Source organism: Melopsittacus undulatus, chromosome 4 (genome assembly GCF_012275295.1).
Source record: "Melopsittacus undulatus isolate bMelUnd1 chromosome 4, bMelUnd1.mat.Z, whole genome shotgun sequence".
In the NCBI taxonomy this organism is placed as follows: domain Eukaryota; kingdom Metazoa; phylum Chordata; class Aves; order Psittaciformes; family Psittaculidae; genus Melopsittacus; species Melopsittacus undulatus.
Window position 1 is genome coordinate 35,972,021 of NC_047530.1, and position 571,056 is coordinate 36,543,076.

General features: G+C 46.0%; 19 protein-coding genes and 2 long non-coding RNA genes across 46 annotated transcripts in view; 10 read left to right on the forward strand and 11 right to left on the reverse strand.

The window, feature by feature from the left end:
* Positions 1-23,204: 23,204 nt before the first annotated feature.
* IFT43 (intraflagellar transport 43) lies at positions 23,205-71,377 on the reverse strand. The gene is made up of 9 exons (XM_034062142.1): positions 71,256-71,377; positions 70,718-70,807; positions 54,703-54,770; positions 40,961-40,993; positions 40,441-40,487; positions 27,599-27,671; positions 26,149-26,224; positions 25,743-25,805; positions 23,205-25,293 (listed from the first exon to the last, which is right to left on the reverse strand). The coding sequence occupies exons 1-9, from the start codon at positions 71,307-71,309 to the stop codon at positions 25,186-25,188; spliced, it is 612 nt and encodes a 203-aa protein (XP_033918033.1). The 5' UTR covers positions 71,310-71,377; the 3' UTR covers positions 23,205-25,185.
* On the forward strand, positions 70,853-72,153 carry LOC115946491 (uncharacterized). Its single transcript, XR_004080559.2, has 2 exons — positions 70,853-71,725; positions 71,922-72,153. It is a non-coding gene; the product is annotated as an uncharacterized lncRNA (long non-coding RNA).
* Positions 72,154-77,765: 5,612 nt separating this feature from the next.
* Positions 77,766-92,593, forward strand: TGFB3 (transforming growth factor beta 3). Its single transcript, XM_034061698.1, has 7 exons — positions 77,766-78,408; positions 83,487-83,650; positions 84,853-84,982; positions 86,530-86,637; positions 87,452-87,623; positions 88,191-88,344; positions 90,662-92,593. The coding sequence occupies exons 1-7, from the start codon at positions 77,925-77,927 to the stop codon at positions 90,818-90,820; spliced, it is 1,371 nt and encodes a 456-aa protein (XP_033917589.1). The 5' UTR covers positions 77,766-77,924; the 3' UTR covers positions 90,821-92,593.
* Positions 92,594-95,306: 2,713 nt separating this feature from the next.
* TTLL5 (tubulin tyrosine ligase like 5) lies at positions 95,307-233,747 on the reverse strand. Of its 7 annotated transcripts, none has more exons than XM_031048734.2 (35): positions 233,660-233,747; positions 232,931-233,136; positions 230,335-230,444; positions 228,565-228,647; positions 227,788-227,894; positions 227,100-227,230; positions 226,472-226,554; positions 224,412-224,481; positions 224,033-224,117; positions 210,614-210,715; positions 210,395-210,486; positions 208,243-208,350; positions 196,828-196,909; positions 195,255-195,316; positions 194,394-194,482; positions 189,096-189,209; positions 188,648-188,739; positions 187,977-188,039; positions 187,324-187,362; positions 186,239-186,384; positions 184,937-185,219; positions 180,843-180,963; positions 179,180-179,326; positions 176,859-176,956; positions 173,819-173,937; positions 172,752-172,853; positions 172,180-172,331; positions 171,921-171,975; positions 170,280-170,419; positions 154,864-155,018; positions 127,070-127,247; positions 119,344-119,564; positions 112,480-112,556; positions 102,748-102,784; positions 95,307-102,662 (listed from the first exon to the last, which is right to left on the reverse strand). In XM_031048734.2, the coding sequence occupies exons 2-35, from the start codon at positions 233,020-233,022 to the stop codon at positions 102,653-102,655; spliced, it is 3,645 nt and encodes a 1,214-aa protein (XP_030904594.1). In that variant the 5' UTR covers positions 233,023-233,136; positions 233,660-233,747; the 3' UTR covers positions 95,307-102,652. The 7 variants fall into 7 exon arrangements, 5 of the variants coding, with proteins under 5 accessions (XP_030904594.1, XP_030904595.1, XP_030904593.1 ...); XM_031048735.2 differs by lacking the exon at positions 233,660-233,747 and adding an exon at positions 233,601-233,643; XM_031048733.2 differs by lacking the exon at positions 233,660-233,747 and having other exon boundaries at positions 232,931-233,490.
* A 267-nt stretch (positions 233,748-234,014) lies between these two features.
* ERG28 (ergosterol biosynthesis 28 homolog) lies at positions 234,015-236,458 on the forward strand. 2 transcript variants are annotated; one of them, XM_005148891.2, is made up of 4 exons: positions 234,024-234,222; positions 234,337-234,427; positions 235,671-235,789; positions 235,961-236,458. In XM_005148891.2, the coding sequence occupies exons 1-4, from the start codon at positions 234,090-234,092 to the stop codon at positions 236,038-236,040; spliced, it is 423 nt and encodes a 140-aa protein (XP_005148948.1). In that variant the 5' UTR covers positions 234,024-234,089; the 3' UTR covers positions 236,041-236,458. The 2 variants fall into 2 exon arrangements, with proteins under 2 accessions (XP_030904710.1, XP_005148948.1); XM_031048850.1 differs by lacking the exon at positions 235,671-235,789 and having other exon boundaries at positions 234,015-234,222.
* Positions 236,459-237,848: 1,390 nt separating this feature from the next.
* Positions 237,849-275,628, reverse strand: FLVCR2 (FLVCR choline and putative heme transporter 2). 5 transcript variants are annotated; one of them, XM_031048789.2, is made up of 11 exons: positions 275,014-275,626; positions 261,776-261,917; positions 260,386-260,526; positions 256,005-256,072; positions 255,139-255,242; positions 248,935-249,045; positions 246,032-246,137; positions 245,459-245,570; positions 244,984-245,039; positions 242,868-242,965; positions 238,831-238,906 (listed from the first exon to the last, which is right to left on the reverse strand). In XM_031048789.2, exons 1-11 carry the CDS (start codon positions 275,521-275,523, stop codon positions 238,900-238,902), a joined length of 1,455 nt encoding a protein of 484 aa, XP_030904649.1. In that variant the 5' UTR covers positions 275,524-275,626; the 3' UTR covers positions 238,831-238,899. The 5 variants fall into 5 exon arrangements, with proteins under 5 accessions (XP_030904650.1, XP_030904649.1, XP_030904647.1 ...); XM_031048787.2 differs by lacking the exon at positions 238,831-238,906 and adding an exon at positions 241,722-242,744 and having other exon boundaries at positions 261,812-261,917; positions 275,014-275,628; XM_031048786.2 differs by lacking the exon at positions 238,831-238,906 and adding an exon at positions 241,724-242,744 and having other exon boundaries at positions 275,014-275,627.
* Positions 275,629-286,287: 10,659 nt separating this feature from the next.
* BATF (basic leucine zipper ATF-like transcription factor) lies at positions 286,288-291,675 on the reverse strand. Its single transcript, XM_005148892.3, has 3 exons — positions 291,410-291,675; positions 289,467-289,571; positions 286,288-286,836 (listed from the first exon to the last, which is right to left on the reverse strand). The coding sequence occupies exons 1-3, from the start codon at positions 291,473-291,475 to the stop codon at positions 286,630-286,632; spliced, it is 378 nt and encodes a 125-aa protein (XP_005148949.1). The 5' UTR covers positions 291,476-291,675; the 3' UTR covers positions 286,288-286,629.
* A 16,168-nt stretch (positions 291,676-307,843) lies between these two features.
* Positions 307,844-351,060, reverse strand: JDP2 (Jun dimerization protein 2). 2 transcript variants are annotated; one of them, XM_031048837.2, is made up of 4 exons: positions 351,043-351,060; positions 314,866-315,089; positions 309,725-309,829; positions 307,844-308,872 (listed from the first exon to the last, which is right to left on the reverse strand). In XM_031048837.2, the coding sequence occupies exons 2-4, from the start codon at positions 315,064-315,066 to the stop codon at positions 308,687-308,689; spliced, it is 492 nt and encodes a 163-aa protein (XP_030904697.1). In that variant the 5' UTR covers positions 315,067-315,089; positions 351,043-351,060; the 3' UTR covers positions 307,844-308,686. The 2 variants fall into 2 exon arrangements, with proteins under 2 accessions (XP_030904697.1, XP_033918450.1); XM_034062559.1 differs by lacking the exon at positions 351,043-351,060 and adding an exon at positions 324,548-324,671.
* Positions 351,061-365,089: 14,029 nt separating this feature from the next.
* FOS (Fos proto-oncogene, AP-1 transcription factor subunit) lies at positions 365,090-367,856 on the reverse strand. Its single transcript, XM_005148894.3, has 4 exons — positions 367,549-367,856; positions 366,849-367,094; positions 366,625-366,732; positions 365,090-366,488 (listed from the first exon to the last, which is right to left on the reverse strand). Exons 1-4 carry the CDS (start codon positions 367,687-367,689, stop codon positions 365,880-365,882), a joined length of 1,104 nt encoding a protein of 367 aa, XP_005148951.2. The 5' UTR covers positions 367,690-367,856; the 3' UTR covers positions 365,090-365,879.
* A 23,062-nt stretch (positions 367,857-390,918) lies between these two features.
* Positions 390,919-406,964, forward strand: TMED10 (transmembrane p24 trafficking protein 10). Its single transcript, XM_005148895.3, has 5 exons — positions 390,919-391,193; positions 395,158-395,278; positions 399,710-399,783; positions 403,898-404,024; positions 404,694-406,964. The coding sequence occupies exons 1-5, from the start codon at positions 390,966-390,968 to the stop codon at positions 404,813-404,815; spliced, it is 672 nt and encodes a 223-aa protein (XP_005148952.2). The 5' UTR covers positions 390,919-390,965; the 3' UTR covers positions 404,816-406,964.
* A 4,642-nt stretch (positions 406,965-411,606) lies between these two features.
* NEK9 (NIMA related kinase 9) lies at positions 411,607-436,504 on the forward strand. 3 transcript variants are annotated; one of them, XM_034061902.1, is made up of 22 exons: positions 411,607-411,875; positions 413,023-413,200; positions 416,192-416,247; positions 417,123-417,193; positions 419,038-419,143; positions 421,688-421,819; positions 422,713-422,823; positions 423,402-423,466; positions 424,413-424,463; positions 425,515-425,707; positions 426,915-427,059; positions 428,002-428,202; positions 428,605-428,651; positions 429,480-429,635; positions 430,009-430,117; positions 430,678-430,839; positions 431,219-431,389; positions 431,620-431,679; positions 432,252-432,442; positions 432,674-432,838; positions 433,375-433,587; positions 433,961-436,504. In XM_034061902.1, the coding sequence occupies exons 1-22, from the start codon at positions 411,687-411,689 to the stop codon at positions 434,081-434,083; spliced, it is 2,895 nt and encodes a 964-aa protein (XP_033917793.1). In that variant the 5' UTR covers positions 411,607-411,686; the 3' UTR covers positions 434,084-436,504. The 3 variants fall into 3 exon arrangements, with proteins under 3 accessions (XP_033917793.1, XP_033917794.1, XP_030904641.2); XM_031048781.2 differs by lacking the exon at positions 411,607-411,875 and adding an exon at positions 412,270-412,284; XM_034061903.1 differs by lacking the exon at positions 430,678-430,839.
* A 965-nt stretch (positions 436,505-437,469) lies between these two features.
* On the reverse strand, positions 437,470-439,726 carry ZC2HC1C (zinc finger C2HC-type containing 1C). Its single transcript, XM_005148982.3, is given in 4 exon segments — positions 437,470-437,514; positions 437,516-437,671; positions 438,330-439,580; positions 439,583-439,726. Coding segments are annotated over 4 exon segments (1,596 nt in total).
* A 651-nt stretch (positions 439,727-440,377) lies between these two features.
* Positions 440,378-441,566, forward strand: ACYP1 (acylphosphatase 1). The gene is made up of 2 exons (XM_005148896.2): positions 440,378-440,545; positions 440,944-441,566. Exons 1-2 carry the CDS (start codon positions 440,462-440,464, stop codon positions 441,157-441,159), a joined length of 300 nt encoding a protein of 99 aa, XP_005148953.1. The 5' UTR covers positions 440,378-440,461; the 3' UTR covers positions 441,160-441,566.
* A 260-nt stretch (positions 441,567-441,826) lies between these two features.
* On the forward strand, positions 441,827-462,749 carry MLH3 (mutL homolog 3). 6 transcript variants are annotated; one of them, XM_031048807.2, is made up of 13 exons: positions 441,827-441,940; positions 442,689-446,038; positions 449,557-449,655; positions 450,299-450,369; positions 451,341-451,445; positions 453,490-453,562; positions 454,209-454,280; positions 455,254-455,362; positions 458,624-458,783; positions 459,972-459,995; positions 460,197-460,278; positions 461,511-461,662; positions 462,281-462,749. In XM_031048807.2, the coding sequence occupies exons 2-13, from the start codon at positions 442,759-442,761 to the stop codon at positions 462,350-462,352; spliced, it is 4,299 nt and encodes a 1,432-aa protein (XP_030904667.2). In that variant the 5' UTR covers positions 441,827-441,940; positions 442,689-442,758; the 3' UTR covers positions 462,353-462,749. The 6 variants fall into 6 exon arrangements, 4 of the variants coding, with proteins under 4 accessions (XP_030904667.2, XP_005149040.4, XP_030904669.2 ...); XM_005148983.4 differs by lacking the exon at positions 449,557-449,655; XR_004080557.2 differs by lacking the exons at positions 455,254-455,362; positions 461,511-461,662; positions 462,281-462,749 and having other exon boundaries at positions 460,197-460,276.
* EIF2B2 (eukaryotic translation initiation factor 2B subunit beta) lies at positions 462,675-469,767 on the reverse strand. The gene is made up of 8 exons (XM_034062277.1): positions 469,601-469,767; positions 468,879-468,999; positions 468,205-468,353; positions 467,297-467,460; positions 466,928-467,023; positions 465,903-466,040; positions 465,133-465,199; positions 462,675-464,155 (listed from the first exon to the last, which is right to left on the reverse strand). Exons 1-8 carry the CDS (start codon positions 469,761-469,763, stop codon positions 463,998-464,000), a joined length of 1,056 nt encoding a protein of 351 aa, XP_033918168.1. The 5' UTR covers positions 469,764-469,767; the 3' UTR covers positions 462,675-463,997.
* A 9,933-nt stretch (positions 469,768-479,700) lies between these two features.
* On the forward strand, positions 479,701-486,978 carry PGF (placental growth factor). 2 transcript variants are annotated; one of them, XM_034062482.1, is made up of 7 exons: positions 479,701-479,839; positions 479,991-480,030; positions 480,632-480,828; positions 482,257-482,333; positions 483,989-484,018; positions 484,109-484,171; positions 484,950-486,978. In XM_034062482.1, the coding sequence occupies exons 1-7, from the start codon at positions 479,774-479,776 to the stop codon at positions 484,969-484,971; spliced, it is 495 nt and encodes a 164-aa protein (XP_033918373.1). In that variant the 5' UTR covers positions 479,701-479,773; the 3' UTR covers positions 484,972-486,978. The 2 variants fall into 2 exon arrangements, with proteins under 2 accessions (XP_033918373.1, XP_033918374.1); XM_034062483.1 differs by lacking the exon at positions 484,109-484,171.
* Positions 486,979-488,481: 1,503 nt separating this feature from the next.
* RPS6KL1 (ribosomal protein S6 kinase like 1) lies at positions 488,482-495,595 on the forward strand. Its single transcript, XM_034062607.1, has 10 exons — positions 488,482-488,757; positions 489,075-489,199; positions 490,017-490,109; positions 490,930-490,977; positions 491,350-491,482; positions 492,741-493,505; positions 494,255-494,344; positions 494,431-494,513; positions 494,754-494,849; positions 494,967-495,595. Exons 1-10 carry the CDS (start codon positions 488,520-488,522, stop codon positions 495,075-495,077), a joined length of 1,782 nt encoding a protein of 593 aa, XP_033918498.1. The 5' UTR covers positions 488,482-488,519; the 3' UTR covers positions 495,078-495,595.
* Positions 491,862-493,395, reverse strand: LOC115946493 (uncharacterized). The gene is made up of 2 exons (XR_004080560.2): positions 492,761-493,395; positions 491,862-492,268 (listed from the first exon to the last, which is right to left on the reverse strand). It is a non-coding gene; the product is annotated as an uncharacterized lncRNA (long non-coding RNA).
* Positions 495,596-496,798: 1,203 nt separating the features above from the next.
* DLST (dihydrolipoamide S-succinyltransferase) lies at positions 496,799-514,228 on the reverse strand. The gene is made up of 15 exons (XM_034062005.1): positions 514,160-514,228; positions 509,634-509,667; positions 508,285-508,333; positions 507,189-507,244; positions 506,769-506,843; positions 506,340-506,395; positions 505,498-505,609; positions 504,848-505,006; positions 504,485-504,558; positions 503,706-503,803; positions 501,722-501,852; positions 501,164-501,237; positions 500,209-500,292; positions 499,522-499,689; positions 496,799-499,039 (listed from the first exon to the last, which is right to left on the reverse strand). Exons 1-15 carry the CDS (start codon positions 514,226-514,228, stop codon positions 498,905-498,907), a joined length of 1,374 nt encoding a protein of 457 aa, XP_033917896.1. The 3' UTR covers positions 496,799-498,904.
* A 4,915-nt stretch (positions 514,229-519,143) lies between these two features.
* PROX2 (prospero homeobox 2) lies at positions 519,144-523,449 on the forward strand. The gene is made up of 5 exons (XM_031048800.2): positions 519,144-519,164; positions 519,503-520,975; positions 521,549-521,656; positions 521,836-522,030; positions 522,127-523,449. The coding sequence occupies exons 1-5, from the start codon at positions 519,144-519,146 to the stop codon at positions 522,310-522,312; spliced, it is 1,983 nt and encodes a 660-aa protein (XP_030904660.2). The 3' UTR covers positions 522,313-523,449.
* Positions 523,450-538,485: 15,036 nt separating this feature from the next.
* Positions 538,486-571,056, reverse strand: part of YLPM1 (YLP motif containing 1) — a 39,724-nt gene continuing 7,153 nt past the window's right edge. Inside the window, exons 2-21 of one of the 6 annotated variants that reach the window (XM_031048876.2) lie at positions 570,695-570,937; positions 569,574-569,768; positions 567,624-568,363; positions 559,976-562,345; positions 557,124-557,229; positions 554,915-555,158; positions 553,676-553,768; positions 553,121-553,295; positions 552,826-552,971; positions 552,280-552,467; positions 551,766-551,828; positions 551,371-551,490; positions 550,930-551,106; positions 550,648-550,731; positions 550,311-550,394; positions 548,760-548,846; positions 546,374-546,425; positions 541,177-541,307; positions 539,255-539,433; positions 538,486-538,891 (exon numbers count right to left, since the gene is read on the reverse strand). In XM_031048876.2, coding sequence (XP_030904736.2) covers positions 539,287-539,433; positions 541,177-541,307; positions 546,374-546,425; positions 548,760-548,846; positions 550,311-550,394; positions 550,648-550,731; positions 550,930-551,106; positions 551,371-551,490; positions 551,766-551,828; positions 552,280-552,467; positions 552,826-552,971; positions 553,121-553,295; positions 553,676-553,768; positions 554,915-555,158; positions 557,124-557,229; positions 559,976-562,345; positions 567,624-568,363; positions 569,574-569,768; positions 570,695-570,937 — 5,445 coding nt within the window. In that variant the 3' untranslated portion in view covers positions 538,486-538,891; positions 539,255-539,286. The other 5 variants (XM_031048874.2, XM_031048873.2, XR_004080561.2 and 2 more) reach the window with 5 other exon arrangements.

Genomic DNA, 571,056 nt, shown 5'->3' on the forward strand with positions numbered 1-571,056 from the left:
AAGCCAGGCTGCCTGCCTTGCAGCCTGGTGTGGACAGCAATCCTCGAGCAGAGCAGTTTATCTGCTGTACAGCAGCTTTGGCTGCAGGACGTTGGTGTTCACAGCACTGCGTTGTACCCCGAGGCAGAGGCACAGGTACATGGACAGACTGAGGTGCCTACCAACACATGAGCACACACAGAAATACAGGCCTGTGTGCCTGCAAACATATACAGGAATCTCAAAGATGTAATCTTCATGCAGAGATGTAGCAGAGTTAAATGTATCCACATCCAGGCTTTTGGCCATCTTAAATCCCACTGAAGCCAACAGCAGCAGCTGGTGTCACTCCAATTTTCTTGTGCATAACAGGTATATTAACACACATGTGCATAAAGCCCACTGCACTGAAAGAAGGTAAAAGAAGGCAAATACTTGGCCTGTGGGCGAGAATCCCTTCCTCCACCAGCTCACAATACATCTGCTCAATTTTCCTGCTCCCTGGTCGATGGGAGGTCACAGGATAAATGTATTTCAGCTTTTACATACCAGCAAAACATGTTGAAAAGAGCTGATGTGGCATTCTTTGTGTCCACCTTTTCTGGGTTTTGGATCTCAGTTAATGTACTGGTTTCTCCTCCATGGGGAAGCTGTCCATTTTCCAAGCACCAAATTCAGAGGATTTCTGTATCCCAACCACCGACTTTCATGCTGCATGCTGTATCCAGACATCAAGTTTGTGATGGAGAAGGAAACCATCTGGCTTGATGGTTTTGGAGGTTTGTTTGGATTGGCTATTACACGGTAGCCTTTATGCATGCTTCCTGGCCTGGGAAGCCAAAACATCACCACCTTTACTGATCTAATGTATTTTCTCAGCCTTTACTAAGCTGGCTGGTTCTGCAAATGCACCCAGCACTGACCTGAGGCTAGGTATATGTGAAAGAAAACTTTCCTCCTTTGGAGCTCCCTCAAACAGAGATTATCCAAGGGAAAAATGTATCACAAAGACAAATGACAGTAGCACGTCCCAACATCCACTCCGCTGCTATCTCAGAGCTGCCCTCTGGGCTGCAGAGGCCCAGCGATACCAAATCTAGTCCACTACATCTCACCCTTCCAGAAGCAAGCACAGAGAAGCAGTTCTCAACCATTACGGCATTATGGCAGGTTTCTGCATCACTGTCATCAGGAAGACCCAGACAGCTCACACCCTAACAGGACTCCATCATTCAGGACCACCTAACTCCATCTCACCTTGCAGTGCTCCTTGCAGAAGAGCTCACAGCAGTCAGTAAAGCTAGCAGAAAGCTACTTTTATTGATAAATTTAACAAATTCAGCAATGGGGTAGAATAAAACAAATTTGAATGATGTGCAGCCAGGAATAGCAGTTGACAGGACCTCACCATGAAGAACGAGACTGAAGTACATCTGCCTTTATTATTTGTGGAGACTGGCACCTGTTAGCTCTTAGAAAATAGTCCTGGCATGGGATATAATAACTTCACCGTATTTGCTGTTGTTTAGTATAGCAAGAGAGACTAGAGCCATGGAGCAGATAGAAAAAAAAGATGAAAGAATGAGTACATGAACCAGTCTTTTTCAGCCAGTGACTTCTTGGTCTCAGAAGTCAAATGCATCACAAGAAAGCTGCAGACGTGCTGCTTGTTCATATTTTCCAGTCACTCATATGCCACATCCTGAATTGTTAGTCTTCCTGCTAAGGGAAAGGCTAGCAATGATGTATCTAGGGGAAGCAGTTGATGAATGCAAAAGTAGACGAGGATCTAACCTAAAAGGCTTCCAAAAGGTCAGTATTATCCCACGATCAGTATCTCTAGCTATGCGCAAACTGACTACAACACCTCTGTCAACAGTACTTTTACCTTCTCAGGCCCTGGCAGGGAAGGTCCAAAGACCACTGCCCACCAGTGAGACTAGATTTCCAGATACACATGCCTTACCTCGCTGAATCACTGCCACCAAGGGCTGCAGGTCAGGTTAGGGGTTGCCAGCAAGGCTGCTAGCCTGGGCTTTCAGTCTTGCAAGCCTGTGTCAGCAGAAAATACCTCAGCGACTGGGAAAGCAATGACAGCTATCTGAAGGACAGCCTGGCTTTGCAGTCTACTTCATCCTATCAGTGCCCATCCTATCAGTGCCTTATTTAATAAGAACAAACATTTCACCCACTTCTCACCTTAAAAAACAAAACCAAACCATTAGAAGACAAGAAAATAAAGTAGAACATTGCATAGGAAGCTGAGCATAGGAGTTGGGCAGAGCTAGGAAAAGTTGCAGCACAACCTTCACCCCTGCTGCTAGTAATTTTATGCAGGGAATATGCAAGCTCAACACAGCAACAGGGCTGAGATGGAAGCTGCATGAAGTCCACCTGCCTACTCCCAAGGCTGCTTCTGGCAGAAGTAGAATACAGAAGCTTTCTACAGAAGCTGGATAACTCCTGCCCTGGACAAAACCACCCTACAGGACCACTCCTGAGGCCAGAGGCTGCTGGAGAGGTCCTGACACTGACACACAGCCTGCACAGCAGTGATGGCTGCTGCATGCCATGACATATTGAAAACACAGCATAGAAACAAACTTTCCTTCACCTGTTGAGAAAGTAGTTGAAGTTTCCTTCACCGCACTAGGACCAGACACTCATGCCAAAGGTGTCTGGAGTCACCAGGCTGTAGCTCATTGCCTGTTACCAAACAGCACACAGAAAATGCAAGAGGGGAAGAAGCTGCAGTGTCCTTGAGCGAAGACTTTCTCATCAATGTGGATACCCCAGCTCCTGAGCAAGTGTTGTGCTCCAGTTAGCCTGCAGAGGACGATTTTGCTTGAAGATGTGGTTCATCATTATTACATGGAAGTGAGATGTGGGAGAGTGGATGACCAATCATCAAAAAAACTTAACACCAGTAACACCATTCTCCTCTTTTCACTGGTGTCAGCTCCAAAGCAGCACCAAGATTTTGATGCTTGTGCTCTTTGCTGGGATGCCGGGGGACTTTGAGCACCCATCAAGCGCACAGGAGTTGCAGAGGCATGGGCACAGAAGGGCAAGCTGAGAACCATGGCCAACAGCCTGGCCAGAGGGAGTCAGGAGAGAACCAGTTCCTAACTGACTCCCAGAACGCTCAGACCATGGTTTTGGCAAATCGCTTTCAGAACAGATGCCTGCATGGGCTAAGTGGGGGCAAAGGGCTGTTGATGCCACCCCTTGCAGTGCTGAGCAGGGTGTGGGGAGGAGATGGAGGCTTGAGAAAGCTGAGCAGCGGAAGGCAGATCCCAAACAGACACTTTCAAGCAGTTGATATCCAGAGAAACTGAGCTGAGAGAATTCATCCCCACGACTTCGCTGGCTCTACAAGGCTGTGACATGTCAAGAAGCAGATGAAGAAATTATTCTGAGCAAGTGTATTTTTCTCCCATTGCTCTGCAGACAAGCACATACAGATAAAGAGAGACCTCTAGTGATGCTGTAGGGACTCTGCTTGTCCTCCCCCTCCAAGCATCCCTCACAGTGAGAAACAAATGTCTCGATTGCTCTGACTGGTGCGGTAATTGCCTTCCTCCTGAGTGAGAGAAAAACAAGAGATCACAAAACTATCTGCTTATCTGTGCAGGGGTGGTGCTCAGAACGGAGGAATGAGTACACTAGACTGGGGTGGGGGGAGGTGGTCAGAAAAACTAATGAAAGTGAAATGGGCTCAGGTCTTGCCCACACCCTGCCCAAGCTCCAGCATCATCCTGGGATCAGGCATACAATTCAGCAGGACGGTGGGAAGTTGGCAGTGCTGGGAAATGATACACAATTTGACTCTAATTTGAAACGTGCTGAAGTTTTCATCAGGACTTCAGCAGCTGCCATCTCAGTGTGGTAAGGGGCAAGAGCAAGGAACAGCAGGTCCCTGGCTAGCCTTGGCCATGCCAGGAGACACCCTACCCCCTTGCACAACCCTGACAGTTGCAGCATCTTGCACACAGGTGTGGGACAGAGGAGTATTTTTAGCTTGTTGAATTCAGCTTCAAAGCCCCAATGTCCAGGTGTGGACAGAAAGGATGATGGGCTGTGCATAAGGGCACATTCATGCCACACATCCCATGTCCAGAATAGAGAGAAGGCAAGCAAGCAACACTGTTCACCTTCCCGACTCTCTGAACTTCATAGCCAAGAGTTTAAGTCTACTCAGACACACAACTACTACATTAAACCTTCTAGGTATGAAAAGGGGTTGAGGGAAAACATGAGGAGAAACAAATGCTAGGGGCAGACTTGGCTATGGCAGAGGCACGGCAATTGTGCTGCGCAATGTCAAAAAATCAAACAAATACACCTGTTCTATTACTCCCAAACCCAGGACAAGAAAAAGTAAGGGCTCCTTCTAGCCAGAAAAAGCCTTTTCTTGCCTGCTCCTGCCACCTTCTCTGCAGCTCTGAGCTGCGATTACTCAATTAGCAGCTCCCATAGTACCTTCCTCCCACTCAGTGGTCTCTCCTGTTGCCCAGCCAGCACATAAATCAAAAGGGAGCAGCTCTTTCCCTGGCCTTCCTTTTTCTTATGCTAGCCCAAGCCTCTGTGACCTCCTATTAGGAGAGGGGGAAGTCGTATTTTGCTGGAATGTTTTATTTTCTATGCTGCATGAAGAGTAATTGTAGAGGGGAGGGCGAGCACAACCACAAGAAAGCATGTGCACTGCCAGCCAGGCCAATGTCCTTGTCCCGCAAGGTTATGGATCCATTTTAGCTCAAATAATAATAATAAAAAAAAAGCCTCATAGAGGCAAGGGATTCATAAAACAAAACTTGAGCTGGGCATTCGGCAGCAGCTGCCCATGGGGTGAGAAGCACACATTCAAGTTTGGAGGTAAACAAGCTCTCTGTACCCTGCCAGCAGCTTGGAGATTTCAGGGAGCTGGCATGGTTTGTAGTAGTGTGTGTATGCATGTGCACTCATGTATGCAGAGGTAGCTGGCACAATCCCGCTTTCTCTTTCCCCACACACTTCATTGATGTTACTTCAGTTACTCAGTGCAGCGGAACTCAGGCATTTAGACCAAGGATCATTGTCTGGCACAAACTGGAGTAAGTGTGTAGTGACTGGCCTGTGTAGTAATCTCCCCATCTGCCCTGCTGCATCCCAGCATGCTTCCAGGCACAACAGAATTGCAGCTTTTTAACAGCTGCATGGGACACTTGCACTGAGCATTTCTCTTCCCTGTTTAGAGGACAAACATTATGAAGCACAGAACAACAAAACATCTTACACCTGAGACAGAGAGCCTCTCCTGCAAGAATTCAGGAAACTTTGGGGATGTGCAAGTGTTGTTCTGATGAAATCCCAGCAGGCATATGAATATTTCCAAGTGATAAATAAAGCCCGGAGGAACAAATTCAAGACTTTCTGGGGGAAAAAAACAACAATAGTACACTTCATTTTGCTTCATATATAGAGAGCACTAATAACAATTATTCCTTTCTTGTAACAGGCATACATTATGCTTTCCTGACTGCAGAGGACATCTCACTCATTTCTAGTGCATCAGGACAGATAATTAGACCAAATGCCAGTTAAGACTACCTGGTACTTTGGAGGAATCAATTGTTTAACAAATTATGGGTTATTAAAAAAAAAAAAAGGGCATTGAATATGCTACAAGTGCAGCCAATGTTGTTGAAAGATAAGATCTATTTCTTCCTGGTAGATGTTCTTATATTAAAAGTCCTACAGTTAACTAGGGAAGCTGAAGGGAGCAGTCAGGGGGAGCAGTCAGGGGGATTTCTGACTTTACTGGTCAAGTGCAAAAGATTAGACCACTGAGCAACATCCACATCAGCCTAGGCTGTAAGTGGCTGTGCCCATCACCTTTCCAAGCTCAGCATCTCTAGGATAGACGTAAAAAAACTGAAAAAACAAAAAGGAATGGAAACAGGATAATTCAGAAATACTTTTCTGAAAGAAAAGCAGCCATCCCAGTGGAGAAGATACCATCCCATACTAGTAAGTTCTGAGCAAATGTGTGAGAAAAGAAGATATCATTACCTGGACTTCCAGAAAAAAAAATTCATCCTCTTGAAGGGGCTGCTGGTGAAGCTGAGCCATGATGAGGAAGAGGTGTCAGTGAAGTCCTGGCATGGGATTAGAAGAGGAAGAAGTAGACTGCCAATCTTGACATAGCTGAGGAACAGCATTGGGATACCAGGATGTGGCCTCTTAGAAACACTGCTTGATGCATTTGTCAGTGATTAAGGGTGAGCAGAGCAGTGGTAAAATTTGTGGGTAAACCAATAAACCAGCTGTATTAGCAAATCTAGACTAGAGAAGCAGGGAGCTTCAGAGAGATGTCTGACAGCAGGCGCACACAATGCTGGTGGATGCAAGGCAGCACACATTCTGTTGCTTATCTTCTTCAGACCATTTGCAGTTGGAAATTTGGATCATGGAGAAGTGAGGGTGAACTAGGAGTCAAGGGTGATCCCAGCCCAGGCAGTGCCCTCACTGACCAAGGCACATTCCTGCAGCACCTGAGCACAACAAGCAGAGGAGAGTGCTGGTAACAGGGTCCATCCACAGCCACAGACAAGACAAAGTAATGAACCAGGGTTCATCCAGGGAGTTCCATCAGGAGCAGGAAAAGATGGGGCTAAAGACACTGCTGCAATATCGGTCTGAGAACCACCCAGGAGATGAGACCACAGACAGAAGCAGAGATGGGCAGATTTACAACACATTTTAGGAAGAAAATGAGTGGCCAAGGCTGAGCTTAAATGGAACCATAAGGAGAGGGTGTGAGCCCCAGCTGAGACTTCTCAAGGGCAATTAAGGCCCATTGGTGTCATCAGGACCCTGATAGTTGCTTAATGTACAGACTCAATTCACATGGGGTAGGATCAGCCATATAGGAAATTGCCTTTCTGCACTAGTTGGCCCTTAGTGACAGCCTTCCGCATGTGCTCCTGTAACATCTGTCTGCTTGCACTCATGATAGGGAACATGTGTTCACATGCCTCAGGAAAGGATTTAGCACCATCCAGGCAACAGCATTGGGGGGGGGGGGGGGGGGGGTTGGGGGAAGGCAACTGCACAAACACAATAAAAATAAAAACCACCAATTCCCTCAAACTGCATTAAAAATAACATAAATGCATTTCCACTTCTGAAGAATGAAGACAAAGGGCACATAATAGGAATACCTCTTAATGTAGTTCATAACTGCCTGTGGGTGTTGCTGATGATGTGTGGAGGATGTAAGCCCAGATGAGGCTCAGACACTTGTGTGCTTTAGGGGAACACCCAAAGTTACAGCAGGCAGGATTTTGGAGATGACATGTAATTTGGGAACCTTCTCAGCCAAGGGACAAACCCAGTACTTACTGGGTGGCTGAGTCCCTCATTATCCATTACAGCATTTCTTGGTCTTTCTTTTTCCTAAAATTTTAATTGTGGCCACCCTGAGTACTGGGAATGCAAGTCAGTTCTCTCTGCCTGGGTAATTCCCATGTTTGGGGAGTGCTTTTTTCTCCCCAGAGTGCCAAAAGGTGCCACAGGATCAAACAATAAAGTGTATTTTCTGTCCTGAGCTGTGCAAAAAAGAGAGAGCATGAAACCAGGCAGGCAGCCGGGAACAGTGATCAGCAGAGAAGGAAAAGGCAGCACAGGGGCTCATAAATACAATGTTTTGCTGTTACTTTGGAATGGCAAAGACACGTCCTTGTAGGAGTAAAACTGTACAGATTGCTTTATTATTTTCAGTCCAATGAAACTAGCTGGAGTAGAGGGAGAAGTGGAGGAAACAGCAGGGGGGAACAGCAGGAGTGGAGGGTAGGTATTGTGAGGGTGCCCTGTGTGTGGAGCTGTACACGCCCAGTTCCAAACCTTCCAAGCCTCCCCAGCATTCCAAGATGATGCTTTGGAAGCATAATGGGACTGGGTGAATTCAGGGTCTGTCCCTGGAGCCACAGCAGGCCCAACTGGCACCTGGATGGCGGGCCAGCAGCAGGGCCCCTGCAGCTTACTGCAGGAGGCTGTGGGGAGCCTCCAACACCTGCTGCTGTGATGTGAAGCACTGGGACCCCACAGAACCAAATGCCTCTCCCTGCCCCTTACCTGGTCTGTGGTGCACCCTGCTCCTCTTCCTGGCATGGAGAGCAATGAGAGCCTGTGCTCACCCTATCCATGGGCTCTGAAAGAAGCAGCACAGTGACTGCCATGCCCATAGGCACATTGGTCACTTACTCCCCTTCTGCATTTAGTGATTTATTTATTTGATGTAGAAGCCTTTGCGTGCTCCCCCCACCTCTCGTCTCCTTTCACCATCTGTCCGTTCGTTGGGAAATCTGTTCCAGCTGACCTCAAGCCGACCAGTGCTTCCCTCTTCCCTCCATCCTGCCATGGGCTCCTCCAGACGTCCCCAGCTCAGCGCAGGGGCTTTTAGCTGACTATGCAAATGTCACCCAGCCAGCTGGTGTCTGCCTCCCAGAAACACATGTTCAAAAGCCCCCTGGACAGCCAGGGGGGAAAAGGGGGCAAGTCCCTATGCCCCAGCCCAGGGGCTGCTCAGACAAAGTTACTTAGCCAGGAATTATTCAACAAGCAGATGGGAGGAGGGAAGCAAGGCCGGGGAACAGAGAAAATAAGAGTTCAGTGCATCTGTGTGAGTGTGTACAGGTGTGGGTCTATGGGTGTCCCCAGTGAATGTGTAGGAAGTGCGAATGAAATCACTGTACCCAGAAAAGCTGTGGATGCCCCATCCCTGGAAGTGTTCAAGGCCAGGCTGGATGGGGTTTTGAGTAACCTGGTCTAGTGAAAGGTGTTGGAAGGGGGGTTGGAACTAAATCTTTAAGGTCTCTTCCAATTCAAACCATTCTGTGATTCTATGATTATACAATTCTGTGATGGGCAGAGGTGAAAGGGATGTGTGAGAGAGATGTACAGATCAGGGGAGGATGCTGCTCATAGTTTCATGGACTTCTCCTCCTAATGACATCTTCTGCAGCATGCAAAAGGGGCTCTAATAGCACAGCATAAAGGAGACACAGATGTCAGAGGGCCAAACAGCAGGCCCATAGAAACAGCCCCCAGGAGAGTTGGTAAAGCAGGCAAGGCCAGGAGGGCTCATTTCCATTCTTCTTCAACAGTGCTCTCTTCTCTCCATCACCTAACATCTGACTATTTACCTAAGAGCTCTAGGCCTCTAGGGAGGAAGAGGATGGAGATGCTGAAACCGGAGCTGAGGATTTGGGGAGGGATTCAGGACCTAACCAAGCAGAGCAGAGAGCAGAGGAGCATTGCCACAGCACCTCACCAGGGCTGATAAACCACTATGATGTAAAGCTCAGCCAGAAAGCCATGCATATGCAGCAGCCCAGCTCACCTGGGTATCTTTGCAAAGACACAAGCTATGACACAGTCATACCCTGAAGTGCTCACAAGGTACAGGATTAACGTCATGATGCCTGATAGGTCTTTGCCATGCATAAGGTGAGAGGAAAGCTTGGAGAGAAAAGGGCAAAGTATCCACAGCACCTCTTATGAACCTCCTGAGACAATTACATACTTCCTCAACAGCTTTGCTGCTGCATCCAAAGGTTAATGCATCCTCAGTTTCTCAGGCAGAAAGGAAAGGTTGGATACCTGCATGTAATTATACAGGACTTGGACGCTCTCCATGAAGTTAAGAAACTCCTTTTCTTTACCTCTTTCAGATGCTCTCCTCATCTGACTTCAGGTGTGTGGGTTTTAAGTTCTGGGTATTTACTGATAACATTTGAGCAGGGGGATGCTAAATCATATATCAGTGCCTTCTCCAGGCTAAAGAGAAATCAGGATATTGGCTCTTAAAATTTAACTAGATTCTTCTTTGTAATAGCAATAAAACTGGAAGAAGCCAAGGTACCTCTCTCCTCAACCTACATTTCTCCTGTCACAACTGCAGCTCTGGCCCTCTGATAAGGACCCCTTGGGCTCCCTGGGAGAAGGCAGGATGGCAGCTCCAGATGTAGCTGACAGATGATGCTCTTCCTGGCCATAGGCAAGAACTGTGAAATGGTGAGCTGCCAGGAGCAGCTTAAGGAAGAAATGCAGAGCATGTGTGCAAGGGAAACCGGGAGGTTACAGAATCAATACAGAGCATAGGGAAACTGCTGGACATTGGAGATGTCTCCTTTGTGTCCTGACCACAGGTGACAATGAAGCCTGTCCCTGAGTCAAACCTAATGGCAGAGAAAAAATACACTGTGTGAAAAAACCTAGTTAGTACCATGTGCTCCTTTCCATAGAGATTATCAGGACCCCAATGAAGGTAACCAGGGCTGAGTTTGCTCCCCAAAATGTATTTGAAGTCTGGGGTAAAGAGACACAGTATTTAAGGATGGAATGGACTGGTCATGCTGGTGTCTGTTCATCTTGTCTGGATTTAGAGTGGCTCCCAGGATGTCACTGGCTTTTAGAAAGACCAAACTAGAATATGTGAATGGATACTGCTATACCTTAGGTATGTGTTTGATGTGTCTGGGTTTGGCATAAGAGACAAAAGAGGTTGGTTTTTTTTTACTGAAAAAGATATTTGGGTTATTTTTGCACTAGGGCAAGGCTCAACAGAGGCAAAGCAAGAAGAAACCACAAGGCATGTCAGCAGCCTACATGAACATAGAACGAAATCTTCTTCTTTCACATATGCTAGATGCTGTGTCACATAGATCGTGGTCATCCCTGAAATTACAGGAGAGGCATCTGACAAGCATAGCTCCTTCTGGATCAGGGGCCTAGGCTAAGGGGAACAAGGCAGCGTTGTAGTGGCTGATGCAGCCTTTAGAGCAGAGACTTGTTAGTGCATGCTTTGGGCACTGTAAGACCAGCTGAATGTCCCTGGACAGTTTGAGGCTGAGAGAGCTCTTCATCACCAGCCATCCCAGGGCAAGAAGGAAACCACAAAGCTGCATCTACACTAGTGAATTTACCAGGGCATGGGCACTAGCACTGGCACTCTTTGAACATGGGTAGGCTCCTGGTGGGGTGCTGGTCTCCACTAGTTAGAGGCCCCCAGGCACTGCCTGGGTTTGATTTGGAGGAGGGGAATCACAGGCAACACATTGTTCTCCATAAGCAGAACAGAGGAAGCCTCATTGTGCTGTGGCGGAAGAGGTTTGGGACATTCCAGCATAAGCTATGCCCTACGGCTTGAGTTTAAATATACTTGTATAGGCATAACCACAGAAACCCATCAAAGGATACCAGAGGGAGCCCATTTAAGAGGAGCTCAGAAACTGTGAATCAGGAGGGTGCCCTCCACTGCTCACCGGCTCACTCCTCAGCCAGACCCACTGAGCAAGAGCCAGCACCTGGGCCCATAAATCCTCAGCCTAACTGTAAACCCAGAACTTGAGCATCCAGTTTAACAGGGACCCAGGGAGCCGTTCTCTCCTCCTGGCTGCCAGTGTGCAGTAATGGCTCGGCCCCACAAGTAGCCCCAGCCGCTGCGCAAGGCAGCCGGCAGCCCTCCCACCACCCACCACCCCACTGCCGAGGGGTGCGGGGTCCCACCAGGCTCTGCAGGAAGGCTGCGAGGCAGTGCGCGGGAGGGGGAGTGGGGCTGTGTCTCATGTCTCCTCTCCCTTTGTGTGTACCTCCTGGTACGATTATTAAACGCAAATTACAAAAGATGTGACCCAAATGATCTTTATTTCTTCTTTCGCCGAGCGGTGCCTGCAGGTCTTGATTCTGAATTCCGTTTCAATTACAAATGCCATTTTAACACAAAGTGGCTTCTGTCTGCAATTACCGGCACTGACGGCAGCGCAGAAGCAGCTCTGGTGGCAGAACACAAAAGCCTGGCATCTTCTGCCTGTTTAGAAACTTTCATTTGCTGTGATTAAAGGCAGAAGACACGGGAGTTGTCTGTCTGCACGAGTGCACTGTACGCACACGCTCCTTCCCGGTACAATCCCTGGGAAACCAGCCCTCAGCACTCACCTCCACGAATCACTCAGGAGGACTTTAACTGATGTTCCAGCTGATATTATGCAGACAGACTGGCAGAGTTAACCCCATTATGCCCTGGCTTAGCAAGGAAACTGCTGATAAAGCTGAGCAGCCTGAATTGCAGAGCAGAGACACTGGTACAGGATTGGGTGCAGGGTGATACAAAGATGAGTGTTTTCCTCTTACATTAGCAAGTTAAAGCACTGCCCTCTTCACTTGCAGCTGAAATGCAGCCTCCTGCATATAAGCGTAGAAGTGCTACATATAATTACTGCCACAAATTAACACAGCTAGAGGTGGAGGAATCCCGGAGCCAAATGAAGCTGGTAACAGGAGACACACATCTGCTGGCATTGGCAATTACCTAAGACAAGTGGGGTTAAGACCTGAAATCTGTGGGGCATGGACCCAGCTTTGCATCTTGTTGCAAAACCAGCAGCTCCATGTGCACAGCATCCCCTGGTTCTCAAGAAAAAATCACAGTGACTGTGGTTTGACAGCTAAAGTCAAACACAATGGAATTCAAAGTGTACATTTCCGTGCAGCGGCTGCATGTTGCTGCCTGTGGCTGTATCCAAGAGCCCCTGCTCTGCCTTGAGCTGGGGCACTGCCTGTATGCTGCCCCACTGACAGGTGCACAACCACCCCCAGGGCCAGGGAAGCAGACATTGCCTGCCTCTCTTCCACCCCATCATGAGGCTAGATTTTGCTGCTGCTTATTAAGTATACACTGCTGTGCCTCTTTGTCCTTCAGCCTCCTCCACAAGTTTATCTTGCTTGTGCATGCGCGTCAAGATTATTCTCATCTTCCAGACCCTTTCCTTCCTTTCTGTCCAGCCTCCTGCTCTCCCCCCTCCCTCACTCCCTTTTCCCACACCATCCATAATGTACCAACCATTTTCCATGGGCTCTTTAATGTCACTGCTCTCAACAGTTTCCGCAGAGCCAGGAAGAAGCTGATGGCAGGTGCTGCCAGCTGGTGAGGGCTGTTGCTCACATTTATTTTGTTACCCAGTTTTCTTCTCCTTATCTATTCCCTGATGTGTGGTTTATTTTTCCAGTGCAGTGGTTTATTTCTCACTCCTGCATGTTTGTTCGAATGCAAGTGCACAACACTGAGCCCATGTGAGCACTACAGCAACACGTGCAGTGCAGTGTGCAGCCAGAGCAGCCCTGGCAGGGCCAAGCCCCCATGGCAGGCAGATGCTGTATCCCAGGGAAAACTGTGCTGCGGCTCAGCAGTGAGGGGTAGGTGGCTGACGTGCCTTGGCTGGATTGATGTGAGCATGGGGAACAATGGCCATGGAGGCCCTGGCTCTGTCCCTTGGGAACAGCCCTCAAGAACACAGTCATCCTTCCCCTTTAAAGCCCTTCCAGAGCTTGTATGGATGGAACAAGTGTTGAGACTCTTGGCCACAAAATATGACTTAAATAGGTGGTTTGCAGGTGAGGAAGGCAGTTTGCTGCACAACCCCCATTTTCAAGTCCCTCAGGCCCCTTTGGGGCCTGAATCACAGAATTGTTTAGGCTGAAAAAGACCCTGAAGATCATCAAGTCCAACCGTTACCCCAGGACTGCCAAGTCCACCATTAAACAATGTCACTAAGAGCCTCACCTAAACATTTTTGAACAGTCCCAGGGATGGTGATTTCACCACTGCCCTGGGCAGCCTGTGCCAATGCCTGACAACCCTTTTGGTGAAGACATTTTTCCCAATATCCAATCTAAATCACCCCAGCACAGCTTGAGGCCATTCTTTGTTGTCCTATTGCTCATTACTTAGAGGAGACCAGCCACATCTTCTCTCCATCCTCCTTTCAGGTAGATGTAGAGAGCAATAAGGCCTTCTCTGAGCCTTCTGTTCTCCAGACTAAACAACCCGATACCCTCAGCTGCTCCTTATTGGACTTGTGTTCCTTCACCAGATTCGTTGCCCTTCTCTGGACTGCATGGCCCCACCAGGGAGAGAACCAGGGACACTAAATCTCACAACCCAAAATGACAGCACTTGAAAGGCTTCTGCCCAGCAATGTCTGGTATCCAAACTCTGCCGGTTTTCTGCATCCCACCCTGTGGCAGGGCAGCAGGTTTCACAGGGGCCCAGCCAAGACACCCTCCTCAGAAGCCGGTGCAGGGTGAAGAGGGGGCAATTTACAGCAGTGGTTATTGAGTGGTGTGTGAGCCATTTGTCACGCTGAGCCCTGGCACCTTGTTCTACCTGTGTTGTGTGTGTTTTATTGGTGTTGAGCAGAGGGAGGCCAGAGCAGAGGGGAGTCTGGGAGGAGAGGCACTCAAGTGAAAAATGAACCGAGCCAAACAGGATTGAGGAAGAGAGAGAGAGAGACATGCAGGGGAAGCGGGTGAAGGGGCCAGATTATAAAACACAAGACAAATGTCCCCACTGGCAGCAGGGTTAGGGAGAGAGAGGGAAGAAATGGAAGGGTGGGGGGAAGACAGACAGGGGAGGTAAAAGAAAGAGAGAATAAAGACACTGCCTTGTGGCCAGCACTATCCTAATGGGATCAGGGATGCACATGTAGTCAGAAAAATAATTCTCAGTTTAACAAAGCAAGAAGAGGGGGTAGGAGCGGAGGAAAGCTACAGATCCAAACAGAAAGTGCCCCAGGGTGTCCAATCTGCTGGGTTTAAAAAAAAACACATCAGTTTTTTGCCTCACCCCCCTTTCTCCCCCACTGGGAGCTGGCTCCTTCCCCGTCCCCCAGCCACCACCACCAAAAGCAGTGGGACCGGGAAGAGAGCAGAAGGTCTGTTTAGAATTTCACATCCCTTCCATCCTCCTCCCTCAGTGCTAAACTTTCAAGACAAAAATCATAAAACGAGGTGCTTTGTTGGTGAGGCAGATTCAGAGATCTTCCTGTTAGGAACAAGAAAGGGAAGAGAGCGACAGAGAGTGAGACAGAGAGATAGCTAGATGGAGGGCTGGCTTTGTGCTTGCAACAAGCCACTAAAGGTGCATTTTTAATTAAATTTATACAAAATGTGTCAGTTTTATCTCTATGTTTCAAACCTGACTCTTTTCTATCAAAGTAAAGTATTGATCTTCACTGCCCCGAAGCTACCTGACTGAATTAAACAGAATAAATAGAAGAAGGACTGAAAGGGCTTAGAAACAACTGCAGAGAAGGGAATGTTTAATGGCTCCACAGTCATTTGCTGCAATTAAAAAACAAAACCATTTAGAGGGGCTGTTAACACCTTGAAGTCTGAAAATCCTCACTTCAAAAAAGCCCCAAAACAGCTTCCAGGCAAAACATTTTAATTGCCATAAATACTTCCAAATTCAGCCATCCCTGGTGCATGTGCACATCATACAGACAGACAGATCCCTGGGCCCAACAGGACAGAACCCACTCAGCTGGTGAGACATAGGTATGGTCTGCATGGCACAGGACACCTCCAGCCAAGGCAAGGCATGTATCCATGTGACCCACATAGACACTTAAGCAAAATAATAAAGTGAGAAGTGGAGGATGTATGTTTTAGGCCCACAGGCATATTCCAGGTCTGTTTTCCCAATGTGACGTTGCCTGTACTGAACATTATTCTCTAAATTGGGCATACTCAATTGCATGTCATGAAAGTCTCAGGCATTTTACAAAGCTCTCTCTGTGCCTGCATTATGTCACAAGAAGCATCACAGATCTGGTGCTGCAACCAGTCCCACTCAATTAAGAACTAGGTGTGTTGGGGCTGGGGTACACAAAAGCATACACACAGGGCTCCCAGTTTCCTTAAAGGCTCCTGATCACCATGTGACATAAAACAGAGAAAACCCCCACAGTTTCTTGGTTAATTTTAAGGGATTGTGGCACTGTGTGACCTACCAAAGCCTGTCCGAATGCCCTGAGCATCTTTCAGCATGGAAAGGATCTCCCATTCTTACTTTGTAGTCCTCTTCTGCTGAGCTCTGCAGAAGAGTTGATTCTGGGCACTCTGTAGAGACATCAGCAGGCTGAAGAGCCCTGCTGGCTTCTGACTTCTGGAGTTCACACTGGAAATAGTTTGGCACATTCAAAACTAATCCCTTTCTCTGGGTAATTCTGGGATGAGGGGTGCAGCCTTATGATAGGAAGCCATTTTTGCAGGAGATGATTACAGTTTCCTATCTCAGTGGGGGTACTACCAAATGGGTATTGTGCTGTGCTGATCCTAGGGAAGGTGTTTGTACAGACTATGAAGTTTTACTTTGTGGTTTTGAAAATACAGAAGGAGCCTGAAAACAGCTTTGATTGAACATCAAAATAAACAAATAGACTGACCTTGTGCTTTATTTCAGTTTGTGAAGTAATGTGCCTACAGCACTGGATGGGTGCTTGGATGTGCTTGACTCTGTTTCCAGCTGTGTCACAGTCTTACTGTGGGACCCTACATAAGTTGCATCATCAGCCCATGATTCTGGTCCGTTTGTGTGAAATGAAGAGCATCCAATCACCTTCCCACAGGGACATACAGAATCTTAAGTCTTGGGTACCATGGGTTTGAGAGCCATGGAAGTGAGTAAGAGTATCCCTATGGAGCATAGATCAGTCCAGATGGGCAATACCAGAGATGGCTCTAAAAGAGCTAGCTCAGATCCTTGAAGAAGAGGCACAGCACTCAGCTGGGCAAATCCAGGCTGCTTTTCATCCCTCTAAGTGAGCTCAGGTATAGCTACAATAGCCTGAACTATAATCACCCATTTATCTAGCAGGTTGATTCACCAAGCCATGCAGCCATCTGTACACATAACCCCCACAGCCCACAGGGAACCACAAGCTTAACTCCAGTGTAGCTTTGGAGCTTGAAGTGCTGAGAAGGTTGCTTGACTTGGACCAAATCCTTTGGCAATTTCCCAAGGCACTTTTCTGGCTTTGTGGGTAGTTCTGCTGACTGGGTAATGATCAAAGCAAGACTTCAGCTGATCACATGGACTGCAAGTCCATCTTTTTTGGCTGAATCAAAATGTCCCACAACACCAAAAACAGTGTCCCTCATCATTTCAGGGCCAAAACCACCCTGAGAATCTTCCTTATTTGGATCTGAAGCAGGGATGATTTTTGCTGAAGGAGCAGGGTCAGATAATAAAAGCTCTGACCAGTTATTACTGTGTCAGTTTAAGCAAGTGAACCCTGCATTTTCTCATCTTTCAAACATTTTGTTCAACATTGAGTAATGATGAAAGATTCTCTGTGAGCAGCAGGACATTTCAAATGGAAGCAATAGCATAAATGCCACCATGCACAATTCTTGCCTGTGATTGTTACAGGATCACATGTTTTTAGAGAATCTTCTGTTCCATGTGCATGGGTTTGTACTGTGGCAGCTCCCTCACCAGCATCTGAGCTGCAGGCTGACGTTCATCCCAGTCAGCTGAAATGCTCAAAAGCAACAGAAGCGCAGGGACAGAAGCCAGCATGGCTCTGCTTGACAGGGTTTCAGAGCTACACTCTCACTTGAGCATCAGGAAGTTCTGCCCTATACCCTTCCTGGACTCGCAGTCTCTCAGGGGTGAAACAACCCTACAAATCTGAGCCAGTTGCCATATTCTGTAGCAGAGGGTACATACGCATTCAGTCAATGCTGCAACTTGTGCATCTGAAATGAACTGTTTGGGAACCAAAGAATATGCATTTTTAGTGCTAAGGTTGAATACTCCTGCTGCTTACGGCCAAGCTCCTGCTGCTGCACTTCAGAGCGCTTTGCTTTGTTACGGACCCCTGACTACCACTCTCTAAGCATTTCAGCCCACACTCCAGTCACTTCACAGATTGCAATGAATGCAGATTTGAGTTTATGGGTTCATAAAAGTGTGAATTAGCACAACAATTTTCCCCCAGCCTATTTGCACAGCCCTTCCTCAAGTGACCCGTCCCTTCAGACAACACAAATATTTCAACTCAAGCAAACAGCCCAGCAAGGCATTTTTAAGAGACTGGAATGAGATCTGTGGTCCCAGGAAGCAATGCCTCTGGGAGCACAAAGCAGAAGCATCACTGTGAAGCCCAGCACTTGCATCTACTGGCAACATTATAAAGCACTGAGAAGTAAAATCCTTTAGCTGTCGTAAGAACTACAGTGAACCCAGCAGTCCTGACAGTGCCACTTGTACAGGCTCTTAGCCTGCCATTGCTCTTGCCATCATGCTAAACAGAGAGGGGTGAGCAGACCTCCCCTGCCTGTCTTGCATTGGTGCAGTGGTGCCTCTCACCTCCAGTACAGACATAGCAGCACTAAACCAATCCACTTGATCAGACACAGACCCCAACATGAGCACCTCATAGTGCCTGGTGCTGTGCTTCTCCGCACACATGTGCCTTGATCTCTTCCAGCCTCCATTCTGACATCCCATATCTTCAGGTTGTGGAAAACACTGTCACCCAGTAATCTGCCCCTTTTCCTGCTCTGTGCATATCACTGGTGAGATCAGTCCTATCTCTGCATGGAGGAGGGACTGGTTGACCAAATTTCTTTAATTAAAAGAAAAAGGATCAGGTTTATTCCAGATAAGCAGGCAGGATTAAAATAGACAGAAAGAATAGACAAGGGACAGCTGTCAGCACTTCAGCTGATCCAGTGTGATTATTAATAATGATAAGCAGGAGAAGAGGGCTAATAAAAGGATAATGAAGTGGTCCTGAAAGTGACAGGAGATACAGCTCGATAAGAGGGCCCATGGCCCAGAGCTACTCTGGCCCCAGTGAGGTTAGTGGGGAGCAGCCTGCTGGGGCACACTTGGATAGCAGGGCCCTAAGAGGAAAGGTTTCATCTCCTCAGGGACCATGGCAGAGAGATTAATGGGCTCAGAAGCTCTGGATGTCCATGTCACGCAGCATTCATGACTGAATCAATCAGGCTTCAAGAAAGGGAAAATGGATGACCCAGGGAACTACAGACCAGTCAGTCTCACCTCTGTGCCTGGCAAAATCTTGGAGCAGATTCTCCTTGAAGGCATGCTAGGGCACATGAAAAACAACAAGGTGCTTGGTGACAGCCAGCATGGCTTCACTAAGGGGAAATCCTGCCTGACCAATTTGGTGGCCTTCTATGATGGGGCTACAGAACTGATGGACAGGGGTGGAGCAGTTGATGTCATCTACCTGGACTTGCAAAGCATTCGACACTGTCCCACACGACATCCTTGTCTCTCAATTGGAGAGACATCAATTTGATAGGTGGACCACTCAGTGGATAAAGAACTGGCTGGATGGCCACATGCAAAGAGTTGTGGTCGACAGTTCAATGTCTGGCTGGAGACCAGTAACGAGTGGTGTCCCTCAGGGATCGGTGCTGGGACCGGTCTTGTTTAGTATCTTTGTCGCTGACATGGACAATGGAATTGAGTGCGCCCTCAGCAAGTTTGCCGATGACACCAAGCTGTGTGGTTCTGATGATACGCTGGAGGGAAGGAATGCCATCCAGAGGGACCTTGACACGCTTGTGAGGTGGGCTGATGCCAACCTCATGAAGCTTAACCATGACAAGTGCAAGGTCCTACACGTGGGTCAGAGCAATCCCAGGCACAGCTACAGGTTGGGCAGAGAAGAGATTCAGAGCAGCCCTGCAGAGAAGGACTTGGGGGTGTTGGTTGATGAGAAAATGCACATGAGCTGGCTTCAGTGTGTGCTCACAGCCCAGAAAGCCAACCGTATCCTGGGCTGCATCAAAAGGAGCATGACCAGCAGGTCGAAGGAGGTGATCCTGCCCCTCTACTCTGCTCTTGTGAGACCCCACTTGGAGTATTGTGTGCAGTTCTGGTGCCCTCAACATAAAATGGACATGGAACTGTTGGAACAAGTCCAGAGAAGGGCCACAAGGATGATCAGGGGACTGGAGCACCTCCCGTATGAAGACAGGCTTAGAAAGTTGGGCCTGTTCAGCCTGGAGAAGAGAAGGCTGCATGGAGACCTCATAGCAGCCTTCCAGTATCTGAAGGGGGCCTATAGGGGTGCTGGGAGGTACTCTTCATTAGGGACTGTAGGGACAGGACAAGGGGAAATGGGTTAAAACTTAAACAGGGGAAGTTTAGATTGGATATAAGGAAGAAATTCTTTACTGTTAGGGTGGTGAGGCACTGGAATGGGTTGCCCAGGGAGGTTGTGAATGCTCCATCCCTGGCAGTGTTCAAGGCCAGGTTGGATGAAGCCTTGGGTGACATGGTTTAGTGTGAGGTGTCCCTGCCCATGGCAGGGGAGTTGGAACTAGATGATCTTAAGGTCCTTTCCGACCCTAACTATTCTGTGATTCTAGGATGCTTCCCAGGCTGTGGCTGCAAGGGGTGTGGGTCTTCTCCCCAGGTAAAGCATGGCCATAGGAGGACTGGTCTCACCAGGGCAGCTGATCGTGCATCCATCATGGTGCCCCACAGCTGGGACCCTGTCTTGGCCCTCACTCAGCTCTGCGCAGTCCCAGCCAAGCCCAGGACTGGAATGCCACATTTTAAAAGGGAGCACAAGAGGGAGAAGCTGCAGAGGTGTGGGGACAGCTTCTGGGACAGAAGCAGCATGAAGTATTGCTGCCCTATCTGGGGATCACCCACTGCTGCAGTTTCTCCTGGGTCTGTCAGCTCTTTAGGCCATGAAAATATCCCATACCCTAGGCAGTTGTTCAAAAAGGTGGAAGGATGTGGGTGAAGAAAGAGCAGCCAGTGAAGGACTGACTCTGGGTGCCCTTTCCCAAGGGAAAGCTCACATGCAGAGCGTAAAACACAGGGAAAGACAGCTTCAGCCTGGAAACAACACACTAGACCCACCTATACTAGCTGGATACAGCTCCTGGCTGTGGTGCAGGTCAGTCAAGGGGAAATAAGGCGTGGAAAGTTATTTCCTGGGAGCCATTAAACAGAGAATTAAATCCCACCTAACAGCAGATACAACCTCTCTCTTCTCTGTCAAGGAGAGAATCAAATCATCTGCAGAGATGCAGTGGAAAAGAAGGAAGAAGACTGAGGAGTCAGAGCCTCACAGCAAGCCACAGAACAAGTCAGAGGGATGGAGAACAGGAGACTCTGTCAGGGCATGCTGTGGGAGGAATTAAGGCTGCTTGGGACAAACTGGATTAGTTTCTATTCAAATTGGTCTCTTTTCTCTCCCAACATCCTCTTTTCCCTCTCAAGTCTAGAGCAATACTCCTTCTTCAGGCCAGGCTGTGAGGTCCCACCAGGATGGTAGGTGGGCAGCTGGGTGTATGTCCAGCTGGAGCAGCCACACTATCCCCACTCTTGGCTATGGGCAGGCAGCAAGCAAGGCCCAACCAAAAGAGTAGTGGGGAATACAGGCTCTGGCAAACACTGTCTGGAACTGCACTCCTGCCAGCCCGGGTCACTGCGGCAGATGCTAGGAGCATATGCCATGAATTAATTCCACTTTCCCTGAGACACTCAGGCGAGAGGAATGGCAGTACCTTTCCAACTTATTAACATAGGAGCTCCCCCCACCTCCCATCACTTTGTCACACTTAATAAAACAGCCAGCCAAGGTCCCTCTAAGAGGTGCTTCAATGGAAAGTTGCTGGGTCTGGCCTTTTTTCAGCTTTTATTTTCTACTTTTTTTTTTCCAGTGCTGCATATGCTGTCTCAGCCTCAATTTTCCTCCTTCACCAACAAACTGCACTCTGGTAAGGCATCTCTACCAAGATAATTTATAAAGATTGTATCGGTTATTATAAGCAAACCCAGAAAGTCCTAAAACTGATAGGACTTAGAACTAATTTTCCTTTCTGCCCTTTTACTTCATCTGTGATGAGGCTTGCCATTTGCCCAAGTAGTCTACTGAGCATTGAGCCTGCAAGAGGCTACCTGCAGGTTGCTACTTACAGCCGTCCAGAATCCCAGCAAATCCCTAGGCAGACACCCCAGATCAGCTCACTGAGCTAAACATGCTGTTGACAACACACACTTCGACAGGTTTGCAGCTCTTCCTCAGCACTGTATGAACAAAGCAGAACAAAGAGTAAGCAGGACACAAGGCTCTACACTGAACTGCTATCTTTAAATTGAAGATGAGAACTGCTCACCAGGTATATTATAACAATGTTTGAATCAGGAACTTGAGGTTACTTGTATCTAATGCTGATTTTGCCACAGATTCATTGTGTAGCTCCAGGTACACCGCTACACCTTGCTTTATCCCACTGTGATACAGGTCTGTGGAGACCAACAGGGAACTACTGCTATATTCCTTGGCTAGGCACAGCTCAGAGGGCTGATGTGAGCTCTTAAGAACCCAGGCACACTGTTCTGAAAACTGTCTCACTTCCCACTTGTCCTGGGCTCAGCAGTAACAGTCATTTTTCTCCTTCTTAGTAGCTGGTGCAGTGCTGTGGTTTTGATTTTCAGCCTGGGAACAGTGCTTATAACACCGATGTTTTTAGTTACTGCTCTAATGTTTAGCCTGACCAAGAACTTTCTGAGTCTCATGCTCTGCAAGGGAGGAGGGGAAGCCGGGAGGAAGCAGAGACAGGACACCTGACCTAAACTAGTGTCATGCCCAGGATGTGGAACTGAGGGCAGTTACCCGGAAGGGCTAAACCACTGCTCGGTTGGGCTGGGTATCGGTTGGGCTGGGTATTGGTCGGCAGGTGGTGAGCAGTTGTATTGTTATTTCCTTGTTATTTCCCTTATCATTATTATTATTGGTGGTAGCAGCAGTGATTTGTGTTATACCTTAGTTACTGGACTGCTCTTATCTTAGCCCGCAGGAGTTACATTCTTTCAATTCTCCTCCCCATCCCTCCAGGAGGTGGGGGCAGGAAGGTGGGCAGTGAGAGAGGAAGTATGTGGTTCTGAGTTACTGACTGGACTTGAACTACAACACCGCCTCACCTGACAATCAACCAGAGCTACACCTTTTCAGGCTACAAGAAAAAATGTATACCTGTCCTTTCTTCCTTTGTATGTTCTTTCCATGGGACTTTTCAGAAATGCAGGTTCCTGAGGCAGCTTTGTCACAGTTAATACACACCGGTGTACCACCATGCACCAAGAGCTGGATGGGGCACACAAAAGCACTTCATGGGCTTTTTTTTTGGCAAGAACAGTAACAGGAGCAGGCTCTTCTCTGCCAGCATCAGGGCTTGAGAGAGGAAAAGCAACAGGTTTCAGCTACCTTCCCAGCACTGAAACCACAACACAAGTGTGGAAGGAAGGTGGGGGGGAACAGCTTGCTGGAGGAAGGCCAGGAGCCAGACAACCACCTCACCCCCTCCAGCTGGGGAAGGAATTGAAAAGACATGGAAGCAAGTCTCAGTCTATTAAGTTTATTGAAGGAAATTAAAGAGACAACTTGATCACAGTGCACATAAATACGGAAGCAGGGAGAAAGTATCTGACAGCATTGCTTAACTAGGTAAAAGCATAAGCATGCTCAGGGAACAAAAGATGAAACTGAAAAATTGAGTCTAGAAATAAAGCAGATTTTGAACCATAAGGGCAATTTTCTATTAGAAAAACTAACCAGGGAAGACTTTCAAATATACTACCTGCCTTTCTAAAAGAAAGACAAAGCTCAGCCACATCTCACTGGACTTTGCCATGGCCTGTATTACAGCAGGCTGAGCTAAATGATCAAATTCTCCTCTTTCTGCCTTAAATTAAACGAGGCTGTGATTTTTTTCAAGCCCAACTCTTAAACTCTGCCCAGGTATCTGCTGGGCTCCCAAGGTCCCAGTGTGGGCACAGGCCTGTCCCAGGCACACCTGCCTCCCACCCCAGAGCATCTCTGCCCAGGGCCACAAGCCAGATGAGGGGAGCCAACAGCATCCATTATTTTTCTTCCTCCCAGACTGAGTTGTTGGATTTGTCTGATTTACTAAACTATCATAGTTTGCTGAATTCGTTTTTCCTGGAATGCAGGAAGCATTCAAAATTCTCTTTGAACCGTAAGTGTCACAGAAACAGACTCTAGCTCAGCTGGGAAGTTTCTCTTCATACCAAAACAGCTTTCTTTGCTCAGAGAAAGACTTCAGGATTATTCTCCATACACTGGCCTCCCAAGCTTCTGTCTCACCTCGTTTTCTAGTTATAGGGGAGTTTTCTTGGTTGTAAAAAACAGCTTGTCTCTCCTTGAGACAGATGAGCCTCTGCATATTTTGGTGCCCCCAGACTGGTACCCAATTGCTTCTCTCATTGGTAGAATTGTTTGGCACATCAACTCTGATCTGAAATTTTGCAGAGTACTGAATTCAACAGTAAGTTATTTGACCTGTCCTGCTGTCAGTACAAGAGTGGTAATGCAGTGCTCTCTTACATCAAATGAGTTAAGAAAAGCAGCACAGCAAGCCTTCCTCCCAGCACCTGCACTGCCTCCCAGAAGAATATAGCAAGATCCTCCAACAGGACAAGGCTTTGAAGGCCACTGCTTTAGAAGTAATGTTCCTGTTTCCTTCGAATAATGACCAAGGTTCTTTGGGGGTAAGGTATTAACAGCTAAATGGGTTTTTCTTTAGATGACTATAAGAGTGGCTTACTTGGCTCCAAGGAGACACCCACCAGGGAGTTACCTTGTTTCAGAGCAGCAGGCTCCATTCTTTCACATGCACGGAATAAACAGTGTTTTCATTGCAAACTACCTATTGCCTGAAGCTATCTCCATTCAGGCTGTGATCTCAACTGATTGCAAAAGCTAAGTGGGGTTAGGCCTGGTCAGACTTTAGCTGGGAAACCTCAAGTGAAAAAAGAGGTGCTGTAAGAAGTGGTGTTGCTGCTTCCTCTCAGTCAATACAGAGGTAATGTTCCAGGAGAGAGGTTAAACTAGCAGGCCATGGCTGGAGGCTGCTGGATGAAGTGTAAAACAAATAACCTGGCATTAACTTGTGGCATCTATTGTGAGAAAGATGGTAATCTTAATGTCCTAGGCAAACAAATCTATTAGCCTAAACTTCTCTGATAGTCATCACTGAAAACCACACTCCATTGTATGATGGCCCACTGCAGAGAAGCTGCATTTTGGTAAAGATTGCCCATTGCAGTTACCTGTAAAGGTCCTACTGAGATGGAAGTGACTGTTCCAAAGTAAATATTTTATTATATTTAAAATTCTTCATCTCTTTTGAGAACAAAGATTATTATTACAAAATACCCAAAACTTCTCCCAACCTTTCCTATAAAAAAGTCCTATTTATTTTCATGTCTCAAATTCTCAAATACAAACAAGTGAATAGAAAATTAAAGTGCTAAACTATTTACAGGAGATACAAGTATGAGTTGTCTGGTGTGCCAGTGGTCTAGGGCAGACTGAGGTGGTCCTCTCTCTCAGACTGTCCCAAATCCCACTCAGTCACTAGTTCTGACGACACCTCTGTGAAGAGATGGTCCCAATCCCAGCTGCCATCCTACCAAGAGGAAAAAGACAAGCATGCTGAAATGGGTGCACACAGTTGTATTCAGGTTATTCTGTCCTGCTTTAAAACATCCCTCGGCCCACACCCCAAATGCTTTCCAAATTTGTCCCTCTGTACCACCCTGTAGAACCACATGGTGGCTACCAAAAGACAAGACACAACAGAGCACTGTTTTCATGGATCTGTGACAGTGCTAGGCCATTCACATTTTCCTTTACTAGTTCTTTCATCCTGATGAGGACCAATTACAGTGATGGATTAATCTCACACAGAGAAAGCTCTACCTATCTTTAAAATAATATTCAGGGTAAACCAAACTTCCATCAGCTTGGACAAACTCTTCCTTGCCTCTCTCCTCCACTGGTGAAGGCTTACTTACCAAATACAGTCTAAGACATATAAGAAGCTTTTGCCTTTTGGTGCTTCCACAAAAAACTCACCTCTCGCAGTTCATGCTCTGGAGCCAAAACTTTGGTGAGAAGCTTCAGGTCAACCTCTCCATCCTATGAACACACACAGCATCACAGTTTTACAGACAGAGAGAAAGTGGACACCGCCATTTCACCAGGTAGGACCTGCTACAGATAGGCACATTTGCCTCATACCAGACATATGCTTTGTCCAGAACAACAGTAGGAGCCTCATCTGAGCAGCAGATACCATAGCTATACTATTTACAGACACAAACAAACCTTAAAGCCACACTGCAGAGTGGAACAGACTTGCAGGCAGACTGCAACTTGCTTGGATGATAGAGCTGTGTATTTTGTGCAGCTGAGTACCATTGTGGAGGATGATGGGAAGGAGAGGGAGTCACTCTGGTCACCCACAGCAACATCCACTTACCAAAGTTTGAAAGGCAGCATACTTCATTAGATCTTTGTCCAGGTCATGGTAGGTCAGCACTCGGTTCACCTGCACACTGCAACCAGAAGGGGTCAAAGTACAAGCCTGGGTAAGTGTGGAAGCACATTTGAGAAGGGTGGCAAGGACAGTAGTCTGGTGACACCAATCACAAGTGTCCACATCTCCCATGGGGGCTCCTGAGAGGGATGTCCCCAGACAGAAGTAAATCTCATTCAGCAAATGAACAGTGACTGACAAATCTGTGTGCTAGGTTGTGCACATGCATAAAAATAGAATGTGAAACAACCATGGTCTCCCTCAGAGAAGCCAGCATGCTGGAGAGAAAACCCACAGGGCCAGAAAGAATACAGGAATGTAATGAACATTCAAACAGCCCCAGCGCTGTACCAAAGCAGGCTCTGAGAACCCCACACTACAAGCTACAGAATAGTAGGGACTTCGTGATTTCCATGTCTGAGCTGAGTCACAGCTATCAAATACAATTTCCTAAAAGAGAAACATGGTGTAGGGGGTACTGTCAAGACACACTTTACCCATGATGCAATTCTATAGAAAAAGATCTATATTAATTTTTGTGTTTGTTCATGAAGTCTTTTCTATTGCAGGGAGACCGTGGATACAGGGGGAACAGATGGAAATGTAAAAGAAGAGAGAAAACAAAGAAATGAACTCTGGTGAGACACAAAGTAATTTCAAATTTACTACTATAAAGTGTCGTTTACTTTTGTTAACAGCTATTGTATTACAACAGCTACTCCATACTGTGAGAGAGGCACTTGTGGTCAGGAGTGAGGTAACCCACCCCTCCAAATAAAGGTCAATAGAAACCCCAGTCTGTGATCTTGGCAATAGGCCCAACAGAGAAGAGAGGACTTTCCTGGTATGTTTAAGATAAAACACCCAAATTTTTATTTCATTTATTTAAAACTTGCTGGTCTCCTGTGAGCTAACCCCAAGACTACTCTGATAACACCTTCAAACAATAGGATTGTACTTTGCAAATTAACTAGGTACTTGAGCAAGGATATCCTGTGGAGGGCAGAGTAGCCTACAACAATGCATAATCAGAACGTACGTGATAATGCATGTGTACTGGAGGCATTCCAGATTATACAGGCAACCTTAAGTCAAGAAGTTACTCATTTTTGAGAATATGACTTTGCACATCAAATATGTTACTCTAGTGTAGGGTTTGGGTTTTTTTTTTATATAGCGACAGAAGATTCAGTAATTGCTTCCTCTATGTAATCAGAAACAAGAAGTTTGCCCTATTGAGCTTGGAGCCCCACTGCCACAATACAGAGCACCAAATCCTGCTGAATGGCACTGCTGCTGACATCCAGAGAGCATGAGATAAAAAGGAGTTTAATTTCACCAGCCATTTCGCATTGCTGATGAGAGGCTCAACAGCACCTGACAGTGCTCTTACCTGGGGGGAGCTGCCACTTGCATGGCCAGATCTTCCTCCTGGACTTCTTCCAAGTCAGGGATCACAGGAATGTCTGCAACAAGAGAAAGCAGCAGCAATAAGTGGGGAGTGTTGTGCTCTCCTCTCACTAGAGACAAAGTTTCCTTTGCTTCACAGATATGAAACAGCCTGTTTCTTATTTGAGGAAAACACAAGAGAGTTATTTAGCAATGACTGGAAATATATTGTTTAATATTAAACAAAGCAATAAAGCTTTGAAGCTTGGGGTCAAAAGAAATCTTGCAAGGGAAGCAGATTTGCACTGGGCAGGCACTCCACAGGCTACAGACCATGCATGTGAACACAACCTTGAAGCTGGAAGGAGCCAGCTGCACTAAACCCTGCTACCTATTTGCCATCATCCTAACAATGGCAAGGATTTGCCTCTTATAAGGTGTGTTACCATTTGCTCAGCTGCCAATCACTTAGGCGCTGTTAGAAATAAAACGTGGGGCAGAAACTGAGACAAGCCATGCAAAACTATGAGCTGAGGGAGCTGCTCGCAGGGCCTCAGGCTGTGCAGAGACTTGTGACCTCCCTGATAGCTGGAGAAGGAAATGCTGGTGGTCTAGTAGATACAAAGGCTTAGGGAGATGCATCTGGTTAGTAATGTCATAAACCTTTCCATGATTTCCAGTGTGACCCTGGAAATGGCTGATGTCTGGGTCACTGAGTGTGACCCGGCACAAGGAATACAGCTGCTCCACTTAGGACGGATGCTAGAGACAAAAGCATGGCGACAAGGAAGAACTGGGTGCACACAGAATCCTACTAAAGGTGCAAGGCTCTGACCACACGTCATGTTTTTTGGTTTCACAAAGTGCTATAAACAGAGATGGAGAGAGGAAGAGAAAGCAACTGGAGGTGCAAAGCAAGGGCAGAGTACACCAGCACAGAGCTACTTTAAAGACTAGAGGCCACAAGGGCTCTCCAGAGACCCTGAGCCCTCAGGCTGCTGAGAAGCCGGTGGTTCGGCTCTGGGAAGAAGTATCGCTTGCACAGCGTACGGGCAGAGCTGGCCTCCCCGGCGCTGGAGCGAGCAGACTGCTCCCAGCTCTGTCGGCAGCGTGGCCGTGCTACTGCTGTCCAGCAGCAGGTGGCTGGGCCTGGCTTTGCCCCGTTTTACAGCCCAGGCTGAGATGAATATTCAGGAGCTGGAAACGCTTTCCCACCTATGGTGCTCAGAGCTCTGGGCAGGGTCTTCCTGAGAAGCCCTTGTCCGGTCGCCTGACAGAGCTCCGCAGGCTCCGGGCTCCGCTGACTGCTGAGGGTCCGCTGCGCTCCCCCTGGCCGGCCCGCTGCCCGGCGGGCGGGAGGCAGCCCTCGCCCAGCTGCCGTGGGGCACGGGTCAGGCCGGGCCCCGGCGCGGTGGCGGTTTGAAGCCGGCCACACAGTGGGATTTCTCGCTAATTGGCTGCCTGGCGGAAGGCCGAGCGGGACCGGGGCTGTGGCGAGAGCTCGGCCGCAGCGCAAGGCTGTGACAGCTTGGCCAGCCTCAGCAGAGCTGTGCCTTCAGCCCCCGGCCGCGCAGGGCGCAGGCGCCTGCAAAGCAGCTCTCCAGCTAAAGCCAACTTCCCAAAGACATTTAAAGGGAAACTGCAGCAACAGGCCCTAGGCCGAGGAAGCCTCTGCAAGAAATGCCTCAACAGTGCATCGCTGGGCATCCAGGGCAGATCTCTTGCTCTTTCTGCGTGTAGGGAGACAACACACACTAGAAACTGCTATGCCGCTGGCTCTTCCCTGCAGGGCTCCCGTATCTTCCTAAAATCTGTAGCGAAGTGCAGTTACTGGACAAAAGCATCTCCATGGACAGGCAGGCTGACCTGTGGAGGCACCTGGTAAAACCTGCTCAGTGATAACGTGAGAATCCCTGTGTATAAGCAACATAGACCAAGGAGGGAACAGACTGGTGAGACTGGTCCAAGGGGAGGAACGAAGCGCTGTGCAGAGGTGCCCTGTTAAGTCCAGGCAAACAAGCATGGCAATGAGACGCAGCTTAATCTCACCTGAGCTAATTTATCCTTTCCAGCAGAACACTACGAATGGTGCTCATCAAACAACTGCCCGGGAACAGAGCTACCCTCACCAATGGAGCAGCATTCCCTGAAGCTCAGATCCTTATTCCCTTTTGACAGCAGAAATGTGGAAGATATTTGCAGCAAACTGACTTTCTTCACCCAGTGCTCGTTTTAGCAGCTGTTTCCAAGGTCTGCTTTTCCCAGTTCCCTTTGGCTTTTGTTGATCTTTTTTGCACAAGAAAAAACTGTAAACTCAGAGCCCAAATTAGTGATGGAATGTTCCATTAAGCAGGTTCCTGAAGACTCCTGGATTCTCCAGTGCTGATTTTATCTCACTGTCATTGAATTCCATGGAGAGATTCCCAAACCCCTTGCAGAGCACTGCCTCTACTCTCTGTTAGCAAAATCCACGCAATCGCGTAGAAATTCTTTCCAAAAGAAATTCAAGGCTCCAATATTTTATAGACACTTTGAAAATATTTAAGACAGAAGAGCTGGAAACGCTCTGGGGGCTCCTGCCAGCCCCTCCAACAAAGGCCAGAGCATGCTTGTTCTTACTGCAAAGTGTGGGTGATATGTCCATTTCCAGGCAGCAGCAATGCCTTTTAGGACTGTCAGAAACTGACAAGAAACAGAACAAAAATGTAGCAAATTATAAGAAAATATCAGCTCCCTGGAGCTAACTGCTATCAGTGGCAAATCAGCCCTGAAATATTTGGGTCTTTATTTCACTTGTTACTCATAATTTCCTCTTCCCTCTGCCAATTCCCATGGTGCCACCTCTCCACAAACTCTCTCCCATCTCCTTCTGTACAGTTTGCAAGAGCCTCAGTTCTCACTTTATGACCAAGGACCCAACCTTTCCCCTCACTCACCCTCTGGCCCCCTAATTGTTTTTGTTGCTCTTTTTGGGACTCACATCTTTTTTTCCAGTAACTTCTGGTAACACAGCCAAGTCATGGCACTCTGTCAGTTCCAAGCTATTGGGCTATTGGGCTGCAGGAGTGTAGGCACATGCTCTACTTTTAATATTGCTGTTAGCTACAGTGTGACTATTTACATACAGCACTAGTACATGCAGACAGGTTCACAGGACCATGTCCTCCCAATCTCACACTGCAGCTTTTTCCAGCAACAAGGTTACGTGACAAACCCCCACTCTGTGTGCTTTGCTCTGTGACCCACATTTTATTTTCTCCATCGTGTTCAGCATGGGAGCTTCAGATCATTTTCCAGAAGCCTCTGTTTTTGGTGCAGAATCATGACACATACTTTACTGTCCAGGCTTTCATGCCAAAATTCAGTGCCCATGTAAGTAAACCTTAGAAATGACTGCACAATGTACCTACATGGTAAGGAGCTGCCTGTGTGCAATAGGAAAAGATACCAGGTTACTGCAATTAAGTGAAGGAATGGTGTGTGCATTACAGAGAAAATGTTTTGCAGCTGAGAAGATGCAGTTTCAAAAACTAGAAACAAAAAAATATTCTCAGCAGTCTAGTTACAGGTTGAGGGTAGTGATATCATAACTAATTCTGGAGGAGAAAGGACCTTTCATATTGTCTCCAATATCAACAGATTTTAATCAAAACTGCAGACAGATCTCAGATGCAACATGAAAATCTTACAGCTTCAGCTCTTCTACTTTCACACCCAGTCCTGCAGACTTTGAAATCAGAACAAACTGGTATGATACTAATAGTAAGAAACATGAAAATAAAAGTTGACTTACTGGTAAAAAACATTTAAAAGGAGAACAAATTGAGTACAAACCATCTTACCAACCCTGGTCTCCCAGCTGGCCTCTGGATGCTGTACTATTACCTATGCCACCTCCCTCAACCAATCTCCTCCAGACAGAACTCATCTGAATCTCCACTTCATATGGCAGATAACATTCCCAGAGTGAGTGCTCCTAAAAATGCCACTCACTTTCCCCCTGAGAGTGAGTATTCTGCTTTGACTTTTAGCTGAAGTGAGGGGAGAATAGGTAGACACACATGGCAGGTAGTGTTTTACAAGCAGAAGATAGGAGTGTATGCAACAGAAGATGGAAAGGGGAACACAAAAACTCTGCATGCAATGACCTTAAAGAAGAATGGATGAGGCTTCCCTTTATGGATCGAAATGATTGGGAACAGAGCAACACAAAGCCTTTCCCCAAGGATATCTCAGCCCCTTAAGAAATAAGATATTTGCTCTAGAAAATGCTCATGGTAGAGATGTGAATGAAATTATGAGTGAGCACCAAAGGCCAGATGACAAATGGAAACTCCCCACCATCTCTGAAATGATGGTGAACAAGAGTGAACAAAGAATGAAACCAAAATGAGTGTGTCCATGCAGAATGTGTACTCCATGCAGCAGGGTAAGAGACACTGGTACCAAATGTTGGCTAACAAGGGAGTTATAATAAACTGCACCAAACTGATTGTCTCAGAACATCTAAGTCTCATCATATAACTCAGACTATGAATTTTAATACAATAGCTGGACTGAGCTAGGTCTTACACAAGATAAGTCATGGCAAAACACCAACAGCCTAAGGCAGAACTGTGTTTATGGTAGGAGGAAAAGGTGAAGGGAAAGACTGAGGATGACCCATCCTACATGCAGGTAGCCAAACAATAAGCAAGGGACAGTGGCTTTTTAAGTCACAGACAAAAGAGGGCTTTATATGTTCATATTAGAGTACATGCAATAACCATCACCTTCTTTACCTTTTAGCAAGTAACTTACTGACAGCTGAGGAAGACAGCCACAGAAAGCAACAAACAGGAGGCAGAAGAACCTGCAACACATTAATACCTCAGTGCTCCTGCAAATTGGTGAGTTGCACTTTCCCTCCCAGGCGAGCTGATTTTTTCTTTAGTAGCAATACCTGCAGGCTGGGTCCCTTAAAATCCTGCAAGCTTCCCACAAGTTCTGATCCTAGCCCCAGAGACCTCTGCTCTCCCTTAGATACAAGATAGCACATAAGTGGGGACAGATAGAATCTCTTCCAGGTCAGGCCTGCAGTTAGTCAGCAGTGTGGCTGCCACTTTCTCCCTGAGCTGCTAATTTAAGTTTCCTGAGTCAACACCTTGCCATTCAAAAAAGCCCCCATCTTACATAGTCTGATTTGCTTCCCCCAGCTGGGTGAGTATTTGAAAGGCCAGTTCAGTGGATGCTCTTGCAGTGGAGAATGTGCTGCCCTTCCTGTCCATACACCACTCTATCTAAAGAACACAAAGAGGGTAGTGGCTTCTGGAGCTGACAGTCCCCTGCCACTAAGCAGGCATAGGAATGAAACTAGTTTAAGTTGCTTGCTCATAAAATGTAAAACTTAAATCATTACAATATTCCTGCTGCTGCAAAACTTTGTTTTACTGAATGCTGTTACCTTCTGCATCACATTTGGGGAATTTTAAACAGGCAAATGGAAGAAGGTCTGATTGAAGATGAAGTTAAGTGAAAGAAATTGGTCTCATTTAGCACATGACAGGATTCATCTGTGTTCCCAAGTCCACTGAGGTAGTATCATGGGCGTTTCATATTCATGAGCTGCTGCGACACTGTGTCCCCTCATTTACAAAGCACCGTGTTCAGCAAATTCTGTCCCTGTGGACACTCTGTGCATTTCATGGTCTTGTCAGAGAGACATCAAACACTTCAGTAACCAAATACCAGAAAATGGCTTTAATTAGTGCATGTCAATGCAATAAATAATTTTTCTCTCTAAGTGGAAAAATGAAAAATTGAAAAAAAAAAAAGAAAAGAAAAAAGTGGAAAGCAACAGGCAAAAAAATCTTCAAAAAACCATAAGGAACAAGGGACACAGACAGCTTCTGCTGAACACACAAACAAGCTTGAAGCCTCTTGGAAGTTTTCTCAGGAGAGCAGCAGGCAAACGGAGAGGATAAAGAACACTCCTTTGGATGCTTGGATATTAATTTCATAGGAATGCCTTTCCCTGACTGAAATTGCCCAATATGGAACAACGTACCTGCCTGATCAATCAGCAAGGAGATGAAAACGAGTGAAAAGCAGGCAGTACCACAGCTACTAGGGCACTGCCTTGATAGCTGAGACAAGCAGAAGACAACCTAAGTGCCCCATGTACCAGAGCACCCTTTTGAGAATAGTAACAGTACAACCTGGCCAAGCTGATGGGAAAAGTCACACAGTGAGCGGGTGCCAGAGGATTCCTAGGATCTAGTGGAGGTCATGCACCAGATTCAGCACTGACCCTTTAGTCTTGCATTAAAAGATTATGCATTTGCCTTGCTTCAGACAAAATATTCTTTTCCTTCAGCCACGAAGCTCTGATGATACTGTCAGCTAGACAGATGAGTGGCTGGGTGGTCCATCTGAGACTCTGTTGCTTCAGTAGTGTTGTGCTTTCACAGACGGCATGGCATGGCATGGCATGGCATAGCTTCTTCCTCACCTGAGAGAATGCTGGGGACAGGCATCAAGCATATTTGCTACTTCCCAAGGCTGTTGTTGGCACAATGCCCCTACCCAGTTTCAAGTCCTGGGAAGTATGAAGAGAGACAGGGCATAGAACAGCCCTATCAGATGAGTTGCTGGGCTCAGTACTGGGTTATATTGTGCAAGAAGTAAGAGCAGACACTGATGGCTGAAAGTGGAATCTCTTAATGCCTAAGTGTGTTCACCAGCAGCAGAAGACAGAGAGGAGACAGGAGGCCAGACTCAGGACCTGGAGTCCACTACATTCCTGATGCTATCAGCATTTAGAGTTATAATATGCCTCCTAGCCTTACTAACAGCACCTTGACAGAGCACTATGCCTGCTCTCCTCTTCAGTAACATGTTTTCTTCTTTTCAAAGGCTGTTGTTCCCTGTTCCTTTGCAGTATTCTCCTGCTGAAACATACTCGGGAGGTAGTGGGGCAGCAGATGAGAAGGTATGAAACACCCAGGCAGGGTCTGGTGAACTCAGAAACACAAAAACCTCCTCAGCAATTCTGGAGGTGAGTGATTTTGCATTAGAGCATTACTGTGGCAGGAAAAGCAGCTTCTCGGGATGCTCCTGTGGAAGTATGTTCAGGAGCAGGTGTGTCTGATTCTATTTCATCCTCTTCATGTTACACTGGAAAAACAAGACAAACTACATTTCTTTTATGCTAAACCTTAGGGTTTTTTTATTTTTCTTATATATATTTATTAAAAAATGCCTCTTTGATCGGCAGCACCCATGACACTTCCACATCCAGCAACTTCTCAGAACCCTCCCTCCCTCCACATAAGGCCACCGCTGCTGACAGCCAGCTGGGTTTGATCAGAGCCACTCAGAATCAGATTTTCATAAGACAGATGAGGAATCTTACTGCTGCCCTCTCTCATATCAGATGAGAAACTGAGGAGGAGGGGGGACGGGTCCTGAGGGAATGACACTACAATCAAGGGCTACACAGTCCTCTCTCTGTCCCTCCACTGCTGCAATTTTCAAAGGACTTTGCCTCAGGCAGTTTTAAATGATGGTGTCTCAATTCTGTAATCATCTTTCAAGAGCTTTTTCTTAAAGGGTATTTTAGGTAAACCTAGTCCATCAACTACACTTATGGACTCAGCAATCACAGCCCCAATAAGACTGTGTATCTACCACATCACTCAATTTAGTGATGGAAGGATGCTTACCCAGACCATCATTTTTAGCCCCCAAAAATCTGTGTGTGCCCTTTTGCAATTAAGCTGCCCACTGCCCTGGCCAGTGGTCTGCTGCTTCAAACAGGACTTCAGACGTATCTCTTGGGACATATTCCCTTCTCTCCCCCCCTCTGCCTCGCCCCCAATGCAACTGTCAGGAGGAAGCTCTCCTTCAACATCAGAGGCTCTAGATCACAATGTCAGCAGTTACTGGAGGAGTTCAAACCAGCCAGGACCAACAGCTCAGTGGAAGCCATCCAGTTGGACTGAGTCTGCCCTTCAGTGACCTTGCACAGAGCCTTCAGACAGCATGTTAGGGGAGCAGCCAAGGGGAGAACTGTAGTGTGCTGACAGACCCACACACAAAGTCACAGTGAAGAATCCCAGCCACTTTCACTCTCTGCCCCAGGCCCATCCCTTCAGCCCATTCACACCACTTCCAAAACACCGTATTTTTCACTGCATCTCTATTTCAGGGATGCTCAGAACTTTTCATCCATTTAGCTCTCCCCAAACCACTTCCCCACTGAGCCTATGAAATACCCCCTGACTACTCCTGCAAATTCCCCACTCTCTTACCCTCATGCTCAGCCAATGCAGCTGTCCCTGCAGCTCACACCCCTTCAAGTCCACCAGCACTAGGTGTATTCTGTAAAAACAGCAGCTCACTAGGCAAAGTAGCTGGCATTCTGGCACCAGGAATGGTAGAGCCAACAATAACCCACTCTGTGCTCTATTCTCAGCTCTGTTTAGAGCAATTTCATCACTGATGTGTATTTGCATGCAGCTCAGAAGATATTTTATGACTGTGAATTCCAAGTGACAGATATCCTGTGCAGGCTGTCTTCCACCTGACAGACAGATATAACTCCCCACAAAGATGTGGGGATCATAGCATACACCCACTTCCTCCTCTGTTGTGCACAGAGCCTGGACTCCCATGCTCTTCAAATGCAAAGGAGTTGCTGGCACTCACCAGAAGGGTAAGAAGCCCTTCTAGAGCTTTGACATTGTAAAGAGATGACCCTAATCATCAGCTCTGCCTCCTTGAGGAGGCTTCCCAGCAGGCAGGAAGAGGTTTTGCCTTGAGGGCACAGATCTAGTGACTGTCTCCTGGCAGCTTTCCTCACCTGCAGGCCAGGTTTGGGTTATCTGTGTAGCATAGTCAGGCTTTAATTTCAATCAGCTGTCTCATTCAAACACACTATATACTTTAAAATAACAAGCTGTTGTTCCTGCAGACAGAGAATCACACATCACATCCCAGTCCTCCAAGAAAAGCCCTGTTCTAGGAGCTATGAATCCCAAGTGTAATAGAGACAAGGGGGGAAGGGACTTCTGAAGATGGAGCAATAGTCTATGGGGGAACAATAGCTGGGAGAGAGATGACAACTTTAGCTAACAAACCCACATAGAGTGCTGAGGCGAAAAATCAAAGGGCAATGTAGTGAGGAGTCAGGCATCTGGGGGAGTGCAATTCAGCAGTGCAGAATTGGTGTACAAGAAAGGAACACAAAGAAACTTTTAGCCAAAAGGACAAAACGGTTTGCTGATATGGGGGGGGGAAGGAAATGCCAGTATTTCTCACCCTAATAGGAAACAACCCTTTGTAGCTGCATGCCAGAAAGAGACACACAAGCAGAATAAAGCCAAATAAAATACCCAGGCAAAGTCAAAGCAGACCCTACTGCCCTGTTGGGAAAAGGACCAAAGGGAGGGGAAAGCCCTTCAACATGAACTTGATTGTTGTGTCTTTCCTCCCACCTCATGACAAAGAATAGTCTGCACCTAGGAGAAGCTCTTGGCTGCTCCAGAAAAGGAAGCAGTACCCTGCAGACAGCACTTTTTAAATGCCACTGATAAGTCTCCCATCTCTCACCTCGTGCAGTTTCCCTACCATACAGAGCTTAGTCACTCCTGCTCATTTTTCCCTGTTGACATGGACAGAAAATTGAGCAATTACCCCTGAACTCCTCTCTCTCAGATTGCTACATACACAGCATTAAGCCCCCAATTGCCTCTGGCCAAAAGTGACTCAACTGGGCCTGTCCTTTAGGAATTAAACACTTTTGTGTTGCTTGTGAAGGTTTATTATTCCTCAAGTTTGATGCATTAAATCCTGCTAAAGCAGGTTTCCCACCATGCAGAGGACGTGCCCCCCCCCCATGACAAGCTTCAGCTGGACACACATCCATTTAGCAAAGGTGTGTTACCCATTTCCTGTGCCAGCATATTAGCACATACTATGTGTGTTCAGAAGGATGGGCACTAAGCTCACAACAGGTGCTGTAGGAAACCCCAGTATCCATCAACTAGACATTCCAGAGCTGTTTCTGGAGAAACACTGCACTTTTTCAAAACAGTCTTTCCAGCCTGGAGTTTTACAGGAGCAAATGGTTCTTTCAGTCAAAACCAAGTCTTTGTTTTCCTGTAACTCAAAACTGTCTCTTTGAAATGGTTCTCTTGCCCTTGACTAGCCTTTATGAAGAAGAAATATGGATTAGAGGAAATGAATTCTGAGCATGATCGGAGCCAACATACCTCATTGATAGTATTTCAGTAGTTTGTATTGTGCAGTATAGACAACTTGCACCTTCTGGGTTTCCCTGTGCCATTCCCTGTAGGGAATGGCTGAAACTGCAGGTAGTTCCATGTAAGTCCCCACTTACAATCTGCCATATTACTTCAGTCTTTCCACACAGCATGAGAAGAAGTGACTCTCCTTCTCTCCCAGGCTCCCCAGAGTCAGATGCCATTTCATCCACAGGGTAAGTGGCCAGGAGCAGTGACAGAATTCTACTTTTATTTTTGAAAACACAAGGCATATCAAGCCCAAAAATCTTATTTGGGTGTACAACCTTCCCTCCATTCTCCACATGCCCAACTGGGCTCTTTCTACACCCCATGCTTTTGTAACATTATTTTCTGGGCTGCAAATTCTGAGCATCTGGGTGTTGGGGATGTATAAATGATGACAGCTGAGCACATTTCAAACACACAAGAATAACTTTTTAAGGGCATATAGTTTTGTCCTTCATTCTTCTAGTGAAAAGGTTGGATGGGGGACAAACAATGTTAATGGAATGGTACAGCTCAGCTTTCTAATAGGTTAAAGGAAGGCGATCTAAATGTATTGGTTGACAGCAGCAATCATTACGCAACTGTGCCCGTTCATATTAAGGTGTACAAGCTAACACATTATGCAGCACAAAATAACCGTGACCCATCCTTGGGCATCCATACACCAATGTCTTGATTTTTGTATGTTTAGAATCTGAGCTTTACTGTTACAGTTAAGGACACAAGCTCAAGTGCAGTTCTGTGCGAAGGGGAGGCTGATACAGCTCAACATACTGCACAGCCACAGCATTCTACGCCCTTCCTTCTACACTACACAGTCATTGTATCATAGAATCATAGAATAGTTAGGGTTGGAAAGGACCTTAAGATCATCTAGTTCCAAACCCCCTGCCATGGGAGTATCTCTCCGCTTATTTAAAAAAAGTAATTTTATTCAGGTTCTGGAGTATATTTATATGCCATTCTTCTTCACTGCAATTGCTGAACACACATGGAAAACTCCTTTCCCAGAACAGCTTGCTTAATGTCCCCACAGAAATAGGATGACAACCATGCAATGCACTGATCCATTTAGAGAGTTTCTGTATGCAAATTAGATCCACAACCCAGTGCATGTGACTGTATCAGAAACTGCCTGCGTAGGAATCATGATCAGATCAGTGCGATCTTTCTTCTAACACAGAGATTTAACCCAAAACTGAATTCTGGTTGCAACAATCTGAATTCAACTGTTAACCCCAGGCTAGGCACAGATAAGTAAGTGAAGTGTACTAGGATGTGCCATGTCTTCATATCACATTCTGCATCAACTCTATTCTGTACTTATTACCCAAGGTCTTGGAGCACTAAAAGTCACATGCTGCAAACACGTGGCAAGCATTTTTATGCCTGGTTAGCAAAGACAGTTATTATGCTCTGAATACAAGACCAAGGTTCAACAAGAAGGACAGCACATATGCAAACAAAGAGCTGTTCAGAACAGACTATCAGGCTCAGTGACACACTGAAATTTAAGAAGCCCAAGAAACTTCCCAAGGGAAAAATTAAGTCTATTCTGAAGATGCCAATGCTATAAAGGTGCCACTTCTGGCAGTCATATGGTCATATGTTGCAATGCTTAATCTGTCTAGAAGACCCAAATAATGGGTCTTCATTTAATCTCATTAACCATACTGATGTCTGATCCTTTGTGACTCCTGTTAATTCTTCTAATGCTTGATGATATTTCACAGATGCAACTTTTTATATGAGCCCTTGAAAGCTGAGGTAGCTCCTAGAGATGTTAATGAAATTCTATGCTCCCTACAGTTCTCTAGTGCTTGTCTTGAAATCCATACTCTGGATTTTTCCTAAGATTTCTCCTGGGTCATCCAGTTCGAGAAGAGCAGGTGATATACACTATGAGGAAAACTAGTGCTAAATCAGGAGCCCAATAGATTTCACAGCAGCCTGTACAGGGATCTGATGGGATTACCCACCAGTGACTATGTTTAGCTTATGATCTATGATCTTAGATTTTAGGTTATGGCAAGAGGATTTTTTAAATTAAGAATTCCCTTATGACAGAGACCCCAGGAAAGTGGTGCAGGCACTTGTCCTGATGGGAACAAGACAAGGATGTTACCATAAAACCATAAGAGAGACTTTAATTAGAGCGTACTATCACCTAAACTAGGAGACAGCAGTGATTTCTTCCCTGTTCTTAACCTTTTCTTGCTCTTTTAGTTCTCTTTTTGCCCCAGTCCACTATTCTCCAAGTGGGGGTAATCACAGAGAAAAGTATGTCCTTGACACTTTCTTTCTTCCCAAAGGTGCTTTATCATTCTGTGTTAATGAAGAGCCAGAGTCAGACTACAGGTTCACTCCTTATCCTCCTCTCAATCCCCTTTGCTCTCTCCCTCATTCAGCAGCTGGGGAGACAAGCAGATCCTGCATTTGTTTACCCCGAGGGTGGTTCATTTCCTTGCAATTTCTTACAAGATGCCTTTGCTCACTTTACTGGAGAACCCCCACATACGCATGCAGGTAGTTCGTGCAGTAGTTGATACCTTACCTCCTCCATCATCTGATGCCTCCAGGCTCTGCTGTCTGAGACGATGGCTGCAGCAAAACACAAGGAAGAATGAAATTCAATTGCAAGTCCAGAAAAACATCTTTTTGTGTCTCCTTCCTCCCCACAAGCCTCATGGCCTGTTAAGAGGAGAGTCCCCAGGTACATTTAACCTGCAGACTGATCTTCCTCCGTACTACTCAGGTTAGAGTGCTTAAGCAAGATGCCTTGCACCTGGGACAAACTCCTAGGCTGCAGACAGTAGGGCCTGGGGTGCATCTAGGAGGGAAGTGGATGTTTTCTACTTTTCCTTCTTTCTGTCATATGGGAGTGAGAGCTAACAACTACTCCGTATCTACGGAAGTACAGAATGACAAGCCTTGCCCCATTGCAGGACACATGACATAAGTTCATGCCAGGCTCTACACCCTTTCCAAGTTCCAGATCTTGGTGTCACATGTCCCTTCTCCATGAGATCAGATTAAAAGATGTGGAAGAAGTATCAGCAACAGTAGGAACTTACTCTTCTACTTCTTCTGCATGTTTTCTTCCTGACCTGCAAGATAAGGAAAAGCTTATGCTTATAAAAGGCTAGAGAGAATTTTAAAACTGCACCTTTCTCTGTATCACTGTTATTGTAAAACAGTCCCTACACCAGGTCTGATATAACACATCACAATTTGAGGAGTTCTGAGTGACCATTAAAACAGTGATTCAAAAGTCTCCGAGTGCATCAGACTAAAGTAAAACCATCTGGGTCCAAAAAGACAGCCTTGTCCAGATACAGCAAGAGCCATATTGCCTGTTTTTTTAGTTTCTCAAATACTTTTTCATCCACTCTGCAGTTAGCCATAGGTAAAAATTGCCTTACCTGGGTAGATACCGAGGAATGAAGAGTATGCTATGCTTTGTCTACCTACCCCTAAGAGATCAATAGGTCCTTTCTCCCTCTGGTCACGCATGAAGATTATCTGGCTGCCTTTGTAGGTTAGGAGCCCCACCTGAGCTGGCCAAGTTCAGGTCAGATATGCGGTCACTGCAGTAAATCAGGGTTGATCTGCCTGAGTTAACAGCAGTTCATAATAATGCGGGGGGGGGGGGGGGGGGGGGCACTGGCAAATGGCAGCTCCCTTGCTCTCCACCCCAGCAAACCCAGAAGTAATTCAGTCCCGATTAGGGACGCTTGTTCAATATTCAAAATGTAAAACATGGAGGTTGCTGAACCAGCACTTTGAAAAGTTAATTAAATGCCAGGTTTCTTTTTAGCAGCTACTCCATCATTCGCTGATTGCTTTGGCCATTTTGCAGAGTGAAGTTTCATCTCTATGCACTGGGAATAAATATTCTCCTCTCCCTTTAAGTCAGAGTGCCATGACAAAGAATACATGGGGCTCTCCCCTACCACATGCACTGTCCCAGGCCACACCAAGATATAAGAGAAGTTGCTTCACTGCCTTGCACTGCTCCTTTCAAAGCACTTTCCAGAGATGGTACAGGCCTCTCCTCATCTGCCCTCTGTTCCAGTGTTATGGTCCTCATCTAGCTCTCTTCTGAATAATCTACTTTTCTAAGAGCAACAAGCCAAGCACAGAGGATGTCTAGCTATGAGAAGAAAGCCTCTTGTCTCCACTGCTCTCCCTGGAGCTTGCAGTCTGTGAGAAGGTAAAAACTACCTTGAAACAGTGATGTGAACCCAATAATATCCCCTGCTATAATCAGAACTGCACCTGTATAGGTGACGTCTGCATCTAGGCTTTCAGCTGTATCTGCACCCTTCTGTTCACCAGAAGAAACAGAAGAGCAATGGAGCTGGGGAATTTAGGGAAGAGCTCTTCCAATGAGCAACTGTCCAGCTCCATCCTTCTCCCCAGTGTTAGTGCAAAGCACTTTTTGTGAACCTGCTGATACTATGGAAAAAGAAAGGGATGGTTTTAGAGAGCCTACCACCAGCTGTCACTGGAGTTCAGAATCTGAGATGGCAGAGATGGAAAGATGATGCAAGATTTATCCTATTTTATTCTTCCCTTCTGCCTTCACAGAACTGCTTCCCACACCTGTCTTCAGAGCCTTGCCCTCACTGAGCCCAAACATCCCAAATGATAGTTTTGCACAGCCTTGCACAGTGAGATGATTTCCTAGAGGTTCCATCTGACCTTTTCTTAGCTTGTTTCCATTACTCTTGATAATTGTCCATCCCAGAATAACACTTTATTCCTCAGTACTCACACTCCTCACATCTCTGCTCATCTCCTGTCCTGAGGCATGAGTGAAACACTCCACATGTTTGTACTTCCCAGGAGAGGGAAGGTCACTCCTGCTATCCCTGTAAGCAATTTCTGTTTCTTTTTTCTGAGCTCCCTGTCATGACAGATATCCAGGTGGCCCACAGGGAAGGCAGTCATGTGTTAAGTCCTAGAGGCAGAGACTACTTCTCTTGCGTTCTGAGACTTAAGCTTTCTCAACTTTTCCTCATTATGTCAGGTTAGGAAAGAAAATTATGAAATAATTGCACTATATGGAAAAAAATTAGTAATTTGGGGAACAAATTCATAAACCAGGAGGGTAGAATAGTACTGACCCCTTTAATCCCAGAGCCCAGGTGTTAGAATGCTCTCCTGTCAAACAAGACAGTTCCTTCCTCTCTCTAGGGCAAGCTAAAGCCCCACGGTCAGCCTTGCCAGGAGAACACCCTATTCCCTATGCCACAGGGTCCAAAGGTGGCAGTGCGTGATGGAAGTCTCTCATGCTGACAGTGCTGCAGTTTATACAGAGCATTTAAATGCCTACAGCACTGGAACAGGAGCAAGAAATTACTGTTGTTCTGTTTCGATGAGACATCTGCTTTCAGTCACCTGTATTAGATACGTTTGTTAATATATAGAATCATAGAATAATTAGGGTTGGAAAGGACCTTAAGATCATCTAGTTCCAAACCCCTGCCATAGGCAGGGACACCTCACACTAAACCATGTCACACAAGGCTCCGTCCAACCCGGCCTTGAACACTGCCAGGGATGGAGCATTCACAACCTCCCTGGGCAACCCATTCCAGCACCTCACCACCCTAACAGTAAAGAATTTCTACCTTATATCCAGTCTAAACTTCCCCTGTTTAAGTTTCAACCCATTACCCCTTGTCCTGTCACTACAGCCCCTAATGAAGAGTCCCTCACCAGCATCCCTGTAAGCCCCAGTCAGATATTGGAAGCTGCTATGAGGTCTCCACACAGCCTTCTCTTCTCCAGGCTGAACAGCCCCAACTTTCTCAGCCTATCTTCATATGGGAGGTGCTCCAGCCCCCTGATCATCCTCGTGGCCCTCCTCTGGACTTGTTCCAACAGTTCCATGTCCTTTTTATGTTGAGGGCACCAGAACTGTACACAATACTCCAAGTGAGGTCTCACAAGAACAGAGTAGAGGGGCAGGATCACCTCCTTCGACCTGCTGGTCACACTCCTTTTGATGTATCCCAGGATATGGTTGGCTTTCTGGCCTGTAAGCGCACACTGAAGCCAGCTCATGTTAAGTTTGATTTGCAATAGCATTAGTTGATGAAACTGGTATTTCAAACCAGTTGATAAGCTCACAGGTAGAGAACTGTTGTGTAAATATATCATGAGACTTCCAGAGTTCAGGAAGGAATTGCATGTTTTACACTCTCTGATATCTTAGTGGTTGAGCTGTTAGGTAAAGAAGATACCAATCGGTCTACTATTTCCTTTCTTTTCAAACTGGGAAAAAAAAGTAATTACAAAATATTTTTGTTTGTTCCTGACTAATCTTTTGCTTTTTTGGCCCAATTGCATTACCTAAATTTACCTAACAAAGTGGCCTTGAGACAAAAGACAAGCTTTGCCTTGTGTCCTAAGGTTAAAAATCTTCAAGGCACTAAGAGAAGTCTGCAAAAGATGTCCTACCTCCAACCCTGTCCATTCCATAATATTCTATTAATGTAGCTATAAATTCTATACACAGAGATACTATTCCTGCAGAACCAGTTACCTGCTTGTCTCTGCTCTCCAGGTGCTACAGGAAGCCCTGCAGGCATTACTCATGAAGTTACAGCATTGCTTTAGGCATCCTGTAGTACTCTTCATGAGAACCGTCTCAGCTTACCAATGCCAATGGCAGCATGTTGAGACCAACATTTCAACCCTCAGGAATATCAGGCCTGGGTACACAGCACCCTTTTCACTTACCACTTGGGCACAGCTTTCTAGTGGTGAGTGAAGGGAGGCATGGAAAAAAACAGACCTTAAACTCAAGCCAGCATAAACAGATTTCCTTCTCTTTTCTTATGTTCTCAGCAAAAAGAAGTGCACTGCCCCACCTTGTCTGCTCCAGCAGGAGGGACAACCCATGGAGGGCAGCAACAAGTGCCTATAAAATAAGCAGTCATGTATGAACTATAGATACAGCCACTCCAGTAAGGGCAAACAAAATCCTGGGAGCAGAAATCAGAAATGTATTCAATCTGATGCATTATACATCAGCCACCCCCAATTTTTGTGAGGCAGTGATACCACTGTTTCTGTTATTTCCTCTGATAAGCCCATTGCATCTGGAAGGCCAAGGAATATGGATTGGCCCCATCACCTGAGCAGCTCCATTTGAATTCTGTTTCACTGCAAGGCTGTCTGTGCTCTCAAACATAACCAAAATCCCCAGATATTCCCCCCCTAGCTTTGGCCAGCTGCTGACCCCCTATTTCAGGATGTGGAATAGCTGAGAAACTGGGCAGAAGACCATAACAGACCCCATGCAACCTCATGTTTTGTAACTCCTAGTACAGAATACCTATTTCTCTCCTACCTGCGTCCTGAAGCAGAGGATATAGATCTGATTTCACTCAGTTCTGGACAGCAGGAATCCTCTCTCCACATTAATGAGAAGGGGTTAAACCTCAAACCCAAGGCTTTGCCCCACACACACCCCTAATGCACAGCTGAACTGTCTTGGAGCTGCCTGCAACTTCTAAGCTGAAGGGTGAAAGGCAGTTCTAATGTAGACATCATCTCTGTTAAACTGTTTCTTATTTAATGGACTACCACGGAGATCTAAATGGAGATAAAGTAGCAGGGCTCAGAGAACAGCCAGGATGCTATCTTTATGCAGCATGACAATGTGCAGTGGTTAATTAGACACCGTTAACCTATTTTAGCAGGGGACATAACTGGGATGAATGGGGGGAAATGTCCTTGAAATCTTTTAATGTCCAGAGCTCATGAGAGCTCTAGACACACTTGACTCGTGCACGGAGCCACAGCTGGGTGCCAGAAGGCCACTGCGCAAGAAGTTCTCTCCTGCACACGCAGGGAGGTGTGAGGGCGGCCGACGCAGCTAGGGGTAAAGAAACCAGTTATAGGCGCTTAAGACGAACACTGAGGCGGCTGGGCAGGCGTGCCCGGACTAGCCTGGCGGGGCGGCAGCCGAGGCCGAGAGTGAGCTGGGAGCTCGGGAAGCCCCTCGCCAGGCCCGGCTGCCCTGCCCGGACGGGCAGCGCTGCGCTGGTGCCGCTTCGTTCTCGCCCGCCCCAACGCCGCCGGGGCCGCAGCCGCCGAGCCGGCGCTCCTCTGGGCTCCGAGACTGCCCCCCCCGGGGGCCGCCCGCCGCCGCATTGCCGGGCAGCGGCCGCCCTCTGCCGGGCTCTGGCGGCGTGGCGCCAGGCGCGGGCTCCCTGCGGAGGCTGCGGTCCTCGGTGCCCCGGGCGGCTGCCGAGCCTGCAGGAAGCCGAGCGCTGCAGCGGCTGCGGGACTTGGGGAGCGGTCACACGTGCGAGCGGCGGCGGTGCGGGCTGCCCCCGGGGCGGTGGGACACACCGCGGGAGCCGCGCGTCGAGAGCCGCGGGAGTTTTCGGTACTTCACAGAGCCCTGGCAATGGGGGAAGGATCTCATCTGCCGGCGTGTTAGTGTATTTCCTGGCATGTCTCAACCGCTTCTCTTCATTAATCACGTGGAACCAGAAAGCTGCTTCAAGCTGCCCCCCTGCTAAAAGAGCTAAATGGAAAAAAGGGGAACGTTCCGACGCACAGAGATAGATTTTGTTTTGAGGGAGCGGGGCAATCAACTGGACATGGGTCACTGGCCAGCATTATGCCTTTGCACTTCCATCCAAAACCATACCCACCTCAGTGCCCAACACTGGGCTCAGCCCACAGAGAGACATGAAGCCTTTTGCCTCCAGGGCATAGACTGTGATTCAGGTCTAGGCCTGAAGGAGGATGGGGGGAAAAAAGATTAAAAAGGACACTGTAGTCTCTTCTTCAAGTATTTTTTTTAGTGCCCATCACCACAGTGAGTGGGTGGTGAGCTACAAGTCACATCCTGTTCAACAGCCTAAGACACAACTAAGTTACACCTCCAATATGATGCACAAGTGCTAACTAATCAGTTCTCCCAGATCTCCAAGTGCAGGGTCATGGTCACTGCTTGTTTGCACAGGCACAGGGAGATAAAAACATTCGTCAAAGCTATATGTAAAACAGAACTGCAGCCCATGCTGGAAAGCACTACCACAGGGTTTTCTTCTCAGCTATTCCACTGCACCTTTCTTGAGGCTCCAATCAGTTGCTTCATTTTCCATCCCCTCTCCCTGCACTGTAGCAGCCTGGAAAAGACAGATTTGCCTTGACTAAATCGGGATGTTCAATCTTCACATCTCCTAAAACCAGGGCAAGTTTTGCCATTGATTTCAGCAGAGCAAGGACTACTATAAACCTTTATTTCTGTCACAGGATGTCATCTCACACTCACCCACTTCCCAAGCCCTGGGGCACATGGCTATCTGTATCTCCACAACAGTTTTGGGCAGACACACATTTTTTTAAAACTAATAGTCCCACCACACGCTTTCTGCCCCTCACAGAATCCCTGGGCTGTCTGGACCACATGCTGAACACACTGCCCTAGAACATGGCACTGGAGTGAGCAGGATGCAGTGATGAGCAAGCATGCTCTGGGGGGAGGGATCTGACAGACACTGTGCTAGCTGGCCCCAGCTAAAACGGGCTTGTGAGGCACCAATCAGTGTCTAGCAGAAGTGTTGTTTCTCCTCATGTCCTAATACATCGGCTTGCTTAACAGAAACAACAAAGGAGGAAAGCTCTGGCAAGCAAGACTTCAGGAACTGGCACGAAAAGAACAAGCTGACAGAGAGTTCACAGGGTCACTGAACCTCAGCCTACTCACTGCATCATCCTGTACCAGATGTTCCCAGGGTTCCCCCACTCGCTCACGGGTAGACAGCTGACCAGCAGAGCTGCTCAGAGCTCCCACTGAGCAACAGAAAAAACAACACCACTCAATACAAATTCCTGCTGTGTGGGAAAACAGTGCTGCAGTTTCTAGAGGTATTCACCACACATCTTCAGTCCCTGAGAACAGGGGCTCCTAACCACGCAATCACGTCTTCAGTCTCCAGTAAGCACCAGGGCCAACTCTCACACCAACTGGTTCTTGAGATTACAGAAGCATTTCAGTTTCCATTGAAAGGGAAAAGCACACTTCTCTGATCCTCATGGTTATGCGGAAGAACTCACTGCTAAAGGAGACAGACCTAGAGTGCACGGGAAAAGTATCTAAGGTTGGTTGTTTTTTTCCAATCCCACAACAGAGGTTGGGGGATGAAGGGATTGAAAGTATCACTGAAGAGAAGGACTTGGGGGTGCTGGTGAATGAAAGATTGTGCATGAGCCAGCAGTGTCTGCTCACAGCTCAGGGGACCAGCTGTATCCTGGGCTGCATCCAAAGGACCATGGCCAGCAGGTCAAGGAAGGTGATTCTGCCCCTCTGCTCTGGTGAGACCCCACCTGGAGTACAGCATCCAGATCTGGAGTCCTCAGAACGGGAAAGACATGGACCTGTCGGATCAGCTTCAGAGGAGGGCCACAAAAATGATCAGAGGGATGGAGCACCTCTCCTTTGAGGAGAGGCTGAGAGTTGTGATTGTTCAGCTTGAAGAAGACTCTGGGAAGACCTTATTGTGGCCTTTCAGTACTTAGAATGGGCCTATAAGAAAGATGGGGAGAGATTTTTAACAGGGTTTAAAAGAGGGGAGATTCAGGCTGGACATGAAGAAGAAATTCTTCACAGTGAGGGTAGTAAAATACTGGAACAGGTTGCTTGTGGAGACATTGAACAGAGACATTCATGGCCAGGCTGGATGTGGTTCTGAGCAACCTGATCCAGTTGAAGATGTCCCTACTCATTGCAGTGAGGCTGGACTAGATGACCTTTGAAGGTCCCTTCCAACCCAAACTATTCCATGATTCTATGATAACAGTGAACAAACTCATGATTCTGAAGTACCAGGCCAAAGACCTTTTACTTGTGGTTGGCCTCACTGAAAACATTTAAATGAAAAACACTAGAAAGAACTAGGTGTTTATTACCGAATAGCACCTTGTGCTGCCATATGAGAGATTCTGAAAGAAGATATTTTAAGAACCTGGATTAATGACTTCACAATAGTAGAGGATTTATATGGGAAGGGGGACTGGGGGATGGGAAAATAGGGCCAAGCAAGTAGATCAGGTCATCTTAGGTCTCTTTCCACAGGTAAACTGCATTAAGCGAGACTTCACAGCCAATTTAGAGGTGACCTACAAAGGCCAGACAAGTTTTTAGCTGTGGCTTTGACAGATACAAAAGGGTTGCAAAGTTGCATGCGTTCTTCAAGAGGGTTTTTCTTTTTTAAGTAAGAAATACTTGAGAAAGCAAGGATACTATTCCCTGAATTTGCTGATAAATTCCTTGGAGATGCGGAGAACTAAGGAACAAAGGTGTTCTTTTCCTCCATCATAAAAATCAAATAGACTTTACCCTGTGCACAATCTGCCACCTCAGCAGCTTACATGGACTGTTACCAAAAATGTCACGCTCCTGTTCCATTTTTGTCATGCAAGCTTCATTTTCTAACAGAGCAAGAGGCTACAGCCCTACCAGTTCTTCAGTTGCCGTGTCTTACAGGAAAAAGAAGTCAAAGAAAACTCCAGCAGCAGAGAATAAATAAACAAAGATCTAGCTTCAAAAAAAAAAAAACAAGAAAGGAAAAAGGAAGAACCAAAAAAAAAGGCAAGAGAAAAAGCAGAAACCCTAACTCTTTTACCAGGCTCCTCTGGGCACTGCAGAGACATTGGAATGGACACAACTGTAGCATTTGCCCTTTGCAGGAAACCCTGCAAGTCACACTAAGCAGGATTAAAAGCAAAAAAATCCCCCATCACAGCCATGGTACTGTGGGATTCTCAGGTGACTCTTCTGTCTTTTAGGGACTTTCCTTCTCCTGCCAGTTATCTTTACTGAGTCTAAACAGAAACACCAAGGAGAGCTCACCCCAGCAATGACATGGAGGGACAAGAGCCTGTTAGCATTCCTGGAACATCCAGCCTATTAAATCAAAAAAAAAAAAAAGGAAAAAAGAAAAGGTGGGGGGAGAGAGAGGAAAAATCCACCCTGGGCCTGCACATTGCAGCTCACCACCATCTTGATGTCCTTGATGCGTGCCGATGGCATGGAGGCGGCTGGCACCAGATCAGCCCAAGAGAAGGAATGAGAGGCCAACGGAGATTTATGTGAGGAGAGTGAGATGGACAAGGTAAAATTGTCAGGAGGAGTTGTTAGAAAGTAAAATATATTGTGACAATTCCACTCCTGCCGTTCATCAATAAACTGACAGATCATTTAGTGTCAATTAGGAGTGATAGATGGACAAGTCCCCATGATCCTGGGCCAAAATTAATGGCTGGGAGGGAGAGGGTGATTGAAAATGACGGCTGACATTGAGAGGAAAGTCCTGAAGGTCCCCAAGGGGCCATTACTTGCCTCATTCCCTTGCAGATCAATGCAGGGACAAACCCAAAAACAGACACTTCAAGACAAAACTTAATCAGACTTCCTTTTCTTTCTTCTCCATCTAAGTTGTGCCCCCTCACTCGGCAGCCTTGATCCTTTGTGTCTATGCTCTTCCTATCACTAAGGACATCCATAGATGTCTTCAGTGAGGCTGCCGTCTTCCCTACAGTGAGGAGCCTGGCTCTGCCCCTAACATGGCAGTGTCACAGAGAAGCCCAGCCTGAGATTTACCACAACACTGCTGGACTGGGAGTAGAGGACAGAAACAATGACAAAAGCTTCACCTACCATGTCAGACAGAAACTCGTGAGCACTCTACTACTCCCACTTGCAAAACAGGGATGGCTAGAGGTTCTATAAACCAGGGGTTTTATATAAAGTTCTATAAACTCTCAAGGGTCATTTCATATAGCTACAACACAGGATAGTTTAAACCCATATTTTTGAAACAGGAGGTTTTTAACTTTACTTACCTCTAGAGACCTTGAATCATAAAACTGCTTAATCTCTTAAATAACTTTTCTCCATCTCGAGGGTGTAGTCTCACCATTGCCCACCCTCTAAAGCTCTAAGTGATACCTACACAGAGACTGTGTTACCCTGCTCTAAAGGTCACCCCAACCGCATCCACTTCCTTCCTACATATTCCTTAATATTCGCCTTCGTGTTAAATGCATTCCTGCACAACATACCACCACTTCTGTTCCAAAATCTTCAGCATGGTCATTTTTCTAAATAAGTCTTGATTATTACAACTCTGCATGACCAGGCAGAAAGGAGAAATTTCAGTTGTAGCTGGAGCACTTGTTGCTAAACTGCCACAATTCCTGTAGAGAAAGGAGGTACACATGCAGGCACTGGACGGGACTTCCTACTGAAAGTAGCACTTGCATTTGCTTGTAGGGCCACCTGAAATAAGCCGTGTGTATTCCACACCAATACTAGCTGCTGCCTGCAGAACTGTATGAATTTTAAGGGGCTGACTGCAAGACCAAAGGGATAAAGGACCCAAGTGAACTGAAGTGTCCTGAGAAGCAAAGAAATAAAGATACTAATAGGGAAGAAAATGGCAGTAATTCTATAGAGAAAGTCAGATAGATGAGATCAGCAGAGGCTGGAATTAAATGGATCCAGGAAGTACCTCTCCTTGTCGAATCCTTACCAGTATGCAAAACTTTTTCCTTTCCTTTTCCCACTGGCAGGTACTTTGTATTTCTTCTTTCTGACGCATGAGATAACCTGACAATAAACCTCTGCTTTGCTTGTCACAAGTGTCAAAACTGATGACATTAAGAACATCAGCACAGCGTTCAGAATGGCACTTGGGCTCCATCCAGTGGTTAGAAAACTGCTTCTGTAGCAAACCCAGCTGTAATTACTATTATTTATATAATCTCATCAGGGTACCAGGCCCCAGGTGGCTGTCTAGGTTCTTGGCTGGTCCCCTTTCCTCTAATGCTGGGGCTGGAATATTGCTGGGATTACCTCTTCTCATAGAGACTGATTCTCCTCTTTGAATACATATTTCAATAAAGACAGTAGACTCAGGTGCAGAGGGCCCCACCAGTAAGGGAAAATGACTTCTGTCACTATTTTGCACCATTTATTTGCTGATTGCAGAGGACCAGTCTGAGGGTTTGCTCAGACACTTGTCTGCAGTCCTCTTCATTATCCAGATTTACAAAACAGGACTCCTAGCAATGACAGCTATTCTACAGAGGTACCAGGAGAGCAAAGTAATCTTTCCATGCTCAACTTCTGAAAACTGATCACTAAAGGCAGCATTTTATTAATTTTCTGGAATTTAAATACCTGACACTTGCAAATGCTATGGGAACTCATGATAAAATAGTGCATCTTACTTGCACACCATCTGTGCAATTTAATTTCAAAACTAACTGCAGGTTGGAAAACTTTAAGGGCACTTTTCTTCCTGTCTTGCAACAGTCTGAGACAGCAGTAGTTTGATGGAAGGAACCAGCAAGATTGTGAGAGTATCTGCAGGATTACCTAGGTATGACAAGAGCTGGGCAGGGAAGGGACTAAGAAGGAGCAGCAAAGATTGAAAAACAGAAAAACAGGTTGCAAATTAAATTTTACTCTAATATGTGCCAAATGGAAACAAAAAGAACATTTCCAAATGATGTCACATTGATAAGACTCTAAACTAGAAATACAGCATAAAGTAGTTTAAGTATCTGTAGCCTCTCTACACAGCCTAAGGAATAGAATAAAATAGAATAGAATTTACAATTTTGACATTGTCCATTTTGAAAAAACGAATTACACGCAGTACAATTCCCAAGTGTAGGCTCAGTTACACTGGCATAGAACTTCTTATACCTACATCAGATATATAAATAGAAGCATGTTATTCTAACTACATCTACAATTTGTGAAATTGAAGCAAGTTAACTTGATGGGCTTCCAAGCTGAGTCAAACTGGTTGAAAAGCTGTGGGGAGACAGAGCCTGAGAAAACAGAAACAACAAAGCTACAGCAACATTGGTATGACATCAGCCGATGACTCAGACTTTTCACATGAAGGCTTTACTCTGGGATATGTCACAAAGACAGCCTTACAGGCCAGCATCTCACTTTTATAAGGGAGACAAGGATTGAGATCACCCTGGGGAGAATACACAGCTGAAGGAAAGAAGACAGGGGAACTAGTTGTACAAAATCCTTCTACCTCACATGACCAAAGGAACTCAGAACAAACTTCTCCATCATAAAATCTATTCAATAAAAGCCCTTAATACAAATTAAACTAATACTGCCAGATACAACATGGGCATCATAGGCATGACTGGGCAAGGGTCACATCTTCACCTCATGTCCCTCAGAGTCTCACAGACAGAAAGGTCTGCAGCCTTCTATCTCCTGTTCTGCTTCTTCAGCTGAATTGAATCCAACCTCACAGGAGCATTTACTCCATACACCTGCTCTATCTGTAAACCACGCCACTGGGACACTGGACAAGCACCACTGATAGCTACTGCTCCAAATATATTAGATGAGGTTCATGTCAAACAATGGAAAACATCTCAAAGTAGCACATGTTACACACTGCTGCTGCGTTAGGAACCTTCACACTGTTCTCCAGGGCACATTAGGCACTGTCCTCTAGGCCCTTAATAACCATATTACCTCCAATCCAGACCTTCACCTAGCCTACAATTACATAATTTATTTTTCCTAAACAATGCCATTCACCCTTGTTCTCTGCTGTCACATTTCCACAAAGCTTCTGCTTGATCCTGCAAAGAACCAGGCTCACTAGTGGCATTTTTATTATAACCCTGAGGTGGGTGCATCTTTGCAATAGTAACTTCTAGCTGCAGCCAGCCTATGCAAAATAATACCATGATCAGAGTTAAGGTAGAGAGGCGCAGAAGGAGTTCAGGTCAAGATCTTTATTCCTTTACCTCAGTCTTCACATTTTCAGCTGATTTATTCTTCAGAGACCAAATGATAATTTTTCCAGAAAAGTACTGTTTTCCAGAAAGGCTGCCCCACAATATAGAACAACCTTCTCACCCCCCTCTGGATGTCCTCTCCCATTCTCAGGGTTCCAGGAAAGAAAACACAAAGTTTTTCCATAAATCAGTGCCTCCAAAGTATGTGTCAGGCATATACACTCTTTATTATAGGCCTTAATGTACACAAGCAATCTCACACCACTCTGTCACTGAGCCCTTCAGCTCTGCGAATAGGAAACACAACACCAGCACAATTTTACAGCTTGAAAAATAACAAATAGTTTGAAACCAAGTCATCTCCCAGTCTGAACTGTCCTTCAGTTTTCATACCCATTCTATTACCACATCCATATATTTCTTTTCCCTTAGGTGTCCTTCATAAGCACCAGGATTCTCAACCTACACTCTACAATTTGTATACTTTTTTCTTCCTATCTCTTATTGCTGACCATTTCCATCCATCTCCATTATACCATAACCCCATACATACACAAACATTGACAAATTTCACCTTTACTGTCAAGGCTGATCATTGAATCCTGAACTGTTCATTGCATTCTTGTCAGTGGGGCACTGTCATTTGTCACTCTCCTGGAAAGGGCACAACCAGTCAAATCCCCCCCTCCCTGCTCCTGCATTTAACATGCTTATTATGTTCTTGACTCCTTTCAGTTACTCTATCAGGTAAGGAATACACTGCCTCTGGCAGACAGTGACACGTACACAGTGGCCCAGCCAGGCCAATTTATAAAGAGCATTAACCAGCAGAACCAAGGAAGAACAGTACCTCAAATAGTTTGAAGGAGAAACACACACCATCTACAACATCCAGAAAAACTGTTCCAATGCTTGTAACAGCAAGGCCCTACTAGTGATATTCACTTAATCCTTGCCTAAGCCCCTTATAGTAAGGAAAAACATGAGGACTCACTTGGTAGATGCCAGTACAGCATCATCTGCCCAGCCTCCTTGCCGGCGTGGAGGTTTAGGTGGTGGACCCTTTAAAACAGAGAAGACACATTAGAGCCAGCTCCGGTCTAGCCAAAGTCAAGCCAACTGAGACACCAGGTCCACACATATTAATGTAACATCTTACCAAATAATAACTGGAGGGGCAGCGTTTAAAATGTTGTCTATTCATAAAATAAAAGGAAGACAAATACTACAGGACAGGGGTTTAGGTGTCTAGGTAAACAAAAGATATATTACTCTAATCAGTATCTTGACAAGTTTCTCATCTGTGTATCTTTGACTTGTCCAGAACACACAGTACAGCAGCAGACTGATCCACAGATAATGTATTCTCATGGCAAAATATGGCTACTGGGAACTGCTGCCCACATTTTAGTGGGGGGTATCACATGTTACATCTTTCCTAGGGTACAAGTCAGCACAATTTAGACATCTTGCTTTAGACTGGGAATTGTTCCTAAAAAGTGCCTGCTTTTGTCCACTGCCTAGAAGAGGAGGTTAGATGAAGTGCAGATACAGCCAGCCATACCAAATACCTCTAAGTTAAAGTTAGTTGAGATGAAACCCAGCACTGCCACCACTGAAATGCTAAAGGGGAAGTTCATCTGGAGCTTGAGGGCACTCCCTGCTATTATCTTGCATTGTTTCCTGTGGCACTCTGCCGTGTGGCAAGAGAAAACAGGAATTCAGTCTGGGGGTTATGATGGGAATTTTCAAAGAACAGGGCTATGACTTCCCACCGTGTGGGAGCAGCCTATTCCTTTTGCAGTTCTGGGCTCCGTTCCTCCTGCCTGAAGCACCTCATGCAGCAGTGCCTTCAGTGGTTTGCATAACAGGCAGTGGTGAAAAGAGGCATGGTGAACCCAAACGGATGAATTTCAGTTTATACAGCTCCCAATTGTGGTGCCCATTGAGGCAAGATGGGTTGCAGGGTCATGTGAAGCGAGTATCATGAGAAAGGATGATGTGTAAAAGATGTCCCAGAACAGGGAAAAAATGGCAATTGAAAAGGAGTCTAAGTCGGAGCAATGATGGGGGGACAAGTGGCTCCCACAGCTTTTATTAAGGGAATGAACTGGGTCACTTCTGAGGATTTTTGACTTGACAGACAGGACCTTGCATGTACAGTGGGGTCAACCCTGAGACAAAACCAAATTACCTCTTGCTACAAATGAGGAAGGAGTTGAGCTAACCCCTGATGGTAGGGGTCTTCCGTGTTTATTTCCTGAAGTAGAAGCATTGTTTGCGAGTGTGGGAAATGAAGAGACCCTGCCAGGGGCAGCCACTGCCTGCTGCAGGGACGGGGCATGACCCTGCATAGCTCCCTGATAGGAGCAAAAATAGTCATCCTCCAAAAATAAACAGGGAGCAGGAATGAGGCAGGAGCTGCAGTCCCAAAATACCAGCTTTCTTCAGCAAAGGGAGCACAGGAGGGCAGAGGGACAGGCAGGGAGCGTGAAAAGCAGGAAACAGCCTCCTTATATGGGCTCATCCGCAGGGGACAGAGCTCAGTCGACTGGAATGACCATGTCACAGAATGTGAAGCCTTCAGGGGCCCAATTGAATGGAGTTTTCTGATCTTTAAATGATTCCCCCAGATTCTTAAGATGCCAAACCAGAGAAGAGACTACAGTGCCAAAAAAGGAGCATTTTGAACTCAGTTCATCTGGACACACCCAGAGCCCAGGAAAAAGGGGAAAAACACACCACATATGGACGTGCATGCCCACATAAACATCACTATTCCCATCACACACACCCCTACCTCAAAAAACACACTCCTTCACACATGGATCCTTCCCACACATGCAAACAACCCCTTTCCCCTTACACAATCCCTCTGATAGCCAAGCCGCCCATGTTCCCAACACACAGCCTCACAACTCCTTACAAACATGCATGGAATTAACAAATGTCAACAAAGAACCTGTGCCTTCAGATCAAAGATATATCAAGTGGGACACTCCACCTCAGAGGATGAGAATGATCACCTCAGTCTTTGCATTGGGGATGACTTCATGGCATCTAGGGACTCGATTCCAATGTCTTGCCAATGTCATGTATTTGCACTAATTTCTCGTGAGACCCCACTTGGAGCACTGTGTGCAGTTCTGGTGTCCTCAACATAAAAAGGACATGGAGATGTTGAAGCAAGGCCAGAGGAGGACCACGAGGATGATCAGGGCCTGGAGCATCTTCTGTATGAAGCTGAGAAACTTGAGGCTGTTCATCCTGGAGGAGGCTGCATGAAGACCTCATAGCAGCCTTCCAGTATCTAAGGGAGACCACAAGGATGCTGAAGAGGGACTCTGCATCAGGGACTGTAGTGACAGGACAAAGGGCAATGGGTTAAAACTTAAACAGGGGAAGTTTAGATTGGATATAAGGAAGAAGGTCTTTACTGTGGGAGTGGTGAGGCACAGGAATGGGTTGCCCAAGGAAACTGTGAGAGCTCCATCCCTGGCAATGTTCAAGGCCAGGTTGCACAGAGCCTTGGGCAACATGGTTTAGTGTGAAATGTCCCTGCCCATGGCAGGGGGGTTGGAACTTGATGATCTTAAGGTCCTTTCCAACCCTAACTATTCTATGATTCTATGATCATATACATCAGGCAAGCCTGAATGTCTGACAGACCCTGACAAACACCTCACATATACCTACAGGTCCTTTATTCCTCTTGCAATAAATCAGGTAATTCTTTTTGAACTGCCTACAGGAGCACAAGCAACAGGAAAGACAATGTTAACTGTCAGCTGAGAATAAATAGCTTTTCTTTGTTAGTTGCTTAGAAAGTGCCATAATAAGGTCACATGCCACATGCACTTTTGTCAAGTAAATACACTTCCCTTCATATACTTTCATATTTCCAAAACCTCAGTATAATTTACAATTGAGAATGCAATGTCATACATTGTCATAATGTGGTGACAGTTAGGGACATTGAAGCTGCAAGCAAGAGCTTGAGGCAAAAAGTGCGAAGAATGTCAACCCCAGAGAGAGCAGAGCAGAAACAGAGGACACTGTTCTTCTGTAATGGAGCAAATGTGCTCCTGAACATACCTTTTGGTGAAAAAGATTGGAGGCTTTAAATGATCAGAACTTGTTGGTACTTATGTATTATTTGGGCAAGATTTTTACGTATGATCCCAAATGCAAAAGCTAAACTGTCCACCAAAACATGTTGGTGTTCAAAACACTAAGATTCCACCAGCTCCTGACAACAGTGTTCTATCTCAGCTCATGCTACTCAGTCTGTTTCACATTAACTAACCACTTACTTGTTGTGGTTTGCTTTCCCACTTAAGCTTTGTCAGTTATTCACCTCCAGGTTTCTTCTACCATAGTTTGTCTCATTTTCAAGCAGCATTGTCATGATCTCAGCTTTTCAGGTTTTTTTTTTTCTTCTTTATTTTTTTTCCCTCAGAAATCTAGTTCACCATTTTTGTGATGGCACTTTTCCAGTATTTCTCAGGCCACCTTCCTACCAACACTTTCATACTACCACTATAATCAGAATTTTATCTCTCCCTTTGAAAAATGACTGGCCTGAATTCCATCTCTCCTGCATTAAAGTAGAAACTCTACCTTCTTCTTTATCTGTAGTCAGGCCCTTTCTTATCAGACAGATGCAGAATTCTAATTTGGCCTCCCCATTAAGGCAGAAATTTCCAGGCTACTTGTCAGATCATGCCTGCAGTTTTGAAGGTGCTAGTTGGGTGTTGCTTTCCTCATGGAAGCAACAACTCTGTGCATCTCTGGATCCTCAGGATCCAGCAAAGTTTCTTTTAGGACCTACTACAACACAGATTACAGACATGTTGGGTCACTCAGATTCTCAGGTGGGTCTGGAAATACGGATTAATTTACCTTCATCAACATGACAACTCCTTTGAAACAGTGAGCTCTCTGTACAGGGAAGCAGGGACTCAAATGACATTGCAGCATGCAACAGAGGACACACAATTTTTCTGTCATGTAATACATCTCCTAAAATGTGCGGGATCTACATTCTGCACAATACACAAACACTGTGAGATTTTATACAGGATGTAGGTGCCTTGTTTTTATCCAATATTGACCATGGTGCAGAAAGAAAGAAGTACAGCCAGTCTCGAATTTCCTCTTCTCCAGACAGTGGCCTGAGGCTCCCCTGACTGAGGGAACACAAATCTCCAAAACCAGGCCTGATGGATTAGTCCTGACTGCTCTCAATTAAGGAGCTGTAAGTCAAATAGCTCCACTGCTTCCAAGCAGCCACATAACACAGTCTATACTGATTTCAGAAAATATATGATGTCAAAAAGGGATCAATTAAACATCTATGCAAGCCCTGGCTTTTTGCAAAGAACAACCCTTTTCTGCTAGACCTCTTCATCATGTCCACAGACAGTTCAAAGTAGTACATCTCATTTTAATAAAATACCCTCCAACAACTTCTGCATGTCTTAAATGCCTAGCAGAAAATAGCAGATTTCCATTTCATATACAAACTATCCTTCTTTATGGTCACTGACCTGTCTTTACTAGGGAAAGTGCTATTGAGACAGAGAAAGTTCTTGGGGGGCTTCAAATATTCTCTATCATAGCATGTAAAGGTGCAGTTCATATTGTTAAGCAGCTATCAAGAGTTTCTTCCCTAAAATAATGGTCAGCTAGCTAGTCAGCTTACATGTGCAGCTATGAAAGCTGTCATACTGCAGCATTTGGCTTAACCTGTCTCAGGAGTTACTGCATCAAAACAGTGAAGCAGCACACAATAATCTGATTCTTTGAGCAAGGAGTTATACCAAGGTAGAAAGCTCTCACAACCCATAGTTAAGAGGGAGATGCCCCTCCAGTACTCCTAGGCATCTCTCAGTTTGCTGTTACCCTGTGCTACATACTGTCAGACATGTTCCCACATCCATCTCCACCACTCCTACCATTCTTTTGTTGCCTTCAGGTGGGTTCAGGAGCCCTCAAAGCATGGCATAAATGTATGGAAAAGCTTTGAATAGTATTATTTTCAATAGGATTGTCTCTAATCCACATCAAGGTAGCCAAGCAGGAAGGAGACAACTAGAAAGGCTGGGAAACATGGCTGACTAGAAATGCTATTTCAGTAGATGTCATCAAAAGGCTAGTAGATAAGCTCAGAAAGCTGAAAATAACTGCCCTGCTGGCCGGCCACTCAGGGTGCACGGGAGAGAGGCAGTGCAAGACCTTGGGGAGCTCCAGGCCATGCAATGCTGGGGCTCACACTAGGGAAGTTGGCCTAATTAGGGAACAAAAGTTCAGCTGCATTTTTGAGATTCCTCCTGGAGAATCTGGCCACCTTCCAGCTGAGCGGTCCCCAGGAACAGACTGGGAGTCCAGCATTTCTACAAGCAACCAAAGACCACTGGGGAAAAAGAAAATCCCTGTAAAATGGAAGCAGGTAAAAAACCTGATGCTTCCTTGGATGCTGGTTCCCTTTGGTAGTGGGTGTTTATTTGCAGAATGCAAGAATCCAAACAGATGACAGAAATTCTGGGATATGGAAGGACAAATTCAGCTCAGCCCAGGACAAGCATGCAAGAGGGAGGGCATTCACAATGTGCAACAGCTACAGGAAATTCTGTCTCACAAGAACCCTCCCAGGTTCTAGGAGATTCCAGTTGCTTCAAGAGCTATCTACTCCACTCCAAATTGTATGCCTAAGAAGGCAAAACCCTGGCAATGGGCAGTATATAAAATGCCCCTGGTGAGGGCTCTTCTACAAATTGAAGATCACAGGGGGGAACAGGACACTAGAGAAAAACAATGCTGTCAGACCACAAGGTATTTGGGAATAGGAAATTTTAGTCCTACTCATGCACCAATGCTCTCTAGATCTCACTGCAATGTGAGTTGTAAATATAAAAAGGGCTGTAAGGGACTGCATTACAATTACACACAACTTTTTCAGTCATGACCTCTCTGAACTCTAGTGGCTGGACAGTGCCTAAATGACTGTGATATTTTTTACATAAATAAGGTCCCCCAGAAAGCACCTAGCTGAGTGTAGCCAGAGCTGGGCTCCTCAGTCTCATATTCCTAAGTTTCCAGGGATGCAGGGAAGAGTACTTGGAGGGTGGCTGCTCTGCAGATCCAAGCCAGACCAGACAATGGAATGAGAATGTGGAGCTGGGTGCCAAGCACTGTGTGAGGGTAAGAACTGGGTCAGGAAAATACCAGTTTGATTAAAGGCCCTGATCATATCAGGCCCCAGGCCATGTCTACACCACAAGTGCAGACACACCTGCAAGCAGGATCCATGTGAGTCAGCTTGAGTCTGGAAATGATCTAGCTTAAGGTACTTATGGTAACCAAATTGGTACCTCCCCAGGCAGAATGCAGGTTTCTCCTCACCAGGGGATCTCTGCATCCTTCTGTGCTATATTTTAGGATGCAAATACACTCACTCAAGCAACCCCACTAAAGTGGGCAACCAAGCAATTTAAGTCCACAATTGGCTTCATACTTCAGGTTCTTACATTTTTGGATAGTTCTTCCAACAAACATTCATTGAAAACAATTGTTCCTGACATGTCTTAACCTAAAAAGCATATTCCCATTTTTCCACCAAAATTGTCTTAAAAGTACTGTGAACTAGAACTACAGAAGGACTTGGGTGCTAGCTCTGAAAAGGTCAGACCATCAAATCCTCTTTCCAGCTGTTGCCTTAAAGCATGTTGTCACTCAATCTTGGAGTGATAGAGCCACGGAGGTCTGCATCACCTATCTAACAGTCACAAACCAGGTGTTCTCCCTGCTTCAGTCCATGAAGGACCAAAGCACAGCTAGAGAACAAGGCACCAGCTAGATTCATTAGGACTGGAACAGATGTCTTTCCACTCAAGTGTTGCTTTCCTTCAGTCAGAAAGTCCTTCCCTGCAGCCCCGAAGTTCTTTCAGTTCCATTTGCAAAGAAGAGTGGCTTCAGAAGAAAGGACTGAGAGCCTTCTCTGACCCAGAACAGCTCATAGCTTTGTCATTACATATAATATTCTCCAGGGATGTCATATAAACATTAGTTGATACATCTCCCAGTGGGAGGAAAAGGACAATAAAATCAGTATCTTGCAGCTCGGAAAGGAGATGGAGAGTTTAATCTTTATGTATAAAGTACGTGGCTTCAACATCCAAATGAACACCTCCATCCCTGGAAGTCCCTGAATGCAAAGAAAAACCTTGCTCCACTGCTGAAGGTAACAAAACACAAGATAGGGATCAGGATCACTCACTGCTAGCAGAGCAACATGTGCTCCCAGAGCTTTCAGAATGGGGCAGATCTCCATGGAAGACCAGGGTTTCAGACACACTCCAGTTCCCAGCCACTTTTTATCACCCTAATAGATCCCCAGACCCATCCTGAGATTGTCCACACACTACACAGGCACCTAATACAGGCTCTGGATTTTGGTATGAGTGTAAGGGATCAAAAGTCCCTTGGACCTGTGCTTAGTGAATCCCCACAGTTCTTCTGCATAAAGCTCTAGTCCTCCTTTCAGACAGGGACTAAAGAAAAATAGAGGAGGGATTTCTCCAAGGCCCCAGAGCAAATCCGTGGCAAGGCCAGGAAGAGTACCCAGCAAAATTTTGACTCACATCCATGTTCATACTCCTCCTGCCTATTCTGCCTCTGCAAATTAACTGAGATATTAGGATACACCCTTTATTATACCACTGATCAGCCTTAAAGCCTTTTGGCTACATGTCCCAGGCAGCCTTGAAAGGTGCAGCCAAATTAGTGATTCACCTGGCAAAAATTCAGATCCAAAATGAGTGGGTTGCCAGGGGATGCAAAACAAGTCTCCAAGCAGGCAATGGCTGGAGGGCAGGACTTAAGCAGGTACGTTCACATCAAAAGTCCAGATGGGGCTGTTTGCTGGTGTTCAGGCAGCCACAGAGTATCTTCAGCACAGCAAGAGGAAAGGGACCAAATCCAGGAAGAGTTCAGGCTGTAACACTCCACACAGCCCAAAGGGAGTTCAGAGAAGGGTTACACAAGCCATCAGGGGGACAAAAGGGCCAACTTCAGACAAATGATTCAAGAAGCCAAGTATTTCAGCTTGGCCAGGCGATGACTAAAGGAGGGATATACTGCAGCAAGTTTTGGATCACACTTTATAATGTAAAGTTCCACCAATAATTGGTTTGGAAAAGACTTACAATACAATTAACAGAAGTTTGTAAGCATATAGTGTTTTAAGTTACAAAAAACTTACTGATCAGTAAGATTTCTGAAAACTCAGTTAACCATTCTGTTACCCTTCACAGGCATTAAAAAATGCAAAAATACTATGAAGTGAAACTATAAGCCTGAATATGGGTACAGGAATTATCCAGACAAGAGGGGTTTCAAAGCAGGGATCACTTCATACTAAGGAAAATCTCCTTATCAGGCACCATTGCATAACATCCCTGAAGCAACAATAATTGCTCATGTGGAAAAGTCACATCGGTTTAGTTGTTTTAATGAAATTTAGCAGCCAGGAGCAAGAAGATGCCTGAGGCGTGTGACCAGCCACCACTTAGTACAGCAAACCTTGGGAATCAATGATTTAGGGCACTGTATGGAGGTGGAATTAGTTCCAGTGAAATGACTGTAAGGACTGGTTCAGGGGGTGGGGGTGGGTTTAGATCAATTATCAGGAAAAATTTCTACTGGGTAACCAGTCCCCAAAACTATACCCATCAGTGGAAGGCCTCTTTACCCGATAAATGGAAAAGTGCTATGGGCATAGTCTTTAACTATCCATCACTGACAAATAAACCCAGTGGATCTCTCCTACAATATCATCTCTAGCACTACCAAGAGAAAACTGAGCTAATCTGAATAGTCTTAACTCCTTCTGATGAGGATACTCTTCTGAGGCCCGAATTAATGAGATGGGTGATATGTGTTTTTCTGGGCTTTAAATTTCACAAATGAATCTACTATGCTACCAGTACTGGCTGGTGCTTCAACAGAAAGAATTAAGAATAAGGGAGAGGATCTGGACAACACCAATTCCATGGTCAGCAACAGTGCAAGACTTTTAACAGAAACACATGCTTGTTCTCAGGTTGTTCTGAATGGCACCACCCTGGCTTCTAATGCCAAATGTATGCAAAGATGTATTTTAGCTTTACTGCAGGGTAAGAAAGGGCATGTATCTTCCTTTTCTCTGTGTAACAGGAGCCTGGTAAGAAGTACTATGTCATCCTTCTAACCACAGATATTAGTATTCCAGTGTTGGTAAAAAAAAAAAAATAAAAAAATTGAAAGATTCAGAAAATACAAAGGCACACATCCTTGTTACTACTGGCTGGCCTCCTCCTCTGGGGAACCAGCAAGACTTCATAATCCCTGAAGACAAGTTTTCATTTTTATGAGCAAGCCAACCCTACTGGACAGCAAATCTAGCTCAGTAAGGTTTTGTACTCTATTAGTTAAGTGATGCCCTGACTTTTAAATGAAAATAGAGTATCATTCCAATGGTCACATATACATCTGTGACCCCAGAACAAGATGCAGTAGCTGGTAAGAACAGCTGTTCCAAAGATAACAAAAAACCTGTCAGCAACTGGAACAAAGGGTGAAGGAAAAGCACTGCATCTGATGTACACTTTGTCTTATTCTCCAATAAAGAGTACCCTCTTAAGGTAATCTCCTGACACATGAATAAGTGAGTCCTACTAATCCCCTTCAGAGGAGGCAGGATCTACCTAGAAAGCCTCTAGCCTTACATGGTCAATCTTTTCTTCAGAGTCTTCATCCTAAAAGGATCAGGAGGGGAAAAAGAGAGAAAGAAGTTAGAAGAACTACAGAAGCCTGCACAAAATAGCTCGAAGATTGGTATGAATGGCTGTCACAGGATCACAGAATCATAGAATAGTCAGGGTTGGAAAGGACCTTAAGACCATCTAGTTCCAACCCCCCTGCCATGGGCAGGGACACCTCACACTAAACCATGTCACCCAAGGTTCTGTCCAACCTGGCCTTGAACACCGCCAGGACTGGAGCATTCACAACTTCCCTGGGCAACCCATTCCAGTGCCTCACCACACTCACAGTAAAGAACTTCTTCCTTATATCCAATCTAAACTTCCCCTGTTTAAGTTTGAACCCATTACCCCTTGTCCTATCACTACAGTCCCTAATGAATAGTCCCTCCCCAGCATCCCTGTAGGCCTCCTTCAGATCCTGGAAGGCTGCTATGAGGTCTCCACACAGCCTTCTCTTCTCCAGGCTGAACAGCCCCAACTTTCTCAGCCTATCTTCATATGGGAGGTGCTCCAGCCCCCTGATCATCCTTGTGGCCCTCCTCTGGACTTGTTCCAACAGTTCCATGTCCATTTTATGTTGAGGACACCAGAACTGTACACAATACTGTCCTGCAGTACATGCTTTGCAACCTAGCGCATCTGAACAAAGTACAAAGTTGATCCTACCATTGTAAGGTTTTTATATCCACGGTCATTTATGCATATACCAATTTTGATACAAAACAAAGCAGGGCTGACTGCAGTGGCAGGGAAGTCTGCCAGCAGTCAGACCTTGGAAAGTGCACTACAACTAACCAAATGGGAGGGAGAACAGACTTAGTTCCATCTCCGCAAAGCATGAAAAACCCCAAATTATTCAGGTGTGTAGGACACTAGAAAAATTTCTATGGATAGGCTCTGCAACCATGACAGAGATCAGAAATTATGCTGGACTGGTCATAATAATTATTATATACTGTAGCAGGCTGCAGCCTATTTTCCAGGAGCTACTGTTTCTCAAGGCAACCTTAGATCCTCCACTGGAAGCAGAAGCTGTAGCAGTTAGTATAAGACAGGCATAGCTGACAACAGTGTTAGCTTTAGTAGATGAACTTTAGCTAACCCTATAGTGTAAGGGAATAGCTTTGTTAATGGGGCAGATGAGTAATTCAAGGAAAGCAGCTTGTCTTTCTGATGAGCAGACTGCCAACACCAGCAGTGGTGATAACCTCTTGCTAGGCACCAAATGCAAGGAAGCAATTAAGAACCTGGTAATCTCTACACTATCCTAGAAATGAGAAATGACAGCATTCAGAATCATGCAGGGAGACAGTCTAGGGTATATCATGACCCTGCACCAGGAGTACACGCAGGATGGCTAGAAACACTACACTAACACACCTGACTTCTCTTCTGGAGCGCATCATCTCTCCTGTGGAACAGGGAAACCACGTAATTCATAAATTACATATACCTGATTAAAGTGGTTTGGTATCTGAGTCCACATAGTGTCTGTGCTGTCATCTGATCTCATGGTCATACCATGACAGGAGCAGAGGGAGGCTACATGCATGTTGGGGCAGCTGGGGTACAGAGCGTCCATATCAGTGAGCAGCACAAATGAAATAGATTTGTCAAACTGGTAAAATCTGTTTGAAGGGTGTATCTCTCAGCCAGAAATCCACTTGCTCCCACATGACAGCAGAAAGGCTTCTGTGGGGCCTAACTTGACCTAAGCTTCTACAGATGTAGGGAGCCCAAGTGGTACAGGACTGCACTAGCACAAGAAGAAATCTAGCTGGACAACACTTTTTGGAAAAACATTTAAATAACCACTTTTTTGAGCTATCTTCCACATTGATTTCACCTGAGCAATTGATTTGCAGCTGTTCACTTGGCTTAGATAACTGAGTCCTATTTAAATGATGCCTGGATGTCTGCCTACAGAATCACTGCCAGAGTGTAAGCTGGACGGTGGAAGTCTGAATCACTGGTTTGCAAAATTCACCTGTGGGAACATTCTTCCAATATGCAGTGGAGGTGGCCCAACCTTTTGTCTGCCTACATTAATCTATCGTAAGGTATTTTGTACAGCACAGAAATGCTTTTCAATACAACCCAGGGACCACAAGTACACAGGCAAGCTTACAAATATTAAGTAGGACAAGAGAAGAACATATTTTCAGAAGCAAAACACAGAGCCTTTCCCCAGGCTGTGGTGAAACACAGGGAAGATAACCAGCAGGGAACTTGAATGATTATGGAGTAAAGCCCAGTAAAAAGTGAAAGGGATCCTGTCCTACCTGTGTGGAGATATTCTCAACATAGCCTTGAAAACCCTCATCCTTTAGGCTGACATACTGCCTACTAAAGCAGTCTCCGCTCAAAGGATCTACAAAGTGTTGCCAGACAGACACTGACAGCTGCATATTGAGATTGTCAGAGGCAGAAACTAGGGAAGTCTTGAACAAGATTACAGGGGAGCCCTGTCCCTCTAATCTAAAGAGAAAACAGTCTATGGAAGCAGGATAATATTACAATATTTTTGCATACTGACTTTTTATGGAACATCAAACAGTTCCCTCTTGCTATGACACAGAAAAATAAAGATTTGCTGAAACATCTTTACAAAAAAGGCTTTTCCATTCAGCTTTCCAAACCAATCTCCTCAAGAGCTCCAAACCTGGCCAGCTTCTTTTGGTGGATGTCATCAAGCCAGCATTCAGGATGTCAGATGCAGTGATGTTAGAGCCAGGAAAGAGGTTTGACTTTTACTCTATAAAAGTGTCCAGAAGTCCTGGTAGGATGGGACAGCAAAGATCTTCAACAGATCTCATTATATGAATTGCTCCTCACATTATACAAACAACATGACCAGCTTGAGTATGTCCCATTTTGTCAGAAACTTGATAGCATCAAGATGAGTAAAACGTAACACATCAAGCCAGGGGATGGGAAAGGCCTCCCAGTGGAAAAATTACCCCTCTGAAAATGAATGCTTGAAATGCGGAGTTCTGGCATGCAGCAAGCAGATTTATCTCTAGGAATTCCCATTTACAGCATATTCCCCCGGGTGCCCAAGAAGTGCCTGCTGATTTGCCAAGGAGCTCTAAAGGCCAGGAACATGTTCAGCATCTGCTGCAGGAGGATGATGACTGCCCTAATTACACCAAATAATCATGTTCCTTCTTGCCTCATGAAATAACAGATAGCTGCAGTGTTGTTTGTCAGTACTTGTACTTCTGAAAAGGCAGGAATGCTCTGCATCTCAGATGGCAGACTCTGAGCTTTGTGACCCTTACTGAGCACCTTAAGGAGATAAGAGGTCTGAATTTGAAGAGAATTCAGATGCTTCCACATAGGAATGGGAATTATCAAATACAGATTTGGTCAGAGGAATTATAGCTACACCGCTGTAGTTCAGGGACTTCTTGTGGGAGATATATATACACAACAGGCACTGAAAAGATAGTAAGATATTGTACTGTTTTCATGGAGCTCAGGGGAAAGTATATTGGGCTACAGGGCACAAGAGACTGCAGTTACGCTCTAGGAAAGGTTTTAACAACACTTTCATGAGAAAAGACACACAGTTGAGAAGATGTACCATTGATTAGAGTCTCTTCTTGGAAGACAGAGTCCAGGTCAAGGAGAGATCAGCAGTAATCAGGTAAGATCTATGCTCCAAGTCAGATGATTTGCCTACTCACTTCAAAACAAAGATCTTTTTAATGATGTTAAATTAGTTTTTCACCCCTCAAAGTGAATTCCCTTTTAATAAGCTCAAATGTTAAAACATGGATAGACAGGTACTTTCTGCTTCCTTTAAGGAAGCTGCTCTGACTGGAAAACACTTCCTGGACTGTTCAGTGTCATGAAAAGACCAGAACAATAGCACAAATAGTATGTTCATACCAGAAATTTGAGCTGGGTGGAAACTGGGTGGATTGACAAAGAATTAAAAAAAAAAAAAAAGTCAAGGTAAATCTTTTAAAATAGTTTTAACACTCTGGAACTACCGTGGGCAGAATCACCATCCTGACTGCGAAACTGCACATGAAGGTATGAATGTAGCAAAGGTTTAAGACAAACCCCTTGGTCTTCAAAATCCACAATAAAACCTCCTGTGCTGAAATAAATTCCATGAGGCCTCTTCCACTGCTGCCAGGTCCAGAATTTTTTTTTTTTTTATTTTGCATTTTTGGGAAGGTTCCTTGAAAAGGTTTCAAAATGACCAGATGACTGAATGAGACATCCATTATCACAGCTGACCCCACCACTTGATGGCAAGCCAAGGCTAAGCTTCCAGAAATGTAAAAGGTGATTGCCAATGTAGGGAGAAGCAAAAAACAATATTAGTCCTATTTAATGCTCACTCTGGTATCAAATATGATCACGTAGGAGAAGCCTCCAACTCTGGAGCAAAGGCTGAGGATTATTTATAGTGGATTTTGTCTCTTCTCCAGTAGCTCCAAGGTTTGCAGTTAACAAAAACATTTAGCAACAAAGAACTATCTGAAGGGAGACTATTGACACAAACAGTTCTTCCTGTGGTTAAGATCCAGTAATAACATATTTGAATCTTGTAAGGCATGGAAGGCCTCACCCTTCTGCTGCTGAAAAGCTCACTGCTTTTGAACTGAAGACTGTAACTATTTTTTAGTCCTCTCCAGGGGTGCCCAAGGACTGGAGCCTTTACGATGTCTTACCAGCTATTATAATGGCTATGAAGCAAGACACACAAAGTACAACTGCAGTAAGTTACAGTCAGCCCTGTGCTTTTTCTAACCAGGGAATCAGCGCTTTAACTAGGACAGCCAGTTCCAGTAAGAGAACAATCTGACAGTGAGCCACCCTAGTCTGGAGGCTAACCAACGATTACACCCACTTAAACCAGCTGGTTTCTTTAAAACTTTCCTTACCTACATGGCCCATGGCTATTTCCTTAAATTACACCTTCTAAAAACTCCCTCATGGAATCCCTCCTGAAATCCTACAGTATACCCAAAGAGAGGAGACTAGATAGGTGGGAGATGATTCTCCACTATACCCATCAAAAGAAAACACTATACTTTCTCCAGAACAAAAATCAAACCCCACAACTGTTCTATGATGTATTATTGTAAGCTAAGCCGTAACAGTGTATTTTCAATAGCGTCACAGGGGCTCCAAGGAGATATTCCCCCACAAAACCGCTCTGGCACAGATGGGTGGTACACAACTACCACTGAATAGTAGTCAGTAATAGGAAAGTTTTGCAATGGCAAAAGAGAAGGTCCCAGGGTTCTGAGCACAGTCACCTGAAGCAGGGTTAGTGCCAGGGTGGCCAGTAGGGCAAACTGGGTCTGTAATTTAAATAAGACAATCTCATCTAAATAAATATGACTGTCGATAAGGTGAAAGTCTGATGACCCTTTTGTCCATCTGAAGGTATCCATTTCTCCACAGGTGTTCCTTCCAGTAGGAGATACCTGTGGAGAAGCCATGCTAACATGAGAGCACAAACTTCCAGGTAGAACTTCTGCAGTGCAAAGCAAGAAAGTGAATGGAAAGGGTTCACATCTCACGTTTCTGGGTATGAGGGAGAGCTACCTCACTCGCCTATGAAAGAGGGGCTCTGGACCATCTTCTGCCTTTTGAAAACATACTGACAGAACAAAATCTGAGCAAAAGGTTTTCTCCAAAGCCAAGTGGGAACCGAGTTTGCATGTGATTACCCACAACACGAACTCTCAGATGTGGCAAAGCTGGCTTCTAGCATGACCTTTGTAGCCTGTGCACGGAGGAACAATCTTGATACTGACCATCTCAGTTACTGCATTTGGCTCTAGCAAAAGCTAAGGGCAAAAATAAGGCATCTGCTTACCTGTCCTTCTGTCTTGCTACCACAGACAGTGGTAGATGTCACAAAATTATATGCCTGCTCATATTTTAATACTCATGGAAGATATGCATGTACAGGAGGAAGAGGCCACAAGTCCTGTTTGATACTACTCTCCATAGATCACACGTGAGAAACAGCAGCCCCAGATATGACTCTGTGAAAACCACACTTCATGCAGAGGGCAACACCAATGGACAGGGCAGTCACATGGCTCCCAACTCTAAAGATGGGCTTTCGCAGGCAGAGCACACCAAGTGGGAAAAAATCTCACAAGAAATGAAGAACTGTCTGCTGGAGCCACCAGCGGGATTACAGTCAGGTTCCCCTGACAGGATACCCACCTCTCCAAGAGCAGCAGACTGCGAACTCTTCCTGATGGGATTTTCATCTGGAAAAAACTCCTGCCGGGCCCGACGGCCCATCTCTAGTACCTGTAGCACAGGGCACATGGTTACTGACAAAAGCCCCTTCAGAGCAGGGAAAACCGCAAGCAGCAGCTCCGCTGTCACGCTGTGCCGTGAAACCAGGCACATTCCCAGGTTAGTGCTCAAAGCACTGCAGCGGTATGGTTACCCCACAGCCAACCCCGGCCGCGGCCCGTGCGCGGGCTGCTCCGCCCTGCCTGCTGCACGGTCCCACCGCCGCGGCGGTGCCCACGGGCAGCCCGGGCAGGTCTCCCGCCAGGCTGCCAACGCCGTTTCCCCGCCTCCGCCACTGCGTTGTGGGAACCGCCGGCCCCGAGCCCGCCTCAGCCGCGCTCGTCCCGCTCTCATGCGCCTGAGGCCCCTTCTCAGAGAGACCGCGGCCCGGCCCTGAGGTGGCCGCTCGAGCCCCGCGACCACTAACAGCCAGCTCGCACCGCGGCCCAGGCCCGCTCACCCCGGCAACAAGCCTCCGCCGTGGCGCCTCCGCTCGCTCCGGTTCAGCCTCCATCCGCCGCCGCCGCCGCCGGTGCTTCCGGCAGACAGCCCGCCCCAACAACCACCACCCTCAGCTGCCCGGCCGCCGGCCCACACCACCCCGCGGGTTCGGCCTGCGCCGGGCCTGTCCCTTTCAACACTGCGCCAGCCCCGGGTCCTGTCCACACGGAACCCGGCCTGTGCCCGGGGGCGCCTCTCCCGGCCCCTCGGGGCAGCCTGGGGCCTGGCCCAGGAGCCGGAGGCAGCGGGCAGGCTGCGCACCTCCTAAAGACTGGCTCATCACCGGCTGGGTGTTCTGCCATCAGCCGGCGGTGTATTGCCACGCTTGGTGCTCCTGGTAACCATATACGTATCCAGCCTTGTTAGCAGTCTTGAAACCTTGGCCTAACAGTGACAGCGGAACTACAGTTTCTCAGCACAATGCATAATGTAAGTACTCTTCGATCAGTTTTTAGTTTCACATGCAGTGGGGGCAGGATAAAAACTGCTTGACACTCTAGCTCTTTACTGTATTAGTCAAGTTCCCACTAAGGCAGATAATCCCAGCCTTGTAGATCTGGCTCCTCGCAGAGTGGTTTTGCCAAGTCTCCTGATTGCTTCTGATGCTCTTCCCAATTCTCTCTAGCTTTAACACTGCTTTCCAGACGGAGCAGCTGGTCCCCAGAGCACTCAATGGAGGGATGAAATATAAGCTCAGCGATCATTACACGTATGCCTTTCTAGCTAAATTGTGCAGAGATTTCCACTGAGCTGCATAAAACAACCCCTGGTCCCTTTCTTGGCTGGACAGATGCATAAATTGTAAGTAGATCTGGGTTTAGCTCCACATGTTAAATAAACATTTCTTCAGTACTTTGTCCATTTGCCTGTATTATTTTTCTGGTATCTGACATTCTTTAGGATCTTCATCCATCCTCATTAGCCTAAATAAGTGTCACCCATTTATTCATCTGCTACACTCAACAACTGTAGCACACCACAGACTACACTGTTAACACTGTGCCATGAGAAAAATTAACTGCATCATCCTAAAGTTTTCAGCTGTCCGGGAACACCTTCCAGTAAAGGCCCCCCACCTCACTCCATACCTGCTTAGCTTTAGTAGAAGTTCATGGACTGGATGAAGAACTTTAATAAGATGTCTAAATAAATTGTGTCAAATAATTCTCCCTTTTTCCATTCCTTACTGACATTTTCATGTAGTTGTGCTGTGACTGTGATGATCTAAGGATTAAGTGAAATAAGATTTGTGGGCAGAGGTAATAGTTTTTTATTAGACCAACTGATACAGCTGGAAAAAAAAACATACAAGAAGTGTTTCTGTGCCTGAAAGCTTATCTGTTTATTCCAGCTACATCAATTGGTCTAATAAAAGATAATATCTCCCTTTACAAACCTTGACATGTTCAAGGAATTTGGTAAGTGAGATGTGATTTTCCTTTTTTGAAGCCAGGCTGGTTAGCCTTTATGAAGTTATGATCTTCCAGATACTTTGTTCTTCTCTTAAGATTCAAGTATCCATGAGGTAGAGAGGGCAGTTTCCAACCCACCCTGTGCTTTACCACCAGAGCAATGGGGGTATGTCCCTGCATTTCCTAGTTCCCATCTGCTCCTCAGAGGAGCTGCCGCAACAATGCATATATACCAAGAGGCAGAGGGGACTACGGCCCCCAGGTTGTAGTAGCTGCTGCAGGATGTCTGAGTACAAATGCACACTTACAGCTGGCCTTCTTGATGGGAAAAGAGCTCTTAGCAATGCGAAAGCACCTGGGCAGTGTATGCTGAAGAAGGAGGGCAAGAACCCCTCATTTAGGAGTGCACTGCCAGCTGTGGCCCCAGGCAGTTTGCTAGCCTGGTGTTCCTTCCAGAGGCAAGGTGGGAACCAGTAGCAGGTGCCACCCTGGACGGACAGACCACAAGGCAGCAGGACAAGTGGGTTCACTTGTTTGGAACTGACTCCCCAAGTCCTTCCTCACTGTTCCCCAGGGTCCCCATCCCAGACAACACCCCACTAACACATCCCAGCTTCCCCCAAGGCACACTGTGCTGCTTACTGCCCACCTCTGTGACAGGAATCTTGGGCCAATTGCAGGAGTGTGAAGTCCATGCGCAGGAAAGAAAATGTTTAGGCATTTGGGGAATCCAAACTTTACTCAGACCTTTGACATCTGACTTCAGAGATACCTGATGAGAGAGAACAGCAGACAAGCAGAAAGAATGGAACCTAAAATCTGTTTTGCCTTGAGTCCCTCTATACTGTTCTACTCATTGGAATCAGATTTGTCACCCACCCTGACACATTTTTGCCTGCCTGGGGAGAGCAACAATGGAAAAAAAGTTTTCATCCTTCATTTCATGAGATGGCTAAAATGGATTGCACTTGCTTTATACATTGGGGTTACCTTTTTTGAACAGATTAATTCTCCCCTGCCCTACTGGTGACACCACAGGCAGCACTTGATCCTGAACTTTGAGCAGTCCCAGTCAACTGAGGAGGAGACAGCTAACAGGATGAATGTCTGGTGCTGCTGTGGCCCTCTAAAGCCATTTTCTATGCCTGCTTCCTTTCTTGTCCATATCCATGGTGCCAGGGTTTCTCTTTCCCAGTTTCAGGTGTATTCTCAGCTCTCAGCCTGCCTTACTTGTTCAGTTTTTCAGTTCAGTGAGTTTGCCTCACTGTAAATCACAGCACTGCCACCCCCTCTCATCTAAACAGCAAGTGAGAACTACGCAGGCATTCCTTTCACAGATGTTCTTACACCTAAGCATGCACTCTCTCCATCTGGTTCCAACCCAAACCCAGCCACGCAGAATAGGACTAACAGGGTCCACCACTAGTGCTGTTTGCTGTTGATTACTGGACTGGACCTATGAATAGAGCTTGTGTCTGATCCTCCTATCCGAGAGAAAGCCAAGAGAGTCTGGGAAAGCAATCACACTTGAGCACTCCCACATGCTCCTGATCCTAGACCACCTTTAGAGCAAGGGCATACATACATAGTTAAAGCTACAGCAGTGGTGGAAGGCCCACATGGTAGCACTACTGTGGGAGAAAACAAGGATCACCTTATTCAGAGCACATTTTGTTAAGCAGCAGTAGGATTTATGGGATGCAGGGCAATTCCAGTAGCAAGCAGCAACACAGCGCTGCGCCTTTCTTCCTCACCCAGTTTTCACATCAGGCGGACAGCCAGACTCCTGATTTCGACATGGGCCAGTTCATTGAAAACATTAAGTTTCCACTGGGAAGCAGAGCATTCAGCAAGGACTGTTGCTGTAGCCTGTTCCACACTAGCAGCACACTGGCAGCACCAAGCATGTCAGTGTGATTTTTCTGCATCTTTTTTCTCCACACACCTGAAAGTATTTGCTCCATCTCTAAGGGGTTTTGGAGGATGGAAACAACTGCAAATATTCTGTTATTTATGTGAGTTCCAGGACAAAATCTCCTAATAACTGCAAAGCTTCAAACAGGAGGTTCCTCCCTCTTGAAGGTGGAAGGGGCTTTGACAGGCAGAAAAGGCCCACACATTTGCATCTATTGATCTCCATGAGAACAGATGCTGTTTGGGTTTCATCAGCCCCAGTTCAGGCTGTCAAACTCCAGCCAGTGTTGCCAAGTGTGAAATACTTCCTACAATACTCACACATTCAGTAGCCCTGCTGGACTCTCCCTCAGCCCAGCTGGATTCCAGTGTGTCCGAAATGTGCAACCTGTTAGAGACTGTTGCTTGCAGCCACCAGCGGTGGTTCCAGCGCACATCAGACTGTGGAGCTTTCCCACCTCCTCAGCTGGGAGCAAGCAATGGCCAGGGCAGAAATTGAACAGCCTAATACTGGAACCTGCATCACACTGACATCCTTCTCCACTGTTATTTCCCAGCAGTAAGTCCCTGCTGCCAACTTGCAACAGAAAAGTCTGCTCTCAGCTATCAACAACATAACCTTACATTTTGTACTATTGCATTTCATCCCACTTCTACAGTCTCAGCCATCAAAATTGCCTACCTGCTCCTATAGGATATCCCAGTCCTCCCCTGTACTGACAATGCCTGCCAAATTTGGATCAGCAGCCAATTTCATTAATACATCCATTTCAGTGTGCCAAGATCATTAATGAAAACTAGGTCCGGGACCAGCCACTGGGGAACAATACAATCTCTCATAATTCCTGTACTTATCTCCACCTTAACTAATAACTCACCATGCAGCACTGTAGCAAATGGATTGCTGAAGTCCAAAGCAATCAGTTCTACTGCATTTAGTGTGAACTCCAACCTGATGCAGGATAGAGGTCCCAGAGCAGAAAAGCATCCAGAATTCATTTTAAAAGTGCTTGGGGAGCTCTAGAAATATCCATCCCAATCTATATAAAAATATTCCATGGATACCTAATAGCAGCCCTCAGACTTTGCACCTTACTCCAAGTCGTGGTTCGTCTGACATCATCTTAGAGCCACCAGATCTTGTTACATCTTTGTCTGCTCCATCAAGGAACTCTTATTCCTCTTTCCCAAGCAAAGCACACACAAACTGTGAGCAGCTCACCATCTGGTCTCAGAGCTGCAGTGAATGGGTTCACCAGGCATCAAGCACCCTGAGCTGCCCCATGGATTTCCTCTGAACCTCTTGTACACTCCATGTCTTCAGTGAGGAGCTGGCCTCTGAGCTGGCTTTGCTCTCCGGACCCCACACCCCACAAGAAGGCTCTCCGAAGCCCTGCTGGTGTTTCCAGCCCCCAGGGCGCACCTCTCCAGAGCAAGAAGCCCCCAGGACTTGCTTCTGCAGGGAGCTGTGCCCAGCTCCTGCCTCACACACAGCCCTGCAGCAGCTGTCCCTGCTGCACCTTCCCAGCAGCACAGTCGGCCTGAAACTCCTGGCTTCTTTTTCGGCAAAACAGCCAGTGCTGCCACCGGCTGTGCGGGGTTGGGAAGCCATAAAGCCACCATCCTGCTCCAGAACACTGGGTGTTCAGGTGCTCCTCTGCAGGCCTCAGGAGAAGGGCTGGGTGATGGGCGAGGAGTCACTGCGTGCCTGGGGCAGCGTCTAGGCCAAGGCAGAAAGGAGCTCACTCCAGGGACCAGGAGCCCCTGGGCTTCAGGGCACTGGGCACAGGTGTGGCCTGGACAGGGAGGAGGAAGGCTGGCGTGGTGGGTGCCCACGGTCAGGGCATGTCCCAGAGAGGAGCCTGTACAGGCCCAGGTCATGGACCTGAACCCCGGCTGGGATGCTGCTTTGTCAGCTATAGAATCGTAGAATCAACTAGGTTGAAAAAGACCTTGAAGACCATCAAATCCAACCATTACCAGCACTGCCAAGTCCACCATATCACAGGGTGCCTCATCTACACATTGCTTGAACATTTCCAGGGATGTTGATTCCACCACTTTCCTGGGCAGCCTGTTCCGGTGCCTGATCACCCTCTCCATGATGAAATTTTTCCTAATATCCAATCGAAACCTCCCCTGGTGCAGCTTGAGGCTGTTACCTCTAGTCCTATCACGTGCTACTCGGGAAAACAGACCGACCCCCACCTCACTACAACCTGCTTTCAGGTATCTGTACAGTGCAGTAAGCTCCCCGCCGAGGGCAGCGGGTGTCTGAACCAGCTGCTTCCCCTCACGGTTGGCTGCCGTCGTGGGGACTCCTCGGCGTTGCAGCGGCCACCTGCCCGCAGGGCCGCACGGCTGTACCCTGCCTCCAGCTGCCTCCCCTTTGGCCCGGGGCTCACGGGAGCGCCGCAGACCCCCGCCCGCCCCCCGGCCCCCCCTCTCTCCCTCAGAACGCACCGCATCAGGAAACTATTCGGGATATTTTTAGCGGCTTTTAACGCGATTTCGCAGCTGGAACCGGGCGGGGTCTCCCCGCTCCGGACCACCGCGAAGGGTCCGACCGCCGCCGCCACGACTGCCAGCAGGGGGCGTTCGCACGCCGCCGTCCAGACGGTGCGGAGGCCACGTCGGACGGCGCGCGGGGCCGCCCCGCAGCGGAGGGGCCCGGCCCCGGGGCGCGAGGGCCCGGCGCCGCCGGCAGCGCGGGGGGCGGCTGCGGGGCCCCGCAGGGGGGAGGGGCGGGTAGCGGCGGAGGAGGAGGAGGGCGGGCGGCTGTGGGTGCGCTGCTGCTGAAGCCATCAGCGCGGTGCTGCGGGCGAAGGCCGGGCTTCGAGTTCCCTCCCCCGTCCGAGCCCCGGCCCGGGCACGTCATGGGAGGGAGGTATAAAATTTAAGCTGCGAGGCCGCGGGAGACGCAGTGTGCGCGGGAGGGGAGGGGAGGGGCGGCGCTTTTCGGTGCGGTGCGCAGCCGGGGCACAGCGGGTGGCTGTGCGGGGAGCTCCGCGGTACCGCTCTCCCGGCCGCGGGGGGTCAGGCACCGGGCGATGTAGGACACGGGGCCCGGTGCGGGGATGAATGGTGCAGAGAGAGGGGCGGGCGCGGCGCTCCCCCCGCGGCGGCGGGGCGGTGCGGGCCGCTGACACGTGCGGCGGCGGGGCGCCCCCGGCTCCGCGGGACGCGGGGCGGCGCATGGGGAAGGAGCCCGGCGCGGCGAGGCACGGCGCCTGCCGCTTCTCCTTGCGGAGCGCTGCCAGCTCTTCCTGGAAGTCCTGAGTCGCGCACGGCGCAGTGAGTTCATGCACCTCCTCGCCAAACCTCAGCCTGCGGGATCTGGGGAGACTGCTGCCAGCACACCGCCCGGTCCCCCGCGCCCGCTCGCCGCCGCCCGGGGGCCGCTCCCGGGGGCCGCCGCTGCCGCCCCCTCGCACATGAAGATGTACGTGCAAAGGGCTCTGGTGCTGCTCTGCCTGCTGAGCTTTGCTACTGTGAGCCTCTCGCTGTCCTCCTGCACCACCTTGGATCTGGACCACATCAAGAAAAAGAGGGTTGAAGCCATCCGGGGCCAGATCCTGAGCAAACTGCGGCTCACCAGTCCCCCGGAGACAGTGGGGCCGGCCCATGTGCCCTACCAGATCCTCGCCCTCTATAACAGCACCCGGGAGCTGCTGGAAGAGATGGAGGAGGAGAAGGAGGAGAGCTGCTCGCAGGACAACACCGAATCCGAATACTATGCCAAAGAGATCCATAAATTTGACATGATCCAGGGCCTTCCCGAGCACAGTAAGTGCTGGGCTCCCCCCGCGCCGGCCGGGGTGCCGCGCCCGCGAGGCAGCCTGCCCGGGATCCCGGCCGCAGAGGGGGGGGCCGAGGGGCGCCGGGCCCCCGCGGGAGGGGCCGCGTTCCCTGCGGGGCGGGAGCGCGAAGAAGGGGGGAGGGGGGGGATTCTCCTCCTCCCCGCGGGGCAAGTGCGGCCGGGGGGGGCGCGGCGCTGCCCGAGCCAGGCGAGGGAGCCCCGGGGCGGCGGGCGCGGGGCACCGGCAGGACGGCGGGGGGCTGGGGGCAGCATCGGCCCAGGCCTCAGGCGGGAGCGGCGGGGCCAGCCAGTGTGTGGAGCCCGGACGTGTGCGGGATGTGGCGGTGGGATGCGGCTTGAGTGTGGAGTGAACCGTGCGCACTGGGCTGGGAGAAGGTGCGGGTCTCGTGTTTGGTGAAGGGCAGGTAGAGACGGACTCCTCCCTGCTCAAGCTCCAGCGCCTGCCGCAGAGATACCGGCAACTTGCTCGCTCTGTGCGGCACTCGCACAGTCCGAGGGGGGGGCACTTGCTGAAGAGGTTGCTAACGAGAGTTACACTGTCGAGAGTGTTACTCGGGTAATGAATGTGAGGCTCCAGAGAGTGAGTAGAAGATAACAGGGATGCTGAGCAGGTGCAGAGCAGACAGCTATGCTAAGGGGACCCCCAAGAGAACACAGGCACTAAGGAAACGTGACAGATGTTGAGCAGGTGTGGAACAGATGATGAGCAGGCCCAGATGCGGACACTAAACAGATTCAGGTGCAAAAGCTGAGCAGATGCAGATGCAAAGACAGAGATTGAGCAGACATGAACCCCAAGCAGACTGCAGATGCTGAGCACATGTAGGCAGAAGCAAACCTTTCAGTCTGTGCTTAGGGTTGGAAGATGTTGGCAGGCGTGCAGCCATACCACTATCTGGGGTGTCCTCCCATGATGTAGTGCAGTCCTGGGGACAAGATTTGAATGCTAGCAGTTCTGGGGAGGAGCTATGACTTGGTGCAGGCAGCCTCAGAATGCATTTACTCTGCCAGGTTTATGTTAATCTTGACATATGATGAGCTGGAATAAGAGTTACAGTGTGGTAATGCAACAAATTTCACTTAATCTCTAACAGACTGCGCTCCATATGGTTATATGATTAGCTCTTAGCTCAGGAGACACCAAGACCCGAGGAACAGAAGGTGCACGGAGTACAGCAGCTTACCCATATTTCAGCATTTTTGACCTACTGAAGTGTCGTTTGGGAAATTCTAAAAATATATGGGGAAACCAAGTGTCTGTGAAAAATAGCACAGCCTCACTGTGAACCAGTGTGTTCCGGGGAAGGAAGCGGGGAAGGCACAGCAGTGGGAAATGAAGTCACAGGAGTGGATTTGGATAAAGCAGAAGGGAAAGAGGAATGAAGATGTGATGCATGAGAAGGGACGGTGAGGAGGGACTGTGGATTGAGGAAGATTCCTATGGAAATGAATGAACCTGTCCCTGTAGGACACTGGGCAAGGTGCTGAGCAGCAGGTTCAAAAGACCAAGTAGTGCTGAGGTTTAATTCCTGGGAGTGGGCAGCACAGATGCTACCACCAGAGAAAGAGGAAACTTTGGAGCTGGGTCACAGCGGGAGAGACACGCTGCAGACAGCCTGTGGTGTCAGGAGATGTGCTCTTCTTGAAACCTGGGGAGTTTCATCGCTTGCACCATGGCTGAATCTGGCCCCATGTCTTCAGAAGTGGCCGATTTTCAACTTTCCCATGGCTCTGTCCCTGTGCCAGGTGGTGATCTCAGAGCACGCGCTGAGCCAGGGGCAGCCTCCTCTGGGGGGAAGGGGAGGACTGCTCCATTGAGGGAACTGTGAGGACGAGACAGGCAAGTCTGAAGCGTGTGTGCACGCACATTCGCATACACACGAACTGTTCTAGCTCCAAACCATTAGTCAAGCAGCTCCCTGGCTCAGATAACTCATCCTTCTCAAGGACTTCAGGCCCAAATGTCAGGAGAACTAAGGAGCAAAAATAGCAGCGTGGAGAGCCCCATCCTTCTAGGAAGGAAGGATATTCAGGAGCAGGTTCCCCATCCCTACTTTGAGCTGCTTGGTGACTTACAGATTGGTTTTTTTTCTGCTGTGCCTCTCAGGCTCATTGCCTGAATTACAGGGGACTTTCAGATAATAACTTTGTCTTGACCAGCCATTCAGTTCAAGGTCCTCCTGAAACTCATGGGAGTTCAGACCTGCTTAAGCACTGATTTGGTTAGGTTCAAATTCAGAGAGCATCTGCAGTGGTCCTGCAAATGGCTTTGCTGACCTTCCTGAAGAAAAACAGATGCCATTTTCCAAGCCAGCTTGAGAGACAAGGCAATCAAAGCCATGGGTCATTGGGGACAAGCGTCTCCTCCCTCCAAGCTTGTCACCTGCAAAGTTCCAGATGACCAGTATTTTTTAATCCAAAGTTATGCAGCTTTGGCATGGAACACCTTGAAGTAGCAGTGGTGTACTATAGAGTGAAGCAATACCTGCTCACAGACAGCCTGTTCTTCCTTGACATCAAACCCTTCTTGGGGCTTGCCAGGAACAGCAGCTGTGTAGGATGTGCAGCACATGGAGAAGCTGCACCTCACTGAAAGCAGTGGTAGGAAAAGGGAAGATCCCAAACGAACCTGCTCTCTGTAATATGTTGTCCATACTAAGAGGCTACTGGTCTCATAATTCGTGCAGTAAACAGCTCTGGGCTGTTCGGGTTCTACACTAACAGCAGGGTCTGATGGTGAGGATACATCCTGTCATGTGAGACACAGCCTGGCATGGGTATGTAGGGTGTCACAGATTCTCTGTCTCCAGGCTCGGTTACTGCCACTGAGTGATGTAGACTGTAAGAGCCTGCAGGAGTACTGCCTCCAGGCTTTGCTCCATGCTGGTAGGTGGAAAGTAGACACATCCGGATTCCAGTGTGATTAACACACCTGAGCTGGGACTGGACCAAGTTCCCTGACAAAATCCCCTCACCTCCTTTGTGTGTGCCCTCTTGCAGAAACAACTCTGCCCCAAAGCAGTCAGCTTCCTGGGTGTTTGACCTGTATCCTGGACACACTGCTGCGAGAAGCAGGCACCAACCGCACAGTGTTCACAGTGAAACACAGAATGCATGTCCATCTCACCATCACAAAGGGCTTGTTCACAGGGTATGAAGGGAACATGAAACTTCTTAGGGAAGACAGCTATTACTGTTTCCACTAGGTCTTCCAAGACACCAGCACCTTGCTGGTGAAGTAGGTAGAAGGCAATATGGGAACAGCAGGGAAAATACAGCAGATACAGTACTCTTACCACCATGGCTGCCTAACAGCCATAAATTGTAAGGATAAACAGAGATCTGTCTCTCATCTGCACTGTAGTGTGGGACTGGATCTGCAGCCTCTGAACAGATTGTCAGATAAAGCACTACTGCTGCAAACAGATACTGGGCTAGGCTGACCAGTAGTCTGATCTAGAAGGGCATTTCCGATTATTGCATTACCGGCACATCCGTCATGGACAGGCAGCCAGGTATGAAATGGAAGGGCAGGCTATTAACAGCACTATTAATAGGGCTAGGACTGCACAACAGCTTCAGGGGGGTATTAAAACACAGTATCTACCTAAGTCTAGGATGCAGAACAGTTACTTATCAGTGTTAGACTTCAGCTAGGAAGCCTTTGGGCTGTTAACGAGATCAGTTTGGGTTTTCTGCTGTGCTTTTCTGTGGCATAAAACCTAGAACTGATCATAGTGGTGGAGTGCCAACAGTGGGCGTCCTCACATGGCTTGGTGTACTGTTCGCGCTGCAGGATTGTTGAGCTGAGCATATCAGCTCATGGCTGCAGGGGAGTCTGGTCTCCTGGGACTGCTGAACCTCCATCTCTTCAATAGCAGCCAGAGACTTTCCTATATGGGAAGCTGTTCATTCAGTGGTACAAATGACAACCCCCCTCCCCCACCTCCAATTGAAGCCCAGTGTGAGCTTTAGCTTACTCAGTAAAGCTTTAGCTCCCAAAGAGTATATCTTTGTAAACTGTCAGCCTCCTGCTTGCTGAATCCGAGTTTAGCACAAGAAAGCAACCTTCATCTTCACGGACATGACTCTGGAAGTGCATCAGTGTTGCTCAAACCAGAACCTGGTGTGGGACGTGAACCTTGGTGCTCAGGTGCTGCTTCCCTGGAAAGACAGTAATGTTTGTGCAGAGAGGGACAGCTTCAGGAATCAGCTGGAAGGTTGCTTCAGTTGGGGTTTCTAGCCTGTTTGTCACCGGCTGGAACTGTGGCTGAGAACAGGAGATAGTTTTTCTTTCTGTTTGTTTGTTAAAAAAACAGCTGTCAGCTGACAGGAGCCTCATGTAGCACTGGGCAACAGTCAGAGCTCATACAAGAGGGCTGCAAACAAACGTGCACGTGGGTGTAGAGCAGGAGCTGCTGAGTCTTGTCTGCAGGAAGCCTTAATGATGCTAGAGCCTTGGAAGACTAACAGAAGTCAACAGGAGAGGAACAACAAAGATTTTTTTCCATGGGACCAAAATGGTTCCATTGAAGAGAAGCTTATTTTCTCTTGAAGACTCTGTTTTGGACCTCATAGCTTTTACCTGCTCTTTTCTGGGGCATCTGTGAAATGTATTTTTCTGTTCAGTGGGCATACATAAACACACAGAACATTTCCTGTTCACGTATCCAATCTCCACAGGCCTCTCAGCACTGTTACTCTGACCTTGAAGAACTCTATCTAGTACTATTCATTAATTCCTTCTCCAGGTTATGAGTTAGAACTGATCTTAAAACTCAGTTTTTTCAGTACACACTCAATAGTCACTGCACTGAAATATCTTTCACACCTCATGCTTTGTGGACACTTGGCTGGCTTTCACTATAAGGGTTTGTAAAACTAGGAATCAATGGCACTGGAATCCTTCATGTCTCCAGGATGATCAGTCACACCATCATCCCTGCTGTAAACGGGCCCCACTAGCTGCAAATTTTGTTTAAATATCTGACATCCTGCCCCTATGCCCTATGGTTCTCAGTCCTTCCATCTTTCTTTCTCCTAGATGAGCTGGGCATTTGTCCAAAAGGTGTCACCTCCAACGTATTCCGCTTTAATGTGTCCTCGGCAGAGAAGAACAGCACCAACTTGTTCCGGGCCGAGTTTCGGGTGCTGCGTGTGCCCAACCCAAGTTCCAAACGCAGCGAGCAGCGCATTGAGCTGTTCCAGGTGAGTACTCTTCTCACCTTCCCTTGTGCTTGAGCCCATTGTAGCTTGGCTGCTTTATGCCTGCCTTAGTTGATATGTGCAGGGCCACAGAAGACAGAGGAGACTGCATGCTGTACCCCAGGCTTCTTCCAGCATATGCGGTGATACAGTCACCTTTCTTTCCTTTTACAGTGTGATGCCAACTTTTCGCACTCACACTGGCTGGCTGCTCTGGGCACTCTGGCATGGGGCCCACTGCAGCTTTTGCTGCACTGAGATGGGGGTTGGAAGGGGAACCCCTCACCACTGGAGCAGTCCTGACCTTTGTGTCACATCTGCTGCCTACGTCCTTTGGCAGTTTTGTTCCTCGGGCTGTCACAGTACAGTTGGTGCTAATCCAGCGGGTGGAGCTCGCTGTCTTGTCACTGATTTACTGCAAAAATAATGCTAGCTTTCAAAGTTCCTTCAGCAGCAGCTCCTCAGGGGCATCATTCATGGCACTAGTACTTATCTGGAGATTGGTTTGAACTCATGGACTCCCCTGGCAGAATAAGGTCTGATTCAGGTTTCAAAGTGGTCTTAAGTTGGCCTGGACCACCCAGCTAATGGTATAGTCCGACATCCAGGTGGCACATTCCCACAGGCTAATGTCTGTCTGCTTTGCAGTAAAAGCACAGCTGTAATTGCCCTATGGCTGGTAGCTTTTGAGAGCTTCCTGGAATTCAGCTTCAAAGGTCAGAGCAATTCTCCGCCAGATGACACAACTGACAAAGAGGCAATCCCAGAGCTTCTCCATAGATTCAGTGCTCTGTGCAGTGAACTTGGGGTCCTGCAGGAAGGAACGCTTTGCACAGGCTGTGGCTGTTTGGAAGCAGGAAGAGGTGTCAGAGGAGGGGGAGAAGTCTCCAAACCTGTTCAACGTGGGTGTGGTTTGATAGGAGTTGAAGAGGGTAGGACACATGACAACACCACTGTGTAGGACTCAGTAGGCTTGCTGGGCCTGCGGCAAGATGCTGTATTGCCCGCTGCTGGGCAACTCTAGAGCCCAGATTGGTTGTGAAGTATGTCCTCTCACCTGTGCCAGTGTATTCCTGGTGTCTCATTTGGCAGGACCAATCTTCTGAATTAGGTTTTAGCAAGCTGTGGAAAAACTAAAGACCCAAGACTGTACCTTCCATATGTGCGACACTGGCTGATTCTCTCTACCGCTCCTTTTCACGCAGATCCTTCGGCCAGATGAGCACATAGCAAAGCAGCGCTACCTCAGTGGCAGAAATGTACAGACACGGGGCTCCCCTGAGTGGCTGTCCTTCGATGTCACCGAGACTGTGCGTGAGTGGCTTCTGCACAGAGGTAGGGGTCTTAGCTGGACCGTTTATTGAGGCATCCATAGAAACGTGGATCAGTGTTGATAGGAATATTGCTCTGCTCCCCTTTCTGCAGGAGCTTGGTTCACATAGAGAGCAGCTCCTTTCAGTCTGAGAACAAACCTTCCCCCAGAGAGCCACCTCAGTGTGTGACGTTTGCTAGATTACGGGCTCTGTCCTGGAGTCCCCACTGTGTAGCTCTGTGGGCTGAGTCAGAATGAGGATTCATCCTCTGGAGGAGGAAATTGTTTTCACTGAGACATGCTGGAACTTCTTTTTGTTCTTCAGTTCTGAGCCCAGAGGGGACCCCTCTGCTTGTCTAAACTATGATCTGTAATACATTAAAAAAATAGGCTTGCTCGGGTTTAATTTTCGTGTGGAATGAAGCAAATCTAATAGAGAGAAAAAAGGCAAGATTCCCAGTTTCATTAGCTGTTTACAGCTTGTCATGTATAAAGGTGAGGAAATACCAGAGCCTGACACACATAGATGGAAGTTTTAGCACTGCAGAGAACATACCTCTGTCACCACTGGGCAGCCCAACAGATACTTACAGGGCAGCTCCCCCCAAGAACACTGACCCCATTTACAGCTGAAGTTTAGGCACCATGATTCACAGCTGGACTGGCCTTGCAGATAGAAGCGAGGTGCCACTGCAAACTGAAATGCAGGTGCTGGCAAGCAGCTGCTCCCTGGAAGGGTAAGATGTGAGCTTGTAAGCTCCTCCTTTTTCAACCAATCTAAGTTGTGTCCTGATGGCTGGAGTTCAGGGCTGGAACTGCAGTGAGCTCTGGGCCCGCACTCTAGCTGACAAGACATCACAGAGTATACAGTGCTTGAGAAAAAAGGTGCTAGGCACCTCGTCAATGCCCCGGGGAGCCAGATGTTTTAATTCATGGCACAACATAAAAAAGAACCTTTCATAAGAGTCTTATGTTCCCTTAGTCAGGCCCACACAGCATGACTGGTCCAGGAAGTTATTATGAAAATAGACTTGCCTCTGGAAAGTGTGTGTGACTTAGACCGCTAGCAGTTCAACAAAACAGGAGGCTGCAGCTGCTGAGAAGAATGCTTCCAGTGAAATTACTTGTCCATATCCAACCCGCTCATTTTCACATCTCCTTCAGACACTAACCAGAAGCCAGAGAGTAGACAGGTACTGAGGATGGCAAAACTGCTTTAACACAGACACTGCAAGCCAGCTCTTCAAAATACTTGTGTTCCAATGGAACTCCTTGAAGATCACAAACGCTTTTGGATGCTAAATAGCCTAAAAAACAATCAGGAGCACCCTTCTCACCTGTGCAGGAAACTCCCTTTAGCAAGAGCAAGGCTTTTTGCACAGGTGAAGCAACAGGATTCTGCTTTCCTTTCCAAGGCAGCTTCTGTCCCCAGCTCTGATAGCATCCTTGAATTTGAGATTGACCTGCAGTCTAGGAGTTACCACAGTAGGTGTCTTCAGTGAAACTTCCCTGCGCCAGGAGCTGTCCCAGCTGTGGAAGACTGTTTCTCATGGAGTCGTCTTCTTTGCAGAGTCCAACCTTGGCCTGGAAATCAGCATACACTGTCCTTGCCACACTTTTCAGCCCAACGGGGACATCTTGGAGAATTTGCACGAAGTCTTGGAGATCAAGTTCAAAGGTGATAAAGAGCTGGGTTATGAGAGGCTGTTGGGGAAGGGAAAGCCTGGAGTATCTAAACTGAAAAACAAGGTCTTGCTTTGCATATTTAAGCATTATACATTGCACAACTTTTGTCTTCAGGCATATGCATCAGGTTTTGCATGCTAATTATATGGGTACACCTATTTTGTACATAGGTTAGAAATGGAAAAAATTAAATGCAGGCTGGGTAGGTTTGCAGGATTGTCTGCAGAAAGGAGTAGTTTTGTATTTCAACGGCTCTCCGGGAAGTGCAGCTTGATGTCTTCTCAGATTTCTATGGAGGCTCTGCTTTCCAGTGAGGGTGACAGAAACACAAGGAAGTCAGGCATCCTTTGTGAGGTGGCCCAGAGAGTCAGTGGCTTGGATGGCCTAAGAACTAGCAACCTCCTGGCTTGCAGCCCTGGGCTGCAGCCACTGGCCCCCACAGGCTCCATTTCCGAGGCTGTTCCTCGGAGTGCCAATGATCTGACATCTTCTTTAAACCATTCATCTTCCTGACTGTCCTGGGACTGAAGCCAGGAGTGAGTGGGATGGATTAATGGCCCCACCACGAGTTTGCAAATGGTAAAACAGGTGGCCCATAAACCTCTAATTCAGGCCTGCAGCAGTCAGATTCACCAGGACTAAAGGGGTCCCTGTGAGGGAAGAAGTTCCCAGAGTGAGTGGACATGGTGCGTGAATCCCTTTCACTCTGGTTTAAGGGTAGGCATGCGAATGTTAAATGTACTGAAAAGTCTTGTTGCAGACTTCCACACTGATTTCTTCTTTGTGGATCCTCTTTTCCTCTGAAGGCATTGACAGTGAGGACGACTATGGCCGTGGGGATTTGGGGCGCCTGAAGAAGCAGAAAGACTTGCATAATCCCCACCTCATCTTGATGATGTTACCTCCACATCGGCTGGAGAGCCCAGGATTGGGAGGCCAGAGAAAGAAACGGGCCTTGGATACCAACTACTGTTTCCAGTAAGTAAGAAACCTGCCTGGAGTGATGAGGTCCCTCCCATGCCTGAGGTGGGCAAGTCTGGAGAGACTTCATGCCACTGGGAAAGGCAGAGGCCTCCAAGGGGGTTGTGGGTCACCATGGAGCCACAGGAGGAGCACAGCTCAGCCAGCCGCTTCTTGTGGTATCCAAGAAGGGGATGCTGGCCAGTACAGCAGTTGCTTTGTGCTTCTGGCTGAGCCACTGGATTGAAGTAAATTTGCAAGCAGTTTCCTGGAGCACAGCTTGGGCAGGGACCCATGGCAGCACCTGCTAGCTCCAGGTGCTGGAGAGCAGCCAGGTGCTGCTGTGGGCAAGTGGGGTGCTGCCTCCCTGGGCCAATGGTAAAGCTGCCTTCCAGCAGGCATGAACAGTGCCAGGCTGCTGAGCTGCCCGCCACTGCTCGCCCATGCTACTGCTCTGCATGTGGTACAGGCAAACACCACATCCCACTGGGCACTGCTGGTACAAGTTCTGCTCAGGAAGCCACATCATACAGTCGCATATAAAACCTCTCTTTAGATTCACTGTGTTTTAATACTGTGTTTCAGGAACCTGGAGGAGAACTGCTGTGTGCGCTCTCTGTACATCGACTTCCGACAGGACCTTGGCTGGAAATGGGTCCACGAGCCTAAGGGCTACTTTGCTAACTTTTGCTCAGGCCCTTGTCCATACCTCCGCAGCGCAGACACCACCCACAGCACGGTACATCCTGTCGAGGCTTATGGCTCTAATTCCCCCTCTCTCCCCAAGTGATCAACACCTGCTTTCTTCAGAGCAACAAAAGCAGTTTGGATCAATACTGGTAAAAAACTGTCCAAGGAAACTGCAGAAGAGCCTAGGTGGTTCAGCAGGGAAAATGTGCTTCCTTTGGAATTAATACTGAGTCATTGGTTCCAGCCAAATGTTGAGGAGGAGGATGCTGTCTCTCAGATAAGATGTGAAATAGCAGGACTGATGGGTTTAGGGCACTTATTTGGTAATGGCCACAGTATCAACTGAATTGTTCACATCAAACGTCAACTCTGGTAATTAACTTCTGCCTAAATTTCTCCTGGAGTCTGCACTGGAGAGAGGATTTTTCTACACTCTGTGACAGGTTGTCATGCAAAACTGTTGTGCCATGGCACACAGCTACAGGGGCAGCTGTAGCCTGAAAGTGAAGGGAAATCTGTGTCCATGTCCAAAAGTGAACATATCTACGCCGTAAGCTCTCCTTTCTGCATAGGCAGCTGTAGAACTCTCATCTGACCTACAGCAGGGAGAAACCTACTAGGCAGTGAGATTCATGAGTAAAAACTGGCAGAAAGCAAATGTTCTTAGGTAAGCTAGGCATAACTCTTTAACATGAGCACACTAGGCAATCTTTGGGAAGAACTCTACCTGAGCCTGGCTACTGTCTAGACTGGAAGAAATAAAAGCAATGGAAAAGCACAGACATGAGAGAAGTACCATGGGGAGAAGACAGACTAAGGAGCGGAAAGTCCATTGCTGAGGCAAGAAAAGCCAGAGGAAAATCATTTTCTTCTCTCCACAGAAGGGAAAAGGCAGCAATCCAAACAATGCAGCAGCTCACTAGCAACTTAGCTTCAGGATTCACTAAAAAGGTTACTAGAAAAAGTAAATTCAGCTGAACAACAGATAACTGGATGATACTGCAGAAAGGATGCTAACATTTTCTTGAGAGTTTGCAAGGCTCACTGGAACTCAAGGACTGTATCAGCAGGAACAATCTATGGGAATGAAGAAGTGAACAGATGCTGGGTATTAAGCACAAGACCAGGCAGGAGAATGAACAGCTTAGAAAGGGTAATGGGCATGTAGCTTTACCATCTGGTTGTCCTGAGAAGCTCTCTACTAGATAACTGGACTGAATCAGTATGAGAGAAAGGAGATTTTAGAATGTTCCTAATGTTCTTTATTTTCTTGAGCAAGAAAGGAAACGATCAAGCGTTAAGGTCAGCCGAATGATCCAAGAAACCTTTAGAACAATATAGCTGCTGACAGCTTGCTGGCAACACTTAGGAAAAACATGGTGAAAAGATTTCTCACCACTCTTTAACCTACTGTCTGTTGGGTAGAGTGCCACCAGAGCATGTGGTACCCCTGTAGTACAGCCAGGGGTACTTTGCTCAGTATCCCAGATTGCTGCTACCAGAATGACTGTGATTATATGGATTTGGATGATAGAACAGAACGTTTCCTTAACATTTCTTATCCCCAAAGATAAGATAGTTAAACAGACAATGTACCAGACCCTGTTGTTTGTACCAGATAAGCCCTAATGAGACCATAGTAGTGCAGGTGAGATTATATTTTGGCCCCACAACTCAAGAATTTGCCTACTGCTGAGAAGTGGCCACTTCTGGCAAGATACATGGCAACTGTTCTGTAGTGGTTGCGTGGCTGAAGTGTACAGTCATCTGTGGGTTAGGGCCAGCTGGGAGGAGGAATCCAGTGGGATCCCACAGGACACTCTCCTGGCTCCAGCTTTATAGTGTAGTGACTCGGAGAATGGAGTGGAAGGAGAAAGCATCAGACAGTTCAAAGCTGCGTGGGAACTGAAGATACACAAGAGGATTGGCATCCATGCAGTGCTATCTAGAGATGTTGGTTGAAATCAGCAGTATTGATGTTCTTTCTTCTGGTTTCTTTAACAGAACCCAAGACAACATGGCCCGAGGCTGGTTACACCCAGCTGTGTTAAAAGCAAAAATTGTGACACCATTCTAAGTCAGAGATAAAAGGAGACAATACTTGGACTTCTTCAACCCTTAAACATTAGCCACAGAGCAAGGCTATTACAATTAAAAATTGGCTTAAGAGTCAGGCCAGGGCAAGTGAGACCCTTTAGAGGCAGACCATAATCGGGAAGTACTGGGGAGGCGAGTACTGGTTGTCTGAGGGAAATACCCTCTGATGAGCATATTGCAAACACCTAGAGACCGCTTGGCTTTGCTTCCTATCTTCAACCAGCTTAAATGTATTCCTTTGTCTCACCGCATTTGCTTTGTTTCTGCAGGTGCTGGGCTTATACAACACGCTGAACCCTGAGGCATCCGCTTCTCCTTGCTGTGTTCCCCAGGACCTGGAGCCACTCACCATCTTGTACTATGTTGGGAGAACCCCCAAGGTGGAGCAGCTCTCCAACATGGTGGTGAAATCCTGCAAGTGCAGCTGAAAGGCACCCTGGCCCGCCCAAAGCCAAGAGAGAAACTGTCAGCACCCACTCCTGCTCCCAGGCTAACACAAAAGGAACCGTGGGTCAGAGACTACGCATGCTGAGGGCTGAGTGCCAAACCCTGTGGCTTAGGATCTGGCAGCCCTTAGGGATCTCTTCTGTAACATTTCTTGGTCTTGTTGGCGATGTCATGTTCCTTCTGGGAATTTGGTGACACAAAGGCCACACACTCCAAAGTGGCTGGACAGTTTGTGCAGAAGAGGAGGATCTGAGCACTGGGTGGTTGAGCAGGGAAAGCATGGGAATGAGAAAGAGCAGGTGCAAGGGGAAATGGAAATGGGGATATGTTTTCTGTTCTAGCTTCAGTGATAGCAAGGCCTCAGCCCTCCCCAATGGCCTGAAGATTTAAAAGTTTCCTCTGTAGGAGGAAACCCCGAAAGTTTCTTCAGAGAAAGAAAATGCACCAAGGAGGGAAGCTGCTGAGAGAAAAAATGCTCAGAAAGAACACTTAGACTTCTGTTCCTCAGAGCTGTGATCCAGGAGTCCTGCAACTGAAACTGTGTGCCTGTCAAACTTGGAAGTTCAGTTTCAGATCCTGGCTGTTGGTTTCTAAAAGCAAACTGTAGCTCCCAGCCAGCCTGCTGAGGGTGGGCAAATACAAAGAAAGAGGGTGCTGAGACCATTTTCAGAGGGACTGATGCCTCTATTCAGCTCTTTTCCCCTTCCTGGAGTTTCTGCGAGATGGTTTCTGGGTCAGGGCAGGAGCAATGTCTGTGGGTACCTGAATATTGGGCCTGAGGACTGTTACACCCCTTGTCTGTTGTGGTTTGTGAGCTGCTTTAAAGCGTTCTGCACGATGACCTGAACATGGCCCAGACCTCACCTACCAAGACTTAAAAAATAGTAATCTCAAAAACATTGTAAAAAATAAATATGGGGGGGAGGGAGGGGGGTGGAAGATGCTCTTTTTTTCACAAGCAAGTTGTTTGTTGGAGGGTTAGATGGTTTGCTGTATTTAAATTGCTACTGCTGTGGCATACTCAGTCAGTCTAAAAATCTTTTCCCTTTCCAAAATGTCTCTTCAAAGGAACAGACAGAATTTAGGTCAGCCAGAAAGACCCAGAATGGAAATTCCTTGGTATCCTCAAACTGTGCCTGGTGTCTATGTGCCCTGTGCCGCCCTAGTCCTTCAGACACGTACACATCACCTCTGGCATCTGCTTTTGAGAGATTCATATAAAACTCCCTTCAAACATAAAACACTTCCAACAGTACTGTTTAAAAACCAGGGCAGTGCAGCTGCCACAGCTGACAAATGTCCTATGTCCATTTGCATATATATGGTCTGCCAGTACAGAGTTGTACACGCAGGTAAAAAACATATCCCTCCTGATTTACCATGAACGTTGGAGATGCTCATAAAAAGCTCAGAGTTGTTGCCCAGGCAAGAAATCAATTCACTGTTCTAAAAAGTATTGGCTCTTTCAGCCACAGACTTTTCCCCAGTGCTCGAATACCATGTGAGACTTAGAAGGTTGCCTCTTAAGACTGTCCAAACCATGACTACTTAAAGTCATGTTCTAGAGACCACAGAGGTTCCTCCTGGTCCCCTCCCAGTTCCTGGTCCTAATCGCCTGTGCCCAGGACTCTCCATGGTCAGATCAGAATTCAGCTCTTCCATCAAGCCCTTCACAACAGTGGCCGCTTCCGTATACCTCACATCAGGCTGCCATAACATGTAATCTCAAACATCTCAATAAACTGTAAACAACCCTTCCTGTACCATCACCAGTTGGCTAGGGATCAGCAAGGGTGGGTCTGTGGAGGGAGGCCACCAACCTGTGTGACACTTTGGCTGGGGCACACATGCTCTGATAGAGGCACTCCTTAATGCTTAGCTTTATCCCTTTAATTTCTCTGGGCCTCCTTGACCTGTCATCGGTGTGATCATGAAGGCACAGCTCTGATCAGTTCTGCAGCACTACTGTGCTCTGTACAGTGCTCTATGCCCATGCTTCCCAGCTGTCTGCCCAAGAAGGGCGTAAATATATATGGTACGACTACACTACCATGCTGACAAGCGAGAATTTTAGTGGTTGCAATGCGGAGTGGGGGAAATCCAGATACCAGTTGGCACAGGAATTCTCTAATCTCCTTTTAGCAGCAGCCCCTGGGGAGGTTTTGGTTTACAAGCTGCCATCTGTTCTTTGGTCATTGTTCCTCCTGGGCTGCCTCTACTGCCCATCTACCTGAAGGACTTCCTTGAAAGTAAAGGGAGGGGAAAATAAAACCCAAAACCAAGGAAGGGGAGCTGCAAAGGGCTGAGCTAGAACACTTGCACAGCTCACAGTCCTATGTGGCACTTAGAGCGTGTCAGAACCACCCATGGATTAACCCTGGCAAACCCCTTGAGATGGGTCTGTCTTACTAGCCCATGTTCGTTGCTGCTCCTCAATGGCAAGGAGGGGTGGCAGAAGGACCAAGCCATTTATCTCCTTGGAAAGGAAGCAAAATGGCAATGGATAATCAGGGAACAAGAGTCTTGGGGTGTCCAGCCAGGAAGGACACAGGTAATCTCACGGGTACAGTAATCCTTGAAGTCAAACATTTCAGTTTCTGCTTTTCTGTCCAGCCTTCCATTTCCCTAGCAACATTCGAGAATTACATTTGTGAGACAGAATCTGAATTAATTTTCCTACAGTTAAAATAGCTTTTCACAGGGTGTTGTAGCTATAACTCAGCAACATACTATGCTATCTACACAGTGTTAGTAACAGATTGAATACACTTCTGGGTGCAGGCTTACCAAAAGGGTTCAGGACACTTGTATGAGAAGGCAGATGGCAGTTCTCTATATGCTGTTACTAGCTAGCAAATTGAGGAAGACAGTGGGAAAAAATAAGTGAGATCTTCACTGCCAACACTGAATATAGCTCCCAACAGTTCCCTTTTGTTGTTTGCAGGAACAAACAAAAGCTGATTAAAACAATCCCAGCACACTTTCTGTCTCTAACAAAGATCAATGGTTAGAAAGAGTGAAAAAACCCTATTCTGCACTGCCATAAGGCACATCCTAAACACGTATCAACTGACCATCTGTGTAGTCCCTGCTTCTCTGAGGCATCCTCTGTTACAGCATGCAAGAGGCCTTGACCAGAACACCTTGTTTTTCAGACTGTAGTGCGCTGTAGAGCTCTGAAGAAACATTACTTCAGTAGCAGAGGAACGTACACTGATATTTCGGCAAAGAATAGTCTTCACAGACTGAGTCTTTGTTCCCTGGTCTTTGGGTTGGACAGTTTCTAGCTATCTCACTGCACTTAACAAAAAGCAGTAGCTCATCCCCATGACCACTGCGATGAACCAGGATATACTGCATTGTGTTTCATCTTTCCATAACCAATAGACATCAATACACACAGTAAACAAGATGGACCATGTCCAAAAGTAATAAAAGATACAAAAGACAAACATACCTGTTCACTCCTCTGGCAACACCATAGCTGTTCTGCTCTGTCCTGCGATTTCTCACATCTCCTTGTTGTAGCAACCAAGTTTCCATTCTCTTAGTTCACAGATCCTTATCTTTCTACCCTGCTCTGAAGCTTTACTGCTCTGAAGATCAAGGCAGAAATACAGGAGGTCTCCAGGCTCAGACTGCTTTGTAAATGAAATCACTATAGCCATCCCATAAGAGAAGAGGATACATTGCAATGTCTTATGAGACAGATGTCTTCAATATGGTCAGGGGTCCAATGCAGGGCATGATCAGTACCACAGGGTGAGCAGGATGCAGTTCTAGGGCCAGCTCCATTGTGAAGAAAAGGTTTCTTACCCAGAAGTGTTTCTAGTAGAATGCAAAACATGAACTCTATAGTACTGGGTTGTCTTCTCTTAATAGGTACATTCCTCTACTACTGAGTTGATTTAAAGGCAATGAAACCAATCAAGTAAATAGTTTTCAACACATATGGAGCCAACAGTGTGATATCTACGCACTTGCAAAACTCTACTGATTTGTGGCAGTGCAAAATAATATGTATATATTGCAAAATAATATGTATATATTGCAAAATATATGTATAGTATGGGCTGCCTAAAACCTACCTTAAATGCAGTTTAGATTAACAGCAACAATTTGGATACAGTGCAAATTTTCTATGCCTTCCAATTCTTTAAAAATAACATCTTTCATTTTTTTACATAAAAAATCACTAGAATATTGGTCAAAAGGTGTATAAAATTAGTAACTAACATGTACACTAACATGGTGTTTAGTAAAACAACATCAAGACTTTAGGTCTGCTTTACCAGTATTTTCTTTTTCTATGTAGTGAAGTAATTTAAGCCCTGATTTATTTTTGATACAGCTCTAGAAGTGACAGATGGAAGCAACTAAGCTCAGTGTCTTTTATCCTCCCTTTAAGAGAGGCTTCAGATGTCCTGTACAAATGCAAGATCTTTTATCATGCAACAAGTCAACACAGAAGTGATGAGGCAGTTTTACTCATAGATTGTCTTAGAAATGCATTCAGATACATCAACAAGAAATACACCAAATGAAAATGAGTGATTAATAGTTGTCACTCTCTTCTCTAAATGACAGTAATGCATTTGAGAAGCCATAGAAAACAATATGTTATGGTACTTTTGTTGTCACAGTGTGCTTCCAGCAAAGACTCATTTCAAAAATTACAGACCTCAGTTACCCAGCTGCTTTAGAACATCCTTATATAGGGCTAGGTTGCATAGGGAAGATGGCAGAGATGGTCTGAAGGCATTCAACTAAGTAGCTGTGCCTTTTCAAGTACTGGGCTGTGATTTGATAAAAAATACACTTATGGATAAGGACCTTTACATCTAGTACAGAATAGAGGTTTCCTTATAGCTGTGGTTTGCGGCACACCCCCACTCCCCCTCCATTATTGGTTTCCCACATCCTGCAAACTTAGTGAACAGCTTTCAGACAGAAACTCTGTCCCCTGTGGTATATGCTGGTACTGTTAAATTATACCAAAGAATGCCAGTCTTTCAGGTGGCATCTTCTGAAAACCAAGATTTATTTCTCCTTCTTTCAGGGGAGTATTGGTCTTTGTCCAGGGTGATATTCTTCATCTCTCATTTCACTTAGTTGGCTAGGCAAGATGATACCTCATTGCTGTCCAGAGACCAATGCAAGAAATAATTACATGTATGGGTTATGCATGTTGCAGAAAGCAAAGGTGGCTTCATTTTCTGATCTGCCAACACTCAGACATTTCTCACTAGCTGTTTACAGATATTCATTCATCACATACAGAAATCAGCATGAGGCATTGTAATAATATATTATGGTCAGTGCATGTACATCACTTCATGAAAGAGCCAGCTGGGTCATATCAAACCAGAGATTTCCTGACATTCTTCAGTAAGGATTTTTTTCTCCTGAAGTTATTATCCTCTTCAGGACGCAGACAAAAAAAAAAAAAAAAAGGTTTTCTGTGCAGCCAGGGGCAAATCTTACAGGATTTGTGCAGTGCACGAAGTGTAATGACTGGGGAATGTCTTGTTAACCATGTTCTGGTCCTTTCTCAGAACAAAAATTCATGGTCTTCTGAAGTGCTGAAACCCTCTTGCAGGTAGACCAGACACCTGGGAGATCTCCACTGTTTTCAAGGACTTGTAAGAAATTCCACTTGTGGGGGAAAGCAGTAGCAGACAGCCTGACTTGCAACAAGAGTCTCTGGAAGACATCCAGCCTGCAACAAGCTGCTTTGAATGACACAATTTGACATCTGCCCCCTCTAAGGACACTTGCTACAGAAATCTCTAACTATAAGATCTGACGATCTCATTTGGATACTACCATGGGAAGTGCTCTGTAGTGCTAATATGAAGAAACAAAATCAGGAAGATGATGGCAAAAAACCTCAGGGAGATGTGGTGTGGCAGCAGTTACAGTGTGCTGACTACACATTTGAAATTGTCTTTAATTCTTAGCAATTTCACCTGCTCTTAGCCAAGCCATCATTCAAAAGACCTGCAAAACTTGCAAAGCCACAATTTGACAGGAAGAGCCACCAAGTTTATTCTTTGATATTTTTCCTAAGAAAGTTCCAGTAGACATGGAGACAAGTTTCATGGGTCTGTGCATAAGAAAAAAAAATATTCCCAGATGATATTATAGACAAAATGTATTCCATGATGAATCTCTAGAATTAGAAATAGTGGAGAAAACACACTTTCAGGAGGGAAGGCAATCCTGATTTGAATGGAGGGAAGCATCAGGCAACTGAAGTGTGAATACTGTAAACAGTGGCACTAATGGGATGTTTGCAATTTCATTTGCCCTCCCAGAAGATTCACAGCTGTTCATCTACATACCTTGAATAATGACACAAACATCCGATGTGTATTACGTATATCTAACACAGCACAACCTTTTAAGAAGGTCATGCAAATAAAGCAAAACCACTTGAAAAACATGAGGTGAATCCTATATAACAATCACTGAAAGCAGTGGGGAAAATCCCTTGTTGTTTTACTTCCCCAATCTCAGAAAAATGCCCAAATTTTATAGTAGAATGAGGAAGTGATGACAGTCAAACCTTTGGACTTGGCAGTAGAGGAACTTTTCAAAGATCCATTCCTGACTTTTGACATGGTAGTACTTAAGACATAGATCAGATCAATAACCACAGAACACTTGTTTTTTGAGATTGTATGCCTTTTGAACCTAACCACACTGACTACAGTAACATCTCTCCTCTTAGTCTGGGGAAAGGTGACTACACTTTACCAATGCTATAAATATGGTGAAATGAGATTTCCTAAAATTCTCTTGCAGGGACACCAAACTGAACTAATGTTCTGGGCTTACCTTCACCATTTTGAAAGCCTCTGCAATATATAGTGCCCACTCAGGTGGAAGTGTAGATAAACTGCATGTGACAACTTGGCAGATGTTAGCAATGGAGACTTTTCTTAGAGAACCAAACACCACAGAGTGAATTCTGGTGGAAGATGCTGCTGCCGTGGAAGGCAGCTTTGCCTTGGCTGTTCTATCAGGCTGTACAGCAAGTGTCAAAATAAAACATCCAGACTACAACACCACCTATCTCACCTCTCTGACAGTGGTCAACAGCAAGTTTGACAGATGAGCTAAAATTCGGAAAAAGCCCATTGTGCCACTTCCCCAGAACAGCCACCTGAAAAGTCTTAGAAATTCCCTGCTTGTTTTTGAGTTTTAATATTTAATACACCCTAGTAATTAACTTTTCATGGATTTGTCTACTTCTCTTTTCAAACCACTTTTACACTTTTTTGTATCCACAATAAACTGACACCGAGTTCCACAGGTCAACTACACACTGTGGGAAAAAAAAAAAAGAAACAATCACACACTCTTTTTTCTTTTTTTTCTCTGAATCTGATCTCTGTTAATTTCATTTGATGCTCCTACTTCTAGTGGGCAAGACTGTGAACAATTACTTCCTTTTCACCTTCTCCCTTCCAGTCCTCCTTGCCCACCTCTTTTCCAATTAACCACTTTCTGCATGAACTATGAATGTTTTGTGCTCTATCCACCTATCTCAAGGACTGTTTGACTGATCCAATTCTGTAAAGATAAAATAAGGTCCTCCTGATGTTTGGCATAAACAAGGATGTCCTAGCTCTAGAAACATGAGGCTCTAGAAAGAAGGACATCAAGTCTCAGGTTTAAATAAAGTTCAGAAGTTTCTTTTGAAAGAAACTCAAGACAGATCCACAGAATAATGTGCCCAGAAAGGAAATAGTAGGAAGAGGATCAACCAGCCAGTTACTGCAACTAAAAAAATCCAGCTATTGAAAGACCAGCAAATAACCCATCCAGATTCAAACAATTAGTCTAGGATTATCATAAGCAGCAAATGTAGGACTGACTGAGGAAAAAGAGTCTTTGGCAGTTTGATCAAGTAAACCTCAGTAAGTCAGGAGCCAGAGTAACTTTTGTTTCCAGCAAATAATCCAGAATGACTGGAACTGTTGTATTAGTAAAAAGATACAGGCCTGAAAGAATGCAAACTGAGAATCCAGTCTGTTCTGTAAACTCATCTGTAAGTCAATGATCTCCTTCAGAGGTAAAGAAGAGGAATGATCCAGCACTGTCAGCCATTCAACTCCATGCACATGGAGATTATCCATATTCCAGTATGAGGAAGAGGCACAGCATTAAAGATTCCTACTAGTAAACAAAGGTCTTGATACCAAAGCCTCTTGCCACAGTGTGGAACCAGTATCAGAGACATGCGTTGACTTTCCAGGCATCATAATGAGGAGCATTTCCAAGAAACAATGATCATCCAAAAGCATCAATATTTCTTGTTGGCATCCACGACTAAGTAGTCAACCTAGTATCATAATATGATGTCCCACTGATGGCACTCACACAACTTGTGAGGCTGTTTTAAAGGCCAAGAGGAACCATGTAAAAGTGAACTTGATACTTCACGTACTGAGCACAAGTCAGTTGCTTCTGGAGAGGATAAAATCTAGTATCCTCCATTAATTTTTATGTTGTGGTACACCCATCACTCAAACACAACACAAAACACTTGTATGAACTCTGCATTACCTCAGCCTCCAGGACTCTGATGCGTACCTTACTCCTTTTCAAGACTTACAAGAGTGATTCTCTATCATCGGAACAGACTCCTTAACGCAGAAGTGACGAAGCATCACAGAGCAGGAGAGAAGAGGGGGACTCCGCGCTTACATTGTCCAGTCTCACCACTAAAGTAGATGATGAGAGATGCTGGAACTTTCTTTTGATAATTTTCTCACAGTGAACAAAGGCACTTCCAATGAAACTCACAGATAAATATAGGGGAGTAAATCTCATAAAAGCTGAGATAAACTAACCCCCACTTGAGAAGCACATATATAATTGTACTCCTCTCATGTGCATCTATTATACATCCAAAATGATTCGCTAATCTCCTTTCCTCCCTTGTACTAGAAAACATTTTATATTCCTGTAAAATGACTTCTCTCTAAGACATCCAGGAAACAGTTCTATGCCTCCCATTAAATCTCTTAACTGAACCAGTCTCTTTTGAAAAGGGACAGACATGGAGGTAGCAGCTGCAATGAGACAAAATATGTATGTTATCCTCCAGTACACCATACCCACCATGCACAAAGGCATACATGGACTCCAGGCTGAGATGGAAAAAATATGAGGCTGAATCACAGGATTTTTCCTGATTCTCTATAGCATATGCTCCCAAGGTAACAGCATTTGTGTGCAGAGCTGGGATCAACAGATACACAAGGCAAAGGAATACTGCTATTTCCTCTGATGCTCTGGCTGCCCTAAAACATCCTGAAGCTGAACAGTTCAGTGTCTAGGTGTTTGGCTTGAGGCAAAGGACCCATCTTGAGATCCCTGTTTTGGTTTGGGTTTTTCTGGGGGAAGAGAGAGGGAGTTTTTTGGTTGTTCTTTTTTTTATTTGTTGGAAGCAGAAGAAAATTTTTCCAGGGACAAAGGGTGCAAGACTTCCCTGCTCCTGGAGCTGACAAAATTCATCCCTTAAAAATGAGGGTCTTAGACCACAATGTGCATTTCTCCAAATATTTCAAAAATCTTAGAGACAAGATGTCTGATACACTGATACACAGTCATCACAGTCACAGATGTGGTGCTGGCTACATCCAACATGCAATGCAAGGTTCAGAAAACATGCTGGCTATAGCTGAGTACAGATTTTTTCCCAAAATGAGTGGGTGGAAGACTGGCAATGCTGACAAAACAAGTAACCTGTGTTCATAATAAGCCAGCACTAACCAGTAATTTGCCAAACAAAGATGTAAGAATACTGTTTCTATGCAGACAATCACCTTTCCTGGGTTGTGAATTTAAATCTCTATCCTCCAAATCTCTCTACAGTTTTCAGTGGTGGCTGTGACAACCTGAATGAAGAAACTAGAGTACAAAAACAGAGATGAGAGTTCCACAAGGATGTATATTCTACAGCTACTTAATCCTGCATATAAAACCCATAAAACCCAGTACAATAAGGATAACCCAGATCCCCCTAGGAGGAAGAAAGGAATGGAATCTGTTACTCACTGAACCTAAATCTTAGAGAGAAATGGCCCCATCAAGAGTTCTGGAACAGAGCTGGAGGCTGTAGCCAATACTACATGTAGCAGTAGGCTGTGAGAAGTCAGATCCAAAGGTCTTGAAACCCACAGCTGCTCAGGATGTGCAGAAGACTGAAGTAACAGCTTCTGCAACTAACTTTTCACTAATCATGAGCCAACAACTCGATGCACAAGTAGAACCACCTATCTCAGAGAATTCCATTAATGGATTTCAATGATTACAGACAGAAGAGACAGGATCTGAAAGTAACTTCACAAGATTTTACAGATCTGTTGGTCACTGATGATATGTGATGGTCACACAGGCAGCAAACAAATGCTGTGGACATTCTTGAAGAACACAGCTGAAAAACACAGAGAAAGTGAAGAGGAATATGATTGTCTAGGAAGTTAAAGATAAACGAATGGAGTAAGAAAGGGAGCAGCTACATCAGAGAACTGCATTTTGGACAAATGAAGTATTCAATGTCTGTCATATGCATGACTGGAGCAGAAATAGACAAATGCATGTTCTGTCCTATGAATTTATGCCTGGAGCAAGCAATAGTGAAGCTAATGGAGTATGAACATAATTATTTAATCTTCTCACAATTTATCTGGTCTTGGATGACAGATAATATGCACAATCCAAAAGTGAATATGAACACAATCATTTTAAGAGGAAACACTTTTCTCCTGTAACACTGATTCTTCTGTCAGCCACATTATCTACTTGCCAACCCACTGACTATGCAGGCTAAAAATGACAGGGAAGCCATGGAATAAGAAAACAGATCAAACGGTTAGAATCCCATCTCTGAGGGCCCTGATACAAACAACAGGAGATTTGAAACACCCTTTGAAAATTACAATCATACCACTTGCTGTTTGACAAGGCAGAAGCTTCAGAATACTGACTTTTCCTGTAACCTGGCACCAGCAAAGAGCCAGAGTTGAAGTTGCTTCCTGTTCGTCTTAAGGATGGGTGGAACTTCTCTCCAATACATTTTCCAGCTGCTGATGTTTTCTAACGCAAGCAAATTTTAACTGGAGTCCTTCACCAAGCCACTACTGCAAGTGATAGGAGCCACCTGGGCCTTAGGGTTCAAGTGTGGGTCTGAAAACATCAGCCAATCAAAAAAGTTTATAAAGCCTAAACAAACAGAAATCAAACCACAAAAATAAGCCACACAGAACATAAGCATCCACCAATGAAGCGTAAAGACAGATTTAAAATCCCGTCTAATATAATAACAGCAAATATTTTGGGGGTGTGAATTAATAACTGAAGTTATAACCAAAACAAACCAATGAAATTACTTGATTCAAACCAATCATTTCTATGGCTCTGTGCCAAAATTTAAGATGGCAACCAACACGGATGTCTCCAGTCATATGTTCTAATATTTTTCTCTGCTGTTGCCATGTGATGACAGCAGAGAATCTTGGCTGTTACCAAACTAGGGCAGACGGAAATAGCTGAGCAAATGAGACTTTATGTTCAAACTTGGATCTTAGGAAGAACAATACAGACAGCTGGAGGATCTCTGTCTCATAGAAAGATCTCACAGTTTGTGATCAGGAAGACGTGGGAGGAAGGGACCCCACAACTCAGCAGCAGAAGCTCTCAGAGGCCATCATTCACCTCAGCTTGCAGATGTATCACCATCTTCTACAGATGTTCAGATGCTCTCCTCTGTGGGTTGTCCTCTCACCAGGGCCTCCTCTTCACTCTTTCCTGGGTGTTTGGAAGGGTGGTGGTATGAAGTCACTGCTGCTTTTTCTTTTGCCCCATACTTGAAGCAACCCCCTGGACTCCTCACCTGGTGTTCAGTGTTAGTCCTCCTCTTTGAGCAGAGGCTGGAAAAAAAACACAAAGCAAAGATTTTGAGTAATCATGAAGGGGCTATTTTGTGCACTGCTCTGGAAATCTCAGCCATCAAGAGAAATCTGTATCTCCCTATCACGCAACCTTTCTCTATGGTAATAGATGAGATCACAGATCAGTATGATAAAATCTAACTGAACAAGCTACTGTGTGAAAAGTACTCTTGGCACTTGTTTCAAGCCCTAGAATGCCTTCTTCACTCTTTGCCTCTGACTCATGTGACTCATCTCTTCATAGGCTCTGCCTGCAGCTCTAAATCCTTCTTCCATATCATTAGGCTTTGTCTCTGTGTCTTTTACTTCTTTGCTTACATGGGAATCTATTTTCCCACTCCAAAACACGCTGAGGACCTTGGTGCAGGAGAGATGGGTGTGTGAAAAGGCTGATCTTTAAAATAAACAAAATGGGAGCATGGAAAATAAAACTTCTTCCCATTATTATATATATATTAATTCTACATACTGCAACATTTTCCTGCTTAGACAGGTTATGGGAAAAAGTCAATGTCATCTTCACTTCTTTACTTAAAAAAACCCCAAACCTTAAACAGTCCCTTAAAAAGAAAAAGCTAAACAACTTTGAAATGTGCCATGTTTATTTTGGGCAATTTGCATTTTACAGCTAATGTAGTGGGTAAAGCTTGTTTTGTGTATCTAGCACATCAGCTTGCTTCTAAATGACAGTGTCAGTTGTTGAGAGGTGTTTATTGAATTTATTGCTATATTTAAAAAAATACATTCTCCTTGAAAGCCCAGCATAGAGCCAAACATCACATAGCACAGAGGATCTGGAAAGATGTTTAGAAAGCATGATTGCCAGCTATGTCACTGCACAGAAAGTCTGGAACCTGAAATGGGAACCAAACTGTCAGGCATGTGTACTAAGATAGGATATACTAGTCCAGAAATCTATCCCTTGGCAAGATGCTAAAATTAAGGAAACAAAGGCACATGAGAAAGAAAGCCAACTTCAACCTCGTCTTCCTGTTTTGAAGAGACTTTTGCGCCTTCCTTTTCCTACAGAAATGCACAGTTCAGTGTTTGTCTTTTCTCACAAACTGAATTAAAATCACTTTGTGTGAGTTCCTCTTGTATGACTACCTTGATGTCTCAACACAGAGAGAGGCATTCCTACATCTACAAGTAAATATGCAGGTTCCTACCATGAGTTCAATACATGACAATTCAATCATTTAATAAATATTCATGTATATAATTCTATGAAGTTTTGTCCTTTCAAAACTACTGGTGATCATTCTACCTCCTTCTGGTTGAGTAGGATGAAGTTCTGGTTGAGTAGAGAGGACAGAAGAAACCCTCACTGCCTACAGCAGCCAGCTTTAAGGGTTGATTTGCCCTTGTGATATGAGGCACTGTAGTGAACCACCACATACATCAGAAGGAATGTCCTTTACTCTCTGCCTGCCAGGAGATGTTGAAGTGTCTGCCTGTATATCTGTCCACATGTTTACATACTATTATGTCATCCATGACTGCACCTCAAAAACTTCAACACTTTTGTTCTTAGAACAGTTACATAGGGGGAAGAAATTAATTACCTCCATTTTATAGATACGATTCCCAGTTACAGGGAAATCACTGGAGTTGTATAAAGTCTTCTGCGGGATACCTGCACACTAAAATTCAGTGCCATATAGACTTTCCCAGCACAGATATACACAGCCTTGGTCAGACAGCAGCACCTAATCTACCCTGCTTTCAAGCTGTAGAAATGAGACAGAGAATACTAGGTCAGGAACCTATGCTAACATTTTTTTAGAACTAGTTTGGGCTGTTTCATCATACCCACAACAAGTCTGTGACAGAACTTAGAAGCATGTCAAAGTCTCCTGAATTTAGTATTGAAAACAGGAACTTCCCTTCTCCCTGGAAAGCTCTGATAATCCTAGAAATTCAGGGTTTTTATCCCAGAGTAGAAGGAATTTCTAATCTTAGACTGATGCCCAGCATTCTCTCAATAACATATAGTGCAACTAAGAAAGGCAATAAATAGATGACGTTTATTTATATCCATGGTGACTGACACTAGCAAGCCAGGACAGCTGACAACTCAAGGCCAGCCTTCCCTCCCCCATGTTTTGGGCACAATTTCAAGCTGGCTTGCTGGACTGGGAAAAAGTGGCAGGGGAAAGCAGCAGTTCCAAGTCACAAAAATTTACTTGGGAGTATGGAGGGTGGCACAAACAGTATACACAACTGCATTCACGTGCAGTCTCCCTGCATGAAAGGAGCAGTGAGCAGCCTCATTAACAAGTGGAGGAATAGCAGTGAAAGCCAGCATGAGCCTTTCTCCTCCCCATGTTACAGACAAGACACTGGATAGGCTCCTCACCCCAACTGCTAATGCCCTTCTGTACTTGACAACCTTCATTCTGATTTCCCTTATTCAGCTCCCTATTCCATGTTTTGTTCTGGCTCTCTCTTCTCTGGCTCTTCCCCGTATTTAATTTCATAACTTCAGACACTCCTTTTACCCTATTCACACACATTTTGGCATCTATTTTTAGTATCAATAAAATAATGCCAGATTAAAACAAAATCCAATTTGGATGGGCAAAGTTATCCTGTCTATAGGTAGCTTAATGCCAAAGGGCCAGATGTGAGACAGAAGTAGCCAAGATATTATATAACCTCTCCCTAGTCTTTGCACACCTGATCTGAAATGACATTTCCAACACAGCAAGGAAATACAGGCAGTTCGCCACCACCTAACTACTGAGAACAAGCAATGCTCAGCCTCCAGGCAAGCAAAAATGCCAACTGCCTGAAGTCATTACTTATCCTGTTTCAGAGTTTTCTTTGAGCCTGTCAGAAGTGAAGGCTCCTAAAATTCAAGCTGGGTTCTAGTTCTTCAACAAGGGAAGCCAATTTCTAGAGACTGTCCTTTTCTCTTTCTCTTGCTTTCCCAGTGGTCCTGAGACTCAGAATATCCTTTCAGTGGCACAAAACCAGTACCAACAGGAAAAAGTTAATTCCTTTCATAAAAGAAAAGCAGAAGGTTGACTAAAAGTGTGAGAGGCAGGCTGCTCTTACAAGTTAAGGAATAAATGTCATTTCTGATCATTACAGGTGAACACTGACCCTCAGCTCTAGCTGAGAGGCAAAAGCTGAATTGGATATTATCTTCTTAATATCATTTGAGAAGGTCCTGGAATGCTGCTTTTGGCAGAGTTTTACAGTCTGCTGGGATTTAATGAGACTTACACTATTATAGTTTTTTTGATAACTGGATAAACTCAGTCATGCCCTGTTGATGGTTTATATCTGTTTTAAAGGTATTGGTTAGAGACATCAATGTTTACTCATTGCGAACATAATGGTTTACATAACATAATGGATAATGGTTCCCTGCTCCTTCAAAGAGTACCAAGAATTGGGGTAAAGAGAGGTCTTTCTTTAGCCTTCCCATTTCCCTTCTGGCCCATCTGGTACCACAGCTTGTCTGTCATTATCTGATGTGGGGCAGATGCAACAAATATAGCAGGGAAAGAAATTATCTTTCCCTCCCCACTTCCTGTTTGCCCTCTTTGTGAAGCTGTGGAAGTCAGCAGGGGAGAGAAGATCCAGGATGTTTTCATGATGCATGAAAGAACAATGGCTTTAGTAGAATAATTCTAAGAACAAATGTGAAACCAAATATCCTCCACTGTAATGGATTCCTTGCCCTCTCAAATAGGGAGGCACAATAGTAGGATTCACCTCAAGTTTCACTGCTTTTCAAAATACAATAAAGTGGACAGATTCCATTTCTCATTAACACTTTCTCTGCATGGAAACATCACTACAAAGAAAGATGCTGACAGAATGCCCTTGCTGCTGTTGACAAAGTGTGTATTGCAGGGTGAAAAGCTGCACTGGAAAAGTGTGATTCGAGGTGCTGGATATCACTCTGCTGTTCTCTTTCAGTGACCCATCCAGAGCTTCTCAGCCAGACAGGGGGGTCTAGAAGGATTTATGTGGAAGATCTCCTTGTTATTCCATTCCTGGAATAGGATAAGCAATCAGATAACATCAAAAGTTGTTCTTTTGTGCCATAAGGTATCTTGTGCCTGAGTAGCCAAAGTAGTCTGAGGTAGAGGTTACTCATCTGAAGGTCACCATTTGAAGGTCACCTTTCAAAGTCAAGACCACTTGTGCAGTCAGTCACAGCAACAACAGAAAACCAGGAGGATAGCAAATGAAGATTGGAATTGAAAGGATTAATGAAAGGGAGGAGGCGTACCAGCAACGTGCTGTGCAGAAACCTGAGTGATTTCTTTCCCCAGCTGCTCCTGATGAAGGATTTGGATAGTGTGGTAAGACCAGCTGAAATCATAGACAAGGTTCCTCTTGGGAATGTGGTAACAACATAAAAATAAATACATTGGTGTTCAACAATCTACTGCCTTCTGAGGCTGCAGGGGAGCCTGGCAGAAGCTGAGGGAGCCTGGACAAGGCTGGGCAGCTGGGAATTCCACACTACTGTAGCAAATGGCTGGGAGTCTGACACAGGCCATGTACAGTGGCAACAGTACTTATCCCGTCCCACCCACTCCCTTTACACTCCAAGAGAATTGAGAGACACCGGCTTATAAAAGAATCTCTAAATCCCAGGCATTTTCTTTGTTTAGCTCTGGCAAACAATACAAATTGATTGTATGTGTCTTGCTTGAATGCCTGTTATGTTTACTTGCATTTTGTTTTGCTGTTTTGTTTTTTTTTTCTTTCTGGTACAGCACAAATTTGAAGCTTGTACTTTCACATACATACTAAAAGAATCTGTTCTTTCTTTAAGCTTATATTAAAGCAACTGCATTTCAGGAATAATATTAATTGAAGCAATGGGTAGACAACAGCCAGACACAGATTAGCACCTCCAATATTAAATCTTATTTCAACTCTCTTATAACAAGACATACCTGACCTTCTTAGGAAGGACCATACAACAACCTCAGAGATAAAAAACTGTAGAAATACACAGCCTACCTGTAGATTTTCTGTAAAATGAAAAAAAAAAAAACCAAACCAAAACAACCGTGGAGTGTGCTACATGCAGAGAAGAACAAATGCAAAAGTGTTCCTTACTACCACTAGTTTGCAAGCAGACTCCAGTCATTGCTCTATACCAGACCACACTGCTTGCACATTCATCTTATTTGGATGGCATTCAGACAATGCTCTCCACCTTAGCCTAAAGAAGGAACTCACAAGAAAACTAAGAACAGCAGCCTGCTTTCTATGTGGATCAGATCCAAACCAGCTTATTAATCCTCATATTCTTTAGCTGGTTTCTTGGAAGTTCAGGATCTAGTTTTAAGCCCTTACAGATGATGACACACTATTACAAAGAGTTGTGTAACTTCAGGACACGGCATTCATGCAGATACTAGGGCCAGGTGAATGTCTGAATAAATGGACAACTGCATCATTCTGAAACTGAGCTGAGATATAGACCTGGGAATCACAAGGAATAAAATCAAGTCTATTCTACCTAGCTCAAGAAGTTTCCTCTCTAGCTTCAGATTGAGTTTTGACATTCATTTTTGACATCACGAAGTATTCTCAAGAGAACTAGAATACAAATAAATTAGTTATGCTTTAAACAAAAGTAGGTAGAGATCCAAGACTTTGAATGAATTATTGGTCTTCACTGCTGTCAAACTCAGACAGCATATTACTAACTTTTACCTCCCCTAATCAGTAACTCTAATGCTATTTTCTTCTCCCAGCACATGTGGCAGAAAAGCCATATGGACACTAGTAATGTAAACATTAGCACAATAAAACTACATCACTGTTAATCAGTCTGAGTATGAAAAGGTGAAAGTCCTGTCAAGTCTGGAGCCAGGCATTAGTCTTGCCCAGTTTTAATCATGATTCCTATTTGTTTGTAATTATACAGGTTATTAGCACATTATATTTTTGCAATAGCAAAACAGTCTCAGAGGCATACTGTCTTCTGAAGCTTTTAAAATAAAAGTTTAACAAACTCTCTAGAAGATGGCAGCAAATGAAAGAAAAAAGCACGAAGAAGGAAGACATATTTCACTCAGAGCTGCTGTTACCTTTACAAACCAAACAAAATCAGCTGGGGTTGTCATCTTGTGCATCCACTCCACAACTGCAATGAGGGATTAACTACATTTTCAGATTGTTCCTGTCTCCAGCCTCCTGCAGACAAGAGTCCAGCTCAGGAACAGAGAATCTGCCTGGGACTATGCTGTTGTATTTTCATAAAGTTCCCTCCATCCTCTATTCTCCCTAAAATCTGCTGCTTTGTCTTTACATATTCAAAAAGGAAGAATCATAAACATAAAAAATTTTAACTATGAGGTCTCCCATGTAGGTATGTAGTGTCCTTGATGTTTCTTGCCTGTTGTTCAAAAGCTAAAAACATGTAATGTTTTTTAATCTAGAACTTCACTTTCTTGAGAAAAAGGATTCATGCACTATTCACCTAATGCCACTAGAGAGGAACAAATACAGCAAAATGTCTCCATATACCTTACACTATTAATATATACAGCACAAAAATGACCAGCCTGTAGGTTCCTTCCTTCATCATCTGAACTCACCATATCAAACACAGCCTCATAAAGACAACCTGGAACTGGATAACCCACCATACTACTTGGCTTAGCTGTTACTCAGCAAGCTATATTCTGAAGCAGACTTGGAAAAGAGAATTGATTTCTTAGTTCACAATCACCCTATTTCACTAACACTAATTGAACTGCTAACTTCTGTGAAGGAGGAAACAACAATCAGTGTAATGTGGAAGGACCCTCAAAGTAACACAGAATAAAAACAGCAATGTGATAATGGTTATATGTTCAGAATTACTGACAACCCCACTAGTAGCTAGGTGTTGAATTTCAGTGAAAAATCAAGTCAGAATGTTCCCTAGGGTAGATATTCTCAGTATTTCTTTAATAGAATAAATCCTGTTAAACTTTCGGGAACTTTGATAGAAATCTGACTGTTTAGACACTGCAAATAACCCAAATGACAGCTTTCAGATTTATGTCTATAGATACTCATGAGAATCTCTGCCTTCTTTCTCATTATGCCAGTGGCACACAGCTCACACACAACTTCTGCCTCTCCATGAAATGAGGATGAGGCCATTGGGATAAGAGACAGTCACACTTTCATTGTAGTCATGGCTTGTTTCGGAATCCTGAGCTGCTTTGCAGATATGCTGATTTTTATTCTCCCTTTTACTTTGTCTCGAAGAGATTTGTCCTCAAGAGCTTCAGCCCACTGCACAGCACTATATACAACTGGTGCTCTTTTACAGCTGTAGTACTAACCACCAGTGAACTGTTTTCTGGACAATCTGGTTAAAAGTTTGCATACTGGCTGACTCTCTCTTCCTTTGATTATCATCCTTCCTTTTGGTTAGACCATTCGTGAGACCTTTATGTGGTTTCTCTGTAGAGCTCAATGGCTATCCTCAGATAGGTTGCTAGAGTCCTATTCAAGGTCCTCTAACATTTTTTAACATTCATATATGTGTTTATACAAAGGTTCTTCCTGGTTCCTCTTTTATCTCTGCATCTTTTCACAACCTTCTATCTTTAAATGTTTACAGTTTATTCTGTAATCTGCTTGCTGACTTGTGGCTCCAGCCCTTCTAGTTGGTATCTAAGATGCTAAATACATGTCAAACAGCAACTCCAAATAAGTTGCTGATGAGGGGAATCAGGGCCCTAGTATAAGTAATCAATGGAGAGAGTGAAGAAGAAAAACAGCTGTTCCTGCAGGAAGGACCAGAGTAGTTTCTGAGACACAGAGACTGGGCACGGCAGCCTCTGACACATACCAGTGGCTTGGTGCAAAGCTGAAGAAAGTATCATTCCCCAGTTTCCAAGAACAAACATTTTCCTCAAGTTAGTTAAATCACTGCAATATTTAGCACTGCTCTGGGAGCAATACACCTCTTCTAGCAACAAGGAAGCTTTGGGTGACCCCCCCACCACAGTTCTGCTAGCCTGCTCCTAGCCAAACTAGGTTTCTATCTAAGTCCTCACATCCTTCGTTGCAGCTACCCTAGTCCTACAGCAGGAAACATAAGCTGATATTCTGAGTTCTCACTGGATTACAAGTATTCCCAGAGAGGATGACTACCCTGAACTAGGGTTATGTAGCCTATGTTCTTCCTGCAGCTCTGACTGTTGTTTTTGTCATTAATGTTATGAACAATCTACATGCATGCTCTGCATAAATATTCACAGAAACAGGGAAGGATAGAAAAATGCATATATCACAGAGATACATTACAACACTACAACAATACCCAGAGGAGATGGAGAGACTCTCGCAGAGGTTAAAATTACAGGGGCAACTGTGAAAGTGCTCTGAAAACTGAAAAAGAGACAGAATTCAGAATTCATGTAAGTCTGCTCAGCAAACCAGTTTGGTCAATATATTCAGAACTCCAATTTTACATTTACTTCTAAATTTTTGTGTAAACTTGCTTCATTTACTGTACTAAAATCTCAGCTTGATTTTAGTCTACACATTAGACCAGAACTCTTGCATCAACTATACATACACTACACTGTTGATGGTTTTATTTATTTTTATAATCCCATTATATTCCATTCCTATACTGTCATGTTCCTATGTGCTGTAGGGTCTTCTACTGACCATGGCCATTCACCCTATACAATTTTTGGTAGGATAACTGGAGCTCTTGGCAGCTGGTAAAGTGTGGGAGGTAGTTTGGATCTGTATGGTAAGTGTATTAACTGAATGTTTGTGCTAGAGGATCAGCAATAAAATCACTGACATTAATAATGGAAATGTCATCTTTAAGTTTCAGAGCTAAACATTCAAGAGAAATTGGGTATTTACTCCTATGCAAACTTTTCTTTCAGCCTGTGAGAACACAGAGATCATTGCATTTTAGTAATACTCAAATCAGGTTTTCAGGGTTTTCACAGCAAAACAGAAAGTAAGAAACATTTTTTGAAGCATTCTAATTTGTCCATAAATTCTATTACAGCACTATCATAAATTACTGTGGGCCATGGGTAATGCAGGTTCATCAAGACTACACTTTACCCGCTAACAGGTCTCCATCAATGAAAAATGGATTAGGTGCTCATTTACAGCAGCTAAACCTGTTTGAATTAATCAGCTACTATGGACTGATGAAGATTTGGTTCTGTAAGTCTCAGTGATTTTCCTTTGGAAACTTTCACCTCTACTGATGGACTTCACTATGCAGCTGATTCACAAGTGTCAACTATGTCTTTCTGAACTGAGGGGCTTTTCTGCAAGACAGAAGAAAAATGTAAAGAATGTCCTGGCCCTTTATTACAGGCCAGGCTTAAACAACAGAGCATCTTTGAGCCAAAGCCTAAAGCAAAGCAGAGCCGTATCAGCCAAGTATTTTTTCCCAGCCACATTTTTAGGGATCTTACTCTTCCAACTCTATGAAACTCAACTTTCGCTCCCTTCTATTTAGTCTTTTTAATCCCAAGGGGAATAAATTCCCTGCACAGCTGAACCCAGACTGTTACCTAGGAACCACTACATGCAGGGTAGGCAGCTGTGTTTCTTCTTGCTGAGAGAGTTTTTTCCCTGCCAGTTCTTGAGAAAGTTGAAAGCATCCCAGCATACCCACCCCCACTTTATTGGTCTTTGGCACTGGGACTCACCTGTGGAATTTGTCCCTGGCTCACAGGATGCATCACTGTTCTGGAATCGGTTCAGCTGCCTTTCAATGGAAGACACCCTAACAGATAAAAGCATCAAATTAGAGATAATAAGGTACACACCAAGGAAGAATAAAAGTCTCAACCAAAAAAAAAAGAAAAAGAAAGAGAGAATTCTCCCAGTTTACATAACCTCACTGGGACTGTAGCTACAAAGCTGTGCCTCAACATGGTATGAAAAAGGCGGTGACAGCAACTGACTCCAGAACAGCAGAGCAAGGCAGATGAACACTCAAGCCATGAGTGTAAAACAATTATCCCACATACCTTGGAAGCTGATTCTGGAGGATAAAAGAGATAATAAATAGCACTGGACCACCAAAGTACAACTCTGCTGGTAATGCTGTGGTTACCTTATTCCAGTGATATGAAGTAAAATGATTAAGCAACCTTAGAACAAAAATGCACACGCTGGCAAAACACACTACATTCAAAAGTCTTTGCATCTTGTCTCAGCAGAGACAGCTCATTTAGGAAAGATTTCTCACTTGTCTTGGAAACTGAGACATTGCATTTAGTCTCCAGTAGTCTAGTGCCAGTCCTCAAGCAGACGCTTTATGCAAAATCTCAGCATTTGAGTTACAGTAAAACTATAGTCTGTGGAGTACAACTGCACTTCCTTTAACTCTTACAAAGATTCATTACCAAACTGAGACCATGCCCTCCTACATAGAAAATGTGAACCAAGGCAAGGTCAAGTTATATAGCTACAATGATCTATTATGTTCTTAAAATCTAGATAATCGATCCATCTATTCTGGTTTGTTCTCTCCTCCACATCCCTCCTGCCTTTCTTCCTCCCTGCCCAACTCTACAGTGATCAATCCAGACTTCTGTGTGCACACTTCTGCCTCTCTGCCAGAGTCCTTCTTCACTCATGCAGCTCTACAGCATTACAATTACTGTGAGCTTTTCTCCACAAGAGCACTTTAGTCTCCAACCCCCATGGGATGCCCTGATGACTAACAGACCCAGGCACACATGTGCAGTTTCTATAGTTTTGTCTAAAACCTTTTGCTTTCAGATTCCAAAGTCAGCAAGCTGCCAGCAATCCAGGTGCTCCTGGCAGCTAAAAGGCCAGTGAAGGACTCCTGTATTTCACATGTCAGTTGGATTTTAATGAAATAAATTGGAGTCCATACTGGAAGGGAGGGGGATGCAGATATAACATTTGCAAAACATAACTCCTTACTTCAGTCAGTCATAAGTTGAAATGTTATTGTCAAATGAGGTGCCTGTTTCTATATTTGTTGTCTCTCAGAGAGAATTTTTGATCTGTACTTATGGTTTCTTTTGCTCCTGACACCACATGGTCCTTTTGGGAACTGAGCATCCAGATGGATCTTAATGCTTCATATATAGATATTCTATGCTCATAATTAGCTTGTCCACTTTCCTAACACAACTGACAGTCAAATTAAGCCCACCCTTTTGTAGGCAGAATATAAGACTAGTGGTTGAAAATGTGATCAAGAATGCCAGCAAGTACAACAGCAACAAAAAACCCAAACAGGGAACAGTCACACTTCTACTTTGGAAGCATAATTTATGTTTAGAAAATATCTTTCTACAGACTTGCCCTTCTTCTTTCCTGCCTACACAGAGTGCACCTTGATTCTTGCAGTTTCAACCTGCAACTCCACACAGCTCATTCTCAGATCTGGTTCTCAGTCACTGATCTCCCACCACACTAAGTTTACCTGTCTTCCATCTCTGCTGTCCAGATGCAAGCTCCAGTGCCAGAACATACTCACTGCTTAAACTGAGTTAATCCCTTTTCACTTCCTTCCCACTTGGACTGGCTGAAACCCTACTGCCTTTCTCAGTTTCCTTCTTATAATGTCTGTGTTGTTTTTGCTTCCACTTCTCTAATGCAATCCATTGTTAATGTCTCCATTTCTTCTTCAATACCAACAAAAACAGCCTCCACTGTCCCCTTCACTTAAATATCTGTCATTGCTCTTTTCTCTCCATACAGTTATCCCCTCCTTGAAACTGATACTGACTTCCTTAATTCATGCACTAAACCATCCTTAAGTTGCCCAGCCTACTATAAATTTGGAGGATGCTCTTGTTCCACAGGTGACAAAGAAATACTTTCCTAACTAAAGTTTGAACACCTTTGTTTTAACAGCCTATTGCTATAGGATGCTACCAACACATCTAATGGTCCAGGGGGGACAGAACTGACACTAACAAATTCACATCATAAAACCTCCAAGTTTGACAAGAGGACAGCAACAGATGTGAACACTCAGAGCCAGGGAGGCTTGTTCCTCTTTGTTGCTCTTGGACAGGATATGTCTGCATGTGTATCTGTGTGTATGATCTGAGGCTAGCCAAGGGCTAAGAACTACAGGCCCAGGGAGCCCAGCTGTGTCAGGGTGTTAAATCAAGGCATGTCTCTCAGATGCACTGCTTCTGCTGCCAAAAAAGTCTAAGGGTCAGGCAGCCTGATTAACCCAGATGCTCAGGAGCTAAAAAAACAGTTGTGTCGCAGTACAGCAGTAGCAAAGAAGTGAAAGGGGTTCCAGTAACAGTTACATGCTTGCTCTCTTGCTGCCTGTGCTCTTTTCAGTGGGCACTTTGGTTCTTCTGCTGATGCCACCATGCAAACAAAATACACAAAGGAAAAACAAGGTAGAAAGATTTTGTGCTGTGATGTTGGGACTTGAAGGAAATATTTCTTTTGAAAGGCTTTCTTAATAGAGTCATTGGGAATGACATTTACAGAGGAGTTCAGTACATGAGATTATGCCATGTTGATCAACATCCCCAGGAGTCTGTGATGTTTCAGTCTATTGCTGGCAAAACCTGTGATCTTCTTAGGCTCTCTGTTTCCCTGGTAACATTTTGAACTATGGTGATTTTCTCCATCTAGCATTTCCTCTCTCTATATGCAGTGGTCTAATGTTGATAGCTGAATTTTCCTGACATCTTTCCTTTAACTGATAATCTTGTTCACAGGCTGTTCAACTTTGCTCTCCCTGATGCTGCTGTAGTCTGAGAGCAGGTTTCTTAAAAGTTACTTTAGGAATGATAGCAAAAAAGTGTGTATTTATTACAACTTACTCATTCCTAAAAGCAGAAAGATTTATCGTCTCCCACCTGTACCAGTTCACTCTGGGTTCTGACAGTTGAGCTAATACATTTTTCTACTTTGCATGCTGTCATCTGTAACATGAAGTTTTAGTATACCAAATGCTACTTCCAGGGACATGTGCTTCATTCCATAGCTTACAAATACTGTATCTGTGATCTCTGTCTCAAAATGTTGCTCTCAGCAGGTCTCATCACGGTTCACAGACCTGCCAGTAGTAGTGACAATATGAGCAGTGGAAAGAACTTAGTCTGACTCTTGGAAAGAAAGAAGAGCTTGTTGTGTTAGCTGTTCAAAACACTTTCTTTCTGCTTGTGATACAAGCACATTTAATCAAAACTATGGAGCCCCATGAGACCATTTTGTGGGGCTACATTTCAGTGTAAAGCAAAATATTAAACCATTTCTCCCAGTTTGTCTTTTTCCACACCTTAACACAGGCCTCAGTTTTCCACTCTGTTAGCTTAAGCAAGGAGCCTGCTTTGGACACAGTCCATTATAAAGTCAACCTACTACCTTTTACAAGTTGAGAGACTGAGAAAACAAGAGAGGCCAGGAACTGGAAAGGCAAGACTGAATTGTCTGGCTGTTCCATTACTTTTTTGCATTATGTTTTAACCAGGGAAAGGTCCAGGTTAGTAGATAGTTTTTGAATTAGTAACATTCATCGTTAGCATCCCATTTCTGTTTGTAGTTGAGTTTTCTAGTTATTCTTTTCTTCCTCCTCTGGAAGCCACGTGTGCTGGCTAGGGGAGAGGTGACAACACATGCAAGAAATGGATAGGTCAAAGAGACAAACTTGATCTTAGCTTGTCTTCACAGTCCAGTCTCTGGAGAAGTTCTACAAACAGCTTTAAAAAGATGATCTTTATTAAGATGTTAAATAAAAGCCAGGCACTGCAAGAGCAGACAGAGAAATAAGGTCTGGCTTACTGAAATAAAGTGTGTGTGGGGTGGGGGGGGAGAAGGAGAGGGAAGAGAGGCACAAAAGCTTTAACAACAGAATGGGATTAGTTTCAGTGAGTCTTGTGGAAATAATATATAGTACTGAGATCTTCTTTGAGGAAAGAGATCAGGAAAACAGCCAACAAGTATTAGGGGGTGAAAGTGGGTAGCAAATAAAAAATGACCTGACAGAGAAACAAAGCAGCCAAACAGCCAAAATTAGATTAGATGTTATGGAGAGGAATATTTGCCATTGTCATAAGGTAAGGATATGATAATCGTCTCATACTGGAAAGGACAATTCTGGGTGCCACAATGCAAGAACTCTGGCAAACTGAATAAAATACATTCAATTCAAGAGAATTAAGGACTTAGCAGGTGGAACTACTATCTGAGGTTAACAAAACCTCAACAAGTCTAAGCAATGTTAAGATATTCCAAGAAGTAGAAGGATATTAAAAAGACGGAAAGTATTTGCAAGGGAAAGTGTTTAGGGTGGTTCAGAAAGGAGGAACAAGGTACAATAGGATGAAACAAAGGAAAAAGTCAGATCACACATCAGGATAGACTTTCCGATAAGGCTGTCTGGATTCTTAAATAGTCTTCCATAGTACATGGTGTGGTTTGTGCCACTGGAGGTTTTTGAAAGGAGGCTACACACAATGCCTGAGAATACTTCAGACAGAATAACACGGAACTGTAAAGAACAGGCTGGCACATGCAAGACATCTTTTTCTTTAATCTGTATTCTTTTGACAGAGGCTTCTCTCCATTCACTCTCCTTTGTCAATGCGTCTTTGGTCTTTTCCTGACAACAATGAATGGATTAAATTAGGCTGAGACATAGCAGTTTTTAAACGTATGACCAGCTCTCAGTATGCTGGAAATATAGCTGGGCACTGCTGTTTTCCATGTAAGTGAAAAAATGTTACTGTAAGATCCCATGAATGGCAAGAATGGGTTTGGAGTCTTGTGCTGGAGACTGAAAGGCAACTTAGAAAGTATTTCCGGAGTGGCTCCTTGCAGCCTTCAATACTTGGATTAGTTTTCTGAAATTTTAAAGGCATCTTTTGCTTTTTTTCCCCCTTCTGTGCATTTTTGGTGCTGAACTTTTTCCGGTTTTCCCACACTCCTGCCTGTCACAGAGCAGAAACCACAAAAATGCAGCAAAGTAAAGTCTATCCAAGGAGCTGCAATTCCATCTCACAAGGATAAACATTTCCTCTGCCAAGAAGTGAGCACAGCACACCGGCATCTTCAAATACACATCTCTGCTGCCCAGCAGAGAAACCCACTGACATAGCCTGTCACCTGTACTAACACGAGCTGCCCAACAAAAAAGAGATCAGATAGCAAACCCACCAGCATATACCTGCCAGACCTGATGCTCACACCTGCATTTGCCGAGTTGACAAAGTCTACTAACATCTTCCTTTCTTTTTAAATAGTTTTTGGGGATTAATCCAGTGTGCTATCTTTTAAGATAGCAAGAGCACAGGCAGGAAACATACAAGCTTCCCTAAAGTAGCTCTGTCCAAGCCCCTTAAATACACTTGCAGTTCCAGATTTGATCCACACATGCTGACAGTGCCCTAGCATCTTCATAAGGTGTCTTTTATCAGCAATCTTTTATGAAAAGTTTTCTTTTTAGACAGGAAGGGAGCACAGAATCAGGAAATCTCACAGGAACCTGCTCTGAAAACTTTATAACTCTTCTGGCTGTAGATGAAGTACAAGGAAGGAAGTTATGAATGCAGCTTTTACTCTTCAGTATTCAGGGATGAAACAAGTCTGAGGATATATGAGGAAAGACCTGATGAAGGATTTAGTCTAAAGCAGTTCTGCCATTTAAGAGGAGGTAATTGTTGAGGAAGCTACCAAGAAAAGTAACGGATAAGAACAAAACCCAGAAGTCTTGTTCACATTCTCTTATAATGCACAAAAGAGAAGACACACCAAGAAATGGAGAGGAAGGAAACTTACAATCAGTAAGCAACATTTCATAGTGGGTTGGGTTTTTTTAAATATAACATATGCCAAATCCATCTACCTTAGAATGGCAAGCACTATATAACTAAAAGCTGAGTAAAAGTTAAAAGCAGAACTTCTACAGATAATGAGGAAAGCTGTCAGTACATTAGGCACACTAGAAACACCTAAAATGAAATACAACACTTGTGCTTGAAGGCATAAGTCAATCTTTGTGTGTTGTTTTATTTTTGCAGCCTCTTCTGAGCCATTGGATTCTAGCCCCCATCAAAGAATAAACATGAAGGGAGTGACTCAACTGCCTAACCATAGATGTCTAGTACCATACTTGGTACTCTCATATTATGCAAAACATCTGCATGGGACTGGCAGATACAACACAAGATCTACAAAAGACTTGTGCTCATCTGGAACAGCAGCTAGAAAGTCAGGTGGAATAGTCCTGGGTATCTAAAATGTCACTAACAACATGTATTCAGGTAACTAAATCCCACCTTGGATCAGATACTTCTCTGATTCAGTCTGGTAGTTCCTGTGTCCTTATGTTTGTATGATGTTACAGTCTTACCTACCTTACCATTGTGAAACATGAAACTGCAATATAGTGCACACCTATTTCAGTGCACACAGCTCAGGTTATTCTGAGATTTATCTTGGAAAACTTAACCCAAAAGATCTATGTCAGTCACATGTAGACAGGTTCTTCTCTGATATTACTTCTTGAGGGAACCAGTGCCAGCTTGCTGCTGCAAATGGGAAGAGAGAAAACTTACTTGGAAATCCTCTGGGCTGCAGCCTTTCTGGCCACTGCCTGCCTGTGGTTTGCTGGAGGCTTTGGAATCAGCTGAGAAGGCGTACTCTGGGATGGCATCACTTTGTGCAAATAGGGTGTTTTCTGGATACTAGAAGTGGCACTTGATGTCTTGTGGGCATCAGAGCCAGCTGGCATAGGTATATGGCTGGTGCTGAATTGTGAGTAGTTGGCAAAGAGAGTCTGGTAAGAAAAAAAAAGGGAAAAAAAAAGGGAAAATACCACAGTAATTGGTGATTACCTCTCTCAATATTGCTGAGAGCTGACAGAGGGGGTGACATTTTTATGAGGCAACCCAGGGCTCCAAGGTCAGTCCTACACATAGAAAGAAGAGTTAAGAGGTCAAATCAGTGAAGCAAGTTTTAGAGCTAAATTTTATTCCCTCAGAAGCTGAGAGTAGCTTCTAGGAAAGCAGACAAGCTCACTATTGCCACAGAATTATACTATTCTGGATTACAAAAACCCAAGAGATCCTATCCTCAACTGAATCCCGCAGTGGGCTCCATCCTCAAAGAAGTAAAGCTTTTCTTGCCTTGACTAACTTTCTGCATTTATCTTGCTAAATAATTCTTTGTGGGATTGAGACACAGTTCAAGGAAGGAAAAGAAGAAGGTTATGGGTAAGATGTGATAGTGCCAGTTGTTCAGTTTAACCCTGTAGGTGCTTGGAATAACAGAAAGGCTCTTGGGCACCTTCTCTAAAAAAGGGATGTTAGGTCAGCAGCTGACACAAAGGAAATCCCCAGTAATACCAGGGAACAGAAAATGTTTCTGTTCCTATAGCAGATGGGAGAGTAAGTATCTTGGAGATTTGTCACCAGGAATGAGAGAATCCACATGTTGAAACACTGGAGAACTGAGCAGTGGACTGGCAAAGCAGTGAGTGGAGAATCGTTCCCACAGGAGTTCTGCAAACTGCTCAACTCTTTTCAGAAGGGAGCAACCTGCTGGGAGTTCTGCTTTGTCTTTCCTCGAAGTTAGTCAGATTCCCAAGGCAAAGAGGCAATATCATAACCATGCAGTTAGGCAGCTAGAGGTCAGTGACAGGAGATGAAGGGAGATGGGAGATGAGGGGAACAGCTCAGTGCTCACCAGTCACCTCAGCATGACCCTGGGAGCCTTGCCCTTTACTGCATTTGTCCTCAGTTTCTTCTCTGGTGAAAAATATACAAAGCCACAGTGAGTGGGCTCCAGGCTCCAGAGAAAACCACAGTCTGAGGGCTGACTGAGTCTCAGCAAACAGACAGGAAAAGCCCCTCTCCCCCGCAATTCTCTGACAAATGGCAGGGCAGTGGTGTGTGGGAAGGCGTTTCTGACAGGCAGAGCTTTAGGGAGAAAAAGAAGTGCAGGAGCCAAAACAGGCCTGTTTCCTACCTAAGAGCTCACTGACAAGATGCCCTTGGGCACCCAATCCTTCTTAACCTCTCCCTTCCCTGGAGCTCTACCTTGATCAGAGCTTTCAGATTTGGAGTAAGTAGCTCGTACAAGTGCGTAAGTCTGGAAAACAGCGGTCACACCCCACCTCACTCCATCAAAACAAACCAAAATTGCAACTTGGTTTAGTCTCTTGCATCTCAGAGTCACATGAGGTTGGGACAGAGACCCTCAAGTCACTGCAGCCCTTTCTTTTTCAGGGGTGACATTTCATTGTGCTCTGTTTGATATTATGCTATTCTCTGTAAGTTCTTTTTTCTTGTTATTAAAATCACTAAGATCCCAGAGTCCACAAAGCATACAATCTTAACCCCTTCCCTGTGCTAACATGCAATGGCAAGGAGGTCTATGACTAAAGGAACAGCAAGCATGGATGCTCCAACAAAGTCTGATCAGCAAAAGCTGGGCTGAGACCTACCTAAAGGAAGGTCATGGATGTTTTTCTTGGGGGCAATGGACTTCCAAAAAGGCCTTTTGTTTCTATGCTGTGCTGAGATTCTGGCTGCCTTCCAGCCAAGGATGGGGAGACTGAAAGCTGACACAGACCATAGCTTCTGGATTCAGCTACAAAGTATACTGCCCTGCTGTGAACTCCATGGGGACAGGACAGGAAACCAGGAGAAGCTACTGTACAAATAAAGAGGGCAGCTGGAGAAAGCAGAGCCTGACCACACAAAGAAAGGACTGGGAAGATATTTCAGCATATTCAAAAAGTAGGAGACAGACCTCATCACTCAGGATTCTGAAGGGTCTAGGGAGAGCAGAAGGCTAAACAAACCCTGAGGCAGTCCTGAAGCAGGTAGCACCCTATATTGCTGCTCCAAGTGCATTTGGAACCATGCTTCCCAGACTGGCAGACCTAACTTGATGTTGATTGTTCTTAGGGCTACAAATCTGAAAAATAATTAGAACACCATGAGGCTTTTTAGTTAAAAATCATGTACTGCACTAATGAAATAATTATCCTGCACAACTTTCTGGGGAGGCAGGACAGCATTAATGCTGCCTTGAATATGATGAATGTTAGCACTGATAGAGAAAGTGATTTCCCCTAAGCCACAGCAATATCAAAAGCTAGGTTGAGAGCTCAGAGAAAATCCTGACTCCCAGTCTCATATTTGCCCCATTAGCCAGCAGCAGCTAAGCTCGGGCTGCTCATGATTAAAAGCAGGGTAGTACTTTGAAGAACAGCTGATATATTAATGATCTTCAAAACCAGAAAGAATGTTCCTGGCACTTACCATCCCTGTATCTAACACCCATCCCCAGCACAGTAATGGAACAAATGTTGCAAGCAAAAACATGTTCATTCTGTGACCAGAGGAGGTAATGAAGCTCATTTCCTGTGAATCTGTCTCGGGGCTGAATCTTACAGTATCTAATATAAAGCATGCCCCAAATTATGCCTCCTTCCATGGGTTTGGGCCATTCTTGTGTTGATTTTCTGCTGTCTAATTAGGAGTGGCCTCAAGCTGCAGCCTTTGCCTTAATCAGGGCAGTAGTTGAATCCCCTTTCCAGATATATGGCTCGTTATTTTCATAAAATTTATATGAAACATAGCCTTGAGATTTCCATCTCAGTCATTCAGTTTAAATTGGATCACCAAGTCTGAAAACAATGAGAGACTCACCAATGTATGAGAACTGACAGACAGATGCACACACGTGTATTGCATAAAGATCTGTGCAGCTAGTTCCAAATCACAAGCACTGGGAATTGAAATGTTTATAAGCAATAAACAATGATGAGGACTTAAGTTTTTGAAAAAGCAAGGAAAAAGCAAACCAAACAAAAAAAACCCACAGCTTTTACAAAAGCAACTGTATTTCAGATGACATTACAAAAATACAGAGAATTAAAAGGCCTGGAAGACCTTGGGAGTCATGCAAATTGTTTAGTGATTATTTTGCACACACATTAATGCATTCAGTTATATCAGTTTGGATGCAATAATCAGTTGAGTTGAAAATACACAGAGCGGCAATATAGAACAAGCTTCAAAATGTACTATTAACTGCAATACTGCTAAACTGCAGTAAGAGGAGCATCTTGGGTCATCAAGAGATTTAAAGAGGAAAAAATTCATGATATGCACAGGCTGTCCTGAAGCATGTCTTCCTTGGTAAATTCTTTAAAATGAGACTAAAATAGACTATAATGAGTTGACATGATGCCTTCTCCTTTGTCTCTCTTTTGCTGTTCAGACCTCTCTAGGGCAAGGATTGGACCATATAATTGTATCGGAAAGATACTTAACATGTGGGCGTTACCATCATTCTAATAATAGTGACAGGATCAGAAACTTGGTGACAAAATTTCAGCTGGTATAAATCAGCACAGACTACTGCTTTCAGAACAGTTGTTCTGCTTTACTTAGACTGAGACTTTGACTCACCAGTATCACAAGACTCAAACAGGAAAAATGGCTGTTAGTACATTTAGTGGGAAAACAATCTGAGGGAGAAAGCTGCAAAACAAAAATGAACAAGAGACTGAAGGGAAAGAGAGACTGCAGATCTGACAGCAGTCCAATATATAATAGTTTAGAAAACAGTTTAATGATGCTTAAGGCTGCATTCAAAGAGGCCCTGTGTCTTCAGGCAGGAATAATACCGTTCTAGGAATACTAGGAATATTACCCTGAATACTCAGCATTCTCAGTCAGATCTAAATAAACTGCAGGGAATTCAGAAAAGAGTCACAGACATTAAAAGAACACAATTTTGTTGAACTTCATAAAATGAGGAATATTTCAGATAACATACCATTTTTATGTTATTAATTTAGCCCTACATTTTCTAGCATGAAATCTACTTAAACCTCTGATTGAAAATGTGATTGTAACTGACCACACAAGTCATTAACATGATGTATGTATGGTTTAACATAAGCTTTTTTGATATAAGCAGGACTGATGGGGATCATTTCACTGTATGACTGTACTTTCCTTGTTTTAATTTAGCTTTTTTCCCATGCGAAATGTTTGGCATAAAATTCTAAACCCAGTACATGTTAGGCTAAGCAGACAGAACATAGCCACACAGAGAAGGAGAGACCTCCCTAACAGCTAATGGCATCTTTCCAGTACAGGAAACAATTAGAGAATAAACAATGATGGTATATTAGCTGCCTTGCCAACTGCAGCAGTGATACTAACATCTAGGTCATAATGTGTCACATGAAGTCTCTTTTAAACATTAAAATACTGCTATAAGCCTGTTTTTCTTGTCTTTTGGTTTGATTTTGTAATTCTTGTTCCTTGATTTTGTTGATAGCAGATTGACAAAAGTTTCTTGCCTCCACTTTCAAACTCTGCCCCTTTCTATTTTTGTCTCTTTTCTCAGGTTCTGTATTATCTCTGTTCTTGAGCCTTATCACTGCATCCATTTGTCTGTTAGGTTCCCATCCAGTCAGTTTGGTATTTCTCCTATTGTCCAGGGAATAAAGTATCTATCCTGGCATCTGAGATCTATTTCCACCACACTACACTGCATGAACTAACTTGCACATACAATGAATGAAAATCGTTGGTTATTATTCCTCTTCCTCCACCTACACAGTATTTGCTGCTCTGCAACATATTGAACTGGTTAATGAATAGCATTTGCCTATGTTATTAATCATGGTGCTTCTGTAATCTGTTCACATGCTATGCATATGCATATGACTCATACACTTGTCACAGATAGAAGACTGGCATGTAGTCATGTTGTATGGTCATGTCATATTCAAGGTGTGTCTTGAGATAATAAATGCACTTCAGCTACTGACAAATAGCTAGCCTGACTTCCAACCATAACAGGAACTGAAAAGTCAGATGGAAGAGGCTTGGAGATACCCTGCATGCATTCCCCAAAGGAGAGAGATCATGACACTCTTTCAAGTGATAGGCTTTCTGTTTTGGGGGATAGGATTCTTCCATTGAGAGCAGGCTGAGGAACTTCAATGTAGCAGGCAAGACAACAAAGGATGGAGTAGATCTCATTACAGAAGGGAAAAAGTGGGCAACAGGAGATAGGTGGCTTAAGTGACACTGACTAGGAAATGTGGTAAAGCCATGCAGGCCAGGATAAACTACATCAGCTGTGGCTAAAAAAAAAAGGACAAATGATGGCCAGCAGGAAAAGGTGGGGCAGAAGTCAAAGCAGTTAGTGGGAAGGAGACAGATGTAGGGCAGGAAGTGTGTAAGCAGCAGCAACAGAAAAGCAGTTCTTGGGAAAGGCCAAGTGAAAGAGCTGACATCTGAGAAGCTAACTAGCAGGAGGAAGAGGTCAGGGACAGAAAACTAGAGGGAGCAGGGGATAGATAGATAAAGATGAGGGCAGTGCAGTGACTGGGAGAGGCATCAGAGGAGCGGTGCAACTGTGACTGGAAGGGTAGGTCTGGCTGAGAAAAGTGTCCAAGAGACAACCATTTTATTTAGAAGTTTTTCACTTCAAAAGTCTGAAACTCCCAATGTTCAGAAAATACCTTTCTTCATTAATGGCAACTTCAGTGCAGCCTGAGCCCTGCGGCAATGGCCTCAATACTGCAACTCCAAACTGCTTGGCTCAGAAGGAGAAGGGAGGGAGGGAGAGAAAGAAGAGGGATGTTGTGGGGGTGAGAGGAGGTTTAACAAAGAATCATTTTAACAGAAACTCCTGAGTAATGGCTCTGCCCCAGGCCAAGAATAACATCAGCTCAATGTCAGCAATCAGAATAGGGCTCAGCCAGGCCCTGTGGCCAGCTCCAGCCTCCTCACAGGCACAAGCCAGCTTACAGCCTGAACTCATGAGCAGCCACAGCTGCCCACCCAGAGCCCCCTGGATGGAGATGAAAGGAAGACCTTCTGCTCAGAGGGGGGGCAAGATGCCTGTAGGTGAGGGAATTTGGGGATGGAAACTGCATGGCTAAGTGAGGGCTTGAAAGAAGGAGTGCAAAGAGTAAAGGCAGAAGGGCCTCTTCTAAGACGCTCCCAGAAAAGTATGAGGGCAATCTGCCTATAACCTATTCTCAAGGACCCTGACTAGTGACTCATTTTCTTCACAGGAGGGAGAGTGGGTGTTCAGACCTCCACATGTTAGCTCTGTTCTGGTTTTGTTGGAGTCCAGTCCTGCCAGACTGCCCAGCAAATAGCTCCTTCCTAACGGAGACCAATCTTTTTTGAGTGAAGGTTTGTTCACTCAAAGACTTCCTTGCCTTTAGCAGGGAAGCTTTTTGGACATCACTCAAAAGAAAGAACACACATCTCTCTCCATAACAACAAAGAAAGGTAACAATTGCATCAATAATTTCATTGTAACCTTGGAAACTTCTCCACACAGGATAGAAATGCTGTTCCAAACACAGTGGTCCACTCTTTGAATCTAGGTGTCATTCAGAACATGAATTAATACAAACCCTTTTTCATATTTCCTCCAGTTCTTAGACATTTAGCCCATCTTTAATCCTTGCAATTATAACAAAGGGGTCAAATATCCTTCAGACAGTTCCATGCAAAGAAGCGAAAGGAGATGTTAAATGTAGTAATAACAAAATGCATAGGATGTCTGAAGAAGACGTTCAGGGTTGCAGAGAAAACCTGCATCTGGCATCAGGGTCAGTGGCTATGCCTTCTGCACAGTGAAGGCTCTTAAAAGAAATTAATACAATTCTTAAATAAATTAAGATTCTTCTAAATAATTTTTGAGTCCCCTTAGCATACTTCTCCTTTGATAACTGCTCTTTTGATAACTGAATCAAATAGTATAAGAAGACACTAAGGAGGAGGAGAATTTAATCAAGATGAAGCCTTGATGGGTTCTGTTTGACAAAGGACACAGTTGTCAACACAATTTCAAGACCTTATATTTAGAAACATGGAAATACAACAGTGACCGAGTCTTAAGCACATCCCCAAAAGAACTCGGATCAAAGCAGGAACACATCATCAGTGATGAGATTAAGTGACAAAGAACTATGGAGACTGTAGACAGTTCTAAACCTGAGGGACTATAAGAGGATGCCCCGAACTGGTGCATTAAAGTAAGCAGCATGTCAGTAGCCAAATGAAGGTGAATGCCAGTGCAGTGCAAGAAGCCATTGGGAATTAAAGCATAAAAATATTATAAAAATCAGTGCAGATTACACCAGTTTTATTGCAACCCACTCTAAGAGCTACTTCTTCACAAAAGCTGCGCCATAGGCTCTGGGTTGATTCTGCACATCTAAGGCTGCAGCTGTGCACATCTAAATCAGCACTGCTACATCCCAGTCAGGATTTTTTTCTTTATTACCTGGTGCCGGGCCTGGCTTTGCTCCAACAGCTGTTGTGACTGAAGTTTAAGCTCCTGAAGTTGTTGCAGAGCAAAATTCAGATGGTGAGTTCGATGTGCCAGTGGACTCCGTGTCACCTTGCTGTAGACACTGTCCTCCATCTCTCCTTCCCAGGCAAAACGATGATTCTCTGGAGCCCTGAGAAAAGAAGAGCTATCACTATCACCACCCTGCATACAAGGACTCCTGCTTACAAGGCAGTGCTGCTTCCTGAAAATCCCTTAACACTTAGCCAGCTAGGAATTTGTATTAAGTGGCTCTAGCAAGCACATCACCTGCTACAGGTGCCATGTGCCAACTGCCATCTTGCTAAGGATTTTCTTGAATTCCAGGCTGGGACTACATTACTAGCCATAACAACATGCTTGAGGAGAACAAAGGAAAAGAGAAGAAAAACTCTGAACTGGAGCATGTCTGTGGCTGATTAACATTGAAGAGAGGCAGAGCTGCAGCAGGAAAAGATCTAAGGATTCCAACCACTAATGAGATAGTTATTTATTTGGATTTGTACAGGTTTTATTAATACACTAACATAAAGCTTGCACCAAGCACATACATGCTGCAGTGAGAGTGGAATAGAAGACAGACATGCAAGACAATATTCACAGAGAGGATAAAGGACTGGTAGGGTGAGGTTGCAACTAGGGCACATATTGACTTCATACAGTTACAACCCAAATGACCCAAGGGGTCTGAAGGCAGGTTCATTTCTTTCATCATCAGAGTAATGCAAGTCTGTCCCAGAGGAGAAAAGGCCTCCTGCAAAGAGGAAGGAGCTTTTACAACCCAGGCTTATACAGTGGGAGTTCAGCTGTGGCCTGCAATGTGATAAGTACCAACAGGAGCTCATTGGCTTGCTTTGAAGTTTGTAAGCCTTGTCAAGAAGGCAGCACCAGGACACTTCTCCACAAGGCTGAAGGGCTTTGCAGAGAGCAGGTGGCAGACTGACAGGACCACAGGGTGTCCTAAGAAGGCTACAATGGCCTAGCAGCTCACACATCCTGTGCTCACAAGACAGGATGCCACAGACCCACTAAATCCGGACACCCTGGCTAATAAAATCTCCAAGCTTCAATACCTGATCTTCCCAAGTTTCTGCTGATCTTTGTCACATTTCTCTCAGCCACTCTTTCCAAATGTTTCTTTTGGATTCCCATATTAGACTTCCCCTTTATTTCCTGTGCACGTCATAAGTAACCGGGATGTAAAAGACATTTGGTGTCTTTCATGCCATGATTCAGAATGTAAGCCATGGTTTTGGCAAGGAAGTTAACTACAGTCTACTTCCTTCAGGACCCTATCAAAACTTAAAACCTAGATTCTTGGAACATGTCACAGCTTCCCTCTAATGTGTTGCACCTCCCCCACAAGCTTCATCATCACAGCAAACCCCTAAAATTTTCAGAAGGATGTTTTAAACAAGATCAGAAGCACTTACCAGCCTTATGTACTCTCCCTCAAAAATAACCTAGTGCATCCCTTTCAAAGCAAATTGAGGACAGAGACTGTAAATACTAAAGGGTAACTCTCCATGATCAGCTCCTCAGCAGCAGAGGAGTAAGACAACCCAGTGGGAAATGAGTTCAGCTGCCAGCATCTCCACTCTGCATCCTCTGGGCCTCCTGCTTGGAGCACCACTCTCTTACTAGCCACTGGCTGTAGGTAGCCTTCTCTAGACTACTCTAGAGAGTAGAGATTCCACCCATGCTTCCTCAGTCCTCTGCTTCCCCATTGTATCCCAGCACTACACCAGATAAATTACTCACTCCCTGCTCCCTTTTGCTACAAGATTCTCAGTCTCAGTTTTCCTTTCACCAGTGGTTAGAAAAGTGACAATTGTAATGTTGCAGACAGTACAAAAGCCCCGAAACCCAAATTGTATAAGTCGAAATGTGGCTCTGCGTTAATCTTAGGAGATCTGCTTCCTGCTTCTGAATCTGCTTTCCCTCTTCTGATCCAGTAATAGGGTGATGATCCTCTGCTACTGTTGTTTTACCTGCAGTTGCTCACCTCTGAATCCATGAATATGTGTGTGTGCTGTTGGCCTCCCGGCACTGTTCCCTGTGCACAGGATGCCACAAAAAGCATAATTCAAAAGGAGGACAAGGCACAAGGAATCTTTGAAACGATCCCCAGCTGTCTCATCTCCAATCCCACCAGTTCACCACACAGATTATCAGTTTTACATTCCATTTGCATCAGGTTCCTGTCACCTGGACTAAACTCCCATCCTATATCTAGTCCTTCCACTGCATAAATACAGACTCCACCATTCATTCTGATGTTAAAGCTTACTGGACTTTTCCCCTCTGTGAAGCAGCTGGAGTCTCTGTTATGTTCATTCCCCCCATCCCCATGAAGTCAACTAACGCTGCAGACCAACCCTTGAAACAAACACCAGATACAAACGTGAAAAGCATTCGAGAGCTCCATCAAAGCCATATTAGTGTTCAGTAAACAGCCTGATTAATTCCTCATCAATACTATTGAAAGATTATGATCTTCAATATGTCTGTTTTGAACTAAACAACAATCATATTTGTCTATTTGCCTGGATTAACTTTTTCACACTATCAAATTCTCAGTTGATAAAATTTGGTTAAGTTCATTAAAAATGCTTCTAAATAAAATAAGCCATAGTAGGATAAAGGGGTTACCTCTCATGGATTTCATAACTAGTTAAAACACATGAAACCAGAATTAAAATAAATGTGCATTTTCAAAATGGAAGGAGATTACCACTGGGGTCCCACAAGAATCTGAGCTAGCTATGGCCTCTGCTGTTCAAAATATTCATAAGTGATCTGGGAGAGGAGAGGAAGGGGAGCAAGAGAGTGACATAAAAAAAGTTTGCTGTTAAAAAGCTGAAAGTCACTGTGAAGCATGAAAAAAATGCCATTACTAAATTATCAGAGATTAAACTAGTAGACGACATTCAATTTAGTAACTACGAAGTCATGTAGCCAGGGAAACACAACCCTGGTTCTATGTAGTGATGGATTTTGAGCTACTTATTTCTGTTAAGGAAGGAGACCTTCTAACTACAGTTATAATAGAATTTTCTATGAAAACATCACTAAAATACTCTCCAAAAGCAAAGTCAATGTTAGAAATTATTAGGAAAGACACAGGGAACAAAACCAAGAACACTTCTATGCTACCACATAAGCCAGAACTGCATCACCCCTTGCATACTGAGGATAGTTCTAACCCCTGTGCCTCCTCCCCTCCCAAAAAGCATACAATAGAACTGGAAGAAGTCCAAAGAAATGCTGTAGAGATGAACAAAGGTATGGAACAGCTTATATATTGAACAATGACTGAATAAATAAGGACTCTTCAGCTTGGGAAAAGGACAACTGAAAGGAAATACGAAAAATATCTGTAAGATCATGAGCTTCAGGAAGAAGGAGAACAGAGGACAATTACTCACTTCTCATGATACAAGACACAGGAAAACCTAAAAGAAGTCATCAGGTGGGCAGGTTAAAACAAAAAGATGTAGTTTTCCCTCATAACATGTAATTAAACTGTGGATGTGTTCTTATTACAGGAAGTTAAGGATGGCAAAAATGTACAGGGGTTCAGAAATTACTAGACAAACTCATAGAAGCAAGAGCCACTGACACTGTTCATATACAAAGATACCATCTCCTGGCCAGAAAATCACCGAAGACAGAGTCAGAGAGAGTATTTGTGAAGTATCACCATTCCATAACATCACCTAATGCTCTTCCCACAGAACCTTCCATGGGCTACTGTCTGAGCAGGACTTTAAACCAGATAGTCCATCTGGTCTGTGAAAATGCAACCAGTCATGTATATGTATCAGGGGTCTGCAACTAAACCTATTTCAGGACTCAGTCAGAAGTTAGAGAATTCAATTAAGCGTTCTTTAAGGTATTCAAGTTATACACTTGATCTAGAAAATAATGTCTGTTCCAACTTCTGTCATATCTACCTCCAGCTCAGAACCTGCAATACATAAAATTTATCCTTTGATCCAAAAGAATGCTTGGGAAGCTAAAGATTGAGTGAATTGTTCTAAAACACAAAAGATGAAATGGAGGAGGTGAAACTGCTTAAGTTGGATCTGCTGGTAGCCAAACTGGCTTTGTGTCACAGAGTTGATGAGCAGTGACTGCAGACTGTAGTACTGTGAGGGCCACTAACTGAAGGGCAAAACTTTAGTATTATTTCCCTTATCTTCATTTCTTCTGTTTGACATATCTAGCAAAGAACTTATTATGGAAATACATATACTGAAGAATGATGGTCTAATTTTTAAAATGCACTGGTGTTGCTGCCTTCAACCTTTGTCTACTTCAGTGAACTCTCAAATGCTTTCAATGGGTTTCTAACCTGTTTCAATCAATATATGATCTATAGGCCAAAATAAATTCTTTAGGATATATCACCCACCTAAGGTTGGCTTAAACTACCCAGGAAACCACTGCTGAAACTATGCTTCTAAATCTTTAGGAAGAGTTAAATAGAACAAACAAACAAAAAAGCCACACAAAACCCCAAAACACCACACAAAACAACAAAACACACACACAAAAACCCCAAACCAAAAACAAAACAGAAGAACCCAACCAAATATCAAACAAACTAACCCACAAAATCTTTGGTTAACATTTTCTTGCAGCATAGACAGTCTTGTGTACAACTCCCTGCAGTTCCAATACCTTCTTCTCCACATGATGCAGCACAACAGCACTTAGTTTTTTCTAGATGATATTGAAAACAATGTTGCTTGCCTGAGTAGATTTCACTCTCAGGGCCTGCAGAATACTTCTGGATTGAACACGCTCCTGTGACTTGCTTCTTTATAGTTGGAAATCAATAGAAATTCATTATATATAACTTCAACCTTTTAGAATATAAGCATTAAATATTTGACAGCAGAAAGCCTCCATATTTGCTAGTCTTCCAATCACTTTCATGAAGGGATGTTCAGCTGCAGTTTTGGAAAGTCCTCACGTAATGTGTTATCAGGTTGCTGATACTATATCTAAAGCAAAGCTTGCCGTGGTACAGGAAAACAGGGCTTAGGATCTGAGACTCAATATGCTGCTGCCAGAGACATGCTCCAACTCAGTCTATTTGCCATGCTCACAGGAAAGCATCATGGTGCAGCTCCTAGTTTGTCTCTGCCTGTCGGATGATTTATCAAAGCATGACAGCACATTCGCACCCTTCCTGAAGTTAGCTTTTTTGCTTAAGGAATTCTACAACAGGCTCAGCACAGTATTGAAGGCTGGAAAAAAGCTGCAGAGGACCTCACACCTTAATAGATACTATGGAGTTCATATGGTAGACAGAATATATAAATAACCCAAACTGAAAAAAAAAAAGCTTTTTCACAACTCACACTGCTTTTGGCAAAGCCAAAAATAACCAGAAAAAAAACCCCACAACCTCTGTGGAAATAAGGATCATTGAGTCAGTCTGTTTGTTTTCAATTCAGGATTATTGCTTGAACATTAACAACTGACTAAATATTCATTTGCTCACAGGTACAGACAACAGATACAGCCATAGATGCATGACAGATATAGGCATAGATGCACACGCATGCAAATGGGAAATAGAAATTCCTGCCTGTGCCACCAGAAGAGATTGGGTTTCCTTCTGTCAGCCAGGCTGGTTGTGAGCAATCTTCTCACAGTTTCCTCAGGATTATTTATGAGTTGCTTAGTTTAGAGACCTGGCCAGGATTCAAGCCTTTGCTATGTACAGGAAATCTCAGCCTTGGCATTACGGCCCATCCTTTGTAAGCAAGATTCTGTCCTTCCAGCAGCTCTTAGGGCTACTCAGCATTTTTGGCAAGTAACTCGCTGTGTTCCTTTCTTTCAACTGTAGCTTTCATAAAGCCTGGCCCAAAATTCCCTCTTTCTTTTCACTGACAGTGTAAGACCTCTCTGCTGCAGCTTTTGCACCACAAAAGATACAGGTTTGCCTAGAATACCACTTACAAAGGATATCCATGCTATTATGATTACAACTCAGCCAAAAAGTGCTAGAACACCATGCACTCATCTCCAGATTTTCTGGTTCCAAATTCCCTTCTGCTCTAATTCTCTTTTCCAATGTAAGCAACCCCTATGCAATCAACTACCTACACCTGTCCTGGGACCTAATGCTAATGTATTAAAATACTCATAAAATGCTAATACATTTGTTCGTTGATTACAGAAAAAAGTCTCAATGAAATCCAGCCTTCATACAGAAAGGACATTGTTATCAGCTCTTAAAAGAAAGCAGAGAGATGGCTTCTGTTCCCACTTCAAACAGATTTGAAGCAAATACCAAGGATTGAAGCTGCAGACACGACCAGACCACAGAACACCACTCACTGAGATCATAGTTACAAAGAATTATGTGCAAGTCTATACTAGAAGAATGACACCAGCAACTGTTACTGATAGACCATGCTTCTCCTACAATCCATCATTCCTAATTAACTCATTCAAACATCTGACAAAGCAGGGTCTACTACACCACCACCACTGCTGGGATGGGTAACACTGCACTGTAAAAGACAAAAGCAAAGAACAACACAAAGAAAATCTTTACTAAAGTGAAGCTACAAGGAAATAATCAGTGGATGGGAAGACAATGCCAGAGTAGCAGAGATTTGGAATATAATTTTTTTGCGCATAGTTTGGATAGAAATTAGGTTGAAAGCTTCCAATGTCCAAAAAAAAACAACCAAACAAAAAAACTAAAAAAACCCCCAAAAATCTGAAACAAAAAAACCCCAAATTTAAGGATTTTAAAGTATCATAGTATTACAAATGGGGCTTTCATTTATATCTCAACTGAATCCTTCTTCCAATGGAACAGCTGGGCACTTGTTTGATATTAGCTCCTGTGTGGCAGGCAACAATATAAACTCATGAAGTATACTTGTGCTTTCCACATATCACTGACTGAATAAGCACTTCTGAAACATTTGAAAAGTGCCTACTCGCAAAAATGAAGTTTAGCACTCTTGAAGACTATTCCTCTATATTTAACCTTGGTGAGAACTGATAGGATGATGGCAGGAGTCAGTACAGCTGGAGGCCTAGCAAACTGAGAAAAGAATTATCCTCTTTTATACAAGGCAACAAGCTAACAATGAAAATATTTTACATCCTTTCCTGTAAAGGCTGGAGCTAAGGATGAACGAGAGCCATTGGTGGCAACAAGGGAATAGAGTACATTTATAAATTGGTGCTCCCACCTTCCCACAGAATGCCAGACAATCTGGGACAGCAGTGCCTTTCCCACAGGGCATTCAGGTGGTATGACAAGTCCAGGAAGCTTCTAGTACAACACCTTGGTGGACACCAGCTGCTAGGAAGTAGCTGGCATAGTAACTAATGATTCTGACTAGTGTGGCAGCTCCCAGCATCCTGCTGACTTATGTTCAGGCACTCAGAAAAATACAGAACATTTTCTTTGGCACACTATACACTTCTTCCATCCCTAACAATAGGCCCTAGATTGGCTATGGAGCAATGATAAACACAGTGGGACAAAGCCCAGGACGCTGGGGGCCTGGCTGGGATGCAGTACTGTTGGGCCTCTCACAGTGCTACTTGCCTCAGGGCATTTCTTTGTGTTTTCTCCCTCTTTCTCTCCCCTCAGCTTCAAAAGCAATAAATTAAAAATTGAAAAACAGAGCAACGAGTCTTTGAGAATGGTTTGCTCCTGGTCTTTCCTGTTATCAGGAGTGTCTGTGAGAGTGACTTTGGTGCAGTTTAATTAGCGAGAGTCTACATTTAAGCATGGTCTGTAGCTCTGACTGCTGGACCATACATGCCCCCAAAATATGCAGCAGCAGCAATGTTACAGAGATATCAAAAGCGAACTTTCCAAACACCCACAGGTGAAGAAAGTATTTTTCATATTTCTCAAATGGCTTAGCCTGTGATTCCTGAAATCTGAGGCACAGGGAGCTGTCCAGAACTCACCGCAGTGCAGGTAACTGGAGATAGGGAAGGGGGAGGAAGCAGCTGGCCTGTGTAAAACAAGGATGCCATCACCTGGCCTGTTAATCTGCTTTTGAGCCTTGCAAGAGAAGCCAAGGAAAAGCTTTTAACTTTAATAAGCAGCCTGTCAAGGCACAATAAACACGTGGAACTGCATTTTGGATTCACATCCAGTTCGAAGTGACAAATACAATCTCTCATGGTGAAGGTGCTGCAGAGATGAAGAGTTACTGTCTCAGACCATCAATCAAACTTTCCCTTCTAAGTGATCAGGCACAGATGCAGGCATCCTATAACAGTTTCAGCCTTAGTTTTTCAGCTACCCTCTTTGCCAGCAGCTGAAGCTACTTCTGCCTACACAAGAGGCTCTTATCATCAGTATCTTTATGCCATAAACCAACAAAAGATCTACAAGGTACACGTGAAAAGCTTTAGGACTGAGATGCCTTAAGCAAAGAACATGAACAGTTCTGTGGATTTAACTACAGTTTCCAGATCCACTCACAGGTTAACTGTAATAGCTACCAGAGACACAGTTTAAGCATCCCAGGACATTTTAATGTGCATAATTACTAGCAAATGTCAGGAGTCCCCCTCTGCTATTCTCACAATTCCTCCTTTCAATTAAGAGTTGATGTTGTTACAAGAAATTTATTCAAAAACAAAGATGTGAGCAAAAGCATCCAACTCAACTCCTTGTGGTACAGGATTAACATGTTTCAGTGGCTGGAGCAGTCCATGTGTCACACTTCCAGCTGCACAACTCCTCAGGTACGTACACATTCAGCATCAAAAAAATTCCCCTGAGATTCCCAATTAAACTTCTATTTTCTCTGTTTTATTGCATGAGCTTCACTACTAGAGCTAGGCCTCTTTTGAGCTTAGCCAGCCTTGGCACACTTAACCCCCTTCATCTTTTTCCTCTACTTAGTCCCTTCTGGCCTTTGATTGTATTTTGCTTTTCACTGAACTTTTTCCACTTTATCGGTATTTGGGGCTAGGCAAGTGCTCAAAACTGAGCACATTCTTCCAGATGTGCATGCACAATAGCTGTAAAGGGAAAGCCCCCTGCTTTCTTTTTCCTTTACTTTATTCTACAAGTAATATCAAAGTTCATGGACTTCCTTCTTTTCTGGTATATGCTGCTGTATAATTTATTTCCTGCTTCTGAAGATTATTCCTGCCATCTAGAAACCTGGGGTTTAGAGCAAAAATATTTTCTTACAGCAAAGGCAACACAGCGCCTAGTCAGTTCCACTGCAGATCAAGGATGAAATGCATTTTAGATCCTGGGTCCCCATATAAAGGCAAGGTTATGAGCGTAGCAGGCTAGAAATGAGGTGGATCAGAATGGCCTCTAGCAGGGGAAGGCCAGGGTGAAATTATGGAGCACCGGAAAACCTCTGGAGGCAAGGCCTGATCTACCTCAACTATTCCTGGATTTAGCAGGCATTATCAACTTCTTACTTCCAGGAGCACTAAACATACCCATCTTAGCAAATGAAATATTTACCCTTTGGGGGAGCCAATTTTTGTTGGGCCTCTGGTAGCATCCTTGACTCCATGCCAGTTAGAAAATATTGTCAGTCTTTCTGAACTGGGGAACACTTGGCAGGTAAACAACAGTGTATTTTTTATTTCTATTTAAACATGGCAGCTTTGAAATTCACTAATAGAGAAGAAAACTAACAGCCAGCTGGCTGCAAAGCTCAATTCTTTCATCCTATTGTGGTTTATCAGGTCACTGGAGAAGCAATGAAAGCAACTGAGCTTATCTTCTCCATGTGATCTAGATTAACAGAACCATATAATCTTTCTACCCTCAATAAGTGCAAACATAGGGGTAAACTTTACTGAGTAGGTGGTTCTGGCTTCACATTTCTTCCATATGCTTCCACACCTGCAAACACAGGCCCTGCAAAAACATTTTAACAGCGAGACATATATACAACAGGACTGCTGGTGAGGGACTATTCATTAGGGACTGTAGTGATAGGACAAGGGGTAACGGGTTGAAACTTAAACAGCAGAGGTTTAGATTGGATCTAAGGAAGAAGTTCTTTACTGTTAGGGTGGTGAGGTACTGGAATGGGTTGCCCAGGGAGGTTGTGAATGCTTCATCCCTGGCAGTGTTCAAGGCCAGGTTGGACAAAGCCTTGGGTGATATGGCTTAGTGTGAGGTATCCCTGCCCATGGCAGGGGGGTTGGAACTAGATGATCTTAAGGTCCTTTCCAACCCTAACTATTCTATGATTCTATGACTAACATAGAAACCTGGTATCATTTTGCTCTCATAAGGAAGTCTCGGGGAAGATTATCTACTTAGATGTGGCATGCAATTGCCTGAACTGTGTCATGTCATACCTGTCTCCCCCCAGTTGTAAAGCATTAATTAAGGAAGTACAGACAGAGCAGGTAGACTCTTGAGCAAAGTTACCTCACTGTACTACTGTCTAGCTCCACTTTAAATCATTCAAACTTAGATGTGTTATGTGCCGCCTTAAATTTGATCACGTCCTAATCCAGATAGAGTTTCTGAGATGAATATATACACTCAACAGGATTCAAAGTAACAGAAACTTAAATGCAGTACTGCACCACTTAAAAAGATGGGAAAGGTATTCCTTGTTATAGAGGTTCCACTGTAAAATTCTAGCATAGATCAAGTGGATCAAAACAAAACATGACTTGGACATACATTCTTTTCCTTTATCAATGTAGGCAAGTCTATTGAAAACCAAACTGGAAAAGACCGAGGGACTTTATTTATTCCTAGCTATATATTTGTGTGTGTGCTTTATGCAAGCAGATTTTGCATTTTATGGGTGGATAACAGCAGTAGCATATGAGGATGAAAACAGTAAATGGACACTGCTGTCATGACTGGGTCTGTAATTAAAGTCACTAATCTACCCTGGAAACACATATTCCCTACCTTTCTCCAGAGAGGCAAGGGTTAAGTCAGGACCAGTAAGTAGCTCTGCACCCTGTAATGCCTCTTTTGAAAAGCCGCTCACACAGTTTACAGGGAAAGAGTGAGAGTGTAGCTGCTGTCCCAGCCAACATTTGGTTCCTATTACAGTGAATAAATCTCCCCCTCCCCCTTTTCTTTTATTTTTCCCCTTTTTATATTAAAAGTCCATCAAACACATTTTTTTCCTCAATATTTTCCATTAAGTTCCTTCCTGCATAGCCTTTCCCAGAGTGTGGTTCTCTGTGCTATATATGCTCAACAAGCAGCTGCAAGATCCCAACTGAATAAGAGAATGGGGAACGAAGCAAGCAGCTCAGGCCCCTTGTCAAGTCTCAAGAAGCAAGTGAGAAGTTAAAGCTGGGCTAAACTGGTGAAATCTGGAACACTTACAAATAAACAAACAAACAAACAAAAAACAGGCTGTTGAGTTTTGTAGGGTTAGGGCTTCTAACATGGGAGATAACAGTTAGAGCACTCTGCTCTGCCACCATCAGCCTCCCAAAATATACAGCATAGGATGACATTACAATACAGGGCCTTAAGTATTCCTCCAGGGTTGCGCTGTTCAGGTCTCATACCACTTGAGGCCCAAATGACTTTTTTAGTTGTGCTGTATGATTCATGCTCCTAACTTCTGGTATTTTGTTGTTTAAATATTAAATATCAAGTACACAAAGAAACCTATAAAGAACATAACAAGCCACAAAGTTCTCAATTCCACAAAGTTTGCACTGAAGTTCATGAAAGCAATTGACTTTGCTGGATACCCAGTATGCCAATTATCTTGTTACCTTGTAAATGAAGATAACTCTGACAGAGTGTCTCATAGAGGAGACTCAATATATCTGACAGTTTAGATGGTCTGTCTATAGGGATGAAGTATACTGAAGTATACAGTTCCCTGATATCATGCCTGTAAATCTCAAGTTCAAGAATTACAGCCAGATAATAGAACCTCACAGAAGTAGCAATACTTCTACATTTATAAGCTATATACCTAGAGGGAAGGCCAGAATCTATTCTGCACTTCCAGAACTAAGATGTACAAGTTCACCTATTCAGGGATTGTGGAAAGCGTCACCTGAAAGCTAGCTGGGCCACAGTCATATTAGGAGAAATGCTCCAGGTTAGAGAGGTAGAATAGCAGCATGGCACCAGCAAGATGCATCTGCTGCTACCATTCAGTAACAAAGCTAAAGCTGTATACCATCCAGCTGATGAAATACAGTAAAATGAGAAAAAAAACACAAAACAAGAACTAAAGGTCACTTCTCCGAGTCTTTGCTGTGAGGCTGTATGCTTGTGGTTAACAGCCTCTTGGATTTGGATAATTTTTCAAGCACTGATACAATGGCAGAGTAAAGATCTTCAAAGAGACTTTTTCCCTTAAATAACTGAAATTTATCAACCTAGCTTCAGTGTAACAAAGCTAAAGGAGTTTCCCAGTAAAAAGAAAATAGACTTGGACAGTCCCCTAAGCACAATGACACTTGTGTACTGGCCAAAGCAACATCTCTAGCATTCTTCTCTTCCCCATGTTATAAACTTGATTCTATACGTAGTTTCTGCTTTCCTTGTCCCTCAAGTGAGATTAGATAAGGTAAAAAGGTATGACAAGAAATAAACTGGGGATTTGAGAGTGATCTCCCACCTGTTAGTTAGAATATTCTCCTTCCTTAGGTTCTTTATGCAGTTCTATTGTGCTGGAGTTGAGAGGAAATTTCTTACCTCCACCTCCTGTACAAATCAACTCTCCTGCTGTGACTCCCTGAACATTTAACAATGGTTGGAGAAAGAACAGGAAGAAGTGACCGTGTCTGTGTCACCATACACTTTCTAAAATGTATAACAAAGCAATTACATAAAATATAATTGGGGGGGGGGAGGGGGAGAAGTGTGGAATATGCTCAGATCCACACAGAGAATACTAGCATGAGCTATTATCTATAGCAGAAGCTGACCCAGTAAGTATATATATTGGATAGATGAAAGCATCCTATCACACTCATTGCAGGGATAAAAAAAAACCCTACTTATACAGAGACCACAGAGAGATGCTACACACAAACCATGAGATACAGACTTTCAGCCATCCTAAGAAGAGCTTGGCACCAAAGCAATCCCAGGGTTGTGGTGCTAGCTGTTTACAGCTAGCTTTTTTGGAATTCCTCCAAGCCTCGCAATGGCCACACAGCCCTGTATTTGTACTGAAAAAGGTAACTGCTATTTTTCCCTCTCTCCACCGGTTACCTAACTTTCTTAGACATAACGGAAGTTTTCCAAGTCTGTAGTGTTCCTTCTAAGAAACCTCCAGAGATACCCTACTTGCAAAAGCTACTTTTCAGAAAAGAATTCTGCCCTAAGAAATGCACAAGGTATTTTGCAAACAAATTTGTTGTATATTTTACTGAAAGCTAAAATGCAGCCAAAAAAAAAAAAAAAACCAAAACCCCAACTTCAGAACAGAATGGCAGGGTCAGCTTTGAATTATGTTATCAGTATTTAATATTGAAAGAGTAAAGATTTTAGAATAATCTATAGCCAACACTGATTAAAAAAAAAAAAAAACAAAACAAAAAAAACCACAAAACCTAAACCTTCCCCCCCCAAAAAAACCCAACAAAACCAACAAAACTTCAAACCAAAGCAAACAAGAAAACCCAACAAAACCAGTTCACCTCCTTCCCAAAACTTGTTATGTATCTATTCCCCTCGATTGCCTCCAGAAATTGGTGAAGACATACTAGGACTGGATTATAAAGAACTGCAGGAAAAGGGTGGAAAGACTTGTTTTTACAAAGCCTCACCTGAAAAAGCAAAGCTTTTCAAGTACTGCAGAGCAAGAATCTCCCCATTTTTTTATTTTTTTGGCACTTTTTCTTCCAAGGATTAATATTACAGGAGCATATTGCCTTGCCAGAAGAGACTATTCCAGTTTACAATTTTTGCCTCCTTGCTGGTCTTTTGTTTTAAGCTACTCAGAATACAGTCTCCATTCCACTCCTATTATTGTTCTACCTCCTATTGGGATCTATCTGCCTCTTTGCCTGAAAACAGAGCTCAGCCTGCAGCATTTCCAGTTACCCAATGTTTCAACAAGAAATATCACAGAGGAGGTCACATTATCATATTCAGTGGAATAAACCGAGTTAAAGCATCTTGGTTTTGGCAGAGAAGCTTCAAGTGAGTCAAGCAGAAGCTCCCAGTTAACTGCCTCCAGCAGATACAGCAGTGAGTGGTATCTGTTCTGGCATCTGTTTAAGAGACCTTACATGAAGCTTTAGTTTAGCTACCACATTTCTGTGTCTCTTTCCTTATTGGAAAGATCATCTGGTCCCTTTAGTCTCAGCAAGGAGTTCTAGGGAAACACGAATGTAAACCTTTACCTATTTTACATGCTCATTACAGAACAAAAGATCAAAATTACTATGATTATTTTGGGAAAGGACTTAAAGCAGAAGAGAGGTGAGGAACCAGTAATTAGAAAGACAAAGAAAACTGAAGTGAAATAAATTTATTACTCTAATTGGCCTAAACAAGTGTGAGGTGCTTCACTGACATGTGGCACAAGGCACTATAATTCAAAGGGTAAAATATAATAAAGTAACACTATTGCTACTGCCCACACTCTTGGTTTAATTAATTTTATCTTCCTCCATCCTGGCACTGTAAAGAAGAATGCAACACATGAAGGCTGGGGCAGAAGTGCTGCACAGGGCTAAGGCAGCATACCTGGCAGCTGCTAAAACAGAACTTCAAAGTCTCAGCTCCCTTTGAAAACCCATCAGGCAAGAACCACTCCTCCCCTCCAGCTTCTTTAGGAGCTGGTACACTTAACCACTTCAGCATGTTTGGCAGTTCTACAGCCACTTCCAAAGCAGGTGGTGTTGTGGAAAATTGTGCGAGAGCCCCAGATCACTTAGTTGTCTCCTTTCCCCAGCAGGCAGCAACTCACGTGCTGACCAAAGCAGGTCAGCTGACAGACAATTAAGCACAGGGAACAGGGAATTTCTGGTTGCACCTCTGAAAATACAGAAAAGGTCCCAGCTTACTTCAGTCAAGTGGGCCAACTATCTCTTTCTCCAGGAAACTGCTAACTCTGACAAAGTCTGTCATTAGAGGAAGATGAGTAAAAGGATATTCAGATGATTATATTGTACAGTACAAGGAGCTGGCACATTCTTAAAGCCAGTTCCCAGACTTATCTAGGATTTGTTGAAAGATCCCTCTCTGTCCTCTTGTCTGCAAAAGATGGTCAAGTTGCACAAAATTTACTTGGATCACCTAGAGCTTGAAGTCTTTCACATGAGATTTCTGCCTCTGCCTACAACTGCAGGCTAGGAGGAGGCTGTAAGCACTGTTTTTATCTGCAGCACCTAAAAAAAGAGCTTTTAGATTCTGATTATTTGAACAGGCATCATATTTGTGATGTTTCCTCCTCCAGCGTGGACAGAAAAGTCTATGATGCATAGGAATTTCATAGGAATTTGTGGTTAAAGATGAAAAAAAGTTATGCAATCCTATATTCCAGTCCAACCCAATCCCTTTTTCTAGAGCCAAAATGGAATTGTTTCCTACAGTGTACAGAGAAAATTGTATAATTAGTCTGAAGCTCCCAGACTCAGGAACACAGATGGGAACCATGGAACCACTACCTCAGGAATTTCACCAAGTGATTGCATGTAATGCTAAGCATGAGCACATCAAAGATGCAGCTGCAGATGCTAAACCCTTATAAGGGCAGATTAAAATATCCCAGCCACTTAGAAGAATAATGCCCTTTCAAGAGTCCCCTCCTAGTATAGATAAGGCACACCAAGAGAACAGTAACAACGGTGTCCAGTGTCTGATCAAGAAATCTCCATTCTGTGCCACTTCTTCGTACTTTTGTGATGTTTCAGCAAATGTTCTACGTAGCATCGACTTTTCTTAAAAAAGCCAAAACCAGTGCATTTAACAGAAAATGAGTCTGTAACAGAGACAAATAAGAGCCCAAATATGGCCTCCGAATGGCTTGAGCAGTGAGATTGACCCTCATGTTGTGTACTGTGTTTACGGCTCTCTAAGGACTAGTTAGAGTATAAGACAGCAATCAAGTTCTCTCATAAAGGCAAATAACAGACATCAGAAAAAATCTGAAAGTAAATGACAAGAGTAGTTGTTACCTAGTTTTGCTATCTAACAATATACACCATAAACATCAGTGACATATTGATAAACAAGATGCAAACAACCATACATTCTGTAGCAACAAGCAGAACAATTCCCAGGTTATGAATTTACAAGGTATCAGGAATTTAGTTAATTTCAGAATTTTAAATATCCAGCACCACAATTCTTCCTTTCGCTGAACTGCTCCTCAGTAACACAGGCCTAATGTCTACAGCCAGGTTATGCAATGCTTTAGGGGTCATAATATTTTAAAAATCTGTTCTGCTTAGAAAATACCAATGCAGCAAACAACTGCACTACATGAATCATATTCTGTCCCCATTCTTCATAACAACCTAGAAATTCATGTGTAACTTCTGTTCTCTTTGCACAGATAGTAGGGGATACTTTCAAATTTAAATTATTTGGGTTAGCAACAGCAGGAAAGTAGAATTTCAGAAACAAATGAAAACATAACTCTCAGCTTTGAAAAAGAAAAACCAGTTATACAAATAACGTCCTGAATGGGACAAAACATTTAAAACACTAAAAAACTGATTGTATCCAAGGTTCTTAAAATATGCCAGAATAATCCAACTATTAAAAGTGGGCTTTCAAAAACTATACTAATACCCATTAAGTTATTTTATTTAATATATAATGTGTATTTATTTATACAAATTAAAATAAAAAATGAAAATATTTGTGAACTTTGGTAGCAGAGAAGGTTATTGCTCTTCTGTTTAATTACATTAATTCCACATTAAAACACAGCTCCTTCTTGGGGGTTTTCAAATCAGAAGAAAGATTATCAAGTTCTCAATATTCAAAACCAAACTCTAAGAAAGGCAGCTGTTCCAAAAATATTACTAGGGAGCCTTTGTTGGAACTGTTCATATAGGATAAGCTCTGAGTTTTCTTGATTTTCTTTTTTTTTTAAGGAATTTTGAAACCAGAAGGCTAGGGGAGTGCTGTCAGCAGTCACCAAGATCTCACTCTTTTGGAGAATATTCTGGGGATATACACAGTTCTTTATCAGAAAGAGATGTGTTATCAATCACCTCATCTTAAGAACCACAAAGTCTCTGAAGAAACACTTTTGGGGCTGTCTGATTTTCAAAAGCCTGTACTTAGAACTTCCACATGCACTGTTTTTCTTGTTGATTTCTTCACAACAGATGAGGTTGTGTTCCCTTTGCCATGCTGACTGCCTGAGTTGAAAAGCCTTTAACCACTGTTCAAGTTATCATCCATTAGATACGTACAGAGAAGCTAAAATTTTTAGCATCATGAGACTGTCATAGAATCTTACACCTAAATATCTTCTAGTGGAGCTGAGATTAGAAATACATTGAACAAAACATTCTAACAAGTTATTTCAGGTTTTCTCTAACACCACAATTTGAGATCTTCTGGGAAACAGCCATGGGAAGTAGAAGGCAGTACATTCTAAGCAGTATATTGTCTTTAATGAGTACTAAAACATTTGTTTGAAATTCAGAATTATTGTTTATAAGTGATAGAAGCCATAAATTCTAGATAGTTAATCATCAGTACCATAGAAGACCAACATAGGTGTCAGATCTGAACTTCCGACTAATATAAAGAATACTATTCTATTTATGCTGTTTTGTAGTTAAAAACTCATAAAAGAAAAATCCCTGAAAATGCTGTATTAGTTGTAAAAATAGATATGGGTCTGGAAGTTCAAACAGTTTCTAGGAATGCCAAGGCTTCATTGGCGTGACTGTTGCTTCTTTGTGGATCTACACTTGGTCACCACCAGCAAGAAACAAAAGCCTTAACTTATTCAAATTCAAGTCTCAGTATCTGCAGCTTTTCAAAATGCTAAGTGAAGAGAAGCTGACACCTCTTTACTCAGCAGCATCTTTATCCCAGTATCAAAAAAAGAAACAGATGGTCCAGACTTAAGGTTTCCTCCTCCTCTTCACATAGTCTACCAAACTGAAAGTTTTCTGAGCTAAGTTTTGAAGAAAACTCAGTTTTGAACACTGAAGACATTCACAGCCCAACCTGATTACATTCTTCACAGGGAATATTTCTTTTTTTCCCAGCAACAAGCAAATAAAGAATTCTCTGTGCATACAAAAGGTTAAGACCACATAATCTACAGCCCTTTTGCTCCAAAGTGTGACTCTTGTCCAGGCTAAGCATCCCTGACAGACAGCTGCCAAGCAGCATGTTCAGCACTGCCAGACAGCAATCACCTTACACTAACTTTTCATTTAATCCCTTGTGCCAGGTAGCAGAAGGATAGAAAGGGCAGTAGAAGACATTTAGTGAGCCAGATGCAATCTGAAATTTGAGCAAAGAAGCCATGCACCATCATGGATACCAGCAGCTGGAACATAAACAGTGCCTTTGATAAAGCTCTCTCATTTTGAAATTCCTTTTATTAAAGCTTGTTGTCTCAGGGCCAGTTTTCAGTAGACTTGGATCAGTCAGGCTGCCTTGGCCTCTCCCCACCTGGTTTGCTGTGGACAGTAATTGGATGAGAAATCTTAGTAAAAGTTCAGTGAGTGCAACAGGACAGTGCCTGGAAACTGCAGTATCTTTAAGCACTCCCGAGCTTTCCCCCTCCCCCCCCCTTTTTTTTTAAGGAGGATATCCATCTTTCAACTATTGTTACAGAATGAAAAAATAGAAATAAATGCTCACAATAAAGGATGCAACATTGCAGAGCCTACCTTTAACAGTGCACTTAAAAATCTTCGTAATTAGCACTGGCTCTGGACAATCCAATAACCATGTTTCCTGAGTCACCAAAATGCTTTCTTGCTCATTATCACCCATGTCCACTTACCCAGAGCGTTTTGATCAAACTGCTCACTGGCTGACAGTATATAGTGTTAGGTGAAGACTGAGAAAGTACTGCTAACTACAAATGTCACCCATTACTGTAATTCACACAATTCCCAAAACAAAAAACTGGTGTTCCACTGTGGAGTTGTGGCTGCCCCATCTTCACACTACATAATACACATACACTTCAAAAACCTGTGAGCTAATGAAGAGGATCACCATATGCACAGGGACAGGGAAGTGCACAGGGAAGCTGAAATACTCACTTTTTTTTAACACTCCCTTCTCCCCTTCTTTAAAGAGATTTTTCTTAAACATTGAAGCCCTGCATGGCTCAAAGAGCTGTTGCTTGATACCTGCAGCCCAGAGAAGCCCAGGACAATAACAAGCTGTCGCGGAGCCAAAAGCATACAATTCACAAACTCTTGTGTCAGTTGCAAAACTTCCTTATCTGAAAAGTGGGGAAAATTAGGTGACAAAGCAGATCTTCAGAGGAACAGCTGACTAACACTTTCAGGGATAGAAAAGAGGTTTGTGCTTTTGGCAGGAAATTCCCATTATATCACAGGATAAAACACCAAAGAGTGGCATGCTTATCGTGAGCAAGCCAAGCTAAAGCATGACTTCAGGCTGGGCAGAAAATGTGAACGTGCATTGGTGTTGGAGAGTTCACTGTACAAAATGGAAGTTAGCCCCAAACCAAAGCCTAGCAGGAAGGAAACCCCTTTTGCTGCCTCCTGCTCTGGCATTTGTACTTGGTCACTGAAACCCTTAACTCATCTGAGCTTGATTCCAGGTCTTTTGGCTGTTGACTTCAAAGAGCTGCCCAGAGACTACCCCACATGAGGGGTGCCTTCTGGAAAGGCTTTCCACATAGATCTCAGATCACACTGTGCTCCCAACATGTGACAGGTTTACTAAAACAGCAAAATAATCCTAATTCAACTTCTCTTTCTCAGCTGTACAGCACCAATATCTTCAAGACAGCTGTTTAAAACCTTTGCTTTCACAGGTAGCCAAACTTCCTTTCTAACACTACCCTGTAGATACATTTCTTGAAGTGAAAAGGTAGAGAACAGACCTGGAAATCTCCAAAATATGAGTTCAGCTTCAGGACAGCACTGGAGAGCATAAGGCAAATGAAGGAAAAGTTGTTAAACTGTTCTGTGCTTCATAATCCTTGCTTACAAAGGGGATTTCCATTTTTACAAAGCAGCATGCTGTTGTGTGTCTGGTAGGGAGGATACACAACATGCAGCTCTGAGATTTCAAAGTGCCTCACTGTGACCCACAGGAATAGCACAGTTCAAAGATGGGACCATTCAATCCCTCTGTTCTTAGGCCAGATGGACCTGCCCTAAGATCAATGCCAGAAAGGACGCTCTTCTGGGAAACTTCCCAATACCCTCTCAGCTGCACAACTGTAATTCCAACAGCTATGGCATGGTAATACAGCTTTCATTTTTACCTCACTACCTGCAAGATCAATCAATGGACAAAACTTGAGGTCTCTGTGTAGGGAAGAGTCAGGGATGGATAAAAATACTGCCAAAAAAAAATTTAGGAAAGGGGAGAAACCAGACATTCGTGGGATTCCCTGACAGCTCTGTGCAGAAGGAAGGGCTGGGCTGGAAAAAACAGGGCCCCAGGTTCCTGCCAAGCTGTCTGAGGCCCGTCCTTTCCAAATAGCTCAAAGAAAGAGCCAAGGCTCCCTGGTAACCCTTTCAGAACTTCTCTAGAGAGAAAGGCTGCTGTGACCAGAGCTGCTCTTAGAGAGCTCCAGACTGCTTGGGTCCCTCATTCCTAGAAGGCTGTAAGCATCAGAGTCTATTTCCCCCATGAGAGTTACTGAAGTAAGATCTAGGGAAACATTAACCCCCTGAAAACCACTCTAGAAAGCAACTATGTTAATGGTGATTGAGAGGTTTAAATAAATGCAGAGGAAATTAAGATCTGGTGGTCGCTTTGTAAATGAAGTATCTGGAACCTATATAGGATATTTCAAAGAGATCTAAGATCAGGGATAGGTGTAGGGAAGTTATGAGTCAAGTCCTGCAAGCCATTAAACTCAACTTGTTCTATACTGAATGAGATACTTATTAGAACAGACACCAGCACGTGACTTCTGTCACAGCCAACAAAATCATCTGGTGACAGCTGAAAGCAGGAAAAAAGGTGAGGAAGGAAGGTAAAAAAGAAATGTATCAGCATGAACTGCCTATACCTGTTGCTCAGGTTTACATTTACTGCAATAATCAAAGAAAAACAACTGTGTATTAATGAAAAACTGAGTGTTTAGCAAGGTCAGAAGCCAGCAAGATACTAGTATATGTAAGTTATGAGTTAGAAAATAAAGATACTACAGTGTTACTTACATAAAACCAGTGTCTTACTCTTACTTGATGTACTTTTTTGTCATTTCTATAAAGACAGCCAGACAATTATTAGAGGGCTGGGAAAATTCCCATTTAGAACTTGAAAAGAATGGGACTGCTTAGCTTAGGAGAGACAAGTTAGAAGGGAGATGATAGAAATGTAGAGAATAAAGAATGCAGAAAATAGATCATCAAGCATTTCTGTTTGCCTTCATGTAATAAGGGTGCAGAGACTTTTGGCAAATTTGAGAAAAAATTAAAAACAAAAACTTATGCATATACTTATAACATATGATCCAGCTGTGGAACCTCACTGCTACAGCTCAATGAGACTACAGTTTTTTCCAGAAAGTAAAACTAGATGATTCACAACAACATCCACTCTAGGCTATTGTACAACAGAAACTATTGTGAGAACTACAAGCCAGCTGTTAGCAGCTGAGGGTAAAAAGCAGAGGAAAAGCAAGCTTCCCCCCACCCCAGAAAGGGAATTTCACTGCTGCCCACCAGAATCTCCACTCTCTGTGCTTCCATTGAAGACGATGGTTGTAGTTGCTCTGAAGCACACGACAGGAGAACTAGGCATACTTGTAGCCCAGTCCTGGATGGCAAATCCTATGTTTATGTTAGGGAAAGGTCAGTTTGTGGAGGCAGCTAAAATGAAAAAATGCAAAACCATTACATAGTATTGACTTGGGGGAAGTTATGAAACCCCTGTCCCTCTCTCCCACCTACCAATATGGGCTACTTGATATGAATAATGGGAAAGATCCTCATATCTTCTCTGAAAGGAAATCATGCAGCCAAAAAGAAAACTGCTCTCTCAAATTTTGAAAGCTATTTGCAAAAGCCATAATTACTTAAGGCCAGCAGGCACAGGTAATGCACACATTGTGACCCCTTGCTTAGCTAAAGCCCACCCAAGGATGCAGCTCCAGCCAAGTCTCCCAGAAGTAGCTGAGCGGAGAGGCCACACTCACACAAGTTCACTGGTACCCACTCTGCCCTGCTGCGAGGCCCCAGCTCTCGCCTCCAGCAAACAGACCAGCACTGGCTCCTATGGTCTCCCTGCATACAGCCCAAACCCCCTTTGCCTCTGGAAAGGGTCCTGTGATTAATCTCACTTATTACCTCGGAAAAGCAACAGCGCGGCGGCTGCCAGCCAAGTCCGACTCAACAGCGTCTGGGGAGCCGAGGCTGCAGGGCCAGGCCTCAGACTGTCTGGGCAAGTCACGAGCTTTCCGCCTTTCCTCTCCTGGAGGCTCCAGGCAGACAGAGCCAAGGCCTAGCTGTGGGAAGCAGGGATCCTACAGGACTGTGCCAACACATGGTGCTGAGGCTCAGGGTGATTTCCGAGCAGGATGGAGAGTAATTGGACCTGCCATCACAAGTTTCTTCAGTGTGACCAAAATATATATGTATAGAAAAATAAAATAAAATACAAAGGCAAGCCATGTATTTCTGAAGTTTAAGTCAGCAAATTCACTTCCAGAGTTAACAAGTTGTCACCAGTGACCCTGGGAGATGTGTAAAAAAAGGTTGCCAGGGAAGGGCAAGGGAAGGCTGCTACAGACACAAATACGCACTGAGAGAGGAAGAATATGCACAAATGAGACACAGGATGAGTTGTAAGAATGCACAGTTGCCCAGGTAGTATTTCTATTTTTTGCCTGTCCTCAAACCTTCTCTGAGTAGAAGGTACTAATAGACCAAACCCCAGATTCAGGGCTGTCAGAAATGCTGCTTCTCAAGGACCAGAGGCAGAATCATCAGAGCTGCTAAGGAGATGGAAACAGGAGATCAGTCAGGGAAAAATCACTGTACCTACCCTCAATTACTCCTCCACTTCAAATAAAGAAATTTACCATAATGCCTAAATTAATTCAACAGCTAAAGAGAAAAGGACAACAGTATGAGAGGCAAGAAACAGACACATGGCTATGCTGGCACAGGGCTGGACTCAGTGCTGTAGGTCTGCTGCTGCTCTGGCACTTTTATGCTGCTTAGCTAAGGAGGTGTTAAGGTCAATGCAATTTGCTCAAACCAAACTGAAGGCCTATTGTACAGCCCCCAATGCCTGTTGCCTTCTCCATTCATTTCATTTAGCAGCATCAGTGCAGTAGTCACCGAGTTAGCATACACCTAGACACTGCACAAATAGCCTCTTACCACTTGGCAACTGCTGCACAGGACAGCAGCTGGGCAGCTTCTACCTTGCAAGAGACTGCAGGGAGCTTGAAACAAATTATTTGGAAGAGAATAAAGTCACTATCAACCCTTAAGATGCAGAACTACAAGGCAACACATATGTAATTATGAGAAATAGATTTATACTTATTAAAACTTGGCATTAGCTGCAAAGATCCCTGGAACTTCTTACTTCTAGCTGCAAGCTCATATGTAGCTAGCTCTTTCCCAGAGCCCCTACTTTAACATCCATGCTGCTTCTGCAATAATAAGCCCACCCTAGCCTGACTCCTGAGTCTTGAAAAAAATGACTGTCCCATCAGCTGCTCACCTTTCTATCACTCTGAGAATCACCTCGCATATTAGCACATCTCTTGGCTATTCTAGCATCACTCTTCTAATAGCTCTAATAAAGCTCTTCAGATCCTGTCTAGTCAGGGTCCAAGCCTAATTTCTTATTTTACATCCCACACCTCCAAAATTTAAAATATAAATTGGACAAACAATGTAGCCACTTTCACTTTCCCTTTATATCAGTAAATCACAATTACCCTGTGATATTTGTCTGGGGTCTTTCTGGCAAAACTCAGTTTCAGTGGAAACAGAGAAGCTGCTTACACCAGCACAGAACAAAGTTTCAAAAGAGATCAGAGACCCTTCCATATCCTCACAAGTCCAAAGGATATATACTTAGCAATATTAGAGCAGAACATCTGAATCCTAGAACACACGGTACATGTACCCCTAACAGTAAATGAAACTGGCATGAAGCAGTGACACAGCAGTTGCAGATTCCAGTGGCAGAAGCTCTCAGGAATGTCTTCTGTCCCCACCACTAGGGTTTATGCAACTATTTGCCAACAGGTACTCAAAAGTTAATTTAGGTTCCAAATCAACAAGCTGCATTCTCAAACACCCAAGTTTTTTACCTTTATTTTGCAACTGATAATGCTTTAAAGAGAATGTTCTTCGAAGAGCAGTTCCTGTAAGGTCTTGGTTTCAGTGATGAAAAATTAGTTGCACTGAATAATGAGGAATCACTTCCGTATTTGTTGTCCTTACATTACATTAGTAAAATAGATAAAAATTATATATGGGATTTTACATATGTCTATTACAAAACATATATATATACACTTACATACAGCAGAATGTGAAAGGGTGACAATCCTGCCTGATGGATAGAGTGAGAAGTTGAGATTGAACTGAAATAGGGCACTGAGATAGGACTAGTGTTAAAGTAGGAGAGAGCAGATACAGGATAGCCTCAAAGAGCTACAGAGGGCAACAAAGACAGGGCTGCAGCAAACACAGCAGAGCCTGACAGCCATGTTATGGAAGTCAGAAGTAAGCCCAGATACTACTCGGAATACCTCACCTCCTGTGTAGTTCTGCCCGCTTCTGTGTCTGGGGCACAGTGAAAGCCTAAGCCATCACTGGAGTGGGAATAGCACCAATACTTATAGAAAGCAACAAAAATCTCAAAAGGCACTGCAGTGCAGATTTATAAAATAACATCTTAACATATCCAGAACTGTTCTCTATCTCTATCTTGCAAACTCAAGATCTCCTTTGCCTTTTGGCAAGCAAGACTACTGATTTAGCACCTCATACAGCCAAAAAAATTCGACAAAGAAAGAGATACTTTGAGAAGCATTTAGGTAAGGCAGTTCTGGGAGGCTGAGAATTAGAAAGGAGGAAGAAAATTTGTCAGTAAGACTATGCTGAATCCTACAGATTGCAAGCATCAAAACAAAATTTTCAAAGAAATCTCAACAGCAGTAAAATGGCTTGGTTTTATCACAGAGCCATACAAAAACTCTAAGGACTGTGTTTCAAAGGCAGATGTCTGAACTGGAGCCAAGTGCAAGCCAGATAAGAGACCCATTTACAAAACATTTCCATCCTTGCTGAATTCTACAACTGGTAGACCAGAACCTTAATGGAACAAAACAGGAAGCTTTGTTCTTCAAACAGCCACCCAGCACTGAGCACAGGCTGACACCCATTAGATGACCCTCTATGAACCGCTTGCTCCAGTGTGACAGATCAAGTAGCAAAAAAGGCATTCAGAATAGAAGATAGCCAACTCCATATATCGTGACCTTGGCATTCCTTTTGGAATTCTCCCATTAAATGAAAGTTCACAGCCCAAATAATTAAACACTGAAAAGAATCCTTTTTTTTTTTTCTTTTATTCCCAGGTTTACAGAAAGCTTTTACCTCCTGGTATTCTTGCCATTTAATACAAGCACCCACAAAGATAATGTAATTCACTAAAGTCTTAAGGCGTCTTTCCATCTCTTGTTCTGAGGATTAGGACAGAACAACAGATGTACTGAAAAACTATATGGTTCATAAAAGATTTGAAGATGGGATCTTGTACCAGTTGTGACAATTCTAAAGTACTTTTTGATTACTGTACAAAATAAAAGAGAATTTCTAAAGGCATTAAACTACGCATACAATGCTAGATGAGGTACAGCCCTCGAAGTCATTCAGAGTGGAGTTCTGGGCATTAAATGATGGGTTCTTAAACCTACAGGAAACATAACTGAAATGGTTTCAGAGCAACATGGTAATTACAGTGATTCCTGTAGAGCTCTGCAACAGAAGATTTTGAGCATGCGTCATCCTTTTCCAGCTATGTGTGTGAGTCCATGCAGAGGTGTGAGCAGAGCTGAGAAAGGAACGGAAGCTCTAGGACAGCCTGCACTCTGCTGCTCTCTCAAGCTATGTAGCAAGGGAAGGTAGTTTACACCTGTTGGATAGGTTCTTTATTTGGATTAGATAATAGCTTGCCTGGCTGAGCTCCAGGAACAGAATCACCACCACCTCTCTCAATAACTCTAAGCCCCAGAGGCAAACATAATACTGGAACAGAACAGGCAAGGAATTCATTTCGCATTCCTCTTCCTTAGGCAGGGTGAAAAGCAGTGACTGATGAAATAAGTATAATTTTACTTCAGCTTGCCAGGTCCCATTCCAATCCTTCTATTGAAGGACCCATTTGGGAAAGGATGACCACTCAGGCCACATGCCTCCTTCTGCACTGTGTCTTACTCTCCCACCTCCCTCTGTTTTCTGGTAGTATTCAAGCAGCAGTGACATGAATCAGTATTTTCATGTATACAGTGCTTTCCAGTCCTAAACTCATGTGCTGGAGAAGCTCTGCCTCCTTATTCTAATTTAAAAGACAAAAATGAAGGCCTAGGCAAAAGAATAACAATATTTACTGAAGTGGCAAGGAAAGAACTCAAACCTCCAGCAGTTCTGGGCCGGTATTCAGCACAGCTCACCCCGCTCCTAGCTTCCAAGATCCAGAATCCTTGGGGCAAACCTTGCCGCTCTTTCAATCCCAGCAAGAATAGTTTTAATGCAGAATCACAGCCTTTGCCCTGAGTCCCATGATATTGACAATAAATATAAATTCCAATATCCAAAATTAATAAAGACCATAATGAAGCCATCTGAAAAAGAAACTATAATATAAACACTGAAAGATACTGCTCTATCTTTGAACAATCTAAACTTCACATTCAAGAAAGAAGCATAAGATGCAGCCTTACTGGAGATTTTTCACAGTATCAGGTATAAGTTTGCATTCTGCATGTATGTCTCAACAACAGCAAACCTGATGAGAAACAGACATTTCCCTTTCATTATAGATGTTCATCCATCTCCTTATTTCACCATGAACCCAAGAGCTCTGGGAACATAGCTCTATTTTTGTAGGCCTAGTTTCTAGCATAGTCCTAAGAAGATAGGCCCTTACACAGAATCATAGAAGCATTTAGGTTAGAAAAGACCTTCAAGATCATGTATTTTAAATAACTCCAGCTATGCTAACTCAACAATTTCCCTGGGCAACCTGTTCCAATGCTTGACAACACTTTCTTGTGAAGAAAGTTTTTCTAATATCCAATCTAAACCTCTCCTCAAGCAACTTGAGGCCATCTCCTCTTGTCTTATTGCTTGTCTCTTGGGAAAGAAGAGACTGCTACCCCTTCACTACAACGTCCTTTCAGGTAGTTGCTGAGAGCAATAAGGTCCCCCCTGAGCCTTCTCTTCTCCAGACTAAATAACCTCAGTTCCCTCAGCCATTCCTCATCAGACTCATGCTCCAGGCCCTTCCACCAGCTTTGTTACCCTTTGGACATGCTCCAGCACCTGAGCAAGAAGCCACATACAAATTACAAGTGAGCTCCTGAGTGCATTGCATTCTTCTTCAAAGAGCTGGAGCAGGAGTTTTAACTTACCTGACAGTTGAAGAGACAGGCCTTTTGTCAGCTATATGGGCGTCTGACTGCACAGCCAACAATGACCCTCTTTTGTTGAGTGATGACCGGTAGCTCTGTGGGGTGGCTGCATTCCCCTTGCTTATAGTTCCACTTGCCAAGTTCAGGTTTGTTAACTAAAGGGGGTGGGAGGAGGAGAAAAAAAAAAACCAAACATCAGAAACAATTGAAAGCCAAGAAAAGAGCAAAAGGTGTCACTAAGTAAACTGAATAGACTATGTACTAAGAGGAATAAGACTCCTAGGGAAAGCAAACATTCAGATGCAGAACTGTGCCAGTTTCACAAAGCAGTGGGAGAGATGACACCAACCTCCACCATGTTTGAGATGAGTTCAAGTACCAGCATTAAAAGTACAACCCTTCCATTCATACAAGAACAAAGGAGGAAAGACAAAGATGGATTGAAAATCCCAGAGTAAGAAAGCAACATCACATTCCTGTCATGTGAAAACTTAACTCTACATGCACTAATCAAAACTTAGAAACTCACATTACACTGAGCAGAGACCAGTGTGCCCAGTCAACATGAGCCGTTTCACTTGGCCTCTCTCTACCCCTCTCTATGCATCCATACAGGCACAATCCAACAGCATATGTACCTTGTATATATAATTCAAAACCAAACTCTACCACAAATGAAAGAAACTTCTCACACAACCACTTCCAATCTGTTTATACAAGTAAATATGCTACCTAATGATAGGCTAAAATTGTGTTGTGTGTTTGTTATACCAAGCTCTAAAGAAATTACCTATGTGGATTTCAGCATACAAAGTGTATTCCATTTTTTGTCTCTAAGCATTCTTCTTTCACTAGTTATCTTATTGACAGATCAAACTCTGCAAACAGACACTATCTGTTGGTTTATTGAAGAGAGCCTAAAAAACATAATGAAGTGGTATCTACTACAGCAAGATAAGTATTAGTTTACATTTGGGAAAAGAAAAAAAAATATGAAGCTTACAAGACTCTACAAAGGTTGCAAAGCAGGGATTCTCAGTCAGGCATTGCAAGAATTAAGTTTATTACTACCTTAAATTACATGATCACATGTTGCTTTTTAGGAGCACAGAACAGAGCTGGGTCTGCACCAAGACTAAGGCCATATGGGAAGCAAAACTTATCTGTATGCCCCCTGCTTGCTTCTGTGGCAACTGGAAGGCATATAGCCAGAGAGACATAGGATACAGGAAGAAGAGTCTAACACCTAATCCTGCATCTGCTCCAGATCTCAAAGGTGATGCTTAAGCCACTTAAGTAAAGACTTAAGCATAGCTCATGAATTCCCAGCTTTGAGACCTTAACAATGTTCTTTTACCAGAATTTGTGTGCCATACTCAAGTGCATACCAGCTTCATTGCAATACACTGAACTCATACCTACAATAGACTTGTGAAGGACTGCAGACTTCATATCCTCTGACTGAACTCTGGCATGAACTACTATTGCAACTGGCAACACAGTAGATTCCCACTTCTCCTGTGGTTTAGTACTATGAGGCATCTAAGCATTTTGTAAATTCAGAAATCTTGATTCCTACTTCAAGTTATGGACAGGATTAAATTATAGCAGTTATTCAGTGGGCTTCAGTTCTCTGCTCCAAAAGCAACCTTTTTTGTCTCATCCCTTCTGAGCCTTATCATTTCCTGTTCCTACTCCTTGTCTGTGTCTCATTATTCTCAGTCAGTCACAGCTTCCACGTTTCAGGTGTCATTCTCCATATTCTGCTCAGTTGCATTCCTACAGACTTCAAGCACTGGCTTCCCCACTACTTCTGGCCCCTGAGCCACACCACTTCAAGCCCGGAACTCTCCATGGGAGTAGTGAGTTGATCTGTCTTCCCACACTTTTGTTCTTTGTTCCTCTTCCAGCTGCTCTTACGTCCTAGAAGCAAGCTTAGCCACAGGCAGTGCTACCCATCTTATATGGAAAATTACTAAAGGTGTCATTTTGGTGCCTCAACCTCACCCTTAAATGTTGTTGTCTTCTGTAGAATTTAATTAAAATTTTAAGCATTTCATTGCAAGAACAGAAAGCTTCAAATTAGGTTTAGTTCCAGCTGTGCCAGGCACTATACAAATACCTAAACAATGACAGTTTCTGGCCACAAAGAGTTTATTGTCTGAAAAGAAGCAAGAATGGCAAATGAGACAAACACAAAGGAAATAGGATATATACAATTCTTAGCTTGTCAGCAGCAGTGATCACAACTTCGCTAACACATTCAATGTGTGAAATGAAGATGACTTTATCCATTTTTTTCATCATCTTGATACTAAGAACCATTTAGCCTGATGAATTACCACCTCACCCCGCTCTATTAACGCAATCTGCTTTCCTCTCTAATACTGTATCATTGTTTATTTGAAAACTGTCTTTCTAAGCAAAGCAAGTGAGCAAATAGCTTAGTACAGTAGTAGGGACATTTCACACATTCCACATAGACAGGTGTTTAAACTACAGCAGGATTAAATACAGACAAGGGATTCAGAATGAGGGAGAGAACACCAGTAAGAGCGTAAGGTTTAGCTGCAGCCAGCCCACCCAGATGGGTGTTACTGCTTGCTCCTGTGCCCTGCGTTGAGACGTTTCAGCTGCTATAATTAGCTTGCCAGGATGTTGCCTTGGTGGATTGCTGGGACACCCCCAATACATTTGTGCTCCACAGAGTAGCTTCATTTTCTAGTCACTAGTCTTCCTGTGCACCTGATGAAACCATATTCTTCCCTTTATCCAGGCAAATACTTGGCAGTAAATCAGTTGTTACTTTGGCCTAAATGAAGATAATGGATAGCACTTGAACCAAAAGATATATCAAAATATCCATAAATAAAACGTGGTATTGGGAAACAAAACAAAGCACCTCACCCTACCCCCAAAACCAAGGCAGGTTAGTGTGGCTCAGAGAAAGTGATTATTTGGTGTGCAACTACAAGAATAAAGCTAGTTTTCACAATGATTTGTATCAAGATGGGTTCAAACTCTCCTGCTTGGTAAGATTCCAGTTTTTCACTAGCAGTCAGGGACTTCAGAATATTTTTTCTGGCACTATGACAGGAGACCTGTGTGTGCTGCACTGCACTCTTCAAGCATCCCTATCTTCAAACATCTCTGCTCACATTAAAACATTTTCTGTGGAGTCTGTAAAAGGCAAGATAATACACAGCTAATACGTCTCATAATAGAATGATTCATAAGGTTTTACCACAATTTTTAAACTGTTGGGACAGCTGAAAGGAACATGCTGAGTGAACAACACAATGGGACAGTAAATCCCAAAGAGCTCTCATTGAAAGAGGAGAGCCCACTTTATGTAATTCTAGTTGTTATCTAACATCAAGAACTAGGGGAGGAAAGCACATGTGGGTTGTCACAGCCATATTGATAAACAGAGCCTATTGTTAGAAACCCTAACAGCATATATATGTACTGTTATAATTAGTTCAATACTAATAAGCCAAAAACCAAATTATTGCTTAATGCTATATTACTTTTACTGTTGGGTTTTTTATTATTATTTTTAAGCATTACAAGGTAAGTTTATGACAATACACTTGCCTTCTTGAGAGCAGGCTCACATAAGCCAAACAGAATTTGTCTCTATGGTTTTGCTTTATTCAGAGAAATCTATTTCTCAACAAATTTAAGACTGAAAGCAAGGTCACAACACAGAATGGTATCAGAAAGTGCCAAATATAAGAGTTGAGATTTTTGGTTTTCTTAATCTGATTTATAACTAAAATAGGAAAAATGAAATCTCCAAATACAAAAAGGAAGAAAGAAAACTCCAGGATGGAATTTGGAATTTGTTTCTAATGAATAGCATTCTACAGGCAAAGGTCCATTGTATAGTACCTTTAAGAAATCACAAGAAAGAGTCAAAAGAGGAGCTTAATCTCTTTCACATTTCTGATCTACATTATACTATTCTTTCAACATTTCTCATTATCACATTCAATAATCTTTTTTTTCTATAATATTTTTATTTTGAACTTGTGTAATATTTCAAATAAGCTAAAGCAGAAAATGTCAACAACGGCCAAAAAATTAAAAAGTATATACATACACATATATATGTGCTGCAGATCAGACTCACCAAATTCAGTAAAAGCCTCTAAAAAAGGCTCCTAAAAGCCTAAGTGTTTCTCTTGCTGGTTTCCAGGAGTCAACCAGGGTGAACAAGGACACATCATCTCTAGAAGTTGTCCTCTTTGACACAGAGTGGAACAGTGACAAATTTTCATTACCAATACCTTGAGCAGCAGATCCCGAGTTTCACTGGTCAGTGTATTACAACTCTGTGCAAGCAATGAACTAAAAAAAACCTACAACTCCCCAGCTGGCAGCATTTTTCTGCCAGAAGCCAGTCATATCCTCTTGCCTGTAAAGTGCTGGGGACTGGATAACTACATAGTCTAAAGATGACCACTTCTCTTACTTGAAGCCACACTTGAATCCTTTCCAGTTCACACATCTCATTTCCATTTGGATCTGACTGGTGAGGAGGAGAAGGAATCCAAGCCATATTTCGAAGATCAAGACATAATCAAGATGTGCCAAACAAACACAGTGATCATAGGCCTACTTCATTGTCTCTTCCAAAAAAAACCCACTTCAGTATAATTAAAAATTCACAGTCTGAAACAGGAGAAGACCTAAAGCCACAATCTTTTAGGCACAACGTACCCTCTCGAGAAGTTTCAAAGGTATATACGAACACCAACAGCTCACTGAGAAACTTTTTTCTTTAAAGAAAGATTGGACATGGATTATTTTAAGGATGTAAAATCATTTTACTGGTAAGATCACTCCTCCTCTACCTTTGACCAGACCAGAATCTTTAGGTTTTGATACTTCAGAAAGGACAAAATGACACTGTATCATAAGCTCAAAGGAACAAAGCATTCCACTAGAAAACTGAAAGTACGCAAACTGTCTCATCATTTGCAATATATTATCCTTTACCTTTTCATGTTTTTTCCTGTGTGCTCTGTTTGACTCCTTCAAGACCCTTCAGTCAATCCTTAATTTTCCATTTTAATACTGTTCATCCAGCAATGTCATCTTTATCCAATAGCTGTAAAAGAAGTGTTTCTTTCCTTCCATTACCTTGCTTCCATCACTGTATTTTCACCTGCCAAGCCTTTCTCAGACACACATACCCCTGGGCCTTTTGACATCAGTGAGATATTTATATTCCCAGGAACAGAGGGGAAGAGCTAACAACTTGTCATAAAAAAAAATCTATAAATAAATAAAAAAATGCAGATTCTTTCAGTTATATTTTTCTTCTTTCAGCTTTCAGAGGTGACTGTGGCTAGATGCTAGACCAATATGAATATTCAGTGTTAACTTGTCGTCTCCCCAGTCTGTGGGCTGCATGTTTTTGACTTCGCCACAGACCTGCCATGTACATCTGTGATCTAGTGCAGGCTAGCATGACTTGGTCTCACAAAACAGAGCTCCCAGGTCTTCCAGTACTACTGGAAACAGTCCACCTGCCTTGCCTTCCTTAATTCATCGAGATACTGGAATCCAACAGGCCATCCCAGTATGGGAAACATCACAGGATCTTAACTTGCCTCTTTCCCTAAAAGGCAAAGGAAATCCCAAACCGCAAATCTCTAAAACACACACACTCTTTCACTGCCTGAATAGCAGCACAAAATACACCTACTTCAAATTCCTTGAAGAAACAATGTAATACAAGCAGATTTTCCTAGGATCACCTTTTTGTTACACAGACCAGCTTTCTGACCACACCCCACACTAAACCACCTTGATTTTATGTATAGATTTGAATTTGCAGAAGCAACCAGCCAGAAGGGAAGAACTGGGGCTAACAGGCTGGGAAGTGTGAAATCTGTGTGTGTACCAAGGCTGATCTGGCCAAAGGCCTCTGACATTCCTCCTCTGCTTGCAGAGCTTACCAGCTTACAGGATATACATATGCATACAGAGCACAAATGTTCCCGTCTCCAGAAAATGTTCCAGACAAAGACCTGCCAGAGACATTCCTGGGAAACCTGACAAATTTAAAAAACCCTTTGTAGTGTCTCCAGCGTATGCATCCATTTAACAATGAAAAAAAGGAAAAAAAAAACAAACCGAAGTTAGTGCTGCTGCTGTGGATGGCTGTACTCCCTTCCTCCTTCTCCTGAAAAAGTCAAGCTTTCATTTAGATGCTCTCTGACTCAAAAGTTCCTAGTGGGAGTGATTTTGATAAAGCACAGTTGTGCCAAACATTTGATGATCAGGGTGTAATCTTTCCCATAACATGCATTCTATCTGCTCAGCTTGGCCCACTTGGTGACTCTACAGATGTTACTGCATCCTAAGAAAAGCTTCTGCTCCTATTCCCTTTGGAGCCTCAGAGCAGAAGGGGGTCAGTTTGAGCACTGTCAAAACTGCATTGACATTTTCACTTCCTACAGCTTCTTCTGAGACATTACTGCTGATGCTACAAATCAGTAGTATTAAAAGTAATTCCAGCTCCTGTGTGAACAGCCTGGAGCTGAGGAGGTGATGGGACCCTGCAGTAGTGCAGAGCTGTGTGAGAGGAAAGAAAAATATCTCTCAGACTTCATCTCCTACCTTGCTCCTCTTCCTGGTCACAATGAGATGCCCCCTTCCTTTAAACTTCCCTTCCTCTCCATCAGTAAAAAGGTAAAAGCCAACCAAATGCTTAAATAAGGAAAATAAATATGATTAAGATTCAGATAAAGTTGTTTCAGTCAAAGCAAGGGACTAACACTGAAAAAAACCCTTTGTTAGGGAAAACATCCTCACCAAATCTCTGCAAATACTTGCTGCACCCTGAGTTTCGTGGTCTTTTCGCAGTCACCATGTTGCACTGCTCAGTTCTAGAACTGAACGAGCTGATGCCCACTGGGACCAGCAGAGTACATTTTGGCATGTTGGCCCTTTGCTTTGTGGCACTTTTCCTCTGCTGAGGACAAAAGAAGCCAGGGTACCACACTGCATAATTGAGACAAGTAACTACAACAAATATTGTTGTAGCTGATATTAAGCTGAAACTTGCTATTTTGGGATTGCTGTGGCATATTATTCCCACAGGGTCACTCTGGGGCACTGTAAAGAGCCCATTCCAATTGCTCCTCACTCCTTCTCCCCTGTCTTAAGGTTTAGTAAACTCATCTTCTTCTTTCCAATTTGTACCTTCTGTCCAAAATGAAAAATGTAGAGTGAGAAAAGTATCCCACCCTCCCATGGATCTATCAGGATGTTTGCAGAAACCCTGGCTGCTGGATCTTGGGCACTGACTGGCTACACAGCAGAGATAGAGGCAGCTCGGTATAGCCTTTGTCTGGGTGGTCTGATGTTATCCCTGTGATTAAACTGGCTGGCTAGAAGAACTGGAGCTATTCCTAATGATAACCAAGTCCTGAAATCTCATACTCTCCCTCACAGAGAGGAGCAGAGCTCCCACCAGGCTTCCCCTCCTCCTTCTCTTCCTCCTCCTCCTGGTGAAGCTGGCCAATTCAACGCATTCTTCAGTTCACTAGCAGCAATAACTACAGAGTACTACAGCCTGGTAGGTATCAGCTGCAGCCCCCCACGCCAGTCAGTGACAGAGACCTCACACAGATCCATTGCAGAAGAAAATCTTCTTTTTACCTTAGAGCATATTTCAAAAATAAGTAGCATGCTATCCACAAAGAAAAAATACATATCCAGGATCCAGCCCCCTGGCTCTGGATCTATACACATGCTGTGCATTTTAATATCCTCCCCATAGCAAGTCCTGCAATACAAGCACAAAGAAATATTTTAAGCTAAGCACATGTGAAGTAAAGACTTCAGGATTAATGCCTGGTAAACAACACAGAGGGAAAAGAAGTCTGGATTATTTTATTCACAGCCTTCATGTATCTATCCATCAGGAAACACCAGTGGCTAACAGTAGGTACAGACATAAATATCTCTTCCTTTAGTTGTCCAGAAATAACGTTGTAGCCAGTAAGGTCCCTATATCATAAATCAAGGCAAGAAAGGCAAGTATGTCTCTATACAGCGAAAGGGGCTTACCAATCTGTATTTTCAGGCTTTATTCCACAACACACCACCAATGTATGTGCCATGATTCTTCAATAGTATCATTACTATCTTATACTCATGCTAGGCAATAGGCTAACTCAACAAGAAAATTTCAGGAAAACTGAAAAACTGAGTATCATTAACACATTGACAACACTGCAGCTGAAGCACCACAAATACCAACAAAGGCATCCCTCTAAAAATAATTAGCAGTCATTCGCATGCTATAACTAGGAAAATCACTATTTTCAGGTACCAACTTCCCCACAAGTGTCTCAGTAAATCTCTTATCATAAAGGAAATATTTAGCTTGACTACAATAACATAATGTAGCAGAGAAAAATTCATAAATATGGAGGAAGCAGCATGGCACACATTCCTCAGTATTAAAGACAACACATCAGTTCAGAACACTGGATCAGCAAACTTGCTATCCTGCCTAATATAGTTCAGAAAATGAAAGGAATCTTGGTTTCCATGCATCTAACTGAAACCTCTTATTGATAAGAAAAACTAATTTGATATTTCTGTATATTAAAAGCTAGGGGTCTATCATTTGCAAAATGCTCATTATTCAACTATGGCCTGTTAAGTTTTCTGTCTTAATGCTGTTTTACTGCACAAAGTTTCAGAAGTCAAGTGATTATTCTTGGCAAGGGAACTCAATATTCTGTGACAATAACTATTCACTTTAATGATCAGTTTTTGCTCTGATGTCTTCCTACCAAGATGAATATCCCCTTCTTATGAGAAACATGACTAAATCTTTATTTACCTCGTCACCCACTGCTCTATATAATTCCTTCATACCTATCTCCTCCCTAAACAAACAAGCCTAATATTTCCACTTCCTTATTAAAAATGTATTTTGCAGTTAATTATTGTAGTCACTCAACTGTGAGTCCCAGTTATTTTTCCTGAATTCGCTTTAGAAATGACAACCAGAACTGAAAACAGTTTTTCAGTGGAGGGCCTGTAACTGATGCTTACATGACTACATACCATTTCCTAGCTGGTTCCTTAAATGTACTACTGATTTTACTTTGTTGCCTTTACTACTTAGGTATCTCCACTGAACTTTCTAGAACAAAACTGATTTTTTCTTCCTTGGATGATTAAAGGATATTACTTCAAGTGGTTAAAATTATTGCTTGTCATGTAACCAGTTATTTATAAACACTGAACTTCATCTGCCATTACTTTTCCCAGTTAATGCAGTTGCTACATTTCTCTTGGCTTTCCTCATGATGATCAATAATTGTACTGACAAATTATCAGGAGGTAGGCTCAAGTTTAAGTTTATAGCTTAAACGCAACTTCACAGTAATGGAACATCTGGACACTTGTAGCCTACATTACACTGAATGTAACAAGAAGTTTCCTCATGTAGTGAACATGAGCTGCACAAGTATGTATTCACATGGGTGAACACTATAAAGGAGTTAATTTACTGTAAATTCACACCCGTGTTACCTTGCAATAACTTGCTTTCACAATCATTCTTTAGGGAATAACATGCCAACCATTATGAATCTCCCCCTTTCAAATCTTTAATTTTACAGTCCATCATGTTCATTCTGTGTCTTCAGTTACCCACTTGCTGTATAGCAAACTGGCTAGTTACCCTTTTGTTTGCTTTCCGTCTGTTTTGAATCTGTAACAAAACTTTACCTCTCACCCTAGAGATACCTGTCTTGCCTAACAGTAATTGCTGAAAGTTTGTAAAAAGCCTTTTTGTAAATTTGAAGAAGAACCAGTTCTACTAGATGCTATTTTTCCCAGTTCAAAGAATTCTAATAGATCAAGACATGGGTTGGGTGTTTTGGGTTTTGAGATTTGGTGGAGTTTTGGGTTTTTTTGTCTGAATTATGTTTACCTGAGTTAATTAAAATTCCATTTTTATTTCAATTTAACATATATCTGCTAACAGAGCAAGACCCTCTGCTTTAATTTACAGGAAACTTTAGGATCCTTATTACAGCCAGTGCATTTAGAATCACAGAATAGTTAGGGTTGGAAAGGACCTCAAGATCATCTAGTTCCAACCCCCCTGCCATGGGCAGGGACACCTCACACTAAACCATGTCACCCAAGGCTCTGCCCAACCCAGCCTTGAACACTGCCAGGGCTGGAGCATTCACAACTCCCTTGGGCAACCCATTCCAGTGCCTCACCACCCTCACAGTAAAGAACTTCCTTCCTTATATCCAATCTAAACTTCCCCTTTTTAAGTTTTAAACAGTTACCCCTTGTCCTATCACTACAGTCCCTAATGAATAGTCCCTCTCCAGCATCCCTGTAGCTCCCCTTCAGATACTGGAAGGCTGCTATGGGATCTCCATGCAGCCTTCTCCAGGCTGAACAGCCCCAGCTTTCTCAGCCTGTCTTCATACGGGAGGTGCTCCAGTCCCCTGATCATCCTCGTGGCCCTCCTCTGGACTTGTTTCAAAAGTTCCATGTCCTTTTTATGTTGAGGGCACCAGAACTGTACACAATACTCCAAGTGAGGTCTCATGAGAGCAGAGTAGAGGGTCAGGATCACCTCCTTCAGCCTGCTGGTCATGCTCCTTTTGATGCAGCCCAGGATATGGTTGGCTTTCTGCAGCCCACCTCACAAGCGTGTCAAGGTCCCTCTGGATGGCATTCCTTCCCTCCAGCCTATCAACTGAACCACACAGCTTGGTGTTATCGGCAAACTTGCTGAGGGCACACTCAATCCCACTGTTCATGTCAGCAACAAAGATGTTGAACAAGATCGGTCTCAACAGCGATCCCTGAGGGACACCACTCGTTACTGGTCTGTAGCTGGACATTGAGCCGTTGACCACAACTCCTTGTATGCAGCCATCCAGCCAGTTCTTTACCCACTGAGTGATCTATCTATCAAATTGATGTCTCTCCAATTTAGAGACAAGGATGTCGTGTGGGACAGGGTCGAACGCTTTGCACAAGTCCAGGTAGATGACATCAACTGCTCCACCCCTGTCCATCAGTTCTGTAGCCCCATCATAGAAGGCCACCAAATTGGTCAGGCAGGATTTCCCCCTAGTGAAGCCATGCTGGCTGTCACCAAGCACCTTGTTGTTTTACATGTGCCCTAGCATGCCTTCAAGGAGAATCTGCTCCAAGATTTTGCCAGGCATGGAGGTGAGACTGACTGGTCTGTAATTCCCAGGGTCATCCATTTTCTCCTTCTTGAAAATGGGGGTTATATTTCCCTTTTTCCATTCATCAGGAACTTCACCTGACTACCATGATTTTTCAAATATGATGGACAGTGGCTTAGCAAATTCATTTGCCATCTCCTTCAGGACCCGCAGATGGATTTTATCAGGCCCCATGGACTTATGCACATTCAGGTTTTTAAGATGGTCTCAAAACAGATCCTCTCGTACAGTGGGCTTAGGGTCTTCATTCTCACAGTCCCTGCATCTGCCTTTCAAGAGTTGGGTGGTGCAGTCAGAGCCTTTGCCAGTGAAGACTGAGGCAAAGAAGTCATTCAGATCCTCAGCCTTCTCCAAATCCAGGATAGCCAGTTCTCCTGATAGTTTCCTGAGGCAGGCTACATTGTCCCTGATCTTTTATTCGCTACGTACCTGTTATCTTTAATATCCCTAGCCAAGTTTAATTCGAACTAGGCCTTAGCTTTCCTAATTTGGTCCCTAGGTTCCTGGACAACATCCCCATTGAATTAACATTAATCTATCGATAGCATATTTAAGGAAATCGAATTTCATGTGGCATCCCCACGTCTCCCTAGCCAATAACCACATCATTCACAAGTCTACTACCTATGATAGTCAAAATTTTCCCTCCCTGTGCTCCCTTAAATAACAAGCAAACACCAGCAGCTAGTTCTAAATTAGCAGTGAACAGGCTAATTTATATATGCACTCTCACTGGATAGGCAGCAGTCCAAAGAGAACAGAATATTTTGAACTCCACTTGATTTTCACCCTTGACTGAAACACTCACAGGCGTTGCACTTCTCTGCCTCTAACATTTTTCATGAAACAGGTAAGAACATACTACCTTCAAGACTAATTTAGTTGAAACTTGGGGAATTTGGACAAGAGCTTTCTCTTTCGTATTTGTTTTCTTATGACCTTTTGAGCTCAGGTACCTCCCTTATTACCCTACTTAGCCATGAACTTCCCAGGTTAATGCTGTATCCTCAAAAGCACACATGTTCCATTACAGATCTCTCTGTTGCTTTCTCCCAAATGTATTGGGTAATTCAATTACAGAATTATCTTCTTGGTTTTGAATACTGTGGGTACTATGCTCCTACAGACATAACTCTACTGTTTGTCATAACCTCAAAATCAGTTTTACTATTAGATTTTATGTAGTCACAAAAACATTGTAAATATGTGATCCTAAGGAAATAAAATCAGATAAAATTCCTCAGAAGTAAACACCAACATTCATTGTTGTAGCTATATTAAACAACAAAGATTCTCCCCAGCAGCTTCATTGTATTAATTTCTAATGCGGAATATTTATCTTTCATAACCTGAGACAGTCTTACTCAAGTGTGTCCTTAAGTGCAGTTAAGACATTGCCATTAAAGTCAGTTACGGAAATAACTGCTGCTCCTTTTCTAGTCTAAGATACAATAATACTGCGTCTCTTTTCTCTATACATCTCTCTCTCATTCCTGCAACTAGGCAATAAGACATCATACAGTGATGCAGGGGATTAAGTAATGATTTTCATGGGCTCTAGATCAGTATTCCTATTGTATACCACTGTGAAGGCACCCTTGTTTTCTCCATGTTGCAAGCATAAAGATACACTGATGAAATTTTATACCATATAATGAAAAATATTTTTCAAAAATACAAATCAGTGCAAGGCAAAATGTTTTTACACACTTTGTGAGACAACTCAAAAGTAACTGTACAAGGGAATGAAACCACACATCAGTAATGTTTTACCTTTCTACCATCTCCACCTTTCATATCACAAGAACTGTTCATTTCATGAACATTCCATGAGTATCACCATGAAATTGCCATCTGGTGTTTCAGAAGAGAATGAAGAGGACTGATAAGACAGAAAGCTGATGTAATCACAAAAATCTTGTTTTCTTAAGATGACAGATTTTAAATACCTTGTTCCATGCTCATAAAATACTTACTTTTAAAATTTTCCATTTGAATATTGTAATTTTAGCAGCCAATTGGCTTAAATTAAACTGATTGAATATTCAATTAAATCAAATTGAATTAAACTGATTGAACAAATTAAACTGATTGAAGTGAGTGTAAGAGAGAAAAACATGAAACAGGTGCTTTGGGCATAGGTAGGAAACAGCACAGATTGACAAAGGACAGAGGTGGACTCCCAGCCAGAATGGCAACATCATTCCAAGCACAGCTGTTGAGCCTACATTCCTGGGTACCCCAGAGACCCCAGCTAGTACACAGATACCAGAAGCAATTCTCACAAGAACGGGAACAGAAAACAAGTTTCCCATCTGCTCTTAGAAGGAGGTAATGTATTCAGAGCACCCCTACCCCCAAGACACAGCTGGGCACAACATAGGGAACCAAAATACAAAAGCATTCGGCTTGCACGTTATCATTCTTGCCCTTGGAAAAGAAACAGTCCACAGCAATAATAGTCTTTTCAAAAATCTCTTGCTTACACCCTCCCTAAATCAATAGCATAATCTTGCCATTAAATATGATTAAATTCAACTATCAGGTCCCTTTAATACCAGCCAGGTACTGTCCAACAAGGTAGACTAACTCCAAGTTTCTGGAATAGTTTTAAACAATTGTATTATTTTTATTATGTAGGTAACTGATGTTCTCTACCAGGGGTCACCTTATCATAAAGGGAATATCTATCTGTACAAACACTGTCTTGCTCAACACAAAATCTCACTTGGAAATAACCTACATTGTTTGCTAGGAGCTGAGGTGTTTATTGTTTTCTGGTCACAAAGAATGGAATTAGTACTTTCATTCTATACATTTCCTACTCTTCTGTGGGGAAAGTATCTTTGGAGAGCCCAGAAACAAAAAGCAATGCAGACACATTGAGCATGACAAGCGTTATTTCCAGAGCTCCCACTGTACTTCATAGCTACTTCCAGACTTGAGTATACCTGCACTGACAGGTGACTATACAGACTTCAGCCTCCATCATCTGCAATTACCAGAGGATGCTCCTCTGTCAACCAACACAGCTCTGCTCAGGAAGCTACACAGCCCTTCCCTCATAGAGCTTTGTGAATTACTCTCTGGATTCCCCCTTATATACTTCCTAATTTAACCAGCAGTAACTAGCTGTGGTAGGAATACAGAAGTTTATATAGCTATTAGATGATTTTTAAACGGCAGCAAGAGGATAACTTGGACCTAAGAAACCACAGCAGTTGGAGCCAAGCAGGAAATGAGTGGGTTTAGGGAGAAAATCTATTAATTTATTTTTAAAGTTCTTTTCAGAAAAAGATGAAATAGATACACTTCCTTTTTCCCCAGATTTTTTTTAGATACTATTTTTTATCCAAGGAGGCAGCTTCCATTATATATTTAGCTTTCAACAAGTCAGCATTTCCTGGATGAATGTTCTTTTCTCTACTGGATTTTTTTTATAGTTTTACTGACAAAGTCTATCTTTAAAATGCTGAATTCTGATTTCACTAAGAGAACCAGACTGACAACTCTGAATATTACTGCACAAGCAAACAAGCTTCTCCCAGTGTTCCTCATACCACTTCAGGCTTTGAAAGATCAGATTCTCTCAGTAGGGTCTGGCTTGATGCAAGAGCAGGCCTCAGCATCACTGGAATGTTCAGTGTTCACATTCTCTGCTGCATCATCAGCAAAAAGGTGCTTCGGTTTTGTGACTTATCTTTTAAAGTTCAAGACCTATCTACAAAGACCAAAGTGCTTATATTAGTTCTGGAACTGCCCAGGCTGAATCAAAACTTTGAAGCAGATGTAGAAGAGTCCAAAAAAAAAAATCAGTTCAGCTTCCTAGACTTATACCCACCTTTTAAAAAAGAGATATTGCCAATCATCTAAACAGATATTCAAAATCCAAACAGAACAATAAAATTTAAAGAAACAGATAGCACCAGCTACTGCAACTATTAAAGATGCTTCAGAAAACTTAGCAAAAGACCACTGTTAAAACAGTATCTCCAAAATCCAAGTATCAGAGCAAAGATGACAAGTGCGGAGACTGTGAAAATGAAGCCTGTGACAGCCTTTTCTGTTGTGACAGGAACTCCAGCTTTACCGCTTACACACCTGCTGTATAAGAAGACTGATGTGGTGTGGTGGGGAATGCTGACAGCCTACCTGTTTTTCTGCCACCTGCTGCAGTTCTGCTGCTACCATACTGGGGTTATTACTATTGTTCTGGGAAGAAGCATCTTCTGCATCTTTGTGCATCCTGGCTGAGCCCACATGCTGTCCACTTGAACTGCGATGGCACAAACCTTCCAAACAAATATTGGATATGCTTAGTAAGTGGTATGTCAGACTCTCTCAGCCTGCTGATCACAATACAAAAGCAAGTATGATACATTCTGCATATTCAAGGGAGAATACAGCCTTCTATTCTGCATCATGGCAGGGGGTTTGCAACTAGATGATCTTAAGGTCCTTTCCAACTCTAACTACTGTATGATTCTATGATCATATGGGTATTGCCTACATGAGCTTTTGTCAATTCCAAACCCGTATTCTCTTCATCATAATGTATCTAATGACAACCAATTCCAGACAATATTAGCTGATGTTACCCAAGTTAAATCTATAATTCTTTCCCTTAAAAACAAATGGATTAATTTAAACAAGCTATTCAATTAGGAAGTCAGATCTATTTCATTGCCAGAAAGGTGGTCAATATATATATGTATCTACACAGCAACCCAAATGAATATGTGCTGACCCTGCTGTACAATCTAAAGCAAATGTCTATCATTTAAAAAAAAAACCAGGACCACAGTCATTAGCCTGTGTGGTTCCCAAAATTCTCTCAATAAAGTACAGCATGTATCTAAAACTTCCTATAGTTTCTTCTACTCTTCAGATTTGTTACACTCTAAAAAAAAAAAGCTGCATTGCTCAACTATGTTCTCCCCCAGCATGGTAAATGAGAAGTCTGTAGATCTTGCTTTTAAGATACACTTGTACGAGTCCGTGCTGAAAGGTCCTGAAGAAAGAGATACAGTAATGAACCATTCAGATCTTTTGGTTTTGGATGTCCTTACACACCTTTAATTATTCAACAATTCTGCAGTTTTGTGAAAGGATTTCTCTGCATGATAGAGAAATGGAGAACTAAGAAAACATGGACTGAGACAGGACTTCTGCTAACCAAAATTAAGTTCATATTTCTAAAGATAAAAAAAAAAAGAGCTCAGTAATACAATCAGGTAAATCTATACAACACTGTATTTCCCAGCTCCTTTCAAACAAGTTCAAGGTTGAACTCTACAGCTACCTGAAAGGAGGCTGTAGCAAGACAGGTGTGGTCTCCCAGGTGATAGGAAAGTGATAGGAAAATGGCATCAGATTTCTCCAGGGGAAGTTTAGACTGGATACTGGGAAAAATTTCTTCATCAAAAAGGATGTCAAGCACTGGAACAGGCTGCCCAGGGAAGTGGTTGAGTCACCATCCCTGGAGGTATTTAAATGATGTGTAGACATGGCACTTCGAGACCTGGTTTAGTGGTGAATTTGGCAATGTTATGTTAACAGTAGGACTCAGCTATCTTAAGGGGCTTTTTCAACATAAGTGATTCTATGATTCATTGTTCATCTGTTCAATGAAAGGGCATCTTTAGTGAACAAGGGCTGCTTCCCACACTCCTTTCCATGAGAAATTTAGCACCATTCAACAAGACTCATAATTCTGGAAATGTATAATTTCTACGTACTCCAGAGCAGAAATTACATGATCTAGCAGGTTACTATGCACCCCAGAATACTCACCTACTTTTGCAGAGTACGGTCGGGACAATCTTTGGCTGTAGATCTGAGCAGCAATCTGAAAAGATGAGAATGAACCAACTGTGTAGCTACCAGAATGACAACAATGTGATCCTGCAAGGCTAGATAGAAGCCTCACTGGATGCTGGGTTTATGAAGACAGAAGAGTTGTCAGGAGCTGTGCTCTGCAAGGATGGTAGTGTGTAAGGGGCCTGAATCAGCCCGGGACCAGCTGGAGAAGCTGGCAATGGTGACCAGGTACCTGTGATTTTTCAGAGCCTGAAGGCTGAGATGGTGTCCAGGAACTGGTACTTCTCTGGAACGTGGCACCATAGGTAGAGGAAGAAGCACTAGAAGGGCCGCACTGAGGTAATTTCACTTCAGAGTTTAAGGAGAAGATGGGTTCTTCTGAAACTACACAAAGATAATGAGCACACTAGACAAGAAAAAGCTCCTTTTCAGGTCCTTTGGATAACATTAACACACCAAAGGTGTCTCTACCCAGACACACTGAAGCCAATATGACCTCATCTACTGGCAAAGACAAGAAGAGGCTTTACATGATGAATATCCTCTTCCAAAGCTTGTTACGTATCTTGATCTTCCCTCACAGTAGAGCAGCTAACACTTTCAAACTGATGGCTCTACAGTACCTACTCTTGGGTTTATAAAAAAAAAAAATCCCCACAACCCTGAATAATCCCTCCCAAAATTGGGCATTTGAATCTCCCAGTATGAACCTGAAGGTTCCAATCTTTGTTTAAAACAGTAGATGCATTCATTATTTTTTTATTGATGATGATTTAAGCCAGTTCACTTTACAGGTTGATTTACCTTCTTTGGGTTTACAGGCTTTTAATGTTCCTTCTGCAGGCAGATCTGCAGCTGAAGTTTTGGACTGATCACCTTTTATTTTTTTCACCAGCTCAGGATGCTCTAGATAAAAATGAAGACGTTTGGAAGGAGAACAATGCAAACTGATACCATTAAAACAGGACTGCAGAGTTTAAAACCTTGTTACAATGGATTTTCTTGCTAATATTTACTGTAGACCATGCAACTCTATTGATCACAATTGTGTTGTCATGTACAGTAGCAGGGACTACTGAATATTTATGGCTGGCACTGTATATCCTTCCATGAACACCTTATTAGGCCCAAATGGACAGATTCTGCACTCCGATGGGTATGCTCACTGCAGGCAGCACAATTTAACAGACCTTGATTTCTCTCATCCCTTACAGAATCACAGAATCACAAAATCCCAAGGGTTGGAAGGGACCTCAAAAGATCATCCAGTCCAACCCCCCTGCAAGAGCAGGGTAACCTAGAGTACATCACACAGGAACTTGTCCAGGCGGGCCTTGATTATCTCCAACATAGGAGACTCCACAACCTCCCTGGGCAACCTGTTCCAGTGCTCTGTCACTCTCACAGTAAAGAAGTTCTTCCTGATGTTAACGTGGAACCTCCTATGCTCCAGTTTACACCCATTGCCCTTGTCCTGTCACTGGATATCACTGAAAAAAACCTAGCTCCATCATCCTGACACCCACCCTTCACATATCTGTAAACACTGACGAGGTCACCCCTCAGTCTCCTCTTCTCCAAGCTAAAGAGACCCAGCTCCCTCAGCCTCTCCTCATAAGGGAGGTGTTCCATTCCCTTAATCGTCTCTGTGGCTCTGCACTGGACTCTTTCAAGCAATTCCCTGTCCTTCTTGAACTGAGGGGCCTGCTCATTTCAGTGCCTTCAGTTTGCACATTATCACTTCAGTCATCACCCACCACATCTAGGTCCTTATAAATGCTAGTCCGGATTCATCTCACTGCTTTCCATAGACTTCAGTTAAACTGGATTTATCTGGCCAATGCCATCTCAGAACTACCTGCAAAACTTACGCTCTGGAGGCTGTTTCTCTGACTCATTACTTCTGCTTGTGGAGCTTTTTCCTAGGGAGACATTTGCTGACCTGTTTTTCTGTGTGTAAAATGTCAGCACTTCCGCCAAGTCACTTTCACTACAATAGGGAGACAAGAATGGGTATAAGTGAGGATTCTAAACTTTTCTGAGTTCACGTAACAATGAAAGACAAGGAGCAACAAGGAGACTAAAAAGGGGAGTGGGAAAAAAGGTGAGGCCAGACAAGTTAATAATTTACTCAGTTCTGCAGGGTAAGAGCAGCAAGACAGGAACACGCCTTAGTTAAACCTGAGATTCCCACTGAAATGCCATTTTTCTTATACAGCAGAAAAAATGAGGCATCCAAGAGCCTTCCCAGGGCAAATAGAGAGCAAGTGAAAATTGCAAACACATTTTTGGGGATATTCAGTTCACAGCTGAATTTGTCAGTCTTCTCCAGGTGCTCTCTAGAACAAGTAGTTACATTTTTCAGGACAGAACTCAGCTCAGCCTCTGTTATATAGTCATCTTTAGTAGTTTTAATTCAGCAGTGGGGGGAAAAGAGGAAAGAAGAGGAAAATGCTTGTTAATTAGCCAAAATTGAAGGACAAACAAATGGAACAGTCAGTATTTTCATGAAGCTCACAGAACCACCATGCATTTCTCACTTTCTTTACAACAAAAGAGTTTAACTGCTCCAATGTCCTAAGCATCTATTAGTCCCAAACCAGTATCAGTTACTTGGCCACTCATGTTAGAGCTTGTGTAAGCTGTAATTCTGATTGTTTTGGTATCTAATATGCTTTCCTTTTGCTTTATAGTGCTGCTCAGAATCAGTGAGTGGGTATAAAGCGGAGCAAACATCAAAAGCAGGAAGTATAGTGAAAGTAACAATACAAGAAAATATAACACAGGAATATAAATTAGCATTGCAGCAGTTATAATCCCTCAAAATGTCTTCTGCACATCACACTTGTACTAGTCTTAGCTAGCCTGAGCTTTGGTAAAAGCAAAGTCTAAAGCTGGAACATGCTACACATCCCAATGGAATTTAGACCTTGAGGGTATGCTGCAAAGTTCACCTTTTCTCCCAGACTGACGACAACAAGGGTGAAGAGGAAATGTAAGAATAAGAGTTGTTGGTGGAAAGGTGCTGTAAGCTTTTAAATTAATTTACCAGTGTAACTATATACTTCTACATTGCACTGAGGATGTTTAGGTGTAATTGTTGTAGCATATGTATAACTAAATATAACACTATCCACGGGATATCAGTTAGAAAGTCAATGAGACAACCCCAAATATTAAGTGGCAACATTTATTACCAGTTTTCTCTAGTGTTGCATTCACTGTACAGCAGAACAACTACTTAAAGTGAAAATCTATACCCTTTGCTTGGCTCCAAATGACTAGTTCACTGATTTAAGCTTTAAGCACAGTGCAAAGTACCATCACCTTATCAGAATTTTCAAACATACCTGACACCTCATGAGAAGCGGAAAGATCATCGCTAGAAATTGATCATTTGCAAACTGGCTTTTACTGTTCCTTATCACAGAGATGATCAGATGACCCAGCAAAAATCTCCAGCTCCAGCCTAAACTGTGCATCAGTAGCCAGTAACATAGAAACAGAAGAGTTCTGACCCTAACAGACATATCTTAGCATTTCTTGCAAAAAGCAAAATGAGCTGATCTAGGACACGACAGCCGTTTTAGTGGACAAAGATGTCAGAGAACCAAAAGCATGCTGTGGGCCCATGTAACCTGCATTTCTAGTGACATGAGAAGATGTGATGATATAGGGCAGTCAGACATTTCGAGTATCACTCTTTTACAGAACTATCTGAAAAGAAATGAGATTTTTCTTGGAGCCTGTAAATCTGTTGCAGTAATAATTCCATCAATTATACTAAAATGTAAAATTAATTGTTTTCATGAGAATATAGTTAAAAAAATACTGTAAAGCCTCCTGAACTTAGCTAAAAGCCTCAGCTATAACTCACTTTTAATCAGTCACTAAGAGTGCTATCCAAGCAGAAAAAAAGAAAAAACAGTTTCATAACTGATCATGAAAAAAACGCAGTGGCTGTCAACCTCCCCAGAGAAGATAGAAGGGTGTTAAAAAGACAGGTGAATACTACCTGCCCACATACTGACAGGGGTCCTTGCCCATACAGGCATGTCATACATGCATCAAACAAAGCAGTCAAAATTAATCAGGTTTTGTGCTCAGGAATCAGAAACTTTGAGAGCATAATTCCAGTTCACTGAATCATTTCAGACCTCTCCATAGTTAGATAGCCATTATTTTTCATAAAATGCTACAAGGCCATGAAGAATATCTATCTATTTTCAAAATACATTTCCTGTTAGATCCTTCTAAGTTTAAGACACACAAAGTTCAAAGCATGCACAGCTAGAAAATGCTAGTGTTTCATTGTGAAAGTAACTGCTTGCCCTGAACTGCCTTAGTAGGCCAAATAAGAGGCTAGGATGAAGACAGAGAGTATAACTCCCTTCTTTCCTCATCTAAGAAAGTCCAAACCTGGAGAGTTCCTGAAGATGGGCAGCAAGGATGAGATTTGTTTCTGAGAGCAGAAACTTGACAGCCAGAATCACAACAACTGCTCAACCACAGCAGTTCAAGGCCATCTGAGCAGCAGTTCTAGTTTCATTCTCCTTCCAAAATAACTCCACATTTGCTTCAGCATCACAGGAAGGACACCATTAGCTCACCAGCATCACTTTGAAATTTACAGAGAGCAGGGCAACCATTGCTGCCCTTTGGTAATCTACTTAATGATCAAAACATCTCTTATATGTCCTTCTCTAAGCACCAGATGCTGATGCAACAAACGTTTGGTTGCTGGAAGAAAAGATGAAAGACAAGTTTTCATCCCCAGCAAGAGCAGGAGGAGGTGCTATGGTCAACAAATGTATTTAGAACCCTTTAGATCAATCAGATCATCTTTAGAACAACCCCACCACTTTCAGGGCTGCAAGATCCTTTATCAAAAAGAGTAAAATCCAATCCTACCTTGCTTTGCTAATGAAGGTCTCAAAAAGTTCAGGATTCACTCCCTGCTCCTCTTCCTGTTTCTTTTTTGATTGCTTCTGAACCACCTGCTCTGTTTCCTGTTAATAAGTAGCATCAGTAAGTGTCTCTATGTAGTTACTTTATGTTCCATGCATAGCTACAGCTCAAAGACAAAAACCCAATTCCATGGCATCTAAGACAAAAGAACAGCAACTCCTAAGAGCCAAATTTTAAGTATTTCACTGTGGGTAACAGAATGGATAAATAGAGATAGCCCGAGAGACAGCATGCTAAGTATACACTAAATCTGATATAACTTATTAGAACTGATTTGCTGAGAAGAGAGTAGTCTTCACAAATACATGCTCTTCTCCAAATACAGTATTTGCTCAGACATAAGGAAATATGGAAAGAAAAAGCAAAAGTCTTTCTAGTTTTGTTCTTTCTGTCATAGATACAGAGTTCATCAGAATAGCTTTTATTTGAACATCTATCCCAAAAGGAGTTTTTCAGAAAGGACAAAACCCACAAAATTACACTAGAAGAAACTCAATCAAGTAGACCTGCTGAGGGCATCCACACTTCCTACTGTAAACTAGGAGCTCTCCTCTATAGTTAATTTCTTTTGTCATGCAGTAAATAGCCAAGGTCTTACCCACACAACAAAAATATACTGCTTCAGCAGAAGCAAAGAAAGTAAATCAGTTCAGCCTGTGGCAAATATGCATTTATACACTAAAATATACTGGCATAAAGGATGGTGAACCTTTGTGTGTAAGAATGGGAGTAAGTTCTCAGATATAAATGATCTTTCTATTTCACACCAGTGGAACTTGTTGACACTAGCAACTGTATTAATACAAAAGTTTTTGTTACTTAAAATTAAAAAAAAAAAAAAAGTCTGTCTGAAATACCAATACTAGCACACAAGCTTCATCTGACCGGACTTCACCTCCACTTCATTACTTCCTTCTGCTACGCTGAGCATTCCCAGGACAAGAGGGTCAGATGAATATTGTGAGAGATAATTCAAGAGGGGGAAGAAAAAGCCACTCTGGGACATGGTTCCACCCTTCATTACTTAAGTAGAAGTCTGGACAATATGTGATCTCTTTTACTTAACTTGCTGGAGGTAGTTTTTTTGATTCTGTGTCATTACAGAAGATACATAATGACTAATAGGAGTCCCTACTAAATCTGAAGTTACAAGTCAGTGAAAGAAGTCTATATGATTCTAGTTGGAATCAGACATCAAAAAAACCCCGCATAGCCAAAGAGTCTCTCAATGGCTTAAACATGTCATAAAACCTCAAGTGATCTGTTCTCACTTGTTTTAACCTAGAAAATATGTTTATGCACTGATCTATTACCAGTTACACAGCTTTATTTTGTGAATTTACTTAAGAGTTAGCAGAAAATCCTGATGTTTTAATATAATTTGAGTGGAAATTGTATCCAAAGCAGCTGCATTCTTCATTCACCACAGAGCCACCCGAGTGTTTTGTGGTTACTCCTAACACAGTATTTCAGTGAGCATTAGGCATAGAAGACACTCCCTGGAACGGATTTAGTTCAATACCAACCTTGCTTTGACAGACCAAGTTACTAGATGTCAGTTCTGACAAGGTAAGTGAACAGCCTCTGCTAATGAGAAGGAGCACAGAGGCCTGTGTACAGAGCAGTGTCTGAAAGCAAAATTTAAACTACCCTTGTTCCAACGCTAAAGAAATGTTAGGAGGCAAAGGAAAGGGGAAGCTGTTCTTGCAAAACAAGGATCACCATGATACCACTATGTTAAGAACAGCACATTCTATATCTAAAGAGGTGAAAATTATTTAAATTAGGACCTACTACTTACTGAGCATGCAGAGTCCCATACTGCAGATAGGTAGCAGTTCCCCAGTATATCAAACACGTGATAAAATACATATTTCATATTGTTCTACATAAGAAATATTATCTCTAAAGAAGCACCATAAAAATAAGGAGAAATGGGAAGAGGCATTACAAAATACTGAACTGAAGACTAGCCAAAGAGAAAAAGCAAACTGCCAATTAAATTCCACTTCAACACTTCTTTTTACTTTTATGCACATGATGACCAGACTGCACATATAATTCAGTACTACTGTAGTCTCTCTGACAATGTGAACAGACAAACTACCATTACCAGATGCACAACTGCAAACGAGCCACGTAAATGACACAGCAGAGCTTTTAAAACAGACTGCTGTCTTGATTATGACAGCAGCCAGCACAAGATACTTTAGAACAGAAACCAAAAGAGCTATCAAAAGAAGAAACAAGAAAGAATTAGTCACCTTGTTATAACACGTTATGAACTTGCCCAGCTGGTAAGCCAGAATACGACGACGATCATTTATTCCTAAATGACGTTTGGGGAGCAGCACCTTCAAGGACTGCTGAAGATTGCTGGCAGCTCGCCTTAGGAAGTGTACCACAAGCTCCTGCAAGCAAGAAAGATGGCATTAAGCATGGAGCAGCTGCAAGATGTGGTGAGAAGAGAACAGAGGTACTACAGGAGCTACTGACTGGCAAGAACTAAACACACAGTTCTGAGAAAATGAGAACACTTGAGGAGGATTTGTCTAAAAAGCATGGCAGATGAAAATAAAATACAACCAATAAAAAGCAGCAACAACAAAGAATCTCCTGTAAAGTCTAATACCTTATGAGAACATTTCCAAAAAACAATCTGCAATCTGATACAGATAATCTGCAATGTGTTAAAGAAAGCCTGTGATGAAGCACACTGATATAAAACCCTCAGTGCTATCACAGGGAAGGGGATCCTAGTCAGATATCTCCAATACAGTGATCTAAGCCCTATTTCATCACTTTTCATGTATGCATACTATTACCACAGTCTCTCCACAGCAACAGATGACTACGTCTATAGCCATGTAATTCCAATCCCCCACCATGTCTGTCTGATGCATCCTGTGGGTGTTTTGAACCCTTTCTGTCTCCCCTTGGAATTTGCTTTTGGTTAGGAGCAATGCTAACGCATAAATGAGCAGCCTCACAGCCAAACTATTGGATTTCACAGCTCGCCTCTCACTGCCATTACTCCAGGCTGGTTTGATCTGTTATTTTAAACATTATTTTTCACAGTACAGCAGACAAAGTGACTCTCAAAAAGCCAGTTTTAATTTCCACTTGGAAAGGGCAGGGGTAACATTTTCCACTGAGTCGACTGATTATTCTTGACACACAATTTTATCTCCGAACTGTACTGGCTCCTTCCCTGCAACATGTATTCAGCAAGAAATCTCAAGAGTCTACTGTACAAAGCTGTTTTAGGAAGGTTTGTGAGGGAATCTGGGCTTGCTGCACTCTTGAAAATGTATATACATCAAATATAGGGCCTTAAAATACAGCCCAGAAAAATTAGTCACATGGTTTTAAAATAAAAAATAAACACACAAATAAAAAACACCTATGCTAGAAAATAACTTTCTATCCTCAGCGGTTTTTACTTTCTTCTTTTTCTTTTCATTTATCTCAAATACAAAGAAGATTCCTAAATGCAGATGCCAGCAAAGGGTAAGACAGGACACACATGAAAAAGCTTAACTGGCTACCTATTCTGTTTGAGTAGATGTATACTTTAATGCAACAGAAACCAGACACTGCCAAGCTATCTTAAAGAATCTTAGAGAGAAGAATTCAAAAGCAAGTAAGCTCAGAGATCAGTGAACAAGAATCAGTGAAAATTCTGAGCAGCTTGAATATGAACCACATTCTACTCATTAACAGCTGACTACTTTTATTACTGCTTAGATGTCAGTCAGCAGCCCTACCTTGTCTGAATATTGAGAATACAGCACTGGCAGCTGGCCTACAATAGACAACTATAATCTCAGTCGGACTTCAGCTCTTCCAAGGATGGGAACTGGCTTCAAAACTCTCAAGGGAGATTATAGCTTGGCTTCTCAGTCTGGCCAACACAAAGCTTCTTACCATTTGTTCATCTTCTTTGGCAGTCCAGGCAGAATTCTGGATCTGGTCACCAACCTCCTTCATCAGTCGCAACTGAACATGCTGTAGATAGGCAGAGAAAGCCCTGCGAGCTTGCACTTTGCTGTGGACCAAAAGAATCAGTCAGCTATCTTTAGGGTAGTAATGGGAGTTATAGCAATCAAGCAGTTTATGGACAACAGTACAGTCAGCAAGGACCTCCTAGATGCAACAATGTTCAAGGGAAGGAGGACCCTTTCACCCTGACACTGTTTTCAAGTCTTTCAGCTCACCAAGATGGGGTAGGTATTGCAGGATATACAAAAGACTACAGACACCCTCCAAGATCATTTCTAAAAATTGAATGGTCTCCTTGCTTTTCACAGCCTTAGCTACTCTCCTCCAAAATCCAACAATGTGAACATCAGCAAACTGTGTATTTTTAAACCAAATTCAAGACTCTCTTGGGCCTCTGTCTTAGCAAGAATTCTGAACACCGCAACAACAGACCATAAAACAAATAAATGGCTCGGTACTGGTGCCAGAGCTATAACAAAGACCCTGCAATTCCCATTGGAAATGAAAGAATTAACTCTGTGAAAGTGAGCTCTTCCCTGCTGGCCCAAGGACACAAGCCAAATTTCATTGAGCATGGCACCACTGAAGAATGAAAGAACATCAGCAAAATCTGCTGTGCAGCTGGCTGAACATGTTAGGAAGCTGTGAGTGTGAACTGAAGAGAGTTCACTGGGGTAGGACTGAGAAGGACACGTTGCTTCTTAGGCCCTCACAATGGTAGTCACTTTAGTGTACACATCAACTTCTCCAGCTGCCAAAAGCTTTGCCTAATTCTGTTCATTCTCATCTTGGCCTAAACCCCCTCTTCCAACATTCTGCTCTCCCAGTCTCCACATTTCCTCATAGTTTTCTCCATAGTCACTACCAGCTGTCCCTTGAATTGCAAACATAATTTCTCCTTCCCTTTTTGTAAGAACGTAGAAGTAAATGAGCTTTAGTGTCAGCTACTCTTCCATCACAGGCAATGTCCTAATCTTTTCTTTAAAATTATCAAGTTTCATCTTAATACAGTTTTCCACCTATTATTTTCCTAGAAAATTATTCCAGACCTTACTATTTTAATTGTTAGGAACCATTCTTTACTACCCTGCCTAACCTCCCTCATGAGCAGTTTATATTTGCTTTTTCTTTCTCCAGCGTTGTCCTGTACCTTAAATAATTTCATCCCTAATGGGTCTCCTACCTTGAACATATTTATTAGCAATTACAGCCTTCCTTAGTTTTCATTTTACTAGTGTGAACTATCCACATCTTCCAGTGTCTTTTAAAAAAGTACTCACACAGGTGACATGATGAGACCAGCAGCTCATCTTCACCTGGCCAGTCACAACTTACCTTCAACGAACACGTGCCATAGGTGTTGTACATAATAATACACATAAAATCTCAGAAGTATCTCAGGTGATAAACCCTAGACCACATTTGGTATTTTCATGCATACATGAGCTAGAGCTTCACAAACCTCCTGTGATCAGAAAGCTTATATTTTTCCTTATAATTAATTTCCAGTTGATGAACACCCAGTTGATAGAATTTCTGCTGTAAATTATTAGTTCTTAAAAGCATGTCCTTGGACTTTGTGCTCCTGAATTTTATCCTGGCTATATTATTCCTATTCTCAAGTTCATCCGGCTCCTTCCATGTTTATTCCACTACGTTTCCCTCACGGTAATAACTTCCAAGTCTTTTCCACAAGCAAATTAAATTTGTACAACTCTACATTTTGTGTAATTCTTGAATCACTTATTAAAATCGGCCTCAAACCAATTCCTGAGGAACCTCACAATTTTTTCCTCTATTTCCTCTCTGCACCTTAGGAATATTCTCAGATACGTTTATGGTCCTCATGACTCCAGGTACACAAATGCCTGAAATTTTATTAAAAACTCAGCTCACAAATTGTCTTCCTGTTTCATATGTCTCTAAATTTAATTAGCACTTTGTTACAATGTAACATAGGAACATACGACACAGTAACATTTACAGAGACCAATACATCAATCTAGATAAGAATTTAAATCAAAACCAAAATAAAATACATTAAAAGTATCCATGCATCTATGTAATCATTAGCTTTTGATGCTTCGGAAAAACCATGCTAGACCCAAAGGGGGAGAGGGATGAGAGAGTGGCTGCATGGGACTTAAGTTACTGGGTTGGTTTAAACCACAACAACCTGTAATTCAAACATCTCGTGACCAAGAGATCAAGATTTGCGCTGGTAAGAATTAAGGACCCCATTATCAATATTGGCATAGTAATAGTTCCTTGCCTGCACTTAATACTTCTGTGATTACAAAATGCGAAACAGGGGAAGTTCAGGTTAGATATAAGGAAGAAGTTCTTTATCGTAAGGGTGGTGAGGCACTGCAATGGGTTGCCCAAGGGAGTTGTGAATGGTCCATCCCTGGCAGTGTTCAAGACCAGACTGGACAGGGCAACATGGTCTAGTGTGAGATGTCCCTGTCCATGACAGGGGAGTTGGAACTAGATGATCTTAAGCTCCCTTTCTAAACCTAACTATTCCCTAATTTGATGAAGAAGGTGCTTGTATAACACTGCCTCTCCTATGGTGTGTGGTATATTGAAACCTGAGTAAATCCCTTTTACTTCCCTGGGAATGGCACAGTTAAGGGAACATGTTTCAGTCAACTGTCACCTCTTCACCAGTAACTCCCAGTGTGTGGAAGGCAGAGAAACTGCCTCAGCAGGCTGACTAAAAGGAGAGAGGGATGTCCTGTCACTTACAAAACCTGACTGGAACAAGCCTGCTTTCTTTCGGATGAAAATTTCATTACTTCAGCTCCTCTACCTGTTGACCCCACAAGCAAAGCCTTCATCAATGACAGATCAGATGGACCAAGCCAAGCACAATTCTGGTCACCAGAAGCCTTACTTCTGTGGGGAATCCCAACAGTACTGGGTCCTGTGTAAGATTCTGCCACAAACACCAGAGAGAGCTTACATTCTTGGCAGAAGTCAATTCTGTATATAGATATACAACAGCACTGCTATGCTCATCCTCAAAACATGTTTCAGAATCTTCCCTGTCACAACAGCAAATGTCCTTGCCACAAGAAGACATCAGAACAATCCCTAAATCCATTTGAAAAATCATAAATCCTCTCAGAAACTAAACTAAGAAAGAACAAGCAACAATCATTTTCCCTACCTTTGGACATTTTTCACAAAAAACAATGCTGCTTCTCATCTAGAAGATGTAAAATCCTCCTATACAGATTATATATTATCACTCTTTCCTTTTGCCCTTCCTGTCCACCTGCAAATAAATAGTTTTACTATCCATATTAAGCAGGAGGATCATGCTTCCAAGATCTAGGAAGACCCTCGCTGTGTTATCCTATAGAATCTCCTCCAGCACTTCTCTTTTTTTCAAGCACCAGAGCCGTGCATCAGAACATAATCTGTTCCACACTGTCATACTCAACAGCAGGCAATAAGATGTTTCAGTAACTTGTCACTCTCAGATGACCTTGCTGTCAGGAGGTGATTGAGCAAAGATTATTATCAGAGGTAATAATGCTAACACCACAAATAAGAGCATGAAAATGAGACAACTAATGTTATGGAGAGGCAGTTGACATTTCTTGGATAGTTTAACTTATGTTTATAGTCACTTCTTTGTAAATGCAAAGAAAGAAAGATGAATTTTAGAATTCAATAGCAGGCATCTTGCATTAAGACAAAGAGGCATTTAAGAAACCTGATTTGACCAAAGAACAGCTCGTAACACCAAATTAAAGAATAGCAATGGTAACTATGGCTTATCCATTATACTGATCCAACATGTAAACTGTCAGTCTTTGCAACTGATGTCCCCTTCTGTGCCAACTAGTTAAGGCAGCCCACAGTTAAGACAAAAATCCAGACCCCTTTCTGTAGGGTCCATTTATCTGCTAACACTCAATCATAACGTGGCACTAAGTGTACATCCCCCATATTTTAACCAATATTAGCTGCAAGTCAAAATTCAAAGGCAACATGCAGAAATCTCTCACCTCAGGTTTCCATGCTTTTGAAGAGTTTGCAGCAAGTTGATCTGAATGTTTGTTTTTTGAGGAAACGGCTCTTCTCCATCTCCAGATTTCTTGTCAAGCTTTTTTGGTGACCTCTCCTTACTAGCAGTTCTCACCAAGTCAGAGAGCTTTGGCTTACTTTTCACCTCACTGTCCAAAACAGAGCCAGCAGTTCTATCTAGCTCATCTTCATCTGTATCTACCTCCTCTTCTTCCTCACCTTCTGCATCTGACTTGAGGGACAACTTTACTGGTTCTGATGTCCCTATAGTAGAAGAGAAATCACCCATGCTCGTTAAGAAAAAAGTAAAAAGTTGGAAAGACTGCCCTGCTATTTATGCCCTTTGGTTTACCTCTAAACTCTTTCCTGCTAGGACAGAACACCACTATTCTAGAATAGCATCTTAACTATCATTGCCCTTTATTATTCTATCTCTCTGCTTGTGTATCAAAGAGCTGAGAAGCCCCTTTTCACAATATCAGAAAAGACATACCACAAGTCTTGTCTTAAATTTACAAATGAAAAATATAATTAAAGAAACAAAGTAATTTTCCTGTATTTTATACTGATTCTTACATATGTATCGAAATATATAGACTCATACTTGATATATATACTAATCTTTTTGTAATTTTGTGTGTCAAAAATACCAAAGCTATGAAATCTAAAACTTCCACGTGTGTCAATAAAGATCACATACATTAACACAGCACCAATATAATTTTATAACATACAATCTCTCTCATCACAGTCAGTATCACATAGCTACTAGAAAGAGTTTAGATAACGGCTTCAGGAAGAGCCACTTGTGAGGATCATTCACCTCTGTACCGTTTTAAGTTTTTCCCATGTTAGATTGGATAAGAAGGATTTCTCTCTTTCCAACAGCTTAGAGACACTGCTGCGTAGGAGGACCAGCCTGGAAGGTCCCAAGTTTTCATCTTTCTTTGAAAAGGTGGACTGTAAAGGCACACATACTGTTGAATTCTTGTAACCAAAAATGCAACTGCAAGATCATCTTCAAGAAAATATTATCTTTAGTCATTTACATGAGCATATGGAATGGTGGAAATGAAATTCCAGGCACTAAGAAGGCATGAAGCTTGTAAGACAAATGAAGTGAAAACTATTAACACTTGACATGAGAACTACTAACTTCAACTTCTGAAACCCTTTAGGAACTACAAAGGCCACAACAAACCCATTCACACACATTTCAAATGAAGAAGTCCTTACTTATTTGGTTTTGACTGGCTGCTCATCTAAGACTTAGCCATGCATACCTGGTGGTCCTGTCTGTGCTGCTTTCGACTTGCCATTGCATCGCTGGCGCTTCCGTACCTCCAGTGAAACGAGCTTTCTCTCATAAAAGAGAGCATGAGAGTCTATAGCTTCCAGCCTCATATCCAGCTTTTCATTAAGCCCTGCTCTGGGAAGTATAATACAGAGACATCCTCAATATCCCTTTATACTTCTCTTCCTGATGACAAGAGAGACTTAATAGATTAATTTTCTTCAAGAAACAGTTTTTCTGACATGAGGCAGAAGTAATTATGATCAGTCTAACTTTGCTCTATTTAAAGCCAGTGAATGTTTGAAGCGAGTCTTGGAAGCACTTTATAGAATATCATCTCAAAGCCTCAAAATGTACTTATCTATTGTCATGCTTTCATGATTGAGCAGCTTCTGTCCATTATGCAGCTCAAGCACAGTTAATAAGGAAAACTGAATTTGAAGAGTACAAAAACCATGGAGGTGAGTGGGAAGACAGCACATGGATACTAGTCCAGCCTTCCAAATCTTTTATGTAGACAGCTTGCTCTTCATTGTTTGCTCCAAGTTAAGAATTCTAAAACAATCTAAATGAAAAATTACAACCTTTCTACAAGTTCTGCCTAAACCAAGGGAGAAAGAGCCCTGACAGATTCCTTAATGGGAACAAATATAACCTTCTGTCAGTGTACAAAGATCCAGCAAAGTGCTCTTTATGATGTAAGTGGGAACATCCCCAGGAAAACCCTGTTGCTCCATTTAACTTTCAGATCTAGCAAAGTGAATACACAGGTATATGAAATCCAAACCCTTCACGAATTACAGGATCTTTAGAGAGAATTCAGTGATGAGGTTTATCAATACAGTAGGAATGTCAAAGTAGGAAGCCTAAAAGGAGCAATTTTATGATCCAATACAACAAAAGTTAAGCTCTCCACATGCTGGGATCCCCTATGCTCACTGTATTTATTTTATAAAATTAGTTTGATAGATATCAGATAGAAAAAGTGTTTACCAAAGACTTGGAAAATGAAGCTACAAAATCTAAACTTAGAATAAATCCTACAAAGTACAGATTATTTAAGAAGTGATTTACCGGCATCTCCCAGTGGTGAAGTCTCTTTTCATCTTGACCCTACAAAGGCAAAAATGGCAAAAATTACCTTCTGACTGAATTAAAATGCCTCCAAAGTCTTTCATAAGCACAATGAAAAGGTCACGTTTACAGAATTCCTTGTGAGTTCCATCTTAGAGAAGAAAAAAAAAGGCTCCAAAAGAGGAAATCTGAAAAGCTCTTCTACAACTGATGGATGCTTTCATCTGTCCGGCTTACACTGGAGAAGGTGTCATTTGGAGCTACTCTCCAGACACCCCTCTGAAAGTACATAGCAGAAAAAAAAAAAAAAGTAAATTTCAGTGCTTACTTTACATGAGGACAAGCTCTAATGTGACTTTAAATTTGAAACAAAAGGTAAGCAAGGACCACCTATAATCCCTTCATAAAGGAGTATAGGTGCTTGAAGGCTTTTCATGTCTATAGTAATATTTTTTGTATTCTTCTCTTTGCCCTTGGGTTCAGAAGTGCAATACATAAAACCTCCAGAGTCACTGGCACACAAAAGAGATGTGCAACTATGGCCATCCCTGTAAATCACAGACTGGTGTTTATAACATTGGATAAGTGAGAAATCAATCCTTCTCATGCTGTTTGTGTCTTCTGCTTCCTTCCCAAACAGAAAAACTTTCTACCTGTCCTTAAACAGATGTGTAGCCAGCATGTAGTTCATTGATGTCTTGTATTGTAAAAAGGATCTAGAAAAACAGAATACAGGAGGTATCAAAACAGAACTCAACACAATGAAAGGCAGCATAATACAGAAATAATAATCTACTAAAAATATCCCAGAAGTGGATTGAGACAATATGCTGTACCATAACAGAAAAGAGGAAAGGAGGAGACCTATCACTTCTCAGCTGAAGATCCTGGTGAGGCAAGAGACACAGAGAAATATTACAAACTGGAAAAAAATCAGAAAAGCATAACATAGTATCACTCACATGACGAGTCCTACACTGAGCTTATGGCCTAAGGACAATATACAGTATGTGCAGCTCTAGGATGTAAAGAAGATAGCAGGAATGGATTATCTGAAGTGAAGACATTTTTATTCTGACAGAAAAGCAACACCAGAAACAATGCTTGACATGCAGTTAGGCAAAACAGCAGCAGTTAAAAACAAGGGATCAGGAAAAAAGCAGAAAAAAAGCATCTTCAACACTGAAATAAACTCTATCAGAACCCTCAATATGTGTCTTTCCAACTGCTAAGTCAGTTGACCTACATACATCTAACACAGAATTTCCCTCAACAGGGAGTATTGGTGCAACAATAAGTAATCCTATTGGATTCTAACTCTTACCCATAAAGGCCCCATGTTAATGGGGTAGGGAATATCCGGATGAAGCCTCCTCTCCGTTCATCCTCCTCTTTCACTCGACAAAGAACTTTTATCTTCAAATAAAAAGAGACAAAAAAAAAGTCATCCAGCAAAATAGACGCAATGAAAAATGAACCCTCAAAAACCTGAGTTTCAGAGGACAAGACTGTTACTGCAGTCCTGGGAGTAGGCTGGATACACATCATATCCTTAAGCAATTTTAATTCTGAAGGAACCTCTCACTACTTGGAGCACATATGGCATGACTGAGGGTAAGGGAAGTACCAGCAATGAAATCCAGCAGTTCTATTTCAAGAATTTTACTTCTGTCATGTTCTTCATATACATGCACTTGCTCTTTGCTGAGCAAATAACCACACATATTGCTTGAAAGCCAAGGTAAATAAAAGAGATTTAATAGCCTACTTACCTCTTCCATCGAGAGACTTAGCACAGATATGCCTTGCCTTCCTGTTACTTTTTCCCTGCCTGAGGGCATTGGGTTTTTTACTTCAGCATCACTGGCAGACAGAGGACGGGTACGCTGTAGAGATGGTATGAACACAGATTTTTTTCCTTTTCCTCTCTCAACTTACTTTAAAAAGAACAAAAGTTACATTCAAATTCCAGGACCCCATTCCCAGCAGAATCTACACTCCAGAGTACTACAGCCAGAATTCACAGTTCCACAATGCAGTGTTGAAAAGTCTACACCCCAGTGTGCACTAAGTGTGACTATTCACATTCTTAGTTTTTAGCACAAGAGGACTCATGATTCAGGCAGCAGTGCCAATATTTACACCCCTGTCCCCTTCCAAAAAAAATGAAACATACCCGAAAGCACCAAAGCCAGGATTTCATATAGAAAAATCCTCACCCAAAGGACATTAGAGCCAGCATTCACACTCACAGGCCCCAAATACACTTGGATTAACACTTCAGTGGTAGCAAAACCATGATTCTCTGTTCCAGTTGTGTTGCTACATTAGAACAACAGAACTATAAATCAGTGATGAGATAAAGTTGTAGGGAAAAAGTGAAAAATTCAGTTCACCACCTGTTATTCTTCTGTTACTATACTGCTGGATCTCAACTTGCTACTTCTTGCACTTAATGGACAGATCTGCAAGTAAGATCATGCAAATTTAAGAAATAAGAAAATACTTTGCAGACAGTCTCCCCAAGGTCATTCTTAACCTGATGAGCAGTCCTATTCAATTCTAACAAAAGACAGGAATACAAACTGTCTTCAAATTAGCAGGATTATCTTAAAATCCTAGCAAGACTGAAATCTTCGAACAAGTTCTTAAGCACATTTTAGCTGATTTTAGGCCCAGCTCAGATAAATTGCCTGTTAATGATCATATGATTAGAAGAGCCTAGCTAGGAAGGTCTTGTGACATCATACAAAATTTAAGTTTTCTTTTAGGGCTATACTGAGCAAAGAATGCAGGAAGAGCCTTCTTAATCCAGAAAGAAAAGAAAAGCATGCCAGAAATGTTAAACCGGATAAATCCAGAGGAACATCCCATGCTGCTCAGATACGACTAAAATTCATGGCAAGATCAGGCTGTACCTTTATTTGTAAGAGCTGTTTCATTAGAAATTGCACATGGCTACTCAAAATCTTCAGATGAAGCAATTGCAAAAGCAACATGCATTGCACTAGAATGGGTTACACTGCAATGACCAACACAGAAAGGTCCAAAGAGAAAACAGATATAGCATGTGCCAGCTGAAACACTGTTAAACATTAAATTTAAAGCTTTTTAATCTCCTCCTGCTCAGTAAACTCCTCTTAAAAACCATTTCCTGACACTATGATAACAATCATCATGTGAGAACTGCTGCTCAAAGATAATATTACACTAAAGTTTCCATCTTATCAGATGATCTCTTTTACTAAGAAAACACCCCAATGAGATCATCTCCAGAATCTCAATACAATGGAGATAAGTGCATTGATTACAAACAGAAAATTTATGCCTATATATTGGCAGCTGTGGTTCCTACAGCTGGCAAAGCTCTGACTCCTACCTGAGAGCAAACTACATTACTGTCAAAATGCTAGAGAAAAACTAACTTTACTGAACTTCCTGCACAAACAGTTTCTTCAGTGTTTCACTACAGAATCCTCTCTGGCTGTAGCACAGAAATGTCTCCAACTTCACAAAGATTTTGTTCCCTCTTTGACCCAGCTTATCTTCAGAAGTACAGATAAATCCAACCACTTTGTTTTATCTCCAAATTCTGCAAACATCTCTGGTTCCCACATCACCATTCTAATTATACTAAGCACTGACAGCAGTTGGCACAAAGATCATTCCTATTCTCTGTGAAACCTCATTATTCAATAAGACTCTCTTCTCAGCTAAACTGTCCTCAGCTAAACTTCCACAGAATGACAAATGGCAGCGTGTAGAATTAATAAGATTCTCAAGATGATTCCATCTGTCCTACCTTCATTCCTGCTGAGAAACCCCCAAAAAAGTCAGAATCATCACTGTTACATTCATGCAGAAAGCCTAGCAGCAAAATAATGCCCACTGTGTCCCCACACAGCCAGGTGCTTAAAATTGTAAACTAACATTGATTTGTCCATATGGCTTGAAAGAAGGGCCCAAAATATAACATTTAGAAAGGTGGATCAGTTGGAATTATGCTAACAGTAGTTCTACATTTTCCATTATCTTCAATAAATCATTCTTATTTATTTTGACACATCTCACTCAAGTTTTTGTAGTTTCCTGCACATGATTGTCTCACAGAAAATAATTACTTCTCTTATAGTGCCTCCTAAATTCTGTCGATTCACCTGTGCCGTCCACATCATTCAGTCTCATTTCATCCCCTGTAGTACACAAGACAAAAATTTCTCCTCCCATTTGACATGACACTCCTATTTGCTGCTGTTTTAATCAGTTTTTGCACTTTCCCTTTCAGGGACCTACCAAATCCCAAACACTGTGCTATCACTGTCTTCATCATTTGATGACCAAAATGACAACTTTATCTTTAAACATTTATATCCAAATTCTTTAAAATGCAGTTCAGAAATACTTGTAGGCTTAAAAACTTTAAGAGATTTAAGCCAGCTGATCTTGGCTCTCAGCACACTTCACCCACTCTTTTTTTAAGCTGCTAGAACTGATGTAAATGTTTTTCCAACCTTTGCTCTTGCCACACAGAAACATATGCCAGCACCCATCCATCTCTTCTCTTCTTCCTCACCACCCAGGCTACTTAGCTGAAAAATATATTCTGGGACCAACTGCACCAAAAGTATGGTACAAGGTAATATTTGAAACTGCATCCCTCATACTGGTGAAGGGAGCTGAAGGGCACTTATCAACTTATTATTTGCTGTTTGCAACTGAACAGACACAGGATGCTGCAAGAGACACACAAAGAGAAATAAAAACCTTGTGCTCTCCAAGACACTATCATCACTGCCCAAGCTGCAGAGGAGTGGTGAGTACCCTAAAGTAAAAGGATATAACTGAAGTCCAGAGATATAGCTAATAGTCTCTATCATCTCAGTTCAGATCTTCTTCATATTCTCCACAAATGTATTCTGTCCCCATTAAAATGCAGCACTAATTCTAGCCTCAGATGTGCTCAACTGTGCAGAAAGCATCTGGGCATTTACATAATTTTCAAACACACAAAAAAGAGCTCTGCAAAACGGAGGAATTAATTCTAATGACCAAAGTGCATATTTTTCTAAGATAAGAGTTAGAGGAAAATATTTAATAGCTATGTATTAAGGAGAAACATCAGTGTAGAAATATCAGCAGAATGTCAAAAAGTATCCTGTATTATTTATCTGGCATCAGGCCTACAAGCATTATCAGTGTAATGACAGGAGTAGGTTCAAAAGAAAACTGTTATGATAGGTGCTTAGATTTTTCTTGTGTTTGGTAGTATTCAGGCTGTCTTCCTCCTCTCCAATGCCCAAGAGGAGTAAATGATGATTCTCAAGAGACCTATCTATCATTTCTAGCTGTAGAACTGCCAACTTCTTGTCTACAGTTGGTCTATACAAAAGAAGTCGAGGTCTCTGTATTGCTTATGATTAATTGAAAGAGCTCCTACCCAAATGAACAATAAGTTACAAAGTAAACAGCCAAATTGTTAATTTCCCTGGAGGAAGAAATGCTCAGAGGGTCAAACCAAAGAAATCGCACAAAGAACTTGCAGTCCAGTCTTGTGAAACTCAGAAAACAGAATAACTGTCTCATGACCAAAAATACTGGGCATTAAAGATGCCCTACATGAATGACCAAAACTTCAGACATCATGAAAGAATCAAGAAAAACAAGAGGTTCAAAGAAGCCTTTGCAACTGAGAATGGGAACAGAAGTATCAAAGATTCAAAAATCTCAGATAAAATGCATTCAGCAAAGAACATGTCAAAAACACGCTATAAAACTTTATCACTGGATGAGCAGCCTGTGACTGGTAAACATAGGTAAGGATGACACTTGTCCCAAAAGAAAAGTTCATAGAATCATAAAATAGTTAGGGTTGGAAAGGACCTTAAGATCATCTAGTTCCAACACCCCCACCATGGGCAGGGACACCTCACACTAAACCATGCCACCCAAGGCTCTGTCCAACCTGGCCTTGAAGTTAATCCCATCTTATAACCACTGTTCTGTCATATGAATCTTTGCATATATCAATTGGCCAGGCCTTACACCTATTTGTGGGTTTTTTTAAGCAAAGTAAAAGTTTAAAGCCACATAAAAGCTTCACAATGGCTTAATTTTCTGAGACTTCATTTTGAGATAAAACATGCAATCAGATCCCAGAGATTTGTCATTACTCTAAAAGAGAAGGATACTTTTTCTATATGGTTCCTGATTTATCTAACATACATTTTGTCTGCCACAAAGAAGACCTTTAAGGTCATAGGGATCTGTATGAAACCATATCTATTAAAACGGCGTTAGAAGCTTTGGACTCAGCCATTCATCCTGTACTCAAATCTCAACTTGCAAACTATTCACTTCTCTCACTGTGAGCCAAGACTCCCAGTTTTAAAAGAAGCAAAATGTTGCCATTTCTGTGAGTTTTCCCTATACCAAAATGGACAATATATAGGTACTCTGCCACTGAAAAAGTTACTTTTCATTTCCTAATTGAACTTGAGCTACATAGCCATTATGCATGTCCCTCACAGGAACATATTTGTCAGCTGCAGAGTGTGCCAAGATACACTGTTTGCTATTTACCTGAGAAGAAGTGCATTTTAAAGTCTGACATAAGAATTTCCCTACTTTTTACGTAATCTCAGATTGGTTTGGGTTGGAACCATCTGGTTCCAACCCCCCTGCCATGGGCAGGGACACCTTCTACTAGACCAAGTTGCTCAAAGCCTCATCCCACCAGGCCTTGGACACTTCCAGGGATGGGGCAGCCATCTTCAACCCAACTTCACTGGGCAATCTGTTCCTTATATCTAAACTAAATCTGTCCTCTTTCAGTTTAAAGACATTACCCCTTGCCCTGTAATTGCTTGCTCTTAATAAAAAGTCCCTCTCCAGCTTCCACAAAACAGAAGTGGCTGAACAGCCCATAGCCCACGTGGATCTGCCAAGTCTCTTCTGCAGTTAGCTAGAAACCCAGGTAAACTTACTCACTCACTTTTTTTCCCACCTGTGAGCCAGATTCAATGAGAATAACTTCCCTGCTACCCTCCTCAGCTCTAGCTGAATTAACTTACCTGCAGCTTCTGATAAAGATTTCTCCTGACAGATTCAGATGAATAATTGTCATGGCTTGAGCGTTGGCTTGGATCCTGGCAGACAAAGCCTGTGGGCATCAGAGGAGCCACATAAGAACTTTAAGTCAGGCGAACCCTGAAATATAAACCTAAAATTCCTGTTAATTTATATACATGACCTTCCTGTCCAAGGACCAAAAATACTATTCCTTTTTACAACTTGCTTTGTTTAATCCCAAACTGTACACTGAATCACACTTTTTTGATTAACACTGAAACTTTCTCTCAAAACCAAGTTACTGAATAGCAGCGTAGAGATGGGGTCTGTTTCCCAAACTGCTGAGCAGGCTACCTTATGACAATTCTGCTTCTTTCAATATTGGGGCATGTTGCATCAAATAACTGAACCAAAACATACTAGGGATGCCTAAAAGGTGCTATGCACTAGACAGTCATGCAGCTTTCACAATCATGACTCCTAACACAGCCTAACCAGAATCCACACAGCCTACCTAAAAAAGAAAAATAAACCCAAAAACCAAACAAAAAAACCCCAAGCCCAAACCAAAACAAAAAAAACCCACAACAAAACAAAAACCCCCACAACCAAAAACCACCACATTAATTAAAGAGAAACAATAGTATCTTCAAATACTGAACTAGAGACTCTATATACCACCTAAACATCACAAAAAATATTCTGAAGCAGAAATGTGCACATATGACACCCCCGTGCTAAATACAGATGTACTCCTTAACTGGAGTTCACCTGTATTATACACTAATAACATTCAGCTCATAAACCTATCTTTTCTTGGTTCTAATGATGGAAAGATTGAAAGAGCTTTTTGTTACACTCACCTACAAGGGTAAACATATCTGAGAGCATGCTAGCTTTGATCTTCAGATCCAAAGGAGCATCACTACCCCCACATGCAACAAAGGACAACAGGCATTACTTATCTGGCATTAAATGAGAGGTATGCATCAATATCCCAAGACATCTTCCAATACAGTTTTTTTGTATTGGTCTTTAACATAGACATAATCAACATGGGAAGAAAACTATATGATTTTCACACCAATAGGTAAAGATTGATCTGTTTTAATTTATCCTTTTTCACCACTTCAGTCTTCTAATGCAGCAATGTGCCACCTTGTCTTAGCTCTGCTTGGCTAAATGCATTTGCTTTGAATGTATCTATATGACATTTTATGAAGCATGTAGAAGCTGCTGTCACAGAATTATTCAAAAAACACAATTACCTATGTCTCTTCCACACAAAATCACAAAATCAGACAGGTTAGTTCTAATGGATGACAAAAAATTATTAGGGAAGGTGATAAATGTGAAAAGATCAGACAGTGGGTACAGATGGGATGCATTCATAATTTTATCCAGTGGAAAAATCAATGGATACAGTTCAGATCAGACAGACAAAGTCTGATTCCTCGGAAGAAGAGAAATCAGCCTTGTTCTGCAGCACAGTCATAGATGCCAACAAAGAAAAATTCCAAGCCTGGACAAAGTGAATGGCAATCGTAAAGCAGAACAAAGGATGCAGATGTGAGTTAGAGTTTTAAATAGTAAAGGATGCAAATAATATGGTGTGTATGCATGTAAGCACAACTAACCAAACCAGGAAAATAAATGTTGTAGAAACATTTTAGATGCACCTAAAAACAAAAACAGGTACTGTGGAAGGTAGGGGAAGGTAAGGTTATGAATGGGGCGGGGGGAAGGGATGCCTAGAGGAAGGTCAGATATGGCTATTCCAGGCACATTTAACCTAAAGCTTATTTGTACCATCCTAACTGAAGTATGACTCACACTACTACAAAAGTGCATTGTGCATCTGTGTTCCTATAAAGCTAAATAGTAGTCCAGGAAACACATAGTTGGAGATCTACAAAAAAGAATAAATCCTGAAGTTTCAATAGAGTATGAGTGTCAGCAAAAGAGCCAACACAACACTTACTCTTCAAATTTTAGCTAAAGAGAGTACTAGACCAAAAATCTGAGCCCAAATGTATATTTACATACTAAAGTCAAGCATAATGCCTGAACTCTGCTTAGACTCCAAAATCTTAGTTTCGACTCAGCAAAGGAGATTGAAATCCCACACAATAGTCTGGAGAGTTTCAAAATTCATCTATGATGGGAGATTATAAAGTGTTAACAATGACAATGGATGGTGGAGGGGAAAGAATTAAAAGGAAAATGGAATCCCAATGGGGTTCTTTCAAAACTTTTTGCTGCAAAAAGTTTATTTACACATAGGGAAAAGCAAAGGACTATCCTCCCTGTTAACCAGCACTGAAACAAATATTTTGCAGGCATCATGAAATCCTAAGCCCTCCTAGGACCACCAGTTCCAAGGACAACCATCATTAGCAACAATCCCAGACTCATATTAAACTGTGAATCACTTACCAGGCCAACGATGGGGACAGGTTTACTTCCAACAGCCAGGGCTTGAGAGTGTCATCAATAAGGACATCAAAACCATACAGCTCTGAAAACACAGTGGATATTCTAGGTTTACCTTACCACACCTTTAAACATTCAGGTAGGTCCATCACTAGTCTGTGTCAGATCATTTCCATCTGTATAATTTTATGTTAAATCCAACAAACTCCCTAGGGCTGAACAAATAATAACATTCCACAGGCAGGAAATTTTACTTCCTTAGAGTCAAGTTTAAATATATTCTGTTTCTGGGGGAAAGAGGAAAGCAAAAAATGACTCTTAGGAAAATGTTGCTGTCCACAAAGTGCAGTTCATGCAGAACAATACTGCTCGTTTTGTGAAAAAAGCAGGTCCAATCCACTTCTTCCACTGGATCCCAGAAACAACAGAGACTCATCCTTTGCACTTTCTAATGCCTATATTCATTGTGCCAGTCAGCTATAGGAAACCTTGCTTCTTTCAAGCATCAGCTCCTTTTCAATTAGTCCTGTACATGTTTCCCCATTACCCCCACAGAAGCACAAGAGTCTTCTCCTCGGCAGCTTCATCTACATGGACAACCCTCTAACTTTTTATCTTACTGATAGCTTGCCACTTTTCAACCAACCACTGTAGAAATATTTTTTCCTTGGTTTCTAAAACATTCATAACATATTACATCTCCTCGATGTGTTCTGCTCTACAGAGGTCAGACTGAAGCCAGCTTCCCATTCAAATACTGTTTTCAGTATTTCATTCCATACACATGTTCTCCCTAGTCTGAAAAGAGTTGCAAGAAGGATGCTACAAGGCAACTGTAAATCAGAAGTTGGCATTAATGCAAATCCCTCTTTCAGCATTAAGAAATAAGGTTAATGGATCATCAGGTCAACTTATGCACATTTTTTTCAAAATGCAGCATAACAGGGTGTTGGCAGAGAAGGATTTCCATGGAATTAACCGGTTCCCTAGTGCTTAAAGTGAAAGCAAGTGAATTTCTTTGCCACACTGCTTTCCTTGAATTCTGGTCTTGGCCTTTTGTCACCTGCCTGACACTAATGCTGGCTCCGGGGAGCTGGACTGTTTGACAAGATCTTCCTATGCAGACAGCTGTGCAAAAGCTCATGTAGCTTATAACGGGGAGTTAATGAGCTGTGGGGGGACTTGGAAGGGGAGGAAATGGCAGCACAGCAAGTATTGCCTGCTCACTTTTCTAGACTGTGGTGCCAGATATTTAGTGGGAAGCAAAATAGCAGAGAGTTAAGGGGTTGGTTCACTCCAAAGAAATGAGGCTGAATTTACATTTGGCTCTCTTGCTCCCCAGACAGGAAAGGCTGCAGTAGAAGGAAAAGGATGAGGTGGGGATTATAAGTGTAAACATCAGCAAAGCATTTTGACCATAAGCAACTTTTGATTATTTCAATGCATTGTTTCAAAATACAGTCTCAGGTTTGGTAAAGACCTGTGACTCTTAACAGCATAGCCAGTGACAGGCAGCTCATCCCTGAGGCAGAGAAGCAATGACCAGGCCTGTGGCAGCTGCTGGTCTGTGACCTTTCCAACCCCAGACAGGAGGCAGAGCATTTCATTTTGACTAGCTGCTGCTTCTTTTACTGTTGGAAATTCTCTCCCTCTGCCCCTCAGAGGACCTTTGCTAATATGTTGGCTCCTTTGACTTTGTCCTCCTCTCCTACACTTTTCTCCCTTCCAAACCACTTGCTCTTTAAATCTCCTTCTTTCCCACTCAGTTACTCACTCTGTCCACTTTTGCAAATACATATGGAAAACCTCTTGCCCTTAGCTAGCTCTGACCATGCTGCTGGTGCTTCATAATCCTTTTCTTTATTTCTGCCTTGTTTATTAGGATAGTAAGCTCTTAGGAGTATCACTGTTGACTCATTATTAAAGACAGGTATCTCATGTCAACTGCAATGCCTTAGATTCTCCTAGGAACACTCCACTGCTGCTCCACAACGCCTCAAGTCTCAAATTTCAGGTCATACCTACAATCCCTAGACCGATGTTTCTGCTAACATCAGGACATCAGAAGCTATGCAATATCCATGTTCTAGCAACAGAATCAAGCCTCACAGGTTCCCAAAGAAGCTTAGCACAAAGGGTTTCTCAAGTCTGCCTGGGATACTAGGGCACAAACACAAGACAAAATTACCTGTGGTTTCAGCTATCCTAGAAATATCTCCTTGGTCCTCTTCCACATTTGGAAAATGCACTACCTAGATTAAACATAGAAGTACCTTTTCTACTGTGAAACTCCACTATAATTTGTGAAAATAAAAACATAGGCAGCACAGAGATGTAGAGTCATGTGAGCACAGCAAGATAAAAAGTATATGCTCTGCAATTACCAACTTAAGCAAGACTGCCATTTCCCTCTGTGGGAACAATAAAGAAAGAACAACTGAAAGACAAAAGCAGTGTGACCAACAGGTCGAAGGAGGTGATCCTGACCCTCTACTCTGCTCTCATGAGACCTCACTTGGAGTACTTGTACAGTTTTGATGTCCTCAACATAAAAAGGACATGGAACTGTTGGAACAAGTCCAGAGGAGGGCTACGAGGGTGATCAGGGGACCGGAGCACCTCCCGTATGAAGACAGGCTGAGAAAGTTGGGGCTGTTCAGCCTGGAGAAGGGAAGGCTGCATGGAGACCTCATAGCAGCCTTCCAGTATCTCAAGGGGGCCTATAGGGATGCTGGGGAGGGACTATTCATTAGGGACTGTAGGGAGAGGACAACGGGTAACTGTTTAAAACTTAAAAAGGGGAAGTTTAGATTGGATATAAGGAAGAAGTTCTTTACTGTTAGGGTGGTGAGGCACTGGAATGGGTTGCCTGAGGGAGTTGTGAATGCTCCATCCCTGGTGGTATTCAAGGCCAGGTTGGACAGAGCCTTGGGTGACATGGTTTAGTGTGAGGTGTCCCTGCCCATGGCAGGGGGTTTGGAACTAGATGATCTTAAGGTCATTTCCAAACCTAACTATTCTATGAATCTAAGACAAACACATGCTTCAGGCTGTGGCAATGGTAGGTTTAAGACAACCCACCTTGCACCATTACTGCTCATGGCAGGGGGGTTGGAACTAGATGATCTTAAGGTCCTTTCCAACCCTAACTGTTCTATGATTCTATGAGTCTAAGTGATGAATACAAGAAACTAAGATACCAAGTTTCCACAGTGCCTTCCCTTGCTCCCATTCTCTTGCTACTACAATCTACAAAAACATGTTTCACCCTTGCAGTTTGCTAGAGACTGGAATTTCATCAGGAAGTATCAGCTGCTGCCAAGACTAAGCAGGAACAGCCTGCCTCTCTCCTCCAACCCCATAGAGAAGTGACTGCTGACCAAGCTTCCCATCCTCCCAGAAGAAGGGGAGTTCAGACTGAAGTCTAAAAGTAACAGTTTAGCCAGAATTTTTTTTGCTGATGTCACTGAGACTAAGAGAATGGCTAGAGACATGGCCTCAAGCTTTCTGGCTCTGGTTAACTACCACGTATTCTAAGTTCGTCTTACAATGCTGTCAAAGACTGCACTGTCCCTCCCCAAAGAATTTACTACAGTCTGTAAGTCAAGAAATTTAGTCACAAGTGTCTGGTAGCACAATCAATGTTTTCATGATTTTGTGTAGAATGAATAAGCTCAGCTCCTAGATGGTGGTTATAATTCTGGTCTTTATTTTCAGCTTGTTCACTGAGGAAAAAGAAGCAGCTTTACTGCAAAGCACATATTCTGCAATTGAATGTAGGTGACCTGAGGTTATGAAGAGGTACATACACATATACACTGAAAAAAGATGCATAGTATGCAACTCTAGATTTGCCAATAAAAACAAACTAATTGCCTCACTTTAAGCAGTATATTTACAGACAATCCCCTAATGTGAGGAACTATACCTGTGCCACTGAAATGCAAGTCTTCCCTTGTTTCTCCCTACTTTCTCTGCACTTTATATACAGGTATCATGCAGACCATGCCTGTAGACAATAAGTATCAAGGAGCTTGAGTTAGAAAAGTTAATTGTGCTACGGTTTCATCCAAAGCAGCTACCAGTCAGTACAATGGAGGAAGACTTCTAAGAGTATAGTGATGGATGTCCTGCTTTGTGGAACATACTGCCAAGCTTGATTCTTTAGAGACTACGTAATATTTTGTACATGAACTCCGCCACTTTATCAATCACTGAACTCCATCACTTTATTTAGTGATAATACTGTACCTGCTTCAACTCCAGTAGTTGATCTTAACAGCTATGGGGACATGAACAAATCTACATCTTGGAGACTGTCACAGTCAGGTCCTAAATAATTCCTGTTAGTCTAGAAAAGGACACCATAACAATGTAGGCTTTAATAAGCAAAAGGCCACACTGTCATATCAAACAGCAAAATAGAAGCCTCTACTCTGGACACCAAAGGCTTTAAGGAAAGTATTGGTGCTGTTGGCTTGTGTGAGAATTTGCCTTGCACTCCAAATAATACAGCTTAACCCCCTTTCTTTATTTTAACAGAGGAAAGCTTTATCTCTCAGTATTGTTATAGGAAAGGGCCCAATAATAAGGGACAGAATTATTCCACATGTTGGTGCTCTTGCCTGCTCCACAAGATGCAGCCTATACCTGCCAAAGTCTGTCATACTAGTTTGGCCAACTGTGCAATTACCTCACTTAGAGGCACTTTCTCCACAATACGTAGTCAGAGAAAACACATTCCTTATGACTTCTCAAGCTTTTTTCCTACTACTGAAGTCCGAAAGACACTTAGTTACATTCCCAATAAGAGTCTTCAGAAGTGATATTTCAGGATGCCTACATAGAATCATAGAACATCTCAAGTTGGAAGGGAACCATAAAGATCAGAGTCCAACTCCCTGTTCCTCATAAGATTATCTATAACTAAATCATACAACTAGGAGCATCGTGCAGATGCTCCTTGAACTCTTGACAGGATTGGTGCTCCTTGAACTCTTGACAGGATTGGTACTGTGATCAGTTCCCTGAGGAGCCTGTTCCAGTGGCTGACCACCATTGCAGCGAGGAACCTTTACCTAGTGTCCAATTAGAACTTCCACTCATGCAGCTTCACTGCATTTCCTCACATCCTATTGCTGGTCACCAGAGAGAGAAGATAAGCACCTCCCCCTCCTCTGGCCCCTCGAAGTTGTGAACTGCAATAAGGCCACCCCTCAGGCTTCTCTTCTCCAAGCTCAGCAAGCCAAGTGACCTCAGATGCTCCTCTTAATTCTACCCCTTGAGACTTTTCACCATCTTGGTTGCTCTCCTCTATAAACCACTACTTTCTTTCATGAAGATTACAATTGGGCTTATCACCTATGCCAAAAAATCAGACTCAGAATCATCCTTCTACTCCTAAGTCAGAAAAGCTAATTAAGCTATCTTCAAGGCTAACATCAAAAAACAGGTGTCTTAGAGCAAATTGGGCTGCCTTTATAATCCTAGTCTTATCAGGTAAATAAATCAACACCCACAAAGGAGAAAGTTCTTCAACCCAGCATGCAAGATCATAGTGAGTGAAGATGCTATCATCTCAGTAAGCACCTCTGGACATCACTTCCCTCATGCCACTGAGTAACAGACAAGTAGATATGTTGCTATTTGTTCTTCAACAAACTTAGGTGGCCAAATTTAAGAAAACATAGTAGCAAGTAGATCAAAATGAAAGCAAGCTGACTCCATAGATCCATGAAGTGAAGGAGAAAGAGAGCATGTTTCCTGAATTCATTAGCCCAAGCTCTTCTGATTTCAAGCTCCCAAACTCCAACAATATTAGTCCCAGGCAGAGGCTAGGGTTAGGAGACAATAATCTGGTGCTCCTCACTTCCATGTTCTGTCCGCTAAAGACCCTAATGTCACTACATGAACCAAACAGCCTGTAGAAGATGGAATGAGAAGCCAGAGATATTCCAACTTTGGAAATACAAGCCTACTGTTAATAAATTGACGATGCTTGTCATTGCTTTATGGATGTTTTTGGAAGAGTTAATTCTTCCTAAGTGTGCAATTCTTTCTAAGCCCAAGCATCTTGAGAAAAAAAAAAAACTGGTGCTACCAAGCACCCTACTCCTAACAGGAGCTATCACTAGAAGATCTATCCCTTGAACTTGTTTTTACCTTTCAGGCTTAGCTGACAGTTTTGTTAAATTCTGAAGATACAGTTAAATTACAAAATCTACCTTGGCATCATCCAAAGGCTGAAAGGTAGAGGGCTCCTGAATCTGAAGGTAGCAAGAGGACTCTAAGAACAACCTTTTTCAGATTCAAAACGGCATATTTACATACTGGCTTTAAAGCAACGGCTGAGTGTAGGGAATACCTGTTCTGCTTTTCCTTGACATGTCATCCATGACAGCATAAAAGATAAAGGAGATGTGTATGGTATATATGTATGGCTGACATAAGTCTCTAAGCCCAGACTTACCCATACTCATGTCAAGCAAGTCTGCATAGAAATTCCTTAAGTATGTCAAACTCTAGTGCCCCACAAAATTTATTATGGAGCAGGTCATTCCCCTAGACAGGCCAACTGCTACTACTAAGAAAATTCAATGCTCATGGACTGCAGACACAGATGAGTGAGAACTGGTGATTACTTACAAATGAAGACTTTATTTAAACTTCAGGTCCAGGTCAGCACTCACGTAGTACAATAATTTACGGTTTGCTCTATACCATCTTAATGTAGATTTATTTAGAAGCGTAAATCCAGAGTGGCTAAGCAAAAACTCACTGCTTCGGTGGGATCAGCATGATTATTATCCTATCCTGTCCTGCCGTCTTGATTTCAGAAGAGTTCAACAGTATCATGGCTGGGTTGACTAGAGCTGGGAATTAAACTGGGGACTTAGATTTACAGTTTCTTCAGGCTCATGCTTCAGTGATTACAGAAAACAGTGCTACACTGGACACTAGCAATAGGCTACACAATCCAGAAGACACTGTGGATAATACTCTCTATAAGCAAATAGGAGCAGCTTCATGCTTGCAGGCCCTGGTCCTCATGGAGGACTTAAGCCACGCTGATATCTGTTGAAGAGACAGCACAGTAGGGCTCGAGCAATCCAGGAGGCTCCCTTGAATGTGCTGATGACAACTTCCTCACACAAGTGAAAGAGAAGCCAGCAAGGAGAGGTGCCATGTTAGACCTCTTGCTTACAAATAGGGAAGGGCTGGTGGGGAATGTGATGCTCCAGGGCAGCCTTGGCTGCAGTGATCATGAGATGGTGGAATTCAAGATCCCCAGGGCAGTGAGAAGGGCAAGCAGCAAGATCACTGCCTGGACTTCAAGAGAACAGACACTGACCTCCTCAGGGACCTGCTCAGAGCCTGGAGGGCAGCAGTGCCTAAGAATGCTGGCTGATATTTAAGGATCACCTACTCCAAGCTCAGGAGCAATGCATCCTGACAAGAAAGAAATGAGGCTATAATGCCAGGAGGCCTCCAAGGAGCTTCTGAGCAAACTTGGAAGAAAAAAAGGAAGCTTACAAAAGGCAGAAGTGAAGGTAGGCAGCCTGGGAGAAATATTGTCCAGCACACTAGGGATCAGGAAAGCTAAAGCCCAGATAGAATTGAGTCTGGCCAGTGATGTCAAAGATAACAAGGTGTTCTATAGGTATGTTGCTGCCAACAGAAAGACTAGGAATAATGCGAGCCCTCTCCACAAGGAAATGGGAGACATGACTACCCTGGATTTGGAGAAAGCTGAGGTTCTCAATGACTTCTTTGCCTCCGTCTTCATTGGTAAGTGCTCTAGCCACACTGCTCGAGCCATGAAAGAGATGCAGGGGCTGGGAGAGTGAAGGCTTTAAGTCCACCACAGGAGAGGATCGGGTTAGAGATCATCTTCAGAAACTTAATGTGCACAAACCCATGAGACCCAATGAAATTCATCCATGGGTCCCAAGGGAACTGGCAGATGAAGTTCCTAAACCACTGTCCATCATATTTGAAAAATTATGCCAGTCAGATTCTTGACTACTAGAAGAAGGGAAATATAACCCCCATTTCAAGATAGGGAAAATGGATGACCCAGGGAACTACAGACCAGTCAGTCTCACCTCTGTGCCTGGCAAAATCTTGGGGCACATCCTCTTGGAAAGCATGCCAGGGCACATGAAAAACACTGAGATGGCTGGTGACAGCCAGCATGGCTTCACTAAGGGCAAATCATGCCTGACCAATTTGGTGGCCTTCTATTATGGGGCTTCAGAAATGACATACAGGGCAGAGAAACTGATACTGTCTATCTGGACTTGTGCAAAGCATTTGATACTGTTCCACACAACATCATAGAATCATCCTTGTCTCTAAATTGGAGAGACATTGATTTCATGGATAGACCACCCAGTGGATAAGGAATTAGCTGGATGGCTGCATACAGAGAGTTGTAGTCAACGGCTCAATGTCCAGGTGGAGACCAGTAACGAGCAGTGTTCCTCAGGGGTCCATGTTAGCATCGATCCTGTTCAACATGTTTGCTGGCAACATGACCATTGGGATTGAAGCGCCCTCAGCAGCCTTCCAGAATCTGAAGGGAGCATACAAAGATGCTGGAGAGGGACTCTTCATCAGGGACTGTAGTGATAAGGGGTAATGAGTTCCAACTTAAATAGAGGAAGCTTAGGTTAGATATAAGAAACATGTTCTTTACTGTGAGGGTGACAAGGCACTGGTACAGACTGCCCAGAGTAGTAAATGTTCCATCCTTGGCAGTGCTCAAGGCCAGGGTGGACAGGGTCTTGAGCAACTTGGTCTAGTTGGAGGTGTTCCTGTCCATGGCACGGGGGTTGGAACTAGATGATCTTAAGATCCTTTTTAAACCAAACCATTCTGTGATTCTAAGACAGTTTTTACTTGGGGCTTAATTTAACATGAGGAATTATTAGCTAATCATAAAGCACAAAGCAGAGGCTTGAGACCACAACATTAATAACAAGGCTGCAACAAAACATAGTACTTATACTGCTTTGTGTAAAGACACCACTTCAGAGGAACAAAATTACTGAGCATCCCAAGTCCACAAGGAGTGCTTATTACTAGATTGCAGTAAGTGGTTCACATGACACAGCCAAAAGGGGACTCACTACAATTTTATCACAAATCATCATCAGCACTCCGCTTTGACATGAGAAAAAGCAGCATCCTCTCACTTCCTAGGCAAGCATGGGTATTTGGAACCATACAGACTGTCTCACCAGTCTTATTTGGAGCATGAAGCAGCCACGAATTGAGTCTCTTCCCTTAAATCTAGAAAGCAAGTATATTACATTAAAACAACATATACTTGGGAAAGGAATTAAGGACCAGAGGAGTGCTAAACAGTTAAAGAGATAAAGTGGGAAACCTAGGAAATAAGTATTTGTGATTTAATTTTTAGCAAGAATGTGGCAATTGTGCTGGAGTCCTATTCCCAGAATAGCATTAAAAAGACTAGGGTAGACTACATGTTCAGTTAGTCATATTTTTCTAGAAGCTTTCCAAACAAGGTCTACCTCTATATCTAAATCTCAGATCCAGGTTTCTGAAGTCTCAGATACTTTTCAAATGGTCAGTCTCTCTCAGCACACACATGTGGTTTCATTGTTCACAGCTCAGAATGAAAAAAAAAACTAAATAAAATAAAATCCAAAAGCAAAAAGCACTCCTGGGAGCCTCTACATGCTGTCTTGAAATCTTTATTCCTAGTTTTCTCCCTCATGTTAACAGCTATAAACTTAGCCATTCGGAATACTTCCAGCTAGAAAAACTGTCTTTTTTTTCTTTACAACAAGGTTAAAAGTGGCACAAGCAAAGAGTGTCAGAACAAGAATAGGATGAAGAATGATCCATACAGCATGACAAAGGCTGTTCAAATCCTTGGGACAAGGACCACCACTTAATTGTGGGGGAAGGTGGCAGAAAGTACTGAGCTCTGGAAATGCCTCAGGCTCCCTAGGGAAGCAGTATGGCTCTTACTTAAGCTCTCTTTCCTGGGAAGCTCTTAATTTGTGTTTACACTGAAATAAATGGAACAAAACAGTTTATTTGTGGGGGAGCATCTGAGAGGGTGGTTAGTGCAGCCCTGGGGAGGCAGCAGGAAGTGGGATAACCTCAGAGCCAGGCCCAGCAGAAAGTACATGAGGAACATTAGTTTCCACACACATAGCTCAGAGGAATCCAGAAACACATCTGAGGGAAGAAAAGGAAGAATAAAAAAAAGGGGCAGTTACAGTTTTTTAGTGTGCCTTTTTTTTTTGTTTAGCCCAGTAGTTGATATTTCTGGAGTAGCTGTTAAATTTCACTAAAGCTAACTCATAAATCTCCACGCACACCAAAGTTCTCCCACTTAGAACAATGGCATCAGAGTAGGTCAAGAGAAGCTAAGGCCAGAGAGGTAGCTAGTTTGGCAGGTAACTAAGAAACATATTAGCCCTGGCTCCTCCTTTATTACTGTCTCATCACCCTAAATATCCAAAGATTATAGCATTTATGTTAAGAATGTTGAAAGCTGCAGAACTGTTAATACCCAAGTGCAATGCAGGGACCACACAAATGAATTTACCTGTCACAGCAGTTCTAAATGCAAGTCCCAATACCTAAACACAGTATACCTTAAGCCAAGCCTGGTCTTTGGTTTAAGCATTAACTGAAACTAATCTTAGACTCATTTTCCCTGCCCCAAGACTCTGTGAGTGTATCCGCATGAGCAAAGGGCAGCTCGAGCAGGAGGAGGCCTCTTTAGGGAAGGCTGGGAAGGAGCCACTGGAAAGCGGGAGAAGGCACACTGTGGTACCAGCCGCTGCTTTCTGGACCTTGTCCCAGCATCTGCTGCCAGTGAGTTCTCAAATCCCTGTGCCAGCACATAGTTCTGCACCCAGCTTCTGCCAGAAATAGGCTTTGACGCCACCATGCGGTACTCTCATATAAGCACAACCACCATCACCACTCATTCCAGGGACTGCTTCACACATTCATCCCTAGCTCTCCGATGCATGTAAGACAACAGTTCAGAACTACATAGGGCTCGATCGCTCAACAAAAAATATTAAATGCTCTAAAGAGATGTTTAATAATGGACAGCCATCCTTTTCAAGGCCACTAGTGTGTCACTAACTTCAACTTTCCAGCATTTCCCCAGTTCCCTTTCAAGTCCTTTACCATGACATTTTTTAGCATGAGATCCTGATGAATGACACTGGCACTGGGGCAACAGACTCCATGTTCCCTGCCCTCACAGAGGCCCATATTGAGGGGGGGAAAAAAAAAGAAACCCACCAAAACAAAACTGTCTGGCTTCCATGCAATAGGGAATATATGTTTCCTTGTAGCATCAGCTGGAAGTTTCAAACAGTACTTAAGAGCCAATCAACAAAGATGCTCCCAGTACCTTACCAAAGCAGGTGTCACGATGTGAAACAAAGTGTTTACAAGCTGTGGCAATGGCCAGCTCAGCAGAAATCACAGTCTTGATAATCAGGTCCTCCACACTGGCCATCAGTGCTGCAAGAAGGGAAGGATTAAAAAAAAAAAACAACAGCAAAATAAACAAAACAAAACAAAAAAAAAGATTGTGAAGTAACCCACAATATCTAAAAAATATGAGAATATGCATATGGACAGATACCTTTGTGAATCAAAGCATGTGAGAGCTTATGGAAGCAAAAGATGACATGCTTGGAAATCCATGCAAGCATAACTATATAGATACATGCATAAGTATCCTAGTGCAAAAATACAAATGAGAATGACAGAAATGAGTATATGTACAGTACAAGTAAGCAGAAACATGTGGGAAGCACATATGCACAAGTCAGCTGGAGTCTGATCATCACCCACTCAGAGTATTAGGAAGGATTAAACAAGAGCGGGTCAGTGAGATAAACCCTTAAATCACAGAAGCCAAGTCACAGGCACTGAAATACAGAAATTTTTCTTGTGGACTTTGAGGAGATAACTGTTTTGTGATTGCACCTTCCTCTAAAGCAGCTGTTCCCATACCATGATTCACAAATCATTTCAAAATTATATGCCTGGTGACAGCTCCCAGTCCTGCTGACCCAGAGATAATCTGCAGTTGCAGTAAAGGAGCTCTCTTCACTTCCTTTATGAGCCTGGAAACACAGCTCAGAAACAGGAATCTGACCTGACAGAGGGAGCAAAAGGCAAGAAAGGATGCATGCTAGATGTAGACCTCGATTCTAGACTGGGTTTGGGCTTGAGACACTTACTTTGTGTTTTCAAGGACAAGCAATAGAGGAAGAGGGGATGAAAGATCACTGGAGCCCTGGTCTGAAAAGTTAATAGAGACCACAGGACATGTCTCAAAGGGAGGTTCAAGCAAAGACCTCCAGCAAAACCACACAGACATTTGGTAATCCCTGTTCCAAAGAACATCGAGTACAAACCACTTGAATAGAGAGTTCAATTTAGGCCTACTATTACTTTTTCTCATGTTCAGATGATGACATGCAGGGACCTGAAAATTACAGAGAACCTTGCAAGCAAATTCAGATGTGAGCTTCTGTGCCAGAAGACAACTAAGTGAAAGCAATACAGCCTGGGAATGTCCAAGTGCACATAAACATCCCACAGCACAAAAATCTTGCCAGCCCAGAGAAGACCAGCATTTCCCAGCCAGCATTCTGCCTCCTCATGGCCAGAACAAGATGCATCAGCGAAAGGTGCAAGATGCCTTATAACAGATAGAGAAACCTGCTTGCATTGCTCAGTAGTTTACGTAATTATTAAGAATGCATATTTATACTTTAGGTTGGGGTCTGGAAATGTATCAATATAAATAGCTATGCATACATAGCTTAACAAAAACATACAGTGCAAGTGATCAGACAGCCATGCACACACATGATGGGGAAAAATAAATCTATTCCCATCCAAAAGCCAGATTAAAACCCGCTTCATCCAGCATCTAATCATCCCCTGACAACATCTGCAATATGGGCATAGCTGCTGTCAGTAGTGTTACTGATGCCTTGGTATCACAGGTAATTTATCCCTTAAAGGATATACCTGGATTCTGCTCTGCAGATATACTTACTCCCAGCAGACCTGGCAAAGGTGTGGAAGAGGGAGCTGTTTTATATGAAACACAGACTGAAATGAAAACACCCAGCAAAAACCTGAGCCATGGAAAGATGACACCACATCCAAGAGTCATTCAAACTGGCACAGTTCTCCAGAGGTTGGTCACTCATCAGACTGAACAGGTCATGGGAGCAGTAGTGGGAGGGAAGCTTTTAGAAGGAATGGAATGACCTTAAGAAACGGGAAATGTAGGTAAAATATTAAGAAACACACCCTGAGAAAGTCTCAGAATATTATTTGCAAAAGGGAAGGGAAAGGCCTCATCTCTGGGGATGGAGAATAATGGCACAGCTCTATTAAGTAAGCTGCAAAGGACAATGCTTCCCTCCACCCTGCTCTGGTGCTAAATGGGACCCACTGTTGCTCTTCCCTGACTTAGGATTCACACTAGTGAGATGATTAAGATCCAACAAAGGAATAAAAGAACAAGATCTGTACTGACCTGCAGTGTCTTTCCCCTCTTGTTTTAAGTACCTCAGCATTGCACTCATGCTCCACTTGCTTCCATAATCCTCTACCTCAGGATCATCACAGCTAAAAATAAGTGAAAGAAGCAGGTTGACACCACTGACCTTCCTGTAGAGACTTGCATCAGCCTTAGACCAACCTACGTAAATTGACCCAACCTCTAAAGATCAAGCTCCATTTTCCAGCCAAGTACCTGACATAATCTCCACTCTTCTTGTTGACACTGTAATTGGTCAGGTGCATGAACTGGTTTTTAATGTTCTTGGATGCCTGGTCATACCTCACTGTTGCAAACCTGTAAAGAGGGATAAAGACTGTCAGTATTTCTTGAACAAGTGACAGCCTTACTAAATATGGCTTATTACACAGACCACTCAACAGCAGCAGCTAGGGAGAGAATGCATGTAATGAGACCTCATCAAATGCAACCTTCCCTCATAAAAAAAACCCCACAGTTTATTCTTAAGGGCCACATCCAGGTGCATTTAATCTCTTTTCCAGAGTCTTAGAGCAGATAGCTCTATTTGTTGTCCTTAGAGTTTCTACAGCTTAACAGTGTACACGATAGGCACATTTTTTTTCTTAACTGCTTAGATTTATGGTCCTCAGGCATTCTGGCCAAACATGCCACTTCATATTAGACAGTCAGTGTCACAGTTCCTTCAATTTCACAACAGGATCTACCATAGATATGTAAGATCCACTGGTCCTGGGAAATGCACACATTCAGAGCAATCATACTACATATGCAGTCAATATTTCCTGAAGCCTCATACAAGCACGGCTCAGTTCTTCTGTACTCCAAAGATGCCTTAAGAAATGCTAAGGCCAGGAACATATTTCTATCACCAACAACTACACACCAGCTTACAACAGCCAATCCTCTTTCTCAAAAGGCATTCAGGAAACTAGGTATAACTTGAAGGCCAGACCAATTTGTCCAAAAAGTCAGCATCTACTCCAAGGTGCTGTCATTCTCAGGGACTACACAGCCCTTCCATATCTCAAAAATGTCACCTAACTGTGTACAAGGAAATGGACTGTAGGGAAGATTGCAATCAGTAACAAGACACTGCTACAAGCTTATTTAGTGTCCATATGAACCCTGTTACGGCCAACAATACCACAGTTAAGTCCACCTATTTATTATGGAAACAGTCGTGATCTCCTGATTAAAAGGCATTACCTGTATTGTAACCAAGTACCCCATCACCGCTCCCTTAGCCATACATTACTGTCATGGATGTTTCTGTTAAAATGAGTCAATAAATTGATCCAACTGAAAAATAGCCCAGGATTTTGATTTGTAAGGTGGTTGATGGATTTTTAGTTTTGGGGTTTTGTTTTTGGTTGGTTGGTTTTGGTTGGCATTTGTTTGGGTCTTTTCTTTGGTTCATTTCATTTGTTTGTTGTTGATTTTGTCTGTGGTGGGTTTGGAGGCTTTGTTGTTTTTGCTGTTGTTGTTTTGTCATTGTTTTGTTTGGTTGGGTTTTGGTTGGGCTTTTTTGGGAGAGCTAGAGTAGAGTTTTTGCATGAGTGTGTTGAGGGATGGCAGTGTTCAGGGCTAGGCTGGACAAAGCCTTGGGTGACATGGCTTAGTGTGAGGTGTCCCTGCCCATAGCAGGGGGGTTGGAAATAGATGATATTAAGGTCCTTTCCAACCTTAACTGTTCTGTGATTCTATGGTGTGAGAAGGGTATGAAAGGACAAAGGTAGATCAACTCCCTGATCCAGCTACAAAGCTGTAACTTGATAAGCTTCACCCCCCACAGTGGCTACACAGACTTAAGCTATCTGTACTCTCTGTCCTCAACTATCCACCTTCATTTTACCTGCAACATATGAGCACAAGAGTATCTCTCCTGCACAGAAGCCATCTAAAACCAGCCTTTTGTGCTAAGCTATTTATCAGACTAGTTCCCTGCATGACTACAGAAATGTTTGTGGTAACACAATACAATGAACATCACAAGTCCCTAAATGACAACAGGAATATAGCTCAAAATTGCACTGAAGCAATTTAAATAGTAAACTTATCAATAGCACACTTCCAAGGGGAGATTGAATGAATGCTGAAAAAATATAAGCTTCTGGGAGGAACGGAAAAAGAACTTCCTACAATCACCTGCTAGTACAGCTACCCATGCTACCCATCCATTCCAGTTTACACTGTGCAGTGATAAGAACTGATTATATATACCTGTGACAAGAAATTAAAGGGTCAACATGAGAATGAAAACAACAGCCAGGAAGAGTGCAGGACTTTTTGTTGATAGCTGTACTGATTTAAAATGTTTAGAATTACATCTTGTGCAAAAGCTGTTTTCTAAAGCGTGCAGTTGCACCATCAGCCTTTGTCAATCTAAAGATGCACTGCAGGTGAAAGCTCATCACCCACCCAGCTGCACACTCCAGCTACTCAATCTGCTCCAGAAATTACATAGCTACAGGCAAGACAGGTCACTTCATAGATCTGACTGAATAGCCACTTGAGCAAATACAGAAAGATACCAATTAACTTTCAATCAGATGCAGGTACACTCTCTTTCAGACATAACAGAGAGTTAGGATGCAGTCAGAACAGAAAGAGGGCAGTGACTCCATTCTAGGAGCAGGCCACAAAACATCTTAAAAGAAAAAAAAAAAAAAACAAAGAAAATAAAAAAGAATTAATCAAGCATTAAGTAGAGTATAATATTATTTGTGGGGACATTAGCAAAACCTATATCCAGTCATGGGCATGCCAACAAGTTGTATATAACATCACAGAACAGTTCTAGTTGGAAAGGACCTAAAATGATCATCCAGTTCAACTGCAATAACTTCCTGATTCCGCATGTAAACAATTCCCCTTTCGATGTGTATTTTAAGCCTCAGACTTTGAAGAAAAAAAATCTTTAAATCAAAAGATTGAGGGCAGAACCCAGGGCATCTAGTTGGGAGAATGGCCAGCATAAGCCACTGTTAATCACTACAACTCATAACAGCGAGCATGTTCTAGCTCAAAAAAAAAAAAAAACCCCAAAACACACACAAAAAAAACTAACAGGGAAAAAACCCAAACCCAAATAAAAACTCAAACCTTTTTCACTCTGACCATCTTCCTATACCACAAGATGCCAATGTCTTAAAGAGAGAAAAGGGGTAAAGAAAGTGTAAAAAGGAAGTCAGACATACAATATAGTAAGAAGCCCTGGCAAGAGGGAAAGGAAGTACAGAGAAGAGCAGGGTTAGTTGCAAGAAAAGAAGAGTAGATTTGGATGAAGCCCCAAAGCAGGAAAGGGAAAGCAGTGCTCAGGAAAAAACGGAGGAAGGAAAGACAGAGGGGAATTTGGAGCATCTGTCTGTGGAACTGAGTTAATGTCCAGAAAAGAATACATCTCTAGTTAGCTTTATTGTCATATCTCTTCATCCGTTCCCTATTAGTTTCTGTAGTTCAGAAGCTGAACTATACCAGGATATCTAGCAAGTTACACAGAAAAATTCCTTCCTTTAGAAATGACTAAAAAAAAAAAAATCTAATTTCTCAGTGAAAATGAAGCCACTACTGCCCTCACTTGGTAGCCACTGTAGAACTAGCACTCTCTGAAGAACTATACTAGCAAATCCATGAAGTACTCATCAGATTATATCTTTCCTTAAATACACAGGTAAGAGAAGGAGAAAAAAAAAAAGAAACATTTCCAAAGCTTAAAATATTTGAATTTCTTTTCAGTTTAACTGTAACTTTCCAGGATTTAGCACTGAAATAGCACTTGATGATAATGTGCTTTCAGCCAGATCTTGGAAGATCCTGAGCACAAGCAGCAAGCTACTGCAGAAAGCTGTGGGTATTTCATGAAGCAGAGGGCAATTAGGTTCATCATGCTCATCTGCTTCTTATTTTTTCAAGTATGCACATCATCAGAAATATGACGATATGAACCCGTGGCAAACATAGACAATACATCTAAACAACAGAATTTCCTTGACTTGCAAATGTTTGCATTAGCTTCTTACTACAGAGACCATCCTTAATTTTTAGGTGGTCTGAGCTCCACACCCATAGAATTTACTTTTCCATAGGAACTAATTATTCAAAAGGGATTTCTAGATGGCTTCTAGAGCCCTCAGTATATAAACTTTCTCTTCTACTAGGATGCTGTTATCTTAAGGGATATCATGGGCTAGTTCAGCAATGCATTAAAAAAAAAAAAAAACAAAACCAAAACATTTAATGACTCAAAACAATTATCAAAAAAGCCTAAGCTTTAAACAACAGTATCTAACACCAGCTTAATACATTCTCCCAGAGCTGGTTTGACAGCCTTACTAGCCTCAACCACAAGTCTGCAAATGGAAATGCAATTTATTTCTAGAGCCTCTATCAAAAGCCTCTGGATGTTAGAGGAGTGATACATCACAAGTACAACACTGGCAATAGTGCACACACCCTTTGCACTGTGTTTCATACTTGCTTGGGATGGAAGAGTATTACTACTACTGGAAGAGTAGCTAGTGACCTTCACACTCTAGTTCTACAGCTTTACATACTACACTGTACCTTTCCTCCACTGTAGTAACAAAGCTACTCATCCACCACACTTGTTCTGGGCAGGAAAGCCAGGAGACATGCATTCTACAGAAGGTCTTACTTCAACAGAAATTTACAAATTATTTCTAGAGACATTAAAGTTAGAGGAAAGGGCTTACAGTAAGAGTGAAAAGTAGGACAACTTCAACCCCTCTAAATTTTTCTAGGTGTTAACCCGAGATCAGTATAAATTCTTGAGATACCTTACAATCTTTCAGAGGATGATTTTGTTCAGGGTGCACCACTCTTTGGACAATTTCATTCCAGAGACCCTGCTCTTTTGACAATTTGGCTTGAGGGGGCAGGGAAGGGGCATTCTTTCAGCTATTTGCCTCAGGGGGGTCCCCCCTCTTCTGGCAATTTCATTCTGTGCCTCTCTCTTTTCCAGTTCCTGGTCAGTTCTAAGAATAGAATGTCCGTCACCTGAAAGGGCCAAGATCCTAAAAGCAATTTATACAGACTACATGGTAAGATGGCACAGAAAATAAAGGGCAAGCCTGATGTTTTCCCAGTAACACAATTTAGCACAAGCACATGCTACAACATTCTGCACGAGCTATTTTCCTAAGCACTAAAGGCTTCATGCCCAGGTATCTCATATTCCTATAACCCAGCCAAAGAATGATGAAGGCACAAATAACTGTGTCTAGTTCATCATCTGCCAGGATAGGACTGTTTCCTAGCCAAAGCATTACTCGAGGGCACTGCTATGTGGGAGCATGCAATCAGCCAGGAATCCAAGAGTATTCCTAAACTGGAAGATGGACTGTCCACGTGTGGAGGTGCACCTTCAGCCAACAGAGGCTATTTCATCATGTGAAACTCCTCAAAACACTGTCTTCTGCTCACTAACACAACCTCTTACTGCTCTGCTTCAAGCAGCTATTATTTCCCCCCACTGTGATCTGATCTTCTCCAAGTTCTGGACTACTCCACAGACCTTGCAGAGACCAAACAACACTACTGTGTATTGCTGGTAGTTAAGTGTGTGTGGTCTGAATGGGTCAACAACTGGACCTACATTGCTCTTTTTACAAAGAATTTTCCTGTAAGGCTTGTCAAGTGGAAAAAAAATATAGGAACAGATGAAATTTTCCACTACTAGACAGGAATCTTCCTGCCACTTCAGTGCATTCTTCTGACCATTCTTTTAGACCATTCATCTAAAATAGCACTTCTTATTGTTCACAATGTGAAACATTACAGAGGTAACCAAGAAAAGAGTGGATCTCTGTTCTGTAGCCACCATCCAAAGGATATCAACTCTGTTTTGGCCTAAATTCAGATTTGATTTCTCATAATGCAGCTTCTTGTAAGTTTCCAAAGTTGGATTTCCCCTGTGTTGACTGAGCTCTCTTTTACCAGGCAATGGACTTGACATAGGCTGGGGAAACAGCCAAAAGACACAGGAGGAATGGTCCCCTATCACAGCATTAACATGGGTCACCTCTGTGATAGATAACACATAGAGATAATAGAGCTCACAGCAGCAAGAACACAGGAAATGCTTCCTCCATCTTTATGTTACATACTGCTTCTATTTACTTTCTAAACTGAGTAACAAGTGATATCAAAGATATTCACTTTCATTAACTTGTTTCCCTGGCCTTACTACATTTCCCTTCTCCCAAAGATCCTCCCCATCTAACGAATCCTGTCTTTTTAAAACCTGAGGAAAGGGATTAGTTAAAAAAATTAAGGACACCTACTAAGATGATACACAAGAGATTAGATTCCAAAAGCCTCTAAATAGAAATACTGTGGGACATCTTCTACCCCAAAACTGGAAATGGAAATTGGAAAGGTTAAACTGAGGTTGGCTGTACACAGTTCAGTTTCCACACAAACTGCTGCCAACAATACAGCCTCGCTGGCAGCAGCAATAGTAGAAGCAGCAGTGGTATTGTGAACAGCCCTGGCAACCTCCCTCCCTTTCACTGCAGCTTCTCTTTCCATAGCAGGAGAGAGGATATGCCCTTCACTTCGAAGTCCAAAACTTAAGACTAGAGAAGGGACACAGGTCTACTCAATTGTTCTGACACACCTGCCCATGTCTCAGCTAGTCACAGCCAAGCCACACAGGTGCACACCAGCTTGGCCAAAGACAACAACCAGTTCCTTTTACCAGCAACTACACAGTGCTATGGAGCTTACTCTCTGTACAACAGCACCTTTGCCTTTCCTCTGGCTGCACTTTCTCTTGGATCAGAGAGAGGGAAAGAGTAATCAAAAAGCAAGCTCCAAGGTAGCAGTAGTGACAGCAAGAACAGCAAATCAAGGAAGAACTCCTTACTAGTTCCTTCAGAATCCAGAAGTGCTCTCAACCTCCAGACTTAACAGTACATCACCCAGAGGCATCCCAGCTCTCTGCCTCCCTGTCACACCTCTGACTTCCCCTGTTAAAAGTCACCTAAAGTCACCTATGGCATTCAGATCCTGACAGATTACTGCCTTCCCTCCCCAAGTTTTAAAAGTTCACTATAAGTCTGACAAGCAAGCTTGACCCCCACCTTCAGCAAGCCACCTACTACACAAGCGAGATGCAGCACTTTTCCCTGTTGACTTAGCAATCTGCAAAACATGTTACAGAGCCCACACTTACCTCCAGAAATTCCCAAATCCACCACACCACGTCAAACTTGGACTGGACCCTAACCCACACACTACACCTTCTTAACCCAAATAACCTACCCTTTCACTACCATGCATTCAGGGAGAACACTACCCAAGGGGTTGTACACAGCTCTTTGCCTTATCCCCAGCATCACTTCACGAAATTATCTGACCACAAGGTAAAGTTTATCATATGCAAGTCATTTTGGAAATATATAACTGGATCATTAAATATTTACATAAGATGTTACATGGTTTTGCATGAAACTTGGCAGCTCTGGAATGGTTATTTGAGACATCTCACCGGGGCCTGGAAAAGGAGGTGGAGAATTAAAAAGACCCTCAAGTGAAAAGGAGAGATAATCCTTTTTCTCTCAAAAAGGGGTCATGGAAAAAGCACACATTATGATAGCCTTTTCCATGGCTGCACACAGAGTTCCTACCTAAATACCCTGGAAATAACCAGTGTGGTGTTTCTATAAGCACATTCTACACATCTTATGCCTGAAGTCACATTCTCAGACCCTCTTCTCTCCCCTTCCCATGTACTAGACTTTGGCTTCCCTGTTAGTCTATTAACCACCACTTTGTTTAGGGAACTAATGTGACATAAAAAGTTGTCTGGACCATTCAATTCTCTTCTTGGTTCCCATTAACTGCTGTTAAAATCAGGAAGAAACAAGACACATTAAGACAATTGTTCAATGGACTAGAACTGATAGAGGAAATATACAGATATTTCAATTTTTAACACTAATAAGTTCTGGACTCCAAAAAGCAACCTGTGACACAGTTCCCTTGGAGTACAGGACAGAAACCAGAAGTCTAGACACCATCACAACCCCTTCCTCTAACATGAGTATTTTTCACAGCATCCACCCGAGATATCAGTTAGTAACTGAGTATGAATAGGAGCCGAAGCTTGTAAGGCAGTAACTAAATATAAAAAGAGCTTTTGGTAATATCTCTATGATTGCAGAGCTTCTTTAACTCTGGAGAAATGGATGGAGAAAATTACTCAAATAGTTCACAGGAACAACTCAGAATAGTTTGGATTGGAAGCAACCTTAAAGATAACCTGATTCCAACCCCCCTGCTATGGGCAGGGACACCTTCCACTAGATCAGGTTGCTCAATGCCTCATCCCATCTGGCCTTGAACACTGACAGGGATGGGACCACAACTCTGAGTGTGACTACCCAGCCAACTCCTTATCCAGTAAGTTGTCCACCCAACAAATCCACGCCTCTCCAGTGCAGAGGCAAGGATGTCATGCAGGACAGTACTAAATGCTTTGCTCAAGTCCAGGTAGATGGCATCAGTCACTCTTCCCTTATCCACCAATGCTGTCATCCTGTTGTAGAATGCCGTCAAGTTTGCCAGGCACAATTTGGCCCTACTGAAGCTATGCTGACTCTCACCAACCACCTCCTCACTTTCCATGTGCCTTAGCACAGTTTCCAGGAGGATCTGCTCCACAGTCTTGCTGGGCACCAAGGTAAGACTGACTGGTCTGCAGTTTTTCAGGTTTTCCTTTTTTAAAAATGGGAGTTATATTAGCCCTCTTCTGGTCAGCAAGAACTTCATCAGACTGCTGTGCCTTCTCAAATACGACAGATAATGGCTTGGAAACTTCATCTGCCAGTTCCCTCAGGACTGATTGTTCTCATTGTGAAAAATTTTCCTCCTCTTGTCCAATCAGAATCTCCCCAGGAGTAAATTGTGCCTATTATGCCCTCATCTTTCCCATGCAATTCTTTTTAAAAAGGGAGTCTCCATCTCCTTTGTAGCCACCCTTTAAATACTGGAACATGGTGATAAGGTCTCCCCTGAGCCTTCTTTTCTCAAGACTGAACAAACCCAGCTCTCTCAGCCTTTCCTCACACGGGAGGCTTCCCAGTCCTTTGACCACCTTTGTGGCTCTTCTCCAGACCCTCTCCAGCCTGGCCATATTTCTTTTGTATAGTGGGGACAAAAACTGAACACAATATCCCAGATGTAGCCTGACAAGTACTGAGATAATGCCATCTTTATCTCCACTGGTGATGCCTCGTTGATGTACCCCAGCATCCTGTTGTCTGTCTTTGCCACAGCTGCACACTGTTCACTCATATTTAGCTTCTTGTCCACCATGATGCCCAGGTCCCTTTTCACAGAGCTGCTCTCCAGCCAAGCAGATCCTAGCGTATGCTGTACTCTTAGACTGCAACTACCTCAGACCAAGCTTTCCAAGACCATCTCATTCTCCCAGCCCATACCTTTGATGAAAAGGTCCCAGCTGCATTTCTCCAGGATGTGAGTCACAGATAGCCAATCTATACAATTGCCCTTTCCAGCTCCAGATTATGAAATATCTGCCATCTTAACAGATGTACAGCAGCACACTGTCTACTTTTTAAGTATGTACTAGAAAACTGTTCAACACCACTTTTTTTAATCCAACAGACAAGGATGTTAAGTCACCTAGTGCTGCTTTATGCCTTAAGTACCGCTTCAGTGTTATCTCATGCTTCAAGAAGGAAAAAACAAAAAACAAAACCAACCACCCCACTCCCTCCAAACAGATCACTGAATATCCACAAATGAATCTATTAGCAGCATTACTTCTAGAGGTGAATCAGGTCCAAATTATGCAAGAGGAAGTTTGATAGAGTTTGAGGGAGGCAATACCAGAAAAGTAGTATTGTAATGAATGTTTATAATATAGAGCACATTCACTGATACTATACTTAGTAACTCTACAGAAGCCTGATACCTGACTCTGCTGACCTAAGACTCCATCTCTATTAAACAGAGCTTATTCCAGGTGGAAATGGCTACAAAAGCAACCTACTCAGCATCAGCACTACCTAACTTCTACCCAATATTCTTTTAGGGGCTTCCTCAAAGGAAACATTTTCTACAGTCTTCCATGTGGAGAGTGAGACACAAGTTACAAGTACTGGATTCATAACCCCTTTCTTCTCAGCACTGAAGCCTCCAATTCCACTCTAGATTATATCATGAACAGTCTAGCTGTGACAAGAGAAACCAGACCTAAGGAAGTATCTAATCAAACATCACAAGTGTGTGTTAAAGTCTGTTCCCTTTAAAGATCATTACATTCAACGGTTTCCCAAGAGCACTCCTCTTGTGGCAGATGTCATCAGCTCACTGAAATAGTTATGTTCCCCTTCTACTTGGAATATGCAAAGCATAACACTACAGAGGAACATAACCTTTCAGCCAGACTAAGAAAAAGGGGAAAAGAAACTTAAAAGAACAACCCAGGAGGTCACGCTGACTATACTTCAGAAACTACCTACCTTCAAAAAGCAAACTCAAAACATGGAAGTCACCATAGCGCACCACAGCACTAGTGGAGGTCCTGAAAAAACGATTCTTCTTGTCTGCTGGTGGGTTTCCCCTCAGATTGCTTCAATACGACCACTAATTACAGGCCCTGATCTTACCTCCCAGTTCTCTGCTTCAAATTGCTTCCACTTTCAAGCAGTGTCTTTTTTGTTTTTTTTTTTTCTTAAGAATAAAAACCAGCTTCACTCACAGTCATTAAATCATTTCTCCCTCCCTGCACAGTTAAAATTTCAGCCTAGCTTTAAACCATAGCATCACACTGTGTAAGGCAATAAAAGGGTCTCTCACAGCACTTAACCTAAACTATTAAATAGAAAGCAGAAAAGCAACACAGGAAGCCAGAATCCAGTAGCTCCAGGTTCCTTACCTCTCCACCAAATTTGAAAACGGTACGGGAAAATCCAAAACACTAAAACTAAGGGCTATTGGTGCCATCTGGAGGCCATACAGAACAGCCCACCTAAAGTTTTCTGTGAACCTCTAGAGAACAGCACTCAAGCATGAGAAACGAGAGCTTGCCAGCACATGCTGCACAAACATACCAACTCTACAGCCATAGAAGAAGGGAAAATCTTTAGCGTAAAGATATTGATTGGAATAAGTTTATACTTTTAATCTGAAAGCCTTCAACTATAAGTTTTGCTACAAGCCTTTAGCCATAGCAGACGCTACAGCTGAAATTGTCTGGTGAGCAGCTGAAGTTCAGTAACAGAACTATAGCTATGCTCCAGAGTCGGGACTGTCCTTTGACCAAGGATAACATCTCATTATTCCCTCTACACCAGTCCTGCAGTCATACTGGTAGAGCTCACCATATCACAGAGCAGCATTAAGATACCAAGTGCCACATTTAAATTATAATTTAGGCAAGTAAAAAGACATATGCAAGCAGCAAATACTATTCTGTATAACAATTAGCCAACTTAAATAAATTAATGCCAAGATGCAACAATATGCATATTTCCAAAACCATGCATAGAATCATAGTCTCCATATACAAGCTGCCTCTCACAGAGAGCTGTAAGATGGGATGCAATTTGAAGGAAAGACTAAGTATCATTAGTAATACTGTGGTGTCCTGAACATACGTTCTACTTGTCATGTATGTGGACAACACGTGCTCTAGCTTTGATTATAGATTAAACAAATGGAATCTAAACACATTTAAGACTTAAGGATTTTGGAACACTGAAAAGTGATTTACAAATACTACTGCCACATGGGATCTTACCCAGATGGAGAGTCCAGAAGTATTAAGAAGAATGCTTTTGGATGGATGCCCAGAAAGAAAACTTACTTGGTTGCAGTAAGTTTCTACCTATCACTCAAAAGGACTCAACTGAAAAGTAATTTTACAGGGGCCATTTGAGTGCTCAGGTCTTAAGCCATGCCATCCACTGCTCTCCCTTTGTCCCTTCTACATCACGTCTTGACAAGCTTAACTGTGCAAAGAGAAATCAGACCTAAGGAAGTATCTAATCAAACATCATGTCTATGTTTTATGTGAAGTCTGCTCCTTTTAAAGATCATTACATCTTACGGTTTCCCAATAGCACTCTTTTTCTGGCAGAGATCACCAACTTTACAAAACAGTCCTCTTCTACATGGAACACGCAAATTCAGCTGGTGAGAGGCAAGAAACATGAAGCCACTGGATTCTCAAGCAAAACATGTTATTCTACTGTCAGAGACAAAAATGCTATTTATCATAGACTTTGCACACTGGCCCCAGAGTAGATCATTTGCCTCTTACACAGATGGATTTTTCCAGAAGTAAACTCAGTTATAACAAGATCAGCAGAACTATCTGTAACACACCAAGAACGGTGCAAATCGTATCTGGGAGGCCTGCTATGCACTCCCCATTTTCAGAGCATCCTAGCAATCTATTCATATTCAACCAACAGTATTGTTTCCCTCTTCATTTGCCACTAACATTCAATATTAGCAATTAATAATTTGATTGCTGATTCCCAAGAGTAAAGGCTTACATGCCAGGCATGTTTAAGGCTCCTTTTCTAAAGTGAATATAGTTGTCAAGTTTTCCACTAACCAAGATGAGCTACCCCTTCCTGTTCTCCTTTAGGGAAACAATGTGTTTGCAGGCAGGGGCACAGCACAATACAACTGAAGGGGATCCACTTGCCAATTTAAAGGAGGATATTTCTTCTGGGATCATTATTAATATATCCTTTGGGATCCAGTATCCACTTTGGATAAAGGCAAGTTGGATTTAGTATCTGCCTAAGTCAGAGCCACGCAGGCTTGAAACCCAGGGATATTCTTTCTGGTACACCAGATGTGCTTGTAAGATTCAGTGTTAAACACTGAATTAACAGCTTAAAACTGTTGCAGACAGTTCTATGATGATCTCTTCTCAAACACTACTACAGTTAAATTTATGATCTGTTGGAAATTCAGAGGGCAATTATTTCAAATGTACTAGTTACTATAGACAGGTATTTAGTTAAACTTCTTTATTTTTGGTAGGTAAATGTTCCTGCTGGGAATCTTAAGTATCTTTCATTACTTGTATGCAAAAGGAAATTGACATCTTGCCAGATAAGAACAGTGAGCTAGTCTAAACCCACTTACTCAACACTAGAAAACACAAACACTGACCTAAAATTTAGAAGAACAACTGAAAGTAGTAAAACAAAAGCAAATATAAATAACAGGACTCCAACAGCTTTTGTCTTTAGGATTAAGCAGGAATTGAGAATGTTTAGATTCCTTTCACCAGGGAGGATGGATAACTGGTGCAAAACCACCAAGAATCCAAAGAAGTTTCAAGAAGAACCCGACCTTGAAAGTGAAAACACCAATCAGTGTGTGTGGCTGTTCAACATTTAAGAGTTGAAAGCTTGCTTTATTTATTATATATGTCATAAAGTCCCTCACTTAAAGATCCTATAGTCTATATAAAGTTATGGACACAGTATGATGAGGTACCATATATTTAAACTTCGCAGAACTCCCCAGCTGGCACTTCCCTCATTTGCTATTGTGTCTAGATTACAGAGGCAAGCCAAAACATCTCTGGATCACAGAGAAAGAAGAAATTTTCCCTACCTGGCCAATCCTTCCTCATAGAGATAGATGACAAGTGGATCATAGGATGTAACCAGAACATAGAGGCGCACATCAAACTTGAAATCTGAAATACAGTTGTCAAGAGGCAGTGACTGAAGTATCTTTCAGACATCGTATCCAGATGAGGAACTTCAACAGACCCCAAGAGCAATATGCCATTATCTGCTATTGGCATAGGTGCCTGAAGCTTTTCCAGTTGAAGAGCTTCTAGATTTTAAGGAATTTTCTAGTTACATTTTTCCAATACCAGAGAAAGATAGACCACCCAATTATTCAACATAAGCTCCTGCAAAGGTTGCAGAGGTCCTCATGTGTGGTGTTGGGGGAAGAGAGAAAAGCAATTCCTAAATATACTTACCATCTATGAGCAAGGGGTTGCTGATGTAACGAGAAACCAGGATGTTGTCTCCCAGGACAATCTGGCTTGGCTGCAGAAGAACAAAGAATACAAGAGTGGAAAAACCAGGAGACTTTAGGAATAAGTCAACTAGATCAAAACCACCATTTTTTCCAGCCTTTTCCTCCTAAAACCATTGTGTCAACAACTATGTCGGAATCAAATGAACACACACCACCGTCAGTCACAACATACTTAAAGTAATTAGATCCAAACCAGAAGTCCGGGAGTGATTACATGGCTGAAGAAGACAACAACAAAAAAAAATAAAAATAATGCTATTGAATCTTCCAGTTCAGTGCTCCTTAGGGTGGGATACAGATTTAACAGCCATAAGGCGTTGATTGTATAATAGGCAGGAAAACACACTCATCTAAGAAGTAATTGTCACTCAGTTTGCTTCTCAAGTGTTCAACCAAAAAAATAGCAGAGGGGTTAAAAAGACACTGGAAGGATTCAGCTGGTGAGCAATGACACAGGGGGAAAAAAAAACAACAAAACAATCTCCTCAAATTGTGATCTTTACAGCTAGATCCTGTGCTGGCATTCAGCCTTTTTGCCTACATGAGTAAATACCTTCTTATGACGTTCAGTTCACAGCAGAGGCTAATGACACCAGGAAGATGCTACCCTTGTAGCTCAAACCAGAAAGCTCTATCTATGACAAATACATTGCAAAGTCACAGGATTTGTTGAAAAAAGCTTTTACTTTTTGCTATTTATGAGACTTTCTCTTGTAACCAGTTTTAACTACTCATGCAAACAGTTTCTTGCAAAATATGTGGCTCTTTTGCAAGCTGAAGGCAAAGAAGAGAACCCCATCATCCTGCCTGTGTTCACCCCATCACCAGCAGGAGCTGTTGTTCATCTCAAAATAAGCAGGAAGCCTAGACATACAGAGTGCACAGATACAACATGAGGGGAAAAAGGTCAACTTCCCTCAGCACATCACACAACAGTGACAGACTGATTTATTATGGATCAGAGAAATCCAAAGCTTTGCTCTTTTTTTTTTGGAGGTTTCTGTTGATGTTTTTAAACACTTTTGTGATGAGACTCTAGAAGACACTCCCTTAATGGCATCACATTGAAGGACATTTAAGTTATTGGGCCAAACCAGCTGAAGTGTTTCTGGAACAGATATACACAAAGGGAGATTGGTCCCAGAAGTGTCTTTTCCCCAGTCCATGGCTGACTGCCATATAAGCCTGAGCTCATTCCTCTCTTTCAAGCGAAGAAAAAGCTGAGCACAGCTCTGGAAATACTTACCTCATATACTTGGCAAATTTTATGGGAAATGATCCAAGTAGGGAACAGATGAGGCAGCATGACCCCTTCAGTACAGACAATGCTAAAGGGGTTCGAGTGAGTGAAAACAAAATGACTCACCAGTTTCGCTGCTGAGAATATTTATTGGAAACCCCTCATGTGTTTGGCTCCTGCCAAGATGTACGTGTTACCTATGACAACTTAACTCCCTGGAAAGCCCAAAAAGGGCAAAAGACACTATAACCAGCAGGTTGAATTCAAAGAACCACTCCCATTACACCTCAGTAAGGGCACACAGGTCTAAGATTGATACACTAATACTTCATTTGAAGGTTTCATTTTTATCTGGTCTTTTCCAGAGGGAAGAGGAAGACAAGGGGACTGTTTAGGTCACACAGGGAAACAACTAAGGAGAGTTCTGGAAACCTTCAAGGCCAGCCTACACTGTCAGCCACAAGGAGAACACGAAGAAGCATAGCTTCCAAAAAACTGTCCCAGGAAGCATGAACTTGCTCTTAATAAGCTAAGACTTGAAAGTGGACTGCACAACAACAGAATAAAAAGAAATAGGCTGCATTTGGTTACACAACATAAGCCCAGGAGGAATTTGCCAGCTTCTGCTCACCAATGTATGCAGTGAAATCCAGGGCAGGGCCAGTGTCTGGTTAGATGTTCCTGTACTCCTTGCCTGGAAGCTGATATAGTTCTGCAGACAATTTTACTAAAGAACAGTCCTTTTGCTGAACACTTACATTGTTTATCAGGTAGACACCTCGACCCCTGGAAGAGGCCACAGGCTTCACTATCCATGGACCTCTGTCCTTAGAATAGGTACCTGGTTAAAAGAAAACAGACAAGTCTGAAAACATTTTCCATTTTGCTTATTCACTGAGGAGCAAGAATCAAGAATGCTGTCTACAGCAAAAGCTTCAGAAAACTCCATGAGGAAATTAAAGTCTACTTTTTTTGATGTTCTATTTTACCTCCTGGGATTCACCACAATTATTACTGCCCATCCCTAAAGTCCCTCCTGCTGTGCCGATAGATTAATTTTCTTGTTCTATATGTCCTTTTGGAACTTCTCTATTCAGAAACTCCACATATTAGAGTTATTGTAAAGTTGATAATCAACAATAATGTGCACATAAAGGCTCAATTCTGGACCCTTAAAGCCACATCAGCTTCTTGAGGACTTATGTAGGCACGAAGAAAGCAGCAGAGTAGAAATTATACAAAGAAATTGTGGGCTTTTTCCACTGTCTTTTCAGCTTTCTCAAATTTTGTTGCCTTAACCACTGGCATGCTCAACAGGCTAGGATACTAAAAATAATTCCCTTTATCCCACCCATTTATCTTGCTTTAGGTCAACCATTCACTTACTGCAGAAGTTCTGGTACTCTGTTGGGAGGATAAAGGTCCGAGGTAAGATATGGAATGTTTTGAATCCATGGGCCAGCTGCATACGACTGACATTCTTGTATAGTCTATCCTTCCGTGTCAGTTCATATGACCTGAAGTCCCAAAACAAGAGACTATTATTTCCCTGACACACAAAAAAAACAGCCCTACACACATTACACAGCAACCTTTTGTCCTAATTACTAAAGCATTTGTAGCCCTGTCAGATGTTTAAAGCCTAACCTGCAACTACTCTTCAGTTTTATTGTCTCTGTCCTGTGGCCATAATTAATATGCATTCCCAAGACAGACTGAAGCACAGCAAACTCTTATAACAGTGTTTGTAAACTTCTGCAGGTGACATATGACTATTTCCATAGCTAAGAAGCTAAGGCCCAAAATACTTATGCCACCAAATATAGAAAAAGGAAAAACAAACAAACAACAAAAAAAAAAAACACAAATCCCATATACAGACAGGCACTTCAACTCTCATACTATCTCCCCAAAAAGATCATTTAGAATGAAGACAGCATGTGGCAGACGCCCAGTGCATTGGGACTTTTTGGTAACATGCATACTCGATTTTACCTTTTTTAGATCTATGCATGTTCAGATTTTTGCAAACCATCACAAAGGTGTTCAGCAAAACAAGGTATCAAGGCCTTACCTAGGGAAGTGATTGACTTTCTGAATATCTGTAAGAGAACGCAGCAAGTAGGTCTTCAAGTGTGATCCTGTCCACATGAGATTGTAATCGCTGCTACCAGGTTGCGCCTGAAAAGCGACATAAAACCATCACACACATAAGAACACAGAACTGATGAAAAGCACCAACACTTGTTCTATATACTGTGACCTTATGTCTACAAACAAGGCAATTCTTGTTTCAGACAAATCTCCTTTATCCATCTCCAGTATTAGGGCAACTCTAGCCAGACCCTTGTCCAGCAATCCTGGGAAATAACCATGTCATATTTTTCTAAATAAACTTGTGGGTTTGTTCTTTTTACAGACTGTTTAAACATGAATCCTAAAGCATCTTAGATTTCTTCAGGAAACTTGTGAGACCAATGCCTTAACTTGGTGTTATTCAGAAGAAAATCCACCATATATACACATCTCTCACTGTCATTAGCTGCACATGGGACATTCTTTAAAGCAAGACATGTGCTAGTAGAGAAATGTAAAACACTAAACCAGTGCTTATGTGAGCTCACAAAAGCTGAGATTAGATCCTTTGAATCTTTCCAGGTGTGTGAGATGACACTTTAAAAGCAAGAAAAGACACATGGCCAACTTCAGAATCTTTTTCCCTGATTTTGCAAGCTTAAGGCTAAAGGGTGCTTCTTTAAGAGACCAAATCACAATATATTGCCTGTCTGACTGGCAGAGTAACACAGCAACTTCTAATATCCTAATGAGAGCTGAAGTTTGTTGCACTCACCTCATGGAATCCATGGGCAGTCAGAATGCTTCGAACCAGACGGCCATCTGCTTGCACAATCTTATAGGACAAGTGGTAGCGTTCTGTTCAGAGGGCAAGAGACACAGTATTAGAGTCTGCACCTGTGCCTATACTACCTGATAAGTATCAAAAATAAAATACAGGACATCCTAACAAATGCCCAGTTTGGGTTCATTTTAAACAGCTCTTTATAGAGACTGCTCTGTAACACTCCAAACACGATTTCAGCATTTGCTCTAATAAAGTTTTGTATTCCTAGCTGAAAGTAATCATCCCACATGCCGCTCACTGACATGGTTAGCTATATGTTCACTTTTTAGATCTTGAAAACTCAAAATAAACCACTGAATTCTGTTCATATCTCATTCACCTGCACTGATCTACTGATAAATAAGCTACAAAAAAAAGCAGGAAATAAGGAAAAGACAAGGAAAGAAAAAGAGAAAAATTACTATCCAAGTAGAAGGTCTTAAAAACAAAAGCAGTACGCAGCATTGGAGGTGGAAAATTAACAGAAAGCAAGCAGGAAGTTCATAAGCCAGTTGCCATACAAAAGGATGTGGCAATGCATAGAAGTTCAAAGAAAACAGAGCAAGAAATAGCAGAATCACACGGAAAAGGAACTTTAAATTGGTTCAAAATGAAAATAGAAAAATTAAGATTAAATTAAACCTCAGGAAATATATTCTACCAATTAAAGGAAGACTAAAGAAGAGAGTAAAATGCATCATAATCTGGGACTGGACAAAGCTCAAGGGACTTTAACAAGTTGCACTATTCAGCAGCAGACTTAAACCATGAAAAGCCTCTATCTCCTGAGAAAAATCAGACACACTGCACTCCAGTCAAGATACCAGTTATAATTACCATCAGCTTTTCTGTTACCATTCAAGTATGTATTTAATTCACATCAAAGGATCAGGAGTTTCCACACACAAATCACCTTCTCCACCCCTTACCCCAATAAGCCAGAAGCATTTCTGCTTGAATAAGATATTAGAAATGAGGGCACCAATTACCTAAGAAAGGGAGAAGCAAGAGAAGAAAAGCAGTGTCATCATCTTCACAAAAAGAAGCTGAGTAGATTTAAGCTTTTCTCCAACTCAGCACATCCAGAATGAGCTCCCAGCCGTACACACCCACAAAGTACTAACTCTCACAATCCAGTGACTGTTTATAACAACTCTCTCTTAGAAGCTCTCCCTTTTTTGACACTAGATGGGTTTGGTCTCCTCACTCAAATGCTGCCAGAGCAGCAATCATTTTTCTTATAGCCTTACCCGCAGTTGTGAGGCTGTAGATGCAGAGATCTGACCACAGCTTACTACTGTTATTATCACTGTGGGATCGGCTGCTTCATATACCAGTGAAAACCACTCAGGACTCATTGCAGTGAAAACCACTCAGGACTCATTGCAGTGATTAAGTTCTTTGCTACAGAGTAGCAAATTTCATCAGTTCTAGCATGGCCTCCAAGTTCAAACTGCAAGCAAGCAAGCAGTTCCAACTCAAAATACATCAGGACCCAGTGGAGGGGCACATATAGACACCTTTCACAACCCAAAGACATGATAAACATTTACCAGCTGGTCAAGTGTTTCTGACCACCTCACTGCTCAAAGACAAAAGAGGATTGTCATTTCCTTCCTACCATGTCCTCTTCCCCACCATAAAGAGAAGCAAATAAAAAAGGTAAGAGACTTCCACCTCATGCCTTCAAGCCAACAGCTGGCACACAGTGGCACCTACCTCCAATTAGGCGAAGGTAGCTGTCATTGGTCAGAATAGCTTCTGCATGAAAGACTAAGATGGGGATCCGCCTGCAGCCACCACCAGTCCACTTGATACACGGATGATCTCTGAAACAGCAGGACAGTCAGTATAAACAACTGCTAAATCTCACACACAGTAGTTACTTACAATGAGGACACAGCAGTTCTCCATACTTGCCCATGCTTGCTCACCTAGCCTGTGGGCAGGACAAAGGCAAACACACTGTATGAAAATAACGGAAGATTGGCGAGGAAGATGGTAAACGTGTTTAAGTGACTTGCAGCTGGGGTGCAGAAAAACACATATACCACCCTAATTTGTCTGTCCTTGTGTGTTTGACAAGTATAACATCTGTGTTCAGGTAACATAGCCCTGTGATAGACTTAGAGGCACCCTATCAAACATGGCTAAGATTCCTGCCCTGCTGTGGGAAAGATCAAAGCACAGTGCCAAAAACTACATCTGTGTGAATCCAAGGAAAACAGGCACAACCAGCAGATTCAGCAATCCTCTAGCAAGGACTGAGCTCTGTAGTCCCTGTGTCCCCACTTGTATGCTTCTGCCTGGCTGCTACTTCAAGGATCCCCCAGCTGGTGAAGTAGTGAAAATAAGCTTACTCTTTGCATTTCAGCTGTGGCTTTGTGGTTGCTCCTATACCCTGCCTGTGCTGACTCACACACACAAGCTAGACACCCTTGATACTCAACTATAAAGGGAATCTTCCTTCTTTTGGGTTGGTCTTGCCAGTCTAAGCCAGAGTGCTGTTTAATCTGTATTTATTTTACTGAATATAATTTGTAAGAAAACCCATGAGTTTTCACAGCTACAGCTCTTTGGATTTGTAGCCTGAAAACAGAATCTATAATTCTGAGTTCAACATAATTGCCAGTATTCCCAACCAGACCTTACAATGCAGATTCCAGTCTCCAATTTAAGGGCTGGAAATCAGTGCACGTTCCCTGGTTGTAATCCTGGACTCTAAAGCACACAAAAAGGCACTCATGTGGAGTTTGAGAGACTAGAACAATAAATAAACTTGTGTGTTCTTCCTTTTTAATTTCTGCCAGATGCAGTAGAATGCAAGCTCAGAATTCAACAATGACACCCCCAGCTAGCCACTGCAGGTTCTGAGATGCAGTGATCAGTTCTGCCCAAATCAACAAGACTATATGGGGAATTATCATCTCCTCAGAGAAATTACAGACACACACACACAAAAAAAAAACCCAAACAAACACAGACCACTTACAATCTGTTAGATAAAATCCTAAGGTCACAGAAAGAAAAACTGTCAACCTCCCTAAGCAAATAAAACTCTGAATGCTTATTATTTGCAGAATATCTACACAAACAAGAAGAAATAAAAAGACTAGCAGAGATATATAGAAACATTTGTCTACAGAAAGTGCAAAATCACTACCAAAGGTTTGGAGAAACTACAAAAGGCAAAACACTTCCCATGCTTAGAACACAGGAACAGATGTAAAAGGGCAAGTTTCTGATGCTAGGACAATTAAGTACTCTTAAGTGTAACCTTGGTCATCCTAACCAAGTTATTACCATTATCACCCAGACAGATTAATTTCACAGCACTGCTTTCACCAGCCCTATAGAAAAAAATAAAATAAAATAGAAAAATTCACTACATGGGGTTAAGTAGCTGTTCAGGCTGGAAGGGACCCAAGAAGCTTCCAGAATTTATAGTACAGGCCAGAGCCTTACATAAGTTGGAAATGAGCTGAAGTGACAAGATGTGAGTTTACGTTAAGCCTGTCCTGAGGATTTGCAGTAAGGCTCAATCCTCCAGGTAACAGTCATTCATTCCTAGCATGACCCTTTGTCACTTGATGCAGACACACTGTTGCAGCTACATTCTAGATGAATGTCAGTTCTAGACTTCTCCATCCATGAAGGTCTGGCAGGTGTGAACCAACTACCTGGTATGAAACAACATTCCTCTAAATGCCTTAAGTCACTGCAGTTTGCAACTGAGTACTCAGTAATAACATGCATCCAAAAGAAAGCAGACAGGACATTTGAAAGTAATTCCAGCTGAAAGAGAAAAGAAATTCCACTCTGGAAAAGAATAAGTAAAGATAGAAGAAATTACTAAACTAAGGAACAAACACACACCAGTAAGTAGTAATAACTATAGGAGTTGATTTTTTAAGTGAGACAGTTTTTAAAAAAAGGACACAAAACATTGCATATCAGTCTACTGTAGTAAGTAAAAACTAAAACAAAGGGAAAAAAAGAGCTAATTTATTTCCTTCATTTTCTTAAACACCATCAAGAAAGTTTCCAGCCTCAGAACACAACAAGATGACATCAATGAAACTACAAGACTTTAGCCAAGGAAGAGCTGCTCCTCTAACCCTGATGAACAGATTAATATGGAGGTCCTTTAGGCTACAAATGTAGGTAGCCTGCACACAGACTTCAGGCCCAAACTACCTATCTTTTGCTTTATAAATAGGAGGAGGGTAAGAAATGTAACTGTTTTTTTCAGATTAGTACAAATCCTGCAGGAAGCACAGGGAGATAGAAATAATTAAGCAGCTGTTTTCCTTACTCTAACTCATCAATGACATCTTCTTCTTCCTCCTCCTCCTGCTGTAAGGACGAGCCGGTTTCCTCCAGACCTCGAGCAATCCCAGCTGGCATTTCCTCTGCGAGTTTTCATACAGCCCAGTCCCGGTAGCCTCCGAGACTCCTTCCTTTCAAGGGATTTTGCAGGAGCAGTTGCCCGCAGTAAGGATTAAAAGCATGAATGCACAGCTGAACAGGACAGCAAGACAAATAAGGTAACTTAACTCCCACCTCCTGTCAATACATATTTCTCCCAGAACTATCACCAAGCTTGTTACAGGCAGTAAATCACCTCCTAGGCAGACGAGTGTAGGAAGAAGCATCACCTTCCCACAGATTTTTCCCCACCTGCCCGTAAGAGTCATTCAGACGCTTACCGCGGAGGCAAGTCCCTGCCCTGCCCTGCCCGCGGCCATAGAGCCGCACCAGACTAGCCGAGCCCGCCCAGCCTAGCGGGAAACGCCCGCTCTTCCCTGGCGCCGAGGAAACGCCCAGGGCCAGCGCCTTCACCAGCACGGGAACAGCTCTGCGGCCTGGCCGCTTCCGGAGGGGAGACTGGGGCCCGGCCTACAACGCGGAGGGCAGGCCCGGTGACCTACGGCGGCCCCAGGAGAAACACGAACCGCGGAGAGTGCGGAAGGGGCCACGACTACCTGCTTCGGTGCCAACGGCCCGTCACCCTAAGACAGCAATTCCCTCAGCTCACCCATACCTGTGCCCCCATTGACCGGGGCGGGGCGCGCCGGGCCGGGCAACCGGACACAGCGACCCAGTGGCCACAGCCCCTCCCTCCGCTTCCCCGTTACTACAACAACCCACTGGCTGACCCCGCCTCTTCTCCACTGCGCATGCGCTGACCACGGACCGACACAACGGTCCTGCCGGAAACCCAGCCTCGTCTCCGCCTACTGCCGCAGTACCGCCTCTTCCCTCGTGGTGGGAGGGGCCATGGGGGGCCCGCCTCCCGGACGCTGAGCAATTCGATTGGCGGTGGAAGCCCTCTCGTCAGCGTGGTGCGCGGGTGGAGTGGCGCGCCCTCTGCCAATGGGAGTGCTGGATGGCGGCGTGCGCTACGGGAGGGGGCGGGGCTCCGGTAGCGGGTGATCTGGTTCTTGCGGGCAGGGATAGTGCCGGCGGGGAGAATGAGTCGGTTCTTGAATGTGCTGCGCAGCTGGCTCGTGATGGTGTCGGTCATCGCCGCCGGGAACACGCTGCAGAGCTTCCGCGACCACAGCTTCCTCTCGGAGAAGCTGTACACCTCCAGCCCCGGGCTCGGTAAGAGCCGCGCGGAGTTGCCGTCGGGCCCGGGAGCGGCCTGCTCCTCGGCGGGGGTGGGGACGGCGGGCGGGGCTGTGCGTGGTTTCCATGTGCTCTCCCCTCTTCACGCAGTGAACGGGCTCCAGGCTCGGATTTTCGGCGTCTGGACCCTGCTGTCATCGGTGATCCGCTGTCTATGTGCCATCGACATCCGCAATAGGACGTACGTAATGGAGTAAAGGAGCACCAGGAAATCCTTGGGTTTGTTTGCTAGTCACGGCCTCAGCAGTACCTCACAGGGAGGAGCAGAGGAGATTGGGATCAGAAGCTGTGCCTCATCTTTCTATAGGGTTGAAAGCATTCTCGCAAAAAAGCCTAAATAGCAGTGTGGGATTTGTGCGTTAACTGGTGCTCCCTTCTGCCTCTGCGGGGAGAGCCTGCCCATTTGAGTTGTTTCTTTAGCTCAGGCAGAAATTGGTAGATCTGAGGACTTAGGTCAAAATTTTCTGAGCTCTAGCTTGGAAAGTGTCTTCTGATGACATTGCTGCCGTGCTGACATTAAGCAATTGCTAATGCTGTGGTCTGACTAATAGTGCTTCTTCTGTGACAGCCCAGCTAAAGACTGTGGCAGGTTGAGATGTCCCTTGAAGAAGTCTTAACCCACCACCTTCTTCCATGTGCTCTTACTGGGGGCTAAGGACAAGGCCTGAGGCGCAGGCTGATGCTGTGGTGGGAGGAAGGCCATTTCTCTGTGTGGTAACAGGTATTTCTGAGAGGAGTTTCCAAGCAGGTCTGTGCTAGACAAAGCCTGAGTTGGAGGGTGCTTAAATTCACTCTTCTGTCACTGCCTCCTCCAACACTGCAGCAGAAGTAACTGTTAACCTGGCAGCATGTCCTTGGGTTGCCTAGGCTTGTCTGTGGTAGGGAGGTAGAGGGATTCAATTATCTGTTTGTAGGGGGTGGTGACAATGCCAATTCCCAGTGAGCCAGTTTAAGATTTTTTACTTTGCGTCTTTTGGACCTGTTCCCTTTAACAGCTGTGGCCCCTAGAGGGTAGCAGAGCATAAGTGGGAAGTTGTGTTGGGTGATGCAGCCTGGAGTCAGCCCAGTCCTGCCACCCTAGTTCTCAGTTCATCCAGTTCTCACCTTGTTTTTGTGTGCACACATGCTTCTCACTCCACCAGTGCCCCTATCCTTGCCCTTCCCTCTTCTCTTGCCTTCAAGCCAGATAACGCCTGTGATTTTTCAATGCACTACACCGATTTCAATGAACACACTGCCTTGTTCTCTCAGTTGTTGCTCAGGCAGCTTTTGCACCTCACTAGGCAAGGGATCCTAAGTGCCCCCTGTGCTACCACAGTAAGGACAGATGGGGAAGCATGCAGGTATGCCTTTTTTCCACTCAGCCATGCTCATGTTCATACTATAGGCTACATGATAACTTACTTCTTTCTGCTCTCCAACAGCCTCTATTACATCACACTCTTCACCTTCTTTTTGGCCCTTGTTCACTTCCTCTCTGAGGTCTTCATTTACCATACTGCAGCCTTGACAATTGGAATTATGGCACCACTCATGGTAGCAAGTAAGTAGAGCTTTGCATGCTCTCCCCACAAACTCTCCTTGGAGCTGTGACCCACCCCATAAAAAAAAGTCTCTATGGGCTTATGACATAAGATCAAGGAGGCAGTGGTGGAAGGAAATACCTCATCCCCTGGACAAATTCATGCAAACTCATCCTGTATCTCTGTCACAGGTTTCTCTATTCTGGGGATGTTGATTGGGCTGCAGTACCTGGAGGTAGAAGCACTGTCACAGAACAAGAAGAAAAACTGAAGCTGAGGGCCGGCTGTAGGTCAGCGTTGTCTCCTATCTTCACTGCCAAATTTCCACTAAAACTCTAGGACACTAGGCCCACTACTGGATCAGTGTTGGACTGTCAATGTCTTACCATTACTAAGTTTCTTTCTTGTCTGGGGAGCATTTCAACTCACTGATGTCAAAGACCAAGTCCCAGAGGAGTTTGTGTTAAAGCTTGCAGGGGCCAGTTAGTGACTGCCTCCCTGGAGAGCAGGCAGTGTCTCAGGCATGCCTAGTGCATTAAGGACTTCTCTCCCAGTGTGCAGCGGAGGTGTACCCAGGATCAACTGAACTCTTCAGACCAGAGAGAGAACACGTACTGCCCCTGGCACTACTGTGTAACTTGCATGTGTGTGTTCTTCAGGGGCCATTTCTAATAAATGGCAAAAAACTACAAGGTGCTATGTCTGTCTTTCTGCTACACAGCAGCAGGTAGAGGATGTACAATGTCAGAGCAAACAGCAGATTCTGCTGTACGCTGCAGGATAAACAATCTTTGCAGTAAACCCTTTCCCTGACTCCTTCCCACAAAGTTTCAGGTCTGACTGCTCACATCATACACAAACACACACAAAGAGAATTGCTCCAGCTCTTACTTCTGCAGCATACTGGTGACAGCAAACTGCATGCATCTGAGCTACTTTTGCTGTGAGTTAGAACTCCGTAAGACAGAGAAAGCAGGATCAGGTTGCTTAGACCTAGGTGAAATAATGCCCAAAGCAGATGGGCAGTACACAGAAGGCAGGAAGGAAGCAGCAGGATCTCCTAGCTGGGCAGACAGTGCATGTGCAGAAGAAAAAGAAAAACACAGAAGAGAGGAAAAGACCACAACAGTAGCATTGGGCAGAAAAATTCTTTTCTATTCTGCAGAACATTTCAGGCTATTAAAAGAGCCAGATGTAGGCTGTTTCAGCCATTTAATATGAATGTGTCAGATTTCATTGTACACTTTGAATGTTTTTATTTTATATATATATATATATAAACACTTCTGTTGAAAAGCCATTTTAGACCCTCACCCTCAATCCCAAGCTATGAGATAGGAATTGAATCTTTTAACATGTCAGAAACTGCAGTTTCACACCCACACACAAAAGTTTTGTCAAAAATTATATGTCAGAGAGGACTATTTTTATCCATTCCACCTGGTTGTGGCTTTTGATTTAAGGAGTATAAGGACACTTGATGTCTCCACCAGTGGAGGGATGCTAGAAAAGAAGGAGGATCTATAGTTGTGTTAAGAGAAACAGCAGCGTACAAAGTGGCAGTGCCTATGAGACACAAATGCTGGTAAGAGGGCTTCTCCTGTTCTCTATTACAAAGTGGGAAGCTTCCACACTGGAGCAGATCTGGATTCCAATCACAGAATCACAGAATCCCAAGGGTTGGAAGGGACCTCAAAAGATCATCCAGTCCAACCCCCCTGCAAGAGCAGGGTAACCTAGAGTACATCACACAGGAACTTGTCCAGGCGGGCCTTGAATATCTCCAATGTAGGAGACTCCACAACCCCCCTGGGCAACCTGTTCCAGTGCTCTGTCACTCTTACAGTAAAGAAGTTCTTCCTGATGTTAACGTGGAACCTCCTATGCTCCAGTTTACACCCATTGCCCCTTGTCCTGTCACTGGATATCACTAAAAAAAGCCTAGCTCCATCATCCTGACACCCACCCTTTACATATTTGTAAACACTGATGAGGTCACCCCTCTTTCTCCTCCAAGCTAAACAGACCCAGCTCCCTCAGCCTCTCCTCATAAGGGAGGTGTTCCACTACCTTAACCATCTTTGTGGCTCTGCGCTGGACTCTTTCAAGCAATTCCCTGTCCTTGAACTGAGGGGCCCAGAACTGGATGCAATATTCCAGATATGGCCTCACCAAGGCAGAGTAGAGGGGGAGGAGAACCAATCATACTCAGCCTTGGCTGGTTATCTCAATATAACACTTCATGAAAGTTTGTATGTAGCACTGAAACATGCAAAAGGCACTTTATCATTAAGGAGGAAGACACAGTCCTCAGCCCAGGGAGCTTGTGGTTTGACTCATTCCTGTGGCTAGTGTAGTGATGAACTAGGCTTAGGCTACAGCTTCAACATAAGCTGCAGAACTAGTCCTTGCCTTGAGGTAGGAGGACTGGTGTCTCTCAATTATTCCTAACGTAATGGGAACATCGGGGCAACCTCAGTGAATTCCAAGCAGAGGTTTATCCACGAGAGTATTTAATCTGGGACAGCCACAGAAAACCAGAGCCAGCACTTGCTGGTGATGTGCTGAGGCCTCTACCATCACCTGTGCAACACAGAGCATCACAGGTACCAAAGCAGAGCAATCCCTCATCCTGAGAGACAGCTGAAAGCTTTTCTAGGGCTGCTCACAGAGCAAGCATGGTCGAGCTTCTGCACTTCATGTCACAGCTTGCCTGTGAGAGGAGAGACAGACATACCCAGGGTGCCACCTTCATGTTCTCCAGGGATAGCCTGGACCTGTTCTCAGCTCTGTGCTTTTTCAAGCATAAACGTTGGGGTAGGGGGGGAAACAGTGGATTTTCCCAACTTTTCTTCCCAAGCAGAAAAGCCTCCAGAAGAGCAGCATGCAGACATGTAACTGAAGAGAGCAACTACCTTATTGTTTTGCTCTTTCACACTCTTCACTGGGCTCCTATCCTTAGGGTTCTCCCCACTCCCCCACCGCCCCTCCCATGGTGTGCATGTAACAGGAAGATGGGTTTGGTAGCAAAGACAGGAATGAAGGGGACTGCATTCCCCTGAATGGAGCCACCCCTCCATTCACAGCTTTGATTCCTCAAGGACTATGGGATCGTTGCAGGCTTCTGGCATCACTTTCTGCAAGTCAAACAGATTGAAACAACATGGTTAGGATCCTGGCTGGCCAGACCCACGCATCAGAGAGACTGGCTGGCCAGAAGTTGGCTAATTTGCAACTCCCTGCTCATGTGCAGAAATCCTCAACCAAAAATCACCATCCTGAGAGTGCACCTGGTTCCCTTCTCCAGACCTTTCTATCGCCCAGACATGGAGCACTGGGGCAGCAGGGCAGAGCAAGGGTCCCACTTCCCTTAAGCTACTTGGTGCACTCCTCAGACCACAGTCAACTCACAGAAGCAGTACAGGCTCAGGGGTCAGCCGCACAGCAAGCTCACTGAATGTATTTCACTGTGACACAAGATCAGCCTCGAAGTTTCAGGGCCAGTTCCCTGGGCAAGGGAAGGAACTGGGAATGCCTTCATGTCATGGGGCAACACAGTATCTGTGGAAGCACCACAGAGAATCTGCATCCCATGCTCCCTCAGGAGGCTCATCACAGCAACTAGCTCTACTCTGACCTTACTCTGGCTTGCCTGAAGGTCTCTAACTCCCAGACAGATTGCTGGTTCTGCTCATTTTCAGATCTTTTCATCCCCACCCCTCATGCAGGGCTGCCACCCTCTGCCCCACCTCTTTCCTGTCCTCAGCTTGGATTTATGGCTGGAATAATTCCGGAGTGGTGCAGATAAGGCCTTCAAAGTTCATTACTTATATCTTAAAGAGCCAAAGGAAGTAAGAGCCAAACATCCACAAGTTTGGGGGTTTTCCTGCATAAATACTAGAGAAGAACTAGCCTGATTACTTGAACCCTCCTAAATTTTCTTCCCTTAAGATAGAGGGAGCTGTAATTTCCTAGAGGAGGAGCAAGGACAACCAAAACTGCTGCCCAAGTACCACCCTGTCCTGGGCTGCATGAAACAGCCAAACTTTTACAACTCCAGTTCGGTGTTCCTGGCTGGAGCTCGATGAGCTCTCCTACTGAGCCCTTCTGGGCTGTGTTAGGATTAAACCTGAGATTTCTTTCTCCATCAGATTTCTGCTTACAACGAGACACCCCGCTTGTCACTGATTCAGAAGACAGCATGCAGACTTGCAAGGGTAAATATGGCATATCCCATGACCTGGGCTCTAAGTTAACTCACTGTGGGGCAAGACTGACATCTGAGGCAGGAGTCAGGGGTATATAGGAAAGAGGTTCACATCCCCAGTGCAGTTCAAGAGAAGTCCAGGGAGCATGGAAGCAAGAGATAGTAAACAGTTTAATTTTGAGTAGCCTCTTACACAACTGCAGGTAAAAAGATTTTACAGAGGTCAGCAGCAATATCCCGAAGCAGAGGACTGAGATCAGGAAAGTTTCAAAGAGGTGCCTGGAAGCAAAAGCCAGGAAGTGCATAGAGGGAACTCATACCAGCAGGAGGGGTAATGGCGTGCATGAAGTAGCGCCAGAGGTAGGAGTAAGGGGAAAGCTGCATTTAGGCTTGGGAAACCCCAACAGAATGCATCATGGAAGAACTCTGAACAGGCTCTCCAAACACCTCTGGGGTTTGAATACTACTCACCTGCTGAGGAGCTACAGGAAGAGAGGTTTTAGGAGAGCAGCCTCCCTCAGGGCTCCACCACCTCCGGAAAGGAAGGCTGCCCTCACATTGCTGGAAAAGGGTATGCGAACGGCCTGATCATGGCTTTGTGACAGAAGGAGAAGGCTGCTTGCTACACAGTAAGCACAGAAAGGGAGCAGGCAAGTCTGGGGAGCAGAGGATGCCTACTGCGCAAAACTCTTGGCAGTATTGCACTAGTAAGCAAGGAACTCCAGTAAGCTACTGAGGGTGGATGCTTGACCTAAAGCCCTAAGCTGGTCTAAATCACACTGGCCTTGGAAGAAAAAAGCAACATGTTTTTTGGTACTAGACTGAGATCCAGTGGATCTAAGGTACTTGGGCCTGATAAGGTACCTAATAAGGTACTTGGGCCTAATCGAGTCCTGACTTATCCAGGACATGGTTTGAAGGCACAGCAGAAATTCCATCCTGTATTGAACAAATCCCTTGCTGTGGCTGTACACCTGAAGCAAGTCACTGGTCATCCAAAACCATCCACTCATCAGTGCTCAGCCCTGCTGGCAGCATTCACACCCCAGACAAAATATTTTAATTTCATTACAATTAAGAAACCAGGACAAAGTCTGAAACCATTTACTGCATACTCTCTGCTATCAAGAATAGGTTCTTCACACACGCACACATGCACACACCAAAAACTCCATCTACCACTAAGATAAACTGTGTAAGTCCAGCACAAAGTAGTCTCAAGTGCTTTGAACACACATAAATCAAATTTGGAAGTCTCAAAGAGGCCTAGCAAAGCCTGGTTTGAACTTAAATGCAGTCCTGCCATTTTGGAATCCTGCACTCTATAGGACAGCTGCCTTCTTAAAAACCCACACAAGCTTAAAAGTATTTCAAACAAATGTTGCCTAAGGCTTTTCTTGAACAATTACTCCCAACTCAAAACAATCTATGGAAACTCAGCAAAGATACTTATTTCATAATGCAAAGCACAGGAAGGTTTGCATGGATGCTGGAAACCAGGAGCAGATGAGTGAAAGCCATATACAGCTGAATCAACTGCCCCTACTACGAAACCTTGAGGCACAATGTCGGAATGGCTTCAGATGCACTTACAACAAAGGCAACCCACAAAGAGAGTCATTATAATGTAAAACAGGCATTTGATCCAAGTGTGCTGAGACACAGAAAGCTAACCCTGCTGGCACTCTCTGAACTGAGGCAGACTGAAGTGGGAGGATTGCTGGAACCACACTCCAGCTTTACTACTAGAGGACAAGATGCCCACAATATCATTTGGCTAATTTAGTTTCCACTACAAGTTCTACTAATTGCAATATCTGTTTAATTATAACCGCAAGCAGATAAGGGCACTGATAGAAGACAAACTGCTTGTGAACACAAGTAGGTCCTGCAGAAAGGGAAACTTCATACAGCATGGACACAGCAGCCAAAAGCTCTGACAGGTGGCTGCTGAGAGGCTGATTCCTAGTCAGTGTCTCAGACAAATCAATACCAAAGATCTACCCTGATAAAACTGCCTCAGACTGCAGCACAGGCACAGCTTCAGAAGCATTCATCCTGGACTCAAATCTTTCCCTGTCCATGGGACTCTTCCTCATGCTTACATTAAAGTGTGGCAGCTACCCACTCCCTGTGGCACACACTGTAATCTTAGCAGGATTAAGGCTATTCTTCCCAACAGACTCACTCTGCTTTTGCCTGTTAGTCCTGTTGACTGTGGCAGTAAGTGATACACACACTCAGTGAACACCTTGAAAAGCAAAGGGTAGCGTGGTTAATTTGGTAGATCAGCCAGTCAGTGCAAAGCAGAGGACAGTGAGTAATAAAGCATTATACCCTGAGCAACAGCTGAGAAAATGCCAAGTGTTACTGAGATTCACACATCAGCAAGCACAGAGCTTTACAATTTTCATTCTTATACCAAAAGGCACCAACCCAATGACTCTGTTATTGCTAGATGTTTTTAAACTTCTTCCTTGAAGTTGGCCATGCACCCTGGCTGTGATCAAGCCAACTCTTCTACAGAGCTCCTGGTATCACTTCCAGCCAAGAATCTGGACTGTCGAAGTAATGTCAAAAAAGATTCTCCAAATCCCTGTACCTCCTCTCCCCACTAACTTACTGACAATTCAGGTCTCCATCAGCTCCAGCACCAGGCTTTGCCTTGCTACACTTAGCTGAATCTCTATGCCTCTATCTGACATGAGTCTGGTGGGATCTCCACTCTGCTGGTGAAAGCCGTCTTGTCTTTCCTCTCAGATGGGTACCTGAGAAGGCCAGAAAGATTCTCAGTACTCTACAGCCATTGCTGTCACCTCAGAAGTGCCATTGGCTTGGTGCCTGTGACACCTATAAGCATTCAGAGAAGCGGATTAGTGTGATTCTCCTACCTTTGTGTATGAGCTAGCGAGCAGGAATGGGAATTGATGGAGTTAGGGTTACAAGCTACAGTCCCATAATCCATGATCTGATTGCTGCCTTGGAGTCTCTGTAACAACACCCACAAGTCACCATACCAGAAAAGATGGAAGCAAGTAGGGAGGGAAATGGGGGGGGGAGGAGTGAGAGATAAAAAAAGAACAGGCAAAGCAAGAAACTAGTAAAATCATGTGTAAGTAAAAGCATGCGTAAGGCAGCTATCTCATGTAGAAAAGTTCCAGTACCTGACTCCAGAGCACTCCACAAAGGCAGAACAAAATGCCCAAGCCCCACTGGCTGCTCCCCTGACTGAGGCATCCATGTTAGTGCAGAACACTAGGTTTAGCCTACCCTCAGTTGGTTGAGCACATGGGGTTGTTAAGCTTGAGAAGTACCCAGGTGAGTTCAGCCTTGTGGAGGCCACATTTGGGAGTGTGGTGGGGTGTCTGTCACAACTCCCTCAAAGCACAAGTCCTCAGGGGGAAGGAGCTGCCAGTGAAGTTTTTGCCTGATCGAGACCTCTTACCTCTCACACCCCCCTCTAGTTCTTAGCTGTCAGTTCTGGGAGCTTTTAGTATTATAGAAATGACACCTGTATCACATTTGCTCTGGTCTCAATGCCATCTACTCTCCAGCAGCAAGCTTTTACAATTGTATTTATACAAAAAGATTTAGACTAAAAATGGCTTAAGTAAAAGTGTACAGTTCATCCGGCAAGAGAAGTGATTGATGAAGGGAAAAGGCCTTACTACTCCTAAGCATCATGCCAGCGGATCTTGCTATTTCCTGGGCCTTTCACATACATGGCATGAATTAACTCACAGTGCCACCAGCACCTCTCATTACAACCCTGCTGCCTCAGAGCTTGCAGAGGATGGTTTGGCCTTACAACTCATTTTTTGTCTTTGACTTCAGCAGATTAATTGCAGGATACAAGCAGTTTTGCATACATTAAAAGAGACTGGTCTTTACCCAGGCTCAGCTTAGTTAAGTGTGTTCCAGCCCCATTCATACCAGAATTCTGGCAGAGCAGTTGCCTTCTAGTTGTCCCATAGACCGTGATGCTTACCACTGCTAAAATCACCCAAACTTGCAAGCCTCAGAGCAGGAAAAAAAAAGCAGGAATTCTTCTTAAGTTATGACAGTGGGGCAGGGGGTGAGCTGCTTTATCCAAACTAGATAAATTGTACAGTATTACTCCAACCCCACCTAGCCTAGAATTATATTTGCAAGAATTACTCAAGGTGACATTAATTCTCTTCACTTATCTTACTGCCTTTGTGTTCAGAAAGTTCAGTAAAAATAAATGAAAAAATAAAAACCAAAATAAAAATAAAAAGCATATATTTTGTAATTGAAAATCCACCTCCTTGAGCAGCCAGCCGGAGCAGAGCAAGATGTTCTGGTCTCTCTCTGGATCAGACTGGTTAGATTAGCTGGAGGAAGGCAGCACTGTCTTCTGAAAAGAGCTGACTCGAGCCAGCAGAGACCTGAGCTTATGCACTTTGCTAGTCATGGTTGCTGATAGCTTCATGAACGATGAGTGGATGTTTCTGCTAATGTCCTAGAAGAGGAGCCCAGAGCAATAAGAAAGAGAACCTCAACCACCAATCCACTTCCTTTTCATGCAGGGAGAGCTTCTAAGAGAGCTGTCAGCTGAGGACAGGGAATAAGGGGAATAACCTGCCTTCCCAGGGGCCTGGAATGACAGTTACCCAGCTCTAAACAAGTGCAAAGCACTGGTAAGCTCAGTGCTTTGTCAGGGGAGAGAATTAAACAAGCACTGCCCTATATCTGATCCTAGCTGACACGAAGATGTGTGAAACCCTGCACACTCTCTGGGGACCAGAGCCTACAGATTCTGTAGTAGAGGCCCCAGCAGCTGGCAGAGCTGGGATCACACCACCTATCTTAAAATGCCAACAAGGAGCTTCCCCATGGGCTAGGCAAGAAGTGGTGGGATAAAAGAATCACAACTGCAGTCATAATTTGGAAAGGGCCAGCCTCATTCCTAGAAAGGAGAGAGGTTAGGCATTGTCCTTAGCAAATAGCAGGAGCACAGCAGAGATCAAAGGAGGATTTACTCACTGTCTGTTCGTTATCCAAATTGGCCTGCTGTCTGCGGAGATCAGCCTTAATGAATGCTGAAAAAGAAGGAGGAAGTGAGATGTGAAGGCAGTTAAGTCACCATGCAAAGCCCACATCAATTTCTCCAGGACTCAAAAGGGCAGCACAGGCCAAAGAGTAAACAGGAACATATTACAATGAGCAAGGGAAGTGATTCTCCTGGATGAGGCAGAGAGCTTTTCTGAAATAGACAGGATAGAGACTCTTTACTACACCATGTAGAACGTGCATCTTTGAGACTCCAGCCAGCAGCCAGGGCAAGAAGCCTTGGATCTTCTTTGTAGCACAGACCAGATGCTTAAAGGAGCACAGCAGTTATGGGACTGCTCTGTGGGTCCTGCCCTGTTCTGCAGGCACCACTACATCCAAAAGCTCTTCAATTCACATGCCAAGCCCAAGGGGAAGAGTCACAGCAGAGGAACACTGAAAACTTTACCTGTCATAATGGTTCCCAGTAACAGGAAGGCACAGAGAAATAGGTTTCCTGCCTTCGTCCCAAAGTGATCCATGATTTGCCCTTGGCCAATGGTGAAGGCAATACCAAAAATCTGCAAATAAACAGAGGCAGTGTCTAGCTGTACTATTATTGTAAAGCAGCCCAAACAGCTTCCCAGCTTTACTGACATATCAGAGCAGACAGGCCAGCCACAATGCAGGCCTAGTAGGGATAAAGTTTGGCTATAAACACATATCTGGAGGCACCTCCTTACAGCTGATAGGAAGACAGATGACCCTTAAGGCTAGAATGCCATTTCTCACTGGACAAGAGACTGTTAGGGGCAGTGCTGGAAAAGGCAAAGATGACTAGCATTCTGACATATTTTCCTAAGCAGAAACAGAATGGGTGCCACTACAGAAATGCCATGAGGAACATAATTGAAAAAAGCCAGGGTGCTTAGATCTGCAGTGCATTACAATAATCGTGGACAAGAAATAGGAGTCAAGGCTGGGAACTACGTTTTAACCTCTGCCTACAAAGAAACAAGCAAAAAGAGAACAGCACACCTACCTGTGCTGAGACATTTAGGAGGCCTGATGACGTTCCTTCTGATTCTGGGTATGTCAACTCTGCAGCAAACTCAAAGCCCAGGGGAAGGTATCCCGTCATGAAAAACCTGTAAAGAAACATGTGGACAGGAAGATGCAGGAACTAGGAGAAGGAAGACTGAAGAGACACAGTGTAGCCCATATGCCTTTTCGGGGGCTTCACTGACTGCACAGGCTGTTTTCCCTAGCACTGTCACAGCCCAGGCAGCTGTCTCACTCCCTCACCATGGCACAGGTCTTCCTCCTACCCAGAAATACCTTTGCCCACAGTCTCAAGGCGCAGAGGCAGGCCGGCAGGGAGCTGCCAGTTGCTACAACAAGGAATTAAAAGCAGCATCTCCTATAAGTATCTCTACAAGGCAACATCCCTAGCACAGTCAATAGCCACCCAGGCCCACATGCTTTTCATTCCTACCCATGGGTGTCGTGGTTTAAGCCCAGCCAGCAACCCAGAACCACGCAGCTGCTTGCTCACTCCCCCCCCCTTCCTCTCCCCACTCCAAACGTGGGGCACAAAGCCAATGAACTCAATTGTATGCTATTGCCTGCTATGTAGCACTTTTATAGCCCACAAACTAGATGTCTTCACGTCACCAGCAACCGCCCCTGACTTCCCTCCGACCATCATTCCAACAAAGACTGAACTTTGATGAAACCAGACGAGCTCAGCAGTGATGAATTCTGCGGTGTCAGCAGCAGGCAACAATCCAACACTGCACAAGGTCTCTCCTGCTCTGAAAGACTGTTACAAGAGATGGAATCTGACATCATGGTCTGGATGAACTCAGCAGCTTTACAGGGATTAGTCCATGCACTAAGGAATGATATTTCTCTCTCTCTCTTTGTGTGTGTGTGTGTATATATATATATATGAGACAAGAGTGATGGTATATTGAAAAATGTGGGATCTGAGCACAATGCAAATGACATGGAATAAGGGGTGGATACTGTCCTGGGTTCAGCCGTAGCAGTAATTTTTCTCCTTCTTAGTAGCTGGTGCAGTGCTGTGGTTTTGACTTTCAGCCTGGGAACAATGCTGATAATACCGATGTTTTTAATTGTTGCTCAACAATGTTTATTCTGACCAAGGACTTTGTGAGTCTCATGCTCTGCCAGGGAGGAGTGGAAGCCAGGAGGAAGCAGAGACAGGACACCTGACCCAAACCAGCCAAAGAGGCATTCCATACTGCAGTACGTCATGGCCAGTATATAAACTGGGGGCAGTTACCTGGAAAGGCTAGATCACTGCTCAGGTCAGGCTGGGTATCAGCTGGCAGGTAGTGAGCAGTTGTATTCTCTTCCCTTGTTATTTCCCTTATCATTCTTATTATTGGTGGTAGCAGCAGTGGTTTGTGTTATACCTTAGTTACTGGACTGTTCTTATCTCAACCCGTGGGAAATACATTCTTTCAATTCTCCTCCCCATGCCTCTGGGAGTGGGGGGAGGGAGGAGGGGAGTGAGCGAGCGGCTGCATGGTTCTGGGTTGCCAGCTGGGTTTAAACCACGACAATGTGTCATTTATGAAGCTGTGGTACCTCTCACTTCCCAAATGCTTTCACTTGATTAACTGGAACATTTCAGGCAGCTGAGCAGGGCCATGCTGATGTCCCTGACTAATGAAACACACACAAGAGAGAGATGGGAAGACCAGATAATTTTAGAATCATAGAACAGAATCATAGAATAGTTAGGTTTTGAAAGGACCTTAAGATCATCTAGTTCCAACCCCCCTGCCATGGGCAGACACACCTCACACTAAACCATGTCACCCAAGGATTCATCCAACCTGTAAGTGAACACCGCCATGGATGGAGCATTCACAGCCTCCCTGGGCAACCCATTCCAGTGCCTCACCACCCTTACAGTAAAGAACTTCTTCCTTATATCCAATCTAAACCTCTGCTGTTTGAGTTTTAACCCATTACCCCTTCTCCTATCACTACAGTACCTAATGAAGAGTCCCTCCCCAGCATCCCTATAGGCCTCTTCAGATACTGGAAGGCTGCTATGAGGTCTCCACGCAGCCTTCTCTTCTCCAGGCTGAACAGCCCCAGCTTTCACAGCCTGTCTTCATACAGGAGGTGCTCCAGTCCCCTGATCATCCTTGTGGGCCTCCTCTGCTCTTTTTCCAACAGTTCCATGTCCTTTTTATGTTGAGAACACCAGAACTGCACACAATACTCCAAGTGAGGTCTCACAAGAGCAGAGTAGAGGGGCAGGATCACCTCCTTTGACCTGCTGGTCACGCTCCTTTTGATGCAGCCCAGGATACGGTTGCTTTCTGGGCTGTGAGCGCACACTGAAGCTGGCTCATGTTCATTTTCTCATCAACCAACACCCCCAAGTCCTTCTCCGCAGGGCTGCTCTGAATCTCTTCTCTGCCCAACCTGTAGCTGTGCCTGGGATTGCTCCGACCCAGGTGTAGGACCTTGCACTTGGCATGGTTAAACTTCAGCCGGCTGGCATCAGCCCACCTCACAAGTGTGTCAAGGTCCCTCTGGATGGCATTCCTTCCCTCCAGCCTATCAACCGAACCACATTGCCCGGTGTTATTGCCAAACTTGCTGGGGGTGCCCTCAATCCCATTGTCCATGTCACTGACAAAGATGTTCAACAAGACCGGTCCCAACAACTATCCCTACGGGATACCACTCGTTACTGGTTTCCAGCTGGACATTGAGCCATTGACCACAACTCTTTGCATGCAGCCATCCAGCCACTTTTTTATCCACCGAGTGTGTCCTTAAACCACACAGGAACCACACACAGACAATGACTAGCTCAAATCCCACCATGATCTTTTCCTCCCTGCTCATCCCCTAGCAGCTCACATGCAGAGGAGAGCAGCCCGCTCGTGAACTTACCCCAGCACGCCTGCAGTCACAAAGACCACCCAGAGATGGCCTAAGCTCAGAGTGAAGGTGTAGGCTATCATTCCCACCAGAGACATGATATAGACGACAAGTGTTGTCTGTCTGCAAAGAAAAGCAGAGTCAGGGCTTTATTTAATCCAGTCCTCCTATTTGCTGACAGATCATGGTATAGTTTGCATAATGTGGTTAGTAAATAAACATTATAGGGGGCTTTGTTCTCTGTGGGGTTGGGTTGCATCATATCTGTAAGGAGCCACCTATGAAGCAGCCACAAAACTCAGATCCTACCATGGGCTAACAGGTCCTTGATCATACACTGTACATGCCTCTTGAGAGGGAAAAGAAGTGCCAAATAAAGAGATAATTAATCTTTTTTTAGGCACCCTCTGTACTATAACCAGTTGGACACATCTACTTTTAAGTAGGAATTGAGGGGGGTTGAGTACTCCCAAGCAGGAAAGCAAAGGGAAGCGGTGACAACACTGCTCCACTGTTATAGGCCTGTATCATCGCTGTCCAAAACACCTTTCATTGCTGCTCCTTTCTGTGTTTAAACTGCCTACAGCACTTGGAGAGGTGACGTGCAAGCTAAGTTACCCTCACAGCCTCACCCTCAAGCCAGGGAAGCGTTTAGCAGGGATAGTGCTAGTTCCACAGCCAGTGGCAGCTGAGATACAAGCTCTCATCTCTGGGCAGAGGGGACAAAAAGACCTTGTGCCCAGGAAGCATGCCAGGTAGGTCCTGGGAAAAGCCAGATCCTGGGAATTGCCAGACCTGCAGCCTTCCCACGCTGAGGAATGTCAGTGGTATTGCAAGACACATGCAGCAGCCCAGGCCAGCTTTACCAGAACTGAAACATTAGCAATTGTCATTCCTGATTAGACACCAAGGAAACTCTTCCTACATCCACAAAACAAAGCTCTTTCTAGTACAGGAGGTAGCAAGCAGCCCTTCACAGTACATAGGTTTGGAAAGGAAGGAAAGTTAAATCCTTTACCTGAATTAAATTCCACCAAGATCTTGAGAGCAGAACAGCTACCAGAGTTGACAGAACTTTGTGGCCATTGTCTTTTAGGAAGAAGAAGTTAAATGCACAACCACAAGCTACTTGTGTACCCCCTACCAAATTTTCGTCTTAATCCATTAAAGAATGTGTTTGGTGCCAGGTCCTAGAATTCTACTAAAGAAACTAAACCTCAACCTATTTTCACTTTTTTTTTTCTTTTTTAATGCAAATTACTACTGTCAAAATACAAACCCAAACAAGCAGCCCAGATCCTATTGTGTAAGAAAATATTTCAGTACACTGTATTGCTACAGATAAAGCCAGAATGTTCCAGCTAAAGTTCTGTCCTACCTCACTGCTGCAACGACTGAAGTCAGGGGAGCTCATGCTCATGTGTCAATTCTTATCCAAATAGAGGCTTAAGAAGCAAATTTCAGACTTCCAGCTATTGACTCATGCTTACAAAGGTTCACCAGACACATTTAATGTATTGCTGTGACAAGTAATTGTGTTTTGTATAAAAGGGGTAGGCAAATTCCTTAACCACCAATGCTGTATCATTTCTAGAATATGTTCTTTCCAGGGCTTTCATGGAGGAAAAAGTCATCAGTGAAAGCAGCATAAGGGGTCCACTTACTTCTGCTATAACCCATTATAGAGCTTCTACATGGCTGGCAAACAGTCTGGAGGCTGCAGAAGGAGAAGAGCTGAAAGACTAACAGAGGAGTTAGAAAGCAGCCCCAGAAAGTGAAACAGAAGCAGGTAAAAGCCTTCTTCTGATCCATACAGGTTCCTCAGATATCTCCCATGAATTGTTACTCCTCCCATCCCTTGACAAGCAGCCACAGAGTAACAGTAATGAATAGGAAAGGTGCTCAAGGCTGGAACTACAGTTCCCTGGATTGCATGGCCCAAGTTTGAACTGGGTGCTCCTCTCATAAGCAGGAGTCTCCAAATACATGGCAGTCAGTGCTATAATGCAGCGCAAGCCTTCAAGAGGTGCTGTGGCCCTAAGAAGCTTAGCCTCTGTCAGCAGGGACACCTGGAAAATGTTTATTATTTTTTTATCCCCACAGCCAGTTTTGGTCTTGGTGCAGAGCTCTTAGGACAGCCCCACAAAATCTCACACAGGTTTCCTAGGCTTATGGTTCAAGTACTCCAACTGGTTTGTATCTGATTCAGTCTGTCCTGACAGCTGCTAAGAGTTGCACTTTGCCCCTCATCTCCAGGCAAAGGTGATGAATGAGTTAGTGACCAGATGTGGTCAGGCCTTTGTTTCACATTGATGCTATGTCATCAGTCAAGCATCAACTTCAAGAAAGAAGTTCCCAGAACATGCAGCCCCCCATATGAGAACTAGAACAGGCAGGTTCACAGAAGCAGGCAACTGCTGAAGGTGTTCTCCATTGGAACTGCAGAACTAAGTGGGAAACAAAATGGAGATACCCATTTGACCTTGGCATGGGTACTCTATCTACCACACGTTAACTAGCTCTAAGAAACTACAAACTTTCCTCACTGACACCCATGAAGCATTAGGCTCCAGCATGACAAAATTAATCAACAGACCCTTATGAAACAGCAAGACCACGTGCTTGACTTGTGTGAAAATCACACACCAGGAAGCATCCTGAAATCATGCACTGACTGGCTGCCTTCTCACCACAGTTCCTAACTGGGACTTGAGCAGACAGCCCTGAATGTAGGTCCTGCTGCAGGAAACAGTCTCAAGCATACAAGCAGACTTCTGCTCAACCAGTCTTTAGCAAGACCCAGCTCCCCTGTGCTTAACACTGATGACAAAAAAGATTTACTGTCCAGTACTCCAAGCAAGTCTCAAAGGTTTTGAAAAGGGTTTAATTGAGACACAGGTAGACATTGGTGTGTAGGGAAACAAAAAAAAATCCTGGGAAAAGACACCAGCAAGTGGCCTTTATCACCATGTTCACTAGAGGACAAGAATGCTCTGTGGACCATAGGGGCATGGAAGAATGCCCTGTTCTCCTTGACAAGCCTCTTATCGTAGCCATAAATCTTATGGCAGAGATAAAAACACCAATGAGGAGAAGCAGATTCATGTCATTCTGGCTTTACTAGCCTGTTCCCATGATGGCCCTACAGGGACTGATAATTATAATTGTCTGGAACAGGCACCACCAGTCTCCCTACAGGCTGAGTAGTGCAGTGAGTGCAGACTGGAAATTACTGCTGGATCATCTTAGGACAATTGAGGTTAACCTACCTCTGTGCCCTGGGATTTGCAAAGAAAGCCAGTGCAGAGATGTTGAAGATGTGGAAGCAGTGCTACAAAAGCACCAGCTGCCAAGTCTCTGCGGGAGAGCCAGAGGGACATCCAAAAATGAGCTGATATCCTTGTCACTTTGGTGAACCTTAAAGCTGCCCTGCCATTTATCTGCCCTCCCAACCACATTCTCTTCCCTTCTGTAGAGACAGAGTGCCTACACAGTGAGAAAAGAGAGACCTTGGGGAAAAAAGCCAGCCAGGGCCAGCATCAGCTGGACTGAAATAGAGAGCCCAACTCCTGCTGTCCAGCTAACTTTAGAGGAAGCCTGAACTCTGTGTGTATATTGGGTGTTTTGCACACCAATCCTGCTTTTGGGACAAGACTAGAGTAAGGAATGGCCATGGCCCAGCCCAGCAGCATCCCACAAGGTCACTTGGATAAGAAAAGCCAAAGGGACAGGACCAGATTCACAGGGGACTGAAGATGCAAAAACACTAAAGCAACATCTGAAGCAACAAATGAACAAGGGGCAGGAGGCAGGCCACAGCCACATGCCACAGCTTTAACTGCTTACTGGGATGTTGTGTGCAGCTCGAGTGCTCTGCTGTACAGACTGGGATGACAGACAGCCTCCACAGGCTTTGCCATGAGCACATTCCAGCTTGTGCAAGGCTCTAAACAAAGGCTTTGTCCCTGTACTTCCAGGAGGATCTCACTGCTGAAGACACTGAAGTTAAATGCTGGAGAAGGAAAGAATTAGAGAGGGCTGGTTGGGTTTTTACCACCCTGTCATCCTTCAGTATTCAGTTTTTGTTGCTTTCTTCTTGTATGAAGGTCACAAAAAGAGGATAGCCTTGGTAAATCCTCTTTTGAGAGGAAAGCATATCTGCTACACAAGGACTAACCTGGAAAATGGCTACAACAAGATGATCCAAACTGCAAGCCAGGCTAGGCTGAGAAAGCACCTTTCAGTGGAAGAGACCCAAGTGCCCCCCATTCTCCAGTATCCAAGACTTTCCTCCCACCCCAAATTTTGACACACTTCTGGCCTGTACAGACCTAAGTTTAGAAAACCACTTGGGGTCCTTTGCCTAATCAATACAGACAAATGAATATTTCTGACATCTTGACTTACACAGATGCAGTGATGACAGCAGAGTGTGCTGTCTGGAACCAGCTGGACCCGAGGCCATGTGAACACTGACCCTGAAAGCAAAGTATGGCCAAAGAGATGTGCTGCTTAATCCAGTCCCCAAACCCCTGATTCTGAGCCAGACTCCCCTACAAATACCAATACACCAACAGTCTCCAAGTGTCATAACTCCTTCTCTCCTCTAGGACACGAACCTGAAGGATGTACATGGAGCCTCATTTAACCTGATATCAAAACACGCTCTTTTGAAGAGGTGGTTGTTCCCAAGAAGTCATGCCACCAGAGGCAGCCCCAGTTCTGGGACTGCTTGCTCATCACAGCATAACTCATGTTTCTGTATGGGCCAAATCTGTGCCTGCTAATTCCAAAAATAAGAATAGCACAGGGACTTGCCTGCCAAATAAAAGCAAAAATGCAAGGCCATTTGGTGCCCGAGTATGACAGATGGGGAAAGCCTGACTTAGCATAGCCTTACCCTTTCAAGGAACTGCTGATGGGACAGTAAAGATCAAACACGCGTGGAGAGCACTGTAATTCTTTCTCTCACTAACCTCCCCCTGCTTCCCCCAATCACAGCTGGATCCCATTCATTTGCTTCCCCCTCTCTCCACGCTGACTAAAAAAAGGACTTGGTATCTTTCCTTCCTGATTTTCATGTGCTTACCATTTAGTTCCTGACACTATCTGAGCAGCAGAGGGAAGGGGGAGGGTACCTACCTAGAACATCTGGCATCTTGACTGTTTAATTTTTAAATAGACTTTTAAATGGGGCTAAATAAAGACTCTGTAGCACTCAAAAATTTTGCTAGTTCCACATAAATCCACTTTGTGGGCTGAAATGGAGAAAAAAATTCTTAGCTGTGTTTTTCCTCACCTAAGGCTAAATCTATCCCCAGATAGTCCCTGGAGTCTGCAGGGTAATTTCAATAACCCTTTTTTTTTGCACTCTCAGTCAGTTGTGCCTACCTATGTGGTCCCTTCCAAGCAAGCAAGCATGGTCTTGTTTTCCTAGCCCGAGATACCAGGTAGGATAATGGCAGGGGGACTCCCCCAGGACAAAAGCTGCTGCAAGGAAAAGAACTCCAAAATTGCCTTCAGATCATCACCAGTACACCACCAGTAAAGCCCAGATAACAGATTATAGCACAAAGAGAGCAGAGAAACTGTAAAACTATTTACATGGACCCCAACATAAGACAGGAGAGGCACTGTCCATCCCTTGGGAGACCCTACAGAGGCATGTCAGTGAGATCTCAGTTCCTCAGGACTGGGAGCTCCAAGACATCCAAAGATTATTAATTGTCCCTTCACAAAAGGCAGGGTAAGCTGGCCAGATCTGCCTTCCCAAACCACCAAGCAGCAAACCCAGAATCATCCACCTGCTACCCCAATATTTGTTATGCCTGCCCTAAATTCAGCAACGCGCCCTCACGCAATGCCTCTGGGCACTGGATTCAATGTGCCTTTCACTAAGCCGGACAAAGATTCACAGAAGCTGGATTGTAAGGGCTGAGAAATGGTCTGGTACAGTCTTGATTCTGCTTGTGCCAAGAACTCTCTCATCCCTGACAAAGAGACTACTGGGCCATCTCATCCTCTCCCTATGCCTCCTTAGGGACCACTACTGTAGACTAACACACAGCTTTAAACTTCACTTTAAACTAACTGGATTTTTAAATCAACATTTTTTTCCTACAAACCCTCTCTGGACTGCTGACTTGCAGCTGCACAGGGTTGCTCCTTGCACAGTATGAGGGAACAGCACAGTCACTAGGAAAACAAGGAACTTACTTGTAGGTTTTGGTTCTGTCCAACCAGATGCCGGAGATCAGAGCCCCAGCCATACCCGACAGTACAATGGTGAGTCCAATCCTGCCAGCATTCACCTCCTCCCTCTGTGGCAAGACATACAACACACACAAATGCAGGAGCAAAGTCATAGCCAACAAGGAGCAAAATACAGAGAACTCAGGAAGAGACACCAACGTTGGTGTCCATACATGACTTCTGCTGGTAACACACTAACCAGAACTAGCCTTTACAAGAACACTTTGGGGCCCACTGTTAGCCAGTGCAATGCAATTCTGGTCCATGAAGAAAAGTGGTTTGGCACTTTCTCTGAGCCAGCCCAGAAAAAGAGGTGAACACTGGCCAGTGTGAACAGATACTCTCAGAGGAGTCAGCATAAACCCTATGAAGCTTGCTGTGTGGTGTTAGGACTTGGGCCAGATCAACCAGGAAACACTGGGAATCACTATAAGACAATACAGAAAGGAGCTCTCTGGCATGCAGCCCCAGCAGTAAACTTTATTTAGCTACTGAGGCACCCCACCCTTCTGCCACCAGAGCACAAGTGTGGGCAGCCCTCTGTATGGATGTCCAGGAAGAAATCACTGTGGGAACAGGGTGGAGGCAATTGCTGGAAGACCTTCTTAGACAACAATGCTGTCATTTAGAGTGTAAAGGAGCTGTCTTTGATAGGGCTCGCCAGCTTTTGCACAGGGTGGTGTCGAGAATTAAAGGAACTAATGCTCTCTTGCCAGCCAGCCAACTTGTGCCAGAGCCAGTCAGAAGTGCTGTGGCATTGCATTTCTCACAGACTATCCTTCAACAGCCAGTACAAGCATCAGAGGGTCATGAGGGTTGGATACACTTACTGGGTAGTGATGGATGACCATGCGGTTCAGCAGAGTGGACAGCGCATAGAAGCAACCTGCATTCAGACCTGAGAGGGGGATAAAAATGCAGCACATTCAGAACCTGCCACTCTCCTGCTGGGTAGCAAAAGGGTAGAGATTCAGGGAGAGGTATCTCTGGGGGCAGTGATCTATAACAAGGCTGCTGACTCTCAGGAGAGCCAGCCAGACTGATCAGACACAGGTTACTGAAAAGCAGACCAACCAAAGACAGCCAGATCTCAGCATGCACGAGGAAGCAACCTGCAGTTTCAGGATGGTTCTTACCTTGGCAGCTAGAGGAAGGGCTGTGCATATTTCTGGTACTGAGAGGGTCTTGCAAGTCCTTCATAGGGTCTCAACTCTCCCTCACACCCAGATCCATCTTTAGCATTGGAGTTTTCTCCTCCCCCCAGTCAAGGTAAAATACTAGAAAAGCACCTGCCTCAGCATTACACCTTTAGTAAAGACCTGGGATTCAATTAACACCAGTACCATTGACCTGTGCGGTTTCCTCCCTGATAAGAGCCTGATAGCACTCTCCCTCCTGAGAGCCAGTAAAAATCCTCTCCAAGGTGAGAAACACCAAAAGGCAAATAAGAGCAGAGCCAATGGTGAAGCACAGACAGCACTTCCCCCAGGCACCTGGTGGGGGTGTCTGCATGAGAAAAGTCTTGCATTTTAAAAGGCATCACTGAAGCCTGAAAAAAAAAAAAAAACTCAACTGTGAAAGTAATTGTCTTTCTGAAAGGGAAGTCAGATTAACTGTTACAGGCATCAGCCACCTGGTGAAGGTTTTTCAGTATCACCCAAGGTGAGAATGGAAACCCTTGGGTTGATACCGGTCAAGTTACTTAGACACTCTGCTCCAGCTTACATGCAACTCTGGTTAAGTTAAATGTCTTCCCAAAGAGCACAGAACCCAAGGGTTTTGCTCACAGTACAAGAGCATGCACAGGGGAGCCAGACCAGCAGTACTGCAACGGTCACACTCTCACCTTGGGTGATACTGAGAAACCTTCCCCAGGTGGATGAGGTCTGTAACAGTCAACACAACTTTCTTCTCAGAAAGTCATTTACATTTGCAGTTAGTTTCTCTTCAAGGCTTCAGTGGTCCTGATGGGGGAGGGATGGGGACACACATCTCACTACTGCAGCTCGCACATCTATAGGCTCCATAAGGAGGCATGGGTTTAAAAACTCTGGCACAGATGCCCAAAATCCTGAAAGAGCAGATACATGCCAAGTTCCCACTTCCTATTTTTCCTTTTTCAGCCTCAGCTAAAATGCAAATCACAATATATAATATAGAAGTGCAGTCTAGCAGGCAGAGCTTGAAAAAGGGAACAATATCCTGAGCTTCCCAGGTCCCTGACGACCTCCAGTTCCCCTGACCCTATAGTACTTGATAATCTGTGTGTGCCTAGCCCATCTTCCACTGGGACATTGGATACTCATTTCCCTACACAGCTCATGAAGTACTGTGAGGAGCCACAGGACTGGCAGCTAGAGGGGACATCACACTTCCTTCACATGCCCTCTCTGACAAGATTAAGCGGAACTCACTCCACAGCTTTATGACACAGAGAACAGATGATGAATCATATGCACGGGATCCCAAATAAGCCAATTTCTTGTGACAACACTCCCTGCTCTAAAAGCAATTATCAGGAGGTTACAGGAGAGGCTAGTAAACCGAGTGACAGGCTCTTTAGGTGAGAGGAATCCACCCAATCCTTTCCAAGAGTTACTCAGAAGGGCTGAAAACTCCAGCAGGGCCAGCAGTCAGAGAAAGGAAGATCTTGCAGCAAGGAGGCGCCCTTCAGCCTCAAAAGCTGGCTCTTTGCAATACTAGGCTATGGCAAAGCAGCCCACAAGACATTAATTGGGACTTCATCCTTCCTCTATCTCTGGAACACACCGCTCACTGGGAGACACCGCATACTGCAATGCCAGGACACGGAAGTGTGGCAGATCAGCACCATCCCTACTACTACCCACTACTCCTTCACTTCAAAGCTGGACATGAACAGTTCATTTACCAGTCATTTATGTTACCTCTACTTCTCACCCAGCCAAGAGAACAGTAGGCTTGTGGGGACAGCCAGATGCTGCTCTGGTAGCTGATGCTGTCAGTACCCCATCTTCACAGCAACTCTGTGAGGCATGCGATACCCAAGAGAAAGAAGGGACCCTGCTCACAGCCTGGACAGAAAGTAATGCAGAGTTGGCACCAACACTTGGCACTAGAGTAAGGCAAAATATTCTAAGAATCAAGACAATGTACTGAATATGAAGTCTGGGGGCTGGCAAAAGTTGTAGGTATTCCACATGTCACAGTTGCTCAGTGAAGTTTCTCTGTAAATTACATATGTTTGAATGCCCATGAAACAGGCAACAGTTGTTTCCAGTGGGGTAGTGCCCTTTTCACAGGTCTTTCCCACCCTTTTCCTGCCTACCGCCTCCCAGCAGCAACATGCTTTCCAATGCAGAGCCCAACCCAATAAACTCATAGTTTGTTAACACCCATTCCAGTTTATGTCTCAGCTTTATGAAAGCAACGTCTGCAGCCTTTGGGAAAAGCCTGTCTGAGGGCTTTCCTGAAAAACAGCTCACTAGGCACAACATAGCCACAGTGCCACCAACGCTTCCAGTGCTGCAAGTCCTACCCCAGGAAAGCGGCTGGCAGCTGCTGGTAACATCAAGACCTTAAGAGATCTGCAGACCTGTTCTGAACTGGTACCATGTAAGGGCTCCCACTCTTTCTACAGCCAGAGAAGATGAACAAGAAGCAGGTTTCCCACTCTCCCCCCAAGACACACTATGTGAATACAAAAGCCTGTAGCTATCTTTGTGTTGCTAAGAAGGATGACTCTTGCACTCCTGTGGCTGCAGATGTGTTACATCTTGGCCAGCATAACTTTTGACTTGAGTAGGAAAAACTGTCCCCACTTTCAAGCCAGACTAATTACAAAAATAGTTTCACTGCACAGTTCCCTCTCTGAGTAACAGTCACCATCTCAAGTCAAGCTAGAGAGTGACTTGAGGCTGATACAGAGGAACAGAATAAAGGCACAGACCAGCAGAGAGACTGAATCAGAAGCCACTGAACTGCCTTTCCATGTCTTTTTGACAGCCAGAAGGGAATTATCTCAGGGAGGTCAGATTCTAAACATACTCTTCACACCAGAAGCCCTCCTCTCTCCTCTAGAACTCATTTACATCTACTAGAACAAGTGCTTTCCCCCTTTCTCTTATCTAAAGTGTGTGAACTGAGCAGATGACACAATCCAATTTTCAGACAGTCTACCTGACAGTTTTTCTTATCTCTGCTTTCTCAGAGGACATCACGTACTACCAAACAAAATAAAACAAAAAGCCAAACCAGCAACTTCAATGCAAACCAGTAGAGCTTAAGGGCTACTCAAGAGGGGCACTGGAAAGGGAGCAGAGAATTCAACAACTCTGAAGACCATTAGCACCCTCAGCAGGTACAAAGCCACAATCTCATTCACTCCAACTGGCTACTCACCCACCAGGTTCTTCAGGCACAAATGCTGGCAGAGCAGCAGAGCTTCCAGCACTAATTAACTTTCCCCCTGAGGAGCTTCCACAGCAAGCTGGCAGTAAGTGAAGACAGAACTCCCTGCAGACTAGCTGGCTACAATATATCCTATTATGCAGCCAGGTATAGGCCACAATGACCTTTTCTGCTAAAGAGAAAAATACTTTTCCATATGACAATTCAGCATCTGGAACAGATTCAACACATCACACTGCCCTCAAAGAAACAGACCAAGACAGCTGAAGAGAAGCAACCAGCAAAGCCATTATGCACAGACAGATGGCAAAAGATGACATTCTCCAAAATCCTTCCTTCCATTTGCTTCATATGAGGAATGCCAAGGAAGCTGACACAGTCTGCACTTGTGCATACTCCATGTGATCTCTGAGATGTCTGGCAGCCATAACCTTGCCTTGGGAAATTACCTTCACTCAGTGCTGCGACTTGCACTTGTTTACACATAAGCTCTATACATTTCTTAGGTAAGCAATTAAGATTAGTTCATTGCAAATAAATAACAACAATGGAATAGAGAAATCCCCTGAACAGAAAACTGTCAAAGACCAGGAAAACACTAAGGGGAGTGTATTGTCATGTGTGTGCTTGTCTTGCTTTTGTTATTCTCTAGGCATTTGCTTGTAATCGCTACTGGAGATTACTGGGCTAGAAGAACTTCTGGTCCTTATGAGTCTCTAAAACAACCCAGGCTGTGTACTGCCCCAGCAGATCATGAAGAGGGAGGGAGAAGTTAAGCATGTCTAGCAGCGACAACTGCACAGAACAAAGGCCAGACCTTACCATAAGTGACCATAAGTAGCATGAAGTTGGTATTGCGGAACAGACGGAGGATTGATTGCATGTAGGAGTACTCCTCCGTCGGTCTTGACTGGATCAAGGCCTGAGCTCGGTTTGGAGGGTGTAGAGGCTTCTCCTTGAAGACTGAAACCAGACACAAAGCACACATGTTTGCAGCAGCACAATCAGGGAGCCTGAGCATCCACTGTGAGTATAGCCATTTGAGGTATGGCCGAGGGGCTAGTAAAAGCAAGCGTACAAAACACACCATCATCATTAAGCTTTGATCTCCATACACAAATTTATCCAGCAGTAGCAGAGAACAGGGTCTTTCAAATAGTAACTCCTGCCACTGGGAAAACACTTTGCCTTCAAGTAGCTTTTTGTGTAGGCAATGACTGGCGTAAACAAAAGAGTCTCAGGACTAATGATGCCTTTGTCTCTAGGAGGGTGGCCGGCCAGCAGTGTTGCATGGAGTTACAAAAGCATAAGTGAAATGGGAAAAGCAGCTGGCAAAGGTGGCCTGGTGCCCTGCAGTGGCCAGTGCCTGCAGAGCAATGACCTATGCCAGGTTCTGTTTCAGGCCTGGCACTTCTTAGGCTGGCCAAGCTATCTGCTGTCCATAACTAGCAATAAAGTAGCATCTAGAAATCCAAGTCATGGATCATACTGCTGTACCAGGTGCTAGACAGCCATTTTTGTACTTTGCTTATTCCTTGCCCCATATTCTTTAAAGCCTACATCTGATTCAGCCACCAGGCAACAGGAACAAGCTGGCAGGAAACGCCTAAAACAACCAAAACCATGGATTTTATCAGACAAGTTCTGCTCTCCAATGAGCATGCCAGTCTTTCACGCCAAAGTTTTGGCTTCCATGTCACATGTTAAGCAAGCGAGTTGTACCTCTGGTGTCCTGATACTGCTCTTAAAGCCTCCTTCTCTCCACTCACAACTGGTTACCTTTTTTTCCCCTGGGAACAGCTTGCTCCAGTGATAACATATAACCTGACTCTTCCTCCCTTCCCTTTAGAGGTAGTTAGGTCCAAGACACAAACCCAAGTCCCAGCACCCTGTTTGCAGGCAAGATGATCTGTGAACCTCAGAAGATTTCTGTTAGCTTTCAATGGACTTAATGCATGCCAGAGTTTTATTATGAAGGCAAAGGATAAATCTAACAATTTGATAGGTGCTCCCAGAACTTCTTGTACTCCCTTCTGTATGTGCTGTTCATCAAGGGATTGAAGCAGCAAGATATGGTATTGTATGACCCTGTCAGCTGTGTGCTAGGACACATCCCAAGATGTCCTCCCCACCCCATTTAACAGCACACAGGCCCCTCAAACAGAGGCTGATCTTCTCAGTCCCACCTAGTTTCATTATGCCACCTCCTTACTTATGACGACCAGGATGAACAGGGCTGTTGCTACACCTGCAGTCATGAAGAACATGATGCTGATGTGGTAGGCCAGCTTCTCTGCATCATCCACATTGGGAACCAGAACTGGAGGAACCAGAAAGCCCACAGCGATGCCGAGCTGAGCAGGAGAGGGGACAAAGAGAGATGTGACATGGAACCACAATACTGCCACCACCCCACAGCTCAGCCCCCTGATGCCCACTAAGGTGAAAATCTTTAGCATCCAACAGTTAAGAGATAAAAGGCAGCTACCCATTGCAATTAGGCCATGAGAGGTCCCCCCACTGCACTCACAACTGTCAGGATATTCAAGGCAAGGTTTTACAACAGAATTGAGCAAAATGACTACCCACTCCTGTGGAAGTAGAGTTCTTGCTTCCCCTGTCCTCCCATCCACACATGCTCCCATCCACACACACATCCCACTCCTTATCTTGCACCTCTTCTGGTGCTGGCCTGATGACCTGGGAATCCAATTTTGCTCATTCAAAAATGGCAGAAAACAAGACCATCAAAGCACACCGCAGTTATTTGCTGTGTTAATGAATTGAACCAAATTATCTTCCAGTGAGAGAAGTGCAGAGGCCTAGAACAGAAACCTGCCTATTCCTAATGAGTGAGATACTCATCTAGCACAAACGCTTTATGACAGTTTCCTAATGAGCCCCCTCCTTAGACAAGGCTCAGGCTATGACCAATAGAAGAACCCAGAAAAACAAGGTTGAGAGCAAAGGAAGTGTTGATGGCATGTATCCTAAATGTCAAGGTTGCTTGATGGGGTTTGGCAAGTGTCCCTGGATAAAATGCTTGGCTCTGAAAGGCTCCAAGACACCCTGGAGCTCTAGCCTCTCGTATGCAGAGCCACACAGGTGCAGCTGAGGGGCTCCTGCAGTGACAGTGCACACTTTAGTGAGGACATTAGAGTTTTTAACTCCACAACTGTTTCTCCAGGAAAGTGACAAGGAGCTGTAGCAGCACAGACTGCCACACCAGTAACTGCAACTGACAGTGGCACAGCTCTTCAGTGGCACCCTCAAATAGGAGAGGGAGGGAAGTCACTTTGGTGCTCAGGAGCACACTCCTCATAAAGGGGGAACCAAACTGCACTCAGTACACTCCTGAGTGCTTTAAACACAAGAGGAGCCTATAAATGCCACTTTCTCCCCTTCTTCTTGCTTTGGTTTTGTGGCTGAGCTCCTGTTGCTTCAGGGTTTGTGGCTGAGCTCCAATCACTGTTTGTTCTCAAGAGTATTTACCTCTTCCCCTGGCCCTTCCCAGCACCTGCAGCCCTCCCAGACATCAGAGAAAGAGCCACACTCGAGTTCAGCTCCTGCTTGCTCTCAAGGCTCTGCACACTCACCCATTTGGGGCAAAAGCAGTTTTTTGTTTTGGCAACACCCTCATTTCTGCTATTTCCCAATTTGAGCCTGTAGTGGCTGTTGTGGACAATGACAAGGCACACACAGCATCCTCCAATAAGATGAAAGGACTCAGAAAGCACCCAAGAGAGAGATGCCAAGTAGCTGTGCAGTTGTTCTCATACTTGCTTGAAAGAGATTTCCAATCTCTTTTGCAGATTGTACCATTTGCCTGGAGACGGGAAAGCACCAACAGTACCAGAATAGTGCTAACTGAACCAACACAGACTAACTGCATAAAAAAATCCCACCCACAGTGGTTATTCAGCTACACCAATACAGCCCTTATAGAGCCACTGCCCTCATCATAGTAAGAGTGGAGGCAGAAGGTATGCAAAACATAGACATGAAGATATGGTCAAATTAAGCCAATTGAATTTACTGTTTCTTTATAGGAAACATTAGATCAATAGGAATCAATTAGCACGACCATGACCTGTTGTCCCTGTATAATGGACTGTTTATTCCTCACTAACTGAACAGCAGCAAGACAGCACCACTAGCCAACTGCTGCCCTACAGAAGGATCCTGCAGTACTCCCTGGAAAGGGTCTGTTACTCCACAGGTATGGACAGCAAGGACTAAAAAATGCAAGGACTATCCTACCCATTAACTACACCCAAACATGTCAGCATACAGAGCAGAATGACCCAGGAGCCCCTTAACCCAGGCATGAGTTCAGACATACTGCTGCATGCTAGCAAAAACTTCTTGTGCCTTCTGCATGCTTTCTCTGACATATCTCCATGTTTCTAGGATGCTGACGGAATCAGTTTGGAAGACCCACTCACTGTCCAGGATCGAGACCACAGAACAAATATGTTTCAGGTGCCACATCTGGTAGCAGTGATAAAAATCAGCCTGTGCTGATCAACCCCAGGAAACTGTCCACAAACTCTCTCCTCCTCTACACAGCTGATGGATTTCTGAGACAGGAAGCACACTTGTTTCAGTCAGAGCTATCTGCTAGATGCAGGCACCCTATTTAGCTTACAAACAAGTAACTTCCAACCACATCTAGCCAAGTTTGTCTCGAGTCAAGCTGCCCTGCACTTGGACCTTGCATAGCCTAGGTCAGGATCAGCAACAGGCATCTGTGCCAAGTTCATTTTTGGTGCTGGGTCATCACAGGCAGCCAGCTGGGAGAGTCACCAATCGATTATAGATGCGCCTCATAGGTTCAGGACATTGTCAGGAATTAAAACATTCAGGGTTGGCCCCAGCAACCATAGTAATAGAAGTTACATTTTATATTTCAGAGCAACTGGCATCATTAATTCTATGAAGATGAGGCCCCTTGACTTGACTAAAACTGAAGATTTCCTGCAGGGTACTCGCAAACCCTGGATTATTCACACTGTTTTTAGCAATGAAGATAACCTCTGAAAACCACGATGAATATTATACAGCCTTACCTTTCACAAGGAAATTTTTAGCCTGGTTCACAGCAGGCCAGTGTCCACATCACCATCAGCCCAACAGCCAACACTGTAACTAGTTAACCAGAAAATTTAAGGATGCCTTCACAAAGGACAAATAATTTTTCTCCCTTCTCCACACCTCTCATGTCTGGGCTGGGAAAATAAAGCAGTGTAAAAACAAGGATGGTTCTGCAACAATTTGTGCTACCCTCCTTACAGAGATCATCAGTCATTAGGGTTCACAGTGCAGTCCCTCTCACCAGTATACAAATTAGCATCTCCAACCTTTGTACAGGAAGAAAGTCCCCAAGACCCATACAGATAGGCTCCAGTTACCCAAACTTGACATAGCATACAGCATCCCCACTCCCAAAGCACAGACCATTATCCTGATCTCTGTGAATCTCTTCTTAGGAACCAGGCTGGTACTTTATTTTAAGGCAGCTTTAAGGTAATTTTTAGACTGAATACCAGGGAAATCAACAACTACAGCAGAGCATAGTGGTCAGATGACTTATTATTTAAAGGCTGATAAAGCATAGAAGGAATGTATTTCCTACCTGAATTTTTGTCAGGGACCATTCCCAACAACATCATATGGAAGATTCAAGCGTATACAAGAACAGTCAGCAAAACCAAGAGCAAGTGGCTAATAAGATGGTATAAATGTACCAAAAGTCATGAAATGGAAAATGGGATGTCCAATTTAAATTTAGCTGTTTGTATATGTCATGGGTTCAGCAGTAGCAGTCATTTTTTCTCCTTCTTGGTAGCTGGTGCAGTGCTGTGTTTTGACTTTCAGGCTGGGAACGGTTGCTGATAGCAAGTATGTTTTGAGTTACTGCTCGGGTGTTTGGTTTGTTCAAGGCCTTTTTTTGAGCTCATGCTCTGCCAGGGAGGAGGGGAGGCCGGGAGGAAGCAGAGACAGGACACCTGACCCAGGCTAGCCAAAGAGGTATTCCATACCATAGCACGTCATACCCAGGATGTAATGGGGAGAAACCCGGAAGGGCTGGAGCTCTGGGGGGATGGAGGAGGTATCGGTTGGTGCTCGGTCGGGCAGGGTGGATTGAGTTATGGGTTGGTGGCTGGTGAGGTGTTGTATTCTCTTCACTTGATATTGGTTTTATCATTATTATTTGTAGTAGTGGTAGCAGTAGTGATTTGTGTTATGCCTTAGCTATTAAACTGTGCTTATCTCAATCCGTGGGGGCTACATTCTTTGGATTCTCCTTCCTAACTCTCCAGTAGTTGGGGGAGCAAGGGGGGGAGTGAGTAACGAGCTGTATGGACTTGGTTTTAAACCACGATAGTATATTAAGAGTCTGCTGAAGGAAGATAATCAGTGCAGTATCAGCATAAAAACTGTAAATGCATGATCAACAGAGGAGTGGGTCTTTACCTTAAAGAAAACTAAGAGTCAGCAACAAGAATACAAAGGCCCTGTAAAATTCCATAAGTAAGCACAAATATTGACAGAGAAGGCCACCAAACCCAGAAGATCAATTAAAGTGTTAAGAAATAGCAAGAGAGAGATGCTGCAAGGGCAGAAAAAATACAACAGTGAGAAATTCTGACAATGCCCTTGCAGGCTAAATAAGCATCACGACAAGGATGATGCAGAGACTGCAGTTTTGGATTCCATAAATACTCTTTTCTGATGAGAACCTTTAAGAGGCAGCACAACTTGTGATTTAGACCCAAAGCAGCACAGTGTGACCATGCTCAATATTACAGAATGGTTCTGCATGGAACTCACATTCAGCTTCCTTGCAGCAGCAGCAAAGAAAACCCCCAGTCTCCAGAGAACTATGGCAATATTCAACTCAAGAGGGAGCTGCCTAAAAGGAAATAAGCTTTGTTAAAAGGAAATTAAAAAGAAAAAAAAAGTAAAATTAAATGCTTGCAAGTGGCATTACGACTGTGTAAAGACACTACATCGGAGGTGCAGTGTAAGCCTACAGAATATAGCAAAAGATCTTAGAACACCTTTACAAACTAAGTCAAACCTCTTCAAACAGCAAAAGCAGGAAGCCTGTCAGGAAGGCTGTAGGGCCAAAAGATGATCACTATGAGAAGTTTCCACATAAACAGAACCTCTTCACATTGTGAAAATCTGAAGCACTGTAAGTGGAAGATCTTCATTTATCTCAACTAATTTCTTCTATGAGGCATCAAGTCAACAGAAACCCCCCACTACTTGCACACAAACACAACAAACTGCTATCTCCACTGATACCAAATATTCAAATCAGGAATGGAGGAAGAGTAAAGAGATCTGAATTTTTAAGAGGCCAAGCACCGCAGGCATCCCAGGAAACCCTCAGGGCCAGAAGGCCTGGGGTTGGCCAAATGGGCAGAAACAGTAGAAATCAAAAAACTGACATTTACACGTTGTTACCAATACAAAAGGCTTTTCAGACACTGTGATTTCAACTATCTCAGCAAGTTCCCAAACCAAGACTCTGGAGAGTTAAGAGGACACACACTTTTTTTAGTGTTCTTCCCTTAACAGTTATCACTGATTGGCATGGAGCTGCTGGACAAATTTGGCCTGACCTAAGCCAGATGCTTCTCTGGTGTGATGCACTTGGGCAGGCTTCTGGGGGAAAACAAAAAATAAAATTAAATTCAATAAAACCAAGGGCTTCACCTGCTCTCAGCAAAGGGAGCTCATTGCAGTTGTCAGCACAGCACTGGAGCTACTCTACTTTTCCACTCCCATAAAACAACCTTTAACAGGGCCCACACTCCTGAACTGGGTATTGATTAAACAGACATCACTCACACTGCCACCCCAGACCAGCCTGGAGAACAGAAATAGGAGAATCTAGCTACCCACTGCAGACCTCTCTTTGAGGGACATTTGTGCAACTCTAAATCCATGTTTTAAAGCCCAAATAAAACCAATACTTGACCCGTGCCAAAGACTTCCCCCCTGGCAGCCTACACTGAGCCACCCACACAGGGCCACTGCCAGAAGCCTTCTGAAGGTCACATTGACACAACCCCTTCATTTCTAGTGGAGCCTCTCCTCCACTGTCTTCAAAAGCAGGGGAGGGGGAAGACTCGTGTAGCTGCTGGGGAGATGCAGTACCAGTCCTGAACCATTTACTTACAATGCACAGCACTAATCCTCAACATTCACATCAACTGAGGAGGTGAGGAACCCTTTAGAAAACCAGAGGGACTATCATGCTCTGGAAGAAAATGACTGATATTTTAATTGTTTTAACAAGTCAGTCCTGCTGTACACACTGATTTACTGGTTTTCTGACAGACATGTTTAGGCCTGTAGGGCTTTACACTTTCCAAGATGTTCTTCTCCAGACAAAATAGCAGAAATGGTTTTGGGGTTTTGTTTTAGGTCTGTTTGAGTTTTGTTTTGTTTTGTTTTTTAATTACACTTGATTTTAATACAAATGGCTTTAGATAACAAGAACTTAAAAACAAATCCTATGAGATTCCCCAAATGAATGATGAGAACTGGCCGACAATGTTATCATCAGAGAAGCCTAAGTTCTCAGTGAAAAGTCAACAAAGCCAGCCTGCACACTGCAACTGCTTTTCTTCTAGAAACCTCTATCTCAGATAGCAACCACAACAATATATTGTCTCTCCAAAAATCTTATAGACAAAACACAGACACCAAGTACAGCAACATCCATGCTGTTCAGTAACAGATCAGGATGTCATGTAGCCCACACTAGCTACCAGTGCAGAGATGTAGAACATAACTGGCAGTGGCAAAAGGACACATCTGGCAGATGGGAAGAGGGTGAAGTTGCACCGTTTGCTGGATCTGAACAACACTCCTCTTGTTGCAGTAGGAAAGCTCTTATGAAGGGCAACAGAAGGCCTCTCTTCACTACGTTGCTTTTACATGTATGGGGGGGGGGAACTTTTAACCAAGCTCAGTACATTCAGAACCCATGCCAGATGCCTCTCCAACAGTTCTGCCAACATAATTAAATGCATCAGACCTGGATCTCCATTCACCCAGGGAACCCCTCTGAGGACGGACCTATTGCAAAGCCCTGGGCTACACAGCCTTTTCCTCTACTCTTGTCTGTGTGTCAAAGCTCTGCCCTGGAGTGCTCCCTCCTCTTCTAACCACAGGTTCCTCCCACACTAACCATGACATTTCATAGGACCTAAAGTTTCTGACCCTACAATGCATGTGTTGCAATCTGCAGAGAGCAGACAGCCACCCCTTTCTCACACCCTATGACTCCTACTGCATATCAGCTTCCCAATCCTCTGCTATCAGCATGGGTCTCAGCTGCCTTTCTCTACAGAAGGCTACAGTGGAATTGAAAATACCCAACCAAAGAGCTGTGTAAAGCAGAAACTGCCAGTTACTATGGATTGCTGTTCAGAATATTATATAATCATAGATGGTTTGGCCTGGAAGGGACCTTAAAGATCATCTACTTCCAACCACCCTGCCACAGGCAGGGACACCTTCCACTAGATCAGGGTTCTCAAAGCCCTGTCCAACCTGCCCTTGAATACAGCCAGGGCTGGGGCAGCCACAACTTCTCTGGGCAACCTCTGCCATGGTCACTGGCAGCAAAACTGAAAAAGAGCCTGTTGAAATCCAGATAGTCAAGAAGTTAACATACGTAAATGTTTGCAAACCACAGCTTAGACACCTTTCTTGCAATGTTTTAAAAAGCAGAAAGGACACAAGTTGTGAGAGGAAACATTAAAATCCAGGCCTTGTGGCAAGATAAGACAGAGCTATGGCTCTTTTTTCTCTCCTGCTAATGTGGGAGATAACGTATTTTTTCAAACTGCACTTGCACAACCAAAACTTTTCTGGAAGCAAAGCAAACTCCCTTCCTCATCACATTTCTGCTTCTGTGGCACCACCTCATGCTGCTTAATATGATGCAATTCTGTCTGATGAAGACTACTTCTCTATGCAAGTCATTCAGGGCCTCTCAGCCTTGAATGCACCTTCCCCCAGTTTACTGGGAAAGAAATGAAACACAGCAAACAACAGCATTAGATAAGCATGAGTAAAGCAGAAGAGAGGTTTCAGCTCTGACAGCTACCTCAGCTGTTATAATGCTTTGGACCTACCACAGTCACTTAACATAGCCAGCTCCAGGGGATACTGCAGGGAAAGTGCTAAAAGTGCCATAGGACAGCCCTCCCAGCAAAAACACTGCAGTTGTTCATTTAACTCCCATACAAATTCCACAGAACACAACCTGAAAGCCAACAGCTTCTATGAGGGAGAAAGGAGAGCTGCCTTTAGTCTATGGCTAGACCAGATGAAATTGGCAGGAAAAAGTTCATTTCAGGCTCCAGTGTCCATTTACAGAAACTTAGACATTCCTGAGAAAGCCACCTCGCTATTTGCTCAGCACACCCTCCCACATTGAGCCACATCCATGATCTTGGAGACATAGCCACAGAGAACTCCTTGTGATTCAAGCACTCTGATCCACCCTGCCCTTCTTTACACAGAGGCAGAAAGATGCAAGAGGTAGAAAGTGTCACTATCTCTTGTTTCCCTGCTAAATTTTCTCTATTCTAATAGCTAAAACCAGGGCCAAGCTACAGAGGATATGAGGCAGATGGCCACTTGCCCCTGTTTCTAACAGGGATCAAATCTCATTTGAAGAGTTGGGGAGCCCCCAGCAGGGATGGAAAGGTCAAAGAGATCTAGAAATCCACTTGAAGACAGAAATTCCACAGGACATGCTCCATCTCCACAACACTTTTTAGACCTTCCTGAAGGGTGAAAGGTACAGAACACAGTCTGTAGTGAGGCATCAAACAGCAGCAGCACATGCTCAGCACAAAACAGGACTGCAGGCTCATCAGCACAAAAACAGCAGCCATTCAGAGTATTTGGCAAAACCCTCCTTACCCACTACCCAAGCAGATTCTTTCCCCCAGTTGAGAACAAGAGAAAAGGACCCACCAGGATTCTTTTGAATTTTATTTATTCCTTTTGCTAGATTTATTCACAGCTTATCAACCAGTTCCTCCACTTCAAAATGCCATCACCTCATCACTGCTAGACTGGCACTCCCAGCAATCTCCAGATAGTACCTCTAAGCCTTGCCTAAGGCTGTTTCTGTTATGGAAGCCTTAAACCTTTAAAGACACATGCCAGTTGCATCAGAAGGACAGACCTCCCCCTGAATATCAGTAAGGTGCAGCATCAATTTTCCCCAGAGGCAAAGACTAATATGGAGCTGAGTTTTCTTTCCTCCCAAACCACATCAACACCTTTTACCAACTCCTGCTAAAAAAAAAGGAGGCAAAATTACAGTAGAAAGATCATTTAAAACACCTGCATCTTCTCTCCCAATACCATCAGCTGTATGCTTCTCTTTGTCAGAATGGCAAGAGCCAGGAATAAGGTCTCTTTCAACCAAAAAAAGTAACAGTCAGTCTCACTTCTGTGCCCGGCAAAATCTTGGAGCAAATTCTCCTGGAAGGCATGCTAAGGCACATGAAAAACAACAAGGTGCTTGGTGACAGCCAGCATGGCTTCACTAAGGGGAAATCCTGCCTGACCAATTTGGTGGCCTTCTGTGATGGCGCTATGGAACTGATGGACAGGGGTGGAGCAGTTGATGTCATCTACCTGGACTTGTGCAAAGCATTCAACACTGTCCCACATGACATCCTTGTCTCTCAATTGGAGAGACATCAATTTGATAGGTGGACCACTCGGTGGATAAAGAACTGGCTGGATGGCTGCATGCAAAGAGTTACGGTCAATGGTTCAATGTCCGGCTGGAGACCGGTAATGAGTGGTGTCCTTCGGGGATCAGTATTGGGACTGGTCTTGGTCAACATCTTTGTCAGTGACATGGACAGTGGGACTGAGTGTGCCCTCAGCAAGTCTGCTGATGACACCAAGCTGTGTGGTTCGGTTGATAGGCTGGAGGGAAGGAATGCCATCCAGAGGGACCTTGACATGCTTGTGAGGTGGGCTGATGCCAACCTCATGAAGTTTAACCATGACAAGTGCAAGGTCCTACAGCTGGATTGGAGAAATTGCAGGCACAGCTACAGGTTGAGCAGAGAAGAGGTTCAGAGCAGCCCTGCAGAGAAGGACTTGGGGGTGTTGGTCAATGAGAAAATGCACATGAGCCGGCTTCAGTGTGCACTTGCAGCCCAGAAAGCCAACCGTATCCTGGGCTGCATCAAAAGGAGCGTGACCAGCAGGTCAAAGGAGGTGATCCTGCCCCTCTACTCTGCTCTCGTGAGACCTCACTTGGAGTATTGTGTGCAGTTCTGGTGTTCTCAACATAAAAAGGACATGGAACTGTTGGAACAAGTCCAGAGGAGGGCCACGAGGATGATCAGGGGACTGGAGCACCTCCTGTATGAAGACAGGCTGAGAAAGTTGGGGCTGTTCAGCCTGGAGAAGAGAAGGCTGCATGGAGATCTCATAACAGCCTTCCAGTATCTGAAGGGGGACTATAGGGATGCTGGTGAGGACTCTTCTTTAGGGACTGTAGTGACAGGCCAAGGGGTAATGGGTTAAAATTTAAACAGGGGAAGTTTAGACTAAATATAAGGAAGAAGTTCTTTACTGTAAGGGTGGTGAGGCACTGGAATGGGTTGCCCAGGGAGGCTGTGAATGCTCCATCCATGGCAGTGTTCAAGGCCAGGCTGGATGAAATCTTGCATGGCATGCTTTAGTGTGAGGTGTCTCTGCCCATGGCAGGTGGGTTGGAACTAGATGATCTTAAGGTCCTTTCCAACCCTAACTATTTTATGATTCTAACACTATTGGTATCAAAGCAACACAAAGTCACAAACACACACAAATGTTCCTTCACTGACCCTGAGCAAGTTATACACTTCTCTGCATGTTGCTCATGTCCCATTCCCATCAAGTGACAACAGGGAGATACAGCAGTAAGAAAGGCCTAAAACCAATCTGCCTGAAGAAGTGTGGCCCAGGATGAGAATCCAATACTCTATTATGGTTTCTTTAGGGTTTTTTATAAGATATTTAATATCCAGCCTGACTGCTTCAATGATTTACTGTTCAGGGCTAACTTTCAACCTGAAGGTTACCATCACTCAGCAAGTAGCACTAGTGTCTTGAGCAGACACCACCCCAGCAGAGCCTAGATGAACCAGCAGGCAGGACTCTCCTCAGGGCAGCACTGCCTAGCTGAGAGGACAGGAGAAGGCAGGCGGGTATCAAACAAAAGAACAGTGAGAATGCCCCACTCCGTGCAGCTGGTTGCAGTTCTTGATGGAGCAAAACATCAGTGCTTGGCATTCAATAAAGGTAATCATGATAACTCATGACAGAGTTTTCTGCCTTGAGGAGATCAAACTGAGTGATGTGGCAAGGAAAGAAAGACCATACAGTTTTAGAGGAATGAGAACAGGGAATAATTTGCCATACTGCCATACTGCAATTACAAACCCACTGTATTATAACCTTTGCTAACACTCCCTAAAAGACGATCTTTAACTGCAGATTCAGGAAGAAAGAATGCCTCTATTTCTTCCCCCTGCCCAACAGCACCAGTAAACAAAATAGTGACTTTTCATTCACTCTGATTATAGGCCTCAAGACCATCGACTAAAGGAATTAATAGGTTCTTCCTATGAAGTACGCCCTGCCTTTGCTCATTGACATTTCTGACTTCTTTGATGCTCTAAAAGGAAAGCCTGGGCTTACAAAGTAAAGACTACGTACTGAACTGAGGTCTCATTGACATGTCAGTTCAACCCCCAGAACAGTGTTCAGCACCAAAAGTGCATCAGAAATTTGCTTTTCATAACTGTTATACTAACCCACTCCTTTTAGGACAATGGGGATACCACACAGGCATAGAGCACCGGCTGAAAGCCTCATTGTTTGGATTTCTTATGCACACTGTTGAGTAACTCCACCTGAATAATTAAAAAACAGTCTGACCACAAAATGCTCAGTTACTTATTTACTCCTAAATCAGCAGAGTGCTCAGGCCAAGTTAAATGCCTTCCACTCTAAAGATTCATTTAAAACACATAAAAACCAGCCCACTAGCCTGGCTGATAAGAGCAAAGAGGAAAGCTTAGATTCAGTCAGAGAAAGATAAGTACGTTTTTCCAAAAGACATAAACAAGAGACTCCTTAAATTCCCACCAGTGTTCCAAAAACTTCAGTTCCTCAAATACCCATTTCTGAGCATCCACCTCTTTTTTGCCTCAGCAGTATCTAAACATAGAAACCCAGGAATGTGGAGACAGGAGACCTTAAACCCACTGCACACAAAGTTGTCTGTGAGGAAGAACCTGTATTGGAAAATACCTGAATTGCAAAACATTCACATTTGAATAGCAGCCATTCACAGGCTGAATAGAAGATGGTCCAGGGTGGTGCAAGCCATGTGTAGGTGAACACATTATGTGCCAACGCAAGGGGCACAGGTCCAGCCTAGCAGCTAATGCCAGGTTCTGCTTCCCTCTTCTCCATGTCAGCATTGCACAGCCAGACTCACTTCACTGATGCCATATTGCATTAGTATTGGTCTGTCTGCTTCATTCAGCAGGGATGAGTGGGTGTTCCAGTGCAAGGGTCAAGAAGCTATCTCCCCAGTCCTTTCAAAGCTGTAGAAAGTTGTATCTCCTGAGTGCTAGCTAGCTATAAGAGGAGACACCACAGCTTGAGCAAGCGTGGATCACTGGCCTTCCTCAGTCACCTTGGTACAACAGTGCTCACGGAGCTTACCTCGCCCTAGCCTGATGAAAGGTTTTGTTTATTTGCAAAGCAACTGCTTGTGAAAGCCTTGTACCTACTTTTAAGGGGTAGGAAAGTCCTAAAGTCCTTTTCCTCCAGGGGTCAGTGTCAAGTACTCCTTTCAAGTAGACCGCTAATCTTCTTAGTCTCATTTAGTTGTTAGCAGGAGGAGGACATTGCAGCCTCAAGTCCCGATGCAACTGCAAATCTGAGGTTTGCAGGACACTCTGCCTAAAGTGCGTTTCTCAGTACTGTGCATTCACGTCCAGCCCACCCAAAGGTCCAACTGAATTGTACCCCTGAACTAGAGATTCACAGGCATGGGAGTAGGAGGGCAATGGAAAAGACCCTGAGCTCAAACACCTCTCAAAGCCATAATCATACACAGTTCCCATGCTGACCCCAATTTTTGTAGATGTAGGTAACAACCTCCCATGTAGATCTGCCACCACCATCAGCCCAAAGCCTAAGCCCACAGCTGCATGCTTCCACGTACCAGTTGCATTTCCCAGAGGGAATTTCATGCCTCTTGTCACTACTGCTGCACTCCAGGCCCTACACATCTCTTCCTCCTCCTTGGTTCACCCCTTTAGCACCCCAATCTCTGGCCAAGCAGATAACAGCCCATGCCTGTGCCGGCCAGCCACCCATTACCTGGTTGCCAAAGACAGCGATGGAGCAGGCAGTGGAGACCTCGCGGGAGCCAAACCAGACGGCGGCGATGCGCGAGGGCATGCCCAAGATGAAGACCTGGGACAGGGAGCAGATGACCTGCCCCAGGATGGTGATGGGGAAGAGGTGCGGCTTCAGGCTGCCCAGCTTCACCCAGGCACCCAGGGCATTGAGGGCCGAGCCTGCCAGGGCGATGAGGCGCAGGCCCCTCTTGTCCAGCAGCCAGGCGACAGGGAAGAGCAGGGGAATGTAGGTGAGCATGTAGCTCATGGACAGCCAGTCGATGGCGAAGGCACTCACTCCATAGAAGCGTGCAAAGATGTTGTTGATGCTGCCGTACTGGATCCACTGGAAAGCGTTGCACAGGGAGTAGCTGCTGAACAGCAGCAACACGACCCAGCGACGCCGGGACAGCCTCACCGCGGGGGTGGCAGCAGCGGCCGGCTCCCCCGCCGCCAGCACCGACGCCCCAGCAAGCTCCCGCTTCACCATGCCGGTAGCACAGGCAGCCCGCCTGGCTCGGTTCTGTTCGACTCAGCCCGGCTCGGCTCCGCTCTCCTCCGGCACCCACCTGGCCGGGAAGCCCCGCCCGGCCGCCCCGCCGGGCTCACTGGCTGCCGCGCCGCGGGGCGGTACCACCGGCACGGCCCGGCCCGGCCCGGCCCCTGCCCGCCCTGCCGCGCCGCCTGCCTGCCCGACGGGGCACGGCCGCGCCGCTGTCGCTGTGCAGCGGTAGCTCAGGCGCGGGCCCAGCGGAGGGGCCGCAACCCGTCCCCGCGGCCGCCAGCACCCAGACGCTAAAGAAGAGGCGCCGGCGTAAGAACGGCCCCGTGCAGGAGGGACTTCGGGGTGTGAACTTTGGGTGATGAACAGGCCGTGGACTGACCCGGAACAGTGTCGGGGGGAGGCTCGTGTCCATGTGGGCAGCGCCTGACCCAGCCAGAGATGCCAGTATGGGCGCCTGTACGATGCCGGTTTCATTTGGGTTGGCTTCCAATGGGTTTTTTTCATGAGATGGCACACTATGAAGTGGAAACATCCAGTGAAGTTAAAATTAAAACACCTCAGTGGGACTGAAGCACAAGAGTCGAAAGTGATGTTTGTTTTCCTCCTCCTGGGAAACCTGCAGTTAATGAGTCAGTTCTTGTTTTCCCATAACTTCAGCAACACACAAGTCTGACAGGTATCTGCCTGGGGATCACTTATGATCTACAGCTCATTTAATTAGCAATCTGTTATCTGAACTGTACAAACATTACTCAGCGTGGGCTTAAAATGTGGACTTGGTTGCATGCTGGTGGTGTTCAGCTCTCTTCCAGCATTAAACACAGCTCAAAGTTCACTTGGAAAAATGGCAGCGATGAGCTGTCTTTAGGATGTTGCATTCCTGAAACAAAGACGCTTGGATCAGGAAATGAAAAAGTGAAGTTTCTCTGGCTTGTATTTACTTTGTGGAATGCTGTCAGAGGTTACTGATGCTGATGCTCGTCTCAGTTATTCACCTAACTACTGCCAGGAGCAAAGGCAGACAATCAGCTTTGGTGCCTTTATGTTCTTATTTCCTATGCAAGGAGAAAAAAAATGCTTTGGACAAATTATTCCAAGGAGACCAAATGTCACCTTAAGTGCTTCTTGCTGTGTATCCTCAAACAGCTCACTGCATGTCACTCACTTGGGTGTCCTACTCCCAACAGAATGGCCAAGGAGCACAGCTGGAGACAAGGAAAGCCATCACAGCCTTCCCTATGCGCTCTGCTGAAAGCATCACAGGGCAGAGCTGCAAACCTTCCTGCTCTACCCCTCGGCAGCCCACAGCTTTGTCAGTCAAAATCCAACCTCACTGGAACGCTGGTTAGGATGGTACAATGTAACCATAGTGTAGTAATGTAACCATAGTGTAGTCCTTTTATATAATGAACAAGAAAGGCAAATTTAGAAGCAAAAGCCAGAGAAGAGGTTTTCAGGCCCATTTATTATTAGCTTAGGCACCCAAAGTCACTCTGAGCACTGTACTGAGACAATAGAAAGAACAGAATAATCTGTTCTAATGCATTTGTAATTTTAATGTGTCAGAAATGCAATAAGTTATAGCAGTGCAGAAAGTGCAGGGGTGAAATGGAGCAGGACAAGGACTGTCATGGTCCAACAGTTGCACAGTCAGAGAACTTTGAGGATATCATAGTAAAATGGTTCAGATAATTAACTTTTAGTTTCATCAGGTTTGAAAAGGTCTTTATAAATTCTCCACAAGATTATGAGGAAATCAAAGTTAGCCAGAGATAAAAATCACTATAATTGATTAAAGAGCATGTGAAAAGCAAGGATCAAGAAAAGAAATAAACAGGCAATTTTTAGCATGGCAAAGTGGGCCTGCTCAGTGTACCATCAGCCATTCATAATCGCAAAAGCAGAACAAGGAGCAAAATCTGCAGATGGTAAGACATTATTTAGGTTACTCAAGACTAACTATGTCACCTACATGTTATATTTAGGTCTGTATGACTTTAGCCAGAGTTCTCATGCCAAATAAAATGCTTTACACTCTGAAGATTCATTTACAGACTTTAGGACTGTATCTTCAGCTATCTGTAACTGAAAGTGCTGCCACAGTCCATGGCACCTTTAATTTGTAAACTTGGATGAATGCAGGATAATGAAGTTAGTTACTGTATGGCAGTCTGCTGTAGTCAAAGGTCTCTGGGCAGCAGAGAGGAAGATACCAGTGTCTAACAGGGACTGACTGTGGTTTTCAGGCTTAATTTACAGAAAAGGAAAGGTGGAAAGAGTATAAATAATAAGGATTTGTGGAGACACTGTCATACATTAAGAAAACACTGAGAACGGATAAATTTCTTTACATGTGACTAAACAAAGAGCACACACCTAGAAAAATCTTTTGATATATAGGGGAGAATAAGAAACACAAGTTGGGTTCTTGGCCTCCTGCCAGCCCTGCTCCAAACTGGAGTCAGAAACAGTCTGTCACCCTGAGTTTTGTTTCAGTTCCATCTTCAGCTCCTAAATTTCTCTCAAAAATCCTCAGTTTTAGCCATTATCAACAAAAGATCCATAGCAAGCCAGAGCCTGCCAAGCAAGGAGCTGTTTGCTCACACTAAACCAGTGTCTTAGTCAAATCAGAAAAGCCAAACGGTAAATCAAGAATGACTAAAACACAGACCCTGCTGAAAAGGACAGCTAAAAGCAGACAGATGAAAGCAGTGCCCAGCCTCTGATGGCTGCAGCCAGAACATGAATCAGGCAGAGAAGCAACTTTGACTCCCCCAAAGCTGATTTAGTCAAGTACTTTTCATACCTACAGGCCCACACTTCCCAGAATTCTTGTCCTCAGATCTCAGGGCTGTTTTGGTTTGTTTCTGCCTCTGTGAAGTGTTCGATCACCCCTTTATATCATTTGCCAATTTCTGGACCAAAATAAAACCCCTGTGCTCTGCATTTCTTCCTCTCTCCATTGCTGCATCTGTTTCTACTCAGATGAACGTTTTCCCTCTTGAAGCAACACAGCAGCTGCTTTTGGATTTCCCTCATCAGAGAATCTTTTTATAAAAAATTCTTAGGCATGAAAAATTATTTATATTTCAGGACAACCCCTTGAAGTGAATTTAAAAGCTAGAGGGAAACCTCTTTTACATGGAGATTGACACAAGTGCTAAGGTTATAGGATCCTGTGGCCAAAAGTATCTGGGAAGGCTGGAAGGCAAACTAGAGTCCAAATTAAAGGTAATGGTACAGGCCATCAGATAGAGAGCAACATCTCTGGTTTCCCTACTGATCTCAAGAAATACAACTTCTGAATATACTCTGCCTTTACAACAGATTCCCTTATGTTCTGTAAGGACTGAAGAACATGCCTTGGAACAAGTTTGCTTTTCTCAAAGCCCACCCAGTAAATATAAATGCTGTCAATGATAATTCACCTTTCTGATTTCTAGTGGATGGCAACAGGCCTCGATGACAAGGAAGGCAGTAATGAACGGGTGGTGAAAATCAGCTTGGAAGGTGTACAGAAGGCATATTAGAAAATTTTAGTGAAAAGAATAATTCCTTGATGCATTTTTCGTCCCACACTGGATTGGAGGTTCAAGGAGTAGGTGGACACAAAGTGAAGGTTGCCAGGGGGAAGTATTCAAGGATCTACTGGATCTTCCAATGATGCAGTTCCTTGAAGAGACTTCAGAGCGTGCTTAGGCTCCCTTTAAATGGGAAATATTTAAGCTCAAAAGATCAATCACAGGATGTCCCTTGCTCTCAAACTTACATCATTGTGCCTTTATATCTCATCATTTCACTCAGAAGACCTAGCAAGTGCAGTTCTTAGGTGGCTCTAGCACATTTTAACGGATAGGATTAAGGTCTAGGAGAGATGTCAGAAGATCTCCCAGTCTATCCCACACAGCCTTTCACAACAGACGTTGCAGGGAAGATTACAAGATCTTTGTTGGTGGAGGGAGAATGTTTTATAATCGCTTCAACACACAAACTGCTTTAGGGGAGGATTTCAGAAGTCACGTAGTTTTATCATTAGACTCGAATAGCTGGCAGAACTGTTCACACCTGGATGCAATACACACCTGAGGACACGGCGCTGAGCGGCTGGCAAGGGGTGCCCCTTTGGACAAAGGCAGAGTTGCTACCCTACGGAGCAGGAAGGCTGCGAGCCCTCTGCTGGCACCTATAGCTGTCTACATCCCAGGAGCCACCAGAAAGTAAGATCCAGCGTACAGCTTGTTTGCGCAGTGGATTAGGTTATGACAGTAGGTTAGATACACAATGGATATCCTAAACCCTTATGAATATTTCCTGTTACGTTTCCTGTGTAAAAATTCCTACAGTGATGGACAACTACCTTTATAACAGCCTCTGCAGTATTCCAAATCTTGCAAAATTTACCTTCCAATCCAGAAAACATGATGGCTTAGTTTCACAATCTAAAATCCCATCTAAAGAAGCCTGCAGACGTCCAAACTACCAAAACTGTGCAGGGAATAACTTTGAGCACCAAACCTATCATCTTCAACATGTAAGGCCTTTTTTCAAAAGCATAAATCAAATTTTGCTCCCCTTCAGCACATCTCATATGTAGCTCTCGGAGAACTTCACTGGAGATGCATCACCTACATCTATTTTATCGGGGAAACAAGGGCTCAAAGAGTTAAGGAGGTCTGCCTGTGCCCCTGCCAGGGGCAGAACTGTTTCTCCTGACTGTGAACCCTGGCTGCCAATAGCATCTTACCACCTCTTTACAGATCTAATCTTCCTGTTCAAAGTCTGGCTTTAACACAACAGTGACTTTAATTTAACCCTGTCCAGTTCAGTTGCAATATTTATATGGATGAATTATATAGGTCTGAACTGCAAAGAGTACATGGGAGGGCATAGCTGAAATGTTAATATTCGCAGCTGCTTTCTTCCAGCAACGAAAGGATGTAAAAAGGAGTGTGTAGCATGGAAGATCACTTGCACCCATCCTACTTCAGATATGCTGGTTTTTGGTTAGAGGTACAGGATGGTTACACAACCTCTGCATTGTCTTCTGCAAACAGATGTCAACTTGCTCTGTCCTATGCTCTGATCTGGCCGGATGAGAATCAGCTTTAATCCAAAAGCTGTGTAAAACTGTGGTTAGTCTGCTGCGCTGCTCAACCATCTAAGCCTGGCTCTCAATCTTTGCTTGTGAAAACCTGTGAAGTTACATACTTGTAAGGAGAGCCATGCTTAGGCTCTGTTTGCTCTGTCATTGGAGCAAACCCATCTCACTCTTCGGCCTTGCACATGCATGTACTTGGGACATTAATACCTCTTCACTCAGCTCAGAATAAAAGAAGTGAAAAAAGAGCCAGCTAGACTCAAAACTCAGCCACAGTCTAGATTTACATCCCCAGTCCAGATCAGGGTCACAGATTAACCCCAAATACCAAAAGCTCCAAGTATATAAACCTTTCTTACTCAGCATCCTCCAGCCTCCATCTCAGTGAGTCATATCAGTTCATGCTAATGACACAAAAATGGTTTTCATCTGCTACTGCTTGCAGCCGGCATTAATAATTAAAGAACACTGGATATGTGCATGGCTCACTGCTGAACTCAGGCACATTCCTCTTCTGCCTCCCACTTGCACTGCAGCAAAAAAAGACAAACCTGGGACAAGTCCTGGGGACCGGGGCACCGTACCATTGCTGCCACAAGGGGAGAAAAGTTCTCTCAGGAAAGAGAACAGAATTGGTGCAGGAGGTGGGATGAACACACACTCACTCTGATGGATGTCTTTGAAGCAGTAGGGCTCTCAGCAGTTGGCGTCTGCAACTTCAGTAGCAAGAAAAAATATAGTCTTACGTAGTAAACTTAATGCACTGGCAAGAAATGAATATGCATTTCCTACTTTTAGTTGGGTAGATTTCTGATTAACCTAGAAAACTTCATGTATACACACATTGCTGTGTCACTGCTCAAATCCTCACCAGATCACCCATCAATAAGGTGATGGCAGAGCAAGAACCCAGAAAAAAAATGAGCACAGTTCTGATGCTAGGAAAATCTCACCATTTCATGCCACGCTTTGATTTTTCTCACCAGCATTTGATCATAAAAATACTTTGTCTCTTAGCAGTGATTTCTGATCTTCTTTGATCTTTGTGCTGAAATACTAGCATCCAGACAGCATTCTTGTATGACAAGCATTGCTTTAGACACTGTGATCATTGTAAGAGGCAGAAAGAAGGTCTCTTTTATGAGCTGCTGCTTTGGTTCAGTATGTAGGAGATTATCCTCTTGCTGATGCAGGCTGGCAGCACTAACAGAAGTGACTTCTGATGGGATTTGTGAAGCAACTGCATAAATACTTTGGAGCCACAACAAAGTGGGCAACAGAGCTGCTTATTCTGACCTTTCCCAGACTGAAGACATACCTCTAATTCAGCTCTGACTCCATGCATACTGTGCTTGGGTATTACCTCTTCTTCTGTCCCTCAAGGGAGAAAAATCACATGTGAATCAATTTATGGGGATTGTATCATAGTGATGACAGCTGGGATCATAACAGACTCATACAGCAGGACAAATGTGCCTTCCCCTGGACTGGCTGGCTCTGTCTCTCTCCACGTTGGCATCTGGCACACTGGGAGATTGCAGCTGAGCTGAGGAAGATGAAGCAGGAAGGGAATACCAGGCATAAAATATTACCCTGGGCTTCCCATCTGGGGAGATATGTCAAGCTTAAGTCAGCACCGAATCTTGTATCTTTATTTATCTTACTATTGAAGCAATTCTGAAATGCTGATACTGAGTGCTTGTAAAGTGCTGAGCCTGTGCTTTTACATGGATGGAAAGGGAGAAAATTACTGCACCTGCCACACTGTGTAACTTGCTCTGCTTCTACATAGAGTTGTCAGGATGCCTCGTGAGACCAAACCGTTGTAGCTGAAATAACTTTACTTTTTATCATGAGTACGACTTAGCACTTAAACGTGAATGCTTGCCCAACAGGGAGCCCCTCTGAGGGTGGGAACCTGCCCTTCTGGTGAGGCATGACAAGCAATGCCCTAGAATTTGGACCTGTAGATAGCTTGTGTCTGCTTCTGTAAACTGTTTCGAAGCAAGGTCATCCCTGATGGTAAACTATGATAACAATTTGAACAAAGAACTAAGCATGTAGCTCCAGGTATTAGCAGTTGAAAGCTAAAACGTAACCAATAGACTGTCATTGTAGCCCTAACCCAGGTGTGCAGCAGGACTACAGTTAGGTAACTTACCGAATCCTATCTGTGGACACTTCCGATAAAATTGTATCAAGGTGAGAATGTAAAGTATAAAAAACCCTGAAATTTACTGTGCTTCGGAGATGTGCATGGGGGGGTTTGAACCCCCACGTGCCCCAGAGCCAATAAAGGTCTGTGCTTTACTTTGCAGTGCATACTGTGATTTCTTTGAATCATTTGGCCTGTAGGAGGTGTTGAGATTCAGCAAAAGTCATAAAGGAAAATGTAATTCTCATGACCCCTGCTTCCCATCTCCACCCTCAGATTGTATCAACAGATGTTTGCCAGCCACCTCTGTTCTGTCTGCAGGGGAGATACTAGCCAGCAAGTAATGTGGAGGCAGTGGTCACAAAGCCTTGAAAATCACCTGCAGCAGCTGCCTCCCAGTGCCACATTCCACCTGCTTTCACTGCTGTCCCAGCCCCAAACCACTGGGGTTTTGGATGGCTTTGTATAGATCCACAGCAGAGTCCCTGACAAGGCTGCTGGGCAGAAATCCAGCCCCAGTGCTTCTACAAAAGCTTTCCTGGGTATCAAAACACTGAAATCCACAGCTCTCATCTCAGGTGTCTGTGAGGATGATTATAGCTCATCAGGGCTGCAGCCAGACTTATGTTTAAGCTAGTAGCTGTTACCCCTCCACTGTGATGCTTCCCAGTGCTCAGTTCCCACTTCCGGCCCAGCACTGGCTGCACACAGCTTTGCAAAGCCCCACACGAGCTGGCAATGGAGAAGTGTGACTGCAGCCTGGGAGAGCTCAGCCTGTGCCCAGCAGAGGCCAGCACAAACACACGGTAGGCTGTGCTGGCAGGGAAGGGTTGTCCATGTCTGGACTTCCTCTGCTCGAAAAAGTCTGTCAGCCTCCTGTAAGCCCTAATCTGTTTTCTACTTTAAAAGAGCTTTTCAGTGTGGGTCAGTAAGGCACTGACATCCTGCTTGGGTAGGGACAAGCTGCCACAGGCCCAGCCATCACCCAGTTTCTCCACTTGTGTGCCCATAAGCATCCCTTGGAGCAGCAAGCAGCACGGTGCTCCTGGAAGCTGGGCATGGCCAGATAATACTTACACAACACTTTAGAAATGCCACATACCATGGAAATTAAGTTCGGAAGAAATTGCATTGCAGGTAGGAGCAGACTATCGAAACCGCCCTGCCCTTTGCTCCTCTTTTGAGCTCATGAACAGCTCATTTGCTCACAACAGCAAGGGCCACACCAGAGGACAGGCACTTGGCTACTTAAAAATAAAATAGGAGGAGAAGGCTTGAGTAGAGGCTAGGAGCCTGGGAAAGAGAAGCAAGAGACAGCACTGGTACAGAGGTGAAGCAATCTCCTCACACAGCCTGATCAGGCTGCTTGTGCAGCTCTGCAAATAGCCTCAGGAAAAGATCTTTCTTTCTGGTCAAAATGGCTGATGGCTCTGAAAGCACATGTTGTCCCTCGTTGCTCAGGTGATAAGCACAGTCTTCCAGGGGAACCATTCTTCATAACGAAGAGAAACTATATTGAGACATGCAACGAGCACCACGCAGATCATCTTCTGTTACCAGGGTTTTGAGGGCAAGACTGGAGCAAAGACAAGTTAGATTGGAACATGAATCCTTTAGCACCAACACGCACTCAGTGCTTGGCCAAAACGGAGGAGCACAGTGTTGCTTGGAGGCCTTCCAGCACACCGCCAGCCATGCAGAGGAAGGGCACCTCAACTGATCATGCCAAGAATGCTGTTTAGGTTCTGGAGAGGATGTTGTTGCAAACCCATCTCCCAGTCTCACCGCTTACCACTTAATTTCGTTCTGAGTTGCAGTAATAAGTCTGAGATGTTACCAGTGAGTAGTCTAGCAATTCTGTGGGCATCCCACAGAACCCCACCCAGCCTGCAGGATCGCGGATTTCAGCAACTCTGCAAAAAAATACTGGTTTTGAGGCTCTATGGGCATAAGTGATACACATACATCAGCGTATGACCTTCTCAATCTGTGGCTAAAACCAAGCTTCACATTTTATAGCCATGGGGATGGAGGTTTCTCATTACTGTAGGCAATACTATGCTTTAAGGCAATGCAAGCTTTACTGGAGCTCTGCTGCATCTACCAGTGAGGAGCATGAGCCTGCAGTGTCCTGCACAGCAGATCCCAAGAGGGATAGCAGTAGCTTTCTTCTCTGATTCTATGTAACCCAGGAAGAATGGGAGCATCAGTCCCATAAGGAACAGCAAGTGAAAAATCTGGGAGCAAACCTAGAAGAAACTGAAGGAGCAGAAGCAGAACCTGTAAAAGCAAACTAGAGCTAGAGCCAATTGTGTCTCCCAGGCTTAAAGGGCCAAATCCCAAAGAAAAGCAGTTTGGAAAGGGCCTTTGTAGCCTAGGTGGCTCAAACCATCACAGGTACAGGGAATCAGCAGCTCTGGTTCTTATACTAATAGTTTGGTTATCATCTCCCTAGTGTAAACCAGATGGAGAAAATGGGCACAGCCCAGCACATGACAGACTTTTCCTGACCACCCTTGGGGGCTATGACAATGGAATGGGCCAAAATCCATCTGGAGGTACACTGTTGTTCTGTGCATGAAAGAAGAGCATCTACAAATTGAGTCAATTAAAAGCCTATGTCAGCAGCACTGCTTGTGGTACCCTGTGATGAAAAAATTTCAGCTGATGCCTTGGAGATGGCAGCAGTCCTAGGCCAGCATTAGCAACAAGACCTACACTGGCAGGTGGGCTTCAGCCCTGTGTTTAGAGTAGGACTGATAGGCAGATTGCTGGTTGGTGGAGTGTTAGGTACAGAGACTCCCACCATATGGACCAGCTTGTGTTTCTAGTAGGTGAGACGCAGCGGAACTAATGTACTGTTCACTGACCTTTCAGCTTTCATCTGCTTCAATGCATGAGATAACACAGCAGTCTTTGGTGGAGCTGTGACTGGTGGGGAAGGGAAAACAGTGTAGGCTGCAGCTACATGCCTTATAGCAGGGTGCCTTGGAGCAAGGGTCCTGCTTCCCCTGTGTGCTGCAGCACAGCACCCTCTTCCAGACTGCAGTGCTCTTTCCCAGCTGTGCTGATCCACCAGCACACCAAAACCCACATGTGGGGTAACACAAAATGGCAGCACACCTCCACCATGCAAGGGAGCATACAGAGGTGTAGCCATTGACAGCAGAGAGTCGAGGGGAGCAGCAGGGAAGAGACCTGTGATGCTATGTGGCACACCAGACCCATTAACCAGGTCCAGCCCTGAAGCAAGGAGGGAAGTATCCCCCCGCCCTGGAACTACATCCCTCCGCAAACCATTGCTGCTAGCTCTACCCTCGTGCTGCCTGCATCGTTCCTCTGTCATGCTCGGCCTTAGGAGTGGCTCAGATCCTATTTTGCAAACAAAGAGTTAAGCATTTTCAATCTTTATTTTACAAAAATAAACCAGTTTTGCCCTGGAACTCTGTGGCCCCCAACTTTCCCCTCTGCCCCCACTCCAGCTCCTCTCCCTGGAGCTCCAGACGTTGCATGCCGCAGCCAGGCACTTGCATGGAGGCTGCCAGTGCCACATGATCCTTCGAGCATCCCCAGGCAAGCACCAGGGAAAGGGGTTGCTGCCCTTTTGTGAATGCCTCCTCCTCCCAGGATCCAAGCTGGAAAATGCCTGAAGATGCCTCTTGGTGGCTCTGCCGTTTCTGCACAGGGAGAAGATCTTAGGCAAGTCACTCAGAGTACACACTTTAGGAAGGGATGTCTGTCCGTCCGTCTGTCCCTCTCCCTTGGATGGAAAAGTGAGCCCCATGAAGTTGCTTCTTGCAGTCGGTGGAGCTGGCAGGTTGTCATCTCACTGGCTGACTCAGTGCTGGAAGCGTGGGGAGCTGATGTGGGGTTGGTGGAAGGAGTGTGTGGCGTAAAGCACTTCTGGAGGCGGCGGCGGGCACGTCAGGATGGAGCAGAGCGGTTCGTGGGAGCTCAGCATCGAGGTAAAGTGCTTCATCTCCTCCGTCAGCTGCTTGATCTCCCGGCGCAGCGCAGCGTTCTGCCTCTCCAAGTCTTCGCTCTCCTGCAAGGACAGAACCACAGAGGCTTCCTCATCACGGGAGCTGCAGGGATGAGCTGGGGGCAGGGGGTGCAGCCCCGCAGGGTTTCCGGTAAACCCCGCTCGGAGCCGCGCCTGGGCAAACCCCCCTCCCCCGAGCAGCCGGGGCGGGCGGGATGCTGGCGGCCCAGCCGCGCTCCCCGGGCCCGGCTTACGAGAAGTGCTTGCGGCCTTGCTCCCGCCCAGGCTTTCTCGCTCCTCTCACGCACCGGCCGCTTCCCGGGGCGCCCGGCCGGGGGCAGGGCGCAATGAATAACCGCCGTCTTTAACCAGAAAACCACCTGCCACAGGAAACCTGTCATTGCCCTGGAAAGAAAAGACTCACTGCTTCCTGCCAGCAGCCGGGGAAACCGGCGGCACGGTGGGGAGGAGGGGTGCTTGAGTCAGAAGAAAAGAGAAACTGAGGCCTCAGAAGAACTGAATTAATACTGTTGTTCATGAGAATAACAACAAAGGGGTTAATAGTGATGCTCAGCCTTGTCCCAGTGATTCCAAGAGTACGAAGCTTTTGCTGCCGCTACTGCTGCCAAAGTGCAGTCAGCTCCATCCGGCCTGGAGCATCCCCGGCAGCAACCGACCATGGAGCCAGCAGCCTGAGCAGGACCAGAGGAGGGAGAGAGGACACGGCAGCAGGCTCTGCAAATTCAGCCAAGACAGCTAAAGCGGGACCCAGCACCCCGAGACCCTGGAAGGCTGCACCATCACCTCAGCAAAGCAAACCTGCCGCCCCTGTGCTGCCACACTGACTTGTGACGGTGCCCGTGCTCTGCGCACAGGTCGAATGAAACACTCGGCAGTTACAGCGGCTGTCACAAGAGGAGCTCACACAGCAAAGGAGCATCTCTGATGTGGCTAGATGCTTTGGAAATCATGACTGACGTTGAGCTCGGGAGTTGATGGGAATCACTCAGGGGCTGTGAGCTCCGGCATCCCATGACTCATTCCCCTCAAAATACAAGCTACAAATCCCTGGGGGCAGACACAGCTGCTGGCCTCTTTCATCCCACTAGAGCTCAAGTTGAGCCATGCTCTTGTGGGCAGAACCACATCAGAGAGGTGAAGTCCCTCATGCAGAGCTGACCAAAGGGAAAGAGCACTTAGGGAATAAACTCAGGAACAGCAGGGGGTCACTGTCCACCAGGGACTAGAACAACATTAGCAAAAATTCAATCCATTCTCTACTCGCCTCCCTGCATTTTTCTATCTGCCTGCCAGGATCCTATCTGAAACAAACTGAGCTTAGCCCCTCGGCTGCCATCCGCAATGCACGGCAAGGACTGTGTGCTATCAATGCTAGCTGAGCAGTAGTAACCTTGTAAGCCAGTGGTTTGTCATCTGTTCTAAGAGCAGAGCAATTTTTCTTGATGCACAGTTAGGCATGATTTTCCTGGGGGAGGATCAGAGTCCATATCCACTTGTAGGATTACCTTGGAGAGACTACTGGCTCCCAGGAAGGGGTGTCTCTACAACCCTCTCAGGCACAGTCACCCAGACTATCATTGTTGACAGATGTAATACAGACCAGAGCCATCTCAGCTCCAGGAGGATCATCAGCTACTGAGAAAAGAGTGAAGTTTCTATCTTAAACCCAGCTCCAACTATGGACTGTGGGTGCTAAATAAGGAGGAAGGTTCAGGACCACCTTCTCATGAATTCTTCCCCAAAATGGAGATATGGGGGAATATGAAGACCACTAACTCAAAGGATGTTTTTTGAAACATGAGGTCAACTACTGCACTTTTCAAAGGGCAGCTGAACCCAGTGCAGGGATAAAGATGGCCCCTACCCGCTGCAGGTTGTGTGTTCTGCATCCTGCCTACCAATGGCCCAAAACACATGGCACTGCACTTGCCAACATGCAAAATACAAAGGAGCTCAGCCTATGTGTTCCAACAGTAACCACATACTCCTGCCCAAACACAGCCAGAAGTGACCATCCCTCCTGAAAAGCAGATGTCTAATACTTCATACTAGGAAGAGGCAAAGGAGTGCCCATGGCACCACAGGAGGAGAGCAGGGCAGCAAGGCAAAACCAGACAAGAAATCCACACTAAACAACAAGAAAAGCCTTCAGGAATGCTACCATGGAGAAATATAAAAATGCTGGAAGATTATTAGTATTTAGGCTGCAGAGCCTGTCAGGGAACAGACCAGGGGACATGTCCCATTCAGCTCCACATTGCAGCATCATCCATACTAATGAATACAAATCTCTGAGAAGCATCCTTGTACACTGCTGCACCGCTGCCTAAGTGATGGCATGCACAAACCTGGGGAGAAGCAGGCTGGGTGAGCCTGTGTTTTCAAAGAGCTTCTGAGTGAGTCAGAAGAGGCTAGGAAAGGAAATCAGTCATCCCAGACCGAGAGATAAAGGTGGACTTGAAGTAGCTCTAGCTGCAAAACTAAATGCTTTAGTGGCAGTTGTCCTGGGCTGTGTGCTCTTGCTGTGAGCGCCAACTCCTACATCCTGCCCTGGCTTCACTTTTCCTGTCCCAGCCCAGCTGAGCATCCCTGCTCCAGTTGCCCATGGGAAATATATGTTGTCCCCATGTGAGCTCTCAGCACTGGGGACAGAGAAGGGTGGAAGTGCTCACCAAGTGCAGTGTGTCTGCTTTCTGGGTCTGCCTCAGGCGGCTCTTCTGGGCAGCAATGCGATTCTTCTCCCTCCTTTGGACTTTCCTCATGTCATCAGAAGAGTCCTAGGGAAACAAGGCATAGAAATGTCTGGGCATCCCCTCCCTTGCCATGCTCCTGCAGGGAAGTAGGTGGGAAGGAGGCACAGCGGATAACATAATTGAAGCACAGGATATGGGATACACACCCTTAGCACCAGGATAAAGCCATATCCCAGGGATGCGTGAAGCTTTTGGCATCCCCATTGCCAGGAGGGGCAAGTCTGATACCTTTGGGCATCCTAGTAAGCTGGGAAATGACCACTCTTTACCAAGACTCAGAATTTGTGATATGCCTTGAAGGACAAGAGCAGGAACCTCTTCCCAGAATAATTTGAATTCCTTGTACAGAAAACCTTTCCCTTTCCTGTCTCTCTGTGGGGATGTGGCACTGCAGATATTCCAGCTCCTTCACTAAGCCGTCTTTACAGAGATTAACCCTGTGTTTTCCTCCTTTAATCCCATTAGGTCCCTCCTCCTCTCCATCACTTTCCTCCTTCAAGCTCTATTTGTTGTAGACCCTTACAGTGCAATGTGGCCTCTGCTTTGTTTAACTAGACAGACTCAGAGCTTTTGGTTTTCCCCAGATCTCATTTGCACCAGCTCTTTGATCTCTGTGCTTGCTCTTTTCTGGAGTCCCTCGGTACACTGACTGCAACACTGACTGCAACACTGACTGCAACACTGACTGCAACATTCCCAAGACCCTTGGGCAGGGGAGAGCACAGGTCTCCAGGCCCCAGATCATGAGCTTCATGCAGTAGCTGCTCTCTGCTGATATCTGGTCCTGCTGCTGCCTTCTGACAGTTGAAACTGTCACACAGACTCTTTCATCTTCTATTTTCATATTGCACTGCCTCTTTTGTGGACTCTTTAACATTCACACCACCACTTCTCCACAGGACTACAAGACTCAGCCACAAGAGTTATCTACCCAGCCCATCAGTCTGTCCACATCCTCTCCCCCCTTCACCCCGCCCAGGATCTTTTATTTTCTTTGAACTTAACCGTTTTATCCTTGCCTACAATACCCTACAAATGCCTCAGATACAGCAGCTCCCACATCCTGCACCAAGTTCAGTCCCTATCCTTTGGCAACCCCTGTGCTTTATCCCCTTCTCTAGCAGGATGCCTTCCCATCCCTGATTGCAAGCCCAAAATCATCTGCCCTGATCATCCTCAAGATTTCTGAGCAAAGTCTCAGGTACTTGCCTGTTGGTAGCCCTAGAGAAATGAGAGATGACAGATATAATAAAGTTTAGACAGAAAAGGCAGTGCAAATACCTCAGGCTTGTGTCGGTATCTGCCAGCAGACAACCTACCATTAAGATACTTGCTGCAACAAACCAAAATCCCTCTGTCAAGCATTAGCGGGATGGAAAATCTCTGAGGCTGAACAGAAAAGAGAGCAGACCCAAAGTGGCAAGCCTTTTCTGGCTCCCAAGTGCTATCCACAGCAGCAGGAAGCCAGCAGGCTTCTCCTGAGCCATCCTATCCATGGTGTGGAGGTGCACGCTCAGGGTCCTCACCAAAGCACTGACTCTCACAGATGCTTCATGCCTGCTGCCTCCCCAGCATGTACCACAGAGCCCACCATGCCCCAGGGGTCCAGGCCCCACAGTTGGCCCCGCATAGCACCAGGTAACCAGGCCTCCTCTCTCTACCCATACCCAGCTCCATGGCTGAGACTCCTGCCAGGACTCTTGGCTCAGCCTGCATCCCTCTCACCACAGCTCTTCCTAGAAAGCCCCACCATAGTGTGCTCTGAAAATGCTAGTGGGGGGTGCCACCCTGCCTCCTGCCCACCTGTGGCCCACTTGGAAAGACTCCATCCAGGGAATGCTGGGGAAGGGTTCCCACTTTACCTGCTTGCTGGGAGGGGGAGACTGGCTGAAGCTGCTGGAGTCACTGCTGTCGGAGCTGTGGGGCATGATTCCCGTCTCTGGTTCCCAGGGCCTCTTCAGCTTCCGTTGTACCCTTGGGATGCCTGCCTTTTGTTTTGTTACCCTTCTCTTTCCCCTGCCCAAGATGGCCCTTGGTTTCCCAGCTCTTGCCCGTCCCGGAGGCACACTGTCCTCCTGGCCCGTGCTCTGCCACTTTCTCTGCTCTCCTTTCCGAGCCTCTGCACCTTCCCTTTAGGTCTCAGCCTCCTGTGGTTTCTCAGAACCTCAGGGATGTAAGCTGAAAGTCACGTGGCCGGAAACTTTAAGGCGAAGAAGAAAAGTTACAGAAGAAAAAAAGAAAGAAAAAAAAAAAGCACATCTGGGAAAAATGAACTTCAAAATAGCCTGAAAAACCCCCAAAAAACACCCTCGGGCAGTTGAAAAACAGCGAGATGGGTTTTCTCCGAGATAAACAGCAGAGATGGAAAGGAAGAAAAGCCCCAGCTCTGGCTGTGAAACCTGGACCTTCAAAGGAGGGCAGTGCGGAGGAGGTGTTGCCGGGAGCCCCAGAAATTCCAGGGGCACCATGCACTGTGCCAGCCCTGTGCGGGCAGGAAGCCATTCCAGCCCCGGGCAGCCTCCACATCCCAGCTCAGGGGGAAAACTCCCGGGTAACCTCCCACCTCCCCAGTACCACTGACACAGGTGTCAGGGAGGGCTGGGAGCCCTCGGCAGGTGCCATGCCAATACTGGCTGTGCCGGTGGCTCGTGTGTGTACGATGGAGCACTTCGTACTTCCAGTCCCACTAAGAAGAAAGGCTCAGGACTGTAGAACGTTTGGACTGGTTTCAGTAGGACTGTTTTTTCCTGTGAGGCAAAGCTTTTTAGTGCTTTAAAACATTCATTAGTACCTCACCACTGCCCTTGAAGGGGAGTATCAACCATGAAGTACTGTAAACATAATGGCCTATGGACCCAGAAGCTAAACCTGAGACCTAATTCTCACTCCACATCATGGTATGAGCTTAAATACACCCCAGGGGATGCAAGACTGTCATGCTCACCTCTATTCCCCTCTTACCACACCTGTCAATATACAACACAGGGTAGAACTACTGGGAGACAGGAGCATTATAGCATGTTGGAGGTAATTGTCTTGCTATTCTGCTGGCACCCAGCTTGGGTATGGCCCATGAAGAAGGCAGCAAAAAGAAGCTGCTTTGCAATGCTTTGTTTCTCCCCTGGTCTATGCTATGTGAGACTACATCCATCCCAAGTAGGAGCCTCAGTAGTGTGAAGATGTGTGAGCAGTCCCTGAGACAGCAGTGCTTCAGGAGGTCCCTCAGGGTATGCCATGCTAGTAGCTCTGGATGTGACAGTGCAGGAGCAGGGAGTGTCAAAGGAGCCATTTCCAGTCTATCTGCTCATGGCACCACAGCCAATGGGATGAACCAGGGCTACAAGACAACAGGCTCTCCACCCACAGACAGGAGCATATGCCTTTAGAGCCACTAAGTTCTTGCATGCACTGTGATGAGAACACGCAGAAACAGACATGAACCCATCCACAGTAACCCACTTCTGTGGAAAGCAGCTATTCCAAATTCCCACCTGCATATCGATGTTCTGGTTGAGTTTCTTCTGCCTCAAGGAGGAGCAGCAGCAGGGCATCAGCACTTGAGATGCAGTTGTCACCAGGGCAAAAGTACGAGTAGCTTTCAGTTTGCATCCTTATTGCAGCACAGAAAGCGCACGCTCAAGGCACAGTGCGGACTTGCATGAGCATTGCTGGCATTTCTTCCCAACTCTGACACTTATGGAGCCAACATGGGGGCAAAAGCAAGAACTGTGTTGCTCTGGCTATGGGCTGGGCAGCTCAGGAAAGTCACCTGGCCTAGCTCCAGAAACAAAACTGCCCCATTTTGGCCCATTTCCCCTATTAGAAACATCCCATGTCACTGCACTATCCACTGTTATCTGAACACTTCACAGCCTGGAGTGTGTATTTTTCTCCCAGTGTGCTGTAGGGAAACAGGAAGATCTTCCACACTTTCAAACATGGCTGCAAGGATTTGCTTGCTCAGCATGAGCCACCCTGAGGGACCCCATCTTCTGGCCACACAACCCTGTGTTGCAGGCAGGGCTCTCCTCACATGGCCAGCTCCAGGATGGGAGCAGCCAAAGGCAGGGTGTTGAGTTCAGGCCTTCCAAGGCTCCAGGACAGCTGTTGAAGCATCCGTTTGCTCGCTGCATCACTACACTTCGTCTGAACTCTGCAAACCCTGAACAGCACTTCCTTTCCAGGAAGCATGTCACTGGATTCCTGCTCTCCTGAGGAAACCCCATGCTCATATTCCTGCAAGTGGGGCTCAGAGACTGCCTGCCCTGCTCCACAGGCTGCTGTTGCTCAGGGCAGGACCCAGGGAGCTCTTTCCTCAGGGAAAAATATCCTTGTTCTATTACTGGACAAATGAGCTGAATTTCTTCCTTTTGTACCTGGTGAGGCTGGCAGCTGAAGGGAGAGAGTCAAGAAGGCACTGTGGGCATCGGCAGGAGGCAGTGCAGAAAAGCTGTATGTCCTGGTAGGAGCTGAGTGGGTGGTCAGTGCAAAACTGGCAAGAACACAGCTATGGCAAAGGCTATTGTTTGATCCACAGGAGGAAAGGTTTGAACTGCCCCTGGTGTGCTCAGAGCTGGGCTTTTAATCAACAGCTGATGGAGAAATCTCAGGAGAGAGAGACATCGAGGGAGAGAGCTTGGACACTTGGTCTTGCTGAGCAGGAGGAAGAGAGCATTCTTCTTTCCTCCTTGGCCAAATACATGCCAACAAGCTGACTACAATGCTAACGAATTTCTGTCACTTATGAGCAGTGAATAAGTGTGCTGTGAATGAGAGGGTCTCCTAGCAGAGAGGTGAGCAGAGCTTTCACTGTGCTCCCCAGGGCTGAGCACTTCAGAGGGAGCTTTGACCTCCCAGCCAGAACAGCAGAAACCACCAGTTTGGCTTCACTGGCATCTTCTCACAGCTTTCCAAGTGCTGCCTTGGGCACCTGCTGCAGGCACAACATGGAGAGCCAATATCCTTCTGTCCCTCCCAAGGCTAGTCCTCTCCCCTGCTACATGACAACAATGTAGGCAGCCTCCTATTTCTGTGCTTGATTTAAGCAACTAAATTTATGCCATGAATAATGTCCCCTGACTTTTTCTCTGGGATCATTTAGGTTTTCTTGATCTTAATCACAGTAGCTGTGAAATCACTGTCAGTGGCACTGGATGAACTCAGGTTAGGTTATTGCCATACCAGCAGCTTGATGGAGCAGGAATATTTCCCAAAGTTTTTAGGGAAAGGATGGCACCATCCAGTTTGTCATTTTGTCCCTTCTGAATAACAGCATGTACTGCTGAAGGGCGTCCTGTTCCCCCCAGACAGAGGGACTCTATAGGCTGAGCTTAGTGTGATCTCAACTACTTTAGAAATGGTCTGAAAGCAGCAAGACGCAGTTCAGCAAGAACAAATGCAAATGTAAAGCAAAGTGAGATGTAGGTAGATGAACTGGGGAATAACCAACTGGGCAGCAGAATGGCAGGGAAAAATCTGGGGGCTGCAGAACATCATAAGCCAAAGCATCACCAGCAGTGCGGAGGTGTTGCTAAGGGACTGGGTATTGGCCTGGGGTGCTGGGTACAGGGCAGAGGAGAAAATTGTTTTGTGCTGCCTGTGCAGGGCCAGGACCCATTCAGAGTCCGAGGTCCAGAAGAGAAAAAGTCCAAAAGAAAACAACACAGAGGATAAATACACAGAAAAGGAAGAAATTCAGCTCTAAGAGAAGGGAGTGAAGAAGATGGGTCCATTCAGCCTAGAAAAGAGAAGTCTTGGGGGTGGGAAGTAGGTGGAGAGGAAGGAGTAGTCTCTGATATGTTGTAATGGAAAGGTTGGTCAGCTGTTTTCTGTGCAGCCAGCACAAGGTGAGAAGCACCAAGCTCCAACTGCAGCAGAAAAGGTTCAGGTCTGAGGTTCAAAGCAAGACAAGAGTAGGAAGACCTTAGGATGGGCAGTTTGAGAAAGTTATTCAAGCCCTTTCATATAAAGTAGCTGGGAACAAACTTCTATCAGGGTCCAGGTTGAATCCTGCCTCTGTAGGCTGGGTTAGGGTTATGTTTCCAGCATTTAAATGGAGAGGAAAAGAAAAAGTAAAAAAGCTACTAAGATAGGCTGCTCAGAGCCCAGAGAGCATAAAACATTTCCTAGCCTTAACTGCAGCCAGTCCCTTCACCTCCAAATCCCAGAAAGGTTCCTATGTCCCACCTGTCAAATGTCTTCCTCAGCACAGGTCATCACTAGAGTTTCCTGGTAAATCTGCTGCAGGCTTATGAGGACAACATTCATAACTGCATCTCAAGCCATCCATCTCGCCCATCTTGTTTGCATGGCCACCCCTTGCACAGTGCTATTTAAAAATCCAACCTAGAGCAGCTACCAACTTCAGCCTCCTGAAAACCACCAAGGGTGCTTCTGCTTCACATGTAGCACTTCATGCAAATCATTTCTTACAATATTTGGACAACTGCAACAATTTGCTTCTCATTCTTCACCGAGTTTGACAATTGCTTTGTGGAATTCAGTGCTGATAAGAGATGTTAAACGAATGATGGTAAATAAAGTCCTTGCTCTCTACCAGACAAGCTTTTGCCATGTCCTGTCAGCAGGTCCTATCTGTGGTATGGGCAACTTACCCAACTAGCAGCATGGCTTGTCTCCATCATTATTTCAACTCTGCTATTTCACCTCTGCTGAGCTGAGTGAGTGTGAGAGCAAGTTTGTAGCAGGAGAGCTCATGAGTAGTCCCACCAAATTCACCCCAGCTAGTAAAGAGCAAACACCCATCACACAAATGCTTTCAGTCCTTACTGGGCACACCTGCCAATATACTGAAAAAATACACTTTACATCCAAATATCTGACAAATGAGAAGGGCTGTAACTCAAGCACATTTAATTTACACCTTCATGCAACATAACATGCTGTGCTTTTATAACTGCATGACCCACAAAGGTTTCTTCTCCAGGATAGCTGTGCTGCCTTCATTGCTGTCCTGTGGTCAGAGCCCCCTCTAATACCCTACTTCTCCACTTCTTCATAGGCTTTCTAGTGCTCATCACCTCAGCACTGAGTGCTTCAGGGCTATTAATAAAGCTGTTTCCTCAGCCACCTTTTCAGGTGTGTGTGGGTGGAGTTAACCCTATTTAACAGTTGCAAAAGAAGAGACAAAGAGCAATTCAGGTCATAAATACTCATTCACTTTGGGCACAGTTAGAACCAATTAGGATCTAATTTTTCAGTGCTTTTTTTTCTCTATACAGTATTTTATTTAACCAGACCCTGGCTGTTGATGTCTGTGACTGCAGCTGCAATCTTTGAGCACTTCTGTAAATCAGCTCCTGCAAATGAGGAAGATTGGGCTACTCCTGTGAAAGCTCTTGTTTATGTGGCTCACCCACTTACAGAGCAACTTCGAGGCCCGGGCAGACACAGACCCAGCTCCCTAAGGAGGCACCAAGTGTCTACCCGGGAGACCCTACTTTCTTTCTGCAGTCCCTTGCTTCACTGACTGGATAAGAATTTCCCAGCCCTGCTTAGAAAGTAGGCAGCCTAGCTGACCAGCTCATGGTTCCTTCTGGCTGAGGTCCAGCATGGGTGCTGAAGAGGTGGTAATCCAGGCAAAATGCAGGAGGTGACCATAGGCACAAGACAGCTGAAGCCAGGTTGACCAGACAAACCCATTTCTGGCAATTTCTTCTTGAATGCTATTGGTAACACTTTTTATGTCCATGTTTCAAAAGAAGGAAACTATAGAAAAGAGCTGCCAAATGTGCTAGCTTTCCAGATACAGACAGAGAGCTCCTCATAGTTGGGGTCTATCTATCCCCATCTGGAGGGGGAGAGAAAGCCTGGCCAAAGCCTCCCAGATCAAGGGTTGGCATGAAGCTGGCAGAGTCTGACCTCTAATGTAGCAGTTTCAGTCTTAAGACACAGATAATTAGTTCACCCCAGGCCATTGAAAGGGTGAGCCACTGTCTGCTCCTCCTGTCCTGTACATACATTTAACCTGTTCCTGGCAAGGATTTAGCAGCTCATGAGCAAATCATAGAATCATAGAATCACGGAATAGTTAGGGTTGGAAAGGACCTTAAGATCATCTAGTTCCAACTCCCCTGCCATGGGCAGGGGCACCTCACACTAAACCATATCACCCAAGGCTTCATCCAACCTGGCCTTTATTCAGATGTGCATCTACACAACTCTCCAGACCAGTAGACCTCAAACCCTGGTAGAGTACACCCATTTAGGGCCAAACTTGCTTTCACTGCTGTCTTCACAAGCCCTGTCTATCTTCTGGGATCTGGTCAGAAATGGACCAGACCATCCAGCCACAATGGATATGTACACGCTTAGGGTGCCAAAAAGGCTCAGCCACCAGATGCTCCCCCAGTCAATCAGGGCTTCTTTGCTTCCGCTGCCTGGGCTGAGCCCACCAGCTGAACTATCCATGCACATGGAAGGGGCGTGCGGAGGATGCAGATGTTGTCTGACGGTTTGACTCATCTGGGTGGCAGTCTCGTTCAGTGATGGTGGGGAAGGCCCAAAGAGGAAGGGCAATGACCCGTTTAACCAGAAGGGCTGATCCACTCAGGGGTAGACTTACCGGTACTGGTAAGGGACCATAGCCAAGCTTCCTTTGTGCTGGCCAGTATGTGCATTCCAGGCTACACAAGAGCAGGAGAGATGTGTGGCTGTCCCAGCCCTGCCCCTGTGGCAGCAGGACCCAACCTTGGGCCTCTGCTAGTGGTTCAGCAAATCAACCAGGCAGCAGAAAATTGTGCTCCCAGGGGATGATCATAACCTCACAGTGCATTTGATGTTCACTGGGCACTGCCTGCAGCCATGATCCATGGCATGGGGGTGGAGGGTGAATGCGTTACTTGTCTCTTAAATTAATACATGACTCTTGAGTGTATTACGTGGCTGCTCCATGACTCCATTCAGAGGAAAGTGTTCTTCAACACCACCCATCACGATAAGACGTGTTCAAGCCTCCTAAGGATCGAGTACAGCTTATTTAGGGCATATTCTTGCAGCTAGACTCTGAGACACCCATCTCAACAGAACTGTGAACAACACTCATGTTAGTACTGTCTTCCCACCCCAATTGGAATCTGGTTCAGTTTTGGCTTAAGAATGGTGTATAGACTGGTTCTCCCTCCCTGTCTGGTGGGAGCAAGTGCTTCCCAGACCCTATGGCTCATGCAGCATGGTTGGAGGAGGTGTTCAGCACAAGTAGCTGTGCTGATGGATGCACATGCAGCGAGCTTGTGCCTGGAGCTGTGTGGTGCTCGTACAAGCAGTGCTGGAGCACAGAATGTAGGCAGCAGCACAGGTGAGGACAGGCAGCGTGGAGCAGAGCAGCTCTGAGGAGAGGGCAGGGGAGCTGTGCAGAAGGCGTGCTTGGTGCCCCTGCGAGAGGCGCTGGTTGGCAACACCACACTGGCAGTTACCAAAACACACACACAAGGGCATACAGACCCGTCTGCTCGGGCACTGCACTAGTGCACGCTGACACAGCCGCGGCGGGCACACACAGCAGCAATCCAGGACAGCAGGAGGATACCACAGGAGTCAGTGGCAGAGCCGAGCCCCTGCCGCACACTGGGCCTGACCCCCGGTGTCCCCAGCCGGCCAGCTCAGGGCTCCTCATGCCTTCTTGGGAGAAACACAAGAGGAGATGCTGATGGTCCATGGCCTGGTGGTCGCAGAGGGAGGACCTGCTTCATGATGCCTATTTCATAAGCTAAGGGGGCTCATGAACCCCAGGGGGCTCAGAGCAGCAGACAGAAGGAGAAAGAGGGGACAGTTTCAGATGACCGTTGGTCCTGTGCTTTCCATCGTTGCATTTCTGTGCCCCAGCATAGAGGTGACATGACAGAGGTGCTCCCTAACCAGCCTCCCCAAGCATGAGTGCTATCCCTACTGTCTTGGCAATGGCTGCCAGCACCAGTGCCCAGACACAGCTGACCAGTGGGCTTTCAATGGCACCTTATCCCAATGGTGCTTTGGAGGTGGGATGAGGGACAGATGTAGCACCCTAAGCTGTGCCAGCAGTGCTCCTGCAAGGTCCTGGCTTAAACAGCCAGTCCACCTGCTGCCACTAACTGCCATACTGGCTTCAAAGAAGGGACAGGAAAAAGACAGAAACTTCTTCCTGCTCTTCTTTACCTGAACCTGAAGTAGGTGCCCAGCAACCATACCATCTTCTACCTTTTTCAAGCCAAACTTTTTGACTTGGGTTCTGGGTATCCTTATTTTTCATATCAATGTCGGATCCCTTGTGAGCCCTCTGAAACCGCTGACCAGCGAGGCCTCTTGTCCACCTGCACAAACCAGTTTGCTGGTTCTGTGAGAAGTGTGTCAATTTACCAGTTCGAAATGAGTTGTCTTTCCATTTCTTTGAACATCTTGTGAGGGGGTGAGCAAACAGACTTATCTCTAAGCCAGGCATTGCTCTGCACATCTCTATCATGCGGCTTTTCACTAGTTTCTGCTCTAAACTAGCAGGACTTTTAGTCTCTCCATAGGGAAATTTTCCTGCAACCTTAATTCAGGTCAGCACTCACCTTTGGATGTCTCTTGTTTTCACAGCAGGGTAACCAGAAGCCAGCACAACACTCCAGGAAAGCTGCCTCACAGTCATCTACAATGGCATTATAATTATAAAGGATGATGTACTCTTCTTTCTCCCATTCTTTCATGCAGCTCTCCTCCTTGTCCCACTGCTGCACAGTGAGCGGGACCCACCAGGTACCTCTACCCGGAATTTGGAGCCCAGCCTTGAACCCATTGGCACTCTCATCTAAACCAGCTCAGTGCCAGTTGGCACTTAGGCATGCTCCAGAGCACGGCTGGCAGAAATGCTGCTACACAAGCTCACAAACCCAGCCACAGAGCATCCTCCGCCCCTGCAGCCCCAGTGGATGGCTGCTGTCAGGTGAAGAGATGTGCCCTGAAGCCCTGCCTGAACAAGGTCCCATGTCACACCCATGATGGCCTGGCAGGGTACACTGGCAGCCTGCATTGCTCCTAAAACTTATGCACACGAGACAGTGACCTATGGGCAGCAGAGCGGGTGCTGCAGCCACATGTAAATCAAGTCTGCACCTCTCCCTCACAGGCACAGTGAACACCTTGCACCTGCACCAGGGAGCTTGTTTGAACCAGTGGCTTTGGTTGTGTCAGCCTGTTACACTGACATCATGCAGTGCTATCATTCTGCCTGGGCACACAGCAGTGCTAGCAGGCATCAGCACCCTGCCTAGATTAGCCACTCACCCATCCTCTGCTGGCTGGAGCTGATGAGTGAATTAGGTCACTTTGCTTACAAGGAAGGACTGCACAGAAGAAAAAGGATGCTTCACTCAGCAAACATCTACACAATGCAGCAGTGACTGCCTGGCATCTGCAGAGTTTGCCTCTGTACTGCAAGGCACTTGCTGATACCGACGTTAGCTCTTGCTGTCTGGTCACCAGGCATTCAGCATCACCTTGCAATGAAATGTCAATAGCCATTTTATCCTCAAACAGAAACTGTGTTAGGCTCCCTAAAGGCTCCACTGTATTGAGGAACCTGCAGGCCTGTGGCAAAGCCTTGCTGCCCACTTCCTCTTGATGACCCCTGGCCATTCAGCCCAAGCAGGTGTCCAGCAAATACAAGCAGCCTGGATGATGCTGCTTGGAATTGGGGCCATGGCAAAGCAGAGGCAGGAACTGCAGTGTCAGGAGTCAGGACTTCCCCTGATGGTGCCACAGATGACAACGCAGCAAGTTCATTCTGCAGAAACTAGATAACATCAGCACAAGGTGGTGGTTACTGGCAAATGATCCTGTTCCTGAAGCTTCATCTGAGACGTGACAGGATGCAGTGAAACCTCCCTGTCACACAGACCCAAACTCTGCTTTTCTGAGACTCATGCAGGCTTCTGGAGGTAATTTCTTGCTGGTATTTCCTAGGAACTCCAGCTTACACCACTGGGAGTCAGGGCTGGAAAAGCCCATCAGCTGGCTAATACAGGGCCTTTTTGTTTAGTAGAGTCCCTTGAGCTGGACAGGGATGTGGAGCGGTCAGTCCTACCCCCCCGACGCATCCCCTGCCTCCAGTGACAGGGCTAACCTTTCCCAAGCCCCATAGCACCCAGCTCACACTGTGCTGGACACAGGGCTGGAGAGAGAGAAGCCATTCCTTTACCAATGGGGAACCAAGAGCCTGTCTGCACAGAAACATGCAGAATAGCTAAGCTATATTAAAATTGGAAGCGACTGAAGTGCAATAAACCCCTTGGCAGATGCTGTTACTCAGAATTAAAGAGGTCTTGGTACAAATGGCTTCACTGTGTGTCCCCAAGCAGGCTTTGCTCACAAACTGCTTACCACAACAGGCAGTCATACCTGCTGCCTGCTCTGCTAAATGCATCCCCTGGGCTAGAGTCCACTTGAACCGATCACTCCACTTAAAAAAGCCACTTTAATGCAGCATCAGGCTATCTGGTAGAGGGTTTTATACCACCACACCAGCCCATCGCTTTAGCTAACTTGGGTTAACTTCTTGCACACCTTGACAGATAAACCCAAAGGCTTAGTGGTGTTAAAGCTCACTCATCCCACAACCACACACTGCACCTGCAGCTAAGCTCTTATCTAAACTCAGCCATAGACAATGTCTGGGCTGCAGAGCCTGGTTATGGCCAGGGTGAGTTGCTCTGTGCCTCCCTGACAGCCCCAGGCCCAGCCCCAGCTTCAGCTCTCCTCCTCCATCTCTCCACATGTGCAGTGAGGACATGAAAAGTGCCTTTGCTGGGCAGAAGACCCAGCTGTGTGCAGGCAGAGCCACCGCTGAGGCTGGGGGAAGCATCAGCTGTGCCTGGAATGAAAACCGAGTCGCAGTGGGGGAGCCAGTCCAAGCTGACAGCAGCTCCTGGGCCTCTGCTCCAGGGCTTCAGCCATGGAGAAAGGCCAACCCCAACTGTGCTGTCACTGGTGCCAGCCCTTCCCAATGGCCCTGCCCAGCGAGAGCCAGAGAGACCCCCAGCTGCCCGGAAGGGTTTTTTTCCTTGGATAGAAAGGGTTAGGGCAGATTCACTGCCAGTGAACTCCTTTCTGTCAAGGGCTGGTGCCATCTGTGACAGCACCCACCCTGCTGCACCCATGTCCTGGCTGGAGATGCCCTTGGAACCCACCAGCCGCACGGTTTTGGGAGGCTCGTGCCCTTGACCAGGGGCAAGGGACCCACGCGGCTCTGCCCTCCAGGACAGTTTCCTGAGCCCAGCAGGAGCACAGTAACTACACAGGGGCAGGAGATGACTATGGTCCTATTCCCATGACTGGTGTCTGCCTCCCTCTCCAATCACTGGCAACCAGTGATCACAAATAAGAGATAAGTACACAAAGGTGGGGGGAGCCAGCTGATATTTCCAGGCTGAGAGAAGCAGTGTTTGGTTTTTCTCATTCCTCTGCAATCTTCCGGGCAGCATAGCAGTTTTGCGTAGTTCTGGTCCTGCTGCCCAGCCATAGGCCAGTGCCACTCAGTGCAGGCTGGCATCCACAGTAATCAAAGAAGTTTCCGTATCTCTTGATAAATACCAAGGCTGGGGATTTCTGGGGCTTGTTTTCCATTAAGTGGAGTAGAAGAACCAATGAGGACAAAGATAAATGATTACCTGCTGCCCTCAGCTCAGAATGAAACAAGAGAGGCAGGTCACTGTGAAAGGTTAATTAATACTGCTTACCACAGTGTCACGGAATCCCTTCAGCCCCTACTGAGAAGGGCAAGCACAGAGTGAGATCAATACCATGAAAAGCTGTGGAGTAACAGCCTCCAAGCATCCTTGCCCACAGTTGACCACAGGATAGGGGGGCTGGATACCCTTGCACCCAGGGCAGCACACATGGGGGGGACATGGAGCAGTGAGTGAAAAGGAGGAAAGGAAAGGAGCCATAGCTAAGCTTTGGGGAGCACAATGGGCTGCTTAACTGCTCTGGGATGAGCTGCTTGCAGAAGAGAGGGGTGAGGAGCTGGCACGACTGGGGATCCTTGTGGGGAAACTGGGTTCCTGCTGCCCATGGGCCATGCCACTTGCTAAGAGTCTGGTGGGAGGAAGGGAGTCAGGCATGGAGCGTGGAGCACTCACACCAAACTACAGTATCTGCACCCCCAGACCATCACCCCAGCACTGCCTCTGGCCTGGTGTTTTGGGGCAAGGTGGCACTCAGATTTCTGTGGGGAAGAATAGGTGAGAGTGGCTTTGCACAGGGAACGGGGCAATACAGGAAGGACATCAGGGAATTGGGATATGTATCTGAGCAATGGAAATGTGATGGGACTCATCTGCCTGAGCTTCAGGAAAAATGTGGTATCACGCCCTGGGGAAAGCTCCTGCCTGAAGTGATGAGTGTAGGAAGGATCCTGAATGAGGACCTCACAAAACAGCGGATGAGCATGTGCAAGAGGGGACTGGTGGCACCCTGGGAGTTAGTGTTGGTAGTCCTGGGTGTCAAACCACCTCAGGTACCCTGCAAGCAGAGGGGCCTGCAGATGAAATAGCAGGGAAATGGGTCACATCTCTAACAGGAATCATCTGACATCATGGGATGGCACCACAACTGTAGAATGGTTTGGGTTGGAAGGAACCTTAATGATCACCTAGTTCTACCTCCCTGCCATGGGCAGAGGCACCTTCCACTAGACCAGGTTGCTCAAAGCCTCATCCAGCCTGGCCTTGGACACTGTCAGGGATGGGGCAGCCACAACTTCTTTGGGCAACCTGTGCCAGTGCCCCAGCACCTTCACAGTAAAGAACTTCTTCCTTATACCCAATCTAAATCTACCCTATTTCAGTTTAAAACAGTTGCCTCATGTCTTATCCCTACACATTCTCTTAAAAAGTCCCTTTCCAGATTTCTTGTTGGCCCCCTTTAGGCACTGGAAGCTGCTCCAAGGTCTCCCTGGAGCCTTCTGTTCTCGGTGCTGAACAAGCCCAGCTCTCTCAGCCTCTCTCCACAGGAGAGGTGCTCCAGCCCTCGGTGCCCGGTGCCCGGGCTGGGGAAGGGCCGGTACTGCCGCTCTGCCCAGAGGGGCACCCCCCGGCTCCGGCCTCCGCGGCTCAGTCCCACTCCCGCCGGCAGGCGGCGCACCTGCCCGGCCCCGCCGCTCCCGCGGCGCGCAGCACCCCCTGCCGGCGGGATGGGCTCGGAGGGTCCTCGGGCGTGCGGAGGGGCGGGTGTGCCCGTCGGGAGCAGGGCTCGGCCTGGCGGGGGGCTGCAGCGGGCACGGGGCGCTGGCTGCAGCCTCCCGTCCGCCAGGCGAGCAGCTGCAGCACCGCCGGCACCGAGCCGAAGGCCGGGGTACCCGCGCTACGCCCTGCACAGAACTTGTGGGTGTGGGAAGGCCAAGAGGTGGCTGGATCACCCTTGAGAGGTGCCATAGAATCAGCTAGGTTGGAAAACACCTGTAGGGTCATCAAGTCCAACCTTTCCCGCAGGACTGCCACTAAACCTTGTCAATAAGGGCCTCATCTACACGACTTCTGAACACTTCCAGGGATGGTGATTCCACCACTTTCCTTGGCAGCCTTTCAGTGAAGATTTTTTTCCCAGTATCAAACCTAAATTTCCCCTGGTGCAGCTTGAAGCTGTTATCTCTTGTCCTGTCACTTGTTACTTGGGAGAAGATCAGCCACCTCCTCTCTCCATCTTCCTTTCAGGTACTTGCAGAGTGCAATAAGGTCCCCCTGAGCCTTCTCTTCTCCAGACTGAACACTCCCCATTCTCTCTGCCATTCCTCATCACACTTCTGCTCCAGGCCCTTCACCAGCTTTGTTGCCCTTCTCTGGACCCGCTCCAGCACCTCAGTATCTCTCTTGTAGTGAGGGGCCCAGAACTGAACCCAGGATTTGAGGTGCAGCCTCACCAGTGCTGAGTACAGGAGGATGATGGCTGCCCTGGCCCTGCTGGCCACGCTATGGCTGATATAGGCCAGGAGGCTGCTGGGATTCTTCCCTTGTGGTTTTGTGTCCCTTGCATTGTCCCAGCAAGTCCACATTACCAGCAGAATGTGACCCAGGTGCATGGACATGGCCACAGGTACAATAATTGCTCTTTGGGTTTGGGTGCACCCTTCTGGCACGCAGCAACGTGGGCTGTGTCTGGCATGTGCCCACTGCTCCTGTCCTTGCCAGGAGATGCCACTGTAATGCAGCAGCCTGAAAGGTGTCCCTGGATCACATGGGGATATTTGTACCTCTGCTAAGGGGGGTTGGAGAGAACACATGGTAAGTCAGGAATATCAAACAGCCTGTCTCCTACAGGTACCAGGAAGAGTTTTTAGCCAAGGGCTGTGCTGAGATGGAGCCTTTTCCATTCAACACTCTCAGGTTGTGATCTATGGGGCAGAGGCTTTAACTGCTTTAAACCCTCTACTTTAACTTCATTGGGTCTTAAACTAACTAAGTCCCCTGAAAAGAAATGTCCCAGACTGAGTGGCAAACCTCTTGGTACTGGCTGGAATGCAGAAGGAGGCTGTTTGGATGATATACAGGGCAAAAACCCATCTGGGCACTGCTGGGACTCAGATACTGCCTGCATAAGCCTTGGCTAGAGTACCTGAGCATTAAACTGATGCTTGGTTTCAAAGGGCACCTTATATTTCTCTTGCAAACCAGCTGTTTTCACAGCAGGAAGTTTTACTGCAGTGTGGCCGTTTGCCAGAGAAGGGCCATGGAAGCACAACCAGTGCTGCTGGAAGGTGTGTGACTGGTGGGTGAGAGTCCCCCCATGTGGAGATGAGTGCACAGGCTTCCCACATGAGCAAAAAAGCACGAGATGCCTGTTGCTGGATCCTCTGACACACCATGCAGAGCTCCCACTGACCACCCAAGAGGAAACTGATACTTGCAGGAGCCTGGGAATTCACTACCATGTACATTCTGCAGAGAGAAATAAAGCTCCTGAAGAGAGGAGCAGGCCCAGCAAGTGCTGTGTCCTTCCAGCAGAGCTCAGTGAGGAGCACTGTGTTCCTCTATATATGATGACTGGCTCCAGCTAGCAGCAGAGAAATGGGTCTGAGCCACTACTACAGTGTCTGGGCAGAAGGAAGCACAGAGGAACAGCTGCCTTTCTCCACCAGCTTTGCTTCAGGTCCTGCCCTTGCACATCCCTCCAAGCACCTCAGACAGCTAGCCTTCCCAGGGCAAAATGTTTGTCTGTAACACATCCAATGTACTTCACACTAAATAAGGCTACTGGCACCATTTTGGGAGGTCCCAAAACCAGAATTTATGGAAAGGGAGGGGAAATCCAGGAAGAAGTATGAAACAGGGAAAGAACTGATGTCGTATATCCCTGGAGGTTAACAGTTGGAAAAGGAGACTACAAAGATTGAAACACGTACTAGAGAAGCAGCTGTGCTCAGGGAAGGCCTCATCTCATGCTGTTGTCATGTTTAGGTCAAGCTCATCTCCCCACCACTGCATCAGTGCTCCTGGCTCAAGTGTGCACCTGTACCAGATGCTGAAAGCTTCTTTCATTTGCAGTTTGCATCTAAGTAGCCTCATCCACACTAGTAATGGGTAGGACACCGTCTGGGAAAAGACTGGATGAACCACTACTCCTCTGAGACAACCCTCCATGGATGTTGAGATATGGTCTGCTCGGTCCAGATCAAGATACCTTCTCACTGCCCCCATAATCTTAGTGTCAGGGCTTGGTTATACATATGGGGATGCTAACTCTTTCAGTCCAAGCACCTGAAGCATACCTGGCTGATTATCTTCTCAACCTCCACACCCCTGTGCTCAGCACTGGCTGAAACCCAGGGCAACCTTTAGGAGCTCTCCCATCACATCAGTTAGGTGCAAGGCTCTGACTCAGCAGAGACCCAAATGAACAGTTATCCACGTTCTTCCATGAAGGGATCACCACCACAAGGACACTCTTTTTCATCCCTGAAAGGAGTTCAAGCTGCTGTGCTCAGACTTCAAACAAGGAGGACCAGGTAAGGATGAGATGGTGTCCGTTTCACACCTCTGCCTTTCCAGCTGGCAAGCCATGCCCTGCAGGCCTTCCTTGGTGCAGCACTGAGCTACTTCTTGCTTGACAATGGTCAGAGCTTTCTCCAAGGTTCCCAGCTTCCTCAGGGTGAACTCCCCAGGCCCATAGCTGCTACTACAGAGAACCACCAGAAAGGGATCAGCTCCATCATCCCACTTAGCCAGGAATGCACTTGGCCTGGTCAGACCTGGCGTATGCTGCCATAGTGCCATGCTCTGGCCAGAGCCCACCACGGCCTGACCTGGAGAGAGCACAGGAGGACAACATACATAAAAGTAACATTTACTGGGAGATACAGAACTGAGTATTATGAAGGACATACATGGATGGAGAGGGTAGCAACACCACTGCAGAGGGCAGCTTGGAGCCCCTTCCCAGCATGCTGGGAAAGAAGCCAGATGCTACCAGACAAGTAACACAATGGAGATAACTGTGGCATATGCATTTGTAACAAACAGACCATCATAACATACATTTCTATGGGATCACATCTAGTGATTATATAAATCCATATAGAGATTGCTGTATAAAAACTTTGTAAAAAATACTTTAAAAAAGTGTAAAAATGTGCATTCAAAAGCACGGCCGACACGGACAGCTGGGCTGTAAACATTATACTGAGTGTGCTTGCGGGGGGCGCCTGCGCCACCGAGCCCCGACAGGCCTGCCCACCACACGGGGCTGCATCAAGTGTTTGGTTCTTGGCTGTGGGATTCCCTCCGGAGCATGTGCCAGGAGCAGCAGCCGCTGGGCAGGGAGCTGGTGGGCACTGCACAGCCCTCTCCCCACAGGGCATGTGGTTGTTGCAGGACGTGCTGCGGCATTGTGGGTCCCGAGGGCCGTGAGCAGGCTGAAGGGCCATGATGAGGTATCACAGGGAGGTTGCCCTCACCGGCGCCACTAGCCCTGCTCCTGGGTTCAGCCTTAAGAGTACATGGTTGAAGGTTCCTGATCTCTGTCCCCATATTTGTTTGGTTCATAGTTCCCAAGGAAGCCCACTGGGTGCTGGCTGCACCAGGCCTGGGTGCACAGTTCTTCATACAGTACATATATTAGAGACCCTGGAAGACCCTGCACCACTGTCTCCTCCTCCTGGCCCAGTGCCACCTTCACTTCTTCTCTAGCTGCTCCAGCAGCGGGTTGGCTTCACTCTCGGGCGTCTTGATGCTGTCTGTCCGCACGATGCAGGTGGGACGGTGCCGGTTCAGCATCAGGATCAGCTGCTGCCTCTCCTGCTTCAGCTCTTCTATCTGTGCCTTCAGCTCAGCATTCATGAGCTCCAGACGCTCAGACTCCTAGCAGGACAGAAACACAACCGCCATGTGACTTTACTTCAAGAGGACAAGACAGAAGGAGAAACACTTTGTCCAACAAGCCGTCTCTGCTCAGTGCTGTCTTTCAGCCGCTACAGCACAGAAGCAGCCTGAGGACCTGCCAAGGCACAGGTCCTACAGGCAGTTCATCCCCACTGCCTTGCATTACGAGTGTTAACACAACAAAACACAGAGCCACCTCCTAAGAGAGGTCTCTGCTGCACCACAGCAAAAACCCTGCCTGGCTGTTTCCCATGGTCTGGAAGAGGGTTTGGAAACAAACCCTCGTTTTAAGTTTTTACCCCCCATCTGCAAGGATTTGCACTTGTGAAGTGGCTCCTTGTCCTCCACTGTCATTTGCCCGTGTCCTACCACCCCTCGCAGAAAAGCAGTGAGATGCTGCAAGAGTTTTGCTGCCTTGGGGTCACAGGTGAGATGGCATTTGGCCTCTTAACAGGGAAACCTTCGGGAACTTGGGCAGGAGGCCGACATGCTGTCAGCCCCTATCCTGTGCCACACTCCCACGGGCGTTCCTCCTAACGCAGAGACACTATCAGCCTCCTTTAGCCCTCTGAAGGTAGGCCCCAGAGCCCACCTTAAGCCCTGTCCATCCCTGGTACCATGGGCACAGAGAGAGATTCTTGTAAGCTCTGCCTGGCCACCACATTCACAGTCTCATGGAAAGGGGGCCACTGGGCTTGTATTTTGCCAGTAAGGGCACAGGAGCAAAAGGGGGCAGTTCAGCAGGGAGTGCTGCCCACAGCTAGGGCACCTTTCAAAGGCGGTACTCCTGCCAAGGTCCCTGTTGTGCCCTGCAGAGGTCAGGGCACCCACCCGCTGCAGGAACTCCGTCCTCTCCTTCTTCTTGTTACGACATCGTGCTGCTGCTACTTTGTTTTTCTCCCGGCGCCTTTTCCTCCTCTCCTCTTCCTCATCCAGCTGCAATAAGACAGAGAAGTCCAGGTCAGAGCCAGCATGTGTGGGGCAGGGCAGGAGATAGGGATGAACACCAGCAGCCCCGCCAGGCAGGGCAAGGAGATGGCTGGCAGCCATGTGTGCCAGTGGCCACCAGTGATGTGGACTAATCCTCACCAGCAACCAAGTGTGCTGCTGCCATGGCCTCTAACTCCACCAGTGTGGTACCCACAGCTGGCAGGAGACATATAACTCTTTGCAGGGCTGCTCCCTCCCTGAGAGATGGTGGACACAAGGGGAACACAGCCCCAATCTACAGAGATGAGCACAGTTCATCACACAGACATCTACAGGCACAGCTTTGTGAGTACAGTCATTTGAAGCATCATGCACAGAGCCCAGGGTGAGAGGCAGAGAAACCTGCAAGGTCCCCCAGCAGGACCTGGCTGCTGTTTGCCCCTTCCAATCCATGGGACTGTCTGCTGCAGCTTCAACACTGGCTGTCAGAGGGCCACCACAGTGACAGGTCCTGCATGCCCTGTAAAGAAGCAGGATACAGCAGTGCCTGCACTGCTCACCATGACTCAGCTGCTCTGTGTTGTCTAACTCAAACCAGAAGCCCTATGGGTTAGAAACCCATAATCAAAGTATTTAGGGATATTTACTACAAAGCCTGAGGAAATGGCCTATGGCATGCTTACATCTGAGAACCCAAACCAGTTTCTTCAAGAAATATCTGAAGTGCTGGAATGTCCTGCAAAGTTGGCATCCAGGTTATGCTTTGTAGCATGGCTAAAGAAGTAAAGGTCCCCAGTGTCTTCAAGCACATGTGACCTGGGACTCTGAAATTTGAGATATCAGACTGAACTGCCTCATGCTTATCAACAAATACCTGACAGAACAAATCCTTTCAAATGCAGTGGCAGAAACATTTCCTTTATGAGCACTTCCACAGCCTATTTGCACCTTTTCTAAGTGCAGTCACAAACGGCATGTCCTTCCCTTAGTACATTCCCAAGTCAGTGAGGCTGAAGGACACATCTCCCAGATGAGCCTCTTGCAGCACACACCAACTGAACCGCCTTGCTGCTCTAGAGCTAGGCTGAGTCACCCCAAAGGAAAGGTCAGAGACTTCCAAGGCCACAAAGTGGTGGTGGGAGTGGGAGGCCACCAAGTTACCCCGCACATAGGTACACTGGTGGTATCTGCAGGAAACAAATGCTGTATGTGCCATCATCCACAGCAGACTGTGCACACTGCTAATATCCACAAGAGTCCAGAGCCCACTGATCAAAACATCCCAATGTGATGTGCAAGGTCAGGATAAGACATTGACTCAGCACAGTTAAGGTGAAGGGATACATTAAGGAAGCCGCATGTCCAATATGCAGCATGTATAGAATGCTTTAGAAAAATGATGTCCATGCTTCCTAGCACTAATAGCTTTTGCATTTTCTATACCTTACTTCCCAAACATTATTCCAAAGTTGTTATTTCAGCCAGGGCTAAAATCAGCACAACCCATGCACAGACTTCCATAATGCCGGATGTCCAAGGCAGCTCCATGGGGCATCACACACCATGCTTGATGGTGCATGGGAAAGCCAGGATGGGAACTGCACTGATGCCCCCAAGTACAGCTACAAGTGACCAGCTCTCACTGCACCCATATAACTCAGACATGGCAGGCATTAGCACAAGTGACCAGGAAGGCTCTAACTCCATGTTCTGCTGCCTTTTCCTCCTGGTAGGACCACGATACCCCATAGCAAAGGCATAAGCAGCTCTTAGAAAATCACCACGAAGAGTTTACTAGGAGGTGGACATCAGGGTAGCCACCATTCCCCTCCACTCATCTACCCTTTAGATAGCTTCTTGGCCTTGGTTCAAGGATTCTTAGCAGGGTGCAGAGAGAAGACACATGCTCAGAGCTCCAAAGCTCAAAACAAACAGCCCAAATTTTCCTGCAAAGTAAAACAAACTGGAAGAGCCAACTGCACAGGCCCCACAGTATCCCTGAGAACATTTCAGTGCCCAGTTGCTCCATTCAGTAAGAATCAAAGTGACCTTTCGCTGCCCCTTCAGCTTCCCCTCCACCCCACAGAGGGCCCAGCAAAGAGCCATGTCCTTTAGACTGGGTACAGATGCTCAAGGAGGGTAGTTCAGCACAGACAATGGCAGCTTGAGCTCTTGGCTCTGTTTCTGACCATAGCTCCTATAACTTCAAGCAGGTTTCCCCCTCTTTGCTTCTGCTTGATTTCAGTTCAAAAAGGTTAGATGACCCTGATGCTGAAGGTTAGGACTCTACAGTATGAGAGACAGTGATGGTGTATCACCTCACAGCATGTTTCAGTAGCTGATCTCCACGGAAGCCCTGTGGGTCTGGGGTTGACCCAGTCTTGCTTCAGTCAGCAGCACCAGGGACCGAGGTGATCACCAGCCTGAGAGCCTGGCAGCACATGTCAACAGCTGCCCCAAGAGAAAGGCAGCCTGCACAGTAGGGCTGCCCTTCCCCCTGTGGGGTGGGTTTAGTGTGCAGTCCCAGGGACAAACACCTCAGTGCCAGGAGGTGCTGGTCCCCCCAGCACAGCAGAGGAAGCTGCCTGTGCCCCAGCTCATGGGGAGCAGGCTGCCCTCGCAGGCGCTGCGCAGATCATGGCATGCTGGTACCCAGCGTCCGCTGGCTCTGGCTAGAGGAAAGCAGCCGCAGGCTGCATTGCAAAATCATGCGTGGGCAGCTTCTTGGCTGCTCATGGGATAAGCAGCTACTGCTTCAGCTCCCAAAGGCTTTCACTGCAAAGCCTGTGCCAGAGGCAGCTCCATTTGCTGTCCTCAGCTTCACAAGCTATGCAGGGGAGGAACTGGCTGCAGGGACAGTGGCTACCTGGGGACTGTCAGTGGATTTCCCCCATCTTCACTCCACATGCCCTGTCCCTGCTGCACAGAGGCCAATGAGACTACATCCCCATGCCTACTGAACAAAAGCAGCTGTTAGAGGGCCAGCTCAGAGGTGCCTGAGACACCCCCAGGAAGGAGCTGTGCCTGGGAAAACAGCACAGTTACATACACCCTCTTTCTTCCCCAAGCCATGAAGCAAGATGGGCATTGAATCCCATTTGCTGTAGGATACCCAGGCTGAGAGCTTGGGACAGCATTTGGCTTCAGCTGCTGATCCATGACTGCCTTGCCACAGAGAGACCAAAGCCACTAGCATACCCCAGGCCTTTCCAATGCCTTCCCACAGCATCTTTGCCTCAGCTCTTGCCATTGCAGAACTGCTCAATCCTTCTCCAGGTGATCTCCATGGGATGCTGCACAAGCTGATAGGACACCCCCTTGGGTACAAAGCACCTATGTAAGACTAACAGATGGACTCCAGCATACCAGCTCTTCCTGGAGGTGTCCACTGCAAGGGGCCGGAGGTAAGGAGCAGGCACCCTCCCCACAGGTGGGCCTGGGTGCTGCTGAGCTTTTGCCATGAATGTTAGGTCATATCATGTGTCAGCACCATTTAGAGATCAGGCTGCTCCCTGGACCTGATGCTTTACCCCCTTCAGCTCACAGCTCATCATAGTTTTTCACATCATCTATCACTGTCTCACAGACTTCTCTAGAGGATGCACATCGCCACATCCTCATATGGCATCATCTGAGGTACCCACAGCAGCAAATGCACTGCTCAGAAGGGTTGTTTATCAGACCCTGTGACAGCTGCCACCACCCTCACCACCACGGGGTCTCTGAACTGATGGGTTCCCAGCTCTGCCTGCAGGCAGTGTGAGGTGCAAACATTCACCATCAGTACAGCAAAGGTCAAGGAGTCAAAGACTGGACAACCAAAACATGAGACAACCACACAAGGAGAATGCTGTGCAAGCGTCTCCCAAGTCCCTGCAGCCTGATTTTGTCATGCCAGCCTGAGGTACCAAACAGAAGCTGCCACCTGCCCCATCCCAGGAGCAGAGCAGCAGGGCAGGGACAGCCACAGCCAGCAGCACCTGCAGCACAGGCTGGGTCACTGCTGCTGCTCAACAGCACTCAGACACCTTGTTCTCACAGGAAAGACACCATCAGCACCAAGGGCTCGAGGTGGGATGAAAGCATCATGAAAGGATGAATGCTTTCATCAAATGATGAGACCTCACTTGGAGTATTGTGTACAGTACTGGTGTCCTCAACATAAAAAGGACATGGAACTGTTGGAACAAGTCCAGAGGAGGCCCACAAGGATGATCAGGGGACTGGAGCACCTCCCATATGAAGACAGGCTGAGAAAGTTGGGGCTGTTCTGCCTAGAGAAGAGAAGGCTGCATGGAGACCTCATAGCAGCCTTCCAGTATCTGAAGGGGGCCTACAGGGATGCTGGGGAGAGACTCTTCATTAGGGACTGTAGTGAAAAGACAAGAGGTAACGGGTTAAAACTCAAACAGGGGAAGTTTAGATTGGATATAAGGAAGAAATTCTTTACTGTAAGGGTGGTGAGGTACTGGAATGGGTTGCCCAGGGAAGCTGTGAATGCTTCATCCCTGGCAGTGTTCAAGGCCAGGTCGGATGAAGCCTTGGGTGACACAGTTTAGTGTGAGGTGTGTCTGCCCATGGGAGGGGGGTTGGAACTAGATGATCTTAAGGTCCTTTCCAACCCTAACTATTCTATGATTCTATGATTCTAAATCCTCTGACAGGCTGCATAGCTACTCCTTTGGGCGAGTACCCCAACCTAGGACCATGCTGGCTGCACCAGACTCCACAAGCAGGCTTTTTGTTCAGCTAGTTGCCAACAGCTGCATGGGACCAGTTAGGTCTGGGACACTGAGACTACCACTCCCAGCCCATGCAACAGGGACATAAATTCAGGCTCAGGGAAGAGGCAGTTCATTTAGCAGCCACCGACACATGTGCACATCACCAAACAGGCAGCATGACATGCTTATAAAACACATTGCTGGCCACCCTGGCTTGAAAGCACCCTTGTGCTTGGGGCACAGGCAGGAAAGAAAGCCAGGCAGATGAAGGCCATGGCCCCTCAGGGTCATCTGCAGCCAGCAGCCCCCAAGACTCACCTCACTCTTCACGGGCTGGGGTCTCTTTCCAAGCTTCACCTCCAGGAAGTGGAGCGGTGAGATCATTGCCCCGATGTTGCGGATGTCGGCGCACTTCAGCTCCTCAACGGTCAGGGCTGTGCCAGGCAGTCCTGTCAAGGGGCCGAGCCCAGGCAGCGCACCGGCCGTCAGGGACGGGTCGGGGATCTGCCCTGGCATCATAGCAGGGGAAACAGCTCTGTAGGCTGGAGGGAGAGCAAGACATGGCCTGTTAGAACCCAGCTGCAGGAGCTCACAATGCATAACAAGTCAGATTTATTCTGCAGTCCCATCACCCAAAGGACCCAGCCACCCCTTCCTAGTGATAGCAAAGGCAAGGACTAAGCAAAACCTGTGTGACAGAAACCAAAATACATGAATCCTGCTAGGAAGGATACGCTACTGGTGCGTACATCAGGAAGGGAAAAGACTTAAGGGGCAAAGCACCAGAAGAGCAGGAGCTGGCTACAGCAGTGGTCCCATGGGCTGGTTTTGGTTCACCTTTCTCTGGAGTGCAGAAGACCAAGGTTTGCTCTTGAGTTCCAGTTAATGTGCTGGCTATTGGGACAGGAAGAAAATGGCACAAATAGGACCATAATATGCCTTAGGTTGGGTTTCTTGACAGGCTCAGACCACTGGTCAGGGCTGGGACAGAGCACACAGGCGCCAGGGATAAAACAGCAAGAAGAAAACCTGCCACAGAACAAACATCTCCCAGCACAGACACGAGGAAGCAAAGGCTGAAAGGGAGGGGAAATGGAGCAAGGTGCAAAAGACTCCTTCTATCAGGAAAGAAAAAAAATGCAGTGCCAGAAAGAACAGGATCAGGACAAACTTTGGCAAAGTCGCTTATCGGCAGAAGAAAAGGAGTTACCAGAAACGTGAAAAACAAGTTGTTAAGAGAGAAGAATTTTTTACCAAAATGGGAGGCCCATAAAGCTGGAACTGTTTTATCAGCAAAAAAACAAAGGGAGCAGGTGATTGTTTGCCACAGCCCAAGTACATCCCTACCTGTATAAGTGGCCTGGGACACTCACAAGTGACCCAGTTACTTCCATTCACACAACAACCACTTTTCCCCCTACTCAACTCAATCTGTCTGTGCATTGCCCTCCCTGTTCTGCCCAGCCAGGCTGGTCCCAGCACATTCCAGGAGCCTCCAGGCATTCATCCCATCCTGCCCCTGTGCCAGGAGGCACCCACTCAGCAGAGAGAGGGACCAGTGATGTCAGGAGTGAGAAACAGGCCAATGGAGTGCACCCAAAATCTCACTGAGTGGCTTCTCATGGAAGAGGGGTCCACAAAGGACCATCAGTCACACTAGTCTGCACAAATACGTGGAAGCTCTGACAGCGCAGACTGTGAGAGTGAGGATGTGCATTAAGAGGGGGACAACATGCCCTAGTCCTGCTCTTTCCAAACCACCCACTCTCAGCTGCTGAGAGACCAGGTAACAGGCGATGCAGACACTTGGTCCAGGCAGGGGAGCAGTGCTAAGCTGAGGCACACACACACATTGTGAAGCCAACTGCCACAGTTGCTCAGCACTTCCCGTCCTGGGGTGACAAGTTGATGTCAGTATCAGGTTGAAAACTTGAGTAAAGCTGCATGCAAGACAGCATTGCTGGGTCACAGAACAGTTGATGTGAGGAGAGACCTGGTCCAACCCTTCTGCTCAAGCAGGGTCAGTGGGAGGAGGTCGAACAGGGTTAATCATGGTAAGCAGAGAAGTTAAGGATTTCTTGGTGTTAGCACATCTCTACCCAGGAGATTATTTGGTATGTTTGCTAATGCAATGAGCTGCAGAAGTGAAGGAAAGCCAATCGTACAGGTTAGTCAAGGGTAGAAAGGCTTATGCAAGCCCCACAGCTTCCAGCATGGGTGCTGTGCAAGCCCTACTGGCATGACAGACAAGAGGATTTGCGTCAAAGAGCACCTACAGGCTGCAATGTGCTGTGAGCTGTCATATGCTCTAATCTGCCAATGAAGAGGTCCAGGTGTCAGTGTGAGATGTCATCCCCAACTTCAGCACTTTGGGCTCAAGTTTCCCTCCTGCAAATACCATGTATGAGCTGCTCTGGCACACACTGATTTGGGGCCCAGGCCCACCCTTTCACAGGCTTTGGGCTGGGAACTGACTGTCTTGAGCCCTGCTCCGGATGCCTAAATCCATTCTGGACTTGGGGACCTGGTTTTCATTTGTTGTCTTCCATCCCAACACGCAGCTGACAGCACTCAGGCCCTGGGCTGGGCAGTCCAAGCCCTCAGCTAGACAAAGTTCAGGTCACTCCAATTTGTGAAACAATAAAGGAGGAGAAATCTGTTCTCTATACTGTGGGACTGCCTGCACCCCTAAGCCTGGGGCAGTTCCCCATGGACAACTGGCTACAGAATTGAGAAAACATTGTGTTTTCTCTGGTCCACCTTTTCCCTCCACCTCTTTTATCTGGTAGCTTACTATGCCCTGAAATAGCCTCCATACCAGTGTGACATCAGGCACAGGTCAGAGTGAAGGAGCTGGCCCAGTACCCAACATGCTCTAAAAATTAATCCTGGATGTAGGGACTGCACTGCCAAAGCCCACATCACACCTGCATCAGTGTAAACTAAATCTAAAGCTGTTCAAACCACAGCACCAGGAGCCACCTGGAAGAACATGAACCCGCACATTAAGGTGAGCTGAGAAGTATGTGGGAAGGGGGCCAGTGAATTCTGCAAGAAGTATCTTGCTTAGGGGGTCAGGAACCTCTGAAGCACATTAAGGACTGCAGGAGTCAAGCTGAGATAGACCTCAGAGAGGAACATAAAACCATTCCCAGCAGGACTATAACCATGGGGAAAAGAACGGAAAGAGGAGAGATGCTGTCCCTCTGCAGAGTAGGGGTGCAGTGACAGATTATCCCACCCAGCCTGCAGTGCCCCTCAGCCCCCAGGGTCTGCTAGTCAGAGCCTCCGTTTGCCTCTCCCTCCCGTAAGAGAGGCTTTTGTGCCATCCGAAGTCCCAGGTACTTTCACCTTCTTTTCTGGTTAATGCTAGAGGTAAAAAGTTGCACTTTGATCATGTCAAAAAGCCAATGCATGTAATTCTATTTAATACTTCAGTTTTCTTCCCAAGGCCACTACCCTGAAAGACATTGACATGCCTGCCTATAGCTCCAGCATATTTCTACCACATTTACATGGTAGGAGAGAAATAACACTGAAGTTCAAGATGTGAGTTTGACCCTTAAGTTTCCACTTTTCAACAGCCACATCTCATTGGATGGGGTGAATAAGGCTGGTGCCTTGCCAAGTCCTAATTCCTTTCTGGATATTCCAGTGCAGTGTTTGTTATTTCTAAGGCACATGAACGAACTCAACTCTGTATTCCTTCACTTTCTAACACAGTGCTTTAGCCGGGATTCTTACTAGATTTTTTTCTTTTCAGAACTGATTATTAACACAGTCTTTTATTCCACATTGCCAGGCAGCCTTTCAATGTCTCCTTACATGAACTAAGAAAGGTATCTTCAGTAAAACCTGGCTTATGGTGTCCTGCAGCTGAACCACACAATTCCTGCATTGTATCAGCTATGCTTTTTCACATAATGAAGCTAACAGCAAAGCAAAGCAGCAAGGAGAATGTGCAGCCTTATATATGACACTGGGATCTACGTGACACCATCTGCTTGAGTTTACATTCACCGTAGCTGTGCCTTCTGCACTGATGCTATTCATCATTTCATGCCATGACATCAAGATGCTCCAGAGCGAATTAGAAGACAGAGAAGGCTTTCTTAAAACTTCAGCTCAGCAATGAGCAGCTTGTGTCATTCAGTGCTCTCTTCAGCAACTATCCTTGCACCAAAGGTCTGGCCAGCACGTGATTTCATGGGTCAAAATTCAGTTTGTATTACTTTAGCTTTGCCTCTGCACTCCCCTTGTTCTGGTTAACATGCTGTAACACAAGACTTGACCTCTTGCCAATATGTCTGTAAACTCTCCTAATTATTACAGTCACTTTTGCATCCTTGCTTTGTTCTTGTTGTGGTAGTGGTCAGCTCAGTTATTTTATCAACAGTCTCATCCACACAAAGCTGACAACAGTTCAGCTTGCTTTGCTCACCTTTGCTTTACTGCATCTTTCCCAACAGCAGCAAGTATTGCGGTGCTTTGTCCCCCACTTACATCCCTATGGTCAACAGTCTGCTACGCTGGTTGATTTAATATTTCTTAAAGACTGCACCCATTACTCAGCTTTTCTCCTATTGCTGGGGTCTGTTATCTTCTGGAGCCAACAACAAAGTGAGAAGAAGCTTTACCAGGTTGTTACTGTCCCATACAGTTGCTCAGCTTCCTCAGTGACACTGTCCCTGTGTATCACAGAATCCTCCTATTCTTTCTCCTGCAGTTCTAATCTTCATTTGCCAGAGTTTTGGGGTGGTTTGGTTTGGTTTCCCTCCACACCTCACAGATTTTGCTGCTGCTTTTTCTGAGGACTCTTTTTTTTTTTGGGGGGGGGGGTGCGCTGGGGGCTGGGAGCAGGGGGGTTGGGGTTTTTTGGGGTTGGGTTGGTTTTTTTGGGTTGGTTTTTTTTGGTTGGGTTTTTTTTTTGTTTTAAGGAGCTGATGTTTGCATAGCAGTTATGGCATAAATCTAACATGCGTAGGCATAATCCATGCAATCCAGTGTCCCTGGGGGCTTGTACTCCAGTTGCTAACCTATATTCACACCCCTCCTGACTCCTCTTCAGTGCTATTCTTACCCACAGACTAAAACAGGCACAGGAATGCCTACCCATCTTGAAATTTTACGTTCATTTCCCTGTGCAGAAGCTGCCTTAGCTTGCATCCACTGTTCCCCCTTGACCATCCTATTTATCCTCACTTATACAGAGGTGCTGTTTGCTTCCTTATAAATCCAATGCAGATGCTCCTGCCGCACCGACAGCAGAGGACTACAATATCCCAAAGCAGGCTCCAACAGTCACATTTCAATTTAAATTGCCATTACTGCCTTATCTCTGTTGTCAGCTACCTTGGCAAGAATCAGGGCTGTTTGCAACCTTATTTTCAATCTTGCTGTCTATAAATCACAGTTTCTTCCAACAGAAGCTATTTTACATGGTCTGGCATCTGCAGTGGTTGATCCAAGTGCTCTTCCAATGCTCAGAGAGCTAGTCTAGCACCTAATATTGCCAGCCAGCAGATTCTGACACTCTGTAAATACCAGCATGTTTCTCTCTTGCCCACGTTAAGTGCTGCACTAACATGGTCCTATCAGCCCTTCTCTGTGCTTGCCTGTTGTGCTCTCACTCAAGGCTCAACTGGGGTGCCTGCCATTACTTGTCAGCTGCCATGCATCAGAGCACTGCCAAACTCTGTGAGCCACCATACAAGCTATCTTTGATCTCTTCATTAGCATGTTAGCACTTAACATACTGTTGCCATTTGTATGTACTGTCTTGGAGCACCTAAGTCACAGCAACTGGCCTTTCATCTGCTCCTGGCCAACACACAATAACTCTGCTGTGGAGATCAGAAGTAGTGCTACCATCCATGAAAAGCAACTTATGGTTCCTTAAATTTTACTGAGGCTTTATTGTAAGTTTTTACTTTTTTTTTAGCTCCTGGCTATCAAGTTTGCTCAGCCTGTATGTCATACATTGCATCTTTCTAGTTCCTTCTGTTGGCAGAAGGATGATTTACATGAAAACCCTTTCCTGACAAGCCCAACTTCTCATGTCCGAAGAATGTAACTTCCCAAACAAAGACAGGGCAGTTGGCTATTGCTCCTTCTCTGAAGCACAGAGCCATGCTTTTTTCCCATCTGAACCCATGTAGCTGGGGAGGCTACATGGTGCTGGGGATCACTGGAGCCTATAGACCTTCTTCAACTTCAAGCTTCAGCCCCCATTGAATGCTAAGGTAAGTACAATGAAAGCAGAAAGCCACTACCCCATATTCTCAGTGCCACAAGTACCTAGCCATGCAATTACAGGTTTTTGCTGTTGTCTAAAATGCAATACTCTCCCATTCCCACACACTAGCTGCCTGGTCTAGATGCATCTGATGCACACAGTTTGAGTTATACCTTACAGCAGGTCAGCCTGTCTCCTATTTGGCCACTTCTGGTCTGCATTGTTAAAAGCAGTGACTTGCAGTGCCAGCACCGAAGGCCACACTGATCAGTATCGAAGTTACTTGCCAACCAGCAGAGCACAGCTGCAGTCAGGCCCTTTGGTTGTAAGCAGCCTTTTCAGATACCCATGCAGTACTGCTGGCAAACATGGACTTTAACAACTGCCACTGTACATTCATTCATTCACCTGCTGAAGCTGTGCTGCCAAGGACCCCATCACCTGTAGTGTACTGAAAAGCTGCAGTGACACCCCCTGGGATAAAATTGTGCATGCCCTCTCTTTACCAAGGACCTAACTTTACTGTTTTATGGCATGAGAGAGATTCCCCTCTATTTAAAGACCAGTTTAAGGCACAGTCACAGCATGGCTTACCAAGTGCAGTGAGCTGCAGCATGCCATCTCAGTATGCTAGACACCATCATACCTCATCACCTCCACACTCCACTTCGATCCCAAGAGGGAGAGACAGCTCCTGCAATCAGTCCCAGGGGGTGCAAGGCCAAAGACGCATCTGCACCCTTCCCACAGACACCCCCAGCTTCTGCCTTTGCTGTTCCCTTCTTCCCACAGGTCCCACATGGTGGGAGAAGAGCTGCAAGGTTTATGAACACCAGACATGTAATGTCCCATCCCAAACTCCCAAGCTCCAGTGAGTGGGCTTCAGGGCCATAATGCTAATGAGAGGAAGGAGCTGTGAAGGACAGTTCCTTATGAAATGGAAGTCTAAACCGATTTCATGAGTGGGAGCAGTCTGGCTCAGTCCTGTACATCTAGTTTCACACAGATGGCAGAAGGAATGTGCAAGTCATTTACAGACAGAAGGCTATGAAAAGCTTTCTGAAAACAGGAACACAGAGCATCTTGCTGCCTCCCTCCTCTTATCCATCAGGAAGGCACAAAGCTCCCTACACTGCACCCACAGGGCAGACAACCTCTCCTCAGAAAAAGTGCAGTTTTGCAACCCCCCATAGCTGATTCCCACCATCAGGCCCCATACCTGCCCATCTGATGTTCTGACTCCTTATCCCCATTATGAGGAAAGGTAATACTGGTCCTCCAGTCCTCAGTTTTAGAAGCAATGCCCTTCTTGCCATTAGCAAAGCAGTCACCTCACAGACCTCCTTTTCCCCTGAACGTTTTCCTCCATACCTTCACAGGGTAGAGCAAAGCTCTAGATCAGCATTACACTGCCCCCACCACTGCAATGCAGCGACTGACTTGTAAGCAACCTGTGACAGCAGGGTTTTGCACAGCACCCAGCATGGCAAGGCTCCTCTACTGCAATAGTTAATCGGAATAGCTGTAAAATGTTGCAATTAATTATTACAGTATTGTTATTAGAGACTGCAATTAATTACTTGTGACAGACATTTAATAATGCTGCACCACGCACTGGACAGCAGTACAGAGCAGGAAGGTAAAAGCTTCTGTTTCTACCTGAAGCAGCTCAAAAGGGGTTTGAGAAGGAAGGAGTATCCTGATCTGAGCCAGGCTGCAGCACACACACTGAGGTTAGCAACTGAGTTGTTGAAATCCCTCAGGATCTTCCATGACCACACATGGTCTTGGCTGGAATCTTCTTCAAGAAGACAACCCTGCTCCAGCACAGAGCTCTGCCCTTAGGGGCCAAGGATGGCCTCAGAGATGAGAGTCTCCCCCTTACAAACTCCTCAAAATCATACCCCAGATGCCAGGGTCATCCACAAAGACCATACAAAGACCAGCTCTGGCTAGTGTGCAACAGCCCTGCTCAGCTGAGAGGCTCAGATGGACCTTCAGCTCCCTGGCAGCACATTAAAATAGCAGCGGTTGGACTGATACTCTGAACAGTCCAATCAATCAAGAAATCCATGCGAGCACCCAAAGACAGATGTCACCGGGTTTGCTGTGCCCTCTGCTTGCATCAGGACACATGCAGGCTGCAAAGGGGTCCATGCCACACACCATGGCTCTGTCTCCCTCACTCTTGGAACCAGCTCCACCAGGAACAGCCCACTGCGGTAAAAAGAGCCTCTCAACACCTTCACACACAAGGCGCTGCGTGCTGTCAAGTACCTGGCTCAGGCAATGCAGCTGAAGCAGCAAACACTAGCATGGGAAAGGAGTCCACAGAACTCACACTCAGTGCTGCCCATGCTTCTGGAGCTTAGTTGGACACTGCTTAGACAGAGAAGGCAGGAGGATGCAAGAGGTGTGAGGGAGCATCTACTCTTCCTTGACAAGGACAGCAGCACAGACACCTTTGCATCCTGCAAAGAGGGAAATGTTCAACGCTCAGCCATGAGGAGGAAGGAGAAGCATCCATTGATATCTCAGCGAGGAGACAGAGGCAGCAACCTGCACGTTAGCCGTCAGCAGATCTTGTTAATCCCCCAGACCCCAGGAGCCCGGGACAAGCAATTGCCACTCAACACAGGGACGGTTTGGATGGTGCTCCCACTGCCACACTCTCATCCCCCACACGGGCAGGTTTTTGCTGGATTAAATGAGGAGTCATACTAAGAATCAGAACTCCAGTGACTGGCATTCCCAGATGTCCCCACACAAGCACTCACCACCAAATTCCCAGTGCAGACGCTGAAAACTGCCTGCAAGTTTTCTCTAAACCAGCTAAAAATCCTGGTGTAAGCTGCAGAAGCATTTGTTCTGCTGAGCTCTTGGAGTCCAAACACACACACACACGCACACACACACAGTTTGGCAGTGGTTGTGTTCCAGGGCTGGTAATGCAAGCCATGGAGCAGGCTGCCAAGACAAGCAAGAGAACGAGCCAGGCCCCGTTTCATTGGCCACCATACGCTGCATATGGCCCTGGAACCAGCCAGCACTGTGTTCTCACCCTCCTTCAAGGCATAGGAGACCCTGTGTTTTCAAATACACCTCCACAGGGCCTTCATTAAAGGAAAATGGAAACATAATGTGGCTCTTGCTCTTTTGGTATTTCTCCCTTTCCCCCAATTTGCTCTCAAACCTATTTCCCTCCCATGGAAAAAGAAAAGTGCCTCCTGGAGCAGACCGTGCAAAAGAATGCAACTTCCATTCAACTCCATGCCTGACTGCTAAACCGGACTTGGGACCGAGCGCCTCTCCTCCCCGGGGCCCCGCAGGTGGGAGGGAGGCCCGCAACACCGCCCTCCCCTCAGCACGGCACGACTCAGGGGGGAGGCAGCCCGGGCCCCCCAGCTGCGCCCCACACGACAGGTGAAGCGGGGACAAGAAGGGCACCGGGCGAGACCCCTGCCACCGCCCCTGCGGCAGGCCCGAGCGGGACAGCGGCCCGGCACCCCCGGGGGCAGCCCCGACTCCGCGCGTAGCTGTCTGCAGGGACAGCCGCGCCGCTCCAGGCCGCCTGTGCGGCTCTGCCCGCTGCTGCGGAGCGCCCGGCCGCGGGCAGCCGGATGCCGTGGCCGCCGGGAGGGCAGCAGCCTGCCCGCCGCCGCGGGGTGACGGGCTGCTCCTTCGGGAAACCCCAGCCGTCCCGCCCGCCCTTGCCGCAGTCCCGGCCCGTCCGGCGCTCCCCCCCCCGCCCGCACCCACACCCACCGTGCAGAGGGACCGGGCTGCCGGGGTGCCCGCGGGGCCCGGCCGCAAGCAGGGGCAGGGCGCGGGCTGCAGGCTCAGCCCCACCGCCTCCGCCGCCCGGCTGCGCGGCGCTGCCCCGACCCCCGGGCCCCGCCGGGTGCCGATGTCGGTGCCGGCCGCCGCCGGGGCGCTTCGGGCCGCCGCCGCCCCCCGCCGCCCCGGTGCGCGCCTCCCGCAGGCTGTGGCAGGCGGCGGGGTGGGTTGCATCAGCCCCGGTTATATAGCGGCCCCTGGGCTGCGGGGAGGGGTCGGGAATGCGGAACCGGCCGGGCTGCCAGCGCCACACGTCAGGGAGGGCGGGGGAGCGGGGCCGCGGGGCGGGGAGCGCCGCACAAGGGTGGGACCAGCCGGCACACCGGCACCCCGCAGCCCGGCATCCCGCAGCCCTCACCCCGGGACTCCGCACCCGCCACCCCTTGGTACCCCTGTGCCTTCGAGCACCCCATGGCACCCCCGGTGCCCTCTGGCCGCTCCGCACCACGGAGCTCCGACAACTCGCATTCCCCGACCGCGTGCGCTCCACCTCGCTCTCAGGCTTCCAGCCCCGCGACCCGTCCCGGTGCCGCCGCAGTCCCGCCCGGCCCAGCCCGCAGAGACAGGCTCTGTGCGGAGACTTCGCTTCTCAGTCCTGCGCCTGGGAACAAGAAGGCCAAGGTCCGGAGAGAGTGGCGGTGCTCCCCAGCACCAACCCTGCCTCCCCAGGGCAGCAGAGACACGGGGGCAGGGAGGGCTGCAGGGCAACTCTGCAGCCCCGTGGGAAGGGAGCTACTTCCCATCTCATCCTAGCCCAGCCCAGCTGGCTCATGCCCCATACGATGCTGTCTCTCCTGTATACAGGTCAAGGGCTGTCAACCCCAGCTCCACCAGCATTTGGACTGGGATGGAGAGGAGCCAAGAGGAAGCAGAGGGGTTCGAGGCTCCCCTGCCCAGCTGCTTTGGTCTTCTTCCCTTATCATCACTGGGACACCCCAGGAGGTACATTGCCCTAGGCACAGGCACACTTACGGTGTCCTGTGCTCTAGCACCACAATGTCAAGTGGAGACGGGAGAGCAGGTGGCAGGCTGCAGCCTTCCTAATAACTTATTTGCATGGATTTGAACTGTCTCCTTCCTCTTTGTCTCTAACATTGTCCTCTTTTCATCTGCATGTGCTAAACTGTTCAGGAAAACAAAGTTCTGCAACAGCTGCAGGGCCACACAGGTACTAGATGCTCCAGGGCTGTTGCACCTAAAGGACTGCAGGACGGAAATGCTGCTTTGTCAAGAAAATATACTAGCGTGGCCAGCAAAACTACTGGGCTGAGCAGCACTACTCAGCTCCCTTTGCCTGAGCCTGTGCCCAGGGAAATGGGGAAAGAGATGAGACATGTCTCCCAGACAGGATGAACCTCAGCGAGAAGTCACAACCAGCAAATTCCTCTGAGACCTTTGTGCCCTGGGCCCTGTGGACAGGTCGTTACAGATAAGAGGAGTCTGTCATGGAGCTGAGCAACACTGTGATCTCTTTGACTTACCCTCCTCACCCACCCAGCTGCACAGAGGCACCATCTACCCTACCCTGTTCTCCTTCTGACTTGTCAGTCACGGTGTCTTTTCAGTATTCACCAATTAAATTTCTTTTCACCACTGAGGATTTATCAGCTGCAAGGTCTCACCATCAGTACTTCCAGCCTTGTCCTCTTCATCTGTGCCTCAGCAAGGGAAAGAAAACTCAGTTCGGGTGCTGGAACAGGGGACCAGGAATGCTGCATTTAATATAGGATAAACTTTGCCCAAGCTGTCCTACAGAAATAGGTAACAACTTGGTTTGGCAGGATACTGCACATGCACCCTCATTCCTACTCTCATAGAATCATAGAATGTTTTAGGTTGGAAGGGACCTTAGAGATCATCGCATCCCAACCCCACGCCAGGGGCAGGGGCACTTTCCATTAGACCAGGCTGCTCAAAGCCTCATGCTGTTGTTCTATTACCTTTTTGTTTTCAGAAAGGCAGAATACTTTCTATACACCTTTGCAGAAAACCCCAACATTTCTTTAATCTTGGCACCTCATCTTGGGGGGAAGGGAGAAGTGCAAGCTGAGAGGTATTCTTCCCATGTGCATTCCTCCACCTTCCTATATCAGATAGAACAGACTTTTCCAGTGCCTTAAGCTGGAGGGATCCCAATGTGGTTGACAATCTCTCTCTAGCAGTTCGAACAAGTTGCCCTCAGGGTATGGCAGCTGCCTCTCAGCTGCTTGGTCCTGAGGAAAAGGAGAGGGAAAACCAAAGGGATTTCAGAGGAGGCTAATGACCTGGCTGAGCAAGGTCCAGTCCAGCATGTGGCTCCTCCTGCAGCCCTTCCCTGCCCTGGGGAAGGTGGGAAAGTGCCATTTCCCCTTATCTGCTGGGGGCTGGAAGACGGAGAGCTCTGTGTGCTCTCTTCCACTGTTTTCCCCTTTTTCATTTCCCTTTCTCTAATGAGAAGAGCTGGGACATCTCATTGCAACACAGACATCTACAGCCCCAGCCTCAAGCACTTCACGGGTGCTTTTTATGGGTGTTCTTCACCCCCAGCCAGCCCTCATGGAACTGGAGCAGGGACCCCACACCCACCAGTCTGTACATGACCAGCACTTGCAGCATGTTTGCAGTGCACTGATTCCAAAGCTGTGTACCCAAGAATGTGTTGAAGAAGGCCAGGAAGAAGGGAGGAGAGGGTGTAGCTGAACCCTACCCTTCAGCCTACAGTGTCTTTCCTTCCCTGCTTCCCCTCTGCAGGTCCTGGTGGCAGCTGAGCCTTCATTCTTATGATAACCCAAGCTAGTCCTAACTGGGACTTGTTTCACTTAACTGTTGAAGGACTAGTTCCAGGGAAGCATCTTTGTTCGGCACAGTGCTTACGCACATGTTTAAAGGGACAAACTTGCATCACTCCTTCTTGAGTTGGGAACTCTTGTCTCACAGGGGAATTTTCCTCATTCTTGCAGCCGCCTGTGCTTGAGCTGTTCTTTTCCCAGGCTGGGGTTTGCCTCGTGTAAACACCAAACATGTTTACTTTTCAGATAGTTTCGTTCGGGCTAGAAAAGGCATAAGAATTCATTGAGAATTTGTGGCTTCAGTGGGTAAAAGTGAACAGAAAAGTCACCAAGAGCAGACTGCTTGCTGAGGGGCACAGAGTGGTCGGGTAAACATGGCTGGCCCTACCAGCGATGGTCAGTCTTGCCACTGCTGTGGAAACATGTGCTGACAAAGACAAATTAACCAAGCAGGAATGGCAGCATCCACAACGGAGACAGGAGGGGCTGAGGAAAAAGCAAAAGTGCCACTGCACAGAACATACAAAGCTGTGGGTACCTTGCTGTTTGGAAGATGGCTTTCTCCTCAGATGAAAAGAATGATCTGAATATTTTTGTCCAAAATAAACTGTGTGGAAGGTGAAGGCTCATGGAAGTGGAAACACAGTCCCTGCAGCACAACACAGGGCCAGAAAGTTCTCAGGAACAGAGCGAACTCTAGAGCAAAACAGAGCTGCACCAGCATAGCAGTTTGATAGCAAAGTTGTTCTCACTCCCTGGGACAAGTCTTTGCTTTTTGCACATCAGCACTCATTTCTCTGCCTTCTCCACATGGATGAGTTGTGCAGCTCATTGCTGTATTCAGGCCTAGGCCAGTTTGCCATGTGACAGCACTACAGCCATCCTTGTCTTCCTCACCCCTCTTCTCTGGAGGGTCTTCTCTGGAGGGTCTGGTGGCCTTCTCACAGCAGGAGTGGGTGCTGCCTGGGACAGGCTCATGTCTTCTGAAGGCAGGCAGGGGAGGCAGAATCAGTACTGGTCCTTCTTGCCAGGTTTCTCAGCAGCACTCTTGCTGTTACAACCCTGCCTATGGCACAGCAATGTGAGCCAGAGCGCTGGCAAGGCTCCTGAGGGGTCCCTGACATTTAATGTGCCATGTCCTCCAAGTGCATTGAGAACGTGTTTAAGACTCTAGCAATGATGGTCTTTGCTTGCCCTGTGCACCTTCCTGATGACACCATCAGTGGAGGTGAGTTCACAGTAACCTCCTTGGGACGTTCTTGGCCAAGAGACCAAGAAAGCCAATGATATACTAGACCTAAATATTTCTGTTGCATGTCCAAACACGGTTTCATGTGCTTGACATTAATATTCTAGGTCTAATCAGGATGTTAGCAGCTCCAGTTCATCTCCTTTCTGTAACTTCTTCAGGGCTTACTAGCACAACACACATGGGATGTGCCTGGCAGACATCAAGCCACACTGACCTCCCAAATGTAAAATTCCCTCCAGCAATGCCTCTCCATGCAGGCAGACAGGATTAACAATTCCCCACCCATCAAGACTCAGAGAGCTGTGCTGTAGCTCTGCTTACCCGGTATTCCTCAGACCTACTCCTTGCTCCCACACTTTCCATTTGACATTTGCTACATGAAACAGTATTTTCCATCTGTCACTCATCCACCTAAATCACCCAAATCCTCATGAATCTTCTTTCTGTTTTCCTGATCTTTGCCTTCAGTATTAGGATTATCTACAATCCTGATCATCAACACTGAGAACTGCCCATTGAAAGACACAACACAGAACTCATGTGTTCGAAGTCCTGTAAATCAGAGTACAGTGCCTACCTGCAGAGAGAGGGAGCTTCAGCCTGCAGGGGAGGGTGGTGGTGATGCAAGCCAAGATGCAGCGGCCATCCAGTCACCTCTGGCTGCACGTCACACCATCCCCACTGGGCACCGCTCAGTTCTGATCTAGCTGCTCCCTTCATGCACCCCTACCTCATTTCTAGTCTGACTTTTCTTTTTCCAGTCACTTTGCAGAATTGGGCAAGGGAGAAAAAAGACAGATCACATGAGCAGTAGGGCTGGGAGGATGGTAAACTGCCCGAGTCGCTGGGGGGAACGGCTGGGTCCAGGCTGGTGGCAGTGTGGAGGCCAGAGCAGGCACCACCACGGCAGCACCCTAATGGACAGAGGCTGATTGATCCCCAGGCTGCTTGTTTATAAAACCGGGGATGATTAGATACCAGGGCTGGCAAATACTGTGCGAGAGCTTTGACAGTGCTGGATTCTTAAACTGAATAATCTTTATGTTGGACAGTTGTGGAATAACCTCTCCAGAGAGGAATTTCCTCCTTATCTTCGTCAGTTAGGCATTGGCTTAGACTTTGAAATATAGTCTTTCCTAAAAAAGTTATAGTGCTAGTTAATTCATATCCTTTCCCCTTTTATTGTCCCTGAAAACTGATACATTGCATTCCTTGCAATCCCTGCTCACATGGAAGAGGCTTCATCTTTTAAGTTTCTTTATCTGCCTGTATCTCCCCTATTTTCCCCAGCAAGGGTGATGAGAAGCACAGAAGAGTATTCCAGCTGAAGGTTTATCCCAGACTCACACAGTGGCAATACAACATGCTCTGGGTCAGTTTCCATCATACTACTGCATGGCTCCCAGAGGTGAACTGCTCTGAGCCCTCAGGGCCTACAGCTTCTGCTTCTTTGCAGTATTTCAGCAGTGCCAGTACTTATCACCTCGTGGCCACTTAGCCTCATGGAGATGCTCCTGTGAAAGACACTGCTCCCAGCTTTTTGAAAATCCTTGTCCTGCTGTTATTTCCCACAGCAGGAAACACTCCATAACTTCTAGCAGCTGCAGGAGCAGGATTTCCCTTGGCAGAGGAAAGTGAGCTGCAGATTTCTCACTGCAACATAGCAGATCAGGTGTGTGTATGGATTCACCTGGGGTTGAAATGAGAACAGTGTCCGCAGCTCCTTGGCTCTCTCTGCTCTCCCCTATTTCTGCACACAGCTGCTGGTCTCTCACACTCTGATCCTTGGGTGCTGGTTCCCAGTCCTGGGGATGGTTGTTTTCTGAGACACCAGCCTTTGCTTTTATATGTTCTCAGTGCCTAAGGGTGCCTTGTCTGTAGCAGCTGAGCTGCACTATTAGGGGTATTCATCCATTTTTGTTTTTGCTATGGGAATTACTTAGCTTCTCCGCAGTGCTGCAAGCTTCCTTGGCTGTTCTACTTTCTTTCCTGTTCCCAGAAAACCTGGTAGCCCTCTCCCAGGCTTCCTGCTTCCAACAAACTAAAAGAAGGTCCTATATCTTCTGCATCTTTGTGCTTCACATTCTCTCCTTACCCACCAAACTGCCATCTAGCATTTTTTCTGCTACAGTCTGTGCTCCTACTGGCTGCTCTAGGCTTGGATGTTCATTTTCTGAAGGATCTCTTTGCCTTGAATAACCTCTCATGCCTTGTGTCCTAGACAGATGGGGGGGATGTTCCCTGCCATGCTCTGGATATTGCTGTTTGCTGCAACAGTGTTATTAATAAAAGAACCAATGAAAAAGCTCTCCTGGATATTTATCCAGAACTCTTCCTCTTCATAATGCCCTCTATCCTCCTTCCCCATTTCATTCCTCCACCACCTCTTCCTTACCCCACTCCCCTGCACACTTTGCTTTCTCACTTCCCTGGCTTTCTTCATCCCTCCCCTTGTACTCCCTCCTTCTTTCACTGCCTCCCTCCTTCCCTCCCTCTCCTTGGCTCAGCATTCAAAATCCCTGCCCATAGCGACGAAACGAAAAACAACAACACAACACTCCAGCCTGAGGAGGCCAGAGCACGGGATTCCTTCCGAGAAAACTCAGAAACCAGGGAAAAGAGGGAAAGCAAACAGTGAGACCAGGAAGAAGCCTGAAGAGAGCAAGGATATTTCAAGGGGGAGGGATGAGCTGGTATCTCAGGGAAACTTGGTGTGGTCTGAGACAAACACAGAGACACGATCACAGATCCAACCCAGAAACAACAGTGCAAGTTCTGCTTTCTGGGGGAAGGAGCCGGGTCAGAAAGCCCAGCTCCTGCAGAAAGGGCCACAGTGCACAGTTATGGAAAGGCAGAGATAACTGTACAGATGGGAAGGAAAGAGAAAGCTGTGACTTGCTCTAGAGAGTGGATGGGCCAATGCCCTGGGCCACAAACAGGCAAAACCCCTACACCAGAGGGAGAAGGGCTGATTTCCCCAGGGATAGTGGGGAATTCTCCATGCCAGAGGCAGACTATGGGCCCCGGGGCTGAAGGGTTAATACCCCACAGGAGGGCCCTGGGGAATCCACCGTAAATAGGTGTGGTTTTCTCCGCAACTCCAAGAGGCATTTTCTCTCTGTACCAGTCTGGACAGGTGAGAAATCGGAAGAAGTTGGAGCCTGTGCTTCCCACTAGCACAAAGCAGGGCTGTTAGCACAGGTCTCGATGTTTGTTTGCACACTTCCAGCCTGGCTGCTTAACTCCGTAGTAGCCAGTGCCAGGAATCTCTGGCAGTCAGCATGGTGGTCCCCCGGGTACAAGCACCTGCCTGTTAATGGAAAGCCACAGATTAATGATGCAGCACAAGGAGCCTTAGTCAGTTACTCATTGCAGAAAGAATAAATTCAGTGATAAGCAAAAGAGGCAAATACGGTATGTGCAGGAAAGGCAACTCTCTTCCTTTCCTCCTTCTCCCACATCTCACAGGCCTGCACCCCATACCCCAGTACTGCACTGCCCCTCCTTCCTTGCCCCATCCCTCACAACCACCCTCCCCAGCCTTGCCCTCCCCATACCACATCTCCACACAATTCTCTTTGTTTCCACAAGCCAGCCTCCTAGCTTGCCCTGGCTCTGCATCCTCCCTGCTGCTAGGCAAGGAGAACCAAGAACCAAAGTTTTCAGTCACCTCTGCTCCATTTTCCATTCTTAATTCAGGACATCTGAATCTTGAGGATAATTTTTCCTTCTTCAAATGAATTTTAAACATAGCTGGCTCCCAAAAAGGTAGAACTGGAAGAGACACCGAATCACTAAATCCAGCCACAAACTCTAGCAGCGTCACTTATATAACCCCTGTTCCTACTAGAAAGCTGCTTGAGGATCCTACAGCTATGAAAGGAAGAAATATTGTTAATCTCCAGCCTAAATTTGCTCATTCCCATTTGTTCTGGCAATAAAAGGCAGCACCCAAGCAGCAAAGTGCTGGGTAGAACATAAGCCTCAGAACAGAATTCAAACAAATCAGATTGAATCACAAAGAATAACCCTGAGGAATGAAAGCAAAACTGTTTGCAAAGCCATTAATCTCGGGCTTGGAAGTGCTGGTTCCCCCAGCCATTTCAGACCTCAAAAGCTCCTCAGCCCTTATAGAGCCCCCCCATCTCTTTGATTCCCCAAGTGCATATTGGAGCCATGACCCCACTGTGCCTCTGTACCAACAGCTCTTACGGAAACTGCTTCCATGGAAAGACATTTGCATGAAGACCTATCCCCCACCCAATTCCCAAGTCCTACCTAGCACAGCCACTGCCAAACTGTAGCTGAGCTTCAGCCTGGGGGAGCTGCACAAAAGGAGAACACCAGTGTCTGCAGAGAGGACAAAGCCTGTATTGTCTAAAGTGCAACATATAAAACAGTGAAATGAGCTTGCAGAGGCCTGAAAGCTTAAGGAGAGATACTACAAAGCCCTGGGAAACTGAAACTGCAGGTGTTGAACCTTCCTTCTGCCCACTGCTCATAGATACCACTGAAGTCAGCAAGAAGTTGTTTATTTTAGGCTTTTGGTCAAATTCTGTTTGCAAGAAGCCAAAACGGTGATGCTAGGCACAAAAGCATGTTATATCCCAGCAGAAACATGGCTCCCCAGCTTACATGGGTAGACAGAGCCTGGCCACAGATACTTGCACTGAATCATAGACTCCTGTCATCCAGCTATGGATGAGGATAATGGCAAATACAGCAGAAGAGATGGGGGAAACCATCTGCTCCTCTCGCTTCATTGCGCTGTGAAACTGTAGGCTCTGTTTGGGATAAAACAGCACTTATTTCCAAGGCAACAAATTGCAGTATCGAAAACAACAGAGGACCAAGAGATGCCTGCAGGTCGGAAGCTGAAAGAATGTCCTTCATGGAGGCACAGGCAGACTGAGCAAAGATGAGGCAGGACTCTGAGCCCTTGCCCAGGGCATTGGTTTTTACTGGTGCATTTCTCTACAATCTGACTGAAGGAAAAGCCATAAAAGCTGTAGATGCAAAGGGTCCTTTCGGTGCCCAGTGCCTAGATCTAGAAGCAGTTTGGCCAAGTCATAGCAAAGAAACTCCTGAGACAAAAGCCCTGTATTCTGCTACATCTCCATGTGATAAATTATTATATTCCAAGCAAGAGATCATAAAGCTGGCTATGATGGCCTGACATGAAGACAGAGCTGGACAACTACAATGCCCCGAGAGACGCAGAAAATGAGCTTGAGTAGAAGTGACTGAGGTGGATAAGAGTTGGAGGAATAAAACTGCAGCAGAAAGAGGAAGCCTTCTTTGGGGGAGGAATGAGGCTGAGCAGGAGGAACAGGAGTGATAGGCATAAACGACACTGATTTGGGTAAGCTATTGAGGACTAAAGAGATAACACACTGCAGAAGAGCACAACCTGCTCAGGAGAAAAAGATAAAAAGGAGAGCTGGGCTATTTCCTGGGGATGAAGCATGTTCTCTGTGGGGCAGATGGACCAGCTAAGCACACATAAGTTCAATTCATGGGGCTAAAATGTGGGGTGCAATAAAAAGGGGGGAAATAAGTGGGTGAAGAGACGGAAGACAAACCAAGAAGAAGAAATAGGAGTGTGACTTTAATGACAGACAGCAGAAACTGTAATCACAGGAGATAAATATAAACTACAGGGAGTTTGTCAGCTTAGGTGTCTGTTTAAAACACAGACTTGGGATCCAAAAGACCTGAGTAAACTGGTCTCTGTAACACTCAGCTGCAGCTTGGGGATGCCTCAAATGCCATGGTGGGGCCAAGAGAGTTCTGCTCCTATAGAGGCAGGGAGCAAAGCACAGAGCCAAGGAAAGCCACTCGGTGCAGAGGCCAGGAAGAGAAGTAGCAGAAGGGTAGGGAAGCTGCCCTGGAAAGGTGCTGAAGGCCATGCATACAAATGGACAGGGAAGAAAGTGACAGAATGAAATGGAGAAGGGTAAGAACAGAGGTGCCAGAGCTGACCTTCTGAGGCTTCAAAAGCAAACAGAAGAAACCTGAGAAACTGGAGGACATGAGAGGAAAGGCCAGGGCTGCTACTGCCCATGGAGAAGGGAAGACAGCTGGGCAGGGGGAAGCAACTTTACTGAAAAAGTCATTAGTATCAGAGCTTCAGAGTGAGAACAGTTATGGGTTACAGGGAGGATCCCAAGGCAGAATCAGATGGGGCAGGCAAAAGATTCCATTGTGCAAGTTTTCAGTGGGGCAAACTACAGTTCCTTGATGAGTTTGGCAGTGGAACAAGGGGCAGAGGAGAGAAGCAGAACGTCATCCCCCGAGACGCCTCAGTGATCTGCATGCTTTGAAGTTGACGGGCTGCCAGGATGACCTGTGCAAGCCAGCACTGTTGTACAAGCTGGAGTGGACTTTGCAGGAACCAAGGAAAACCACAAACTGCCTTTGTGATGTGAATGAAGCATTTGTGGACCAGATGAATGTCTTGGCTCATTCCAATTGATAGCCAACAATCTGTTCCCTGGAAGGCTGGGGCAGATATATCCCACATGAGACTGGACTCTGCAGTGCCACCAATACATAGGAATTGTGAAACCAATTTTAGCCCATGGCAGCAAGAAGGAGTCACTGGCCCTTCACTGGTTATTCTCATGAGGAGAAACGCAGTACCTCTGTTTTGGAGTGGGAAACATTTCTGTCCTTCCTTTTCCTGCTCAGTTGTTCCATACAAGCATCTTCCTCTGTGCACTCTGTGACTCCATGACAGGTTCCTATTAACAGACTCCTGTGAAAAAAAGGAAGTCTTCCTCTTGTGCACACTCAGCCCTGTGTCACTTCTGTTTGGATCCATGTTCCAGCAGTCCTGAGGAAATCCAGTGTGGGATGCAGCTAGATGCTGCACGGTAAGGTAACACAGCACACAGAGGCAATATACAAATTGCCTTCAGGTGTGTGAGGGGTTAAATCCACCAAGAAACACTTCTGCTGCTTAAACCAAATTTACTCGATTTCTTCTTTTTCTCTTTTTTTTTTTTGTTCAGGAGTTCATGAAAAGGGTGAAAAAAAAAGCTGCTATTTGTTTTGCCCCTGCTGGAGCCATGAAGGGAGCTCTGCAGAGTGGACAGTACAGTCACTGTGGCATCGCAGCAGTGAGGGAGCTGAACTGGGAGCTGTGAGGTGAAGGTCCCTGTTTAACAGCTTTCCGTTTGTTTACCGAAAAAATATTGTTCCATCATAAAAATTCCCAAAATAGTTCAGGTCTTGACAGACTGACTGGCAGCTGCCCAGCTCTGCAGGATCCCACTAAATGAAAGGAAATAAAAAGAGCTAAGCTGGTACCCATGGTCCAGCGCTCGCAGCCTGGGAATCCACACAGACTCAGGGCTCAGCTGCCCCAGTAGGTGTGGGGTATGGGACAGAGTTCTCTGGTCAAGGGCTGGGTTTACTGATGGCAGCAGCTTTTCCGTGGCTTCCAGGCAGGCTGATGAGGAAGGCAGTGCTTGCTTTGTAACGAACGCTCAGCTTCTGCTGTATTTTTATACCAAGTTTGATTTGTTTTTTCCCTTCCATCCAGCTCTATACAGCTTTACCTTGACAAGACAGGCTGCCCCACACTAATGGCTGAATCTCTCTGAGGTCTTCAGTTCCTAAGAGCTGTCAGTGGCTCCTTTGGGTATATTTTTTCATACAGGCATTGTTCTGGCCCACTGCAAGAATACCCTGGGCCAGCTAATGGATTGCTTGTTGCTGAGAATATCTTAAGATGACAACCGACTGTTGCTGCAGATCACAGTGATCTTATTGCACATGAATGGAAGGTGTCAAACGGCACAGGGCAGCCAAGTCAGAGAGAGTCATCCTCTCTAGGAAGAGCAAAAGGCCACCATGAAGTCCTGCAGCCTGCCACAGTGACCAAAGGACCATGCGCACTGTGACTCACAGCACAGAGAAGCAGCAAATCCAGATTAGCTCATGCAGAATTAGCAGCCTCTGTGGAAAGAACCTATCCTCGCCAAATCGCAGATGTCTCCCCAGCTGCAGAATTAACTTCTCCATGGCCCTCACGGCGCTCAGGGCAGGTCTGCTTTAGGGAGGGACAGGGGAAATTTGCACTCCAGATCATTCCCAGAATCGGCCTCATGGGATTCTCCATTCATTCCTTAGACATTTTGGTACACAGCCTCCAAACCAAGCCAGGCTCTAGCCATGGATTTGGTGGAGGGTGCAAGAATGAACGTTCCCCAGTGCTTTCCCCCATTAGTGGTCTGCAAAGCCAGGCTGGCTGGTGTTACAGAAAGGGTCAGGGTGTGCAGGGCCACTGCAGGCTGTGGTGGTTCCTCTTCCTGTGACAAGGTCAGATTGGCCTCTTGTTGTGGGGCATTTCTGAGCAGTGTCACAGCCAGACATGGGAGCCGTCTCAGTACTGGTAAGCTCAGGGCTACCCAAGCTTGCTTGGGTTAGGTACCCCCGTCACAAAAGGGAGGTGGGGCTGGTGGAAACAGGAGAGCTGGTCAGCTCTCAGCCAGGCCACCATAAACCAGTCAAAAGTGACAGGTGACATTGCTAATGGGTTTCATGTGATTTTGAGGTTCCTTTCAAGCTGCATGTGGTGTGCATGCTGTTGGCTGGGGCTCCCTTCACCTATCTATAGCACCAGTTTCCACCGGAGGTCCACTGCCACTGCAGGCTGGCTCTGACCCATGACAGGACACTTTTATTGATCCATTTCCACATACTGAGTTGACTCCAGGTGAACCACGTGGCTTCTTACAAGGGAAAACAGACCCATGGGCACTGGGTATTATTTCTGTCCTGTCATCCTCGAGGACTCTGGAGCTGAGCCCTTCACAGAACAAAGAAGAGGAAGAGAGCCTTTTGCTGAGAAAGGGCCATGGAGGAAGAGGAGGTATGGTCTGCACATCAGGGCAAGCTGGAAGCACCATCAGAAGCTCCTATAAGCAACACACAGTTTGCAGCTTTCCCATATGAGCCTGGGGAGCAGAGAGCTTCCAAGAGCTTTCAGCTGGATCTCCAAGCAAGCATGCTGTGCTCTCCTTGCCCAGGCTGGCCACCACATCCAAGCCAGCATCTACTCCTCACCCTTTCCCCTCTGCATTCAGCTCTTCCAAGCTCTGCAGAGGAGTTTAACAGGTGCATGGCAGGAATATGTTGTGGCTCTAGTCACTGGGTGAAGGCAGAAGGACTAGAGGGAGAGGAAATGTCTCTGAAACGATGCAGCCTATTTTGGGATAACTGTGGACAATGGGCTTGCTGATCTGGCTGAAGTGCCTGATCTTTACAGACTGTTTTCCTTTTGTGCTTGCTTTCCTATAGACTGGGAGAGGCCTTCTTGTGCAGCTGTGGATATACTCCAACAAATCTGCTTCAGGATAAAAAGTGACTGCAACCTCCAGCCCTTTTTCTTGTCCTTCATCCCCACATTTGCCCATGTCTCATATTCATATAGACAAGTGTCTCTGGTCTGACTTTTTTGTGAAGTGGGGCTGATGAAAGGCAGGGCTGGAAACTCCTCTCCTTCAGCCCTCACAAAGCTTACTGGGGGACAGAAGCTGACCCCCATGGATTGCATTTAGCCACTCTCAACCCTGTAAGGCAGTTGCCACCTTCATTCTGCCCCTTCTGTGCTCCCAGGCCCTGAGTCACCCATTTCCTCTTCCACTGATGGGGCAGGTGATTCACAGGACTGGTACAGTTGTCCCAGTACCCTCTCAATCATATTTTCCCTCTTATCTTATGACTACCACTTAGGACATAATCATTGGCAGAGCAAGCAGGCAAGGGCACAAGCCCTTGTGAGAGGGTGTTCCCCTTTCACATTTTAACCCTCGAGGGCTGGCACCACAGCCTATGCTAAACAAAACCAAGGCTTCAAGTCTGCAAAGAAGACAAAATGCTGCCATATTGCTCCAGGGTTCCCAAAGCAAATTATGGACTCATCATTCACCAAAACCAAGAACCCCAAAACACTAAAGAGCCCCAGCCTTAATCCCATCTTTCTGAGTAGTGTATAAATAGGAGATTGTTACTAATCTCTTTCCAAGAAATAGCAGCTGAGAAACCATGGGCTTGAGCCCATAATTTGGGTGCCTGGGGCTCACTTAGGCCCACAGACTCAGTTGTTTTTCTCATCTACAGCTCTGCCTGCTCTGTAGATGTGATTGTCAATTTAAGACCTGACTTCAGGCCTTGGCTTATATCACAGAACAGCCCCCAACCAAAACATACATTTGCCTTTCTTCATTCTTTGCTTGGAGATCCTTCCACTCCAAACAGCATGGGAGTGAAATAAAGATGGGGGGAGTGGTCTCTAGGATCCCACTCCCAGCACATAAAGCACAAACTGACCATTTCTGTACCAGTCTCCTTCTCCCTCAAATGAAAAATCACAGAGAAGGGGCACAATTATTGAACTTACCTCTGCTCCAAAGTACTGAGTGAACAAAAGCCTAAATAAAGACTTGATGGTTCAAGGAAGTCAGCAGAACTCCCAGGTGTACCCTGTCAGCATGAGAAATCCCCCAAGTCCCACCCTGCTCATCCCTTGGCTTGTGCATTTGGTTGCTATCGGAGAACTCTAGCTTGTTATCAAGACTCATTTTACATTATTTGTTATCATTACATAGCAAGTAATCCGATCTGTTATTACTTATTGCTGTTCCCATCTTGCCAGATATGGGACTCCCACCCCCTCCCTGGGGAGACACAGTTCACTTCTAGGAAGTACTTTCCTGATGCTCAATCTAAATTTTCTCCTTTGTTAACACAATCTCCATCTCCTCACAGATGTTTGGAGACAACAATGCTTCCCTACCTTAGTCATCTTTTGGCTAAACTGGTTAGCATTATGCTCAATCTGTCTTCCATATCAACAGCTCCAACTACCCCCAGTTCAGGTCACAATATTTGTTGAACTCTTCAAGGAAGATTCTCACTGTCCTCCTCAGAGAGGAAAATCACACTGACATTTCCCGTAGCCATAACGCAACACAGACCCTGCCTGACTTGCTCCCCACTGCTATCCTTTGGACGGCACTCCAAAAATCAGTGAAAGTTATTGGAAAGTTAATTTCATCCCTTACCTTTCCATTTCCATAAGTGTAGGACCATGCTTGCTACAAACCTGATGCTCAGAAGCATAAACAAATTATCACAGTTCTTTTTCAGCCAGTCTGCAGATAAGTGTCCATACTGGAATCAGTGAATCCAGGACATGAGCTTTTGTGAAAACTGTAGGGGAGGGCTGTTATCTGCTTTGTCCCTTCCTCAAATTGCCCATGACAGTGGCTCTTTGGAGAGCAGGAGGGTGGGAGCTCCACATTGATTTCATCCATCACAGATGGTGGGAGGAAGACCAGCCCAAGCTCCTGAGCTCTAGGGAAGGAGAAAACCAAGACTATGCATTGGCAATGAGCAACTGGCTAAAAAAGAAGGAAGTTCCCCATCAAAGCATCTTAATGGGCCCTACTTTCACTCCTGCTCAGTACTACACACCAGCCCTGTCAGTTTGAAGCTCCTGTTGCATGAAGCTCTAGGGAGAAATATTTCCCACACATTCTCCACATTTCGTTTTGAGAAAAATCACAAAGATAATTGCCTAGTTCAAGCAGTCACTGGCTGACATCGTTCTTCACGCTCCCTGTGCTGTGTGGGGTATTGCTCACTTAACTCACATTAACTGGCTCTAGCTTTGGGTTTCTCCCTCGCACCCTCCCAAGGATCCTGTGATAGTGGGTGGATCACATTAAAAAAGCAGAGCTGACAGCACCTAAACAATCTCTGCATGGTATTGCTTCCCACCTCCAGAAGTCATGCTTTCTTAAGCAGGGTGGGGGATGCACTGCACTGGCCACAATGAACAGGAAAGGACTGCAGTCAAGCAGACCTACAGTTCAGGACCTGGAAGAGGCTCCACCAGGGGCTGGTGGTCATGCAGAACATGGGACCTATGGAGAGCTACAGAGAGAGAGAGCAACCACAAAGGAGAAATAGCTTGGGAGAGCTGCTGCAGAGCTTAGTCTGCTTTTTGCGTGCTCTGTGGCAGCACTGAAAGCATCACTGCTTGTTTATCTCTCCTGGAAGTGGATTAAGCAGAACTGCAGGATGGTATGCAGAGTTCAGTGTCCTCACAGGGAACTCGTGCAGAACAGCCACTCTTCTCACATCTTCTGCTGTCAGCATTCTCTGCTACATGCAGTAGAGACATGGCAGAACCAAGGAGAAACTAAAAAAGAAACAACTGTCTCTTTTGACGCCTGGTGGTGAATGAAAGCCAATTCCAAGCAGAGCGATGGGGATGGGAACACAGAGCATTAATTCCTCTCCTTTAGAGATTGGGAAAGGACTTGTGAATGTTTCCTTTCCTGCGTTCTGCCGTTAACAGTTCTGCAGGGTGATATCATTGGGGCCTTTTCCAAACTCAGAGTGTCTCAGACATTACAACACCAGGTTTTGGCTGCCTGTACATATCACCAGCTACACCCACTCCAGCCCCCTCCCTGCAGCACCCCTGGAGGGACCAGTGAAACCTCTCGCTGGCTCTGGACTCTTGAGAGCTTTGCTCAGAATCCCAGCAGTCACAAGCCCCCTGTGAGACCTCACCCCTGGCCACTGCACCTACTCTTACCCAACTACTCTCGAAAGCAGCTCAGATAAAAATAGACTCTACTTGCTCCAAAGAGTCCAACGCTCTGCGCCACATTGGTTTTAAGCCAAGAGAACAAGCAGCTCATGATGCTAGGCACCAGGATGCTGATGGGTGGGTTTGGAAGTAGAGGGAGGAAGGAGGAGAGCAGGTGCTTCTGAAGATTATCTCCAAACAGGCCATAGTCAATGCAAAGGTCCATTTCCCTACTGCTGTACAGCAAGTACCAGGGAAATCAATGGCCCCAGTTTAAAACATGCTCTTGTTGAAGCCACTTGAAAGCTAGAGGAAGGAGAGCTGCTCTCCCTAGTCCCCAGCAGTTATGTGCTCATTCTGCACTCCAGCAAGTTCACCTCTGTTGCACCCATCTTGCTAGCTGCAGCAAGGGAGTGTTGCAGCTCTCCTCTATGTATGGTGAGGGCTCATGTCCAAGCTAGCTCTGCACCAGCATAAGGAGGAAATGTCTCCACTGACATTAATGAAATTACTCCAGTGTCAATTCAGGCCAAGTGTGAACAGAATCAGGGTACATCAGTATGCTGGAGATTTGCAAGCACAGAGCAGCCTATCAGCACAACAGACAAAAACAGTGTGTCAGGGAAGAGGTTTTCATTTCAATTTGTCCAAGAATCACACACACAAAAAAAAGCAGCAGTTATTTGAAAAATGCCTGAGCTGGGTTCCTCAAAATAGTGGGAGTTTCATGTAGTGCTTACCCCAAGCAGTGTGTTAGCAACACGCTAAGGCAGCCTTCTGTAAAGAGCAAAAGCGCCAGAGGCAGAAGGAAAATAAACAAACCAAATGCCTGGGCTGTTCCACTGGCCAGCCCAGATGTCAGCTTTGCTGTTAATAACACCGATGATCTGACCTGCTTCCCTGCCTGTAGTCATGTCCAGGAAGGTGTGAGGAGCCCTGGAGGTGCAGACAGCATGTGCTTGACATGTGAGATGGTCCCCCAATGGGTTTGCATGACAGCCTGGCAGCTCTCCTCTACAGATGTGCTCTGTCAGTATAAAACCTCCCAGGGCTGTCAGCCTGCTCCCAGCAGTCTCGTCCACTCCCCTTATGCTTAAGAATCACAAAACTGCAAGGCTTTCTTCTGTTTACTGTAAGGAGATGTTGCCTGGATCCTTTTTGGACGGAAACTCTCTGCTACTTTGCTCTCTAGCAACCTTGGTCAAGGTTCCCCAGAGCTTTTTCCAGCCCACCGGACAGTTCAGTTGCTCCAAAACAGGACTGGTTTGATTCATATCCAGTATTTGATCCAATGGCTTAGCTACATTCCTGCTAGGATATTGCCTTCAGTATCACCACTCCGCCTGTTTAGCAAGCAATCCACAGATGAGAAAGACAAGACCATGTCAGTGGTTACTGGGTTCACCAAAGCAAACTAACCACAAAGGTCCAGAGCTGGCAGCCATTAGTCAGGAAGAGACCTGCTCCTAAGGCTCTGCTCTGCCATTGCTCAGGCAGCTTTCTGCTGCTATTGTTTCCCCTCTCTCTTCAACGATTTATTTTGGTACTGACAGAGACACTGCAAGGGCCTTTCTTTCCCTGCTCCATTCTAAAACACTTTATTTTCTCTCTCTCCCACCCTCTGTGTAAACAAGAGAGCCCATTTCCCTGCAGTGATTAATTCCTTTTGGCCTTTACAACTCAGAAAGTTCTTCTATTACTGCTGGTTTTGTCCCTCTCGGATTCAGTATGCACCTTGCATCATGTAAGATGGCTCCAACCACTTCCCTTTGGGAAAATGGGTTAAAATCCAGCCTAAGTCCTCAGAGACACTCAGGGAAGGACATGATGGGTAGGGATAAGAAAAGGTATATGACGCCAGCGTACAGTACTGGCAAAAGCATTACTTCCCTGCTTTAAAAGGGATGTTGACCACTGTGGAATGAAAGGGGAAGAGAGACTCCAACGGCTGAGAGCCACACTATTTGCTCCATAGTAAGCTCAGCCTGGTTGGCCTCTCAAATAGAAGAACATGCCTTTATGCCAATGCAGTCCCAGGGAGTAAACATGGGGCACACAAAAGGTCTTTAATCTCCTAAGAAAGGAAGAATGGGAACCACAGCCAGATGCCATAACCAGGCAATATCTGATTAGAAATAAACCACTGTTTTGTAGAGTGTGGCTGATCAACTCGTGGACATGGTAGATTCCCTGTCTCCATTCAATTCCGCACTGAGGCTGGTTAACTTCCCAAAAGCACTGCTGGCAAGCACATATTATTGGGTGTGGGACAGGGGTAACTACATGAAATGAAGGGGCCAGTCTTATCCAAGAGGTGAGGCTGGATGATTGCCTGTCAAACCTGGGGAGCCTGTGAATTACCAGAGCTCTCGTTTTGCCTGTGGCATTTCTGTAAACCTGCCACTGGTGCTGGTTCAGTGCTGGCACGTGTCCTGGAAGCACACCTTCTCCAAGCTGCTCGTTGTTCCAGGTCTACTGGAGACCAAATGTGCTCCCCTGCCTCTGACAAGAAAGTTTCAGCTTTTCTTGTATAACCTTGCAAAAGTAGGGGCCATGGTAAGACAAGAGGCCATGTGCTCCCTATTCAAATGGAGAGGATGGTGGCTGGTCAAGGTGACCTCAAAATCACAGCACACAGAAGACCCAGCAAATCAGCCCCAATGAGAAGCACTGCAGTGTGACATAGGTGAAGGAGAAATCCCCTGGGTGTGCAATTAATCACAAGGATCCACTGGCATCAGTTGTGCAGCACATCTCCTTGCAAAACAGAGCTACAGCCCTTCCAAAGTAATGTGGCAGGATACTCCATAAAGCAAAAACTATGGTTCCTACTTGGGTATGACGTTGTTTATGCCAAAAAACAACCCCAAACATAAGGCTGTGCGTGAATGAACTTTCTGCATAGGCAGTATCCATGGTAAACTTTACTTGTCACATAATATCCCCCTAGCCTTAGCTGTCCCATACACCTAAAGCAAGGGGACAGCACATACTCATCAGGCAGCAAGTACTTCTCAACAAAAGAAGCCTTGCCAACTTGGAAATTTGCCAAGTGCTGGTGGGCTGCACCTAAATCCTCCCTGAAGTCCCTCTGGATGGAGCCACCATTTCAAGCTTCAAACATGGTCACACAGGAGCTTAGGATAGAGCCAACGGAATCTCACACTCACTGTGTGAAGCTGTAGAGGAATATCTAGATCTTCACTCAAGAGCACAGACTGTTTAGATTTCTTTGCAGAATTAAGAGGCACAAGGTGGTCTGGATAAGGATCTTGGAACAGAAGAAAACAGCTGGTGAGCCAATTTCTACATTGGTGTCCTTTGTATGTCTCTTTTGCACTACGTTAATCCTGGTTTTCTCTTCACACCTCTTCCATTCCCTGCTCTGGATAGTCCTGATGTACATGTGTGCTGGCTGTGGTACCAATGCACACAACAACACACCCGACATATATAGGTCACAGCTGGCAAACCAGGGTCTGTACCAGCTGTGCTCTCCATGCCTCTCCCATGGTGAGGTTCTGAACTGGGCCAGATTCTTCTGTCCACCTCTAAAACATCTCAAAATTTGTAGAAATGTAACAATCTCAGAAACTTCTACTCTTCTCCTTGGCTGAAACTGTCCAACCACATTCAAAAGCTGTCAAAAGGGCCCATGGCAAACATAACAATTACATAGGCTTTGTCACCTTAGGAAACCAGCTAGAAACAGCTGAGACGTCCATACACTACATCCACAGCCCTACAGGTATTTTGCTGCAACAGGATATGGAGAGGAGGTGCCCTATGTCCATGAAGCACAGGCATCTGGTTGTTGCAAGGTGTGTTGCTGCCTTTCAGCTCACCTGCACACTGTAACTTCAACAAGAAATAAACTGCTTGTTGAGCAGCGACCCCGGGTTTGCCTGGTTTCGTCGATGGTGGCTGTTGATCCTCACTGAGATGATTCATGACTCAACACTCTTTTCTGTGCTCCACTTCTGTCTCCCACCAGAGTTCCCAACATCCCTGGCTCCCAGCCAGGGTGCACGCTGTCTCAACTGCTTATAGCAGGGCTGGGGGATGTTTAAAGGAGGGTGGTGATGGGAATCTTGGGAATTTCACAGCAGACAGAACTGCAGCTACAATCCTCCCTGCCGCTGACAAGCTGCACTCGGGGCAGGGTATAGAAAATGCTTTATCTAAAGACAAATCCATTGACCAGCTACTTGTGGAAAAGAAGGCACTCTCAGGGATCATACCAGTTGCAGAGCAAATTTAAAATCCATAATCACTCATGACCTGATCTCTAAAAGGCAGGAGTCCAAAGCAATAGGAAAAACTCTGTGTGCAACTGCATGCTTAGTTGATATATGCAGCTACCATGATTGTCTGCACAAAGAAACACTTTGACAGGAGAGAAGGATTCTGGCCCAGCCTCTGTGGCAAAAGCCCTTTGGAAAAGCAGGTCCATGCTGAGCCATGCAGCACTGGTGGTGATGGTGTCTGAGTACAACCCCAGCTTTAACAGAAAAATTCTCCAGTCACTCATTTAGTAAGGAAGCACTACATCTTATTACTAAAGCTGAAGGAATTTGTTTAGATCCATGCTGTGTTTCATTGTGAATGTTTGTTTTCTTTCAGCACGTCATTCAGCTTGGACAAGGACACCATGCTAATTAGTTTCACATTTGTGCATACTCTTAAGCTCTTCTCATTTGCAGGATTTCATGCCTGCAATACCAAGGTTGTAAGCATGATGAGCAAAGGCACTTTATACATTTCCATTCAAGATAAAACTTTCATGGTCTCTGAAGGACAGTTTGTTAATGATCATTTTCAAAAAAGCATTTGGACTCCTTACAAGACACTCTCAAACACAGGAGTTTGGGAAAACCTGGCAATCAATGCACTAGAGTGCAGGAAGCTCCTTTTTGCATGGACAGTTCTGTCTGAAAGTGCAGCTAAGCACTGGTTCAGTGCTGGACTGCTTATTTTCCAGGGATGCAGCACCAAGCACAGGGGGCCTACATCCATCCCTTGCCACAAGTGCCTCACACAGTACCACTTACAAAAAGACAGACCCTGAAAGGCAGAAGGAGCTGGGCAGCAGTGCACTGTAACTCTGCTCTCTGTGCTCCCTGCACTGGCATCACCACCACTGGCAGCAGCAGTGGCACAGCAGCCTGTGTGCTGAACCCTGTGTCACTTTCCAGGGTCTCAGTTTCACCTTGCCAGAGACTTCTCATTGCTGGGGAACTGCTGGAGCTGCCACATCTCCAGCTACCACAAGACACCCTCAAAGTGCCAACCTGGGTTAGGCTTAGCTCAGGTAATTCCACAGGACGATGATGACCTCAGCTGCCTGTTTCTCCCTGAACCCACACCAAGGGGATGTGCTCCCCATAAAAGCCAGTGTCACACCTCTCCTGCCCTCCTGCAATTACCCTGCACCAATTCTATTTTCTTTTCTCTCTGCTTCCTTCCCACATTCCGCCCCAGCTTCCATGTCTTGCCTTCAGTAATTTCTGTTGATGGACAGTCCTGTTACACATCAATCCTGACCTTTTGAAGAGTAAAAGCCCCATACAACTATATCACAAACAACCAAAGATCCTACATTGCATAGATGCAAAATCTAGGCACTCTTGTTTCTTTCATTATACACATCATATACACCTGCCTGCATACCAGCATGCTGGGGGGCTACCACTGCAGTTGCTTCGCTACATTGCCTGGTGCCACAGCTCGGGCCAGATTACTCACAACTGCGCTAGGGTTGGCTGGGCTTACCAATTGATGGTGCAGCATCACAGTGATGGGCTGCATGGGGAGACAAGTCCGGGTAAATCTGTAACAGCTGAGACTAAGTATAAGCTGGAAACAAAGTCTATCCTGAACCTCACAGTGGTGAGAATCTGCTGAAGCCCTAGCAAAAGGGTCTTGCTGAATTGCCTAAAACCCCCTAAATCTTCCTCCTCTGCTAAAGGCTATAATAAAGAAGAACAAAAAAACAGGTTTCCTATAGCAAAGAGCAAGAGACAAAATTCCCCCCAGAAGTGCAGTATTTTCCATACTGGTGGCTGTCTCATCATGGAAAGACATCTGAGACACTTCATTAGTCACTGCCTGTAGTTTGCCTCCTTAAACATGTCCCCAGAGCAGCAGAGACCACAAATACAATGAAAAAAAGAGGAATCTCCTTAAAATGTGGAAATAAAAGTGGCAGTTTAGATGCCAGGCAAATAATTTCTTTGTGTATTCTACAAGCCAAATTCTGACCTCGTCTTCAATGCCATTTTCCTCTGCAAATAACTTCTCCAGAACAGGGGCCACATCCAGAACTACACTACTGAAAAAGCCCAGAAGTCATTTTTTCAAACAGGTGCCTTTAATAGTAAGTCCAAATATTGCAAATAATTGGAAACTCACAATTCTCACTGGAGCTTCTTTCCCAAGTCTGGAGATGCACTGGTAAAGAAGCCCACATGCTGAAAGCTAGGCTGGGGGAGAACACTCAAAGCCCTGCCAACCGTCCCCCTAAAAGGGATTGCAAGTCTTCACTGGCAGGGTCAACAGAGACCGTTGAAGGACCCAGAAGAACGGAGAAAGCAAGAGGGATGGAAGGAAGTCACTCTTTCTAACTCAAATTTGTATTTTATTAAAATGATAAGACGCAGCAAGGTCCAGGACAAATTTGCCCTAGACCCTGGTCTGCACATACAGCATCAATCCATAAATGAGATAAACAAAAATGCCAAGTGAAGAATGGAAAATGGCTCAGTATCTTTTCTGAACTCTGAAAAAGGGCAAAATCATGAAGCCAGAGTCTCCCAAGCTCCCCCGCATTCCATGGTTCTTGTGTGTCATGCAATCACCACTTCAAAATCATGGAATAAAATTGGACTTATCTTCTGACAAAGACTGCATGTGAAAGTGCTGCCCTGGGAATCACGGAATCATAAAAGTCTTTTCCACCCTAAACAATTCTAAAATCACTGAGTCCAACCCTTAGCCTAGCCCTGTCAAGTCCACCACAAAACCATGTTTCTAAGGGCCACATTTACATGTCTTTTAAATACCTACAGGGATGTTGACCCAACCACTTCCCTGGGCAGCCTGTTCCAATGCTTCACAACTCTTTTGGTGAAGAAATTTTTCCCAATGTCCAATCTAAACCTACCCTGGAGCAACTTGAGGCCATTTCTTCTTATCCTATCACTTGTTACTTGGAGGAAGAGGTCAGCCACTTCCTTGCTCCATCCTCTTTTCAGGTAGTTGTAGACAGTGATAAAGTCTCCCTGTGCCTTCTTTCCTCTGGGATAAACAACCCCAGTTCTCTCAGCCTCATAAGACCTGTGCTCCAGACCCCTCACCAGCTTTCACTGCCCTGTCTCTGGACCAGCTCCAGCAGCTGGTCTTTCTTGTAGCGAAGCATCTGAACACAGGATTCGAGGCACAGCCTCACTAGTGCTGAGTACAGGGGGGATGATCACTGCCCTGGCCCTTCTGGACACACTATTGCTGATACAGCCAGGATGCTGCTGGCCTTCTTGGCTGCTGGCACACATGCTGGCTCATGTTCAGTCATCAATCAGCACCCCTAGATCCTTTTCCACTGTGCAGCTTTCCAGCCATTCTTCCCCAAGCCTATAGTGTTGCATGGGGTTGTTATGTCCCATGTGCAGAACCCAGCACTTTGCCTTGTTGAACCTCAGTATCATTGGCCACAGCCCATTGATCCAGCCTGTCCAGATGCCTCTGTAAAGACTTCCTATGCTCCAGCAGATCAACACTCTCACCCAACTTGGTGCTGTCTGCAAACTTACTGATGGAAGGGGTCTCCAGAGCCAGCCAGGCTAATCAGAACAGCCAGATGACTTGACAAGAAGGAAGCAAGACCCTGGTTTTTACAGCACATTAATTCACTATCCTGGCAGTCAACCCCTGCTCAGCTCTTGCTTGGATGTCCCTCCCTGAGACTGAAGCAAGGCGAGTTCCAGGAGGGCCAAGAGGGGCTGCAGAGCACACTGGCTGGGCAGACAGCGGGCAGCTGCCAGCCTCCCTGTGTCCGTACGGGGAGTGCAGCTCTGTGCACGGCGGGAGCCGTAGGCCGCGCCCCGGTAACGCAGAGGAGCCCCAGCTCCCGCAGCGCTAACACAAGCTCTGCCGCGCCGCCAGCGCCGAGCCCCGCGGAGCTGTTGGCGAAGCCCGGGTTAGGCTATAGACCTGCACCGCAGCCGCACTCGGCCCGATCCTTTGCGCCCTCTACCGGCCGCTGGTTGCAGGTGCCACCGGGGCGGCGGCGATCGCAGCTGCCGTCTCCCTCGACACCAAGCCCCGACGCCCCTTGATTGTATTTCTAATGCTAAACCGGACTACAGCAGGCCTGACGCCTGTTTTACACACCACGAGAGTAACCGCGTCCTGCAGAAGGCACAGAGGGACCTGCGAACGCCTCCAGTCACGCATCTCCAACTTGCCTCCCTTCCCATAGGCAGGCAATTCTCCTTCTGACTGTACTCCCTTTTTAGAAGGGCAGCAGCCCCCACTGTATCACGACAAAGGCACTGCATTTGTTCTTACAGCCACTGCAGGCTCTTAGTTTTTGTCACCAAATCTTCATTACAGGGTGTTCATCAAGCACAAAACAAGTGTGACTTGCTAAACCACAGGGCCTGGATCTCACTTTTAAGCCAAACATCCTACCACTGGACCAAGCATGTTCATTTTGGTATGACAGCCTTCACCAGCACAAAGGCTTAACCTCTGCTTAGGCACATACAATGCCCTCAGTTCTCTGCAGCCTCGAGAAAAGATCCAAGGGGCTTCCAAAAAGGAAGCAGATACCTGAAAGAGGGCAAGGGTGATAAACCTTCTTCCTGGTGGGAGAACACCCACTACTTGATCAGTTCCAACTTTTGGGGAGGGGGGGGGGGGGGGGGCAACAACATTCCCCACAGCTGGCAAGCCACGGTCACTGCAGGACAACATGCTATGATACACATTATCAGCCCCAACACAAAAAGATTTGCCTTTTTCCTTACCCCTCTTCTCCTACAGGCCAGCTAGTAGTTCCCAGATGCAGCTAACAGTGGAGAGTCAGTTATCTGGAAATGACTGGTTGCGGTTTCAGGCTACAATCAATGGCACTCACTGGTAATCCCTCCCTCCCTCTCTCCATTAATACTGCTCCCTCCAGTTACCAGAAAATGCAGCAGTGCTCCCTTCTGCCTGCCCCCTCTCTCTTCCTTCCAGGCTACTCCTTTGGAGAATTGGCTCCACAGCTGGATTGTAAAATAATCCAGCTGTTCCTATGACAACGTGCTGGCACTGGGCAGAGATGACACCAGCACACAGTGTTGGCCCATCCACTGCCAGCACCCAACTCTGTTTGTTTTGGTTTGGGATGCATTTGTTTTTCTATGCAGGCAGCTCTGCCGAGCACATTTCTGAAGGCCTGAAGGCCGGAGGGGCAGGAGGAGCCACAATCCAAGAGATGACAACAAAGTTGCTGGCTCTGTGATTTACCCTTCTTTTTTTTTTTCCCCAGCTCCATCTGATGTGAGGATAAAAACCCCTCCAGCAGTCTTGCAGCTGCACCCAATCTTTGCAAGACTTGATCCAGAGCCTCAGCTGGAAAGCGCAGTGCAAGACTTTGCGTGTGAGGCTTCCACAGGAGGGAAAAAGGAGGAAGAAGGAGGAGAAGCCTTGGGTAGCATCAGTAGGGACTACAGAGACCATGGAGCCTTTATTTTAATGTCTTGCCTGTCAGCAGGATTGCAGTGTAAAGGAAAGCAAAGGAAGAACTTACCTTTCACGAAGCATTAGCCACACACCTGGCTACACTGACCCAATGTCTTCAGCTTCAGTAGGAGCTAGCCCATGTTCTGAGGAATGTAGGCAGAGGCCATGAGCTGGAGCAGAAGGAGCTTATTGTCAGGCTCAGCAAAAGGAGGCAGCTCCTCAGGTACTGCAGCTTTTAGACCTCCCCAGCAGACCTCGCTCCTTCTGCAGACACCATCTACAGTTTTGTGACTCCAGTGACAGGGTCCCCAAGGGAAGGGCAGTAAAATGTGTTTGTTACTGCCTGTACATTTCAGTATGTCTCCATTTTTATTCTGAAGGTCTTGAGAACAGAGTAGAGCTTGTAAAACAGGCAGGACTCTGTAGCTGCTTAACTGCTAACAAACTGTTTCCTTTCAAACCCAGGTAATTAACCATCATTACAAGCGCAAGAGTGGCCATTTCTGTTACACAGCTGACTGCAATGACCAGGGCTCCTACTGCTCTGCTTTCAACACGCTGAATATCAGCAGATGGGGTTGAAGAAAAATGATGCTCAGCAAGAAAAGAAAATCATTAAATTAATTATGCTGGTTTTAAGAGAGACCTCCAAGGGCCACTCTGGAGACAAGACACACATGGCAAATTAACCCAAGCAAGTGCAATGAAGTGAAAGTTCCTCAAATACAGGGTTGGTTCTCTGACCTGGCATAGTGAGCAGCTGGACACAGCAGACCATCAGATACAAGGGAAATCAAGAGATCGGATCAGCTTAAACCTATAGAGACTTCTTTGATGATACCAAGGAAAGAAGAACAACTAGAAGCACGACTGTTTCTGGAAATTCCTTAGAAACCACGGGCCCCAGAAAGCACCTTAGCACCTATCACACAGTGGTCAGCTGTGGTTGCACAGACATTTACAAGCTCAGGATATCAGAAGCTTTACCCTTCTAATACTGCATCCTCATGTCACTGCTGCTTCAGGGTGCCTCACCTCCTCGGCTATCCACAGCCACTTCCAAGCTGCTCTCAGCATCAGTCCCCTCCCCACTTTTCAACCATGTAAAAGTCCTGGCCATGAGAGATGGCAGCAGCAGCAACTGGTCACTGCTATGTTCAGATGAATGCAAGAACTGAAGACAAGCTAACTTTTGTGGACCAGTTCCAGTGCTGCTGCTTACAGAGCAGGAGGTTCTACTGTAGTACTTCACACAAAGTCTTTTCCAAGTCTTATTCCAAACTTCCCTTCTCGCCACACAGGAACTTCTGTTCTGCATTTAAAAGATCAGAAACAGGTATCACAAGCCATATATGGACAGGGCTGTTTTCTTGTTATCCATTTTGTAAGGACATAAGTAATCTAAGAGCAGTTTTAAGGCACCTTTCACCAGGGCTGTATTTCCCTACCTTTTCACTTACTTTAGAAATCACCCTCAACTTATACACACACCAAAATGCTTGAATCCAACAAGCTCTACAGCCTCCTTTATATCCAAAGCGCCCTTCAGCCCCAGTGCCACCACAGTACCGTCCACTGCCAGCACAGTAATTACAGCAAGACCATCCTCCAAGATTGCGGCCTCTGTCAACCATTCAGTATTGAGCTCTCTCACTGGCCCAAGACAGGCTTAGCCCAAGATCTCCCACGTCTTACCTGCAGAACACAGTTCAAGCAGTCAAAAAGCAGGCTTCTCAAAATGAACAAAAGCTCTTCCCTTGACTAGCCTAGCCCATGGGAGCCCAAGCTCCTCATGTGCTGTGCTGCAGCCTTCAGCACTCCTCACAAGTCCCTGATCCTAATCCTACAGGTGCTCTCTGACTTCTTACTATTCCCTAAGGCAAAATCTGATAAGAGGCTGCTGGTCTGCGTGGTGTTTACAGGAAAAGACCATTCTCTCCAAAGCTTCATTAGGTAAACTAGGCTCAACATCAGCACATGGACATATTTGAGAGGATTAAGAAAAAGATTTCATCAAAGGTATTTCAGTTATCAGACTGCACAGCAGACACACAGCAAGGCAAAGTACTCTGAGAGCAAGTCTGGCCATGTATCAAGAACCTGCCTGTTCCAGGAAAATCTACCTGCCTCCCTGGTCCTGCCCCATGAAGCACCCTTGTGAGGCTCACCAGTCACTGGGAAGCAGATATGTGAGAGCAAGGAGGGCAGCCTGAAAGTAGTTGCAGTGCAGATGGTTTGGGGTAGAGGTTTCATGGAGAGGACAGGCGGGTCTGTCTGGGGCAAGTGGCACAGCAGGCTGCTGCACTGGCAGCGGGAGCACCAGCTCTTTGGTTCTGACTGAGCCAGTAACTGACTTCAGTGAGGCTCTCAATGCCACTTCCCCTAGTAACCTTAAAGCCAAATTAGTGAGATAGTCACTGGGTACATGAATAATAAGCTGGGTTGGAAACTGTCTGGACCACCAAGCTCAAAGCTGATCAGCAGTACAATGTCCAAGTGACAACCAGGGGACTTAAGCAGCATCTCTTGAGGTTCAGTACTGGGGCCAGTGCTCTGTGATGCATTTATTAACACTCTGAGTGATATGACAAAGCATACAGCCAGCAAATTCATGCACAATACCAAATCAGGGATAGCGAGTGACATACTTAGAGGAATCCCAAGAGGCCAGATAAATGGCTCATAGGAACTTCACAAAGTTCAAAAAGAATCAAATGCCAAGTCCCCCACCTGGGAGGGAATAACTCCATGCAACAACAGCACAGGGTGCCACCTGGCTGAGAAGCCACTCTGCTGAAAAATGGTTCGAATTTGTAAAACGTTTGGGAAAGCAGTGGGGAAATATCGACACTTCAAAGCATGTCCCAAGATTCTGATTGTTTACTGTGAAGCTGTTCAAACACTAAATCAAGTTGCCCAGAAATGTTGTAGAACTTCCATTCCCAGCAACATTCAAACTCCAACCGGCCAACACCAAGCAACACACTCCTGTTTGACTTGCTTTGAGCCGCGGGCTGGAATAACGCACTTTGGGATCAGAGCATCCTGATTCAGTACTCCTCAACTAGAACTATTCGCTTCTGCTTTCCCCCCTACAGTGCTCATCTTGCTGAAGACCAGCAGGGAGCAGTGAAAGGCGAGGAATTAAGACTCACCCACCGGACCGGCAGCATTCCTGCGAGGCTGTAAAGCATGCTGGGACCGCCCACGGCTGCAGCTCCGAGTGTCCACCCGGGGCAGCGGGGCAGGGACCCTGCCAGCCCCGGGCATTGCTGAGCGCTGCCGCCGGGCCGGGAAGGGGCACGACTAGAGGCACAGAGGAGCTGGCGGCGTTTTCTTCGTCCGGGGAGTCAGACAGAGGGGACACCCGGGGTGCCAGCCCACGAGCCACATCCACAGTAGCTCCCGGGATCGGCTCGATATTGTTGCTGCAAGTGTGGCTTGTTGCTTCAAGCGGCTGAGGCCGCAGGGTTCATATTGCTCAACTCTCCTTGTTCTCCAGATCTAAACACATGTTTAGCAAAACCTGAAATTTAAACTGTTACATAACCACATGACTCGAGGCACTGGGATGATGAAATCCCAACTAGCACCAAGACTCCTCCACTGACACTGGACATGGAGGGGACCACCAAAACCCAGAAGACACAGGCAGCCCTGTGCCATTTTACTGGACAGCTTTGCTCAGGATCATGCTCACATCCATCATGCAACTGAACAGCAAGGCCACAAAGACATGTACATGCTTCTGTCGGTTCCATTAAAAACTATAGCATATTGCTTTCAGCTACAGCACTTTATCCACAGATAACAAGTACGGAAAATTAAACACAGGGAAAGAAACCCCAGTGAATGGGTGCCTTGGGACCCCAGAGACCTGGATTTAGAGGTGGCTAAGCCTAAAATCACTGCCTCAGGGGTCTGACTCCTGTGTTGATACAACTGGCTGGGGTGGCATTCCCATGCCAGCCTCTCCACCCTGCCCTCCTGGCCTGGGTTAACACAGCAGTTCCAGAGGAGGCAGAAAGGAATGGGAACATCAGCCTTTGTTGCTGGGCAACTCAGGACCTCTACACAAGCCCTGTTCCTCAGTCCCTTGTTTAACTAACAGCACTGGAGACACGGGAGCACAGAACATCAGCTCCCTTCTGTCACCTGGGAGAACAACCAACCCACTACAAACAGCAAAGACAGAATTTCAAACTGATAGTTAGATCTGTCAGAGCATGTCATGCAGATACTGGAGATGCTCATACATATACATAGAGATGTTTCATACACCTGGAGTAGTTCCTTACCACAAACCTGTGTGTTATCACTCAGCTGCTTTCACACACACACCGCCTCTACAGTCTCTGTCCCCAAAACTGATCATAGACAAATGTGTCATGTAGGTTGGAAGAGGACCCTGGAGGCCACCTAGCACAACCCTGCTCAAAGCAGGGCCAGTTAAGAGTAGGCTGCCCAGGGCTTCAGTCAGCCAGGTTTTGACAACCTCCAAGGCTGAAGGTTCCACAACCTCTCCGGGTGACCTGCTCCAACCTTTGATCACACTCATGGGAAAACATGAGGAGTTTAGCACACGGTCTGAAGAGAGTGCACTCCAAACTGAATCTGAGCAAACCACTTAGGCCATCAATATGCTGTTCCACAGGAGTTTATACAACTCTGTCAGCTACAGGGTCTGCTTCTTCCATTGCTCTAGTATTAGCATTTGATTGATCCTTCAGTAATTTTGTTCAGTGACTCAGACCATCTGGAATTTACTCCTTTGCATAAATATATTTATTGTGCCACTTCTTAAACCATTTCACTGAGAGGTCAGACAAGTAACTGTGTGGAAGCCAGAAAGAAAATGAAATCACAAGGATGGGAGCAAAGAAGATAGCAGAACCACTCACCTAGATTAAGTTAACCTGAAACTGTGGTGTCAGTGCCACTAAATGTATCTGGCTATTAAGATGGGCTCATGTTCTTCACCTGCTTCATATGGCTCTTCAGTACAGCTAATTCAGCCTGTGAAAAGCTGGTGCTTTCACCTTCAAGGCACGCTCTCTGTGGCCTAGCATCAGCACGTCAAAAAACCAGGTCTCCTGAAACATAAAGATAGACCATAGGCAACAACCCTGACCCTCTGGCACAAGAAAGACTCTGCAGTAATGTAATACTTGCCTATGCAAGAGACCCTGTTTTCCAAGGACCTGTCCAAACTTGGAGGATGAGCTTCCTAGGGACTAAAAACCTTTCAGTACCTGCCTGTCCAAACTGCAAGCTATGCGGCTTTCACCCATAACGCAAGCACACTACAACACAAAATCCACCGGGGAGAGAAGCGAAGAACAAACCACACATTTGCGTATTAGTCACATTTGAGGTTAATGGGAAAGTACTTGGATGCTGCTCTGAACAGCTCACGCAAAGCTGCAGAATAGAACAGAACACTTCAATCATTAGTGCCTATATGGAGCTCCAAGATCCTCAGGTGGAAATCATTATATAATAAATACTTTGTCCTCATAAACCCAGATGATTATTTCAGTGCATAATGTATCTTAAAAGGAAATACAAACCTTTGGTTAAGAGTCAGAGCTAGTCTTTACCACATTCTGTGCCTGAGCACCTGCAGGGCACAATCTGTCACGCAATATCCAGTAATTAAGCTATATTTATGAGAAGACTGGAAGCTGTGAGGTCATTCCCTGTGCAACTACACGTGCCTTAAATTAGCTATGATAATCGCTCTCACATGCACACAACAGTCCAGGCTTTTAACAGCTGACAATGTCTGATTTACAACAGCAAGTGAATGTGGCACAGAGAGGAAAAATATCACAGGCTTTGGTCATAAAATAGTTCAGAAAAAGGAGATTTTGCTGGGGTGTGAGTGTGTGGAGTTATACTCATTTCCAGCACAGGGAGCTGGTTGGCACTTCAATCACAAACACACAAGTACCACCAGTTCCAGAACTGTCATATTAATATCTACTCTCTATGAGGAATCAGCAAATAAGCTGCATTTATTTTTAGCATTAAAATACTTGCACAGTAAAATGATTCTCTAATTGTAGGTTCTAAAAATTATGGGGAAAAGAAAAAAAAAAGCATTTCAGTTCTGAAGTGCTAAAGGAGCCCTCTTGGCAAAGATGACGTATGTTTACATTATATGTAAACTGCATACACTTCTAGCATCCACAACATAAGAAGGACATGAGGAAGGCCAGAGGAAGACCGCAAGGATAAGGGGCTTGAGCACCTCCAATACAAAGTCAGGCTGAGAAAATTTGGGCTGTTCAGTCTGGAGAAGTCTGTGTGGAACAGAACTTCCAATATCTTAAGGAGGCCTGCAAGGGTTCCAGAGAAGGAATATTCATCAGAGACTGTAGTGACAGGATAAGGAGCAATATATTCAGGCTTAAACAAGCAAGATTTAGGCTGGATATAATGAAGAAGTTCTTTACTGTGATGGTAGTGAGGCACTGGAATGGGTTGCCTGAGGAAGAGGTAAATGATCCATCCCTGGCAGTGTTCAAGGCCAGGCTGGACAAAGGCTTGAGCAACCTAGTTTAGTCAAAGGTGTCCTGCCCATGGCAGGGTGGTTGTAACTAGATGATCTTAACATCCTTTCCAAGCCAAATCATTCTATGATTCTATATGACAGGTTCATCAAGAAGTTACATTAATCCTGCTCTGCTGTAATGAGCAAAAGTCTTGCGCTCCTGTAGTACCTTTCCACAACAAGGACTAAAGCTACAACAAAAGAAGTTTCATTAGGAAAGCGATTACAGGTTCAGGTCTTAACTAAATGTGCTGGGACTAAAAGCCAGAAGCCATATCTGGTGAGGCATTTACCCTCAGCAAGGTCCCTCAGAACACAGAGATACATGGAATATACATAAAACTTTCCTCAAATCAATGTTCCTAATCAGGAACACTCCTTCTGGGGAAGGTAGTTTGTGAGAGCATCATTCCACAGTCCTAAAAGCTGTGGAAACCATGCCATCAGCTTGCAATGCTCCTCAGCTCCACCCCCATAATGAAACAAAGATCTTGAAGATAAACCATCAGGTAGAGTAACATGTTTCCTTATCTGGCATTTCACTGTATGTATCTCCAATTACAGCTACATATCTACCTTTCTGTGAAAAACATTCATGTTTTCCTTAAATCCTCCCACCCAATTTCAGGATGACTTGGAAGTAGTTTACCAAACACTGCAGTCATGAGGATTCCTCCTGGAACCTCACCCTTACAGTGAGGTAAATCCTCTAAGCTGCCAGAGGTCGCTTAGAGTGATAACATAGGCAGTATCTACAGTAGCAAATGAAATGGGACTGGGAATTGATCTGTGGCAAAGGGACAGGCAGTACACTCACCACATCCACACTACACAGTACTTGGCCCATGCTCACCTCTGAACTATATATAGGTGTCCCTGTAGCCCTAAGGCATAAGTCTTATTTGAGGGGTGTTATTTCAAACACGCAGAATTGAAGACATGAGGGCTGTACTCTAGCCCAGAGGGGAGATTTACGGCATGAAGCAAAAGAACTTGCCATATGCCAAAGCACAGAGGTGCACTGGACAGTCTGAAACCTACTAGGATATTACTGGATGACCCAGTAGAGTGGAGGGAACCTGGTTTCATGTAGTTTGCCACTGCCCATTAGACACATGCTACTCTCTGAGCTACACGCAAACACCATCTTGGAGACTGCAAGTCAACACAGGCCAAGACTGTTTCAGAGGCCTGAGTTGTTACTCTATAGTAGAGCAGGGTGGAAAATCAGCAGTCCAATGCCCAAACTTGATACCTATCCCCTTCAATTTGGCAGCACAGGCACAGCCAAGGAACGCAGGCTTGTGGCACCTGGAACTTGCTGACAAACACTGGAGAAAAAAGGGGGAGAGGATCTGAAACTCCCATGAATAAAGCTGTGAAGAGCTGAATTCTTTGAAAGTCTCAGAGTAAAATCCTTATCTGTGCCGAAACCCCATTCTTGGCTTTGCACTCAACTCTTATGTAATGCCAGCAAATTACTTTATCTTCCGTGGTGTCCTCGAGGTTAGTGACACATCACCATTAGGTTATGTTACTATTTTAATTTAATTGTCATACCACATGCTTAAATGCTGTAACAGAGCTTGTCCTTCTTTCTACTGTGTGCTACTGGCAACTGATATTCTCCTGCAATCAGAGTTCAAATGCTTCATAGCAGGAATTGCATCATTCTTATGCTGAAGCACCCACTATACTTCAGATGACTGTCAAAATAATGTTTTACTTAAAAACCTTAATAACCTGGTAATATTTGAATCCTGTACATTCCAGATTTTATGCCTTAAAACTGACACTGCTACTGTATTTCCTGGCCTCTGCAATACTGTTACGTATTCAAAACAAATACTTAGTTTTGCAAACAAATCCAGGTAAATACTATGTTACCCACTGGTTTCACTTCCCTTATTCCCTCATGAATCATTAAAAGATTCAAGATGGCTATTTAAAATCAGCTAAATCTTTACCAAATAGAAGATACAATGCAATCAGAATTAAAATTACTCTCTTAGTGCTGCTGCTGATTGTCTTTAACCAACAGGACCAAGTTACAAAACATTTGTATAAAAGGAGAACTCAAATATAATCAGAGGAGCTGAAAATCTGTTGCTCTGCAGACTGATGATGTGAGGAAGGCAGTGGGGGGATGGGACAGCATAGGAGCTCCATAATTGGAAATAATAAAGATACTCTGTCCACATGCTAGTTACGGCCTTCTTTTGTTTTCCCATGATATCCTGTTGATATAATATCCAGGTCACTTGTGGACATCCGGTGTTTCCAAATGAGAAGAATGAATTGTTAGTTTCACTTCAGCACCTCATCGGGTCACCAGCCTATCTAGTATGCCTGGAAAGCCTGCCCGGAAGCAGCGTCAAAAAACAACCTTATCAGCAAAAGATCTGAGCGGATGAGGAGCACAGACACATGAGATCACATCTTGTGGCAACTGAAACAAGTTTCAAATACCAATACCATCAGGAAGTACAGAATACAAGCAATAGTTCAGCTAAGTACTTATAAACCCACACAGTTGTCCACAATAGTCTTAGTTGGTCAGATCAAACACACCCTTTTCCTCCCTCTGCTGCCAGCCACAGCCTCCTGAAACTGCCTGACAGCGACCACCCAAAGAAGGTTGTAGGGACAAAAGCAGAGTGTAATACTGTCCACTCCACCCCCCCCTTGGTATTCTCCGAGGCCCAAGAAATTTACAAAAATCAGGAATTCTGCAGTCAAAAATATTTTTCTATTTAATAGTCCTCATTAGCTTTTTGTTCTGTTCATTTCCTGGACTACTTTTCAGCTCAAACAACCCAAACCCTTGTAGTATCCACAAAATCATGCACAAGTAACACGCACAAGTTTTCCACAAGTAACCACAATATAGAATGAGCAACCTCATCAAGTTTGGGTTTATCCCACATTTTCCCCAGGTTTCATTTGATGCACATTACTCTTGTGTTGAAAGAAACCTCCCCTCACTCATGCCTCTGTAAATCTGGAGAATCCTAGTTAATTCATCTGTTTCTCATGCAGGCAGAAGCTATTCCACACCACAGAACACCCATTTACTTCTCTGTATCTCTTACAGTGCTCCACGTCCTTCTGGAGGTAAGATCAGAGCCGTACACAGCATTCAAAGCACTGGCACACTGCAGACTTAATGATGCTCTCTGCTTTGTTCTCTAGCTCTTCTTTCTTACCTCTTAACATTCCAGTTGCTCACATACCAAGCCTTAAGGTGAGATTTTCACAGAGCTATTATTATTCCAAGATCTTGCTCCTAAGTCATAAATCAGCTTCCAGGCTGTTTCTGTACATTTGAAGTTCAGATTGCTTATCTCCCACTAAAACACTTTACATTTATGTACACCCAATTGCATCACCTTACTTTGTATTGTGCCGTTTTACTCAAGTTCCTCTCAGGCCACAGGCTCCAATTCAGATCCTTGTGGAACTTCACATATCGACTCCTTCCACCAAGACAACACTTCTGCTCTGTCTTACAGCAATCTGTCATGAACTCAGCGTCATCTACCCATGAGAGAAGTCCTCCTTCTTATTCCATAGTTTCATTTCCATAGTTTCAGAGTTTTTGGTGTTAGGTTTTGTTGAGTGGTTTTTAGAAACCCAAGTAGGGTCCATCAGCTCGATCTCTCATCCACATGCTTTTCCAGCTCCTCACAGGACTCCAAATGAGGTGTGAGGCCACACTTTCTGTAGAGAAGCTCTTACAGCTCTCCTGGTACACCTTTTTCTCCACACACTCACTTTTTAAGCAGTTTTCATTAACTTGACTGGTACAGATGAGAGGTCCATCGTTCAGCAGCTCTCCAGAACTTTACAAGCCACATTCTTCTAATCAGCATGTTAACCATCTTTACATTCTCTTTTACCAAAGCACTTCTAAACAGTGTTACACAAAGCCATTAATAAGCAGTTCACCTGGTTAAATCTTGACTTCTCTCAGAACTCCTGGATGAGTATCTTGCAGTCCAACCATCCACCTTTTAGCTATTTCTCTCATGACCTTTTCTACAGATACTTCAGCTTGAGACACACCCTCTGATAAATCATTCATATAATCAAGCATAAGCACAGAAATCCTCTGAATTCCTCTGTAGTGAGCACTGAACAAAACACTAGCTGAAGTGTTTTCTAGAACCTTATCTGAACAACCCATTTATTTTTGACTGTCCACTGGCTCTGATGACTTTTTTGGCAGGCTTCCCATTCTATTTTGACTGAAAGCAGAGCAGTCACCACGGGGGTACAGAGCAGCTCCAGCCCAGTGCTGGTCCCAGCAGAAAAATGAGAAGCTAAGTGGCAGAGCATGTGCCTGGTCACCTACTGCACTGCAGTCAGGCTTCAGAGAGTAGCTGGCTATTTCCTTTCAACTAATTGCGTGCGGAGATAAAAGCTAATTGTTATTATGCTTTTGAAGTTTAGCTGAATTGCATCTCCTGACTCTCCACCATCGCAGGTGAAACTCCTCCAGCCAGGAGCCAATCACCGAATGGAATGTGCCTATGGTGGGCAGCTACAGGCTGTTCCACATGAACCTGCCTGCACTCATGGTCCAGCGCTGCGGGGAGCCCAGGCACCTTCCCCACCTCGCTCCCCCAAAGGGGGAGTGTGAGAGGAGGCACAAGGGAGCCCACCACGCGCACCTCCCGCGAACAGCCAGCGGGAGCGTTGCTCCCTCCCCAGGCCGCGGCAGGCACCAAGCGGGCAGAACCTGGAAAGCTGGGACCGTGCTGAGGAACATGACCGGGCACTGGGCCCCATCCTTCTGGAACCTTCCTGCCGCAGCGCCGCACGCGCCAACCGGCGCCCCGCACCCGCCCCGGGAAGCACAGCGCCGCCGCTTTGCCAAATATGGGCACGGCCGGAAGTACTTGCGTCATGGCGTTGGCTCGTCGCGTCCCCGCTGGGAGCGGGACGTCACGTCTTTGACGTGCCCGCCGTGCGGCGCCCTGGCAACCAAACAGTAAACACAGCGGCGGGGAGCTGCGGCCGGCGCGCAGGCGCGGTGGGGCGTGCGCTGGAGTGGTCATGGCGGCACTCGCACAGGAGTAGGTGCGGGGTCCGAGGATGGCGGTGGGGCCCTGGCGACCGTCCGGCCGCCTGTGAGGGAACGGCGCTGGGGCGGGCCCGGGAGCCGCGGCCCCAGAGCAGCGCGAAGGGTCCGGGAAAGGCCCGCCTCAGGGCCACCCCGCCGCCCGGCCTTCTCCCGGCTCGACGCCGGGAAGCTCCGCTGTGATCTCAGGTACCGGCAGGGGTGCCAGCTCGGGACCCTCCTCCCGGCTGTCGGGGGCAGGAGCGCTGGGGGCGAGGGGTGGGGGTTAGGGGCGCGCACAGGGGCGTGTGAGGCCTCTGCCAGCATGGAAGCAGTCCTGGATCCACAGCACCCTCCCGTGTCTGAGGTTGCTTTGCTGTGCAGCCCTTCTTTATCCTATTGTAAACGCGTTTAAGGCTCTTCTTGTTGCTTTACAGCTCTACAGTTTGTAATCCACAATAACAATTTCACTATGCCATGGCATTGTGTTGGAGTTTCTTTTCTAAGAGTTAATTACACTGCTGCCCTCGATGGGATTGGGAGCACATGAGACGTCAGAAGAAACACCTGATTACCTGATTGTCTTATCTCATTCCATTGTTTAGTTTCACAAAGCTTTGTACTGATATCTGTGTGATGTATCAGATACAGATTATAATTGAAGCACATGCATGTAATCCATTCCAAACAGAGATTGCTGCATTATTCCCTCTTGTGGTTCTATTGGAGTGAGTGGCAAGATTCCCTCTGATTTAACTGAGATTTCACTATAGAGCTCTCCAGTGGTAAATAAATCATATTTGTGACATGCTATAAATTTTACATAGCATATCCTGAATTCTGGATCATCCCAGGCTGAAGGCAGGGAGTACAGCTGGGGCCTGGGGTAAAGCACATTGTGTCTCACATAATGCCACCCCTGAGTGGGACATCATTGTGTAACAAATGCAAAAGCTGACACTCATGCTTGGCACTTGCTGGCACTGCTGCTAGCAAGAAAATCCTCAGTTAAGCTGCACGACTACTGTCCTTCAGAGCTCAGCACTAGTCCTTGCTTCAACCTATCCAGTGATCATGAGATCATGACCTTCTTTGAGGGGAGCGTATTTTCAGTGACTATTCTGGGTCTCTGTACACTGCTGCTTGTCCCAGCCTCTCTGCTGAGCATCTGGTGATTTCAGCAGCACATGTGAGCTCTCTGAGCCTTAACCTGATGGTCTTTCAGCAGAAGGCGGGTTGTGATTCCAGATTTACAGACTTCATGGGATCACTTGTCACATTATCTTCAAACTCTTGCAGCTACACCTACACAACTGCTTCAGGGATCAGTGCTACCATGCATTTGCAGTGCCTGGGTGTTGCCCTTGTAAACTTGAGCAGCAATGTGAAAGTAGCTGCTTCTCAGTGGGTGGCATCTCAGTAGCAACTGGGGTCATTCTTCATCAGTTGTCAGTGCTGCCTTCAGCTTAGTGTTGAAAGATGGGAAGCCAAGCACGTAATGTTTGTTTCTGCACAGGGCAGGCCTTGTTGAGCAAGCTGTGAAGCTGCAATACGCACTGCTGAGATGAGATATATCCTGTGCGTGCTCTGATTAGGGAAGGGGTGAAGAAAGCAGAGCCTGCTGCAGTGACCAGGAAATGTGGAGTTACACAAACCCAGCCCTGAATGCCAGCCTTCAGAGATTGCCTGAGAGCACAGTGTCAAGGTGGCCTTCAGCAGGATGCAGGTTTTTACACATGGAGAAAAGGGCTCTCAAGAGCTAAAGGCTGAAGGCCTTTAGGGAGGTCTTGCTGTTCTGCTGAGTCTCATCAGAAGTAAGCATTATGGAGAGAGCAGATACTGCTCTGCACGCTGGGATAGCCAACCCCAGCTAATGTCCTGCTAGAGGCAGGTGTCATATCACAAGCAGCAGGAACAGCTGATGATAGCAGCCCCTCTAAAGTAAATCAGAGTTACCATGTTGCATAGACCCTGGGGAGGGAATATATTTGCAGAGCAAGAGAAACATGTGCCATAACTCACATTCAAAGGCATGGACAGCTTCAATAGTAACTAAGAGGCAAGGGAAAGGTCAACAGTTTGCTTTATACCACTCACCCCAAACTGAGAAGAAAGTACATCAGTATTTTCTCCTCCCCTCATGGCCAAAAGAAGATATCCCATAGCTGCTCCTAGAGGTGTCACACCAAGTCCAGGGCAGTGTCCACCCGTGCCCACCCTCCTGAGGCAGGGGGCCTCAGGCTTTTGGGCCCATGCCAGTGAAGAGGTAGGAGATGACCTCCTTGCTTCAGAGGCATGAACAGCAAAGCCACATCCAGCCTGCACTAACACCAGGACAAGGACAGGCCCAGCCTGAAGTAACTTCTGCCCTGATGCATGCTACACCTCAGGCCACTAGCACCAGTCTGCTGTTAATAAAGCCCAGCTTAAATTAGAGGTTAGGGAATGCCTTTAGGGGTCACAAGGAAGTGATGCAAAAGGTAACACAAGGACAGCTCCAGCAGTCAACTTAAATGCTTTTATTGACAATGTCTCTGAACAATAATAAGCAAACAATGCTTAAGTTTCATCCAAATTCACTTTCCACATGTCAAAAAAGACCTCAAGGTAGAAAAAAATAAAATAAAAATATAAATATCTGAGAATCCATCTTCATAAATAAATTAAAAACACAATAAAAACGTTTTCATGGAAAACTTATGTCAGAACATTCAGACCACCTCAACAATGCATGATCAGTAAAGTTACAATGAACATCAATGTAGAACTACAGTACATGGATATAGCCATTTACCTACTTACTATAAAATAAAATATAGTCTCTTTCCCCCCACGTAAGATGGGTCATTGCTAAGTCATCAGAACACGATATTGCCAGGAACACAGTAGTTATTGTTAATCAGCTGCACTAGATACGAGTTGGAGATACCCAGCACCAGGTTAAATTCCAATTATTTAAAACCAAGAGATTAATTAGTTAATGCTAGTGATACTAAGGAGGGGAGGGAGTCACCTACCCAGCCATGTGGCACATGCTACAGACTACCAGCTCTCATGGATGGGCCATTGGGGACAAGACAAACTCCATGCGATTTGCTACATCTCTGGAAGAGGTACGAGGCCTCGGTGCAGGGCACTCTGCCAGGCCCCGGGGCGCCAGGCCAGGGGGGTGGTGGCGACGGAGCCCTCCCCAGGCCCGGGGTGCCCCATGGGGCGCAGCGGTGAGTCCGTGGGGGTGGCAAGGGCAAGGGAGGGGGCCCGGCAGGTCAGTCAGTGCTGGAGCCCCTCACAAGGCCAGGAGGGTGGGGGAGCTGAGAGAGTCGGACGAGGGCTCGTTGCTGCTGCTGCCCTTCCGGTGCGCAGCAGCGCAGCTGGGGAAGGCTTCCGCCTCGGGGTAGGTGAAGACGAAGGTGGAGGTGTAGGTGCTGGGGCACGGGGTGCATGTCACCACGGGGGTGCAGAGCGGCTCCAGCTCAGTGCTGGTCCCAGCAGCCAGCGACTCCCAGTCCGAAGCATAGAAGGACGAGGCCCCAGGCAGGTCCATGTCAGGCACGGAGCGGGAGGCCTCCCGCGGCCCCGTGGAGAAAAGCAGCTCGTCAAAGGGCTCAGCCTTGAGCTCCAGCCCACTGCTGCCAGTCTCCTTGGGCGGCACTGCCGGCGGCGCCTCAGCCATCAGCGGCAGGGCAAAGGCAGCCTCCTCAGTCACAGCAGGGCTGGGAGTGCCCAGGTCAAGCGCGGTGGCAGCTGCCAGCTCCTCAGAGAAGCACAGCTCCTCAGGCATCTTGCAGGCGGGCCGGTGAGCCGCCAGGATGAACTCCAGCTTCTCCTTCTCCTTCAGCAGGTTAGCTATCTCTGCCTGCAGCGCAGACTTCTCCTCCTCCAGCTGGTCTGTCTCCTGCAGAGAGATAGAGCGGGGCTGTCAGCCACGGCGGACACCACCCTTTGAGGGAGTCCTGCTCTTCTTACCACCCCCCCCCCCTCCCCGAGTACACACACACACCCCACACCCCCCCATCCCAGCCAGCACTTACCGCCTGCAACGTGTCAGTGAGCTCCCGCCGCCGGTTGCGGCACTTGGCCGCTGCCATCTTGTTCCTTTCCCGGCGGATCCTTCTCTTTTCCTCCTCCTCAGGGGACAGCTGCGGGCAGAGAGAGACCGCTCAGTACCACCTCCAAGCCTGATACCTCCCGGCCTGGGCAATCTACCAGGCGTCCCCCCTCCCATACCCCCAAAACAACCCCGGCCCCCGCTCACCTGCTCGACTTTGCCCCTGCGGCCGATGCTTTGCCCACGGCCGCTAGGCGCCTTCAGCACGGCGGGGCGGGAGTAGGCAGTGGGGGTGGGTGCCGACACGCCGTAGGGGTGCCCGCGGCTCTGGGAGGGTGCCACCGAAGAGATGAGGGTGGGTTGCACCAGCCACTGCAGGTCGGGGCTGGTGGAGATGGCCGTCACCGTGGGCACGAAGCTGGCGCTGGAGACGGCCAGATCGGTGCAGAAGTCCTACGGGACAAGGATGGAGGGGGCTGCCGTCAGCGGGGCGCCCAAGCCGCTCCCGCAGCCCCCGGGGCCGCGCCGCGCTGCTAGCGCCGGCTCCACACGAGAGCGGCTTGTTATAAATATCTCTGACGTCCGCGCTGACGCAGACGCTGCTCCGGAGTCTCCTCAATGAACTCGCGTTTTATCAATGAAGCCGCTTTACACACCCGCCGCAGAGCGCGGCCCGGGCCACGGCTCCCCCCGCCTGCCCCGCCACGACACCGGAGCCGCTCCCTACGCCAGTCCCCAGCCCGGAGAGAGCCCGCCGCGGCCTGCCCTCCTCTGAGGGCACCGCCGCGCCCCGTGCCGCCCGCTTCTGTCCCACGGTCCGGTCCGGTCCCATCCCGTCCCCCTCCCCTACCCTGCCGGGCGCTGCCGCCCCACGGTGAAGGCACAGCCGGCGTGCCCAGCACCTCACCTGCGGGTTGACGGGGGAGCCCATGCTGGAGAAGGAGTCCGCCGGGGAGGGGTAGTAGGTGAGGCTGTCCCCAGCCGGGGAAGCGCTGCTGCAGCGGGAGGAGGGCGCCTCGTACTCTCCGGTGAAACCCTGGTACATCATGTCGGATCGGTGCGTGTAAGCCGGTGGTGCTGGGTGACGCGGCGGTGTTGGAGCGTCCTTGGGGAGGAAGCGAGGAGGGGCCGGCTGCGAGCGTCCCTCTGTCCGGTGCACACCTCGCGACTCTCCGCTCTACTGCTGGGGCTGCCTCAGCTGCTGGAGTACCGCGCCGCGCCTCCCTTTTATACCCTCCCGGCGACGTCACTGGGGAAGCGGCACCCGCGCCCGCGGGGGGGGCCACCCGCCCTACGCCCGCCCCATGCCGCCTCCGGGGCCGCTCCGCGAGCCACCTACCAGTGCCCCCCTCGGAAGGGAGCCGCGACAAGAGGCGGGAGGAGGTCGCTGGCGAGGGGAGCCCCGCGGAAGGAGCAGAGGGGGGGGAAGCGGGATTCTCCCCCCCGCGCGGAGTGGTACGGCCGGGCTCGGGAACCCACTGACGCAGATATCCTTATATGGGATACATCCTGTGCGAGGGGGCGTGACTGACGGGAAGCGCTCCAGGCTGCAGCCAAGTGCGGCGGGCGGCGCGCGGGACGGGACAGCCCCTCCCCCCCTCCTTTCCCCCTTGCTCCCCCACGCCTGGCGAGACCCCGCCGAAGGCCCCGGCTTTGCCCCCGCGGCAGCCGTCCCGCCGCAGGTGACCCCCACCTCGGGGGGGCGGCGGGCCCCCACGCAGCCCCACAGCGGAGCAGCGTGCTCGGGACTACTGCAAGTAAAACTCCGGTCCCCAGCACGGAGCAGGGCCTGCCCGTAACTGGGCACAGGGGCAGGGTGAGCCCTGCCTGCAGTGGGCCTGATCTGTCCCCTTCCCTGCGGCCAGGAACGTGTTACGCTCGTGTGGCACTATTTACTTGTCTATTATGTAGGCAGAGGAATAGTCCAGAGCGAGGGTAATGGCACAGGGGGTTGGGAAGCCCTGCTAGGGAAGCCTGGGGGGCCGCAGCCCCCCAGGAAGGTTGGGAGAGCTGAGGCTCAGGGGTGCTGGGACACCCGCCAAGGGCACAGGCAGGGGGCCACCGGGAAACCACCGGCGAGGAGTAAAGGGTGAGGCTCGTCCTTTCCTCCAGTTTGGGTTTTGTTTTGATCCTTGTTGCAGCGAAGCCCGGAGACACCCACCCACGATGGGGTTGTCAGGCAGCCCTGGCTCAGGTCAGGCTAAGGTGGGAGCCAGACCGCAGACTCGCCTTGCACGGGAGCCAAGAGATCGCGGCTATAGATAGTAACAGGGAAGCTGCAGCAGCGAGCATGTTTACAGCAACAAACAGAGCCTGCAGCGCAGTCTCCAAGCAGGAGCGTCACCCAGCCAGGCTGGGATCCTGCTGGCAGCTTCTCTCGCTGTTTGAGCTCATGGGCTAAATGCAGCGCCTGATGCTGCTGCTGTTGCTGTTGCTGTGCGAGCAACCTCCGTTCTTCGAGATCTGGGCCACGGGGGCGGGAGAACTGGGCCAGCTGCTATTTCTGAGCTGCCCGTCAGAGCGGAGGGGACAGCCAAGGACTGCCGCAGCTCACGGCCTGCACCGCGCCCTGGGAAACGACCCTCGGGGGCCAGCACTGCCTCTGGCCAGCGCAGCGCCGGCCCGTGGGCTGGCCCTTCCCTGGGCAGCCGTCAGCCACCCCAGGTCCCTGTGCTGCCGGGGGCTCCGTGCCCTGGTCAGCACTCCCCCATGCTGGCTGCCTAAGCAGTGGAGTGAGCATGTCCCAGGCTGCAGGCAAGGAGGTTCCCCCTCAGCACTGCACATGGGAAATGTGCCAGCAAAGTAGCAAAGACCACCCTGCTGTCCCTGCCAGTAGCCCTTTCCTCAGCAGGGACTGGGGTGACACACTGGTGCCCAGCCCGGCTGAAAACCTCCAACACAATTTCAAGTCCCAACCATTTGCCAGCATATTTCAGTAAATACCCACTTAGCCCCACTGCTGTCTACAGACTGCCCCAGGGTTCCTCTAGCCAAACTGCCCCCCTCTAGAAAACGGGGTCTGGAAATGAGGGAGGGGAACCCACTTCACCAGAGCCCAAAATATTTTTGTGGTGCCGATGCAAACCATCTGTTGCCATCTCTGCTGGCGACCGAATGTGCTCTGTTTGTACCAAATGGAAAGTGCACAGATACTGCACATTTCTAACACATGGAGGCAACGAAACAGAGAAAGCGAAAACACATGACGTGGGTTTGTTTGCTCCGAACATGGGGTGCACACGTTTTACCGCAGCCTGTGTGAGAATAAGAAGAAAAGGGAAGCAAGCGGTACCGCAGGGACAAAGCAGAGTCAGAGCACAAACTCTCCTGCTCATGTGATGGGGTTGCCCTCATCAGTGTAGTGCTGGAGCTTGATGAAGGCTCCTTGCCCGCATCACCAGCCAGGAACAGGTAGAGGCATTCAGCCCTTCCAAACTAGCACAACCTGAGGACAGACCATGAGTCCATCAAGCACTACAACATTATTAAACCTGTACATCCAGAGCCAGCAAGGTTTTGCCAGGCTCTGGCAGTGCTCAGCTGGGCCTCAGCCATAGGGGTGCACCACTTTTAGGGACTGCGATTCTCCTCAACCCAGGGGTAGGTGTTCCCCATCCCAGCATGATCAGCTCTGCCAGCTCCAGACAAGTCCATGTCATGGTTGCACCCTGTGCTGGTGAGGGGCAGGTGGCTGCTGACCACCCTGGCAGGGAGATGGCTCTTCCCATGTACCTGGGCAGACAAAAGAGGCCATGCCCTCTGCACTGCTTGGGTATCACAGTGCTGCTGTCAGGGCAGAAGGACAGCAACTATCCAGCAAGGATCTTGTATTGGGTACCAATGGGCCCCTCCATCTTCCTGGCCACCATTTTTCTTCCTGCTAAACAGGGAGGTGGTAAAGCTTGCAGCTCCTGGGCTTACAAGGTTGCAGTGAGCTCCCCAGCCACTGAGTGCAGCATGGGAACTTGGCCCTTCTCTCACACCCCTTCTTCAGCTGAGGCTGTGACTGAGCCTGGGCTTAGAAAACCACAGCAGGTAAGTGCCTGAGGCATGTGGGTCAGTGCAATCTGCACAGCCAGAACCCACTTTGGGAGCAGGAGATGGCTGTGCCTAAATTTGGCTACCCACCACGGGAAAGTTCATACCAGCAATGTGGCACTTTGGCAGTGATGTGACAGTCCGACCCACCCTCTGTCAGCAGCACTGACTGCAGCATGGTTCCATGTTCCCTATTTGGGCACACACTGTGACAGACATGGGCCTCCAGCTAACCAGAGGCTGCTGGGATGGGTGGGAAGGAGACCTGGAGGCCAGAGTCTAGCAGCAGGGCTGGCATGCAGGGGACACTGCTGCAGGGACCAAAAGATAGCTCCTCACTGTAAAATACCCCTCTGCACTAAGAAGCCACCACTGCCTGGCCAACACACCATGCCCATACCATCAGAAGATCCATGCAATAGCCTGAACACCCATTGTGGTACAGACTTCATGAGCAGGCACCAGAAGCATTAGTGATATTCCACCTTCACACCCACTGTTCCCAGTGTCCTCTGCACATACACTCCCAGTGCAGGATGAGGGACCCCCTCTGCCTGTCTGGCCCCAGGAAGGTTTGTGGAGCTGGGAGGGAGCAAATGGGATGGAAAGGCATGCAAGTCGACTGATAAACCAGTGGTGAGGGCCTGCCCCCTCTCTTTATGTTGCTGGGGAGCAGGGGCTGGAAGAAGGGCTTTTAGCACATTACCCAGAGGCTGGAGCTCCCCACACCTGGCCTGGGAGCCTCCATGAGGGCAGGTTTCCCACCTCTGCTCGTCTTTAAAATGCAGCACATATCCAAAGCAAAGTATAAACACTAATTAATAATCACAGCCGCTGGGTGTGTGACAGGGACATCCTAAAGAATAAACACTGCAAGTAGAGACATCCCGGCATCTCGTGGTCGTGCAGCCGCATGCCATGAGCTGCCAATTACTGCAGATGATGCTGTCGAGCCCTCCTCCTGTTCTCACCACTCTGCCTTCTGCTTTCACCTGCACCATGGTGGATGTAGATCACCAGGCATGGCTGCATCTCACTCCACACACTCACAAAACCCCGTGCCACTCACAGCCAGCGGGTCAAAAGGCAGCTTCACCCACTGTGGCACTTCCTCTGTACCCCATTGCTCTTGGGCCAGGCTGGCAGCTGTCACCCCAAGAGCGAGGGTTCATAACCCAGAGTAATCCAAGCACAAAGTTCTCCAGCCACAGCTCCTGCTGCTGCCGATGCCATCCCTTCATGTGGTGCAACAGAGCCAGAGCAATGCTGCCAAATTACCGCTTATCTCCCAGTCATCTCCAGTGCCATAAGCCTGTCCCAGGGCGTTGTGCGTGTTCATGGTTATAATCTGAGGGCACCAACCCACCAGGAGGAGAGGGGAGGAGAGGAAAACACCTGGAACTAAATGACCCATACATTTGTGGAACCACTCGATATTTGGAAGTGAAATCCCAGAAATGAAAGGGAAGAAGCTTGCACTTGGTGAGAGGCAGCACGTTCAAACCCAGTGATAGACAGGCTGATGCAGGTCTTTTCTGATAATCAAACGAAATCTAAATGAGGCAAGCACAGCTGTGCTTCCCTCACTGGAACCCTGCAAGGAACCTGCAATAAAACCCCACGTAATCAAGAGAAAGCTTGGGCTTCTCATTGCATCCAGGAGCTTTCTGGAGGTGGCAGCTGGACAGTCCCGTTGCACAGGCTGCCTCCTTCCCATGGGGCTGGGCAGCTGCAGTAATGATTGTGCTATGGCATGGGCTGGGGTCTGGGTAAAGGGGTACTGCTCCTCCATCAGTGTGGTGGCTCTTGAAGAAAATGGGCCAAGGGTGACAAAGGAGGAAGTGCTGAGATGAAGGAGGAAAAAGGCCAGTGTGCTTAGCTAAGGAGATTTTGTTGCAGGCGGAGAACAAAGCAGCAGAAGTGAAGTGAAGGGACAGGATGTCCAAGACTGGCTCAGAGCAGAAAGAAACCTTCTAATTGTTATGACTGGGGAGTGCTCTGGGGAATGGCTCAAGGGGACAATGGGCAAACAAAGGATCATAAAGCTGAAGATAGCCTGAGAGGGAGTGGCACAGTCTGAGGCTCTGCCACCGCCTGGAGAAACAGGTCTGCTTCTCTGGAAGTAGTCCCCAGATCACCTTCCTCCTGTACCATTTGGTGTCAGAGACCAGCACACAGGGAAGGCTGCCCTGAAGGACAGCCACTAACACAAGCAAGGTCTCTTCTTGAGTCCTCAGCTCCCTCACAGTGTTGGGGCTGTTGCAGGGACTCAGAGACTCAGCCCTGGTCTAGGGAGAGTCACATTCAGTTGCTGCTGTTGAAAGGAAAAGGTGATATTTAAAAGCAAGGTGTTTGCTCCCTGCTCTGGCTGAACTGTACCTTGGGCTGGACAGTCAGGCTGCACACAAGGCAGAGCTGAAGGAATCTCTGTGGAAAGATGTTGCCACTGCAGGAATAGACACCTCAATAATGTAAGAGAATAAATGACGAGGCATGGCTACATGGAGAGTTGGCCTCCTCTGCCCTAGGAACAAACACGGGGAATACCCCAGGAACTGAGGTTCCTTAGATGGTATTTAAGAAATGTAATAAATACAAAATTCAATACTATTAAATAGTCTGGGGTTAACAGTGCCATGAATATACATACATGTAAACAGCGTGGAGCACTGCCAGCCCAGCCCCGAGGCTTTGATCCTCCCCAAGGACCCAGGTTTGGCTGGGGAGAACCGCTGGGAGGGGGAAACATCTTTTGTGTTAACTCATATCTAAGTATCTGCACAACTTCAGCAAGAGCTAAGCTTATGCTTGCGCAGAGAGACCTGGAAGGACTATGACATCTGCAGATCAGGGTGGTCTGCTCCCTCTCTGGGTCCAGAGGAGAGTCTCTGTTGCTCACTGCTCCCAGCCTGCAGTTCATTCCAAGTCAAAGAAAGCGTTTGTCATAACCCAGGCCCATACCAGCACCTGAAGACATTGGCCATTTCCTTCCCTGTTGAGGTCAGATGGAAGACATGTAGACAATAAACAGGGCAGAGAGTACAGGCCTGGAACTCAAGTACCTACCCCCAGAGAAGAGGCACAGCAATCCACTTTGGGACCAGGTTTGACTGGGGATGGTTGCACATGGAGGGCTTATCCTCCTCTGTACTCCCCTCTCAGAGAGCTGGGCTGCCAGTGGGGAGAGGTTCATTTGCTCTCACCCTGCTTGCTTTAGGATCTCAGCAGAGCTCAGCGGGCTGCAAAACTGGCACCTCTCACCTGTATGAAATACCCTGTGACAGCACTGGCCTCTCTGGGCACCGAGTGCGCCAGCACGGGCGCGGGCCAGCACCGGCTCGGAGAAAGAGGTGCCCCGTGCTCCAGCACAAAGACCCAGTCAGCGGCCAGGAGAGCTGCCCGCCCCCAGCTCCTGCACACAGGGATTTCCTCCTGCCTTCCCCAGGCAAGTTCTGTCTCTCGGGGCCTGCAGACAGCCTGGAAAGCAGCCCTGCCCTTGGGAGGAATTGGAGGCTGGAGATGTGGGTTTGGGGTCACGAAGCCAAAACGCACCACCGGGCACAAGGGGGGCACCGCAGCCTCCCACAGCACACACAGCACACACCACTCTCTCAGGGCCTACTGCCTCCCTCCGGCCCATCGGCGGGGCTGCCCGGGACCACTCCGGGCCCCCCACGTTGGCCACGGGAGGCTGGGGGCGGTTGCTGAGGCCAATGTTCCCGCCGGCACGGCGGCGGGGCCGGGCGGGTACACGCCGCACCGCCGCGGGTTGTGGGAGGGCCCCCAGGCCCCGCCCCGCCCCTGCCGGCCAATCGCGGCGCTGTTGCTGGGGCCGGGCCGACCGCCTGACGTTGCCAGGGAGACGGCGGGACGTTGAAAACACACAAACCTGTTGACGTCGCTGCGTGGTTACCGTAGAAACGGGACGGCAACGTCATCGCCCTCCCCCTCCCTCCTCTCCCCGCCAGAGCTCGCGGGAGACGCAGGCGGCGGCGTCAGCCGCGGCGGGAGGGGTGGAGCCCCGTCGCCATGGCAGCGGCAGAGGGTGGGGCAGGGTCGCCATGGCAGCAGGAGCGGCTGTTGTTTGTTTGGGAGCCGCCGGCGACGGCCCCGGACCTGGTGCTCCTCGGGCGCCCTGCCCACGCGGCTGCCGGCGCCCGGCCCGAGCCGCTGCTGCCCGCCCAGCCCAGGGAGCTCCCACGGGCAGAAGGCAGCAGCCCGGGGTACAGGTTAGCAGCGATCCGGTCAACCGGCAGGCCCGGCTGAAGCAGCCGCTCTTCAGGCATCTGGTGGCCAGGAGGGCAGGGGTTTGGTAACCGAGAAGGGCCCGGGGTGAAATGTAACCCTGCTGGAAAGGGGTATTTACTTTTAACCCGGACCTGCTGTATAGCCCACTGCTCTGGGGAGCCTGACTGTGGGGCTAACAGCCCGGCTGGAGCACAGCTGAGAGGAATGGACAGATTACCAGATGGATACATGGACAAGATGGATGAGTGAACACAACTGGTCAGCAACCTCACTGTAGGCACTGCTCTGAGAGGAGCAGGCACAAGCTCTTGCCCTGCTGCAGGCACAGGCACATGCATGTGCCTCAGGCCTGCCATGCTTATTGCCTGGGGTACTGAGTGGGGTATGCATGTGAAGTGTATTTCCAACAACACTCAGAAATGTGGCCTCAAAACAGAAAGAAGGGAAACAAAAAGTGAACCATAGATGTTGCAGTATGTTCTGGTCCATCTCTTGAGGAGTGGTCAGGTCCATCCCAGCAGCATCCTCTGCAAAGCCTGCTCTGCCAAAACCACCCAGCAGCTGCCTGGTGCCAGTGTGTGCTCCTGCAGCCTGCAGCAGTGGTACCCAGCAGAGACCAGACAAACCAAATTCTCCTCCCTGTGTGCCAGGGCAGCACAAGCTGCTCCAGGGAGCCCCACTTCCAGTGCTCTGCCTCCACCCCAGCTGCCAGCCTTTGGGTGTGCTCTGGGTGTCCTTTCCTCTGACATCAGCTTCCTCCCCCACAACACACGGCAGCCAAAGCCTTCCCAGGTGAAATGCTGTCGAGGAGAGGGGGGTGGGAGGGCACCAGGCACCCACCCACTGTCATTTCCCCCCATGCCAGGGCTGGTGTGTGTGTCACAGCAGCTGGGGCTCTCCTCAAACCCAAAGGCTGTCTTCACACCGGGGGTTGCACAAGTGCCGCAGGCAGATGGGAGAGGAGGGAACCTCGGGGCCGCCCTGGCCTTGGCATGGTGTTGGGTGCCTGCGGGGTGGGAACTCCCAGTGCCTGTTCCTGCCGCCGCCATCTGCTGAGGCCAGCAAACTGGAAACCAGCTGCTTGCCCAACCCTTGCCAGCAGCCAGGCTGTTGTCATTGTTGCTTGCTTTACATCAGCTCTGTTTGGTTTGGCAGGCAGAGAGCAGCAGGTTCAATCCGGGCAATTTTATGAGGGCTGGTTCCTGTCCCACACCCCTCACTGGTGAACACGGTGTACATTGAGGATACCCTTGCCCTGCAGCCGCGGGGCAGGAAAGGGTGCGGCTGAAATTAGTGTTTGCTTCTCAAGGGCAAGCCTGAAGTGCCTGTGTTTGGAAAGGTAATCACCGGGCGTGAGAAAAGGCCTTCTGCATGGTCACGGCAGCTCCCCGCGTGCTTTGGGTGCTCGGTCACCGGCACCCAGGGACCATCAACCGTGTGGGAAAGGGTTAGGTAGATGTCCAAAGGCAGGGATCACACCTGGCGTTTGGCCAGCTGTAGTGCAGAGTGTGCCCAAAGTCATCTACTGGGGTGACTGAGGCCAGCCAGAAGGATGTCCCAGCAGGATGTGAACCCTCCCCTAGCCCTTGCCCCAGGCAGCACCTCTACTGACACTGGCACATGGGGTGTTCTCCATTTCCATCTGCGACGCATCTTGTCCAGGCAGACGTCCAAATACCCATGGTAAGGGAGGTGGTTTCTCCATGTTTCATGCTGAAGTCAGGAAGAAAAAGTACAGCTAGTTAATCTGTGCTGCTCCCCTGTTCCTGGGACAGGCTGTCTGCCCTATGGCCCCATCCCAGGGAACAGGTGGCAGGGCTGCTGGCACGGGTGCTTACAGCTCCTAGACTGCAGGGAGCCACAGAGGCCAATTAGCCCAGTGTCTTCCTCCTTGCTGACTCCTGCCTTATCTCAACCAGGTTGCCCCAGTGCTGAATCCTGACAGTGTGTGACTCTGTTGGGGCTGGGGTGTGTGTCCGCCTGCTGCAGGCCCTCACCTGAGGAGAAGGCGCATCAGGGCAGAGGACAGGGAAGGAGCAGGTGGGCAGAGGACAGGGTTCAATGTATGGCAGCAGTTCCAGTTACCCAGCCCTGCCCCTTCCCAAACCTGCCCTGCCCGGCAGCACACAGGCCCAGCCAAGCAGTGACACAGCATGAGAGCAAGTGACTGGGGATCTGGGATGTAAGGAGGGTGGCCCTGTGTCACCCCTGGTTCCTTTCCACCAGAGCCACCTATTTCTTTCCTTTGTGCTGGCCATAGGGGCACACAAGCCAGTTCAGGTAGGTGACCTAGCTGGAAACAGAGCACTATTTCAGAAGGCTGGAGGTCAGCTTGGACCACTCGCTGCACAGACTTGCCATGGGTTGAGCTTGCCCTTCCTCACTGGGGACCCTATTCCCACTCTTTACTGCTGCCCCAGCAGAAAACCTTTTGCTGCTTGCTGTCAATCAGTCATCCATCAGCTCAGCAAGGTGAAATGGCTGGGAGCAAAGTCAGGAGTCAGCAACTGGTGCAGGGCAAAGGCTGGGTGCTGTGCCAGGAGGAGTGGGAAAAGCCAGCCTATGGCAGCTGGGCTCGGACTGTGGCAGAGCTGCAGCCTGGGTGGCTGGGCACTCGCCCATCATGTGCCAGCATGATGCAGGGTGCGGTGCTGCTCAGCTCCCTCTAAACCAGCCGATCCAAGTCTAGGAGGAACAGGCGGTGCCTCCGGAGCGAGCCGTGGTCCATGGTGCTGTTCTGGAGCCCTGTGATGAGCTGTGTTGGCAGACAGCTAACCCCTGGAAAACAAAAGACATTGGCTTTTCTGCTGGATCGACTCCTGCGTCTGGTTTGCCAAGCAGCGGTGCATAGTGATGTGCTGGCACAGAAGAGAGGATGTGGGCGAGTGCTGAGGAATGGGGATTGCTTGGGCCTCTTTGAACAACCCATGGCCACGTAGATGACCCCAAGTTAATAGGACTCCAGCTACCTGGAAAGCCTGGCTCCAAGCCTGGGACAAATCTTTAGTGAATGGCCTCACTAGGACTGGCTTTAACAAGGGCTGGAGCTGAGCTCTAGCAGGAGGGGTTTTGGGGGGGGGGGCTGTCACCTGGCCTTTTGCACAATATTTGAATGCATTTGCAATTTCCAGAAGAACTGAGGGGGGGCAGTTGGCTCCTCTCCCAGTTTATCCTAAGTCCATAACATTGTCATTCCCTGAAGCATGTTAGCTTCTTTGTGCATTTCCTTGCTGCTCTGGTGCTAGTTCTTGTGGGGTTTAGTGGCCTCTGCCCCCCAGGCATCATTCGCAGAGAAGTGCATCCACAGCAGTGTTGCAGGGGGCTGTGTAATAGCATCACACCCTGAACACATGCTGCCTGACCAGGGACTTACGGAGTGTCTGTGCTCTCTACGCAAATCCTCTCCTTTCCACATACCCCAAATCCATCTGCATAATCTTCAAGATTCTCCCCCATATCCCGAGCTGCGTAACACTCATCTTCCTGGTGCTGATTGTCCTTTTCCTCCCCAGCAGCAGGAACGCTTTGGAGTGAGCCGCTCGCTGTGATCATGACTGTTGTGAAACAGTTTAACTTCCTACGGGAGCGGCAGCCCTCGCCTGTCAGCCTGTGCCTGGCGCTCACAACGCCTCCAGCACTTACAGCCCTGCTTCCTTCTCCCTGACGTGCACACATGCACGCTCCTGCACGCACACCCCATCCCTCCTTCGGCATGCCATTTCCCAAGGGCCTGCCCCGGGGAGTGTGCTGGAAAAGGGGATGTGGTGACGTGCTGTGGGATACAGGACTCCCAGCACCAGTGTGGGATGCATGAGGAAGACGGATATGGGTCCTGCTGGGAAGATGCCAAGGAGGCAGCTCTTTCAGCCCAGCCAGCAGCTCCTTGGGTGGGTGATGGTTGTACAGGGACCACAGCCCCCTTGCCCTGTGGGTTATCCTGCACCCCAGGAGCGGCCAGACAGCAGGCATAGCTTTCAGGCAGACACATGCCCATGGGGGGATGTTGGATGCCGTGGCCGCTGCAGAGGCTCGGCGGTGTTCCCAGGAGGTGACTCTTTAGGAAGTGGGTGCGTCCCGCTGGTGCAGCCACGGGAGGCCCAGCGGGAACTGCGTGGGAGCCAGGAGAGCCAAGGAGCAGGCTGGGCCCTGGCCTGACCCCCCAGTCATTTGAGAGAAGGCGGCTTTGACGTGAGTCAGCAGCAGAGCTGGGCACAGCGTAAGCTGTACATGGAGAGTGGAGGAGCAGGAAGGTGCCAGTCAGCATCGTGACACGTCCTAATTACTTTAGCTTTCAAATGCACACTGTACTATTAAATTTGCTTGCTTGCACGAGAAACAAAAGCAAGAGGCATTCCCCAAAACTCCCTCCAGGCAGTGAGCTCTAGCATGTTGGCAGACCCTGCCCATGCCAGACAGAGGAAGGAGTCCTGGTCATGCTGCCTCCTGCCAAAAATTCCCAAACTGGCATGCTGCCCTGCCTTGCCAGCCTGGCACCTGGCACTGGAGCACCACTGATGAAGCCACAGCATGGGAGGGTCAGGCGTGGAGGAGCTGCAGCTCCCACAGGTGAGGAGCCCTGTGTAATTCCTCCACTCCCCCAGCTGGGAAACAGCTATTGTGTGGAGGCTGGGCATTGTGGTCAGCCAGCATGGGACAGGATCGCCACTGGCTGCCTACCATGCCATGCGGTATGTGCAGGAAGTCAGCCCCTGGGATCTCACAGGGACTCAGCCAGTGTCAGACCAAGGTACCCCAGAGCACCAGACAGCTCAGGCAGTGAGGTCAGGAGCTCCCCCACCCCATTTCCCCCAGGACACTGCCTGACTCCCAGTGCCCTGGTGCTGGGCTGGCTGTGCGAGGCTCTTTCATGGCCCCACTGCTCTGCTGCACACCCGCAGAGTGCTGCTGCTGCGCCTGCTGTGGCTGCTGCCACCTAATGGAGCTGTTCCTCGGGCCGGGTGAGATGAGAGCAGCAGTGCTCTGCACTGGCAGGCCAAGGCTCTTCCAGCACGGGGCGGGCTGTGCCTGTGTCCACGCTGGCACGGAGCACGTTTGATGTACAGGCAGTGGAAAGGGTGAACCCCCTGAGCGCATCCAACACCGCGTGGCAAGGAGGAGATCCATCTCCCGCTATGGATGGTCGCCCTTGGATCCATTGCCACGTTCTCCCCATACACACACACACGGCACACCTGGCCCACGCAGCCTCCCCGCGTGTGGAGGTGTCAGCTGCTGGGAGAGAGCATCTGAAACACGGGCTCGTGGTGCCTGAGACAGGGAAAGTGAAGCAGCTCCCGCGCGATGCAGGTCATGGCAGGATGCTTTATATAACCCACAGCCACAGAGAAAACCAAAATAGCTGCCTCCCTGCTGCTCAGCTCGTCTCTGCCATCAAACATGGATAAAATTAGAGCAGTCGGTGACGTGCACCTACGTCTGCGCAGGGACTCCAGGGAGACAGGGGGAGCCGGCTCCGGGCTCTGCCATTAGCGGCACAGCCTGCCAGAGCTTTCAAGTAAAATCCGTCAGTGAGGCTGGTGTGTGGCCGCAGGGGATGGATGTGTGGAAGAGGAGGAGGCGGCGGGGGGCACGGCTGCTGAAGGAGCTCAGGGACCGCTCTGCGCCTCGTCCCTGACTCTTGGGAACACGGGCTGAGCGCTCACACGCAAATCAGGCTTCGGCGCTGCGCTGACCCTCGCCTTGCTGCCACAGCCGCCACGGGCGCTGGAGCAGGGCTTCTCCCAAGGCTCAGCTCTCCGCTGACACGTCTCAGAGGGCCAAACCCCCAGGCAGGGGAGTGCCGGGGAGGAAAAGCTGCCAGAGCTCGGAGCAAATGTGCCTCCGTGGGCTGGGACCCAGAGCTGCGGCTGTCCCTTGGGAGGCGACCCGCAGAGCTGGCCAGCCCCCCTCTGTCTCTGCTGACTTTGCATCCCGGTGGGGCCCCAGGCTCGGTAACACTGGAGGGTGGTGACAACCTGGTTCAGAAAACACTGTGCAGAGCTCAGAAAGAAATTAACGGGAAAAAAGAGGCAGCAAACAGCCTAGGCTAGGAGCTGGAAAACAGTCACCTATATCCATCCCTCTATAGAGACCCAGATAAGAGCTGAGCCCTTCCTGGATGACACATGCTGAAAGCCTCTGAATACTAGGTAGAAATAACAGTGTCATTGTCCAAAGCACACGCAGATGGAAATGTCTAACTTCAGATCTTTCTTTGTACTCACTGGCTTTGATTTTTATTGTCTGGTTCACGGGCCTGACCAGCGGAGAGGGAGCCAAGGATGTGGCTGTCCACTATGCTGTGACATTGACCCAGGCCGTGACCTTGGGCATATTCCTCCCTGATGGCTGTGTGTCTGTGTGGTTGCTTCAGTGTCCCATCCTCTTCTCTGGGGCTAACATTCTCCATCCATGTTCAGCTGACTAGGTAAGGATTTAGGAAGATGAGCGCGTTAATATTTGTCAAACACTGAAGATGACAAGAGCCCTGGGAAAATCTCCTTATTATTCTTTATTTATGGAAAACCAACCGATAAAATAAAAATAAAATATAAAAGAAAAAAGCCCAGAAGTTTAAACCTGCTTTCCTGGTCTGAGGGATATGTGCCCACTTGTGAAAGTTATTTTTGCCCTGTTCCCTGGAGCTCTGCCAGTGTCATGCCACAGTGCTGGATACCTCTGCTCTTGAAGAGGTGTCTCAGATCCCAGCCAGCTCCTGGAAACAGGAATTACAGATATATATAGCAGCATGGCAAGAGGTGAGCCAGGCAGCCACAGCAGCAGCTCCTCATGAGGGACTCAACCTCCCTCCCCCAAAACCACACAGCATTCCTGGAGTTGAATAGCTCAATGGGGGAGACATGATAAGATGGGAGAAGGAATCTGTGTCATGCCATGGGTCCCTCCTCACTCAGTCCTACCCTCAGCCTGTGAGGCCAGCTGGAAGTTGTTCGCATTTCCTTGGGGACATTGTTTAGCGAGTATCCATCCCTGCCTGCTATCTTATCTCACTGAGTTCTGAGGAACTGCCCTGCAATCCAGATGTCAGCTGTAAGGTGCAGAACAATCTTCCTGCATCCTCTATTATCTTCTCCTTTGGCCCATGACAATGCTGCAGGACATGTGTGCACCCACAGCACACCTGGGTCAAGGGCATTCATCCTGTGGTTGCCCAGGTGACCAAGTTCCTTCATTTGACTCAGATAGTTTTATAGTAGTAGAAAGCCTCTGAAGGAGCAGAGAAGACAGAGATGAAAGGGACTAGCAAGGATGGGACAGGCCAGAAGGGCCCACAAAGCATAGCCCTTCCTTACAAGCCACAAATCATCCCCTGTCAGACCATGCTGGCTGTTCCTGAAGAGTTAGGAGACGCCAAAGGCAGGTGAGGCAGCCACAGACCAGCTGCTGGGAAAGAAGAGAGAGGGTCGCACAGCTCCATGGCATGGAATATGGGAAGCCTTTGGTGCTTCCACCATACTCACACCCAGCCCATACCCTCTCCTACACACTCTTGAGGGATGAAAGAATGAACACGAACATTGAGTATCAGACATGCATTGCAGACAAGGGCAGGAGAGCACTATGATGCAGTCTGGGATTCCCCTGGGGCTGTTGGAGGACTGGTTTTTACTATCAGGATCTCTGCTGGGATGAGATGAATGGAGAGCAGGATTAATTTGCAACACCTCTTACGTCACTTGACAAAAGCTTAATGACTGGGATTTCCCTCTAGTTATCCTGGGGGAACTGGAGCTCATTTTACAAGCCCTTGCCCAGTGTCATGCAAGGAGTCATTCTCAGGCTGGCTGAGTCTCTTTAGAAGATGTCAGGAGTAAAAATTGTTTCCTGTGTGCAGTAGCAAGGAGCAGCCTGGCCCAACTGTGGTCTGAAAAGGATACTTACAACAGGAGCATCTTTCTCCTCAGACCCTCCTCACATCGCTCTTTCATAACTGTTCTGTAGCCCTAAATAACCTGTCCTGGCAGCTGGTGTTACTTGCATAAAGAGGAAGCTGAGGCCCTTAGTGAGGTCAAAGGGAAGAGCACCCTGTCTAGACTAACATCCCTGGGGATTTCAGCCGCAGGCTCCTGGAAACCCCCTTGGTCCAAAATCGCCCTGGTGAGTCAGAGCCACTTGCACAAAGCCAGCACCAAGACGACCTCCAGAGCTATCCCACCACTCTGACACCTCACCTGTGACCTGCTCCATTAGGGAAGGCTCCTGCATGGCAAAGGAAATTTCCCCCTTGCTTTGCCTCTTGATACTTATTATCTCTTCCTAGCCATAGAATCATAGAATCATAGAATAGTTAGGATTGGAAAGGACCTTAAGATCATCTAGTTCCAACCCTCCTGCCATGGGCAGGGACACCTCACACTAAACTATATCACCCAAGGCTCCATCCAACCTGGCCTTGAACACTGCCAGGGATGGAGCATTCACAACCTCCCTGGGCAACCCATTCCAGTGCCTCACCGCCCTCACAGTAAAGAATTTTTTCCTTATATCCAATCTAAACCTCTGCTGTTTAAGTTTCAACCCATTACCCCTTGTCCTATCACTACAGTCCCTAATGAATAGTCCCTCCCCAGCATCCCTGTAGGTCCCCTTCAGATACTGGAAGGCTGCTATGAGATCTCCATGCAGCCTTCTCTTCTCCAGGCTGAACAGCCCCAACTTTCTCAGCCTGTCTTCATATGGGAGGTGCTCCAGTCCCCTCATCATCCTCGTGGCCCTCCTCTGGACTTGTTCCAACAGCTCCATGTCCTTTTTACATTGAGGACACCAGGACTGCACACAATACTCCAAGTGAGGTCTCACGAGAGCAGAGTAGAGGGGCAGGATCACCTCCTTTGACCTGCTGGTCACGCTTCTTTTGATGCAGCCCAGGATACGGTTGGCTTTCTGGGCTGCAAGTGCACACTGAAGCCAGTTCATGTCCATTTTCTCATCAACCAACACCCCAAGTCCTTCTCTGCAGGGCTGCTCTGAATTTCCTTTTTGTCCAACCTGTAGCTGTGCCTGGGATTGCTCTGACCCAGGTGTAGGACCTTAGCCATGCTGCAGGACAGATGAGAACCTGTGTTTGCACATCTTAGCCATCCTTGTTTCCTGGTTTTCCATTCCCTCCAGTTAGAAGGCCTTTTTTGTGCTCACCAAATAACACTCTGTATCAGACTTACATACAGTGGTCAACCGCCTTTGGTATTCACTAGCCCGGCACGCTGGCAAGGCTCTCAAGGCCCACCAGTCTTTGGTGTGATGCTTAGGAGTGAGTTCTTGCCTGTGGCCAGCACTGAGAAAACCAGAATACCTCTTCCCTGGGTTGTGGGGTGCCTCCTGCACACCCTGCAGTTCAGTTTGCCTTTGCAGAAGGAACTCTGCAATGCAGAAGTTGCCCATCTGCACTGTGTGGCCGTGGAGACTGTGGTTTGGATGAGCCATCCTGCCCCTTAGAAGCCTTGCTATAGAGGAGTTATTAATATTCCTGTTGCCCACGTGCCATGCTGACTAGCTTCCAGGGATAAGTGCTCTCCTCATGTGCCTGTGGAGAGAGGGGACTTCCCAGGCCTAATTCAATGCTTCCCATTCCTGCTTTCTTAAACACCAATCTCTGCCGAGGCTATGAATATGTCCTGCTGAATCAGTGCTCATCCAGCCAACTTCCCCTTTTCACAAGGGGAAATATTTATAATCTAGCACTCAAGCCACCACACAGTGCAGCTGGTGGAAGACATCCAATAAACATCACATCTAACTGCTGCCTTTGCTGCCAAGCCTCCTCCCAAGAGCTGGTGACTTGAGTAGCGTTCAGCTGCTCTGTTGTTGGTGTATACGATGTAAGATTCACTAAGCCATTCATTAGATGCTGACCACTCTGAGGAGCTGGGGGGTAGCATGAAGTAATGTTCTTCGTGTTTATCTCCAAATAATCAGCAAGGCTGCTCTGAACTGGAAAAAATCCCATCAGTTTGGAAGAATACATTAAGGTTTGGCTTCAGTGGAAAACCTGGCTTGGAACTTTCCATTGCATCTAGCATGAAGATGTCTTAAGTGTCCCCGTGCATAAATGTCCTCGGTATTACCAGGTGATACGAGAATAATATAATTCAGAAACAGCAGCTCCACAGCTACAGCTGAGATTAATTTTGTGTTTAAAATAGGGAAAAGTGCTCTCTCCTATCTTGGTGTTCCCTCCCCAGCACTCTTGTACTTAATTGCTATGTACAAGAAGGAGAGACCTGAGAACGGACAGATACAAGTGTTAAACAGCTGAGAAGTTACGAATAATTAAAATCGCTCTTGAAGAAATACAACTTCTAGTAAAAAAACCTTTTTTGATGTTTAATCATCCCCATAGTAGAATAATAAAAAGACTTCACGCTTCCTACACAGTAAAAACTTCCTGGTATCATGTGCAAAGCCTACACAAGAATATGTTTTCTTAATTCTTGGGTATTTTTCCCATTCCTTTCATCATGTGCAAGTCTCCCTGCATGGTTACATTGAGAATTTTTCTTTTAAAAATGCAACTGAAGTCACGACTCAACTAATGGCTGTTCAGAAGAGTTACACTTAACACACTCATCCACAAGCCTTTCCTCATACCTACTCCTGTATTGCAGTGCTGTTTCCCCATAGCCAGGGCAGCCATCTTCCTTGAAAACAGATTTGGCTGCATTCCCATCAGGTACTACTGAGGACAAGTTTTGTGACAGGCAAGCTTTCAGTTATTAAAAAGTAACTGGATTTATGTGAATACCTTCACAGATATTGGACAGTGAGTCTGGAAGGCATTTAGTTCAAGAATTCAGCAGTGTTAAAGAGCATTGCCATGTATATGGCTGATTGGAACATCCAGATTTTTAAAAGGCAGTGTATGTTTTATAAGGATAGTGAGTCTTCTTCCGAGGTCCTCTGGCTAGCTCTGACTAGATTTGATGCTGGAGTAAATATGTCCTGTCTTTCTGCTGCAGGCTTCTCCATTCTCCTCTGTCGTGTCCATAACTAACCATTATAAGAGACAGGACAGTGGGGAGGTGGTCTGAGGGGGTATTGGAGCTGATCTGTGAGTCACCAGCAGTTGACAGGGATGAGGTGAGTGAGAACTCCACCTGATCTGCAGGGAGGGAGAGTCATCATGGCCAACCATCTCTTACTTAAGGTGCTGTTCATTATAACTCAGCTTTATCTCTCCATTTCATTGATTTGCTTCATGGGTGAGGAGACTGCCCAGTCAGACTTGTACTGAGGAGCAATACACGATGTAACTGCTGATTAGACCTCGATTTCAACATAAATTCAATCTGAAGAAACATGGTGTGGGATTTACCTCACCAGATTTAGCTGTCTGCTTCAGGATGAGATGACCTTCTCTTCCTCTAGAATAACCTCTTTCTCTCCATTGCTTGGAAAGGGAATGCAGCCCCTACGATGGATCAGATGGATCTCAGCTGTAGTCTTTAAGAAAGAATAACCATAAAGTTATGCCCCAGACCTTGAAATGTATTCTCTTTTGTGTTGCCCTGAGCTTGCACTGTGTTTCACAACTGAAATGGAAATAATGGTATGACTTAACTTGGAGGGTTTGCCTGTTAAGACTTGACAATACCCCAAGCCTCTTTTTTTTTTTTTTTTTGTTTTAGAGCTGTGGCTTAAATAACACAATTGAATGCAACCTTTTGTAGAGCTTCTTGAAAGCCTGTGTACACAGCAGTTTCTTACCCTCCCTGAGCAGAGGCATGTTTATCACAGAGGTCAGGGGAGGACAGGACAGGGGCTGGGATGCTGAGGGGATCTAACAAGCCAGGTGCTTCTTGCGGGGGGTGAAGATTTCTAGGTGGACTCTCTATTAGTGTTTGCTGGGAAAGTTCATCTCAATGCAGCTGCTGCTGAGCCATCAGGACTATGCCATCCAGGGAGCTCGCATGGTGCACACTGCTGGGCTGTGGGACAAGCAGGGCTTCGGCTGGAGCCACCTGTTGGGCATGGGAATGGGAACATTGAGCTCCAGGAAGGCAGTAGGTGGAAGCTGCTGGGAGCCGCAGTGGGAGATTTCCTCAGAAAGCTTGGAGGGAGCCCCATGAGCCTGCCAGGCTGTTGCTTGAAAGCTGACAACCTGGCTGCCAGCAGGCAGAGTGCTGGGGAGAGATGAGAGAAACATTGTGAATGCTTGCTTCCTCAAAGTGGTTTGTGTGTGATTGAAGCTGGGTTGTCTTTGATGGAGGATGTTTCATTTCCCTAAACCAACTCATGTTGTAGATAAAGCCCCATACACTTGATTTCAAGCAAAAACCATTCACACTTAGGCAAGACTTTTAATGACTTCAGGTACAAATAACTTCAGTCACTGGATGAAATGGAAACAGATATGTATAAATATATTCTAACAATGGTTTTTCTCCTCAAAGGAATTATCTGATGCTTCTGATGAATTAAAGGGTTGGGATTTTTTTCCATACCTCTTACTCAAACACTATATATTTTAGCTTGATGGACAGCACACAGTACCTGGGGTCTCTGGGATAGATTACAAGGGAGGCAGAGCAGCACAATGCTGGTTTATGGCTGTTTAGCCACTGACTTATTTTTAGTTGACTGAATAACATCCCTATCTGGATTGTGATCACGATGGTGACTGTGATAGTTATATCCCAGCAATGAGTTCAAATATAGCCCCTTAAACGAAGAGGCCTTTCAATTTCCAGAATTGGATGAATAATTTTGCATGCTTAGTAAAAACAGCCATTAGCATCGTAAAGCCTCTGTAGTTTTTATAGAAGTTTCCCAGTAGTGTGTAGTGGATTGCCAGGTGCAAGGCAGAAGGCAGAAGGACTACAGCATGAAAGTAAGTCTAGAATAGTTTTTAAGAAGAAAATTGTTTCAACCTCTTATTGTCTAAAAGAAGAAAATGCAGAAATACCATAGCAGCTGACGCAGAAACAGCAAAAACTAAGTCTAATTACATCATTCACACACTTCCATACATGTTGTTTCATGGAGACAGTTAGTGTTGTTTTCTGCATTTACCATAGATAAAAGATGCATTTTGATATGGCAAAAATTGCCTACTGCCAACACTCTGTGGATTTCTTTGCTATTGGAGAAAAAACTTTTTATCTGCTGGGAACAGGTCTATTTTTTTTTTTTCAGTGGCCATTGCTGCTCCAAACTACAGAGATATCCAATGATTTCCAGCGCTGCTTTGTTAACACAGAGCTGAAAGCTGGATAATTAATTACTCTATCCATCATTTTCAAGACAGCAGTGAAACTGCATTAGGGGTGCTTGGAAATGTGAAAGGTGTACACAAACAAAATGGTTTCAATTTTGGCAGTGTTTCATGATTGGCAGATGAAAGGGTAATATTTACTTTGGGGATACACCCATTTGTCTCTGGGTTAGTGGCAGTGAAACAAATACCTGCTCCCAGCTCATTGCCAAGCTCCCACAATGCTGAACACAGCAATCAGGCTAAAATAGGTCATCTCTTCATCTGGTAAGTTGTGTAACAAGTTATCAATCTCTCCTTCTCCTCTCTAAGTGTTTCAGGATTACGGGAAGCATTTTGCCAGCCTCCACTATGTGGAAACGTTAAGGCATGTCCCTGCAAGACAGTTATTTCTAAACCCGCAGCTGAAAGGATCTTAGAATGCTCTCCTTCTGCTATAGATTACTTTGCATGCTCAGGGAAGATTGCCCCATTGCATTCTCAAGTGCTTTAAAAAGTGAAAATCTGGGGACTGTGAAGAGGCTCACAACAGCTCCCTACTATTTTCTTTAACAACACGCTGAAGCATTTCTGATAGGGTTTTATAATTAGATCTGAACTTGCCTGCGCGGCAGTTTCTAGCATAATGCATCCACATGAGAGAAGCTACAACTGATCTAAAAATGTACTGTGACAGAACAGCCACAATGGGAAGCGATTGTAGGCAGTTAAATATTTGCTCTTTGATGGTTGACTTCACACTTTGATTTTAGAAAATCAGGCTATTTCAACATGAACAAGCCACTTGCTCTGATTTTTTCCCCGAGAAAATAAGGCATCATTGAATGTTTTAATTGTGCTAGAAGGCTGGGTATGTATCATTGGCGTTAGGAATGTTCTGCACGGAGAGATTTGTGGTGTACATGTTGCATCAGGAATCTTGTGGTACAACATTACAACATTTTATATCTTTAGATTCTAGTAATCTAGGTTTCTTAAAGCTTATGAAATAATAGCTATTTCTGCCTTAAGTGCTGCAATGGAAAGAATGTTTTCATTGGGCAAATAGACTTTGACATATTGCAGAAAGAGCTAAATATTTATTTTGTTAAGGTTAAGTTTCCAAATAATTTAATATAATTTAATTGTCCAAGTAAGGAAAAGTTGGTGAACCGATTAGAAAAATAAAGATGTAGTGAAATGTGCAATAAGTGTGCAGCAATCCCATTTCAGAGAATAAACTGGAGCTTAATGAACTGAATACTTGAGCACAGTTGACCTTCAGTTAAAAGATGCTCACATGCTCTGCTAAGGAAAACTGTGTTTCCCTAAAATGCCATTTAAATGAAGGACAAAGGTCTTGTGTTGGGAGGTTTGTTTTTTTCTGTTGAGGGTTCTTTTCATTTCCCCTTAGGCAAAGAGGTCACACCATCACTGTTCACTTGGGCTTAGTTTCTGTTCCTTCATACAGAGAGCCTCATCATATTGTATTGGCAAACACAAGCACATGGATGTGAGAGCACAGAAGTGTTCTTTAAAATGCTCTGGCCATGATGTGGCCTGTCTGGATCTGCACATGAATATCCAACCATGAAGTTTGGTACTTTAAGCCTCTTAAGATTGAAGCTTGTGCTGATTCCTTGAACTGCTTGTCATCAAAGGCATGTTTTGCCCAGAGAGAGAGGACCGGTGATGTCTATGAAATACAAGTGGAACAACGTTGTAATTTTTGTTTTCACTCAATCTATCAGAAATAAGATATCTTTTTATTTTCCAGTGATGTAACTGTTTCTTTCTTCCTGCCTTTCCTTACACCTCAGCACACGCAGCTGTTGGCATCTGTGGTGATCATAACCGCACACCTGGGAAGCTTTGCTCCTCCCTGTCCCTGTGTGAAGGCAGGTTACACAGCAACCTAAATTGCGTCTCCCACTTGTGCACATGCTCCCTGGTGGAGCTGACAGTGGACAGAAGCCAGTGGTGGGTGCTGGGGAAACAGTGGTCCAAAGCTGATTGATGGGTTGTTTAATGCTGTGTTCCTAAAGAGTAAGATAGACTAATGGGGAGGGAGTGGGGTGTGCATGAAGAAGAAAGAGTAGGCCTGAGCATATGCTGGAAAGGGAGAGAAAAAAATAAACCTCTGCATATCTCTAAAACTCATCATAATTTTATTTGCTGCCAAAACCACACACATCCCTCTGCCACTGCTGTATGGCATTTTGCAGGGTGCAGATGCAAAGGGAGGCATCTGATAAAACTAACTTTTCTTGGCTCAAGAAGTCAAGAGGGAGATTTCTCAGAAATTAAAACCCAAGCAAAAACAAACCCCAGAGCAACACCAAACATAAACTAAGCAGCAATTGCTGAAGGACTTTGTGTGGAAGTCTCTATGAAATCCAGGTTGCTTGTCCACCCTCAGCACGCTCCTCTGCCTCACACCACGGTTTATTTCTTCGATTAGAGAATCACAGAACGGTTTGGGTTGGAAGGGGCTTTTTAAAGCTCACCCAGCTCCAACCCTGTGACAGGTTGTGCCTGAGACAGGGACAGCTCCCACTACACCAATGAAATGAAAGCAACCACTATTCATCATTACCCCCGGTGTTAACGGATTCATCCCATTAATAACTTATTCCACAATTAAACAGCCCCACCGCAGCACCCCCCCCCGCCACCCGCACCCCGGAGGAGCGCCTCTCACCCCCCATCCGCGCGCACGCCACGCGCCTCGCGCAGCCCCAGTCCCACCCCCGCCGTGACGCGCTCCGCGGCGCTGGTCACGTGTGCCGGAGGCGGAGGCCCGGCCCGCCGCACCCGGAGCCGCCGCCATGCCGCTGCCGCTTCCCGGCCGCCCCCGCCTCGGGCAGGCCCCGCTCCCGGCGCTGCTGCTGTTGCTGGCGGTGGTGGTGGGCCCGGCGCGGCCCATCTCCTTCCAGCTACCGGGCAAGGCGCGGAAGTGCCTGCGAGAGGAGATCCACCGCGACACGCTGGTCACGGGCGAGTACGAGATCGGCGCCCCGCCGGGCTCCTCCACCGGACCTTCCGCCAACCTCAAGGTGCGACCGCAAGCGGCTCCCGGACAGGCGGGGGGAGGCGGCGGGTGCGGGTAGGCCGTGGCGGGCGGCGTGTCCCCGCCCCCCCGGTCGTGCAGGGGCGGGGCGTGGGGAAGGGTGACGTTCTTCACGCGTGACACGTGCCACGCGTGGGTTCGTGGTGCGCCTGACCTGCGGGGAGAGATGGGGCAGGACTCGCCTTGCGCTGGTTCCCCCCTGCTCCCCCGGGGCTCTGCCGCCGGGGTATGGGGTAGCAGGGAGTGAGGCAGGAGTTTGGGTTGAGCCAAAACCTGTGTTTTTAACCCCAAAGATCTGGTGGCATCCGTTCACAGTTCGGATGCTACGGCATCTGGCAGTCCGCACCGCGGCGATAAGCTGCTGGCAGGGTGTGAGGAGAAGGAAGTTATGGTGACGTGGCTTTAAGGGATGGAGCAGCCTGCTGCAGGGATAGGGCAAGGTGGGGGATTAGAAAGCAGGTTTTGTTACACAAAATGGATGTTTCCATCTAATTTATCACGTCTCACATGGATTTTATGGAGGCAGGTGTTTGCTGCAGGGAAGAAAATGATCTTAAGGGATCTTTAGGGCATATAGGTGGAAGGCAGCAGAATATATGTGACTAATACACTTATGTGACAAGCAGCTTTTAAAACTTTGACAGCTTCACTTTAATCCTGTCCACAGTTTGCTTTCCCCCGGCTGTCTTCAAATTCCCCACCTAGCTGAGTAAGGGCTTTTTATTTCTCTCTAAGCTCCCAAAGGCTTCCAAAGTAAGCATATAGAGATAAAATAGTATCAGGAGTCTCTAAACTCAGTGTTATTGGGATCTGAACTCAAGTTGGCCTTCCAGCATCAGCCTACAGACACCTGAAGGCCTTGTGTTATTGGCAGTTGTGCTTGGGAATGGCTAGAAAAGGCCGTTTCTGCAGTCTTGCTTCTTAAAAAACCTTGTTCTGCTGCTCTTACATAATTTGTAAGAGGAAACTTGCCTCTATATAGGCAGAACCAAGCAGCGCTACTGCTTTAACACATTTCTATAGTATTTGCGTGATAATGTGCACGTATTTCAGATCAAGTGTTGCGTTCGCAACTGCTTCTTACCACCTGGTGATCACACTTTCTGGTTCATTGGTTGTCCCCTCTTAGATCAGCCCATCCCACAGTCTCATCCAAAAACTCACTTTTATGGCAGGACTTGTCTAGGGAGGTGGTGAAGCAAGGAATCCCACTCTTGGGTTTTAATCTGGTTTTGCTGCTGAAGCTGGTATCCAGGTAGGATTGCTCATAGAAGCTCTGTATTCTATCTGAAAGTAAAAATAAATTAAAAGGAAATCTTGTACTAGTTTGGAAGGCTACAAAGGATAAACAGTAATTTATGCAGTCTTGCTTTTCTTCTTACTGTTCAGCTGTGCTGTGGCATCCCAGCTTGCTCGGTTTGTTTCAAGTGCTGTAACCCATCTGCTAGGTGTGTGCTTCCTGTCTGTGCCTGTGTGGGGCAGGTTAGTTCAGGGCATCATGACTGCAGGTTGTCTCTCCTTCTGCACCGCACGACCTGCTTCAGCCCCCTGCATCGAGACACCAAACGTAGGAGGCTGGTAGTTCTGGCTGGGCTCGGTTCGGTTCCTGCCAGTGAGCTCAGCTGTGTGCGTGCAACACCCTGTGCTAACAGTGGCACCCTCTGTGTTGGAGGAATCCACAGGCCCTGCCAGCTGGCTGCTGAGGGATGGTGTCAGGGCGGCAGAGGTCCCGCTTGGCCCTGCCACGTGCCCCTGCCCCATTGTCCAGGCGGGTGCTTTGGGGAACTGTCAGGCTGTTTGTCAAGGGCAAACAATGCCCTGTCTGTAGGGGACTGTGTTACTGTAAATAACGTTAGAATAGCATAAAAAATCCCTTTCAGGTCAACTCCCCCACAAGTGTTCTGGCCAGGCTATTCACAGCATCTCCCTCCCCCGCAGGACCGCCTGAATGGGCCATGGTTTTGGCTGATTTTGGTAATACTATTCAGTTTTGATGAAAGCAGATAGCAGAGCTTTTACTGTCCAGAATCCTGTTTATGAGCAGGCTATTGCTAGAGCCGCAAAGAGCAAAAATGGATCAAGCTACTTAATATTCTCTAGCTAAAGATTAGCTCTGGTGTCTACAAAGCCCTAAGGGAATGGTGCTCAAAATAATAACGACATTTGAGAGCTTTCTTCATTGTGTTCTTATGACCAGTTCTTGGGATGGAGAACCCAGTGTGCAGATGATATGGTGTGATACTCATGAAGCTAATGTCTCAGTTAATCGGGAATGCCCCATTAAATGGTGTGTGCCATATGGCGGTCAGAACACATGCTTTTGCTCCTTGTCTGTGTGGTCAAATGTGGACAGTCCTGTACTCCAGTGGGGCCTGCCCACTTGAGCTGTGTGCCTCCAACAGTCTGGTGGCTTCCAGACAGGAGGTGGCTTGTGTCTGGTTGCTTGTGGCAGGGGGATGGCAGCAGAGCTGCCTGTGCCTGACGGTGCAGCATGCTTTCATCTGCTCACCACTTGAACAGAGGCAGAGCTCTGAGCAGAAACTGCAGTGCGGGAGGAGAACGGTGCTCCTTGTTGTTCTCAGATGCTGGCAAATACCATATGGTGCAGGGGCAGCTACAGCAAATCCTGCATCAGACAATTATGGGATAATCTACATCTAGAGGAAGCTTGTTCCTAGTCTTGCCTGCTATGGTTTATATCCTGAGGCACAAGGATATATATACTTTATTTTTCCTGCTTAATGCAGCCACTCTTATTATCCATGTGATAGTCTGTACTTGTTCCCAGTCCAGCAGACTACTGGCATCAGGTGGTATTCCATGGCAGGGAGTTAATTTCATATTCTAATAAAAATAAAGTGTTTCCTTAGAATTATTTTGTGTACATAACCCTTTTGTATGGTCTTTGTGCAAGGAAACAGGGCTATTTTTCTGTTGCAAGATTGAATAAATGAGAATGTCTTACTTACCTTCTCCATACCACAAATAAGTTTGTGTACTTCCATCTTTTGTACCTTTAACATTCCCAAGCTTTTTAGTCTCTTCACTTCTAAGATCTCAAAGACCCGTAGTAACTTCATCCATGTTATTTCAAACATGCTTGTAGAAACATAAAGTTGAGGAGAACTGCATTACAGTGGAACACGCGCTATTGATTTTCATGCAGTATTGTAATACCGTCACTTTTTACCCCTCTCCATGGTCAGAGCATTTCAATTGGACAGAGCTTTAATTGAGCACAAAGTGTGCACCATGAAACATTTGTCCTTTCGGTGAAGCATTTTTGTAGACCCTCTGCAGTTTTTGTCTATTCTTGGTAATCTCACAGACTTAGCACAAAGCAGTTATTATTCTCTCTGGGTAGTCTGAATTGTTCTCTGAAGTGGCCACTTCTATAGACCTTGGCACCCAAACCTTTCCCTGTATAACTCAGGGCCACACTGATGCCTCATTTCTAGAGAATAGATGTGCCTTTCTCCATTTCATCTTCAGGGGAATTAGTCTTTTTTTTGTCCCATAAGGCTTTTCCATATCTCTGTTGCTATGGAAATTTATGAATTTTGCTTGTAAAATGAAGGCAGTGAGTAACAGTGTGGTTCAGTGAGAGCTCCTAAATGTGGTCTCTGTTCAAGGGTTACGGGAGGAAGAGGAATTAGTGTGGGTTTTGGGTGTTTTATGTTTTTTGGTTGGTTGGTTGATTGCTTTTTAGTGGGTTGTTTTGTTTTTTGTATGAGAGTCAATAATTCCTTTAGAGGCACTCTGACGTTGCCAGCTCCTGGAGTGGGGATGAGGAGGGGAGGAATTGATACGGTTGCAAGGAAGGAGGCAAAATGTTGAAAGGAGAAAGCAGCAGATCCAAAGGGAAGGGTAGGAGAACTCTTCCCGCACAGGCAGCGTGAGCCTGAAGCAGTGAAGCACTGTGTTTCTTACCCTCATTGTCTCTCTTGCAGATAACAGACTCAGCTGGGCACATCCTGTATGCCAAGGAGGATGCCACTAAGGGCAAGTTTGCATTCACCACTGAAGACTATGATATGTTTGAGGCCTGCTTTGAGAGCAAGCTTCCTGTGGGTAAGTGAGGTGGAAGGTCTGTTGGCTGCTTCTAGCTTCTGATCACCTAGATATGTGGATTTAGGGGTATGAGTAAAGTGATCCCAAGTGTGGTCCGCAGAACACTGGTTGACTTTTAAAACTGATCTTCAGGAGGCTGTGAGCAGTTTCACTGCAGAATATCTACTGTCAGTGTTGTGTCTGAAGTAATCCTCTGTGGCTGTCACATAGAGTGCTTGGGTTTTTGCAAGGTGAATCATGTGCTCCTCCTGCAAGGTCATCTCAGTTGCAATGAATGGCAATACCTGCGAGCAAACCAAACCTTGTTTGCCCTTTTCATGCTTCTGCCCATCTTGCAGTCAAGCCAGGATACTCTTTTTTCGCCAGCTGATTTGTCACTCCCCATTTGGTGGAATGTGATCTCTCCATAGTGTATACTTGGCAGGAATCCTGTGTTAGGCTAGCAACTGTTTTCTGGGGTTGGGGGTGTGTGTACAGAGAATGTGGCCTTGGTTTGCACCCACAACTGCTCTCTAAGTGGTCGATAAAGGGAAGGGGAAATAAGCAGGATGTCAGCCTTGCATTTGTGCTTAGGGATTGTTGCCTAATGAGCATCGAGGCTCATTTCCTGTGAGTGACGCATGTGCTGCTTTTGAGTGGCTGGGCCTCAACCTCAGGACAGATATGCTGGAAACGGCAAACACATGGGCTCCAGTCTCATTTGTGGTGGTGTGAACATGTGCAGGTTTATAGATGATCATATCTTTTTACAGTCACTGTCAGAGTTCTGCTCCCTGGACCTGGTTTTTCTTAGTTCTTATCCTAAAGATCCCAGAGCAGTTACTAGCAGCATTCCTCATACCTGTTGAAAGACAGTCTCTGTTTTGTTGTTCTGCTCCATGTACAAGATGCAAATAGTTTGTAAGTTGAAGAGAACTTTCCAGAAAGAGAAAGCTATCTTTGCTGGAATTAGGAAGGCTCTTGCTTATAACACCTCTTCTATATTATTCTACAAGTAAGACAAATAAAATACTTAGGATTTTGCTTCAAAGGTAGGGCTTTCCAAATGCTCTTTAACACATCGAGACATGTAGGCACTAGTGAGTCATCTGGGAGTAACTCATGCTATTTACTGTCCAACACCTGGATATTTGGGAAGTCTCCAGACAGTTCCACAAACCCTTTCATAGCTTCCATGTGATCACACAGCAAAGTGGGAAAGGCTTCTTTCTTTAGTTGTGTCTAGACTCTTTATTTCAGTGCTTGTGACTAGAGGTTTCTTGCCTAGACTGAGTCCCTTATAGTTATTTTGATTGTGGCAAATGTTTATTCCCTGTCTCCTTTGTACTGTTGCAAGTTTGTTTTAAAACTTTCGTTATTGATGAGGATAACATATTTCTAAATGCAGTTTCTACCTGATGACCAGTGGGATGTTGAGGTGCCAAAATCTAGAGCTGTTCAGTTGAACAGCTGCATCCTGTTCTGGAGGCTTCTCTTTAGGAGCTTCCAAGCTGCCAGTTTCTTTTTGGACCCAGATGCCCTAAACTCATTGCCAAAGAGAGATGCCGTATAGGGAGTCTCTCCAGATTTCCCATCCCTCTGCTGAAAATCAAGGAAGTATTTAGGTAAGGGAGGTGGCACTGTAAGTCTTAATCACCTGCAGGACTTGATTAAGGTAGGCTGTAGGAAGTAGCCACATCACACATCACAAGAAGTGTCTTGTTTCCTCTGTAAGGTCAGCATGGGAATGGGGAACTGACCAAGTGCTGTTTTATCCCTGTGTTTCTCTTTAAAGGGTTGGATTTTCCTTTTTTTTTTTTCTAGTCTTATCAAGAAAGTGGTCAGGACTTGTAGCGCAGCAGTCAAGGAGGATGTTGGTGGAGTGCTGGAAGAGGAAAAACTGTTGGTAGAGGAAGCCCAGAGCCGTTGGGACCAGAAGGATCTAAGCAGCTGGGATTTCTCAATCCTTAACCACAAAAACGAGGAAGTGGAAGTGAGAAGGACTATTTTGAAGGACTGTTTGAAAGGTCTACCTTGTCAGAGTGGAGTAGGGTGCTTCTTGGAGCTGTGAGCATCAGCACAACAGGCTTCTTTACCCTCTTCCAGGGTGGAAGGGTCCTGTCTTCCTGATCAGTGTTCTGTTCCCAGGCATACTTACTTTCGCACCGTATGCTAACCTTGGAGATGAACAGCCTGGCCTTACTACATGCTCCCCTGAAGGACTTTTCCTGTGTGCAGATCTTTACCTCTTTGACCCTTCTGTAATCCTTCTCTTCCCAGACTTCCCAGAGTGTTATGGCTCATTTTCTTCTGGTTGAATGGTCCACCTGGCAGTTCAACTATCCTGGTTTTCCAACAGCTTTGCAGACTAGGAGCTCCTCTAATCCGAGGAAACAGTTCTGTCCTCATGTGAAATGACCTCTTGAAGACCACCTGGGGGATGCAGGAATCAGTTTAGTTCAACATCTCTGGGACTTAACTGTTCTTCTCTTTGCTGTTGATCCAGTCTGCTCTGGAGAGCCAAGGCTGCACGAAAAGCAGGGAGTTAACTGAGGATTTGATAAGTGTGAAGAGAGCTGCCTAGTGCCTTGGGCTTAGTAACCTTGTAGAAGAGCAGCTTGATTTTTTGCAGGCCAGTCCCTGCCAATGTTAACCTCTTGCAGAATGTCTGCTTTCCATCCCTTTGCACCCAGCGGCAGCTATAAGGTTTTGACTTTCTTGCTGCTGCTTGGCAGCTCTCTCTTCCAGCCTGATGAATTAATCCTTCCAGTTCTGTATGCCTGTCCACTAACTTTTTCATTTTTCTCATCTCTTTCTCAAAGCTCCAGCTTTCCCCCCAGGGTGCTGCAATTTAAACAACCCCCTCACTAAACTGTGTGCTTTGAATTTTCTTCTGCAGCTACTGTTGTCTGTCCTACCTGCCAGCCTTTAGGCATGATGGTGTATGTATGGCCTAAGTGGCCAGAACTTGTGGTTGCAGAAAGGAACATTGGGTGGTTGTACACAGCCTGTCTGTTGAAGAACAGTGCTGGGATTTTAGTTTATTTTCACAGTAACCAGACTTTTATAAGAAAACAAAAAAATCCATCCTAATCCTAATTTTCCCACTGGGCTGTTACATACCTGGATTTGAATTTTGAGCTCCTCTATCCCTGAAGAAACATTTTGCAGTTGATATGGACCATCTTGTCAGTAGGTTATTCCATGTTCTCCTAGCAGTAGAAGGTGGTGGTGATTCTGCTCTGATGTGTTGAAGAGCTGTTTGGTGGGTAGAGAAAAAATTTGGGGATATTGTTTTGAAGATCTGGAGTATCTTCCTTGTTCTGATTGGAGTGACCCAGTGTAACCTGTACATTGAATTTGTTTGTGGACTGAGGGAATGCCCACCTGGCAGCCTCCTAAGGCAAAGTGTGAGTATTGAACATGCTCCTGGATGAAGACTTTGAAATTCGTGGTATAAGTGAATTCAGACCTTGTGTTTGCTGGCAGCCAGCTGAGGACAGCTGTATGTCCCAATATGCAGGGGTTTCGGAATGTGTTATGTACAGATATTTCCTTGGTGGGTGGTACAGTAGCATATTGTACTCAGCTCTGCTGACATGCTGCATTCTTTAGGGTATATCATACGCTTAGCCTAAATATAGATATATATTTTTTCCCCTCTTGTGAATGTTCTCAGATGTGACAATTTGTAGTTAAAAGAAGCTATTAGCTCTAGCTGTCCCTGGCTTGGAGGCTACAGCCTTAAAAGATACCTACTGTGCTGCTGACTGCAGCCCTATCCTCCTTGCTGTTCATGCAGCTCCAGCTGACAGTTCTCTGAAGTGATGCTTTCTCAGCTTCAGAAGCCTCTTTCCATCTCAGGGTTTGCACTAGCAGTGTGGGTCTCAGACTTCTGGGCTGTTCTTTTCCTGAAAAGATGTGTTGGTAAAGAGATTGCTTTTGTTTCTGCAGATACTGCAGCATCTGAGGTTCAGTAGTCCCCATGTGCCGTATTCCTCAATTGGAGCATTTAGCTTCTGCTCCTTTGAATGTAAAACCATTTTACAACCCCAGTAACCTTGACAAGTTGCTGGTGTACTTCCTGCTAGGAGGAACGCGGGCTTCCCAATTGAATATTTGTCGCTCTGGTGACTTGTCCTTTGCCAGGCTGTTTGTAGCAGCTGGTATTCATCTTCTAATCTCTGCAATTTTTGCAGTGATTTGCATCCTGTACACACTTAGCACTTTTAGTTACAGCTTGTTCTCATTATCTTTGTGAGGCTCTCCTTCAGCCAGGATTTATTGTGAAGTCTCTGTATTTTTAGGCTGTACTGTGCTGCCTCCGCACTTAGCTGCAGACATGGAGGGAGGGGAGTGATGTTGTGAATTCTTCCTTAGTGGTGGGGAGAGCTGGTGATTTCCTGGCAGGCTGAATGCTTCACACAATGAATCCTTTCATTATGTTTCCAGGAACAGGGAGGATGCCGGACCAGCTCGTGATTCTGGATATGAAGCATGGAGTTGAAGCAAAGAACTACGAGGAGGTATGTCCCCTGGCTGCCTGCACTGCAGGCTCCCTTTTCCCAGCACTCACGTGATGCCATTTGTGGATCTGGGGCTCATGATGGGAAGCTGTTTTCCCAGTGGTGATGAAAGCCAGCTTGCAACGTACAATTCCAGTGAAGCTTTGTATGTTAGGGGAGAACAAAAAAAAAGGGCAGACATCAACTAAAATGAATTCTGTACTCTGGGGACTGGAGCCTAATGTGTGAATTTCTTTGCTAGAACAGAGTGACCCAGCTTCTGGGCATAGGCATTAGAAGCAAAAAGAGACAGAGATCTAAAATGCCCAGCAGTGGGGGCATTTTGGGTTAATATCAGACCATCCTAAAGGTCAGGTTATATTGTTCTTGTTCTTCCTTACACCTGTAAGGTGTACTGGCTTAACAGCCCTGAAATGGCACTTGTGCGTTGCTAAGAACTGGCATATGTGTAACTGTATCAGTGTAGTGGTTTTTGCCAGAGTAGTAACTGGTGTAAAATGAGTATTTGGTTTGAAAACATGACATTGCAAATATGCATAAAGCCTAAATATTTCTGTCCTAGGAGGACATGCCTTTCTTAGACTCAAAAGCCAGCTGTGTGGAATAGCAGTTGCTTTGTGGCTGGGACAGTCCTGGCTGGTTTAGATGGCGAATTCTGATAGCTGCTACTAATGCTTTTGGCTCACTAGAACTTGGGGTCAGTCGATCCACAGCACAGAGTTTGTGCCTGAGGAAATGAGAGCTGTCAGTGGAGAAAGATTCCTCCAAATGACTGCTGGGTCCACTGCACACAATAGTGTAGGAGATGCCTTGAGGAGGGCACTGGGTGGCAGAGGAGGCTGTGTATGGTGTCAGCTGGAGAAAGAATTTCTGAGATGATCATGCTGGACTTCTTACAAGCTTTTGAGCTTTGGGCTAGCTGGTCCTGTGTGGCTTACGTCACTCTAGAGCACATCCTTTGTGGAGAGTAAGAAAGTGCTTGGGGTCAGGGAGGTGCAAAGCAATTGTTGCCTAAGTCAGTCTAGAGCACATCCTACATGGAGAGTAAAGCAGCGGTTGGGGTCAGGGCAAAGCAGAGCAATCCTTGGTCCAGCTGTCTGGCCATCAGCTACTGCAGGATTACAAGATGTTTAAATCTCATGGGATGACCCCTAACAGCATAACTGGATTATGATGACTACAGGTAAAGAATCTCTTTAAATACAATCCCACAGCATACTCTGAGTTATGTTATGGCAGTGCTACCTAGAAGCATTGTCCCTATGTAGAAAGGTTCTCTTATGCTCATTTATGTACATACTTACTGGTTGCACTGATAATACTTCTTGGAATAAAAGTAATTATCTGTTATGCTTGTCACCGTAGTGAGATCAATGGAAAAGCTCCATGTACAAAAAGAACTTAGACTTTCAGTCCCACCTGATACCAAATGCAGATCTCGGCAGTACTGGCAAGCATCCTTGGCTTGTGAGGACCTCTCAGAGTGGAAGACTGTTAAGCCTTGTTGAGCAGCATGTCTCAGACTGGGTTAGTGTTTATACAGCTGCTGTGGATGTTTAGCCACACTGTTTTGTGGTGTGTTTTCTCCTTTTCATCCTCTCTCTCCCAAGGTTGCTGTAGTATTCATGGGTTTTGACTTGACAGGTTGCTCTAAGGCCTTGGAGTAGAGGACTGTTGCTTGGTTTGTCTTTCCCAGTATTGCTGCATTTTTTAGCCTTTTGCTTGTGATACTCATCTGTTGTAAGGAACCAGTGACCTGTCTTTCCCACCTAGTTCTTGTTGAGTTGCTGCAAGGAGTTGAATGAGGGTCACCAATACTGTCTTGCTTGTGCATGGATATGTGCAGTGAGAAGAGGGCTGGTGTTCAAGTCTGACTTCGTAAGATCCAGACATTCTTGAGCAAAGCAACTGGGAGAGTGAGCTGGGTTAGAAAACCTAACTGCATGGCAGTGACATACCTTGGTTCTCTGGGGTAGGGCATGGCTTCATCCATTCAGTAAGTGGAAATGAAATTAAGGAAAAGACTTTTCAGAAGGCACAAAGAAGGTTTAATGATCTAGATTCCTTTCCAGATCAGCTACTCCTTGTCAATTCTTGACTATTGACTTTAGCTTGGAAGAGTTAGGCTTTGACAGATCTTTTGAGTTGCCCCTTAGAATTTTAGTGGCATTGTTGTCTCAGTTGTTCTGGTGGTCCAGATGTTCCTTCTAGGATGATGGTATTCTGCCATCACAGATGCTTGGTGGGTTTTTTACAAAATCCCTTGGAGCAGTTGTGCCTATTGGTTTCACTAGTGATGAAAGAGATTCCAGATGTGACTTGAAGTACACGCAGGACTAAAAATAGCCATCAGATGTTTCATACCTATTCAGAGCAGCTGAAGGAATGCAGGATAGAGCAGACAAGCCTTGTTTTTTCTCAGTGTAACCTTGTAACTTTCTGTGAATGTGGAAAAGTGCCCTCCAGGAAGATAATGGAGCCAGTGAGTGGGGGTTAACTTGTCAGTATAGCTGCCTGAGACCTTGTGTTTGTTACAGACCTCTTGTTCTAGCTGTATCCGCAGTCAGGGCCATAGGCATGCTTACACTGCTGGCAGCAAAGCTCTGTGGCAGATAGGTGTCCAGACCACAGGGCTTACTTAGTGCAACCTGTTGGCTAGAAAACAGGAGGGGTTTAACTTTGTTTCCTACTCCTCCTCACAAACACACTCTGAACTGACACTGCTGTGCTGGTAGAGCTGACATACAGCTCGTCTCAGCACAAAAATCCTCAGGTGACTGCTTGATGGCCTGCAGCTTGCAGGATATGTGTGTCGTGAAGACCCTTCAGTGAAATGGCTAATGAGCTAGCACTGGTCATGAGCATCTCTTCAGATGGGCTCTGATGCCCAGGCAGCCTCCTCTGGAAGTGATGTTTTGGGGATGTCTGCACAGTGAGCACCCTGTTGCCTGCCTGTCAGTATGGACCAGTAAGGGTTGCCATCCTGCGGCTTATGTCTGAGGAATCCTGTGTGGCTGTGGGACTGGTGGTGAGCTGCATGTGCTCCATGTGTTTTCTGTAGTGCATCTTTCTTCTGCTGTGTTACTTAGGGACACAGCATCTGACCTTCATGGTGGGGGCTTGTCACATGTTGGTAATGGTGACAAATTCTACCCAAGAACCAGAGTTATCCAAACTCTACGCTGTAGCAGTGGCAGAAATTGCAAGTTAGCTTCCTTTGAGTAACGTTGTTGTCACAGATTTTACGAAATGTGTAGTAAGGTTACAGCCAGGGCTGGGGAAGAGACACGTTCAGCTTTCAATAGTTGCTGTTGTAGACTGTGCCTTCTAATTTAATTTCCTCTGGATTTTTCCTTTTGGATACAAGTCTGTGACTAGTAGGACTGTGGATTGCATATTCTGCACAAAAATGGTGTCCTATAAAACCCGTTTTTAGGAGGGAAATGTATTTTTAACTTGAGGCTGGCTCAACGGGGGCCTGTCCCATAAGTATTCCAGCAGCGTCACCTGGTGGCTTGAGGCATATGGAGCACCTCGTAGCTGTGTGGAACCTACCAAGAGGATATGCTGCCCTTGAGGTTATCAGTCTAAGTGATAAAAGCCCTGAGCTTTTGTGGGTGTAATCAAACAACTGCCACTGGGAATCAGACTTTCTGGGGCATATGGCAACAGTTAGCAAAGTGAGTCTCGGTGCTAATACCCTGTGTGCCTATAGAACAATGTCATATGCGTATGTAAGTTAGTCACCTGTATCTCAGTCTCTGACTTGTATTCACTGGAGCTTTAGTCATGTGGCAAGCTCTTCTACCCACTCCTCAGAAGCCAACTGTGAATAAGCTAACATTAGGCCGAATAAGGAAGAAATGTGCTTGTGTGCATACTGTGCTCCTCTGTTGTGTAGGAGGAGTAGTAGGAAAGTGTGTTTCAGAGAACAGGTGGGAGAAGTGACAGTGTTTTATGCAATGGTAGTTTCTGGCTTGTAGAGGTGTTTCCCTAGGGGAAGGATGCCCCAGATCTGTACTGTGTGAGGAGGAGTGGTTCAAACTGGCAGTAAAAACCCATGTGGGAGCTTTTGGTTTTGGCTCAATGATTGCCTGACTCTTCTGTTTTCTAGATTGCTAAAGTGGAGAAGTTGAAGCCTCTGGAAGTAGAATTGAGGCGCCTGGAAGATCTTTCAGAGTCTATCGTTAATGACTTTGCTTACATGAAGAAACGAGAAGAGGAGATGAGGGATACAAATGGTAAGAGACTGTGTGCCCCTTCAGAGGCATGGAGCTCTCAGACCCCTTACTTCTACTGAATGTATTTTTAGGACAAAATTTGAAGATGAAGCAATTATAATGGTTATTGCTTGTTCTGTTCCCTAGTAAGGGAAACCTGCTGTTATTTCTCCTTCTGAAGCAGTTACTGAGTCTTGTGTGTTGTGCCTCTAGAAATAATTTCTTTCTGTCTCCATTCTTAACGTGAATTACTCCATGCCATTTAATGTTGCCTGTTAACCTCAGTTTTACCTTGTTATCCTCTTTTTGTTTCCTCTGCTTTTATTCTCAAGTATTGCTAGTGCTTCAGTGCCCTTGCCTTCATGCTGTGTGATCTAGAATCATAGTCCAGCCTTTACCCCATCACTGCCAAGTCCACCAGTAGCCATGTAACTAAGGGCCTTATCTGCATTGAACACTTCCAGGGATGGTGATTCCACCACTGCCCTGGACAGCCTGTGCTAATGCCCAGATACCCTCTCTGAATAAATTTTTCCCAATGTCCAATCTGAACCTCCCCTCCTGCAGCTTGAGGCTGTTACCTCATATCTTGCCTTTGACAGATGGGAAGAGGAAATCCTGGGAGCTTTGCCCTCTGGAGGTGCATCCTGCAATGTCAGACTCCCATTAATGGTTTGTTGTCTGTTTCAGAGTCGACGAACACCCGGGTTCTGTACTTCAGCATTTTCTCCATGTGCTGTCTCATTGGACTGGCCACCTGGCAAGTTTTCTACCTGCGCCGCTTCTTCAAGGCCAAGAAACTGATTGAGTAAAGGAGCAAGTCCTCCTCCCCCTCCTCTCAGACCCAGCTGGACACCGCTGGGACACAGCTATGGCCCCTGGAGCCATACCACAGACGATACCCACTGATCGGAGTTTTTCTGCAGGAACTTGGACCCTAAGGGGGAGGGGAGCCTAAACATTGGAGGCAATGGGGGACTTGTGAAATCCTGTTGGATGTTGAGGGTGGGGGAGGTTGTGATGGGTTCGGGTATTCCTGGGGCAGCAATTAAATAATAAAAAACTGATGTTTCCATGACAGCTGCAGCAAGCTTTTTGCGCTGTCTGTTCTCCTTTTGTAATCTTGGCTTGATGATGTCTCCCATCTCTCTGTGACTGTAGTGTTATTCTGAGCCACTTGACCCTGCTGAGCTCTTTAGGTGTCACGCAGCTAGCATGGGCAGAGTGGGGGATCCCTTGTTCCGACTGGCTGGGATCTAAGCCTTGTGCAGATGGAGGTGAGTGCAAAGCAATAGGATTCATCATTCCTGCGGGGCCTGAGGATAGAGGGAGGTCCAAGGTTTGGTTCCTGTTGTGGACCTCTGTGTTTCTCCCTGTGGGAGCTGGTGTCTTTGTGCTGACAGGTCAGGGCAGTTGAGTTACAGTGGTTCAGCCTGGAGGAAGGGGAGCCTTCGAAGGAGGGCTTGGGAGCAAGTCTGACTGGGAAAAGGAGAAGCCTTCTTTGCTCAAATATGCTGTACAGCCTTGGTCCTGCCCTTGCTCCACATATTTGTCTTTGATTTGCCTCTCTTGGTCTGAAATGATACAGCAGCTTTCCTGAAAGCCTTGGTCAGGGATAGCATTTTGTGCAGACAGGAGGCCTCAGTCAGATACAGTCACAGAGCAAATAGGAGCAGGTTATGCTAGGAAACATGGTCTTTCAATGAACAGGAGACTTTTCCCATCTAACTGGGTAGCGTTCATCCAGCAGGCAGCTGGCTGAATCTCATTTTCTGAGACCTCAAAGCAAGGCGGGATGCTGCTCATATGAAACATGAGGGCCTGTACCCTGCGTTGAGGTCTGAGGGTGCAAGGTGCTTTGCAAGTTGGCAGAGGAGACAGAAGAATGTGGATGAACTCAAAGAAGCAGCACAGGGTAGGAATAAGTTAATTCTGTGTCTGAGGGGAGTATGAACTGTGCCCTTGACAGAATTGTTCTAATTCTATAATTCTCCTATGCGGTACTACAGAGAGAGCAAGCAGCTTGTTTTTGGATCTCAGCTGTTCAAATGGCATAATGTTGAATAAGCCAGATTGGGAAGAAACAGGCAGGTTCACTTCCAGGACTGATGTGCTGCAGTTTTTAGGCAGTGATTGAAATTCTGTCACCTTTGCATTGCTTCAGAGCAAGTGGTTCAGCAGCACAGCATTGTGGTGTCCTGTGCCTAAGACACCTCTGGCTGGAGAAGGGGTTGTCATGGCCCTGGACCCAGCCTATCATTTTGAAAAATAGCAGGTTTTATAATTTCAGATCTGAATCTGATCTATTGCTGGGAAGGAAACGGTTGCCCAGGTGGCAATGGGAAAGAGGATGGAAAGATGACCTGTTGTCATCTAAATACATCAGTACTTTGCCTCCCCTTTGCCATTGCCAAGTTCCTGGAGTTTAGTTCCACTGGCAAGTGCTTAGATTGCTTTTAATTTGTTTCTTTTCTGATAAAGCCATATTAAGAACCCAAGCCCACTCCTCTGCCCTTGCATCCATTTAATCCTTGAACGTTTTGAAAGCTGTTACAGTGCACAACAGCAGCAATGCCACCAGAGTGAATTACAGAAGTCACTTGAAGGTAGTTTTAGGTCCTACAGTTTGAAGCCTGAGATCTGTTAAGGTTTTGCTTTTGGTTTTATATAACTTGAAAGGACAGTACAAGAAAGGGACTTTCCAGTCTTACTGTTTTGATATGCTCTCCCTGTCCTTATCTGAATGCAAAGATATCTTTATCTTAAAAATGGTGGCGAGGCCTTAAGTTCCCCAGGTGACTGTTACACTATCATTGTCCTGGTGTTACGTTTTGATCTCCACTGTACTGGTGTGGTTACTGGGGAGCAGGTGAGGGGGCTGGTGTGGATTTACCTGTAATGACTGTAATGGTTGGGGGATTTTTGTCAATTTTCTCAAATAAAGTTTGTTTTGGGAGAACCAACCCGCCTCGGTTGTCTGTGTGTCTGTTCTCTTTGTGCACGTTCCTATGCAAGCTGACTTGTTGCAGTATGCAGCCCACCCTCGCAAGCCTTTGGGTTTCTGCAGCCACAAATTTCAAGGGAGCTTGAGAATTCCAGGCTTTGGAAATGTACTGGCTGTTCCAGCTTCTCTGCTGAGTGGGACCAGCACAGCAGAGGAGGTGTTTCAGGTTACCATTTGTTGCCTTTCTTTGCCCCTCCTGGTAGTTACATACCTCTATGTGGAGGAATTTAGAGGCTTACAGTGAAACAGGGCTGGTGCTCTATAGCACAGATTCTGGATTTCTCCATCAGCTCCTATGTAAAATTTAGCTCATTAAGACAACTGTCGGGTTTGTGCTTTAATGGGAATTTTAAGTTGTTGCAAAGATGAGTTAGGCATGTGTGAAGGGCAGATCCTCACTGAAGAGAGTGGCTAAATGCTTACTGAACTGCTGTCAGATCTCTGCTGAGCCTGTGAGCCTTTGTTCATGCAGTAGCCAAGTAACATGCCACATAACAGGACTCTGGGCACGAGTGATACATAACTTGTTAGTATTATCAGGGAGGATTTAAAGAAGGGAAATTCCCAGATCTTTGGATTAGCCTTTGCAAGTTCTTTCACGAATGAATGAGCATGTGAAATCATACAGCTGTTGTCATGCGGTAGGTTTGTGGTGTGTCTGGGCTGTTTTACAGTACTCTGCATGCAGAGCTGGTGTCTTGGTTCCATTTCACAAGTAGGTTAAAGTTGAGCTGTTGCAGATACTTGGGTCTGAGCCCATCTTTGTGTGTGACAGATGCATCACTGCTAAATCTATAACTGCCTGTAGCAAACTGCATCAGACGTTTCCAGCCTCTTCCACCTACTTACCAATGTGACTAATCATGTAATTATCACACTACTTAATACCACGAGTGAGCATTCCTGAGTAAGGCTTATCTGTGTGTATTACCCTATGCCAGCATAGGCTGTACCCTGTACAAAGTACCTGCTGCAGCTGTCTGTGTGCATGCGTGAGGGGATAAGCATTTTACACAGACTGTTGCTCATTTCTTAGAAGCTGCTCAGGTATGTGAGAAATAGCCCACCACCTGTGTCGTTTCCTGACTGGCACATCAGGGACTTACAACTCAAACTAGTTTGGCAACTGGCTGGTGAGACCATGAGGGGGATTCCTGCCCGTGCATTGCACAGGGTCTTACAGCAGAGGTTTCAAAAAGCAGTGTGGCTTCTCACCCCTGCCAGTTCTTGGGATGTGTTTCTGTCTCTCTCATCTTTACCTGTATCCCTCTGCTGTACTTGTCTTTCAGCTGCCTGGGAAGGCCTTGCCTTTAGTGAACAAAGTCTCTGGGAAATGAACTTCCCACATGCTGAAGGTGGCTTGTTGGGAAGGAAAGAGCACAAACCTGAAATGGCTATGTTTTTCACAAGAGAAAAATGCAGGGTCTGGTGAAGACTGCAGGAGTTCAGGGTTGGGAGTTTTGTCTACTGCCTCTTCACCTGGAAAACTTGTCAGGCATGTGCTTATTCTGTTATTCCTTCCCTAGACTACTGCTGCTGGCAGTGTGGTGGCTTGGGCAGGGCTGCCCTTCCCTGAGGAAGGTGGAAGGAGCAGAGGATTTAAGGGAAAAACTGCCTGTTGGCATTTCTTGGACCTTTTTATTAACTGGAAATGTGTGAGCCCAAGCTTTTGCTGTAACACTAAAACACCTGCATTTGCCCAGCGGTGTTTGAAGGAAGCCTGCTTTGCTTTGCACTGGCAGGGACAAGGAGTTGCTCTGTTTCAGCTGCCGCTGAAGTGACTCAAAATTTCTCCAAAACGGTTGTTACAGATGCCTGGTTGCTCCTTCTGTTACGAGAGGTCAGTGGGGTTTATCACCTTACGGCATTAGCTTGTGCACTTCCAGCTTGCTGACACAGCCTTCCAGAGGACCTGTGATCTCCAGGTGTGTTCCAGTGACCTTTGCTACAAGGATCATTCATTTAGCTCATGTTTGGAAAAAGCTGCCATGTCCAGAAGGACCCATCTGACGGTTATTTCAGCTTTTGTAATAAAATGTGCAGGTTGAATAACTTCCTTTGGGGGCATGTTACTCAGAAAAGGTAACGACAAACCCATGCTCATGTTGCTCTGTCTCACTGCTGTGGTTTCCTGTAACTTAATTTCCTTTCAGGGCTGATATTCCTGAGGTATCTTTTCCCTGAGCTTTCAAGTCACACACATTTTACAATCTTTGCATAAGCTGCACCAGGATGTTCTGTTGGAATTGTAATGAGATGTAATTGTAATTGGTCTTTCTTGGTTACTTGGGGATGCTGTTCTTACAGCTGTCATGCAGGTGAGGCAAGCAGAGAGGAGGGCATGCTGCTGTCTTCCAGCTCCCATTGCAGCTCTGGTCTGATCTACTGCAGAGCTTTATGCTCTTGGGTTTTCTCACCTATACCAGCTGCTTGGTCTTTTATTTCCCCCTCAATATATGTTATTTGCATAATCTTCTATAATCTGTAAGGTAGTTGCTGTACATACGTAACTGGAATCTCATGGTGGTGTTTCTTAATTATAATTAACCACGTAGATGCCTTGTCACTTCTTACTTTCCAGTGTGGGCTTCTTTTTCCTTGTCTTAATAATATAATCAATATATTGCCTTAACTCTGATTACCATGAATGAGATCTTTGAACAAGGGCAGATAGTTGCTACGATTTAGTTTAAATAACTTTAAAGTGTTCCTACCCTCATCCAAATTCATGCTTGAATAATGGTTCTGTAAGAGGCAGAATGGCACACTGCCTCTAGGTGGTGTAATTTCTTTAGATGCTCAGTAAAAACTTAGGAAGAAACTTGCTGTGACAGTTACTGCCCTGCATTTTTAAGTGTAGTAAAGGCAGCACGGTGGGGTGGGTAAACTGGATTGTAGCTGCTACTGTGATAATTTTATGGAAGTATTTGTGTAGTACTGTAGATAAAATTGGTGAGATAACGTTACTTTTCAAATTGGAAAGATGAAGCTTGACCTTTTTCAATTACTATTCTGGTTTTCTACAACTGGTCCAGATTCCTTAATCCCATTTCTGTGAGATTTTGCCATCTCGATTGCTATTATTATTATCCAGGTATTCCCCTCGCAGTGGAGATAAAACCTTAGCAGAACATGTCTGAGGTTTTTCATATGTTTCTGCAAACCCCTTCATTCTAAAACTGACAAGCTGTCTTTGCTGCTTGGAAGGACATGTTTGTACAGAAACAGTTATGATGCACAGCAAATAAATTCTGATGGGTAAGTTACTTTTAAAACAGGATCATATCATGCTGAACAGCTCTTTAAACTTCTTCACACTGTAAGGAACCCTGCCTGCTGCTTCATGCTCTGAGCAATAAAGTGTCTTCCCGAGGTAGTGGGATAAGAGCTAACAGGGCTTTGTTGAACCGGTTCGTAAGTTCTGCTAAGGATTTATCTCCACTGAGAGGGGAGTACCTGGATAATAATAATAATAGTAATCGAGATGGCAAAATCTCACAGAAACGGGACTAAGAAATCTGGACCAGTTGTAGAATACCAGAATAGTAATTGAAAAAGGTCGAGCTTCATTTTTCCAATTTGAAAAGTAGTGTTATCTCACCAATTTTATCTACAGTACCACACAAATACTCCCATAAAATTATCAACTGTTCCTCAGCTCCTGCCATCTCCTGCAAATGTCAGATCCCGTGTTCTCAAGTGAACATTCTCCATTGTTCAACTTTCCCATCTGTGGTTGTGCTGCTGGCCTTTGAAAACCAAATATTGAAATGACGATCTCTGAAGAAAATGAATCGCTTACTGAAGACTAATGTTCCTAGTACTTCTTTACAACAGAGAAGTTATTGCAGCTCCAGATATGTTATTTCTGACGTTTTCATCTTGGTTAGAAAAACTATGAGTGTCACGGTAAGGGACAGTGCTACCTTTTATTAATGGTGTGAAATAGCCACTGCAGGTGCCTTCATCTTCCCAGCAGACCTCTGAGCTTGGGATACAGCCGTGGTGTTTATTGGGGTGTTTCAGTAATGTATATAATGTGTGGTACAGTTAAGCAACAAGAAAAATTAACATCTGTGTGCTAAGAAACAGTAATGACTTTTTTTTGATGGAAATCAGTTACTTCAGGCAGTTTTCCATAGATACCACAGAATCACAGATTTGGGTTGGCAGGGACCTTAAAGATCATCCGGTTCCAACCCCCCTGCCATGGGCACAGACACCTTCCACTACACCACGTTGTTCAAATTCCCGTCCAACCTGACCTTTTTGATTACCGAAATATAAACGGAAAGCCTTTAAGGAACATAACCTTGAACTCCTGACTTCTAGAGAAGTAAAACAACGTCTCTGTTTAGACCTTAGGCAGTGGTGTAGGCTTTCGCGGCGGCGGGAAGGGGCAGAAGGAAAAGGTGGAGGAGGCTCCTGCAGCCTGCGCTTCGTTCTCGGTTCCGACGATGCCCTTAGCCCCGCTACGGACACGAGTACCGGACACCCCTCCGCTTCCATCCCCGTTTGGAGCCGTTCGCGGCAGGCGGGGCCCGGCGGCCTCTGGAGGCGGGAGCGCGGAGGTCGTCGCGGCGGTAGGAAGTGGTTCCGGGTTGTGGTTGGGAGCCAACATGGAGCCCGTCGGGCCTGTCTAAAGGAGAGCCGGGCCGTAGCGGGGCCGCGCCGCCGCCATGTCGCTGGGCGAGTACGAGCGGCACTGCGACTCCATCAGCTCTGACTTCGGCAGCGAGTCCTCGGGCAGGGGCGGCTCCCGCGGCGGCGGCGGCTTGGCCGGCGAGCAGGAGGAGCTGCACTACATCCCCATCCGCACCCTGGGCCGCGGCGCCTTCGGCGAGGCCACCCTGTACCGCCGCACCGAGGTAGGCTGGGCAGGGCCGCCCCCGGGCAGCGGGAGAGGGGCCCTCTCCTCCTTTTCTTTCCCTTTCTCCTCCGAGGAAGGGGCCTCGGGGGCTGCTCCGAGCACCGCTGTCAGGGCGAGCGGGGCGGGTTCCGGAGCATGAGTGCTTGGAGGTGCCAGCGCCTGCAGAGCCACAGAGGGGCTTCCTGCCCAGAGAGACAGCCCCGGCAACAGCGCTGGTGCGGAGCGGTGACTTTGGCCCTCAGTGTTGAGGGGCACAGGGTTTGGGTTTTGGCATATTTGAGTGCTACCAGTCTCTTGGTCACCTGAAAGTTTCACAGGGACGTGTGGAGACTCGTCTGACGCTAATAGATTCCTCATTTTCCTATGTTTTATTCCAGTCACAGAGGACAAGGGGGCATCTCATACAGGTAATTCTTTTGTGTGATCAGCATTTCGGCATAGTCAGGGGAAACTGGTTGAAAGGCCAGTTTCCCATTGCTCCCAAGTCCTTTAATCCCACTCAGTTTGATTGTAGTTGTGGTTTTTAGTGGCTGTCAGAGAAGAACACTTGACTTGATTCCCAAGGGAAGTTCTTCAGGCTTTTTCCTGGGGGAAGGCCACCCTGAGGTGACACAGCTCAAGCAGTTGTAGGTGAACACTGTTCCCTGGGCAGATCACTCAGCGTGTCTGACAGTGTGGATGGGCCCAACAAGGTCAAACTGAATTTGTTCTAATTTCATTTTTTTTTAATTATATTTTTAAGGTTACCAGGGTATTTTGGGATACTTGTAATGGCTCGTAGCCAGGTACAATATTCTGCAGATTTGGGATTGGAAATACACTGTTTTCCTTTCGTTGAACTGGAGTATGTCTAGTCTTTATTGAAACAAAGCAAACTCTGTGTCTTTCCTTGGAAACCTTGTAGTATGGCTTCTTTGGTGAATTTCCTTCCCAAAGGAGTGCTGGCCAGTTAGAAAGATGGCTTCAGGTCATTGCTATTCCTACCAACAAAAGGAAATGTGAAAACTTATTGTTGTGAAGAATCTCTGTCTGAAATCTGTAAGAGGTAATTTTTTTTGCCTTTCCTAAATTTGAATGTCCTGTTGTAAAGGCACAGACTCTTCTTAGTGGCATGGTTTGAATTAAAAGATGTTTTTGTGTTTCAGGATGACTCACTTGTAGTGTGGAAGGAGGTGGACCTGACGCGACTGTCAGAAAAGGAGCGTCGCGATGCCTTGAATGAAATTGTGATCCTTGCACTGTTGCAGCACGAGAACATCATCGCGTACTACAATCACTTCATGGATAACACCACGCTGCTGATTGAGCTGGAATACTGTAATGGTGAGACCCCTTAATCCCACCTACACACAGGTGGCTGCCACATTGCTGTGCCATCCTCCTGCAGAACCTGCAGGGAGTATTCCTGGGATGTCCTCTAGGGAGCAGAGGAGAATTCTGCTGCATAGCTTCTGAAGATGGGATTGAGAAACTTTCTGACTGATTGGTGTTTCAGGTGCCAAAGAAAGAAGCCCAGTAGTTAGTGCAGGCAGTTCAAGCATTAGGTGATTTCTGGAGCCGGGGCAGTGGAAGAAGTGGGTTATTGGTAATGTACATTTCTACTTCATCTTGCTGTGTTTTTTTAGGGGGACAGTGGGAAAAGACTGTGAGGATATTGGGGCCTGCCAGTACAGAGTACTGGGTTGAGTGGGGCTGTTTCTCAGTAGCATCACTTAAATAGACCCCTCTATTTGGCAATTATAAATCAAAGCTTAAAAAGGCTGTAGTCAGGACTTCTTCCTGAGTTGTGGTATCAGCTTCTACATTTACCATGAAAATATATATATAAATCTGGTCCTTCTGGTGGTGGAGAGAACTTCAAAATTCCATCCAAGAGTAATTCACATGGTATTGTTTGGAGTTTGCCGTGGAAACAGTGCTAGCTGAGATGGAGAGGTAGAAGGATATGATGTGAAGGTGTGAGTAGCAGCTACTCTTACACAACTGGAAGAGGAGGTCATACACAGCTGGTACCACTGGAAGGGTTATCTACCTAAAAATGCAGTATAGTTCCTATTTGGATGAGTGGGACTGGGTATCCTGTGTGTGTCTGGGGGTTGTGTTAAGCCTTGGCTCATCAGCAGAAACATTTTTTTTTTGGTGGAAGTGGCCATCATCATATTGTAATTATTTTGAACAGATTGCTTTCACTGGGAGAGGTTGGGGAGGACAGTGGAGTCATGCAAAGTATTCTAGAGGGGTGTCAAACACCCTGGTTGGCAGGTTAACCAAAGCTGTTTCTGCTTCTCTGCTTTTTGTTTTTATTCATGATGGAGTCCAGTACAAGAATAAGGGAATGTTGGCTCTTCGATGCACCATTTATTTTAGGAGTCCTCTGTGTGAGTTATTTAGCTGCTTCAAAAATGCATGCTTAGGGCCATTATAAGTTCCTTTGAGGTTGTAGAAAGAAGCTGCATAGTACTGGTGTGTGTGCATGTCTGCTAATATCTCTTAAACAGTTTGTTTTACTCTGGGACAACAACCAAGATGTGTATATAGCTTGCATTGCCAGATTATGCCTAAGTGGTGCAGAACTAGAAATGTGAGAAAGAGGGAATCACATTTAGACTTACGGATGTTGGTTCTGCCAATGTGTTAATAGCTGTTTATGTGGCTTTTCTTAAGGTGTGCAAGTCCAAGATAATTTGTAACTCATTTTTAAAGTAAAGCTGGACTAGTCACTATCAGACACTCTCAGAATACAGAGTTCTTACTGTTTAATTGGCATGTCTCTCCTGGAGATTTAGAAAAGACTTTCAAATTTAAGTAGATTTTGTCCCTATTTTACAGGGGAAAAAGTCAAGTTACTGGTTTAATTGCCTATAGTTCTGAATATATATATATTATGGTACCATAGGACTTGGGTTTATCATGGGATATCATCAGTAAATACATGTGAAATCTATGTGGGAAGAAATAATCCTACAAAATATGTTTACTGGAGAGAGAAGTGTGTGAAGGAAGGTAAGATGTGATTAGATTAAAGAAATAATTGGTTCTTTTTAGTGTGTGTGCATAGACGTATTGGTTATCTGAGTCGAGCTAATTTGCCTCCTTGTGTAAGATTTTGGCAATGTAGTACCTGTTGTTCTGCTCTGGTTCAGAAGGGCTGCAAAAAAGATGGCAAAAAATCATAGATGAGGGACAGAATTCACTGAAAGCCTGCATAGCCTGAATTGCTAGGAAGAGGGGTCAGAAAAAGAGACAGAAGTGAATACTTTGGTTAAATTGTCACTGTCAGTTGTAGATAATTTGCAAATGTGAACATAAGACAAAAAAAAGAAATGCTGAAAGGTTATAGCAAGGCTGAATGAGAAGAAATTAAGCAAAGGGAATCTTAATTAGAATATAAGAAAAATCTCACTAATATGGAAATAAATCCCCTGAGGAGGAAAAGGAGCCATTGCGACCATTGCTTGGATGTCTACAACTTGACAGGCCCATGGAAATGCAACGGAAAGCTGTCTTGCACCATACCCGTGGGAATAGGAAGGGGCCTGGTGGTCTGTTAGTATTCAAATATAATATATGATAATTGGGAATTGGAATAGCAACAGGATGTGATCAGAGGTTTGAGGTTTACTGGTAGGATACTAATCTGACAAGGAATCTTGCTTCCTGCAGCTCTCAGCATCATTTCTTTTAGTTCCTTGATATTCAGTCTGCCATCTTGAAATTGTGAGGTGCCCTGAAGAGTCTGCTGATTCCAGTCTTCTGTCAGTGGTGCTGCTGTTGCCAAGGCTTTCTGAATTCTGCACTGATGTGTTTGACAAGGCAGATGAAGGAGAAAGGCAGGTCAGAGCTGGGCAGTAAGTGGGGGAAGGCAGCAACTTGTGTTTTCAGGGACTACTCTAAACTTACAATTATTTTCTTTCTCCTTTTTAATGTATTACATATTTATATATAATGCTGAGCAGGATAATCTCACATAATTTGAGGTACAGGTTATAAATGTTAATGTATTACAAGAAGCACTTACAGGTAAAAAGTAGGGATTGCTAGCCTATTTTACAGGTTCACTTTTCACATAGTAGTGAATGGCGGTGTTATAAAAGAATCATCTCTGCTTAAGCTTAGATATGCCAGTGAAGTTCTTAAGAAAATCTTAATTTTGTGAGTACCTGACCAGTTTAAGTGAGGAGTGCTGAGGAAGAGTTGTTGTGATTCATCAGATCTCTTAGGAGATTTGAGTATTCCCAGTAGTACCTGAGCAGAGTTATTGCTACCATTAACCAAGATGAACCTCTCTGTCTTCTCATTCACTTCTAATTACAGGAGGGAACCTCTATGATAAGATTCTGCGGCAGAAAGACAAGTTATTTGAAGAAGAGGTAATTGGACTTGTTTGAGGGAGCAGTGGGGCTGGCCTTATGTTCTGGGGATCTGCCTGGTTATGCAAGTATACAGTATCTTTTCCATAGTGCTGGTAGGAAGGAATTTCTGTGTATGTCTGAGGACTGACATCCTTCCTCTCCTGTTGAACATTGCAAGCATTTATGGACTAACAAAAGGTTTTTTGTTTTCCTTTTTGTCTGTCCATAAGCAGTATAAGCTTTGACGGGAGGAATAATGAAAGAGAGTACCCCAATGACTTTGGTCAGCTTCTTGTCTTGGCTAACATTTAATTTTAAAACTTCTTCCTGTGTTTGTTCCTAGTTGGTACTCAGCTTCTCTCCTTAACCATTTTGTAGGTTCTTTTCTGAGTAATTACCTTGAATCTGTCCCACCATAGCCATTTTTTTCCTTGTTCCTTTTTCTCTCTTTATTTTTTTAAACTTAATTTCTGCTATCTGCTTCCACCTCAAACTGAGGTGATTAATGATTATTCTTATTTATCTTACATAATGACTTTTAAGGCCTTTCATCTCAGGGGAGTATTAAATGGTTACAGTTCATATGCCAGAGAGCCCAACTGTAGATCTTTCCCAGATAGTTGTCTGCTGTCATTCATAAATCTTTTCACTCACTGAATCCTGTGATGCTTCTCAGGACAAACACTATGAATGGCACTAGGGCAGTCTACCTTTGGAATGTCTTTTCAGAGATTTCCAAACCAGGAAATTCTGTATTTTCATACTCCTGAAGGAGCATCTGAATGGTCAGGTCAGGCCTTTCTGCTGTTACTCTGTGACAGGGATATATGGGGTTTGGTATTTTGTTGTGATTTTGCAAGCCTCAAATAATACTTTTCTTTCTACCTTTGCAGATGGTTGTTTGGTATCTCTTTCAAATTGTGTCAGCTGTGAGCTGCATTCATCGAGCAGGAATTCTTCACAGGTAAGTGTGGCATGCAGTAATGCTAAGGTAATAAGTGCGGTCATTGGAGTAAGTGCAGAAATCCTCTAAGTAGCTTTTGCTTCTCTGTTTAAAGCAAGCACTGAGCATCAATCCGAAGCATAACTGGACTGCCTGGATTTTAAGTATCCCTTCTGTAAAGAATTTATTGGGCTGGAAACGGTCTTGTGATAAACGTGCAAGAAATTTTACATATGAAGAGGGAATTGCCGTCTTTGCAGCTGCCACTTTGTGAGCAAAGAGTTAATACATGCAGGAAGGAAATAAATTGGCCCTTTATTGCTGTAGCACATAAATGATGTTTGCTAAAGTGTGTAGGAAGAACAGTTACCCCAGGCCAAAGGTACTTCCTACCCTCTCTGCAATTAATAGTTTCAAACCAACATGGACGTCCTTCTGTAATTCCTAGAGGCTGACAGTGATGAAGACTTTACTTTGGTGTATTGCTGTAGTATAACCACTGAGATTTGTCCTGTATTTGGCTAAATCCCATTCTTTGGCCTGTTATTTAAGGAAGTAATACAGCTTGTCAGCTTGTAGTGGTAATTTTGATGTTGACTGAGATTTCAATGAGTAGATAATTACTTTTTTCTGTTGCCCTTTTCTGTTTGGGAGGGGTAAATTTTATGTCTCATGTGTGCTTCAAGGAGGCCATGATGTTCTGTTGAGTACCACATGTGTGGGCAGCCCTTCCCAGCATGGTTGGATTGTGTACTGCACAACATCCTTCTCTAACTGATGAGCATAGCCATGTGAGGATGTTTTCTCTGGGATAACATCCTGGTTGCTGCCATGCTGCATCTTTGGTAGTTGGAAGCCTTGCTAATGGAAGGTTGGTACCCTACACTTGACAAAGTAGTGCCTAAGTTTTTGGCCTAAAGCAGATGTTTTGTCTGTCCTGCTTTGCAGTGATTTCCTGCTTACCACCTCTGTTGCTCATCTTCGCAGCAGGGTTCGCAGTCTAGGAATTTGTGTGGCCCCAAATCCTTCCATAATAACGAATTGAACAGTTATTTAAATGTTTGCAGTGATTTCCTTCTGCTGCAGACATTGTCAGAGTGACCTAGGACTTTGCGATGCCCCAAGTGGATGAATGCAAAGTGCTGCTTTACTTGATGTCCTGATCTACACTGGGAAGTTGTTGGTACGTTAGGAAAAAGGGGTGTTATGAGGTGTTGGCCATGGGAAGCATATCATACTGCGGGGGCTTCCTCTCCGTATTTACAGGCTCTTGTATTGATCTCTGAAACTACATTGAAATTATTCTGTCTGGGAGAAAGTGTTTTCAAGGAGTTTCGGAATTCATCATTTTTGATCAGTGTTTTGATTTTCTGGGCACAGTATGTCATGTTATAAAGAGTTGTACTTGAGGCATGAGGTAGAGGGATGTTATGTTAAAGTTATAGAGTGTCCTCCCTGTGTTTTTATTTGCATACTTACATACTTATACATTTATGTTTTTGGTGAGCTCAGTGACTCCTGGCTTGGGTCTATTTATGAAACAGGATAAATAGGACTGCATAATGACCTTCATACAAGATTGGACTGAGAGGGGGGAAAGAGCTGTCTTTGATCTGTGGCCTTTATATAGGTGTCTGGAGCCTGAGCTGTTTAGACTGTGTTGGGTATGCACAGGGATTTGCTAAAATATGGATAACTACAGTTACTGCTCCAGTACTTGGGATGAAATTGCCTTTGGAGAGCTCTGTTTGTGTGAGAGAAAATAGAGTAGCAAGTACCTCATTTTGGGGGGAGGTATAATAATGTGTGGAAAACTGAAATCTGGAGATATATTGGTGTGTCTGCATTTCTTTTTCTTCTTTCAGAGATATAAAGACATTAAACATCTTTCTAACCAAGGCAAACCTGATTAAATTGGGAGACTATGGGTTGGCGAAGAAGCTGAACTCTGAGTACTCTATGGCTGAGACTGTGAGTATTTGCTGCCTTTGTGTGCAAACTTGAGATGTGTTTTTCCTTCATCTCTGCATGCCTTGCAGAAGATCAGGGATGCTGTACATTCTTGCTGCTTGTTTTCCATAGTTTGCCTTTCATTCTCCTCTCGGTTTCCCTCACTAACATTGACATAATTGCTGGCATGTTGCAACCTGAAGTTATCCTTGTTCTCAGGTTGCCTTTTGGAGGTTTTTGTCTGTGCAGAGCAGTAGTAGACTAAAGATAAGTGCCACTTGTGGACATGGAATTGTGCCAGTATAGCCATGCTAGAGAGCACTGATTTTCTTTCAGTGGTACCTAGGCTTGGTACTTCCAAAGGTGAATCTGCATTATATGACGGCAGTGTTGTCCAGAGGTGCAGGGACAGCAGTAGTCATATCAGCATGGCACTGTTCCTCTGGGTGAGCTAAGCCCAACTTAGCAAATTAAATTAATTTGGTCATGCCCCTGTGCTAACAGGAGTATTTTTACCTTAGCTGGATCTTGGGTAGTTTGGATGTGCCTGCCTGTCATTGCACTGTGCCACTGTGTCTCTTAATATTTGGACTTGGAGCTGAATTACAAAGAAGCAAGCAAGGCAGTTGTGCTTCTTAGAGTAACCACAGATACAGTCTATTGGTAATGCTCTTGGAGGGGGGCAAAGCTTTTTTAGGAGAGATTAATTCTACCAGAAGGCTGTCAAGCCTGGCTTTGTTCCAGACCCTTCCAGAAAGTGTTTTTGCATCCAGAGTTAATAACACAGGGTGAGGTGGGTTGCAGGCACCTGAAAGGCTCGGCTTGGATTTCCCAGCTCCATAAATTTCTGTGATGAGCTCTAGGCTTGGAAAAGGAGACATTATCTCGAGCTCCTATCTGTTAGAGGCCTTTATTATAGTTTGGGAAGCAAGCCAGCTTGCACTTCCTCTTACCAGACCCTATTATTACATTTAAGGCAAGCTATTGGTGTTCTGTTAGGATGTGTAGTTAAACACTTGCCAACCTCCTTCCAGAACATGCATGCTACTGTATAATTGCATAGTCAGTGGGAGCTCAGGGCTACTGCATAAAGCCCTCACAGCAAAACCACTCATGTTTTGTCACATTTTTCATGGCCACCTGGCTTTGAGAGAAAGTGCAGTCTGTGCTGTGAATTTCCAGGTTTGGTTTTGCCTGGTTTGTGTGTGCATTGGCACATGCAAGCTTTTCTTCCCCCCTTTTTCACTTCAGAAAAATTTTGAACGCCTGATCTTAAATCATGTTTCATTCTGAATGTGCTGGGTGTGCTCTGGGCTAGTTGCTCAATTTGCGATCTAATGACCAGTGGCAGTCTGGAAGTCATCTTTTGTGAAATGAGTGCAGGACACGTTATTGTCCGTATTTGTAACAGTCAGATTATGATTTTGTAAAATGTTTATGTCTTGCTCACTAACTTTGATTTTTCAATTTATCGTTCTTTCTCCCATTTACCAAAAAAGCTTTTTTAATGCTTTGCTTAAAACAAGGCTTAGGTGCAGTGTCCTAGTTCTCCATATTATACTGTGCTTCTAAATGTTCTGTGGCTAGGACTCCTGTAGCTCTGTGACTGTCGTGCTCTGTAACAGGAAATGGAAGGGAGATGGCAGATTCTGAATGTACCCGTTAGGTATCTAGTGTACTAGAAGAGCCTAATGAAGGGCAAACTTCCTTCGGAGCTTTGCTGAGAGACTTGAAAAGGGGGCAACTATAAATATTTCCCCTTCTTCTAAATTCTTTCTCATTTTACTTTGCTGTCTAATTCCTTGCTAGGGAATGAGCTCTGTTCATTTTGTATCTTTATTCTTGCACCTTTATTCTTGCACCTGTCACGTTTGTTCTGTCTTGAGAAATGTTCCTATTTCAGTTGTACCTGGGAAGGTTTCAGTATTTAAGTGCTGGCTTTTGGGATTTTTTGTGTGGTGGGGGTTGTTTTAAACCAGTGGTTTTGGGAAGCCCACTCCTAAAGTCAAAGCCTTTCAGGTGCGACTCAAGCCAGCTTTTTACTTACTGAACCAAAAGTAACCTCTTTTTCATCAGAGTGGCCTTTGTTCTGGCAGTACCTTGTGATCAGGAAGTGTGTCTTCATATCCATGGTTGGAAGCTTTGCTAGATCCTGTTTTCGTCAAATTCTTGTGAGGGTTTCCATATGCCTGGTCAGTATGTAAGCCCCTGGTTACCTCTTAAATGTTGTATATTTAAGAGAGGGGCAAGTCCTTGCTGTATTCTTAAGACTATTTCTTCATTGAGAAGTATGTACCACATCAGGAGCTGAGCAGAGATCCAGGATCTTCTAAGAAACAGAGGCACAGGCTTGTGGATGAGAAGGGAAGAAGTGTGCTTCTTTTTCCCATCCCTCAGCATGTTGGTGGGGTGTGTCATATGTGTCACTTCAGTGAGGTGTCCAAGCTGCATCTAGCTCTGATGCTCATGGGCCTGTGTGAACATGATGGATGCAGAGCTCCTGAATTGAAGGCTGCTGGATCATTTGTGATTTTTGAATGGTTTTGTTTTGTTTTCTTTTCCTAGCTGGTGGGAACTCCATATTACATGTCCCCAGAACTCTGCCAGGGTGTGAAATACAACTTCAAATCGGATATCTGGGCTGTGGGCTGTGTCATCTTTGAGCTGCTTACTCTGAAGAGGACCTTTGATGCTACTGTAAGTCTGCAGCCCAGGATGGACTGCCTAACCTTACTGTTTATCAGCCTGAGATTCACACTTGGCTCATAGCTTTCTTAACTCAAGTTTTTCTTTCATTGTTGTTTAAATCTGCTGGTTAAGAAGACAGTGGCCTGGGAGTGCCAGCGAAAATGCCTGCATGGTTTCTTTTACCCTGCACTGCAGGTGCCTCTCTAGCTTCTGCCAAACCCACCGTAGTCTGCAGCCACAAGCTGTGCTAATCTGTATCATTGGTGTGAGTGAACTGTTCTTTTCTTTACAAGGAAGAAGTTTGTGATTGTGGTTGGTTGGTTTGTCTTCCCAGTATTACTAGCTGTGGATTTTCTGTGCAGGGTTCTGTAGCAAAAACTTGCAGCCTTCTGATGTTATAGGATTTAATCACGTTACCCTTTCTCAAAGTCTGGGTGCAAGAGAAGTGTGGTCAAGCTGGCATGGGGAGGGTGAAAGGAAGCATTGCTGGCTGGTGTATATGATTTGCCAGCTTGTGCCATGAGATGGAAAAAGCTGCTAGCTACCATGGTGCACGATTTGGTAACTGTTAAAGATGCCATCCTTTCCTGACTTCCTCTCGTCATGGCTACCAAGTCCTCAGTAATTTTGCTGCTTGTGTGGCAATATGCTGCGTAGGAGATTCGGTGCAGAGAGAAACCTATCATCACCCTGCTGTTAGTCTGGTGAAAAGCTGGATTTTACCACAGAGTCTCAGCAATCAGGATACCCTTCCTGCAGGAATTATTATTAGGCTTCTGGAGAACTGCTAGGCAGGGAAGAAGCATGTGTCCAGATCAGAGGAGGAGGAGGAGGAAAATAATAGTGGCGTGTTGCATCTCTTCCCATTGGATACCTTATCCAACTCAGTGGTTTCTGCCTAGAATCCCCTGAACCTTTGTGTGAAGATTGTACAGGGAAATCGCGCCATGGAGGTTGATTCCACTGTCTACTCCCGGGAACTGATCCAGATGGTGAATTCCTGCCTTGATCAGGTTGGTGAAATACTTTTAATTTTCAGACACCCCTTCCCAGCTGCCTGAGCCGTGGTGTTCAGGGTGAAGGGGAGCAATATGCCTATTCCAGCAGGAGGGCTGTTGATGCACGGTAATTTCTGTGAGGCCTGAGGCACCACTAAGGCTTCCGCTGGTCCTCTGAGAGCCTTGTCTCCAGATGCCATTCAGTCATGCTGGCTCTGGAGGAGTGCTGGGTTTACTCTGATGACAATTACTTAGTGGTCTGGCAGAAGCAATTATTTTGTGATGCAGGTGGAAGCATCATGTCAATACAATCTGTTAAGGTTCTGTCTTTCTGACTTTGACTCTGTCTTTCTGAAGGGAATTAATTTCTTGAAAGCAAACACAGTATTGATACCTTCAGAGCCTGGAGGCCCCTCCTGCACATCACTGGCATTAATTCCTATTCATCCCAAATACTTGAATTCATTCCTTTCTCTTTTGAAAGGAGTCAGGGAAGGAGGCCTATGCAGGCCTGAATGATGTCTTCTGGCCCAAGATTTTGTTGTAGATGATGAGCATTTCCCAAGGAATGACTTGTTGTTTGCTTCTCTTAGGATCCAGAGAAGAGACCCACTGCAGATGAATTGCTTGACCAACCCCTTCTCAGCAAACGCAGGAGGTAATGAGATGGTCTCGCCTGAAACTTGGAACCTGGTGTCAGGGAGAGCAGGAGTGTTTGTGCAGACTAGTGGTGTTTATCCTTCTGTAGCAAAATCCTGAAGTTAATTTGGCCTGATGTGAGGCAGTTATTGAAGTACACTGCATCCTCTTTAGGGGAGAAGTGCCTTCGTCCTGTTTTGTCTTCTGGTCCAATGTTCTGTTGGTGCATGGGTATGGTAAGAAAGGTCTCTGCACCCTTTCTCTTAGAAGCTATTGTATTGGGAACCTTGAGGCATCCCTTTCTGAGGCTCCTTTGATGAATGCTGGTTCCTGCTCTTTAAATCTCTTTGAATGAAGGGTCATAGAGATCCTTCTATAATCATGGGACAAGGCCTTTCAAAATACACGTATCATGCAATATAGGGACACTTGCTTTCCCCCTTTGTTGTCTCCCTCTTCTGGACAGAGTTGCATTGAAAATGGCCCATTTTAGCTTGGTTTGACCATCAGCCTGCATTCAGTGTCTCTTTATGAAAGGTTGACTGTTTGCATGCCACATTGGTTGCTTTGAGAACCAGCAGATTTAGTCCTTAATGCTGAGACTCTTTTACTTGGTGGTTAGCAAAGTTTGAGTTTTGTCTTGCTGTATGCAGTGGTGAAAGCCCAAATCCTGATAATATTTAACCATTTAAGGTCATTCTTGTGCAATCTGGGTATTGGTTGGCCCCATTCTGGAATATGTGTAGGTTGTTGTCCTCAGCTCTCCTGGAAGCTTGTTAGCTCTGTGGTACATTACTTCTGGCCTATTTACTGTCTAATGCTGTGAGCTGGCAAACAGCTGCCACATTTCCTCCAAGAGGGAGCAGCTTCCCATTGGAAAGGAAAGCAGTCTGTGTGTGCTGCTTGTCAGAAAATTGCTTTGGGCAGTGTTACTGTTTCCTAAAACGCTTTTTCTCCTTTGGCAGGGAGATGGAAGAGAAAGTCACACTCCTTAATGGGCCAAATAAGCGACCAAGGTAATTATTTGGGCATGTGTTTGAAAGGAAGTCTGGAGAGAACAGGTCCCCAGAGAGGAACTTTGCTGAGAGTGCTAGTCTGTGACAACCTTAATGGAACAGTGTAGGTTCCTAATTCCTAAATGCTAGGAATTTGACATTGTTGTTACATGGTTATTGTCCCATGTTTTCTTCCGCCTTTTATATCCTGCTTATTTGTGTGGCTGGAGCCTTACCTCAGCAGGTTGAATACAGCTCTGACCTGTCCTACTGAGGCTGTAGTCTTTACAGACTACGTATCTGACAATGGGATCTAGATCCCGCCTTTCATGCAAGTTACCTTCGACAGGAGGGATATGACTGTCTGAATGTTGAATATCAAATGAATATAAATATCTCTCATAAAACCAGATATCTGCAGAGGGTCCTCTGTGAAGCAGGTAGCTCCCATGACATGTATCGCTCTTTTTCTGTTGATCTGTCAGATAGAATTGATGTTTTTTCCTCATAAAATTGGAAGTATTATCTGAACACTTTATGTGGATTGTTCCCTTTCATGGGTTGCTTGCAAACAGTTTACTTTGGTTACAACTTCTATCTTGCAGTCTGCCTGTGAATTGATTCTTAACTGGACTGAAGAGTTATATTTTTGCCCTTGAATAGAAGCCTGTCATTTAAATATAGAGAAGAGAGGGAGGTTAGAAGCTTTTAGATGCTTCTGTATTTTGAGCAAGATTTCATGACTGTTGGTAAAGCTTTCATGTTTCACAGATGAGAGGAGCTCTGTGCCTATTCAGTGGAAACCCATGATTTTTTAACATCAAACTGGATTGTAGGCTTTTTAAAATGCTTCCTGGAAGCTCCTTTCTCTGCTGTTCTGGGGCAGGTTAGATCCTGGGTTCTCTGTATAGCAGTTGAGCCATCATGACCACTCAACAAAAAAGAACAGTTGGTGAAAAGAAAACCCGTAAATGCTTGTGAAGGGAAAATTGCTGGGCAATGGTAGGAAAATGAGTGATGACAGTGAATGCAAACTCATTATTGCTTGTGTGTTCTGGGGGGTCTTGTGCAGGTCAAGTACTGTGAACGAGGCTCCCATTGCAGTTGTGACTTCACGCACTAGTGAGGTGTATGTCTGGGGGGGTGGGAAGTCCACCCCCCAGAAGCTGGATGCTATCAAAAGTGGCTGCAGTGCACGCCAGGTGTGTGCTGGTAACACTCACTTTGCTGTGGTGACAGTGGAGAAGGAACTCTACACCTGGGTGGTAAGTGAGAGAAATTGCAGGAAGGGGTAAGGGTGGGAAAGGAGAATCCAGATCCACTGCCAAGCATTGATGAACCTGTTAGAATCATATGAGCCAAAAGCTTGGAAAAGAGAAATCTGATTGCAGTGACACAGTGAGGCCATCTGCTTTAGGACCCAAGTCTCAAGGCTGTTGTATTTTGGAGAGAAGTTTTCCATCATGACATTTCCATCATCATCCAGTTTTTGAGGATTGTGGGTGGTGGAGTGGTAGGCTTAGACACTGAGTCAAACATCTCTTCCTCCCCTTCCTGACCATTAGAGATGCACTGGAGGCTTTGTGATGTTCTGTCGGCTTTGTGTATCTTAGAGGAAGGTTTTCAGAGATCAGAATGGATGGGGTAAGTGACCTTGTTGTAATACATGTCACCTGTGAAGCAACTTGTGGATAAAACCAGAGACGTCTTACATGAAACAACTCTGTTTTTTTATGATGGGTGGAAGTTCTGTGATAGTTTAAAGAGAATAAAAAATGTTGGTATGTAATGCATTTAAAACAGTTCGATCCAGTCTTCTCAGGCTTAGATGGTGTGTTACATGGAGGGATTCTGCATCTCTGGGCTTCCACAGGCTGTTGTATTGATGATACAGAACATGATAAAACAGGTTAGAAAATACTGGTAGGTGGCTGAGAGAAGAAAGAGATCCAAACGGGAGCAATTTGAAGTCATTTGGTAGGTGTTACTGCAAGAATGGCCAGTGAAAACTTCCAGTTGGCTATTAATAGCTTAGTTTTAGCTTTAACACTACTCAGCGTTGTTTTGGTTTTCCTGTGGAATTCGTAGGTCTGGCAGCTTCTGTGGCATTTGTTTCACGTTACAGATTTCTTTGCAGTCGTTAGGATTTAGAAAAGTTGGTCAAAAAAATGAGGGATGAATTTCAGTCCTGCCGGCAGGGAGTGGGTTCTGTAGCTTGGCAGATGAGAAAAGAGCAGGGATTCCTCACCATCTGGTGGCCAGAGATAGGATCACTCCCTGCTTAAAAGCCTGTGCTGCCATTTAGAATGTTGCCTGCTGTTATCCCACGTAGATAGCAGTCTGTTCCCTGGAGTAGCTAACACGCTTTTGCTTTCTGTTTGCTGTCTTCTGTTGCTTGTTTGAGGTGATCTAACTGGGGAGCATCTCTGAGGTCATGGATACTTAACCTTACCAGATGCTTCTGTCTTGCAGAATATGCAGGGGGGCACCAAGTTGCATGGGCAGCTGGGACATGGAGACAGAGCCTCCTACCGGCAGCCAAAGCATGTTGAGAAGCTCCAGGGAAAAGCCATTCGCCAGGTGTCCTGTGGAGATGATTTCACAGTGTGCATCACAGGTGAGAGCTGAAGGGCACCGCTGTCCCCTGGCTTTGCTGCATGGTGGAGGTGTTTGCTGTCACAATAACATTAGCAGAGTGCACAAAGGAGAAAGCCCCATATGTTTCTCAGCCCTTAGTTTTGAGACTAGTAGGTGCAGTAGTGGAGCTAGATCAGTGTTATTATACAGAGGAAGATATTGACTCCTAAGAAGACGGGGTGTTTTGCTAAGGATGTGCTCCTTTTTGGTGATGAAGCTGGGTGCTGAGCACAGCTCTCTGTGGCTGTGCAGAGTTCCTGCTCTTACCAGTGCATGTGTTGCCTCCACACATGCCTGTATTAAAGAGAGAGGAGTCTGAAGTGAAGGATGTAAATGTGTTTGAAACTCTTTCCAGACTGTGTGGGGAAAGAATATCTCAGTGATAAAAGATGATGTGTATCTGAGATCTACTTTTTAATTCAGAAATCTTGAGACCTGGTAGTTGTCTCTAGTTCTAACTCTGCTCATACATTGAGAGATGTATTAACTGTGGTGTTGTCTATTATGGAAGAGTTTGAATCTTGCTTGTCCCATAAAAACAACTCTCAACAAGGTAGTTTCCATATTATTTTGCCAGTGCTGGAAAAGCAGAGGTTTGAGAGAGATAAGCTCAGATGCTCAGTGTGCTGGAGGAGCAACTTAGGGAGCCACAGGATAAATTTGTGGGTTTCTATTGAAGAAAGTTGCAGGTTCAACCCAACAATTTTGAACACTGGTGGTCTGAAATAGGTGCAGGTTGTAGTGTAATGTCATCCATCTTAATGGGAACAAGAAAGGATTTCACAGTCTCCTGATGAGACTTCTTCTGCACTGAAGAGGAGCATACGTAGAGAAAAGAGGTGGCTCTGGCTGTGCCAGAAGAGGTTAATGTGCAGCCTAATCCAGTCTGTGTGTGTGACCAAGCTTCCCTTGTGTCCTTCAGATGAGGGCCAGGTGTATGCCTTTGGCTCGGACTATTATGGCTGCGTCGGCGTTGACAAGGCTTATGGCTCTGAAGTGCTTGAGCCTTTGCAGCTGGATTTCTTTCTTACCAACCCCGTGGAGCAGGTCTCTTGTGGAGATAACCACGTGGCAGTGCTGACCAGGAACAGAGAAGTCTACACGTGGGGCTGTGGCGAGTACGGTAGGAACCTAAAGGCCCTGGGGCATGCCTGCTTCAGAAAGTGGGTTGGTGCAGGTGTGTAATGCTGGGTGTAGGTGGGGGCTGTCTGGTATACTCTGGGGATATGTAGCAAAGAATACTGCTTCTTTTGGGCTTTCTTCCCTCGTAAGGATGGGGAACTGAGCCCTTGGAACTTCATTCTGGGAAGTTCTAGGGTTCCACCTGGCCTCTTTGTGGATAGGGCACTTGTAGTGTGAGTGGGGTTGGGTCACCTTGGGGGTTGGCAGGCAGTGATGCACATAGAGGAGAGGGTTTCTAGTTCTGTAGGGAGATTCCTTGGGGGCTGTGGAGAGGCAATACCATTTCTTAGGGACAGGCACGTTGTGAGGCCTTTTCTCATTGCAGTGTTTTTCACTGATGCAGGGCGCTTGGGGTTGGATTCAGAAGAAGATCATTACACCCCTCAGAAGGTAGGTCTGTGACTAATTCTCAACATCTGCATGGGTGTAAATTCAGATTAATTGCTGATTGTAAATATAACCTGCTTGACGCTCAGGTGTGTTCTTCTGACACACCTGAGAAATGAGAGTTTGTGAGGGTTTTAACTTTGCTTCCTCATTTCATTTTGCTTCATTTCTTCCTAGACATCATAGCAGAGGGGCATATTGCTCCCAAATAAGCCAGCATCATGACTTGGAGCTTCATTGCTCTGGTCTCCACACTGGAACTGGAAATGCCCAACTTAATGTGGTTGAAATCATAGCAGGAAATACTAAATGGCATACCTTGGGTTTGTAAAGGAAAGTTGCGGTAGTGCAAACAACTTGAATTTGACATAATGAGTTAAAGATGAGTTGAAAGTAAAACCTTCTTGAAATGCAGTGGTAGGGGTAATGGAGGTAATCTAATCCAGTGGGGGTTAGAAACCACCAAGAATTTGCCAGATACCTGTGATCACACAGTATCACCCATACAGCACAGGCCCAGCCCTGCTCGGTGGACTGGGTCTGGTGCTTGTAGACCCCAGCTGGCCAGGATACCTGTGCACCACATTGCTGGTTCCTGTGCTGGCTCACTGGTGTCTGCTCACCAGCCTGGAATTTCTGCATTGTGACCAGAGTTTCAGAATGCTGTAGACTTTCTGATATTCTTGTGCCTTCATTCAAAATAACTGCACTGGCTATTGTCAGTGGCCAGACTAGCTAAACCACTGCTCTAACCCCATGTTTCCATGTTCCAGCTTCTATGTAGTAGGTGCTGGGATTTTGATTTTCTTGGGATGTATTTCTTCCACATAGGTGGATGTTCCAAAGACCTTAAACATTGTGTCCGTTCACTGTGGCTGTGATGGAACTTTCCTGCTCACCCAGACAGGCAAAGTATTGGCATGTGGACTCAACGAGTTCAACAAACTGGGCCTGAATCAGTGCACATCAGGGATAATCAACCATGATGTAAGTTCGTTTGGGTGCCTGGCTCCAGCTCTCAGCCGTATATGAGGAAATGGAGGTTCTGTGACAGAGACGAAGCGTTCATTAGCTTTGTGCCAATTTGTTAGTTCCAGTCCAAGACAGTAGATACTGGGATTGTGGGAAGGGCAATTTGTTTCTGTTTTCTATCTGCTCTATGTCATATCTGATAGTGAAACAGATAGTGGGCTGCTCCAGGGTGATTTAGCCAGTGACACAGATTCTGGCAGTTCTTTCCCGTCCCTGCTTTGGGACTGTCTAGGTTAATGCTGTGGTCTGGCCAAGACATGCTTGAGTAGGTTTTAGCTGATGAATGTGTGTATTTTCACTCTGTGTTTACCCACGTGTCTTTTCTCAGACATATTGTGAGGTGCCCTATGCCACTTCCCTTACTCTGGCCAAGCAGCTGTCCTTCTACAAGATTCGTACCATTTCTCCAGGGAAGACACACACAGCTTCCATTGATGGTGAGCCCTGTATATTAAGAAGTGAATGCTGGTTGCTGGATTACTTTGCATCAGCTTAGCCCTTTCAGCCTGGCCCTTGACACTGAGGGTTGTGCTCTTGGTAGCAAGGCTTATGCCTGCTTCAGGAAGCCAGGACTCCTGTTTGTCAGTAGTGTGGCCTCTTGGCCAGTTGAAGCAAGATCAGCTTCTGGGTCAGCCTTCCCATTTCTTTAAAGGGGCAAAAAAGAAGAAAAAAGCTGGGGTCAAGAATCGTGCTGTGGGCTAGTGGAGGAATCATTTATGACTGAGTTAGGCTTTGCTCAAGTGACAGCAGTGAGAGGGCTGTGAGGAGTCCCAGCTCACAGCGTCAGAAAAGGGGAGCAATGGGCGAGGGAATTGGGAAGGTGTTCCCAGGCTGAAGCCATTCCTCATGGTTGGCACTGTCCCCTCCCAGCCTGGCAGGCTTCTCCCCAGAGTCCTTGCTGGTCATGGGCTGTTGCTGCTGGTTCTGTGCATGCATGGCTGCTTCCAGAGTTTGCTCTGGGCCCTTGCTGTGACTGTCTCCTGGTTCCCCCTCTCAGAGCGAGGCCGCCTGCTGACCTTCGGCTCCAACAAGTGCGGACAGCTTGGTGTTGGGGACTATAAGAAGCACCTGGGAATTAACCTGCTGGGAGGCCCCCTGGGGGGTAAGCAGGTGATCAGGGTTTCATGTGGAGATGAATTCACCATAGCTGCTACTGACGGTGAGTGGGTCTTTGCAAAGTTGTGGTGGTTTCCTTTGAACTAGATGTGTAGGGTGGTTAACTGGCTCCCACTGAGCATTTCCTACACCACCCCTGCAGCACTGCACTGGAATAAAGAAGTCCTTGTAGACTGGGGCTGTCTGGCCCCGTCGATAGTCCCAGTGCAGTGTCAAGCATTTGCTCTCCCTGGGGCTGCAGAGTGCTGGCTTGGTGGCTGCCTTTTAGATTAGTTCTCAGTTTGTTCTCTCATGGGCAAAATGGAGCTGGTGGGTTAGATACTTTGGGATAGCAGTTACAGCAGAGAGGCTGTGATCCCTGTAGCAATTCCAGGTGAAGAGAGAATGTGGGAATTGAGGCTCCTGCATTTCTCTTTCCTCAGACAACCATATCTTTGCCTGGGGTAACGGTGGGAATGGACGTCTGGCAATGACATCAACTGAGAGAGCCCATGGCTCAGATATTTGTACCTCATGGCCTCGGCCAATATTTGGATCGTTGCATCACGTCCCAGACCTGTCATGCCGTGGCTGGCACACCATCATCATTGTTGGTAAGTGTAAGCGTAGAATGAAATTTTGGGATCTTGGGTTATGACAATGGATTGCTTGTCAGGACCTTAACTATAAATCCTGCCCGGGAACAGGCCAGGTTGCTGTGGGAGAACATGACAAGCTCTCTAAGCTCTAGGTCTGCAACACTAGCTTTGTTGTGTGCCTTTGTAGGAGTTGTCTCGCTTTCCCTGTGGCACTCTTAACTGAAAGTGTGCTTCTCTCCTTGCAGAAAAGGTGTTAAACTCGAAAACAATCCGATCCAACAGCAGTGGCCTATCCATTGGAAATGGTGAGTAATGTGCCCTGGGGAGCTGTGGTTTAAGTCCATTCGGTGGTTATTTGGAGGGGGTGTGGTTTGGTGCTGCAGCATGGTTTCTGTGCATTTGAAAGGCTTCACGGAAGAGCTCAGTGCAGGAAGTCTGGTTGGCGACGTGCATGGGAAGGGATGGCCTGAAGCTGGGAAAGAGACAGCTGGAACAGAGGAGGAAGAACATGGATAGAGAGAGGCCTTTGTAGTTGAGGAACTTCAATTTGACAAGGAAAAGCTGAGAGGAATTCACTGAAGGGAGCTGATAAGGAAAGGGGGGGGGTATGGAACAGCTACTGGAGAGATGGAATCCAATTTCTTGGACCTGTGGGAGGGCTGGGGCTGAAAAGCTGTGGAAGGCTGCTGCACACAAGCCCTTTTGGGAGGCCTGCAGGTAGCATTAAGGGATAAGCTGTTGAGGGAGATATGGCTAGCATGTGCTCTCACTGTGGCCATAGAGCCCAAATGTCTGCATTTTCTCTGCTCCAGCTGGTGTTTGGCAACAGGAATAGCAGAGGTGGGAAGAGTATAAAGTTTTCATTCTTGTTTGCTAGTGGCTCAGAGCTGCACAACTGGAGGAGGAGAGGAAGAAGATAATGAACAGGAAGCGGAGACCCCTAATGCCAGTGGAGGCTTTCGGGGAACCATGGAAGCAGATCGTGAGCTGGGGGGCTGGATCAGCACCACAGAAGCTAAGGGAGGCAAGAGTGCTGACAGCAGCTCCTGCCCTGGCTGGCTGAGGAAGGTAATGTCGTTTCAGAAATGCCTTAAAACAGGGACCTAGGCTGGGGAAAAGCACGGGATCACTGCCACCTTTAAGGGATGCTCTGAAAGGTTCTTAGCAGTGGGCTAGGAGTGGAGCCCTTTAGTCCTCTCAGCCTTTTTGACCACAAGAGGGGGTTGGTGTGATGATTGAGGAGGTTAAGCCAGCTGCAGGAGCCAGGCAGGCCTGACAGTGCTGCTTTTGTGTACCCAGGAGCTGGAGAACGCTGAATTCATCCCCATGCCTGACAGCCCCTTTCCCTTGAGCATGGCATCTTCAGAGCCAGAGAAGGAGACTCTCCCATACCAAAAACTTCAAGGACTCAAAGTGGCCTCTGAAGAACCCGCTGGATTAAACAAGCCCCAAATGGAGCCCTGGGTAATGTTACCCTAACGCAGGTGTGGCTAAAAGCTCTCGGGGACTGTAAATAGCAATGTCTGAATTATGAGGAGAGCTGAGAAGAGAGTTTTGGATTGGCCTAATTTGTCTGGATGAAGAAGAGAGGGCTGTTGATATCAGAGATGATGCTGCAAAGAGAACAGTTCACAGGAATCTAGAACACAAAGCTGGGGCTTGGCCAGATTAAAAATAATGAGATCAGTTCTTTGGAAAAATGTGGTTAATGAGATTGGAAAAAAAAAAAAAAGGAGAAACCTAGGGCCCAGACCCCTAACAGAAGAGAAAATTAGAAAGCAGACATTGCTGTGAGACAGGAAGAACTATGAGAAATCAGTGAGAAATGACAGCCTGTGACACTCTCTTATTCCAGGAGATTTCTGTTCCCAGAGAACAGATCCCCAGCTTAGCAAAAGGGTGGTAAACCGGATAGGTGTTGGTTGTAGGAGCAGCTTTCCCAGAAGGAGGAGGACGTTAGTGGCACTCACCACCGGCCTGACTTCCCTTTGTTTCTGCAGCCTCCTTGCCTGAGTCCAACCTTGCCGTGTGGTGAAGGGAAGGCTGCGCCTCCTGCTGCAGGCTGCGTGTGCGGAGCTCTGCAGGTGGAGGTGATGCACCTCCGAGCCCTGGTCTTACAATGTCTGGATGAGCAGAAGCAGCTGCAGCAGGAAACCGTTCGTCTGAGTGCCCAGCTCCAGCGGTTCTGCAGCGGGACAGAGGGAATGCAGCAGGTAAGGACTCCTCTGGGCTCACAGTGCTTGTGCGTAGACTGTGGATGGAGGCTGTGCAGAAGGAAGCAGCTCTTAACAGATGTCTTTCTTAGAACAGAAAGGTGAGGCTTGAACACAGTGCCCGTTTCTTGTTAGAGCTGCTGATGCAAGCTCTGGTAAGAGCTACAGGAATGAAGTCAAGACCACAGTTTCCTGTGAGGACAGCCCAGTGCTTGAGGGACTTGGGATCCCCCTTTCTTTCTCCTCATGAGAAGGGATGAGTAGTCAGATGTGGAGAATCCCAGATGGCCGTGGAGAACTGTGCCATGTATGGCTCGTGGCTTCTTTGCAGCTAGTCCTAGAGTTGTTTGGATAACTGCTGTGTGTTTGGCAGGTGGAGGTTCATTCCAGAGGAACACAGACAGCCAAAGAGGAGATGGAAGTGGATCCAAAACCTGACTTGGATTCAGATTCCTGGTGTCTCCTGGGAACGGACTCATGCCGCTCCAGCCTCTAGTCTCCTGAGCCCACTGGGATTCATCTAACCTCACAGCACACTAACCGAATGCAGAGAGCGGCTTTCCTGGCTTCAGGTCACTCGCAGACAAGGAGTGAGGCTGGAGGCTCCAGAGCAGCACCCATGTATGTTTGATATGAACTAGGAGTGAGTTTGAGAGGGGAAAGGCCACTGAGCTCTCGGCCAGCTCAGTGATTGAAGCAGCAGCAGCTCCTCTTTGTACCTTATCTGTCAACTGCGCACAAGGCAGAATGGCCCTGTTATGGCGATGGCTCCAGTAGCGGCTTGTGGCCCTTTCATTGTTTCCCTGCTTCCTGGGAGCTGCCTTTGGGACCCCAGTATTCATCACTGCATCTCTAGAGGAGAGGAGGAGACATGGTTTGTACTTAAGATGGCTGAACCCTAAGACTCGCCACCTTTGCTTCAGAGGGGTGAACGATTGGGATGCTCTCCCGACCACATGGTAAGGCCCAGCTGGTGAGACTGCTCCCCTCTGCTTAGGGGCAGAGGGAGCAGAGAACTTCTCATTCTGGCAGCAGTGGAGATCTTCCTCTTAGAGAGATAATAGTAACCACGATGGATGTCGCCAGCCATGAGGCACGGCTTCTGGCCATGTGGCTGTTTCTAGTGGCCTGTATAGACAGAGTTTAAAGGCTTTATTCTGGGTGCCTAGGGCTTTCCACCTTCCAGGTAATGCAGCGAGATGTGTGAATCGTGTGTCGTTTTCAATAGCAGTAGCAGGGGACTGTCTGAGATGGGATCTCTAGCTCTCAGTTTCAGACTGCCTGCTTCCCAATCAGTTGACAAGTGTCTGGGCCTCGGACTAAGTCACCCCTTTCTTTCTCCAGCTGTTCAGCTTGGTTCAGGTGCCAGAGCGTTCTGGTTTCTTGGCATAAGCCTGTAGCTGCTCACTGCTTGGCTTCTGTTCTGCTCAGCCGCTGGTACCCACAGTCTGTGTGGGTGTGGGAAGGATCGGTGTTTTTCCACTCAAGTGTTTTGATGAAGCTGGAATGCAGTTTCCTACCCAGAATAGGTCCTTAATGCCGTAGTCACAGGATGCAGCCTTCCCCAGTGACCACGAATTATCAAGTCTCTGTCTGGAATTCACCTTCTTTTTAGAAGCAAGAGGCTTTCTCAAGAATCCTGGAGATGGGAAGAGCCATGGTCTGATGATCAAGATCTCATTTCTTGGCAGGAAATTAGGTTGGTTTTTGCTCCCCTGAAATTATTAGCAGATTGATTTTGAAGTAAGCTTATGGGCTTGGTAGGATCCCTGGGAGCAGCTAGCCTCCCCTGCCTTATGTGGAGCCTCTGAGGAGTCCTGAGTGCCTCTCACCTTTGCTGTGAGAGTGGGTTTCATGAGACTGTCCCCATAGGTGACGTGTCATTAGAATTACCTCGGGGCTGCTGGAATTGGATATGCTTTCACCTCTCCGGGACTACTTCTTTGGGGAGACTGTTCCAGGGGAGCCAGCATTCCCCATTTGTTTCTAGAGGTGGATGCCAAACCATTTGCTTTCAACTCACATTCGTTAAATACTTCTTTGGTGCCTATTGCTAGTCTCTTGGAGCTGAATCAATTGCAGTCTCTCCAGGGCAGTGTCCAGAGCAAGGATCGTAGCTGTGTGCTCATCTGTTGTTACTGAAGGCAGGGCAGGAGGACAGGCCTCCTGAGAGGTGGTGAACATCGGGTGCCCTGGGGCGGCCACGCTGCTCCATTGCCCTTTTGACTCTGCTCTCTTTTCCCCTGTGTGCGTTGGAGTCAGTTCTCAGGTCAGGGTCCAGGCCTGAGAGTTGTTGTTGCAGTTGAAAATGATGGAATTGGTCATGTTGTGGCAGTGCCTTTGAGGAGTGAAGGGTTGAGCCTGAGCCGTGTCCAATAAGCAAGCATCAAGCTGATGGGAGTCACTCTGCTGCAGTGCACTGCTATCCTCATTTCTCAATACTCTGCAGTTGGGAAGCTGGGTGCACAGACTGGATTCCCTTTGGATGTAGTGGAGGATGAGGGTTCCTGACGGAGGATGCCCTGTGCTCTGCAAGCTCGTATGTGCCTTAGAGTATTCACGCTATCCAGGTTGTGCCTGTTACAGACCACGGATTTCACACCAGCCAGCTATGCAACCAAAAAAGCAGTTTAAAGCCAGCACCTTTGTCTTGGGCTGAAAATGGAAGGGCAAGTGGGTAGAAGTGCCTTTTGAGCAGTTTCAGATGCTTTTTACTTCTCCCCTTCTTGCAGTGCTAGCTCCCTCTATGGTGGTCTCCTGCTAGTATTGCTACTGAGTTGTTACAGTGGAACACAACTTACGCCTGCTTTGACACTATGGCTGAAAACTAGTTTGTCATTGTCAGGTTTTGTTTTGTTTTTTAAGGTTAAAGGGTGGAGTGGTTTGGAGTTTCTGTTTAAATAAATGTTTAATCTCATTCTCCTGTGTGCAGATGTCTTTGCTATGGGAAAAAATGTCAGGTTTTGTGTCCCTTCATTAAAAACCCAACCAAACAACTCTTTTCTCTTGCTGAAGCATCTCCTCCCAGTGACATCAGGGAATTCTTGTGCATGTGTTTATCTTAACAGTGTAAGTGCCAAGTGGGAAATGAGTAAGAGGAAGAGAGAGCTTCAAAGGGAAAAAGTACCTGTTCTCTCTACCAGTTTCTAGTAAGCATTAAGGCCTACAGAAGGGAGAACGTGTCTGACACCTGCTCAGCCCACTCTTCCTATACTTGATGCCTGTAACTTCTCACTTTTTATCGGGGTTTTTAGTAAGTATTGAAATGTCTGGGCTAAAGGCTTAAAATTCAACAGAGATTTGGATTGAAAATGCAGCATGTCTACGAGAGGGGGACTGTACTGCAGTAACAGAAGAGGAAGCTGAGCTGGTGTGAACAACATAGGCTGAGTAGTGCCAAGGAACACTAACAGTGATGGCAGAGCGGCAGGGTAAATATCTGTGCTGAGCCGGTATGTACTGCTCTCGTGGTTTGTACACTCGTACCTGGCTGGCACAGGGCAGCACTGAGCCTTGCTGGGACCTTCACGCTTTTCTAGGGTGTGCTAAGGGCACGTATGTATAGGGCAGAAGCTCTCCAAGTGTTTTCAGGAGTCAGGGCCCCCCACTGAAGGCTGGAGTGTTTCTTGGTGCTTAGCTTCTGGCCAGTCCAGCTTAGTAGTGTTTGATCTTTTCTAGGTTCCCATGAGCTGCTGCTGCATGACTGAAGGACTTGCAAACAGAGCTGATGGAATTTTTTGTTCCAGGTTTGCTTCCTGTCGCAACTTTCTCATACAAAGTGGTCGTTCTTACTTTAAGAATAAACAACTACTCTTGTGACCATTTGGAAACAACTTTTCCACAACAGAACTAGTTTAATACAGTAAAAAGAAGAATCGCCAGTTATAAGCAGAAAACTGGATCAAATCGGCATTTACAGTCGGGGCAGGGAAATACAATCTGGGTTTTTGATGGGAGGCAATGGGGGAACTTCAGAGGTCTTCCCTCTCTTGCCAAGGACTCCTGGCACCTGGCAGGCCTTAGGCGTGGTCTGGATGAGAACTGCATGCTTCTGTTTCCAGCTCTTCTTTCTGTGTGGCTTGCCCTGCAGAAGGGAAAGGCAGAGCAACTGGCAGCACCATCAACCTCCATTCCCAGTCTTACATTCGGGGCCCAACCTGGGTCACCCATTCCTGGGCATTCCCCATTGATGTAAAACACTTCCTGAGAAGCTGAGTCCCACAGTGGAGAACAAAAAGACCATCACCAAGGAGGATCTGAAGGAAATACTGATAGAGGCATCAGTACTTGGAAAGAGCTTGAGTATAACCAGAAAAACAAGCAGCAGGGCCAAGGAATCAGACAGGGCTGCTATAGCTGCTTTGCAGAAACTGAGATGCACGTTTCCATTGCTTTAATTTTCACAGCCTGTGTTATTACCTGGGTTTCAGTCAGTTCCATGCATGCCACAGGGTTTTACTGGGGCAGACCCAGTCTATATCCTGACTACAGCAAGGAATGAGCTTTCTCCAGGAGTATCCCCATGACGCATTAGAGATGCAAGTCAGTTAGGACCCCAGCCCGCTGTTAGATTTAAGATGGATTTATTTATGCATTTGGCAAGAACATTTCGATAACTGCAGTGTATCCCTTGGCCTTGTGTACACGTGAAGGTGCTTCCCTCTCATCAGAATTAGATACTGAGGTGGAAGGAACGTGAGTAGTAGGTGTGTATCAAGGGAGGCAAAAGGACTGCATGTTACCTCAGGCCCTTCCAAGGCTGTGAGCTTTCCAGTTCTAAGTGTCCGATGCTGATACTCTTCCAGTTGTGTGCCCTTAGCTCTGGCCTTGCTGGAGTCAAACACTTTCCTCTTGGAGCCTAGGAGTTTGCTGCAGATACTTATGTGCTTCTCAAGCCTGGTGCAGAGGAAGTTACGTCCACAGATGTAGCACTGTCCCAGCTTCCCCTGCTCCACAGCACTGCCAGCCTGCATGTGTAGCACCTTTGTGGATGGATGGTTACCAGAAACTTGCTCTGAGATGGCAGAGGGAGAAGAGCCACATTTTGGGTCTGGCCTTGAACAAGATGCTAAATGCTCCGTTGGCATGTGGCCTTGAATTTTGTTGTTGCTGGCTACCAACCTCTCCTTGTGTTTCCCCATAGCCAGTTCCTGGGGGCAGAGGGTGGTGCCAGGCTTGAGGATAACAGCCTCTGCACAGTGTGCCCCATGCAAGACCCCATCATCCGGCCCAGCTGCACCTCTGAAGATTTTCTCTTCAGGGTACCTGGCAGACATTGGCTTACAGGTCCTCTCCGCTTCCGGGCACCTTCTCTTCCCTTTCTCAGCAAGCTCTTTCTCTCTTTGAATCCTCCTAAGCAACTCAGTTGTTCTCTCCAGCTTCTCTCTGAGGAGGGCCTTTTGCCCTTGGATTTCCTTTTCCAGCTTCCGTGCATTTGCCTCCAACTCTTGGAAGGAGGACAGCTGCCCCCTGTATGGGAAGGCTGACTGTTCGGTTTCTGCTGGCCAAGGAGAGAGCACTGCAGCTGGCTGATACCTCCCTTTGCTCATTGAGCTAGGGCTGCTGTTTGCAGCTTCCTCCGTGTATGGGGCACTTCCAAACTGTGCTGTGTTGACCGCTGGAACACTCGTACCCTGCTGGGGAACAATTGGTTTCAGGGGATATGCACGGTCCACTCCTTCTTTCCGTCTGGCTACTGGTCTAGATGGTGGAGTCCTGCTGTGGCTGGTGGTCTGCAGTCCACCTAAACAGGAGTCTCTGTGCCTGGATCCATACTGACTGTTTTCTGGGGCAGGAGAACAGGAATATCCTTGTCTCTTGCCGGCATAGAGATCCTTTAAACCTTCCTCTTTGCTAGGTACGAGTTTATGCTGAGAGTGTCTCTTCTGGTGTTCCAGCTGGAAACCGGGAACAGGCTTAGTAGCTGCCATCACAGAATCTGCTGGTGGAAACCAAGCCTTTCAGTGCCTAAGAAAGAGCCTGAGGTTAGAAGCAAAGTCATTACAGACTATGTTCTCCAAAACTGGAAAATGTTTTCCCCAACAGTCTATACCTGGAGGCTACAGTGAGAGGCTATGATAAATATTAGCAAAGGTTTTGTAACTCTTGTGGATCCTGTAAATCTTTACAGTCCTTCCATTTGCCCTGCCCAAGCTCCCTTGCTGCCAGTCCCAATTGCTTATGCAGTCAGAGCTAAGGTGTGATTCTTTTCCGCTTTCTGTGTGAGCCCTGCCTTACCCTGGGAGCAGCTGAAGTATGCTGTACCGCCAGAGAAGCGGCAGCGCTCCCCAGAGGCATTTCCCGTAACGCATCCCTTCGGTTCTGGCACTGCAGAGCCTCGCGTGAGGCTCTGACACGCACTCTCCGCTAGAGCCCAGCACAGTTTTCCCGTGGCTCGTTGTCCCACACCCCGCGAGGTGCGGGAGGTGCCCTCACACACCGTGGGGCGAGCGTGTTTACCTGCGGGGCTGAGCGCACCGCGGATCGGCCCTGACACCGCCTCAGGGACCCGGCGCGCGTGGACAGCGGTCGCTAGAGACGCGCACGCGGATGGCGGCTCCAGCGCCGCTCTGGCTGGCGGGCGGGCTCTCGATTGGTTCTGGGCGCCGAGCCCCTCCCACTGCGTTCTCTGGAGAGCTCCGCCTCTGTGACGGTGCAGGAGGGGCTGGGGGGGGAAGGGGGCGGGGCGAGCGGATGTGCATTATTCATGAGGATGTTAATGAGGGACCGGCCCTGGTTCTTTATTGGTCCCGGGGGAGAGCGAGGCCACGCCCCCATGCCAGCCGCCCCGCCCCGCTCCTCGCCGGCGCAGTGGCGTGTGCGGCGGTTGCGCCTGGCGTTGGAGGAGGCGAAGGGTGGGGGTGGTGTTGGCGCCATGGCGGAGGGCGAGGGTTTGCTCTCCGTGGACTACGAGGTGTCCGGCAAGGTGCAGGGCGTTTTCTTCCGCAAGTATACCCAGGTGGGTGGCGTGGTCCCACGGCGTGCCCCTTGCTGTGCTCTCCAACCGGGGTGCAAATATACTCTTCTGTCTGGGTCTGGCCGTGGCCACGGTATGGGCCATGGCTGCTTCTGGGGTCGGGGAAGGAGGGGTTGGGGATAAGGTCTGTCGTCTGTAAGCGCTGCTGGTAGCCTGTGCTGTGTTATGGAAGCACGATTGAAAAGCGTGTTTCAGCCCCAGCTTTTAATGGGGATTAGTATCATGAGTAGTTGGCTGAATGTGCTGCAGCTTCCCTGCAGCCTGAGCTGTAGCAAACTCCTCCGGGGTCTGCATCTGTAGCATCAGCGCCTGTCTGTGAACGTCCTGTCGCTTTCTCACAGTTTGGATTAATCTCCTTTTGCTGTGTGTTGTTTTCTCAGGGGGAGGCTAAAAGGCTCGGACTTGTTGGTTGGGTCCAAAATACGAGCCATGGCACCGTGCAAGGGCAAGTTCAGGGCCCAGCTGCCAGGGTGCGGGAGCTGCAGGAATGGCTCAGGAAGACGGGAAGTCCCCAGTCCCGCATCAGCCGAGCAGATTTCAGGAACGAGAAGAAGATTGAGGCGCTGGAGCACGATGACTTCCAGATCGTGAAATAGCTTTGCCCAGGAAGAAGCAAAATCTGGATCATGAGCTGCTCTCACGACACCTGTACTTAGGCAATCTTAATCTCTGGAGAACTTTTATTTTATTAAATTTCTAATTTATTGGTTTGTTGTACTCTCAGTCTAACTTTCAACCTTTCACAAAGCTTTGGCAGGTGGAGGAGAGTGGGCTGGCATTGTTGAAAGAGCGGCCTTTGGGGCACAGCCTCTCGTTCTGTCTGTCCAGTGCTGGTTTTCAGTGGCTGTACCCGGGCAAAATTTACATCTGTGTAGTGTTGCGCTTGCGTGAAGGACAGCAGGGGAATTGCTGAAGATGTTATTTTGCGCTCTAAATGCCTTAGACAGAATTTACTTTGTTCCACGGTTTATTTCTTTAGAATAAAGCTGCTTTGAGGATGTTTCTTGTGTGGAATGTGCGGGCTGAGTGGGTCGTAGCTCTTGCGTTGTCATCCCGTTGCCAGTACCCGCCCTCGCGGGACCGCACGCTGTCACGAGCTGCCGCTCTAAGGGGCGTGGGTGGACGGTGCCGTTCGTCTCTCCGCGACCCCGGTGGGGCCCGGCAACTACATCTCCCAGCATGCACCGCAAGGCCGGCACCCATCTCCCCACAAGCTTCCGGCTCCGCGGCCGCGCATGCGTCCCGTGTCTCGCGCTGTTTCTCGCCGTTTCCCTCCTGCCGCACGCGCGTGTAGGAGCCCGGCAGCCCGTGGCCGTTGGTCTCGCGCAGCGCTCGTTGATGGGGCCGCCCCGCCTCAGGCTGGCGGGGACTGAGGCGGTGAGAGCGGGGCGGGAGGCGGTGGGAAGGGCAGCGTGTGGTAGCGAGCCGGGGCGCGGGGGGTCGCTGCCCTCCTCTGGCCCCGGGGCCAGGGAATCCCCGTGTGCTGTCACAGACGGAGCAGCAGGTCCCTGGAGAGGGCCTGCAGTACTTGCAAAGCTGCGTGGGGAACTGCGTGAGGCTTGGGGGAAGAGTGGCGTGCCCCTTGAATACCATTAGGAAACCAGTAGGCATCAAGGACTGGAAAAGAGCAGGTTCCCTTTCTCAGAAACAGCGTGCTCGGTGTCCCACACCCATTCCCACACCCAGTGTGTTGTTTTCTTAGGCAAATTGCAGCAGATGGTTGTTGGCCACAACGTGGCATTGTGGACATTGAGGTACAAATGAGAGGAAGGCAGCTTTCTGCCCAGTTCTTGGTGATGCTTACTCTGTATTTTTTTATACAAATGGAAGCAGAAACCTTTTGATTGCAGGTTCTTTGAGTTTTGCCTCATCATGGTTGGAGTTTGGGTATGTTAAGTTTGAGAATCAAGTATGTTGTTAGTAAGGGGCATAGACATGGCATTCTGGTCATTGAGCCTGAAGGCACCAACAGTATGTGGTCAAAGCCTAAATAGGCAAGTAGTTATTAAAAAAGCCTCAAAATATCAGGGAAACTGTGAAAAGTGTATTTATGAGGGCAATGCAATAAATTAAAGTTTTTTCAGGCTTTAATTTTTTTGTTTTGTTTTTTTTTTTCCCCATGCAGGTTGTTGTTTTAAGGAACATGGAAGAGTGAGCTCTCTGCAGTTTCTTCAGTTCCTCATCTGTCTGATGTCATGATCAAACGTTTGGTGGAAGATGTGCGAGCCAGGCTGCGCTCTGGAATAACTATCAGCTCACTGGGGCAGTGTGTTGAGGAGCTTGTCCTCAATAGCATTGATGCCAAAGCAACATGTGTAGCTATAAGGGTGGATCTGGAAGCTTTTAAGGTCCAGGTGGTGGACAATGGCTCTGGGATGGGAAGAGAGGACTTAAATGCAATGGGAAAGCAGTACTTCACCAGCAAATGCAAATCAGTGGGAGACTTGGAGAAGCTGACGTTCTACGGCTTTAGAGGGGAGGCTGTGGCAAGCATAGCCAATGTGGCTAGCATAGTGGAAGTTTCATCTAAGAGCAGCAGGACAGCAAAAACATTTGTAAAACTCTTTCACAATGGGCAAGCACTGGAAGTCTGTGAAGCTGAATTGAGCAGACCAAGTGGTGGAACTACAGTCACTGTGTGTAATCTGTTCCATCAGTTACCAGTAAGGAGGAAGTGTATGGATCCTGTGTTGGAGTTTGAGAGAGTGAGGCAGAAAGTAGAGGCTATTTCACTGATGCATCCCTCTATTTCACTGTCTTTAAGGAACGACATTTCTTGTTCTATGGTGCTTCAGCTACCTAAGACAAGAGATGTGTACTCACGGTTTTGTCAACTTTATGGACTTGGCAGATCCCAGAAGTTACGAGAAATAAATCATAAGTCTGGGGGATTTGAGATAAATGGTTATATCAGTACTGAAGGGCATTACAACAAGAATATGCAGTTCTTATATGTGAATAGAAGGCTTGTTTTAAAGACAAGACTCCATAAACTAATTGATTTTTTATTAAGAAAAGAAAGTGTCATTTGCAAGGCAAAAAGTGCCCCTGTAAGCAGACAGGCTAGTCCTAGTTGCCACCGTTGTGGCCCAGAGTTGTATGGGATCTTTGTTCTCAATGTGACCTGTGCATACAGTGACTATGATGTGTGTCTGGAACCTGCAAAGACTCTGATTGAGTTCCAAAACTGGGACATTGTTCTAACTTGTATAGAGGAAGGAGTGAAAATATTTTTGAAACGAGAACATTTATTTATTGAACCATGTAGTGAGGACATCAGAGAGTTTAATGAAGATAAGGACTTTAGTCTGTGTAATGCTTCAGTTCTGAAGCCCTCACTCCCTGATGAGAAGAGCATCCAGGACAGTTTTAAGAAAGCATGTGATGAAATTGTGGATTCCTATGAAATATGTAACTTGCAATCAAAAGATGTCAAAAGGAAATCTGTTACTCGACAAAAATCTTCAAGTCTTATAGAGTCGAATATAAATCTACAGGAAACTGAAATCACCCCACATCAGAAGAGCGATGAACCATCTGATCCATGCAGAAACAAAGCAGAGATTCCACTGCCCAGCAAAGATGACACAGCTTCTAATTTCCTTATATCAGATATCTTGGAGCAGGAGCCAAAAGACACTAGCCGTTCCCAGAAAGCGCCTGATGCTCATCTGAAACCTTCAGGAAATTTTTGTTCCTCTTTAAGTGAAGGGGCCAGGTCAGAAATAAGAAAAGTAGACAGTTGTGATGACCTGCAGCATTGTGCAGAGAATTACATAAAAGACATGGGAAGCCAGCAAGACAAAGTAGTGCAGAAAAGCAATAAAGTCTGTACCTTTAATGATGTTACTCAGTTGTTGTCTGAGAGAGAAGACTCTAGTGAAGCAGCAGTAGGATCTGAAATTGTCTCTGGAAATTCACTGTTGAGGCTCTGCGATGCAAGAAGAGAAGACAGGGAAACAGCTGACTTGACAGATGATGCTGGAAGACGGGCTGTTAGTTCAGTACCATTAAAATTATGCTCTACAGGCCTGATAACATATGTTACTCAAAAAGAGCCCCCACATGAATGTGAACAAACAGAAATAAGTCTTGCATTAAACACGCAACGTAGACCTGGCCCTGTCAGTGCCAAGGATGTTTTTGGCCACAAAGTAAATTTGCAATCTGTAAATTCTAAGGATGTTTCCAGTAACACAAATAAAGAATATACACCTCCTTACTCAAGGGATATATGCGTAGCTGATGGTAGTGAGTGGTTACAGAACAACCCTTTGTCAAAAGAGGTGAGTAAGGAAGCAGCTGTGCCTATTGCCACCAGTAAAATGCATTATGAGACATCAAACATTTCAGAATTGCCACTGGCAACTTCTTCAGGTATTCCTCACAATAAAGGTATAAGAAGCAATAGAAGACAAATAGCTGTGCCAAAATCTCAGCCCTTTGTGAAGCTGGGCTTGTCCACACAGCTAGGTTCATTGGAAAAGTTCAGGAGATATTATGGGACGGACAAGTGTACGCTACCAATACCATTGCCACAGCAGAGTGAATTTGATCTCCCAGTTTTTAATTCACAAGCTAACTGTGACTTTTCAAGGAATGATAATGACCATCACGGTAACTTGAGCACTTGTGAAACTCAAGCTGTGGAAGACACAGATTCTGATACTAGTAGCGAAGTTGTTTCTTCAGGGTATACTTTATTCTGCAGTGGAGCAACTTCAGAGGACAGGCGAGCCTTTTGTCAGAGTCCTTTGACATTGTCTGGTTACTGTCCGGTTAATAATAATCACACAAGTCGTAAAAGATCTCCAGGATCATTGTCGTCTAAGCTGTCCAGAATGAAAGGTAGCCACAAGGAATTAGAACAATTTAGTGAACAATTCCCAAGAGATTCAAGTAGAAAAGATGACTACTCTTTTGTTCCTGCACCTTCAAATAATGATTTTTCATACAATGCTTGTCAAGCTTATAAATCCTCAGTGGAAAGAATGGGGGACTGTGATTACAGTGTTTCTAAGGGGGATGCATGCTGGCAATTGGACTGTACAAGCCTGGAGTCCTTGAAAAGTACTGTCAGTGCATCACCGCTCAGCAGTATAGAAGAGGAGTACACAGTCTCTTCAAGCAGTGTTTTATCATTACCTGCTAAAAAGGATTGTACTGATGTCATCTGTAAAGATAAAAGTACATTAGATGGATCCTCCAAACAAAATATGAAAGATACTGAGGCTCCCCACACAACCTTCGTAAGTAACTTGGAATTCTCTGCATACAACACAAGCACAGGGGATCCCAGGAATGATGCGTGTTGTTCAGACTGGCTGCAAGATTTTGACGTTTCATTGGGTAAGACAATATACATCAATAAAACAACTGGACTGAGCACCTACAACACTCCTCCTGTGGCAGAATTTCAGGCTGCCTGCATTCAAGATGTAACAACAATGGCTGTAAATGTTGTTTCAGAGAGCGGTAAGAGGGGTGGTGGTTGTTGTAAAAGTGGGATGAGGAAAACTGTGTTATGGAAGGTGCATAAAATATCTTGCTGGCTATAAACCTGACAGTTTATAGCCACTGCCTTACATGTAACAGTTGTATGGAAAACAGGAAAATGTTGGGAACTGTGGAGACAGTAAAACATTAACCTTCAAGATATTAAATATATTTTTTAATAAAACAGTAAAAAGAAATGTCAGCGATCTGTCAATTAGCAGACAGATGCCATGTTTCCACCAGGCATAATGACATTTAGGATCATCATGTAATTGTCATATGGAAAGTGAGAAACATACCTCAAAGTAAGCCTACCAGAAAAATATTGTGGTTTTAACCATTTTGTCCTAACTAAGGACTATGTTATTTTCCTAAGAATGTTCTTACAGGGAGCCTCATGTTAAAATGATCTTTTTTCAACCAGCATGCCAAAGTTAAAGCAACCCTTGAAAATGAACAAAAATCTAATTCTTTGCTGAGAATGTATAGGCTCCTTTCCACAGATTTTGCAAGGCTGTTCCTTCATACTTTGCTTTGTAGGAGCTGTGGTACAGCATCATTGATGGTTCAGTGGTGGAGCTTTCCAGGAGTGAGAGGACACTACATTGTATTGTTTTTTCAGGGGTGTGGTGTCCATGAGCCCTAGTTGATGTATGTCAGGTTTAGATTTCTGTGCCTTCCTGGTCTGGCTCAGCAGAATAATGTCTTTGATAATTTTTCCTTCCATATATATGCATCTGTGTTCTAAGTTGTTCTTCATTCTGTTGTGATTCCACATGTAGACTATATTTTCTACTGCATAATTTGTTTTGAAAAAGCAGTATGGACTTCTTTCTAGATGGTTCTCCTGTGACATATTTGCCTGATCAGTCATGATAGATGGTGACTGTGTTTTGTTCCTTTTTTGTCTGACACTTCCTGGTGCAGTAGGTGTTTCAGTTGTTAAGCTGCTCCCTTTTAATTACAAGAATTTATGCCAATAATTCTTAATATTTATTGTGTTCCATTGAAGTAGATTTCTTACAAGGTGAAGACCATCTCTGTTTCTATTAGGTAAAATCAGTTACAAGTGTAAATATACACTCCTTGTCTAACACTTTTAATTTCTGTGGTTTACCAATATCAGTTGCCCACAGTGCTGTTTAGTAGAGAACCAAAACAACTGAGATGTGGAGCTTGGCTTTCTGTACAAAATAGTTTGGATAGTGCCTTCTTTTTTATTAAGAGAATATCTCACATACCCTTACAGTTTCAGATGATGTGTAGTCTGTAGTCTTTGAAGATGTATATTGTGTTGTATGTCCAATAGCAATATTCTTTCTTAGCCTTATCATTGGTGTTACTCTACATTGTATCAATGGTGACACTCTTTCTTAACTCCACCAGTAGTGTTATTCTTTGGTGAGATATATGCAGCTTTTTTTCTTTCTTAGGTTGAAGGTTGTATCTCCCAAACCTTCACACAAGGTGTTTGAACTGTGGCTAGACCCTATAGATCTTAGATTTTCAAAGTTCAACAACCATGTTCTTTCACGTGTTTTCAAACAAATTATATTCATTCTTTTATAGCCATAGGAATAAACATAACTGTGTCCTCACACAGCATTCGTGTCTCTTGAAGTTGAGCGCTGTTTTGGCCTGCTGTTAAGACATAGGAGAGGGATCATTTCTTCACTTGCTTTTGTATGCTTTCATTTTGCTTTTTAAAGAAGTGTCAGTGACCCTATGGTATTGACTTAGGATTTCACAGCCCCATGATTTATTAATAACAGCGTCTCATACACAAGTTTAGGGAAATTACATTTGTTGGTGACAGGTGGAAGGAGATATGAATAATGCATATCCTCTCTTTGATGTCGGTAATGGCCGTCTGCCATCTTTTCCAGTCAGAAGCCTGTACTCAACACAAATGCTAGATTTTGAAGGTTAGACTCGGGAACCTTTGTACTGGTTAAAATGATCGCTACAGGAAAATTTATCAAGCTTCATTCCACCATCAGATGCCTTTTTGAATAATCTAATGCTATGCATTTGCAGTAGGTTAACATCCCAGTTCCACTTGGTCTTCATTGTTATGCCAGTTGTGTTTGCACTTGTAGTTACCTTTGTTACATTATTGACTGATGTATCATTACAGTAGTATGTTTTAATGAGCTAATTGGAGCAAGTGAAAATGGATACTCAAATATGGTAATTGTATGTGGTTTGCACGTATAGAGTAGGTACATTATTATCCTCAGCACTTTTTTCTGATGTTACATATCAGAAAAATTGCATTAATAGCATCTCTGCCAGCTTCAAATTCTCAGTGATCTTTGGACAAGGGAATCCTAGATTTATGAACACTCTATGTCCTGAACAAGGATTTTCCCTGCAACAAGAAGCAGGGAGATGACTCTATTACACGTATGAAATACTGGACTTCTATTCATATAGACAATAGCTGTTTCTTTGAACTCGTGAGAGAATACATTTCCATGACAATATCAAAGTTCTGTTGAAGTTTGAATGTAGCAGCATTCTTCAGTTTGCCAGTTTGCTAGGATCCATGTCAGGCCATCTTGACTTCTGTTCTGGGGTTTGTGCCAGTGTGATGCTGAGTTACTCGCCCATGCTGGGCTGCCAGTTTGGATTCTGGAAAGGATTCTTGGTCCCCAGAGTACACCATCATTGGTCCTTACTGGAATAAAGCCAACAGTCAACAATCTACGAACTGGTCTAGGATCTCATAGAGCCTTTTTTACAGTGAGCTTATCAGCACGCAGCTGGTTTTCTTTGGCCTTATCACTCTGCCGCTTTTCCTGAATGCACACCCTTAATTTCTCTGTAGAAAGGAACTTTATTGATTCATTATTATTTCACAAAGAATAGAAGTCTGAATTATACCAAAGGAAGGGTGAAATGTTTACCACTGTGCTGGAAATCTGAGCCACTTTGCTTAATAATCTTGATAACAGTGCAAGTTTGTAATATCATTAAATCATTTCTGGGTGGGTAGGAACACGCTGTTGGGCTAACACTGGTATCTCATGTGGTCTCACTGACTTGTAATTTTCAGTTTTACAAGGTTCTGATGACTGCAGTAAGTATCAGTGGTAGACTGACAGTTTTACCACTCCTTAACGGAGAGAATTCAAGAGTATTTTGATAGCTGACAGACTCCTATAGGCCTCCTCTTTCTTGGAGGGTAACATTTCCGATAGCACTAATTCTGGAAAGAATAGTTATATGTTTAAAGCAGTTGGAAAATTTAAGGACAATCCTTCAGAAGGCATGGTAACATTTAAAAATACATTTCCTGATGCAGGTGTTTCTGATAATTCTCAAATTTTTACATATGTGCTGTTCTTCCTCAAGGTTAGATTACAAAATCTGTGGGATTCTCTAATTTGTGCAGGGCTGAGCACATGCTCATTTATGAGAATGCAACAATTGTATGGCTTTTTTTAATTTTGTGTGCTGTTGAATCTGCAGCAGTAAATTTATATTGTGTTTAGGCATTCGGTTCAGGTGCCATCCATTTAGAAGTGAGATTGTGCTACCCTTCCTTCCTAGACCTCGAAAAGAGAAGACTCTAGCAAGCCAGGATCTGAGAGGTAGGGCAAGCTTTCCAGGACATGGTGTTCTGTGGTAAAAACAAATCAAAGAATTCTCCCAGATGTCCCAACAGGAACCCAGAATTACTCAAGGTCTGTTAACAATGGGACCGTGTGAGTCATCTCAAATCTAGAACTGGAAAAAAAAATCTTTTAGAGTTGAAAGCAGGTTAGGGGATACTTATTTACAGGATGAAATACCCAGTTCTTTGTTGAATTATGTCAGCAGTTTGAAGAATAATTACCTACTCCCCTCTTTGTACTCTTTCCAACCTTGGAATGTGAAAAATAGTTTCAATCCTCACCTTTTTTTTTTTTTTGTGTTGTAAAGGGTGAAATCACATTTTTGGTATGTGGCTTTGTCCAGAGGAAGTGGGTAGCTAAACAGGTCTTTCTTTCCCTTCCCTGCGCACCCCCCCTATCCATTTCCAGGGCCTGTTGAATTGTGCTGTAGCATGTTTAGGAGTCAGAAAGCTGCAGTGTCTTTCCTAGTTATAACAGACTTCCATTATTTATTTGTACATTCAGTCCTTTTTATGAAGAAAAAACCCTCATACCAACTTGTGTGAGATAAGTTACCCAATGCATCTTTGCACCTTCTGTTGATGCATAGTCTCTGTATTATCTGTGTACTCTTTCCTAGATACTGAAGGGGAGTCTCTCCAGTCATTGCTTTCAGAATGGGATAATCCTGTTTTTGTTCCCTGCCCAGAGGTAAGTGTTAATTCACATCTCATGCTAAAATAGCAATTGTTTTAGCCTTCTCTTATATTTTGAAATGGGGATCAAAATTGCAGATATTGTAATTGTTGCATATAAGTCATTCAGTGATACATTAGACTGTAGACATTCTCGTTGTATTTTTATAGACTTTATATGTAAGTCATTGTTCTGATTTATTCAAAGTCAGAGAAGCAGATATAAGGCTAATCTTTTGCCTTATGTAGTTTCAAACGCAAAACATTATTATAAGCTGTCTTTCCCTCTACAGAGATAATAATCTTTAAATTAAAAGTTTTTGAATGGCAAAATTGCAATATAGTATCTGTTGTCTTTGTGGACAGAGCTTTCTCAACTGGGATGCAGTGAGTCCTGAAAGTGCATTTTACTATAGTTGTTTTTATAGCTTGGCAGGATTATAGCATGTGAGAGGGACACAATGTTTGAGCTTTTACAAAAACTTCCTTTGTTGTCATGAGGCAGCATTATCTTCAATCATCATGTTGTGTGTGTGTAAACATATGTATGTAACCATGTCCACCTGCAAACAATAGGGATGGAGTCACAAACCACCTGCTGGTGAGTTTCTGAAAAGGAGCCGTTCTGTTCAGTTGTTGCTGTGACATGTACTCTGACTCATTTCAGAGTAATACATCTTTGTAGTGCAATCCATTGAGACCCCATGTAAGTTGAGAAGTAACTTCAGCTTTTGTGATAAGTACTTGAAATCAGCTGGATGCATTGAAGTTAGTAGGTAATATCCAGGTGAGAAGGTATGTGGGAATGGAAACAGGGATTGCTGGATGTTATCTTTAGCTAGTGATGTTCTTGCGGAAGCTTGGTTTGTCAAAATTCAGTTATTTCCAGTTTTTCTTAAAGCTGGTTTGTTTGGGGTATTTTGTGTTTGTCTGGGGGTTTTACAAAATCCGTTATAGCTTGCTTGATCCATAATTCTGTTTCTACAGATAGCCATTGATGTGACTAGCAGTCAGGCTGACAATCTGGCTGTGAAAATTCACAACATCTTATATCCTTATCGTTTCACCAAAGACATGGTTCATTCAATGCAGGTACAATATGATCTATTGCTACTTTTCACCTGCAAATTCCCACTCGGGAGATGTGATGTACTAATGTTTCTGACTGGTGGGAAAGAGGTATCCAGGGAAAAAGTATCCTTAATTTTCACAAGCACAAATGGCAATTTTGGTTGCTGTGTGATAACAGCAGACACATATGTCATGTCAGATCTTAGTATCATCTCATGGTTGATTACTTGGTGTCTGCAAGTGACTAAAATTCCTTGACTGTATGGTTAAATCAGATCAAGAGGCAGCCCTGTTACCACTGCTTAGAAACAATGTTAACTAAATGATATTTCAGTGGGCAGTTTTTTATATTTAATGTAATCATTGCATAGTTTGTATTCTTCTGAAATCTGTCTTCTGTATCCTCCACTTTTATTTACCTTAGAAATATAATTCTTCATCAGAGTGATTTCAAAAGCAAATCCCAGATTTCGTGGAAAGACTTGAAATTCTACTTTAAGATTTATGTCTGCCCTCAAAAGTGATTCTTAAAAATGGCATCAGACTATCAAGTTTAACTGTTTTAAGTGCTTCTTTAGAAAATGTTTTAAATGCTAGCTTAAAAGCTGAATGTATAGCTTCAACTTACATTCTTTGATGGTTTGCCTGGATAGAAATGCTGAAGTGGATTCTTCCCATCTTGTATCCCAATGACAGAAGGCCTGCAGGCCCAGTCAGTATTATTCTCTTGCAGTCAGGCTGCTGACCTTGAGATTGCAGGTTTTGACTATGTGGGGTATGGTAATGTTGATCACCAGGGTGAACAGGGATTCACATGATTCCCTTACTTATGTTGTGTGTGCAAGAATAACAGGAATAAAAAACGTTATTACAGTAAATGGGTTATGTTTCGCAAAGACAGAAGGGGAAAGCTAGGAAACAGAAGGTACCATTTTTCTGTGCACTCGTAAGAACTGGTTTTTAAAACTTACTGAGTGGTTCTGTGATTAACTTTACTCTGTGTAATGTTTTCCTTTGTATGTTTTTAAGAAGGCAAAGCTAGGAGAAATAACCACTTCCCTTTTCTGAGCAAGCTAAATACTGCCTCCGATACCCTATCTCAATTTTGAGAACCTCTCAAAAGATCAAAAGCAAAAAATCCTGCATCATGCTACAGAAAAAGAATAAAAAGAATAATTAGCATCTTCTATCCCTACAAAGAAATAGGATCATCTATTCATTTTTACCCAGAAGGTGAACAATGCACATGGTGTGAGACAGAGAATTCAGAGTGAGCTCTAAACTATGTCACTCAAGGAGAAATTCCTCCCACATCTATTGACTTAAATCTAGCAATAAGATGCTAAAAGCATTGTGCATCCCTGCTCAGTATTCCCTGTAGCTCTGGTTTATTTCTGATGCTTGAGGGAAAGGAGGAATCGAGTCACATGGGCAAATTCTGCATCAGAAAATGAGGAGGGTTGAAAAATGCTTCCTGGCTCCTACAGATGATTAGTCCAAGTCCTTAAAGACATACCAGGTTAAAAAGGTTGTTTACATTCTCTTTTGGTGATACCAGCAAATCAGATATTCAGAGTTGTTTTGCACGGCTTTAACTCCCAACTCAAGGAGGCTTCTACATGACCACTTAATCTGTTCTGTGAATTTCCAGCTCTACCTTAGAATGATTAGAGCTCTTTCCTTCTCTTCAGGAAAAAAAAGATCCAAAAACAATTTATTGGATATTCTGAAGCTTTTTCTTAGCTCCAGACTAAACTATTTCATGACCAGTTTATTGTCATTTGACTGTCTGCCAGTATTGTCTTTTAACTTAAATAATTACTGCCTTTTCCATATTTTTCCCCCACTGTTTATAGAGGATAATTAGGTACCTTCTCAGTCTCAGTTTTTCTAGGCAAAGCTCTTTAAGCCTTTGTGATTAGAAAAGCTGTGGTTTCCACTCTCCTAATCATCCTATTAGCTCTTCGTTGCACTTCATCCATTTTGATTGTTGTCTTCTTTTGTTTACCTTCATTTAAAAAATAAAGTCTGCCCCTGGGTAATGATTTTTCTGAGTATCTTGCAGGTTCTTCAGCAAGTGGACAATAAATTTATCGCTTGTTTAATCAACACTAGAAATGAAATGGATAGAGAGACAGGTGAGAATGGTTATTGACATGAAGTGAGGTTTCTGTCAAGCACAGCTAGATTGCAGAGAGAACCCTGTCCTTGTTTCTGTTCTCTTCTTGCCTTGGGGTGATATGATGAGTAGACAAAATGTTAGTCTTAATTTGAAATTTCCTGGATCTTCTTTATTTTGGACATTGTTGAATGTTCCTAGTGCCTTCAGATTAGTGTTATAAAAATAGACTGTGCCTAAATCATGGATATCTTTCAGACTGCTCACAGTATCTGGACATACTCATTGTTGAAGCTTACTGAAGCTGTACAAAAAAGGCATTAAAAACAGTAGGTTTTGTAACATTTTTAAAGATTGTATTAAACAGACCCCTTTGTGGGTAACCTCAGGTCTCATTCTGAAGTTAAATGAACATGTCAATAGACAAGAGTTCCTGACTCAATCTAATTACCTTAATTTAAATGCCAGTTTGGATCACTACATTTCTGTTCTGTAGTGAGTGACTTTATGTTCTGCCAACACAGCTTCCTCCTCACTTTATTTCTGGAAAACTGGCTGATAGTTATCTTCTAAATGTGGCCTTTAGGGAGCAGTTACTCTTCCTGACCTGTGCAGTTGTCTGGTACGAAGTTGCCTATTTCTCATCTGTTGTGGTACATTTTTAGATGGAAACCTCTTGATTTTGGTGGACCAACATGCAGCTCATGAACGGATCCGCTTGGAGCAGCTTATTGCAGGTGAGAATTCAGATCATCTTAGGAAAAAATGATAATCAGTGCACAGAAAAGTACATATGAGCCATCTGGAATATATGGAACCAATAGGATATTCATTTGTTATCTTTATCCTGATCCCTAGGAGCATGCAGACGTTCAGTATCTGTAGCAGTCATAGTATTGGCAGCCGAGAATTGTTACAGTGTTTCCAGAATTAGAAGATACCATTCTTACCCACAGAACTATCAAACTAAAATAGTCCTGACGTAATGAAAGAGCAGGAAGACTGATAGGAAAAACAATGAAGAGGAAATAGAGCAACATCAATAAGATTATGTGGTTATGCTGTGAAGAATAAGGCATGGTATGCAAAGTAAAGAGCATAGTTCATTTGGTTCCTTTTTAGCTGAATACTGTGCTCAAAGCCTAAAATTCCACAATCTGAAACTGTTTGCAAAGGGATAATAGTCTTCTCTGTGAGCTCATTAGCCATTGGTTTCAGTGTTAAAAAGCACAATAGTCATCCATCAAGTACTTAAAAATCATTGACCTTCTCTTTCATCAACAAATACTGCACAGTTCCTGCAGTGAGGGTTCCCAGAACTCTGCTCCTTTTGGTCAGGTACTGAAAAAAAGTTAAAGACTGAAGGGAGAAATGCTTAATGAATTGTATTTTAATGCCATTTATATCAGACTTTTCTGTGGAAAAATTGCTCTCTGTGAGTTGGACTAAATATATCAGTAGGTTTTTTGCTATTTAAGGTCACTCTCCTTTGGAACTTGTGGGAAAAAACAAAGTGGCATTAACCAACCCTTCCCCAGAGACAAGATGTCTAGTTTGTGACATTCCCAGTCCTCCGCAAGTTTCAGGAGAAGGCATTCTGTGGTCGCTTTTTAATCCAAACAGAGGATTACTGCCAAACCGTAGGGTCATTAAGGGTAATGCCTGCGTAAATATTCTAAGAGGGGATACTTCTAAACGATTCATTCACAGATTCCTATGAAAAGGAAGCTGCAGCATGTGGCAAGAAGAAATTACTGTCTTCCTCCATCTCTCCCCCTTTGGAGATCAAAGTTACAGAAGAGCAAAGAAGAGTTCTACGGTTAGTAATGGCCAGTGACTAAACTTTTGGGGATGGTCTCTTGACCAGAAAGATCTCTATATATTGCTAAGTTAGCATAAAGCTCGGGAAAGAAGCTGTTGACTCTTTCCTGAGTTGAGACCAGTTAGCTTATCTGTGCTGGGGAAAATAGATGTGCTTCTCAGGCACATTGTTACAACATCTCATAACAAAACCATGTGGTGTGCCATTTCTGCACCTCAATATGCTGTGGTTTCCCTGGGAAAGGAAGCCTTCGCATGGGGGCCAGAAGAGGGCCAAAGCTGTCTCCAGTAGATGCTGCTGTCTGGGGCTCAGGACCTGGGAGTGTGCGCTGGAATGCAGTGCCCATAGTGACAATCTAGTCACTGATTTAACAGGCACTGTTTGAGAAAAGACGGATGGGCTACGGAAAGTTTGTATTGTGAATCCTTCAAAAATGCATTCCTTAATCCTAGGTACCTGCCAAGAGTAACTAATGAACACTGTTTCCCAAATGTTTCAGAATGGTGGCCTAGCAACTATTAAGATACTTAGCTTTTGTACTGAAAGAGTTTAGATACAGTTTGTTGTTGGATTATTGCAGACCTATTGGATCTAATCAAACTTTTTTCCCAAAATCCCTGTCTCATCTGCCACGTGCATTTGTGAGGTTTTTTTACCTTGCATTATTCTTCATTTTCAGGTGAGGCTCCATCTTAATGTTCATAGGATTACTTCATTATTCTAAGCCTGCTCTTTGTTATGCCTGTGGGAAACTCAGCAGCTTTTAAGTCACTCCTTGTAAGATTGTTGTCTATTATAGGGATCCACTTGTTTGTGTAAAGCCTTTTTTGGGTGTATTCCAATCATAACAGTATCACTGCTGTATCCATGTGGTATATTTGTGTGAGAGTGACCAATACCAGAAATTCCAAAGGAAAGTGTAAAGCACCAATATGTTCCACCTGCCCTAGGGGAAAATGTAAGAATGTATCTATTGCTGTTCATAGTAATACTTGAATGCCTTTGTTTTTCCCACCTCTTAATGATGTTCTTGCTAACATCACAAACTTTGTAATGCCTATTGTTCATGAATTATTTTTGCACTCATCTTTGAATGTCTCTGATATCTATGCTTGAGACTGGATGGCCAAAATTCAATTCAGTATACCAAGTGAGGGCATCCCATTGATTTGCACCAGAGCTTTGCAGTTGTGCCCATATTTTCTGCCTATAATATCAACACCTGATATTTTTACTGCATTTTTGGTTACTGCTGCTTGCATGAACTGCTTGTTTATTGAATGGTCATGACAATTAAAGAGTTGTCATCTTTTAATTATTATTATTATTGCTGTTTATGTAGAAGCCAACAAAATACACAAAGAAATTAAATTATTCCTAATAGCTTACATTTATTTGCCTTTGGGAGCAGTGAATTCAGTTTTTCTGTCTATTTTTCATTATAGCTTTTTCATTTGTTCTACTGATTTCCTTCACCATTTTTCTACTTGTTTTAAGTTCTGATTGAGTTCAACGTTGACTTTAATCTCAGCTCACGTAAATAATTTTCTGCTTGACCATGTCCCTTCTTTTCCACATCATTAATAAACAGTTATGAAGATACATATCAGGACTCATGTCATGTTGAACACTGACCATCTGTTGCCAGCATACCTTTTCTTCTGTAGTCTCATGACAAATGCTTCTTCTCTATCCATGACAACTTTTTGCATTTGCATTTCTAGCTGCTTTTAAGAGGTCTTTATTTGAAAGACCATATAGTTTCTGTGAGCTAGTTTTCTTTGTCAGCTAAATCACAAACATACTACGAAAATCAGTACTATAAAGAAAATGGGAGGCATTGATTTCTTTTAAGGACACTGCTTAAATTATTCAGCACAGTGGGCGCCACTTGTGATTTTCAGTTATCACCCAAGGTGACGTAAGAGGATTACTGATGCTCCCATATACTGATGCTGGCTTTACTGGTGCTTTTAATGTGCTGCTCTTCAATTTGTCAGTGGTTATTGGCAGCTCAACTCTTTGCAATCACTCTGTGAGACTATCCTTATTAAAAAGTTACGAAGTACTGTGTAAAAACAGGAATTCTGTTATTGTGTTGGCAGAGCATGATTGTATTCTGTGGTAAAGTTGGATGTAATGAGATAAATTAACTTCCCCAAAAGACCTTTCTCTTCAGCTATACTTGATGTTTAATAGGTCAGCTGAACCTCTGGTTCACCTGCAGCTTTGCTTGTTATTTGTCTGCTAAGCATTGTAGTAATGCATTGTTCTGGTGACTCTCTTGAACTTCCTTTTTTTTTCTTTAACCCCTTAAAAAGAAAAAAACAAACGCCTGTTTGACTTGAATGGTTGCTTGGATTCTGTCATTTCACCACGATGGGCTTTTTCTGCCTTTCTCTGCTCTCGCTGAAGGCTCTACATTTCTTCTTTTTTGGGGTGGAGTTGCAAAAGTCAGTTCCATATGGAGGCTAATAGTTGGATTATTCTCATGACTGGCTTTAGTAAGTGTGTAGATTAGCTTCTTTTTTATTCAACAAATCTATTCTCTGAAATCGACCTTCAGCACCTTCAATTTAAGTGACTATTCCCTGTGTTAATAAACTATGTAGTGTTACAGTTGTTATCTGTATTTTGTTACAGTTGTTATCTGTTTTCATTTTGAAGGCAAGTTCTCATCTGACAGTGAAATCCTGTTTTTGTGTGTATTTTTCCATCCACAGGATGACATGTCAGGTTAAGTAAAGGTTGTTTCTTCCTGGGTTGTCTTTGCTTAATGGGATGTAAAGTTCATTAAACCATCATAAATTTCTCACAATATTTTCTTTCATTTTAAGTATCTGTTGTTGAATTGCTGTAAGAATTTGTTATTGATGTCAGTTGAAATCACAGATTTTTAGGTTAGATTTAGAGGAATCTTTTTGCTGTGTAAAATCAGTGTCTGGAATGTTTGTGTATTGAACCAGACCCCTCGTGCATCTTTAGAAAAGATAGATTTATAAATTTAGACATAAAGTTTCTCTTCAAATAACACAGGAAATCTTAGATCTTGTGGCTGTGGAAAATGAAATATTCCAGTTGACTGGAGTGAAAAAATGTGGCTGCATGTGGGGTAAAAGGGCAGAATTACTAGGATCTCATGACACATGGATTTTGAGATTGGAAACTGTTACAAAAAGAAACAGAAATACTTACGTATGCCATGGAGACAGAGCTACCGTGGTTGATGTCTCTTTCCTGATTTTTTTTTTTCCTCAGATGCTGCTACAAGAATTTGGAGGACTTGGGTCTTGAATTATCATTTCCTGAGTCCAACAGGTCCTTGATTCTAGTGAGAAAAGTGCCACTGTGTTTTATAGAAAGAGAAGCCAATGAATTACGACGGAAAAGACAGCCTGTCACTAAAAGCATTGTTGAGGTCAGCTGATATGAGTGAAATTGTGTTACTGGGTCTTGTTCTGTATTAATAGCCCAGGGTATTAGAGTATCCCTGTTATGAGGGAGACAATGGATGAAGCCCTTTGGCAAATGTGGGTGCCATCCCTTTTAAGTAGCTAAACAGTCCTTTAACTGAAATCCCTGAACTCTAAAGAAGCAATAGGAAGCAGTTCCAGACTTGGACTAGTGGAGAAGCTAAGAAAAAGAGTATGTAATACAGATGTTTCAACAATTTACAGCTCATGAATGCTTGAATGAACAGTGTAATGATTAATATTGCTGATACAGAAATGTTTGTTAGGGTTTAAAGTTGTTTTCCTGAAATCTCTACATTTACAGTGAAGCTTTCTAAAAGCTCTGCTCCAGATGTTCTGAAGTTGGAGGAAGAAATTGCTGAACTGATTACTTGCAGTTTCCACTGCAAAGTTATCTGCAATCATAACTGCTTCAAGGACTGCTTAAAAATTGTTTCTAGAGTACCATAATCAGCCACCAGGCTGAGCCATTGTGAACCAGACCAGTCTTCCCGTACATCTCTTTTAATATGAAAAGAAGAAACAAAAGAATATGCTTCATCGGATGACATTTTCTTTCCCAACCTTGTTACAATTGGGAAGAACTCAAAATTCACTCTTGGTGTGATTTGGGAGCCAAGAGCACTAAAAGTGGTGGAGGAGGGGATCAGGTCTGTGCCTCATGAGCATTAATTCTTAGCTGATGTCTCAAGGTCTCGTGAGCATTTTGGCAGATCTGTTCTGCAGTCCGTTTTATTTTAATTAGGACTAGTAGGACATATTCATGATTGATTATGAATTCATTGCATTTTAGACACCAGAAATTAGATCCACATAGACTATTATCCAAAGGAGAAAGTGCAGCTATTCAAAGATAACAAATTCATTGCATAAGAGTTCCATTATACCCATTTTACAGATAGGAAGCTTGTGCAGAGAGGAATCAAGTGATGAGTGTAAAGTCTGATAAGATAATTGTGAGAGGTCAGGACTTGCACCTAGATCTTTCACACTGTGGTCAGTGTACTCTCAACAGCATATTTTTTCCTGGTTCTGGCAGTTACACAGTAAATTATACACAGATGAGGACAAAGCAGGGTATGGGCAATGAAAGAGAGAAATAGCAACTGATGATACTGCTTTTTTCTTTCCAGGAGCTTATTCAAGAGCAGGTTGAGGTGAGTTGCCATTCTCTTTTTAAGTTGACTATAATAATTCAAAGTTTACTGCATGAACCGAAAGGACCAAGTGTGTTAAATCTCACATGAGAGAGATGGAATCCACTATGTTTTCCTCAGTTTTAGTTTCCTTTGTGTTACAGTTCTTCCTTTTTCTTATATTAAATGGAAAGTAAGATGATGTTCCCTTACTACTTTTAGCTAGTGCAGAGCACAGGAGGAAGAACACGAGGGACACTGCCTCTGACGTTTCTGAAGGTGTTAGCTTCCCAGGCCTGTCATGGTAAGTAAACTATACTTTTCTTCTCTCTTTTTCTTTTAACCCTTTTTTTTCTCCCTACAACATCCTCCCTGGGGAAGTGGTTTCAAATGTGTTTGCAGGAATTCCAGGATTACAGCCTGTGTGGGGATGTCTACATAGTGATGAAGAGATACTGTTATGGTCCGCACTGTGAAGGACAAGCAGTACTGCTTTGATTTATCCATGTATGGGCCTAACGTGATTTCCAGCCCTCACATGAAACACAGATAGAATAAAGTTCTGAGATACACTTATCCATGTGAGCTCTGAACCATTCCAATAACAGCTCTGTGAAGGGTAAGGGGAGGTGTTGGAATCTGCGTGAAAGCAAGCAGGAAAGAAGACTTAGACACTCTACCCCCAATAAAACCATTTTTTTATTTCATATAAGTATCAAAAGTACCAGTTTAAGTGTGCCTGGGATCTTTTTTGGAAGGAGTGCAGTAAGAATTTACATCTTGTAAGGGACTCTGCCTTTCCAACACCTGGAAGTGAGCACTTCTTACATGTGTAGACTGCAGTAGCTCTAGCCTCTTGTGGCAGTTCCTGTGCTATATAAAGTATTAACAAGATTATGCTGAAGGGGTAAACATGAGCCAAAAGCATCTATTTTGACTGCATCATACAAATGGCAGGTAATATATAAAATATGAAATATATTTTTATCTAAGAAAGTCCCATGGCTGGAAAGCAGATGGTCTTGTGTGTCAGTGAAGGCTAAAGATTGCAAAACCGTCTGAAATGATTCTTTAATGTTCTGTTTGGATTTCCTCTGGATGACATTAATTGCTCACTTGTAAGAAAGGATTTATTGGCAGGGCTAGCATTTGATCTTGGAACTGATGCCTGTCAGTGGCTGGCCCATAGAACCAGTAAAACCTGTGGAACTGATGTTAGCCATCACCTTGGTTTCATACTTCTTAATTTGTGAACTGGTTGTGTCTTTAGCCATAACACACACACAATTAAAATCAAAAGAAAAGCTTACCATCCATCAAAGTTGGGTTAGGTGAAAGTTTAGGCCATAGCAAGCTGATACTTACACAGAAGTCTGGTTAATTTTGCTAAGCCAGAAGTCTGCCATACTGCAGCCTGCCAGGTAATCTTTGGGAGCTGCCTTGTTTTCTGTGAAGAGCATAGTGTGGAGGGAAGGCTGCTGGGAGGTTTGCATCCTGTTTGGCAGCGCCTGCAAGAATTTGTATCTTGTTTTTCAGGTGCTATCAAGTTCAATGAGCATTTGACTTTGGAGGAGAGCTGCAGGCTTATTGAAGCTTTATCATCTTGCCAGCTTCCCTTCCAGTGTGCTCACGGAAGACCTTCCATGATGCCTCTTGCAGACACAGAACATCTCCAGCAGGACAAGCAGGTACTGTGCAGGACACAGATATACCTCTGATAATACACACTCCGGATTAGCAGAGGCATGTCATGTATGCATGTGTTGGAACTAGAACGGGCCAGTTTGAAACCATCACTATTGGCTTTATCTTACTTTAATGTTTTACAGAGCTAAAACTTCAAGACATAAAACCTCTGTCCTGCAAATACTTTAGCAAGGATCTTACCATATTGCATTTGTACAGTACATTGACTTGAATGGCATCCACTAATCTTAGTCAAATACTTAAAGTGTTAGCAGGCTTTAAGTGTAAAGCTTGGAAAATCTAAATTTTGATACTCTACTAGTGGCAAAGAAAGATGCTAATTAAACAAACACCTACTTCCTCAAAGTTTAAGATGCTATGAAATGGGGGGGAAAAAGAAAAAAAAGCAGCATTAAGAAAAAAAAAGTCATTACTCCTTCCCTTTTGCTATTACTGTGCTGTAATAAGTTATGAAATTGAATTCTTTTGAAAGTCAGGTGGGACTTTGAATTAGATATTAAAAACCCTCAAAAATTACTCTATTAGGGCAAAGAGTATGAAAGCATTGAAGCCCATTTTCTTGGTTATGATTTAATGCTTCTTAATTTTCCTCCCTCCAGCCCAAGCCCAACCTGGCTAGACTGCGGAAGATGGCACGGGCATGGCACCTCTTTGGAAAAAAAAGAGCCTAATAAAAAAAAAAGCAGACTGTAAGCTGCAACCACCTGGTATTGGTGTTGGTATGAGCTAGGTCCCCCTGTTGTTAAACCTCAATGCCCTGTGTGGAGCCAGGTTTCTGAGCCAGTGCAGTCACTGAAGTTCTGCTCCAAGTACTGATCTGAGCAAGAGACCAGCCAGGAGAACATGACAGGAGGAGCCCACCCTCGTAGCCTGAAGAAGTGTCTTCACATCGAGGAACTGCATCATAAGCCAGCACCTTAAGTCAGTGCTTGACATAAGAAGTTACAGCCATTCACAGTTACTAAAGTTTTTTTTTCTGCAAATGCAGCATGATTCTGTATAAGAGACTTTATTTTATAGTGCTTTGAAAATGGGGAGTTATTTATTAATAAAATTAACACAAAGCTCTTTCCTTGGGCTCATGGCAGTAGTTGGAATGAAGACTGACCAGCTTCATAGTATGTATAGGCCACCTCAGGATCAGAAAACATTCTTTTTATTTAACTAGTCAATGAATGACACACCCAGCCATTTTCTCCAGGTCCTTGCAGTTTGCATTCTTGAGTAAGAGATTTCTAAATCCTAGCATAGCCCCATCTTCCGAGGGTAGAGAAACTCACCCCACAGAAGTAACTAAATAGCCCATGGCATTTTTTACAACAGGCAGGCTTTTTTTTTACAGGTTCAGTTCTGTTTAGTGTCTCAGTCTAAGGTAGAGGAGTAGAGTTCATTTCAAAACGGAAAAAGATGATGCCTTTGTTTAATCACAGACATCCAACTTAAAATCAAATCAGAGATACATTGACACCTGCTCAATCAAAAGCAAAACAGTGAATGGAAACTGCTTTCATTTGATGCCTTAACTGTCATGTAGTGTATTGCCATGCATTGTTAAAAGGGACTAAGGAAAAGTGATCTGATTGACCTGCAAGAGCCTGATATTTCTAAGATGTTCCATGCTGCCTATCACAAAAATAAAAAACCTCCCAAGACCAGATGCATTCACTCAATTAGAGACCCCCAGACTACAATCAGTGAATCAAGAGCTTGAGCTCTGCCTTCCAACATAGAGGTGCACACGCTGGCTGATGGAACTTCAGAAGGTCTGCCTTTCATCAAGAATGGAATTTCCATTCCAGCATGTACAAAAAGCTGGTCTATATTTCAGCAACTCACCAAAAACTGTCAGAAAATTCTACCCAAAAAAATCTCTTTTCAAGACAATTGCCAATGTATTCATATCACACTCATATATGAAAGCACACTTTAAAGCCTGCTACTGCATCATGGGTGCAGGCAACTCACTACACTAGTAAAATGCCTGTTAGTTAAAGAAACAAATATGGAAAAATATGCTAAACACTGTAAACAGCCTTTATCACAGCATATTTTGAAGTAACGTGTTAGATGCTTCAGTTACACATAGGCCTTGCTGTTTCAAAATGGAAGTGCGTTTTAGGAGCTCCATGTGGCTTTTAACACAGCACAGATCAAAATCTGTGCAAGAGTTCTGCCTTCTGTTGCTTTTGGGTAGGAAGGACATTGCTGAGCAAATTTCCTCACAGCAACACGTCTCTGCAACATACACTTTAATTAGCATGTATCTTTCTAAAGAGAAAGATAGGAAGAGTCTGGAGACTGACATGCTTCATGGCATTAGAGTTCATAGTCATCTGGATGGTAGAGCTCACTCATGAGGCGGTAGATGTAGGAAGGTGCATTACCCCCAATGTTAGAAATGAAGAGAGTAATGAGCTCTGGAGGGACGTAGTCAAACACTGGGCAGTGAACGTTGATCTTTGCCAGGATCTCCCCTGTAAAGTGAACAGCAGCAACATTAGGCAGAACAACTCAAAGGAACAGTCAGCCTTCTGCACATCTTCCTGAGTCCCTGAAGAAACTGGCTATGCATATGCCACCCTGTCATCAGCGATGGAATTTCCTGAATACTTTCCAACCTCCTCACTGATGTCACTGAATTACAGGTACACAGCAATCTTGGGTGGATGGCAGCACTTCTTTTGATAGGTTTTACTGATAAAAACTCCAGATCCTCCCACTTTACTAATTGCCAAAAGAAATGCCAGTATGTAATCAGAACATAAGAATCCCAATGCTGCCAAAGTTATTCTTTAAAGAAAAGCTAAGAAGTCCGAATCAAAAAACCTTTGCCAAACCTGGTATCTTAATTTCAAAAGTCTTCAGTCACATAGAAATGGGGCTCTGAAAGAGACTGCTGTCTGAAAACAGGCTTGGGAGCTGATGCCTTTCTAAAGATGGTGCTTGTGTGGAAGCCCACTGCAAAGATACTGGGTTTCAACCCAGTATCTTATAACCGTTTCTTATAACCAAGTTTCAAGAAGTTAGCATGAGCTGTAGGAAGGAACAGAAGCCTTCACTGTTGGGCATCTGTTCTGTCCCACAGGAAACTGCTAATAAACCACTATTTCAGAGCAGAAGCAAAAGTGCAAAGATAGTGTTCAAAGGAAATCTTTTTTCTGTACTTTCTGTAACAGAAAGTTACATATAAACCAGAATGGTTCCCAACATCTTTTTTTTCCTGTGTAAGAAAAGAGGAAAGGATTTTTTGTCTTGGGCTACAGGACAGTATTACATTTAAATTTGTGTGAGGGTCTAGTGCAGTGTCCCTGCCAATGGCAGGAGGGTTAGAACTAGATAAACTTCAGATCCTTTCCAACCCAAACCATTCTATGATCCTATTACGGGAAAAAAATATTAAAAGTTACAGGCTGGACCAGCTTGACTGGCCTGTATAAAGAAGCAGCAGTACCTTCTGTGAATGGCAGCACTTCCTGTGGTGACACAAACTTGTAGAATGAATCTTCTTCATTAGGGAACTGAAGGAGAAAGAGTACAGAAAGGTCATGAAAAAGAGACTGCCTCGTTATCCTAGTGAAAATATATCCTGGGTGCTGGAAGGAACTAAAGCAGAGGAAGATGACTTGCCAGGTGACACTACATCTGTCTACAATGATTACATAGCTCCTGTGCCTAGAACCTCTGTAACATCTACAAGTGACAGGTTTTTCCTCAGGGCTTTTAGAGCCTTCTGTGACCTGGCTGCCCTTCTGCAAAGCCCAGGGAACTGGAGCAAATAAGTGACTTCCTCATCTGCAACTTCACCTGACCATACTGAAAAGGTACTGAGTGTAAGAAACAGTTTTGAGCATTTCTATCTACCACCTCTGTCAGTACACAGGGTCTTTCAACACTGAACATAGAAACTGAAATCCATTGTGGCTGAAGAACAGTAAGTATGGTGATGTCAGTCTGTACTAGGCAGTGGTCTACATCCTTATACCCAGAGCACTGCTTACTCAACATGTGTGGCAGAGGAGGGTGCTTCAAGGAGATCCTGAGATGTGCCAGATATGGGTGAGGATCTCCTCTCTGAAGTAGCAGCTCTCCATGTGGGAGATGGCATGTTTACCAGCCTCACCTTGGGACAGATGGTGCTCTCCAACTTAACCTCCCATAAGCACAAAATCACCCCCATCTCTATGTAGAGCAGGTGCAGTCCTGCAGAGCTATTGTACATACCTGCGGTGAAAGCTTGAACATGGGGGCACACACGATGAGCGGAGTAGAGTGGTGTTTAGCTGCCAATGCCAGAGTGTGTGTCCCACTCACAGCAATCAGGGCACCGTTGGCCAGGATTGTCTTTGTACCGATGATGACCTTAAAAGGCAAATCAGAATTAGCTAACATGTTCCATAGCAAACTGGGGAAGGAAAGCTTCCTGGCTTGGATGCTGCCGGATGAGCTGGAGGAGTCTGTCAGAACGGCCAGCCAGCCAGTGGCTGGAGTTACAGGGCAGCTGGATGCCTCATCTGTTTCATCTGGCACTGACTCTGCACCAAGCTGTTCCTAACAACAGCATGGTGAGGCCAGCAAAGAAAACTTGAGAGGGCAAATGTACATTCTACTGCAGGGAACACCAAGCAGAAACTGGGCTGTGTTCCCTGCTGTTTTACAAGCCTGCAAAAGTAAGCTTTGTACAAGTAACTTGACTGCTGGCTGCAGTCTCAATGTACAATGGTGTGGCTGGATTTTATTATGTTACAAGTACCTTTTTGGTTGGTGGCGGTTGGCGGGTTTGTTTTATTTTGTCTTTGGTTTGTTTGTTTTTTTTTAGTTTGGGGTGCCAAGTCTTCATCTCTATAAAAGTACAGAAGAAAGGTCTGTTCAAAAAGGCACACCTTGGTGATTCCCTTCACCACAAATCTTGTGTTCCAGGCAACGGGTTTCTCCCCTTTGGAAATGCTGCTTCTTGTTCTGTTTTCTTTAAAACTGAGGCTAATCCTCTGAGGCTCTCATGGCTTGGTGTCTTGTAACTGTGCTGCCTGTTAGCCACTAAGGCAGAAAAATCTACCAGCATGCAGTTAGTCACCATCATACTGACTTGGGTCTGTGCACTGAATCTCCACCCCAGCTGTAAGCAGGGCCTATTACAATTTTGAGTCTTCAGTGAAGACATGCATCCATCACTGCTGGGACCTGCAGCTGGTATGGGAGGCCCAAGCACCCAGCCTGCTGTGAACTCCATCCTCCAATGGAGCGCTTACCTTATTGACTCGGGACATGACAGCAAAAATAGCTGCATCACTCATGACCGTAGTTTCAATGTTCTCTTTAGATAGTCGGACAGCCATCTCATGACCCTAAAAAGAGGGAGAATCCAATTGGTCCTCTGGATACAGCTAATGCAGCACAGCTGTAGAGACATCAGCACTCAGTTCTTTTCTGAACTGCAAAAATAGTGACAGCACAAACAGAGCCCTTTCCCTGACGGACACGGGGTAGGCCAACAAGTGGTCTTCAGTCTCTCAACTGCAGAAGAACTTCCACAATACTCAGCTTGCCTCCAGAGACAAGAGCTCAGTAAGAACACATGGCACAGCACAGCACCTGAAGACAGCCAGCCTGGGTCTTACCTGGCAGAACGGTGCACACTCCGCTACAATGACCTGGAACTTCCTCTTGCGAGCAGCTTCCTTCAGGAACGCCTCAACAGTGCGTGAGTAGCCAATAGTCATGATCACCTCATTGGAGTGGATGTGCTCCAGTGCCTGCATAGCAATGTTATCAGTGGTGCCCTCTGTAACAGAAGGAAGACATAGATGGAAAAATAGCCAAGAAAAGCAACACTGGTGCTGCTAGAGCTGTCCTCCAAGATCATTTTTTACTAAAGCAATGCTATAAGTACTAGTAGAGCCAAAGCAGCTTTCCTCCCTGTTCTTTTTACCAGTGGAGAGGGACCACAAAGCCAGCCCAATGCCCCATGCTCCCTAGCTACTCAGAAATAGCTGTACTGAATGAGGGGGGTGGACTGTGTCAGCACTGCTCCAGATAGCACCATGGCCACACAACTAGTGGCAGAAACTCAATGGTTTTACAGTTCAGTAGCACCAGAACCACCTAGAAAGGAGAAGCAGAGCAATCTAGGACTCCCCAGAAGAAGGGTCAGGTGCCTGATCTATCACAGGATCGCAGAAGAATGTATCACCATGCTTTGTGACAAGGGCCAGGTTATATGTGCCCAGGGATTAAGTCCAACCTTGGCATACTTCTGATACTCTTTTCCAGAGAAGTCAACTTATGACTTCCCAGAAGATGAAGAGCACAAACCAACTTACCCTCCACAATGTCCCACCCACCCATCTCCCTGCAAGCAAAAGAGGATTTAGTATTAGTCCAGGGAGCAGCAGGACTTCTATTCCTTAGTTCCTTCAGATTAAGCCTCACAGAACCTTGCTGTTTTCTTTCCACCTAAGAGGAGGTGGAAGCATTAGTCCCATCCCATAGAAACTCCACTCCCAGGGCAGTTCAGACCCATCCCTACCTAGCTCTATTAGTAACTCGTTAATAGCTTCAATAACATTAGCTCTGAGGGGTGGATAAGGGGTGCTGAAATCTTCACTCAGTCCTCCGGAGGTCAGGAGCTTGTGTAAGGATTCTTGCTGGTCGCTTTCCTCGCTGCGCCCATGAAGCCTGCAGGGAAAAGCAGCCCTTGAGCCTTGGGAGAGAGCACAGGAGTACGCCCAGGTGGAGTACCATCCCCACAGCACACCTGGATGCGACCAGAGAGGAAGGAAAACCAGGCATAGCAGTCACAGCACACCACAGAGCTTCACTAGCTGTCTCTGGCAGACAGACACTGAAGCTCTGCCAGAAAGCACCTTCCTAAATTGTGTGCAAACACTGCAGCCCATAGGTGAGGAGCAGGACCAAAGCTGCTGCCCCAGTAGGATGGACCCTCCCAAGGTCAGAGCACAGACTGTTCTCATGCACTCACAACACACATGCCAAGTAGAGTTTCACTAGAGGAAGTGTCATCTGCTACCCTGAGAATGACAGGTTTTCTTTGATGTCAAACTCACTGAACCCCCCTACAGGAGAGTTGGAAAAGGGAGTGATGGAAACCAAAGGGGTCTCACAGAAGCAGCAGAACACTGCATGGAAGGGTTGTTCTGAGCTCCTTGGAGGGATACAGGCAGCAAGAGAAGGGCGCTTCACCTGCCATATTCCTCCCGAATAACCTTCAGCACTCGCCGCACCATGTTGCCCACGGTTGTCTCAGATGGCTGGGCTGCCGTCATCCTCTGGCCCTCTCTCCGGATCAGATCCATGAGTTCCCCTGAAAAGGGGAGGAGGGCCTTGGTTACTGCTACCCAGAGCAAGTGTAAAACCAGTGCACCCACCCCACAGCCCAGTGGCTGAAGCTGGCTCTGGTGCTGGGAACACAACACCCAGCAAGCGCACAGAGGCAGGCGCAGGAAGCCACTTGCAGAGCAGCTCGCTCCACTGGGTTTTCTGTACCTGAGTCACATGGACGCGACACAGCCTCTGAACTCACAAAAGCCCGTAAGTGGGGAGGTCCGTGAAAGGAAACTGACGGCTGCTGGAACGGCCAGCGCTGGGGCGCACACCGCTCAGGGGGGTGCAGGGCTGTGGTGAACCACTTCCTCGCCCAACGCCGCCGGGAAGCGAGGCAGGCTGCAAACGGCTGCGGTGCGGCAGGACAAGCACTGCGAACCCCAGACCCCCCTTCTCCGGGGCGCTCCGCCTTGCTGCTCCCCCGCAGCTGAGGGCCGCGACCGGCGCGCCGGGCTCTACAGCAGTGCTGTCCGACGGCCTTGAGCCCTCCCCGCCCTCCAAAGCCCAGCCCCGTCGCCGGGCCCTGCCTCCGCCTTGCTCCCGGTGCCGGGGAAAAGCGCCCGCCGCGGCGCGGCCCTCACCGGCCCGGCTCCATCGCCCGTGCGCGACGATCTTCCGCAGCAGCGACAGCGTCTGCCGCGCAGTGTCCTCGGAGCGCGGCCGCTCCGCGCCGCCCCGCAGCCGCGCCACGAAGGCCTCGATCTGCTCCGACAGCTCCGAGCCGCGCTCGGAGGCACCCGGCATGGCGACAGGCTGAGCTGCAGTCCGCCGCCGCACGCACCACTTCCGCCGCGCCGCTTCCTCATTGGCGGAGCCACCAATGTGCTCCCACCCTCCGGAGGCAGCGCTGCCAATGAGAGGTGCGGCCGGCTGCGGGTGTGGCTGGCGGTGGCCGTGCTCGGAGCCGGGTCCCGCGGGGTGCCGGAGCTGAGGGGCTCGGGCAGGCTCGCCGGAGATGTGCCCTGAGGTGGGCGCCGGGACCGCCGTGGTTCGGGGCACAGCTCGGGAGGTGTGTGCCGGGCAGTGCTGCGGGACGGTCACCTCCCTGCGCCTGGACTGCACGGCGCGGTTGACGCCTCGGACCGGCGCCACGGAGGGTCTCTGCCAGGGAGCGCCGGTTCAGTACTGCTGGGCAGGAGGGGGAGCCAGCCGGCTCTGAGGAGCAGCAGGGAGAGCCCATCCATGTGCAGCGATTTACTTTGGACCGTGCAGTGCTCTAGACGCAAAGAGCCAAAGCAAATGGGGTGGGAAAGGCGCAGTTCCTGGCAGTCCAATTGTTCATGCTGGCAGAGCCAGAACCGGCCCTGGATAAGGCAGGAATGTAGCTCCTTTGTATCTAGTTCCTGGAGCAATGTGTTCAGGGAGCAGGCAGGAGCCTCGGAATTCTCACTGCGGCACTGCTTTACTCCGTGTCTCTGCTCTGTGTCCTGTTGTTTTAGATTAGGAAATCAAAGCAGACTGGTTTATGCTGGAAGCTTTCAGCGGGTGCTTCACGCAGGGGCCTGTAGAGCTTCGGGTGCTCATCACATCCTTTTTGTACTTTGCCTGATGCTTTGGGGACTTGCCCTGCAGGCAGCTGCCACCCAGGGACTGCTGGATCCCAGCAAGATACCAGGAGCTGGTGCACAGGGTCTCAAGCACACACTGCTGTTTTGTCACCCAAAGCCTGGGCTGCACTGAGAGCCCTTCCACACGTCTCTTCTCCTGCCACTTCCCCAAGTGCCACTGCGTGCCTGGAAGTCAGAGACCCTGACAGCCTGGGGAAGACAGCTCATTGCATCCCTCTAATGCCTGGTGAAAAGCCACGTGTCTGGGCTTGCCTGGGTGTGATTTGGGGGTTGCTGCTGCCCTGGCTGGAAGTCAGCTTCCCTCCTTGGTGAGCTTGTCTCGTCCTTTGCCTTTGGAGAGACTCACAGGGTTACAGCATTTGACCTGCTGGTGGTTTGGCTGTGCTGGGCCCCACTGTGCTGACCAGACGCATCCTTGTTCCCTGATGCCTTCTCTTCCCCATTCTCCCCAGCTTTAGGGATCTGCGTTCTTCCATCTTGCGTGAATTGGAGGCTTCCTGGAGCAAGGTCTGCCCAACCCTGCATTTGAGCAGGGTAACACAGTTCCCCCTTTGCCCCTCTGTGCAGCTCATTGCAGGCAAGGCAGGGATGTGCTGCCTGTGCCCGCTGCCGGCTCTGCCTGTGCGTGGCTGCGTGCCGGCTGCCATGGGGTGCAGAGCCCGGTCCCACACCGGGGGGACCCGCCCTGGGATTGGGGCATGCTGTCAACTGGCAAAATAAAATAAATTAAAAATCATTGCTTCAGAGCTTTCCTTTGCTTGTTTACTTGCCTGGGTAGTAAACAGAGCAGCTCCGGGAGATTAGGCAGGAGGGAGAAGAGGAAGGGAAACCGGACTCTGAGGTTATGACCTCTTTGTGGATGCTGGGCTGTTTACATTCCCTGCTCTGGTCCCAGTAACTAATGCGGGCCAGTTTCTTCTCAGGGCCTGGCCTGGCTGCAGAGGTTTTTCCCTGCTCACACTGTTCCTGCCCTGTCCCCACAGCACTTTCTGCTGGGCACTACTGCCACAGCTAGCCAAAGACGACTGGCAGTCCGATGTCCCTCGGGGCAGAGTCCTGCACTTGGGCTGCTGCCTTGTATTTCATGAATGAAAGCTTCTGAATGGGGATTTCAGGAGCTATTAGCCCTGTGTAGCTGAGCTGAGCCAGAGCCTATGGCTCTCTGGAGAGCTGAAAGGCAAATCCTAGGCTCTGGCTGCTCGGAAGGACTGTGGTTACAAGACATCTGGTTGTCACTAGCCAGCAGCTGCCACCAGAACCCAGTGAGCTAGGCAAGGAGTGCCCAAGAGGGCTCAAGAGGAGTGGGGACAAGGAGTGGCAGTGCAGGGAGCATGGGGCAAGTGGGGAGGGCAGCTGGAAAGATGCATGATGATGTCGTGAGCTGAAATCTTGCCTGGAGCGCAGCCATGGTCACTGTGGCAGAGGCAACGTGGACAGGAGTGTGTGTGTGTGCACCCTTGGGCAGCTGGAAGGAGACTCACCTGGTGGTCCTCAGCTGCTGGGTGTTACAGAGTGGGACCCCCCTCTCCTGCAGTGGCCACAGGCAGCTGCCTCCTGCACAGCATGCTTCCCTTCCCTTCCCGGGTATATCCGGGTCCCCTGGGGCAGAGTTAGCCTGTGTGGCTTCCCAGGTGGTGTGTGAGCAAGCGAGGAGGCTGACACACTGCAGCCAGTGCTGGCGCTGTGGGCAAAAGAGCTGAGCAGGGATGAGCTGGCCGGCCGGGCAAGGCAGCACGTCTTCTGGGCCTGCAGAGGAGCTGAAGTCTGGCTCATCTCCTCGGAGAGCTGCCAGCCTGGCCAGGACAGTGTCCTGCTCTGTGCCAGCAGGGATGGCTGCTGGAGACACTGTTTCCCTCCACCCAGTGCATTCTGCATCCCCAGGGACTGAATGTTATCCTTCCAAGTGCTTGTGTGAGGGAGGAGAAGGCAGGATGGAGGCTGGGGAGAGCCTGGGAGCACGGGAACATCGTGTGCTGGGAGGCTGTTTGGATTAGAAACTCTGGGTGGATAAGTGGGCTGGATAAAATGCCAGGGAACGGAATCAAAGTTTGCTGAACTCTAGTAATTAGACTTGTCTGCAACACCCGGGTAAGCAGTGAGCTACTCACGCTCATTGCAGGCAAAGGGAAGGAGCCAGCAGGCAAGAGCCAGCAGACCCATGGCCCAGCAGGAACAGCAGCAGGCTGTTGGCACAGCATAGGCTTGCGAGGACTGGATAGGTGCTGTGGGCAGAGGCAGCATAGGGTTGTTGCTGTGTGCCTAAGCCACTCGCTGAGCACAAGTGCCTGAGATGAGGACTGCCTGGTACATGGCAGGAGGGGGCACATGACCCCAGTCTTAAGGAGGAAGATGCACCAAAGGTATCTTTGATGTGATGTGACTGCTCTTCGGAAAGTCTGTGCTAAAAGACCTGAGGCAAAAATGGAGGGATCAACTCAAGCCCAAAACAATTAGAGCCCTTGTGTGGAGGCCGGGCTGTAAGGAGGCAGGAGTGAATGTGCTGAAGGGCTGAGGGAACCCAAACCAGTGTTCTCTGCATGCTACAGGGGAGAAAGTAGGTCACTTAGTAAGTGAAGGGGATGGAAGTGATGGGCTGAGCTGTGCACTGAATGCATGAGCTGAAAACTCAAGCTTCTAGGGAAAGAAGACAAAAAACCCAAACAAACAGCTGGTAATCAAAAGCAGGTATGTGAATAGTTGGACAGCTCAGCTCTGTGGGTCTGGAGGCGCACGCACACATTGCCTGAGTCATCGGCAGTTTTAGCATGCTTAAAATTCACAGCTGACACTGCAGGTATCAGGGCACATGTTCTGCTGGTCTTTGCTGATGACCCCGGTAACAACTGTCCCCTAAACTGCTCATCCTCAGGGAAGCATGGCTGCTGTAACTGCCTGGGTGGCCAAGGAGAGGCAGCAGGGCTTGCTATGGGGAGCTACAGGATGGATTCAGCACCTCAGGTTAGCCAAGGATTTGATGCAGCTCCTTGCTCAGCAGCCCACATGTACGTGCGCCTGTCTGCCTGGAGAGCGGCTGCTGGCTCATCCTCATGTCAGCACAGCACCCACAGGCAGGCCGAGCCCATAGCCAGACCCTTGCGGTACTGATGGAGTCCACACTCCCTATGGGAAACAAGTAGGTGGTTCTGAACCTGGCTCAGGACTGTCTCCTGCCATCAAGTTTGCCATTCATGCCCCCCGCCTTTATGGAGCCTCAAAAATAGAGATCAAGCCTGGGAAGCAGGAGGGGTTTTCTAGGGCTCACTGTAGAAGCAGCCCAGGCTGGGGTATCCCTCGCCCCTCCTGGCCCCTGGGAGAGGCATGGGAAGCTGGTGTCCATCACCTCCCCTGGATATGGAACTTCACTCGTCGCCTCGTTCATCTGTGGCAGTTCCCCAGGTCTCCTCTCGGGATGCAGGCAGCTGGAGAAGCCGGTTCAAAGGCCGGGCTGGTCAGGAAGAGATGAGGGAAGTGTGGGAAGTCGCTGCGTGTCATGTAGGAAAACAAGCCCCAGCTAGGGACAAGGCAGCATAGTGTGGGGCTGGGCAGGAGTGCCGGCCCCAGCATTGCTAATGGTGTGCTGGGCCTCCATACCCGGGAAAGGTGTTGGCTTTCCAGCCAAAGGCACCGGTGGCTTGGAAAGCCCGGTGTTGGCTGTGGCACTGTCACCACTCAGAGGGCATGTGGTATGCTGGCCGGGCTGGGCAGGAGGTGATGCCGGGGCCCGTCCCTCTAGGCTGGCTTCAGAGAAGCCGCTGAGCAAAGCTGGTGTGGCTGCAGGAAGCCAGGCCCTTGGGGTGAGACAAAGCACGGCCGGCCGCTCTATGGTTACCAAGGGGTCCATGACACCAGCAGTCTGGGCTGCTTCCTGGTCACTGGCCAGCTCCCCGCAGTTCCTCCGCTCACGGTGCTGCAGCTGGCCCCGGGCTCGCTTTGCTCATTGTCTGCTGCGGGTGATGGTAGTTATTCAGCAGCTGCCAGGTTTCATGGAAAGGGAGAGATGAGCCACTCCTCCACCCACATTCTGGGAAAGCCTTTGGGATGAAGCCCTGCCGATGCACACGTTCACTCCTCGAAGAGGAGAGCGTGCTGCAGAGCTCGCATCCCCCTGAATCCCAAATCCACCCCCCTTATCAAGCATGATACTGGGAAGCAGTTTGGAAGTAGCCCGGGCTGCTGACTCTTTCCATACAATAGCGGAGCCTGCTGCTCCCTGTCTCCTCGCCTATTTGCCTTCCAGAGGCAGGCAGAGTCTCACCATCACTATTATTTTGCTTTGTGTCAATATTATGACAGCTAAAAGCAGGAGCACTGCATCCACACGATAAGCAGCCAGAAGCTCTGGGCTGGGTGTGGAGCGGGTTCGAGTTTGGCAGGGGAGAAAAGCTCCTGGCAGCCCCTGCCCACCGGCTGGCTGAGCCGGGAGAGCTGGGAGGCGAGGGGCAGTGGCAGAGCAGCTTGTGGTCCATGCCCAGGCCTCTCTCCTCTCTGTTCAGTGCCTTTTTTCCTGGGGAGATGAAACATGGTAGATTGCAGAGTATGTTTGGTTCTCCAGTGGAAAAGTAGCCTCTGCCTCTTCCCTGGGGAGAGGGGCTGCTCTGCTGGGAGAACCCCATCTGTCATGGAACTGTTGTACCCCATCCCTCCCATCCCATGGGGGCCTGGGGTATTTTATTTCTGCTGGTAGTGGAGGGTGACAGACACTGCTGCACCAGCCTGTCCTGGTCACAGTTTGTTTGGGCTTTCCCAAGTGGAGGGCTCTGCAGCTGCCAGAAGGAAATTCCCACAGATTTCCTGGGGCCAGGGGCTTCTGCTCCCACTCAGGGCTCCAGGCGAGGTGTTCAGGCTGAGCTGTGCTGTGGGTGCTGCATGTCCACCAGACACTCAGCACCTTGTGTGCGAGGGGCTGTTGTTTTGGTGCGGTACCTGCCTGCCCTCAGCAGCCCAGTGATGAGATGCTTACCTGTAGGCACCCACGTATGCTTGGGGCTGCGGTTCTGCTCCCGGTGCCTCACCCTGCTGCAGGGCTCTGCTCCCCTGCAAACACCCATGGCCTGGACAGTCCCTGCCACATGGGGCTGCCCATGCACCCAGCAGTGTGTGCTCTCTGTCAGCTCCTCACCGGGCAGCACTGACTGAGGGCTGGTCATTGTTAACTCTCCCATCTGCTGCTGGCACCTACCTGCAGCTTTGCCCTGGAGGTAAGTTCACTGTCCCCAGCCAAGGGCTCAGCCTCAGCACTGAACTAGCCCTTCACTGAAAATGGAGCGTTAGACTGAGCAGCGCTGGCTCAGCCAGCCATCAGCGTGTTTCTGAAGCACAGGCTGGCTGCTGAGGGCTGCGGCTTCCCAGGGCTTGGGTCTGCTGGTCTCAAAGACTTCCTCACTTGGTGCCATTGTCCCTATGTCATTAGGGATTAAGCTGGGCCTGGGAGTAGCAGCCAGGCCTTGCCACACGTTCCTCTTGCTGGGTCTCGTGCTTTGAGCCCTCCTGGGCAGTGCTGGTGCCTGTCCCATGCTCTCCAAACCTCGTGCCTGACCTGGGCCAGCCCTGGTGCTTGGAATCCAGGGAGGACAGATCCCAGTCTCCCGTGCACGGGGCTGTGCCGTGCTGTCAGGTGCCTGTGGTGTCGGTCACCGGTCCCTGGGGAGGCCGAGCTCCCCTCCTGAGGAACCAAAAACAAACAGCAGAGTTCCTGCCACGTGCGCCCAGGGCTGACTAAGGCCGGACGCTTCCTCCTGCTGCGGGCAGCAGCGGCCGGGGCCGCAAGCCACCACCATCGGGGTGAGCAGCACGGCCCATTTCCCCCTATTGTCAGCCTGCCCCTCGACAAACACATCCCCTGTGCACCTGGGCCGGGAGGAGGCTCTGACCCCACAACCACCGGGAGCGAGGATGTGCTGCCACCACAGCTTGGCTCTGGGAGCTCTTCAGGCCCCTGGTGCCATGCAGGTTGTTTGCAGGTTGTTTCCTTGAGGAACAGTGCTGACCATCCAGGGTCATGGTGCAGCTCTGCGTGCCTGCAAGGGCACTGGTGAGCCCCGTGTTTCCTGGAAGAAATCAGCATCAATCGCCTGGCAGAGAGGTCTGGGTTTCCTGGTGTGGAGAGGCTGGTGCCAGGCGAGCCCCTCCCTGACCATGCCCATCCCCATTCCCATGTGCTCCAAAGAGCCAGTCTCCAGACCTCTGCCTTTTGCCTTCCATCCCCACTGCAGAGACACAGCCTGCAGAAGACTGAGCTGGTTTATCTCAGCCTGAAATACAAAGCAAGTCCTCAGTGCTCACTTACTGGGGAGCTTAGGAGGGTCTAAGGGCTGGGGAAAGCAATTAAATGAAACACTAAGGCATTCTGGGATGAAAGGCAGGCATGGGAAGCCCAGTGCTTTACGTATTAATTCTGCTTTGACCCTCAGACTCCCATCACAGTGCAAGATGCAGGCAGCTGTGGGTGGGACTCTGTCTTGCTGGGCAGTAAAGACAGCAGCAGCCTGAGGGGATAAGGGGATGGCTGTGCCTGCACTGGAGCACAGGGGTACAGCACTTTTCCTAGCAGAAGCCTCTGGGATTCTGATTAGACTCCAATCTCCTAAATAGCAGCAGCACAGAAATAATGCCCAGAGGATCTCAGGGGTTTTCCCCAAAACTTTTAGGGGTGGCACAGGAGGTCATGGCTACACTTGGCTTAAGAGTGATGCAGGAGCAAGGTTTTGTTGGGCTCTTTTCATCTGAGATGCTGAACGTGGGATTTTTCAGGAGAAAAGGTGCTTGTGATGGGATTTCGCTGCTCAAATAGGGCAGATGAATGGAAAAGAGGACTTAGAGGGACCTCACCCTTGGTGAGCAGGATGAGGTTTCGTGGGGGAGAGCAGCTGCCTGTGTGGGGCTCCTCCAGGGCTCATGGGCAGCCCAGGGCCCTCACCCAGAAGGTGCAGGAGGCACAGAGGTGAGCCCGTGCCCTGGCAGGGCTGTGCCGTGGTGAGCTTCTAGGTAGCTGGGGCTGTCTGTCCACAGGTCTGCCAGTGCTCACCCGGAGCACAGACACCCATCCTTCCCCACCTGCTGCCCTGCCAGCACTGCAGGAAGGTGGCACAGGCTGGCAATGGCATATTCGAGGTGATGCTCTCAGCCCGCAGCTGCCACACGGGGCTCACCGCGGGGGAGGCATCTGCCCTTTAAGGAAGTCTCTATTTGCCTTATGTCCCTTGAGCCTCCTCTGTCCCTTGTTCCCAAAGTGCGTAGCTCTGCTCCCCAGGGCCCGGTGGGAGGCAGTGCGAGGGACGCGCCGGTGCATTTATAGCACGGGCCTCCCGGCTCATCCTGCAGCTGGGGAAGGGTGGGCTCAAGCCCCGGGGAAGGAGCACGGCGGAGGGGAAAGGGAGCAGCCACGGCCCCTGCCAGCGGGGTGTTTCTCCCATTTGCAGGAGGATGTTGCTGGTCACAGGTTACCAGTTTCCAAATATTATTTCTCTGCTCCTGTCTCTGCTGCGTGCTGCCTAGAAAGGGGATGCTCATCCCAGGAATGTAAACTCTGCCCATGGCCTCTGAGGAAATAGCTTCAGACCAGGAACAGGATTGCACTCGGCAATTAAGGGCTGGTCTCCCCAGCCACACAGCTCCTGGGGGAGAGCCCTTTGCTCCAGCGCCAGAGGCTGGCCTTGTGTCTGAGAGGTGGCCCCGAGGGACCTTCCAGCAAGGACAGACCGTGTGGTCACGGTCTTCACAATAACAGGATTCTGTCTGTCCAGTGAGTTGGCAGCAGCTGCTGCTCAGGGCAGCCTCTGGTCCAGGCTCTCGAGTGCAGGAAATGCTCCATTCGTCCCCCATCTCAAAACCATCCCTGGGGAGGTGGTGGTGGTGGGGTCCCTTGGCCCAGGCGGGTCCATGGGGTGGCAGAGGGAGAGCACAGGTACGCTCCCGCCATCGCGGTGAGGCTGTTACCTGCTCCTCGCTGTCCAGCCAGGGGCAAGAGCGTGAACAGGCACCGAACGCCTTCCGGCAGCCCCCGGCAGTGCTGTGCTGTTGGTGCTGAGTGATGAACTGCAGCGCTCCCGGACCCCCGGCGGGGCCGGCGTGTCTGTGCGCTTATCTCTGCTGCATCTCCCTGCTAATTTGCCAGGCCCTGCTCCAGCAGCTTTCTCACACACTCAGCCGTACCCGTGCCTGAAAGCTCTACCCGGAGCAGAGCTCCCGCTGACGCCTGAGCTGCTGCCACCTGCATGGCTCGGAGGGGCTGGGGACAGGCAGCTGGCGCGTCCCTCATTCCCTGGGGACAGACCCCACAGGGCTGGGGACAAGCCACTGGCGTCCTCATGCTGAAGGGACAGACCTCACACAGAGGTGGGCAGGGAAGTCCTGGAGCAGCCTCCCTGCTCTCCCAGAACAGAAACGTGAATCCCGGCAGCGACACACATCCCGCTATTTCCCTGGGACCCGCTGGCACTTCCCACCTCCCATAGCTCCAGCTTCCCTGGCCTTTGGGACTTAAAAATAGAACAGAAAAGGCCACAGAGCTCCTCTGGGTTTACCCTTGGCAGCAGGGTTTGGACCTGATCTGCTCCAGTGAACCACTGTGCCCCCTTTTCCCCCAAGAGGGAGGGACAACCCATGACAGACAGAAGAGGGATGCTGTCCCTCTGGCTGAGGGGCTGGAACCCCCTGCTAGGGCTTCGACGAGCTGGATAGGCAGGTGTAGGGCACCCTGGGGGGAATAGTGTGACTGGAGGGACATGGTGCTGCTGGGTGGGCACTGAGTGGCCCGACCGGCATGGGGCAGCGCACGCTGAGCCTGGGAGAAGCGAACAGGGTCCGGGGAACCCAGCGAACAGAAAAGCCCCGACAGAGCGCCGGTGCTTCCCGCTCTCCGGGATTGCCTCAGCCACAGGCCAATCCATAAACGCGCCGGGGCAGCCCGATGGGGCAATGTCTGGTGCCGAGCACTGGCGGCGGGGGCTCCGCTGCGACGGGGGGCACCGGCCGTCCCCGGGGCCGGGCACCTGCTCCCGCCCCGCGGCGGGGCCGGGGCGGGCGGGGGCGGAGCAGCAGCGGTGAAATAGGGCGGCGGAGGGGAGCGCGCTCCCATGGCCCGGCGGCGGCGGAGGCGGCACGGCGGGGCCGGTGGCCCGGCGGAAGGACGGCATGCCGGGGGCGGCGGAGCGGTAGCGGGGGCGCGGAGTCGTTGCCGGCGCGGCGATGCGGCTGCTCGGTGCCTTCCTGAGGCTGCTGGTGGCCGCGACGCTGGGGGCGCCTCCTGCCCCGGTGAGAGAGTGGGGTCGGGGCGGCTGCAGCCCGGCTCGGCCGGTGCTGCTGCCCGCGGTGGCGGTGGTAGCCGGTGCAACTCCTCTCGGCGCTGGGTGGCGGCGGGTTCCCCCGTGCAGTCCAGCCAGCGCTCGCCTTTCCCTCCCTGCAGGCCCCGGAGGCGCGGGGGACCGCCAGCGCGGAGCCGGCCGGTGAGTTGACAGCGGACGGCAGCCGGTGCCCCGGCAGCGGGGGGGGGGGGGGGGGGGCTGCGCGCAGGGCTGGGGCGGGTGTCGGTACCGCCTGGGGCTGCTATCCCCTATGGAGCCCCGCGGCAGTGCCCGAGCGGACAGCTCTGCCGGGGCTCGGAGCAGCCCGCTCTCCCCGCTTTCGGCACCGGGCACCCCCGCGGGAGCAGAAGGGGAGTGTTCCTGCCCAGGCAAGCACCCTGGGCGCCGGGAAGGCGGCAAGTCTGGCGCAGAGCTGCGCTCCGCTTCGGCTCCTCTCTGCTCTTCCCGCTGGGAAGCCGAAGGGACGGTTCTCTGCCGCTCTGTGGGGCAGGGAGGCGAGGGGGGAGAGCGGAGAAGGAGGAGGCAGAGCTGGCGGGCAGGTGAAGAACGAGCCCATGGCGGTGGCTGTGTCCTCGCCAGTGCGGTGGTGGACTTTCTTGGAGCACAAGGGGGTCCTCTTCATCCCTGCGTGCCCGTGATGGAAACGACCCCACCGCGGCCGCTGCACCTGCCCCGGCAGCCGCCGGCTGGGCTCAGCCTCTCTGGGCACCTCCTTACAGCCCCTCACCTCGGTCTCTTGCAGTCCTGACCTTTCGGGAGATCTGGAACCGTAGTTTCTGCCGGCCCCTGGAGCAGCTGGTGGACGTCATCAGCGAGTTCCCCAACGAGGTGGAGTACATTTTCAGACCCTCCTGCGTCTCCCTGCAGCGCTGCGGAGGCTGCTGTGGGGATGAGGGTCTCCGCTGTGTCCCTGTGGAAACAAACACGGTCACCATGCAGGTAAACGCTGCTGCTGTGGTGCTCTAGCTGCACCAGGGATGTCGTGGCCTCCTGGCCTATAGCTGGGAGGGTAAACTTGCAGCTTCCCATCCTCCAGGCATCGTAGCAGCATGGATAGCAGGGGTGAGGGCTTATTCACAACATGCCAAACTAGGAGGGTCCCACTGCCTGCTCTTTGGGCTTGTCCCTGAGGCCAGGTGACATCCCTGGTGGCACTGGCCTCATTTCTTGCTTCCTTGCCCTCAGTGTGATCCCTCTTGCTGACTGTTGTCACCTTTCCAACCTTCCCTATCCTGCAGTGAGGCTGTGGGTGTCCCAGGTACCCATTACTCTGCCTAATGAGGTAAAGCAGATGCTGCCCCTGAATCACAGAGAGAAGCAAGGCTCTGTGTGTCAGGAGATGCCTGTGGTGGTGCTGACAGAGTGTGTGCTGAGGGCATGGTGAGCATGAAGGGCTGCACCAGCCACGTTTACAGCCCCCACTGTGGGATCTGTGTGAAGTGGGGTGGGAGATCCTGGGCTGCAAACATGCTGCTAGTCACCTTTTCCCAGTGTGCCTGGCAGCCATTGTCCTCACACCGCAGTCCTTGTGCTGTGCTGCCAGGGACCAAACCACTTCTGCTTCAGGGAGCAGAGAAAAGCTCTGCTCTGCCCATGGGTGATGGACTAGAGAGTGCCTGCAATAAATCACAGGTGAATTTGGTCCCTCAGAGGCTGAAAGTGTGTTTGGAGGCAGGGTCGGAGTCTCCAAAAAGTCTCCACTGAAGTAGAGCAAGAACCTGGCATGATCAGGAGGCAGTTCCCCATGCACAGGTCTCCCTCCATGGAGATGGCTGTGTGAGGGACGGCAAGGCTGGGTACTTCCACAAGGGTTAGCATAGATCACAGCAATGATGAGCATACCCCGTGAAGCTCCTGGATGTCCAGCCCCAACTCTGGGCTGGGCTATGGACTGACATGTAACAGGGCAAACACTGCAGCCCTGGGCTAGGATGGCACTGTGGTACTGATTCCAGGCTCAGTCCTGTGGGAAGGAGGGGAAGGAGGCAGCAGCAATGGGAATGGTCTGGAAAACATGAGTGTTCCTATCGGAGAAGGGAGATGTGCAAAGTGGTCAAATGCATGAAAGCTCTCCACAGAGGCAGGGACACAGAAATCTCTTCTAAGGCTGGGAAATCCCAAAAGCGTAAGGCTTAAATTGCAGCCCTGAAGACACGGTGCGACACCAGCAGAGCCTCCAAGCTGCCGGGTGGCTGGGCCTGGCCGGTGCTGCCTGCATGTGGAGGTGGAGCCTCTGGTGCCGGAGGTGCCGGGGAACAGGTTAGACATGCGTCTGCCCGAGAGGCTGCGGTGGAGAGGCAGCGCCGTGGGAGCCCTTCCAGCCCCCTCCTGCCTCTGGCTGGGAAGTAACCTTTGCTCCTCTTTCAGCTCCTGAAGATAAAGCCGAATGGGGAGGCTCCCTACGTGGAGATGGTGTTCACCGAGCACAAGCAGTGCGAGTGCAGGTAGGGACCCCCCTGGCTGGTTTTGCATCCCTGTGCCCCTCCAGTGAGAGCAACCCTGCCAGCTCACCATGTGTGAGCAATGAGGGGGGCACCCTGGCTCTGCTGGAGCCCCCTTCTCCCTGCTGCCTCTGTTTCCTGGTGCTTATGGCCCTTGCTCAGGTGCAGGCTGCACTGTGCTTCTTCAGCGGCCTTCCTGCACCATGCACTGTCTGCAGGGCTGGAGCTGCTGGTGCACCTTGGCTCTGTGAGCAGCAGTGTCTGTGCCTTCCAGCCCCATTGCTGCCTTGGCAAGCTTGGCATGTAATCCTCTGGCCCATGGATAACAGCAAGGCTGGTGGCTCTGAGGCAGGTACCTGGTGGTGGCTCAGCAGAGACCTCCATGGCTTGCCATACCTGAGCATGACTGTGGCCCAAAGAGAAAGCTGAAGAACTGGGCCTTGGGCCTCCATTTAACAGAGGCTGCCCCATCCATCCAGGGAGGCAGAGCAGGGGCTTACATCCAAACTGACAAATGAAAGCTTGAAATATGCATTGCCAGCCTGGTACGGATGTGCAGCACCAACCTGCCACAGACCTCACTTTGGAGTGCTCACTTTTCCCAGAAGCAGCAAGAGCTTGGGCAGGATGGTGCCCCTGCCTGGGGTCTGCAGTGCTTTGGGAGTCAAGAGCAGCTCCAGGGCTGCTCACAGATGGTCCCTGCCACAAGTATGCTTCAACCCTGCCTACATGGGGGGTCCTGGCACTTGCTCTCCATCATGACCCCAGGGTGATCCAGTATTGTGAAAATTGGGGATTGAGTGTCCTGCTTGGCAGCCGTTAGACACAAGATCCTTGCCTGGAAGAAGAGCCTGAGGATCCCGGGGCTGGTATTCCCCTGCAGCTGTAAAAGCGGCTGTGCTGGAGTAGACCCAAGGCTTGTCCAGCTCTACTCTGTCTCTGAAGCATCTGCTGGTGGATGCAGAAGGGAGAGTAGGAAGAAGCACATGTGTTACTTCCCCCCTCTTGCTCTGCTTCCAGCTATTTTCCATGCAGGGAATTTCCTGAGCCTGTTGTGATTTTCCTACCTAGGGTAACTCCCAGGGGATCTCCTACAAGCACTTGTGCAGGCTGCCTTTGAATCTCTGTAAACTTCTTGCTTCTGCAGAACCTCTTGGCTTCTCCTTAAGCTGCCTTCCATGCCTTTACAGTGCTTCCCTTTGAAATGCAGTGTGAGTACAGTGGATGTCCTAGCCTTGGCACCTATATTGGATGCTTAAGCCAAGTATGTTGTGGCTGTTGTCTGAGAACCACTACTGAGGCTTTGCAGCAAATCCCACATGTTACTCAGGATGTTGCATGTTGTTTAACCAGCTGAGCTATGGAAGCTGTCACTGTGAGCAGCTGAGACTGAACCTGTGCTTCCCAACCTCATGGGCAGAATGTCATTTCCCTGGGGGAGCTGCCAAAGCTGACTGTCCCCCTGCCCCTCTGTTGTCTTTGTCTTCTGTCTACTGCAGTCAGTTCCTGTCTGAGGGGATGATAACATGAAAAGGAGTTGTATTTGGTCTGGTTTAAGCATGAACGATAACAGGTAGATTGTGCTGCACACTGAGGCAGCAGCCCAACAGCCGGCATTGCCCTAGTAACTGCTTCACTGTCCTTTTCCTATTCCACAGGCCCCGGCAGGACCTGATGAGGCTGGGAAGGTAAGTGATGTCAGGGGCAGTGTTACAGGCTGGAGTTGTGTGTGTCATCTCCTACACATCAGCCTTTCTTGTGGTCTTTTCCTTTCAAAGGAGAAGGCCTAAGGGTCGAGGTAAGAGAAGACAAGAGAGGACGAGACGTAAAGGCTGTGAACTGTAAGTGAGCATGGACAGGTATGGGTGGTGTCTTGTGGGTTCATTTCTTTCGGATGAACAGCTTCATTAAGCCTTTAGGTCTTTACTGACACTGTAAGCAGTGAGAAGTTTGTGCAGGGCAGGCACAGGAGAAAGCAGTACAGCAGGGACAGTGAGTGGCTGTAGGGAAATGGGCCTCTTACTGAAGGCTCAGTAGTTTCCAGGCTCAGCAGCTCAAAGCTGGCCAGCCCTAACCAGGGTGGGGATGGATGGATGGATGGATGGATGGATGGATGGATGGATGGATGGAGTTACTTGCTGGTATGTGGCTCTATCACTATCACAGACAACACTGGATTTCCTGATCCCTGAATTTCCAGTTTTAGCTTCATCCTGCTGTCAGCTGTGTCCTTCCTGCTGTCCTTGGCTAGTCATTGTTTGGGTTACTCTACCCTTTCCCTCCTTACATTTAGCTGACTCTTCAAACCGCTTGCTGTAACAATGCAGGCTGGACTCTCACTGCATACATTTTTGGGGTGTGGTGCCTATGGCTGGCACTTCCATGTTGTGTTTCCCTGTTTTTTTCTGAAGCCTCCTGCTCAGGGCTCAGCCAGCACCTACAGCCCCATTGCCCTTCCCCTTCCCTGTTAAGGGGCTGTCTGTGGTCCCTACCACTTTGATTTGGTGCAGGAGGTGCTCAGCATGGAGGAGGGGGAACCTGGGGCACAGCGGGTGAGCCTGGAGGTCCTGGTGTGCCTCAGTGCCAGCAGTGCTCACCCATGCCATGCTCTCTTTGCAGATGTGGCACACCACGCAGGTAGCCTCCGCTCTGCCCCTGGCCTTGCTCCTGTTGCTTGGGTTTGAGCCAGCAGTGTCTTCCCCTGGCATGAGGAACTTGTGGAGCTGTGTCCTGCCATGCAGCAGTGGGGAACAGGACTCCAGCAGGGAAAAGCTAATTAGACTCTTGCCTGGCCCTGGCTGGAATGAAACCTATAACTGAGGACTCGCTCACCCCATCTGCACCATCAGCAGCAGGACAAAAGGACCTGTGACCAGGCCTGGGGCTGAAGATGAGGAGCTCAAGCAGCATCCTGGTGTTTGAGGACATCCTGTGAGCAATGAGGAGTGGAGCTGGTGGATGTGCTGCTGGAGCTGGCTGGTGACAGCATCATGGGGATGGGTGGAGGAGGCTTGGAGGGCTGCAGCTGCAGAGCTGCTCTGTCCTGCCAGTGCCCTGCACCTGGAGAGGAAGGAAACCCAGGGCAGGCAAGGCTGCAGGGCTGTGTCCATCTGAGCCTTGGCATGGGGCAGTCCAGGAGGGTGCCTGGAAAGCCCTCTTGGAGAGGAAGGAATGGGAACTGGGGTTGCCAGGGCTCCTCACATACTTGCAGCCACATCCCAGCCTTGCCCTGCTCAATAAAACCTGGTGGGCGGATGCAGGCACTGGAAGTGTGAGCGCTCCTGTCTGCTTCTTGGCAACTGCCTGCAGGCAGGGCTCTTCCCGTGGGCTCTGTCCCAGGCTGGAGGAGGGCAGTCCTGCCACGGACCAGGGCTTGTCCCCAGCAGCAACTCCTGTAGCACCCAAGAGGCTGCCCTTGTTGGAGATGAGCAACCAGTAGGTCAGGACCAAGCTGCTCCCAGGCTGGGGGCTAGCCATGTGCTGGAGACCCCTGGGGGAAATATCCTTCTCCACCACACTGTAGCATGGAGACAATACCTCTTATTCACCTTCCTTCACTTGCTGTCCTGTGGCTTTCCTTCTCCTTTGCTGGTCTGATGGAAGGTTAGGGTAGAGGATGCAGGCTGCCTCTGAGCCTTCCCACGCAAGAAACACCCCGCCAGGTCTCATTCACTTGGTCTGGGGGCAAGGAACATTCTGGGGTGTGGAGGGGGCTGTGGCTGCTGCCGTTTCCTGCTTTCCCCACTCTGCGTGGGTCTGGCCAGCCTCTGTTTCTGTGTGCCTCAGGCACTGCTCCTGGGGATCCTCATATCCCCTTTCCTGTTCCGGCTACAGGGGTGCTGGGGCTGGCTGCCAAATGCATCCTGTGCTGCTCCTTGCAAGCTGCACCTGAAGCAGTGCACATAGCTGGAAACCCTAAGGGCAAGCTGGACACCAGCATGTGTGTGGGGCACCCCTAGCATGGGGTGAAAACAAAATCAAGAGTTATTATTGAAAGCTTCAAGCAGAAGGCAGGAGGGCAAGATGTACAAAGGCTTCAGCATTACCATCAAACAAGGTGACCCATGGTCTATCCTGCACTGAGGAACAAGGGAGCCTGATGCAGCAGGTGTTAGGACCCAAGGCACCTGTTGCCCGCTTCTGACATAGCAGCCTGTAGTCAGGGCAGTCTCCCTCAAAGCTGTAATGCTGGTGCTGCTTGTGGCTGGCACAGGCACATGGGGTCTGGGGCATTGGCACCCTGGGAAGAAAAGGGTAAGTGTTGAGGTGATGTGAACCTCTGTGCTGCCAGCATGCATGGACTGTGCCCACGCAGCTGGGTATATCTTCCAGGAAGCTTCTCCTTGGCTGCTTGATGGATGAGAGGAACTTGCTGTTCCCCTTCCTATGTCACTCAGGGGCCATGTGGGCCATGTGGCACCCAGCTGCAGTGGCCAGTCCTGGTCTGTGTAGTCTCTCCCCACACCCACATGCTGTTTCAGCCTGGCTGGTTGTGCTTTGAGGCTAAGGAGAAGTGTGCAGCACTCGAGCGATGGTTTCTGCATTGGTTTTAACAGTAAAAGTTTTACCACAGTAGTATTAAACCTTTAAAAAGGAAGTTATATAAACCCGAGGATGTTAATTAATAAAAGTAAGTTTGTTAAGAGTAGTGATTAAGGTTAAAAAGTAATTCAAATGAACTCCTGCTCAGCAGCTTTCCCCAACAGCTTCTGGTGTCTGGCATCACTTCTTTGGCTGCTGCTTGGCAGTGAGTGTTTTCAGGCATGGAGTGCTGGGGTGCACACCAAGGACCAGGATGCCTAGGAGGGATGTGGCTGTTGTGCTTGCAGCAGTGATGAAAGGATCAGCTCTGGCAGGGAAGGAGCAGGGGAAGTTACCACCAGCATGGGAAGTTTGGGAGCTGCATCTCCAGGTGTTGGGGCTCCCTCCATCTCCAAGGGGTGTTTCACTGTGGCTTCACTGGCAAGTGAAGGCCCCTGCATGATCCCTGACAAAGGGGAGAGGGCTGGCACCCTCCTAGTCCCAGAGACTTCCAGCTGGACATTGCAACCATTGCTGACATGAGGGTCGAGGGCCTGCTGCTCTGAGGAGGAGAATGGGGCTCCTGACCATTGAGTCTCGTGGCCACCACCCATTCACCCTCCTGAGGGGACCAGCAACTGTCTGCCTGTCCCAGCTCTGTGCTGCTAGAGGGGGGAGAATCACCTCCCTCAACCTCCTGGTCACACTTCTTTTGATGCAGTCCAGCATACAGTTGGCTTTCTGGGCTGTAAGTGCATATTGCCAGGTCACATTGAGTTTCTCATCAGCAAGTCCTTCTCCTCAGGGCTGCTCTCAATCCATTCTCAGTTCCAGGCACACGGTCTTGCACTTGGCCTTGTTGAACTTCATGAAGTTCACATGGTCCTACCAGCCTGTCACTGCCCTTCTCTTTGACATTCCTTCCCTCCTCAGCATGTCAACTGCACCACACAGCTCGATGTCATTGGCAAACCTGTCGATGGTGCACTCAATCCCACTGTCTGTGTTACCGACAAGCATTGCTGGTTCCAATACCAACCCTTGAGGAAAACCACCCGTCACTGATCGCTTAGGCATTAGTGCATTTGTGCTGATGCTCCCCCCTCTATAGATCTGAAATAAGTTTGTAAAACTGAATGGGCCTGCAGGAGCTGTACAAGGGACAGCCAAGAGCCCAAGGCTTTGGAACAATGACACCCACTTGCAGGATGCAGGTCAGAAAGAATCACCCATGCTCTGGGATGGGAAATGGTCCGGTCAGCACAGAGCTGCTGAAACAGGCACACCAGGTAAAGGCAAAGGCTATTTAAAGCGCAACTAATTACGTGTTACGGGAGGACGGAAACCAGGTGGCAAAGGCAGTGCTGAATGAACATCGGAAGCTTTGTTAATTAAGGACAATTAACGGTGAATAACGATGGCAATGGAGCAGTGGAGCATTGGCGCTCCCCGCACCTCAACCGCACGGCGAGGGCCCGGCCTTGGGGCGGTGGCAGCGGGACCCCCCCTGCCCCGGTCCGGGATCCCCGGTGCAGCGCCGGGAGGGTGGGGGGTGATGACCTCATCCGCAGCGAATCAGCGCCGTCCCGGGGGCGCGGCCCCGCCCCTCCCTCCGTCCGTCCCCGCCAGCCGGAGGATGCTGCCGGTCCCTGTCTCCGGTGCGGGATCATGAGCCGGGCGGAGGCCGAGCCCTGCCCCCGGCCGCTGGCGCAGGCCCGCGTCTACCTGGGGCAGCTGCGGGGACGCGTCTCGCCGGCGGGCCCCGAGGGCGGTGGGCGCCGGGATTACCTGGTGGAGGCGGCGCGGCAGCTGCGGCTGGCGCTGGAGCGGGACGTCAGTGAGGACTACGAGGAGGCCTTCAACCACTACCAGAACGGCGTGGACGTGCTGCTCCGCGGCGTGCAGGGTGCGTGGGGCCTCCCTGGAGGGGAACGGGGGCATCCATCCGGGGAGAGCAGCGAGGCACCTGGGCATCCGTCCAGGGATTGCAGACAGGGGGACACTGATCCCTACTGGGAGAAGGCTGAGGGGACCACGGCATTTCTCCGGGGGATGTGTCAATGGGACCAGGGCATCCCTCCTGGAAGCATAGCAATGGGACCAGGGCATCCTTCCGGGGAGTGTGACCACTGGGGCATCCCTCTGGGGAGCGTGGCCAGGGGACCAGGGCACACCTCTGGGGAGCATGCAGCCTCTCATGCCCGCTTTCCACACTGACCACAGTTGACCCCAACAAGGAGCGCCGGGAGGCCGTAAAGCGGAAGATTACACAGTACCTGAGGCGTGCAGAGGAAATCTTCAACTGCCACCTCCAGCGGGCTGCAGAGGGCAGCAACCCCACCGCCACGGTGAGGGGCTGGCGTGGGGTGGCATTGGGTGGGATGGCAGCGGATCTGTGGCACTGGGACAGCTGGGACACACACACACACAGCAGCCCCAGTGAGCCTCTTTGACTGCCTCTGCCAGATGCCACCATAAGGTGGTGTAGATAAAATGGCAAACACATCAGCTGCAGTGTCATGGCATGCTGGTGGCTGTGAGGGAACTGACAGCCCTTCACCCTGCCTGGGTCAAAGAGCTGAGGTAGGCCCAGCTTGTCTGGAGTGCTCCCAGGACCCCCACCCCTGAGGTGTGGATGTTTAGCTTGCTGCCACCATAATGAAAATGGTCATTTTTGGTTGGACTAAAGCTGCTGGGGGGAACCACCTTGTAACATGTTAAAAATATTGTCTTTCCCATCATTGCTCCCTTTTGGATGGAAACTAGAGGGTTCCTCACTGCATTGTGGGAGGAGGTGGTTAATGAAGTGAGAAGGCAGTGAGGCAGATAGAGTTGGGGCCTGGTGAGAACGAGGGGAGAAAGGCAACTTCCTTCCATATCCATACAGATCCCCTTAGTGCTGAAGCAGTCCTTGTCCAGGTCCAAATTTTGGAGTGATTTTACATCTGCTGCAGGTGCAAGCTTTCCCTGGAAACTTCAGAAATCCAGGAGCTGGAAATGGTCCAGCTGTTAGGAATCAACCATGTCCATGGGAGTGTTGCCTCTGGATGTTCACCAGCCTGGCAGTATTGCTGCCTTCCCTGGAAAATGCAGGGACTTCTCCTACCTGCTGCCATGGACAAGAACATTTCTAGGTCCCTCATGCTCTTCTCTCACTGCCTGCAGGGTTACAGCAGCCTGCGCTTCCGGCCCATCAGGACACTGAGCTCGGCAGTGGAGAACCTGAGACGGTGCAAGGTTGTGGGAGTGATTGATAAGGTAAGGACTCGACCTGGAACTGCGGGGGGGGGGGGGGGGGTGAGGCTGGGGCTGGACCAAAGTGTGAGCTGGATGGTCCTGGCAGTTGGGGTGGGGGTGCTGGGACCATCCACCATGAGGGTATATATCCACACCATTCCCACTAAGGGAAATTGGCAGGCAAGGATGCAAGACCCTTTAGGAGTTAGCTGGAAAATCTGTTAATGCCCCCATTACTTTTGCTTACCAGAGCTCCCAAGATATTCACAAGGAGATTAATGCACCCAGTTCTTTCCCATGTATGGAATTGTGTTTGATGCCTAGGAACCTCAGTGGTGGACTTCTATGGGTAATTTAGACTTCCGCAGAAGACAAGCTATCTGCATGAATAAATTAAATAGTAGCTCATGATCTTGGAGCAAAATGCCAGACTTACCTTCTCCATACACACACTGGCACACTGCTCTCCTCTGCATTCACACAGCTTAGGGCTGAGCTCAGGGCTGATGTGGTCCTCCCGTCCTGCCGAGGCCCAGGTGGGTGGCTCAGCACACCTTGCCGAGCCCACCAGGAGCAGCATGAAGGCCTCCTTTGTGAGGGAAGCAAAAGTAGTATGGGAGCCACCTCTTGGCTTTATTAACTTTCTACTCCCTGGCTGCATCATTGCTGACAACCTGTGGTTTGTCTTTCAAGAGTAGGGGTTTGAGCACCCCAAACTCCTCTAGCTGGGTCGGAGTTTGTTTCAGTTCCAGAACCGAGTCCCTTGGGCCATTCCTGTAGGCTGTGTGCTGGGGTGGGAGCAGTCACTGTTTCTGACCACCATTGTATATACCACTCCCAGGTGCAGATTGTCCAGGATCCTGCCACTGGTGCCACCTTTATACTTAAGGTGGGTGCTTTCAGTTTCATCTGCCTGCTTCTGCCTGTCCTGCCAGAGCCTCCTTGCCCAAGCAGATGCCTGGGGCAAGTGAGCTGACCAAAAAATAGCAGCTCAGAGAGGTGGTGGAGGAAGTTCATGTTCATAAAGCTTCCTCAATCATCTGTTTCTCTGCCTTATAATGCTGCCAGCCAAGCCTTATGACCATGTGAACCTGGGCCATTCCCTGAAACAGATCATGGGTGAGGTGGGTGAGGTGGGCAAGTTTGCTTAGTACAAGTCATAGGGCATGCCACCTTTTCAGCTGGCCTCCTGCCCTGCCACGTGCTAGGTTGCAGGGAGTCCCTACCATGCTGTAACACCCATCTACTTGTACCTCCTCAGAGCCTCCCCAAATCCCATGTTGAGACCCGTGAGCGACAGACCATCATCCCTCATGGGGTCCCCTTCATGGTCAAGCTGTTGTGCTACTCTGTGAGTGAGGACTCCATCTTCCTCCATCTGGAACACGTGCAGGGTGAGTGGGGACAGCATTGCTTTCCGTCCGTGGAGCATCCTGCTCTTATCCTCAGCCTCCCTTTCTCTAAAATCTCAAATATATTTATCTGGCTGCTTTGGGGCTGGTTTTTATAGTGACAGCACAAGCTGTCTTCTTCATAGATAGGTGGTGGGTATCGGGGCTTGGAGACATCAGGGAAGGAGCTGCTCTGCAGTACTGGGGATTCTCAGGGTTTGGTGAGAGCTGACTGGGAAAGTGAACTAGAAATGGGCCTGTAGAGACCTACAAGGAGAAAGGGGGTGTGTGTGTTGTATGGAAACTAGCCTTAAGGACAACTGACTCCTATGGGAGGGAATGGTTATGCCTTGAGGTAAAGGGGTTCATGGGGACCAGCGTCTTAAAAACGTCTTTATTTTACTAGCATTGTTTGACCATGACAGGAGGGTAATAAAGGAGAACCAAGTGAGGTGATTCACCAGGATGGTGTAGAACAAAACAATCTTTTGCTAAGAGCTTTATGGAACTTTTTTTGTTTTGCTATAAAAGAAGAGATCACACTGGCTTTTGAGTTCACACCAAAGAGAGGAAATGGAGAACTGGGGCATAAAGGGGTTCTGGTATAACATGGAGGTAAACTTGAGGCTTGTCCTAGATCCTGGTAAAGAAGTTTGTAACGTGGAGGTTTGTCCCATAGAGCTCCTTCACTCTCTGCTGGTTCAATGGATGTGTAGAGAGCAGCAGCTGGAGTTCAGCAATGACAAATGCAGGCTGATGTGCTGGGGAACAGCTTCAATCCTTGTGTTGCTGTAGGATGAATTTGCAGCCAGCAGCTGAGCGTAGTGAGGCTGGGAAGCCCTGGCACCATGCTGCGGGCTCAGGGCTCACTGCTCTGGCTCATTGCTGACTCATGGGCTTTGTGCCATGTGGTGGGAGCTCTCTGGCATCTCTGTCACACAGGAGGAAAGTGGGGATGGCAGTGGGGTCAAGGGCAATGATTAACATGTGGAAGTGGTAGAGCTGGGATCAAGGAGACTGTGCAGGATGGGGAGCAAGGCTGCTACAGGAGGGGGTAATGATGTGCTAGATCTGGGAAGAGGCTGAGCATGGTGTGCTCATGTATTCTGCACTGACCTGAGCTCTGCTGCAGGGGAGATTTATGATGCTTGACCATGTCCCTAGTTTGTGGGCCTTGGCCTGTCCCTGCATGGACTGTGTCTGCAGAGGGGGAACCAGGGATGCTTTCTGCCTGTTACTTGTTCTTCTCTCTGCTTTCCAGGAGGGACTCTGTGGTCTCACCTCTGCTCCAAGTACCATGTCCAGCAGGGCTCTGCAGATTCAAGCACTGGTCAAGCCCTCAGGGACCTTGGCAGGCAGGATGTCGTGGGAAGCTCCCAGGCCAGCAGCCAAGTCTCCATCTTCTCTGCTCGGACAGGCAGTGGCTTCCCAGGCTCCACAACCCACCGAGTACTGGGAAACACTGACGCGTCGCCCCCTCGGGAGCAGACTCCCACCCCCACGGACCGTGTTCCAGCAGCACCAGCCAAAGGCCCCAGCCACCCCACCAGCCAGGGCCCGGTCGTCTACCCCTGGCACACCCTAACCAGCAGCACCGGCTCTGTGTCGGACACAGCAGGCTCCCAGCGGGGCCCCCGGCTCCCCCAGCCTGTACTGAGCACTGCGAGAGGGGCCCAGCCGTGGCCTCAGCAAGTGCCTGAGGTCCCCGGGGCTCGGTCCCTCCTCACCTCGGGTCGGAGGCAGCTTCCTGCAGGATTCGCTCCGCCCAGCGCTGTGCAGCCCCGCGGGCCCGGCCCGGTGGCGCGGGAGCCCTCGCGGGAAGCCTATGGAGGGCCGGGCCGGCGGCCGCCATCAGAACAGTGCCGGGCTTCGGGTTCCTGCGGGCCGGGGCGCAGGGCATGGGCAGTGCGGGAGGAGCAGGTGCGGCTCTGGGCAGCGGAAATCCTGCTGGCGCTGGAAGGGCTGCACCAGCAGGGTGTGCTGTGCCGCGACCTCAACCCCAGGAACCTGCTGCTTGATGCGGCGGGTAGGTAGTGCCGGGCTGCTGCCGCAGGAGGTGCTCGGCTGGGAGACTGCCGCTTGTTCCGTTTGCAGGGGACATGGGCTTCCTTCAGTGTGCTTCGGGGGCGGGGGGAGCCTGGGAGGTTGGAGTGTTTCTGAGCCTGGAAGTGTGGTCGTGGTTGGGATTTCCAAGCAGTTACAAGACTTGCCTCTGCAGCGGGAGTCAGGGGCCGTAGCCACAGGAATGCATTGCCCCTGCGTCCAGTTAAGGGCTGGCTGTTGGGAAATCCCAGCATGGGCAAGACAGATGAGATCAGCTGAACTGTGCCTGAGGTTAGTGGGACTGCAGTCCTTCCCTGCTTGTAGTTATGATGGGGTGCTCAGGAGCTGTCTCATCACTGGGAGCCATGGGTACCACTGTCAGAGCAAGTTCCTGCTTAGCTGGTAACATCTGGAGCAAACTGCAGAGGCACAAATTGCTTGGGAAAAGAAAAATGCAGGAAGCTTTGCAAAGAGCAAGTTATCCCCTCACCCTCTTAAGAAATTATTCTTTCTTCACTATAGCCTGGACTGGGGTCTGTGGGCTTGCTTGGGCAAGCACTGGGAGTCCAGGGGATGTGCAGTGCCAGGGGATGTGCAGTGTCTCTGTATTCAGGGCATGGCAGGGGCCCTGCCTGTTCCCAGTTGCTGGGATAGGGCTTGGCTTTGTGCTCCAGCCAGAGTCCCCGGCTTTGTGCTAATCGCCCTGCTTTTGCCTCTGGTGCTGCCTTGCAGGTCACATCCGTCTCACCTTCTTTGGCCAGTGGACAGAGGTGGAGCCCCAGTGCTGCAGCCAGGCCCGGGAACAGCTGTACAGTGCCCCAGGTAAGGGCAGCAGGAGGTGCCCTGCACAGTGCAGCCATTGGTGCTCCCTGCCTCCAGCTCTAATGTCTCTCTGGCTCTTTCTGCAGAAATTGGAGGGATTGCAGAGCCCACTGAAGCAGCTGACTGCTGGAGCTTTGGCTCTCTCTTGTATGAGTTGCTGACAGGAGTGGTAAGAGGCAGAGGAGCTGTACAAGGAGAGGTGACCCTGTAGCTCAAGGGCTCCCTGCCATGCAGGCACTGGGAGGGTGCCAGGTTGCTTCAGGCACAAGATTCCAAGTGCCTGTGCCTGGTGTCGGGGTGTTCAGGGCCCTGGGTTTTAAATCCTGCTGTGTAGGACTGGGGATGCATGACCATGAGGGTCCTACCCTCCTCAGTGCCTCTGTTCACCATCACCCTCTGCTTCCTGCAGCCACTGTCCCAAAACCACCCTTCAGGGATTCAACCTCACACCCAGTTGCATGTGCCGGAGGGACTCAGCCTGGCTGCTACCTCACTGCTCACTGAGGTGAGGGGCTTGAGTGGCTGGGAGGGAGGACAGGGCTTCCAGCTAGTGTCCAGCCTGGGTCGCTTTTCCAGAGTCACCTCTCTCCTCATCCTGCTGTCCCATCCTCTTTCTCTGCAGCTCCTGCAGTACAACCCAAAGCAGCGCCTGGGCTCTGGAGGAGGTGGCATGGCAAAGCTGAAGTCCCATTCCTTCTTCAGCACCGTCCTGTGGAACAAGCTGGTGGGCTAGGCATGCCATCCGTCCTGTGGAGAGCTGCGCACAGCCACTGTCCCTGGTGGCATGGGGAGCTCTGCCTGCAGGGGCTGCTCTGGGGAGGGCTACACATAAGGTTTTGTAGCCTTACATGTTGTCTCTGCCTGTGTTTGTTGGTGTCTCTAAGAGGAGGCTGTGGTCTGGGCCTGGCTGTCTTCTCCTCTAGGTCCTCCCTGGTGGAAAAGGGAGCCCAGGTGTTCATCCCTGGAGAAAGGCCATGTGCCCTTTTCCTGAGGCACCCCTTGCTCAGCTTAGCACCGTGGCCCAGGGCTCCTCACTACAAGTTGTATCTCTGCTCCTACCACAGTGACCCCCTTTGCCCTGTTATATTTTGTGGCTTCCAAGTGCATCACCTCTGGGCCCCGCTGGCTGGAGCCCAAGCCCGGGGCCTGTCCATCCCTGACTGCATGTGTGTGTGGGTAGTGCCTGCTGGGGGAAGGAGCCTCTGCACTTCTCCAACTCTCTGAGGAGAATAAACCACTTGTTATTGCTTGCAGAAGTGTCCTTTTGTTTCTGACCAGGATGAGCCAGGCCTGGGCTGTGTTCTTAGAGAGAGCCCCAGATCTCTTCTCAAACCTACTTTGAGCCCTGGGCTGGTGTTGCCCACCTGCTGTCAGCACCCTGCAGCCACAGTGCAGAAGATGGCACCAAGTGCCTGGCCAGCTTCACTTGTGCCCCTGCCTGCCCCATGGCCTCTGGGGTCTGCATAGCCATGCAGCTGCAGCTTCGAGCTGGGAAAAAAACGTGCAAAGTAACTATGTCTTCTTCCAGCCTTGATTTTTGTCATCATCACCCATGCTAGCTCCGCTAGCACTTGTGCCCAAGTGCTCCTCTCTGCTGGCAGGACAGCAGTCCCACTGTCCTTGCTGTGCTTTCAGTGTGGTCATCCATGTGATGGTTTAAAGGGATGATGAACTGTTGAGAGGCAGCACAGATGGAAGGAAGATAAAAGTAAATACAAACTGCAATAGAAGAAGCAGCAGCATGAACAAAAGGTGTCTGCTCACAGCCTAAAGCAGGAGCTGCTGTGCCCATCAGTGCAAATCAAAACTGTAGGCTGAAGGATGAGCTAGCAATAGCAGTGGTGTAGTTCTGGCTCTCCCAGCACTCATTCATCCCCAGTACATAGTAAGGAATATTATAACTCACTGTTGCCAGTAACAGTGAAACTCTTCTGTGGCTGATTCCAGCACCTGCTTGCCACAACCACCAGCAGAACCACTCGGCTCCTGGCTGACTCGGTCTGGCTCTCAAGCAGCAGCAGGAGCGGTTGTCCACCAGAGGGAAGCAGAGCCTGAGAGACACTCATCACCCAACAGAGGCAGGGGACACCTCAAGGGATGTGCAGAAGCAAGAGGGCTAACAGGAAGCTGAGCACTTATGCCTCAGCAGGAGCAGCTAAGCCTGGGGCCTCCCCTCTCTAGTGCAGCATGCAGTGGCCGAACCCTCGAGCAGCAAACCTGCACCTTCGGCCACCAGCCGCCTTGTCCTGTGATTCAGGGGAGGTTCAGCAGAGGAAGCCAAACCTGGCTCCTCACAACACAGTGCCATCAGCGTCACCCAGAAAGGCCAAAACCAATGAAGCTCCAAGCATGGCAGCTGCATGACCCTTCTACAGCAAGCAAGCCCCAGCACTGCAGAGTAAATACAGCTGTTTGTTAGGCTGCATCATTTTAAGAGCTTGACTGTCCATTCACTTCCTGGGTAAAGACCTCATTTATTGCAGCTCCAGACACAATACAGGCATTGCCCTTCCCCAGGCTCATGTGCAAAGTCAAAATAGGCCCTCTGTATCCTAAACCAGCATGGAGGGCTGGGTGCTAGCAGCATTCTTAATCAGAACCTTCTCTTTCACTCCATTCATTCATGGAAGAGCATGTAGTCTTTGTCTTTCCTTTTCAGCACAAGGAAGGGGTTTTTCCACTCCTCCCAACCTTCTACTTCAACCAGGGACAATCAGGGAAAAGCTGGCTCCACATACAGTTTGTCATTAGCTGCCAGGAAGATTCAAGAACCAGTCCTAGGTACTGCTCTCCCTGTGGCCAGCTTGCCAGCTGTGAGTGCAATCATTTTCTGTTACAAGGGGGTACTTTCTTCACTCATAGCTGGGAAGGGCAAACCACCCTCCAAAGTTCATGTCAGAGCTGGAAAAACCCTGCTATGATCCAGGAACGACTTCATACTGTTCCAACAGGGACAGCTCCTTGGAGAAACACTCTCAGCACCACAGACAGCTTTTGCTTTACAGTTCTTTGATCTTCCCTCCTTCCCCCCTCTGCAACCCAAACAGCCTTTATCACCACTTGCATGATTTACAACTCTTCCCTGTTGTAGCAGGGAAAAAACAACCTGGCTCCATACCTGCACTTTGAAGATCCTGCCCCAGGTCTCCCTCTTGGCCACCATGCTGCTTAGCAAACACTGGGATTTCCTAACCATCTGCAACAGTTGTTACTAGACCAAGAAAAGGATGATTTCCAGCCCTGAAAACCTCATCTATGCTGGGAAGAGCCAATTCTGTGCCAGAGACAGTTTGAGGACAGCAGAGTTCACAGCCAGAGAAGCCTCAATTTAGTACCACTACCGATGGGCCCAGCCCTAATTTCCTCTTTTCTCACACCACCAGGTAACATGCTTCTTACATCACACTAGGGATGCAGCTGATGCCCAAGTCCTCACCCAGGAGCTGCTGCTCACACCACCCCCCTCCAAACACACCCCACCTCGCAGCCATTGCCCAGTTTTATTTCATTTAAAATCCGCTGTGTTAAATATTTTAGTTACAAGTTCTGTGTAGAGGGTAAGAGTAATAGACTCTGCAGGCACTAGCAACCCCCTCAGTCCCCCATACATGTGTGCGCTATCAGATTAAGGACTGCCCCCCTCCCCCCAGACCAGCATCCTCAGGCTGGGATATACATTACAGTTAAAGCCCTGGCCCTCCCCAGCACTCTGTGCTGGTAGCAGGCCAAGCCCTCGCACGCAGGAAGCCAGCAGTCGGATCCACTATCAGTGAGCTGTGATTCAAGGACAGCTGCTGGGGGCTGGTTCTTACCCCCATGTCAGGCATGTAATGGTGAAAGGGTTGTCCCCCCGCAGGGAACAGTGCTACCTCCACAGAGGTCATGGGCTCTGCCCACCTGGACATGAACATTCACGCCACAGTGACTGGGCTGGAGAGAGACAATCAATCTCCAAGGGAAAACAGGGGAGCTGCCACCACTGCGTGCCTGTCTGCAGAGGGCACTGCCAGAGGCATGACACCTACCTCAAGCCCGGCTCTGATCAAACCCTCTGCTGCAAGCAGCCTGCAGGTCCCCAGACTGCCCTTGCACGGCAGATGAGTGTGAAATACTTTAAAGCAAAACAGGGACATAAGATTAGCCTTTCCTCTCCTCTCCCTCCCAGGAACCTCAGTGCTAGGAAATAAAGCTGAACGCACCTTGGAGTGGCAGGGAAGGGTACCCTAGCACAGCAGCAGCAAGCAGTTTCCAGTGGTACAGGACAAGCTAGAGGTAAGAGTTTGGTGTTGTGAGGGAGAGGATGTCATACAGACAGGTCTGGAAAGGCAGTGCCAAACAGTGGTTGGCCCACTGCATAGCAACCCTCGTGAGAAAATGAACCTTTGCTAAACAAAATAGGAGAGGAGGTAGGAGCTATCCCCACAATTCCCTCTGGGACAGCTCCGATCACAGCGGAGGGAGGGAGACTGGAATGACCCCTGCCAGTTCCTGAATGCCCTGCATTGGCCCTGCCGGTGCTGCGGCCCTGCCCTGGGTGGGTTGCGTGGGGGTGAGGCTGCTCTACAGGTCGAGCAGGAGCACGCGGGGATCCTCCACCGCTGCCTTGATCTTGCGCAGGAAGGTCACTGCCTCTCTGCCATCAATGAGCCGGTGATCATACGTCAGTGCCACGTACATCATGGGCCGCACCTCGATCTGAAAGGGAGAATTAGACATCAGTGAGCTCAGCCCTACCGTGGACACAATGCCCTCTACAGGCTTTTTCCTACCCTGAATCCAGGGCTCAGACCCTCTTGGATGTGTCCTGCTTGGCAGGATTACCTATCCACTCACTCACCCAGGCACTGACCATCACCCAGGCTGGGTCCACAGCGTACAAGACTAGGGCCCTTTCTGGAGCTGTTCTCTGTCACAAAGGCTACAGCATCCTCCTCACACCTAAGCAGATTGATTATCCAGTTCTCCCCATCACAGACAGGACAAGCACATCCTGCACACCTCAGGCAAGTACTGGTGCCATCAAAGCTGCCCTACATCCATTAGTCTCTGCTCCTCATTCACAGCAAAGCCTTTCAGAAGTTGACACCAACCCCCTAGAAAAAGCATGTGGGCTACAGTCCTTATCCCACTGAGCCTTCTCCTCTGTTCACTGACACCTCCTGTGCAGCTCCACCTACCTTGCCTCCCACAGCCACAGGCCTGTCGAAGATGGCATGCATGCCTAATATGGCAGACTGGGGTGGGTTAATGATAGGTGTCCCAAAGAGTGACCCAAAAACCCCTCCATTGCTGATTGTGAAAGTGCCACCATCCATGTCTTCAATGGCCAGTTCATTCTTCCGTGCCTAGAAGAAAAAGTAAGGTCTTAGAAAGCCACACAAATCAGAAGGCAAAGCATGAGGGTTTGGACATTTGCTCTCTCCAGGAATAAATGCTGATGGCAAGAGCTTCACTTATTGATCTGTTCAGCTGAAAACTAGAACCAATTACTTGAAAATGTATCCTGTTGCTAGGTCTGAATATTTACTGGCTTTGGGGAAAGATTCTCTCCTTCCAACTCCTGCTTTTGCAGGAGACAGAGACTTCTACCCCAGGGCAGTTCAGCCATGGCCTCTAAAGACAGAGATGAAGACGCTAATGCATAGTTTGCAGTCTTCTGGAAAGGCAACAAGTAAATAGCCCCGTCCTGTAAGGCACAGGCACAGCTACAGATGTAACTGGATCACTCCCCACAGCACAAGTCAGTGTGTCAGAGGTCAGAGATGACGACAACAGAGGGACCGAAACAATTCATGCCTGTCCAGCACCCCCCGTTCTTTCCATTCCTCTCCACCCTTTTCAGAAAAAGCTCCAACTTTCCTTACCTTCTCCCCCAGCTCGTAGATAGCACGCTCAATGTCAGCATAGTTCATGTTTTCTACATTCCTAACGACAGGGACCACAAGACCCTAGGGAGAAGCAAAGCGCATGATCAGCTAATTCACTCCAGTGCCACACAGACAACTGCTCCAGGCAGGAGCCTGGCCTCAGCCCAGCAGCATTCCTGCCTCCTGCTCAGCACACAGCAGGTAGTTGGCAGAGCTGCCTTGCACCCTGGCAGCTGGCCGGGAAGCTGGGCATGACACACACTAAGGGCTGACTCCATAAATGAGACCTCATCTTTGCCTTGTAAGCCTGTCCCATAAAATCAACCAGGTCTGTCTGGATCCAGCTCCACATTCACAAAGGCAGGTGAGGCTCTGGGCAGAATTCAGCTGCCACCTCTTTCTCTGTGAGAAGAGTGGAATCCCTTTATGCTGGTACTTCTCTAGACTTTGGGAGCAGTGACAGTTTCAGTCCTGTCCAAGCCTGGCCAAAGCCTCACAACAGAACTAATTAATTCAGTATCTTCATCTCCATTCCATATTCTACCTGGACAAGAACATCTCTGAATCAGCAATTTCATTTACAGAAAAGGTGGAACAACACAGCAGCATTAGCCTTGGGACAGGACATGCAAAGCTTTTACTGTCTATTCCACATCCTCATGGGTCCATGAAAAAAAACAGTTTCCCTAACCTGGCTCTGCTCATTAGCCACTGAGATCTTTACTGGCCTTGTTATTATATCTCCTACTACAGTGGAAGAGTATTCTTGGTCCTCCATCTTCTTCCAAACCCCATCTCAGCAGTCCACAATGTCTCAGATGCATCATTTAGAAAATCAGCCTCATCAGTAAATTTCTGCTGCAGCAGAGCTCAAACTGAATTGGCTCAAACTACATGACCAACCTAGACCTGAGGCTGCAGGAAGCACAGACAAAACAGCCAAGGTACCTACCCGGGGAGTTGCTACAGCAACACTGATGTCCACATAGTCCCTGTACACAATCTCTTTGGTTGTGTCATCAATCACTAGAAGGAGAAAAAAAGATGTGTCGCACATACAGTACGCAAGATCAAGGGCTCAACAGGCCAGAAGCAGCCACGAAACTGTAATTCTGGCAGTCTGTTCCAGTGCTCTGCACCCTCAGTCTCCCTCAGACATCCCCTTGGTTATTCTCTTCTGTGTTGAGAAAGTCCCTTGACACCTCCCAGGAACTGCACTGCACCTGCAGCAGGCACCTCTGCACCAACATGCAGAGTCTGCTGGCTCTGCCTTCTGCAGACTGCACATGCAAGGCCCCAGCCTGACTCCAGGCAATCCCTATCTAATAGAGCAGCTCTTGGCAAGCTGTGCTCCCCCTATATAAACGGCTCTAGAAAATCAGCTACAGCAAGTAGGACTGTCCTCCTTCTTCCTGTCTGACTTGCTTGTCCAAACTACTTGCCTCACCATGGACCTGGTTACCTGCTTTCCCCCACTCTGCCATGTTCACTGGTGAGACAGGCAACTCACCTGCATTCACAACGGGCTGGTCCTGCAGAGCAAAAGCTGCAGCTTTCACAAAAGCTGACATGAAACCTAGCTTCAGGTTGTGCTTTTTCAGGAAGGGATCCCTGTGTATAGCTCTCATCTCCCGGATGTTGCTGTAAAACACACGGCAACACTGGTCAGCAGGGAGTCCAAGAAAACACTGTTCCCTTGCTCTGTAATAGATTTCAGTGCCATCCCCTAGGACTGCAAACCTTCACCAACCACCTCAGTCTGCTGAAATATCCTTCAAGCATCATAGCTGAAGTGGGCTGAAGGTAGCTCTAAAGCCCCTGCCAAAGGATCTAACAGGAGCTGGACTTGGACCACAGACTCAACAGGACAGGGTTAGCCTGCATGGCCCACACTCCCGAGCACAAAAGCAAGATGGGACATGGCCTATTTTGTGCTTAGGCCTGATATTGCTTCCAGTTCTCAGGAGACACCAGTGCTGACAGCAGTGTGGCACCACAGACAGCAACTGCAGCTAAGGCTGTGCCAGCCCCAGAAGGGTTAAAAACCAGGAAATGCCAAGAGGAGAGAAGACACACATGGTGATTGAGGAAAAGGACATCAGTCATCATGCAAGTCCAGCACCAGACAGCACAATGATGCCTCCATACCCAACTCTCTGGCTTTGGGAGTTGATTGAACATGAAAGAAATCTTTCCAGCTGCTATGGCAGTGGGTGCCAGCCCACCCACAGCCCTTAACCAGACTAATCGTGTTTCCCCACTGTTTTATTTATCAGAACTGGGGCCATTTACAGAAAGTCAACAAATCTATGGCTACAACCTCTATCTATGCCAGGCTAGTACCAGATGCGTTGGAATTGCATGGTCCCTTTCCCCCTCTAGAGACCTCGAGTATTTGAAGAGACAATTTCAGCTAGGGGCAGGGTTCTCCATGGTCTGGAGTGTTTGTTTTCCTGCGCCTAACCTTGTTTAGGGCTAAGATTACCACCCAAAGACATTAGTGGCTCCCAAGACACAAGGACTGCAGCAATGGGGATGAGGTTTGCTACAAAACCGGCTCATTATGGCTTCCTCCTTTCAGACACTGACCCCCATGGGAAGCAGGAGGCCCCAGCACAGGTCCTCATGAGTCAACCTCACAGCAATCGATCCAAAACCAGATTACCAGATGCAATGAGAGCCCGAGGCCAGCGTAAAGCGACACCTCAATAAGCCTCTGAGAGGAGATAAAGCTGCAGCACTTCCCCTCCAATCAAGACTATTTTGCCAGCCTTATTGTTCTGAGACCCAAATATTTACATGTTTTGTCTTAAGGAGCCGAATAGGATTTCACAAGGCAATTTGATTTGGGCACAATTTCCCCTTAATGCACTGTAACATAAGCTGCCCACCCTCCAAAGCCATTAGTGCATTCAGTCCATGCAAGCACTTGAGTCAGAAGACCCCCCACCTGCCCAGAGCGGATGGGTAAGGATGCTAGCCTGCCTCTGGAAACCTGCACCGTCCGACAGCAAAGGCCTCAGACCTATGTAATGCTCACCTGAAAGGCTGATGAGCCCTGGGGAACCACCTTATTGGAACCTAAATATGCCCACCTCCAAAAGCAGTAATCTGATGGGGTGGCAGAAAGCAGATGATACAACTTGCTGCCTTCTGACAGCCACTATACAAGTGATACCAGTCACTTCTGCTCTTCTGCTCAACATTCACCAGTCCTTAACCAAGAAGCACACAGATAAGGAACCAGACTGCCCCTTTCACAACCAGTGGATGACTCCCAAGGAATGAAAGGCCATTAGGAAGCTATGCATCCCTCACACCACAACCCCAGCATAGCCCTGATGAAGCTGCGCAGACAGTGGTACACACCTAAGAAAGAGGTCCCAAAAGATGGGCAATCTTTCCAAAGAGAATCAGCAAGGTCTTGACTGGTAGGTAAAGATGACTGCCTACATCTATTGTTGCTCATAAAGGGAAAGAGGTCTGCTCCTCACCTCATATCAATCTCATTGAAAGTGGTCAGCATGGCACAAGTATTCTGAGCCTCCTTCAGCCGCTGAGCAATACGCTGGCGCATCCTGTTCATTTTCACCTGAAAATTAAAAAGATATAAGCAGAAGCTGCCTCAAGCTCATCCAAGGGGGATAAAGCACAAGAAACTCAAAAGACTCTTGTTCTTGCCATTTTGTTGACTAGTAATAGATGCCTAGGGCCAAGGTTTTCACTCCAGGTCTCCATGAGGAGCATGACAGGCTGAGGAGTCGATTCCACTATGGAGCTGCCCAGCTCAACTCACAGTTCATTTGAAAAGCCGTGCTGAACTGCATCACAGTGTAATTACTTCTGACCTACATGTTCCTTAGGACCTCCAAGCACACATGGGTTTCCAGCATGAGACTAACATGAGAAGAGCAAGACTGCTAAGAAAGCAGGCTGCCCAGCCATGTTCTCTTAACCATGCACAAGGTAGGTGCAGCAGCCTCAGCCCTTTGCTGAGGGCTTGTGGACAGACCAACCAGATCACACGGAGCCTTCTGTGCTTGATCAGCAGAGCTCGAGACAAGACTTTTGACTGTGTCAGACTGGACCTGTCTCTTCCTCCACCCCACTAAGTGGAGCCCTCATGTAGAGAACTTCCCCATCTGTCACAGCCCCACTGAGCTGGGTGTGAACAGGTAGATACGGACACATCTAGGTAGCTCAAAGCTGATGCCAGAACAGACTGTCACTCAGCAACAGAAGTGCTGGCCAGGCCACTACTCCCACAGCTTACCCTATGCTCTGATCTGGCACCTTTGCTGGGCGCTGCCTCCCCAGGAGGGGCTGCCGCTGGCTTCACCGCAGACACTGAGGGTAAAGAACACATCAGTCAAAAAGGGAAGTCAGGGCTTGATCACAAAATGCCCTGAGGTAAAAAGCCCATTTGAGCTCCTTGCTCAAGCAACACAGTGTGGAAGCAGTCTTGAACTGGGCTGGGCAGGTTTCAGGCATAGCTGAGCTCTCCAAATGGAGCATGCAGGACAACAGGGCAGGGGGGCCTTCACCATAAATGCTAGACTATTTGCTCTCTTTAACCTTACATACGCTCCTTAAGGAAGAGAGGCTTGAAAATAGGAGAAAACAGCTGCTGTCTCACCTGGTTTGCTGTCGATGGGCTGCGCTGGTGTAGGCGGCACTGGTGGCATTGTAGTGGGAATTGGTGCTGCAGCAGGGGGAGGAGCAGCTGCAGCTACAGGTTCAGGGGCTGCAGGAGGAGGAGGAGGAGCTGCTGCTGGTTTGGCCTTGGCAGGAGCAGCTGAAAGACAAGGAAGAATCATGGTAAGGGCAATGATGGCCTCCACTGTCAGCTGTCCCTGAGTCCAACCAACTTGATAAAAGTTAACCCTCTGGCAGAGTGCTTTACAGTTCTCAGAACTATTGGACTGACAGAGGCCACCACAAGAGGATCCCATGATGAAAGTGTTTTACTCATTGACACCCTAGATCTCCTCACTGTGCAGGAGACTGGATGCTAAAGAGAAGAGGATGGAGAAGGGAGTTATACAGGAGAATTCTCACATAATTTTAGCTTAGAGTTGCAGTTTCCTACAGAGGAAGCAGAAGAAAAGTTCCCCCTCAGAAGAACTACAATTATGTTTGGACAACAGAAGTATTTTCTTCCAACTGCAGATGCAGATGGAGAAAGCATTTACTGTCTCTCAGGATCCCTTTAAATACCTTGTTTCTATCTTAAGAAAAAAGATTGGTGGAAACAGGAAGAACTGTGCAATAACTTGCATGACTCACCTCCAGTTTTCCTGAGTTTGAACAGAGGTGTCCCCCCTTCCACTTTGCCACCATCAGGTACCAGAAGGGCTTCAATCACACCAGCTGCTGGAGCTGGAACTTGCACTGATGTCTGCAAAAAGGAAAACCAGTGGAATTTTCCCAACCACTGGATGGAGAACAAGTGCCCAAGAGCAGAATTTTGTGCCAATACATAGAAGTTTTAGGAGATGGTGGCATTGTAATGTACAGCCTGACCTTCCTGCTTCAGGGTACAATCAAGAATTGACCTGCTGTCAGCATCTTCCTGACAGCAACAATGGAAGCAGAACTTGGCAGGCAGCTTCAGCAAGAACTTCAAAGCTTAAGATTCTTTTAAGGAGTGAGTAAATTTAAAGGGTAAATTTACAGCCATGTGAAGACATCCTATGGCTCTGCAGAATTCTCCTTTGTTTAAACACAAACAGGTTTCAAAGCTTAGAGCATCAAAATTGGAAGGAGCAGGGAAACTGCAGCTCCAGCAAATATCTTAATATGCTTCATCAAATGCATGAGGAAGGAAGAGTTGAGAAAGAATTCTCACTTAAGGCACAGTCAGCTTTCACACTAGATGAGAAAAGCTTTTCTCCATGAAGGGAGCAGGAGACAGAGGCAGGGCGTGCAGGCTCTAGGAGCTCTTGGCATTAGAGGAGCCATACAGTGTACCTATTATGAAACTACAAAAAGGTTTGGTCCAAAAGTTGTGGCTTTGAGCAACCTGGTCTAGTGGAAGTTGTCCCTGCCCATGGCAGGGGGGTAGAACTAGATGATATTTAAGTTTCTTTCCAGCTCAAACCATTCTGTGATTCTATGAAAACTCTTACCTTGTCTGTTTCAATTTCACACACCACTTCATCTTCTGCCACTGTGTCTCCAACAGCTGAATGATAAGATATGAAGACCACTGTGAGGAGGGAGTCATGCTCTGGCCATGCTCTTAATCCACAGCTACCTCCCCCACTAAACCAGACTTTTCTAACTCCAGTTCTTTGTGACTTCTAAAGAGAAGTCTAGCTCAATTAATATAATGCCTAGTCAGTCCAATTCCAGTTGAGGCATCACCCTTCACCCAACATCATCCATGACAGAGAAGTACTGAAATAGTAACTTCAATCTTTACCCCTTAGGAGATGTGCAATTAACATCTCCCTTCTGTCACAGACTGAAGGGCACAGAGCAGGCTGTCAGCCAGTGAACCCAATCTGTCCAGTGCAGCAGTACCAGTGCTGAGAATTTCAGAGGCAACTGCTCACCTTTCTCCCACCTGACATCTCCTTCTGTGACTGACTCTGCAAAGGCTGGTGTGTTCACCGTAACCACGTCATCCCCTGTGAGAGAGAGAGACAGACTTGAACACACTCAGAGCTCAAAACTTATGCCGTTGCTTCACTCTTGTCATCAGGACTCTAGCAGAGGGTGTAGGTCAACAGACCTTCTCCTTGCTTCAATACTGAATAACATTTAAACACAACAGAACAAACCCCCATCGAACTGAAAGGCACACTGTGACAGGAACACCAGATAAAAGTCTTTAGGGCCCTGGAATATAAACCCTCAGCCAACCATCAAGGTGGGAGAGCACTGGGCCTAGGACAGAAGAGCTTCAGCTGTTGCCAGGACAGCAACAGGTAGCACAAGAGCCATCCCACTGACTCCTCTGACTTTTTACTTACTACGTACTGCAGTGGTTCTGAAGTAACGGACAGTGAAGACACTGGAGCTATTTACTCTGCACAAAAAGAGAAAGATGTGAACACAGGAGCATGCTTCTTTGCAGGCTGCAGGCACCAAGCTCAAGCTCAGAATTTACGTTTGCTTAACTGATCTGAAAGGCTGCTCAGCAGTTCTGGTCTATTTGTTCCAAAGGACTCCTACTTATTGTTCAAGCTGCAACAATCCCACTATGAAAGGAAATATTACAGCTTACCATCACTAGTGCTCTCTGAAACTCTGTGAGAACTGACATTTATGGAATCAGAATTTAGGGGAGAGAACCCAAAAGAACCCCTGTGGTTTAAACACTGACCTAGCCAGCCCACCCTATGCCCAAGACTAGCACAATAACCATTTTTTACCTCCACATCAGGACTGTCATCTCTACAGAAGTTGCTAGATTGCTCCAAAAAAAGAGAAAGCACCATACATTGCCAATGGTAACACATCAGAGACAGCTATTTCTTTCCATCATGTCCCTTCATAAGGAGCTGGCAATCCCAAGCAGTTCAAAGGATGTTTTTAATACCTACTGACACCTCCTTTAGAAATCTGAAGAAAATGTGCTTCAGCATTTCCTATAACATAGGGTACTTAGTGCAAACAGACCATCTTTGCAAGCTTTTATGGATATGCTTTAAAGTTATTTCCCCAAATACATTTTTACAAGACCACCTCAGCAATGCAAATCATGCCACATGAATAACAGCTCCTTGGACCACTCCACTTCTCCTGACTATGGTAGCCTCCAGGAGGCTACCACAGAGCAAACAAAACTTCTAGTCAGATAATCAAACGGTAAAGATCCATTTAGCACAAATCTCCTCATTCCTGTCCCTTCCTTGCATCAGTATTTGAACAAAGCTCATTTTCTTTAAGCATATGACAGATCCTGACCTGAAAACCCTAAATTTTCTTAGGGCTGGCTCCAAGCTCCTATAATGTGCATAGGGATTTTATGAAAGCCAACCATATTCTGCATTCCAGGCCCCAGATCTTATCAGGGCTAGAGCAGCTTCAGCCTTTCCCCATCACGGCTTTCCTGGAGATACTTACACAAGCTTCCTGCTGTTCGTATAAGCCAGTCCCTGGCTCCCAGCCACACCTGTGAACGAAAATGGTGTTACCCCACAGGAATGTTATCCAGTCCGTGAGTGTTCCTGTCAGGTACAAGAGTGCAGAGGACACCACTGTCCAGCCTGAAAGAAGCTTGTGACTAAGTGGGCAATATAGCCACCTCAGTGCCTTCAGACCTGCCCAGAGCTTGCCAGGAACAGTAGTCTCGCCTTCATCTAGATTTACAGAGATGGGAGAAACAGTTATATCTTGATCTCAAAGCTAATAAAGATAACTTTGGAAAGGGCAAACAAAGCAGCAGCTACTCCAGTCAAACCAACCCAGGAAACAGCTACAAAGGAATGCTAAAACCTCAGTTGCTGCTGAGTTATCCTAACACAAAGGGGTTCCTAATAGGAACAAAGCATCAGTCACCTATGAGGCATCCCCAGGAAGCCTCACAGTTGCATGGACAGGAGTAAGGAGTCAAAAAAGAACTTAACATAGGGTTTAGGGCACAGCACCAAGCCACCATCATCCTTATTCTCTGCTCACCCCTGTCCCAAGAACTTCCTTTTCCAAAACCCAGAGCAGGTACTTGCATGTATAGCTTCCTGGTTTCACACACCCCACTGCCCTTTCCCACACTGCTCACATGCCCTGACACTGCAAGTTTTATTACAAACTGATCTCCTGTCCTTTATCTCTTTCAGGGCACTGAGCAGTTTTCCAGACTGATCCTGAAGCGAGTCAGCACAGCAAGTGGAGAACACAGTTATCCCAATCACATAACGCCAGAAGGAAGAACCATTTTCCCACTTGATTTTCCTCAGCTACACAATTTTGACACCATCCCCTCCTGAAGAGCTGACATTGGAGCTCTAGAAACCGGAAAAGGTAAGCAGATGAAACTGGTTTCTCAAAGTGCAATCAGAAGTGAGTGATGTCATGTTATATAAACACAGTACAGCTAGGGAAAAAAAAAGCAGAGCTCTGGGAAAATCCAGTTTAAGCACTGAAGAGGAGTTCACAGGCATACTAGATGTGACATGTTAGTTCACATTCACCCATCATTTTCAAAGGAGTTTATTTGAGAGCTAGGCTCTGCAACAGTATGTGTTTCAAGCACTGCAATGCTTGAAACACACCGTGCTGCTGCTGTGAAGTCTTTACCAGAGTCAAATGGATTAGACAGTACGTATATTCAGCAAGGGAGGCACTCACATGGAAACACAGCTCATTTCACTGTTTCTTCATTACATGATTGACAATCAAACCTATTACCCATTTCCATCATCAGCTCCAGTTTGTCTAGGCAGTTTGAAATTAAATAAAAGTGTAAGACTCACCAGACAGAGAGCATCTTGCCAGAGTGCAGTTCCCCTGTCAGAGAGAAGAGGAACTATCAGTATTGTAAAAAGACAGACCCACCCTAGAACAACTTTGGTTTTCCCACAAGACCCGGATGAGAGACAGGTCCCTCCATTCCCATACTCCAGACTGCAGGCATGCTACTACACCAGGCTGCAAGAGTGGGAGATGGTGAGAATTTACATCCTTCTTTTTGCTTTGCCTTCTTTCCTGCAGAGTGATGTTAAACCTGATGCACTTGGCTTTCAGTTGTGGCTCCAGCTGTTTTGACCTTCTCATGCACATTTTCCTCTTAAAGAAGGAACAGATTTCTAAAGACTAATTCGATAGAATTTGCTATGAATGAGAGGGTCAAGGGTAGCTACTGGATAGGATGACAAAACATCCCATAATGTTTGCTCCTGCAGTCATGAATGCAGCACCTGGTTTTTGTTTGTTTGCTTGTTTTAAGGCTATGGAGCCTCTGAACTCCAGAAGGCCAGAACTGCCCTCAAAGGCAAAATTTATACTGCTTTCAGTGAGCCACGAATTCCATCTTCTGGCAATGTTTCACTTCATACACATGCCATCATTGACTGCACTCCTAGCTTCACATAACATTCCTCAAAAGACATTTCAAGATATTCCAGTTACTTTCCCTATTGTTATCACAAATTTCTCTGGCAGAACTAGCAGATCTGGAGAGCCTAAGAACTCTTTAAAAGCTATAGGAAAATATCACAGTAACCATGACAAAAATGCAGTTGATGATTTGGAACAACAGCTTGGAACAGCAACTACTCAGCAGGTCAAAGTACCCCTATCCAGCAGCTAAGCTAAGAGGTAAACACGTCACATCTTCAGTGTCTCTGAAGGAAAGTTTGCAGGTAAGCCCTGCTTTCAGCTTAACCAGAGCAAGCAGGATGGGATATAACTGATCTTGACTATCAAAATAATTTGTGGAGGTGTGTGTGATAAGGCAACACACAGATCAAGAATCAAAGAGATACTTCAGCTTGTCACACTGTCTGCAGGACTAAGTGCTGTAGACGGTGTGTATGCAGAATGCAAAAAAATATTTAATGAACACTTCATACCATAAAATTACTGGCAAGCCTGGAACTGGCCTTCACAGTTTAATTATCCAAACTTACTGATGGATTTGGCTTCTGGAATTTTAACGTACAGTCAACTAAATGACAGATCATCAATTCAACAAGATTATGGTCAGCTGTGCTGCAGATGCAGGCAGCCGGGCTGACCTCCTGCTACAGGAGCCTTGGTCTGGCAGAGCTCAGAAGCTCCAGCACAGCAGGGACCAACAATCTGGGAGAGACAGTCCTGAAAAGCTGCCTTCTGGCCAGGCCCACTGGATCCCCTGCCCTAGGTCTGGTTGGGGAAAGGAAACAGGGAGCACTGTGCAGACTCTGTACAGTCATCATGAACACTTAATCTTGGTTAAGTACTGGCCCTCTTCTAGCTCTGATCTGGTTTGTGTAGAGCCAGCCCTGAGCTGGGATCAATAAAATGAACTTCAACTTAACTCTGCTTGGCCAAGTGTCTAAAGCACCACAATCTTCAGCACATACATTAGTTCCTGTATTGATCAAATTCTTTCCAGTTTCCACAGTGCCCCAGACAATATGTAGTCAATCACAGATAAAGTATCAAGTGACCTGAGCTCCTCTCTGCCCCTGAATGTTTTCCTGTGTGTTTTATAAAAAAAGTGGTTAAAGGTATTCCTAGCATCCCAGAAAATAACTTGTTAATAATGGGGATCAGCAACAGACTGAAGCACAAAGAGGCAATTTTATTTGCTCATGACCAGTTCAGTGTAAAGTTAAAAAGGTTTAGAAGGCCTGTCCTTAAATTATTGTGAGAAAACACATCTGCAGCTCTGTTCCATGAAAGGTGCCAAGTGTGTATTCCGCAAGTCCTGCAGAACTAAGAAAAAAAAAAGCTATCACTCTATGCTTGTCTTTTAGGTTAAAAAATGAGGGCAAGAGCTCTAATGTGTGGAGGAAGCCATTAGTAAAAGATACTGAGACTTCTCTGTCTTTTGTTCTGCAGAACTGCTGTGTGTCCATCTCTTAACTACAGTACCTTGAAGATGCTCAGTGCAGCTCTGGGAGATGGCTAACAACACTGTTTCCTGTTCCCTGTTTCGCTGAAGGGATTGCTGTGATTGCATCTGTTCCTGATATCACCTGGCTAAATCTGCCCTCTGCCTGATGTTGGCATTTCTTCAGTGAAAACGGACACATTTAGATTTTCTAGCTAGCATTTGCACTTTGGGTCACTTTAAACAGCCAGCCTTCACTTGGAGAAGTAAGTCTTGGTCTAATTAGCTAGTGACTCACTCATGTACCAAGTGATTAATTTTTCCCCCATGTTTCACATGACTTCTCAGAATTGCTTTTACAACCAATGTCAAAGTGACCCGGGCACACAGTGCCCCAGGCCACACCTTTCAAGGAGAGGTCACCTTCCAGTAGTTCACTACACACAGAAATAAATTATGTAACGCATCAGCTAAAGCAACAGCCTGTATACCTACAGATTTGCTCTCCAACAGTGAGAACAGGGACCACTTCAGGTAAGGACATTAACGGAACAGGAGTTAATTTCAACCAGAAGCCCAGTGCTAAGCAGCTCTGGTGACAAGCAAAGAAGCAATCGGTTTTTCTGCCCAGTCTTCTTCAAAGAAAAGCAGCTCCTACTTTTAGCAACAACGATGAGCACAAACCACTGCTGCACACAAAAACCAACTGCGCCTCTTCTACGGATTTTAATGCAATTATAGACTGGCAGGGCAGATGCTAAGATGGGATGGAGATAACAATGATGAGTAGTAAAGGATACTGTTACTAAGACAACAGGCTTAGAACTCCTCCAGCATGTGGAGAGGATCAAGCAGGGAAGAAAAAGTTCTTCACAAACTCTTCTCCAGATAAAAAGAACAACTTGATTCTCAAAGCATTGAGTGCAGTTCCTGATCAAACCATCTTTTTTCAGGCTTGTTCTCAGGACATTTTTGGGTTATCCTTCAACAGCTGCCCCACCCACCTCAAGTTTTACATTCTCAGATGTAGGCAGCTGATGCACGTTCATGGTTCCTAACTCATTTCCGAACCCAGGACCTTGTTCTCTTTTGCAAGATCATCAAAATCCGGCCAACCCTTCCCTAACCCTGTTGTTTCTTGCTGACTCCACTGTTCTCCCATTCAACCCTTATTTTTGTTTTGTTTGCCAAATTCTGGTGTTTCTGTCTCTCCAGAAAGCCTGTATTATCCCCTTCATCAAAACTTATGTCCCATACCCCTACTCAAATGGAAAGCAACCACCACCATCCTGACTTCTCAACTTTTCCAGTACATCTAACAGATTAACAAAAATTATCTCCCTTTCCTAGTGCTCACCTATACCCTCCTGATTTGCAGACTAGCTTTGTAAGAGGTTTGAATACTCCATCTGGGTTCCCCCCCCCATTCTTTATAATTACACAGAACCACTGAGTGCTAACAAAGGTTAAATATTGTTAAAATGCCTCTCAAATAAGCTTGTTTTTAACTGCACTATAATCAATTTGTATCTACATACATATATAACAATATATAGGCTTTATAGTGCAGTTATAGAGATATACAAATATATATATATATACACACACATTTATAAAGACATATCTGTCTGTGGAGCCCAGAGACGAGTATTTAACATAGAACAGCATAACACGCTTAAATTTTCAACATTACAATGAGCTGCCAACACTTGCTCACCTACATTTACACAATGGCAAAATGAAATCTCACGTTGTAAGGCTTCAGCTGGTCAGCTGGAAGTAATATTCTTCCTCCTGTAGGTAGGTGGATGTATGTATGCATATGCATGCGTTTACACACAGATGTACACAGAGCTATGTATGTTTAGTATTTAGACGGAAGATGTGACCAACGGTCAGAAAACGGCAGGCGCGCCGGTGCTGATGTGAGTAGCAGACTCTGGCCGTTCAAGACTCTGCAAGCCCAAGCTTCCACCGGCACAGGTTACTGCCACCGCATCGCTTCAACGCCTGCTTCCACAACCGAGCACAGAATTAAATCAGCAAGCAGCAACAGGCGGTGACGGCGGAGCCCGAGAGCAGCGGTTCTGGGCAGCTCCGCCGCCGGTCAGCTCTGCCCGGTGCCGCAGGCGAGCCGACGCCCTGCGCTGCGGGGCCCTGCCCGGGCGGGGAGGCAGGGGGGAGCTGCACCCGCCCCGGCGGCGCCGAGCGCGGGAGGGCACTGCGCTCCCACCGGCCCCTGGGGGGGATCAGCCCCGCCGCCCGGCCCAGGCCGCCCAGCCCACCCCTGCCCCTGTGTGTGTGTGTGTCCGGCGCCGCGGTACTCCGCGGGCGGGGGGTGGGGGGGGGTAAAGCGGGGGACGAGTCCCGGTGTCCTTGGCGCCGCCGTCCCCGCCCGCCCAACCGCCGCCCTCTCGTTCCTCCCTCCCCGCGGCCGATGCAGGTCCCCGCGGCGGGCAGTACCTGCCGGAGGGCGCGCAGCGAGCGGCCCACCGCCCGGCCGAGGCAGCGGGACCGCCACAGCAGCAGCATCGCGGCAGCGGGAGCGGCCGGAGGGCGGACACCGGAAGCAGGCCCGGCGCAAGCAGGAAGTGCGCAGGGCCGGACCAACTTCTCCGGGACGGGGGGAACGGGGCCAAAGGGACGGCACCATCGCGGGCGGGGTGGGGGATGCTGTGTGACAGGGACAGGCTGTAGTACCACAGGAGCCTCCTGTTGAACCGTACCTAAGGTGCCCCCACGACCCCATGCGGGGCTGGTGGCAGGCAGACGGTTCAGCTGTATTCTACCAGGAGGTGCCATTCCATGACACTCTTCATTGAACCAGTTTGGGACTGCTTCAGGACAGCAGTCTGCTCACCGTGACAGGGATGGGGCTCGTGTAGGATGATACTGCTGCAAGCATCAGTCAGTGGGATGCTGCGTGCTTAGAGATGGGCAAGGAGGTCACCTCACCATGGCAAACAGGCAAGCCCTGTTGCTCAGATATGAGTTCTTTTATGTTGGAAATGCTTGTGAATCCTCCAGTTAGTTTCCATTTTCTGCCTGTTGATGTGTGGGGAAACACGGGTGGAAGAAAACCTGAAGAACCCATTTACAGAATCTCAGAATTAGCTTGGAGTATTCATAAAAGGCTGTCTGGCAGCAAACATGTCTGAAGGAGCCAAGTCCAGGTTATGCACGTGTCTTAATTTAGCCACTGCTTAATAATACATGAATGGTAAACTGCAGCCTTCAAAATAGCCTCCTAATACAAATTCACAACAAACATCCTTGGGATCGATTTCAAAGAAAAGAAAAGAAGTTGAATAAAACCCAACAGGGGATAAACTGAGGCTTTGAGAATGTGCTGACTGCTTTAATGAAAGGCAGCAGTGCTGGAAAGGCCCTTTGCCAGGGACTTCTCCGTGATCTGCTTTCGAAAGCTAATATACTTGAATGAGAGCACTGGTGTCAACCGCTTTCAACCACAGCCTTTTGCCTACCAACTGAATATGGCAAACATAGTCATGTTCAGTAAGCACGTGGAGGCCAAGCAGGTGAAGCCCTGTGAGCAGCACACATGGCTAGGCCTTGCCCACCTGCCCCATAGCTCCTGTGGCAGTGTCTCTAAAGCACCCTGTGATAAGCAAGGGACTCAGTGTTGCTGCTTTTCCTGTGTGGTTCCATTTCCTGGCTATGTCCTGCACCACAGAAATCCAGGCCAGCCAAAATGCCTCCATGACCTCATGATTGGGAATGCTGGAAGTGCTTAAGTGCTTTCTGTGGGAGCTGGGCAGCACCTGGAGCTCTGGGCAGACTCCTTCCTTGCCTCTAGCGCAGGTGTATTTGCATCATCTCACCATTGATTCACTATCCTGGGTCCTGGATGGGATTTCCAGGCAAAATTGTAGGGGGGAATTGTCTGCCTGGCCCTCTGCCCACCTGTGCAGCCAGCGGCTGGGCACTGGCCCCTGCCTGTCTGAACCCAGGGGCTATGAGCCTGGGAGATGGCCAGTGGTGCTGTAGGCATATAGTTAAGGAAAATGGGAACTTAAGTAGGCACATAATTAAAAATTGAGACTTCTGTTGCTATGGAAAAGCCCGGACAGATACAAGCACCTCCTACAGGGTCAGGATGACCTGGGAACAGCACTGACTAATGAGGAGAATGAATAGCTGGGGAGAAGGCCTTGTGTGCCAAAGAATCCCTTATGAGAAAAGACTATCCTTGAGGACTGGCACATTCTGAAAATCCATCGACAGTGTCAAGATATGACTTCAGTGTGTCAGCAAGATATGATTAGGGTGTCCTTGAGGGGCTAAGGAATCTCTTACTGAAAAAGGCTATCGTTGAAGACTGGTGAGTCCTGAAAACCCATTGACATCCACAAGATATGACTCTGAGGTGTCAGCAAGACACAATGAGTCTGTCCTTTAGATGAACTATCCTCATTATAATATTAAAACTCACTACCAGAGGTTAGAAGACCCCTGCCCAGGTTAAAGACCCTTCCCTGAGCATGCGTGGTGAGAAGTCAATGATGTAACCTCATGTAAATTAAGTGACCAATCGGTTTGTGGTGGGAGGGTTACGGGGAGTCACCAACCTGTACTGAACTGTATAAATACATGAATTCCGCACGGGGCGGTGCGCTGGCTCTGTGGGATGCCATCCAGCACCCCTTTTTGCACAGATTTGGAATGAACAAATACGTTGTCTCTGTCCGTGGGAATTCGCTATTGCACACCAGGCTACGGACCCTGTTTTGGGACAACACAGCCACCCAACAGTTCCTGCATGAAGCACCTCACAAGCACGTGTGCACCTGGGGCAGGTAGGTTTGTCCTGGGCTGGGGTCAGGGCGTGCTCAGCTGAGAGCAGTGCTGGCTCTGCTGGCTGCTGCTATGTCCCTAAAGCACCCTGCAATAAGCAAGGGACTCAGTGTTGCTGCTTTTCCTGCGTGGTTCCTTTTCCTGGCCATGTCCGGCACCACAGTCCTCTAGGCCAGCAAAAATGCCACCATGTCCCCATGGCAGGAATGCTGGAAGTGTTTGAGTGCTTTCTGTGGAGCTGGGCAGCACCTGGAGCTCTGGGCTGGCTCCTTTCTTGCCCCTAGTGCAGGTGTATTTGCATCATCTCACCATTGGTTCACCATCCTGGGTCCTAGATGGGATTTCCAGGCAAAATTGTAGGGGGGAATTGCTCACCTGGGCCTCTGCCCACCTGTGCAGCCAGCAGCTCGGCACCTGCCCCTGTGTGTCTGACCCCAGGGTCTATGAGTGTGGGAGATGACCAAGCAGCAGGGAAGATAGCTGGGTGCAAGCGCTGGACCCGACCTCCTGGAGGTTCATCTGCATATTTGGAAGTTGTTCCCAGCCGGTTGGCTGCCTCTGGCCTACTCACTCCCTCTTTAAAGTAGCTGAGCATAGTGGGAGGACACAGGCACTGCCTCCGTGCATCCCACAGCCCCAGATGCCTGTCCTTGGGGCACCGTGCTCCTTGCAGCCCTGGAGCTGAGGTGAGTGGGGCAGAGAGATGCAAGTGGCTCAGGATGGGGACCACGTGCTGAAGACGGAGGGATGCAGTGGCTGGGGAGGGCTCACGGGGGTTTGCAGTGGTGGGGAAGTGGCAGGCTGCTCCATGCTCAGCTCTCCTACCAAGGAGCACCTGGGGAACCTGTGGGGGATGACTCCCATTTTGGAGAGGACATGCTTGCCTTCTCTTCTGAGCATCTTCATTTTGTCCCTCCGTCTTTTTCATCAGGTAAGAGGAGTCTCAGCTGGTTTTTGGTGTTTTGGAAGGTGATACTGATGCAGGCTGGCAGTAAGAGTAGGAACCAAAGCATGCATCTGCTAACTCAGCAGGGAAGGGGCTGCATCAGCACGAACAGTTTGCTTAGGGCAGCACCTCCTGGTCCTCCAGTGCTGGGGAAGCTGTGGGTGGGAAGAGAGCCAGGGCCATGGCCTGACACCATAGGCTCTGCTCCCTCCCTCCAAATGTCTGGCAGAAAGATGTTGGTGCTGGAAGCCTTATACAAGCGGAGGGCTTCTCACCAGCTCTGAGCAGATCTTAGGAGGGATGTATGGCCCTGAGTTTCTGGGGCTGGGAAGTCTCAGTGCAGGGGACAGGTAAGATCCCTGACCTTGCTGCTGAACACAGAGGAGGTGAGAAATTGTGAGTAAGCACCAAAAGAAGGTGTTTCTGTAACAGACCGAGCGAGGTGGCAGGACTGGCTGTCTCATGCCCATGCCATGCGGAAAGGCTTAAGGGTGGATGAAATCTATGACTGCATTGCATTTGCCATGTGTCTTTGCTGGAAGCAGCTAGCAGGCAAAGAGGCAGCAACAGGTGAAGGTGAAGCTTGTTATACAAGAGCAGGGGTGATGCTGAGAGCTCCTGGCACACGGATCTAACCCTGGCCATGGGTAAACTATGGTGGACTGTTAGGAAAATAAAACCCTAATGGTTGGGAGGGAGGAGACAGCACAGGAGAGCAACAGGTGGTGTAGGACAACCCAGAAAACACTTGGTTTGTCAAGACTAGAGCTCTGCAAAAGGCGAAGCTCTCTCCGATGCCTGCCTGGAATACTGGGCTGTTCAAAGAATGGCAACCTGCTAAAAAACAGTGAGAAGAAACTTATTTCCTACACTGCTCATTTCCCTGGGTCACCTGCCATGAAGCAGAAAATCACGGGGATAGGAGACTGATGGTGTTGAAAATGTTCAAATGTTTCTGGGTATAGCAAAAGAATCTCAGACACTTTCAAGTTGTCTGGAAAGGACACAAACTGCCCTGCTTCAGGGATGCAAAGCTCCTGCTAATTAATGTGGGTGAGTAAGAAGCATCCCACAGGGATGGTTATTCTGTAATTGCTTAGGATATGAGTTTTTGTACCTTCTTGTGTAAAGCTGTTTGAGTGATCCAACAAGCGGAGGGGGTGGATCCCTGCCTGGGGCCAGCGTGACAATTTTAAGCCCAGGGATGCTGGCTCAGTAGTTTTTTTCTCTTCTTCAGTAATCCCTATCCCTTTTATTCAGGTTTATTATATTCTTTGTATTTGTTTTGCCCAGTGCCTAGGAGCCCCGTGCTCTATTAGCCTGAACATCCCGGTGTGTCCTGCTTGCAGCAGGTCACATCCCATTTTAATCCTTGCTGTGCCCCTTTCCATTAGCCTGTTAATGCTGCCCTGGACCCATAGCTCATCACCGTGCCCTTGCGGCCCTGGTGGTGGGTGCTGGGTGCCAGCAGAAGCAGGCAGCAGCCATACCCTGGCCCAGCTGCTGTGTGCCATGAATGCCTCACCAGGGGTGTTGCTGCTGCCCAGCATAAGGAGCACCCAAAGCTACCTTTGTCCAGGTGTGCGTGGCAGAGGGCTCCATTGGGTGCTCACCACCCTTGTACCTGAGTCCACAGCCCACAAGGGAGTTCCCTCAGGTGCCTCCCGTGTGGGTGCAGCTGGCAGCATGGGCAGTCTGCGCTGCTGGGTACATCCAGGGCACAAACCATGTGAAGGGTACTCCAGGCACCAGGATTGCCTGGCTGGTAGGTGGGAGCTGTGACAGTGTCCAAGCTGTTGCTGCCATTGTGTCACCCAACAGCTTGCTTGTGGGTTTTGCACTGCCTGGTGAAATAGGCTTTGTAGGGGAGCAGGGATGCCCTGGAAATCTGTGAGGAAAAATCTCTGGCTATGTGCATAAACAGCTGTGGTGTAAGGTCCTGCCCACTGATGTTTCTTGCTCTTTCTCCAGCTCCTTGCTGCTAGCGGGCTGAAACATCAGACACCTGGGGAAACTGCCTATCACCGGAAATGATCCTCAACTAGCCGAGGATCAGCTCTCTGGTGTCCTGGCAGGAAGAAGAGAAGATGGATGGCAGGACTGGCCCTGAGCGACAGAGAGACTGTGCCACTTCAGGGCACAGCCAACGGCTGAAGTTGGAGCCCTGCTTCCAGAGTGACCCTCTCTTGCCTTCCCCCAGCACACCCCTAATATCGCAGCTTCTCAGCCACTCAATGGTTGGCAGGAGACTGGATCCCACCATCCTTTTCCCCTCCTCGCAGGGAGTGACCCTGCCTCAGGAATACGAGTGTGGTGCATCTCCTGGGGAAGGAGCACAAGCCCTGTCTTTCCCCAGGACCTGTGCCCCAGCTCCCATGCCCTGTGCTGGTGACAGGGACCAGCTCTCAGACCAGCACCTATGGGACCAGATCTCTGACCAGCACCTACAGGCCAAGCGGGCCAGGGTGGAGAGCATCATCCAAGGCATAAGCCTCCCACCAACCCCTCAGGCATTTAGCACAAGTCTGGAGGCAGCTTTTTGGCAGGAGAGGGAGAGGGGTAGTGAGGTGCCCTGGGAGAGCAAGAGGAAGCCGAGGGTGCCCCAGCAGGGTTCAGGGGCAGCCAAGCGAGTAGCTCCCTTGGGGGACAGCCCCCATGCCGAGGGCTGCCAGCAGCTGAAGGAGCAGCTCTGCTTCTTGGAGCAGCAGCTGAGAAGGCTTCAGGAAAAGTTCTCCCAGGTCTGTGACTCTGCAGACACTGCCCAAACCCAGGGAGGTTCCAAGAAAGTGCACCCATTGCCTGGAAATCCTGGAGACAGACTGGACAAGGACAGAGCCACTGCCACCAGTGACCCATGCAAAGCACCTCTTTGGAGGAGCATCCTGGAGGTGCAGGGGCCAGAGAAGGATGAGGACAGAGGTGACACAGGTGGCCTGCCCTCTGCAGCAAGGGCTCTATCACAGACACTGAAGCATGAACTGGCTGAGGCGATGTCACGGGTGGTGGACTCTGTTTTGCAGACTGCCTGGCCAAAGGCAGCCAGCCACTTCCTGCAGCAGCACCGCAGACTCCCAGTGCCAGGGCCAGATGCCAGGAGAGAGCATTTTGCTGCTACGAGATGCAGAAAGCCACTTGCTAAGCCATCTCCCAGGAACACACCAGGCACGCTGGGTTCACCCGAGGCTGAGGCCCCGTCAGGAGCTCCAGCGAAGAGCCCAGGCTCTCATGCTGGCTCCTTCAGTTCAAAACAGGTGAGAAAAAACTCTCAGGCTCCCAGCATGTGCTATCCACTGGGCTTGGCTGCCCCCATCCAGGACAGCCAGCTGCTGAGCCAGCTGCTGGGCTATGGCCAACATGGCCTCTGGAGCAGTGGCTCTCATGGGATCCCTTCTTCTCTGGAGAGGGGTCCTCTGGAGCCCCTCAACTTGCACTGGGGAACCGTCAAACTGAGGTCATCGGTCATGAGACAGCAGCAGCCCCTGAGCCCTGCTGGCATGGAGGGCCTGGCACTGCTGCCGGCTGGCAGGGATGGCTGTGGAGAGCTGCAGGCTGTGGTGGACAGGGCACCCTTCATCTCCACACATATATCCTTTGGGGGCAGCTGGAGAGGTCCCTGGGCCTGAGCATGCTCCCCTTGTCCTCCAGACCCAGAGCTCAGCACAACCCTGGCTGGACTCCCCAGGACCAGGGTCCCTGCTGTGCCACAGGAGGCTAAAATGGGGTGGGCAGGAAAGGGGTCCTGAGCCATGAAGGGACATTGCTGCTCCTCAGGGCTGCTTGGATGCTGTAGCATAGCTGAGTCAGGCAATCCCAAGCCTGCTCTTGGGTCATCCTGGTGGTCTTGTAATTTTATGCCAGGAGTCTCATGAAAATATCTTCTCCCACCAGCCTGGGAAAAGCTGTCAGGAGTGGCAGCTTCCCCAGGGGGGGTAAAGGGAAAAGCTAGTGGCTGCCCATCCAGGGATGAACCCCTTTCATCCTGCTGCCAGGCCCTGGGGAGGGATAATCATGGACGCAAGGCATGTGTGTGCTCAGGGACGTGCTGAGATAGTCGGGCTGCTGCATGCAGGCTTTCCTTGACCCCGAGGCAGATGCAGGAGGCACTGACCCCTGGCCACCTGAAGAAGGCCAAGCTGATGTTTTTCTTCACCCGCTATCCCAGCTCCACTCTGCTGAAGACCTACTTCCTCGATGTGCAGGTAAGATGGATGTGGATCTCAGTGGGGAGTGGCACTGTAGATACCCCCATGTCACCAGCCCCTGCGGCAGGGCTGGGTTTAGGGCCAGGCCACTGGTGCGTGGCTGGGCTTATGGCCACTCATGGGTCAGGAGGCTCCAAGCTGGATTGATACCTGTCCTCTGGCTCTTCCCCCGGCAGTTCAGCCGCTGCATCACCTCCCAACTCATCAAGTGGTTCAGCAACTTCCGTGAGTTTTACTACATCCAGGTGGAGAAGTCTGCCCGGCAGGCACTGCTGGAGGGAGCTGTGGATGCTGGCAGCCTCCGGGTGTCCCGGGACTCAGAGCTTTTTCGCACCCTCAACATGCACTATAACAAGGGGAATGACTTTGAGGTGAGGATGGGAGCTGGGGTAAGGGGTGGCAGGGCAGTGGGGCTTGCTGGCCAAGAGGGACCCACAGTGCCGTGGGTGATGCCCATCTCGCTGCAGGTGCCAGGGCGGTTTCTGGAGGTGGCCAGCCTGACGCTGCAGGAGTTCTTCAGTGCCGTCAAGGCAGGCAAGGATGCCGACCCCTCCTGGAAGAAACCCATTTACAAAATCATTTCCAAACTGGACAGCGACATCCCGGAAGGGTTCAAGGCTGTCAGATGCTCCCAGGAACTGCTCTGCAGCTGAGCCTCTGTGACACACAGCAGCCCTGGGTTCTGTGTGCAGCCACCGTGTGCTAAGCACTTAATGAGTGCTCTGTTATTCTGAGTGTTTTCTCTCTGGCCTGACAGACAGCTCCTTGGATGAGCAGTATCACTTGCCTCAGGTGCTGGGATTTTATGCTGTGTGTTTTATTCCTGTGCTCAAAACTGGTAGGGTCTTCCCAGAGACCTTGGAGGAGAGGGACAGAGGTGAAGCCATCAGGCTGGAGCCTGGGAAATTACCCTAAAGCAGCTCTGCCCCTGCCCCTAGGCCAGCTGCCTTCCTTTTCTTCTCCAGAGGGCCACAGGTCAGGGCAAACAGCCTTTCTGTTTATGAAGTAGGCAGAGGTTTTATAGTGGGCAAAGTTTTCTTGGCACAGCAGGCTGGTGGATGTGCTCAGTCCAACAGCATGCCTTGGTTTCTGTCCAGATATAGCACGCCGGTGTCCAAAGAAAACAGCTGGTGAATTCCAGCATTTCAAGCACCCCGTGGGGATAGCTGACCCTGTCTGGGAGATGTCAAAACAGTGGTGTTTTTTTTGTAGCCAGCATGACCACCACTCCCCCTGCCTCCCTTGTGCTGTTTGGCAAGAGCCCCCCCATGCAGCTGCATTCTGCAGCCAAGCAGGTGAGTGTGTGCTGTTGGAAGCAGCCCAGGAGGGACCACTCACCAGCAGCACTATCTGTGGTGCTGGAGAAGAGCATGGTGCACAACCAGCCCCCATCAGCCCATCACCTGAGAGGAGAGCATCATGTTAAACTCCATCTGTGTCCTCCTACACCATGCTTCTGCTGGCAAAATTGCCCCAAACACCTTGGCCCCACAACCTGCCCTTTGTGAAAGAGGAGCACATTATTTGGGACCTCTCAGTCCCTGTGGGTTTTAACATAAGCTGGTGAGGAGCTGAGCCCGAGGTCTGCAAACCCATTGTGGTAGGGGTATAAACCTAAGGAGATTTCTTTTCCCTGTGGCTAGGACTTTTCAACCTGATGGAGCATGACAGAACATTGTGTGTTATGGGTTCTCTTGTCATGGCAGAAGTAGTGGTGAGGGGGAAAGGCTGTGAAGAGGTATGGCAGGAGGGCTCTGGGAAGGCAGTGATGCCTGTGTTCATTTCTTGAGGTTTGTATATTTTACAACCCCCAAACCAAAATTTACTGGATCCATTTTTAAATAAAGAGTTAATCCTTTGTATCTATAGGGACCTCTGAAAACTTCTGCTCTGAAGCATTACCCTGTGAATTTCTTACCTTTCATTGTGAAAACAATCACACCACAGCTAAAGGGCTTACTCCTGCTGCATCCCTGAGGATGCTGAGCAGCCCCCTGTAACCAGTGGTCTGGTTTAAACCTAACCCCAGTGCCTCAGGGTCAGTCTGCTCCTTGTTGAGGGGATCAGAAAGGAGGGGATGGAGGCTGATGAAGACATATCCCAAAGCCTACAGGTGAAAGACTCAAATGTCTTTCATCTGAGCAGTGCTACAGGTGGCATCATGAAGGACAGGATGGAGCTGTTCCTGAAGGCAGTAACTACCTCAGAGCTTAAGTAATGCATTGGGTAGGCAAAACTGATGCTGCTGGAAAAGGAAATGGTGGCTTAGCACAGAGAAGGGGTTAGTAAATTTTTTTGGTCATAGGTAAACAATTAGGGGACACAGATACAGGTTTAGCGAAGACATCCTGCTGGAACGAAACCCTGGGGGAGCAGTTTCTTGCTTCTTGTGTGTTTCTGCTAACATACAAGTTCGTGGGCATTAGTAAAGCGGCAGGTGAGGGTCTGAGGGCAAAGCGATGTCCCAAAGCAGGGTGATGGGGTGGCTGAGGTTGGAAGGGACCTTTGGAGGTCAGCTAGTCCAACACCCTGCTCAAGAAGTGCCATCAAGAGCAGCTCACCCAGGACCACATCCAGATGACTTCTGAGTATCTCCAAGGAGGGAGACTCCACATCCTGATCAATAATTATGTTGAACTGGACTGGACTCAGTATTTGGAGCAATATTTTCACTCTAGTGTTTGCCACAAAAGTACAAGGAAGCAGGAACTGCAGAGCTCTGTTTTACACTGGCTTTTTTTGTCATGACTGGCATTGCATTGTCAGGTGAGGCCTTGAGCAACCTGGTCCAGTGGAGGGTGTCCCTGCCCATAGGACATATCCCTGATGCATGTGACCCCCGTCATAGCAGGGTGAGCTGAATCACAGCCTGACACTCCCATGAGGACCTTGGAAAACAGCAGCCTGGCAAAGAAGGAAGGGGACACTCAAATGGCCTTCTCTCCATCTAAGTCATAGGAGCACTGGTACAAAGAATGCTGGGACATGGGGAATGCTGGAGTTACTCTAGAGCCTGAAGCGTAATGGAAATAGGGTGTGAGTTCTTAAGAAATGAGGGTTTGACTCATTGTGCTGTGCAGGGTATGGTTATAATTTCATTTACATTCTAGCAGTGCCCAAGATGCAGCAGCTGGTTTTCAAACAAAGACTAATGGGTGCCTGTAACAGGGAGATTTCCACTGACAAAGTGTGTCTGCCTGGGGGGCTGGGGGATAAGGGAGAGCCACTGCCCCCACAGTGACCCTCTGCCTTGGGTGGGCTCTTGCTTCACTATTTCCCACTAATGACCCGAGGAAGCAACGAGGGTAGGCACGCACCTACTGCTGACTCAGCTTCCTCTTTAAAAGCATACATCCTTCCTTCCCCCTATCCGCTTTTCTGTGGTGCATGCAAAAATCCCACCCGTAACTGTCTCCTTCGGGAACGATTCCTCGGGGCTATCCTTTTACATTTCCAACCGCATTCATACCCCATCCCCAGAAGTGCAATCAGTCCACACTTTGCTGCTGACCCGCACCAAAGCACTAAACAGCGCTGCCTGCAGGCTGCTGCTGTCCTGAACAGGGAGGCGCAACCACACCGACTAAGCTGGCGAGGCCCCGAGAGCCCTTCCCAGAAGAGCCCTTACTACTCGTGTACAGCTAATTAGACCTTGAAGAAGTTATTAGTGAGTGTTCATCCCCTCTGCCAAAATAGCTCGGGGAGAAACTCTGACGAGCAATAAAACATCTCTGCTTTCTCTTTACTCCTGCTTGACTCGGATCTGTTTGCAGTGACTGAGCAAGAAGGTGTTTTTAAAAGTCATCTTCCCTCAAACACACACCTGTGTTGGACGTGTATTTGGCATCAGGGCAGCTCTCTCCAGGGAAGCACCCTCTTATGAGCCCGTGTTCAGTAACATTTGCTGACCCATTATATGCACTGGAAGGACTGATTACACAAGTTACAGCATACAAATACTACAGTTCCTGTGGCACAGATCCAATACTACTTTTCAGCCAGCTAGGAAGATGTCCTTGCTCTGCCACACAGAGCTGCAGACACAGCACCACTCCAGGGGAAGCTGAAGGGATGCACAACGAGACTGCAGGTTAGCCTCAAGGATAAAGCACCCTGTGTGGGCCCCCAGGACAGACTGGTAGCTCTAGCTCAGAACAAAAGCTTTTTCTTCTTGCATACCATGAAATTTCATATAAGCATGATGCATGGAGCAGGGCATGGAAACTGGGGAGCGGGGCTCTGCCAGCCTCAAAGCTGCAGCTGTTTGATCTGTTCTTCCCTTGACTTCAGCAATAAAAAGCTGTTTTGATGAAACAGCAGCAAAGAGCCCCACAGACAGGGCTGCAGTCCCCCTTCTGGGGTGCCCCAGCTGACCAGCCTGCTCGCAGCAGCTCAGGTGCAACTACTAAAGCTTGGGTGCAGAGATGAGCAGGGTGGAGAATCATGGAATCAACTAGGTTGGGAAAAACATTTAAGATCAAGCCCAGCAATTACCCCAGGACTGCCAAGGCCACCACTAAACCATGTCACTGAGGGCCTTGTCCACATGGTTTCTGAACATTCCCAGGGACAGTGGTGCCACCACTTCCCTGGACAGCCTGTTCCAATGCCTGATCACCCTCTCTGTGAAGAAATTTTTCCTAATATCCAATCTAAACCTCCCCTGGCACAGCTTGAGGCTGCTACCTCTAGTCCTATTGCTTGTTACTTAGGAGAAGAGATCAGCCACCTCCCTTCTCCATCCTCCTTTCAGGTACTTGCAGAGAGCAGTAAGGTCCCCCCTGAGCCTTCTCGTCTCCAGACTGAACAACCCCAGTTCCCTCAGCTCCAGAAGACTTGTGCTCCAGGCCCTTCATCAGCTTTGCTGCTGAGATGTCTCACTAGGGAGCTGTGCCCAGACAGGGTAAGCACAAGTGGGCACCATGACAGGGAGACCATTGTGTAGCCCAGGGGCTTTTGAGGGACTTATTCTAAGCAAGGGTGCACAAAGGAGGCAGATGATAGTCAGCCTCTGCTGGAATGTGAGTACAGACTCGCTTCCGCCATCCAAATCCAGCAGCCTGAGTGGGGATAATCTTATCTTGGAGGGGAGACAGCTCTGGTGGGAGGTGAGAGGCAGGCTGCCAGGGAACAAGCACATGTGCACAGGCAAATATCAAACTAAGTAAATCGATTTTCAAAAGGGGTCTGATCTGGAACATTTGAGAATGGCTGTTCAAGTAATGGCTGTTCAAGTAATGCCAGTGAGAGCTGTGCTGTCAATTTCAAGGACAGGCAGATTCAGGTCAACACTCAACACAGGTGAAGATACGGTCCATATTTATACACTAATTCCTTCTCAGCTAACTGCCCAGGCTGCTGAGCAGCAGGTGAAGGCCCATGTCATTAAGTCCCTTGTCATAAGCAACTCTCTTCTTGGTAACATACAAACATTCCAAGGACCTAAAATTTGAGATATTTTGTATTTTCTCCTTTTGAGATGACTTTCAGCACTGTTACAGTAAGCAGTCACCCCTGCCATCAGCCTCTGCACTACATAGGTCATAAATAGGCTTTCCAAAACTAGTAATTATTTGGTTTTTAGCACTAAGCTTTTGGTTAAAAGCTCTTAGGGTAATTTGTATTTTGTGCATTAGGGTCAAGCACCATTCTTGGCTTTGCTATTCCAATAAAATGGGCACTACAGACATTTTTTTGTGGCTATTTCCCATTACCTACTACGCAACTCTTCATGATACAGCATTAAGTCCAATTGGCATGAGGCACGTGGCAGGTTCCCTGCTGGTGTTTATTGCTCAGGCCTTTATTGTTTTCTCCCCAGTTGTTCTACTGGATTAACAAGGATTGCTCTTGAAAATGCCAGCTTGTACCCAGCAGAATCAATCTTTTTGTCTTACAGCAACCACAGAAAATATGCAGCTAAAATCAAGAGGTGAAGTGAAAAGCTGGGAGTACGGAAAACACAAGATAGAGGAAAAAACCTGAAAGTTCAAGGAAAATATTTTACTGGATTTCCCAAAGCACACATTTTATCCATAACTTTACACAAAGAACAGAAATTGTAAAAAAATACTTTGTATTATTTTAAAAACTCTAAGTGAAATACCTGACAACATGTATGTATATATACATATTGATACATCTCTACCTAAAACCCATCCTCATTTGGTTCTCAGAGAGTGAGCACAGAATATCCATCAGCTTAAGTAATTATTTTCCATTTCTGATTTCCAGGCTGGAGAGTAAGAAACCGTAGAAATAATGTTGACTTTTGAAACCACCATGAATCCATGCTCAAGGGAAAAGTTAGACCAGTCCTACCTATCCCTGCATCTACCGAGTCTCCACAATTGGCTGTGCAACCTGTGGTCAAATAAAAACAATTACAAAGGCTGTTTTCAAATACCACATCTTAGGAAGAACAGCTAGCTACAAAAAGGCAATGCTTAGAAACAGTATTTGTAAAAGCCACCGTGCTCTGGAGCAATCGTTATAAAGCAGAGTATCATCTACCCATGCTTAGAAATGCTCCTGGCTGCAGCTGTGAGCACTGTACCAAGCAGCAGAAAGCTGTATCTTCCCAGCTCTGACAGCTGCCAAGCCAGAGATTTCTGTTTCTTTTGTGGAGGGCCATGCCCATAGGATGGCATTTCCAAGTTAGCACAGAACAGCAGGGGCTTCTTACTTGGCAGTGCACTCTTCAAGTGACCTCTGTGCAGAGCACAAGCCCCTGTGCAGCACCCAGGGCCCCCACTGCTGTCGGAGCTCAGGTACAGCTCTTCGCTATGTTTTATTTCATCATGCTGTGATGTCAAACAGACCATTTATTCTGCAGCTATTTCTCATCCCTGAGCTCCAAAGCATTCTCACTTCTGTTTCTGACCGGACTTTTAACAAGCAATGTTACCCCGAAGACCTGAGCAATCTGTGCAGGAACTGGCAGCACCTGGAACTTGGAAACACCATCTCTTTAACAGCCTAGTCAGTGAAGGTTTCCGTATCCAAGACACAAGATCATGGCTTCCCAAGGCTGTAATGCGCCAAGCAAAGCCAAGGCAGGAAACAAAATCTTTGCAAGCCTTGGGCTTACTCATAAAGATGACTGCATTTAATTTTTTAGAAGTAATTATTTTTGGACCAGTGCTTTTTGAGCAGCTACTGCGGGGAAGACTGCAATGGCACAAAGCATCTGTTTGGTGCCAAACAAATTGCTGCTGTGTGAACTCTTGAGCAGATAACACAAGACTCAAGTCCTTTCTCTCGAGTTGTTGCAAGCTGGTTTCCATACAACTGCACTGCATACAAAAAGATAGCAACTTCTTTCCTTTACTCCCTCAGGTACACCAGTAGCCATCCTTTAGGCCAACAGCCTACAGTCTGCATCAACACACCCATACTGAAGCCCACCATTTCCTCACAGTCTTGATTTACTCAGACCACCAGAACAACATCTGTGACCATTTGCTCCCAGATTTACTGGTTATGCAAAAGCAAGTTTAGCTTTTGACTGCATCATAAACCACAGGCAAACATTTATGTGGGAATACCCTAACTTCAATTCCCAAGATCTGTTTCTTAACAATTAATGTTAAAGCCTCAGTCAGCCAGTGGACTGGCAGTTACCACTCGAAGATCTTACCTCTCAGTACTACTGTATGGCCTGTTATGTCAGCCACAGGCAACCATCAGCCTCCGAGCCATCCAGCTGTTCTTTCTGCAGAAGTTGTTCTCTGGCAATTAGTACAATTGCAGCAGCAATCCTTTGCAGAGCAGCTCCTCTCTTTGCAAACGATGCTGGGAAGCGTGCAGGTGTTCCCCAGGAGCACAGCACTGGCATCGCCCAAAAGCAGCATGTAATGTCCCAGAAGTCCCTTCAGAAAAGTTTCTGGGCCCTTGCGTAGTCCCTGCGGGATGCTCCAGTGATCCAAGGATCTTGCTAGCTCAGCAGTTTGCAAAGCTCAGTTCACCATCTCACAGTGCTTCTCCTGAAAGCCTTCTGGTGCTAGTTTGATTGTCTTTATTCAGTATAATATTGAATGGCCATGTGTTTGCAAACATTCAGTGGCTTTTCCACTGGATTTAAACCATAGAGTTAAGAACCCCAGGCCCCGAACACAACAATGCACACTGGAAGCTAAAGTTGAGAAAGGATTCTCAAACATATAACAAGAGAGCTGGGGGAAAACGAGGGCAGAGAAGCTAGATAAATGCAAGTACTGTAGATATAACTGATATCATGCAGGTGTAAAACAGAAACCCATAAAAGTAATGGAGTAATGATAAGGCATGATGTTACCAAAAAAAATATATATAATCAGGGCCTACATGTGAAAGATCTACATACAGCAGCCCTAAATCCTGGTACAAATAAAGGAGCACTAAGATTAATAGGGATGAAGGTTTTACACAGACTCCTCTCCAATGTCTGTTTTTTTTTTCATAAGCCATTTAAACAGAACTCTAGCACTGGGAAAATCCCCTGCCATAAGAACTCATTTCTGCACTCTTAAGAGTTAGCACACAGCATACATATGACCACAGCACTGCTTTGGACATTGACCATGCCCCAGCGTATGAATCCGTACCATAGGCAGTTAAAAATTACATGTGACTCATCCACCATCCCAAATTAAGCATAGTATCCCCCTAGCCCACCTGCAAAATGGAAGAGGACTGACTCATGAGGGCAAACCACTAGATAAAAATCAAGTTAATTAGTCTATGAGAAGTCATAAGCTGATTTCTGAAAAACATCACTGAAGACATGCATCTTTGTGCCATTCCCTCTTTGGTAACAGGGTTTATCTGCTTCCCATTAACTGTTCAGAGCTTGGCTCAGACGCATTCCAGGTGCAGGATGGAATCCCTGTGTGCATAAGGTTTAAGGGCAATATGTCAGTGATGCTGCTAGAGGTAGGCTGCTGCTTCCAAAAGCAAAACTGCTCTTAAAATAAACCAAATCCTGTGACAATGACATTGCAAAGAAAACTCCCCAGCTGAACAATAAAACCCCAGTTGGTAACAGTGTAAGTCAAAAAATGGTACCTAATTGCTACTGAACATCCTTTTCCCAAGGTCACCAAAAGCAATGTTTTAAATATTGTCCTATTTTCAAAACCTTTGTCTTATCACAGTTAGAAAGTAAAAAAAAATTAAAATAACCTGACAGTGAAAGCTGAATTCCAATTCATAATTTTTCACATGCATTTCTACACTTTTAGAGTTTCCAAAATTTCCTAGAACACTGTGAAGTCTTGATTCTGCTGCCAGTTTATATCCTGTTTGCCAGGGCAGATGCTGACCAGGTGTGTATTTGTAAAATCTTTTACTAACATTAATGAGTTGAAACTCAGTGCAATTTTAGTACCATTCTTCCCAGAGGTTTTCCTTCTCCAAAGCTCGTGTATCAAAGGTAGGGAACAACAAAACCAGTAATACTGAAAAATAAAAGCAACCTACATATTGCAGAAGGTTAATGTCTCTACAACACACAGACTTGATCTGTGCATTCTGCTGTCCTGAACTCTGTACTCACCAGGTCTATATAACTTGACACAAACACAGAGGAAAAGAAATAATCACAGCCAAGACTGTAACCTGAAAAATCACAGTGCAGAAGCTCTGGAGGCCACATACAGGTCTTAAATCCCTGCTGGGCTGGACTAATCCAGCTAGAGAACTCAATGTAAAGGAAACTGATTTCAGCATCGCACATTTAAGATTTATTTAACATATATATGAGCTGCATTACACATTTATTTGTGACCTGTGCTGGAAAATGCAGAAAAAAAGATGCTCATTTAGGCTAATTATCACAAGGAGAGAGAAGAGTACATTATTTGTCTCTCCTGTACACCAAGGCTAACAAGTAGCTTCCACTCTTGATGACAGTTCCCTCATTTTGATGCATGTAGCCAAGGACAAATCAAGCTAAAAGGAAATGCCACAGTATTCCTGAAGAAAGAAAATCAATGTGTGCTACAAGAGAAAAGCTATACATCTTTATCTTAGAAAGGTAAATCTCCTAAACTGGAAGAACCAATATACCAAAGTCTCAACTGATATGAAACTGCTGCAGAAAGAGTATGTTCCAAGGCAATGACACTTGAAATCAATCCTTCTGTGAACAAAAATACCCAGATAAAGAACATACATCAGTAACACTCCTGCAAAAAATGTAGTGACCTCACCACCAACCCTGGATGCTGGCTGTGCACATTTGTAAGTAACGTGTCTTTTTGAAGTCCTGTTTCACTAGGCACGGTAAAAAACTGTCCATGAACAAGAACACAGCTTCCACATTTCCTGGTTACAGAACTTAGCACCAAAAAGGTCAGACACAGAGAAGAAATGTCTGAGTGAAGAGAAATTTTGCAATACTCCTTGAGAAAGACAATGTCTATGAGATTGCTCAGCTGTAACAGACACTGTTGAGGAACTTGTCTCCAAAACTCTGACTGCACCAGATGCTGCTGCATCAGAGTATGTGGTGGAGAACAGCTCTTAAGAATTCTCTGGAGAACCATGGCTTTTCAAATGAAATTCAAGACTACGATTTAGATACAGAATCCGAGACACTCTCAAAGCAGAGTGCAAAGTGACAACATGACACAGTCAGTACTTTGACATTCAGCAAAACATAAAATGTGCCAGTCAGCTTCTACATAGTCCTTTTCTTCAACATAGCAGCACACTGTAAGTCTAGCTTAGGAATAAGAGAAGGATGTAAAACCACAGGATTGAGACCATCTCCTACAAACCAGTACTGGACGCAAGTGACAAAAAAGGAAGAGATGGAGAAAATATTTATCACTGAAGTTCATTATCAGTTCCTCCAACTGACCCAAAGCCAAACAGTCACTTCTGGTTTTACAGAGGTAAATATAGCTTTTTAGTCAGATTTTTATGCTGCTCCAAGTTCATCGTCAAGTAGGTGGTACAGTTGTGCACTGTTAGCATACTACTAGCAATGCAGCATACTCACCATGTTAGTGTCTCTCCCCAACAGATTTGTAGACAAATTGCCTAAAGTGTATTTGAATATTCTTCTCAAGCAACATCTGGAATATATACACTGCAATGGGGCTACAACAGACAGACTTCTAAGTACAAATGAGGAAGTTTATACCCAAATTTATGTTAGGGCTATCTCTTCAGCATTACTGCAGATTCTTCCTGCCTCCTGGGAGAAGAGAAAGGAGTTACCAATCATTATATTCCTAACAAAGGAATATGTAGATTGTAAACACCTTGAAAATGGTATTCACATTCCTCCTTAACTATGAAATAGCTACTGCAAAATGTGCAGTAATCACATCATACGTTGTGCAAACCCGTTCAAACCATTCCCATTAGAGCTTGAAGTACGTTTCTTTGTGAGAGCTCTCAGTAGCATCTCTGATCAAGTTGAAGTTCTGAGATTTCTTAGCCAGAGTGAAGTTAGTGGGTTATTCTATCAGAAGTATCTTTAGTGCTTTGGTTTGAGTATTATGTTTCTTCATTCCAAGAGGAAAAAGCAACAGATTCAATAAGAAACCCTGGAAGGCTTCAGAAGAATTATTTCTTGCTACAATACATTTAAAGACTCTACAATCCAAAAGCAGCTACTATCACTTTAAATCCCATTTTCCATTAGATGTCAGCAGTTGTCAAGCTTTTTAGCAGGATATAAAAAGACCGTTGAATTTTGATGCCCCTCCTTAAGGCAGACGATCATGACTGGTATTTATGCAGCATTGTAGGTTCAATGGGGCACAAAACCTTGACTGTGGGCCATCAGTGATATACTACACAGTAATGCAATGCTAATCCATGGAAAATTTTTCCACAGAAAAGTGGTCACACTTTCTTTCACAAAGCAGAAATTAATGGTTTAAAACTGTACCAGGCAATATGAAACTGCAAAAAAAAAAAAAAAATTACAGTGGAAACGATTTCAAGCTTTTGTTTTTCTCCAGTATAATCCTAAGTGAAATCAAAACTGTAGTGCTATATGGTTGTCATTACCTGAAAAATCTTGATTTCTGTGCCACTCTAATTGAAGAACACAATGAGATCTGCTACTGGACAAGTTAATCTGTCCACACCTTCTTCAAAAAAAAAGAATTTGACAACTTCAGCTCAAAGGAAATGGAAAATCAACACCTCAAAGAACAGCAGTGAATACTCATTGTTTACACAAGAGTTCTGAGCATCCACAGATGAATAAGTTGAAACAGTGTAGGTGTCCGCTGGTAAAGCTGTGTTTTCTGTGATTCAAACAATAATACAGTATTCTCCAAAACCAGAAGCTACATGTTCAAAGGCCAGTACCTGGATCAGCAAGAATGGTCAAAGGGAAGCTTTACTATCTGCATCAGACTTACCAAAACAGACTAAAAAGATAACTTTAAATGTTGCTTAAGATACCTTGGTGTTCACATAGAGTGTTGTGCCAAATTGAAGTTACTGTCTGTATTACCTACCTGTCACAACAAGCATTTAGTTTTTTTTTTACGTTTTAAGGCCATTTACACTCTGAAGGAGGGAAGAACTGCAGCTCTGTTCCCTTTCTGTGCTAATCCTCAGAGAAATAAAATGCACTTTTAAATCACCCTTAACACACATTTTCAGGATGAACTGCTTTCTAAATCTGCTTGCTCAACTGTACTTTTGACTTGCAGACAAAAACGGTTTTTGCAAGGAGCACTGCAATTGTAATTCCTCTCCAAAGACAGCAACATGACAGGAATTGGTGAAATGATAATAACCTTGCAGTCTTCAAGTATTCCTCTGAGACTACTAACTGTTCAAACACAGCAACTTCATATATCAATATACTGGCCACAGCAGACAGTTCAGATGCCATCCAAACAAAAAGCATCAGGGATTTCTTGCATAAAGCTGAACACCCGTTCATATATCTGTATCTTGACTAGTTGAGAAAAGGAACTTTTTCTTTGAACACACATACAAGGGAAGCAGTATGGAGAAATATTTGAATGACTGACATGCCAGAGCATAAGCCCTAGGGAAAGGCCTCCCTCCCAAAGAGATTCCAGGAGTTCCACAAGTCAGAAAAATATCAGGAAAAGAAAAACCCAGCCTGTGTTACTTCCACCCAGGCAGCTTTAAGGTTTCACATATTCAAACCTTAAATCCTACAATTCAAAAGAGACCAGAGTGTCCTGACTAGAAACCTAATACAGAATGGAAAACATAAGCAACTTCAAAACACTCTTGTCTCTTCATTTCCAGTAACTTGCTGTACTCTTTTGGTAACAGTACTTGTGCTTACCTGGTTTACGCAAAACCATGAATAAAAGAGCACATTCTCCTTCCAAACAGTATTAATCGGCTAGAAAGTGAAAAACTACTTGAATGAAGTATGGTCATTACCAATTTTCCAACCTACATGCATGAGGAAGAGTTAAGGCTCCAGGCTGCAGATCCAATACCACGCAAATCTGGAAGTGGTAGAAAAAGCCACTGCAATTACTGGAACACTTCACAGGTAAGAAAAAAAACCCCAGCTTCACTGTGAAGAGAGTAACCTTGAGCAGAAATCAAAAGAGGTAGCCTGCATTCCTTTAGTTGGTTGGAGGATTCTGACTCGCATCTGTAGTAACAGATTAGCAGAAGAGGGAAAAAAAACCCAAACCCCATACCTTTGATTCAAGTTTTATGAGCAAATAAAGATGATTGCCCTAGAGACTCAAAATAGAGAATTGCGCCATTCATACTTTAAACTCTAGGAAATTTCTGTTCTTTCTCTTCTAATTTCTACCATGAGAGGCATAATAAAAAGGAATCATGTATGCATCAGTATTTGGCTTCCTGAGGATTCAGACCATGTGAATGTTCCACAGGCAAAGAAAACTTTCAGTACTGCTTCCCCTTTCGAGCCCACGTACATGGAGTTAACAGTACTCCAAGGGAGTTCGTTCCTGGGTTTCAGTTCAGTCAGCTCACAGTTAGCTAGCTGCATGCTGGCAGAGATATTAGGACCTTCCTAGCAAAAAGCACAATTTGCCTCCAACCCAGATCAACATTTTCTTCAAGTCCTGAGGTATGTCCAGTACCGCGTGGCCTTCCAAAATTTTGTGGCAGCAATATTATTAACAAGAGGCCACGATCTGCTAAGGGAAGTTGTGTTCAAAGGGCATGAAGAGTCATCACAAAAGCTGCGCTAAATAAATGGTCAAAGAATATTTTTTCTTCTGGTAACAAAAAATCTGTCTAGGTGGCAACAAGCTGCTGCACAAGCTGAATTACTTCATTCCTTTGGAAAGGATTCTCAGAGCGTTCCAATGATGTTGAAATCTCAAACTGAGAAAACCTGATTTTGGCTGGTGAGGTCATGTTGTTCTCTCTCATTTAAAACCACAGTGATGACAGTATTCTTCCGCAGAAAGCATACTTTATAGTGTGATTTGTGAACCATGATTCTTCATAATTTTTAAAAATTCAACTGCATTAGATGTGGCCTTTCTTGGGATGGGTTATGATATTAGATTCAGAGTAATCTTACAACTATACTTTTCCAATTCAATCTCTCATAAAGAGTTAGCACAACTGCAGGCATAGTGACAAATCAATCATTATCTGAGAGTGCTGGGATGGCATTATTTACCTGTTTAGCCTTCAATGAAAAGTGTGTATTCTTTCTGTTCAGTGCTGTGAAAAACTCTACTGTCAATATCACGAAGCAGATGAGGAATAAGAACTAAATCAGAATCAAAAATTACTGGATTCTGTAGCAAGGGATTTTCCAGACAAGCAAAACTACTGATCACCAACCTGACTACAAACCAAGCACTGGGTTACCTAGCTATTCTCAGCCTTGTCAGCAGCAAAGATGTTTTTTTCCTTTTTGCTCAATTTCTTCATCCACTGAAGGACTACAGTATGTAGAATCTGTTATAGGCTGTAGTTTTGGCACAAGTTATTTTATTTGAGAGGCACTTCCCATCAGGCAGATGAAGACTGACCTGCTAAACATTCAAACCAACTGAAACAAATAGCAAAGATTACGGTATGATGTTTCTGTGCTACAGAAATGGCAACAAGCTCTGAACTTCAGTGAGCCAGGAAAACAACAGAATGCAAGCCCTTCGGCCTGTTCTGATCAAACAGCCAGCTACAGTATGTTTTTGTAACAGAAATTTTGCCCCAAACTTGAAGATTCATGCATTTTCACTCTCTTCTCATCAGAGTAAAGCATAACTTCATGTGTATTCTCTGTTCATCTGTCTCTAGAGTTCTACATGCACCATAGAACAAGCAGTGTGAACCCCGTGGGTGCTGTTTGCAAAAATAATTTTCAAAATTGTTAAAACCAGTAAACAATAGGTTCAGTTCTGTCACACACTTTCTATTTATATGCTCCAGAAAGCATTATTATTCAGCCTGGAAAGGAAAATGTTAGAAAAAGATCCGGTTCTGTTGTATATCAAAAATACACATAAAAACATTACTGGTTCTCAGAAGTCAAGAAACAGCATCAACTCGTAACAACAGCATGCCACAAGAACTTCAGTTTTGTTACAGACAGCTGAGGATAGACTGAAACCTATTTTACACGTACCTGAGAGAGTAACTTCTCCAAAGGGAAGCTTGCCTGATTTCCAAAGCAATACACAATACTGATTTTTTTGTTAACTGTAAGTGTCCTTTTGTCAACAATTCTCAGTCAGAATTCATTTAAATGTTTAAAAAAGAAAGCATATATGCTACATAATACTATGTGTACATTGAAAATGCATATTTATTACCTTCCATTTTTAAAACGCTGTATTCAGGGAGCTTGATTTCTTGTATTTAACACACCCAGGGCATAACACAAGATCAGCTACACCCCTCGTTTACTGAAAAGCCTTCAATCATGCATCAGACAAGGCTGAGAAACATCCAATAAATCAAAACATCAGAACGGCAAACAAAACCACAGCTCTCCTCTAACAGCATGAACTACCACCACGCCAGAACGAGTTGATTTACCAGCCTAAATACAAAGCACAATGTAATCACTCAGCAGAGCAACAAGGAATAACAGAGAAGGAAATTCAGGACTTCATTTTCTTCCCTCATAAAGATCACAAGAAAAAATTCAAATGTGTTTGAATTTAAACACCTTGCCTGGTTACAACATTGTTTACATAGAGCATTTGCTTCAAAACCTGAGAGGACAAAAACTTTTCATCAGCAAACCTGATGCTGTGCAGAAGTGATATACCAGCATCTATGAAGAATCTGTACCATTTTTAATCATGTGGACTGTTATTCATTTATCTTTTTTAGCTAAACACATTTATTAAAGGAATAGAAGGGTATAAGTTCTGATCTTTGTTGCTTCTTTTAATGATGTTTCTCTATGAGACAGCAGACTAATGAATGGAATGAAATACCCTTATAGGGATCAGTGTTGACTAAAAGACACAGTAAGATCAAAACTAGACTGCCCTCCAGAGAACTCAGTAGTACCTGTTTTTAAGTTGAGCATTAAAGAAATGTTTCTCATACATTACTACCTTAAGTATTTCAGAGCCATCCAATATAATTTATAGTCATGTAGTAATGGAAATTTTATGTAATTGAGAAACTAGGTTCCAAAAAATAATGTTCATTCCGGCTCTCCAAGAAGCTCCTAAAGGCCAGCAAAACCTGAGCCTTAATGGAGTTGTGTATGAGAAGAAAGAGCAGGTGACAAACCTAGAAGACCATACACATTCCAGAATATGAGCAGAGCACTTCTTTCAGGTGAGGACGATTCTGAGCACTGTCAACATGTGAACACAGACCACATGTAAAATGTCAAACAAAAACCATGCTATATGGTCCACCAAGAACACGAAGTTTATAGTGAAATTTATTGTTCTGCTTCCTAATACAATAAGCTACAAGGTACATACAGTATAAAATGAGAACAGCCACAAAGCAAAGGTGATAAACATTCTGTGATGGTACAGTGAAGGTAATGTCTGTCTAACCCTTCCATTTCATTCCACAAACAGCAGCTAAAACTACTGGCCCTCCCCCTCCCTCCCCTCCAAAAATATTAAAAAGTAAACTGTCTCTCTCACTTAGGAGCAGTGGGATGCGCTGGTTTTTTTTTGAGGGCACTGGTTATCTGTCAATATCTCAAGAAAAACTGATGAAACTAAAGTAACGAAGACAAACTGTGAAAGTGGGAGTGACATGACCCATGCAAGATGCTCATGACACCTTGGTTCACCTCTCCTCAGAGCAAATGGCCTGTAAAGAAAACAAAATTTTGTTACACCAAGTGAAACAGCAATTAATGTGGTCAGTGTTAAGATACAGCAAGCCAAATCTGAACTAGACAGGACAGGACTTGACTTAGGCACACAGCTAAACTACTCTTCTAATGAAAACATAATCCTGCTGCTATCAAGGTTTGAAGATTGATAGCTGAAAATCCTTTTATGTTTAGGTAATGTACAAAAGGGTGCAGATTGACACAGCCACAGCTGACATCTATAATCAATAATCTTGTCTGGGAGAACTCTAACAATGACATGAACTACAACCTCAGCTCTTAAAAAAACCCCTAAAACCCATCAAGGCTATGAACAAGCAGGAAGACTGAATACTTACCTTAAAGACACAAAATTCATTTAACCACTTTTTCATATATACTTGGTGCGGTTGAGGGCTCTCTCAGCAAGATGACCACTTTCATCTGTTATCTTTTCCCAATCTGTTTGTCCAACAACAAAACCAATGGCCCTTTTCCTGTCTGCATCTTTTTTTTCTTCTAGATCTGCCCACCGCACCTATGGAGAACAGACTATCAGTAGGACAACCTCTTAAGAAACCCTGAGACAAGACTAGGTTTTCCACTGCAGATAAGAGTACAAGAATTCTAATTTGTACTCATTTTCCTTCAAATAGGTAAGTATTGATTTGTTTTCCAATGGGTAAAGGTGGGAACTATACCAGTAACATTATTGTTAATTGAGTATCCCAGGTGTTCCGTGGGGCTGATTAGTCTTTTCGATTTCAATGCTATAATTCTGAGAGCTGAAGTGTAATGATTACAATTATTTCTTTGTTCAAAGCAATACTTTCTGCAGGAAGAATGATTGAAGATTCATTTAGCATCTTCATCTTCTGTACAACCTGTCTTTCAGTTGCACAATAGAAACATCTAGAAGACAACTATAAAGCTATGGAAGAACAGTGTTAAAGAGCAACTCGGCAACGAATGAGGGACAGCTTTCTTTATCTCCTGTGATAGATACATTTCTTCACACTAAACTTCTTTCTTTACACTAAACTCCTTCATTCATATGTTATTTCTCATTTTTTACAGCTGCAGCCATCTCCTCTGTGGCTCTTCATGATAATGCAGATCACTTGCATGCATTCTGTTCAAACATATATGGCCACTCCTTCACCCACAAAGCCATACACCAACGGGAGAGAGTGCAACAAGGAGAAGGAGTGAGAAAGGTACTTATGGTGAAGGGCTAAGGTGCAGACACTCAACTGTAACACACTGTTGCAGGACAAGACAAAACAGTAAGTGAAGGAGGTCTTCATTGACATCCTGTTTAGTCCCATGCCAATTTGTTACTTGCTACTTGTTACATCCTTACCACCTTTCTGCACTCTCCTATTCCACAGCCTACCTGGATTTCTCCAGGCATTCCTGCTGATAAGCAATGTCTTTCCTTCACCATTACTTTCTCTGCCTTAGCACCTCTGTTTTTCCCAGGGCCACTGTTCAGTACTACCTATATTTTCTATTTGACATTACAGGACAATAAAAAAGCCCAAACATGGGCAGTGAACTCAAATTACTTCTAGGGGCAAATGCTGCTCTGTCTTTTGGAGAAAAAAAGAAACAACAAAAAGGAGAAGTACCACCTCTTCCTATTATGTCTCCTTCATCTTCCTCTATGTTTTTTTTCCCTTTTTTTTCCACAATGATATTTGAAGATGTACTATTTTGTGTTCAGAACACAAGTACATATAAAGTGGTTGAAGCCAATTTCTAACACGCCGTCTCTCAAGCTTTATGAAGGACGTAACATCTACAAGACTTAATTACTTTAAAACCTACACAGCTGATACCTTCTTCAGTTGTACTGTGCCTACTTATTACAAAACCTAACTAAAACACAAAAAAAGCTTAATAAAAGCCATCATTTTGCCTTAGAATCTGCACTGTATATTACACTTTCATCACAGAACATACAGCATATGAAAAGGACTCTATAGGTTGCTCTGAATCAAAGTGTGTCATCGTTCCCAGCAAGAAATGGTATGTGATTCCATTCCCTCTCCATCTCAAATTATTTACAACTCCTCACTTCCGTGTAACTAGTCTGTTTACTTCTGGAAGACCCTACTCTCAAGAATATTCTCTGACAGAATCTAAGGCAACGGCAAAATGAAAAGTGACTCAGTGAAACTGCCATACTGATAGACCTGAATGACTTGATAAAAACCCTTTTTCACAAAGACTGTTAAGTGATCATATACAGAGAGTAAGTAATTTGAAATTTTATTACCCTTTTCTTTCCAGGTTCAGAAGCACGTGTGTCATAGTCATCTGGAAGCTGTAGATAATCTTCCATTCTGCTGGCAATTGCTTCCCAATCACGTTTCCTTTTAGTGCCAGTCCGCAAACCATCCAGCTTGTCTGAGAACAAACACAGAGCCTCAGAGTTAAAGGAGAATTTTTTCTATTATTCACACAAACAAGACGAAAGTGGAACACTTTTCACATGAATGAGCAGCAGAACTTGTATATCCAGCTTGTCTTGACAGGTGGAATGATGAGAGTTGAAATAAACTAGAGAAGACTCAGCACCATTTTCAAGTTTTATTGATATTTCACATTAAATGTGTGGCAATAACACTCAGTCTCATTATTTGTATGAGGGAGAAAAGCTTGCTTCTGGATGTTCACACTGTATGGAGTCTGTCCTTACAGGTACAATATAGCCACCGATAGCTAGGAACCATATATCCACCTTTCTGTATTTGAACACAATACTAAAGCTGTAGCGATTTTCCCAAATTTGGGGTTTAATACTGTGTCAAACATGGCATACATGCAGTATCAGGGAACAAGTGATGATCACATAATTTAATCCCATAACAAGTTTTCGAGATACTGGCTTTGCTAAACAAAAAGCTCCTTGGAAACCTTGATTCTCCCCCCCTCCCCTCTACAACAAAAAACACGCTCAGAAGAAAATAATCCAGGACTGGAAAAAATAAGCTTAGAATCTTTTGTTTCATGGTGTAAATGTCAGTCATGAATATCTGAGCAGTACATTTGTCCAACAGTCATTATTTTCTTCCTTTTCTCATTGAACCGATAAGGCATGAGGAGAAACAATTCCATTCCTAGGTTCTAAAATTTTGTTCCTCTTTGGACACTTATTTTCAGTGAAAAAACAACACCTTCTTGAAATTATGCGGCAAACTGCTTTTGGAAAGGAGATGAAGTATTCACTGTAAGATTACAAACAACAAAGCATGAAAATGAAAAACGGCTTTACAAGTCAAAGAAAATCCTAGGATTTCTGTCGATGTACCATTTTATAAGTCAACAATTCAAGTATATGTAGAAAGAATACTAAGCTTGGCAGTTACGTTCTGTAAACCATTACCACTGATGACAATAACATTGCTCCAGAAGTCACAGATGTAATAATATTACCCCATAAAAGGTCTCAGGAATAAAGCAAAGCAGTGTATTTTCTGGACAGAAGAGGATGCTCAAAGGTATGTATCTAAAGAAGCTCAATTCAGAGACGAGTTTTTCTATTTAATATGTGAGAAAAGAGAGTAACAACAGAGATAATGCGAGGCAATGACGATGTAGACATGCTAGCATAATTTAAATACCATAAACTAATGAAGCAATTTCTCCCTCACACAACTCTAAAATTTTAAAATTCTGCCTTTGCCCCGTTTTCTTGTAACAGATACAGATATTTTCCTAAGAAGACATTTTAATCCCCCTCTGCCTTTTAAAGACCCCCAACATTTCAGAAAACTGTGCAGAATATTTGTATCTGTGATATATCTCATTACACGATTCACTTAAAGGCTCTTTTGCTCTAAGCAAATCTGCCAAATTTGAAGCTCAATCTCCCCAGAAAGACAGCACTCCTAGAAGATAAACTGATCTTACAATATTCCTCTGCGACTCCAGCTTGTAACATGCATGCGCTATTCCTCAGTATTACTCTCAGATCAGTCAGCATAGATCACTTGGAGCATAAGGGTTTCCAGAAAAAGTAACATTGAAAAGATGAGCAACAAATGCACTGAGGAGCATTTAGGAACACAAAGACCTGAAACTTCAGGAGCTCCCTATTGGCAAGTATCGGTACAACAAGGCAACATGCTATGATGTGTTACCATCATCAAGATATGTGCAACTCTCAAACGTCAATTCAGGAGTTCAGGAGGCATTCAGAGTATGATGTTCCCCCTCTGCCCCTTTTTGTCACTGCTACACAAAACTTATTTTAAAATGTCATCTACTTCCATGTTTAAAGATTGCCTTTCCAGAGGGATCTGCTTCCACCCATATTATTGTGGTTCAAGGTTTGTATGCCTTGCAGTAGACACACTACAGAAACATCAAAAGCCTACTACAAAGCATTATTTCAGAATATTCTTTTCTGAAAATGAGACAAGGTGTCATTTTGTAACAATGGTGCTCGTGAATATTTATGGCAGATAATTATTTAGTGTTTAAACCATCAAACATCATTTTACCATTTCAATTTTAAAACCAATGAAGCAGCAGCAGTTCTGAAAATCCGCAAAACATAAGAACTCACCTTTGGAGTTTTAATAAGAAAGAATGTAACTGACTTAATGAGTTCCTTCAAAAACTAAATCAGCTAAATTTTTTTCTCTTCTTATGCAAAAGTCACCAAGTTTTATGTGAAACATTATTTGCATTCTAGAGCAAACTTTACTGGTATCAGAACTTGATCTATGACACAGCTCATTTCTCCTATCCTGATAGTTTGTAGAACTTGCCAGTAAGCTGCACCTTGAAACAGAATACTGTGCTAAACACATGGAATATAGTAAAATTTTTAAAATGTGAGTCCATTTCTGTAAATTTAAATACAAGAACTGAGGTGCACTATGTCCTGAGACAGAGCAGTGATTTACAGACCAGGTTTAGAATAAAAACATAGCTGTGCAACCACAACACATAAGGAAATGATATACCACACACACACTCGGAGGAATGCATCACTCCTGCCAAAGAAAATCTGAACTAAAGCAAGAGCTCTGGGGTGTACAGTATGGTGACTACCGTAAGTCAGCATTGCAGCTGAAGAACTGAAAATTTGTAGACCTTTTCTGAGGCTTATTACAATCAGTAAGATCTTATTGTGCTTTCCTGTAACAACATCTACACAGAAAGAAAACAAAAAGGCAAAACAAGACTTAAGTGTTGTTTTTGGATTCTGCACTTATATCATCTCTACAAACGTGTGCACTCTGGAACTAATGCAAGAGACCTAATGGCCAGGCCAGTTCCCAAGAAATAACTCAACTCTGGAATAACAAATGCATACCACAGTTTACATGCCTTTCAGGAAATAATTTTAATTGGTCATCTACAACAAAACCTTATTGTGAATTAAATATAATAATTCCTACTCAGAGTACAAGTGCTTATAATGCATACCTTGAGCTAAAAGTTGCCTGCCCTTGCAGAGCAATTTTTTGAAGAAACAGCATTTGTTACATAGGAACACACCTGGCTCTTTTAAAAATGCATCTTCTGCCAGAATTTACTTTTAATATATAGTCCTATATATTTATAAAAATTAATCTAGAGGGTAGTTATAAAAGCAAAATTGTGAAGACAGGTTTAATAAAAAGACCTCAGTGCCTGTATATGTGTCTTGGCAGCATGCTAACATCCAGCTGGTTAATGGAGTTTGATTGTTAAAGGACCATTGCAACAGCCTTGCAAGTAACTTTAGCAAAAAATTCACTCTGCTGCTCGCTCCCCATTTTACATTTAAGTGGAGACCACATAAAAATCCTGTATTTTATATTATGCGCATTTCATATGGAAAAAAATGCAACACAGTTCTTTTTTAGCAGTATTTCACCATGAGAGAGGTAAATTTTGAAAGCTATCTGTGTATTTCTGCTGCAGTCACAATCTCCCCATTGCTAGAAATTACACATAAAACTTAAAGTCTTTTTAGAATACATCTGAATCCCTGTGATATCTGTACAGCAGATGGGATGCCTTAAGGGTCACCATATGCAGTGCAACACATCTGTTCCTACTACTCAGTATTTAAAGGAGTCTATGTTATTTGGAATACAACACAATGTATCAGAGCATTCTTCAACAATGCAGTTTTCCAGTACTGTGGTTCCATACATAACTGGAGTGATGAGGGGTGTGTGAGGGGGAATCATTATAAACTTAAGAAATAATCTTAAGATATTAAAACAATCAACACTTAAAACAAGAATGCAGAGCAATGCTGAATTAATTCTATCTGCCTAGCTCTTTGATATACTGAATCACTGAGTACAAGGTTCCTCCAGTTGTAATGCAGGTGCCACAATGTCAACGTATCCCACAAATATTTAAATGACTTAAAAGAGAGCACAGCAGCAGAAGAGATGGTGAAACTAAGCAGCTAACAGTAAAAGATGAAAGGCTGCTTTATGCAAGCCAGAACTTCTGATGATATTTCTATGATGCAGTTATGATTTTGGTTATTGAAAGCAGTGATAGACAGTGCTGTACCACACATGCAGAAGCAAACCTCCAGATGTTAAGACATGCTACATCCCATTAAGATATTTGTTACTTCTCACAGACAAGACAGGAAATAACAGTTTTAATCAAGTTTAATTTTAATTTATAAAATCTTCACTTGGAATCATTACTGTTCAGAGAAACAAACAAAACTCCAAACCGAACCTGATCATACTAAAAACTCTTCTCCTTGTGTACACCTTCCACCACAGCCATGGTTCATGCACTTCTGCCTGAAAGCTGCTTTTGACTTTGACAGAATCTTAATAATAGCATAAGGGTCTAACACAACCAGCAACACTTATCAGAACAAAAAGTGCAGCAAAAATAGGGCCCTTGTGCTCCTGGAAAGTCCATTTTACATCCTCCTAAGAAGAATTCTAGTACTCTCCTGGAACTGAAAAGCATAACAAAGTTTAACTTTTCAGTACCAAGGCCTTATCATTCAGAACCAACACCAAAGCACTAGTTTGTCCTCACACACACCAATTTTGCAGAGTGAGAAACATCTTCAATACAAGTAGCTACCAGGCCTGCCTTCAAGAAAGTAAAAAGTTGCTGATGACATGTAGGCTTGAAAAAAGGGGTGCAGTACGAACTAGAATGCAGTGCAATGTAAGTTGACTTTGTATTTCATAATACAGAAGAGATTAATAAAGAATAGAAATACTCCTTTTTTAAGACAAAGTACTTTCCTTGAACAAATGGAAGAACATTGAGTATATAAATCAGCAATGGTTAGAAAGTCATAATTCCTTTCCTTCTGGCAGAAGACAAATTCCTTTTCTGTATAGGTGCTTTTGCATTTTCAGACACATGTATGAGATCAACACATTTGTTTTTGATAAGGAGGCACAATAAAAACAAAAATTCAGGTTTTGCAAACATCATCAGATACCAACTAGAAGAAACAGGAAAAAATAAATACCCACCTAGCTTTGCCTCAGAAGTGTCCATCTCCCATTTGCTTTTCGGAATGTAACCCTAAATCATACACAGAGAGAAGCTCGGAGGATTAGAGAGAGACACACATGCATATCACTTTTGAACTGGAAACAGCATTATTATGGGAGCTTAAGGTATTTCTTTCTGTAAGGCACAATTCTTGTTATCAGATGAAGGAAACAAATGACTCAGTATTTCAGAACTTCCGCATCCACTTCCCATTCAATGATTTTAGCAGCCCTTGAAAATCATTGAAAAAGTGCTGCCCTCTGCAAACAGAGAACTCCGGAATGAGTCTAACAGACACCAATGGCGCTGTGTGCACAGTTACTATATGATACTATCCCAGGTGGCAAAGTTACGGCAACACAACTTATCACGCATAAAGAATATTCAAAGCTCTACAAACACAAATGAAAAAGTTACCGTGGTCACCAGTATTTAAGAATATATTCCCAGATCTACTACACACAAGCTTCACTGAATCCTTTTGAAGGGACATGCTGAATTCCTATATCAGTGGTTAGCCCACAACTACACAATATTTTTTTTTAATTAGTTTAAATAAGAGTATCTGCTGAAACACTATGATTTAATAATTATTTTTATTTTAAAATAACCCTCTTAGTTCAATGATTCTTTTAAAACACTTTTCCCCTACAAATAATGTCATCATGGTCTTTAGGCAGTTTATTCCTTGTTGATTAGCATAACGATATTAAATTTGGCAAAAAGGTATTTATTTAAGACAGGCTCTTTTTACATTCTAATTTTATACTCTTGGACAAGTAAATCCTTACTGAGCAACCCCATATAAATAATTTCAGCTGTTCAAATTTGGTATAAAAGCATGTTTCTCTACAATCACATAAAAAGTTCAGTGTAATGAAATTAAATCCTTGTCAGAATTTCATTATTTTAAGAATGTTTTTTAATAGAGGGTAAAAAACTACTCTAGAAAATTTCAACAAGAAAAACAATCCACAGACCAGTTTTATTACACTAACTTATTTCCTGCTCTATTTATTTGCCTCCACTGTGGTAAATACATACGTGTACTTGTTAATCCTAAATCAGAGTGTACTGTTCCAGACAGCTTCACTACTTGAGATTATGTTCGGCATTACTTTTCCAAAATCCTTGAAAGACTTTTTTCTATCACGCATATATCAGTGACTTGAGATTATCAGATCTCTGTATTTTATTGGTTTTAATAAAGTCTGTAATTAACACAAAGATGGTTTGTGCTGCAATATTTCCTTGTAACAAATAAAAAACCTTCATGTATATATGTGTATCTATACTTTTAAACCAAGTTGCCCATTAAAGTTTGCACAGAAAGTTTACACCACAGCTAGAAGCCTGTATTGAAGAAAGTGATGTGTGATACACTGGTGAGAACACTAAGTTAAATGCATCAATAATTCATACCATCAAGCACAGAAAAGCAAGAATTGTCTGAATGCTAGAAGCAACACCACGGGAGTTGATAATAGCAAGTAGAGTGACTTTGATGGTGTGAAATGGTCTACTGTGTGCTGAATCTGTAAAATTCTGGTCCTCAGATAGAATAAGAAAAAATTCAGACTTCATCCTTTGGTACAAGACTCCAACAAACAGGAAGTAACCAAAAATGTGTGAGATGAGCAAAGTCCTTTTTGTTGATGGAAATTTACTACTCCTCAGGAATGGCAGTTTAGAAAGCAGCTGAAATGCCTGGTTGTGGGAACCAGGGTTTGACACATTCAACTCATCACGCATTGACCAGCTGCAGCTCCAGCACATACCAAGAAGCCTTTGGAAGCCTTCCATAGCCTTTTAGATACATACCTAAAACCACCAGCCTTCAGGGCAATTCTCTAACCATCATTTATTCAAGAGGCCTAAACCCTCATCATGGAAACACCTACTGACAGTCAGTGAACCTTGGCAGAGAAAGCATTCTTCTTCATAACTGTTGTCATATATATTGTGACAGTCAAGGAGAGCTCTTCAGACATGTGAAAGGAAATAAACTAAACTTATCTTTGACCATTCTTCCCATCCCTCACTTAAGTGTAATTCTTGGATAATCTGGAAGACAGCACTATAGTGTACTGCAATTTATAAATGTCTGTAAGAGGCATACTGCCACACTCCACTGATAATCCTGTTTGTGGCATATATATGCACAGATTAGTAAAAAATTCAGTTAGGAATAACATGATTTAACATTAAAGTTCTCCTAGAGATTTTTAAGGAACAAGTAACTGAAAATGTGTGCATTAAGATTGCACTGCTAAGAGTGGCAATGGGTTGGCATTTATAAAAGTGAGATTCTCCCTCAGATACATTAAAAGACATTTCATTAGAGATGGCTGATGTGTCTCCTACCAGTTCACTTTCTTCCTCCTCTGCTGTATCCTTCTTGTCTTCTTCTTTCTGGTCTTCAATATTTGCATCAAAATCCTCCATCTCCACCTGTTCCAAAGCATAAGCACAGACTTACAAGGTGTTATTTGAGTTCTAATTTTTTAGATTAATATCTAAAATTAATAATAGAATAACTAGAAAATTCTAGGTTCAAATAGAAGAGAGAAAAAAAAATTCATCTTGGAGAGTATGATGATGCAATATATATGAATATTGTCTCCATTTTGGCTTCCCTCAGAAGCAGGCTCCCTTCTAGCTACAGAGTGCCAAACTGTGTGGGAAAGTAGCAATTGTTTATTTTCTTCCTTCACATGCATTCTTTGTGCTGCCAGTGTATGTAACAGTAAAATACTTCTCCTGCTTCCCACACAGTCACATTTCAAAACCTGGAATCTCAGAAAAGAATCTTAAGCTTGCCATTTACACATTGTTGGAATGGCCCTCCAACATCCCTAACAAGACTTCACCTTTGATATATTAGCAAAGAATAAGCAGAGTTTAGCATAATAAAGAAAATGGACACTTTAAGACATACATCTAACCCTGCTCAATTAATATAACACCTTCTGGGATCCATGTCTCTGATGGGGATTCATGTGTATACTGTGGAATACCTAAAACTCTTCAAGTATATAGTTCTTCATACAGTTAATAATACCTTGATGCACAAATTAAATCCCAAATCTGACCTTCTCTGAGTCTGCTTAAGAGCTAAGCCTTTTGCTGTTCTCTTAAATTTTGCCATATTCCAACACATAGAATTTGGAGATTCAAAAATAACCTGCTGTCATCATGACAAATTGCAAGAGTAAACTCTCTTCCTACTTCAGCAGTTCACCAGTTTCTATGGCTATGGCACGAGCTGTTCTGACAGCTACTTGCAGCTATGGTACATTCATGGTAACATATGATTAACATGCTAATTTATTCCCAGAGCTCCTGAAACATCTGCCAAAGAAGAATGCAACAATACAGAAAACTGACATACCAAAGACACACATCACAGCAAACTCCAAATGGAATTAAAAGGCTGCATACTTCTACAGCAAGTGTCATCTTCTGCTACATCTTATTTCTTTCTTCATTCTCTGCTACAGGTCCATATTTCTCATAGCAGGGACCAAGTTAAATCTATTCATTTACTTATTTTACCTAACTACTTCCTCAAATTATGATCCAATTAATCCAGTAACCTGAAAAAAGGTACTGAGTTTCATTTGAGAGAGCAAAGATCCTCTTTAACTGGTCCTATACAGTTGCTAAGATCAAAGTGGCTTTAACTCTTGCTCAGATGCTTAATCCTGGGTTTCACAAAGGTGATAAAAAATAACATGTACCTGCATATTTAGGTAATAAATAAGAATAATGGAATACACTTGTCTGACACACAGATTCTGGCTTTCTACAAAGCCAAGTATAACTGTCTTGTTGCAATCATACCTTTCACTGCTCTGTATTTTCCGTATTGTCACATCTACATAATTGATATTTTTAACAAACAGAGATTCTCACCTCTTCAATAGCAGCATCCTGCAATAGTGAACGAATGTCAAGACGCATCATATGACGTGGTGCTGCCTCCCAGTGATCAGACATCTAACAAGAAACAAACAAAACTGAAGCATCTCTAAAAATGTAACACATTCAACGGACAATTTGGTTTCTGATCATGACCAAGATGTATCTGTACTTCAGTAATTTCAATCAATCCCATGAAATAACTATGAGCTCTTCTGAGAGGAAAAGTCTAATCATTTATGTAGTCTAAAGGAGGTTTGGAAACAACAGTGTGCCTGAAAGCACAATGAAACCTATCATTAATCCTATAACTCCATATGTATACAGTTACCCTGCTGATATCCTTTAGCTTGCGTCCATGAATATTCCTCTTGGAACATGTCTGGTTATCTGCACTCATTTCAGCTAAGTACACCTAGAAAGAGAAAACCAGTATTAGCTCTTTTTTATTTACCTGGTGATACGCTCTGCAATAGTACATTCTAAGAGAGTTAAATTTGTAAATGCAGACTACAGAATTTTTCCTGAATGTGGGAGGGACTCTGCATTCAGAAGTTTAGAAATACCAGAATATGGGTGCTAGCAAGTTCAAATGCTTTTCAGGTTCCATTACCTCAAAACCCTTGGTTTTTGCAGCACTCCAGAACTGTTCAAAGTGTCGCACTCTATCATTGATAGCATCAAGGATTATGAAAGGGAAGAAGCCATCATCCAAGGTCTTTTTGAAAGTTTTAAACATGCTGGTACGATAGGTCTCTTCCATATCAGCTTCATATTCATACTCCATCACCTTTATCAAGGACAAAAACATTTAGAAAGAGGACGCCTATGCTCAACTGCTGAATGTCATAACCACCAAATACAATGGTATGAGAAAAATATCTTCCTGGTCAACTTTTCAGAATACTGCCCTTAGGTTATACTGAATTGTTCTGAAAAACAGGCCACCAACCTCTTCACCCACCCAGAGACACATACTGTAATTCTTACTGTCACTGTGTTGTTTCAGAATGTCTTATTTCTTTGTCAAGATAAGCAAGCAAATTAAAAGTACCTTCTTTTTCACTTTTTTCCCTGTATCTGGGTCTCTCTCTTCTTTTTCCACTTCAGTGATAAAATAGTCATCCAGGCTGAGCACTCTTGGTGCAGGTCCTCCACACTCCACTTCTTTATCCTGGGAAAAAAAGCAAAAAGAAAACATATATTATTGTTGAAATATTCCATTATGCTGCAGAGGCTCTTCAAAACACTTTAGGCATACAGCAGTTCCCTGCTCTACATTGAAAACAAGAAGAGAACAGTTTTCACCATGCTTGCTAATAGAGATGGGGACTCACCCGCCATATTAAGACATGTGCATGTGAAATTCCAGACAAACAGAAAGAAAACAGCAGAGGAATCACACATAAAAGACAAGTAGCACTACACAGTGGGTGGTTGTTTACATACCCTGATGAGTTTTGCGACATGTGTCTTTCCACTGCCAGGCAACCCTCTCATTATGATTACAATCTGAAAAATAGATCATGTTAAGAAGATAGGACACTGTGCTACACTTAACATAATGTCTTGTGCAAAAACTTCCTTCTAGAAAAATACGTGCTCTAGGCTCACACTTTTGCATATATATTTTGCCCTTCCTTATTTTACATGGTGTGTTGCAAAATCTCTGTGTAAAGCCAAGTCTTTCCTCATACATCAAAATCCAACTGAAGTTCTCAGAAGAGCCTAAAATACGTTAATATTACTCACTAGTAGGAACTTATTATTAGCATTCCCAGGAAGTTTACATCTCACATGGATTCCTAACAGCTATGATACAACACCTAGGCATTTGCAAAGGAACCAGGAGAATTTCTCAAGCTTCCTCAAATGTAAGCTTATTCTCAACATACTACGCTCATGGGCACTTTATCTACAGACCCAACAGAAACTGATTGCTGCTTTCAGAATGCATACTCACCCTCTCTGGCCTGCTATCCCGTCCTGGTGGCTTCAAAATATCATCTACATTTTTAGATTCTGGCTTTCTTTCCACTCGTGGAGCAGGTGGTGGCTGACGGGGTATTGTTGGAGCAGAAATAGGAATCCTTTCCTCAGTATAGTTTCTACGATCACCTTCAAATTCCAGTGTTTGGACAGAAGAGTTTTCTTAGTTCAGTAAAATAAAAAAATTAAGATGTTCATACCCAGTTGAGCTGATTTAAGCAGACCTTCATTATTTCAGGATAAATTCACAGATTTGTACTCCAGATAATTCCAATGTCTAATCTTGAGCCTATTACAATTGAAGCCATTTTTTAGCAGAGTAGATAACTGTTGCATTCCTGATCTCATCACCATTGACAAACAAAACTACATGACACCACCCAGATAAGTTTTCCAAAATTATATATTCTGACCAAAGAAATACTGCCAATGAACTAATCACCTCCCAATTAATCCTCACTTCTGCAAGTCTGTACTTACACTAATATTCTAGCATGGGTTCAAGATTGAGAAACTGTACCTCCAAACACGGAAGGCCCATGATCATATGCTGGACGATCTGTCTTTCGCTCATATGGTGGTCTTTCAAAACCACCCCGCCTCGAGGAGGGATGGTCTTTCTTGTCACGGTAAGACTGAGTCCTTGAAGCTGTAGTGGGAAGGACCCTGCCAAAAGAATATTTTGTATGTTTCTGGAATTTCTACTACAGATTCCAAAAGAGAAGAGAACATGCACCTCAAATGCAAAATGGACAGCCTGATACTCAATACAGCCTGAACTGTATTCATTTCAACAGTGTTCTGAAACCATGTACCTATCATCTCGGGGATGCCGGTCTTTTTCAAATCTCTCTCGGTCATAATCCACAGAACCACGGTCTCTGTGCAACTCCCGCTCTCTCTTGAAATCCCGATGATCTGTGTTGGAATTACCTTGACGCTCAAAATAAGGTTCACGATCTCTTTCTCTGTTGTAACGACCTGGGTGCTCTGAAAGGAGAAACCCATGGAAATCTAAACTACTAAAACATACTCAATTTTGTTTTCATCCTTTCTAACGGAAAAGCAACAATCAAAAGTGCAAGAAAAGTATACAGAAATATCTTACGTGAGGGCTAGAACTAGCCATTGAATCTCTTCTCTAAACTGTAACAGACAACTATACATCATGCAATCCTATTTAAAACCACAAAATTGAGTTTTTAAAGTGGCTAGGGCATTGACTACACTACTCATCGGAAATTCTTATGGGCCTCTGAAGAAAATAAAATGTTTCTAATTTAAACAAGAGCTACTTAGTTTAAAATATGTTTTTAGTGTCTTAAAACTTTTCTTAAGAGCTGTCTGAGATGTAGTGACTTGCTCCATACCTTTTTGAAATGTTTGCCTCTCTGGTAGAGGTTCTGGACGCAGGGTTACCCTCTCCCCATATGGAATCTGTTCCACTTTACTGGTGGTTATATCTGGTTAAAAATAATAAAATAATTAGGATCTTAAAATACCTCTCTCCCATTTCCTTGCTGATGTAATGAAAAGCAATCAGTCAATGGCATTAAAAGTGGCTGAAATAACTTACCAAATTTTCTTTTAATGGATAATGCCAAAACAGCTACACATGAATACACACCACCATGGGTTTGGAAGTCTGAAGTGGATACATCTGTAACTATGCGTACCAATTCATCTTTAGAATGGGACTTCTGCTTTTTCAGATGAGTTCAGGTAGCATGCACAGCCAGAAAATTATAAATATTAAAATGCTCTGAAAGTTTAAAAAACTCACAGAAGTACCGTAATGTCAAGAATAGTAACTGTAAATTCCTAACAGTGATAATTTTCCAACAGCTTTTAGTGAAACATCTACTTAATGGATTCAATATGGCTTCAATGCATGTTATGGTACCTTAGAGAGAGAAAAAAAAACCTCTTCAAACAGCAGTCTACAGTTTAAGGACTTTGTTAAGACATAATTCCACTCCTGTTAACTGAGAATGAGGGAAATTAATTCTATTTAAAAACTAGTGCTGAATTTTAGCTTTGATAATCTCAGTACTAAAAATCAGAGCCCTTCACTGTTCGTGTGTTAAATGTCTGTTTAGGGTGCACTCCCTTCAGAAATACCAGGACTTTCTCTCACTCCCTGTCTAGAGGGTACCTCACACCAATTAAACAGTATATGAATAATGCAAACACGAGTCACATTCTGCTTTAAGTTACTAAATCATACCAAGAGCTGCAACAATTCAAAGTACCTTCCAGAACAGTTATTTCCATACTCAGCTACAAAGGGATTAAGGGAAAGTATCAGTATCAATCTAAATATAACACATTGATGTAATTGAATCAGTTGGTGTTTATATTAGAGGCAGACATAAACTGAATGGTGTATAGCCACATGAAATAACTCATTATCACATCCCTGAAGAAAACATTAAACTCAAGGCTGGAGGTTACAGACTCTTTAGAACTGCATTGCTGTGCATCAGATTGCAACGTATGCAGCCTACAGGTCAACTGCAGAACATCTACAGCTTGCTTTGTGTGGCACATTCCTGTAGAAAGACACTAGGAGAACTATTAGCTCTCTGCTACAGATCAAATGTACTCACCTCGCCCATGGCCATAATCCACAGTTTGCTGAATTACAGGTGCTTTAGGAACTGGTGGAATAACTGGAGGAAGGGACACCGGTACAGCTGATGCAACAGAGGTGTGAACAGCAGGTACTTTCACAGGTGAGGAGACAGCTGGAGGCATCATTGACTCCTGTTTACACAACTCGTACTCCATATTTGCTCCTTTATCCTCATTTGTGTCCCAGAGTCCATGGAAAGAATCCTCATCCCAGCGTTCCTGTTCCATAGTAGAAGGTGATGGTTTTAAAGACTGACCATGACTTGGGGTTGTAGTTGGAGTAGAAACTGGAGCATGTGGCCTTGTCATAGGTGTAGCAGGCCTTGTCAGTGGGGCACTTGGTCTTGTCACAGGGGTGGGCTGTCTGAACAACACGGGAGGCTTTATAATTACAGCAGGAGAAGGTTTAATAGCTTGGGCTTCTATTGGTGCCTCTGAAGATAGCTGAGAGGAGACCTAGATGCAGAAAGCACTTTTAATGTAGATCTGTAAACTAACCTTTCCTCATCCTCTGTAAGTCAGTAAGCACAATGGCAATTGGTAATCAAATCAAGCATTTCCTAATACCACCATCAAGGTGCTGCAGGTAGGAGGACAGTATTTCACGAACTGGTGGCCTGAAGTAATGTGGTGTTTGTTCACAATGTGAAGGCTTAAATATTATTTATTTTCTCCTTCCAAATAACCTTACCAATTTAAGCTCCAGTAGGCCTACCTCAGTTTAAAAGTTTCTGCGGTTTTATTCCCAAAGACTCCTGCTGTCTGCAAAGATTCCTACTGTCTGTGGGGAGGCTGAAAAAGTCTGAATGCAGGGAGCTTGGTGAGGCACAAGAGGATTAATAAAGCCAGCTTCTTTCTGGAAGTCACTGGAAAAAATCCTAGATAGCAGAAACACCTGGAACCCCCTTAATGAAATCAAGATCACATCACTGTAAGAAATGGGGAAGTCTTGTGCAGTGGAACAAACCAAACCAAACCTTTCATGAAGGAAACACGAAACCCCATGTGCTGTGTCACAAAAAGTCTTTTTAGCACCACAGCAGATGCCCAGTTACAAGCAGCCTTATTAGCAACAAGCAACAAAACTTTCGGAATGGTTGTAGATACAAAGCTGAACTTTGTAATAGCAGTTCAAACTGATACAAAATGTGAAGGCAGAAATTCCAAGACAAGTAAGAGTTGTTTGAAGAGCTCTAGGCAGATGGGTGAAGTAGTCTGAGATAGAAAAGAGAGTAAAGTCACTTCCTAAAGGCATCAGCCTACCTGTACTTCCTGGTAGCAAAGTTGTTCCAATATTTTACCTTATAGACACTGTAAACAAGGAAGAGGATATGGGCTAAAAGAAAACTTGCAGTATTTCAGTCACTACATAACGCTTCTCTCAAGTGAGAGGGAAAACAAAGCTTGGTCTGGCTAAACGTCAGATTCGGAGGTCATGATGTCTAAATTTATTGGTATGTTATCAGCAACTTTGCAGTTAAGATGTGATGAAGAATAAAACCAGCAACAACTCAGGTATCTCCTTCAACATACATTTAACAAAATTGTTTATTTATTCTAGGAGGGACTTATAAACCTGAGTTAACATGAGTATAGAAGTTCATTTGGTTTCTGACTGGGTATGAAATACCAAAGAATCCAAATATAAGCAGCTGAGAAGAGTTCCCAGAACCAACAAGGAGATTAAGCAGCAGAGGAATAACTTGCATTGCAACAGGAGATGGAGTCATGGAAGTATGCAAACATAAGCTTCCATGCACCTTATATTACAAAGGGTAATGGGAATTCTCAATAAAGACAGCAAACAGAAAGCTAATGCCCACTCTTACCCTGAAGTATCTGTTTCTGAGAGACCTATCCTCAAGTTTCTCTAACTTCAAAGATAAGAGAGATCTTACAGTAGTAAAAGCAGAGCAAGGTATCAGAACTTAGGCAAGGAACAGGACGGTCTTCTTATGAGCCTTATGCCCGTGTTTAGGAAGAGCTCATCTCTCCTTGCACATCACCCCATAGCAACCTAGGCTGCTGAACCTCATGTGCTGCTGTCCTTAGTGAGTAATTGTAAGGGCTGTTGGACATGCATTCCACGGAGAAGTCTGACCATCAGAGTGTAGAACTAATCTGACTTATACATTAATAGTAATTACTACCAGCATGTTATAAGTTAACATAAGATTAATTTACCTGAAAGGTACCTGGCCTTGTACTTGTGTTCTGTGATCTTGGAGAGTCCTGTGTGGAAATGTCAGGCTTAAATTCTTTCAGCTTCTGTAGCTGTTCTTTTTGCTCTCTGCATATGAATTACAAGGAAGTGTTATCAGCCTGTAGCTTAAATGAAAAACTAAAGAATCAACACTCATGGTGAAACCCACATATTATACTAGCATCAGGGGCCAAGTCCAAAGAAGAAAAGGGCACAGCAGGTTTTACATGGTCAACACTATGATTCAGAAATGTATTAGCTGCGTCCTTTCTTGATCATAAATTTACTGAGATACACAGTTTTGCTATTGTGCTTGGCCAGAAACACTCTGACAGTAAAGAGCAAAGCTGGGTTTTTAGCTTCTGCCAACACCTTCTGCAAACAAGAAGCCCATTGGAGACGTGTGCATAGTGGCTCAGTGACTTGCTTTGGTTTGCATGTTAACAGGATTGAGGCCAACAAAGTGTAACAGAGATTCCAATATTAAAAAAAAAAACAAACCAACCAGTGATTTTAACTTTTGTTTCCTTGTTTGATATATCAAAATGCTATTTAATACATAACCAATACATAGTCTATGGACCAGCAGTGAACACTACAACCACTGGATTACCAAGCTGTATTCAATATGATTTCCTTTCAGTTTTTGTTTGCATGTTTTTTATCTAGTTTTTTTTTAATTGCTGATAACTCTTTGTTTATATTAACTATGTGTATTAAAGTAGTTCCCAAAGAACAACTAAGAATGCTATCCCTCTGTACTAGGCACAACATCCTGACTTGCAATGTGTCTGGTTCAGTGTCTAGTGCAAGGGGAGCTCTGCTCATAGAAAGGGATCCCAAGTGTTGTGTTAATACAAAGAGTAAACTGAGCAATTGCTAGCACTTGTCTTCTTCACACCTGGCTTAGAAAAAAATACACCACATGACAAATACAGAACAGCATATAGGTCAGAGTATGCTGGTTTATACACAGCAAAAGCAAAGTCAGATGAGGACTTCACTTTAGGAGATGAAAGCAATTATGCGTTGCATTACTGGTATAACTCCTCGTAAGCAAATGATCTTTGATTCTCCTAACAGTCTCCTTAAAGTTGTTGCTACTCTTCAGACTGTGGCCATCTGCTTATAAGAATCTGACAAGAAGTACCAATGTAATTAATTTTTAGATTATTCAAATAAAATAAGATACTCAAAATCAGTAGCAGCAGTATCATGATTCTATTTCCCCTTTTTACCAACTTAGCAAGGGGTATATGTATCTACTTTCTTAGATAAGATGTTTTAGTTCCAGTGTTTCAATGCAAATTATGCACTTAGGTAGTGACTCCCAAACTATGGTCTTTAAGGTAAGTCCGTAAGTCCCTAAGTCCACTGGCTTGCAGTCACATTAAAGCACAAAACATGCTCAGCAACCTGAGGCAATGCGAAAGTTAGGAAGCTGAAAATGCTGTTGATCCTAACTTTTGGCAAATACTGCTTTATCACACAGATTTCACAGTTACTAACCCCTGCTGAATTAATCTAACTGCACTGAAAGATCAAATTATTCAGAATAGAAGTTCTCCCTTTAAAAAATTGTTTTCCATACATTTTGGCTTGCAACTAAGGCCTTCCTCATGGGGCAGACACTTAGCAGCAGTGTTATGAGTTAAAAATCAGCTTCAGGAAAAGTGCAAAACGTCTCTGTATGTTTCAACATTGTTTAATGCAATTGTAATAATGATAACGAAACATTGCTTTTAATTGCCCACTATTTTAGTGTAAGATCTTGTTTATTAAATTAATGCCCTGTCTTTACTAGGCATCAATCCTTAGCTCTCTCTCAGTAACTCATGTATAAAATGAACCACATGAACCTCTGACTCTAAAATGTTTCCTCTTTTCCTCAGAATCTCATTCACTGAAAATAAAGAAACTCATCTCTTTTTTCTTTTTTTTCCTATGTGTGGATTGTTTTTTTGTGTTTGTTTGATAGGTTTTGTTGTAGCTTGTTTGTGGGTTTGTTGGTTTGGTGTTTGTTTCTCCAAATACATTTAATGAACCTACACCCATGCAACAAATCATGTAGGTAACATTTGAATAGACAGTATATGCTGCATTCATTCTAATATTACTAAATATACTGAGCCTGGGAATGTTTCTGATTTTTAAGAGGATACCCACTAAAGCCTTAGGGAGTCTGGCAGCTGCTTTCTAAAAGCAGGTTTGGGTGAACTCTAGCATTCATATCGTTCTGATCGTTATCACTGCTGTTATGATGATCCTCAGAACTAAAATCAACCAAACTTGACAAAATTGCTGATGATGCTGGATTTCAAACGAGGGACCATTGTAAAAAGAAAAAAAATCACATATGCTTTAATTAAAAAGTAAGCAGTATCAAAAAATTAAACAGGTCCCATTGTGTGAATTAAGAATCACATTAATGCAGATCTTGACAGATAAGTATTAAAAGCAATTACCAGTGAGCTCATCTGACAATAATAAAAAGGTTGAAAAGCAATTATCAACAAGCTCATTTGAGGATAACAAAAAGATTTGTCAAGTGAAAGGACAGAGTCTTCCCAGAAAGTAACACACAGGGAATGCCATACTCACAGGGAAAGGGACAACCATCTATTTAAGAAAAAAAAAAAAATAACAGCCCATCCACAAAAGCTGTGATGGAGATACTCCAAATAACTTGTTCCACATGAGCTCCTACTATCTATCATACTGTGGTAAAAGGAAATGAAGCCATTACAGTGTAAATAAAGGAATGAATTAGGAAAGAAGCACAATCTCCACAGAATGGGATTCCCATATGAAGTGGCAGAATCAGGCAACTCACCGAAGCATTTTGAGCTCTTGAGCAGCCTTCAGAATTATCTCGTGCTGTCTTTGGCTAAGTACCATCACTCCTCCCAAGGACTGATCAGAGTCCAGGTTTGAATCTGCTCCCAGCATATCAGAGGAATGTGGAGGTGGAGGAAGGGATGAATCTGAGTGATCATCCAAAGACCGCAGTCTGTCTCCATCATCTGGATACCACCTATCTGACAGCCGTTCTCTCTCCCAATCAGTCCTTTCAGGAACATAGTCTTGCTTCTCCCGCCATGTGTCATACCTCTCCGGATATTCTCGAATCCTCAGCTCTCCTCTTTCTCGGAGGTCTCTGTCATAATGATCTCTGCTCCTATCCTCCCTCCACCTATCTTCACGGTATCTGTCCAGGGGTGGAAGAGGTGGTAATGGTGGTAGAGGAGGGATATCCATGTCACGATTCCCCATTTCTCTGTCATCCATAGGTCTCATGTCCCAGTCTCTATCCCATTCTCTATCTACATCTTGTTCATAAATATCTGAGGATCTTCCAGTCCTATCTAGATCTCTCTCTAGTTCCCTCTCTCTTGGCCTTTTCCAGTCATCCCACCATGAATCTCGTCTGTCACGATCAGATGATAAAGGAGGTAGTGGTGGTAGAGGAGACAGTGGAGGCAATGAGTGGTGGGACTGCAACCTATCATCTCTGTCATACGCATCTACAGAATCATCCTGATAATCAGAGTTGTGATCTCTCCAGTATCGTTCTCTTTCCCAGTCATCCAATTGCTCATGCTCCAAAGAAGGGTCATCTTGACTATCTAAAGGAAATTCCTCCTGCATTCTGTCATCTTCATGACCCCAAGTACCCCCGAGTGTCTCATCCCGATGGTATGGAGGCAATTTGTCAGGGTCATCTCCTAGGTGAATGGGTTTACTCATATTACCTGTTTCAGATCTTCCTGGTTCCCTCTCACGGCTACCTGCCCTCCTGATGGGACCCCTCTCGTGGCTACCTACCTGCCTGACTGGGCCCCTCTCATGGCTATCTGCCCGCCTCATTGGGACCCTTTCTCGGCTGCCCCCCCGCCTGACAGGGACCCTTTCTCTGCTACCCGCCCGCCGCATGGGCTCCCTCTCCCGGCTACCTGCACGCCGCATGGGCTCTCTCTCCCGGCTACCTGCCCGCCTGACCAAGCCTCTCTCCCGGCTACCTGCCCGTCCCCTGTCCCGGCTGCCTGGCCGCCCAGGTAGCTCTCTGTCTCGGCTAGAGAACGCCCTCTCGTGGCTATCAGACCGTCCACTCAGGCCCCTCTCTCGGCTGCCAGACTGTCCATCTGGCATCCTCTCCCTGCTGCCTGACCGCCTATCTGGCATCCTCTCCCTGCTGCCTGCCCTCCTGAACATCCCCCTGCCACGGATAGATGCTTGCCTAGCTTGCCCTCTGCCTCTGTATACATATCCTCTGCCACGGCCATCATCCATCCTGCCCATTCCCCAACCACCGTCCATCCTTCCCATCCCTCGGCCACCATCCATCCTTCCCATTCCTCGGCCACCTCGTCCACGGCCCATTCCCCAGCCACGGCCATCCCCCTGCCCTCTGCCACGGCCATCATCCAGTCTGCCCTGGCCCCTGCCTCTGTTTACTGGTCCCTTGCCTCTATCTTCATGCATAAATGGCCCTTTCCCCAGGTTTTCTGGTCCAGGTGGACCCTGGGTGCTATCTGAAGCAATCAGCTGGCCATCTGGTGAATCCAAATCTTGATTTCCTGTTACAGGGGTAACTGCACCACCTGTTCTTGCAATACCTGATTGCAAAGCTACAGGGTTATTAGAAAGGGGTGGTGATTTCTGGTTCTGAATAGGTGGAGTAGGTGCTTTGGACTCTTCTGCTTGCTGGTTAGGATCATGTGAACTCCATGTCCACTTCTTAGGAGGGTCTGAAACAGTTTCTTTGACTTCAGGTTTGGATGGCTCCTGTTGAGTATTTGTCAAGTCCTCATCTGGCTCGACAGGAACTGCACTCTGTGCATCAGGAGTCTGTGTTCTGCTTACAGTCTGTTGATTGCCAGCTACATCTGTAAAAGGTTCTTTGTTTTCTGACTGTGAATCTGTCTGTGACTGCTGCTGCTGCTGCTGTCCTGAATGAGGCCTGGGCCCCATCCACCGTGAGCCACCAGGTCGGGAACCATGTCCATGTGATGAATTTGTTGAAGTATAAAATTGTGCTGCTGGTCCTCGTGGGATACTCCCCCATCTACTTGAAGACTGTCCATCTGTATTCTGTCTGTCAAAACGTGACCTGTATCCTTCTGAGCGCTGGGAGTCAAAACGAGGCCCTCTCTGTCTTGAGCCTTCAAATTTGTCATATCCTCTTCCTCGAGGTCCATCAAATCTATAGACAACATAATGGAAATTTTACTCAAATGGACATGTCAAATTAAAATTATCTAAAAGAAAATTTCACACACATCCCTAAGTCACTTCTAACTGATTAATTCAGTGTGCCTTAGGATCAGTCCCTACTGAACCAGTGCAGAAGGACAGACACATGTTCTTCAATTCAATATTGTCCACTGAAGACCAGTTTTAAGCCACTTACAGATTAAGTAACCCTAAAAGGAAATTTGGCTTAAATCTCTCAGGACTGAAACTTGGCTGACAAAGATGGCAAACTCATTTGTAAAAGCTTTCAACTTTTGTTTAATGGAACAATCAACAATTCTTGTTGAACTCGTGTTTTGATAGTATGCAAAAAGCCTACCTACCTATGTGATGAATGACATCTAGAAAAAACCTTTAAATACAGATCCTTTTAGAAAGGGCAACAAACTGTGATATCACCCAGTTACATGAAAGATAATATGTCTAAACAAATTATATTCTTATTGCATCACTTTTAAAATTCCTTTTGAGAACACCTACAACTGTTATTGCTTGAATATCAGGATATAGGTCAGGCAAACTAATGACGAACAATTCATGCAGAAGTATTTAGCAAGGTTGATCTAGAAAAAAAACGATCTCTAGGCATATGCTCAAATACTAACATATATAATAGACCAGAACTAATCAAATTACACAAAATAGGAACCCCTGTCTGAAGTCAAGTTCCTTGGATAATTGAGATTCATAGTTCTGTCCCACTGGTTGGGGTCAGGAAGACCAAAACATGACTGGAGCTGGACTTTGCAAGGGTCACAGAGTGGTAAGAAGGGCTTCTATAAGTACATCAGCCAGAAAATGAAGGTCAAAGAAAGCATGCCTCACCCTCGATGAATATGAATGGCAAAATGGCAACAATGGACAAGACGCCTGGGGTATTCAACCACTTTTTTTGCCTCAGTCTTCACTGGCAACCCCTCCTCCCCTACCTCATGAATGGATGGACCACAAGACAGGGACTGGGGGAGCAAAGTCCCTCTCACTGTAAGCAAAGATCAGGTGTGTGACCACCTGAGGAACCTGACCATGCCTATGTCTACAGGATCTGAGGGGATACATGCCAGAGACCTGAGGAAACTGGCTGATGTAGTAGCCAGGCTGCTCACCAGGATATCTGAAAAGTCATGGCACTCAGGTAAAGTACCCAGTCAATGACTGGAAAAGGGGAAATACTGCACCCATTTTTAAAAATGGAAAAAAGGAAGATCCAAGGAACTACTGATCTGTCAGTCTCACCTCTATGTCTGGGAGGATCCTCATAGAAGCTAAGCTAAGGGACACAGAGGACAGAGAGGTGATCTGAGACAACCAGCATGGCTTCACAAAAGGGAAGTCCTGCCTGGTCAACATAGTGGCCTTTCATGATGGTATGACTACATCAGTGGACAAGGGAAGAGTTACGGATGTCACCTATCTAAACTTCTGTAAAGCCTTGGATATGGTCCACCATAACATCCTTCTCTTTAAATTGGAAAGATATGGATTTGATGGATAGGACTGTTTGGTGGATGAGGAATTGGCTGAATGGTTGCATTGATAGGGTAGCAGTGAATGGCTCAATGTCCAGATGGAGGCTGGTGACAAGTGGTATTCCTTCAGAGCCTGTATTAGGACCAGTACTGTTCAATAAGTTCACTGATTACATGAGACAGTGGATTGAGTGCACCCTCAGAAAGTTTGACAATGACACCAAGCTGAGTGGTGCAGTTGACATACCTGAAGGATGGGATGCCACCCAGAAACACCTGGACAGGCTTGAGAAGTAGGCGTATGCGTACCTCATGAGGTACAACAAGGCCAAGTGCAAGGCAAGGCCAAGTCCTGCACCTGGGTTGGGCAACTTCTGGATCAAGACAAGCTGAGGGATGAAGGAATTCAAAGTGACCCTGTAGAGAAGGATTTGGGGGGTGCTGGCAGATGAAAAGAGGGACATGAGCTGGCAGTGTGCGCTCGTAACTCAGAAAGCCAATCCATATCCTGGGCTGCATCAGAAAGAAGCACAACCAACAAGTCAATGGAGGTGATTCTCCCCCTCTACTCTGCTCTGGTGAGACCTCACCTGGAGTACTGCATCCATATCTGAAGTCATAGAATCATAGAATAGTTAGGATTGGAAAGGTCCTTAAGATCATCTAGTTCCAACCCTCCTGCCGTGGGCAGGGACAGCTCACACTAAACCATATCACCCAAGGCTTCATCCAACCTGGCCTTGAACACTGTCAGGGATGGAGCATTCACAACCTGCCTGGGCAACCCGTTCCAGTACCTCACCACCCTCAAAGTAAAGAATTTCTTCCTTATATCAAATCTAAACCTCTGCTGTTTAAGTTTCAACCCGTTACCCCTTGTCCTGTCACTACAGTCCCTAATGAAGAGTCCTTTTCCAGCATCCCTGTAGGCCCCCTTCAGATACTGGAAGGCTGCTATGAGATCTCCATGCAGCCTTCTCTTCTCCAGGCTGAACAGCCCCAACTGTCTCAGCCTGTCTTCATACAGAAGGTGCTCCAGTCCCCTGATCACCCTCATGGCCCTCCTCTGGACTTGTTCCAACAGTTCCATGTCCTTTTTATGTTGAGGACACCAGAACTGCACACAATACTCCAAGTGAGGTCTCACGAGAGCAGAGTAGAGTCCTCAGTACAGGAAAGATACTGACCTGTTTTAGCAGGTCCAGAGGAGGGCCACAAAGATGACAAGATGGATGGAGCACCTCTCCTATGAGAAGAGGCTGAGAGAGTTGGAATTGGTCAGTCTGGAGAGGAGAAAGCTCTGGAGAAACCTTATTGCAGCTTTTCAATAATTAAAGCGGGGGGGGGGGGGCTACAAGAAAACTTGGAACAGACTTCTTAGTATGCCTTCTTGAGATAGGACAAGGGGTAATGGTTTTAAACTAAAAGAGGAGAGATTCATACTAGATAAAATGAAGAAATTTTTTACAATCAGGGTGGTAAAATACTGGTCCAGATTGCCCAGAGAGGTGGTAGATGTGCCACCCCTGGAAACAGTTAAGTCAGGTTGGGATGGGGCTCTGAGCAACCTCATCCAGATGAAGATGTCCCTACTCACTGCAAGGAGAGGTTGGACTAGATGACCTTTGAAAGACCCTTCTATCTCAAACTATTCTATCATTCTGAGGATATTCACTACCACCTAGTTAGCAACAGTGGTTGACTTGTTGCAGAATTTACTGTTTCAATGAGCAATTTACAAAACAGGATTGTTTATACAACCTCAAATAATTTTAATAATTCTGATAAATTATCACAGCAAACTCCCTTTCTGTGGGGTGGGAGCATGTCAAGATGAATAGGAAGAAAATAAAAAAAAGAAGAAATTACCAAGTGCAGTGGCACGAATACTGACACTGGAGGGATCAACCTTTACAGGGAAGGTATAACTAGAAGGTTGTGTGTAAGACACACTTCATCCCCAAAACTCTGAAAATTAGTTTAAGCCAGTTCTTCAGAATTTCTTGAGAAAAGTTAATTGCTGAAAAGAGATAAAGGGTGTGTGTGTCTTTTTATAGGTCTAGTCATTACCTGATACTTTCTAGCTGGGATGGCAGCATGTAACACACAACATTTTTACCTTATCCCAAGTTCAGTTAAAAATTTGTTAGGATTCTCTGTTCTACTAACTACACTGAGAAGAGACTGCAAATAGATTTTTGGGAAATCCTTGATAAAACCCTAGAATGGTCATGCAATCACAATATAGGAATGCGCAAAGATTACAGTTTTAATTAAATAGCATAAGTACCAGAGCTCCTGTACTCTATAATTTTTTTTTATTATTCATAGCCTATCATTGCACACCACTAACTAATGCATACAAAAGACATCCGGTTAATCTTGAAAACAGTCTGATCAGAACTTTACATCCATCTGTTCCCCAGGCCCAGAAACAACACTTAAAAAAACCCCCAAAACATTAGAAGGTAGAAAATTATTCAAAGTTATATATATGTATATATATATACACACACATATATATAAATAAAAACTACATTACTAGAAGTTAATGAATTATTATTCATGAATGATCACTTTGGAAGCAAAGAGAAGGGAAATAAACATGAAGGTATGATTGTAAAGACTAGTAGAGCATGCAAGGATAGAAACAATTGAAAAGAGCAACACTGATTCAGTAAGCATCACAACAACTTGTCTTGAACTAATGATGAGATTGAACAGATGTTTTTGCAACCTGATATGATATCAAGTATGAAAGTAAAACATTCCAAACCCAAGAACTTGGATTAAACCATACAGCGGTATAAAACCATAAAAATCCCACAGAACACTAGCTTTTAGAACAGTTTTACATTCAGGCAACAGGCCTTCCATCTGATAAAATGCAGGCTTAATTTAGAACAAACCGAATCTTATCAAGAGATAAAGACAGCAACCTTCACAACCAAGGCCATCATGATGTAATGCAAAATCAAAATTGGCAAAGAATCCTAATGATAGGATCTTAAGGCTCAAATCTTTACCTCTTTCCCTCTCTCTTGTTTATAGTTTTTTGAATGAGAAGTAATGCTACATGTGTAGAAAACCACTGATTTGCACTAAAGACCTCTCTTATCAAACAGCCTATGGAAAAGTGCACTAAATAGGGCAATCATATAGCTGCAGAATTCTCACACTAGAAGTTAATGTACTAATGAACAACTCTGAATTTTCATTTCTTTCTGCAATAAACATTGGTTTACAAAGAATATTTTTTTATTGTTTCTAAAATATAAGTAGCATCTTAATTACCAGTAATTAGCTATGTTAGTATATTCAACTGAATATATGTATGAATACTTTCCTGAATCCTTTTTGTAAGGCCTACATTAAAATGCTACCATATAAAAACAGTCCTTTAACAGTTTTGCTTTAGATTTTCCTAAACTGTGTTCCAAATATCACAGAGGAAATGCTGGAAACTTAGATCACTTTTCATATAGGATCATTCTTTCAAGTGTGAGTTATCACACTTTCTATTACTAGAAAAAAAGTATTCTGCTCTAGATAATGCTCAAGTGAAAGGCATCAGTCCTTGCTTTAATAAGATAAATACAGAGCATGGTGTGTACGCATTAAAAACAAAACCTTCATCAACCAACCACACTTCACAAAACCTCAGGAAGAGTTGAGAGTAAGATATATGCTTAATTTTTTAACATATCACTGAACATCTTGTAGCCTGGAACATGTATAAGTCAACAAAACCACACTTACCTAGGGCCTCTGGGGCCTTCAAAACGTGCTGATCTGGGAGGATCTGGAAGCAATCCACCTGTTCTCACAGGTTTATCCTGCATGGTAGGTGCATGCGTTGAAGACGCTGAAGTGGCTTTTGGTTCCCCACAGCCTTGCTCAGATGAAATAGAAACAGTTTGTTTACTAAGATGAGCTTGAGGCTTTCCGTGGTCTGAAGAGCCAAAGGATGAACTTACTTGAGAATGATAAGGTGAATAGACAGTTGAACTAGCCATTTTTGATGCATAGGTACCCGGGGTGGGAAGCAGAGCTGGCCTTGGTGTCTCAGTGGACTGACTGCCTTGAGAACTGGATCCAGAAGGGACAGCAGAATTAGATAACTGAGAAACAGAAGAGAGAGGTGGGGGGACCAGTGGAGGCGTAGTGGAAGGTAAAGTTGGAGGCATAATAGGAATGCCACCTTGACTGGTTTGTGAATATGGAACAAATGGAGGTGGCAGCGAAACATTTGCGGGATACTGATTCTTCAGATTTTGAAGTGAGCTCACTTTCTCTTGCAGATGGGACTGAGTGACCTTCATTTGTTCATCCCATGCCTTCCACTGTTTCTCATACTCTTGAAGCTGGTCTTTGTGAGGGTAGGTTTGAAGCTGGTGCTGCCACTGTTGGTTCATTGATCGCTCCCAATCTTTATGAAGCTGTTGGAACTGTTTTTGCTGTGCCTCATAATGTCGCAGCTGCATATCCACTGACATTGTCTGCAACAACAAGAAAAGAATAGCTTCAAAATACCACTTAGTTATTTTCAGAGCCACATATTTCAGTATCATTTGTAAACATAACTCCTGACCTGGGCAGAAGCTTGAAAAAGAACTAGACTGAAACAAAAGCGAACACCAGCTGTGATGTCTAATGTCATTGTGACAATTTATACATTTTATGACTAGAGGACATTTATACATAGAAGGCACTTTTTTTTTAAACAGGACAGCTGAAGAAAGCTATAATCAAAATGTTCCAAGCTCTATTATTACTGGATGCTAACAAAGGCTAAAGCACAAATCAATCTTCACACTTTCAGTATACACAGTATGTGGCTATTTCTCAAGATTTCAGTTTCTGCTATCGATTCCCTCATAGTTGCTTCCACTTTCTGCAATTATTTTTCCCTAAGCCTTTGCCAGATGTTCTTTTTTGCACAATGAAGCTGCTTGCAATGAGGTACCTCTTTCACTATGTTTAGATACAGGTCCTAATATCTACAGCTTAATCTTGTCTGAGATTTTTAAGGTTCACACTTAATAGCTTTTGGGGTTCTCAGACAAGCAGATGCTTGTTTAAGCAGATGTTCTGGCAGATGCTACGAAGAAATGCTTAATGTACAAACTCTGCTAACCCAGGAAAAGCTGACTCAATTCTCTAATACAGTAACCAACTTCTAGTTAAACACTTAAAGTTGCGACACTGATATAATGATATACATAATGTGGGATAGTGATTTCCTTAATACTTTAACTTGTATTTTTGGTATCCAAGTTTACTTCGCTGTAACTATTTATTTTTGTACTGCACCGTGTTGTAAAAGAGAAGCACTTCATGCAATCATCTGTTTACCTTTCCTTTCTTTTGAACTGTTTCTCCAGCAGTAAAATATTCAGAGTTGAGTAAATTCAATACTGTGTTCAGCTTTGCTCCTGTATCACCCAGGTATGTCAGAAAAACCTTATGACAAATGTAAAGTCTTGTATTTCTCGTCCTACTGAAACTTCATTACCATCTGCTAATTGCTTTCTCATTTTGAAGCCAACTGACAGTAGGAAAAGGGGATACAGACTTCTATCCAAGCAGCAAAAGGAGCTAGACAAATGAGCCAACCATGACAAATTGTTCAAGTACTTGTTTCCCAGCAGACCACACGTACTAGGTCACCCAGGAAGTATGCTAAACACCATCTCCTTAGTGTTTCACCTGTAAGTGTGGAGGCTGTTGCATGATCTGTTGATACTGCTGCACCATCTGCTGCAGCTGGGCATGCTTCTGCATTATTCTTTGATACTGAAATCCAACCCGCTGATGGGGTTGCTGCTGCCATTGAGCTGCTGCTGCCTGCAATTGCTGCAATCTCAAATCTTCCTCAGGGTCATCAGGAGGTTCAATATTGAGCTACGGAAAAAGACAAATGCTATAAATAAAGGAAAGCTCCTTCTGCCAGAAGAAAAGCACACTTGTTCACTACCCGGTTTACAAGAACTTTCTCAGTGTTCGTTATTTTATCACTCTGTATTTCAGAGTTTTAGCCACCCACAGCTTCTGGAAGGCTGATTTTTATTTCATTTATTTTTAATGTGATTAATCTAAAGGTTAGGTTGATGGCAATTATGGTATTAATTCTTACAGAAACTACCTACAGGAAAGTGATTAAGGCAGATCTGTTATCTGTTTCTCACAACAAATACAATGAGACAACAGTGTATTTTCATGATGAAGTGAAGTAACTCTGAGTGCATTATTTTTGCCACTTGGTAGGAACCCACACACTGCAAGTTAAAGGAGAGCACATGCTGCAGGGTCATCTACTACTCTACAGTAATCTGTTCAAAACATCAATTATGACCTACATCCATTCTGTAGTAACCGTTATTAGGCATGCTGACAAAAATATTCTGTGCAGTTCTTAGCTTTTAGACAAACTATAACACACAGAGAGGAGGAGAGCCAGAACTGACAAACTGCCAGAAAGGAATTAAGAAACAGTGTCTTAAAGATAGTATTCGTCATCCACTGAGCACTTGATTTTGCACTTAGGTATCACAAAGTGTTTCCCACAAAGATGAGGACCCTGGTGAAGGTGTGAGTGAGTCAAGCTTGGACTCACTCGCTGCATGTGTGGATGACTATGTAAGTCTACATGCAAAGCGTGTATTTTTACTTTTTTTAATTGATGCAGCTTAGCAAATGTTCTTTTAAGATTGCTGTACCATATTTCATTGTTGTTACATAGCATACCTAAGAATTTTATGGTATTATTTTCCTGTTTCTTTATCCCATCTAGCACAACAAATGGAGTGGCATCACTTTACGAAGTCTACCTGAGTTTCAGTGGATGTGAGAGAAGACTCATCTTCTTTGGAAGCTGGAGGCAGGGATTCATTAAGCGAGGGAGGTTCAGACTGCTGAGTTGAAGCACTCATTTTCCCTTCTTCAGACTTTGCTCTCTGCTCAGATGCATCCTTCCCTACTGGGCCTTTCATTTGCTGCTGTCCCTGAGCATGGGCCTTTGCCCTTTGCTGCAGGCTAAGCAAGTGCTGCTGGTACCAGTATTGCTGCTGTTCCTACAATAGACAGAAAATTTCTGAGATGGCTTTCAGGGAAAAAACATGAAAATTAATTCATGATAGTCAATAGAATTATACTCTAGAAAAGTTTTAGAATATGCTTTGAAGGAAACTTC

What these genes read in the sequence shown, in the direction of transcription:
- FOS (XM_005148894.3), bottom strand. Translation starts at nt 367,689, where the DNA reads ATGATGTACCAGGGTTTCACCGGAGAGTACGAGGCGCCCTCCTCCCGC. An exon ending in GCTCCCCCGTCAACCCGCAG is followed by an intron (nt 367,095 to 367,548) that starts GTGAGGTGCTGG and finishes CTTGTCCCGTAG; the next exon opens with GACTTCTGCACCGATCTGGC. An exon ending in GCAGGGGCAAAGTCGAGCAG is followed by an intron (nt 366,733 to 366,848) that starts GTGAGCGGGGGC and finishes CTCTGCCCGCAG; the next exon opens with CTGTCCCCTGAGGAGGAGGA.
- IFT43 (XM_034062142.1), bottom strand. Translation starts at nt 71,309, where the DNA reads ATGGAGGCTGAACCGGAGCGAGCGGAGGCGCCACGGCGGAGGCTTGTT. An exon ending in CAAGTGGCAGCTCCCCCCAG is followed by an intron (nt 26,225 to 27,598) that starts GTAAGAGCACTG and finishes TTCTGGTTGCAG; the next exon opens with TGTGCAGGTGAACCGAGTGC. An exon ending in CAGAGCATGAACTGCGAGAG is followed by an intron (nt 25,294 to 25,742) that starts GTGAGTTTTTTG and finishes TCCTCTTGGTAG; the next exon opens with GATGGCAGCTGGGATTGGGA.
- TTLL5 (XM_031048734.2), bottom strand. Translation starts at nt 233,022, where the DNA reads ATGCCAGCTGGGATTGCTCGAGGTCTGGAGGAAACCGGCTCGTCCTTA. An exon ending in AGAGTACCAGAACTTCTGCA is followed by an intron (nt 226,555 to 227,099) that starts GTAAGTGAATGG and finishes TCTTTTAACCAG; the next exon opens with GTACCTATTCTAAGGACAGA. An exon ending in AGCACAGACAGGACCACCAG is followed by an intron (nt 185,220 to 186,238) that starts GTATGCATGGCT and finishes CTTCTACTATAG; the next exon opens with GGACATCAGAACCAGTAAAG.
- PROX2 (XM_031048800.2), top strand. Translation starts at nt 519,144, where the DNA reads ATGGGCAGTCTGCGCTGCTGG. An exon ending in TGGGCAGTCTGCGCTGCTGG is followed by an intron (nt 519,165 to 519,502) that starts GTACATCCAGGG and finishes ATCCTCAACTAG; the next exon opens with CCGAGGATCAGCTCTCTGGT. An exon ending in ACAAGGGGAATGACTTTGAG is followed by an intron (nt 522,031 to 522,126) that starts GTGAGGATGGGA and finishes ATCTCGCTGCAG; the next exon opens with GTGCCAGGGCGGTTTCTGGA.
- TGFB3 (XM_034061698.1), top strand. Translation starts at nt 77,925, where the DNA reads ATGCACCTCCTCGCCAAACCTCAGCCTGCGGGATCTGGGGAGACTGCT. An exon ending in CCAGGGCCTTCCCGAGCACA is followed by an intron (nt 78,409 to 83,486) that starts GTAAGTGCTGGG and finishes TCTTTCTCCTAG; the next exon opens with ATGAGCTGGGCATTTGTCCA. An exon ending in TGAGTGGCTTCTGCACAGAG is followed by an intron (nt 84,983 to 86,529) that starts GTAGGGGTCTTA and finishes TCTTCTTTGCAG; the next exon opens with AGTCCAACCTTGGCCTGGAA.
- MLH3 (XM_031048807.2), top strand. Translation starts at nt 442,759, where the DNA reads ATGATCAAACGTTTGGTGGAAGATGTGCGAGCCAGGCTGCGCTCTGGA. An exon ending in AGCAAGCCAGGATCTGAGAG is followed by an intron (nt 449,656 to 450,298) that starts GTAGGGCAAGCT and finishes ACTCTTTCCTAG; the next exon opens with ATACTGAAGGGGAGTCTCTC. An exon ending in TTTTTGTTCCCTGCCCAGAG is followed by an intron (nt 450,370 to 451,340) that starts GTAAGTGTTAAT and finishes CTGTTTCTACAG; the next exon opens with ATAGCCATTGATGTGACTAG.
- EIF2B2 (XM_034062277.1), bottom strand. Translation starts at nt 469,763, where the DNA reads ATGCCGGGTGCCTCCGAGCGCGGCTCGGAGCTGTCGGAGCAGATCGAG. An exon ending in CGAGTTACTAATAGAGCTAG is followed by an intron (nt 467,461 to 468,204) that starts GTAGGGATGGGT and finishes CTTCTGTTACAG; the next exon opens with AGGGCACCACTGATAACATT. An exon ending in TGTTCAAGCTTTCACCGCAG is followed by an intron (nt 465,200 to 465,902) that starts GTATGTACAATA and finishes TTTCTCCTTCAG; the next exon opens with TTCCCTAATGAAGAAGATTC.
- PGF (XM_034062482.1), top strand. Translation starts at nt 479,774, where the DNA reads ATGCGGCTGCTCGGTGCCTTCCTGAGGCTGCTGGTGGCCGCGACGCTG. An exon ending in TGGGGGCGCCTCCTGCCCCG is followed by an intron (nt 479,840 to 479,990) that starts GTGAGAGAGTGG and finishes CCCTCCCTGCAG; the next exon opens with GCCCCGGAGGCGCGGGGGAC. An exon ending in GACCTGATGAGGCTGGGAAG is followed by an intron (nt 484,019 to 484,108) that starts GTAAGTGATGTC and finishes TTCCTTTCAAAG; the next exon opens with GAGAAGGCCTAAGGGTCGAG.
- BATF (XM_005148892.3), bottom strand. Translation starts at nt 291,475, where the DNA reads ATGCCCCACAGCTCCGACAGCAGTGACTCCAGCAGCTTCAGCCAGTCT. An exon ending in CTCCCCCTCCCAGCAAGCAG is followed by an intron (nt 289,572 to 291,409) that starts GTAAAGTGGGAA and finishes TTGTTTCCCTAG; the next exon opens with GACTCTTCTGATGACATGAG. An exon ending in AAGCAGACACACTGCACTTG is followed by an intron (nt 286,837 to 289,466) that starts GTGAGCACTTCC and finishes CTGTCCTTGCAG; the next exon opens with GAGAGCGAAGACTTGGAGAG.
- ERG28 (XM_005148891.2), top strand. Translation starts at nt 234,090, where the DNA reads ATGAGTCGGTTCTTGAATGTGCTGCGCAGCTGGCTCGTGATGGTGTCG. An exon ending in CACCTCCAGCCCCGGGCTCG is followed by an intron (nt 234,223 to 234,336) that starts GTAAGAGCCGCG and finishes CTCTTCACGCAG; the next exon opens with TGAACGGGCTCCAGGCTCGG. An exon ending in GGCACCACTCATGGTAGCAA is followed by an intron (nt 235,790 to 235,960) that starts GTAAGTAGAGCT and finishes TCTCTGTCACAG; the next exon opens with GTTTCTCTATTCTGGGGATG.
- FLVCR2 (XM_031048786.2), bottom strand. Translation starts at nt 275,523, where the DNA reads ATGGTGAAGCGGGAGCTTGCTGGGGCGTCGGTGCTGGCGGCGGGGGAG. An exon ending in TCGCTGTCTTTGGCAACCAG is followed by an intron (nt 261,918 to 275,013) that starts GTAATGGGTGGC and finishes TCTCCTGCTCAG; the next exon opens with CTCGGCATCGCTGTGGGCTT. An exon ending in TGGTCATCCATCACTACCCA is followed by an intron (nt 255,243 to 256,004) that starts GTAAGTGTATCC and finishes GTCTTGCCACAG; the next exon opens with AGGGAGGAGGTGAATGCTGG.
- RPS6KL1 (XM_034062607.1), top strand. Translation starts at nt 488,520, where the DNA reads ATGAGCCGGGCGGAGGCCGAGCCCTGCCCCCGGCCGCTGGCGCAGGCC. An exon ending in GCTGCTCCGCGGCGTGCAGG is followed by an intron (nt 488,758 to 489,074) that starts GTGCGTGGGGCC and finishes CACTGACCACAG; the next exon opens with TTGACCCCAACAAGGAGCGC. An exon ending in GCAGCAACCCCACCGCCACG is followed by an intron (nt 489,200 to 490,016) that starts GTGAGGGGCTGG and finishes CACTGCCTGCAG; the next exon opens with GGTTACAGCAGCCTGCGCTT.
- DLST (XM_034062005.1), bottom strand. Translation starts at nt 514,228, where the DNA reads ATGCTGCTGCTGTGGCGGTCCCGCTGCCTCGGCCGGGCGGTGGGCCGC. An exon ending in GTGAAATTGAAACAGACAAG is followed by an intron (nt 505,610 to 506,339) that starts GTAAGAGTTTTC and finishes TCCTTTTTGCAG; the next exon opens with ACATCAGTGCAAGTTCCAGC. An exon ending in TTCAATGAGATTGATATGAG is followed by an intron (nt 501,853 to 503,705) that starts GTGAGGAGCAGA and finishes TGTGTTTTACAG; the next exon opens with CAACATCCGGGAGATGAGAG.
- NEK9 (XM_034061902.1), top strand. Translation starts at nt 411,687, where the DNA reads ATGTCGCTGGGCGAGTACGAGCGGCACTGCGACTCCATCAGCTCTGAC. An exon ending in ACAAGTTATTTGAAGAAGAG is followed by an intron (nt 416,248 to 417,122) that starts GTAATTGGACTT and finishes CTACCTTTGCAG; the next exon opens with ATGGTTGTTTGGTATCTCTT. An exon ending in AGTACTCTATGGCTGAGACT is followed by an intron (nt 419,144 to 421,687) that starts GTGAGTATTTGC and finishes TTCTTTTCCTAG; the next exon opens with CTGGTGGGAACTCCATATTA.
- TMED10 (XM_005148895.3), top strand. Translation starts at nt 390,966, where the DNA reads ATGCCGCTGCCGCTTCCCGGCCGCCCCCGCCTCGGGCAGGCCCCGCTC. An exon ending in GACCTTCCGCCAACCTCAAG is followed by an intron (nt 391,194 to 395,157) that starts GTGCGACCGCAA and finishes TCTCTCTTGCAG; the next exon opens with ATAACAGACTCAGCTGGGCA. An exon ending in GGAGATGAGGGATACAAATG is followed by an intron (nt 404,025 to 404,693) that starts GTAAGAGACTGT and finishes TGTCTGTTTCAG; the next exon opens with AGTCGACGAACACCCGGGTT.
- ACYP1 (XM_005148896.2), top strand. Translation starts at nt 440,462, where the DNA reads ATGGCGGAGGGCGAGGGTTTGCTCTCCGTGGACTACGAGGTGTCCGGC. An exon ending in TCTTCCGCAAGTATACCCAG is followed by an intron (nt 440,546 to 440,943) that starts GTGGGTGGCGTG and finishes TTGTTTTCTCAG; the next exon opens with GGGGAGGCTAAAAGGCTCGG.
- JDP2 (XM_031048837.2), bottom strand. Translation starts at nt 315,066, where the DNA reads ATGATGCCAGGGCAGATCCCCGACCCGTCCCTGACGGCCGGTGCGCTG. An exon ending in CCCAGCCCGTGAAGAGTGAG is followed by an intron (nt 309,830 to 314,865) that starts GTGAGTCTTGGG and finishes GTCTTATTGCAG; the next exon opens with CTGGATGAGGAAGAGGAGAG. An exon ending in GGACGGAGTTCCTGCAGCGG is followed by an intron (nt 308,873 to 309,724) that starts GTGGGTGCCCTG and finishes CTGTCCTGCTAG; the next exon opens with GAGTCTGAGCGTCTGGAGCT.